The sequence below is a fragment of the Sphaeramia orbicularis genome, chromosome 9, assembly GCF_902148855.1.
Source record: "Sphaeramia orbicularis chromosome 9, fSphaOr1.1, whole genome shotgun sequence".
NCBI lineage: Eukaryota > Metazoa > Chordata > Actinopteri > Kurtiformes > Apogonidae > Sphaeramia > Sphaeramia orbicularis.
This window is the reverse complement of record NC_043965.1, coordinates 34742764-35319479: the sequence shown is the minus strand read 5'-3', so window position 1 is coordinate 35319479 and position 576716 is coordinate 34742764. Positions and strand designations below refer to the sequence as shown.

At 37.4% G+C, this 576716-nt stretch overlaps 37 protein-coding genes and 3 long non-coding RNA genes across 73 annotated transcripts; 20 read left to right on the top strand and 20 right to left on the bottom strand.

Moving 5' to 3' along the window:
• The first annotated feature begins 1596 nt into the window (after positions 1–1596).
• On the top strand, positions 1597–13280 carry atad1a (ATPase family AAA domain containing 1a). Of its 4 annotated transcripts, none has more exons than XM_030143726.1 (10): positions 1597–1698; positions 2586–2833; positions 3061–3159; positions 3243–3363; positions 4837–5037; positions 5380–5486; positions 5602–5691; positions 6863–6913; positions 7148–7323; positions 9992–13280. In XM_030143726.1, the coding sequence occupies exons 2-10, from the start codon at positions 2660–2662 to the stop codon at positions 10119–10121; spliced, it is 1149 nt and encodes a 382-aa protein (XP_029999586.1). In that variant the 5' UTR covers positions 1597–1698; positions 2586–2659; the 3' UTR covers positions 10122–13280. The 4 variants fall into 4 exon arrangements, with proteins under 4 accessions (XP_029999586.1, XP_029999587.1, XP_029999589.1 ...); XM_030143727.1 differs by having other exon boundaries at positions 1623–1702; XM_030143729.1 differs by having other exon boundaries at positions 1639–1702; positions 2618–2833.
• Positions 13281–70186: 56906 nt separating this feature from the next.
• LOC115425325 (5-hydroxytryptamine receptor 7-like) lies at positions 70187–113034 on the bottom strand. The gene is made up of 2 exons (XM_030142787.1): positions 112243–113034; positions 70187–71667 (listed from the first exon to the last, which is right to left on the bottom strand). Exons 1-2 carry the CDS (start codon positions 112707–112709, stop codon positions 70929–70931), a joined length of 1206 nt encoding a protein of 401 aa, XP_029998647.1. The 5' UTR covers positions 112710–113034; the 3' UTR covers positions 70187–70928.
• A 6493-nt stretch (positions 113035–119527) lies between these two features.
• Positions 119528–123123, top strand: LOC115425326 (piwi-like protein 2). The gene is made up of 4 exons (XM_030142788.1): positions 119528–119966; positions 120079–120175; positions 122172–122286; positions 123012–123123. Exons 1-4 carry the CDS (start codon positions 119556–119558, stop codon positions 123028–123030), a joined length of 642 nt encoding a protein of 213 aa, XP_029998648.1. The 5' UTR covers positions 119528–119555; the 3' UTR covers positions 123031–123123.
• On the top strand, positions 123037–141220 carry piwil2 (piwi-like RNA-mediated gene silencing 2). The gene is made up of 20 exons (XM_030142786.1): positions 123037–123194; positions 123358–123448; positions 125621–125728; positions 125872–125989; positions 126150–126274; positions 127021–127101; positions 127192–127305; positions 129634–129822; positions 129966–130050; positions 130722–130814; positions 130994–131134; positions 131449–131562; positions 131682–131870; positions 135209–135310; positions 135424–135540; positions 135796–135884; positions 136164–136269; positions 137871–138124; positions 138583–138690; positions 140986–141220. The coding sequence occupies exons 1-20, from the start codon at positions 123176–123178 to the stop codon at positions 141140–141142; spliced, it is 2400 nt and encodes a 799-aa protein (XP_029998646.1). The 5' UTR covers positions 123037–123175; the 3' UTR covers positions 141143–141220.
• A 5243-nt stretch (positions 141221–146463) lies between these two features.
• LOC115425322 (poly [ADP-ribose] polymerase tankyrase-1-like) lies at positions 146464–163236 on the top strand. 2 transcript variants are annotated; one of them, XM_030142784.1, is made up of 28 exons: positions 146464–146939; positions 148441–148665; positions 149564–149659; positions 150326–150362; positions 150752–150827; positions 152342–152362; positions 153999–154093; positions 154196–154262; positions 155237–155423; positions 155550–155671; positions 155826–155917; positions 156010–156088; positions 156207–156378; positions 156775–156854; positions 156971–157116; positions 157307–157472; positions 157692–157911; positions 158053–158162; positions 158682–158870; positions 158959–159205; positions 159299–159381; positions 159579–159699; positions 159830–159927; positions 160553–160627; positions 160721–160826; positions 161026–161212; positions 161324–161480; positions 161986–163236. In XM_030142784.1, the coding sequence occupies exons 1-28, from the start codon at positions 146492–146494 to the stop codon at positions 162070–162072; spliced, it is 3789 nt and encodes a 1262-aa protein (XP_029998644.1). In that variant the 5' UTR covers positions 146464–146491; the 3' UTR covers positions 162073–163236. The 2 variants fall into 2 exon arrangements, with proteins under 2 accessions (XP_029998644.1, XP_029998645.1); XM_030142785.1 differs by lacking the exon at positions 152342–152362 and having other exon boundaries at positions 161986–162121.
• An 884-nt stretch (positions 163237–164120) lies between these two features.
• Positions 164121–172851, top strand: idua (alpha-L-iduronidase). 2 transcript variants are annotated; one of them, XM_030143816.1, is made up of 14 exons: positions 164121–164292; positions 165210–165350; positions 165532–165614; positions 165818–165925; positions 166141–166236; positions 166387–166589; positions 166691–166870; positions 168462–168678; positions 168802–169011; positions 169091–169212; positions 170751–170876; positions 171133–171209; positions 172032–172132; positions 172218–172851. In XM_030143816.1, exons 1-14 carry the CDS (start codon positions 164144–164146, stop codon positions 172319–172321), a joined length of 1917 nt encoding a protein of 638 aa, XP_029999676.1. In that variant the 5' UTR covers positions 164121–164143; the 3' UTR covers positions 172322–172851. The 2 variants fall into 2 exon arrangements, 1 of the variants encoding a protein (XP_029999676.1); XR_003936290.1 differs by lacking the exon at positions 171133–171209.
• Positions 172586–174465, bottom strand: LOC115425937 (purpurin-like). The gene is made up of 6 exons (XM_030143825.1): positions 174329–174465; positions 174047–174161; positions 173736–173872; positions 173514–173626; positions 173216–173428; positions 172586–172952 (listed from the first exon to the last, which is right to left on the bottom strand). The coding sequence occupies exons 2-6, from the start codon at positions 174158–174160 to the stop codon at positions 172942–172944; spliced, it is 588 nt and encodes a 195-aa protein (XP_029999685.1). The 5' UTR covers position 174161; positions 174329–174465; the 3' UTR covers positions 172586–172941.
• A 7477-nt stretch (positions 174466–181942) lies between these two features.
• LOC115425938 (uncharacterized) lies at positions 181943–184812 on the bottom strand. Its single transcript, XR_003936291.1, has 4 exons — positions 184668–184812; positions 183499–183553; positions 182648–182746; positions 181943–182357 (listed from the first exon to the last, which is right to left on the bottom strand). It is a non-coding gene; the product is annotated as an uncharacterized LOC115425938 (long non-coding RNA).
• Positions 184813–187103: 2291 nt separating this feature from the next.
• On the bottom strand, positions 187104–190895 carry LOC115425933 (potassium voltage-gated channel subfamily V member 2-like). Its single transcript, XM_030143817.1, has 2 exons — positions 189433–190895; positions 187104–187638 (listed from the first exon to the last, which is right to left on the bottom strand). The coding sequence occupies exons 1-2, from the start codon at positions 190759–190761 to the stop codon at positions 187372–187374; spliced, it is 1596 nt and encodes a 531-aa protein (XP_029999677.1). The 5' UTR covers positions 190762–190895; the 3' UTR covers positions 187104–187371.
• Positions 190896–195609: 4714 nt separating this feature from the next.
• Positions 195610–209888, top strand: LOC115425934 (transmembrane protein 150A). Its single transcript, XM_030143818.1, has 8 exons — positions 195610–195681; positions 199723–199999; positions 201466–201513; positions 201647–201733; positions 202208–202275; positions 204792–204919; positions 206146–206323; positions 207230–209888. Exons 2-8 carry the CDS (start codon positions 199935–199937, stop codon positions 207529–207531), a joined length of 876 nt encoding a protein of 291 aa, XP_029999678.1. The 5' UTR covers positions 195610–195681; positions 199723–199934; the 3' UTR covers positions 207532–209888.
• A 294-nt stretch (positions 209889–210182) lies between these two features.
• Positions 210183–218365, bottom strand: rnf181 (ring finger protein 181). Of its 5 annotated transcripts, none has more exons than XM_030143822.1 (6): positions 218353–218365; positions 213751–213856; positions 213528–213664; positions 211455–211570; positions 211282–211356; positions 210183–211197 (listed from the first exon to the last, which is right to left on the bottom strand). In XM_030143822.1, exons 2-6 carry the CDS (start codon positions 213834–213836, stop codon positions 211138–211140), a joined length of 474 nt encoding a protein of 157 aa, XP_029999682.1. In that variant the 5' UTR covers positions 213837–213856; positions 218353–218365; the 3' UTR covers positions 210183–211137. The 5 variants fall into 5 exon arrangements, with proteins under 5 accessions (XP_029999682.1, XP_029999681.1, XP_029999683.1 ...); XM_030143821.1 differs by lacking the exon at positions 218353–218365 and adding an exon at positions 214922–215091; XM_030143823.1 differs by lacking the exons at positions 213751–213856; positions 218353–218365 and adding an exon at positions 217286–217429.
• A 418-nt stretch (positions 218366–218783) lies between these two features.
• LOC115426141 (verprolin-like) lies at positions 218784–243124 on the bottom strand. The gene is made up of 14 exons (XM_030144128.1): positions 242999–243124; positions 229529–229737; positions 228786–228871; positions 228024–228163; positions 227766–227949; positions 226702–226816; positions 225300–226547; positions 224086–224352; positions 223572–223970; positions 223237–223395; positions 222967–223140; positions 222224–222305; positions 221744–221892; positions 218784–220904 (listed from the first exon to the last, which is right to left on the bottom strand). The coding sequence occupies exons 1-14, from the start codon at positions 243009–243011 to the stop codon at positions 220638–220640; spliced, it is 3492 nt and encodes a 1163-aa protein (XP_029999988.1). The 5' UTR covers positions 243012–243124; the 3' UTR covers positions 218784–220637.
• A 690-nt stretch (positions 243125–243814) lies between these two features.
• Positions 243815–247804, bottom strand: ctu1 (cytosolic thiouridylase subunit 1 homolog (S. pombe)). 2 transcript variants are annotated; one of them, XM_030144423.1, is made up of 3 exons: positions 247635–247804; positions 246050–246550; positions 243815–244671 (listed from the first exon to the last, which is right to left on the bottom strand). In XM_030144423.1, exons 2-3 carry the CDS (start codon positions 246543–246545, stop codon positions 244136–244138), a joined length of 1032 nt encoding a protein of 343 aa, XP_030000283.1. In that variant the 5' UTR covers positions 246546–246550; positions 247635–247804; the 3' UTR covers positions 243815–244135. The 2 variants fall into 2 exon arrangements, with proteins under 2 accessions (XP_030000283.1, XP_030000285.1); XM_030144425.1 differs by having other exon boundaries at positions 246050–246551; positions 247638–247804.
• A 160-nt stretch (positions 247805–247964) lies between these two features.
• Positions 247965–249704, bottom strand: crybb2 (crystallin, beta B2). Of its 2 annotated transcripts, none has more exons than XM_030144110.1 (6): positions 249593–249704; positions 249237–249313; positions 248942–249060; positions 248642–248774; positions 248411–248553; positions 247965–248300 (listed from the first exon to the last, which is right to left on the bottom strand). In XM_030144110.1, exons 2-6 carry the CDS (start codon positions 249297–249299, stop codon positions 248132–248134), a joined length of 627 nt encoding a protein of 208 aa, XP_029999970.1. In that variant the 5' UTR covers positions 249300–249313; positions 249593–249704; the 3' UTR covers positions 247965–248131. The 2 variants fall into 2 exon arrangements, with proteins under 2 accessions (XP_029999970.1, XP_029999972.1); XM_030144112.1 differs by having other exon boundaries at positions 249587–249658.
• A 1783-nt stretch (positions 249705–251487) lies between these two features.
• On the bottom strand, positions 251488–253598 carry LOC115426121 (beta-crystallin B3-like). 2 transcript variants are annotated; one of them, XM_030144102.1, is made up of 6 exons: positions 253540–253598; positions 253138–253235; positions 252889–253007; positions 252626–252758; positions 252368–252510; positions 251488–252248 (listed from the first exon to the last, which is right to left on the bottom strand). In XM_030144102.1, exons 2-6 carry the CDS (start codon positions 253210–253212, stop codon positions 252005–252007), a joined length of 714 nt encoding a protein of 237 aa, XP_029999962.1. In that variant the 5' UTR covers positions 253213–253235; positions 253540–253598; the 3' UTR covers positions 251488–252004. The 2 variants fall into 2 exon arrangements, with proteins under 2 accessions (XP_029999962.1, XP_029999961.1); XM_030144101.1 differs by having other exon boundaries at positions 253451–253593.
• A 353-nt stretch (positions 253599–253951) lies between these two features.
• On the bottom strand, positions 253952–286874 carry LOC115426104 (trichohyalin). Of its 5 annotated transcripts, none has more exons than XM_030144068.1 (15): positions 286650–286874; positions 284737–284831; positions 280273–281612; positions 280075–280165; positions 277474–278861; positions 277198–277377; positions 275718–277149; positions 274751–274876; positions 260002–260117; positions 258419–258584; positions 256851–257022; positions 256595–256728; positions 255832–255974; positions 255655–255741; positions 253952–255562 (listed from the first exon to the last, which is right to left on the bottom strand). In XM_030144068.1, exons 3-14 carry the CDS (start codon positions 281595–281597, stop codon positions 255666–255668), a joined length of 5349 nt encoding a protein of 1782 aa, XP_029999928.1. In that variant the 5' UTR covers positions 281598–281612; positions 284737–284831; positions 286650–286874; the 3' UTR covers positions 253952–255562; positions 255655–255665. The 5 variants fall into 5 exon arrangements, with proteins under 5 accessions (XP_029999928.1, XP_029999929.1, XP_029999926.1 ...); XM_030144069.1 differs by having other exon boundaries at positions 277312–277377; XM_030144066.1 differs by having other exon boundaries at positions 275718–277377.
• A 1424-nt stretch (positions 286875–288298) lies between these two features.
• rnf10 (ring finger protein 10) lies at positions 288299–297846 on the bottom strand. The gene is made up of 17 exons (XM_030144071.1): positions 297291–297846; positions 296097–296281; positions 295717–295919; positions 295550–295640; positions 295248–295432; positions 295023–295159; positions 294487–294641; positions 294207–294341; positions 293861–294098; positions 293094–293227; positions 292785–292902; positions 292580–292681; positions 292328–292465; positions 291179–291270; positions 291012–291069; positions 289749–289913; positions 288299–289397 (listed from the first exon to the last, which is right to left on the bottom strand). The coding sequence occupies exons 1-17, from the start codon at positions 297451–297453 to the stop codon at positions 289324–289326; spliced, it is 2373 nt and encodes a 790-aa protein (XP_029999931.1). The 5' UTR covers positions 297454–297846; the 3' UTR covers positions 288299–289323.
• A 411-nt stretch (positions 297847–298257) lies between these two features.
• On the bottom strand, positions 298258–301279 carry pop5 (POP5 homolog, ribonuclease P/MRP subunit). Its single transcript, XM_030144113.1, has 5 exons — positions 301166–301279; positions 300944–301086; positions 299167–299316; positions 298968–299051; positions 298258–298792 (listed from the first exon to the last, which is right to left on the bottom strand). Exons 1-5 carry the CDS (start codon positions 301183–301185, stop codon positions 298686–298688), a joined length of 504 nt encoding a protein of 167 aa, XP_029999973.1. The 5' UTR covers positions 301186–301279; the 3' UTR covers positions 298258–298685.
• Positions 301280–301514: 235 nt separating this feature from the next.
• unc119b (unc-119 lipid binding chaperone B) lies at positions 301515–305882 on the top strand. Its single transcript, XM_030144108.1, has 5 exons — positions 301515–301919; positions 303107–303220; positions 303906–304014; positions 304143–304315; positions 305141–305882. The coding sequence occupies exons 1-5, from the start codon at positions 301706–301708 to the stop codon at positions 305251–305253; spliced, it is 723 nt and encodes a 240-aa protein (XP_029999968.1). The 5' UTR covers positions 301515–301705; the 3' UTR covers positions 305254–305882.
• Positions 305883–308647: 2765 nt separating this feature from the next.
• On the top strand, positions 308648–312368 carry c9h12orf43 (chromosome 9 C12orf43 homolog). Of its 2 annotated transcripts, XM_030144103.1 has the most exons (6): positions 308648–308779; positions 309058–309088; positions 310654–310752; positions 311459–311529; positions 311619–311706; positions 311795–312368. In XM_030144103.1, exons 1-6 carry the CDS (start codon positions 308662–308664, stop codon positions 312153–312155), a joined length of 768 nt encoding a protein of 255 aa, XP_029999963.1. In that variant the 5' UTR covers positions 308648–308661; the 3' UTR covers positions 312156–312368. The 2 variants fall into 2 exon arrangements, with proteins under 2 accessions (XP_029999963.1, XP_029999964.1); XM_030144104.1 differs by lacking the exon at positions 309058–309088.
• A 104-nt stretch (positions 312369–312472) lies between these two features.
• On the bottom strand, positions 312473–322400 carry hnf1a (HNF1 homeobox a). Its single transcript, XM_030144079.1, has 10 exons — positions 322092–322400; positions 320901–321100; positions 320582–320762; positions 318413–318615; positions 315364–315458; positions 315133–315274; positions 314841–315029; positions 314650–314765; positions 314483–314567; positions 312473–312746 (listed from the first exon to the last, which is right to left on the bottom strand). The coding sequence occupies exons 1-10, from the start codon at positions 322382–322384 to the stop codon at positions 312616–312618; spliced, it is 1635 nt and encodes a 544-aa protein (XP_029999939.1). The 5' UTR covers positions 322385–322400; the 3' UTR covers positions 312473–312615.
• Positions 314494–320958, top strand: LOC115426135 (uncharacterized). The gene is made up of 5 exons (XR_003936313.1): positions 314494–314559; positions 314834–314999; positions 315109–315486; positions 320645–320734; positions 320840–320958. It is a non-coding gene; the product is annotated as an uncharacterized LOC115426135 (long non-coding RNA).
• Positions 322401–329300: 6900 nt separating the features above from the next.
• Positions 329301–355055, top strand: msi1b (musashi RNA binding protein 1b). Of its 6 annotated transcripts, XM_030144092.1 has the most exons (15): positions 329303–329508; positions 329794–329834; positions 330385–330466; positions 330606–330690; positions 337361–337402; positions 338735–338827; positions 342373–342421; positions 342923–343005; positions 343783–343900; positions 345778–345858; positions 348516–348572; positions 348929–348991; positions 350046–350200; positions 353290–353335; positions 353432–355055. In XM_030144092.1, exons 1-14 carry the CDS (start codon positions 329450–329452, stop codon positions 353329–353331), a joined length of 1050 nt encoding a protein of 349 aa, XP_029999952.1. In that variant the 5' UTR covers positions 329303–329449; the 3' UTR covers positions 353332–353335; positions 353432–355055. The 6 variants fall into 6 exon arrangements, with proteins under 6 accessions (XP_029999951.1, XP_029999953.1, XP_029999954.1 ...); XM_030144094.1 differs by lacking the exon at positions 348516–348572 and having other exon boundaries at positions 329302–329508; XM_030144091.1 differs by lacking the exons at positions 353290–353335; positions 353432–355055 and having other exon boundaries at positions 329301–329508; positions 350046–350269.
• Positions 355056–360024: 4969 nt separating this feature from the next.
• LOC115426132 (transmembrane protein 233-like) lies at positions 360025–364119 on the top strand. Its single transcript, XM_030144117.1, has 3 exons — positions 360025–360910; positions 363621–363755; positions 363843–364119. The coding sequence occupies exons 1-3, from the start codon at positions 360752–360754 to the stop codon at positions 363852–363854; spliced, it is 306 nt and encodes a 101-aa protein (XP_029999977.1). The 5' UTR covers positions 360025–360751; the 3' UTR covers positions 363855–364119.
• Positions 364120–368606: 4487 nt separating this feature from the next.
• On the top strand, positions 368607–377481 carry prkab1b (protein kinase, AMP-activated, beta 1 non-catalytic subunit, b). Its single transcript, XM_030144100.1, has 8 exons — positions 368607–368938; positions 369089–369252; positions 373759–373928; positions 374023–374116; positions 374200–374314; positions 375128–375261; positions 375378–375446; positions 376849–377481. The coding sequence occupies exons 2-8, from the start codon at positions 369106–369108 to the stop codon at positions 376924–376926; spliced, it is 807 nt and encodes a 268-aa protein (XP_029999960.1). The 5' UTR covers positions 368607–368938; positions 369089–369105; the 3' UTR covers positions 376927–377481.
• A 16-nt stretch (positions 377482–377497) lies between these two features.
• LOC115426129 (phospholipase A2) lies at positions 377498–380983 on the bottom strand. Its single transcript, XM_030144114.1, has 4 exons — positions 380854–380983; positions 380573–380729; positions 379115–379242; positions 377498–377655 (listed from the first exon to the last, which is right to left on the bottom strand). The coding sequence occupies exons 1-4, from the start codon at positions 380888–380890 to the stop codon at positions 377531–377533; spliced, it is 447 nt and encodes a 148-aa protein (XP_029999974.1). The 5' UTR covers positions 380891–380983; the 3' UTR covers positions 377498–377530.
• Positions 380984–382614: 1631 nt separating this feature from the next.
• On the top strand, positions 382615–385579 carry pla2g1b (phospholipase A2, group IB (pancreas)). The gene is made up of 3 exons (XM_030144115.1): positions 382615–383191; positions 383969–384102; positions 385415–385579. Exons 1-3 carry the CDS (start codon positions 383016–383018, stop codon positions 385531–385533), a joined length of 429 nt encoding a protein of 142 aa, XP_029999975.1. The 5' UTR covers positions 382615–383015; the 3' UTR covers positions 385534–385579.
• Positions 385580–385612: 33 nt separating this feature from the next.
• LOC115426126 (C-type lectin domain family 4 member E-like) lies at positions 385613–391386 on the bottom strand. Its single transcript, XM_030144109.1, has 8 exons — positions 391314–391386; positions 390779–390865; positions 390616–390699; positions 390464–390532; positions 389733–389777; positions 389502–389641; positions 385952–386067; positions 385613–385872 (listed from the first exon to the last, which is right to left on the bottom strand). The coding sequence occupies exons 2-8, from the start codon at positions 390861–390863 to the stop codon at positions 385719–385721; spliced, it is 693 nt and encodes a 230-aa protein (XP_029999969.1). The 5' UTR covers positions 390864–390865; positions 391314–391386; the 3' UTR covers positions 385613–385718.
• Positions 391387–392942: 1556 nt separating this feature from the next.
• On the top strand, positions 392943–394376 carry cox6a1 (cytochrome c oxidase subunit 6A1). The gene is made up of 3 exons (XM_030144116.1): positions 392943–393084; positions 393843–393979; positions 394073–394376. The coding sequence occupies exons 1-3, from the start codon at positions 392982–392984 to the stop codon at positions 394160–394162; spliced, it is 330 nt and encodes a 109-aa protein (XP_029999976.1). The 5' UTR covers positions 392943–392981; the 3' UTR covers positions 394163–394376.
• Positions 394377–396906: 2530 nt separating this feature from the next.
• LOC115426123 (uncharacterized) lies at positions 396907–402465 on the top strand. 3 transcript variants are annotated; one of them, XM_030144107.1, is made up of 7 exons: positions 396907–397264; positions 397359–397533; positions 399243–399313; positions 400250–400423; positions 400505–400596; positions 401618–401683; positions 401772–402465. In XM_030144107.1, exons 1-7 carry the CDS (start codon positions 397249–397251, stop codon positions 401916–401918), a joined length of 741 nt encoding a protein of 246 aa, XP_029999967.1. In that variant the 5' UTR covers positions 396907–397248; the 3' UTR covers positions 401919–402465. The 3 variants fall into 3 exon arrangements, with proteins under 3 accessions (XP_029999967.1, XP_029999965.1, XP_029999966.1); XM_030144105.1 differs by having other exon boundaries at positions 400499–400596; XM_030144106.1 differs by having other exon boundaries at positions 396908–397264; positions 400502–400596.
• A 1893-nt stretch (positions 402466–404358) lies between these two features.
• On the top strand, positions 404359–416559 carry hps4 (HPS4 biogenesis of lysosomal organelles complex 3 subunit 2). 2 transcript variants are annotated; one of them, XM_030144075.1, is made up of 12 exons: positions 404359–404721; positions 404992–405082; positions 406504–406647; positions 406762–406869; positions 407835–407951; positions 409721–409815; positions 409915–409987; positions 410248–410372; positions 411725–412334; positions 414762–414888; positions 414995–415024; positions 415205–415317. In XM_030144075.1, exons 1-11 carry the CDS (start codon positions 404690–404692, stop codon positions 415021–415023), a joined length of 1551 nt encoding a protein of 516 aa, XP_029999935.1. In that variant the 5' UTR covers positions 404359–404689; the 3' UTR covers position 415024; positions 415205–415317. The 2 variants fall into 2 exon arrangements, with proteins under 2 accessions (XP_029999935.1, XP_029999934.1); XM_030144074.1 differs by lacking the exon at positions 414995–415024 and adding an exon at positions 415561–416559 and having other exon boundaries at positions 404360–404721; positions 415205–415316.
• Positions 416560–417461: 902 nt separating this feature from the next.
• On the top strand, positions 417462–420297 carry LOC115426118 (uncharacterized). The gene is made up of 3 exons (XM_030144097.1): positions 417462–418706; positions 419625–419769; positions 419850–420297. The coding sequence occupies exons 1-3, from the start codon at positions 418307–418309 to the stop codon at positions 420181–420183; spliced, it is 879 nt and encodes a 292-aa protein (XP_029999957.1). The 5' UTR covers positions 417462–418306; the 3' UTR covers positions 420184–420297.
• Positions 420298–425480: 5183 nt separating this feature from the next.
• mlec (malectin) lies at positions 425481–437094 on the bottom strand. Its single transcript, XM_030144099.1, has 6 exons — positions 436905–437094; positions 436248–436466; positions 434883–435061; positions 434513–434689; positions 431202–431259; positions 425481–429373 (listed from the first exon to the last, which is right to left on the bottom strand). The coding sequence occupies exons 2-6, from the start codon at positions 436447–436449 to the stop codon at positions 429129–429131; spliced, it is 861 nt and encodes a 286-aa protein (XP_029999959.1). The 5' UTR covers positions 436450–436466; positions 436905–437094; the 3' UTR covers positions 425481–429128.
• Positions 437095–438273: 1179 nt separating this feature from the next.
• Positions 438274–448610, bottom strand: cabp1a (calcium binding protein 1a). Of its 5 annotated transcripts, XM_030144081.1 has the most exons (8): positions 445432–446334; positions 444409–444594; positions 443036–443066; positions 442530–442673; positions 442310–442419; positions 442117–442191; positions 439959–440031; positions 438274–439874 (listed from the first exon to the last, which is right to left on the bottom strand). In XM_030144081.1, exons 1-8 carry the CDS (start codon positions 445567–445569, stop codon positions 439849–439851), a joined length of 783 nt encoding a protein of 260 aa, XP_029999941.1. In that variant the 5' UTR covers positions 445570–446334; the 3' UTR covers positions 438274–439848. The 5 variants fall into 5 exon arrangements, with proteins under 5 accessions (XP_029999941.1, XP_029999940.1, XP_029999942.1 ...); XM_030144080.1 differs by lacking the exons at positions 444409–444594; positions 445432–446334 and adding an exon at positions 447642–448610; XM_030144082.1 differs by lacking the exon at positions 444409–444594 and having other exon boundaries at positions 445432–446327.
• An 8014-nt stretch (positions 448611–456624) lies between these two features.
• On the bottom strand, positions 456625–463069 carry asphd2 (aspartate beta-hydroxylase domain containing 2). 3 transcript variants are annotated; one of them, XM_030144089.1, is made up of 5 exons: positions 462741–463069; positions 462127–462226; positions 460327–461530; positions 459560–459673; positions 456625–459362 (listed from the first exon to the last, which is right to left on the bottom strand). In XM_030144089.1, the coding sequence occupies exons 3-5, from the start codon at positions 461189–461191 to the stop codon at positions 459232–459234; spliced, it is 1110 nt and encodes a 369-aa protein (XP_029999949.1). In that variant the 5' UTR covers positions 461192–461530; positions 462127–462226; positions 462741–463069; the 3' UTR covers positions 456625–459231. The 3 variants fall into 3 exon arrangements, with proteins under 3 accessions (XP_029999949.1, XP_029999948.1, XP_029999950.1); XM_030144088.1 differs by lacking the exon at positions 462127–462226; XM_030144090.1 differs by lacking the exon at positions 462127–462226 and having other exon boundaries at positions 462745–463069.
• Positions 463070–466344: 3275 nt separating this feature from the next.
• On the top strand, positions 466345–479683 carry ggt5a (gamma-glutamyltransferase 5a). 2 transcript variants are annotated; one of them, XM_030144078.1, is made up of 12 exons: positions 466345–466613; positions 467369–467496; positions 467605–467700; positions 471134–471314; positions 471616–471776; positions 472017–472166; positions 472469–472593; positions 476114–476301; positions 478424–478515; positions 478941–479047; positions 479189–479299; positions 479386–479683. In XM_030144078.1, the coding sequence occupies exons 1-12, from the start codon at positions 466447–466449 to the stop codon at positions 479530–479532; spliced, it is 1653 nt and encodes a 550-aa protein (XP_029999938.1). In that variant the 5' UTR covers positions 466345–466446; the 3' UTR covers positions 479533–479683. The 2 variants fall into 2 exon arrangements, with proteins under 2 accessions (XP_029999938.1, XP_029999937.1); XM_030144077.1 differs by having other exon boundaries at positions 466346–466613; positions 472017–472163; positions 472463–472593.
• A 2138-nt stretch (positions 479684–481821) lies between these two features.
• lrrc75ba (leucine rich repeat containing 75Ba) lies at positions 481822–501836 on the bottom strand. 2 transcript variants are annotated; one of them, XM_030144087.1, is made up of 5 exons: positions 501677–501836; positions 500809–501552; positions 496953–497081; positions 494001–494113; positions 481822–484241 (listed from the first exon to the last, which is right to left on the bottom strand). In XM_030144087.1, the coding sequence occupies exons 2-5, from the start codon at positions 501088–501090 to the stop codon at positions 483638–483640; spliced, it is 1128 nt and encodes a 375-aa protein (XP_029999947.1). In that variant the 5' UTR covers positions 501091–501552; positions 501677–501836; the 3' UTR covers positions 481822–483637. The 2 variants fall into 2 exon arrangements, with proteins under 2 accessions (XP_029999947.1, XP_029999946.1); XM_030144086.1 differs by having other exon boundaries at positions 500809–501836.
• A 4213-nt stretch (positions 501837–506049) lies between these two features.
• On the top strand, positions 506050–514746 carry ggt1a (gamma-glutamyltransferase 1a). The gene is made up of 12 exons (XM_030144076.1): positions 506050–506440; positions 506809–506939; positions 507027–507116; positions 507498–507690; positions 507996–508156; positions 508309–508458; positions 508921–509057; positions 510316–510503; positions 510624–510751; positions 511352–511464; positions 511559–511672; positions 512358–514746. Exons 1-12 carry the CDS (start codon positions 506244–506246, stop codon positions 512502–512504), a joined length of 1749 nt encoding a protein of 582 aa, XP_029999936.1. The 5' UTR covers positions 506050–506243; the 3' UTR covers positions 512505–514746.
• A 101-nt stretch (positions 514747–514847) lies between these two features.
• Positions 514848–524349, bottom strand: anapc5 (anaphase promoting complex subunit 5). The gene is made up of 17 exons (XM_030144073.1): positions 523826–524349; positions 523664–523743; positions 522238–522347; positions 521907–522150; positions 521676–521742; positions 521430–521531; positions 521125–521315; positions 520952–521033; positions 520718–520810; positions 520347–520528; positions 518412–518547; positions 518167–518241; positions 517920–518041; positions 517731–517838; positions 517343–517490; positions 515506–515668; positions 514848–515385 (listed from the first exon to the last, which is right to left on the bottom strand). The coding sequence occupies exons 1-17, from the start codon at positions 524021–524023 to the stop codon at positions 515165–515167; spliced, it is 2322 nt and encodes a 773-aa protein (XP_029999933.1). The 5' UTR covers positions 524024–524349; the 3' UTR covers positions 514848–515164.
• On the top strand, positions 517500–527791 carry LOC115426133 (uncharacterized). The gene is made up of 3 exons (XR_003936312.1): positions 517500–517512; positions 526322–526327; positions 527508–527791. It is a non-coding gene; the product is annotated as an uncharacterized LOC115426133 (long non-coding RNA).
• The last annotated feature ends 48925 nt before the right edge of the window (positions 527792–576716 follow it).

Sequence of the window (576716 nt, the reverse complement as noted above, 5' to 3'; positions counted from 1 at the left end):
GCTATCTCTGACCTCAATCAGCTGATTTACATCCTCATCCAATCACAATGTGACACTTCTGTTTGGCCAATCACTTGTAAGCTGTCAAATTTTAAAAGCACTCTCTCTATCTCTGCTGTCATCTAGTTGTCATCTCAGTTTTGTGGCTCTTTTGCAGCTGTCCTCCACCCTTTCACCACCTCAACTCACACAACTGACCCCTTCTAATCGATCCCTCAGATGTTTCCCTCTCAGAAAAGCATCCCATCATGAAACTACATCACAACTTCATCACTACCAGTATTGTTCAGTCTCTGTGGTTGTTTTCTCTTCAACTGAATTAACCCATTCCTATAACAGTGGCTGGAGTCCCATCCCAGATAAGTAAATAATTGGTGCAAAATGCAGTTTGTCATCTTTTCATGGTCATCAGATATGACCCATTTGGATGTTCAGAGGCTCCGTAGTTACCGTGGAAACACCATCATCTTCTACAACACTGATTCACCAGTAAAACCCATGGAGTTGGATCAATAACAGTGGATGGACACACTTGTTTTTATGTTAAGTTGGGGATATGTTTTCCTGAAAAAGAAATTTTTTCTTCATTTTTCTCTGCATTTGATGTAATAACCTATGAATTTACTCTGAGCGTTAATAAACATCTACATGATCAGTGAATTAAATATGGGAAAATACAACATTTATACTAATAAAACTCAAACTAAAGAGGATAATATGACAATTAATGGTGATAAATCATTTAAGAAAGGTTAAATATAGAAAAAAATATATTTAGGAACTGACACAAAAGTACCACTGGGTCTTTATTGGTTAATGCATGTAGACTGGTAGGTGGAGCGGTGCCAGTTCACCAAGGGCACCTCACTGCCGAGGCGCCCTTAAGGCAAGGCATTGAACCCCCAGCTGCGCAGTGCGCTGAACCATGTGGTAGCCTGCTCGCTCTGAAGCCTCTCTATACCTTAAGTGCTTGTGTATTGATTCTGTTTGTGTATGTGTGAGCCTTTATGGCCTCTGTGTGAGTACAAAATAATGACGGGGAAAAAAAATAGAATTCCCCAATGAGGAACTACAAATAAAGACATTATCATTTCATTTCCAATGATGATCAGACTCTTCCTACTGATGTCTAAGTAGCAACATATATTCCTTTTGTTGACAACAAATGTAATATTTCCTAAATTTTCTTATTCCCCTTTTATTCCAATTTAAGGCTCTAGTAACTGAAATGTAGGGATGTAAAAATATTATTAGTATTTTATTTCTGATGTAGTGGTGCAAAGTTGCAGAAAATGGAAACACTCATGTAAAGTATTAATACAAATTTCATGTTCAAACCAGTATTTAATTCTTTCATCTTTCGTGATGATGTATAATAAATCCACACCAAACTGCACACTTCATTCATTGACTTTTGGTGTGTCATTTAGTGCTTTTACTCAAAGATTTTCACTTTACTAACCTTTTTGTATTGTGTCTCGTCACAGTTGTGCAGCTGCTGTCCATGGTGCTGATACAAACATTGAATGAACGTAAACACTGCCATCCAGCGGCAAAATGTGCGACGTACAGTTTAATATAGGAACAAAACAAACCTATGGTGTTTGTTTCTACCCGAGGCTCAAACAGCGGTGCACCTCCGACGCTAGTATTTTGCTTTTGACATTTTCGTCACATTGTATCATTGATGCGGATTTAGTAAGTAAGACAATTTAGTATTTTAGCTTATGTTATGAGACTTGTTGTATTTATACGCTCCTTTTGTTCAAGAACTGTTGAAAATACAGGTTTTAACCAAATTTGGGAAGTGACACTTTGCTACAACCGACAGCTGATTTAGCTTTAGCTTTATTCTCTGGGGATGCTAAGAAATGAACTTAAAATATTTATTTGAATAAATTTTCGTTTTATAAAATGTGGAACCGTTTGCTACCCAACGTAATCAAACGCCTTTCTCTTTAATATCGACTTTAATTGTAGCTTCAGTCGTATACGCTTGGTACAGGTAAGAGACAGGAGTTAGCTTAATACAGGATTTAGCATATTACTGCTGGTCTACACCTGTTTGCGTCATCGACATCAAGAAAGTAGTCGTCTTAATTAGTTTGATTGCGTCTAATTTTACACCGAAATAGTTGTAGAAATTGTACCTTCTTATATTTCATGTTAATTGGACATTTGTAGATACTGTGTGATTTCATGTCTTTCCTTAAATATATTAATAGTTGTTTCATTCTTTATCCTGCTCTTGGTCAGGTTAATCTAATAAAACAGATTTTATTCTCAGTTAGACAATAATAATAGTGGTCATTATACATTATAAACATTGAACATCACTATCAAGCAATAAGATATTGTATTATGTCAGTTAAAAGTTGTTTCATCCTACTTAATTTCAGTGTTTCTTATGTAAGTACTCAATTATCAGCAACTTAAAAGTAAAAGGCTTAATGACACAATCTCATGCACCTTTTAATGATATTTCACACTAAGCAGGATGGCTATACTTGCACTTGACAGAATTATAAGCTATACTGAAAGGCTGCCACTGGTTCTTAAATGAATTATATACTGTCTTCCTCCAGGTCCTGCCTGACTCATTCCCCTTACTACTTAGCTCTTTCATGTTATCAAGCCAATGGACTGACCTCAACTGGAGATGCTGCTAAAAGATCTTCCCAGAGAGGCCCTGCTGCGGCCTCTATCCAGGGGTGAAGTAGTTGGAATGCTGTTGAGGCTTACTATTTTCGGGGCGGCTACCTACTACAGCATTAAATGGGTAGTCGAAGCTATGGACCCTACACATAAACAAAAGAATCAAGCCAAGAAAAGGGTAAGAAAGTACAGCAAAGATAATGTAACTGCAGAACTGTGGTGTGCATTCAGTACTGATTTAACTGTGAGGTGAAGATGTAGTTTTTTATTTGTTCATATTTTCTGCAATCAGTAAACAGATACGATCAAGTAGATAAAAATACTGATTTGTGTGCTCATTTTATGTGTACTGTCTTTGCATTAACCAGTATGTCTTAAGATTAGGGCTGCATCTTTTCTCTTTAGGCAGAACAGCTGATGAAAAGGATCGGCGTGGAGGGGGTCAGCCTCACAGAGTATGAGATGAACATTGCATCTCACCTCGTCGATCCACAAACAATGAAGGTGACATTTTCAGCCCTGAGCCTGTGTTGTTAAGATTACTTTATCTTTTAGAACTGTACTCATGGTACTTTGTTTTCTTGCAGGTCACCTGGAGAGATATAGCTGGACTGGATGATATAATAAATGAGCTTCAAGACACAGTCATCCTGCCTTTCCAGAAAAGACACCTTTTGGCTGGATCCAAACTCTTTCAACCTCCGAAAGGTACCATCTATTCTGTATTGTTATGTCCAATTATATACTGTTTACAGGCCAACAACCAGACTGTATTGAAGTGTTAACACATATTAAATATTTTGTATCATACAATGCTTTTGTAAACAACTAATGCTTAAATTTAATATTTATTGCTTATACATTGAAATATGAATACTGTCTGAAACAGACATATGTAATGTAAGCAAGATAATTATAGTTTTGCAGTTTAATTTTGCTAACTCTGCTTTCACAAAATAAAGTTTAAACTTGATATTTTGCGGCACGCGAAAAGAAGTCAGATTAATTTTCCAAGTATGCACACATAAACAAGGAATTTGACACTTTAGCCTATTTTTCTTTAGAATATATGTATAGAACAAAAATACAAAGCCTATGGTAAAAAAAGAAGGCTTGTCTTTCTGCTGAATGAATTATCTATCTATCTAAAAATTATATATTGTATGTGTGTATATATATATATATATATATATGTGTGTGTGTGTGTGTGTGTGTGTATATATATATATATATATATATATATATATATATAATGTTTTTCTGTTTTTTACAAATATAAATAAGTTGAATACAACAGCAACATAAACTACACATGTGCACATAAATGTTTTTGTGAGTCTTAGAACTGTATGCTCTGAAAAAAAAAAAAAAAAAAGAAATTTCATATCAGCCAATATCACAAAGTATTAGTGAAAGATGTATAATTAGGCTCCTAAAACTTGATCATTTCCATTATTTAATTCCAAATCCACTGCAGGCCCACATTTTTGAACTACACAGCTAATATATTGTGGCTATATTTTTTGTCATCATCTCAATTTTAGAAGCCAGTAAACTCTGTTAGAAGTTGTTTGAAGCCTTTTATGAGTTGTGTGTGAACCAGTCTCTTTTGTATAAATGCTAGAAAGTTAGCCAATGAATTATGCTTTCTTCTAGGACTTTGTGCCAGAAAATCATCTGATTAATCCTTGGCATGATTAAAGCGGATAATCACATTTTAAAAAATGCGTACTTTTTTTATGGTTTGACTCAAAGCTTTGTGCAGAGGATGAGTCAACCTCTACAATTAGCTGCTTTGGGAATCTTGTTCCTTTGTGATTCTCCAAGCTTTATTTTTTTTAATCACATAACTTGTAATAAAGAATGTTTGTAGAACGGACTCCTAGAGCTGGGCCAATTTTTCACTTGTACAAGTGTTAAAACAAAGGACGTCAGAAAAAGTTTGAAAAATCCTTCTGAAAGCTGCCAATAGTGAGTCATATGTTCTCATAAAACTAAAACAATACCTCGGTTCAGTTTTATGTAGGAGGTCTTTCCCTTAGAAACACATTTATGATTTATAGCCCTGGTATTTCTGAAAACTTGAAATGGTACCAGATGCCATTCTCTACCATACAACTGTTGTTCAGACTTATAAACAATAAAACATTACAGATACATATTTAGATTTTATTCTTGCAGGTGTTTTATTGTTTGGTCCTCCGGGATGTGGGAAGACCATGATCGCTAAGGCAACAGCCAGAGCCTCAGGCTGCAAGTTTATCAACCTCCAGGCCTCCACGCTGACAGACATGTGGTATGGTGAATCACAGAAGCTGACTGCTGCCGTCTTCTCATTGGCTGTAAAAATCCAGCCCTGCATCATTTTCATTGATGAGATTGGTGAGTGTACCTAACAGAAAATCAATATCACCTCATGACATTTAGCATTTTAATATTTGAAACCAGTGTAGTAACTAATTGGGTAGCAGCTCTATAAAGTTTTCACAGATTGCTGCTTCTGAAATTGCCATATTTAATCATAAAGCCCCTTCCATTATGATGGTGCAGAATGACATAACAGGCAGCAATCCGTTTTTTATTAAAAAGGCATATCAGACTAATATATAAGGAAACCAGTCTTATCCTTCTTATAACCCAAACTAAATTCAGACCATTAGCCTCAGTCTATCAAGCAAATGAGTTTTGTCTAAGTGCTGTCTCTTTCGCGCTCCTTTATTTTAGAGTCATTTTTGAGGAACCGCTCCAGCCTAGACCACGAAGCTACAGCCATGATGAAGGCCCAGTTCATGAGCCTATGGGACGGCCTTGATACATCCTCAACCACTCAGGTATCTGTCTTTTTCCATGTCTCCAGGGTAAAAAGACAAGACTAGAATGCTAGAAAGCCATTATGTACCTGGCAGGTGTTTCACAGCAGACTCATTTACTGTGTCTCACAACTAGGTGATGGTTATGGGAGCTACAAACAGGCCACAAGATGTGGATCCAGCCATTCTCCGCAGGATGCCAACCACTTTTCATGTGGGCTTACCGGTAAGATCTTCACACACAAGCACATACATTGTGTCTGTTGACTCGAAATGTATACACAGTGTATAAACTATATTTTAGAAGATTTATGTTCATTATGGAGGTGTATAAAAGGGCTTCCTGTTGTATTTCTACTTTCAAATATTTTTAAAAAATTACCAAAATATATCATTAGAGTGTTGAGAATAAAGAGCTGTGAAGTTATGTCAAAGACGTCAATGTATTGGATTGTAGAGATATGAAGTGAATCTGTTCACAGTGACAGACCAGAGATTTATGTGACCACTAGAGGAAGTAGTGAGTCACTCTGACAGACTCACAGCTTGTGGAAAACTAACACCATGGGGCCTTTGATCAAAATGTCAGGAAGTGATGAGAGGAGATAAGATGGGAACTACTAACCTTTAGAGTCAAAGAAAGAGAAAAAGAAGAAGCACTGTTTTCACCACTAGATACAGCTCTAAATGAAAAGAGTGAAGTTAGATTTTTTTTATTTTAATGGAGAACACTTGATACCAAAGTACAGATGTGTGTAAACAATGGGGTTTATAATTATTCAGTGAATGATACAGTCTGTGGATACATAGTCTTGATTCAGTGGTGGATTGGATAGCTGTTTGTCTGTTCTGCTGTGTAACTTACTCTGCTGTTGTGTGTTTGGAATACCAGTACAATATATAACCCCTTCAAATGTCTTATTTCAGAGATGCATGAGGATGCAGACATTGTAATTAAATCATGCTGCCGCTGGACATTTACATCTCGACATGTAAATGACTGCAGAAGGAATTGTGCTTTATTTTTCTAATGTTTACACTGAGTTACATTTAGTCCCTCACATACTTCCATTGAAAAGATGCAGTTGTAATCAATATAAGGAGAGTTCAAGTTTACTTGACTACATTTGTTAATTGAGGAAAAAGAGCCATGTGCAATACTGTTGAAAACTAAGAATGGGAGTCATTGAGATGCATCAAAAATTGTAAACAAGTGAGTCATAATGGAATCAAATCATGAGACCAGTGAAGATTCATACTCCCTTATCTTGAATTTCACTGTAGTTTTTCAGACTTTTAGGACAATAAGCTTGTCATATGTGTGTCCAATTCCAGTTTGATCCTTTTAAGTGTCCTATTTCTTATTAAGAAAAGCTGTCATCTCTTTCTTTTTCTAGAACACAAGACAAAGGCAGGACATCCTGAGGCTAATTTTAGCAGGAGAAAATGTAAGATGGGATTCCTTTTCATTGAGGGTGGCTGTGAAAAAGATAATTCTCTTCTTTGCTGTCATCTGTCATTTTCAGAGACCATTTCACACCTGTATTTTCACTGTCAAATCACATTAAAATAACTAATCACCCATAAGCAGTTGGCACTTGATTGGCAGCTAGAAAAAGCAGCCAGAGACCACCAACAGCCTTTCATTCTCCTAACTGTAAATCCTGCTTCCCCTTGTTCAGCTGAGCAATGCCATAAATCTCAAGGACATCGCTGAGAAGACAGAAGGCTATTCCGGCAGTGACCTCCGGGAGCTTTGCCGTGATGCCGCCATGTATCGAGTCCGAGACTACGTCCGTAAGGAGCAGATGAGGCAGATCGCACAGCAGCTGCAGGACAGCGAGGAGGAGGAGGAAAAGTATGATTCATTTTCAGACACCCACAACTTTCAGAGCTGTGATTTCTTCCGAGCGTCTTTTTATATAATTACAATACCTGCCTTTTAAAGTTTGACGTTTGAAGTGTGGGATTGTGTGCTATCAGTATTATGTTTGATGCCTATGTGTTTTTGTCTCACTTCAAACTTAAACATTCTCACAAATTATTTATTTCAGTTTTCTGTACAAAACACTTTAGACTTTTTGCAACACAGAGCAGGATTTAAAGGAAGGGGCATTAAATGTTGTAGGGATTGTTATAAAACATGGATGCATGTTCATGGATTTCAAACAATCAGTTGCATTCAAATAATTTTATATTCATCATCTTTTCAGAATACAGTATGTCATTACACTGGGGGATGTAAAAGTATCTAATCTTTTATAAAGGCGAAGCATCACATTGGTTTAAATTGGTTTTCAGCTGTTGCTAAGTGACTGCTGCAACATCTCAGAGGAGGGCATTGTTTCTAAAAGAAAAATATTTTTTACTTTTCAGCACTCCGAGCACTAAACCCGTAGCTGAGCTCTTAACAATATTGATACCAAGCAACCACAATCTTTTTCAAGAGGCACTGCCGGAACATTCACAAAAGAACCCTGTGTGAGCGTCGACTGGCACCAGAACTCATCTGTTCTACCTCTAGTCCCATCAGATCCACTGACCAACCATTACTATCCATCCATCCCACACCATCTTAAAATCCAAAGGGGACCAGGTCTCAGAACAATTAGATATTCCATTTATGTATTTATTTTTACACATGTTCTCTAGAAGACAGCAAAACTGATGCAACAGTCATAAATACTTAGATAATCTTATCTTTTAAAAGACCTGTACCTACACATTACAAAATCAATAAGGCATGGATGCTGCAAGTGAGCTGTGCGGTGATTCTCCTACACTTCTTATATCTGCTGGAGCATAAGTCAGAGTATTACCTACAGTAAATTGCTTTGGGCACTGACACATGTACTGGTGTTGGTAGCAAAGACCGCATAATACAAAGAACACATTTACGCTCCAATACTATCTAAGGGTCCACAGTAGTCTGAAGTTTGCCAGAAACAATGGTTTGTCTGAGTGTAGCTTGTATACAGGTTTATCTACTGTTATTATCCACTGTTTGGCCATCTACAGACCAAAATCTAAAGTACGTCCAAATGTTTTTTTTAGATTCTGCGAAGGGTAACTTACAAAGTCCAGCTCTGTAGCTGTATTGAGCAGTGCAGCCTTTTGATTGTTATTCTAATGTAAGGAGGGCCACATTCTGGCTTTGTGTTTTTTTTTCTTCTTGCGTTATGATGTTATCTAAATAATATATAATAATACTAGTGTGTTGACCCGGGGGGAACCACAGGTTCTAGATGTGGTCATTTTTTTTCTGGGCTGACTTTTGGGAAAAGATGTTGGTCTATATTTTATAAGTACTGACATAAAAATTGTTTGGTAAATCATTCTTTAAAATTCAAATGACAATTAACATATTAATACCAATATCTAGGGACTGATGTTAGTAAATGCGTCGTTCCTGTTTTTAACTTCGTTTCCCATCAGGCAGTGCGGTACTGAGCTTCCCGTCAACTGTCATGGGCATAGCAACGTGATTGTAAGGCTATTGTATTTAAAAATTACTAATATCTTCCAAAACATTAGTCCTATCAACTTGCCTAGATATTTAATGTGGAGATGGGACTGTTCTTTAACTGTAGGTACCAAATTGGCCAGTTAAAAACATCTCAGTTTCACAGAATCGTGCAGATACATACACACACACACACACACACACACAGGAAGATGCTCTGAGACCTTCCAGTATTATGATATACTAGTTTGTGACCTGTGGAGAACCATGGGTTGTAGAGGTGGTAGTTTTTATGCTGGGGAGAGCAGACTTTTGGGAAAAGATGTTAGTCTATATTTTTTAAGTAGTGACATAAAAATAGTTTGGCAAGTCATTCTTGAAAATGTAAACAACAATTAATTTCCAGTATTATTACCCAGGCGCACTTGTAGAGTGAAATTATGAGGTACACACGAAGGACACGGACGTAGGTGGGAGGTGAATAGTTCGTAAGATTGGGGGGGGGGGGGATTACCAGGACGTACCTTACTATATCTTTCTCTACATATACATATATATATATATATCAGTCTATCTCTCTTTCTCTCTGTCTCTCAAATGTCAGTCAGGCCATATGGCTGCAGGTGCCAATGTTAATACCGCTATGTCGGGACTGCAGGAGTAAATGCAGCATTCCTTTTTTTAACTTCATTTCCCGTCATGCAGCGTGGTACTGCGCTTTCGTGATTGTAAGGCTATTGTATTCCAAAATGACTAATATCTCCGAAAATATTGGTCCTATCAACTTGCCGAGACATTTAGTGTGGAGATGGAACTATTCCTCAACTGTAGGTACCAAACTGGCCAAGTAAAATCACCTCAATTTGTCGGAATCGTGCCATTATACACACACACACACACACACACACAGATGCTCTGAGACCTTCCAGTATTATGATGTAGATGTTGTCCCTTTAAAGCACACAGTAAACATTCGTTATTTTCAAAAGTGCTTATAGGTAAACTCACTTGACGATTTTTACTCATGAGCATGACCTTTGACCTCTTGTGTTTACTGCTTCAGACCCGTAGATGAGGAGAGGTTGCGGCCAGTCACCCAGCTGGACCTCCTCTTTGGCCTCGACAAGATGAACGAGTCTAAACGTGCTACAGCCTCCATGTTACCCAGCATCTCAGAGGTTCCCCTGGATTGAATACCAGCCGTACAGCACCAATAACAAACCCATCGCTCTCCACTTTTGTCCAACTGGCCTCAAAGAGACTCCTCCACAGAGAGGTGCAGTTGGATAAGCCATTAGCCAAACATTGCAAGGGTTGTTCTGAGCATGCTCACTTTCAGCACACTCCTGTTACATATTAGAATATTTTTCAGAAATCTGCAGCTACAGTTCTATTGGAGTAAGTGGACTGTAACAATTATATGCGTTTTATTTTATCGTGTCAAAACCAAGTTCTTACCTCACCACAGGGATATGGTGTATTCGTCCATTCACTTCTGAAGGAACTAAAGGGATAAAGTCCCCGGGGTCATAAGTTTCAGACCAGTGTGGTTCGCTGCTTGATTTGCATATCAGTTTTTTGTCCAAACGTGTAACTAAATATTTGGAATTTCAATCATTCTCAAGTGGCATTATCCAAGCACATTGGAAGAAAGGCATATCCTTGGCAAACTGGTGTTGTTAATCACAAGGTTTTTCTGCAAATCACTCCAGCCGTTTCCTAACAGCTAAGAAATTGCTGTTTCAATTACAGCAATATCAGTAGAATCGAAGAATCGAACATTATCCTGTACGTAAATCACTGTGTCTAAACATCAAAGAGGAAAATAATGAAAAGCTCCGTCTTCTTCACATTGTTGATTTCTCCTGCCAGATTGACTGACAGTGGCAGCTCTAATGAAAATGACAGGGCTGTGATCATTGTTTGTGCCAAATTATCCACGCATTTGTTTGAATTCTAAGAGTCTTTGGTTTTTCAAAATGCAGGAACAAGCTGACAGAAATTGCAGAAGTATAACACGACCTGTTATCAGTTATGTCTGAGAGCGTTCAGTTAGTGCTTCCAGACAAAGGCAGGTTTCGCAACATGCAAATGTCAAGTGGAAAAATAGTTACCACTTAAACTGTTCAAGAGAAACTGCAGTGGAATTTATCTGAATCTGTAGCAACAGTAAAATATGCTGTTATAACCTTTTATAAACCCTGTGACTAAATTGCTGAAAAAAAAAAAAAAAAAAAAGCTCAACTTTCAACTGCTCTTTTATAAATGTCAAGCTGTTTATAAATTTGGCAGCAAAATGTATTAGAGTTGAAGTCTTTAAAGAAGTGAACGATGGCAGTGATTTCAGTCTGTGCTGCTTTGTGAAATTCTTGGAACGTAAGCAAAATGATTACAAACTATAGGTTATTCTTTTGTTATTGTGTTCCCACTGTTGGAGCAATTTAGCACAGATGAGTTTTTATTTATATCATGGTTGTTGTGACATTATTATTTGTGAATCCCTGTTAAGTTTTATGTTTCACTCATGAAAACAGAGTGACAGCTGCAACACAACTGTCACTTTTATTTTCACTTCACTGCAGCAGTGACTTTAAAATTATTCAGATACTTAGAGTTGACTGTCAGAATGTCAGGTGGAGGCTGTTGTGATGTGCTTTTCTTCCCTCCCTCTGTCTGAAAAGCCTCATTATTTACCATATGGTCTCAACATGTGTTCATGGATCTGTTTGGGGGTCTCTCAACCTTTGTACCACACAGAACACACTTGTCAGAAATGACCACATGGTGGCACTGTAGCTTCACTGCTCTTCTACAGAGGCACGCTGTGAAGCCTCAGATACAGATGGGTGACAAAGGAAGGACCTGATGGATGGTCCTGGATGACAGCACCCCCCCATCCATAGGGCATAAATGGTCAGTTAACGGCTTGACAAGTACGCTAATTAAATTGAACAGCTATGGGAGATTTTGTACCATTGTGTTTGATCACACTCCACCTCCATCATCAAACCACCAAATGAGGGAATATCTTTGGAAGAATGCTGTTCATCCCTCCAGTTGAAACCGCAGACTTGTAGAATCAGTGCCAAGGAGCACTGAAGCTGTTCTTCCCAATTCCTGTGTAACACATTACATCGGTTTTCCCTTTAATTTATCGCCCGTCTGCATGTACTGCTCACATTTAGAGCAGCTTTATGGGATTAGGAGGGGTAATGAATTAGGGAACCCTGCATGCTAGCTTGTGTCTCCCTTATTGGTTTATTTAGCAATATTTAGACATCTGCTCTCATTAGAGCACCTCAGGTGACAGTTAAAGGTCAAAACATTGCCAAGTAAACAAATATGTGTCACAGTTACTGCAGCTTACAGGTATCAGTTCCCCTTATTGGAGAGAGGTAGTGCTTCTGTAAACGCTGCCCTACAGTAGTGACAGCACTCATTTATCCATAATGTTTCAGATGCGAAGTATATAAAAAGTGTCCATTTGCTGTTATTGTACAGTATGATGTTGAGTTCTGTACTATGTGTTAAATGGTATTGATGTAAAGTGTGTTTCTGAATCACACTGGAGATAAGATGTCCTCTTTTCGCCGGTGAAATGTTACCTCACTTACTTCTGCATGAATTTCAACAAGCTTGCCATCGTCTTGTCCCTGTTTATCATGAATGTAACAAATAGCATAATTCACAGTAGATAAAGTCCAGCCTGTTCACCAATAGTAAAAACAACATTCTGATTTTTATATGCGATATGTATTTACTGTTGAATACCAGTATGAGTGGCTGTCTTCTGTTTGTAACTGGTCCAGCTTTTGCCAACAGGTCCTGTACCCTTTAGGCATGCATTAATAAGCCATTCTTGGCCAAACTCAAGCTCATACTTTCTCCACTCAGTTGATATTTGCTTGAGCTCTACTTCTGGTATTCAACTACAGCCTTGCATTGCTAATAAGCCCTCTTTTAATGACTCGCTGACAGCCAAACAATTTTGAGGTTATGGTCTGAGTTTTTAATAGACGTCTGGCAAAGTGCTTTAAGGTCATGAATTGTAGAGGTAGCAACTCATGAGGGTTATGCAAAACCATGTTAAATAATTGAGAAACCTCAAGAATTGGCAGGTGTTCATATTGCAGTGCAGTTTGATAGTGGTAAAGACTCAGCCTCTACACCAACATCTAATCTCTGTGTTAGGAACATTGTCTTGATCTGCTCACTTACACTGCATTTCTATTATTTATTTGTTTTAATATTGTGACATTTTTATTTATTGTTAATTAATTCAGACTTGGACCTTAATGTTATTACATGTTTCATTCATTTTTTTTGATAATAAATGATCGAGATCGCCTGCATCCTGTGTAGCCTTTTACTACCTTCTTTCCCACTTAAAGTATTCTATAAGAATGCAAAATTGTACAGCCACGTTATGCAGTATACATACTGAGTGATTAAGCTCAATTTTCCTTGCCTATTTAAGTAATTGTCAATGTGTCTGGCATTAAGAAGAAGATAAAAATGCCCAGCAGAGTATACAAAGGGAAGTTAAATATGTGGTTCAAAACTCAACTTATATTGAATGCTTACGTTGTAAATTAAAGGTCCATTATTAATTCATACAGGACTGTGACAGCCAAACAGTTAAGAAATTATGCTCTGAGTATTTTCCAAACAAAAATAAATACATTAAACAACTTTTTCAGCTCAATACCAAAATATTTTGTCTCTTCCAGATCCAAATTTCCAAAAATACATCACAAATTGCTGTCATATCTACATTTTTACACATTCCACCGACAAAATAATCCTGACTAAATGAAATTTGGCTAACATACAGTATTAGGACGTTGATCACAGATATATTAACACTCACTTCTAACATGGACTGATACTAACACACCACTGCCATCAAGTAATAGACACATAAATTAGAATATTTAAATACTATCATACACAAACATATGACAGAGTGACTTTTATGCTGCAAAACATCATATCTGAAGTCTCTTTTTTGTGCATGTTTTACATCATACATTTGTATTGTACCATATTTTATTACTGAGACTATTACTTTGTATTTCATATGGGCTTTATATGTAGTCAACACTTACAAACCCTCTTCTTCTATTTTAATCAGGTAAATTAATTCACATATTTTATGGTTATTGTATCTTACTTGTGTATTTGGTGAGCTCCATGACCCATTTTGGGTCCTGAATCTAAATTTGTGGAAGGCAGATACAGTATTAGTATAAGCTTAACATATAACCTCTTATCTATATTCTTTTCTTAAGCAGGGGAATCTTTAATGTAGTATGTATTAGCTTCTTTTGTGGCAGTAACCTTGCTCCACTGTTACAACACTAGAAAATACTCTATTTAATGTAGTCTTGTGATGCTAAATCACAATTCAGTCTGTGTCATGAAGGGCTGACAGTGGGCGAAGTCAACATTTACTCACAGGAAAAGGTCTATTTTTCTCGACATAAAGGCACTGCTGCACATCCCATATCTACATGCCACACATGCATACAGCAGCTTACTCACCAGCATTCATGACGACAAAACAGTGTTCAGCTCAAGGTCAGTCCAAGCCCATTCATCTTATGTAAAACTCAGAGTGTGTATGAGATTTGGGATTTCCACACGAACTATGTATTTTAACAGAGACACATATTTATTTAGGGCTTAAGTGATGGTAATAAGTGCGGATAAATGTTGTTGCCTGTGGTATGGAAAGACAGTGATATTTACACTTCACCCTTTAATGAGTCAAAGTCTAGAGTGTTTTCCTCCAAATAAGTTCTGCAAGGATGCATGTCTGATCTTTGACTCAGACTCATTGATTAGTTATTCATAAAGCTATTGATGAGTTATTCATGAAAAGGGAGGGAGAGTGAAAGTCTGTATTTCAACTCTTTTCAATTAGAGGACAGCTCCCAGTCAATAAACATGATGGAGGGATGCTCTCCCCGGCAGCACAGCTGGCTGGAGATGTCAAAGACTTCCCATGGAGAGGAGAGTTCAGACGCACATACATTCACTTTTGTTGGTACAGCAGCTCTCAGTGCTGGTCTGACGGGCTCAACCTTTTTTCCATCAGATAGGAGAGCTGGAGAGAGTGTATAATGGCCTCACTCTGCTCTGTGACAGTCTTCTAAAAGCCTCAGTGCCATCGGACATGATCGAGCAAGCACAGAGAAATCAGCAGCAGCTGTTATCCCTGCCATATTTCTCAGCAGGATATCCTGTTGCCTGCTGATGCTTAGGGTTTTATAGCCAGTGCAGATAACTCACAGAGCCAAATTACATAAGCATGAGTGTCAAGTAGGATTCAGTGAGTCCTAGAAAGACGCATGTTGGTGAAAGGGCACTGTTTATTTACTGTTGTAAGAAATGTTGACCACAGTTTTATTTTAGAAATTTGTGCTCATTTAATCATAATATAAGATTAGATGTATTTTGGAAGGATTCATGTCATAACTTATTCATTATTTGTCATTAAATTTCTTATTCTGCATATGTAGATTTGGGAGCTGTGTTACAGTACATCTTGTATACCTCATAATAAGCCTAAGACGCGACAGAGATTAATGTTCAGGGCTTATTATTTTGCATCAAACTTTAACCCATACAGACTCAAACATCCACTGGCGACCAAAATCATTCACTTACATAAAATGTTTAATACCTGTTGATCCACTAATCCCATCAATACATGTAAATAATTGGTGTAAAATGCAGTTTGTCATCTTTTTGTAAGACAAAATAATCTTTTTCTTCAGTTTTATCTGTTTTGGATATAACCCTCAACTTTAACCTGAGCTTTAATGAACATCTCCATGATCAGTACATTAAATATAGGAAATACTTGATTTTCACTTATGTTTGCACAATGCAGAGAATAATATTAGAGTAAATGGTGATAAATCCGTTAAGAAAGGTTAAATATAGAGGAAAATTCATTTGGGAACTGACACAAAAACAGCACTGGGTCTTTATGTGGTGAAAACAGAATTTACCGTCCCCTCATCCCCAAGTTTTTTCCTATGACCCTGATTTTTTTTTTTTTTTTTTAGCTGCAGTGCATGGTAAAGCTATTGACAATAAATCCTAATATTATCTAACAGATGTCTAACCCTGGAATAATGAAACCATCATTTTAACAATATGTGCTGCTACAATTCATTTAAATGTGAATTCCTTACATTTTACATTTTTTCACAATTTTATAAAGTTGATGATTTGTGAGGAAGTTATATTAATGCATTTGGTGCAGAGGTAAATAGTTGTAGTCAGACTAAACCTCCTTTTGTCAAAATAGCAGCTATTCAGGAGTAAGAGATCAACTGACTTTGGCTTTGTGTTTTGGCAATTGTTCAGCAATGCTTTTAAGGAGGTTTTGAGAGGCCAACACTGGTAGAATTTTCCAAACCTCCACTAAACCAAGTGAAAATGCAAAAAATAACCTTCACTGTACCAGTAGTATCCAACACCCCCTGTGTGTTAAGTGGTTATTGAATAATGATGGATGGATTGAACATGATCTCATTGACACTGACTGCACTGAACTGTGTGTAAATCATCACTGTGCTTGCTTTCATGGTGTTTTCATGCAGACTTCTTGTATTCATAGAGTCATTAAAGCAACCTCATCTCTTGGCAACAGCGCTTATTTTTGTGAAACCGTACCACAGTAAAAACCAATGACACAACCTGGAAAAGCCCTGTTCACCTTTTTCTTGGATGCTGTAATGCAGTGACAGAGACAATGGGGCAATTCAAGTGTTGACATCATATTAATAAGCCTTTACAAATCAACTACACTGTGTGATCTCGTCAGTTTTATAACCTATCGTCTTTTATTGAGGTTCCAAGACAAGCCTTTATTTAGGAAACACACCCTTCTTTTTTGCAAAACCAGTCTTAACCCTTTCATGCATAGTGGTCACTACAGTGGACAGTTATTCAAAGCTGTTCTATTATATATTCATGGGTTTTGTTGTTTTAGTTGCATATCCGCCAACACAGTGGACACTTATGCATCATCTCATTCAGTGCAATTCATACTGTTACTGTAACTTTGCTGTTCTTAATAACCCTGATCTGCACAAACATGTTTCAGTGTAAATCAATTGCTAATTGATATTAGACTGTAATTAACAGGTTTTTTTTGTTTGTTTGTTTTTTGCATATTATCTCCATGAAGTCAATAATAAGTAGGATTAGAGTATGTTAAAACGTGAGAAAACAATAGATTAGCAGCATTAAAAACGTTTTTATTACATAGTTTTCCTTATCACTTTCTGACATTAGGTTTTAAATACATGTTTCTTTGCTTTAAAAATTAAATGTATGGTATCCAGCGCTGAGTGGACATGTTTGTAACAACAACAAAAAAGAAAAACTCAGTCGTATTGATTTTTTTCATGCCTAAAGAGGGGTAGGATTAAATAAGTTTATATTTCTTCTTATTCCTTTTTGATCATGCAAAATTCAGACTTGCACGTACTTGAACATAGATTCTGTTCATTTAAATGTTGTTTTGTTTTTGTCTTATTTTGTTTTGTGTTTGTTTTATTTTGTTTCTTTGCATGTTCGAAATAAATAAAATAAAATAAAATAAAATAAAATAAATAAAAACACTCAGGAAAAATATCTTGGCTGAGGTTCTTATAATTCATGCACGAAAGGGTTAAAGTGACAATCTACAGAATGTGTTAGCATTTAGTGATGAAGTAAACAAAACATACATTTGTCTGCAAGTTAAAAATGAGTAAATACTTCACACATTCTACTTTGCTTTTAAGATACTGATTACTGTAAAGAGCTATGGGGTTTGTATTGTCACTATTAAGTTGAATGTAATTTGATGTTTACACATGCTGCCTTCTGTGTGATAGGCTCCCAGGCACCATGATGCATGATAAGAAAGTGAGACACAGGACTCGCCAGCTCCCTAGAGAGGTAGTTGTCTGTTGTCTGCCTACCTGCAGCGATTTTGAGTTGAGTAATCCACTGTCTGCGTGCTGCAGAGACAACCAAGGCAGCTTAGACTGAGTCATCAGCTGTAATCCAATGGTTAACAACTTGAATTTAGTTACTGTTGTGAATGTTGTAGCCTGTCACTGCAGAAATGTAAGAGTAATTGCCTTGAATTTTTCCTCCTGTAACCAGCCTTTGTTTATAAAGAGATGTCATAAATCACTGGAACTGAGCTGTGGTGTTGCATGAATAAAACACCCGATGGCAGACAGCATATAAGTATTTGTGGTTTTCTTATTGTTTTTTTTTTCTTTTCAGAAGTTACAGACCAACAACTTCCACAATAATAAGTAGTCTAAGTTCAGCTAACCAGGTTTTTTTTTTTTTTTTATCCAGCTTTTTCCAGCCCTTGTTGCATCACACCTAACCAGATGGAAGGCCAACTTGGGGAAGAGGCTCCTCCATTAGCAGATGTAATTGGAGTGTCTGATGGCCGCAGCACAGAGGATGAAAGGTAATCAGAAGGTGTGTTCCTGTCAGAGTAGGTGTTAAGAGAGGGGTCAGCTCTCAGGGCTTACCTTAGCTGTCAGCGCGCATGAATTCTTGGACTGAGAGCTCTCCAAAATCAGAGGCATGGCTTGTAATTTTTAGTGAGTAGAGAGAAAAACTGTCGTGGAAGCCATATGTGTGCATGTGTCATTCAAGGATGAGCTTTCGACCGTCACTCACAACTCTAAGACATGTATACGTATGTTATTTAAATGTATTTATGCATTTATGAATTTTCCTTCGGGCTCTGGATGCAGTTATGGTCTGCAGCATAGTGTGACTCATTTGCATCCAAATGTATGGCAAATGTTAACGAAAGTCTCAAAGAATCATGCAAAAGAAAATGGAAATGTATACTTGGTTCAATCCATTACTCTAATGTTAATGTTAATATTAAGCTTGTTCTTCAGCATCATTGCCCTCATGGTTTGTGTAGTAATGATAGTGGTTCTGAGCTGCAGATTTTAAGTGGTGTTTGACAAAAAAACTGAAGCTGGCTGGCATCATTTGAGGCTAGAATCAAACCACTGGTCTGTAGTAAACTCCTGTTTGTGTAGCTCCTTATACATGGTTGCCTTGCTGTTTTCTAATATGACATTAATGTTTGTTTCTTGTATTAAGTCAGTGAATGTTGTGGTCTCTTTGGTCCATATGGGCAGGCACGTATAATGGTTCTATAAATGGGTTTCTGTTACACTTATTCGTATGTATCTTTAATAAAACACTAACTTCACCTTATACACTATACACGTTATACAGTATGACATAATGGTTTAATTACAGAAGCTTTAAATGCACCAGGTAAGCAATGACATTTTGCTGTAGCATTAATTATGAAAACTACCATTACGTGGTATAAACTGTTCGTACTTATACATTCATTATGCTTCATTTATATTACAAAGCAGGTTGTGTTATCTGCCATATGGATCACAGATTATCCTGTTGGTTGAGCATATTTTCTGAGTAGTGACTATATCTTGGAAACAAATAGATGGCTGGCTGCCGGCTATCTCGCTACAGAATGTCCAGTCATTACCAACCAACCATTAAGTGTGTTTTGTAGTGATTCAGCCATTAGGTTTGTGCTCCTCTGTGACTGTCAGAGACTAAAATCTGCTGCTCCAGTTGTTATGCAAATGCGTCGTGTCCCTTCTTACCTTGCTTCACTGTTTCGTTAAGTGTGTGCCCAGCTTTAAAGCCTGTGTTTGGGTCATTTGGGGTTTTTTGGTTAAGGGGATAATAACTGTAGTGTGCACTTCCACATTTTAGACAGAAATGTGCCTTCACACTGGATGCCACCTGCTGTAAAACAGAAAAATGAAAATCTGGAAAAGGAAAAGGAGTAGAAGTGCAAAAGGACTTGTCTTTATAGATGCAAATGGATCATTATGAAGTAATGAAAACACAGCTCTTATTGTTCTTATTTTTTAATAATTATACACTAATGAACACACAATTATGGGACTATACTCATTACCTCTAATAGAAAATAATGACCCTAGTTGAAGATTCTACACTGAATCCAAATGGGAGGATGGATCTAGACTCAATTAGAGGCAAAATACTACATCACAGGAAAGGTTTGGTTTCTTTGTTTCTCAGTTTTTCTTCTTTAGTGCAAGTTGAAGAAATCAGGCAATTATTTTAACAATGACAAATATTTTAGAAATGGTGTGGAAGAACATTTAAAACAATTATAATGATTACAAAAAAATCAACTTTGTGTAAAAAAAAAAAACTAAGTTTATTGAAATTATATTTATTGCATTATAAATTGTATATGCCTGTAAAGGTCAAATTAAATCTTTTTAAGTATAATTGAGATTGTGATTAATGAAGTGTATAAATAGGAATAAAAAAATAGGATCATAAAAAGTAGGAATAAATAGAGGAATGTGTCTTAAAACGAAATTATTCCAACTTTATGGGCAACAGTGTATTATGATTTTTGTCATGATCATTTTGTTGCCCAGCCCAGAAGTCATGATTTTAGTTTTGAAGGAAGGAAAATGTTCTTCTGTAAGAAGTAATACTTACACACCACCACTATGCAGTTAGAGAGACTCATTTATTTTTAATACAGGCAGTTTTAATGCATAAAGACCCAGTGATACTTTTGTGTCAGTTCCCAAATAAATGTTTCTCTCTATTTAACCTGTCTTAAGTGATGTATCACCATTTTTAAATAAAATGATCCTCTCTGTTTTGCATTTTTCATTGTGAATCCTGTATTTAATTTCCTATTTTTAATTTAGACGTTCATGAAAACTCAGTAAATTCAAAGGTTATTATATCAAAACAGAGAAAAATGAGGACAAAGGGACTTTTTCAGCAAAATGCATAATTAACTGAACATAAACCAAGTGCGTCCATCCACTGTCACTGATCGAACTCCATGGGTTTTACTGGTGAATCAATGTTGTAGAAGATGACAGTGTTTCCATGTTCACTACAGAGCCTCTGAACGTCCAAATGGGTCACATGTGATGACCATGAAAAGATGAAAAACTGCATTGTACACCAATTATTTACATGTATTGATAGGATTAGTGGATGAACAGTTGTTAAACATTTTAGATCAATAGATGCTTGTAGTCACCAGTGGAGGTTTGGGTCTTTATGGGTTAAAACAGTATATTTTTCATATCAAATATAAGTGACCATATTTCACTGAAACCTTGCAAATGCCAAACATATTCTCTAAACACTCAGCCACAGGGGACTTAGCATTATATGCAACTGATTCTATTGTAATTATAAATAATTGAATGCCTTTTTTTCTAGTCTCTCATATCTCTTATCTCATTATAAACCTGGCAGGGTTACATTTAATTTCAGAATGTGCTTTTACATTGTATCCTTAATTCAAGAGGTATCAGGTCTCTTGAACGCTGATTCTGGTGTTTTCAGTGACTTTCTATCATTTCCGAGCGAGAGCAACATTATTCATAATTCGTCCCAGATTATGCCACCATCTGTATTTAAGGGACTTCATTATGCGAAGACAAATAATAGCATCATAATTCTGATGAGGTAAAAAAAAAAAAAGCTGAAAGTTCATCGCTGTACACAAAAACTTGCTCTTCACAAATGCTTACACATGTACTGCATCGCACATTCCGAAGTTCGCCAGTCATGTCAAGAGGCGGGTGGTGCTGCTGCAGCTCACAATACCAATAAAGGGAGGACAAAAGCATGGCATCCACTGAAGAGAGCGGAGATGGGATAATGATCGCTAATTAATCATGCACTGGGGTCATGCAGCTCATCTCTTTACCACCCACACAGGAGCAGGAGGGAATGACTCACTTCCAGCTGAAGGCTCCACACAGGAGGCTGCTGAATAAAGTGAGACATTGGTTTCACAGCAAGATGCCTTTTATTAGTCTCAGCCAGTGTTGCAAATGTGTGAGCAGCTCTGGGAAAAAGGTTATTTATGCATGTCCAATCATTTATTAATTAACGCACATGTATATTAACAGAATCCTTGTATTACCTGTTTATCTCTTACATAAATTCACACTTAGGACACTGACTTGACTCACAATATAAAAACAACAGATTACTATTAAGCATCAGAGGCAGCGTCTTTGCTTCTTTCAAACGTCGATATTTCCATGCATTTTCTTCCACATCAAGCTACTGTATAAAAAGTTTTGCCCTAACTTTATGCAATTTTTAAACGCTGTAATTACCTTTTCTTTTCTTATTGTTTTTCTTCTCTTTTACTGCTACCCGACTGGTAGCCTGACATTTGATTGCTGTGAAGTGCTTTCATAACTGCTGACAGTTTGACAGGCCCTGTGGTTGGCTGACTGGCCCACACCTTCACCAGTGAAATAGCAGGAATGAAATAGACAATTGTAGAACAGAAATAGATTTGACAGGACCCATTGGCTTTGCATTTTGTAACATTTTGACTTCATGGCACCGCAGTGAAAGACAAGTAATAGCCGAGGTTTTATGTAATGACAACAAGCTGCGATGAATCTTCAGCAGCTTCCAAACACAGTGTAATAACAAAACCTGGTGTCCGCCGCATAAGAATGAGCTGTTAGGGAAGCTACAGCATCCCATTATGTATATCAAAGCAGTTTTGCAGTGTCTCCCATCTTTAACAATAACATTCAAAGGTGCAGTCATTACACTTTCATGCAGTGATTGAACCTGGATGAGTACAGCCATGCTCAATAAGAGGGAGATTTTTAGAACAACTTCAAGTAGGTAGAACAACTGATGAATATTCAGATAAGCACTTGAAAGGGATTTTAGAGGAAGGGGTGGCAAACACTGCACCAGTTGTTTATGACACTGGTTGCTGAATATGTATTTTTCTATCATTAGCAAATGTTTGCTATCATACAGCTGTGATGTTAATACTGGAATATGCTCATGGTTAAAAAAAGAAGATTTTAATGGTGACTTTACATTTGTAGAGGCTGCAAGTCAGTCTGGGTCATTTTCAATTATGTACAGACACATAGAAGTCTATGCTTTTAAGGTTATAAAGTAAGTACTGTTGTTGGTTCCAGTTAATTAGGACTGCAGGTCTGAAAACCAATCTTTAACCTTTATGTTTTTGTTTATGAAGTATGTAATGTAACTGTGTGTTTTCATACTTCAATTGAAGCTTTGGTGGGCAAATTGTCATCACAACCTTTGAGCGCAATGTTATTAAAGAGGGATGAGAGGAAAGCAGGCTTCTGCATCTTCAGAGGAAGATGAGTATCCTCTTTTAGATCACTTTCAAAGGTTTATTCTCTATCATAACACTTGTGTATTTTCCTGTTTCTTTTGGTCCTATTTTTTTATTCTCACAAGCTGAGTTCACTGTTTTAATCTTAGTGGTGGTACTGTTTTTTTAATCAACCCACTGCTTTTGTACTATATCGTTAGTGTTTTAATTGTAGGTTGTAATCTTCCTTTCTTCATGTTTTCTTATTATTTTTTTCTCTACACAACTTTACTCTTATGCTTCACTTAATTGCAGAGGGAATAATGTACTTTTTATTCCATTATATTTGTCTGGCAGCTTTATTAACTAGTTCATTTTCTCATTACAATTTTGTTATACCATTCGTGTCCAAATGTGTTGATTATAAATGCTGTGATGTGATAAATTGAAAGTTTAAGTGTTGAAAACTGCACTTCCTGGTAGAGGAGGGGCAGGACCTGGTCGCACCTATTAGGCCACACCCAACCCTTTAAGAGGCCTGGATCAGAGTCCTTGATAACAGTCACAACACTTCCATAGACTCCCGTTATCAAAGAAATATGCACCTTCTTCCGGGTCATGGAGGGGCCAATAGTTCCAAACATTGAGTGTAACGCAAGTCGGAACACATTCATTTCTATGGCAGCTGATCTAGCAACTCCAGCGGTAAGTTAATAAGATATCATCATCTTTCAAATTATCGAGTGTGTGTCCTGTATCAGTGGACATTCATGTTGTAAATTCAGTTCTCTGTTGTTAGGGTTAGGGTTTGTACAAATGTATTTCATAAACACCTGGTACAGTCAACTGTCAGCTGTAGTTTGCTAGCTGACTTGGCCAGCTGTTGAAAATTAACCGCTATAACCACAAATTATGGAGTTTTTAAGATAAGGTAACGTTATCGGTAGGTTTCATTTTAGTTGTTTTGCTGAACCTGGTGGTTAAGTGTGTCAGCTGAGGTAATGTGTTAATGAGGAGGAGAGTTACTGTAGAGATGAGCTCTGCCAATGAAAGTTCATTAAAGTTATTATTCATGAGTTAAAGGACGAAGAACTTCTGTCACTTGGTGTTTGTAAGATCTGACACATCCTATAAGAATACTGTTGAGTTTGCTAATGCTGGGTTTTTAATGAGTTTAGTGTCTGTGCTAACGCTAACATACTAAGTTAGCCGCTATGCTCTCCTCTGGTTAATGTCGTATTGTGTGTGTTATCAGAGCAGAGCTTGGCAGACACACAATGTTCTCAGCTAACCACTGTGTTCTGCTTGTACCACAGTCCTATAATAGTAAAACTTAAAATGGTAAATTGTTCATCTCCTTACAAGTACAGTACAGCTGCAGAATGAATGAACTTGCAAAAAGTTAGCACCACTCATGTAAGTAGCCTACCCAAGCTAACACCAACCTTTCCCCCCAAATTTTAAGTTTTCAAAGTCATAAATGCAGTCCTTTCAGTGGTCAACCCCACTACTCAAAAGTATAACACACAACAGTACATACGGTAGTGACACAACGGTTGTGTGTCGTTTATTTTCAGATTTACCATGCTCACTGCTGTTTGTCCCATTAAATAACATGGGAGTGCTTAGTTTGTTTGAACCTATTCAGGCTTATGTGAACCACGTGATCACCGGAGCGGCGAAATCAAAGCATGTCATAACTCTCTTTATAGGACTCTAGCCTGGATCAGGCCCGGTTCAGCCTTTTCTTTTGACTGATGGAGCATGTGGCCTGTGGGACACTGATTTTAGCCCACTGGCTGGATCAGTAGATGCTTATTTGAGTGAGTTACAATAATTCAGTTGTTAATTTGATCAATTATTGTTTTTCCTTTAAGCTTTTCATCAATTTAACTCAGTCGTGTGGAAATCTGTCATGAATCCTACTCATAATTGTGATATAATCATCAAACTTAATCCCTGACCTCTTCCTATTTGACTATGTGCCAATGCAGAAGCTCAAAGTGTCTCAATTTTTGACAGGCCCTTTACATCATTCTACATTGTTTTTACTTTAAGTGTTCTAAATGAACAGTTTGACCCCTCTTGGATTCACTGGAAAACACACTGTAACAAAGCTGAAAACAGGATTGTCTTTCTCAGCTCATGTACAGTTGACTTTTTAGAGATATGTGGCTCTCACATGACAGTAGTGCTATGCAATGCAACAGACTCGAGATGATCCTATAAAAAATGTAAAAAAATATATATATAATGCACTAAAATATGATGCACTAGAATACCCACAGTATAAAGTAGTTCGAGTGATCTCAACCTCAAATATCTACAGCAGTGAAATGCAACATCCACATTAGTACAGCAGAATTGTTAATCCAAAAACATCTTATATAATAGTGTAAAACTGATTTACTGCACATTTAAAGTCCATTTTGCTGATAATACTCACTTACTCTTGTTTTTCTGAAGAGAATTTTTATATGCGTCTGGAATTAGTACTTTTTTATTAAAGGATTTGAATATTTTGCCAGAATGATTAGAGGTAATAAGCAGAAAAAATACTGAATCGTGTGTTAGAAAACTGCAGATAATCCTTCTGACCTTTGGCATCACTTTAGGTGCAAAATGTAAAGATTGTACAATACCTCAGACCTTATAAATCTATGAATTCAAAGCTCATTTTCAGGTGTCATCGCAACTATAATCCTTTTAAACCTAATACTTTCTGCATGAGCTGAGATATTTGCAGTACTTTGCACTGTCCCTGTGTCTACAACTTTTACTTCCTCCTTTGCCTGGTGTTCATGCAGAATAATTGGGCTAAATGAAATCCTGTGAGCTCTCCTCAGTTCTGCCAGTTTTGCTGACAAAGATCAAAATACTTCCTAATGTAATGTAGGTTGCTGGGTCCTATATTCCATATCGTAATGGGACTGTGATTGTGGTGCTGCTGTTATTTTTAATCCACCTATATCATTTTAAACATGTCATGTTAACCTGAGTGTGCATACGTGTTTAAACTGTGTCTAGGCTGACTAGTTATATTCAGAAACAACACGTTAAAAGGTGAAACGTGTACTTTTGCCTTAAAAAGGTCCAAAATTTGCCTTACTAATGGAAACCTGTCCTTTGAAGTAACTTAATAACACGGCAGAAAAAAATGTCTTCAAGCATATTAGAATTAATCACGCCCTTTGCTTAGGTCGCACTTTGTCAAATGCTAAGCTCTGGGCTGGAAAGCAAATGAAAACCAAAGCTTTTCCCAAGAAGATTTGGGCCAAGCAGTCAAATTTTAGACACCATGCAGGCCTGTGTGATGAGCAGAGAGCATAAGACCCTTACAATTAATTTCCTGTCCTGTGTGATAATCACGTTCATCCTTTCAACCTCATGTGTTTGGATTATGGAAGCTAAGCAAGAAGACATTTTTGGAGGATGCCAACATGAATGCATAGTTATGGCTGATCAATCACAGAAATTACTTTATTTCTCCATATGATTTGAGTTCTTCACTCATGCCCGTCTTCATTTTGTTCATTTTATTTCACTTCACCTCCTTATAGGAAATGGAGTGTTTACATTTTTGCCCAGTGTAAAAGGATATGAAAGACACTGCAAGTTCCTTGTGAGATGCAAATTAAACAAACACATTACCATAAAAGATGAAAAATAGTAAAACCCAGAGATATATGCTGGCTGAGTAAGGCTTGAGCTGGTTTGATGAAAAGTGTAGACATAAGAAGAAATTTGGTGTTAACATCTATCTGAGGATAAGAGTTCATTATTGGAATCTAAAGCAACATTTTTCTCATAGAAAGTGAGACGCACCAGACAGTCTTTCTTCCCTATTACTATATACGATATTCACTTTGATGTCAGTTCTTGCCTTTAACAGTAACAGTGCTGTATTTCCATAATGTATGTGATGATGCTTTCTATTTCTTTCGCCCTGTGAGAGTATTGCAAGTAGGTCAGTCTGTATAACTGTCAATCTTTACCTATAGCTCAAAATCTATGGCAGTTTTGACTTGGAAATTTTACACAATGTAGGTCACTTCCATATCTGCCCCGATGATCAATCCAGAATATTAAGACCCTCTTCACCACTGGGAGGCACAGCACATTATAAGGACAAAAATATTAGGGTGCGTCACACCTACAGCTTATTGAACTTCCCATTCCTGTTTTGAAATATTTGCATGATAAAAAATGTTCTAGTCAGTTATTACCACGATCATTAACTGCAAATTTTTCTTTCCGGTTGATTGGCAGAACACGTACACATTAAAAACTGTCATGTGGTTTCAACTTATAGTCTGATAAATAAATAGTTCAAAAATCTAGAACATTTGAAACAGCTATAATGATAAAAAAAAATTGCAATGTTGAGTAAAATTAAGTAAAAACAAACTGAAGCATTTTTTCAGCACAGATTAGAATGTAAATAAAATTAACCCTAAAGACAGAATAAATGTTTATATTTATTGCAATATGAAATTACACTAAATCCCCTGTTAGTGTGACAAGCTGAAATATTTAGATAAGTGTAAAATCATGTAGTCTCATAAGGTTTCATACTGTTTTAGTTCATTTTTTCCACCTATAATCTGCTTGTTTAGTCTTTGTCTACTGATCTGTGCTTGACTGATTTAGTCTCTGCTTACTTAAAGAGTTCTCAGTCTGTTTTGCTTCCTGTTTGTCTGTTAAGCACACCAAGACCAAGTAAAGATTGCTCCCAGTCAAGTCTGTCATCTCAGTCCCTTTTTTAATTTCACCTTGACATGTGATTTCAATGTGTCCCAATACTTTTGTCCATATAGTGTAGTGTTTACCCTACATACAGTATATACACATGCTGCTGGTGCATGACAATGGCTGTTAACATGATCAGTTTCTTGCTGATCTGGGAAGATGGTTTAGAACGGGGAGCGTTTCACATCTGACGGCCCAAGGCTAGTGTAGAACTAAGAACTTTGTTGCCATGGTAACAACCAGTTACACTGACCAACTGAGAAAAAGGTGAAAATAGGCAGCATAATTTGTGGTTTGTTTGTTATGTAATAATGTTTATAAAGTCTATTTTTACAGCACAATCATTTTCATCTATTGACAGGTACCTAAAAATGTTAAATTACTGCACATTTCTGAGAAGACAAATCCTAGAGATATCAGCTCCTCCTGTGTCCCAGTGTCAAGGGGAGGATCCTGATTGTCTCTCATTGATCTAGCCCCATGGGAGTGAGCAGCAGGACCGTGACACTCCATTCAGCTCCTAACAACGCTGTCAAATACTTGCACAATGTTCTATAGTTCACAAAAACAGTAAGAGGAGAGAGGTGGGCAACAAAGTGAAAAATCAATAACAGTTGTGACTGATTGATGAGCTACTCTTACACCATCGATTGCAGACGGACTCTTTGTGACCAAAGGGATGTCAGAAAAAAAAGTCTCCAAGTCTCTCAACTCGCTGAGGAGTGACAACATTCACACCACCCACAGACACATCACTGCCGACTGTTGGAAGGTTTATTTAAGCAAACTGCCAGTTGTGCTACCAGTGGTGGTGGAGCGATACTCAGGACATGCAGTAAACACAGATATATGATTTATTGCTGTTGGCATCTCTGCTGAAAGTTCCTTTTTACAACTTTCCCATGCTGCTGACCAGGGAACAAGGTTGAAGAGCACACATCAGTAAATGTCTCTGCTTGCTGAAATGGCATTTGCGGCAGTTTTTTCCTGTGGTCTGCAGTGTGAAGACATCAAGGTCGTAGCACAACCTTTTGTTCACACTCTAATATGAAACCACAAAGAAAGAACGGCACGTATCGAGGCGAACAGAAATACACTCAGCTAAATAACACACACGTCTCATGGAGGAGGAAATTCAACACTGACTTTGTAGTGTGGGAAGTACTCAGCTTTGTCTGCACTGCTTTAGTGTTGTAGTTGACTTTTGAGAGCTTGGAGTCTGGTGACTCGTCTTCTCCAACGCCTGACATTATTTTCACCTCTGTGATTCAGCGCAGGCTGCTGCACTGTTTGACTTTCTGATGTGGACCAAACAGCCAGCGGCCCACTAGCTCGGCCTAATCAAGAAAAGCTGTTTGTATCTATCTTGCTCTCTCCCTCCCCCTTGTATCATCTCTTTCTTGTCATTACTTTAATTGGTTTTGTCTTCTAGTGCAACTGTGTAGCTCCACATATCTGGCAAAGGAATGTTGAACATTTTGTACATTTGAGGTTCAGATCTATTTTAGGTAAGCAATGACATCAACCCAGGAATTACTAAATTAGCTGCTAGCGCCTTCTGTTTTACATAAAGTGGTTGATATAATGTGTAGATCCCATCTATCATAAGATACTGAGAATGGTAAACTTTTTTATAGCCTGAAATGCATAGTTAGCAGCATTTTACCTTGTGCTTAGAGAAAAGACATTAAAAATACAGGAATAAATTAAAGAACTGATATTTAGCTTTTTTAAATGGAATTATGCATTTTAAAACATTTCCCTGTGGTCTACATAAACTGTAAATGCTATATTTGGGTCTGAATTCTTCATTAATTCAACTCCACAGGTCCATCTTTAACCCTGTTTCTCGGTAATGACACCAGAAAGGTCGTTTCGAGCGCTGGCCCTTTAAATGCACATGAGCCACTTTATGCCCCACCCCCTCCAGGTTGTTGGCTGTGCTGCTCTGTCCCGTTCAACCAACAACTGAACATTTTAGGTAACTGGCTCAAAGTTTGGACATATTTCAGTATGGACTACAACCGCTGCTGCTGACAAACAATTATGGCGTGCTCTGAGAAATGTTTGTCAGAAGTCTGGACCTTATATGTGCAAATGTCTTGATGTAATTAGTTATAGACGTAACAAATTAAGCAGGAATTAAAACGGGTTGTAGAAATCCACTCGATTTTTTCCAAAATGAATATAAAGATAGCTTTGCAGCACCTGGAGGGTTCAAATTCAAACTATTTGAACTATTAGGGTCCAAATACACAAATAAATGAACCAAAGACTAATAAAAGTGAGTTTAGCAAAGTATAACCCCTTTAAGGTGTTATATTTTAAGGGATGATTAAGCCTTGAAATGCAGGGTAGAATATGATCAAATAAAGCAAAGATGTTTCCATACAGTCTGAGACACCGATTAGTCAAGGTGTAAAGAACAGTAGCATGTCTGACCTCTTACAGTGAGTTTCTGTTCTGAGCACAGGCTTAGAGACCACCACCTGAAATGTGAAGATTAAAGAAGTTCCAGCAGCCAGAAGCAAGATGAACACATTGCCAGTGTGTTACAGGTAAGTTTGATTGACAAATACCTGAAATGTGAAAAATTTAGATCATCCAAACTTAGCCTTCAAAAATTCTTACATGAAAAGAGTCCAAATAGCTGTAAGTGGTGAAAACACAGCAGTGATCTCAACACACTGACAGTTATTTGTCATTTACTTTTACATCAACAGAACATGCTGAGTTGAAAATTGAACTGGGTTTCTGTGTTATGGGATTTTTTTTTTTTTCCAGGAATCATCGACTAGCTGTTAGCCAAGGTTTCATCTCTCATCAGTCACTGCAGGTAGTCATTCGGCAAACTGTGAAACTAAATGGAAGTAAGATTACTGCTCAGATTTGAGAAATGATTTTAATATGAGATATTATGCAAAAAAGCTGCTAATGATAGAGTATAAATGACACAAATAAATGAGTGCATCAATGTCACAACTGGCTACTCTGTGATTACCTCCCGGCGCTTTGGACTCCCCGGACAGTCGTGTGCAGCTGTTATCCCCTGTATGGTCAGGATTAAGTGAATCTACATGGACTTTGAGCCAGCTGGAAGGACTTTGCAGCAACTTGGCTGCAGTCTGTTTTCTCTGCACAGCCTGCCTTGACAGTAATTACAGTTCTGAGTAAGTGTGTGCGGTGCGTGTGCCTGTGCTTGTTTGTACAGTAAGCGTGTGGAGAGAGGATCTGGCAGTCCAGATAAAGCCCGAGGCTCGGCCCCTTAGAGAGAGGTGTGGGTGGAGGGTCGTGCCACTGCAGAGGCGACCTTTTGAATGAAAGCCACTTCCCTGTGAGGAGTCCAGGTGAGCACACAATTACAATCTCATAAAAATATACTCAAAATGCAAATGCATTCCTTTAATTCCAACCATCTACTGCATATATATTTTATACCTCTACGTGTATGTGCCATATTTTCACTCCTGCCACTTGAGGTGGTGTTTGTTCATCCCTACAAAACATTTCCACAGCCAATTAGGAGGAAAGCGTTCACAGTACGCAGGAATAAATGCATCCGACAAGTGTTATCGTTGTGTCGCAGTAAACTAACAGTCATCATTTTTATAACTAATGTTGGAATATGTTTGAACATATTTTTATCACCATTCATTCCACAGTTCTTCACACCACTGCCTTGGGCTCTCAGTCATAAGTTTCTGTCTCCTGCTCATTCATAGCTGCTACGTGGATCCTTCATGCTTGTCCGATCGTGCACTTGTATGCAAACAACGATAAGTACTTATCCAATTGGTTTCCTCAGCAGTGTCACTGCCTTGTCTAATTGCATGAATTTATGCAAACCAAGTTCAACTGAAGTTCAGCCAACCTTACTGTGGTTTCAATAAAACACACAAGTAATGAATTTAGAAATGAACATCCTTTATGTTAAACTTGACAAAACAATAGTGACTTGGCTTCCATGCATCTAAATGTCAGAAAAGGTTTTTTGCCTCTATGTTTCTGTCTGATTTCCTTTTAAGTGCACCTTGCTTGTGGCTGTTCTTTATTTATTTATTCCAAGTAATTTTGAAACTTGCCATCTTTTTTTGAACACCATAAGTAGTGATGCTTATAAAAGAATCATGTAGAAAATGTTTTTTTATTGGATCCTTTTTTTGTTTTGGGCTATTGGTCTTTTTTTTGAACTTTCAATTAATCAAATCTGGAGAGTTTTAATGAATATAATCTGTAGTTGCTTACACCTGCATATTTAGAACTTCTGACAGGAAAAGAACAGACACATAAAAGAGTGGTCAGTAATCATTAATCATAAAAATTAAAACTCATTTAAGCCTCTTCATTTATCTTCTGTTTTCCTCGACAATGACTTCTGGCTTCTTCTTGTCCGTTTCTTTCTCATGCACCGCTTCAAGTGATGTTATATCTTTGCTTCTTTCAGCTGGCAAAGTCTAAGTTTGAATTCTCAGAGCAGCTGAGAAATCTGCGTGGGAAAAGGACACGAGCAGCACTGTCCCCTATTTCAACAGCTCCTCTCACAAAGCAGTTCACCACAGCCTCTCAGTGCAGCTGTTTAGTGGCCATAGTAGCAGACTCAGAAACAGATGGGAAACTCTTGATGTAGACACAGAAAACATGAAACACGTTTTCTGATTAATAGAATACATAGTGTAACCATGATTTAAAAAAAAAAATAGAGTTGACTGAACAGATTTTTTTTTATTTAACCTTTATTTAACCAGGAAGAATCCCATTGAGACTGAGAACCTCTTTTACAAGGGGGTCCTGGACAAGATAGACAGCAGCAAATACAACACACAGTTTCAAGATCATACAGTTAACCCTTTAACGCCAAACGTATCATCATATTTTTTTTTCTTGAAAAACCTGATGTATACAATTAGATACATGCAATACATGGATAATCCACCAGGGGGGAGGAATTTGTTCACCAGAGGCCTTTCCAGTGACACTACAAGATAGTCATTAATGAGGAAGGAGGCAGAACTTTGCCAATTTGGAAAATGAATTACCAATTTGTTAGACATGTTAGTGTTATATTATGCTTTTGTTTGTTTAAAAGTAATAATATTTGAGAATTGAAACCCGATGTATCAAATATGCTACAAAACTGAAACTCATACATGGAAATTGATTTTTGGAAAAAAAAATTGGGTTGTTCAGAAGGATCAATAAAGGCTCCAGTTTCAAAGAACTGGAATTTTCTGTCAATGATTTAACGGTTCAGGCCTTTACAGGGTTTAAAACACATATAACAGACACATTTGACAATAAACAGTTAGTACAGATAACATTTACAAGCAGAATAAGTAAAACAAGTGCAAGTTATGAGCCAGTTATTAGCAATGTATGATCATTTGTACGGAGAGAATAAGTCTCAGAGATTCTGTTTTTTTTTAAAAATTACATTTAAAATAAATACATGCATAATACTTGATTTTTATTTCATTCTACAAAACTAATACTTAATGTATCCAACTGCAACTTCAGAAGTTGGATTTATATTCCTGTGTCCTACATGTGATTAATTTTCCGTCAATGCCAGATCAAGCAAGCGACCTCCAAACAGCAATAAATCACACTCCATGCATATAGTCTTTCTGCCGTCCTGCGGTACTCCTCCGCTCTGTTCTCCTTGAGGATAGTGAAGAGATTTGGGAGAGGAGCAGCAGTACACAAATCAAACACTCGCACGCCTCCGAGACATTTGTTCGCGCTTGGTCTCCAGGGTAGAACTAGACTCCTAGAGGCAGGGTTTTTAATCTGGTCTCGCAGCTCTGCTTACTACAATTTACTGCTATATTTAGATGATCCTACAATATGCTGTTTATGACCGTGCTTACTCATGCAGATTTGGTAATGAATATGCTTTGTGTTCTCTGCAATTTCAGTCACTTATAGAGTGTATTTAAGCTTCACCTTTGGGGAATGAGCAGATGTTAATTGTGTATATCCTCCATGCCCCAGTTGATCTGCTGTGTAAACAGTGTGTGCTGAACACCACTGAGGCAATTAATAGGATAACGCTGCTTAAAAAAAAAAAAAAAAAAAAAAAACGTATTTAAATGCACATATCAATATATATGCCCTTTTGCATCATGGTTTTACAACACATGGTAGTCAGTTGAGGTAAACCACAAAGTATTAAATATTTCAGCTTAAATCATAAAAATGTTGCCTGTGGACGCTGGTGGTGTTCTCTTTACAGCCCAAGAGGGTATTTCTGTCAGTTTTAAGCCTATACTATGGTCCTGTCGCATATCTGTCACTCATCCTGATGAGTAAACTGGCCTTCAGAATCAAAGTCTTGGCTAAGTCCACTAATGTCTGAACTGTCCCTATATGATTTGAGATGGAAAAACCTGTGGTAATACCAATACAGTGCAATTAAAAAATCTAAATCCGTGCCCACATGTCTGAGACCATGATATCCTATTCCCCACAGGATATCTGCAAAATGTTTAAGCCAACAAGAATATTAGTTCTAAAACTGGCATTGATCTAATGCATGGATTATACAAGTCTAAGATCTTCACTTTACTGTTTATTAACACATTCTCGGGTTTTGAGTCTGGGTGATGCCCACAACAGATTCAAAGATTCAAAGTGTTTTATTGTCATGTGTACAGTAAAGAAACAGGTTTCCCTATACAATGAAAATCTTACTTTGCTGTCCACACTGAAATCTGAGTGAATTTATGATGTATAAAAATTTAAAAACAATAATTTAACTAGGAAACAAAGTGGCATTAAAGAAAAGGAGCATAAAAATATAAAAAATATACACTACTATGACTAAGAAAAAAATGTATCTTTCCATAAATGTGCAATATCTGGTAATTGTGCAAATTGTTTGAGGTAATGGTATATAACGTGCAAAACTGCCCGACCTCATCAGAAAAATACTCTCAAAAACAAAAGTAAATATTGAATTTATTTTAGTAACATTTGCTGCGTAAATTTCTTATTTTAGCCGGTACCAGAATTTTTCCTAACACTAACCAAGATATTTTGTGCGTAAAAACCTTAGCTATAGCATTGTCACAGCTGAAAAGTAACACTGTCAATGTCAATAGTATTGAATCTAGAAGTTAAAGGTAATTGATCTGTGCTGGCGTTCAGGTATGACGATGTGTTGCTAGATATCATCATAGATACAAACGACAGAGATGTATTTCCTTTGCTGGCAGACAGTCTTGTGATTTTCTAATTAGATTAGTCTTTTTTTTCCTGGAGGGACAACACACTCTGTCCAGCTTTGGGATGCCTCAGGATCCCCAAGGAAAACTTGGTAGACACAGCAGAGGAGAGGGACATCTGGCCTGCCCGATTTAGTGGAAAATTGGTGCACTGTGGAAATAAAATGACTATTATTAATTTTGGTCGTACTTCAACACCTTATGCTATTGAACAGTCAGTGGAGATGGGGAGGATGGTGTTACAGTTCTTTTTTATTAGAAGAACTCATAAACTTGTATGAACTTTTTTTTTTTTTTCGGCTACTCTCCAACCAAAATCCACCAGTGCTTTATAAAATGAACACAAATCAGGCAGGCGTTCCCTCAGGCAAAACGATTGAGTGCTTTATATTTTATAACAGAAAAAGGTTGGCTTACATCATTTATGCCTTGGGCTCTGAATCGCATCCACTTTCACTTGCATTAGAGTCAAGCAGATTTAAGAATTAAATTTTTTGTATGTGAATCTGAAAATTGTATCTTATAGGAAGAAAAACTGCACAGCTTTACTGATACGAAGCTGCTGACTGAATACAAATCAGCTCCAATGTGTAAAACTGCAGAAATCTAGTGCCGTAATATTTTCATTCATGAAATTACACTTAATCCATGAATAGATTGGGCACAAACCCTTTGACATTCTCAGCACCTCATACCTGAAATACTGAAATGCATCATCCAACAGTGATTAGAGGATGGAATGGGTGGCAGGAAATCTATTCCTGCAGCCACTTATACCACCCAGCCTGGGCACCTCAATCATGTTTTCTTATTAGACTGCGGGACTTCAGTGGAATATTCATGTGTGAGTTGGATGTAATCGTGCCTGGGAAATGAATAGGACAATCGGCAGGAGGCTTTGCATATCTCGCCTCTCAGATGTTAACCCTTATCAAGTCAGAAAATAACATGAATTATTTTAACAAAGACATATGACCCCAAAATGATCAGCAGCATTTATTTAATACACAAAACTACTTTGCATTTTGACATATGTGCACTCTCAGCTGTTGTTGCTATTAAGAGTGACATAACTGCAACCCATGCTGTTATTTTATTATTTTTCTGGCCCCTTCATTTAATGGAGGCTTACAGTGATTGTGATTACTGCTGCTCTCCTTGTTGAGAAGCACTGATTATAAGTCACTTTGCATAAGAGCATTGGAAAATGGTTAAGATGTAAATGTGAATTAGTGTCAGTGCTAAGGATGCAGACAAGAGCTCCGGAGCTACTGTTAAAGTGTCTCTTCAGAAACTCAGTGGACATGTTCCATTTTCAGTTCTATATCCATTTTGACACCTGGAGTTCAGTCTTCTCTGCTCTTTAGGAAGCACAAAATGCTTGTGAAAACCACAGTAATCCAATGAAACCTTCAGGGTGTAGGTGTCCTTTTCTCCCATGTTACTTATTTTAGATCAGAACTCTTCACTTGCCTAGTGATGAGCATTTTAAGTTTATTGTCATGTTAAGTGTATGATGTGGTTCAAGTTGATTGCTCACACTCGCAGCATCAACCCACAACAAGTGTTCGAATCCCACGCAAGTGTCAACAATGCACATCCTGGCTTCTGGAAGCTTTATATATCTGAAGAGGCACAAACTGACAAGCTCTTCTCTTACTAATCATATACTAATTATTAGTCATTTTGGTTCATGCTGAAAATAAGCTTCACCCTGTCTTTTTTCCCATTTCATAGCAGGTGGCATCCACTATTAAGGTACATTGAGTTAACAGCCACTTAACTAAAAGGTCCACAATGTACAAAAAACAAATACTGGTTGTAATGACAGACGTGCAGTTTTTAGTGGCAGAGGGTGAGAATGAGTGGTACAGTGTGCAACGTTTCCACTAAATACCACTGAAATGCTTCAAATGTTGAACCATCAACATTTGAAGCAGAAATCAGGGTTGAAAATACCACAGGGCCGGATTTAGACCTGGTGAGGCCTGAGGCTATATAAAGCCCTGAGGCCCCACTCCTTTAAATTACACCAGCTGGTCTCAGAAAGCTTTAAAATACAAATGCCCTTTAATTATATGAAAAATTTTAAATATATTGCCCTTTAATTTTTATTAATAATATTCAATAATAACAATAATATCACAAAAATTATATTAGAGAATCCTCTAAGTTACAGCTTAAAACATTTTTGATTATGTCATCAAAAGATATACTATATAACTTACCGCTTTACATGATACTAACAGCAGACAATTTTTCTTGAGACATAATTGCTCTCAGTTCATTTTTTATTCTCTTTAGCTGTGAAAATGATCATTCTCCTGAACGATGTGTTGCCATCAGATGTAGAAATAGTTATAATATTGCTTCCACATTAGGGAAAACTGAATTAATCCTGTCTAGAAAGATGATTTGATACAGATCTTTTTGTTGAATTTGTTCTTTTCCGGGATAATTCTGCTTGACATAATCATGGAGGTGCCACAGTTCACCCGTGAGGTTAAACACAGTTATATACACTATAATTCCATGAATTATCTATAGGCTACTTACACATGGAACATTGATACTAAATATCACACATCACCTATAATTCAGCTATGTAGTCAATGAAATTATAGATGATTAATTTGCAAATTTGTAATTTTAAGACAACATATTTGAGGAAAAAATAAATGAATTGGGAATTCCTGAATTTTTTTGAGGCCCCTGCAAATCATGAGGCCCTGAGCTGTTGCTTATTTAGCTTGTACCTAAATCGGGCACTGTCCAAATCAAAAGATGAAATGGCTAACCTGATGCCATTTCCCGCTACTGTAGTAAAGACATATATCACTTTTTAAAGCTTCTGTATTGAGCTACGCAGTAGAGCAGCAGAGTCCCATCTGACTAAATCAGAACAGATGGAATGACAGCTGTAAGTCACATATTTAACCTCCTACCTGTCTTACAACATCTGCATTAGCCAATGTCTGCATCACGGGGTCTTTTTTTTTTGCATCTTGAACACAGTCAATAGAACTGGGTAAAATTTCAGTCTCAGACCACTTGAATTACAATATGCAGAAAGGTAATTATAGAATTTTTGCCCAATTATGTCAAAAAAAATACTGAGCAGTGTAGCTTTAACTATGTTTTGTAGCCTCCAGGCCTAAAGTGAGAGCACTGCTTTATTAAGACTAAGATTAAGATGAATAAATCTTTTATTAAATGGACTTGCATAGATTTTCCTACTTTTAAAAGTCTATGCAAGTCCATCATTATTTAGCAAAAATTGCTTGGAGTGATAAATAAGCTAAGCTGAGGATCAAACTATCTACCAAGTAATTTATTATAAGGACCTCAATATAAAACATGGTCTCATTTTGTTGCAACCAGATTGCCAAAGGATAACAGTATTGGTTATTACTCATATACAACAGCCAGCTGACAGAAAATATATTACTTGTTGTAACAGGCTAACTGCCAATTTGTGACACCTTGAACTTCTTGAACTCCTGAAGCTCAGTTTGACATATACGTAAAAGGTCTAACGTCAATACACTCCTTCACTTTGTGGGGTTTTAATGAACATTTCAGTCTCTTGAGGCTATTACTGGATCTTCATCCCTGTAGTTCCTTATTTTAGGACACATAAATATTATCAGCAGGTCCTCTGACAGACAGCAGGTTTATTAATAAAGTTAGAGGACTGAGGCTGAGATTAATTAAAAATAATGAGCTGCAGGGTTTGTCTATGCACTAACCTTAGGGGCCACTATCATAGTTTGTTATCAGAGTTTAATATAATGTTATTTTAGATCAAAATGAGATCAAGTTTACCTCTTTATGCCATAAATCAAAGGACTAACACTGGCTTCACTGTCATGCTTGAGGATGCTTCACTGAACATCAAATACCATTGAGGTGTTTATGCAACGTCTGCATTTTGTGAGCATCTCAAAATGAATTAGAACTGCATGAATGAAAAAGTAATTGTTGCCCACTTTTTCACTGTCACTTTAGGCTTCAAAAAAGTTTGTAAAAATCACTAATGCAAGAAAATTGTCAAGTGCAGAGCTACTAACAGACCCAGAGAGCTTTTAGACCATAGCAGGTCATACAGTATGTGTGGTGTAGAAAATACTGACAGTCTGTTTGCGTAGTCGTCGATTTGTTTAGTGTCTCACTTGTGACTGATGGGGCTTTAAAAGCAATTTACATGCATTACATTAATTATGTTTCATTGTCAGACAAACAGTGGGAGTGATGTTCTGTAATACATCAGGACTGATTTTTTAAAATGTATTCATCATCATCATCGATTTTAAAAGCTGCCTGGTATTATCTTAGGCTTTTCAGGATGTAAAGAAAATGCTTTTATAGATAGTTGTTTTATTGTGTTAATGCCCAGTGGTTTTTTATTGATCATGCCACAAGGCAACAAAACCACCTTTTCTTTAACAGATACAATATTAGAATTTCATGATAGGTCTATATTTTTTATGTATTTCTCCTTCTATTGTTGACTCTGCTTTATCACCAGAGGTTCTTTAAATCGAGGGAAAGTGTTAAACATTCCTTGCTGACGTCTTTTTTATTGTTGTCTCCAGTTCGGGGCTAAGTGACCCGAAAGAGAGCAACAATTTTATGAACATAGCAGAGAGCAAACTGTGAGGATTTGGTGGTACTTTCGTATCTTGCCACAGACAAGTGTGAAAGCTGAGGGTGTCAAACAGAGAGGTGTTATTTTTCATGCAACTGTGTGATTCATCTCAGCATAGAATTTCAGCATTCCACTCCATATCAGTGGAAAAAGATCATTTAGCTGGTACTGAAGGATCAAGGTTTGTAGCACCTTTTTTGAAAGTGATAATATTAAAGTTTTGTGTTATTAATAATTTTCTCTCTTTTTGTTTTGCTGCTTTATATCATCTATTAATTTTATTAGCAGTGATTCAGCTTGTATGGTATTTCATTTGCTGTTAAGATGTGTAATTTTGGTTCTATCCAGGAGAAACTGGCTGCAACACACAAAATTATGTATTTTACAGTTTTACAATTCATACCTGCAATCAAAAACAGCAGCCTTCATTAAGCATCTTGTTAAAGCACATTCACACAATGCTTAAACTGAATGGGCTTAATAATATGCTTCTTTGATTTGTGTACAAGAGTGTGTGAAGTGTAATGGAGACTAGTGGAGTGAGTTTTGTTGTACTTTATTTCATACAGTGTGGACTCACAAACACAGTGTCTGACTGAAGGAGTAAAGATGCAGAGAAATAGCTCAGCTCTTGACACCTCATTGTCACAACAGATATTACACATTCTGAGAATAACATCAAACTCAGAACATTTACAGTTTGAACCATGGTGATGCAACAAAAGAAGAGTCTCCATATGGAAACAGGCCAGACCCTCATTTAACTCCACCTTATAACCACAGAATTCTAATCAACACAAAGTATTTTGCACATTTATTATATATTCCTTTTATTATATATATTATATATTGATAATATTGTCCAGTACATATTGTACAAATTGCTTTATGTCTGAATAGAGTGTTTTAATATGTATGTTTAGAGTAGTATTTTTGTTTAGAGTGTTGTAATCTGTAGATGCTATAACTATATCTATATATATTATATAGATATAATATATCTATATATATACTATATATATATATATAATATTTATATAATATAGTATATTATATATATATTATATATATTTATTTATTTATTTATTTATATATATATATATGGTGGTGTGTGTGTGTGTGTGTGTGTGTGTGTGTGTGTGTGTGTATGTATAGATAGATAGATAGATAGATAGATAGATAGATAGATAGATAGATAGATAGATAGATAGATAGATAGATAGATAGATATAGATAGATATATGTGTGTGTGTGTTTACATATGTGTATATATTCAGAGCTATACATGTTTGTATATTCTTATTATAAGAACAATATAACAACATTATGACTATATATATGTGTGTGTAGGTGTGTGTGTGTGTATGTATAGATAGATAAATAAATAAATAAATATATATATATATATATATATATATATATATATATATATATATGTGTGTGTGTGTGTGTGTGTGTTTACATATGTGTATATATTCAGAGCTATACATGTTTGTATATTCTTATTATAAAAACAATATAACAACATTATGACTATGTAGGTGTGTGTGTGTGTGTGTGTGTGTGTATTTGGACTGTCAAAATTAGCACATTAAGGCAGATCAATCCATCATCATGATTAATCTGATTAAAAATTTTAATGCAATTAATCCACCTGCAGCACAGAATAACTCTATGGCAATGCATTTGGGGCAGTTTGTCCAAGTAGAGTTGGCATCGCACCATGCGCAAATGAGCAGTTGGTCCAACCGATAAAGATGGAAGAGCTAAACAGCACGATGGCCCTCTGGATGGAAATATGAGTACAAAAAAACCAAAATGGAACAGACATAAAGTATTATACACACTCTGCAAGGAGTTTTCTTTTCACTGAAGCACTTCCATCTTAAAATACCACATTAACACAAACCTTACGTTAGTCTGGGATTCTGCTAACACTTCGGCTAATGTGTCGCCCAGCTTGCGACAAACATGTTAAGTGCATATATATTACCATCTTTCTTGAGTTTGTTTGCTCATACAAAATGAAACGAGATTAATATAGATTAAAAATGTATGATATTTAATTGTGATTAATCGAAATTAATCCACAGCAGTCTGATTAAAAATTGTAATCGTTTGATAGCACTAACATGTATATATTTATATATTTTTCCTTATCTTTTTCTGTTGTATTGATCATTTCTTTCCTTCTACTTTATTATACTTGAATGGAGCGACTTTAACACACAATAATGTACAGTTAAGTATTCTCATTCTGATTCCTCATATCCTTATGGAACATGAAAACACATTAGGATCACATGAAAGCTAGTTTAACATATACAGGCAGTAGGTGCTAACTCTGAATCAGATAATAACTCTAAATTTCCTACACAGAACAACCTGCTGTTTTTATGGTGGCTGTCTGAACCCAGAGGTGACCATATTTGGACAAAAGGGCTGGGACTGCATGAGCTCAAGGAGTTGAATGTAACTGAATTCTAAACATCAGGTTACTGACTCAGTGAAATGGTAACCTTCATCAAGCGCCGTGCAAGAAAGCAATGTTTCAGGCTTGTTAGTGGAACCTATTAACCATAACTACAGTTACACTATCTGACAGGAAAAAAATGCATCTTATTGAATAATCAAAATTCCAAAGTTTGACTCGACAGGCAAGCAAGCTGTCATACATACCTGTCAATCAAAATCCAATGCAGCACACTGAAAAGTTTCTATTTGTCTTGAGATTTGAGCAGTGATTTAAAGGAGGACCAGATTACTTATTAGACATTGCAAAGAAAATGCATGAGACCAGAATGACTCATGGGGGAAAAAAATACTAACTTGGTATTTTTAGAGGCATTCAGTGTAACTCTATGGGAGCCAGGGGTTTGGAAGCTACCCCTAGTGGCCATCAACAGTATTACACTGTTAAATACTTCCATATTTAGAGTCATGGTCCTTGTCCTTTGCAGAAAATGTATGTCTATGTTTGCGTTGTCGACTGAACAACACCATATTAAGATGATATCGGGAGAGACGTTTTTTTACCCATTTCATGCCATTTCATACACCAAGTACATAAGTAATGAATCATTTAATTGAGAACATAATCAGATTTTTTTCTTTAATAAAACAGTGAAGTTGCAGCAAACAAGAAACAGTAATATTTATTTTTTCCAGAGACTTGTTTTATTATCAGGACAGTGTTTCTAAATTAGACAGAACTGACTTTGGTGAGTGTATTTGGAGGTGTTTTTCTGCATATATTTGAAAGAGGCGCAGTTTCCATCACCCATTGTTAAATCAAGAAGGTGTCAAATGTGATGTGGGCGAAAGTCAGAAATGACAACACAAAAGGCAGACAACTTCATTTTTAATGACACTTCATGTAATGAGTTGTTCGAGTGCTGTAGGTTTACAGCATCAAAACCACTTCAATTCAATATAATGGCTAGAACAATTATACAAAAAGGGTCTAAAATTGAGTCATCTTTTTGCAAGGAAAAGGTTCTGCATAAACATGTCCATTTTTAGATCACACGGAATATAAAAAAGTATCTGTTTTTATACACTGTTAGACCCGATCCATCTCCCTGTGATGTAACTCAACATGTCCAAACATTTACGCTCTTTGTCTTTGCTCCATCAAAGATGAGCACCTCTCAGCTGAGCTGCTGTTGGTGTTTTATTACTTCCTGTAGTCGAGAGGGCCCTGTGGAATAAAGCATTATTATGAATGCACTGACGCAGGTCTTGTGTAATCTTTAGTCATCTAGTCACACTTCTTATGCATTCATGTTTTATTTCCAGTCATTTTTGAGGGTGGTCAGTATTGTTTAGACTTCACTTGTTTTGGGTTTCATATTTAGTGAAGCCAAATTTCACCAACTCTAAACTCCACGACCCAGAAACAGTGGCAGAGCATCAGGTGTGCAGGTACCATTTTAGTCCTGCACTGTGGGACGATAATATTGAGCTTTGCTGCAGGCTGAGCTGAGCCCACTTTCAGTGTTTTCTCCACATTCAAACACAATATTTCACAAGCAACAGTAACCTAAAGCAGGGGAGTAAATGAGACATTGACCTGACCTGTCAAGGCTGCTGAATTTCCTAGTGGAGAACAAAAAGACAAATGAAAGTATGACAAGGGTGTAGTTAACACATGAAAAATGAAGAAATACAGGAGCAGGAACTGTGCCAGCACCAATATGGCACCTGTATCTGCATAGAAGGATGGTGCAGGTGTAATGTTAAGTGGTATAAATGCTTAAACAATTCCCATGATTCAATTGTTCTACTCATCTTTATGACTTAAAAAAAAAGCTCTAGTCATAAATTATCACAACTCTTCAGGCATGTCACATGTGCACAGTCCTTTGAGCTCTTTAAATCTCTTTTAAGACGCACCTATTTGCGCTGGCTTTGATACAAGAGTGTGACTTATTTGTTTTATCTTTTGGGTGTATTATTAGATACTATTTATCTTATTATTGTGGATCTGTTTAATCAGTTTTAGTATGTATTTCATCTTTTATATCTACATGGTTGCTTCTATGAAACTGGGTTCATTTTGGTACCTGGCACTTTGCCAACTTTTTAGACCCAATAATAAAAGAGAAATTCAGACATATTTCCCCCAGGATGTACCTAATGATGACCTCGGATAAATGCAAAAAAAAATTATACTCTTGCTCTGAGCCATCCCAAAATTAATGAATTTTTAACAAAATATTGGGGCCAAAAATAGGACCAAAAGTGGGACAGGAAAAGCTTCTTAGGTGTCAGTGCATTTGATCTGGAAAACAAGACTTGAAATGGTCTTATATACTGCTATAAATAACGACACTGTGTTAAATTTGATGATCCTAGTGGTTTTTCTAATCCAGACATGCAGGATTTTCATGAATCAGCAGCCTCATTCCAGGTTTCATGTGTAAGCCATCATGTCCACTTGCGTTACATGCAGAACCTGCCCATTTAAGCACATATAAATCACGAGGGATTTTGCAACAGTGGTCATTTTTGTGAAACTCTGCCTTGCATAATTAGTATGATTCCCAAAATGTACCTGTGAGAGAATAAAAAGATATTCAAAAAAATTGTAGCCATGTTACATGCGGATTTTTGTGTAAAATGAATATAAAAATAATATAAAAATGTGTTTTATCTGAAAAATAGTTTCTCTTTTATCTCAGTAAATGATTATTTTTAAAATAGACCCAAAGTGCTTCCAAACTTGCTTCATAACATTAGTCTACATCCTGTTGGAATTTTTAGCCCCGTGTCCTGTTTTTAGTTGCCAGTTTCATACAAGTACCCATATATTTTTATTTGTTTTCATTATATTTTGTATTTTTACCTATACCCTTGTACAGCTCTTCACTTTAAATGTGGGTGGCATTTATTTGAACCTATACATACATGTTTGATACTTCATTTGGAGATTTATTTTCTTTTTTAACTTCGTATGACAAAAATAATCATGTTCGACAGTCTTCCTTATTTGCAAGGAACATGATATTTATGCATAAATAGAGCTAAGTTTCCTTTTTTTCAGAGGAAAGCGTCATGTTTGTGATGGATTATGGTTACATTATCAAGGAGACACCTCTGCCTTCACTATGAAAACCACAGATTCAGTGTCTTTGTCCTCTTTTTTTTTTTTTACCTAGTTTGAAGAGGAATAAAAGATGAGAAAGGGAAGAAGAAGCGGAGGGTGTGAACAGGTATGGCAGGCAGAGTATTATGTTGGCACAAGCCCTTTGAGGCAACATGTCATCATTCAGTTCATCACATCCTTATTAAACTGGCCTCATAACACTGGTCAACAATGATTTTACGACTGGGAGAAAAAATGGTGCAGTTTGACCTTCCTCTTGTGTTTGCTTTCTATCACCATCTCTTTTGTTGAGTTTTGACCCATGTCTTAAATCAGCTGTAAAATACACTAAAAACAATTATCTATCATCCAATTTGTTTCTCATCTCTTGGTCACCTTGTTAGACTTCCTTATCCATGAAAATACTGGTTTTAATATTTTCGGTGTGAGCCTCTGGGCCTTTTTTGGTCACTATACCCCTCGATGTGCACTCTGGAAGTCACCAGCTCTAAACTGAATTGACCTCACATGTGTGGACATGCCATCTTTGCTTGGTTGTTTTTGTGTAGGTATACTGGATAACAAAGCTAAATGAGAATCCCCAAAAGCTCACATGACTGTTAGAGGAGCTGGCTGTCAGTGTGTTAGCTGACAGTGCACTTAGGATTTCAGTTTTGGCTCTAATTACTGCTTTATAATCTGATTTTTATAACTGGGTTGAAACCAACCCCAACAACACAAAGGTCATGATTTCAACAGGAGCATTTCATAATTTAATGATTATTATTATTATTATTTTTTTTTTTTTTTTTTTTTTTTTTTTTATGTAAATCTTTTTATTGGATTTTTCATACACACACAGCAATATCTGACATGAACAATGTTTCCAGATGTTCTAGTTGAAAGGTAATAGGAAATTGTCTAATGCAATGTATATTGAGAACAACAGTTTAATCTAAGCCAGAACGGCTTCTATGAATGAACCATAATTAACCATTATCCCTTCCCACCCACTATTAAGAGAAAAAACAAAAGAAAAGAAAACACAATGAAATATATATATTTTTAAAAACCTCACAGCTGGATTTACAATAAAATTAATGAGATTAAAATAGGTAATTAAAACAAACTACAGGATGGGGGGGGGGGCATCTAATCACTCTCTGGGTGAATAGTAATTCTATCTAAATACTCTATGAAGGCTGCCAGGTTTTGTTGAAAACATTACTAGAACCCGAAATTGAGAATCTGACCTTAATGAAGTTTGATATGAGTTTAGTTTTTCTATTATTTTGTTGAAATAGAGGTTCTTGACAAAGTCAAAAAGCCTTGAAGCAATACACAAATTTTATGTGGTTCATGTGTGCATTTAAAACCTACAACCTAACACAAGAGGAAGGTTGAAGTGATGCCAACACGACAGCAGGAATTTTCCCTGGACCCCAGATTCAAGAACTTGTTATTGATCCTGTATTTATCTCAATGTAGAATTCAGAGTTTGGGATTCATTGTGTGAGTGGTGCAGAATTTTTCTGGGTAAACCATAGATCCACAAATAATGATTAGTTGCAGTTTGTCACTCAGAATGAACGTCCTCCACTCACATGTTGAATTTTGCCATCAAGTCTGGGTGGGTGGTGTTAGTCATGAGCATTTCATTTAGATATTTCTAAATAGAGACCAGGTATGAAGAGGCTGCAACTCAAACATGATGTGATTACAGTTAGTTCCTTGACAATACCAAGGGTTGTTGTGGAGCCACAGTGAGGTAGTTGTACATTGTGTGACTTTTTTTTTTTCTTTTTTGGTTAGCTTGTTGCCTTCAGTCATTGTACTAAACTCTGCAATAACCAACCACATGTAATAATCAACAATGTGCAATAATGAAAAAATCAACAATCATGAAAAACCACCAATGTGCAATAATCATAATCAGCAATGTGCAACAATGAAAAATCACCAATGTGCAACAATGAAAAACCACCAATGTGCAATAACCATAATCAGCAATGTGCAATAATGAAAAACCACCAATGTACAACAATGAAAAACCAGCAATTTGCAACAATGAAAACCAGCAATGTGCAATAATCATACTCAACAATGTGCAACAATGAAAAAACACCAATGTGCAACAATGAAAAACCACCAATGTGCAATAATCATACTCAATAATGTGCAATAATGAAAATCAACAATGTGCAACAATGAAAAACCACCAATGTGCAGTAATCGTACTCAACAATGTCCAATAATGAAAAACCACCAATGTGCAATAATGAAAAAATCAACAATGTGTAATAATGAAAATCAACAATGTGTAATAATGAAAAATCAACAATGTGCAACAATGAAAACCACCAATGTGCAATAATCGTACTCAACAATGTGTAATAATGAAAAACCCCAATGTGCAATAATGGAAAAATCAACATTGCGCAATAAGTACTGTACTTACCTCTCACTGTCCTCTGCACCGAACTAGGTATGTGTGTGAATGTGTGACCTGACTGAATGGCAGAGGGGTGTGTGTGTGTGTGTGTGTGTGTGTGTGTGTGTGTGGGTGCTATTTTGCTTTTTTTTTTTACTATCCGATACTATTTAAATATTTTGCATTTCATATTTTGTATTCCTTTCCTTTCCTTTCTTGACATGTTCAAATGCTAATGTTCAAAGTTCTACATACAAACACTCTATTTGAGAAAACTGCATATGATTTTTGTGCTACGTAAACTCGAAACATATTACAACATGCTTTAAAGTGCAGTTGAGCCCTTAAGACAATTTATGATAAGAAAAAGCTCCACTCGTGAGTGTAACTGTCTGTTTGATGTTGATTAGCCATTTCATGTGTATATTTTCTGCTTTAATTGTTGTCCCGATACAGAAAATGAGAGCATACCCCGAGCAGGCCTTCAAGATTTCTATAAGGTTTGAATGAATTGATTAACCAAAGCATGTTGAGTTACTGTCACTCATATGCAACTTTCTATTTCTTGTATTACTATATAGCATTATGTATAGCAAGATTATGGTCCCCACCATATCATCTGAGGAATCAAAGAAATCACACAGACTGAAAAGTGATGGATTTATGACATCAAATAAGAGATGGATGGTGGTATCCATGGTGTTTGTTTTTAATTCCTCCCACACAACAACATGCATATTAGCGGATTTTAGATTTTAGAGCAGTGTTGTTTATCAAATATGTATTATGCACGAGTCGACTGACCCATTCAAGCAGCGCCTAGCTGTCCTTTGGAGGGTGAGTAATACAAGCAGAGCTACAGCAGAAAGAATCTCAACTACCAGATCTGCCCCCCTGTCCTCTCCTCTTACATGCAGATGGGGTCACAAATGGAGGCGACGCTAAGTTAAATAAATCCTAGCTGCAGAGCACACAGTCCACTGCTCGCTTATGACTTCCCAGTACAGCAGGTTTGGAAAAACTGAAATGAAACATAATATCAGTGAATGAATAGAACACCAGGCTTCTGCCCAGATGGAGTACATGATTCATTAAGAGGGTTTGTTTGCTGTTTGTTTGGTGCATTTCAAATGAATGGAACTAAGCAAAATTTGTACGCTCACCGTCCTCATCACAGAAGAAAAGAAAAAATGCAATAGACTGCCTGCTCACTGAATATCTCTGAGGTTTACACTAATATCTGGCAAAATTAACGCTCACAATGTTGCTTTATATACAAATAGGTTTTAGAAACTTTTAACTGATGGGGAGGATTTGTGTTTATACGTATGTGTTTATCCAAATCGACTTGTGATTTCTTTGGCCATTATGTTCCAGCTCTCTTAATTTTTCTACCACATGAACCCTACAATACTGTCTGTTTTTTTATCAATAGACTGAAACCACATTTGTTCTCGTAAGCTTTTGAGGAGATTTAAATTGTATGATTAACAGAAATTAAACATGGGAGTACTGATTCTAAAATAGTTTTATAAACAGTATAACTGCTGCTTTTAACCCATAAAGACCCAGTGGTACTTTTGTGGCAGTCTCTGTATTAACCTTTCTTAAGTGAATTATCACAATTTATTATAATATTATCTACTTTGATTACAGTTTTTTTTTTTTAGTGAAAACAGTTATTTTCCTATATTTAATTCACTGATCATGTAGATGTTCATTACAAACTCAGAGTAAATCAAGGTTATTACATCAAAAGCAGAGAAAACAAAAGTGACATAATCAGTTCAAATCTATCATTAACTGAACATAAACTGAACACAAACCCACTGTGTCCATCCAATGTCACTGATCGAACCACCATGGGTTTTACTGGTGAATCAGTGTTGTAGAAGATGACAGTGTTTCCACGGTAACTACGGAGTCTCTTAACATCCAAATGGGTCATATCGGATGACCATGAAAAGATGACAAACTGCATTTACACCAATTATTTACATGAATTGATAGGATTAATGGATCAACAGATATTAAGCAGTTTATATCAGTTAATTGTGTTTGCCAGTGGCTGTTTCGGTCTTTATGGGTTAATAATAACAATAATAATAATAATAATAATAATAATAATAATAATAATAATAATAATAATAATACCGTCACCTCCTCTTTTAGTATCCTATTACATGATCCTGCCAAGGTAATAACTCACAACTGTAACTCACAAAAACATAAATCAGTCTTATTAAACTTGAGTGAATTTGGGACCCTGCAATTGTTTCTGCCAGTAGCAATCAAAACAACAGCGAATGACAATAACAGACAACAGTCACATAAAAACTGGTGATGCAATAAAAACACCTACTGAAATAAAATGCAAATGAATGATAATGCCACATGTGGTGTACAGAGTTGAGCACAGAGATGGCTGAGGGTGTGAAGGAGAATTAGCATCTATTTGTTTTGGCTAATGGTTGTCTGAGGCAGGTACCAGAGGGCAGGAACTTACATTCAGAGTGCAGAGGAGCACTGTCGGACATAATGGATTTTGCCTTCGTTGACACCTGGTTATTGTACAGTTCTGAAAGAGATTTTTTCTAAGTACCAATGATTTTACTGCTGACTTTTGTTATCCTGGTCATTGAGGGTTTTTTTTGTTCACATTGAGGGATGCAAACCAGCAAATGACAGTGGACTCAATTAACCCTCCTGTATCCCACTCAGAGAGGCGCTTCCTAACCACCAAGTGTGCATAATAGGCACAGTCACAGAATAATGTAAAAAAAAAACAAACTTCAGTTTGTTGTTTGTATTTCATCAACTTAAGTGTAAACAAAAATACCAAATACTCAACAATTGTAGCTGTTGTTTTTTAACCCTTTAAATGCCATGTATGTAATGTAAACAAATACTACTTTTTGATGCAAAAAACATCAAATGTTTTGTTTTGTTTTGTTTTGTTTTTTTCAATGTACTACATAAAAATTTGATTACTTATTTTTTTTCATTTTTTCAGCCTGGCATACAGCAACATTGGTTAAAGATCTTAAAAAAAAAAAAAGTCATTAGAGGTTTGTCCACCTGCAATTTAGCTAGCTTCCTCTGACTACACAGACACTGCTGACTTCTCTCGACTAACATGTCAGCGTTATTGTGGAACGACTTTTTATCATCAATTATGGAGGCCAAATACTTATAAGACTCTACAGTTTCAACAACCTCATCAGTGATTTTGATATTTTCAGGTTCAGGGTGGTGACCCTTATGATGTTTGCTTACATATATGTATGCATGGCTATAACTGCTACCTTTCTAGTCATGAATATTTCCTGGTTAAATAAAGCTTAATTAAAACATAAAGTTAGACTGATTTCTATATAAAAGTGTTGGGTTGGTTTTCAGTGGAAATAGTAATGCTCACTGTAGACTCTTTCAATGTGTCAGTGTAACTTCTGTTTGAAAATAAGTATTTTTTTTCTAGGATTCAATCCAATCTCATCCATTTTATTTAGAACCTATAATAACTGATCTAGTGGTCTGAGTTTACATTTTTACACCACTGAGCAACACCTTCAGAGTTTCGATTTGCTTAATAAAACATTGACAGACAGCTCCACTGTAGTTGTGGTTAACAGGTTCCACTAATAAGACTGTAAACTGACTTTCTTATGCCTTACTTGATGACATTTACAATGTGACTGAGTCAGTGAGCTAGTGTTTAGCGATAACTCACCTCCGACCCCTCGAGCTCCTGTAGTTTCACCCGTTTTGTCAACATATGTTCACTTCTGACTCCAAAAAGTCAACAAGATGGAGGCCCAGTCACAAACAACTCACTTTAGAAAGATTCAGTTCAGATCTACTATTTCTCAAACATTCTCTGCTGTGACAGTAATGTTAAATTAATTTGGCGTTATTGTTTAGGTTAAGTTTAACAAAAGGTTTCTTTTTGTCTCCACTAGGCTTTCAGACAACAAATAATACATTTAGGAACATACAGTGCACAAAGGGCTGGATCTATCAAAGGTTTGCGTGTGTTAAAACGTGTGCAAACTCAATGCACACACAAAAAAATGTACAAACTGATTTACTAACAGTACACAATAAGGGTTGCGTCTTTCAAAGGTGCAAAATAGCACATCTAATCCAGTTAGTACATATGGCACAATGAATATGCAATTTGGGGCGTTTACATACAGTTGTGAGTGTGGTGGGAGGAGAAAAGGTAAATATATTAATTTAGCACACGCAAAGTTATTTATCAAACCCGAAAGCAATTTTGCTGATAGAAACTGCATCTATATTTAATACGTCTCAAAAGGAAGTGCAGACGGTTAGGATGGGTAACTGTGCACACATGGCTGCGGTTAGGAGAAAAAGAAATGATGAAACGAGATGCAGAGAATGTATTTTTCAGCCTCGTGTGAACATTTTTGGAGTGACGGAAGAAAAAAAATAATTGAGACATATGCACCCCCACACACACACGCACACACTTTACGGCTCCTGATGATCATGATTAAAAATATGCACCGACATTAGGCTACAGTGTGACAAAATTATGTGCGCATGACAGTCATCCAATCCAACTACACCCCCCCCCCCCCCCCCCCCCCCCCCGCACACACTGCACGCACACACACACACACACTGCACACACACACACACACACACATACCCCTTCTTTAAAATAAAAAATACATGAATGCATGAATGAGTCATGCCGTACCTTCTATGATAAACTCCTCCAACGTTACATTTCCGATCGTCTGGATCATTCAGCGCACTGTTCCCATTAGTGCTGGTGTATCCCAGAGCAGTTTGTACAGCGTATTTTCTCCAGTAGTGCACACAAATCCTTATTTAAATAGGGCAGTCTCCAAGACTTTGCACCTGTTGTAATTAGCGCAAGCAATCTTGGTAAATCACCCGCAAACCGTGATCACACCCCACACGCAAAATTCTAGATCACGCAAGCAAATTACTACATGCAAATTGGGATCTTAGTAGATCCGGCTCAAAGTCAGTACATAAATGCACTACATAAAGTCAGTTCCAAATCATAGTATAAAAATGCAATACCCACAATAGTTCATAAATCTAATACATAGAGGTAATACATGTGGAACCTATATATAGCACATAAATAACTGTCACAGTCACTCTTCTAGTGAAACAGAAGTATAATAAAACAAAAAAAAAAACACTGATAGTTAAAGGCATATCAAACAAAATTGAGCAAGTTATCCCTAAATACTTATTTTAAATGGTCACTGTAATAACTCTCAATATATGCATTAGTTTCAGTACTTCATGGTAGACTCACGCAATAAGTACAAAAGAAATAATACACATTGTTTAACTAGAACTTTTAGCTCTTGCAAAAGTTGTTGACCTACTTGTTAGCCTTGTATCGATCCAGCGTTACTCAGCACAGACACAAAAGCTGTAAATATTGGACAACTATATTAACATCAGACATAAACCTTATGTCTGATGCCTTATGTCACTCAATGCATACCACACACACACATAAAACAGACTCCCATGTGACTCATCCCAGACAAAAGGTTTTACAGTTCATTTTTTTCTCTGACACATTTTAATCTGACATGCCTCTCATCTTGGGAGATCACAAAAGTTGTAATGTCATCTGATGATTTTAGCAAGAATGTTCCTTTCCCCGTTAGACAACACTTCTAAATACAGGCAGCTAATGTAAACATCCACCACATGGCCCAACACAAACTTTACATAAATACAGGAGCTTGGGTAAATCTTTGAGAAAAAAAAATAGTTTTTTTGGCCTCTGTGTGCCATGTCCAGAAACAATATGAATCTATCTCATGAATTTCAATCTACCACCTTTTACTCTGGAGAACAAACTCTGAACATACATCATTCCTTCACAGTATGTCAGTACGTCTCATGCACTTTGTGTTTCAATGCAGAACTCAGAAATTGTGGGCGTTTATTTTCATGTAGCTTTGTGACTATATTGTGCTAACTTCTGGTACTTATAGTTCTGCCATATTTCTCAGCAGGATATCCTGTTGCCTGCTGATGCTTAGGGTTTTATAGCCAGTGCAGATAACTCACAGAGCCAAATTACATAAGCATGAGTGTCAAGTAGGATTTATAGAGTCCTAGAAAGACACATGTTGGTGAAAGGGCACTGTTTATTTACCGTTGTAAGAAATGTTGACCACAGTTTTATTTCAGAAATCTGTGCTCATTTATTCAGAATATAAGATTAGATGTATTTTGGAAAGATTCATGTAATAACTTATTCGTTATTTGTCATTAAATTTCTTATTCTGCATATGTAGATTTGGGAGCTGTGTTACATTACATTTTATATGCCTGGTAATAAGCCTTAATTAAAAAGGAAGATGTGACAGGGATTAATGGTCAGGGCTTTTTGTTTTGCATTAAACATTAACCCATAAAGACCCAAACATCCACTGGTGACCAAAACCTTCTACTGACCTAAAATGTTCAATAACTATTGATCCACTAATCCTATCAATACATGTAAATAATTGTTGTAAAATACAGTTTGTCATCTTTTCATGGTCATTAGATATGACCCATTTGGACGTTCAGAGGCTCTGTAGTGATCGTGGAAACACCATCATCTTCTATAACATTGATTCACCAGTACAACCCATGGAGTTTAATAAATGACAGTGGATGTGGAGATACTTGGTTTATGTCCAGTTAATGATAGATTTTACTGAAAAAGTCACATTTTCTTCAGTTTTCTTTGTTTCTGATATTATAACTCAGCTTTAATCTGAATTTTTATGAATATCTATACAATTAGTAAATTAAATATAGGGAAATACTTGATTATCACAAGAAAAAAAATTCAAAATAATAATAACAACAACAATAATAATAATAATAATAATAATAATAATAATAACTTTTATTTACATAGCACCTTTAAAAACTGAGTTTACTAAGTGGTTTGACAGACAAAGCAGAAGGACACAACAACAGGATACAACTGAAATAAACAAGATGCAAGCAAAGACACGAAAACATAGAAAACAACACAACACAAGAAAAGAGATATAAACACCAAACTAGAAAAACATGACACTCCGAATAAATTTAAATGTATCAAAGTAGAGAGGGCAGAGATTATATAACATGATGTTGTCAAATCATTGTAAAAATGAAGGAATGGAATGAAACAACACCAGGCATGTCAGTATAAATGAATCACCCAAACAGGGTAAAATTAAATATTCAAACATTAAAAAGAGACAACATCACATAAAGGCAAGTCTATAAAAATGTGTTTTAAGAAGTGAAAATACAGAGGAGAATATTGTAATAAGTGATGATAAATCACTTAAGAAAGGTGAAATAGAGAGAAAAAATCATTTGGGAACTGCCACAAAAAGTAGTACTGGGTATTTATGGGTTAATAAATAATTGTAGAATCGTCTTGTGCTATGTTAACTATAAACTAACCCTTAAAATGTCAGGAAATAATGTGGTTTTGAATCAGTTCTATGACCACGTCTGCACACACAGCCTTATCAGCATTACACTAATCTCTTTTATATACCTATTCTTTTCATTTTCTCCTATAAGACTGGTGGTAGTTAGTGCTGAGAAGGTTATTGATTTCAGGACAAATGTTACTTTCATGAACATTGTGTGGGTGACCAGCAGAGCTCACAAAAGACTATCGATGTTTATGACACTTAACATTTACATTGACGGAGAAAATATGTAGAAGTAATTACGTTTTGGTGCATCTTGCATAAGAATGAGCCAAACAGTGTGTTGAGTTTTTAGTCTGCGTGAAGGGTTTGTATCTATTGAACGCATTTCATATCTTTTATTTTCATTAATGTAATATCTTTCTCAATGTATGTTCACTATAGAACTTAACTTGACATTATGTGCAGATGTATTATATGAAATGTAGGCTGCAGACTCGCTGTAAGGGTTTATGATCACTAAACCTGCAGAGAAGAGTCTTCACAATGAAAAAGTGAGTCAGTGTGTATTGCTAATAATAGGCTACAGCGCTATTGATTTTGAGAAAGACTAGGCCTTCTGTGCAAAAAACCTCTGTCACCTTGCAGGTTGTGTGATGCACTTAAATGAAGAGGCGGTCAGTTATTTTTAGATGTGACTATGAATGCACTATACAGAAAAAAAAAAACAAACTTTGCTGCAAACTTGTGTGACAAGAAGACAGGTTGGAATCAGCTTTTAATTTGACGTTTTATATGTCCTGTACACCGGTGTTGAGTAATTTCGATCCTCTCCTCCATACTTTTGAATCGATAATTTTGAGACCGGCTGATTTGTGCAAGATGTCACACGAAAGGCTGAATCCAGGAGAATCGGCGTTTTGTGTCAGTGAGCATTGAAATCTCAGGATGGAAGCAGGATCCAACCTTTGAAGCTTTTTTCTTGAAGGTCATTTAGACTGCATGAGTTGTGTTCATCCTCTTCAAAGCACTACCTACGCAAAGGTCAAACATGCAATACATGTATCACACAGACAGTGTGTCATGCGCAATCAGAGGGACTATGCAGTGTAAAGGCAATCAATATAGGAAGGAAACACACAGGACATGACATCTATGACCAGCAAGCAGTGATTTTAAGCACATTATATACAGACTGCGTAAAATAGTAAGTACAAGATGTGCCTTTTAATTTGGAGCAGTGTTCTAGTCCTGAATTTTAACCACTGTTTCATTTTATCCCATGTGATTTTTATTGATATATTTTATATTTAAATGAAAATAAAATATTATTATTAATATTTATTTCATTGTATCTATTTTCAGAGGTGTGACATACAATTCTTTGTTACTGTACATGAGTAAATTTTCAGGTATCAGACATTTTGCCTTTACTCCCCACATCTTAACATAAATATCTGTCCTTCTAACATTTACATTTCATCCCCTTCCAAAAATAATTGCCTAAGTCATATTTTTAACAAAAATGACATAATTTCTTTATCATGCTGGCCACCTCTGGTAAAATCACTTACATTCTCAGTTGAACAGATCATGTGATTCTACTCCATGAGATAATTATCTATGTGAGTTTTTTGTGTTGAAGAATCTGTAAAACTTACTTATGCAAGTATTTTAGGAAGGTGATGATTTAAAGAAAAAAATAGGCCTGTTACCTTAATTGTGATGTTATACTGATAACGATAATAGAGATGATCAATATTTTTTTTTGTGTCATTTTGTTCACAACATGGAGACTCTGGGACAAAGGGATGATCCTTTGGTACACAGAACAGTGTACTGTATATAATGACAGATGGAGCACAGTTAAAGATATCACAGTAAAACAGACCATAGAGAACAGGTGTTGTCTATTTAATAAAATGTTTGGGAAAGGGAGAACTAATATTGGTGTGGATGGTGTGAGGTTCAGTTATTTTGCACAGAAACAGCCGGTAGCATTTTAGAAATACATTGTACTTTAACTATTTGAGCACATTTCAGATCTTGTACTTTATAGTTTTACCTAAAATAACTTATACTTTTACCACCGTCTCTACTTCTACTTGAGTGTGCGGAGTTTTCTGTGGTTGTATTGTTTATCATAACATTTAATCTTGCTGAATTCTAATTGTTTTTGTCTATTTTGTTATGTGAAGCATGTTGGGCTGCATGTTTATGTGAAATTTGTAATTTAGTAAATAATTTGTTTAGTTGAGATGAGCTGAAATTTTTGTTTTTTTTTCTTATCAGTATAATATTTACTTTCCATTTACCTTAGCACTTATCAAAACACACTCAATGACAAGTTGTCTGTCATTGCTCAGGTTAAATAACCGATTTTCTATACAAACCAGACCAGTGAGGATAAAAACTTCAATTTTTCTGTCAAACCAATATCTAGAGAACTGTAGAAGGAGCCTTTTCACCTTGTCTAACTCTCGCTCCTTGTCATCACTGACAGCAAATGCGACTGACCGTGGGGCAGTGGACTCTGAGTGAGCAAATAGAGCTCTGGAGATCTGAGAGCAGTCAAGACAAGGTGTCGGGGTGGGGGGAGCTGTGCAGAAGCTCAGCCCCACTGATCAGCAACAATGTGCAGTGACAAGAGGAAGGAGTAGATTGACTGGAGCTGTAACTGGCCTAGACAGCATGGGAACACCTGAATGTACTTCAGTCTTTATTCACAGACCAACTGCTGTCAGTCCTCACTTGGCACCCTGCTGCACAGCCGGAGTCTTAACAAACTGACATGGGCAAGCTGTGCAATTTCGTTCCCACCTCACCCAAACTTCCCTTGAGTCTCAGACTGGCTCTATACAAACACACGGCAACTTGCACTGATTCTGAATATTTCAAATGCTAATACAAAACCCAATTAATGATTTTCACTAGCGGTAGTCTGGAGCACAGAACCTAAGCTGCATTCAAGTTCAGCCATGTAAACTATCCAGGCTGCTGAGTGCCCTGGTACTATATGATAAAAGTGTTTATATAATGTGGAGCAGTACACAGTCTACTGTGCTCTGTTTACATAAATTAACTGGGGAAATGTAAAGAGCTGTTTGTTGAGAAGTCCTAACACATCAGGGAAAATTCAGGAGGAATCACATTAACCAAGGGGCAAATTAAATGGAAGTGGCAAAAACACTGATTAAATTCTATTGATCAAGGAATTATAATTATTCATTTACATACTATTTGCATACTATTATTACTTTACGTACTTAAATTACATTTCACATCATAAAACTGTTTCTGTGATTAGTAAAACATTACACAAAGACAGATTTGAGTTCAGGTGCAAATACAGAAGGTGTAAAGTTGTGTTAATATATAACATTATGCTAATAGTTATACTAAACTTTTGCTATCTCTTGCATGAAATTCCTGTTATTAAATGTCCCTCATTGTGATAAATGTTTTTGTACCAGGGTTGAGCAGACATTTATTCACTAAACAATGTTCTAACAATTTGAGGCATTTACTGTCATTTCATCAGCAGTGTACCGAGTCTAAAAGGTCTAGCGGGCAGTCGATTATCCTGACTCTCACAGAGCAGTTGTTTACATCTTCTAGCAAGGTAACTGTGAAGATAACAAGAGATTTTAACGGCGTCAGCGACTTGTGTTAGCCATGTAAAAATAATATGGATACTGTACATCATGTTTTTACTTGTTATCTTACATACTGCAGTTTGTGGTTGACAACAGCTTCAGATAAGACGTTACACTTTTAGTTTAGCTTCATGTAGGAGCCATTTGCTGGATTTCACAGCATGTCAGCGAGGTATAGTGAAATAAAACCCACTATATTTAAGGTATATTAAGTAATATGTACCTGATCAAAAAAAAGACCATTGATTTCAGTCATTTGAGTGTTACATCAACTGAGAGTTTTTGTTTGTGGAAATTTAACAGAAGAAAAAATTACTATTGATCTGTGTGGAAATAAGCTTCAAAAGGTGTTTTCTGATTGAAGCATGGTGTTAAAGAAGCAAGAGTGCTTTTATAGTTGATGTTAAACTAAATCAAAGATCCTCTGTAACAAAGATAACAGCCACTGGTATGGAACAGTACACATTCTGTCTCCTGAGTGGGCAAGCATAGAAGAGTTGAGAATGTCAGATGAATGAAAGATTAAGTTAGATAAAATCATACAGTAACAACATGTATTTTACTGGTGACTGGCATTGAGTCTGTTGTGAGATAGAGATGAGTTTTTGAAAGGGTCAGTGCATTAATGTGCAAAAATGCACTCAGTATTTACTTGGGTGGCTAAAGAGTAGAAGAATTTGTCTTAATTTCTGTGCATATTCACTTCTCCCATTGGAATGAATAAGACGGATCCTGCAAATAGAGCTGACATGATATAAGTTTTCATCAAATATACTGCAAATGTAACAAAATTTTCAGAAATTGGCAAAACAGGTATGAATTAATGTGTGCTTATATCCACTAACACAGTGTTTTTCAACCTTGGGGTTGGGACCCCATGTGGGGTCGCCTGGAATTCAAATGGGGTAGCCTGAAATTTCTAGTAATTGATAAAAATAAAAATAAAAACTTTCTAATAACTAGAAGCACTCGGAGAGCGCAGACCTCCGCCAAGGCAGATCAGTGCCCTGGATTTGGATGAAAATTTCAGGAAACATTGATACTGGCACCAGGAACAAATGATTAAATTTTGGTGGTGATTGGGGACGGGGGGGTGGGGGGGCCACTGATCTGCCTTGGCGGAGATCTGCGCTCTACGAGTGCTTTTCTAGAAAAGACAGCGCAGACCTCTGCCAAGGCATTTCCTGAACTTTTCATCCAAATCCGTCCATAACTTTTTGAGTTATCTTGCACACAAACAGACAGACAGACAGACAAACCAACGGCAACAAAAACATAACCTCCTTGGCAGAGGTAAAAATATATGGTGGGTTGAGAGAGACAATCCCAATCCATAAAAAACGTGACAAACTGTGAAGCTGAAACTGAAGCACTGTGGTACTGTTTATCTTTCAAGTGTTCATTGTGGTCGGTTTCAGATGCTGCAGCTCTTTCATAATTCATAGTTTGAGTTCTTGTTTGTTCAATATTAATTTGCAGCCTTGCAAATATAAGCTGGACTGACTGTACATATCCTGACCAAGGAAATTAAAATTCTCACTTTGTGCAGTAATCTACACCTGGCTTTTCTGTCTTCGTCCATAATGATATACATTATATAACCTAAATGCTGTCTAAAATGAACATTTATTTGCAACATAGTATAGCAAACTATTACATGATCAAAAACAAATTAATTTTAGCAAAAAAAACAACAATTTGTTCATTTTGAATGTCAGGGGTCACCAGAAATTTGTAATGTTAAAATGGGGTCACGAGCCAAAAAAGGTTGAGAACCACTGCACTAATGTATAAGATGTGGTTCTTTATCATCATCATCATCATCATCATCAGACTGCCTGTTAAACGTCCCATATCTAAAAAATGCATCTTTATTGCACTTTGAGGTTTGTATAAACTCTGTGGGGCAAAGTAAAAGCTGTAGGAATATGAACCTGCTCAGTGCTGCCGCATTAGTGCCCTCAGCACTAGAGGGACTCCATTGTGTCCAACTCTTATAAGGTTTGTCAAAGCTTTTGTCTAACATTTATTTCTGCAAGTCTTCATGGAGTTGTAATATGGCATACCTGTCTTTTGATTGTAAACTGTCTCTCATTCAGTTTAACTGGTGGAAACTGTAGGAACATGCAGGAGAACATGGATTACTATGAGTTTAACAAAGATTTACAAATTAGGAAGAGTCAATTCTTTAAATCTAAACAATTGCATTGTCTAGGCAGAAAAACAGAAGTCATCACACTGCATGTTGCACAGATTGTAAAGGTAAATATGTTATTTGTGACATTGGTAATATGGAATAGGACTGTGGAAATACTACATAACATTGATAGCTTTCCACTACACACTCACCCTTACACACATAGATCTCTATCACAGATGTAGTGCAAAATAATAGACAGACTCACCCCATACATGCTGTGTAGGAGGGCTCTGATTCTTGGCAGTCAGTGCAATGAACATGTGTGAAAATACAAGCGATGAGTCAGATACTCCACTGTGAGTGTAAAACACAACATGCATGGCAAGAGAATCAATAAAAACGTAAGCGGAGCATTATCTACTGTGTTCACTTTGAAGCGTACAGGGGCGGTTGCCCTTATGTACAGTTGCTTTGATGCTGGCATCCTTAAAAAGCGTGCATTTACCTTCCAGCAGTATGACAGAAACTAATTACAGGATGCAGCCTCCAGAAAAAACATGAGGGGAAAGAAACTATTTTGGCTGTCACTTTGACACTTGCAGATAACTTTTCTGCATGTTTAATTTGCTACAGGCCCATCCTGCAGGAAGTGGCATACACTAAGAGCAGACTCTCGTGCTGTGATTGGCCGCCGGTTGTGGCCGTGGGAGGAAGTTGATATTTCAGGATACACCACATAAATCGGATTAACACATAATTGACATGTTTACTGGGGTATTTATAGCTACTATTTGATTGGAAAGTGGGGGACAAGGCTACATGCATGGTCCAATTACATTTGAGAATATAACTGCTGGGTACCCATGTGCTTACTCTACCTTACAGATCTGATTTTCATCACTCTGTCATCCAAATTAATAGAGGGTGACCTTGATACACCATAACTGAGATATTCCTTGTAGCTGTAGTGAGAAAAAGGACCACTTTTATGTAAAATGTAAACACTACAATACAAAATTATGCAAATATATATGTAATCATCTATTTAATCACATACACTAATATAAATGTATGACCAATGTACATACGGAATAGGAGCGTTAAATGCAAATTAGGCACTAATGCTTTGCAGTGACAAATCAAACCTTATTTCTCACATGAGCAGTGTAATATAAGGGTATGATGCATATATTATTCTGTCAGTGTTTTCTGCTGCTGCTTTTGCTTTTTTCTAAAAGCTAAAAAAGGATACAAACGTGTCCTGACCATTTTTCCTCTTATGCACAGTAACAAGAAAAGATTAACATTGGTATATCTTTAAAAAAAAATGTGTTTTTTTTTCTCATTACATGGGGACTTTTCATTTCCTATCGCTTCATAACATTTCTAAAGAGTCATTTATTTATAACAAATGGAAAGGTTTGTATACTGTTGCCCATGAAGTTGGAATAATTTTGTTTTTAGACACATTCCTCCTTTTATTCTTTTTTATACACATTAATAAGAACCTTTGACCAGGTGCTATGATAACATACTGAGTCCCAGTTACACTTTATTTATCAAAAATAAATCACATCGTCACATCATCATCATTTCATGAGAAAAGGTAATAATATTTTATTCCTTCTTTATGGGCAAAAGTGCATTTAGTTTGTTTCTATTGCTCAAATAGATAATAGACATTTAAAAATACCAGTCAGTGTTTTACATACCTATTTTGGGTGTATGCAGTCACTGTTATCATCTATTCTGTGCACAGTAATTAAGTTCGACTAGATCTGGAACCCATGGAATGATAAAAACCTTGAAAAAATCATACTTTTAGATTTATTTCTATTGTTTTCTTGCCAGCAAGCCCGGATTAACCATATGGGCAACTGGGCAATTGCCCAGGGGCCCGCGATGTCTGAAGGGCCCTGGGTAGCTCGGGCATAACGAAAATATCTGGTTATCTTTTGCTTATAAATGAAACTGTCCGCTGTCCGGAGCTATTGCACTGCACAGAAACCCTGCTCCTGCTGTCTGTGACCGTGAGCTGAGACCCTCTCCTCATTGGTCAGTCCAAAAAGCAAATCAGCTGTGACGCAAATCAACGTGCGTGCACTGAGCGGGATGTGAGACGTCAATAACTATGCGACATACGTACGCGAATCAAAACGATGTTTACATTGCACTTACTTTAACTCTCTTGTTGAATTCTGAGGTGACAAGTGGATTTCTGTTTAACTCTTTCTTCGCCAATGACGAGATTTTCCGTCAATCCGTGTTTTCACTTTCATGCTATAGTTGGAGGTGTTGCGGATCATGTGAAATACTTTCCTTAGTCCAAAAACAAACAATTAAGCAGTTTTTTCGGAAAAATGAAGGACCGGGTTAAACGTTCTCGCACTGGAGTCTCCGTATCCCATGGCAACGCATCCAGCGGCAGTCACTGAATGAGGAAGTGCAGACTGTGCAGGAACCGCGCGCAGTTTCAAAAGCCTTAAAGATGATTATGGAGACAGAGTCTGACAGTTCAATATGTGATGGAGCTACAGAAGAACCATTTAGAGACAGAAACGGAGAAACAGAAGGTGAGGGAGACGGAACACGGGAAACACGGAGCGGCTCAGGTCCGACACAGAGATGGGATGGGGGGGGTGCATGGAGCGACACGGAGAAAATGACAGACAGGAGGAAGAGAAAAGAGACATTTCTAGGGGACATTCAAGGAGAAGACAGACAACCAGACGTGGGACAAGACAAAGGACAGCTAGTGTTCATCTGTTAGAGTGAGTTCAGATTCAGACTGAGGACACAGAACAGATTCAGCTGTAGAATGTCAGCAGGGACAGAGGTAAGACACTGTTGGATTTAGCTTTTGTATGAAATAAATAAATAAATAAATACATATATTCATCCAAAGTTAAACAGCTACATGTCCATATAATTATTTACAGATCAAACACAGCAGGTGGTCCAACAGGAGGATGTGGTGCAGCCAAGCAAAGGCCAGAAATCTGCAGTATTTAGTGAATTTGTTTCTTTTTTTCTTGAAAATGAGGAATATTGAAGTGTTTATATCAAAAAACTAAACTAATATGTTGTTACTTATAACTGATGTATGTCAAAGTGTAAAGTTTAGAAGGAACCTGGTGCTTTAGAAGATGTTTGGTCTAAAGTTTGGTGTGGATTCCACTAACATTTTGTGGAATGATGGGATATCTTAGAGCTGTTTGTTATTATTATTGTTGTTATAATTATTTTATTTTGTGATTTTGAATACAGTGTTACTGTTGGTAAAGAAGAAAGAGTCAAAAAAGTAAATAGGAAATCAGTTTTATCTTGAAAATCAATGTCTTCGAAAAAATTCAATTTTCTCAGTTTTTTGCTCTAAATTAATTTTTTTCCTGAAAATGACCAATATTCAAATATTCATATCTCACGAACGAATGAAGATAGAATAAAATCGTTTTTTGTGTTTAAAAGTTGAAGTTCTGTTCTTTCTTTTGATGTATTCAGTGTTCACATACTCCTAACACAACATTTTCAGTGAGCCTCCAAAGATGAGTGAAAATGACCAAAAAGGCTGGCGCTGGCTACCAACTCACTGGAAATGCTCTGGCGGGGAAAGAGTTAAAATTCATATCTGAGTCTATCAGATTATGTTTGTGTTTTGTCTGTGGGCTTTTTCTGACGATTCAATACATTTGTGTTGGCAAAAAGTGTTCTTAAATATATACTGGATACTTTGGAAATGGTTTCTTATTTATTTTTTGTGAAAATGGAGGACACTTCCCTCTCTTTCTAATGTGGTGGATCAATTTTAGATTATACTGATGCTAATGTGTTTTGTTTTCATATCATCATATGCAAGTGAGTGGCCTTGACAAGAGGCTATAGTGGTGCACTTGTAGTTCTACGAGCATTTACACATTTGTACATCAAAATGCATTTGATGATAGTTAGATATTGAAGTATGGGGTATATTTACATATATTCCTGGAACTTATTCTGTATTTTGTCAGATTATAGGGATCCTGGGGTTGTGATGATGGGGCCCTTGAATATTGTTGCCCAGGGTACAATGAAGTGTTAATCTGGCCCTGCTTGCCAGTTATTATGTACTTTACTACTTCACTCAAAGACCTACAGATAAATTTCTTTATATTCTTAGAAAGAATGTAGTGGAATTAAATAATATATATTTATTATTTCTTGAGTCCATGAGCTTAACCATTATTTATTCCTAAATGATAAACACATCACTTTTCTGACGACAAACAAAAAAACATTATTAAAGCACAAGAATTTTATACAGGGTTTATACAATTTCAGACTTTACATCATGTTAAATGCATATTTTGCTCACATATTGCATCACATGAAACACATTTGAGATACTAAACCTCTAATCCAAATATTGTATGTTTATATATGCATATACATGTACGTATATAAACATGAATGCTTTCGTATAAATTATACATGTGAGAGCATGCATGATGCGCCCACATAGGCTCCGGATGTTGCATATTCTTACCTTTATCCTTTTTCTGATAAAACAGTCATATTGCTTTAGGTATCGTTAAATTAAGGATCTGTGTTTCTAAATGGGGGTGTAGGGGGCACAGTGAAAGATAGTAAAACTGTGGTGCTTTAGATCTCTTTCCCCGTGGTTAATCAAAGCTTCTCTGCTTAATTACTGGGGCAGATTAAAAATAGCAGTTTGAGAGAGTATGTTCCCCCCCGTCATCCTCCACAGCCTGTCAGAGCTGGCAGTCGAGCCTGTGGGCAGCATATGTGAAAGAGTCTACTACTATCTTTTTTTCGTTTGATGAGTATAGTACATCACACGTTAATATTCCCTATCTCCTCTCGTACGGTGATGGCACACACTGGGAGGCGGCGAAAGGCAAAGAGCCACACTGACTGAGAGAGCGGCCTTCTCTCAGGCACAGTGGTGCTCATTCCCCGAGAGTAACGCCTGTTGACATGGCTGCTGGGAGACTGGACATCTTAAGGGAGGATGAACAAGGTCCACTAGGGCTGCTTGCTATTTCATGTGCAAAAACAAAATGTCAACATGCTGACCGAGGCCACATTCCTGCATTTTACTTCAGGGAGTTCCAGATATTTTAATATTGTCGTGCCCACACGTTAGGACACAAAGCCTCTTTTAAATACATTTTGTCCCTGAGACTGTGATATGGGTTTGTTTGGGTTTTTATTGTTGAATTAGCACTGAATTATATAACAGTCTTCACACAAAAGAAACTCCTGGTGAAGAGGAGAAGTATAATTAGAAATTGGTTTTATGCTCTAATTAAGATCACCCTAAGCCGTTTGACAGACGGTAACATGCAAAAATTGTCAATGTATAAATCCAAATAAGCAGATGAATTTAAAGATTGGTTACATATGTATTTGTTATTACATCACAGCTCTGTAAGACTGTAAAGATATTTGATTTAACAACCTATGCAGGCCACACCTTGCTGTACAGCTGTTAAATGATTTAAACCAACCCATATTTAGCCACAAAAGGTTCCTACTGAATTATAAAGCCATTCATCTGATGCTGCAGTTGCATATGTTAGCTGACCTGCACAAATGCACTTGGATCTTTTTAGCCACTAACATGGCTTCAGGGAAAGCAGTGTTTTTGGTCCACTACTTTAGCCCAAACTGTAATATCTACCATTAATATTCTTATGGATTTTTGCAAACAAAAAAAAAAAAAATCCACAGAGGATAATTACCTCCGCCAGGTATTGTGATCACTTTGCTTTGTGTGTTTGCCTGTTTGTTTGTTTGTTAGCAAGATAACTCAAAAAGGTATGGACAGATTTTCATGAAATTTTCAGGAAATGTTGACACTGGCACAAGGAACAAATGATTAAATTTTGGTGGTGATCGGGGGGGGGCAGATCTGTTTTGGCGGAGGTCTGTGCTCTCCGAGTGCTTTTCTTGTTCATAATGGGTCACCAGAATTACACTTCAGTTTACAAACAAGTATTAACAAAGTGAAATATGATGAAGGTCCAGCATTAAGGGTATTTATGGTAATTTTACCAGAACATTATTGTCACACTTACTTGAAGACATAAACCTTTTAGTAAAGCAATCCACTTCCAAGAAAAAATATACATTTCTGCAAACCACAGATATAAATAATGCCAACATTTATAACTCCAAAATGCTTTTCATGTTATCATTTCAAGATATATGTGAACTGCATCTACTGTATGATGTAGTATCTGTCAGATGATACATCCACAAGTAATTCAAGGACTGTTATGGTTAGGTTTGTGTACCACCAGATGTTTTCCAATGCCTGAACAAAGAAGGGTTAATATCTAAACCTAAAAAATTGTAGGAAAACAGATAGCTGACTCCAGTATCTGGTGTCAAATTCCTGCTTATTCAACACATTGTCATGTTCAAAATAGCATATATGAGCACTATATGCTGACATATAATATATAAGCTATGTTGTGCTAATAAGTTATGATGTGCTGCTTCAAACAGACAGTAATTGTAAGGTAGAGACCAAAAAAGCAAAAAAAAAAAAAAAAAAAAAAATAGAAAAAAGGGAAAAGGGTCAGAAAGAGGCTAAAGTAAGAGGCTAAAATAAGACTGAGGAAAAGAAACAAATATAAACACATTTGCTTTTGGGCTGCAATGAGATGCAAACACTTATCCCCTGTGTTTAAGTCTGCAAACTTTGTTGATTCATCAGATCCATCCCCATGTGCTTCCTCCTAAGGACTGTCCATATTTAAAGATTTCAGCTTCCTTTTGTCACTTTTTCTTTGGTTCATACTGTTGATCATAAAGGAGGAAGAGATCACAAAACAACTGTCAAAAGTACATAAATATGGGAAGCACTGGGATCCAGATCCACTCATTGCCATCACTGGGGCTTTTAGCGCTTTACCATCAGCCAATAAATATGAGAAAGTTTCTGTTTTGTTTGGTATGGTGATTGCTAAAAAGTTTACCCTGAGAGTGTGGAAGAAGAACTCAGTGCCCACATTTGACTTTTGGATGGGGGAACGGGCAAACACACTACATCTGGAAAGACTAAGGTATTAGAATGATGAAAGAGGCAAAGTGTGTGACCAGATTCAGTGAGGTGACTGATGTGAGTGACTGACCATGTTGTTTTCTGCATTACATACACTTTTCTTCCTTTTATTCAATATACGATTACTAATTTGTAGCATATTAATTTACTGTTGTCAGGACTGTGTTGCTGTAAATTCATTGATGTGCAGGAGGGGGGAGGGGCTGTTTTATGTTTATATTGAATGAATGAATGAATGAATGAATGAATTTATTTTTGGTTTTACATCAATCATTGTACTCAGTACATCAATCGTAATAAACATAAAAATCAAAAAAGGAATAGGCTAGAAGCAAAAGCTTATTTTCTTGCCTATCCTTTTCAACTAATACACTGCTTACATCAACTTAAATGTGTACAGCATCGAGCATTCACACCATAATAATAACAAATAAAAAAATTTTTAAAAAATCAACAACAAAAACACATCTACATCTCAATTCAGTATTTCTGAATAATTTAAACTTAAAGTGCTCTTCTTTTTTTAAACTATATTATTATATAATATTGTTTTTTGTAAAAATGGAAAAAATGAACAAATATATATTTTAAAAAGTACATAAATATTGATCTTTTTTATTTGTCTGCCCATTGCAGGCAAATTGCTAAAATGTGGATATGAAATGGATTTTTGGTTGCAAATGTTAAAATCATCCATATTTGTTATTTGCAGAAACATACAAATGCAACCTTTTTGCAGGCAACTTGGTTATAGATGAACTCATCTCTGGCTGCTGCAGTCCCACTAACCCCAGACCTTTTGTCCTTTTATAAGTCCCATTTTTGACGTTTTTCAACCTCCCGTGGTGTATTTCCACTACACAGACTAACACCTTCTGACCACAAGACACGACACATTGTGCATGTCAGTCTCTGCCTCCTCCTTCTGCCTCTACAGGAGAGGTTCAGTCATGAAAGCAAGCAGACAGCTGTCACCCACACTCTGAATAAAAGATTTTGCTCCAAGCAGACAGAGAATGAAGTCGTCTTTTTTTTTTTGGGGGTCACCATCCTCAGACACGTCTCTTGAGTCCTTGCAGTAGCAGGATGGCCCTAATGCTAATTCCTCAAGAAATGCCATGGATTTCTTAGTAGCTTCTAACAGGCCTTAAGGTGTGTCTTTATTCCTTATGATAGAACTCTCAATGTGAAGATGATGACTTTTGTCCTACAAACTGTGTTCAGACATTTGATGAGGATAATGTTGTCTGCGTTAGAAAGCAAAGGGAATTGTAGAAATTGAAAAATGTGAATCACTATCAAAAGAAAAAACATAACTGGTTATTTTTGCTGAAATTTCAGTTCATCAATTTAGGCCAGTGACATTTTAACCAAGTGTTTCTTTATTTACAAAGTGATGAAATGCTTTGCCACGTCTCCGGGTTGATTCTGAAGGCAATGACAAAGCAATCTAACAGAGTAATCACAGAGCATTGGTTGACAGATCAACTCGACACAATAAAAAATAGAAGTTAAATACAAAATGATGCAAGACAGCGATACATCTGTTTAGAGGAAATGTATAGAATTCTCCAAAATTGAGGTAGAAAAAGCACACACTGCTCAACTAACGACATTTGAAATGAGTTAATACAAGTCACCGAACAGTTCAGATGGGACTGTTGTCAGGAGGGAAATGACCTCATCCTGTTTCAAGGGGGAATGATAAATATTGTCAGTGAAGGCGAAAGAGTCTCAAGACCATGGCAACTCGTTTTCAATAAAGTTGTACTGTGTTCAGCACGTTCAGATTGCTGCATCGCCTATTTCAGTGACAGAATTATTTTTTAAAAAGTCATCAGCCAACTGTGGAATGAAACCAGTCAAAGAATATCAAGAGTGAAGTCCACAGTATCATGGTTCATAGTGAATTCCTACTGAATTCAAGTGTACAGTAAAGATTTGTTTTGGGTGAAACACCAAACTTTTCTGCCAAATGTCATTCACTATTCACTAAATCAAAATCTTTTATGAGTTATGTATACAGTGCCATGTTAGACAAATATGTTTCATGCAGACACTAACAAGCTACTTTCAATTTCTTTTATAACAACACTGATATTTCATGAATGGAAAGTGTTCCCTCCATGTTGTATTTTAACACCATTTTCCACCCACCCCTATTCACTTGGCATCAAACGGCACCACATTTTTTGAACATTTGTGATACTATGTGAGCTATTGCGTGAAAGGACTAAATTAAAAGAAATGAATAGAAATTAAAAGATACAAACAATACTTAATCCTGGCATATTACACCTTCAAGTGTTTGCCTTAAGTTTGAAGTTAATCTAAATTTCTTTAAATGCATATTAAAAGGATGTTCAGGAGAAATTGTACCACAGAACAAATGTTTTTCTTTATGAAACATCAAATTTGGTAATATACAGAAATCATTTTCCTTTCTGTTTCCTTTTGTTTCCTTTTCAAAACCCTAGGATGATTTATTGTGTTTGTATGTCATTTCCTTTGCCACTACATTATCCAGCCATAAATCCGGAGCCAGGATGGAACTGTGGCATATGCACAAAAGCAGTGTCGACTTGAATAGCCTATCAAGTACGCTCTATGATTTTTCCATCCCAAAATAGAATGACTGAGTCACACACACACTGAAGTGATCATGCTCCTCTGTGTCTTTGCAGAGGGGACAGTGAGCCACCAACAGTGACTCCCATTCTGTCAGTCTGTGTCTTATCTACAGGCCTGCTGTGTACATGTCACCCTTTTAAGCACCAAGTGTACAAGCTCACAGGATCCTCGAGTCAGTCTGAAACAATATATGATCCTAATTACACCTTGAGAGCCTCGTGGACACCTACAGCAGACAATCGGCGGTTGATGTTACGATAACGACAGCGAAGAAGGTCACGATACGTGGAGCGTAGGTCTCGGTTGAAGAAGGCGTAGATGAAGGGGTTCATTAGCGAGTTGGCATAACCCAACCAGAGCAGCGTACGCTCCAGCCAAATGGGTACACAGCTACACTCAACTCCACAGATAAAGGGCCTGGCAGTGGACAGGATGAAGAACGGCAGCCAGCACACAGCAAACACTCCCACAATCACTCCCAGTGTTGTGGCTGCTTTCTGCTCCCTCTTGAAGATGGAGATGTTTCTGCGCTCACGGTTCAACAGGCGAGACAAGGCAGCGCACTCCTCCGCCACACCGGGCGGTTTTAGGCCTTGCATACGAAGCGCCTCATTAGCCACTGTTTCGAGGCGCTCACGGCGCGAAAGGTCGGTGAAGCGGTGTTTGGCACCACTCTTGCGAGCTGCCCTGAAGATCTTGTAGTACATGACCAGCATTACCAGCATGGGGATGTAGAAGGCTACTGCTGTGGAATAGATGGTGTAGCCAAAGTCTTGGCTAATGAGGCACACACCGGCTGTGTGGACGTTTTTTGCCCAACCACAGAAAGGTGGCAGGGTAATGGATGCCGACACCAGCCACACTCCCACGATCATCTTTGCCATCAGCTGCCCATTTTGTCGAGCCGGGTAGGTGAGAGGCCGTGTGATCCCCAGATACCTGCAACGAGTACAAGACAAAAGATGAGCTATAAGCACAGGCCTAACTTTCAGGCGTTGTTTTTCCACCTGGAGCATTTCAAATGGACTTTGCACTAAACTGACTTTATATATAACACTGATAAAAATGATAATGATAATGATTAATAATCTACTAAAGCACAAGATGAGTTGGCTGTATTTATTAAGATGAAACTGTGGTTCAATGAGATTTAAACTCATCTCAAAGATAGACATCTGAATAAGAGCCCACTAGCTCTGTCATTGCTTGAAGTACCATTAGTTCTTTTTCTGTGACTTCAGCGAGTACAGAGGGAGCTATCAATCAAAGGGACAGCTCTGTGGTTACAAATAGCAGAGAAATAAAGATAAGTAAGGTGTGAAAGGCTTGCATTTGTGCAAAACTGGGAAAATAGCCACATCTTCACAAAATGATGAATATCTGCGTACATCTGTGTGTGTGTGTGTGTGTGTGTGTGTGTGCGCGTGCGTGCGTGCGTGTGTGCGTGTGTGTGTTTTGGCTCTATGCCCACAGCTTTCATCAGCATCAAATGCGTCATTGATGAAAGCTGTATATTTTGGACTCTTGGCTGTTTTTCTGGTTTCCACTGTATTGTTAATCACAAAGTAAAATAGCTTTAGGGAGCACTGGCCAATTCACCTCATTGTCCACTAGTGATGTTATCAGGACTGTGGAAATCAAATTGGGCTCAGTCGGCTTGGGTGGTAGTCCTCACTTTATCAGGGATTGCTTTAATGGAGACTTTCTACAAGTCATATGTTCAGTCTGACCATGTCAATTTGTCTCACATATTTCCTTTCATTTTCGTCTTTTATGGCTCACATATGTTATCAAATTGTGTAGAACCAGGAAATCTGCAGAAAGCTATTTGTATTAGCAATCATGGTTTGGATTTTTCACAAGCTACACAGTTACTATCCATCCACTGTCCATTTTGTTATACAATGTAGCCTATTATCAGCTAACACTGTGAAAATGGAAGTGGTATTGATCTGGATCTGATTCTCATGGAGAGGACACAAAAAGGCTACAACTGCACTGTAGTCTGCAGTTAAACATACCTGATTATGTTCCCCCATCCCACACATCTGACACAGATCTGATGTTTTCTAATCAGCCTAAAAAGCAACACACAGTCAGCTTTTTTCAGTTTGTAGCTGGGCCACATACACGGGCACCTGTTGCCTTGACAACGAGCAAAAGTCCATCATTTATCTTCGACAGGTGTCATTACTTTGTCGCCTGTGGCAGTTCAAGTGGACGGGTGCTGGCATCGAAGATGACACGATAGAGGAAGGGAAAGAAAACAAAACCACACTTGCAAAGCTGTATATTAAACTGTGACATTTGGTTTAGTTTAATAAAACCATCACTTCGTTCACCTTACTTAAAGTCAGGTGCTACACATAATTACCGTGTCCTTAAAGATCCCTTGGCTCAGGTTAGTTATGGTCACTGAATATTACATAACAACTTGTGTTTATTCAATGCCATCTCTTTGACCACTGCTCTGCCTCACTCACTTCCAGTTCTCTCTTAAAATGTACTTAAGCTTTACAGGAGGGACTGAGCACATCAAGGAGAGCAATGTTGAATACATACAAGACAAATCTTGAGATGGGTACACTCCATGCTGTGGGAATTCTCAGGAATACATAATGGATACCCAGTAATGCAACACTCTTCTCTTCATGCATTATTCAATAATAAGGGGGCTGCGGTTATTTGGGAGGTTATTTGTGAGTCTGTGGGAGGTAGAGACCAGGTCACCTCTCAACAACCCATTACTCATCTTCGACCTGTTTGAAGACAGCACTGTTTTCAGCTCTGCCAGCTCGGCTAAAACAGGACACATTTTAACACAACATTACACAGTTTCTTGCTTGTACTTTAGCTGGATGAATTGATGTCAACATCTATGGGACCTCCAGCTGCTTTTCTGTTGTTTGTTCTAACTATATTAAATTTAACCAACAACAGAGAGCAAGGAGCAGGATACTGAAAAATGAATAGGATATAAGGAAGGTGCAAAAAATGTTAAGATGGGCTTGTAGTACAGATCGTATTAAATGGAAGTTGAATGTGTGACTTTAAATCTTGCTCTAAAATGTAAGATGACCATCATAAATCATACATCATGAACAAAATGGAAAAGAAAAAATGTAATGTTACAAGTTCTTTTGCTTGAAGAATCTTTTATTTTAGCAGATCTAAGTTGTTATATTCTGATTTATAATTTTAACTGTATTTTGTATCCTTATTTGTACTGAACAGTCAGTGAAAGGTTTGATTTGTGTGTGTTGTGTGGTTAAAGATGAACTCACACCTGTCTGTGCTGAACTTAGAGAAAAGGTCAGATTCTATGCAAAAGACCTAATTTTACATCGTAATTGTGGTAAAGAGAGTGAGAGCAGAAAAACCAGATTATGAACTAAGGGGTTTTGTGGTCAGAAATGCTAGCCTAATTGTGGCAAGTGTTAAGCAAGATGCGCTTTCTGAAACTCTTTGTGGTTAAGTTATGCAGTTGGTTTGATTGACAGGTGTCCAGAGTGCTTGTTAAACTCACGTGAACTTTCAACATGTGTTTTCTTAGAATTAGTGCGGAGTAACTGATGTATGACTGACATGTTCTGCCCAGCAACTATCATTATCAATAACGTGTATGATGATATGACACTGAAAAATGGGAGTCTCCAAGAGTCACTAAAGACTGTAAAAAGTAATAAGGAACTCTTTTTTTCTCTTTCTTCCTCTGAGACGAATAGTGTGTTTGATGCTATACTAATTGATAACTGACTTCTTCTTTTTTGTAACTTTTTCTATTTTTGCCTGAAGCAATAAATCAAGCTTTCTTTAACTTTTTAAAACCTCAAACCTTCTTTTGGTGAATTCTTCATTTCTCCTGGTTTGGTCCTTCCATCCGAAACATAACTGGTGAGTTAATTTAAATTATGCGACCCCCATCTGGTACGCAGCCTAAATGGAGTAGTCCAGAGCCACAGTTGGTCAAAAAATCTCTAGAACATGCAGCTTTTTGTCCAGATAACCGGAGATTTAAAGTACCGAGGTGGTTTAAAGATAACGAAACTGGGGCAGTAGTTCATTAACCGAAATTAATTGTGGTTTTTGAGATTTACTGCTTGCTTCGTGTTTACAGGCTTACGCAATCAGGACTGTTCAAAATACACATAAATCATTTATAATAACATACAACCAAATCTGATTACAGGCGTACGTGCTGCTGCATAAATGTATATTCATGATTATTGATTTCAGAATTTCATGCAATTGATATACAAATAATCTGATGTGAGGTTGAAATTTAAATCTGATTTGACTGGATATGTGTAAAACAAATTCATTCTTTTAGCCATGAAATTATTCATCTTGCAAGAATGACAGAGCTGAGGTTTTCTATTTTGTAATAGTAAGCATTCGTCTTTCATGAGGCTCTACTATCTCACGAGTCATAACAAGGCAGTTGGAAATTGCAGACCCTCACCCCTTTAGATCACGGACATTGCACTCAGCCTGTGCTTGTTTGCTCATACAGAATCGTTAAAGCTACAACTCAATTGACTGAAAATTTGGCTTCATGCAAGAACCACTCATATGGATAAAACTGTTTTTGAAGGCCACAGGAGGTATTCATGAGGATTATATGGGTCAGTTATACAGTTTTCTTAAATTATGTGTGTTCACTGCTGTGACGGCCACAGCCACACATTGAGTAATAGAGTAAGATCTCTACAAACACTTACCACCTCAGTTTCATATCATTATTTCCATAACTTTGGTTAGCATCACATGGTCTGTTTAGTTGCATTCAATCATTCATTAACCCTTTCATGCATTAATTATGAGAACCTTAGTTAAGATTTTTTTCTTGAATGTTTTTATTCCTTCATAAGCATGAAAAACAAATGTGATCAAGTTTTGTTTTTTTTTCATGGAGTTACAAAAATGTCCGTGCATTTAATTTTTGAAGTAAAGAAACATGTTTAAAACCCAATATCAGAAAGTGATATGAAAACAATGAAATAAAATCTGATGTTTTCTCACATTTTAACATATTCTAATGCTGGGTTATTACTCTTTTCATGGAGATAATATGCAAAAAAAAAAAAAAAAAAAAACTTTTTTTTTAACAAATAACAATTGATTTACACTGAAACATGTTACTGCAGATCAGGTTTATCAAGAACAGCAAAGTTACAGTAATGGTATGAACTGCAGGGTATGGGATGATGTATAAGCATCCACTGTGTTGGCTGATGTGGAATTAAAACAAACAAAACCCATGAATATACGAGAGATCAGCTGTAGAATAACTGTCCACTGTAGTGACCACTATGCATGAAAGGGTTAAACATGCAGTTTAGTTAATTAGGCATTTGTTTATTTCAACCTTACATCGAGTTATATAGAGTGCACATATATGAACATTGTAGGGTGACCATTAAATTATTAGTTTGTTATGTTTTGTTATATTAATCCTTTGTTCTTTGGTTTGAGTTACTGGGTGTGGTGGAGTATCCTGTCCTAATGTGGCCAAGGGTGGAGCTCATCAGACCATACCATGTGCTGTGATTTCATAGGGGGATTTAGCTGTAACAATGCTTTAGTTGTATGTTTTGATGTCAAGGCTCAGGTTCACTTTTATTGTCATTACATGTAGTGTGTATGTCAGGGTAGAGACTGCGATCTGGTAGGATCGGCGATTCTACCAGTAGAGACTCCGATCGTAGTCTCTACCAGTAGAAACTCTGATCAGAGTCTCTACTGGTAGAAACTCCGATCCTGCCAGTAGAAACTCCGATCGGGTTAGGGTTAGGGTTAGGGTTAGGGTTAGGGTTAGGGTTAGGGTTAGGGTTAGGGTCAGAGATTCTGATCGGAGTTTCTACTGGTAGAGACTACGATCGGAGTCTCTACTGGTAGAATCGCCGATCCTACCAGATTGCAGTCTCTACCCTGACATGTACATGAAATGAAATCAGTACTCAGGTCCAGCAATGTACATGGTAAAAATCCTATAAAGTACTCCACCATACAAATACTGCATTAATAATAAGATAAGGGAGATTTATGTCAAGATTTTACACAATATATATACTACTAATGCGTATCTTTCTAAATGTCTAGATCTAGAAAATAAATGTAACTTGAGTAATACTGAGCCTGAAACTTTAATACACTTATTCTGTCAATGCAACCACTCTATTATCCTCTGCACTAAATTGAAAAGATATATATTGTGTAAAGTCAAACACCCCATTGTCATTGATTGTAAGTCTCTTATTATATGTTTTGTTCACCAAGAGAGCACCATTGAGTACATTGTTAACTTATTAATATTGTTTGGTAAATTCCATATTCATAAATGTAAAGTGTTGAAAATGACCTCCAGTTAACACAGACTCCTGACTGAATTTGAACAGTACATATGCAGGATTAAGCTTATAGACTACCCAAATGTGGTAAAACTGTCAAACTATATGAAAAACTTTTTACAGAGAACTAATGTCTAAGAATGCCTTTGTATTTGTTCGTATGTTAAGATTGTTGTAAGTTCTTGAGGCCTTGTCGATTGTATGTTTGATCTTTGTTAACCGGTAATCTTTGAAATAAAAGTTAAAAAAAAAAAAAAAAGCTTTAGTTGTATTTAGTTTTTTTTTTCCCCCTATTGTGTTAGTTGGTTTGGCCAAGCCATTATATATTTCCCCTGTTTTCTCATTGTGTTAGGTCAGTTTTGTCAGTTTGTTAAGCTCATCAGTTCATGTTCTCAGCCTTAGTTGCTATTATTTTGTGTAGGTTCTGTTATGTTGACCTCTTTTATATACTTAAATGTTAAAATTGGTAACCATTTTGAATATTTTTTGGGTAAATAGAAACCCAAATGTGAACCTTTAATCCTGTCTCCTGGTTGCTTTACTGCTTGGTCCCTAATAACTTCACTTTGCAGGTTTTTGGTCATAATATGGTGCCAGCCATGTCAGTAATACTACACTCCCCTTGTCTCTCTGCTAAATGGTGATAATATTCGCATATCCTGTCTTTGCAGGTAACTCAGTGGTCAGTTAATGAGGAGATGAAAATGACTGGCTGTTTCTTGTGAGTTTCTATTCTTTGTTTGTTTGTTTCATACCTTATTTAAACGCAGTTGGTTATCTAATTAATGATGACCGGCTATACATTTTTTCCCATCTGTGTCTTGGAACCCTCTACTGTATTACTTGAAACACTCATACAAGTGCATCTTAATAGAAAAAGTAAGATAAACTTCAGATATAGAAACAAATATGTTTTTGCATGAGGCCCATTGAGTGTAAAGACCAAATGTGAAGATACTCTGCTTAAAACTAAGGTCAGAAACATCCATCAAATATGACAGATTTGAAAATAAAAATATGATCTCAGTTGTGGATCATCTTCCACATCAGCAACAAAATCAAAATTGACAAATAAAGTCAACAATAGTTGCCTTCATTTCTGAGGAAATGACAACAAAGTAATGATGTGGCCCCCAACAATGAGGAATCCTGTAAAAGAAAAGGTGTTTCCCACGATGAGGGTAATTACCAATGAGTGACGGACAAAACAAAGCAGTTAGTCTTTCATTCTATCAGGATCCTCTTGTTTCATGTTTGTGCTAAGTGCTGTTTGTATTTTCATCTGTTTAAATGCTATGTACTGTATAATTTGTTGATGTATTTTTACGCCTCTGCACTGGCAACAGCTGTGGCCGGAGGCGTTGTGTTTTTTGGGTGTCTGTCTATCCCATCCTTATGAGCGCATTATCTTTCATCTTCTATCGCTTTGATTACATTTGGCACAATATTCAAGGATGACGTTATTAGGATTTGGTCAAAGGTTGATGTCACTGTGAACCTCAATAACTAATTTGGGCCATAAATCAAGAATTTATGAGTTGATTATGATAAAGTTGACATGAATGCTTGCCAAAATTAAAAAAAAAAAAAAAAAAAAAAGAAATTCCCTAAAGGTCAAAGGTCAGTTCCACTGTGACATTATGATGTCATGCGCAGAAACATTTTTCTAATCCTTATTCAACTCTGTAAGTGAAGATGTTTGTCATGTAACTCAGCATGTGAAATTATTCACAGAAATTCCTCTCAGAGTCTTTACTACATACTGTATATTCGAGGTTGCAATGATATTAAATTTTCATAGTGTGACAACCACCTCAGAAAATATCATGAGTTCATGGTATATAGTATTACTAAGTTAGGGATAACCCTTAACACCCTTACCCTAAAACTATTCCTGAAAGACATAGGAGCCAAAATCAGGAGGGAAAAAATGCCAGAATTTGGAAAGAGGCCATTTCCTGCTATACCACCTCTCAGTCAAAAACTCAAAAGACTATGCATAAATCTAGATGAACTGATGTAATTTCATGTCATTACGGAAAAATTAAGCCACTATTTCAAGCTTCCATATCATGACACAGACTATAGAAGTCCCAACTGACAAGATCTGATCAGCAACTGGTATTTACAGCTGTCAATCATATGTTTAACAGCCCTTACTATAGATAAAATCAGGGCATCATAGGGTAAAATTAGTTTAAAAAAAACACAAGCAATTATAGATGTAGGAGTCTCATGTTCTTTCATACCATGATGAAAAAACTATCAAGCACTGCAACTTTAAGGTTATGTGAAAAGTATCATTTCAAAAGACTGAAATTGTTCTTTTAATGGAAAGGTATTGCAAAAATCTTTTTCTGAAATAAGAACTAATAAGAAAAGTGCATGTCTCCTGTTTGACCAATAAAATTAAGAGTTGTGTATGTGGTTTAAGTTGACGAGTCAAACAGGCAATTGAAATAGAAAGAAGATGAAAGTGAAATTCTCTGGTCATTTGTTTCAATATAAGAAGGCACATCAGAAATTCTCCATATGAACTAAACATCTGTTCCTGCAGCCATCTTGTGTTTATCTGTCATGAAGACAGCTACAAATGCAGTAATATTTGCCAGCGGTACATTAATATGAAATATAATCAGTGTGGTGCATGATATTTAACCCATAAGAGCCAAACATCCACTGGTGACCAAAACCATATGTAAAATATTTAATAACTGTTGATCCACTAATCCTAATTAATACATGTAAATAATTGGTGTAAAATAAAGTTTGTCATCTTTTCATGGTCATTAGATATGATGATCAGATTCTGTTGGGTGTCTGTAAATTGGCTTAGAGTCTGGTTTTGACCAACTCTATATATAAAGTGTCATGAGATGACTTTTTTGTTGTGATCTGGTGCTATATAAATAAAATTTGATTGATTGAGTGATTTGATTGGTTTTCCCCTGTAAGTCACTTTGGAAAAAAGCGTCTGCCAAATGCATAAAAGAAAGAAAAGAAAAGACCCATTTGGATGTTCAGAGGCTCTGTAGTTACCGTGGAAACACCGTCATCTTCTGCAACATTGATTCACCAGTAAAAGCCATGGAGTTGGATCAATGACAGTGGATGGAGACACTGGGTTTATGTTAAATTCACCCTTTATCGGCCAAGTGACTATTTTGGTCGTTTCCACAAACGTAAAAATATGGGTCCAATCCCATGCCTCAGTGAGGACCAGAAGCAGTATACAGTGATTCATAGAGATTTTAAAGTAATTTTGAAGCTGTAAATAGGAAATACGAGTGTTTTTTGTCAGTTTATGACCTTATTACAGCTGTTTTATTGCATGTGTTTACTTTTAAGTACTGCTTGGATGTTTATGGCAAGAGGAGGGAGACTGTTGTCACAGCAACCGTCAAGGATGAAGTCCAATAACACACTAAGGTTGAACATTTCCATTTCAGAGCTCTTTTCAATGAGTGACCTATAAAAGGTTCATGGCACTGTTGCTAAAAAAGTCCCTTTTCATCATTTTTGTCTGTTTTTGATATAATAATCCTCAACTTTAATCTGATCTTTAATGAACATCAACATGATCAGTAAATTAAATGTAGGAAAATACAGGATTTACACTGAAAAAAATGCAAAATAAAGATGATATTACAATAAATGGTGAGAAATCACTTAAAGTTTAAATAGAGAGAACAATTCTTTAGGGGCATGGCACAAAAGTAGCACTGAGTCTGTATGGGTTAAGCCCACATGACACCACTCATCACAGAGGACGCACAATGTGAATAAAAAACAGTGACAACAGATTCTAATCACCTCCACAGGCAGTTTGGGTCAAAATGAGGAGTGCTGTTTTATATACGGTGTCTCCCTAGGATTTTGGATACATCCTTAGATGCTGCTGCCCTCAGGGATCATGCTGCCATAAACAGTGTGGCCACACTAATGGTGAAGTTCATTACTTCCACCGGAATTCCAGCTAGAGCCGAATAAAGTGAACTGTACTGAAACACTGTAAGCGGTCTGGTGTGTCCAGGGTCGTCAGTCATATCCTGGAGAACCTCTCAAACCTTTATGTCTGAGAATACACACAGTAAAATATTTACCAAGCTGCAGTTGGTTTGGGAAGCTGAGTGGTAAATTTAGAGCAAGTTCCTCTAAAAAAATCAGTAAAGGGTAAGAGGGGGAATCTGTCAAATTACATTTTTTCCTTCTGAAATTTTCCAATGGAGAATCCCCACTCATTAATCTCTCTAAGACATTTATATTTCAAGTGTCAGTGCATGTTAGGACAACCCAAGATAAGCCTGTGAAAGAGTGAAGTGTTGCCCATTTTAAAAGGACTATCCTTTTTTATACAGGCTATTTGTGTAAGTGAAGCGGGCACTGAGATGCAGAAGTCGCCTGAAATCAAACCACTTTTGTTGAAGAACTGTCTTGTTGAAGAAATGCAGTGTGCTTGCTTTTCATCCACAGTCAGTAGCGTGTTATTCAATGTTTTCATGCTTGGTTTGAGTTGTATGGAGTGAATTCAAGGGAAGGAAAACACCCAGTTCACTCTTCACTTCAGTCTTCTTGTTTTCTCACTGATTTTTTTTTTTTTTTTTTGTGTGTGTGTGTGTACTCTGCTCTATTAATAGATTTTAGCATTTGGGCAATCCCCAAATTCATGTCACTTGTCTATTTAGTAAAAATAAATAATAAACTAAGATCTCTAACGGTGTTCATTTCAAAAAGAGTATTAACATGAAGTACTTATTCTGAGATGCCCTACACTGACGAGCACTAAATCTGTCTGGTGAGGTTTGGGGATTTCTCCAACATCAGAACCAACCTCGGTCCTCAAGGAACGCTTCAGCTCCCCTTTCTATTTGACTGAATGTTTGAATCTTAGAGAAGACAGAAATTAAACTGCTGCTCTCTCTCACTGCACACTACATAACTTAAGCTTGGATATGTCATCCTACCCCCCCCCCCCCCAGAGCAGAAATCCCATCTGTTTCATGCTGCCTTCAGATCTAACTGTGGTTCAGTAACACTTTCACCTGTTTAAGCCACGTTTTGTTTTGTTTCTCTGACATGTGGTCAAGTTTAGGTTAGAATCACAGTGGAAAATAGCAGCAGAACATGTTTTTATCTCATTTAGACTCTTACATAAACCAAACTGAGTCATCTCTGGAGAGCTGTACTTCTTTGCTCAGATTTGTCTGTTACCTCCAGTCACAGGACTACCAGCTCAGGTCAGACTGGTGTCTATAGTCTGCCAATAGTTCCTCGTATTTATTTTAGTTTGTGTGTGGTTGAAGGTGCTTTGGAATTGCTACCTGAGACAAGACAGCTCACATAGGTCAGAATTTATTAGATTTTATCACAACTTATCAAGGTCTCTTTTTAATATACAACACTAGAATCTAACGTCAACGTGCAGGATTTTCAAGTACTGGTGTGAATATGTCAAAGTCATTGATAATGAATTTACATATGCTGTTTTATTTATTACATGTACACTTTTCCTCTTGTTGTATTGAGTCATGCAGTTATTATTAACTACCCTTCAATCACATTTAGATCATTCAAGCATTCAAGGCACATTAGTTCGTGCTTTACATACATATGCACACCTAATTGTTTTTGACAGATTAAAGGAAGGGATGTTACTCAGCTTTCTAAGACTGTGAAGGGAGATTTTGCTCAGTTCAGCATTTATAAAATTTATGAATTCTCTTTTATAAGTTGATGTTGCCGTAGGATTCTAAGAAAATATACAGGAGGAAGAATATCATCGCTCATCACTTAAAGCTACAGGAGCCGAAATTAAAAAGGATAAATTAAAAAACGATAAATAAAATGATAAATCTTCCCTCTGCAGCTCTCTCCTTTCGGTCCAAATCAAAGACTAGTATATATGACTTCACTTTGTTCATTGCTCTTATAGAAAAGTGAAGCTGCTGAATAGTAGATTCAAGTGGAGGTCACATCTGGGAGAGTATATCTATTTATTTAACCACACTACCTGTCTGGAAACATTTGTGATTAGCCTAAATCTGTGTCATGGGGTGATTTTTCTACAGGCAAGGCAAGGTAGATTTATTTGTATAACACAATTCATACACAGGGCAATTCACAGTGCTTTACAAAAATGGAAAAGAGACAAGTTACAATTAAAACATAATCAATAAAACATAAATAATAATCAATTAAAATAAAGTAAAAGAGAAGAGTGCAGATAGAGCCCTTTCAGTTGTTCTATGCACAGTTGAACAGAGCCGTTTTCAGCCTGGACTTAAACATTGTCACAGTAGAGGCCTGTCCACGTCATCAGGAAGGCTGTTCCAGAGTTTAGCTGCATAGAACTGAAATGCAGCTTCACCATGTTAAGTCCTGACTCTGGGCACTAGCAAAAGACCGGCCCCTGAGGTTCCCAGGGTCCCAGATGGTTCATATGGGACCAACATGTCCCAGATGTCCTTTGGTGTTAGACCATGGACAGACTTATAGACCAGCAGAGTTGTTTTAAAGTCTATTCCCTCAGCGACAGGAAGCCAGCGCAGAGATCTGAGCACAGGACTAATATGGTCGTACTTCCTGGTTCTAGTCAGGACCGGATATACTGCAGTGTCTTACAGCTTGTTTAGAGTCCAGTGAGAAGGGCATGACAGTAGTCTAACCGGCTAGAGATAAATGCACACTGGAAAAAAATCTAAATCTTACCAAATGTATTTTTCTCATTTCTTGTCAAATATCTCATCACACTTAAAATAAGACATAATCACCTAAAGAGTAACTTTTCAGTGAGATATAAGAATTTTTTTGCTTAATTCAAGCAAAAAATCTGCCAATGAAACAAGTGAAATTATCTTGGTAAGATTTCTTGAAATAAGATTTTTAAGATCTATTGTCTAAAAAATAAGTTCTTATATCTCACTGAAAAGTTACTCTTTAGGTGATTATGTCTTATCTTAAGTGTGATGAGATATTTGACTAGAAATGAGAAAAATACACTTGGTAAAACTGAGATTTTTGCAGTGCATGGATAAGTCTGTCTAAGTCTGGTTTAGACAACAAACCTCTGATTCTGGCAATGTTTTTGAGATGGTAAAAGGCTGATGATGTTATTTTTTTAAAGTAGCTGTTAAAGTTTAGGTATGAGTCCATCTACAGCCTGAAACCACAGGTAGGGAGTTTATGCAAAAGTGTCATGTCCTCTCAGACGACTTGGATTACAGTAAGCTGAAAGGTAATTATGTTTTACTTCCCGGTGACTCTACAATGCTATCATGTACTACCACTTTAAGTGTAGTCTGACTTTAGACAGAGAGCTGACCAACAGAGAAAGGCAAACCTTCAATGTTGTCTTATGTATTGTGTTATTTTTATTGGAATTTTATCTAGATGGGAGTTTTTAAAAGACATGTTAGAGATTTTTTGCGAATTAATGGTAAAGCAGTTCAAGGGGCATCTCAGTCAGGCCCCCAAAGAAAGACAAAACAAGCCCTGAAAGAAAAAAAATCACATAAAAAAAGAAGTCTTTATTACTTGAATTTCTTTTTAAGTCGAACAATCAAACTAATTTAAATTGATTTGGTCATGACATCATTATTAACATGCGATCTCCATCCAAGCAATAATAATAATAATCATCATCATCATCATCATCATAATAATACACCTGATTTTCATTCAAAAATTCAAAATGAAGATGACAATATTATTATGAATGGGGATAAATCATGTAGGAAAGGTTAAATGTTGATAAAAAAAAAAAAGTCATTTGAAGTTGCCACAAAGTAGTTCTGTGTCTTTAAGGGTTAAAGGATGAATAATTTTATTTGTTAGAGTTATAGTTGGGGTGCGAAAAGATTTATGTTTTACATTTATACATTATGCAATGTAGAACTAATGATTATGATGCCCTTTCTGCTGAGTGCTGCAACTGAAAAGAATGAAAAAGTGTTTGAAGTATTTTTCTGTGTTTAATTTAATGATCATATACATGTTCATTAAAGCTCAAAGTGAATTCAAATGATATATTAAAACAGAAAAAAAAAACTGAAGTGATTTTTTCATCAAAACATATCATTAACTGAACATTAAAACAAGCATCTACAACTACTGCCATTTGTCAAATTACATGAGTTTCACCGATGAATCAATGTTGCAGAAGATAACGGCATTTCATGTTCACTACAGAGCCTCTGAACATCCAAATGCGTCATATCTGATGGCAATGAAAAGCTGGGAAACTACATTTTACCTCAAATATTTACATGTATTGATAGGATTGTGGTTCAAAAGTTGTTAAACATTTTAGAGCAGTAGATGCTTTGGGTTTCCAGTGCTTCTTCAGGACTTAAACAGATGTCAACCATGCTTACCACTTTGACTAATCAAATAATCAAATACTTGTGTACATCCCTACATAAAATGCAGTATTTTGTTTTGCCACATGGGTGGACAGCATATTTCATTATGACATTATTTGACCAGATGTGCTAATCTTAACCATACTTACCATCATATGAAAAAAGAAAAAGTTCTAAAACTGTCTTCAAACTCAATTTCCAGACAAAATGCTCTTACAAAGCAGTTAATCATCCAAGAACCAGCAGCCTACAGAAATGACTTACTGTAAAACAATCTGTCATGTTGTTCATGATTCAACTACGTGTCTCATGTTCGAGTGCAAAATATATGACCATTTATATGACGGTGGCCTTCTGGAAAAAACATGGCAAGCTCCTGCTTTAGAGGTATGTCTCTCATAGAAAATATATATTATCCGCAACATGTTTCCGAACCAGAGAACAGCTGTGCCCATGAAAAATCCTACTTTCATCCCCTAAACAGATGTTATTTATCATGTATCAGGTAGCAATAGCAGGCTTTGTTATGATGATGTTTAAACTGTGTTGCAGTTATAAACTTGTCTAAATGGTGGGAATCAGCCTGTGTGCGCAAAGGACACACCTAGAAGTCACTCTTTTATTCCTGCAACACCTTTATTATGTCCTGTTTACTTCCTCTTAATTGTTGTAAAGCAGTGATGTGGAAATTTTAATGGCCTCCGGAATGCAGCACAACACCTGTCCCTATCAGTGGTTTACTGGCTCTCACAGCATAGAGATGATGGGCAGCTATTAGTGCCAGGGTGATGAATGGATTCCCCCTGGAACAGTCAGCGTGTCCATTGCTTGTCAGAGCAGGCTGTCCTTGAAAACAAAGTGAATTCCCTAAAGAAAAAGATCTACAGTATAGCTTATAGTAGAACAGTTACACAGATTAAAAATGTATGGGGAAACACAACCGAATCAGTGAAGGTTAGTAGTGACACCGCAGATGGTTACAGACAAGTAGCAACAGCGGTGTAGAGGAAGTAAGAGACATGTAAATTAAATAAGAAACTGAATTAAATTAGGCTACAATGACCCAAATGTTAATAGATTGTTATCTGTTGCTATCGTCTGGTATGAAACTAGTAGACTGGAAAGTGCAAAAGACAGTTGCAGCACATTCTGTTCCCTAAATTTACACGACCTCAAGGGAAAGACATCGATACTAGTAATTTTGTGAAAGAGTTTCAAACAATCAGTATTTACCCCCTGCAGTTGTTTGGTTGTATGACAAAGTGTATTTACAAAGGAATGCTCTGTGGACTTAAAGGGGCTTTAAAAAAAATACCTAAAATTATCATTGAAGTGTTTAGAATAAAGAGCTCTGAAGTTTTGCTGAAGACTGTGATTTATTGGATTCTACTGGATTTGGCTGTTATTTTCTTTGTAAGTTTTGTTCATTGCTGTTGGTAACTGGTAACATATTTACTGCTCTGATTGGACCATCTGATGCTGTTTTTAAAAGTGCTGGAGACTTTCATGACCAATTTTCATCAGATCTGTCAAACCTCAGTCATATCCTCAGTATCATGAATCTGTAAGTCTGGTCTGTCATTACTCACCTGAATTTCTTGCATTACGGTGAACAGTTTCTTAGTGCCATCCACCAGAAACAAACCATGTGTTTACAAACCGACCCGGGATGTCACTCGGGCATCTTCGGAATTTGTCGCGACATGCATTGTGGGAAACGGAGGTTCATGCAGCCACCTGACAGCGGCAGCGGCAGCATGACCATATGGTATTATATGGATGAAACAAACACGTGGAAACGGCTGGAGGAATATGCATAGAAGGAAGGGAGCTCCTGCCGTTTCCAATCGTGTCTGTTCCAACTGTCGCTGTCAGGTGGCTGCGCGAGCCTTTGCTTCCCACAATGCACGTCACGACAAAATTCTGAAGATGCCCGAGTTCCCTCTGTTTGTAAACAAATGGACTGTTTATGGTGAATGGCACTTCGAAATTATTCACTGTAATGCAAGAGATTCAGGTGAGTAATGACAGACAGACTTACAGATTCGTGATACTGAGATATGACTGAGGGTTGACAGATTTGATGAAAAATTGGTCACGAAAGTCTCCAGCACCTTTAAAAGTGCTATATGAATAAAGATTATTATTATTATTATTATTATTATTTATATTACTGAAAAATGTACCCGATGGGCCAGGGGTTTCAAATAACTGCCATGAGGCCAAAGCATCTGAAAGTGACAAAATGGGATGAGAACCACTACGAAATGTTTCAGTCTGTTTAATGGTCCACACATGCAGATACACAATAATAATTTGCATTCACAAGTACCTCTCCCAAGTGTAAAAAAAATAAATGCACCTTGTGCCCCATACTCAATGTAACAGTAGTATTTTTGATTGTTATCAGTGGTATTTTGTGTCTGTAAGGTACATACATGTTTACCATTTTGGCTTTTCTGTCATTTAGTTAAGACAGCATGTTGCAAATGTCCTATTTATTCGCTAATGCAGTGTTTTTCAACCTTGGGGTTGGGACCCCACGCGGGGTCACCTGGAATTCAAATGGGGGTTGCCTGAGATTTCTAGTAATTGATAAATTAAAAAGAAAAACTTACCAATAAAAAATGTATAGTAGAGTTGACAGAGACAATCCCAATACATAAAAGACCTGACAAAACTGTGAAGCTGAAACTGAAGCACTGTGGTACTGTTTATCTTTCAAATGTTCATTGTGGTCGGTTTCAGATGCTGCAGCTCTTTCATAATTCATAGTTTGAGTTATTGTTTGTTCAGTATTAATTGTCAGCCTTGTAAATCCAACCTGGACTGACTGTACATATACTGACCAAGGAAAATCAATCAATCAAATTTTATTTATATAGCGCCAAATCATAACAAAAGTTATCTCATGACACTTTACATATCAAGTTGGTCAAAACCAGATTCTAAGCCAACTTACAGAAACCCAACAGAATCCTCCAGGAGCAAACACTTCTGACTGTTAACAGTGGAGAGAAAAAACTTCCTTTTAACAGGCAGAAACCTCGAACAGACCCAGACTCCTGGAGGATGGCCATCTGCCTTGACCAGTTGGGGTTAGAGATAGAGGTAAAATAAAATTCTCACTGTGTGCAGTAATCTACACCTGGCTTTTCTGCCTCTGTCCATAATAATATATATTATATAGACTAAATGTCATCCAAAACTAACCTTGATTTGCAACATAGTATAGCAAACTATTACATGATCAAAAACAAATAAAAAAAAAAAAAAAAAGTCTCCATTTTGAATGTCTGGGTTGCCAGAAATTTTGATGTTAAAATGGGGTCACAAGCCAAAAAGGTTGGGAACCACTGCTCTAATGTCTGCTTATGGTCATTAAATAGCCTTAATCTGTGATAGTTAATTTAACACAGACATGAGGATACAGTTACAAATTACTGCATACAAACTGAACATAAACTGAATCCGAGCATATAATAGTATATTAACAGCAGATATGTTGTGCTGAGGTGCTGCAAAGTTGTGTGTGTGTGTATGCATAAATGCATTTACAGAAATCTCAATAAATAATGAACTGAAGAATGCAAAGCAAAATCAGTTATCACCCAGAACAATTGCTTTCAAATGCACTGTTTGATGATCTAATTAAATTATTTTAACCCATAAAGACCCAAGCAGCCATTGGTGACCAAAATCATCTACTGATCTAAAATGCTCTATAACTTTTGAACCACTAAACCTATCAATACAAGTAAATAATTGTGTAAAATACGGTTTGTCATCTTTTCATGGTCATCAGATATGACCCTTTGGACGTTCAGAGGCTCCGCAGTGAACATGGAAACATCATCATCTTCTAAAACGTTGATTCACCAGTAAAACCCATGGAGTTTGATCAATGACAGTGGATGGAGACACTTGGTTTATGTTCAGTTAATGATATCTTTTACTGAAAAAGTCACTTATTCTTTATTTTTTTTCTGTTTCTGATATAATAACCCTCAACTTTAATCTAACCTTTTATGAACATACATGATCAGCAAATTAAATATAAGAAAATACTAGATTTTCACTTCAAAATGCAAAATACAGAGGATAATATTATGATAAATGGTGAAAAATCACTTAAGAAAACTTAAATATGAAGAAAAAAAATATTTTGGAACTGCCACAAAAGTAGCACTGGGTCTTTATGGGTTAATGGAAGTAAGTAGTAACTATTTGCCAATTTTCAGAAACTTGCACACCACTGGACAATGGTGTTAAATCCCTCCAGCCTTACTGATCATATCAAACACTACAAGGATGAACAGCATCAGGTGATTTTACTCATATACACGCATATCATCCTGCACCCACTGACAGTTTAAACAGTGTCAAATAATGTTGTGAAACATTTATTGACTACACATGAATGACGCCACTCAGCTCCTCACTGTAAAAGTTTAAACGTCTTTATGATCAAATAATCATCAACATGAAACTTTAATTGTCAATGTTCAATAAATCAGAACAGAAAATATCCCCTTCTATGATCATACATTTTTATGGTACTGAATGTAAATTTTATCATATAATGGTAGATTTAAAATCAGTCTCTTCTGATGTTTTTTTTTTTATTTGTATCTGTGCTCAAGGTCAATCTCCTGTTGTGTTGTTATAGTGGTGTCCGACAATAAAAATAGAACAAAGATTTTGTATTTTGAGTGGGCAGTTGTTTTATTTATTGTTTTTTTTTTTAAATACAACCTATGAATTTCAAATTTTATCACAACCTTAAAATAACAACTTTGGAATAATACATTTGAGTCTTGCGTAGGTTTATTCAGGGATGTCAGTGATGTCCTTGTTTGCTAAAAACCCCCTCATTCTACTACAGGTCGCATTACAGATGCTGAAAACACCACCAACATTATTTATACACTACACCACTCTGCTACAAAACAGTAATGTATGTGCACTTCATTTTAAGATTGAGGGGGAAAACACTGCTATTCCCACCTCACACATTATTTAACATTGTTCTCTTCTCCTTTCAGCTCAATCCTTGGACTCCAGGTCCCACTAGACTCTGACAAACATCATCCTGTCGTGATCTTTCACTGATGCCTCGACTTCTTCATTCTGATAATGGCGGCCTCACGGGGCTGCTCTCAGTTCCGTCATTCCTTAAGATACTTTCAAAGCATATTCACGCATCTCTTGGTCTGTGATGCATGGAGCGTTAGTCAACCGATCATACACCTTATAGTCAACAGTGATACATCTGGCTCCATTTCTAGTAATGACTGCTCTTTCCTTATTTCTGTCTTTCCCAGCATTGTGTGGGAAGCCGGAGGTGTCTGCCAAATTCACTTCAATTTACTGTAATACTTCACAACATGAATATTTTATGACTAAAGATTAGAGCTGTGCAGGTAAATATTTAATTAAGTGTAGGCTGTAAACCATGCTAATGAAGTTTTGGCTTAATCCTGACCTTAGAAAAAGCAAGATTTATAAGGACATAAACACCTCAGCTCAGCATTATCTACAAGGGGATGTTATCATATCTGGTGCTCTCTCCATTCATTGTAGATTTCAACAGGCGCCTTTGAATGTGACTGGATAAAATCTACTGATCAGAGTGACAAAATGCAGGACGCTGAGACAGCAGGTGCATTAACCTCAGAAATATAGGAACACATTCTGTCAGAAATATAGGAACATATTTGTCCTGTCAATTAAGGTAATTAAGGCTTAACCTTAATTATTTTCACTTAAGTTTTTAACTTTAGCTGTTCGCTCTAGAGCTGCAATTGAATCATATATGATGGTATGTACAGTCGCGGAAAAAAATTATTAGACCACCCTTGTTTCTTCAATTTCTTGGTCATTTTAATGCCTTGCACAACTAAAGGTACATTTGTTTGGACAAAGATAATGATAACAACAAAAATAGCTCATAACAGTTTAATTTCAGAGCTGATATCTAGCCAGTTTCCATGTTTTCTTAATAATAACCATAATCACTTCAGTTCTTCTTCATACCCATGGCATTGTACTGCCAAAAACAGTGCTTTTAGGCATTCATGTTTCTTTTCTGTCTGTTTTAGTCACATGATACACACAGGAGTTGGTACTTGATTGCCTAACCATTGTTTTTGATAACTTTTGATGGTCTAATAATTTTTTATGTGATTGTACATTAAGATTCATTTTTTCAATAATTACATTTTTCTTAACCCTTTTAAGACTGCCATTATAACAGGATGACTAGGTGTCTTCATGTTTTCTTTCAGAAAATGTCTTTTGAGCCAATTCTTTTGCACATTTGTTTTCAGGAAGACTTAGCTTTCAATATCTTGAGATTAATTATCATTATTATAAATAATAAATGCTTAAAACAGTGTGTTTTAGCAAAAAAAGAAAAAAATAGAATTTAAAGTTTTCAGCATATTTATCATCAGAAACAACTGTAAATGTCAATAACAAAACTTTTGAGATTCCAAAAATAAAATTCAACTCTTTTACATCTGCTCAAACATGCTTTTTGGTCTTGAACATTCAATATCCATATTTTTTTGTTATTTCCTTTTTTTTGTTATGTCTCTGAAACAGTTCCTTTCCACTTGTAATAGAGTCCCACATTGCTGCCATAAAGTGTTATATAGTGCTGGAACGCTCAGGATCTTAGCTTTCCAATGCTATTTGGATTTTGTGGATAACAGAAACAGTTCAGGAGTTACAATCATTTCAATGCTGTAAAGTGCAAAATGCAGCCTGGAGAGACTAGCATTGTTAAAGGGTTAGTTTCAGTGATGATGTGACCACATTAAATGCACAGAATTAGTAGAACATATTTTTCTCTTCTTAACAATATACCTACATCCCAGTCATTAACATTTCTAACCAACTCAAGCTATCTATGCCTGATAAAACTAAAATGTAAGATTAATTCTGCAGGGTGAAGTTGAAGGTCTATGCAGAAAAGCACATCGCTTCTAAACTATAAGGGAAACATGGGGCAGTGCAGCCTATAACAGAGTATGATGCTGTGGTTCAGGTGCTCCTCTTAAAGTAGACTGGATCAGAATTCTACACAGACAAAAGCCAGTGCTCAGCTTCAAAAATCACAGGTGGCACACTGTCACCGTATCAAAGCACATCGGGCTCACCCTATTGCTGATAAACGTTGTCATTGGTCCGGTTGTGGAAATCAGTTTGACTGATGTGTGCCAGTGTCAGACTGATGTGTCAGAGCAATGAAAAATTTTCTCCCAAACAGATGCGTCCTGTACCCAGAATACATGTATTTCTTGTTGTAGTATCAGCCTAAACTCACTCAAGACATTGTGATATTGCAACTATTAATGTAAATTCAACTGATCCCTGTGAATTCTGCATGAACTTGCAATTTTTTTGAATCAATGCACACTCCTTGCTTTAGTGGTGAAGAAACTAAGATGCAGGCTATTTTTTAGGATGGTATTTGCCTTTCAATTTGATCTTCGAAAACATTTTGTTGCTTTATAGAATTAACTCTCATGTTCACTTCTACATTTACAAACCAAAAAAAAAAAAAAAAAATCAACTCTTTTGCAATTTTTCATGTATTCCAACAATCCAACAAGCACTGTAACAGGTATCACATTTGTGCTACCATGATATGCTGTTTTAGGCTGCGGCAAACCTAAACCTAAAATCAGTTTCATGCTTATTAGGTCATAAACCTAAATTAGGTTTGTTACGTCATTTCAATGAGATTATGTTAATCATTTTACCATCATCTCTATGTTTTTCTCTTAATCAAATTACCACAGGGGGCTAGATTTGCTCCTCAACATCTAGTGTTATATCCTTACCAAAAAGATATAAAGATATTCTATGTTCTAAATATTCCTAAAATGCCATAGGCAACCCAGCAGACATTAATATATTCTATAGCTACATGGCAATACACTTGGCTGCATCTCTGATTTAGTTTTTTGTAACATGTGGTGTGCACTCTTTCCTGAATGTGAGCCAGAATGTTTTTTTAGTAGATTTGAAACACACTAAGAACAAGATTTTCTGCACGAACAGAGTTGCATTAGGAATTCAGTTTATCTCATGACTGCATCCACTGTGTTCATGGATTTTAGCATGATTGTTATTCATTTAGCTATTTTTTGTTTCCTATCAAGCCTTTAATGGATCTTCATGATAATAGCACCCACTGGGCCTCTATAAACCTTTTTTCTCCTCCAAGGGCATTTGGTTTGTACATTATACACACCCCACCTTGGTGTGACACCTTGAAAACAGTGTATTTGCGAGTAATATGGCATGTGAAGTGTTCTTATTGCCCAGATAAATGTACATTCATTACTGTGGCAGTTTGAGCTATTATCCCCCGTTCTACAAAATTCAGTGAGAGAGATCCCAAAATACTCACTAAAATATTAATGTGGGTGCTAACTCTGTCTTCATTATTATACAATGACTAAGTCTGTTAGTGAAGGTGAATGAGTGTCTGCCAGCGAGTCCATCTTCCTCTCTTTTTTCTGTCAGGATGATGCGAGGGAGCAAGTGTGAAGAGCCCTCCATCTTTGTCACCTTCCCTTTGGTTCTGTCACAGAGAGCACTCACTCCCTCAAAGGACACCTCGAAAACTAAATAAGCTTAGAGGAAGTCTCAGATGTACGTGGGGGAGGAATCTCATTCTGCACTTCCTCCCATGTTACTTCTGACCTTTCAGAAAAAGTGTTGAACATGTTTCGTTACCAAGGATACCACAGGCAGCTCCTCGTTCAGGCTGACTCACAGTCTTCCAATTTGGCATCTTGCCAGCAGTTAGTATAGCTCAAGTAGCTGTGTGGCCATTATATGTCATCATTTCATTGTCTGCAAATGGAAAAGGACAGTGAGGAGGAGTCATGTCCAACGTTGTTCCGCAGTCGCGAGACAGTAGCATGAACATAAAGGGAAAGCAAGGGATTCTGTGTTTTTTATTTCATGTTCTCTTTCTGACCTTTTATTTTAAGGATAGGAAATATCACCAATGCCCTAACATAAAACCAAAACTGTATCTGTGTGGTGTTTTATTCAAGATCTGGCATTTTAATCCAACATTTGCGCATAAAGAGAAATAGTAGATAGTGACTACAAGTACAAAATAAAACCAGTGATTTATTCAGATACGGTGTGTTGACTGATGGCCAATCATGTAATTATTTTCATAACTACAGTTATTTGTCATTAAGGGTAAAGACCAAATGAAACCAATACATGCTTATTTTTCCTCTCACATGACATTTCATTTTAAGCTTTATATTGTTTATATCATGTCAAATATCAGACTCTTTGTGGAAACATTAATGGAGTCTACTTTGCTTTCTTCCACATGGCACAGATGCAGGCAGGAAATTTGCATAAAGAAAACAAAACAAAAAAAAAAATTGGAGAGAGTGAATGTGGCAGAGAGCGGACTGATTCTGAACAGGAGTTGTTTGTAGCCTCAAATGAAAATAAGAAAATTATCAAATGTGATAAAGTCAGTGTGGGTGAGGTGGCAAAAGTACAGACTTTATTCAAGTAGAATTAGAAATTAAAAAATACTCTGGTAAAGTAGTGATTCAACAGTTTCATTGAAGAAATGGTACAAAAAGCTCTGAAATGCATTCAAGGAGTAAAATTCCTGCCTCTCTGCCAGCTAGTTCTGTGCAAAGTTACTCAGCCTTACATTGTTGATGTCGATGTTAGTGCTCTATGTCTGAATGCTTTGTCTTGTTAAATCTTTTACATCTGACATGCATGATAGACACAGTTGTCATGTCAGTGTTTATTGTTGAAGATTAACATCAGTCTTGATGTTAAAACAAACTCATGCAAAATTTAAAATATCAATAATCCTCCTTAAATGCCTTAAAACAAAGTAAATGTAATTAGGAAAATGCAACTAGTGAGAAGTACACAGATTTGCATTAAAAGTTAGGGACTAAAAAATAAGAAGTCGACAGAAAAATAAATACTTAAAGTGTCAATTCAGTTTTTGTTTTTTTTTTTCATTTGCTGTCATTAATCATTAATAATCACTTTTTTCTTCTAAAGACTGAAGCTTGTAATATTTGATATTTAAATGTAAAAATCACATTATTTATGTAGATTCCAAGCCAAGAAAGCATTTTTTACCTTTAAACATAAATACAATATTAGATTTAAATTAAGCGATCATAACTGACAGTCAGCTTGACAGACATATGTCCAATATATCCAAACCATCCTTCATAAGAACAGAATACAAGGCCTTTAGATCTCAGATCTACCTCAGATCAGCTGAAACCCTCAGTTTATTTAAATCCAGGTTAAAGACCCACCTGTTCTCAGATGCATTGAGTAGTTTTTATTCATCAGCTCAGATCTGCACTGTTCCTTTAAAGCTAAAAGTTTTGTATCTGTTTTAATCTGTGATCTGTCTGTTGATCTGTTTTATCTATTTATCTAATTTGTTTGTTTGTTTGTTTGTTTGTTTTTCTCATGCTTATACTTTTTATTGCTTCTGCTGTAATGCTTTTAAATATTTTATGTAAAGCACTTTGAATTGTCTTGTACATGAAATGTGCTATATAAATAAACCTGCCTTGCCTTGCCTTTATATTAATATCAAAACTACCAATGCCATTAATATTAGAGATCTGTCAGGATCTGTGCCTGTGACTTTCAGCTCCTCCCTTTGGTCATGGACCTGTGCCTGTATGACCCTCAGTTTCTCCTTTTCCTAATTATATTCATCTGTCTCACCTGCTGGCGCTGCATGGCTGCAGCCAGTTACCTCTGTCCTATTTAAGGCTTTGGGTTTGCAGCCATGCAGCGCTGGTCCATTTCTTTCCATTTCATTCCATAACCTGGACATTCACTCATCTAAGGACTCTGACCCAGGTTTGTATGTTTTTTTTTATGGACTCTGTTTTTTGCTTTAGATTTTGGTGTTAGGTTTCCCGTTGTGTTGGTTTTCATTTTTTTGTTAAATAAAACCTTTGATTTTTTCTCCTCAGTTACCGTGCACTTGAGTCCTCTCTCCCCCCCCCCCCCCGTTGTGACAAGATCAGGTTGCAAGGCAATGAGTCTTATATGCATCATGTAAATGAAAACAACAATAAATGTGCTTCAAATTCAAGAGCCAACTGAACTTCCACAATAATCCAGTGAACATGAAAAACCAAGACATTCAGCTCAGAGGTCAAAGTACTCATGTTTTTCACTCCATTTGTGTCATGTGACCATATTACAGCATACATATGTGCTCCGACATATGTTGCTCTCAGCTGCTTCTATGTCAGTGTCTGGCTGTGAAATCACAAGTTACTCATAATTTCAGACTACAGACCGATAAACAGTCTGTCCTTCACCCCAGGAAAATGGTAGTAGTAGGGTATTTGTTTGGTAAGAGTCAATCATTGCCCAAAGTAATAACCGATATCATAACAATAACTACATCTATGTAGTATTACACTGAAATTTATGTAACAGCAACAGGAGGAAAGGTTTAGAGAGGGAGGTTTTGTGATATCAAATTCTACAGCCTTTCAACTTAGCCAGATGCTGTTATGGAGAATAAGATAAATCAATCAAATAAAAAATATTCTGTCAGGGTTATTCTAAATGCAACACATACACAGAATACAAAATGTTCAGCTATGACAAAACTAATGCGCTAGCACCTCCTACTGCTTACATCAGCCCGCTAAGATTAATGTTTTTTCAGGAGAATGCATTAAATTGACTGTAATTTGATTTTGCACCAATGACATACATCTGAACATCAGATATGGAGGTGGATTCTTGTATCTGTGTCTGAGGACACTGTGTACTAACCAGACAAACTATGACTGATGGCCGGAATTTTCATTACAAGAGCTATTTTACTGCGGCTTATCTACCCATAAGCAGAGAGAAGTTACTCAACCACTCTGTACTGACACAGCACTTTAACGGACAGTATCACTTCCAGGATGTATGTCCAAGCATGCTTATTTCAAAGACAGACCGACAAAATACCATTGTGGGTGAGCAAACACAGCTGTGACAACAAGGGCAATGATACTGATAAATACTGGTCTGGCAAAATAAAGGTCAGAGTTGTCAAAGCAGTACATATAGTTATGAGTAGGACACATTAGACTGTACATACTGTAGTGCAGTTCATTGTTCATAACAAGTGCAAAGTAGATGACTAAGTTCTGCATGTGGTCTACTCTGGAGTATGTATCTGCAGACAAGTGATCGTTAAAACTACAAAATCACTCATGAAAAGACTCCAAAATTAAGTGGCATCATCCATCAAGTGAGTCAGGGAAAAGTTTTATCAGTTCTGCTTAAAAGTTAAACGTGTCACACTTTAATTCTTAATAAGAGACGGTGAAAATATTTCAGGAAACCCTGCGCACTGAGTGACATCCTCAGACACAGACACAAACACCCACATAAACAATCCAAACACTGGCAAATTGCTCTGAGGCACGAACAATACTAATGTTATGTTTGAACCATTCTACTCTGAATTAATGTACGATGCCTACTCAACATACGGTGTGCAGTGTTATCATTGAATTCTCGTACAATGATCCAACCAGATGGCCATGTGGGTATCTGTGTTTCCACTATTTAGCAGGTAAATTGACCAAACAGGCCAGTGTCCCAAAAACTCAGCATATTCTTCTCATTCTCAGCATATGTCCACAGATCCAAATTGGTGAGAGATTTCTGCCGTCATGTATACTATACATATATTATTACATCTGACCAAACACAGTTTCAGCATTGGCAGCATTAGGCCATGATGGCTGTTCCAGAGCTGATACTGATACCTTAGTTATACCTTTTCTTCACAAACTTTCATTTTCATACAAAGGTAAAGAAATAACATGACAAATTCCTGCACAAATCGTGAGCTTGTTTTTTCCTCTCCTTGAACATAACTAAGATAGACTATGTCTAATAATAACCCTGACCTAAGTTCTCTGTTCACATATGATCAATGATTTATAAAAGCTGTAAATACATGTACATGCTTTATATGATACTGGTAAGATTTATGCTGTACAAGGACATAGGTTTGCATATAGACTACAAGGATAATGCAAGATTCTCCATATCAATATGTAAAAAGTTCATTCATTTTATCTGTTTATAAAGATTTCTGTACACTTTCACGGCACCAAGAGCACTGTGAAAAGCTCATTAACTAATGTTACCAGCCATCTCCAGGGAACCTAAATGATAGCTACCATGTTCACCTGCTCCCACTAGTATATAACCCTGGTTTCCAATAAACTAACAGATCATTACTTACCTGTATTATTTCTAGAAAAATGTAAGAAGAGTTTAATAGCACTGCAAGTAAAATACATCCAGATTAACAGAAGTAAAAAAATTAGTCCAGGGTGCAGTTTGTTGAGGGGGATGGGAGGGAATCAACTCCCCCCACTGGTTTTTACATCCCTACTTCTGCTGAATGAATTTCATCCTTGGGGGGGGGGGGGACAACCAACCAGTTGAAATAACAGACAGGTTGGGACAGAGTTTTCTTACACCTATAGCCTACATTACTGGCCACCTGAACCCCATGCACATAAATACATTGTATAACGGGTTGCACCTGCAGACCTGAATTCAGAGTTATGCACAGATCCACGGGGGGGGTGGGGGGGTATCTGTGCTGTATACACGCAGACCATGCAGCTGCTTATAGCACAGGGGGATCAATAAATCGTAAGATGGGGGGCTCGGGGGAGATGAATAAAATGGGGGCATAGTACAAAAGCAGACAGGAGGGAGTTCTCATAAGTACCATGACATACCTCTCTCTCTCTCTCTCTCTCTCTCTCTCTCTCTCTCCTCTCTCTCCCTCTCTCTCTCTCTCTCTCTCTCAGGTGCACACAACCGTGCAGGACTTACACCTGCAGGCACCAATGTAACATGTTCAACTGCATCTTTAGTTTTATGTTCCTTTTTACAGTCTGAGTTTCCCTTTGGCCATAAATCCTCTCCCTTGTTGGTGAGATCAGCCCTTATCCATGGCCCTGAACTTCATTCACGTCATTAGCCACTCCCACATTGCAGGGTGTGGCCATCGCAGAGACTAAATGTTTCAGTAGTTTTAGGTTTGCATTAAAGATGAATGGTCAAACGTTTGATGTGTAATATGGCCCTACAGTTGACTTAAAAAAGAATTAGGTCTGCTGATTGCTTGGTTTTTTCATGATATAAACCCCCCCCCCTTCTGTTTTTTTTTGACAAATTGCACCCTGGTAATACATGTTTGTTGGCTATAGTTTTCAAGATGGGGTACTGGATAAAAGTGTAAAACTCTGTGAATTAATGACAGAATGGGTTTTATTCAGGGGGAATATTTGGTCTATGAGCTACCAGTTGTACTTCAAAACATTTTCTGCATTCACTTTTCAGAATCCTGGTGTAAAACTTGTAAATCTGTGTTGAAAACATTAACCAACCACGACTTTTGTCATTTGTTTTCTAATTCATCTTATCAAAGGGTGTAAGAATTTGCATATTTTATCTCTGCAGCAGATCATTTTCCAAAAAAGCAAATGTGCTGATGTCAAACCTATGCCACTGACTCTTTAGGTACTGAATTTTGGTATCAAGTGACAATAACATGTTATGAGACTCAACAGTTTCTAACTTAAGCCAGTCAATCAGTGTAATAAAATCAACAAAGTCTTAAAATCAGCCTTAGTTGTGGAGATTTCAACTTTATGACACAATTTTCTTCTACAGGTGGAATTTGTCAAATTGTAAAATAGTATATAATAATAATAGTTGAAAAAATAAGTGTTCAAATTATGATATTTTTTTTCCAGTACCTCATGTTGTATTTTCCTGCAGTACTGGACATAGTATGTGTCTATATCATCTCACAGTATACCATATAGTGCCTGGTACATGAGAGTGTAAGGCTGCCTGCAGTGCAATGACCCAGTTAGTGGTCACTTCTAGGCTTCAGAGTCTTGCTCAAGGGCAGTTTTGGCAGTGATAAGGGCACCGTAACTCAGTTTGCTATTTCACAGTTGGAATACAAACTCCATGAAGTGCCAATGGTTAAAAAACACTTTCTCAGCAGCTACCTGACCTGAGTGAGAAGCAACATTTCAACCTTTTTATCACATCAAAATTCATTTCATAACGATTTTTATAGTGCAATACAGTTGTGGGATAATGAATTTAAGAATTAAGTGAAAATCAAAATGAATCACCTTAGTGAACATTTGTGAACAATGAGGAGAAATATGAAGCAATTAATACATGCCTGCATGTCTAAACGGATTGTATTTAAAGGCAGATAGTTTTGGCAGCTTCACAGAATTTATCCAAATGCAGATGCTTATGGTTTCTGTTCCTGTCTGAATAAAAATATACACAATAACAGCGAAACTGGCCTGTAATTTAAGGAAGTTAACATCGTACTGACCTGCATAATGAGCCGCATAAAGTTTCAGTTCATGTGAACAGATGAACAGAATGCCAAAACAGGAGTTGCATAGTAATTGTGTAAAAGCAACAATGTGTTAATGTTCAACACGTATTATCTGCAATCCACAGCAGTGTGTGTGTGCGTGTGTGCGTGTAGGTGTGTGTGTGTGTGTGTATGTGTGTGTATGTGTGTGTGTTAGAGTGTTTTTAGAGGGTGTTTGCAGTCTCCATCAACAGGAAACCCATTATCTCACTGCTTGGTAAATGTTGGTTGGCCCTTTGTTCAATCTTGATGAATAATGGACTCTACCTTTGTTATGCCAAACACAAAGCATGATTTATGCCATGCAAAAGTCACTCAGCTCTTTGCCCTTTTCTTCATCATGTCCCTGGAGATTGCAGGGAAAATCAAGTGGGAATAGCAAAATATTACTTAGATCCCTCCCAGGGGATTTGTTACTAATCCATAATCATCCGTGTCAAAAGTCCACTGATAAAGAATGAGCAGCTGATTTATGAATCTGTATTATCACTAGGTTAGATGTCTGTCACTTCTTATAAAATATTAACCTGTAAAGACCCAAACCCACCCGCGGGCCGAAAAAATTAAATTAATATTCATCTACTATAAAAATGTAATAAATTAGGACAATGGATGTTTTTTTCAACTTTTGCTCAAAGTTTAGACCCTAATGTTAATAAAAGTACATCAAAAGTGTATTTTAGTGTAAACTTTAATGTTCAAACATGATTTTTAATCTTGTGGGGTGAATATACGCTATTAAAATCTCCGACACGAACAAGTAATTTATGCATATCATCGTCAATCCAGCCAAAAAAAAAAAACAGGCGAGGATAAAACATTCTAATTTCTCTTTCAGTTTGTTATAGTTTACTCAGGCATAGTAATAGATACAATATTTTAGACAATGGGAATAAATTCTGTGAGGTCTCTAAATGTCCACAGACACCAAGAACAATCCATATAAACCTTATTATTGTGAAGTAATTCTTCATTTACATTGGGTATGTCTTTTTAGGCATTTTTCCCCTGAAAATATGGTCAGGGTTAAACAGGTTAAGAACTTCTGGTCCACTAATTCTATCAATGCATGTAAATAATTGGTGTAAAATACGGTTTGTCATCTTTCATGGTCATCAGATATGACCCATTTGGATGTTCAGAGGCTCTGTAGTTACCGTGGAAACACCGTCATCTTCCATAACATTGATTCACCAGTAAAACCCATAGAGTTGGATCAATAACAGTGGATAGACACACTTGTTTTTATGCTCAGTTATTGATATCTTTGCTGAAAAAGTCACTTTTTTTCACTTTTCTCTGTGTTTTATATAATAACTTTCAACTTTAATCTGAGCTTTTATGAACATCTATATGATCAGTGAATTAAACACAGGAAAATGATGATTTTTACTGGGAAAAAAATGCAAAATACAGAGGATAATATTATAATAAATGGTGGTAATACACTTAAGAAAGGTTAAAGTGAGAGAAAGTATGGTTTGGGAATTGCTATGAAAGTAGCTCTGGGTCTTTATGGGTTAAAACATAAAAATTCACTTGGTGTGAAATGGGCTTCAACTGCCCTTTTTTTTATTATTCATTTTAATTTCCAAAAGTTTGCTAAATTTCTTACCATCAGTGTAGTGTTACATTCCAAATTTGTTCTCCATTAAGGTTTAGTCAGTAGGTGCATCAGTATTAACAGGTAGTTGCTGCAGATCCAACCAATGCGTGTTTGGTTTTTACATTGCAAATACCAAGTTGTAGAGATTGAGAATTGCAGAGAAGTTTGGCATAGTATGATTATCTTTATCACACATTCATGATCTGTAACTTCAGATATCAAGAAAATGTAAAATGCATATTCTTTCAAGCATTCTTTTCTGAGGTTTACATGTATTAAGGTTGCAGAAGAAAATGTAGGAGAGAAGAAAGCGCTGCATTTTTAAAATATACAGCTTGTTGTGCATCTCTCTCCTCTCTATAAAACAAGAGATCTTTCCAAGTGTCTGTGTCGAGCCATGGAGTAGAGCAGCAGAGTCACATCTGAGGAAATCTAAAATGTGTTTGGGAATTAACAGGGTCAATCACATATTTAACCCCCCTATCTGTCTGAAAACAGTGATGAGCGACGAAAACCTCCTGTCATAGGGTTGATTTTTCTACGAATCCAAAACCACAACCAGATGTAAATGTAGAAGTCTAATTTCCTCTCAAACCAAAGATGCCAAAAAAATATGAAGCTTTAAAGCTGCAGGAGCTGGAATCAGGAGTAAATAAAAAAACTCTCTTATTCAGCTCTCTCCTCTTTGTCCAAATCAAAAGACTAAATATACAGTCAGGTCTATATTCATAATGGATTTTCATTCAAGCATTAAAAAAACAACCATCATATCTATTAGGGCTGCACAATACATAAAAAAAAAACATTGTTATCACGATAACGGAGTGTGCAATATTCATATCGCAAAGATGTGCAATAATTTATTTTCTTTTTTTTTTTTAATTCTGTTTTCCACACCATGAGGTACCAAAGTAGGTTTCTCTATCACTCCAACATGCTAGTTTTTTCTGGCAAAAAAAACTGAAGTAATGCTACTGCTGCTGGTTGAATGTAAGTTTACATGTTATTAATGTTGAAAAGATGTGAATATTTTCAGAGCACAACTTTGAGCAAGACTGAACACTTATATTTATAGATTTTATCTTTATATGCAGTATTTACCAAACCAGGCAAGCAATGGAATAGTGTTTTGTTAAAGCTCTTACATGGCGGTACTCTGGCACTTTTGTTATAATGAAATACATCCATGTCATTCACACATTGTTATATGTGAATAAAATAACAAAATATTTGACTATGTTTGTGTCTGAAGGTCTGTGGTAGCAGCATCACCAGGTTCTTGGACAGAATTGTGTAAATGATTGTAGTGGTACAGTATTTTGTCTTAAATGATAAATAATTGAGTCAGCATACAAACAATTGGCTCATTTTAACATTGTTAAGAAACATTTTTCTTAGTAGATGAAATTGGTATTTCTTTAGGCGAATGAAAAATATCGCAATATTATCGTAATGCTGTATACCCATATTGTATATTGCAACTTTTGTCAGTATCGTGGAGTCCTAATATGTATATTGACTTTACTTTGTCCATTTATTTACAGCCTCTAAAAATTTAGCGACTTTGTTTAAATGGTTCAGTAGCATCTCACTACATTTTCAATCTACTCTGGTGATGTAGAGACAAATTATAAAAATGTATGGTACTGTCCAAATACTTACGGACCTTTCTGTTGGTATAGATGGCATAATGTTGTTTCCTGCTGTTATGGAAAAGTGAAGCTACTTTTCTAAGCTTGTATGTCCAGACATGGAGTAAAGCAGTAGAATCGCATCCACATCCCAGCCGACATATTCTGATCGACAGCCTAAATAACAGTATCTGTCAAACACATATTTAAACCCCTACCTGCCTGAAAATACCTAGAATTGTCCTAAGTCTTACCATCACAGAGTAGATTTTCCACAACTTGAAAAATACAGGGAAAGAGGCGATACAGAAGTCTCATATCCTCTCAAACCATTGAATTGAAATAGACATAATTATAAAATTGATGCTAAATTGCTATCAATCATTGCATCAGCATGTCACTGACAAAATATATTGCTTTTTGATGCATATGAATGGTATATATATTGGAGCTTCCATATGGCATGACAACAGCCCACCATGTCGGACCCCTGCTGGACCTGCTGCGTCTACCATACTTCTGAAAATAAGCCAAAGCTAAATATATGTGTGTTGTTCTCATGAGCCAAACCCCTCAAACAACACCGACTATAAAATGACTCCAAGTCCCTGGACACTTCAGCTGCACAATTGACTGTGGCCTCTGTGACAATAGTCTGGTAAAGTCAAGAGGCAAACAGTGGGCTGCCATCATCATTGTGTTTCCTCCATGTCAGTCTTTTTCATTTTTCATTTTCAGCTCACAGTCATCTTAACCTCAGAGGTAGATTCCCAGACACGCCATCCTGATCACATGATTAGTGGTCAATTTGTCTCACTTCATGTCCTTCTGTAATGAAAGCCAAACAGACAGACAAACAGGACGGAAACAGAGCTGTGGTTGATAGTACAAGCAGGACTTATTAATGATTAACTTCCCAAGTGCCTCTTTCCAGCATTTTTATTTAATGGTGTTCTGAAAATATTTCATTGACAGCAGTTTTGTGCAAGAAGAAGTACTTGTTACATGAGAAGTGATGGGTTTTAAATTTAAATATTGTTTGCTCTTTGGTTTGTCTTTTTAGTATCAAATAGCTCCAGTGGCTTGTAAAACGGTCTCTTGTGGCTCTAAAAACTCTTAAATGTACCGCTGTCTGTAAACTGATTGTGACAGTACGATTCAAGAATTTAGTGTAACATCCTATTTATTGCCGAAACACGTTCTCTGTCCTGATTTAAAATTCTTTTACAAGCATGAACTGACTTTGATCTAATCTCATTGCCCCAGCAGGACATGTCCAATCCTCCACGTTTCAGAATTGCCAAGCCACTTCGGCAAGGTGGCCGACAAGTGGGAAGTGAATAATGCCTGAGAGACTAGAGCTTAGGCGTCACATCACATTACCTGAGGATGTGTCAGCTCGGTCAAGTCATCTGTGTCTGGTGCTGCGGGTGGATGTTTCCCAGCTGCACTAAGCCAAAGCTGTCTCTCCTGGGACGAACTTACGCACCAGCCTCACAAAATATTATCAGATGTAGAGGTCAGGTCAATGTTGGAGTTGTGTGTGAACTCGGCTCATCATTGACACACCAGTAAGTACTGAAAGGATGTGACGGCTGTGCTTAATCTTGATGGCATCTAAAGGCCCCCTAGCTACCATGATTTCCTCCCACAAATCCCCTCCAGAAGGGTGTGATCACACCTACACTAGCTTCTCTTTAGTCTGAACCTTGATGGAGAAGTCCACTTTGCTGCTGTTGAGTGATAATTTTCATGATGGTGCTCACAGTGACCTATACATCCCATCTATCTTTAACAAGGTAAGTAAGGCTTGTGTCTGTCTTTGCTATACAACCCCCTGTTTTTAGTGTCATCTTTTCTTAGACTGTCTGAGCAACTACAGAAAGGACTACCCTCTCTATCCACTGTTGTGAATAAATCATTCATATTTGACTTTTGAATAATTGAGTGTACAACATATTACTCTCAGTGACGGTAAAAACTGACTCCAACCAAAAGAGATACTAACTTTTTAGGGAAGTAGGCATGAATGTGGTTAAGCTTTTGCATGCTCAGATCTCATATAAAAGAGCAGCGCTATATTCCTTGGACTGGGGGCCTTGGGTATCTGACTTCTTTTCAATCCAGTTCATAACATCAAGACTGAACATTTTACTGTTACTGGGTCACTGCTTTGCTGTGTTAGGTTCAATTTGCAGTGCTGGCACTCCACTTAAGGAGGCTGGAGGTGATAAATGTGTACTCATCCATAAGTATATGCTTTCATGGCCATATATGTACCCCTACAGCATAAAATCAGTATCAGTAAAGTGTGTTCCATACTTAAAATGATTGGCCTAGGCTACAGGTTGGGTAACCTTTTCATTAAATCTACAAATTCGCTGTAATTAAGAGAAGAGAACTGTCAGAAGGGTTTTCCAAATGCTATAAGGCCGAAGTGCAGAGACCAGGACACTTTGAGCACCACCTATTAGAGCTGCACAATATACCATTTGAGCATCGCCATCATGATATACATATGCGCAATAGTCATATCACAGGTCCTGCGATGTAGGAGGGCAAATTAACTCAACGTGTTCTCATCTAATTTAAACCTGAGTACCTGACACACACTGGGTGCAGCCATCCACCAATCACAATTGTTCTTAATCAGTTTGCTGAAGCAGACCACGCCCCTGCACATGGAGCGAGTCGCTGGCAACAACATTGAAAAACAAGTGTTCAGAGAACGCAAACCTCCGCAAGCACCCCAAATGGTGTGCATGTGTGGATCGACTATTTCTTTTTAAATTAAACAGTTTCAAGGTTGTTCCATACAGCAGAAAAAGTTGAAGCTTGGTACCAGTCATGTGTATGTCAAATTATATTAAATTCCAATCAATATTTGTTGTTAAATAGGATTTCAATGTTAAATTGAGATGTCCACAGAGTCCACATTCCACAGTGGATGTGGACAATTTTGTGCCGGATACATGATACTGTTATAAGCTACGGGTGTGTCAAATTGGAGGCTAATCGGGAGTCGTTTTGAATTTTTTATGAATTTCGAAAATTGCTCAATGATGAGAGATAGGAAAATTGTAGATTTGTGACCTTGCTGTGACCTTGAGCTTTGCTTACTTGGCCCAAAATTTAATGGGTTCATCCCAGGGCCTAGGCCTATCTGTGGGTACAATTTGGTAATGATGGTTGAAATAGTTTTCCCGTAAAGTTGCTAACAAACAAACAAACAAACATGCAACAAACAAACACACAAAGCAGTGATCACAATACCTCCTGGCGGAGGTAAAGAGCAACGAACAAGAGAAAATCACCGGAAACAAAGACTTGGTGCCAAAAGAAAAGCAGCGTCAGTTATCTGGAATTATTTTAGCTACAAGATGATACTGAAACATGTGTTCTGTGGCGGCAGTGTCTTCCACCTCTTGCCACCACAAGAGGAAATGCAGCTAATTTGTTTGACCATTTACGTCAGCACCACACAACTATTATATTCTCCTGAGTATTTTTTCATATCGCAATATATATCACAGAGTTAAAGAGAATCGCAATGTCGGTTTTTTTCCAATATCGTGCAGCCCTACCACTTATAATTAACATAAACAAGGATAGCATCAAAACTATTAAATTGTACCTTTATGAGGCAGACTGTCTGCATTGTCTGTACACTAATTACATATATCATATCTTATTCCAATATTGTGTTTCTACAGAAAATGTCTACATTCTCTTGTCACGTTAAACAATACAAAATGTTGCTAAGATTGAGTTCTATCAGTTTGGTTAAACAGCAATGTGGTTCCAAAATATCTTGATGATTTGGATTACATACTTACTTTTCTTTTTATTCACACAATTCACTCTGATAGGTGGACAAAACAAGTTACTAAAACATTAGTCTGACATCTTTCTGAAAGTTGCAGCATAAAAAAAAAATCTACTGAAAAACAACAAAGTTTTAGTTGTAGTTCATCCCCAAGGGACTTTTTTGGCAGGTTTCGTATTCTCATGTCTGCTTTGGCTTTTCTAAAATTTGTACACAGGTATGGTAAAGATAATAGTCCAAAATGATGTGAATTTATATTATTTTTTGCAGCAGGTCCTCCAACCCCCCCCCCATCTGTGTGCATAAGTCTTCCACAAACTTAGGAAAAATGTTGATATGAATATGAATTGACTTTAAACTATAAGAAAAACATGGCATTTCCAGTTTTCTTTCACAAATATGGTAAAGATAATGTGAAAACCTGGTAAAAAATAAATTAATTAATTACATTCATACCTTTAGATAATTTGAACCACCACCCCCTCAATAATAATAATAATTAAAAAAAAAAAAAAAAAAAAAAAAAAGGAGGTTTACTATATAAGGAGGGTTAAGTGATTTAGCATGCTAAATAATTATATTGTGCAATGAGAACATTTTTCCTGAGATTTTAATATAACTTTCATATTTGAGGTTAACATAAGACAATTATAATAGTATTTTTACAAGGTCTCTGCACTGATATGATGAAATACTTTGATTTGTCACAGGTAATTACACACTTTCATTAGAGGTTTTTTTTTTTGATGAACGATTTCTTAGTCATCTTAAAAAAAAAAGCTTTATCAGTTTTACAATGAAATGGTACAAACAGTGTAATTTTAACACAGATTATTCTTGTTCCCATGGTCCAGATTATACCTGTGGAGTAGCATCAGTAGACAGCACCAATTAAGGCCTTATCTAACCATGACATATAATCTGGGAATATCTGGGTTATCACAATTTAGTAAACTAAAATGATATGTACTGTGCAGCTATGAATTACCTATGTGCTGAATATGTTAGAAGGAAAACACTAAAAATTCTTCAAGTTCCTTTAAATAGAATTCTGCAATCTCTGCCCTGAAATAAACCTTTTCTCTCTGCACCCATTTTTAACAGGCTATGCAGACATTGTAACAAATCTCTTTAACCTATTTGTTAAAGTATTGGTTTAACCACATGGTGACTGGGTGCAAAAATTAAGCCATATTGCATTAAGACTGAAAAATGCGATTGATAGCGGATTACCAAAGCATCCCTTCCTTAATGTCTCATATGTGACAAATTGGCTGACTGTAAATCCATTTATGAATATGCACTGAATGAAATATAGACTGAAATTCAGATGACAGGCCCTGCCTCGTCTAATTTCTAATGTATTAAAGCTTATCTCACGCTCATGAAAGTGAAGTGAGTATTTTGATGCACATGTTTGCTTAAAGGTGCAGTATATACACAGTGAGCTGAAAAGTGCTGGACAATGTGGCAGCAATTACTATGAGTTTTCATAAAAGCCTGTAGGAGCCTCAGCGGGATTATGACTTCACTGACCTCATACTGGACACCAGGGACACTTTTATAGCGCCATATTTTCTGTATTAAAATATATAGCCCAACACCTCCATTCCAGCGCTAAATGCACTCTGAGAAGCAATCAGTTCCACTCTGCAGTAAAGCACCTGATCTTTGGGGAGTATATAATTCCCACAAACACACCTGTTCAATTTTGTAGTACTCCCTTTTCACTGAAGGCAAACTGCTTCATTTCACAACATATGTCTTTGAAAATCTTGTATACCGGTGAGTGAGGACCCTAATTACAGCTAATTGTGTGTCTAACTAGCCATTCCTGATGAATTATCTCTGATTTATCATATGACAAACGCAGTCTGTGTTTTTTCATTAAAATTATTCTGTTTTCATGCAGATAAGAGTTTAAAGAATGGTGTGTATATCTGTGTCGTGCTGAAAACAGCCATAATCTGATAGCAAAATATCTCATGAACTTTGATTTGATGGGTGTGCACACTTTAATCTTATGGTATCTTTACGACTGCTCACTCACAACTGGGCCCATTTGTCTTTTCTAATTATAAGTGTTAAGGCACATAATTACAGACCGTGAAACCTGCCAGCGACAGTTTACCACACTCTTGCTTATCCTCCAATAGATGATAAGACGAGGCATGATTTACTGATGAGGTTGCTCTCATTATATTTAGATAATGATTTCATTGTATTTAAGCTTCATGATCAAAATATTCTGACGTCAATAGAAACTTTGAGGTAGAAATGTATGCATATTTCTACTTGTAGGGGGTTGTAATTATTCATTGTGATTTATTGATGACTTTGTGCTCGGGTAGTTGAGATAATGATGAGTTGTCATGTTGTCACGGTTCATTGCACATGGGCTGGTCTCTTTGCAAAGTGGACCAAATACACATTGAGTGATACTCAGTGGGTATCTGCATAATTTGAGGATTGGTTTTGAAGGCCTATATAAAGGCCCAAAAAAGGCCACCATTGTTAGTCCTCTGAACAGCATCATGCCACGTCTATCACATGAACAACGTCTCCGGGCACTGGGTATGGTGGAGGCCGGTTTGAGCTCCAGTGATATAGCCAGGCTTATGTATGGCTGTTCCCAACCCACATCAGAAACCTGGTTGAACGCTACAACACCACAGGCTCTGTTGACGATAGACCGCCTGCATCAAAGCAAATGGAGGCCATACCCGGTATTGACTGTTGTGACTTTGTGTTTGGCAGGTGCCATTTTCTTTTGTTAAGTTTTTTGTTTGAAGTTATTCTTGAAACTTTAGATGTTTGTGTCTGTATGCCAATATCCTAAACAAATGATTCATATGAAAAAATTCCAGTTTAGGGTTTAAAAATAAAAATTATGTCGAAAAATATGGTCTCAAAGTTTTTATTGACTGTGAGTGTATTTCACTGAGGTGTACTATTACTGATGTCTTGTTGAATGTTTCAATATATTTACTGAGGAAATGAGTGACCACCAGCACAACACAAATCACCACTGCCCATCTATTTTTCACTGTGATCTGTGACCTCTGACCCAGCCTTAAAAGTATGTTTTAACCCCAATCCAGCTGTTCCAAAACAATCATGTGTTAGTGGCTGTTAGTGTCTGTCAATTCTACCACAGCTGCCTGGAGCATTAAGAGTTTATTTCAGCTTGGTGTCTACTATCCAGTTGCACTCTTAATGTCATTAACTCATCAGGCAGATTTAAGTCACAGGGAGCAAGGTATAATAAACTGAGGCAAGAGAGAGGAAATAATCAGATCAATATGACAATAGGCTTTTGTTTCCATAGCTGTTGAGACAAAACAGTGTTCATTTGACTTTATTTCATTGGAGATCCTGGGACCTGTGGAGATTTTTTTTTTTTTTTTTTGGGGGGGGGGGGGGTTGGTTAGTCTCCTGTCAGCTCAGTCATTATGAGCAGCAAGTCCAAAGAGCATTATCTGAGATGCAGAGTGAATCTTAATGGGTTGTGGAAGGATTAACTCTCCTCTTTGAATGTTGAAGGTAAAACACTTCACTAATGGGCATTTGGAAACTCACTTTAATGTATAATGTTGTCATTTTGGAGCAATGTTAATGCAAAACAGTTTGGTAAATCTCAGATGGGAACTTCAACACTGCACCAAAGAAAAAACATGTCATGTAATCCCCAGAAGGTTCGTCTCTAATGTGAATAAAAGACCATAAATGTACACAATATTGAGCAGGCGTGATTGTGTCTGTAGTGAAACACAGTGCGATATGAATCATGTAGCCTATCAAAGTCAAAGCAGTTATAAGGTCGATGGGCGCTGATCCAAATACACAATTACAAGAACACTGTCCACGGTCCGGTCAAGCAAATTAATTAAGCATACTATAAATTTATTCCAGTCTGAGTATTAATTTTCCGCGTCACTGGCTTCAATCAGAGAAACGGGTGATCTGGCTTATCTCGCATCAGACAGGCTAAATGCCATTGTTTCGCGTAAAAACGCACAGTTGTTTTATGCGCGTAAAATATCCAATTTGTTGTTTTGCTCACTTTTCAACTGCAACTGTCGCCAGTGTACTTAAAAGACTTGGAAGATCAATTAAAAGCACCTCATTTCTGTTTTCACGCCAGTGCGCACAGTATGCGTAATTTTGGTGCCATTAAAAAAAAAAAAAAAAAAAAAAAAAGCAGCCAGCATTTCAACAGAGCTCCAGATTGTAACTTACCTATCGACGCTGATCACACACAGGGTCATAATAGAGGCAGTGCAGCACATTACATCCATGCTGATGAAGATATTGCAGAACACTTCTCCAAAAAGCCACTTTCCGCCGGTGAGGTCTGTCACTATTACAAACGGCATCACAACTATGGCAACTGACAGGTCTGCTACTGCTAAGGACACCAGAAGGTAGTTTGAAGGTTGCCTTAGTTTCTTCACTACGCACACTGCGATCACCACCAGCGTGTTTCCCATCACGGTGACCGCCGTGATGATCGCCAACATCACCCCAATAATGATCTTCTCTGGGCGCCCGAAATCCAACAGCTGCTCCCCGCACGACTCATTCCACATGGTTGTGGGACTACTGGTGACGAGGCCGTTGTATAAAAGCTGCAGAGTGCCATTGATAACTTCGGAAATGTCCTCTTTTTTGTTAAAAGTGAACTCAATTCCCGAAGTATTGAACATCACGACAGCGATATCCCTGTGTGGATGCAAGGGGCGCCTCGCCAGTGCGCTCCAATTACGCGCATATTTGGATATTTGTGCCCAGCTTTCGGGTCTTGTCCAGCGGAGTCACATCTAGTCTGTTCTAGCTGCACTAGATCGATGCTGCCAACAGCTCAGCAGGGTTTTGACTTGCAGTTTAAGAAAGATCCATTTGATGATGTGTTAGGCAAGATGCATGTTCCTCACTGGATGGAAAGAGAACTTCTGAACTGAACACAGCTTTTGAGTGGAGCTGCAACAGAAGTGGATGTGTGTCAGTGCGCTCTCTCGACAAATATGGGCTGTATGGGGAGGTGTGCGCGGCGCAAACCGCACCTATCCATGTGACGCATCACTTAGGACGCACAGAGACAGATAACTGAAAACACAAAGCTCATATGAGGGTCCCAGCGGTGTTAAAATGGATCTAGGCACTTTACAAAATCAGGAAGTGTGCGATATTTTTGATTTCCCATTTCCCATTGTTGTCACGTTGAATAGATAATGTGAGGCAGATGCGCAGTGTAATTGAGCCTCACAGTCACAGTGTTATGTTAAAAAAATCAATCAGTGGTTTCAACCTTTGTTTTTCTGTCTGGCTCTGAGCTGGTGTCACAATATCACACTTCTCCTTTTCCACAGGCCAACATTCATTATTATGTTCAGAAAGAACTTCTGTACTCAATTATTTGTTTGAAAGCTCTCAAAATCCCAAGCACAATTATTTTTAAAGAACAGAATAAAAATCTTTGTTTGAAAGACATTCTTGCTTTTCCTACATGTCTCTTGAGTTTGAAGATAAGACGGGAAGTGAACCTCGTGGCATTTTGCCAGTACCTCCAACAGCAGCAGAAGCCACCTGTTTAAAAATAGAAACACTTTAAAGTAGAACCTAAACTGAACAAAGTGCATGTCCTCTTGTAGGCTGCCGTGAACAATAAACATTTCTATATTGGTATGTGCTGATCGCATGCTTTTCTTGGTTGGCTGTCCCTTCATGTTTAAGCACTGAAGATCACAACAGAAAACCCAGCACCACTGACGATGCTGGGAGAAAGCAAAGACACATGGGAAAGCTTCCCAGGACTTTGGACGCTTGCATCAACATCCAGGGAGGAACAGCTGTGGTGTGTTTGTCCCCTCTGGCTCTAGAGGGGCCAGTGCTGTTTCCCACAATCCCATTTAGTCAGCCATCCCTGCTCCTCCCCCCTCTGATGTGAGCCACCACAGCTTTGGCCTTTACTTACCATTACCTACTACTCAGTCTGACAGACAGGTCAGTAATGATTGTCACATCAGATTAATGCCAGTGACCACTGAAGGTTTCTGCTAGACCTCCTGCTGTCAGGGAAATTTGGCCCATTTATGCTGAGGATATTGCCCATGTGTAGATGTCAGAAGAAATGGTCTGGTTTCCAGGGTGGAGAGCCTGCGTAGAAAGCTCTCGGGGCTTATGCAAAGCAACCTGTCAACATGTCAGCGTCTCTTTCAGCCCCTCTGAGGGTCTTGTAATGAGAGGAGTTAAACACATATGTATTGCACCTGTTTTGGATGCAATAAATGCGATTAGGTAAGTGTGTGGTGGGAAATTTTTACGTCAAAGTGCTGTCATTTTTAACATTAGTGGGTCTGTTTTAGTGGAGCTGTTGTGGACTTAATAAGCAGGTGTGAGTGTGAACAATACAGTGGTGCATACAAGCATCAAATATGTTAAAACTGCCAGCACCTTCTTTTTTAACTCACGGATGTCAACTTCAGCATAGCAGGAAACCACACGTGAAAGCTAAGATGCAGTTCCCCACACTCTCTTTATATAAACCACAGTAAGGTTTGAAAAAAGTCACAGGGAGAATAATCTAAACCAATTACAAGATGTGACCTCGGAATGCAAAGCTTGTTCTGATCCCTCCTGCTGCCAAAATCTCTAGTAGCTAGCTTGAATGTCAGGTTACTAAGTCTCTGTCCAATAAACAAGTCCCATGTGAGTCCACTGGTCGTTTGTGCACAGGCCATGGATCTCTTATAATTGTCAGAAAGAATCTTAATGAAACGATAACATAATCTAAATATGTCTGCTCAGGAAGGATGCAAGATGCCATCAATAGTATGTTGTAATTACTGCATCCAGTGTCAGGTAGTTGGAGATTTTAAAATGTCAGAAAACACCACCAAGAGCAACCCTTCAAGGGTTATCCAAACATGCATTCGACATGACAGGTAATGATATTAACCACATCAGCTTGGAGCCCCTTTGTCCCTTTATCAGTCAGTCAGTTGAAGTCAGATGTTCTTTAAATGTAGATTGCAGCTGAAGGCAGGCTGGTGGAGATTGTCCCTCTTGATGGGCCGAACAGGAGATAAACATTGTTTACCTTGTTTTCTTGGCAGCAAATTGAGGATTTGCGAACATGACCTTAATAATGTGACACAATCAGGCAAAGAGCAGGAGCTGGACAACAAACAGGTAATTTCATCACGACAACAAAATGTAAGCGAGGAGCTGAATAGAAAAACACATTTGTTCTCGGCTCCTTAGAAGTGTTTGACTATAGAAATGACCACTGAGCAAGACGCAGAATGTGTGTCTGGGATGTGGCAGGAGAATTTTAAAGGGATACTCAAGTTTAAAATAATCATTTCAGAGGATTTTGTTCAAGAAAACAGTAAGTGCTCAAGTTACATAATGCAATGCTACAAAAGCAAAAGGCACATCATAATAAATGCATTAACATGGAGCTAGTCTACATATTCATGTGCCTATAACAAGTGTCATCCATTTATTAAGTAGGCAATAAAAACCTTCAGCCTGTGTACATGAATGTTGGCTATCCTCTGATCACACATTTATTCAACTCTTGGGTACTGTTGGCTGCAGCCGTTACAAGTCATTTCAATAAAATATATTTTATAAGAGGGTCACGCTCTGATTTCATCCTTGGCAGTTTTGGAAATGAGACAAAACTGGTCACATGTTGTTCAACGTTGTAGCTGCCAACATTATTATCAATCCACTGGTAAGAAGTATGTGCCAATATAGAAAAAGGAAAACCAAAGCTTCAGTGGTGTAGATGCAGTATAGACATGGAAACCTGACATGTATGTACAGCTTTGGAAATAATTATGTGTTCACCTGTGATTTTATATAAATTCAGTGTAGTCGTGTTGATATATTCATATTTGTTATGGAGCTACAGATAATGTTGTTAATTCAATTTCATATTGTTTTTTTTTTTTTTTTGGCAGATTTTGCCTCATGTTTGCACAAAAGAAACCCTTCATGGCAACATTTATCACAAAAGTGGATTTTTTTGCTTAATGGTGTTATAGTAATTATTTCCATAGGTGTTTATGCATCTACATATAAACAGTCTTCACACGCAACTTACCAACAATATTGCTATTAAATAAGTGCTGGGGGAAAACTAATTGTAATCAGAGCCAAAATAGATTTGTTGCATAGAAAATATCAGTTTATCTTATTAAAGCTGCCGTTGGATCAGATTAATATTTAAATGAAATACATTTTTATGCACATTTTAAAACATAGGCAATTGTTCAGAAGACTAGATTTTAGTAGTTTACCCTATATTCTATAAATATCCCATTTGATAATCTTATGTATATCTGCAAACTGCTGCACACATATATGTAGCAGGCTTCTGCACAAAAACACTCATCACTGATAGTGTTTTAGAAAAGACACCTTTAAATCATCCTCATCTTTTATTATTTGAACTATATCTATATTCTAGACCAAACTCTTCTGGGTTAAGAGTTTATTCTAAACAAGTGAGCACAGTTACTGATTGCTGATTATCCCTCATGAATATGAAATGAAGTCTTCTCTCAGGAGAATTAAATAAAACATCCATACTGAGAAGTTAATGTTATTTCACATTTATTTTTGAGGCATTTGCTGAGGCACATGTATGAGATACAGAAATGTTCCTACTCATATAATTCAGTTTTGTTTCTGATATTAGTTTGGCCTCAATAATGAATGTTTTGGTTGTAGTGTTCAGATTTCTTGTGCTTACTTCTGCATGTCAATAGATGGCATTATGTATCTTTAAATCATTTTGAGGCTCAATCACTTGCAGTGTTGTCAAATAAGTATACATGACAAACATAAAGAATTAAATGGAAATGAAATCTTAACAACTGACTTCATACACAAAAATGCACATCTGTGGTAAAAATGTAAGGTAACTAGCTGTTCTGTTCCAGATACTCTTTAATTAAAAAAAAAAAAAAATCTTTTATGCAAAAATGTGCTGTGCCATTTGATGACTCCTAAAACTGTACTTAAATGAAAGGTATAGGTCAGAAGAATGGCTACTTTCTGGAACAGTAATTTATTCAAGCAGAGACCAGGTACACGCACAAAGTCATCACCTCAGTACCTCTGGGAGTATTTTTGTGATTATTTCAAGAGTTTAAGACTAATTGCCAATATGCCTGACCGGTGACCTGAAAAACCAAAGCTTGTCTGCTCACGTTCAAGAATTTTAGACTACGACGTCCAACTTTCTTGGAGAGTTGAAAAGGTCCAACACCTAAGAGACACATTTATTCACATATAAGACGCTGACTCTGAGTAAGTGAAAAATCATTACCTTATTATCTTTACATTTGTTCATTTTCATAGTGCAGTGAGAGAATTAATTAGACTTTGTATTATGAATGTTTCTTATTAATGCAGTACATTTCAATGTTACACAGGTATAGATACAATATCTAAAGAGATATTCACACATCCTATCAAAACAATTTGTACTAATGTTCCAGTACTTTTTTTTTAAACATATACTATGATAATTATATGTAAAACCTCACAAGCCCAAAGCTCCATGTCTTTATAAAACAAAAATAGCTTAGTATTGTGTGTTGGGACTGTGGAACATTTGGGTTTTACACCACAGATCAAGGAAATAAATTGTTTTACTGATGTTTTTGTGCATAAATTGGACTTTTTAAAAAATGAGGTTTTCAAGGACTAAAATTAGATAAAGAAAGGCCTATTACAGAAAAACAACAAAAAGACAAAAAAACAGATATCTTGCATATATGTGTGGGGTGAAATGTGAACCTAATTTAATTTAAAGGGGATATCAGAGTCTGGTGTATTTTAAACAAATAAGAAACCTGAAAAGTGAATAAATTGATATCTCTGTGGTTCACATAACTTGGCCACACAAAATATGTAAAATCTGATAATTTTTTTAATGTTAAAAAGACCCAAATGTATTTGATTTGGCTTATTTGTTTAACTTTGTACAATAAAGTATTATTTTCATAATGTTTATTCATTCTTCTACATAAAGAGGGGATGAATTACTGTTTCAGTAATTTGTCACTGTGAACATGTCTGTAATTGAAAGTCATGAAACCAAACACATTAATTCAAGTGAGTTAGATGGTACCATTTATACAGGCTAGGTGTGAATAAGCAGAGAAAAGCTGAAGTATCTGGCAGATACAGAGCTATACAAATAATTAAAGTGTTTTCTTCTCTCTCAAGGTTTGACATTGTACCATCTGCATTTGCATGTCTCTGGAGTTTGATTGCTTCACTGGAGTAATATAAGATGTAGGTACTTTTAATGTAATTATTCCACTTGGACTGTGCCCAGCTGTGCCTCACCATGAGTCTGTAAACAGTCAATTAATGACATAAATACACTAACTGAATAAGATCCCATATGATATCGGAAAAATATACATTTAGTGATACATGCATTGTTAATTGGATTTTTTTTTTATTGCACAGCTAATGTTCACAGTTCAGCTGATGTGTCTCCACTAGAGGGAGATAAAGCAATGTTTGAGTGTCAATAAAAGATTGACGGGTTAAACGAACCAATGCCATGCTGCAGAATCATCTGATCCTCCTATTAGACTTTGGATGGAAGCGATAGTCGTCATTACCTTCACTCACCCCTTGGATCTGGGTGATGTAGCCTGTTCTTCTGGACTAGCTAAGTAGCCTTGCATTTTGCGCCAGGCTAACGGAGGATACTTCTTTATGTGAGTTTCCATACCTTAATGCTAACACGACAGAGTTTTATTTTAGAGCTTGCGTAAGTAGTCTGTTGCCTTAAACGTGTGTTTTGCTCTGATTAAAGTGTCGGCGTGGATTTTCTGTGACGTGTCGTTTAAAGTTAGCTAATCAGCGCTAGTTAGCATTAGCACATAGCTTAGTTAGCTAACTGAGCAGCATGTATTAATTTATAAATTATTTTGTTGGAGAATATGAGGATGAGTTAACGCAGAATCAGTGACTTTGCCCAGTATATAACGGCTGTATCTGCTTTGTTATAACTGGACGAGTGATGTGGAAAAAAATGTTTGTGCAGCATTTTTAAACTGATGGAAACGAGGGCGAGGCGCTGAGTCATGGCGCCATTAATTTGACCGCTAGCTAAGGTTCGAATTAGCATGTGAGGAATAATGATCAAGCATTACCGCTTAACATTGCGGTTTCTGTTCCTTCTGTATGTGTTTTTAAAATACGCATTCGTCCTTTTTTATTTATCTTGGGATAATGGAATAAAGCCTGATTTATGTTCAAGCATTAAATAGTGGTGAGAGTAGAAAAAGCCGCATGTGTCTTTTAACAGGTGGGTCACAATTGTAGTTGGAAGTCATTTTTGCCCTTAATTTTCATTGAAAAAATGTCATTTTTATCCCGAAACAATTGCTTATTCAGCTAATACAGCAACTGAAAACAACCAATATTTTACATCCATGACTTCCTCTGATAGTTCTGTGTTTTTCCATGCAGTTAACCAGTTGTGTCAGCTGTTAACTTCTGGAATTGGCTGAATGGATCCAAACAAGCCCTCTGACTTTAGTGGTATGACAAGCGTTCCTTTGTTGGGACGTGGAAGAGGTCTGCCATCTCAACAGCAGGCCATTGGACGTAGTAGAGGGCTGCCGATCCTTACAGAAGGACCAAGTGAAGAACAAGCCAGAAGTCATCCCACTGCTGGTGATACATCATCAGACACACGAGGACGAGGACTTAATGTAGCAGCTACTGAACCTGCGATTGGACGAGCCCGAGGGTTGCTGGTTCAACCCAGGGGTGGAGGACATGGCCGGGCCAGAGAGTTGTTCTATGCAGAACGTGAACATCAGATAGGAGTAGCTAGAGGTTCATTTCTGCCACCTCATGTGCAAAAACCTCCAAGTGAACCCCAGATACAAGACCAACTTAAAGAGACTACAAAAGAGGTAGGTGGAACCAGAAACGAACACTTACATCATACTTACTTCATATATGACTTAATTTATTCAGTGAAGTTAGCTTTAATAAAGCACTGCTGAAGATTTCTTTTGCCTACAGGTTGACATGCCTACCCAAGGACAAGGCTCAGCATTGGTATCGATGTTTAGAGGAATGGGAATTGAGGTGCCATGGGGAAGAGCAGCTCCACCAGTTGGTCAGTATTTAAAAGAACAAATATTGATTTGGATTTTTTGTAAATGTTTAAGTAACATTTAGTGCTGAAAAGGTTCTGTAATATTTGATTATGCCACTTAAATTCACACAATGTGTTATCTATTAACAAACTCTGAAATGCATTGAATATATTTAAGCACAGAAAACCTTAGATGCTTCACTAATAATAGTAACATAAACCTTTATTAGTGTTGACACAGCTGAGGTTCAAAGAAGGAGTATGAGCTGAGAGAGACTTTATACGCAGTGTAAACTGTATAGAAGCCAATAACTCAGTAATTACTAAAATTTACTAAATTTGCGCCTGTTATCTAGGTTCAATCCAGATATATTGTTAGAGCTGTATACCATATAAAAACAGATCAATGCATTAGTTGACAGTAACAAACAGCAATGAAACTGAGTACCTTTTTGTCCTATATCATTTTGAAACTATTTCACTGTTACTTTACCAGCTGCTTAAGACAGACTGTCATGAAGACTAGTAAAGAGTAGATGCTCTGTGACATATTCACACAAACAAAACTATTATATACAAAACAGTGATATGATTGAATTTTCTCTAAAGGAGTAGCAACAAAAGCACACTTTTGCAGTCACTTAGTCTGAACCACTGCCACTGTTTTGTAAAAGACCCATTATATTTCACAACCACCTTGAGCCTTCATTGGGATGTAGCTCACTCCTGAGTTACCCCTATCATCAGCTCTGGAAAAAATCATTGAATTCTTTTTAAGTGAGGTTCTAGATTACTTGTGTGATGTGACATTTTTTTGCTACTTATTGTTGAAACATGTATTATGTAATTGAGTGTTGGGTTTAGACTTTTGAATCTTGTCCAAGTTAACCTGTAGAGACCCCTCTGTCATTTTTGTAATTTTCTTTTTTGATTTTGTGATTATTATGGCTGTTACAGATTAGTTCATGAATTAATGCAATAGTATTTCTTTTTTATGTATATGTTATTTAAATCCAATGTCAGTTATTCTTACATACTACACAATACATGTGCTACAGTCATTTTTGCACTCTCTGGGGACCCTGAAGCCAATACACACATAAAAACTGTTATCAAATCATCATATATCAATATTTTTCTGCTTTTTTTTTTTTGCATAAATCTCTTAAACCACTTCAGCTCTACTCAGAACATTTTATCAATAATTTTTAGGATTTGAACAATTTTAATGTCAGTTTGAATACGTGATAGCACTTATTTGATTAAAAGAAACAAAATCTGAGATATTTTCTATGTAATACATAGTTGAGGGATGGAGCATTGTTTATATCAGTCTTAGACAAGTCAATGATTAGCAAGAATCTTTTGTGGCAAAAAATGTGTCATTGACTTGCACTGAAACCACATTTTTAAATTTCACCAAAAAAAAAAAAAAAAAAACCTTAATGCACTGAAATCATTGTCATTACTTCTTGAGATATGCAAGATTCTAATTACGATCAATGCTCCAGATCACCACTGTTCTTTTTTTTTTTTTTTTTTCCTCATAACACTGACATTATGTATTCAGTCTGGCATTTAAAAGGGTTAAAATGTTGAAAATTATTGAACTTTTGGTAGTTTTGTGCAGAGCTGAACCAGTTTAAGACATTTATGCAGAAAAAAATATTGATTATATGCTGATTTTATAGCATTATTTTGTTCATGTACATTATTGGCATGAAGATCCCCATACGGTAGTATATTGGAAGGATCCACAAGGATTAAACATCTTCATATTGGTTTTTGTTTACTCTCATGTTTGTCTGGGGAAGTTAATACATTGATTCAGAAATGTTTGATTTGGTTTCTTACATATTTGCTCCTGTTCATCAAAGGCATTGTTGTTGCTGACTCCTGCTTGATTCAGGTCTGGAGAACAGTTCCAATGGGCTGCATCGAAGCCTCCAACTGCTACCATGTGTTTAACAAGTTTGACTATGTAAGACCCATTAACACTGACTGGTTATTATTGTAGGAAGAGGAGCAGCTGGAGATTTGGGAAAGGCAATACAACAAGACTCCCCTCTAGGTGTAATCAGCAGTACAGAGAGACTTGGTCAACCACAAGAGGTGATGGGCAGAGGCAGCAGGTAAGAGTGATGTGGTTTTTACTCTATTTTCTTCCTCTTTTTTTTTTTCAATTTGAATATTTCCACATAACACAGAACAACTATGAACCAATACACACAATTTAACAACCAATTTTTTTCTGTCAGACTGAAAAGTACAGACGTTACGGATAATATTGGACACACTGAATTTAATCTGTCATGAAAAAGAGCAGCAACAACAAGTTAAATTGTAACCTTAAGTAAGCTTATTTCTTGGTTCATGTCGAGGTGTATTTTTACATTATGTGGATTTCACCATAATGCTGGTGTCCCAGGCCATATGCTGATTTAAAAGCCTGTATTTCATGTTTTAGGTCCATGTGCATTGTAACAGACATACTCAAAATGGTGTGTGATGCTCTCATTTTCCCTGTCAACTCAAAATGGAATTTCTAAAAATCTTCACTTTGGAAAATAGTGTTTACATGTGGATAAGAGGCACAGCCATAGAGACAAATATCCATTTTTGCAAAATATTTACATTACTGTGAATATAATTACCTGATGGTGATGTGCATCAATAAAGGGCAGACTAAATTATAAAAACACATGACAATACATTGAACAACAGTATAAACTAAAGCCTCCAGAATCACCATAAAGATACTGAAACCTCTCTGAAATGTTTTAACACAAACTGCACATTGTTGTCTTTGTGAAAGTTTTTGTGTTTTTTTTTGTTTGTTTTTGTTTTTTTATTATAGTTTCCTTGGCCAAGGTTGACCCACCAGACAATGTTGGGGGCTTGGAAGAGCAGCAGTCTTGCCACAGCTTGGGTGTTGGAAGAGCTCTTCCTTATCTTCCCTCCAGTTCTCCTGGTCATGTTGAGTCTGTTACTTCAGTCTCTGCATCAGAATTGCCACCGCTTATGCAGACGCCCCTCACAGGTATAATACATTTCAAAAGGAATCGACATCCTTCAAAACACAACAGATACTGTGTAGTGTCGTTTAAACCAGTCACCAGATCTTCTGTGTCAATTTATTTAATCAACATAACCCTTTGAATGATGTGATAAGATCAAACATGTTCTTACCTTGAAATATTCAGTTCCTGGATTGCATGTACCTACCACTCCAGAGGTCAAAGAATTTTCTGCTACTGAACCAGCCAAAGTAGAACCAAAACTGGAAACATATAAGTGAGTATTTTCTGTTTTGTACTTATTACTTTACGGCCTGGTGCACTAGGTGACCACCAGCACCTACAGCTTAAAGGGAGTTATTGTTGTCAGCATGTCTGTCTTTCTGTCTGCCCCTCTGTCTGTCTTTGACACATCTTGTAAACACTCTAACCCTGGGGGAAAAAACAGCTGAACCTTAAAATTTTTATCACACATACATCATGTGTAGAGCTTGGACAAGTTCTGAAATGGGTAGGTCTGTTTCGTGACCTATTTTTTCCAATGTCAAATACCTGAAACACTAGACACCTCTTGTTATGGCACTCCACTGTGTGCAATCCAGCAGTCTACCCAGCGGTTAGGTCTGGATTTGAGAATAGGAGAATCTTGTCTCCCGGCGTTCACGGAGTCCAGGCTCAGCAAATCGGACCTGGGTGATACCCTGTCTGTAAGCAGGTTTGGGAGTCTGATCCATCTGGACCACTCACCTGAACCACAGAAAAGCCAAGGAGGAGGAGTATGCTTTCCAGTGATGTGTGAACCGGAAGCCGGTTCTTTTTTCTGTTAAAGCAGCATGTGATTAGTCAAGATGTGCGGTGGCATCTATGTGTCCAAGCCAAAAGAACAGGCTCTCCTAAAAGAACCAGAATTCCCATCACTAATGCATTTATGTCAATGAAACATACAGTAAAACTGTGACAGACAAAAAATGTGCACTGCAATTTCAACATTTTTTCAGGCCAAGGGGGTCTTGCCATGCTCTGGTAGTTTCTGTGATTCAATACAGTTGTGAGCTCTGAAGGCCCATTTGAGGTCAATTGGTTGTATTGAATGGGTTGCAGTGGTGAGAGTGTTGTCTTTTGTTGTTGTGGTCTCAGGTTTACCTCTTTAACCTTTTCTTTCATCTGCAAAACACAATAGACTGAACAGTAGTGGAAAGGTAACTGAATACATTACTAGTTGCAGCTTAATTTTATCATCTTCAAACCTTTTAAGACCATTTTTACCCCACCCCCCACAGAGCAGGCAAGGGGTATTGTTTTTGGTTCGGTTTGCTTGTTTCTTTGTTTAACGCCCTAGCTGCAAAACTATTAGTTGAATTCATACCTAATTGGGTTTATAGATTACCAGTGACCCAGAGTAGACTGATTACATTTTAGAAAAGTAGGTCAAAGTTTCAATTTTTTATGAAATTATTTATTTATTTATTTTTTCATTTACTTATAATGGGCGAAATTTCAAATGTCTATAAAAACATCAATTTTGTGTCACTTTACTCCAAACTTGGCACATATATAGAGGCAGTTGATATGATGACATCAGCTGGATCAATGCCAAAATAAGCTACAGTACATGCGAGGGGCAGGGTTTGATGTGCCTGGCATCACTTGTTCCATTTTATTTTAACCTTTTCTCTACATTTTTTGAAAAAAATCATTAAAATTATTTATAAAGCCCTGATGTGATCAGATCATGTTTGCAAATAACATTTAGCCACAGAGGGCTTCTGTTACCTTGGTAGTTAACTATTGTTTTCTGAGTATAATTAGTTAGCAAATAAATAACCAATGACACTGACATTACTGTTCACATTTATACAAGGCTATTCTCATTGAGGTTGATTTCTCCATTACTGTTGGAGCTCTCATAGATTCATAGGCTGTTGGTTCAGGGTCTGGTTTGCTGTGCATTTTGTGCACAGCCATGAATGTTAAGATGTATATTGAAAAATATAGTTTGTGTCAGTTTCACTTACATTGCAGTGCATTTTAAGGTTAATGGTGCACTTCAGGTTTGTCCCCCAATAAATTACACTGTTAGTAACATGATGATGTGGGAGGGATCACCAGAATATTTTCACCTCTTTATAAGACTGTGGTTGAGCAAAATAGACTGTAAGGGGCACCATAGTCTGTATCATTACAAGGCAACACTATCATAAATACAGATAATTGACCAGATGTTTCCTATCACATAAGCGTACACTATGTACTTTCTTTTGTACTGTGTATTGAAGTGAAGCATTGTACAGAGACGATGAGGACATAATCATTCAGTCCTCACCAGTGCCCTTCAAGATCTACTTACTACATAAGAGACTGTAATCAGTTAAACTTAGAAATAAAAGTTATATTGTATATGCTGCTGCTGAGCTTAAATATCCTGTGTTTGTTAATTCCTCTCTATTAGTGAGCCGCTTCATAAAATTGGTACAACGGAATCCTGTAAATATGGCACAAACCACATTCCTATCTGCTGCCGCAGTGAAGCTGTCTATCAGTACCACGTCACATTCACGTAAGTATTACTTATTTTGTCATCACATTTCATCTTTTTTTTGTAATTAAACAAAAACATGAGTGAGAAAGAATTTAAAGATTTATTCATGAGCATAAACAAGTAATGTTTCCAGCTAAGTGAATTTCACTGTTATCTTTTAGTCCAAATGTTGAGTCAATGGCCATGCGTTTTGGCATGATGAAAGATCACCACTCAACCACAGGAGAAGTAATGGCTTTTGACGGCACCATACTCTACCTGCCTGTTAAACTGAATGACGTAGGTACCAGTTGTTGGTATGGTTAACTGACATTAAATATATGAAAACATATTTGGTATTTTTTGAGGTAGAGAGCACCCACAAATTCAGTAGGTAGTGTATTTAAGTTGTGTAAATCTGAACTGTCTCTTTTTTCCCCCTATAATTTGCTGATAATAGGAGGTCTTTCTCAAGAGTGTGAGACGGACTGATAACGAAGAAATACAGATCAAAATCCAAATGACGAAGATTCTGCCACCCAGCTCGGACTTGTGCATCCCCTTCTACAATGTGGTGCTGAGGAGGTATTTTTTTTTTTTTTTTTACCACTGTCCTACTCAGTAAAGTGATTGACCAGTTTATGAATGAGTAAATAATATGGGGTACAGTGGAAACCACTTAAATGGATCTCAAAGCCTGGGACAGAAATATAATTTTACAAATCCAGTTTTAATTTCTTGTGTGTATATATAGTAATCCAATAGTCTGCTTATGATGATAATTTTTTGTATTTTCTTGTCTGAGGATGGTTCTCTGTTACTCTGAAGTAATTTTCTCTTAAACTTACTAAACTTGATAAAGCTTGGTATTGTAATGCACCCCCCCTCCCCCATACTGTGAAGGAGAGATGAGAAAAAGGACAATGTCTAAATAGGTTTTTTGTGTTTTAGTGGAAAAATTACAAGAGAAGGCCACTGGAGAAACAAGTGATGCTTTGTGGATGCTCATATTTATTAAATCTTACGTAATATGATAGATTAAAGGTGTGGTTGATAATCATCTACATTATGTGATGAAGTTGACTTAGATATGATCACTATTGAAGTTTTCCACTGTAATTGGATTGAATTATTTGTTTTTGCTACATAAAGTCAGTAAATAAGTGATGTGTATGCATGTTTGCATTGATTTTCTTTTTAAGTTTGCATTTTTTAAACATCCAGCTTGTCAGATTTAGTTTCATGTTCATGCTGTGACTTCAAAGGTCAAACTGCTTTTTTGGTGTGTGTGTACTGTACATTGTTTAGTGAACCTTTTTCATGTTTTTCAGGGTTATGAAAATCATTGGCCTGAAGCTGGTGGGGCGAAATCATTATGATCCAGAAAGTGCAGTCATTCTTGGAAAACAAGGGTAAATACTGAGTTATCCTTTAACATCAGAAGGGCAAACTTGCAGGCTGTGGTAACTTTTGGTACTTTAATGCCCTGTTTATTTTTGCAGGCTGCAGGTGTGGCCAGGCTATTCAACCAGTATTAAACACACAGATGGAGGCCTACACCTGTGTGTGGACGTCTCCCACAAGGTGTTGCGGAATGATTCTGTGCTGGACGTCATGTGAGTTCATGTAGTAAATCAACAGTAGCTACCAGTCACAAATCAATAGATGGGCTTTTAAGAGATAAGCCAAACCTGTACAGATGCAATCGCTGCACAGTGCATGTTGCTTTGGTTTATGTCCGACTTGACCCTGACTTGCTCTGACGTCATAAGGACATAGGCAACAACAACCTTATAACAGAGCCATTGTGCCCTGACTGCGAAAACTCAGTGCATAATGGAAAACATTTGTCTATCTCCTTGTCAAACAGCCAATTGGTTCAGAGTTTGGACAGAACCATAATGTGTTGCAGAAATTTCTTTTTTTCTTTTTCTAAGAGTCTGCCTGTAATGAGTGTGATTGGTGCTGTCAGGGTTTATTCCTATAGAAAATAAATGTGTAGAGGAATTGCCCCCAAATTTTTGGTTATGGAACTGAGGATGATAGTGTAATGAGTTACATAGAAGCTTAGATCTATGAGTAGAACGCAAGTTGTCTAAATGATGAGAAATAACTGCATGAAACAGTTTCTTTATTGTCAAAGTCAGCTTTATTGTTAGTTTATGCCATATGTACATTGCATACAGAAAACTGAAATTCCAAGACTCTAAGGCCCCACGGTGTAAAATGAACATAGAAAAATAAATTAGAATAGAATATAACTATAAACATAGAATATAGCAATAAACAGCAGGGGGTTGAGGAGAAAATAAATAGACAATAAAGGTGCGACAGTGAAGTTAAACAGTTGAAGTATTGGTAATAGAAGTTATTGATTTAAAGTGACATATGCAATAAAGTGACAAGTGGATGGAGCAGTCCCTGAGATGTGTGTGTGTGTGTGGTGTGTGTGTGTGTGTGGGGGGGGGGGGGGGTAAATCACGGTCCAAGGTTTGAGTGTGTGAGAGGTAGAAGGGGGGCAGAGTAGGGAGGGAGTTCAGCCTCCTGACAGCCTGGTGGGTGAAACTGTCCTTCAGTCTGCTGGTCCTGGCCCAGAGACTCCAGTCTCCTCCCTCATGGCAGCAGACTGAAGAAGCTGTGAGACTGGTCATTGGAATCTTATAATATGGTATTAGAATTTTTTTGCCTTTTAATTTCTAAGTATGTGAATAGTTAAAATAACACTGTTTAACTGACTCTTGAATCATTCATTACTTAGAACCTCAGAGTAAAGAATAAAATCCCAGAATACTCCTTGATTTCAAGCAGTATTGTCATTTGCAAGCTCTGGTTGGTGAACTGTCTGATTTGACCACTGACTTATCATTATTTGACTTATCATCCTGTACCCTTCTCTTGCCTTTGCAGGTGCCGTTCAGCTTGTATGGTTGGTTGTTAATATTCCTCTATTGTTTGCTTTTTTGATTTGGAACTTTAACCAAGTTTATCATGTCACTAAACACCAAAAAAGTGTGGGAACAAAATCTATGTATACAGAATTTTAATTTTAAAAATATTTCTGTTAATATGATTTTTGTCTACATAGATGGACTGATATGTTTATACATCTTAAGTATACAACAATGCCATGACCTTGGATCCACTCAGAGCTTTTGAGAAATCCTATGATATAGCCATAAATGTTTAATTGCAGCTTGCAAGATATTTTTTGTGCGTCTATATTCTGGGCAGAATTTTAAATTCCCTCAACCATTATTGCTGTTCCTCCAGGGAGCATGGGTAAGGTTAAGAGATGCTTGAAAATTGCATGTCAGAAAATGCAAAATTCATTTGAAGTACATACGTTTCTTGCATAGAAGTCCTGCCCCCTCTGGTGTGACCCATGGGACCTAACTGAAAAAAATACAAACAGCAGTCAATGACGAGTGACAATTTTTTTGTGCCATCATTTAGACATGGATGTTTTTTAAAATTTAAAGAACATTTTACAAGTCAAGTCGCTGTCTGTTGTGGTGATAGCAAAGCAATGTGTAGTTTTAGTATGAAACATCTCTCATCTAAAGTGATACACGTCACCACTTCGTTCTATTTGCAGATTGCTCAATATACTATGAGCTTGTTCATGTAGAAGCAAAGAAGTTTACAGCAACAGAGAACAGACTGGAGAGAGAAAGGTCCAATGATGTCACTCACTTTGGGCATGTAGTAATTCTGTCTACATGTTGTCAGTCATATACTTGGAAAGTTTTACAACGGATAACTTTGTTAACCCATAAAACAGTCTTTAAATTAACGTCATGTGTCTTGCCATTGACTGTATAACAAATTTCTTTTCCAAAATAAGGTTTCATGGGGCACAACTGGTAGAGCCAGACATTTGCCTCTCTTTATGACAGTTTAAGCCAAACAAAACAAACTTATGATGATGGACCTCCGTTTGCCAGGAACATGCTGTACCAGCAGACCAAAGAGAACTTCCAAGACGAATGCACCAAGGACCTCGTTGGCAGCATTGTCATAACACGCTACAACAACCGTACCTATCGCATTGATGCTATTGAGTGGAACAAGTCACCCAAAGACGTGTTCACTTTGACGGATGGCACAAAAACCAACTTTGTGGACTACTACAGGTGAGACTGCTCTGTGCATGAAATCAGTTTAGTCCAGCAGAGGATATAATTCATTTATTTGTGTGTTGAAATATTGCCCATTTTTAGATTTTAGTCTTTCTTTTGTTGCTAATTTATTAACATTGTGTTGACAATCCCAACAGCAAGAACTATGGGATTACAATCAAAGACATGGACCAGCCTTTGCTTCTGCATCGGCCAAAGGAGAGATCCAAGCCGGGAGAAAAGGTGGAACTCCACTCACTACCAGTTTTAACAAAGCAAATGCTAGAGATGCAGTCGACTTCCTTTACAGTTGCCTAGTCAAACTAACATGACCTGAATTCTTGTATCAGAATGCCCTCTTGTGGCTAAGTATCAGGCTAAAGACACATGGAAGACATGATTTGGACTCTGCTGTGTTTCATTAACTGTTTAGTTGGTTCAGAATAAATATAAACATTGCTGCTTCATCAGAAACATACAGATACAAAGTGAAAATAATACTGAAATATAGAGGAGCTGTGATAGCAGTTTGAATCAAAGGTAGTTTTTGTCTGTTTTTTATGTGTAGTTTTTCAGGCGCAATGCATAAAGGAAGTCTTCATAGAAGCTGAAAAACATAGGAGTAAAGAATGATCTACCAAACTGTTCATTAAAAAAATGGCACAAGTTCATTACTGTGCAATTTTAATGTTACTGGTATTAAAACCACAAACCAAACTGAATTGGAAAAGAAAAATGAGGGTAATTGTACCTGCAGTTCTGCAGTTTAATGTTTCATTGATGTTCTGGTTTAGTTTTTAGAAGCTTTTTTTTTTTTTTTTTTTTTTTTTTTGTAATAAATTTTGTATTTCATTGTTACTGTTTGCCTTAGTTTTCTCAACTCTAATCCTTCTGAATGGATGATTTAATTGTAGCAAATTGTTACGAGAGACATCCTTTTGGTACCAGAGCTTTCCTTTATGACGGGCATTCCTGAGAAAATGAGGAAGGACCCCAGAGCTATGAAGGTAAATACATTAGCATAATTTTCTTAAGCTGATGTAAGGTATATATTTAAACTCTGAAACTGCACAGCAACACTTAAGAAGACTGTCTTACTGAAAAGCTTTCATGGAAAAGCATTGCAGTAGTTAAAAAAGAAACAAAACAACTGCATCAGTGTAAATGGTCTTTTGGTTTATTGAAGGACCTGACAATGCACATTAATGTGAGCAGCGAGCAGCACACCCACTCCATAAAGCAGCTACTGAAAAATATCAGCTCCAACCCTGAAAGTCGGAAAGAGTTCAGCAAATGGGGACTGGAGATTGGCTCCGAAATCCTACTGGTGAGGATCTTTACAAAATAAACATAGGAAATTAGAATTAAGTACTAACCTGATTAATCTGCTTGTTTAAGTGGTGTTTTGTCATCATATTATCAGTGGTTTCTTGTAAAATTCCAGAAATTAAGATATTGTTAAGAATATAATTATCTAAATGTGTCAGAAGAATTTTGAGTTTGATTGCCTAGTACTGGGGTGGTGGTGTAAAAAAAAAAAAAGTCTCCGCTCCACAGGACTCAGATGGGGTATCTGTTCAAGCCTCAGTAGCAACCACTGTGTGACAGCTGAATATTGTGAACGTGTTTCCTTTGTTACAGATAAAAGGTAGAACTCTGCCCCTCGAGACCATCTGTCTGCAGTCGTCATTCTTTGCCACCGGTGCTGATGTATCCTGGTCTAGAGAGGTAGTGAGGGATGCTTCAATCAGCTCAGTAAGTGGTGATGTATACTCATCAAAGAGCTTTAATAATACAGTTCTTTATGTTGGGAATTTAAGGTGTGTAGTAACACTGTCCTGCCTTCTTCTCATAATAATATTTTTTATATTCAGATCCCTTTGAACATCTGGGCCATCATTTATCCTCACCGCTTTGCTGAACAGGCCGAAGAGCTGGTTTCCACCTTTAAAAAGGTGGGTGGGCCTATTGGCATACGAATTGAGCGGCCCATTCACGTGCCGTTGAGGGATGATCACACTGAGACCTATGTCAAGAGCATCCACTCCCAGCTCATCAGTAAGGTAATTTTCATTAGAAGCACATTGCATTTGTGTAGTGGTAAGTACTAAAGTGTTGTTTCCTTTGTCCTGCCCTGTCCTCTGTGCTGTGCGCACATTGTGTTTACATTAAACAACTGCCAGCAGTGCCAGTTTGGTTTTAGATAAAAATATTACCATCACACAGATTGTAACTGCTGAAAAAACCCTGTCCTGTGTGGGGAAAGCGGTGTCAAATCAAAGAAAATACAAATTCTAACAAGGAAAGCACTCGGAAAGCACAGACCTCCACCAAAACAGATCTGCCCCCCCCCCGATCACCACCAAAATTTTATAATTTCTTCCTTGTGCCAGTATCAACATTTCATGAAAATTTCATGAAAATCCATCCATAACTTTTTGAGTTATCTGGCTAACAAACAAGCACACAAACAAACACGCATGCAAACACACAAAGCGATCACAATATCCCCTGGCGGAGGTAACAATATGCCTCCTCTTTGAATTCACAATTAATAAACCAGTGTGACCCAATAACTGTCTCTCAAAAGCTGGTACTTGTTCCCAATATGTGAAAACCTTTATTCTGTTTCTATTTTTAACTCTGTAAGTGGCTGTTGGAGAAATTAGACATGCAAAGTGACCAGTGCACATGTTGCCTAAGGCAACCAGACTGGAAGCATGGTTGTCTGTCACTTTTGTTAACGTATGAATGATTTTGGTTTCACATTAAATCTATTAAATACCAACTACCTCAGTATTGCTGCTGTAAATTGAAAATCCACATCCATGCAACAGACTATATTAATACAAAGCAAGTGGTTTTTAGGGCTGTCAAAATTAACGCAGATTAATCCATCATCATGATTAATCTGATTCAAAATTTTAACGCAATTAACCCAACTGCAGCACAGAATGCCTCTGAACATCTCTGGCAGCGCATGTGGGGAAGTTTGTCCAAATACAGTTACCATCACGTCTTCACAAATGGTCAGTTGATCCAGTAGTGACAGACAGAAGAACCAACCCATAAAGATGGAAGATGCTAAACAGCATGTTGGAGCTCTGGTTGGAAATCTGAGTAAAAAAAAAAAAAGACGAAACACTTGTTTCAAGTTGTTTTGTTGAAGGTGTTTAACTCTTTTGGTGCCAGACAGTTAAGGGGCTAATAAGCCTTAAAAGTGCCACAGATTTTGGCCGTTTTTCAGTATTTCGCGTCATTTTTATAATATTTGAAGAATCCTGCAGGAAACCGCTCGGTAACATCCGACCGATTGCTAATTAGATTCAAAACGCACCGGACGCAGCCGATTCATTATTGATCGTAATTTGCATAATTCATAATAATAATAATAATAATAATAATCTTTATTTATATAGCACTTTTCATACATTAAAAACTGTAGCACAAAGTGCTTTACATACGAGTTTAAAATCAGTACCGCCCCCCACCCACACCCACCCACTCACCCGCACACACACACACACATATTCATGCAAACCCACAAGCTCACACATACTTAAGAAGACTGACTGAGCACGGGTAGACCAGAACAAAAATGTGCAAGTAAAAGTAAAACATCAGTTTAGGAGGTGCTGTCTCAGGGAGCCATCCGCACCAGGATGCAGCCGCCGACCCCGGCAACCAGGCACCAGCAACACAGCCCCACATCCCAACTAGTGGGAGAAGGCCAACTGGGACCCCCACCCACCAGAAAGGAGTGGACCCCAGTGAGAGAAGGCGCCACAGCCCCCGGAGTCCACAGCCGCCCCCCGGCATGGAGGGCTCCCTCTGATGAAACACCGGAGAATAAGAAACATTAAAAAGATATAAAATATTATTCGGTCGCGTGACCTCAAATTCCCGTCTGATTGGTCTCAAAAGGGGGACACAGAAAGAACGTCATCGAAATGTGAGAAAGAAATGGGGGTGGATGGTTTGTTTGTACACAAATGTGGCGTGTTCTCCAAAGCCGATCTGATCGGCCCGTGGCACTTTAAAGGTTGTATTCGTAAAGCCGATTTAATCGGCCCATGGCACTGAAAGAGTTAATAAACACATTAAGCTTTCTTGAGTCTGTTTGCTCATGCAAAATGAAATGTGATTAATATAGATTTAAAATGAATGGGGATGCACCGATACCACTTTTTTCCAGACCGAGCACAAGTACTTACATTTGAGTACTTACTGTTACCGAGTATTGATACAAGTACTTAATAATCCCATTCCACTTCTTAGTTCCTTTTTTAAATGTGCTTTATTGTCATTGTCATTAGTCTGACTGGAAAAAAGTGCTGCTACTGACATGTGTTGGAATGAGCGTTTCTCAATTAATCCACCAGGGGGCGCCGCTCTTAATTAACCATACTGGACAAATACCACGAAGAAGAGTAAACTTTTTTGAGAAGAAGAAGTCAGTAATAACAACATGGAGACGACAGAGGTAACACTAATGTGGATACTAATGTTGCAGCGTTTTCACTGGTAAGGTTTAAAAGCAAAGCTTCAGCAGGTAGGGAAAAGATAAATGAGCGTTAAGTTTTGTTTTCCTTCCGCTGGTGGCGGTCCTGCACCACTTCGACCCCCATAGTATAAGTAGGATGGAAACTGGCCCAGCCCTGGGTAGTTGACATAAATATGTCTACTAACTCACACAGTCGCTCTTTGAACAGATCCACTACCTCCACGGTTCCCGGTGGTATTCTCCGTTTGGGTACACGTCTGCCAGCACCTGGAAAACAGATGGAATGTACGCAGAGGAGGGACAGAATGCTCCATTCGTATCCGTCTGTGTCCTGTAACGTACTGCAGTCAGTGTTACTTTTATCACTGTGGTTTATTTTGAAAGATCTCCATACTCTTCACTCTCCCCACACATTATTCCACCGCCGCATACCTGCTGCACTTAACTGTGAATGTCATGCAGCCGTACGTGGTATTGGTGCAGTTGTATTGGATTACTTTTATGAGTACGAGTACAAGTACACACACTGAGTATCGGAGCCAATGGCCGATACTGGTATCGGAATCGGTGCATCCCTAAAAATGAATGATATTTAATTGCAATTAATCCATACCAATCTTGTGATTAATCTGATTAAAGATTTTAATCATTTGACGGCACTAGTTTTTTTGTGTTGTTTGTTTTTTGCATGTTTTATAAGTATTTAATGCAGTGATGTTGAGCTGCTGAACCTTTTGTCTGCATCGTTAGACACCTTAAGAAGGATTGTTTTCAGAATACTGATATTCACACAAGCATTACCATGTAATTATTTAACTGCTGAAATGTTATTGGACAATGTAATGATGTTAAGCTGTGCTGCTTGCATATTTTTTTCTGTTTTTCATCTGTGTGCAGCCAAACATGCAGCTAGTTGTGTGCATTATTGTTGGCAACAGGGATGACCTCTACAGTGCCATCAAGAAGCTTTGCTGTGTGAAGAGTCCCATCCCCTCTCAGGTTAGTAATGTCAGTCCAAAAGTTTGTCTTTGTCAGAGCTGGAGGTGTACATTGACATACTGTACAAGATTTTTTCTGTGAACTAATGCTGACTTTGACTCATGTCTTGTCAGGCAATCAATATTAGGACCATCTCCCAGCCACAGAAATTGAGGTCTATTGCCCAAAAAATACTGCTGCAGGTGAACAGTAAACTGGGTGGTGAGCTGTGGACTGTCAAGATCCCTCTGGTGAGAGAACAACAGTTTATCTGCGTGCAGTCAATGGGAAACTCCATTTGTGTATTGGTTTAATTAGTTATGTTGTTGCACTTTGAAGCAAGACCTCATAACATAATGCCACCTAAAGTTATGTTGCAGGCAAAACAACCACCAATGTCTCTGGAAAATCATTAGTGTGCTTTAGTCCATGTAAAAATGAATATAGGTTACAGTGTGACTGTGAGACAGCATTGAATTCATGTATTTTCTGTTTTGTATAATCAGAAAAACTTGATGGTGGTTGGAGTTGATGTCCACCATGACACAAGCAAAATACATCAGTCTGTCATGGGCTTCGTCGCCAGTGTAAACAGGTAAAATTGTTTTCTTCTTCAGACATTGTTGATCATTATCATTTCCCTAGAATTATTCAAACTCCAGAGCCATAGTAATCATGGAGTTTTCATTTTAAGGGCACAGCCGTCTACAGCTACCCTTCTTATAATATTCACATTTCTGTAAGCTTAAAAAAGGCTTGTTTGAGGAAATAAATATGCATTTCCATTTTCTTTCACAGCATTGGTAAAACCTGTTTGTCATAATCAAAACATTAATAGAAATGAGTTTTTTATTCATTAAATGCTCTTTTGCAGCTCACTGACCAGGTGGTACTCTAAAGTGACTTTCCAGACACCAAACGAGGAACTGATCAGTGGCTTTAGGGTGTGTTTATTGGCTGCTCTGACCAAGTACCATGAGGTAAATACTGTCGGCATGGGTCACAAAATGTCCCCTATTTAAGTCCTTTTTTTACAGTCCTTAAAATGTCAAATATGAAATAGGAGTTAAATTTGAAAACTGAAGAGAAAATGCACCTGTGGCTTTAACAGTCTTTTTCATTAGCTTCATCAAGCAAATGTGTAGCAATTGTTAAAAAAAAGTCACTAAAAGGAAAATACAAATTGTGTCCCTGTCTATAAACACGTTTCACGCAAATTAACTAGTCAGTGTAGTGTTATGAGCAGTGATGTTTTTTCATGGATGAGACCAAGGACTATTCATCAGTACAAACTACCTGTTGTTGCTACTATTGGCTAATATACACTCAGTCACATTTTCAGTACACCTAGGGCCGGATCTACTAAACTCATTGCACACGCAAAAAAATGTACAAACTGATTTACTAACAGAGCCCACTAAGGGTTGCATCTTTCAAAGGTACATAATCGCACGTCTGCATCCAGTTAGTACTTTTGCTGCAATTAATATGCAATATGGGGTGTTTACACGAAATTGTGCGTGTGCTGGGTGGAGAAAATGTAAGTATATTAATTTAGCACATGCAAAGTGATTTATCAAACCTGAAAGAAATTTTGCTCATAGAGACTGCGTCTATATTGAACACGTCTCAATAGGAGGTGCAAACGGTTTGGATGCATAATTGGGCACACATGGCTGCAGATGAAACGAGATGCAGACGCATTTTTCACCCTCGTGTGAACATTTTTTGAATGACGGAAGAAAAAATAATTGAGACATGTCCCCCCCACACAAACATACACACACACTTTACAGGACTCTTATTATGAGCACCTGACAGTCAATCCAACAACCCCCTTGGCCCCCCCACCACTAAAATGAAAAATGAATGAGTCATGCACTACCTTCTATGACAAAACTCATCCAACGTTACATTTCACTGCATCTGGATCATTTCAGCACACTGTTACCATTAATGCTGGTGCATCCCAGAGCACTTTTTCCAGCGTATTGTCTCCAGTAGTGCATGCTAAATCCTCATTTAAGTAGGGCGGTCTCCAAGACTTGGCACCTGTTGTCATTTGTGCAAGCAGTCTTAGTAAATCACCTGCAAACTGTGGTTCAAACCCACATGCAAATTGTGCAGATTGGGCATGCAAATTAGTCCACGCAAACTGGGACCTTCATAGATCCAGCTCCTAGTTAGCACCGGGTGTGCTCAATAGAATGTATGTATATATACTGTTACTATAGTCCATATGCGTCAAGGTTTAGCGTGTTATCTGTTAAAGATTCTCTTCTGCATACTTCAGTCGTAACTAGGTGATTTGAGTTATTTTCTATGAGCTCAACCCAGTCTTGTTAATCTCCTTTAACCTGTGGCATTAATAAGGTATTTTGGGCAAAAGAACTGCCACTCACTGGATATTTAATCCTGTCCAGACCATTCTCTATAAACCCTAGAGATGGTTTAAAATCCCTGTAGATCAGCCACAGATATATTTAGGTGAACAACCCACTGATAGAGCTACTTTTGCACATATACTCCTTTGACACTGAATGATACCTGGAGGATCACACTTGTATGTTTTCCTGTACAGGTGAACCACACCTTGCCCGACAAGATTGTGGTGTATCGGGATGGTGTGTCAGATGGCCAGCTGAATATGGTAGAGCAGTACGAGATCCCACAGCTGATCAACAGCTTTAAAACCTTTCCAAACTATGAGCCAAAGCTGGTATTCATTGTGGTTCAAAAGCGCATCAACACCACTTTGTACTCCTGTATTTCCAAAAACTTTGGCACCCCACAACCTGGGACTGTCCTGGACCACACCGTCACCCAAGGAAAATGGTCAGTTTAACATTGGTTTATCTCATCTCGACAACAGTAGAGGTCTTTGACACAATTCTTCAGACAATAGAAAGGCCGAACAGTTTACTCATTTTAATACAGAAATTTAAAATTCTAGAGAATCATTATATTAGCAGTAATTTTCTCAGTTTATATGTTTTGTTAAATCTTTGACACCTAAAGGCCAACCATGTAAAAGCAGTAGTCCTATTTAACTGAGGAAGAATATTGTATTTATGGGTCTGGTGTGCTCAGTTCATATCTAGCCCCCACACCACAGTTGATGTATTTCTACATAGACATTTTTTGTTAAACATAGGATGTGTGAATTCTGTTGAAGAGCTGAAGTCACTCTATAGTCCTATTTAGTTCTAGATTTTTCACCCTATGAAAAAAAAGACCCACTGTAGCTCATGATGGGCAAAGTCTTTCACATCTTTAAATGCATGTTTTTTCAGGGTGGACTTCTTTTTGATGGCACATCACATTCGTCAGGGCTGTGGACTTCCAACACACTACATCTCTTTGTACAACACGGCCAACCTCACTCCAGACCATCTGCAAAGGTATGCTGTGCTGTTTTCTTTTCTACCTAGTATGTTTCTGGGTAGCACATATAAATTGTGTTTTCCATTTGATTTCAAAGATTTAAAGAAATATTCATTTGACCCAGCAAATTTGTCAAAGAATTTGTAAAATTCACTCAAAACCAGTTAGCCCAGACTGATGGTTTATTCAGTCTCCTTTGGGTCACAAATGTAAATGCTAGGCAATGTACAGATACAACACAACTAAACAATTAATTAGCTTATTCAACATACTGATATTCTGTTATTCACTGTAATTCTCCTGAGAGTTTACATTTTACCTTTGTTTTACACATCAAGTTGAGTTCCTTGTGTGTTTAGATCCTTTTAACTCTTTAAGTGCCAGACAGTTAAGGGGCTAATAAGCCTTAAAAGTGCCACAGAATTTGGCCGTTTTTCAGTATTTCGCGTCGTTTTTATAATATTTGAAGAATCCTGCAGGAAACCGCTCGGTAACATCCGACCGATTGCTGATTAGATCCAAAACGCACCGGACGCAGCCGATTCATTATTGATCGTAATTTGCATAATTTATTATAATAATAATAATCTTTATTTATATAGCACTTTTCATACATTAAAAACTGTAGCACAAAGTGTTTTACATATCAGTTTAAAAATCAGTACCGCCCCCCACCCACACCCACCCACTCACCCGCACACACACACATACACATGCAAACCCACATATACGTGCAAACCCACAAGCTCACACATACTTAAGAAGACTGACTGAGCACGGGTAGACCAGAACAAAAATGTACAAGTAAAAGTAAAACATCAATTTAGGAGGCGCTATCTCAGGGAGCCATCCGCACCAGGAGGCAGCCGCCGACCCCGGCGACCAGGCACCAGCAACACAGCCCCGCATCCCAACTAGTGGGAGAGGGCCAACTGGGACCCCCACCCACCAGAAAGGAGCAGACCCCAGTGAGAGAAGGCGCCACAGCCCCGGAGTCCACAGCCGCCCCCCGGCATGGAGGGCTCCCTCTGATGAAACACCGGAGAATAAGAAACATTAAAAAGATATAAAAATATTATTCGGTCGCGTGACCTCAAATTCCCGTCTGCTTGGTCTCAAAAGGGGGACACAGAAAGAACGTCATCGAAATGTGAGAAAGAAATGGGGGTGGATGGTTTGTTTGTACACAAATGTGGCGTGTTCTCCAAAGCCGATCTGATCGGCCCGTGGCACTTTACAGGTTGTTTTCGTAAAGCCGATTTAATCGGCCCATGGCACTGAAAGTGTTAAAATAAACCACTGCTTTAACGGGAAGTTTTGAAATACTTCATACTTATTGAACAGTGTATGGCAAATGTTAATATAGGGGGTATTTAATGTTTATTTACTGTGAATTAAAAATCTCAAAACAAGCCCAGTGCACCAAAATCAACTTGTCCTTTTGGCTCAGTGTCTGTTACGTGGATAAACTTTTGACAGAAGCTAGCAGTATCATTTGTTATGCATGAATGTATTTTTATTATTGTTCTTGTAAGGAGATACATAACATATTGTGTTTATGTTGTATATCAATGAAAGGACTAATGACAGATAAAACAAAAACACTGCCCTACTACAAGTATGTAGTACAGTAAAACACACAAAATAAACATGAAGCCACCTCCTGATAGTTATTTGATAGGCATTTGCATCACTTGTATAACATACTGATTTACACTGTACAATTCACTGCTAGAGAAGTTACACAAAATGTGCCACCCTGTTGATTTCTGTCCAAGAAAGGAAATGGTAGTGGTGGAAATGGGTGGTTTACCAGTAGTAGTAAGTGGCTGTGCAAAAGGAAGTCTGCGTATACCACAGTGAATTTTTTTTTTTTTTTTCAACAGGACAGAAATTCAGAAAAATGCACAGAGGCAATACTAGTGCACACAAATGTCAGTATATAATAAGATATAATAAGCTAACATATATGCTCTGTACGCCCACACAGGTGATGGTCAGTTTACAGCTTTCTGATGTTTCAGCTGATATGTAATGCCACAAAAATTGCCCACCTAGAGTCCATTTTATCCTCCTGAGTTGCCTCCAATGGTTTAGCTTAAACCTTCCCATAACCTGAACAGGCAATCCCACAAATATATGAAACTAGTTGCTGCTGTGGCCAGTTTTGTTAGATGTGTGTAATTTTGCAGATTCGTGGTTTTGTTCAGATAATTGACATTTATAGTAGCTCTTTGTAGTTTGGACCATGTTGAAGAAATCCTGCCTCATTGCAAACCATATTTTAACATTGTTGCTTTGCCCGGTATCAGGCTGACATTCAAGATGTGTCACTTGTACTGGAACTGGCCCGGCACCATTCGTGTTCCAGCACCATGCAAGTACGCCCACAAACTGGCTTACCTGTCTGGCCAGTACCTACACTCAGAGCCATCCATCAACCTGTCAGACAAGCTCTTCTTCCTTTGAGCTGCTGTAGTTATAACCTCACCTTCCCTAAGCTGGGATAACAGTTTCTACTGGAAAAGCAGAAATGACAGAGAAGTCAGTTGACACGTTACATGAGAACTTAGACTACACTATTTAAAGATTGTGTTTTGATTTAGTCTTAGATCAAGTCTTTATCCAGCTGCTGCTGCTCATGTTGATAAAGATGTATTTTTATTGTAATAATTTTATTTTAATTTCAATTCTAAGAATTGTGAACAAAAGTTTGTAGAGTTAGGGGTTTAGTTTTTATTATTTGTGTCTGTTTTGTTGTGGAAATGTTCAGACGCCACCATGCTAAGTTTTCATTTTACAGTTATTGTATTTCATATACAAGTTCAAGTTAAAATAATAAATGTAAAGTTACTAAAACGTGAGTCTCTTTTATTACCCTCAGGTATGTTATGTTGCACCACTGTACACTAAGAACATCTTGAGTGATCATTTAGGTATTTTAAGTTGTGAAATACTAAAACTGTCATAAACCATCAAATAATTAGATTTGTACAACTGATGCATCAAAGAGACACTTTTATTTGTTGTGTACCTGTTATGAATACGCAAACGTGAAAAAACTTTTAAAAAAAACTTGAATCAGTCCTTTACTGTTAAGTAAAAAAAAAAAAAAAAGGCAGTTGCATTAAATAATCATTTAATTTCAGATAAGACTTACTGATTTATTTGAATAAAAATTATACAGTAACAGGGTTGTACAAAGTATCAGGTTTGAAAAGGACATTACTGTTGATTGAAGATCATAACACAAATACTCAGAACCACAGGAATAATATATAAACATGTCAACAAGACTGATGAGAATCTGATCACATTGTTACTCTAATTACAGTAACAGGGTTGCAAGTAACAGTTGAAAATCAATGTTAATGTTGGCTTTTTTCAGGAATAGATGCTAGGTGCAGAATGTAATGTTACTGTTTATATCAAGGACATACTTGGTTATATTAAGAAATGATAATTTTAAATAATTGTGTTCTCATAAAATAAATAGGGTTACACAGTTAGAGTTAGACAGCTGTGGCTGAAAAGGTTGGTATAATATGAAAAATAGGATACATGTTAGGTCTACTTGTGGTGTTGACATGATTTGATGATGTCTTCCTCTGTTGTTTCCTCTTCCTCTGCCACGTTAAATAGGTTTTGGTAGCAGGGTGGTGGGCGTGAGAACAGACCTCAACTATAGCAAAGGAACTTTTATCGTATCCTAGGAGTCATTTTTCCTTACTAAAAGTAGGTCTCTGAATAGGTTTTAGGAACTTTGAGTGTGATTTCCAAGTTCTCTTCAGGCTAAGATAACAGTCTTTGTGAATACGGCCCGTGGTCAAAATGGAGACCTGCTGCTAAAGGACTTCTCACAAGGACTTAAAGAACACATGCAGCTGAAGCATTAACCTTGTCCTGCTGAGATTGCATTCTGGACCGTACATAGTCCCAGCCCCCTGGCCCAGAAACTCCTGGTCCAGACACAGGCTGTCGAATGTGAGGATGAGGGCAGGGATGCTGTTTCTTGTAAAAGTGTCGATAATTGTAAAGAAAATAGAGACTCCCTGCTGAAGCACATACAAAGATCTCTAAGGGAACAACATATAGCGGAGATGCCAATTCTGGGCCCAACACACCTGGTTCTGCTGTTGAGGGGTTGACCAGAGTCTGTAATTGCAAAATAACAGTAGTTTCCTCAGGTTCATGGCTACTTTCTGTTTCCTGGTTTGTATTTCCTAGAACAGTACAAACACAAAAATGTACAATATGCTGTTAGGTCAAAATGTGAAAGGTAAGACCAAATAAACCTACAGTACATCCCACATGTTTCAAAGACTTGGAGCATATTTGCCCTTACTATTTCCAACCATTGCTCACCACCATCTACACCTATGTTCTAATAGAAAAATAATTGAAATGAGTTTTTAAAATATGTTAAATATTGTCTCACTTTCAACCATAATTTTAAAAATCCCATGAATGTTGTTTACAGACATTTGTGCCCAACACCAGATCCAGTAGGGATGAGATCTCACTGTGGTCTGTGGCTTGCTTCTGGTGACTGTGGCACGGCTGCCAGACAGCGGGTGGTGCTGTGGCTTCGTGTTATGGGTACCGCAGCTCAGCGTTTTGGACCATACATATGTTAGCGCTATGTAGAGGAGTTATCGCATATTAATCCAACACAACTCTGCAGGTACACAAAAGACACGCACAAAAAAATGTGTACTGATCTCAGAAGGAGAAAGAGAAATAATGACAGAGTGACATAGGAGCCTGTAGGATACCCACAAACACAACTGAGAGGTGTTTGTGACCATAAATCTTAAGGTAGTTGCTTTGTCATGAGTACTAAAATAGTTTATATGTGTAAACCTAAACCTCAACCGCATGAAAGAATGAAGTGTAAAGTGTTAAACATTGAACAGGAATTGGAAAAGAGAGACATGACTACATCAATTGACCCCAACCGGCTCCCTTGAGACTATCCCGCCTCATCAAGAGAATGTGCAGATGTTGCATTAAGGTTTAAAAGCTACTTTGATGAGAGTAAAGGATAAGGTTTATAAACTAAAACTTATATTCATGTCCAGGTGTTTTAAGGTTTACTGTTATGATCTCAACTCCAACCGGTAAATTAGGAGTGAAATCATGTGTCCAGAGGGTACACATATTAATTGGGGAAGATGTATTAAGGAGATACATTAGGTTTTGTTAGGTGTATAGTATGTTAAAAAGGGTGTCTAATTGTGTTAACTTACCTTCATGAAAAATTAGACGTAGCTAAAGTCAGAATAGGTATTTAGAGGTGAAGGATTTTTACTTTGAGTTTGTATCTGGTGTTCTAAAAACAAACCAAAAAGTTAATTCTGAAAAATTATAGGATATTTTATTATCAAAATAGTTGTGATAAATTGATGTGATGATTTATTTTAGAGATAGCAAAATTGGACAAAAGTAGGCTAATAGTGGAGAAGTTATTTATTTATTTTGTTATAAATAATGAAACGGATGAAATGTTTTGATATATGTAGGAATCCAGCTAAAATAGGGATGGAAACGGTATCTACATGCTTCTCAAGAGTAGGTCAGTAGTGAGAGATGTTGTTACCTAAAAAGACCACTAGGTGTCAGCCACCTCCAAATGCTTACTTTAATTACTTCTTATTTTTCCAGGAAGGTAAGTTAACACAATTAGACACCCAATTTAACATAATATACACCTAACAAAACCTAATGTATCTCCTTAATACAACAACTTCCCCAATTAATTATATATGTACCCTCTGGACACATCATTTCACCCCTAATTTATTGGTTGGAGTTGAGATCATAACAGTAAACTTTAAAACACCTGGACGTGAATATAATAAGTTTTAGTTTATAAATCTTAACCCTCATCACGTACTTGGACATTGTTTTTAAACCCTAAACCCGTTTCTGTTGTGGAGCCTGACAGCTGTAGGAAGGAAAGACCTGACCTATCTCTCCTTCACACACTTGGGGTGTCTCATCCTGTCACTAATGGAGCTCCTTAGTGCAGTGAGTGTGTGTTGGAGGGGGTGGGAGGCTTTGTCCATCATGGAGGACAGCTTAGCTGTCAACCTCCTCTCCCCCACCTCCTCCACAGGTTCCAGAGGACATCCCAGGACAGAGGTGGCCTTCTTAATCAGTTTGTCCAGCTTCTTCCTGTCAGCTACTGTGATGCTGCTCCCCCAGCAGACCACACTGTAGAAGATGGAAGAGGCCACAACAGAGTCATAACATAATGAGCTTGCACTTTAAAACCCTTGGCCTGACTTATGAAAATCTTCAAATTATCTACTGTCACCGATATGTTGATTTGCAATATGTAAAATATTCTGAGACTTTGAATTAATGCTGGAATTGGTTTGTGTAATACTGTAGATGTATAAAGGAATCCAAGATTTATCTAAAACAGTACATACAGTGGTAAAGAATGAATGTAAAGGAACCATAAGCATATGAGAAATAAGTCTAAGAGAAAGAAATATACAATGAGAAATAATTTAAACTGTTTAGATATTTATCATGTTTAAGAGATCATGTGAGTTGGTGTCATGCCTTTTAATAGTGAACAAGAAATAAATGTGAATGACAGAATTCACAAAGTGGGATAAGTGGAATAAAGATGTGTCATGTTGAGGCTTGATTAGGATTTATTTAAGAAAAAACATCTCAAGGAAGTGTAAAGGGTGCGTTTCAAGTTTATTATACAGATAATTTTATTTATTTATTTATTTGTCTGTCTGTCTGTCTGTCTGTAATCGGGCACCTCCTCCAGCAGATGTCGCCCTAGTCAGCCGCCTGTGTCGCCCATACCCAGAGCCCGGCTGGACTTTAACATCGCATTATTAACACTGGCGTTAACATTAGGGTCATTTTCACAGGCTTGAGCTAAATATTGGTGAAAGTTATTCTTGTTTAGTTCCATTTCTCTCACCCATTCCTCTGCTTTATCGCGTCTCCAATGTCAAGCAGTGAAGCCGGACCGGAAGTGGAGACTCCAGTGTACCACTTTGGGAACCCCTGGTGTAATGTAATAAGGTTGTTTCATATCTAATTGAATTTTTGGTTTCTACAAGCATTGTAAACACTTAACTGTATTTAGAAACCGTTTTATTAGTTCCATACAGGTGAGAACAACTGCACCATTACAGGTATTAAAATATGAATTTCCCCTTGAGGATTAATAAAGTAAATCTATCTATCTATCTATCTATGATGAAAATAATTATTTTAACGTCTGAGACACATCAAAGTAATACAAAAATGTGTATTTAAACTTATTTTAATGGTTAATATTTGACGTGCAAGTTTGTCATCAAGACAATGAGACAAGGACAAAAATGTATTTTAGGGAGTGCTTAAGATCTGTTTGATATTATGACAATTTTGGAACACATTTTGTCACAATTTTATTTACATTGTGTCTCACTCAGGCCAAGTATAATTTACACAAGTACAAGTAATATATGCATGGATTAGTTGAAATTTTATGGGTGAGACAGAAAGCATCTTCGAATTCTGAGATGTCCCAATAATTACTGATAATAATGAATGAATGAATACATGAAAAGAAAAACGGGTTTATTGCGTTTTAGTAGGAGTTTAGCTTTAAATTAACGTGGATGGTTTTATTTTGAGGAGCCCGTTCATGACTAAATGTAAATATTACTGATGTTTGTTCTCCTGGGGTGGAAGAACGTTTCTCCACATCCCCAGTCTGAGAGTAAACAGCTGACAGGAAACGCACCACTTTCACCGGAAAGGAGGAACAGCTTTTATTGTTGCCTGAGAGCTGCGGTAATGGCGGTGCCTCGTCGCTCTTCGCAGCAGCAACAACAGCAAAGTACGTTACAGTCTCCGCCGAGAAACAGCGCTATTTCGGGCGCTCCGCCGGCCTCTCCGCCGATGGCTTTGCTGACATCGGCCGTCGGACCCCCGGAGAATGAAAGGGAATGTAGCGGAGGGATCGAGATGGTCGTGGCCTCCCCGGACCTGCCAGCCCCCGTCCTGGCGAGCAGCGCGAGCTCCACCACGACAACCTCCGGCGGTGGCAGCAGCGTCTCTAGCCCGGGCTCCGGAGCTGCCAGCCCCGCCGATGTTAGCAGCGGCATCGGAGGAGCGTTCAGGGAGCTGTTCGAGGCCTGTCGAAACGGAGATGTATCCCGAGTAAAAAGACTGGTCGATTCGGTCAATGTAAACGCGAAGGACATGGCTGGTCGGAAATCAACACCCCTTCATTTTGCTGCGGGTAATGATATGCTAAAGCTAAAGATACAGCAGGACTGTTTGTTTTGTAGAATTAGCCCACAAACCGTGACGAACAGCCGACTAATGCTGTTTTTTCTCTGGTCGTTGGCTAGAATGTTAGCTAAACAAAGGTTTGATGTCATTTACCCACTCATTATGTAAAAAATGTACCATTTGTCACGTCCGAGTTGAGTTAACTAGCATTGTTTTGCTAACAGGCTAATTTAATGCCCTCCCCCGATGGGACTCCTATTTTTCGGGGCATTTCTCCGTGCGTGCTTCGCCTGGGGGAGTGGGTTAGGGTTAGGGTAAGGGGTAGGGTTAGGGGATAACCGGATTATGACACCGCGCCGACATAAGAACCCGCATCAAACACATCAGTGACGCGGAATGTAACCCCGCCCCCGGGCGAAATGCCCCAAAATGTAGGAGCCCCCTCCTCCAATACCTGCCATTAACATGTAACTTCTAACCTAGAACCTATTATAAATGAGGCTTAAAATGCTAAATGTATTGCCACTGCCATTTTTAGGTTTTATATTACCAACACAAGATTGGTGAGGGTAGCTTAAGTTTATATATTGCTTGGGCGAAAATAGACTCTATGGAACACAATTACACCTCATGTAGACCTCAACCTTGAATAATGCACATTTTCAGGCTATTGTAAATCGACTTCATCATGTCATAACTGGTGTTTTCACACTGAATTTTATTGTCATAACTACTGTATTTGTGTGCTAAACTGAAGAGGTGCAGGTAATGGATGATGATAAAGTTTATGTCAAGCACAAGAAAGAACAAAGTCATTAAGGTAAATGAAACGAAAAGGAAAAAAGACAGATTTCAACAGAGCACTCCATAATGCAGAGAGCAACAAGTCAACACCAAACTAAAATGTCATACAAATGTATTATCAATGTAGGACATTAATAGCACTTTGTGGTCAAAATGGAGTATGTAACTTTTTTGAAAAAGCTGCGCTTATCTTTTCCTACCCTGATTTTCTGTTTGTGTTTCATGTTCTGTTAACCTTTACCAGGGGTCAGCAACCCTGGTCCCAGAGAGCCACTATCCTGCATGTTTTAGATCAGGGGTGGCCAACCCTGGTCCTGGAGAGCCACTATCCTGCATGTTTTAGATGTTTCCCTCTTCCAGCACACCTGATAGTCGTTATCAGGCTTCTACAGAGCTTGATGATAGGCTTATCATTTGAATCAGGTGTGTTGGAAGAGGGATACATCTAAAGCATGCAGGATAGTGGCTCTCCAGAACCAGGGTTGGCCACCCCTGTTTTAGATGGATCCCTCTTCCAGCACACCTGATGGTCATTATCAGGCTTTTGCAGAGCTTGATGATAGGCTTAGCATTTGAATCAGGTGTGTTGGAAGAGGGATACATCTAAAACATGCAGGATAGTGGCTCTCTAGGACCAGGGTCGCTGATCCCTGACCGATACTTTTACAAGTAAACACTGAAGTGAAATACATTTTCATTTTTAGGTTTTGGAAGAAAAGATGTGGTGGAGCATCTTTTACAGACGGGTGCCAATGTCCATGCCAGGGATGACGGAGGGCTTATCCCTCTCCATAATGCCTGTTCCTTTGGCCACGCAGAGGTTGTCAGCCTCCTGTTGTGTCAAGGAGCAGACCCCAACGCCAGAGACAACTGGAACTACACACCGTTACATGAAGCTGCCATCAAGGGAAAAATAGATGTGTGCATTGGTAAGGATTTCAGTGGTATTTAAGTTGTCCAGAATGCTAGTAGATGTCAATCAGTGTAGGTTATTTAAAAAATTTATAGTGTGAATGGTGTTGACAGGACCCTAAAAGGTTGTGAGATTTATATTGTGGTTTTCACTTAACACCAACTGAGCTGATTTTTATGTTAATCACCAACATGTTTGGCAAAACTGAAACAAGTTTTACATGTAGTTAATACTTGCTTACTTTAAAGAAGTGATATTTTGCTTTTTTTTTTTTTTAAAAAATGGAATTATGCATTTTAAAACATTTCCCTGGTCTACATAAACTGTAAATGCTATGCTTAGGTCTGAATTCTTCATTAATGAAACTCCACAGGTCCATCTTCAACCCTATTTCTGAGTAATGACACCAGAAAGGTTGTTTTGAGCACTGGCCCTTTAAATGCACATGAGCCACTTCACGCCCCACCCCCTCCAGGTTGTTGGCTGTGCTGCTCTGTCCCGTTCAGCCACTTATGTTCGATAATACAACCAACAACTGAACATTTTAGGTAATTGGCTCAAAGTTTGGACATATTTTCAGTATGGACTACAACCGCTGCTGCTGACAAACAATTATGGCGTACTCGGAGAAATGTTCGTCGAAAGTCTTGACCTTATATGTGTAAATGTTGTGATGTAACTAGTTATAGATGTAACAAATTAAGCAGGAATTAAAATGGGTTGTAGAAATACTCTCGATTTTTGCCAAAAATGAATATAAAGACAGCTTTGCAGCACCTGGAGGGTTCAAATTCAAACGTTTTGAACTTTTAGGGTCCAAATACACAAATGTACCAAAGACTAATAAAAGTGGGTTTAGCAAAATATGACTCCTTTAAGAACACTAACATTTTCTGCCTCTCCTTCTCACTCAGTCTTACTACAACATGGAGCTGACCCAAACATCCGCAACACAGATGGCAAATCTGCTCTCGATCTAGCTGACCCTTCAGCAAAGGCCGTTCTCACCGGTCAGTTCCACTCCACTGTCCCGTCCCACCCACCCCCCCCACACACACACACACACACATAATCTTACATAACCTTTGCAGAGGGGTCTTAGTTATGGATATCACCGGTATGGTCAGTGGTCTCTTATTATCCTTTTATATTGTCTTTTTTTTACATTGCATTTATTTAATCTGTTGTGCATGTGTATAAGTATTGCCTCTGTGAAACTATTACCTCCCTGGATAAACAAAGGATAAATAAAAAATAAACAAATATTATTCGGGCATTAAGCCTACATTTTAACAGTGAGTGACACATAATTACTGGACAAAGTAAGAATTATTTTGTATATAGCCAACAACAGAACACATAACCAGTTAGTAAACATGTCCTTTACAAATATACAGTGCTTAAAGAATGGATGATTCACACTCCTCCACTCCAAATGGCAACAAATGATTTGTTGTGAATTTGCAGCCTCATTTCCATGTATAAAGGCACTCTGTATTCCTCTCTATCACAATAATCTCTTTAAGTGGTAGAAAAAGCAAAAGTAGTGCACCAGTCCTGCTTTCCATCTTCCATAAATAGCTGCACTAATAGCATAAGTACAAAACAGTATGCTTTGATTATGACTTCACGAGTCATGTCTAGCTCTAATTTGCATATTTGTTTTTTGCATCCAGGTGAATACAAGAAAGATGAGCTTCTGGAAGCAGCAAGGTGAGTGAGAGCCTCATCATTTCACACACAGTACTTCATATCAGTGGAACATCTATGTACTACCTTCACATGGCAGTAAGATTAATTAGTGTTACATAATGTTTTAACATACAGATATACACAAATGCAAAACAAGTATAAAAGAATGAGCATGCACTCTCTACCGACCACAGAGAGCACATGCAAATTATATACCACACAGATCCTGTATTGTTCAAAACCTCACCATCATTGTCAAAGATCATTTCATCTTTTTAGTCCTTGTGATTCTCTGGCACATTCACTGTCGTCACTGAATATTTAAGATCCCTGTTGAAATATCAAGGAATAGTGATTTGGTTTGGCAATACATAGTGATACCTGATTTTTCAACCATATGATTATTACAGGAGTGGAAACGAGGAGAAGCTGATGGCCCTGCTGACTCCACTAAATGTCAACTGTCATGCCAGTGATGGCCGAAAGGTAAATGAACTACTACTACCACACGCTGCAAGTACTTAAACTGCATTTCATAAGGATCTGAATAATAACAAGAAGTCAAAATATGTAGAGGAAAACAGTGTGCCGTCTGATTGCGGCTGGATTTGTTTGTGTCCTACAGATACATAAAAGGTTTGTGTCATTGGATTTGTGGGTGGGGGGGTTAAGTGAGATGGTATTACCACTATACCACATACTGGAGATATTTTTCCCTCCAATAATGCATGTGGGACTTTTATTAGATCATCCTCAAAATCCATTTTCTTTGGTCACATTTCAACTTTCTCTTCACCATCCTCATTATTCCTTCGCTGTGTGAGACTCTAATATTTATTTTGTGTTTCTTTTTGGTAATAGGATGTTTTTGTTGTGTTATTTCTGTATTAACCCCCACTTTTCAGCACAGTAAGTTTCATTAGTGGAGTTTGTATTCTTTTTGTGGAATGGCACATGGACAAAACATTCCGATATTTACAACTGAGAGTTTTTCAGGCTGTTTGATTTGTCTCATTTGAGTTTATCAGCAGCGAAATTGTCACCATAGTCACATTTTCATACAAAAAATACTGAAGTGAAAAGACCTTGAAGTTTATTTAACCATGCTAGCATTCAGTCAGAATATGTCAATCCAGCTTTTCTGCACAGTTTATTTCTTTGCCTGATTTCTTGCACCATTTGTAAATCTGCTTATAATATAAGCAGTGTGTAGATTATCTAGTGTACAGTATGTTTGGTATTACTATTGGGAGTTTTCTTCTGTCATTGTGGGCGGTTGGCCTAGAAGGATAATGGTACACACAGAGACTTTTATAGAATGCTCTTGGCACGTGACCGTCTAATGTCAGTTTTTAGCATTGCTAATTTAGATGTAGGATTGTTTTTGCATCTCATTCCTTTGTTGTGACTGGCACATTGTGTTTACTGCCACTTTTTGTGTGGGTTTCATTTTTGCATTCATGGGGGTTTTTTTGGTCTACAATTGAGGCATTTTTTTTTTTTATGAGGCAGTAAAAGTATTTTACTTTTCGTAAATAACAGAAGTACTCTTGCATATTCTCAATCACCAATTACACAATGCTAACAGTCTATAATCTACCTTTTTCATATATTCCTAACTACATGTTCCTCATCAGCAGTTTAAATATGACTCGTTCCCTTCCTCCTTTGTCTTACACCTGCATGAAATTAAGTCAGTACTCCAGTGCACATTTGGCCTGAGATTTCACCATTAACAAGACTTTACTTTTTCACAAAGCAACAGAGAAAACTGGAGGATCTGAGACACTTACCCTCAAGAGGTTTGCCCTGTGTGGCCTGTTGTCACATTGACTTTGAAAGCATGTTTGATGAAGCAAGCAGCGATCCCTAACAAGGGTTTTTGTTTCATTTACTTACTGTAAGAGTGGAGACAAGAAATTCTGTGAAAAGACACTGTCATTTTGTAATTTTTGTTTCATTTTGTTTTCCGTGTGACTCTGGCAACATTTGTCGATCAGTCAACATCCCAAAAAATGCTGGTAAGTTGACCTTGATAACGGCCACTTGATTGATGCACTGTTGTGATCTTTTTGTTTTGTTTTATTCCTTTTTAATCCATCGTTTTTATTTGACCAATAAGCTGGCTGTCACTTGTTAATTGCACATCATGGACCTGGGTGTATGGGTCACTCATGTATCCCACCCTGACGCTCCTCTGTGTGTGTGTGTGTGTGTGTGTGCGCGCGCGCGCGCGTGTGTGCGCTCTCGGCATGTGACTGAGTGCGTGAGTTGGGTTGGTATCATGGTGCCCACTCGTCTTTATAGATTTGGAGAGGAGCTCAAAATGTCCACTGCCTGCTTTCTTCAGCGTCTGTCTTCTCCTCTGCACACTCACCCACACTTCCTCAAATTTTCAATCACTTGCTCACAAGTCAGTGTCTGATTTGGCATTCATGTGTTGATCTTTCATTTTATTTTTGATGATCACTTATGCATGCCTAAAGGCCTGCCCTCTGCATTTTGTCAAGCGAATCCCAAATATGTGTCTGTGCACTTTGTGTCTACTTCACATTTCATTTTGGAACCGTTGGTATGCAGTAATGAATGGACTACATCTCACCTGTCATTCTAGTGCTATGCTACCCTTCATGGTAATGAGTTGTGGTTGATTTTTGTTTTTGGTTGATTGCTCGTATCATCACATCACTGTCTTGAGTGCTGTCTCCATGGTTCAGCTCTCAACATAGTCTGTCAGCATGGCTTCAACTGTAACAGTTGGCCTCATTGGTTTTATATTAACAACACTGCATGGAAATTCAAATGAATCAAACCCTTCTTTTTGATTGTAGGCTAGATTTGTCATCTTTACTGAAGTTGCCGCTTTGCTCAGACTAACATTTATTTTTCCTTGGCTGAAATGAAGCCATTTGATTTTATCATCTAATAGCTTGCAGAAATTAATTTAAAATCCTTAGCCTGCTTATTTTAACTAATTTGCATCCTGTTACAGTTGGGTTCATCAGCCTCCAAAAACACCATTGAATCAAACTAACATCTAATTCCTCACTGAAAAAAAACAATCATTGTGTCTGTTTATCTGATTAACAGCTTTTATCACATTTCAGTCACACTAAGTAGTGTTTGAGTCAAGTGTTGACATTCAGAGAAGTCTAATTTATTTCCATTCAAGTTACTAAGTGAATATTCTTTACTCTTAATTGAAAATGGGGGGTATTAGAATTTGCCAAGCCAGGAGCTGTTATTCAGCACCCAACTGTAATTACACAGCTATTTTAAACAGAATATCCCACTTTAACACATGTACTAATGTTGTCTTCTCGCTGTTTCACATATAATGTGAACCTAGACAGAAAATTATAGTTTTTCTGACCTTATCTAATGGAAGATAAAGTAGTTGAGAAATGAAGTTGACGTTGCTTTTTCATTCAGGTCAGACTCGGTAATGACAACAAATGAACCTTATCACTGGATTTTCCACAATGCCATTGACCTTGCATCACCATATTCATATGCAACTCACCGAGCATAGCCTGCCGTGCCGTAGCACATTGCTTCTGGCCCCTAATCAGCTGCTTGCTCCTGTGGCCGTCGAAGGCAGCAGACATTAAACCAGCCAATTAATTACATGTTTTAACAGTCTGTTCTCTCTTTCAGTCCACACCCCTACACCTGGCTGCCGGATACAACCGTGTCCGAATTGTTCAGCTGCTGCTTCAGCATGGTGCTGACGTGCACGCAAAAGACAAAGGGTAAGGGCATGAGGACTGTAAAATAAATGAAGACACCGTGGAAATTTTAACCAAAAAATGTAATCGCCATTCATGTCACTAACTTGACTGTTTTCCCTGCAGTGGCCTCGTTCCTCTTCACAATGCATGCTCTTACGGTCATTTTGAGGTCACTGAGCTTCTGCTTAAAGTAAGTAAGCCCTTTTAAAGTTCCTCTTCCTGTCTTGTAGCTGAATTTTTAGGATTTTTGAATACGAGAAACTGAAACTTGCTTCAATATTACAGGGTGTTTATGAGTCATGGTTTGATAATCGAATACTTGTACAGAACTCTGTGTAAAAATTGATCAGACTCGTAAGTTCAACAAACACCAAGCCCCTCTAAAAAGGTATCAATATATGGCTGGAAGTACTTATTATTCATATCAATTGCCAGAGTGCAACCCAACATGATACGTACCAGCAGACTTGTCGCCTTTTGCCAAAATTCGCTGTCTTGAACTCAAAATTGGCCATCCACATGGATCGTCTAAATCTGACGACTTTTTTTTTGGGGGGGGGGGGGGTGTCACTGATACTGATATTGATGAGACTCATTGGCGTCTGGACGCCGACACCTCACTCTCTAAACCTACTCAGTAAAATGGACTTTCAGAATCTTCATCACGCGAGTGTTTCTGCAGCTGTCACATACAATTTTTAACCCCATGTTTTTGTTTACATGGGCGCATGCTCCAAACCGCTGGGCATGCACAACTGCATTCTTTTCAATGTAAATATTAGGTTGTCATCCAGTAGTGAAACCTGTCATGCTGAATTTATTTTCTGAAGAAAATAGTAAAAATTAGGCAAGTTGATTTCCATATTATTCAGATCACTATAACAGTCAACCATGTGTGAACTTTATTTATCTGGTTGACATAGTTTTTGTCAAATAAAAGTGAATGGATGTATGATTATTAGTTTGTGTGCTGTGTTACACTTACACAGTCAGTAATTGTTAATTGCAAATTTAGTCAGACGGCCCTCAGGTGGCGATTTAGTTTGTCGCCTTTTTCAGCCCCTCTGAGTTTGCTGGTCTGATGATAGGTCTTATGTTGCATTCAAAATGGTCTTTACAAACTCTTAAAATGTTCCTGTGATCTGATGTGTGTAACTTCCACAGCATGGAGCCTGTGTGAATGCCATGGACTTGTGGCAGTTCACTCCTCTACATGAGGCAGCATCTAAAAACCGAGTGGAGGTTTGTTCATTGCTGCTGAGCCACGGGGCAGACCCCACCCTGCTGAACTGTCACAGCAAGAGTGCCGTGGATATGGCCCCTACCCCAGAGCTTAAAGAGAGGCTCACATGTAAGTTTTTTGTGTCTTTATGTCTGTGTTAAACCTTTGTTTCTTCAGAATCCACTAGTGAACTGCTCACACCGCCTCAAAACTCATTGACTGCTGCATGTTTACATTCTCTTTTTTTCTATCTAGATGAGTTCAAAGGTCACTCACTGCTGCAGGCGGCTAGGGAGGCAGACATGGCCAAAGTAAAGAAGACCCTGGCACTGGAGATCATCAGTTTCAAGCATCCACAGACCAACGAGACTGCTCTGGTTAGAACCAAGTCTAAATTTGTCAGAACCAGTTAGTTGAAAGGGATCTTATCAATGCTGCTTTGTCGTATTAATGCTGACTAATACTTGTTCAGGGTTCGCTGACCTTTTATTGATTTTGCCTCCACTAATTTAAAGCCACTGTGTGTTTCAGCATTGTGCTGTGGCCTCCCCTCACCCGAAGAGGAAGCAGGTGACAGAGCTACTGCTGCGTAAAGGTGCCAATATCAATGAGAAAAATAAGGAGTAAGTACACAGCTTGTACTTGTTAACATTTTACATTAATTTAAGACATTTTATACAGGGAGCTGATACCTCTCATATGCTCTGTCTTGCAGCTTTATGACTCCCCTGCACGTTGCTGCTGAGAGAGCTCACAATGATATCCTTGAGGTTCTACAGAAACATGGAGCAAAGGTGTGTTTAGCTAGCCTTTTTCATGTTCAAAGTTTGTTGAAATAGTTTTATAATCTCAGAGGGTTTAAAGAACCATTTGTAGTAGTAACCTTTAATCCCTTCTCTTTTCCATCCACAGGTGAATGCTGTGGACACACTAGGTCAGACAGCTCTTCACAGAGCCGCGCTGGCCGGTCACATTCAGACCTGCAAGCTGCTGCTGAGCTTCGGGGCCGACCCCTCCATCGTGTCTCTGCAAGGTTTCACCGCCGCCCAAATGGGCAATGAGGCTGTACAACAAATACTCAATGGTAACCACCCTTTAAATGAGTTTACATTTTTCATAGCTTCAGAAGTAAAATGCATGTAATCCATATAGGACTTCTCTTCCCAAAGGCTATTGAGTAAATCACAGGTCAGTGTTCAGATAGATTAATGAGAATTCACATTTAGATATTTTTGATAAAATTATATTAAACCACACACAAATCAATACTCAAACCACATCTTAAACAATGAAACACATAGAGGATATATATAACAATAATATAATAACAATTTTAATACTTTATTTTTATTGTCCTCTGGATGTCCCTTTCATTTAAGCACACTGAATTACCTTTGTGTAGGAGATGCACGTTATAAATAAACTTCCTTGCCTAGTAGTGCTGTTTTAATTGGTTTTAAATTTCCTTTTTGTTTTGTAGAAAATGTCCCCACACGAAACTCTGACGTGGACTACAGATTTCTTGAGGCTGCCAAAGCGGGGGATCTGGATACAGTGCAAGTATGTTAATGGTTACTGTCATCCTCTCACTGATGGTGATAACATTGTTGATCAATCAGTGTAATTTAATCAGCTCAGGTGAGTAAGCTTTAAATTGTCCTGTTGTGGCTTTGCAGCAACTGTGTACGCCTCAGAATGTAAACTGCCGTGACTTGGAGGGCCGCCACTCCACTCCTCTTCACTTTGCAGCTGGTTACAATCGAGTGGCTGTAGTTGAGTACCTGCTTCACCATGGAGCTGATGTCCATGCCAAAGACAAGGGGTGAGTACTCATGATTTTGCAATTTAATATGATGTATGAAATTATATTTATAAATTTAATTGAAGCTACTCAAAACAGGAATAAACAGTTTAATTTTTGTTTGTTTTACTGATATACCCAACACAGTTTTACAGTGTGTGAAGAAAACAAAATGGCTACAGCATTTTCATGTCTGTTTTTCCTCTTCCAGTGGTCTGGTTCCCCTTCATAATGCATGTTCCTACGGTCACTATGAGGTGGCTGAGCTGCTTGTCAGACATGGAGCATCAGTCAATGTGGCTGATCTGTGGAAGTTCACTCCACTTCATGAGGCTGCAGCCAAAGGCAAATATGAGATCTGCAAACTACTACTCAAAGTAAGGATCCATCACAACCTTTAAATTTCTAATTGACACCACACACACACATCTTCTTATGAGAATTATGTGAGAAAATGAGCCACATGAAAGATAAATGCATAAGAAAGCAGAGCATAGCATCCTAAATACACAAAATGTATCTTAAGTCTGTTCATGTAGAATTTATTTGGCAGCAGTCAACATTGTATGTGATATGGACAAACTTCTTGTGTTCAGCATGGTGCAGATCCATCCAAAAAGAACCGTGATGGTAACATGCCATTGGACATGGTGAAAGATGGAGACACAGACATCCAGGACCTGCTGAGGGGTGACGCCGCTCTGCTGGACGCTGCCAAGAAAGGATGTCTGGCCCGAGTTCAGAAACTCTGCTCACCGGAGAACATAAACTGCAGAGATACACAAGGACGCAACTCTACACCACTGCACCTTGCAGGTAATCAACACTGACTGTGATATGTTTCTGATTCAAATACAGACTTGAGCCTGATTGTAGACCTGTCAAATGCTGGAAAATGAAAGTTTATATTGTAGTGTGTGCATATTTTCTCATCTGATTCCTCTGAATATTCTTCAGCTGGCTACAACAACCTTGAGGTGGCAGAGTATCTGCTGGAGCATGGAGCTGATGTCAATGCTCAGGACAAAGGAGGCCTTATCCCCCTCCATAATGCTGCTTCATATGGGGTGAGTGTCAACAACAGACACACTTTACTTATCAAATACTTTGCAGAAAATTTACTTCCTAAAGCCATACTAGACACTGAATGTTAGGGTATTGCACACATATTCACCATTAATGATTTGCTGATGCACTTTAACAATATATGGGCTCTTAATGGGTTGTTAAAAAACATAGTCAAGGCTCATTCTGATTCAGCTTTATTCTTGGCGCTTATTGAAAAAAACCAACTGTTAATTAATGGTCCACTACTTGAGGAATATTCTCTGGCAAAATAAGGCATTGCATTACTAAGGAGCCAATGTACATATAAAATGTATGCTCACAAGCTAGCTTTGTGTAGCTGTTTAACAGTGAAGAACTTTACTTTCATAAAAGTTAATGGCGTTACCAAGCCCACATTTCTTTTTTGCTTGCTCTCATCATCAGTTTTCTTTAAAATTTGATTTAGTTACTGAATATTTACATACAGCAGTGAGAATTAAAATAACTGGCTTGTCTTCTGCTACCTCTGTTTATTACAGCATGTGGACATCGCAGCTCTACTGATCAAGTACAACACATGTGTGAATGCTACTGACAAATGGGCTTTCACACCGCTGCATGAGGCAGCACAGAAAGGTCGTACCCAGCTCTGTGCGCTGCTGCTGGCTCATGGAGCTGACCCCACCATGAAGAACCAAGAGGGCCAGACTGCCCTGGACCTGGCCACAGTAAGACGTCAACAACTTAGAAACTACTGTGCAAACTTGTTTTTTAGGCCTGGAAAAGTCCTAATGTGTTCCTTTTCCATCCCTGCAGGCTGATGACATCAGGGCTCTGCTGATGGACGCTATGCCTCCAGATGCCTTGCCCAGCTGCTTTAAACCCCAGGCCACAGTGGTCAGCGCCTCAGTCATTTCTCCTGCCTCCACGCCATCCTGTCTGTCAGCCGCCAGCAGCATAGACAACCTGGCTGGACCGCTCGCTGAGCTGGCTGCCGCTGCCGCCTCCGGAGCATCCGGAGTCGCAGATGGAGCCACAGGTGCCGACCGCAAAGAGGGAGAAAGTACGTCTCTTTAATTCACTACAGTGTGCTCTTTTGGTCTGAAAAAGTAGTCACACAAATGTCATCATTTGACTGTTTGCGTTAATTTCATAGTGGCGATGCTGGACATGAACATAAGCCAGTTCCTGAAGAGCCTGGGTCTGGAGCACCTCAGAGATATCTTTGAAAGAGAGCAGGTGAGTAATTGAGAAATTCTAAATGCATGATACCTGAATGCACAACAGGTTCAGAAGTATTAGCATCTGTATTTCAGTAGATTTCTCTGTTGTTTTAAATTAAATACATAATAGTTGCATAGCATCAGCAGTGGGCATTTATTTTATTGTTCAGGATGATTTTTTTTTTTATACCTTTCTGTGTTACTCTTTTCCAGATCACCCTGGATGTGCTGGCTGACATGGGCCACGAGGAGCTGAAAGAGATTGGGATTAATGCCTATGGCCACAGACACAAGCTTATCAAGGGTGTTGAGAGGCTGCTGGGAGGCCAGCAAGGTGAGGAGCTTGTTTTCTTGTGTTTGAGTAACAGCAGCACAAATTTGTTCTCTGTAAACTTATTTTTTAAAGTATGGATCAGCAGTCTGTCTTAAATCTTATATACTGTGGCATGTTCTGTATTTTGCAGGTGCCAACCCATATCTGACATTCCATTGTGCCAACCAGGGCACCATCCTCATAGACCTTGCTCCAGATGATAAGGAATATCAGTCTGTAGAAGAAGAGGTGAGTGACTCAACTCTCTACAAATCTGCATGGGGTGAATTTATCCTCTCCATCAGAGGCTTTCAAAGGTCAAGGTGTTATATGGTTAAAATTTAAATGCCAGTGACTGATATAAGGTGTCAATATCCTGAAATAAGAATTTGAAACTATCACAAGCCATTAGAACTCGTAGAACACATAGTCCAAGTTTAGGGTGAAAGAAGCTGCTTAAAGCAAGCAGATTACACTGGTCATGCCACACAGACTAGAGCTGCTCAGCAAGGCAGTACACTGCAAGGGCAACGTGCTACACTGTTTTACAGACTGCTCTCCCCTGCAGTTACATTAAACACAGTAGCCAGCTTGATTTTTACAAGTTGTTTTTTTTTTCTTGTTTGTTTTTTCATTTGCAGGATTATCTATGGAATATTTATTCTATCTTTTTTACCCTTTCTTATGTGTATCCTGCCGTGTACATCTAATGAGCATAATTCAATAAATTCATACATTCTTCCCTGTGAGGGTTCAGCCCTTGGTTAATAATGGAGAAATGACACAGTGAATGGTTGGTAAGTGTTTGTCAAACCTAACACTATATGATTATGAACTGTATATAAGATGTTTTGTTGGTTTTTGTGTCCCTCAGATGCAGAGTACAATCAGAGAGCACAGGGACGGCGGTAACGCCGGCGGTGTGTTCAGCAGATACAATATTATCAAGGTTAGAACCAGATATTTCAGTTGACACTGTTGCTTTTATATTTAGATGTCAGTGACAGTAAAATTCATCATGTGTCCTTCATGTCATGGACAGATCCAGAAAGTGGTAAACAAGAAGCTGAGGGAACGTTACACGCACCGACAGAAAGAGATCGCAGATGAGAACCACAACCACCACAATGAACGCATGCTGTTCCATGGTAATCATACAGCGGCACATTAATCCCTTTGTTTTCTTACACTAGCATCCCATCTTTCTTCGTAAGAGGATCCATCATGTGCATATTTTTTGTTATTGTTAACTATATGTTGTAGAGATGTTCTATCAATTTATTGTATCTGGATGAAATCAAACAAAATCTCTTGCTTTTCTTAATCGTTCATTCTCACATGTTTCAGGTTCCCCGTTCATTAACGCCATCATCCACAAAGGCTTTGATGAGCGTCATGCATACATAGGAGGAATGTTTGGAGCAGGAATCTACTTTGCAGAAAATTCATCAAAGAGCAATCAGTACGTCTACGGAATCGGGGGAGGCACAGGCTGCCCAACACACAAAGACAGATCCTGCTACCTGTGCCACAGGTAAGCTCAGCTTTAGATCTTAACTCTGAAGGATGGACTGTACTTCTACTCTTTTCCCAAATATTTTGAGAAGGTCTGTGTCTGACTTGTCTCTTTAATCATAACTCACAGGCAGATGTTGTTCTGCCGAGTGACCCTGGGGAAGTCCTTCCTACAGTTTAGTGCCATGAAGATGGCCCACGCCCCCCCAGGACACCATTCAGTCATTGGACGACCCAGCGTTAATGGCCTGGCCTATGCTGAGTATGTCATCTACAGAGGGGAGCAGGTAAGAAAAGCATTTAAACAGACATTTTTTTACACTGTATCAGGGTTTTTGCAGGTGCTTAAGAAGTTTAAAATCCATTCTGAATTGTAGGCTTTAAAATGTCTTTTAAAATGATTTTGTCAGCTGTTAAAAATTGCTTGGATGAAGGTAATATTACATGTATGTTGCTGCATTAATGGATAACGTCACAGTTTCTCCATTTACTGATTACATACAATCTGAAGCATCAGTCACATGGAAAGTCAAAAAAACATAAATCTGTTATAAAAAGCCATCACTAAAATTGCCCAAATTTTGTTCTTTATTCACATCCGAAATATCACAAACCACTCTGGGCCTTTGTCCTTTTTTGTTATTATGGATATGAAATTGGTCTTGGGTTGCATTACAATCATCTGTCTGAGGTTTTAATGTGTTACACCCAGCAGGAAGCCTGAATATGCATTCACAAAAAAAAGAAAGAGCTTCATTGTGATGTCTCTTCTTTGCTACGTTTGTGTTTCAGGCCTACCCGGAGTACCTCATCACCTACCAGATCCTTAAACCAGAGAGCGCAGCCCAGTCTGCTGCAGGAGCTGAGCAGAAGTCATAGTTACTTTATGTCAAACACTCACACAAGGACTCAGTGCTCGTTATTTTCTCCTTCGTATTGCAAATGCCGAAGAACCTTTTATTTCCAACACTTTCAGTGTCCTGTCCAGTAGAATCCGTGGTGACCAGTGCTTCAGGAGCAAATATGGTGTATAATCTACTCTCCTGCTCGTGGTGATGACACGTCTGTTTCACCCTTTTTTGCATCGGCTGCATGTTAATTTAAAAAAAAAAGCATGTGTGGCCCAATAGATTGCGTGGGTTAGTTCTTTCAGTTTCCCCTCCCTGCCTCCTCAGCAATCAGGAGGGTGCTTGTAGAGACTATGAAGTATGAACATTAACTGTTTGCCACTCATGTCACCTCATGCCTTGTGACTGTAGAGAATCACCAACCCCTCTTACCACACACAAACACTGTCTCACTGTCAGAACTGAAACCTGTGGTCTACTACTACTACTACTACTACTACTGCCCCACCGTATCCGGGTCCATCCGTTAGAGAATGGCATCTGGTAACTGTGATTTTAATGAGAAACTATTAACACTACCCAACAGGCAACTGTGCATTTGCTATGCTGTAATTCTGACTCCTTTCCGAGCATTTGTATGAGACCACCTGAACAACACTACGAAGTGGTTTGATTCATGGCTGGACACACTCGACTCAGAAAGGGCTCTGTCAAATCAGAAGTTGAGAAGGAAGAAGACGTGTGTGCTCAGTAAAAAAGCTTATAAGGCATCATAACTACACAAGATAATCCTACAAGTGTGAATGCTGTACATTAAAAGCATTATGTATGACTTTGCTTCACGGTTGGTAAATTTTCCATATGATGAAATGTGCTTGTAATGCCTTACAAGTTAACACCCGGTAACCAGTGAACTTACCTAAGCACCCGTCTGTCGCCATGGTCTTACAGACATGCCATGCATAAGGATTTGCACTTTTACATAGAAACCTATTTAAGTTATTTTGAATTAAATTAGAAAATTTGCGGGAAAAAATATTTGTACAGGTTGTGTAAATGGTTGTGTATAACTGTTGCTGTTTAACAGTAATCTTTAAGTTCAACTGTAAATGACATCTGAATTTTCTTTCATGCCTTCTTGATTCTCCCCAACTTTTTTTTTTTTTTTTTTTAAATAAATGTCCCATTAACAGCTTCTTGTCAGTTTTGTTTATTTGGAAATCAGGTGATAATTCTCTCAGCCTCACCATTTTTATAGAGTTTTGTCAAGTATGAGACACTGTAACAGTACAGCTCTGGGAACAGTTGAGGTTACGGTCTGGAAATGTGGAGTGAGTTCACGTCTTGCAGAGCTACATAGCTGAATACATGTGGTTGCATGAACAAAAGTGTAAGATTTGTAATTGTGTTGAATTAACCAAAACTAAAATAAAATGTGTACCTCTTAAACTACCATCAAATGGCTAAATAGAATGAAATTACACTTTTATGTGTTGTGTCATTGTCATTAATCTATATATTTATCTTTTCAAATGCCCTACGTCCTAATCCATACATCACATCTGAAATGACAATCCACCTTTCTTGCATTGAAAGCTGGTTTTCTTTTTCATTATAGCAACAAAATGAACATTTATCAATATTTTATTATGATCCGGATCAGTGTACAGAAAATCGCTGCAATACCTTTAATGTGTAAGTTTTGCCATAAATTTTCTTATAAACACTCAATTCGTGTCCATTCTAACCTACACTTGGTTTACGATAATGCATAATCATATTTTTCACATTATCATATTATTTACTAGCTTTAGTTGCACCGTTTTATGTCAAAAAATAGTTGAAAAAATGTTTACTCTGAAAATGCCTTCGCTTCCATAGAAGACTACAACATTGTCGCTCATTTGTGACGTCACGATACTCAGCTGACTTACTGCAGGACGCGGTTTTAGTACAAACGTTTTACTTCGTGTTTTAGTGTCTTTATAAGATTTTGTTCCCAAAATGTTGGAGGCTATACTTTCCACTGACAGTGTGTGCACCTGTTGTGTGTAGCCTGGATGTTTTGTGTTGACATTTTGCAGGTTTATATGTAGGTCCTGATGCGTAGAGTCATGGGGTGGAAAACTTCTTATGTGTGTGCATTATTGTTGCACCTTTGCGACACTTTGGACACTTCATATGTGATCACAGTGGATGTGGGCAGACCAGTTGGAGAGCTGAAACATTTCTGGAGAAGCACCGGCTTCTGGTAAGAACAAACGTTTTTGCAAAAAAAACATTGTTTGACTGTAAACAGTGGGTGTGAATTGTGTCAGGAAGTTGAGAGTTCATTTATTTATTTGAATTTTATACTGCGTTTAAGTCACTCTAGAAATGTTGTGATTTTTACAATTGTTAACTCTGACTTTTATGCTGATTCTACATTTGTTAAATACTGGCACCAGCATCTTTATACTTGTTATTGAAGACAGGGTGTGTGCATGCGTGTCGTTTTTACATTTATACCCCTTTTTATGATTATTATTTTAATGTTTATTATACTCTATGGACTGTAACTATTTATATGTCTGATACAAACAAATAAACATTTGAATATAAAGCACATTCTATGTTTATCTTTACGTAGAAACATATTAGAGTCTGCGTGATTTTACACAAGGAGTTCAGTGATATCTTGAACTAAAATAATATTTATTCAAAATGTACGTTTTCTTCGGTGAATACTTGCATTATGCAGGGTGTCTTCAGGACCTTCAAATATCTTAAATTCACTTTTATAGATATTTCACCTTCCTAGACCGTGTCTTTCTGTGCAACCGTCTATATTTCTAACAGTGACTTTTTACTTTATAGTTGCAAAATGCAATCTAACCTAACTCACTTTGATAACCATATTCCAACATAAAATCAACCTTTATATTCACCTGCAATCCTTGAAGAAGTACAAAGATGATTCAGACCTACAGCTGGTTAAAATTATCTATATAAGGGCCTTGACAGTGTCAAACCTAAACGTCTGATTTATATTTTTTGAGAACACAGCAAAATATAGTTGGGCCACTCTGTCAAATCATGGCTCTTGCCAAATGCTTACTGTACATCCATAATATTGTCTCTTGCTGCCAAATAACAGTGTCTGAGAGCAGATTCTTTATTTACGTTCAGCCCTCCTCTCCCTCACACCGAGGCTGACCAGTTTGACCTGAGCACGGACCAGCAGCTCAACCTGGCCTATGTGGGCTCTGTCCCCCATGGAGGGATTCAACAAGTCAGGATCCACTGGATACTGGAGCTGGTCACTGCACAGTAAGTGAACAGAATGAGCATCACAGGAGGGAAATGGTATGAACCAAGGTTAGTTATCCTGGAAATAATATACTCAGGTTTCTGATTGTTTTTTGTTTTGGTTTGTTTTTGTGTTGTTTTTGTAGCTAATTTTATGTGTTTACTTTGAGATAATTCAACTGTCTGGGTCTGTTTGTTGTAGAGACATTGGCGGAGAACCTCAATATAACTTCACTAAACTGGACCAGCTGATAGATCTACTGTGGATTAATGGACTCCGACCAGGTATATATTTCTGACTTCCATGTTGTGCTGTATTAATCCTTAAAAGTATTACACCAGTCTTCATGTTTTCACCTGATTTCAGTCTAAATCTTTTCACAAATCCACATCAGGCATCTTTTCATAGCTCCTTCTAAGTGTCTGTGCTCACTACCAGTCATTCTACTTACCTAAAATGTCACTATTCCTGCACTTGTGGTTGTCAGGTTTCGAGTTGATGGGGAGTGTGTCCAACTACTTCACTGACTTTGAGGATAAATCACAGGTGATCAAGTGGAGGAACCTAGTTTATCTCATAGCCAAGCGCTACATTGGTGAGTAACCTTTGGATGATAAAAAACTTTGGTCAGATGATTTAGCTGATTAGGTTACAGGTCAGAAGTTGAAACAATACCAAAAAGGCAATTTTGGAAAGAGAAATCGTGTCTCTTGTTTGACTTTCTGTGTGTTTTCATTCATGTTGTTCAGAATTCATGTTGTCCACTTTCAACCTAATTCCAGTCCTGTCTATATTATTTCTGAATTGCAGATAGATATGGTTTAGGAAGTGTTTCTCAATGGAACTTTGAAACATGGAATGAGCCCAACAATCATGATTTTGATAACGTCACAGTGTCAATTCAAGGTAAGCGTAAGTTAGCCTTTATGTTGTAAATGTCTGGAGTTTTTGAGCAGAGTGTGTCATTTAAAAGTGTTCAACATTCTGAGTGTTTTATTGATAATCCTGAAAAACGCATTGGTGTAGTAGTTCAGACAGTCTCATGTAACGCTTCAGGTTTTCTGAACTACTATGATGCCTGTTCGGAGGGTCTGCGTGCTGCCAGCCATCGCCTCAGGTTTGGGGGTCCAGGAGACTCCTGTCATTCCCCTCCTCATTCTCCATACTGCTGGGCCATGCTTCAGCACTGCTACAATGGCATCAACTACTTCACTGGAGAAAAGGGGGTCCGAATCGACTACATCGCCCTGCACAAAAAGGTAAGATTTTCTTTAGATTCTGAGTTCACATAAAAAGTTGATGTGATTATTTTTTATAGACGGTTAATGATGAGAAACTTCTTTATGTTGTTGTCATTTAGGGAGGAGGGTACTCTTTTCCCATCCTCCAGCAGGAGATCCAGACAATGGCAGAGATCCACAAACGTTTCCCCTTGTTCCGCAGCCTCCCTGTTTACAACGATGAGGCTGACCCACTGGTGGGTTGGTCCAGGCCGCAGGAGTGGAGGGCTGATGTGACCTACGCTGCCATGGTGGTCAAGGTGAGGTTCAGAGAGAGACAAAAAAAAAAAGATTATATAGGTGCAGGTCTGCTCTGTGTTACAAAAGTCAGAACTAAACATGGAGAATCAGCATTCAGTTTCTATGCTCCGTATATCTGGAACAAACTACCAGAAAATATCAGGTCTGCTGAGAGTCTGAGTTCTTTTAAGTCAAGGTTAAAGACTCACCTGTTCACTGCTGCCTTTGACTAAAAGGCTTTTGACTTTTTAAATTTTATATTCTCTTTCGAAACTCGACACTGCAACTCTTACTTTAATATGTGTGTGCTTTTATATTTTTGGATTTTATGTGTTGTTTTCTTACTTGCTGTTTTTAATCATCTTTTACATGTTTTTTCTTTTATAATGTTTTAAATGTGTTTCTTTTTCCCTGTCGTCGTATTTCAATGTCCTGTGTGAAGCACCTTGAATTGCCTTTTTACTGAAATCTACTATACAAATAAACTTGCCTTGCCTTAGGTAAAGTCTAGTTTTTGGTTTACAACTTTTTGTTAAAGGCTGCATGAGGGTTTATCGTGACCAACAAGACTAGTTAAAACAAACAACAGAGCTTGTACCTGCTTAACAGAAACATGGAAACACATAGCATCAGTCATGTTTGGATGCTAATGTCGGCTCACCAATCCAGGAGCAACACGGGTAGAGAGACGATGTCATCTGCAAATGTTGTTTTGCTTGAAATTTGTTATGGTGCCTTACTAGCCAGGAGAAAAGTAAACTGAGTTATAGAGGGTTCATAAGTTGAACCAGCTCTGAACCAGAACTCTCACTAGTCCTGAACTATATACAGAAACAGGAAACAGAAAAAGGACATTGGAGAGTATTACACTGGTCAACAACAAATTTATTGTTTAAGTTTTTTGAGCTGATTTAGGATAATGTTGGTGTGCTGAATGCAAAAATCACATTAATTTTGCTCAATCAGGTCAACTTTCTGAACTATGCTACATATTGGCTTTTTAACATTTTTGCTTACATTTATGGGCATTTTCACATCATATGATACAAAATTCTTTCATATTTCTTGCAATAAAAGAGTTCTGAAGATTTTACTTTTGCCAATTTATGATTAATGTTTTCTTTTAATATTACAGGTAAATGAAATGGCTTCGACTAGAAGATCTTGCAAAAATAAGCCTGACGTATTCTGCTACATGTGCGGTGAATACACCATTGTACCTAACAGGAATCAAGTGATCAAATTATTTTTTTTCTCGTAAAACCTATTTTGGGTGAGAACTGTATAAAAAAATCAACTGATAAAGTCACAAAAATGTAATCAATTTTTTGTGAGAAGATCAAATTTTTCAAAATCAAATTAGCAAAAACACATGACCTGATTGAGAAAAACAGATGTCATTTTTGGATTTAGCGGTGCAAAATGGTCCTAATTCAGTTGAAAAAACCTCGACAACTTGCAAAAAACATTTTTTTGTAACCCAGTGTTATCATATTCAAACATTTCATGATTATTTGCATCTGCCCCTCTGCTTCGATGAAGTGTTATGTATTTGGTAATCTATGCACCTACCTGTTAAATAAACCATAGCTCGTCCTCTGTCGTTCTCAGGTCATCAACCAGCACCAGGACTTGCTATTGGCAGACCCGAACAGCACCATCAACTACACCCTGCTGAGCAATGATAACGCTTTCCTCAGCTACCATCCACACCAGTTCACCCAGCGCACACTGACCGCTCGCTTCCAGGTCAACAACACCCAACCGCCTCATGTACAGCTGATCAGGAAACCCGTTCTCATTGTCATGGGCCTGTTGGCTTTTCTAGGTAACAGTTTCTTCATAGATCACATCATCATTCCATTCTCATATAGTCCCTTTTACAGGCCATGAAGATGCTGTGTGTTAGTATTGTAATGTTTCCTCTGCCGTATGCTTTTTCTACCTTGAGGAGAGACCCAGGTCCTGGCTCAGGTTATGAACTCAGCAGGAACCACCAATAGCACCGTGGGAGTTCTCGCCAGCAGCCACAAGCCTTTCATACCTGGTACCTCAGACAGCTGGCAGGCAGTGGTGCTGGTCTACAACAGTGATGACAACAAGACCTCCACAAATACTGATGATGTCACTGTCTCACTGAGAGGATTGCCTGAAGTAAATGGTCAGTTGTGTAATCCAGGAGTATTTCAGTTGGTTTAGTGTCATTTTGATTTCACACCAGTGTCATCTGTCTCTTTCAGGTCTTGTGTATGTCACATATTATATGGACAATAACTCCACCAACCCATATCGACTATGGCAAAGCATGGGCAGCCCTGATTACCCCACACCTGAACAGTTCAGACAGCTTCGGAGTGTGCAGGTAGTACATACATGTCACCGCTGTCTTTAAAATGCATGTATTATTGCACAAGCAGATGTATTGTGCCTTTAAGAAAAAAAAAAAAAAGAAAAAAAAATGCATTCTCTGTTAAAGTGCCCCTGCATTAGAATGAAACTATATCCCAACTACTATTAGAGAATGGATTCTTAGTATATTCTTATTTTATGGATTACTTAGTCTATTTTAAGCACATTTAAAGAATTGGTTTATCAATATTCACCTCTGTCAGCACAAAAACTTTGTTGTACTTTGTTTTCCGTATCTCGCTGTTGCAGTCTGTCTTCATATGTCTGTGTACATATCTTATAGTGTTTATAGTAGCATTTCTTTCTTTCTTTGTTTTTTTTTGTACTTCTGAAACTTTTAGATAGTGTATATATAAATAGTACACAATGTAGCATAGAGGGTATTTTAAATAATATTTTTATGGACATCAGTATTTTTTTTATTGCTAATACATGATTATAAAGGATCAACATAATTGTAAGTTGAATTACATAATTATGAAGTAATTATAAGGTGTATAGATATACCAGGAATTCCATCCATCCGTCCAACTGAAATTTTTGTCCAACCAATTTCTCAGACACTATTCACTTGATTCTTTTCAATTTTGACACGTTCTTTACATGTGCCATTTCTCTCAATTTTTGCTTTTTTTTTGTTTTTTGTTTTTTTTTTTACAAATTTTTAAAAAGTTTTTTAAAAAGATTGAACGTTAACACTCAAAGTTAATGAGCAGGAGGGGCCCATTCAGGGGTATGAGTAAACTCCACTTACTTTTTCCACTTGTTCTGTATTTTTTCTTTAGGGTGACTAACACTTACACATAAAGTAATATTGACTAATGTGCTCTGTCCCTGTCAAATAAACCAATAAATAAATCAAAATGAATTACACTGTCACCCTGATATTACTCATAAAGACCCAGTGCTGCTTTTGTGGCAATTCCCAAATGAATTTTTCTCTATTTTTGAACTTTATTAAGTGATTTATCACCATTTACTCTAATATTGTATTCTGTATTTTGCATTTTTAAGTGAAAATTGGGTATTTTCCTATATTTAATGTACTGATAATGCAGATGTTCATTAAAGCTCAGATTAAAGTTGAGGGTTATTATATTCAAAACAGATAAAACTGAAGAAAAAGATTATTTTTTTCTGTAAAATATATTGTTAACTGAACATAAGATAAGTGTGTCCATCCACTGTCATTGATCCAACTCCACGGGTTTTACTGGAGAATTGATGTCGAAGATGACGGTGTTTCCACTTTCACTATGGAGCCTCTGAATGTCCAAATGGGTCATATTTGATGACCATGAAATGATGACAAACTGCATTTTACATCAATTATTTACATCTATTGATAGGATTAGTGGATCAACAACATTAAACATTTTATATCAGTGAATAATTTTGGTTGCCGTTGGATGTTTGGGTCTTTATGGGTTAAAAAATGGTGATTATATTTGCTTTCACCTGCTTTAATAGTCTAGTATTTCTTTATTGCAGGACCCTCATGTTGGTGGACCCTGGCCTGTTCCTGCAGGAGACACTTTGACTCTTAAGGCCAAATTATCCGTCCCATCCGTCCTCCTCATCCATGTTTGTGCCCAGCCCAAAGCTGTTCCAGACCAGGTTTGTATGACCATAAAGAAACATCAGGTTAAAACGACCATCTTCTAAACGGTTACTTTTTATCCATATCTGCTGTTTTATGGTTGAGCTAATGTTTGTATTGTTAATAATTAAATGAGAGCCTGTTTTTAGGGCTAGAACAACATGTAGTTTTGAAGAAATGTATGTGTGGACTCAATCTTCTTGAAAACATTAGTATACTGCTACAGTTGTCATATTTATTTAATAAATATATCTGTGTTTACCCTTTTAATAGGTAAATGGTTTACGCTTCATCAGAATCACCAAATCTCAAGTCCTGGTTATCTGGTCTGACCACTGTGTTGATTCCAAGTAGGTCCACAGCGTCGTAGTTTGTTACCTCGCCCCCCGAAGGGGAGGCAAGGGGTATCGTTTGTTTGTTTGTTTGTTTGTTAACACTCTGGCAACAAAACTATGGGTTGAATTCATACCAAATTGGGTTTATAGATTGCCAGTAACCCAGACTAGATGTGGTTACATTTTGGGAAAAGTAGGTCAAAGGTCACATTTTTAAACAATTTTTCAAATCTTTTTTTTTCCCCATTTACTAGTAATGGTCAAAATTTCACATGTCTGTAGCAGCAAAACTAGTGGTTGAATTCATACCAAATTGGGATTATAGATTGCCAGTGACCCAGAATAGATGTGGTTACATTTTTGAGAAAAGTCAAAAATCCAATTTTTTATGAATTTTTAAAATCTTTTTTCTTCTCCCATTTACTTATAATGTTCGTATTTTCAAATGTCTATAAAAACATCAATTTTGTTTCAATTTACTTCAAACTTGGCACATATATAGAGGCAATTGATATGCTGATATCAGCACATACATAGATATGCTGACATCAGCTGGATCCATGCCAAAATACACCACAGTACATGTGAGGGGCAGGGTTTGTTGTGTCTGGCACCACTTGTTTCTCTATGTGTTGTTTTCTGCAGAAGGAGGTTTTAAAGCAGTAAAGGTACATACAGACTTTTTTTTAAAACAGTGCTGATCTATTTATGTGCCACATCATAGGCTATTAAGTCTTGATAACACTGTGCTGTAAATAAATGTTGCATGATCATGACAGAAATATCATTCATTGTTGTTATCATAGTATGATTTTATGCATTACTTTGTATTTGCAGATGCATCAAGACATTTGAAGTTGAATTCTCTACAGACCTCAAGAAATTCAGGAGAATCAATGTCCAAGACATTATTTTTACTTCATTTGTTTACTCTCCTGGTAAGAATCCTAAAATACAATAAGTCACTGAATTTTCTATGGAACATATTTTGACCTCAGGTTTATTGTTGCGTCTGTTTTGCAGTTGATCAGGAAGTCACTGGGCTTTACAGAGTTCGAGCTGTGGACTATTGGGGAAGACCTGGACCATATTCACTGACTGGGAGGTATTCGGAGGAGCACAGTTAACACAAGACCAGGCTTTTAGCATTGATATTTCCTTGTTGAATTGTACAGTGTAAATAATAATAATGTAAGTATATATTTTTAGGAGTGGCCTGAATATATTAGTTTGGATTGGATTAATGATCAGCACCTCATTCTGTAATTTACCCTCAGTTAACGACTTAATCTTCTGTTTTAAAAGTTTTATATTTTGTTTTATTAAAAAGTTATCATTCAGTATTTGTAAGATCACACAGTCATCTGAACAATGACAAAGACAACAGCAAGTTTCTTTACAAAATTTATTGTCACCAATATCACAGTAGTATCTCTTAACAGTGCAGATGTTACCCATCAGAATGACAATACAGTACAGTTGGTTGTATCTTCATTCTCACCCACAGTAACAGGTTTCATTAGTTTAGGCTTTGGGGAATATATTTGCATTTTGGCAGGGTTACTTATTTTTCCACGGGAAGTTGAATTGGATTTATTCGATAATTCTCTCGCCCTTCTCTGAGACACAGCAAATAATAAACTTGAACATAACAGGATTATTGTGCTATTTGTGTCTTTGAGAGGAGCTTCATGCACATGCTGGGCGGGATGATCAATGCAGTGTATCAAACTCCAGCTTGACAGATTTAGCAAGCACCTGTAGGGAAAGAAAGAATGAGAGGTGTCAAACATTTCAGATATAACACTCTCGTAATGATTAACTCTGCATATAAAGGCTAAACACTTAAGTTTCAGATAAAACACTGCTGTAAGAAGTGCTTTTTATCAACAAAAGTCTACACAATAAGAGAAAACGGGGAGGATTTGAAGTGATTCTACCTGGTATGTTCTAAAAAATTAAAGCTTTGCAAAGAAACATGCCCAGTATGTATGTGAGAATGTGAAAGACTGGGTACGTACCGGACTGCAGCACAGGCTGGAACTGTCCACCCATGCAGATTTCCTCCTGCTTCTGGCGGACCACTCTCTGGATGGCAGGGGGGAGGCCACGGGGGTTGCGGGAGAAGACCAGGGAGTAGCCGTCATCGCAGCTTCCATCATCCTTCAGGGTGCGGCAGGCATAGGTGATGGCATAGTTGTCATAATCTGTGTCAATGACCCAGTAGTTGTCACCTGGAGAAGCAGAGAGCAAAGTTAGATTTGTTTTTGTTGTTAGACAAAGGCGTGTGCATGTGAATGTATCACACCAGATGCTTACCGCCACTGGACAGGTAGCTGGCCAGGCCCTGGTAGTTCATGAACATCTTGCCGGGGGTGGAAGGGTCAGGAACGGAGTACTGAGCAGCCATGTCAGCGCACACAACCCAGAATCTGGATGCAAAACATAAGAAAAATGTCAGTAGAGGAAAGGAAGCTGATACAGGATTAGGCACATGACAACTAGACTTAAGCTAAACAGATAATTTCCACAAGTGCTCACCCAAAGAGTGTGACTCTGCCCCTGGAGGAGGCAACCATGGCACCATCATCTCCAACAGTATATTCAGCGGAAATGTTGTCCTGCAGGAACAAACCCTCGGGATCCTTCTTCTGCAGAGCGTACCACTTTCCTGCATACTGCAAGAAAACAAGCCCCAAAAATTAATATTGGCATTCAAGTTAAAGGCATTTCATCAGACTCTATAAGCATAAATATGGGAAGATTTGTACTTATTTACTGTTATTGCCATAGTAATGTATTCACTGCTGGCTTTCTAAATACAAAATCCTTTCTGTTATATTTTTACTCACTCTCTGGGGGTCAAAGTCCTCCTTGACTGTGAAGCTGTCCACCACACAGGTGGCCAAGCTTTGTTCCACACAGGCCAGGAACAGCATCACCAGGGCAAACATTTGGAAGTCCATCCTAAAGACAAACCCAAGCGTCTGTTAATTCACTCACTTACTACTTAGGTCCATTTAAAAGAAAAGATTTCACATTTAAAAGGTGTGTTTATGACAGGATAAAGTCCTTTCGAGTCCAGATTTCTGTTGCAAAAGTTCATGAAGCCTCCACGAAGCAGCGCATCTTACCTGAGGAAGTAGTATGAAGCTTTAGAAAGTTTTAGAGCAGAGTCGTCGCAGTGTCTGAGATGGAGAGGAGACAGGGTGTGAGCCTTTTTATACCTGACGCACAGATTGGCTCACTGATTATTTTCACTTCTTGGACCTAAATGCAGAGTTTAAATCTAGCGCTAATCCAGTTAACGAAATCCCCGCTGTAAGCTGATGAACCCTCGCATTCAGCAGTGTATAGGCTTTATGTAATTGTTTGCAGAGCTACATAATGGGATGTATAATAGCAGACGCTCCGGGGTAAAAAGGTGGCCTGAGCCTTGAGTTACACGCCCACAGCAGAGGTGTTTACATGGGTAAATATGTATCGAAGGCACAGGGGTCACATAAAAATATCAACCTGTAAAATGAGTTAATTTGGTAGATTGGTTGGAAAGTGTCACTGAAATGCAGTTTTATTTAACATTGGAGCTTTATATGCAGATCCAACCACTTACTTTACACCATATTTATATAAAATGATCCCTTATATTAGAGCAGTAAATCTACCCCCCCAAAAAAACCTACAATTTCTTTTATTTTTTAGAAGATATTTACTAATTTATACCTTGACTTCCCAATAATTGCAAGAAAAGTAAGATACTTGCTCAAAAATACATAAGGATAGGGCAGCAACTAATGGTTATTTTCATGATCAGTTAATATTCGTATTATCACAATTGTTTATTTTAGAAAATATCACAAAATGTTGCACAAATTACTCCTTTTGTCATGTAGGTATTAAGTTATTTTAGATATTAAAGAATGCATTCTATTTTTCGCTTAATGCACTCACAGAATAATAGTTACCATAATTTATTTCGACTACATGTAAATGTATTAAATGAAGAAAATACTCTCTTCCTTGTCAAACAACACTAACAGAAAGATATGACAAAAATAAGGATGTAGTCTGTTATCATAGCATTTGGGAGTGAACTTCTGTCGTGTTATGTCATGTCAGGTGTTCCCATCTGCTGTCGCTCACTCAGTTAAGTAACTACTGTCATGATGTTCCGTAAATGCTTCCAGAGCCACAAACTCTAATCCCAGGCCAAGCGTGTCATAAGAAACAGCTGATGTGTGTGACTGGAAGTAAACGCCACAATAACAAGCAGAAAAGTCTGAAAAAATGATGATTCCCTGGTACTTTAAACCTAACTTTCGAAACCAGATATTTTCACAGTCTTTACGCCATACATTTTTATCTCACATTACAACACTTCTCTATCGTATCAAAGTGTTTTTAATTATATGTGAGTTAGTTTATTTTTATTATATAGAGTATAGTTTTTATTTGCTGAAAAAAATGTAAGCAGCTCAGTGTAATCCCATTCATCCCTTTTCCGCTCATAACAAGTTCCCCTCAGTCACCCTCAGAAGGTATTTTTGTAAACTACTGGAGATGAGCACTAAATAAAGCCAAGTGGCATGCCAGTAAGTCAGCTGTATTTTTGGACGTCAGTGCTATTGTTGTTGTTCTATATATACATAGACAGGTGACTAATGAAAGAAAAAAATACAACATAAAGATGCTGCTTCTCAGACATGGACTAAACCTGGTCCAAGACTGAATTTTTTTTTCAATAGAGATGTTTATTTAATATTTCTTTTAGTCCTGGACTAGGCTTAATCTATGTTCCGGAAGTTTGCCGAGTAAAGTTTCTCAGTAAGACGTTTTTCCAACACATGGAGCCAGAAATGTTCATTGATTCTTGGCATTGATTCTACAAGTCTCTACTGACAGAATTAACGCTATTATAACAAAAGATGTCTGTATTTGGTGTTTTGGTGGCGGAGAGCACTATCTAATTCATACCAGGGTTTGTACAGGTGCTCAAAACCCTTGAAAATGCTTGAATTTTAATATGTTTTCAAGATCTGAGAAGTGCTTGAATTTTAGTTTAAGTGCTTACAAATATAACTGTGTGATGCGATTTATCTATTTATTTTTTAATATTAACTCTGTCAGGTTAGATGACAAGCCAAAGCTACTTACAGAGAGGTGATACATTTTGAAAAATAAAACTTTATGTCAAAAAAGACAATCAGCAGATGCTCTCAGGTTGATTCCAGGTAAATTTTTGTGTGAGGTGTGAGTTTGCGTGAAGAAGGCCAAGTGGTTTCCATTTTTTTGGATGAAACTTTGTGTTCTCCTTTAATTTCTAAAGTTTTTGCTATTTTGAAACATAATTTTAGACATTTATAGCATGATACAATGTATATCATTGATAAAAAGTGAAAAAAGAAAAAAATCATGAGTATATGTATTCCTGTAGATATGTATTTTACCCCAGTGATAAAGTACTGTGCTGGAAGTACTGGAAAAATTGAAAATGACCCTTAAAAGAGCTTGAATTTGATCTTGAAAAATGTGTACAAACCCTGCACACATGTTCAACTGATCTGAGATTCAGTAACTGAACGCTGTGTGTATTTTTCTTGATCATAAAGTGTTCTGTGATGCATTTTAACTTGTGGATGGGGATATTTTTGTCCTAAAGACTCCCACTCCTCTCAAGATCAAAATATTTCATCATAACATGGAGGAAATACTGGTAAGTAACAGTCATTGATCCAGTTGAGCACTTTTTAAAGTCACTTAAACATCAGTCTAATGATTCATTCTTTCTTTTTATTTTATTGAGCTGATTAAGAAAGGGAATTTCTCCCTGGAGATCAATCATGTTAATCTGTATCTGTATCACATACCCCATGAAACCTCAGGTCTTTTCACTACTGATCCAGCTTCCACTTCCATATGTGGTCCCAAATCAGGTACAGACCTGATTTTAATCAATGCGACATCAGTCTGAGCAGTGAGATCAGATTTCATATGACTTTTACGTCACTTTAAATGCAGATTAGTCAGTTCTACACGTTATAAAGTGGTTCAGGTGGAAGTTACACACAAATGCAGTAGTACAATGAATCCAAAACATGTCATTTAAAACACTGGGAATTTTTACTGAGCTGTGACTACTGGAAATACTAGGTTCAAATACACAACTTACTTGTAGAGGAAATGTTTTACTGTTTATTGTTGAAGGCCAGTTCACTACATTGTGTTATTGGCCATATTTATTTAAAAAAAATAATAATAATAATATGAAAGACAAAAATCTGATTTGAGGCTTGATATTTGAATGCAGCCTTAGATATTTTCTTCTTGGATCCAAATCAGAATCAACTGGACTGTTGAGCATCATTATACATGATATGATTCAGTGTTAATTCCTCAGTTGTACCATCTGTGTGTGTTATGATTCTCCACTTATTAATTCAGGCTTTTTCTCATTTGTCACGTGACACTAAGTTCAACACTGTCAAAACTATCAGTCTGACAAGTCATATGTCAAAGGTATTAACTCTCAACCTGCGCCTAATCTGAAAACAAAAGCTTAGTTTACCTGATCCTGTTACAGACACATACTAGTCTGGCTCACTGAGTACCCTGCCGGGAATAAATGTGAATATTTCCGTCACACAGTGTTGAGATTTTTATTCTCAGATCCTCTGAGCCAGACAGTAGCAATTTTTGAAGAAAACACACATTTTTGGGCCATTTTCTTTTGTATGGATTTAGTCATTGTAATTCCACAACACTTCCTGATGTGCACATGCTCTACCAAAACAACTTCTCTCCAGACGCCAGTGTTTTTTTTTTCCCCAACCCAGGATAGCTGAGACTAGAGGAGGTGATCAAGTCTGAACTCAGGACACGGCAGGTCATGAACTGCTGACCGTGGACAGGACAAGTTACATAATTGTCATTTGTGAGTAAATATACTTCTTTTTAAGCCCTACACTATACATGTCTAAGACAGTTTATATTAGTTTCTGTGCAAAATCTACACAGCAGTGATTATTTAGACCAGGGGTGTCAAACTCATTTTAGTTCAGGGGCCGCAAACAGCCTAATATGATATAAAGTGGGCCGGACTAGTAAAATAATATAAATAATAGGATAAGAACTTATAAATAATGTCAACTCCAAAGTTTTTTTTCTATGTTTTTGAGTGAAAAAAAAGTCAAATTCCGTAATGAAAATGTTTTTCATCTACGAACCGTACATGAACATAACATAAACAAATATGGAGTATGTGGAATTGTACCAGTATTCTGCCTCTTACTAAATGTTATGTGTATTTGTAGATCCACTGTGATCTGTAAGTTGTGATGCATATGTATAAATGATGAACTAAGGCGTAATATTGTTCAAATTGCACTTATTTTTCTTACGAATTTTCAGATTATTCACATTTTTTGTAAAAGGCTAGTCTGTAAATGTAAACATTTTTGTGTAATTTTTTTTTTTTTTTTAGACTACAACAAAGAGAAAAATTGTAGTTTTCATTATTTATAGGTTATTATAATAGTATTCTACTGCTCTGACCCACTTGAGATTGAATTGACCTTAAGTGATTCTAACATCCTTGATTGTTTATATCATCAGTGTAATTTCTACATTTCACAAATTCATCCCAGGGGCCAGACTGGACCTTTGGCGGGCCAGTTTTTACCCCCGGGCCACATGTTTGACACCTGTGATTTAGACTGAGTTCATTATTAACGTAATGAATGGTATTAACATTTGGGCAGCAGGACTGGTAAAAAGCCTAGAGCAGGGGTGTCACTCATTTTCTTTCAGGGGCCACATTCAGCCCAGTTTGACCTCCAGTGGGCCACACCACTAAAATAATAGCATAATAGCCTAGAAATAATGACAACTCCAAATTTTTTATATGCAAAAAATAACATTAAAATTTAAAAACATTTACATTTTACAAACTATCCAAACAAAAATGATGTGAATAACCTGAAAAGATTTAAATTTCTGAAGAAAAATAAGAAGAAATAATAAGAAAAATTTGATCAATATTTATACGGGCATCTACCAAGACACAAAACAGGCAGAATATTGTTAAAATTACACTTATTTTTCTTTAGACATTTCAGGTTGTTCGTATTTGTTCAGGTTATTGACATTTTATTGTTAAAGGATATCAGAATTTAATGTTCCTTGCAATAAATCAAAGAGAAAAAAACTGGTGTTACCATTATTTATAGGCATAATGTCATGTTATTTTTTTTCCCATTAAACCAAGAAGAACATTTGGAATCATTATTTATAGGTTCTTATGCTATTATTTTCGACTTTGACGCCCTTGATTGTTAATATCTTCTGCACTTTGAAGTTATCCCACTGGCCGGATTGGCCCCTTTGGTGGGCCGGTTTTGGCCCCCAGGCCTTATGTTTGACACTCCTGGCCTAGAGCATGAACATGAAGAAGGACTGCAGAAAGAAATCTGTAGCGGCTATTTGTCATCAAAATTAAATCAACTAAAAAGTGACTGAACTTAAGACTTTAACATAACTCAAATAACCACTGGATGCACCATGGGTTTGTGGTTTACACAGTCAAAAACACAATGTCCATACCATAGATCTATTTCAAGTGGTTTATTTTAAGGATTTTTGCAGGCAAACAACAACCAAGGCCTTTTGTGCTGGCTCTCCTGCTCGTCCTGTATGTCTTTGTTTGACTGACTGTCTGGTAAAAAAAACCATAGGCCCACCCAGGTGCATGCTGATCTCCTTTAGTGCTGCCTATTTATGCCCAGGTGCCCATGGTCTAAACCACAGGTGTCAAACATGCGGCCCAGGGGCCAAATCCGGCCCGCCAAAGGGTCCAATCTGGCCCGTGAGATGAATTTGTGAAATGCAAAAATTACACTCAAGATATTAACAGTCAATCGTTTTACTTTAGGGCCCATACTTAAAGCCCTACTTTAGTCTCAAGTGGGTCAGATCAGTAAAATACTATCATAAAAACCTACAAATAATGTCAATTCCAAAATTTTCCTCTGTTTTAGCGTAAAAAAAAAAAGTGAAATTACATGAAAATGTGTAAATTTACAAACTAGCCTTTCACAAAAAAATATGAAAAACTAGAAATGTGTTAAGAGAAGTGTAATTTTACTAATATTCTGCCAGTTACGCAAATATTTTGTAAATTTGCAGATCCACTGTGATCTGTAAGTTGTAATGCACATTTACAAATGATAAGCAGAGGCAGAATAGAGTTAAAATTGCACTCATTTTTCTTAATAAATTTCAGTTTTTTCATGGTTGTTCATGTTATTCACATTTTTAAAAGGACAGTTTACAGACGTAAACGTTTCCATAATGTAATTTTACTTTTTTCACTATGAAACACATTGAAATGTTTGGAGTTGGCATTATTTATATATTATTATGTTATTAATTTACTGGTCTGGCCCACTTCAGATCATATTGGGAAGATATGGCCCCTGAACTAAAATGAATGACACCCCTGGTCTAAACCAATAAGAAAACACAAAACAAAAAAGTGCTAAATACTTAAGAATGAAAGCAATAACCATGAAAATCCAAAAATATATTCTAAATGTTAAACAAAAAGACAACCAAAAATAAACAATTAGCAAAAAATACTAAATTAGTAAGCAAAAAAGTAAATTAACTTTGAACAAAAAATTAAATAGACAAATAGCTCCTATACTGATACTTAAACATTTATATATAAATAAATGATCCTCATGTTTCTTTAGTGTTTCTGATTTGAAACACAGCTTATGATAACCAAACAACCAAATTTCAGTAATAATTCAAATAAATAACTATAATAATGTAAACTAATAATTTCCAAAAATAGGGATTTGTCACTAAAACTTAATTTCAGCTGCCTTTCATAAATACATTTAACTACAGGTTAGGGTATGTGCTACAGTCAGTAGTATTATACACATGCCGCCAGTGTTCTATGTAAACATCGTACACACTCATAGTGATTCAGATATACTTGATCATTTAAATATTGTGTTTCTCTCCATATGAGTAGAAATATATAGTTAGTCTTTAAAAAACAGAATTCCATCTGGTTAAGTGTTTCATTTATGTACAGAAGCAGTGTTAGATTTTTCTCAGGATGTGACATGGTTCAACACCTGTTCGAAGTGCAGCCTAGTTACATCTGTAGTGGTTTTTAACGCTACTAGAGCAAATCTTCTGCTAACTCCGTTCACAACACAAGGTTTTACGACTGTTAATGTTGGGTTTTTTTGGTTTTTTTCTCAGCACCTAGGTCTAATGAAACAAAAAACTACTAGCATGCTGATGTTTTTGTAATTTATGGTTTGCAGTAAATCACAGAACAGACACCTTTAATATCATTTAACCAGTTATTTTGTGATTTTTGCCACACAATGTCATGTTTCCTTTACCTCATCTATGAACATGCTTTTTTCATTTTTTTCCTACTCAATATCTAAGTAAAATATAAAAATCTGTGATAAATATTGTAATGATGGAAGTCACATATTTTGTGAAACTGTCAATCATCCATTTTGTCAAACATCATTATCCCAACTACAGTTAAGGCCTCTAGAAACCCAGGGAGAACTCTCCAATAGTAATTGTAATGAGTAAAGATTTAATACAGGAATGATGACTTTTACTGCAAGTGTTATTTGTCATGTTTTCTCAAATTAGTAATAGATAAATAAGATTGTAAATACATTTAATGAGGTTGAAGAAGAACAAAGATCATATTTTGAAATTGAAAAGTTTTCATTTTATTAACACATCTGCCCCGTCACTGCTTTGACAGGAACTAGGAGTTTATATCCAAAGGTCAAACATGGATAAACAAACAAAAAAAAAAAACTACAGGGATTTTGTAATTCTGTATTTATGCCATTACTTCTTCATAAACATGAGCTTAACTTATAAATACAGCTGCATTTGCAATATTACAAGATTGAGTTAGAGTTTTATCTCGCATCATGTAACAAACTTAAGTAATGTGGCTGGTAATCCGGAGAGGGGTGTTCTTATTCAGAGAAGGCATGAGGTTGTTGTGACATAACCTTCCCTTCAGGGACCAGAGTCAGGATAATTGCACAAGTAAGTGGACATCCTCACACAGAACTCCACAGCTTTATTTCAGGATGGTGTCTTCATTTGCTGTAAGGAGTAAAAAGCAACTGGAATTAGTATGTTTTAGATTACACATCCATCTCATCATTTATGTACAATATGATGGCCATTATTGTGTTCTTTTACAGTGTTCTGCAGAGTAAACACACACACCAAGTGATAAAGACATAAAACCAATAGGCACTAATGGTAAATATAGTAAACTACTGCAGTCAAAGCTGCTGCAGAACTATCATTTTTCCAATTGGCTTTAAAAAATAAAATTGACCATTTGTGAACCTCTACTGTGAACTCTATAATAAGCATGAGTAGGCTACCTTCTGCTAGCTGCTTGGCAATGCGCTCCTGCTCCTCGCGGGCCTTCTTTTCTTCCTCCTCGATCCTCCTCTCCTCTGCAGCAATAGGCTTCAGGTGATCTGAGCAAATGAAGAAAAACAGCATTTTTAAGTGATACCTGGTTCCACTGGCAGGGATTTAGTTCACATCTGTCAAAATGACATCAAGTACAGTCACTGTAGCATAAGGCTGTGCAATATGACAAACATTTATATTATGCTCTACAATATATTTCATTACATTAGATACATTTTATTAATTCATATTGTGAGTTTTATTTTGTACCTACAGTTCTAGTGTTCCAAGTTTACATGTGGTAAGTTATTTACCAACATGTGTTAGGCCTTTGCTTGTTTCCTGCCACAATTCAACATTTATACTTCTACAGAACATTGTTTGATTTTAGTACTTTTGACCATATCCGCATTTTAGGTCTATACTTATTTTATTTGCAAATGAACTGAACATTAGAAAAAAAATAAAAACTTTTTTAATGTGTTCAATGGACAATTTGTAGGTTCTAAATGAAACAGAACAATAATGAAATAGAAGTACTCTTCCAAGTGGCTATTCCATTTACTATTTATTTACAGCAAATTATATTTCAATCACCTTAAACAGCATTATCTAGATATATAATGACCTCCTTTTGTTCATATTGCACTGCCCTGCTGTAAAGTGTACTGTCACTTGTCTCATTACTAACTATACATAATTTATCTAGCCGGTATCTTTTATAATACTATAAGATGGTTTAATATTATTATTAGTGTATAGCACTGAGAATTTAGTTACTTCACATTAGGTACATCTATGATTAAATAAAACTCACCATATCTCCTTTTGCCATAAATGATGCCAGCAATCAAAGCTGAGTACCTTGCTGTCTGTAAAGAAAAAAAGATGTAAAGATTGGTGATGCAATTCATTCAGAATATGTGAAGATCAGATTGTACGAAGTAACACAACAAAACGATTAATGCATCTAAATTTCAAATATAAAACATTTTAAATGATCTGTTTTAAATGAAGATAAATGTGCTAAAAACCCAGGTAGTCCATTGACCTCTATAACAACAGACAATGGACCTGACAGATTTCATCTGAACCTCCTGTGTTACTTAAAATGCAGTATTTGATTTGACATGCAATTTTATAATGTGCAACCTAAGATCCCTCACTGTTTTCATCAAAACGAACCTGGGGGGGACACAGCTTTCTCTATTGCTGTCCCAACCCTCTGGAACTCTCTCCCACCTACCATCCGACATTGCTCCGACCTTAACACCTTGAAATCCCTTTTAAAAACTAACTTACTTAAGATTGCTTTTAATGTTTAACTGTTTTATATTTATATACCTGCCTTCTGCACATGCTTTTATCTGTCTTTAATGTGTTTGATTTCTGATTTTATCTGCTGTATGTAAAGTGTCTTTGAGTTCCATGAAAGCGCTATTCAAATCAAATGTATTATTATTATTATTATTATTATCATTATTATTATTAACACTAGACTGTCGGACGCGGTAAAGATAATGTACACTGCAATTTATATATCATTTAAATACTGAATGGTCTGCAATTCTCATTTTGAGGGGGATGTTAAAATATACTATTTCCAAAAAGTCAGAAGTTCGTGAGTTCCCAGAGACGGCAACCACCAGCTAAATAAAGCTACGTCGTTTCAATGGAACCGCTGTTAGCAGGATAATTAGCATCGTCAAGGGTGTCGTTCCCAGAATGGACGTTTTACTACACAATATCTTTGAACTGATGCAATATTACAAATCAAACACAGCAGGATTTTATTTATTTATGTGAGTACACTCAATGTCACCACATCAGTTCATGCAAATGTAAGCGCTAGCAGTTAGCTAGCTAGCATGCTAAAGTTAGCAAGTTCGCGTGCTCCGTGAAGGTGAGCTGATAAACTGAATGCATTTGTGATTTTTGAGCAAAACTTATATAAGCCGATTTTATTACACGCTCTGCATCACTAACCTTAATCAAAGGTGACACAGCAACTGGAGGAGCCATAGTGTAACAGCAGGTTGACAGCTAACAACAGAGGTGACTTTACCACTGCAGAGGACCGTGGGAGAGGAGACTTCTTCTTCTGTGGTGTTTAATGACATCCGGTATTAAGTTTGTAACATTGCTGCCACCTTGTGGATTGTTCTCTTCATTGCATGCTTTAATAGTTGCGTAGAATAAATGTAAAACTGTGAAGTCTGACCTCAGGGCAGTGATGGGAGGAGATTAGATCCTAATAATACCACACTGTGAAAATACTCCTTTACAAGTAAAAATTCTATATTCAAAATCTTATGTAAATAAACAAATTTAATTATTCACAGTAAATTGTACTTAAAGTGTGAAAAGCAAAAGTAGTAATTGTGCTGTAAATAATCAAGATAAGTGTTTTAGTAATATATGATGTTCTGGGGTTCCTTTTTCCACTGCATTAATGTGTATGTTGCATTTTACTATGGTGCATCTTTGGGTTTGATTTAATGGTCATTTTAACTTCATGTATGGTAATGCATTATATTGTGTAAGAGAGCAGCAACAGTTCATTGAATGATTGTTAACTGCTAAATTAGTAGACTGTTAATAAATCATTGGTTTCTATTTGTTTATTTATTTATTTACAGAAAAAAAAGTCAAAATTGTCTGATTCTAGTTTCATAAATATGAATGTTTTCTGTGTAGGAGTGTCATCTTGAGCTTTGAGATTCAATTTTTCCCAATTTATCAAATTTTTCAAACAATTAATATAAACTATACAGTAATCAATAATGAGAATAATCATCATTTGTAGCTCTACAATAACATTATTACATATTTGTGCGTATATGTGTGCATATCCACTACCTAATCATCTATCCAGGAAAAGTCAACCTTTCAGGAGGTAATGAAATTAGCCATGTTTTCAGCTTTGTGACAATGCATTTTCCAATTGATCCAAAAGTCTACTTTGCTTGAGAAGTAGGGGAATTACTGCAAATATTCAGCTTCAACACATTTGGAAATGAGATGTATTTTTACTTGAATAAAAGGAGATGAAAATTTCTAATGTGAAAAGTAAGTAAAGACAAATATAGTGTAGTAAAAAGTTCAGTATTGGCTACTGTGATATAATGGCGTATGATTATAAAGTTATAAAATCCCAAGTAAAGTATAAGGGCCTCAAATAAGTGTTGTACTTTGTTGAAAGTACGCTTGTTGCATTAATTATTTTCTATTTACTATTTAGTCATTTTTCAAATATACCTGTGATGCATCTGGTTTGTTGTGTGGTTAAACTGTAAAAATTAAGTTAGGTCTAATATTTTATCCACATGTACTGGTATTGGTGTCATATTTTTTACAAACTTGGCTATGAACACCAGCTTTAGTCTAAATTCTCACTTGTTGGAGGAGTTTTATCTGTCTTGCAGTTGATGTCCACTAGTACACACTTTACAGATATCCATTTGTGCATCACTTTAAAAATGACTTTTGTCCCCTTGGGCTGGTCTCTGTTATCACTCATTGAAGTAAAAACAGGACACATTAGTGAAGGTTTGCAGTATTGCAGGTCGTCCAGCAGAGGTCAGTAGTGGTTCATTCTGAGTCTGTGTTGGACTGAAGCTACATGAGAAGACTGTCAATGAAGAGAAGATTTTTATGAGCAGTGTTTATTAAAAACAGTATCAAACTGCATTGTGTGACTTACTTGCAAGCGTTGCGAGTAAACCCCACTGCATAATGCGCAGAAATAACATAGCATACAAAGACAGTACAAGCAGCAGTGGCATTAAAATATGAAGCACTCATTACAAACCCACTGAGCAGCCTGTGGAAGTAGACAAGATTCATAACACTGCAGCTGCACCTAGAATGGATTTTATAGTTTTATTCAGACCTACGTTTATTCATGTTTATTTGCAGCTGAAACAAGTAAGGCTATGAGAGCTGTGGCTGTAATTAGACAGACTTTTCATTCATTCTTTAATGCTTCGTAACAAATCACCATGACAAAGTTTAACCTCATATAGTGTCTTGGCATTATTACAGTTTCCTTGTGCTGTTTACTTCAGTGACATTATTAAACCCATTCTGCACAACAAAGTGTGGCACACCAAATAAGAATTCATATATATTCTTAGACTTTGTGGGTTGAAAGATCACTTGAGCATACAGTATAATATGGGTTAGTAATAGTGGAAGGTAAATCTTAATAAATATAAAAGTGTAAGTACTTTCAGTTTTGTATTTCTCAGTGTAACTCTTTATGCCTGTGTCCATTAAGTTAAAAAAAAATATATATATATATATATATATATATATATATATATATATATATATATATATATATATATATATATATATATATATATATATATATATATATATATATATATATATATATATATATATATGTAGTTTACTGTGTACAAAAACAAGACCTGTTTTAATCCCAGATCTCCCTGGTTCATTTCACACAGAACTGACCATAAAACACCCAACTTTGTAAACGCATCATGACCAAACAGTCAAAACCTTCTCATTCATAATTTACAGCAATGCATTGCTTCATATGATCCACAGCAGCAGCTTTAACTGCTCCACCCCTGCAACATAATCACATGAATTTTTACATAATTTTGCAAACACACATGCAACAGAGTTATATGTAAAACAAACAGTGACAAAAAAAATATCAGTTTGGGTGACATTGCCGCTTTCCAAAGATCTGGTTGAGTGATTGGAGTGTCCTCTTGGCGAATCTAATCTTCCCTCGTTTCTTCAGAGAGGCAGTGTACTGATTGGACTTGAGTTTAGAGTAATAATCAGAGAATTTGTTGAAGAGGATGGAAATGGGCAGGCCATTGAGGATAATTCCAAAAGCGATGCAGATGAAAGCGAAGATTCGGCCCAGTACGGTCTCTGGGTAGACGTCTCCGTAGCCCACAGTGGAGATGCTGACCTGCAGACGAGAAAAATCAGTCAGTTCCACTAGAAAACATGGATCACAAGCCTAAGAAGATAAATATTTCAGTATTTAGATACCACTGTGTAACTCAAAATGAGTAAAACAGCTCAATGTATTCAGTACACAATAGATACAAGAAAAAGTCCTTATTGCTTTTAATTATATAAGTATATATATTGCCAATTATCTCAGTAATGTCAGCTTCATTATGGTGGACAAATGAAAATGATTAGAATGATCTCACTGCTGACAATTAAACCTTATTAAACTATTAAAGTAACTGTGGGTGCTGATTGTGGACTGTAAACGTTAATTCCATTCCTTTCCTTGTGTCCTGTCTTTTCTTTACTGTCTGTTATTGAATCAAGACCAAAAAAATCCTGTTTAGTGTGTATTTTATATAATACATTTCCAGGCCTGTTCAAATCAATGTAATCATATTAATATTAATTAATGCAGCCTATGTTTTGGTGCCTCATTTTCAATATACTGAAGTAAAATAATCAAAATAACATATCAAATAGTGATTTAAGGAAAAATAATACATTTAATTCACTAAAATCTTAAATAATAATAACTGCTGTCCTGGAAAAACAAAACAATTAAGAAGACATAGAAGTAGAATGTGATAGAACTGAGTCACTGATGTGATCATATCTGCTTCTACATATTCATTCTTCCTGCAAAAAAAAAAGTGTATTGCTAAACTCTGTCTTCTTTGCATTGTAATGATACTGTTTTACATTAAGAGACGCAAATACATTTTTACTGAATTCCTTTAATGTTTTAGTTCTTCTCCTTAGGCTAGGTTGAATAGAGCTCTCATTTATTCCTTATATCTTCTGTAATCTTCAAATCTTCTATTTATGCTGTCTTATGATTATTTATATATTTTTAAAGTTTCCTGTTGTTTTAAATGCATTTACACTTTGTAAAGCACTTTGCATTGCCTTTTTGTCAAAATGTGTACACATAAATCAATATATTATCTATATTTATTTATTTATTTTGCCAGTTTTACTAGTTTTCATCCTTTCTTTTATGGATACAATCAATACTAATCAGTTTGTCTGACTTGATTAGGATGTATTTTCACTATGGTCAGATTGGTGAAAGATTTATAAGAATGAATTATCAGGTTCAAGTCCTGTTAACAGAAAAAACTGATGTGAAAAACAGGGGATCCACTCAGTTAAGACCATGAAGATGTCACACCACTGTTCTGCTTCTGCTCAATGACAAGAGTCCACTACTATGATTACAAGGATTATCATTTCCTTCCCCTGGATTAGAAGTAAGAGTGTTCGACTCAAACAGAGAGGGGAGTGACCTGTTGCCGGGTTTATTCATGGCAACAAGCAGACCGGTTAATTAAAGGGTTGTGTTCACTGCACACAGTCAATAACCAGGCTATCACACTCTTTTGGATAAAGTTCCCTGTAAAGACACTGGACAGAACTTGAATCTTTGTCTGACTGGCTGTTAAGTCTTACATGTCACAGAATGTGGAGATACATTCTGCAGAATCTGGAGTGCAATCTAATAACATTACAGCACTGACACACCATTAAAGTTCTATGTAGGTATTTCAGGGTTTGGACATTTAATATTACTTACTTAAACAGGTTACTTCAGTTTGTGACTTAGGTCAGTGATACACTTTCTCATATTAAGACGTGCTTGTTGTCTGTTTTTTGTATTATCTTTAAAATTGCTGCGAGTCTTCTACATTTTCAGACTCAACCTCCTGCTCTTTCAGCCTATCAGACTTTATATAGATAAACTCACCGCTGCCCACCACCATGCATGAGGAATGCTGGTGAAGTTTGTGCGTGGCATGTCATGCTCCACAGTGTAAACCATAGCAGAGAAGCTGAAGATTCCCATGGCGATGAAGAGGAAGAGGCAGCCCACTTGTTGGTAGCACTGCCGCAGAGTGAAGCCGAACGCCCTCAGACCTGTGGAGTGTCGTGCCAGCTTCAGGATACGAAATATACGCATTAGTCTCATGATCCGCAGAACTTGCCCTAACTTTCCCACCTGCCCCACTGCCTGCATGTCAGCCTCATGTTTCACATAGTTCTCATCACTATCAAAAAACTCCAGGATGGCCTGTAGGTACTGAGGGAGGATGGCAATCAGGTCCACGGTGTTTAGCACACTCCTGCTGAAGGATCTGAGGTCAGGAGTGGACACCAGACGGAGCACAAACTCCATGGTGAAGAAAGCAATGCACATGGACTCTACGTATTCCCAGTATGTTTTACCGCTGAGCTGACCTGTGGCAGTTCTGTACTGCATCTCCTCCACAGTGTTGAGGGTCATGGCCACCAGAGAGATCAGGACAAACAGGCTGGAGGCCACCGCCATCAGCTTGGCCTTGACAGATGAAAATGGCTTCTCCATTAAATTCCAAATAGCTCGTCTCCTATGACCCATGAACATGTCTTGGAAGAGTTCCTCATTCTCCTCGATCTCCACCTCGGCCTCCAGCTCCCTCTGGATTTTCAGTTGGTCGTTCAGCTCGTCCTGCCTCTCCTCAAAGGAGATGCGGCAGCAGCGGTGGGTGTTCTTAATCCTCACACCCCAGTAGTTGATTTCCTCCAGGAAGTTACGGGGACATAACTCATCTCTGATCCACAACACACCAGTCCTGTAGAAGTTGAAGATGCTGTGGAAGACGTCCGGATCCCTGTCAAAAAAATACTCATTGCTGGTCACAATGTAATCATCACACAGGTCCAGCTTCAGGTTGTGGTCGGTGTAGGTGGCCAGGCGTCCTATTCTAGTCTTGGGGTACTTGGCAGCCATCTTGTAGGCTATCTTATAGGGCTTCCCTCCAACATTGATGTTAATTACATAGTTCTTCTTGGAGGGTGACATCTGTTTGGAGAGGCTGAATGGAGGGTAGTCATCCTCGTCATCTTCATACTCTGCATAAATGTCGTAGATGTCCCTGCTCAGCTCCTGCATGGAGTTCCATGTCTTCACACAGCTTTCTTTGGCTAATGGATAAACTACCTCTGAAGGTCTTCGATCTGTGTCACTGACTTTGTAATTGGGGAACAGACTTTGTCTCCTGTTCCACAAGTTGACCATCTTGCTGGTGCTCCCCATGTCGATCCCCCCGACTACACAGCAGACAGAGCACACAGACTTCCCAGCATTACTGCCGTCTAATACCCCTTTACCTAAGCACGGAGGACATGAGCAGGATGCCTCATGGCCCCATTAATGTTGCTGACTGAGAGGATCTGATGCTTACAGGACATCTAAATACCATTATCCCCTGCTGAGCTCCCAGACTGACATGGCATTGGCTGTGGGGTATATCTCAACCAATGCCCATCATAAATTCAACACTATAAATAACTTAAAAAGGTGGTAACTAATGCATATAACTACAGAAAACATAAAGGCATTAATAGAAAATAACATCTGTGGTGTTGTTGTTGTTTTGTTTTTTTTTGTGGATGTGTATGCATGTGTCATGTATTAATCTTCTTGCAATCCCTACAGATTATTCAAACAAAGTCATATATGATTGGAAAATACTATCACGTGTCTTGTCTCGTACGTGTTGCCTGGTATTCACTATAATGATTATTTAATGCTACATTACTGAATTCTTGACATTTCATTCTACTTATCTTTAAAACCTGTCTATGAATTATTTATGTTGGTTAATATTTTGTAGACCTTCAAGATTCCTATAGTGACGGGAACAATGAGAGGCTGGTACATAAAAGAGGATAAGGCTTTAAGCGTTAGCCTACTTCCTGATTGGGTGGGGGGGGTAGAGGATTTCTTGGACATAAAGTGAGACATGAAGGCCACAGACTCAGAAATAATCCTTTGTCTTTACATTAAAACTCGGTAGATCTGTCAGTTGTAAGGCAATGGTATATTTTGGCATGATTTCAGCAAACCGGTAGCATTTTTACTCAAAAAAAGTTAAATAGCTAACATAAATTTGGTTTTAACTGAATCCTCTTATTAGTCCCGATTAAAGTGCTCTCTGACCAGAGATGTCACCCTCCCACTGACGGTACTATGAGTCATCAGTCGGTTTATTCAACTTTATTTACCTTCCTTGTGTCAATCACAGCAGACTGGTTAAAATAATTGAGGAGGATTAAACCTGTTAAAGCAGTGACATTTAAGTAGAGCTACCAGACTAATGCTAGTCTTGTTAGTAAAGTGTGCCGTAAGAACAGGTGATGAACTGGGTTTGGCATGCAAAAAACAGGCTGTTGAAGAAAAGAAAAGGGGAGAATGAATGATCAGAATTACAATTCAGAACCAGTAGTGTATGTTATTAGAGCCACTGCAGATTTAAGACGCTTAATGGATCTCTTGTCTTTTGATTCTCTATAAATGCAAACTTATGATAAGCAGCATCTGTGGATATTCATGACTTTGTTTGGTAGAAGTGTCCCAAAATTCACATTTCAGTTTAACACAATACAATCACAAATTGTTAGGTTATTATTAAACAAAAAGAGTTTAAGATATTTTTCTTTTTTAACCGTATTCAACAAGTCTTCCTGAATCGATCTACTAATGGCCTTGGAAGCAGGGTTGCAAAAATAAATCTACATCTCCATCCTTGAATTTCACAAAGATTGATATCTGCTCTCAAGGTCTCCAGTTTCCTGTCAGTCAATAACTATTGTTTGCAAAGATTTACGGATCAAATTCAGTAAAGTCCCTTCAAAGCAGCTTAGTAAAACAAGAATGCAGGATATAATCCTTTCTGTAGCTTTATAAATCCTTCTGTCCTGTCCATTCTCTCTTATTTACAGCTGTAAAATCTAAACACAGATTGTTCTATAACGGTAAAAGCATGCTTTAACCTGACCTTTGCTGATGTGCTTACAGTTAAAACATGCAGTGCCTGCTCAAATACACTAAGACACAGTGTGGTTTGATTATATTATTTATAATCTAGTATAAAGTAAAATCTATAGCTGCAGTGATGTTTGCTCTGAGTAAAATACATCTGAACAGAGAACCAAGGAAAGAGTTGGGATTTTTAGGTCTTCTAGAAATGCATGTTGAAACTGTTTATGTAATTCTGCTGTGACTGATGCTCTATTTTTTTTACCTGGATGTCTTTGTATTGTTGTGCAGACCATGGGTTCCTAAACTTCCCTAAATTGAAATTTGCTATTGGTATCGATATACTTCATTAATCCCTAGCAGGAAATGTAATGATGCCATGAGTTTTACATTCTTTTCTGACTTCCCTACCATTAAAACAATGTTTCATCATGTTTTCAGTGTAGATTCAGGAGAGGTGAGCACACAGCAAAACACTCCTCTTCTATTCAAACTGAGGAAATTAATCCATATATCACAGTATGACAAGAAAACTGGTCCCCAACCTGTTTTGAGTCCTGATCCTAAATTTGGAAAAGGCAGGTGCAGACAATTTTTTGAACCACCACTGAAAGGAACACACAAATCATTTTAAGGATGAAGAATTGGTTTTAGGATGAAAATTGAAATTTTGGGTGGGTATTCTGTTTAAAGCAAATGACTTGGAAATGCATTGTCAGTGTGTACCCACAAAGACAGTGAAACGCAGGTGTGTGTGTGTGTGTGTGTGTGTGCGCGTGCGTGCGTGCGTGCGTGCGTGCGTGTGTGTGTGTGTGTATGTAGAGTAAGCCTGATTGGTGTAATTAATTACATCTTTGCTTTTCCTGCTGGGTGACACATGTCCAATCTGTTGTGGAGGGGAAACACAAACTACCAAAGGGGAAAAGGCTGACGTTGGTGTGATTAGTGTGTGAATGTCCAAGTGTGGATGTGTGTGACAGGAGGAACTGATAGACATCAACATGGCAAAGGATCATGAGACACCTGTGGAGGACCATGTGAGGCACAGAAAAGGTTAGTGTATTTATTTATTTTTGCCATTTTTACATTTAAGAGAGTCTTGCCTAAAGATTTTGATGTTTTTTGGCGTTGTGTCCTTTCAGTGTATTATAATAAGAGATCTGAGACAAAACAAGAAACCTATCAACTTCTGTGGACTCTGTTATGGGGCTGTGGAATTCCTACCTGTGGCAGACTTTAGCTAATGAGAAGTGGGTTCAGACAGATTGAAGGATTAAATATGGGTCTGACGACTGTCATTTCTGATTCACTCAGAGGAGACACTACTAGTTCTTTTATCCTTGGTGGCTTTGAGGAAAATATTAATGTTTTGGTTTGGACAAAGTGGAGAAAGCTGCAGAAAGAAGTAGTATCCCCCCAAATTGTGGTGCCCTATCTGTTGGTTTATGTTGTGTATATGCTATATTTAGGATATTTTTGCTGTTTTTCTTCCCTTTATAGAGCCATGCACCTTTTTTAGCTGTATATCCTTACATGTTATGTGTACTATCACCAGTATTGATATCTTAAAATAAATCCATCAGTTCTGTTTACAGCTCAAAATAATACATTAAAGTGTTTATTGTCATTTTAATCATAGCCTGTTACATTTGGAGAGTTATTGCCTAAATAATATAATTTTGTTATATATTAATATGTACAATATAGCTGATTGTTAGGTTGCTTTGACAGATTAATTTCCTAATTTAAGATGTAAAATACAGGCTCACAATAAATGTTGTGGGTTATGCAAAATGTAGCTGATTTGTGTAAAAAAGGATTGAAAATGTAGCTTTAGTGTTTAATCTCACCACAGTTGTTTGCATCATTTGAGACAGTGCAGCTTACGAAGGTGACACTATTGCATTCATTATAAATACGACACGGATTTGAATACTCATAGCACTTTCCATTGCGGAGTCTCACCTTACAGATGCAGAGTTTTAGCGGCACAGTGGGCCCAGTGTAACTGAAAGCTGTGTAAAGTTACATGTACTACAATGAGGCCAGAGATGGTGCGATTGTGCAAAAATAAAAGCACTACATGTGAGTGACAGATAAGAAACTGTGCAATAAACTGCAAATAATAGTATATCGAAAGGATGGACAAGATTTAATATATATACACAGTGTGCTATATAAAAGCATTATTGTTATATTGTGGCTGATAACAAATAAACAGAAATCAGATTTTGATGGTGGTAAGCATCCTTCTAATATGTAATAGAAGGATGTTTGCATGAATATCAGTAATGTAGTTAGTGCTTTTGTTGAAATGTAAGAGGCAACAAAACAGTGTAAAAATATTATTTTCCAGGTAAAAGGCCTGCATTCAAACCCTTAAGTACAAAATCATAGAATATGTATAATTATCATCAAAATACACTCAAAAGTAAAAGTGCAGGATGACGTATATCTGCATAACCTGATCATTACTGATGCGTTAATGTGTTCATATTTAATGTTGGTAACCATGGGGCTTATTTTAACAGCTATATTTAATGTTAAGCAGTTTAATCATTAATACTGTATGACCTTTTTTAAATTATTATTTCATCTTATTAACAAAATTCATCTTCTTCTTACGGTACTTGTAATAAATGGGATTGTGGTCAAAAGTTTTGGTAGTGACTGAAATGGATTCTTTGCTTAAATATGAGTTATTTGTCTTTGAAACCTGAATAATGCTTCCATTGTTGAATGTACCTCTAAAACATGTGGAAATTAAAAAGAGAGAAAGAATTTTATGTCATTCCCAAAATGTTTGGTCACAGCTGTACAGTAGAATAAAAAGTGCATTTGTCTCCAAATGTTGTGGAATTAAAAGACAACACTGCAGAAAATGGAAAATATTCAAGTAAAGTACAAATAGGCTACCTGAAATTTAACCTTGTGCAAATGTAGGTAACTTAGAATGTGCATGTGTTTATTGAGCATGTTTCATATTCCAAGACTCTTTAATACCTTAAAAGTCTATAGAAACAACCAATTTCTTAAAGTGGTTGGAGTTTAAAATTTTTTTGTGACCGTAAAATGTCTTATTTTGAAAACCACAACCGGAAATCATGTTGCGGTTAGCTTCATCTGCTAACAAAACGCTGTTTTTAAAGGGAAATCAAGGTTGTTGAGGTCTGGGGAGGGAGTAGCAGGTTCAAGGTAGGTGTAGTTTCTTATCTGTGTACTGCCTGTGTCATGAGTATCAATATTCCGGTCCTCTAAATGCGTCTTGTTGAACAGCTTATCACTTAGGTTAGCGGAAATCAAGATGTGGCCAACTGTCAAGTCAAGACAACTGGTGAAGTGCAGGCTAACCGGCTAGCTAGCATCAAGCTAAGGATGCTAACTGAACCATTATTTACCCGGTTCAGGAGACTTAACGGCTGGACTGAAGTGTTCTTGGGTTCGGTTGGTTTCCGTAGGCGAATGTAACCAGTGCACACTATTTTAGTAAAATATAATGTCACAGTTGTGGTCTGTTAAAGTATAGTGGTGAATGTTTCATTTGAACTGGCTGCGGGCAGTGGGGGTGTTATGGTGCTGGTGGTACCTCATACATTACTCAAATATTAGCTTTAACAAGTCTAGACGGTGCGTTTTAACTTCTTTACCTGTAATTTTAAGGCTGAACAGACACACGATCGTGAACTTCCACAAATTTTTCTCACAAGTAGTCTTTGTTGGATCCATTTTATTAACCTGCTGACTTTTGTTAGACTGTGAATGGCCCTCTCTTTCCATATAAGTTTTCTTCTATCAGTTATCGGTTAAGTCGAACAATAATCGAATATTTGACTCTTTATAATGTTGTGAGTCTTTACTATGTATTCAGTGTTTAAGCGTGACTGTTTTTAGAACTGGGACCTGAGTATCTAGTTTCATTTTTGTCATAAATGACAATTTACTTCCTTGATCCTTACAATATGATCAAAATTGCAATATCTGTAATAGCTGCTTTTCTGCTGTAAAGGTTAAAGGAGTCACGACATAACCATTATATTTCTAGAATAGTGGTTCTACAGAGGTGCTTCAACCCTAAAATCACATTTTCCGCTACATGCTCTAGTAGGCTGCAGCAAAAATCCCTTTTTTCAGTACAAATGAAATTGACATTCCCACTAAAAGGTGGCAAGTTACCAACAACCTTAAATAATTCCAGCTCAGTTATTACATATAACTTGTTACATGTAGTGATTTTAATTTTTTCCCTAAAATTGAAAATATGTAACAATCAAAAGTACACATTAGTTATTTGAGGACAAAATCTACTCTTTGACTTGATATAGGCCTAGCCATGTTTTGTAACTATACATCTGTCTGTCACATGTAGATGATGATGTATGTTGACTTCCTTTTATTTTGGTGTTCATTTAAACTTCTTGGACTAAAAGGAGATCACAATGTAGATGCAGTGAATATTCATTCTTGGACAAGCCATGCCTACCAGAAAGCACAATGTCAGGCTGTAACACAACAATGAAGCCCTTGTCAGACATATTTAAATATTTCAAAGAAGAGTGCACGACAAAACACAGAGAGATCGAGTTCACTACAAACAAAACTTATTTGTTTGCGAAGGATAATGAGCCGCTGTCAAATGGGAAGCTGAGAGCAAATGCCCATATATCCATGGTGACCGAGGGTCTGGTTGTTTAATGATGCTCATGCAGATGGAGGTTGTGTAGCAGATGGGAAGGGTGAGTCATTGTCTTTTAGAGTAGGGGGTGTCTGTAATGGACATTCTGTTCTCGGAAGCCTTCCCCCTCACCCTTAATTACACCAACACCTTCCCTTAAAAATTACCTGTCATATACACCTGCTGAACAGATACTGTCTGAGGGCACAATTGGTGGAAGTAGATATAAATTATGGTTGTAATCGGTTCCATGTCAAGTGTTTTTGGGGAAGCTGTTGGAGTCTTTTGACAAGTTCCCATTAATGCTCAAGGAAAAAAGGACATGTTCTGGTATCCTATCTGTTTTGCCCACTTTGGATTTATTTTATAAATAGGTGTGTCTGACTCTGTAAAATGCATAGGCTAATTAGGCTATGTCTAGTAAGTCATTTTGGACCTTGTTCAATGATGCACGACTCAGTAGCTGAAGCAAAACAGCAATATCAAGCATCTCCAAAATTGATCCCTTTTAGCGTGATGATGTTTGTAATACTAAGAAATACTAAATGATTTACTCAACTAGAGAGGAGTTTCATTAAAGCAACAAATACTTATTATCATAATAACCACAAACATTTGTAAATAAGACATGTTTAGGTGATCAGTTGGGATGTTACATTCACTTCTGCATGGAATGTATGATTTTTAAACCTTCTTAGTTTGCCTTAAAATTGAATATCTGACCCTCGTAGATTCTAAAGCTTGATAATATTTTATATAGTGTGCTTAACATATTTCAAGCAATAGAATCTACAAGGTGGGCAAGAATGTTATTTTAGATTTTAAAAGTCAAATCTAATGATTTTGCTGTATTTTCCGATATGATATTCAAGTGAGTTTAGGTCAAAGGTCATGTTTGGAGCTGGATACATATTAAAGGCTCTATTTAAGTATTATATGCATGAATGATATGCAAGTTGATAAAATTGCATAAGAGCTTTGATGTAATTTTCAGGAAGTATTGCTATTGCAAGGTGATGGCAAATGGGGGTGAGTTCAGCTGCTGCTGTAGCAGCAGCTGGAGGTTTAGATAGTTGGAGAATAGCAATATATGGCATCAAAAGATGTGTCCTCCTTGGAATAAAAAATTCAACTATTTCTGAGTAAGTTTATGAAAGTGGGCCAGGTAGGGACAGATAGGAGACAAACCCTTAGGAAGTTGACCAGACTTTACTCTTACTGAAGGTGACCAGAAAATGGAAGTGAGAAGCTTCCCAGTTTTGGCTACTCTTGTAATTTGTGCAATGAAATACGCAGTCTAATGGTATTCAGCAATGCTGTATTTCTACCTTTCTTTGAGATCTCCTTCATTTGATTTGCTTAAGATAAGGTCATCTGACGTCAGTGTGCATTTCCTTTTGAGCAGAGGACACATGTGTAACTGTACACGGTATTAACTGTAAAGTGATCTGTGTTGCCCCATAACTCCTTCCTTCAGCGCCTGACCTTGGCTCAGTTGTTATTCTTTTAAGAGTACATTTTGCTCTGTCAACTTCACTGTTGAAAGTGATACTGTCTTTCTTGCTCACTTAACTTGATAATAACATTATTTATGTTGCAGTTTTTAAAACAACAGTTACAATGTGTTCTACAGATAAGAACAGCAACAAGGTGGTAGAATAATCACTGTCCATTAGTTTAAAGGCAATAAAAACATCCAAAAGGATAAAAAATGATGCATAATAATGAAATAAAACAAGCAACAGACAAACAGACAAAATACTTAAAAGACCAGATGGTAAAATTAAGTGTGGTGATGATTTTAAATGAATGCAGTCAATGTTTTAAGTAATTCTTAGAATTCTTTGTGTAATTATAAATGTTTGTGGTACTAATGTGAGGGGTGTTACTAAGGTAAAGGTCACCATATACATTGAACATCACTGAGAGTGGTAGAAGTGTAGTAGCTTTGTTTTGTCATTTTCATGTTTTTGAGTCTCAATGGTACTAGTTTGTTTTTGCTTGTTTTTTTTTTTCCGGGGAGTCTGATACCAATATTACAAAGTAGAAAAAGTTTCCAATATGAAATCTATCAGCCTAGATTCCTCAGATCTCTCCAGTACCTACTTGAGGTCTTGGCCCCAGTCCATTTGATCTAATCAGGATGTCTCCTGATTAGATCAAATAAAAATAGAGTAGATGTCAAATCCAGAACAGTTAACAGTATATCGAACATTATTTTCCAAAACGAGTCACCTCACTTAATGTTTAATAATAATAACTGGTAAAGATAACTTGTTTCAGGAATGTTTTTTTTTTTTTCTTAAAGGTTGCTATTGAGCATGCTCAGAACATACGTGCCAGTTAGCATGTCATCTGGCTGTCAGCTTTAGTTTTTGTGGTCTGACAAAACAATGTTAAATGTGTCTCTTTGAAGTCAGCTTTGTAGGTTAAGGCTCAGACAGAACCCAGAGTCGCTCAGAATGCAACACAGCTGCAGTTACAGTAGACCCTTGGAGGAGTAAACGTCAACACTGCGCTGTGTGTTTTCCTACTTTTAATCAGATCTTGTGTCTCCTCCTCAGCTCGCTGCTGGTTGCCAGGCCTTCTGGAGCAGAAGAGCTGTGCTGTTCCCCCTTTGTCCTCTCATGCCCCCCCTTGTGTGTTTCCCTGTGTGTTAGTAACCCCACACCCTCACCCACCCCACCCACCTGATCCCTCGTGTTGTGTCACCACTCCATCCCGAAGACCCCGTCTCACCCCATGCTTGGGACAAAGCCAGCTCACTGCCAGCCCAATGACTGCCTGGATCGTCCTGCCTGTCAGCCTGTCTGCCTTCTCCATCACAGGAATATGGATAGTGTGAGTTAAACATTTCTGCTTTAAGATGGTGCACAGGCTAAGAGTTAATCTAAAGTATTAAATGTCCTTCTGGGCATGTGTGGCTTTTCTACAGTACAGAGCAGAACAGCAATAGAGTATGTAAGTTAAAGGATACAAATAGAAGAAATGGGGAAGAAGCAAACAGTTGCACTGTAAGGAATAATTGTCAAACCACCTATGATTTCTTGCAGAAACAGCCTTTCACCATGATCTTTTTTATATTCTATTTCTTTGGACTAATATTTCTAGATTGTTCAGCATCAGATATTCTTAATTTATGTTATTTGTAATTAGAAAATTGAGGGTTTGTTCAATGAAATGTTAATTCTTTTATAAGTTTGCAAACTAAATTTAAAAAAAAAAAAAAAAGCTTTTGCCAGGATTTTTACTGACTTATTTTTGCACACAAGAAAACATAAATGGCTTTAAGTCACATTTATGACAAATCTCGACTTTATCACATGGTTACAGCTGTCTGATACTTACAGTAAGATTGGGTACCAAACCTAAAGACTTATGGTGCTAATTGAATTAGTTGTGCCCTGTCCACATTAATATGGATATTTTTGGAATGGGTATTCCACATAACTTTTTTTTTTTTTTTAATCAAATATCTCTAGACGGCAACAAATCTAGTACAGACACTCAGAACACTGTGGACACTGTAGACCCTCAGATCACGTTGGCCATAACAGATGCAGAAGCATTAGTCTGTCGTGTGAAGTTGAGCAGCAACAAGTTCAGTTATCAAGTTAAAACTGTCTATCTACTGCAGTCTGTTTAGGGTCCTAAAACACCATCTACATGTAGCTAGATGAGACCCAAATATAGAGGTGAAAAAATATATTGCTAAATAACTGTATTGGTGTGGATAGGGCATTGGGTACTATAGAATGTAAAAATGACCACACTTAATTCCAAATTTCAGTAACTATGAACTAAACCTCATCACTGTTTTGCATTCACTATGCATGCACAACTTGTATTTTTTTTATGATATGTTAACAGACAACTTCAAGTTGTGGTAATAGGTTTATTTTGTATGTTGTAAAACTGCTTTGAGTGCTAAAGAGCTGAGACGGACAAGAGTGTAAAATGCTGTAGAGGAGGCGAAAATAATGTCTTGCACCATAATGTCCATAATGTGTGATATTGTTCTCTCTTTGAAAATTGATATTGGAAAACAATCATGGAGAAACTGATATTGAAACCAAAGTATTAGTATCAGTACAGGTATCAAAATCCGTGTTAATGTGCAAAGATTCATACTGACATATCCATACACAATCTAGTTTATGTCCATGTGCTCCAGTGACTACTCTGCTGAATGACTCTTTCTTAAGCTGAGTACAATCTTGTCTCTTTCACAGCTCGCTCTGAGTCATAAAGCTGTTTGACATTTGCCTTTCCTTGCATTGAATTATGAAGTGTTTTTTACCCTGCAGGTATGCCATGGCTGTGATGAATCACCATGTTTGTCCTGTGGAGAACTGGTGAGTGATTTTTCTTCTTAAAGATGCGAAAAGATGGGTATAAAAGCAGTATATCTTCATATCTGGACAGTTTCATTCCTCAGACACCACTGGGGAAATTAAATGAACTGAACTCATTATGTCACTCCTATAGGTCTTACAATGTAACATGCATGGAGGAGCTGCCTCGGCCAGGCTTCCCCAAGACATGTTGCACCATCCAGGACATCCCCCTCATCAGGTTTGCTGCTCTGAACTGGAGTTTATGTTTTTGCAGAATACAAAAGCAGTTTGTCAGCAAAAGCCCCAAAGCATGAATTTGCACCTTGTTACACTATGGTTCTGGCAGTCATTAACCCATGTTTTGCATACCTTGCATTTATTTAATCTGCAAATCAGCCTCTAACCACGTATGAGTACAAAAGCCCTCTTGTAAAAAGGCATCATGAGATTAGTAGGATTTTTTTCCCAGTGTACATAGAGGGAAGCTATGATCCAAAGTTCAGTTTTATGTTTTCATATTATGGCAAGGTGCTTTTACATTAGTTTATCTTTTTTGATCCAAGCACAAAAATCTCAAAAACAGCCTGTCTTAGTGGAAACCACTAAAGTAATAAACACTGACAGATGGTTTAAGGATTGTGGTAAGAAGGCATAAGTTAATCTTCTACCTTTTAATTCAGAGGGTCATTTTGTTTCCCTGTCTGTCCTGTAGTAAATGTGGTTCTTATCCTCCTGAGAGCTGCCTGTTCAGCCTGATCGGCAACGTTGGAGCCTTCATGGGTAAGGCCTCCAAATAACTGAAATAAACAGAAACATGAATGTACAATGTTATGGTGATCAGAGATAAGAAAGTGGTTTGGTTTGGACAAATAAGTCATTTCCACTATATAACCAGGGAACATAACATTTTCCAATTGTTTTTTTTTTTTCCCCCCATGCACTCTTTGAATTCCATGTAATTTGCATTCAGAGATTTGTTTTTTAAAGAATAAACAATAAAAATAATCTGCACTTTAAAAAAATTATGAGCTGAAACCTGCTGAAAAAAATACTGATCTTTGTTGTACTGGACTGTTATCAATCCTGTTATTTTTTTGAGTTCAGGATTTTTTATTTTTTGAGCCATACTCCTTGTTTCACAGTATTATTATGTTATTTAAAAAAAGGAGCATATTAGAAGTAGCAGTTCTTTCATTTGATCCCAAGTTACCTTTGCTATTACAGGGTTCCCACGGGGTCTTAAAAGTCATGAATTTACAAATCTGCATTTATTACTTTAAGAAAGTCTTTAAAAGATATTAAATTTGAGATGGTAGGTCTTGAGTTCTGTTGCCATAAACTTGTTCACTGTGTTGTGTTTAAATGTGTCCAAACTGCAAAGAAAGTAACGTTAGTCTACTCAGTTCCACCCGTTCTAACCTGACAATTTATATTGAAATTGGGTACCAGTTATTGTTAACTTTGCAGCCCCAGGTGAGAAATGACTTGGAACGGTGGGAATCAAGGTATAGGAGTAAATCCATACATTTTCCTAAATTCTAGGAGTCACAAATTTTGGCCAGTATGGCTGTGAAATGGGCATTAAATTCTGTTCTAAGTAGTCTTAAAAAGGTCTTTAAAAGTCTTAAATTTAACTTATATTTAAAAATTACAACATTGTTTTGAAAAGTGTCAATATGATTTATATGTATATTGATATAGGCTAACTTTATTTAGTTAGTAACACATACTGGGAATGTTATGTGCTAATTGCTAATGCTAGTTGAGTAAAGTGAGTTAACCTTAACCTTGTATTGCTAACTTGTATAAATGTATGTATATTTGTATGGGGGGGGGGGGGGGGTGGCCCATTCTGTTGCAGACTTAGAGGCAGAGGACACTGGTCTACCACAGAATTAGCCTGGTTTCTGAGTTGGTTCTTGCTCTTCGTGGCTCAAACCTGTGTGACTGTATTGTCCTGTAAAGCTGCTAACTCTCCTTGAGTCCTTAAAAAAAATCAGCAATATGAAATTTAGGGTTTTAAGATCTGTTTTCAGTGAGATATTGATTGGATTTAGAGTTTGGCTGCTACCTGTTTGGGTGTAAAAGCAGAAAAAAAACAAGCAAATGTCTGCCATCATCTAATATTTTTCTGTATTCACATCAGGAGCATCAGTTGAATCGGACCTTAGTGCAGCAGGACATGAAGTGCATTTATAGTGGGCTTAAAGCCTTAACTTGTTGAAACCTACATAAACCAATTTATCAGGTTATGTATGTTTTCAAAGAGGAGGTTCCATTTGGCTTTTTTCCCTTTTTTAATCAGTTGCCCGGTAGTTGGTAACACATTCCAGATGACAGACTCAGAACTATTATCAAGGAAGTGGTGTAGTTGGGGTGAAGAGTGTACCGTCTGTTGTGTGTTCTGTTCGTGCTGTACAGCGCCCACAGACGTCAGCCTGATATAGAGGGGCCTGAAATAGCCCACGCTCTCTAATCAATAATGAATGCGGATTTCCTTCCACTTCCCCCCTCTGTCCTCTCTCTCCTGCATGCATCCTCTGTGGCCTTCCTCCATTACTCCTCCTCCTGTGTGGTTTTATCACCTTTCAGTCCTGCCCCATTTTCCCCCTTCTGCTTTAATTGCCGTTCTCTCCTGCTGTTTTCACTCTGGCTTCTTTTTTGCATAACTTCTCCGTTTCCGTATGCATTTCAATATTTTCAGTACTCTGGATGTTTTTTTCTTGTGTGTACACTGCATTTCTTCCATCCCTTGTTTCTTCAGCTGCGTTTCTTTTTTCTGTTGCGGCTGTCTGGATGCTTAGGTTGTGACCTGTTGTTGATCTTAATATTCTGTGAGTTTTACTGTTTAACTGCCACATCATGGGTGACACATGACTGCAGTTTGCATATTTAGAGTTAGAACCACAATCCAAAGTCTGCTGAGGAAAGTGTTTTTCTTACGCAACCAGAGACGTCAATAGTGAATGGAAAGTGTGATTTCTGCAAGAGCACTAAAACAAATCTGCTGGTCAGCAAATCGTGCAGTCGCATTACAATTGATCTGACTTCTCACTCAATAATAATAAACTATAATCAATCAAGAACATTGTGTTGTTGTAAGCATTTTTGGAATCTGAAAATCTGTAGGAAAACCAGCCCTACTTATTTTCCATTTATAATTGATATAGTAACTAAATGAACAATTTATGTCCACTGACAGAGTTCTCTTTAAAGGCTCCTGCAGTTGTATTATTCATTTAATGTATGTTTGGTGCTCCCCGCATCAATGTGACGGTGCCTCCTGTGTGTTACAGTGGTGATGGTGTGCCTTCTGCGCTACGCCCAGGTGATCGAACACAGCCACCGATGTTGGGTCAACACCAGCGCTCTAGTGTCCGGCTGCACCAACGCTGTGGGTCTGGTCATGGTGGGCAACTTCCAGGTAAACATCACAGAGATTTCCTCAAATTCCTTAAATCATAGAAATGCCTGAAACCTTCTGTAAGTGAAGAGAATAAAAATGGTTGTGCCCGGACTTCCTCCTGAATGCCGTTTAACATTTCAGTCAGTCAGTGTTTTCATGGAACCAGGTTAATTTGAAGCAAGCTTGTACTGCCATGTTTGTCACCTTGTTCTTTTTTATTTAAGTATAACTGATCATAACTTAGTACAAAGCCTCATTTTGATATAGTCCTGTTTGGTTAGTAAAAATGACACTTTATACAGTCTCTACACTTCCTCTTAACATGTGGAATTAAAAGCTCTCAATGTCAAATGCATGTGTGGCATATAACTCACAAAACATCCCAAACGGCACAAATTGTAAAAAAAAAAAAATAAAAAAAAAAATATGGTGCACATTAACAAACCAACACAGCTGTGATTGAAATCAGACACTAACACTTTATATCAGTAAATCATGTCAGGTCAGGGTGTTGAAAATGTAATTTATATCTTTGTATTTAGTCCTATTTTTTACTGTTGTAATTAAATAAACAGTTGATCTAAATATTTTTTTCAGCTTTTGAGGAATATAAAATATCACAACATAGCATTAAAACTAGAAAAGCACTCGGAGAACGCAGACCTCCGTCAAGGCAGATCAGCCCCCCCCCGATCACCACCAAAATTTAATCATTTGTTCCTCGTGCCAGTGTCAACATTTCCTAAAATTTTCATCCAAATCCGTCCATAACTTTTTGACTTACGTTGCACATGGACAGACAGACGGACAAACCAGCGCCGGTAAAAACATAACCTCCTTGGCAGAGGTAATACACCACTGTGGTGTGAGAGATGCTCTGGTCTCCAGACATGTTGGATACAGACTAGGGCTAATCTCAGTTTTGGTTTTTTTGTGTGTGTTTGAAAACCATGACAATACTACAAATCATGATTAATATATCCCCTGGAGTCCCTTCTTAACAAAGACCAAAAAATTCACATAAAATATGGAGCAATATATGCTTTGTGAATGTGTTTCTGTGGTCATTGCTCATCAGTGATGCATAATATTAAATGTATTTTTACCTGAATAAACTCATTGTGTTTATTGATATTTACACATTGAATGGTTGGGCAAAGAGTATCATGACTGACTGTTGAGTTCATGTAGACAAATGGTGAACTTCGTCACACTCTGACTCACTGTGTTTTTCTGTTTGACAGGTTGACCATGCCAAATCTCTACACTATGTGGGTGCTGGTGTGGCTTTCCCGGCGGGGCTGCTGTTCGTGTGCCTGCAGTGTGTGCTCACCTACCGCGTGGCTGTGACGGCCCTTGACTACTGGATGGCCCATTTTCGAGTGGCTCTGGCACTGGGAGCGATGGTCTCCCTCGTCCTCAGTATCCTTTATTCACTGTGACATCCATCTGCCTGTGCAGATGTCTGTTATGTAATGTGTGGCAAAACATTACAGCAGCATGAGTATAATGAACTAGCCATCTTCTCTGATATGGTGCACATATGCTGACTGACTTATGACAGGGTTTCTCTGGGACCTTGAGTGTAACATTCAATTATCTGAATTTTACACCTTTTTAAATGTGTTAAATACATTAACTGTTGGTATAAAAATGATAGAACTATGATGCTGATGTTACAACTATAGAACTGCATTATTTCAGCCTGGTTTCTAAATGTTTTTGTGAAGTATTGGGGATGATCAGTGTATAAGTAAGATGGTTCCCAACATGTTTCCAAATCTGGACAGTAAGAAAACCCTCAGCTATTTAGGATGTTACACATAATCCATACATCAGAACAGTCTAAATCAGACAAACAAAACCAAGCAGTTGGATATGAAACTGATTCATCCTTTATTTGGACTCAGGCTTTTCTCAGTCTCTTTTTTTTTTCATCAAAATCCAGGTTAAACAATCATAATAGTACTGAATAAGAGTAGCAATAATTAAAGGTAGTTCAATAATTAAACCCTATCAATACTTATATTTTTGCCCTAACAATAAATATGTCTAAATTTGTTCCATTGATGTCTAGTGACTAAAAATAGTTTGTCCAGTCTTGGTAAGAGTATTCAGTTGAAAGTTTTACATATTATCAAAGCTGCAGAGCCTCATGCATTTACATGTGAGTTTGTCATCAGGTTGAGCCTGTTCTGCTGTTTAAGTTTAATTCACTTGTTTTCCTCCAGGTCACCTCTAGATTCTGACAGAATACTGATAAAAAGCGTCTTTATTCACTCATTTGTACCAGAGATGTTTGTCATCCTTGACTTTCCTTCCTCTCAGGCGGCATCTTCTTCATTCATGAGAGTTTCATCCTGCAACACGCTGCCGCCATCTGTGAGTGGGTCTTCACAGTGGACATCCTGGTCTTCTACGGCACCTTCACCTACGAGTTTGGCACCGTCACCAGCGAGACCATGATGGCCGGCCTGCAGCAGAGCCACCATCATGGGTCAGGGGTCATCATGGGCCCCAGGGGGCGGAGCTCAGCGTTGGGCGGGGCAACCAAGGGCCTCAAGTCACCCGGGGGAAGCAGCACGTCCACACATCTCAACTGTACTCCGGAGAGCATAGCCATGTTGTAGCTCTGCACCCCAAAGGTCTGAAACGTCACCGCAGAGTTTCCCATGAGCCACAGGGAGGCAAGTGACAGGGGCAGCATGTGACGGAAAATGGGTTCTAGTGCTGTACGATCCTGTTTTTATTGTAATTTTTTTTTGTCCCTCTCTAATGTTGGCTCCTGGCGTTCAGTCGGTGCTGAATATCTGGAGCCAAAGTGAGTACTGTAACCATGAATGTTTTCAGGACACTTTTTTTTTTTTTTTTTTTTAAGTAAGCTGTTGCATCACTGGTGTTTTGACGGAAACAGAAACTTAATCCACACAAGTTTCCCCTTCCTGCTGACATTCCTTCATGATCTGCCCTCCCGATGCTTAACGTGGCCCGTCTGTTTGGGCCTTTAGCTTCTCACTGCACGGCACACTTTCTGAATAGGGGAAAAAAAACTTCATGTCTAAGATTTGAGTTTGCATAGTGTGTAGAAAATACTGAATGTGTGCAAAGTGAATAGTTACCAGTCCTTTGTTTGTTTTTTTTATAGGCTGTCGACATATGGCCTTTTTTTTAATCAATCAAGCAAAAGTGATCTGGCAAAAAAATTTTAACCTGACAGTTTTTAGTTGCACTCTTTTTGCCTGATCCCTGCAAAAGATGATTTTGAATGCTAATTTTGATGGTATTTTGAAACAGTTTTACTTATACATGTGTCCACTACATGTCATTTTGTGAGTTTAGGACATCTGGGTAAAAACTACTGATCTGTTCTGCTGTTACGACTGCGGCTGTGCGCATTCACCTTTCAGTCTGTCCACTACTGATGCATGGTTTCTTTTCAGTATCGTCATGTCATACTACCTTTTCTCATCATGTCCAGTGCAATAATCAGTCATCTGATATTTTACTCTCCATCAGAGTGGATGATGCCTTTTTTCTGTGTGTTGGAGTGAACACAGGGCTCTTATCTGTAAAAACAACAGCAAGACATCTGAAGTGCCCTACGTGAGCTAGGAAAATGCACGAAGGAGAAATTGGATGAATCTGACACGTTTGCGTCCACACACTTATTTAATTTGATTCAAGGCTGGACCCTTGGAAGCCTTATTTTGAGAGTAGGTTTTCTTTTTAAAGCAACATTGTTCAGAGGAAAGAAGTAAATGCTTGTAGACCTTTGTGCCATAAAACTTGTTACAGTGGTGTCAGTACAGTGTTACAACCAGACGACATACAGGTTGTAGATGGTGTGTGTTTTTATTTAATGTTGCCAATTTCATTTTCTTTTTTTTTTTTTAAGTAGTAAATTAAATCAACACCAAACTGCCAAACTCTCACTGCTCAAGCTGACTAATGCCGCCAGGAAAAGTGTAACCCCATATTAATTTTATTCTTTTTTTTAATGTGATTTTTTTTTTTATGTGTGTGTATATTTCATAACTACACTTGCACAGTATTTAGCCCTCTGCGTAGTGTTGAACATTTTAACCTGTCTTACTACTGGATGCCAGCAATACTTGTTTTTAAAGGTCGCATCACCTACCTCTTTTATCTTCTGTGGGTTTGAGGTGAAACCGAGAGTTCTGACATGTTTTCCATCCGATAAAATGTCAGAGGTCAGTATTTGTTACGCTGGTGATTATGACTGACGGGTGGATCCGATGTTAACAAAGATCATGTGTCAGGTTGTATAATGTCAATTTTCTTTTTTATGTTTTTGCCTAAGTTCTTGTTTCTTCACTGCAACAAACTTGACAGATGTGTTTATTGTTCTGTCTTCTCTTGCCAAAAAGACTGGAGTCTACTGTTTTTTGTTTTTTTTTATTGTGTCTTTTGGTGTATGAACTGTCTCAGCCTTATCCCTCATACTGTGCCAGAGGCGTGTGTTCAGATGTTTTTGGGGGGTTTTTTTGTGTTCTTTTGTTCAGCTGTAGCCTGTTTGATCATAATGTAACCAAGTCACTTCAAAATGGCAGCTTGTATGAACCCTTACATCAGGGTTGGATTTAATCTGTAAAACCATCTACCATCTTCACAAGCCAAAATTTAAAGGTAGACTTTTTGTTTCTTTCTGTGCATTTCAGTCGATTGCTTTAATAAGTTTGTTTATGAGAGAATCCTGTATTACAAAAGGTTGCCTGACCTGTACATGTCTTGAACTCCAGCAACAGCAACACAGAAACAATCTATCAAATATTTACCCGTCTAATTTCCTGAATCTGAAAAGTGTGTGTAAGAATGGAAATGTTGGAGAAATCCCTGAAAACAAAACACAGATTTTATTTCCTTTTATAAATTCTGTAAATATGTATGATTTGTCTATCATTTAGGTATTTTGATTTGACAGAGATTTATATTCAAATATGAAATAAAAAAAGATAAATTATTAGCAGATGTTTTGTTGGGTTATTTAATCATTAAAATACTTACCAGTAGGTTTGCAACAAGAGAAGCTGAAGTTTGCAGGGTTTTATCTGCTCTCAAATAGAGAACTTGCCAATTAGATTTACACACTAGAGCTTCACAAGGCTGCGTAAGCGTAGTATTACTAATAAGTGTTGATGCTAACCAAACAGAAAAAGTGAAGAAACTTTTTTTTTTTTAATCAAAAGTCTGTTTATTTGTAAGGACAACTTGGCAGACACTGACATGTTAAAGGTCAAATGAGACATCAGTGGCTTTTGGGTTTTTTTGAAGGCTACTGCTGATGCCGACAAATCTAAGGTCCATCCATCAACAAACATTTCCCTGATTATTGCTTTGGTCTGAAACATGTACAATGTAAAATCTGTTAAATTCACTGTAGAGGATTCCAGAGTTATCTCAGTTTGGGCTCAAAGTTCTTAAGTTTTAACAAAGAACTCATTAAGAAATGGGAAAGTGAAGTTTAAAATTGTCACAGTACAATGACTCCTAATGGAATCAAGACTGTATTTACTGCAGCTCAACACCATAAATTCACCACGAGGGGCGAAAAAATCTGTAAAATGTTCTGCACTCTACCTTAAGGCCAGATCCTTGACGTGCAGCTCATGGGCCTGATGTGGCTGTGACATATCTGGTTGACCATTTTCTAATTCAGGATGAAAATGCGTGAATTCTTACATAAACCTATTTATATATATCTGCATTTAAAACTAAAGTGCAGCTGCAGTGACTGAATGCAGTAAAATATCTGAAGGTTCTGCCATGTATTTAGTTCATTTCATTACCAAGTCAGTTAATTTCATCTTTCAAGGACAGATATCTTTAGAGTTAAAATTAACTGGACCCTGGCCTCGTGTCATCTTGTAAAAATGGTTTGAGCAAAGCAAGTTCCTGCCCTCGACCCTCAGTTCAGGACACTATTGGATTCAGATTTATTGAAGCCTTGGTATTTAGAGTCAGGTCATATCAGCCTCTTAAGACCATGTTCCTTTTAGCTGTCTATCATGAGTAGAATAGTTAACTGTTCCAATGACTAAATTTATAAAAAAAAAATTGCATAAATTAACTTTATGGAATGATTTTTCTGTAAATATTAATAAATAATTTCTATTGTCTGGACGAACACCTTTTTATACAGTAGAAGCTCACAAATGTATATAAAAGTAGGTAAAAAGACTGAAACATTACAGAGTCTAAACACTAACACTGTCAGGTCATGTGTACATGGCTCCGTGTAGATCTTCCAATCTATGCTCCCTCTGTTTTCTTCTCTCCTACAGGACAGAGAAGGTTGTTCAGGCAGGGACTACAGCAAAATTATCTATTAACTATTTCAACATTCATATGTATGCACTAACCTTGTCTTTTTTGAACTCCTCATACTCTGGATTATCTGTTGGCAATTCAAGTCGGCACAGCGGGCAAGAGTTGGTCTGGGATTAAAAAATATGGAAAACACAAGGAATTTTAAGCAGCCTGGGAAAAAATAAATATATATACACATCTCTGAGGTAGAAATCCAGTGTTTTACCTTCCCTAGCCAGGGCAGAATACATCCTGAGTGGAAGAGGTGTTTGCAGGGCATTTCTCGAACCGTCTCTTGTTCCTCAAACTCCAGCAAACACACAGGACACTTTAGACCTTTGTCTGTAACCAAAAAAAAAAAATATCACATGAATTATTTATAGCGTCAGTTTACAATTTAAAACACTCAGTTAGCACAGATGCCTAACTGTTTCTTACATGTGACCCTAACAACTTTCATTAAGCTCAATAAAAACAGCATTGAGGTAAGGGCAAAGCAACTGATTCTCTTCTTTTCCACTCGTGAACACTGTAAAAGCGTGTTAGATACAGTGCCCCAGAGAGTATTCACAGCGCTACACCTTTTTACATGTTTTTGTGTTACAGCCTTTTCAAAAAATAGATTAAATTCATTTTTTACCTCTATTTAAAATAGATCAATCAAGTTTTATTTATATAGCCCCAAATCATGTCAAAAAAGTTATCTCATGACACTTTACATATAGAGCCAGTTGAAAGCAGACTCTCAAGCCAATTTACAGAATCCTCCAGGTGCAAACACTTGTGACTGGTGACAGTGGTGAGGAAAAACTTCCTTTTAACAGGCAGAAACCTGGAGCAGACCCTGACTCCTGGAGGGTGGACATCTGCCTTGACCAGTTGGGGTTTAAGAGAGAGGGTAAAGGAGGAGAAAAAGTGAGAGAGAGAAGGGGGGGGGGGGGGGGACATGGATGCCATTGATGCACAGCAAACTGAGCTTGAACTGTCAAAAAGTAGATCAGCTGGTGCTAGTACAGCCAATAACCAGAACAAATACATAACATGTACATAAGTACTGACAGCATTTACTCAGTACTTTGTTGATGCACCTTTGGCAAATTACAGCCTCAAGTCTGTTTGAGTATGATGCTACAAGGTTGGTGCATCTATTTTTAGGAAGTTCCTCCCATTCTTCTTTGCAGAACCTCTCCAGCTCCATCAGGCTGGATCGGGAGCATCGATGCACATCCATTTTTAAGTCTGGGCTCTGGCTGAGCCACTCAAGGATATTCACAGAGTTGAATCTTCTCCCCAGTCCTGGGTCCAATACGCTCTGGAGTATGTTGTCATCAAGGACTTCTCTGTGCATTTCTGCATTCATCTTTCCCTTGATCCAGATTACTCTTCCTGTTCCTGCTGTTAAAAACATCCCCACAGCCTGATGCTGCTACCACCATGCTTCACTATAGGGATGGTATTGGGCAGGTGATGAGCGGTGCATGGCTCAATCTTTGTTTCAGCAGACCATAGAATTTAGTTTGTCATGATCTGAGAGTCCTTTGGGTGTCTTTTGTCAAACTGCAGGCGGGCTGTCATGTGCTTTTTACTGAGGAGTGGCTTCCATCTGGACACTCTACCATACAGGGGTGACTGGTGGAGGGCTGCAGAAATAGTTGTCCTTCTGGAAGGTCTCCTCTCTCCACAAAGCAATGCTGGAGCTCTGCCAAAGTCACCTCCTGACTAGGGCCCTTCTCCCATGATCGTTCAGATTGGTGGGCGTCCAGCTCTAGCAGGAGTCCTAGTGGTTCTAAACTTCCCCCATTTACAGGTGTTGGAGGCCACTGTGGTCATTGGGACCTTCAATGCTGCAGAAATTTTGCTGTACCTTTCTCATTCATGTCTAATCAACTGAATTTGCCACAGATTGACCCCAATCAAGTTGCAGAAACATCTGTACAATGATGAGTGGAAACAAGATGCACCTGAGCTCAATTTTGAGAGTCATGGCAAATGCTGTGAACACTTATGTACATGTTATATTAGTCAAACTTTTTTCACTTTGTCAAGATGAGGTATTGTGTGCACTGTATTTTAAGAAAAGCCTTGAAAATCACTTTCAATTCATGAAACCTTTATTCTATTTACAGGGGTTGGACAAAATAATGGAAACACCTAACATTGTGGCATCATAGAAGGTGTTTCCATTATTTTGTCCAACCCCTGTATCTAAATGCAAAAATCTTCTTTTTTTCAGACACAAAAATAAAGGCTTTAAATATTCTTTAGCCTCTCTGGGATAATGTCAGTGAATGTTTGTCACCTGCTTGTTCTGGAGAAATAACAACCACAGAGAGGGTCTGAACAACAGCTTTGGCAGCAGGAGGAGGAAGACGCTGATCCCAGTCCGACAAATCGAATGCACCAGGGTCAAATAAATCCACACCCTGCATTAAAGATCTTCAGAAAAAACACCATCATTTAATCAGAGAATTAATCAACAGTATGCAGATTATGGATGAAAAACATACATCTCTGAGCCTCACCTGGCCAGTTCAAGCAGTGCATTCTGACGATACTGTTCCTCTGGGTTTGTAGGCTCACAGTCGTGTTCATCAAAGTAAGATGCCATTCTACCTCTTTAACTTCTTTCTGATGGTAATATAGAAACTGACAGCTTAATAAACAAATATAAACAAAAACACCTTTTTTTTATTTCTGTTCTTTATCATTTATATTCAAGGGATTGCTTTCATTCCAATTTTCTTGCAGTTGTTTGAAAAGGGACAATGTACACTAAACAACAAATTAAAAATATACATGCAGCAACGTTATCTGAAAAGGGTTTCTTTGGTAGTCTCTTTTGTCTGATGTTGCTGTGGCATCCACAAATGATATTACTCATGTAGAATCATTACAAAACCTTACATTAAGCAATGGAGAAAAAAAAGCAAACACAATTAATGTAAAACAGCATATATGATACATTTATATTACTTTGATTTTCATTGAACCAGTTCTTTAAACTATTTACGTGGATAAAAGGATGCGGACTTGAATTAACTGCGGTATTACATTTCACTGATAGGAAGGTCTGCCTATATGTATTATTTCTGTCCCTCTATGTGCAGATCCAGTTACAATTTTGCAGTAGATTTCAACCTCATAGCACCACTTTATGGAAGAGGAACTAAAACGTGATTGTTGTAAACTACACAAATATTTTTGTAACTGATGACGGTCTCCCCAGCTAAATAATAGTTATTTAGAATCTGAAGTAAGTTGAATTTAATTGGTCAGTTCTATGGTTTTAGTCATTTTAATATAACTCCAAGAGAAGCAGCAGCTACAAACAGACAAAAACATGAGACAAAAACAAAAACCTGGCCATTGTGCAGCGTTTATTTTATCTTTCTGTGCTTACAATTTAGAACACCGACTCAAAATGGTGAGACTTCTAACCATGCGGTGAAAACATGTCAAGTCATGAATGAATGACAAACACAACTTATAGTTTCAGTTTTGTTCATAAAACGACAAACAAGGACACATACAATGTTTACATAAATTAGAGTTAAAACACTCGCGTACATGCGTGTCTCGCTCTGGTTAGACTATATTCGACTTGAATAAATATATATAATAAACTGTGGAAGGACTGAAAAAACAAAATTATAAACCGTGTCTTGTCTAACTTCACAAAACAGTATCACTTACCTCAGCTGTTAGCATGAATGATAAAAAAAAAAAAAGTCATTCTTCCGGGTATGACGCAACTACATTGACCAATCACGATGGAGGATTTTCTTCTTCGTTTACCTATTGGCGTGGATCCTAAACGCTTCACCGCCACCAACCGATACAGTCGGTATCATCTGAGTATTTTAGGTTATTCTCTATCGTCTTCGTCAATAGTGATGGAACTTTTGTCTCTTTATGGGAACCGTTCAAAAGACTGGCTCTTTTATGTTTTTTACATTATTTTGAAACACCAATGTTTTAATGACTAAATAGGCTACATGTGATGATTGACATTACATTTTAAAGGTGTTTAATTGGTGCAGCAGTAAATATTATCTTACCGTAAAAAAGAATAGTTAGTTCAAATGTGTGGGCTAAATGCATGACATGAGAGGTGACATTAGGCAAATGCTGGAATTTGACAAAAACATCACGGTACATTATGTGGACTAGCCTGTAGCCTAAAAATGAAGAAGAAAATAAAACATTTTCTTATGAAATAACATTTTATTCTCCTCAAAACAAGAACAATAAATGTGTGTAAACATACGGAAAAAATTGCACAAAACACAACAGTGATTAATCACTGCAATTACTTAAATACCTGAACTGTAGTGCAATTCTCAGAACAAGAACAGTATGTTGGTAAACATACAGAAAAAATGCACAAAACATAAAAGTGATTTATCATTGCGATTACTTAAATACCTTAACAACTGTAGTGCATTTTCCTTCAGAACAAGAACAATAAATGTGTGTAAACATACGGAAAAAATTGCACAAAACACAACAGTAATTAATCACTGTTATTAATAAAAAAAAAAAAAGAATGGCTCTTTACAAAGACTTGGTTCCCATCGTTCATTTCAAAGAGCCGTTCAAAAGATTCGATTCGTTCGTGAACATCACATCACTATTTGTCAATGTATTCTTTAAGAATAGACAAAAAAGAGCTAATCGTTGATGTTAATACTGCATTTCTATTGTGTCAGTGACTTTGTGACCTCGTTGTGTTTTTGTATTTTCAGTGTGTTAATTTACCAGTAGTCTTATTTTTATGTAAACATTTATCTCAGTTGCTTTCTCAAATTGTTAAGTCTGATTAATTCTTATCTAATTATTCATTCTGTTGTGGGGGGGTTTTCCCATAACCTACTGGAAACATTAATTAACCTCAGGACTGATTACACATCTGCTTGTTTCCCAGTGTGTTCCTCTTTGCCACTCTCCCATAAAGCTCTGTCTGCCGAAGAACCCGGGCCACAGTCGTCATATGTACAGTCTCTCCCATCTCAGCTGCTGTAGCTTTTAACTCCTTCAGAGTAGTCAGAGGGGACTTGGTGGCCTTCCTCACAAGTCTCCTTTTTACACGGTCACTTAGTTTATGAGGACGACCTGCTCGTGGTAGATTTGCACATGTGCCATATTCCTTCCATTTCTTAATGATGGATTTAATTGAACTCAATGGTATGTTCAGGGACTTGGAAATTTTTTTATACCCGTCTCCTGATTTATATTTCTCGATAACTTTTTCTTGGAGATGCTCAGAGTGCTCCCCCCTTTTTCTTCTCTCCTACATGACAAAGAAAACTGTTCAGGCAGGGACAATTGAGAGATGACAAACTATTTCACCACTTATATTTACACGCTAACCTTGTTTTTTCTTAACTCCTCATACTCTGGATTATCAATTGGGATTTCAAGGTGACACAAGGGGCAACAGTTGGTCTGGGATTAGAAAATATGCAAAATACTGAGTGGGAATTCTAAGCAGCCAAAAAAAAAAAAAAAATCAATATGTGAAACACAAATCCAGTGTTTTACCTTCCCTAGCCAGGGCAGTATACATCCAGAGTGGAAGAGGTGTTCACAGGGCATTTCTTGAACCACCTCTGGCTCCTCAAACTCCAACAAACAAACAGGGCACGTTAGACTTTTGTCGGTTATAAAAAAAAAAAAAAATCATATTAATCATTTTAAGTGGGGAGGTTTACTCACTTAAACCAGAGTTTTCTTTATGCTAACCTGACTCATTCAGTTCTGCAAGCTAAGCTTCCTTTAATTTTTCCCTGAGTTACACTCTACTACTAGTACTGCTTCATTGAATGTTTGTCACCTGCTTGATCTGGAGAAATAACAACCACAGAGAGGCTCTGAACAGCAGCTCTGGCAGCAGGAGGAGGAAGACGCTGATCCCAGTCTGACAAATCGAATGCACCAGGGTCAAATACATCCACACCCTTCATTAAAGAGCTTCACAAAAAAACACCATGATTTAATAAAAGCATGCATAAACAGTATGCAGGTAATGGATAGAATATTTACATCTCTGAGCCTCACCTGGCCAGTTCAAGCAGTCCATTCTGATGATATGGTTCCTCTGAGTTTGTGGGCTCACAGTTGTGTTCATCAAAGTAAGACGCCATTCTGCTTCAAGTGACTTTTATCTTCTTCCTGATGGTAGGATGGACACTGGTAGCTAATTAAACAAATATATACTCTATTTATTCTTATTCTTGATATTTTCATTTATGTTTGAGAAATTAATCAGATCCTATAATTTTTATTTCAGTTTTTTAATGTATGTATGCATGTATGTATGTATGTATGTATGTATGTATGTATATATAGCCATCAGGCTTATATTAGTTGTCCCTTCATTGAACCACTCCTTTAAACTACATTTATGTGGATAATATTACAAGGATTTCAATAGTGGACCAGAATTGCTTTGCTGTGATTTGTGAAAGAAAGACACTGAATTTTTCTTCCCTGCTATATGCAGCTCTAGTAACTCGTTTTGTAGTAGATTTGAAATTAGTGGAGCCAGTTTGTGGAGAGGGACCTAAAACATGCATGCTATAATATACACAAACATTTCAGTCATTGATGAGGCTTTCCCAGTTAGACAGATTACATGGAGGAGAGTCAAAAAGTTCTCAGACAAATGTAATAAAAATTTTACCAAATAATTAAATTATTTTTCAGGTTGTAGACAGTTCTCTATCTTACCACAGTAAAACCATATTGTGTGTCTTTCAATAACATGCCCTGTATAAGTTACTTGGATCCCACTATTTTGAATATGTGACTTTATTTGACATATAACTGATCCTCTCTCACCGTCTGTTGCTTGGATCTTTTGTCGTGAACTATGAGTGGAAACTTTCTTCCTTAATTCCTGAAATGCGCTTCCTAAAGACACAACTTGTCTTATTTCATTTGTGTCATAAAACGACAAACGAGGACAAGTATAATTTTTCTCTTCTTGAAACCATTCGGGTACATTTACATATGACTCTGGCTTGACTGTATTCAACTTAGATAAATATATTTAATATGTTGTAGAAAGGCCGAAAGAGCAAAATAATAAACCACGTCTTGACAAACTTACCAGCTTCACTTACCTTAACTGTTAGCATAAATATTAACTTGTCCTTTATCCGGGTATGACGTATTTATTTTGACCAATAAGGGTAGAGAATTTTCTTCTTCTTCTCTTTGATGTCCTGTAAATATAAACGCTTCACCGCTAAATGATACTAACTACATCAAAAAAATTTGTTATTCAGAATTTCCTTATGTTCTTTGTCAAACTATTTTTCTACGTACAAAAGAGCCATTTTTGTTTTTTTAATTTACATGCTTATGTAACACTAGAATTATCTTTACTTAAGCATTTATCTTTCTATCTGTAATTCTTTACCTTTTTTTGTACCTTTTCAAGTACTATAAGGCAGTGTGTAGAATAATGATAGTAAAAAAAAAAAAAAAAAAAAATGGCACTATTATTTCATGCACACTCTTATTGTAGAAAGTACACACCACAGATAAATAATATTTTGATACCAAAACAGAATTTATTTGCATAATCAGACTAGAGGTGAGAAATCTCACTATTCAGAACTATTGACATTCGAAGTGAAAAGAGAAAAAACGGTGAACAGACACAAAACAAATCAAAGAAGGTATGGCTTTGGTTAAATAACACTCTACTAAAATGAAAAGACAACTGTTATATGATTTCTTAAATAAAGTGAGAAAAGATTTAAGGCTCTAAAATTCCCTGAACAAGACAAAGGCCAAATATCTGATGCATTTCATGATTAACGGTGTGCAGACCCAACCTGGTGGTTTACAGTAGATGCTACTCAGATACTGAGGGAAATGACCTACCATTTACACTAAAAGACCACCAGGCTTCTGTTTTTACAGCCTACATTTTTTCAGTGGACTCACAGACTAATAACATATAAACATGACTGTGGACTTTTCATCTAACAGTATTCTGCTGAATTTGCCAGTGTTGTTAGACATGGTACTGATACAATGGCACAGACAGCCTGTTATTTTACAAACGATGCTGACATACAAAGTGTTAATCCACAGTTGCATAGTATTACTGGAATAGCACATGCCTATTTTATGGATTTCTTGCATTATGTACTTCTCTTCTAAAGTAGTGTACATTCATCAGCTTCACAATACAGTAAAACAACATAAGAAACACCTTTGTTATGTCTTGCCACCAGCCCCTTCTCTCTCTCTGAATGAGTGGTTATTAAAGACGTGTACATGCCAAGCATGTCAGCGCTTCACTTACAATGTAGCTGCATCTGATATTTACATAAAAAACTCCTCAGGATTTATTTAAAACTGTAACGGCAGTGAAACATACATGTTAACAATATAAACTCCCAATGTTTTTGTGAGGTTTCACTTCACTGTATGAAAAAAAAAACTTGCAAGAAACTGTTAGTCTTATGTCTTTGTGAAAAGATTAGGAATGACTTAGCTGGTAAAATGTGAGGTTTGTTCCAAAATGTGTTTACTCAAAAAATTAATTTTCTGGCAAATGGATACACATAGGATGTCTTCAGTGACCAACACTGTTAATATTGGTAAATCTTTTCAGACTTTGGATAAAAATACAGTTAAGATTCAGATTTTTTGTGTACAGCTTGATTAATCCATCCTTGCTTTATCTGTAAAACTGCCAACGTAAATTTTTAAACCCAACCCATTTCCAGTTGATGCTACAATAAGGTCATTGATTTATTTTTTGCACAAAGAAAAAAAAAAACGGTCTCTAACACCCTTGTCCCCTTATCATTTTTGAAATGGGTTAACACTATAATAATAATAAAAATAAAGTATTTTTATGGGTTTTAAAAGGACACTCAACCAGTGAGCAACAATGTCAAACACACAAGGTAATTCATGAATTTCTACAGTGTTTCACCGCCAACTATAAAGAAAAGATAAAAACTCAAAATATGTGAAAACAATGCTCCAAGTTACAGAAAACAATTACAGGTCTAATAAAAATGTTGACACGAGGGAAAAATCATATCCATGTTGGTTTGAAAAACATCAGTTTATGATGTTTTAATTCATTTAAATATCCACACCCCACTGAATGCATCACAGAGTAACTCACACATCATAAAAGTTTTAAAAATCTGTGATAAGAATATGAAGATAGGCATGGTAACCAAAATTCTCAGTTTTTCTTGAAGTTTTTAGCCCCACAGAGAGTGTGCCACTTTGATCACATGCACAGACCTGACCCATACACACTTCCAACATCATCATCAGTACACGGACAACTTTCTACAATCCATTCCCACCTAACTTATGCTAAAGAAGCTTTAGACACATATCTAATCCCTGACCCATGTGACACTCTGCCCTAACTGAACAGCTTCACAAAGCAGCCGTGGCAGTACGGTTTGTCGTTTTGTTCTTTAAAGGTGCCTTTGTTGAGCTGTTTCAGGCAGAAGGCACAGACAAAGTGCTCCGGGTGGAACTTCTTGGACATGGCTGTGATGCAGCGGCCTGTGATTGGCTTCTGACAGCCAGAGCACAGGGAGCCACGGCGCTCATGGTAGTGCACTTCACAGTAAGGCTGGCCGTCATGCTCAAAGAAACTTCCATTCACAAAGGGGGTGAAGCACTCCTGCAGACACAGATGGGGGTGAGAAGACATGTTATTTCAATGCTTTAATTACCTCTGCCAAGTGTAACAGCGGAGGTAATGTTTTCATCGGGGTTAGTTTGTCTGTGTTTGACTGTTAGCAAGATAACTGCACAAGTTATGGGCAGATTTTGATGAAACTTTCAGGAAATGTTGATACTGGCACAAGGAACAAAGGATTACATTTTGGTGGTGATGGGGGCGGGGGCTGATCTGCCTTGGCGGAGGTCTGCACTCTCCAAGTGCTTTTCTAGTTCATAATATCTCCTTACATCATTAAGTTTTGGGAAAGGCTGTGTGATCACATATACTTAGGCTAAATGCATTAAAAATATCTGTTTCATTATTCTGAGTATTTCATTTTAATACATGCTCCTTCTGTAAGTTCAGCTAATAATAATTAACAGTAGACAGAATTATTTCAGGTTTTATTCTTTTCTATTCATGCAGGCAAGAAGTTTCTCTTTTTCTCTTCGTTCATATCTCGTGGCTTTAAATTGCGTAACTTGAGTCAAACACTGTGGGTAGACTTTCACAACCTTTGCTCAACATCTGCAGGATTTTCAGCCCATTCCTCCCTGCAGAACTCATGCAACTGAAATAACTTCGGTTGTTAAAGTGACTCAGAGTCTGGCTCAGTCTGTTTGAAGATCCTCTGGTCTTCTGAGAATATGATGAATAAAAACTGAAATAAAACATCTCTCTATCATTATTATCAGCGTTTAAATACCCATAGTGATGGTAAACCTCAGATGTTGACTGTGTGTAAGAATAAGAAATAACAAGAGAACACCAGTACTGGACAAATGTATGATACAGACCCTGCAAACAAAACACTCAGGATGCCAAAGGCTGTTCAGCGCTGAGATGTAATTCTCCAGGATGGCTCTGGCACAGCCGCCACATTTTGGTGCAAACATGTCAAAATAATCCTTCCTGCAGTAGGCCTTTCCATCCTTTTCATGGAAACCTTCAGGGAAAAAAACAAACAAAAAAAAAAAAAACAGACAAAATATTTTAACAAATACTGTAAAATCTCTGACAGTAATTTAAAAAGTTGCTCATATATAATGATTATATATATATATATATATATATATATATATATATATATATATAGAGAGAGAGAGAGAGAGAGAGAGAGAGAGAGAGAGAGAGAGAGAGAGAGAGAGAGAGAGAGAGAGAGAGAGAGAGAGAGATAATATTGCAAATCTTAAATCTAAATCAAGAGTGATCAGGAGAATTTTGCAGTGAAATGACCTGTTACAAAAAACGAATATAATTCAAAGAAATCAAAATACCCTCTGGACCAAAGAAGGATCCACACTGAGCACAAAAGAAATGTTCAGGATGCCATGTCCTATCCAGCGCCGTCACAACTTTCTATAAACACATAAAAACAGTTACTGCTGACTATGAGCTTCAACAAGCATGGCAGATGCAAACGCTTATCACAGAGGAGCCAGTAATGCCTGGAGAAGTATTATGACATTGTGTTCAACCATAAGCTTAAACGAGGCCTGTGTACTGACTTTAAAAGCACAAAGGCACAACAATCAATATAACTTTTAAAGGAACAGTCTTGTTAAAATGAATGTACACAAGCATAACTTTCCCATGTTTTACTGTGCTTTCACTGAAAGTGTTTGACCCTGTGCATCATCTGCTCATTTGGAAATTCTACTTTGTCTTAGAACAAGTAAGAAAAACAGAAACAGCAGCCAATAAACTGCCAGAGATTACATTACCAAGTATGGAATGAGTCTACAAGGATGGAAAGATAAATAACACAAATAACATGCCTCTTCATTTGAATTGTTTCCATTTGTAGGGCAATGATATTAAACCTTCCATCTGATCACTAGAAAAAGACCAGAATGCTCATTCAATCCATAAGCCATTATATTTTTGAACAGGTAATGGCTGCAAGAGGCTCAGCAGGACTGGTTCTGTCTTATTTGTTAGGGTATGTGCATATGTGTACTGGTGACTTTCTGTTCTTGTGGTGGCATTCCTCTCCATCAATCAAACAACAGTGACTCACATCCAGTATAGGCCCGTTACAGTAGTAGCATCGAGGGGAGAACAGGTTATGGTAGTCTTTCTCACAGTAGGGCTGTCCTTCACGCTCAAAAAAATTCCTGGAACCTATCTCTTCTTGACAGTGCGTGCACACAAAGTGTTCAGGATGCCATGTGCGACCCATGGCAGTTACCACCTACACCAAGAGAAAATTCATGTTCATTTGAACTGTGCAAACAAGGTTTTCCTTTCACTACTTGCACATATAAGAAGGAAACCAAGAGCATCTCACCTGTCCTACAATTGGTTTACAGCAGGCACCACACACTCCTTTAGCTACTGTCTGCACTCCCAGTTTGTTGAGGTCCGACTGCAGGCTGCCAAGCATGTTGTCCAGTTTGTTGACCTGTGTCGGGGGCCCACCAGGCACACCCTTCCCTTGAGCCATAATCTGAAAGGTTAAAGATTTGTTTGATACACTGTTTTACACAAATGTACAAATGCAGCAAAGTTCACTCTTACTCAAAGTTCACTCTATGCAATGATAAGGTTTAAACCTGCTACAAATAATTACTGTGTGTGTTTCAGAAGTGTGAAAAACAAAGGATAAGAGACAGGGGTTCATGCCTGCATCGGAGGGAAGATTGGGTCATACTCTGTTTGGCAGCCTACAGACACCAGGACTTTAGGTGCAACAGGTGGCTCTGGCTCCACAGGTGGAGGTTGGGTTGGGGTTTTAAGAACAGGAGGTTGGGGTTCTGGTTTGGGTGCAGGGGGTTCCGGAATTGGGGCTGGTGGAGGTGATGGTTTTATAATTTGCAGAGGAGGTGCGGGGGCCGGTTCCCTTACAGGTTGTGGAGGTGGCGAGGGAGGTGGAGGAGGGGGTGGTGGGATAGGAACAGGGGGGTGCAGCACTGGGAGAACCCTCTTAGGTTCTTCTACAACAGGGGGTCGACGAGGGGCAGGGGGAGAGAGAGGTGGAAGCACCTTCCTCACAGGGACAGGCGACTCAGGGGGAATTATGATCTGAAGAAGAAGAAGAGGAGAGACAGACACAGAGGAAGTAGACACACAGAGGAACAGCTGTAAAGGTGACTGAAATGGAAAATTTGGGATGACTGTTGAGCACACTGAAGCCAACCTTGTCAACCTCACTGCTGGCTCCCTCAGGACGGAAACGCTGGGGTTTTGATGTGACAATGACACCCTCAGTCAGCCAGTCATCAGACTGTTTACGCCGGCGTTCAGAACGACCGATGCCAAGTTTTCCCTGTAGCTCTTCTATGAGGCGGTCCTGGGAACTGTTTTTGTTGACGATAATGGGTCCCATTTTCCTTCGCATGTGTCCATCTCGATACATTGGATGGACATTGGGAGTTTCCTTGGTGCGCCTAATCACTGACTTTATCTAAGGGAAACGGTGAGCACCACATTACAGGATATGTCCAAACATTCACAACTCAGCTGAAGCAGAGACAAATGCAGAGCTCCTGGGCAGCAGGTGAGTCACACAAATTAAGATACTGTGTTCACAGGCCAGGATGCAGAGGTGAGTGGACTTCGAGTCACCTTTCATGCACTTGCCATCTACACTCACTAACCTCTCAGGTTAATAAAAACAATGCCAGCATGGTGACATTAAGGTCCTTCAAACTAAAGTACTGCAACAGGTGACAGAGTGAAAGCACTGTGGTTTACATGTATCATGCTGAGAACAGACAACCACAGCCAGTCACAAAGTGCTGTTCCCATAAGCAAGCTTTTGATCAAATAACCTCAGATTCCCACAAACTTTCTTTTTCAAATGCTGAAACAAAATACTTTTGTGTCCACATTAACCCAGACTGGATAGAACTATAAGGGGGTAATTTTCTTCATCAATCCTTTATTCTTGGCAACGATAAGACTATTCACCTAAATGTTGCACCTGTAGCCAATAATACACAACCAAGGGTGGACTGACTATTAACCTGGCTCTCTGGACTGGATCTCATCTGCTACCTCTCTGTCTGTAGTCACGGCTGTGTGGCACAGTGACAATCTCAGCTTTGCTCAACACAGTCTTAAGCTGCTGAATATTTAGAACTCCATTTTACTAGGGTTAATCAATCTTACCCAACCAAATAAATTATCCCTGAGTTCATAATGATGAAAGGTCACCCTAACTCTATGTGTGCAGCACCCTACAGAATAAATACGACAAATTATGTTTCAGCTTTTCAAAAAGACACATGATGGACACCTCTGAGAAGAGGCTTTTCAGACTAGCTTGTAAGGAAGCTTTAGTTTTAAAAGCAACAAAAAAACACAGCAAGGTGAGAACAAAACAAGCCTGTCCTGTGTGGAACAGCATACATGTCCAGAGGCAGACACCCTGTCTATATTGGGCGTCTGTAGCAGGGGCAGGTCCAAGGCCACGTCAGGGGTCCCGGGGCAAGAAGATGGGGTCATGGACTCATCCATCCAGCTGGCCTCTGTCAGTGGGGTCATGCTGCCATCTGTGTAGGGTCTCTCCGTGTAAGGTGTCATGGTGCCATCCAGTCCGTCATGGAAAGACATGGACAGCTCCTCATCAGCCCAGTCCAGATCTCCATTCCCATCAGTGCCTCCGTCCACAGACTCATCTGTGATGGTGTTGGTGGTGCTGGTAAAGGTGTCAGGCTGTACGCTGTTTCTGTCCATGGGCAGGATGAGCTCCTCCTGCACCTCCGGTACTCCTCTACCCAGACTCTGTGCTTCCATCTTTACCTGTGGCTCCTCTGCTGACATGTTGTTCTGAACAAAACTCATCGCCAGCAGTTTGTCTAATGCCTCATCCAATGAGGGTTCCACCACGGCAGGCTGCTGCACAGAGAGGGGGCTAGCTCTTGGAGTTGTACATGCTGGCTCTGTAAGCTCTCTGCTGGGGACTGCAGCACTAATGAAAGCCAATGGCAGAGATGGAGATGGTGAAGATGCTTTTGAGGAAAAATTGATAGGGGGTGTAGATACAGAAACAGCAGGGAGAGGAGAGGGAGTCTTTGGAGCAGAAGCAGGAGGGGTGAGGTTTTTGGATGGAGAAGGAGTTGAGTAATTCATATTTTCAGGTCCACATGAGAGTTTACCAACAGAAGTTGAGGGAGACGGCCTGTCTACAGATGGACTAGGGGACTTTGAGGACTTGTGATCTAAGACAGTGTTAACTGAAGTCAGTGAGGGAGTAGTGGTGGTGTTGGAAGGGCTGGAGCCATTTCTCATCAGGGTGGAATTTGGGACAGATGAAAGGACTAGGAGGGACTTGTTTTGGGAGGACAGCATGGGGGCTGAGACATCTATTACAGAATCCAGGTCTAAGTCGCTGGCTGCAGACAGTGAGGACAAAGGACTGAGGGGAGGAGGAGCTCGGTTCTGATGGGTTAGCGACACACCGCCATCACCTCCCTCTTCATCTATGTGCAGCTCTAAACCAGTAGGCAAAGAAAACAGAGGAGAGGCACAGGTGGACGGGCGGGACAGATTAGGGAAAGGAGAAGCCACTGGGGTGATGGAGAAAGAGACTGGAGGATGAGGAGAAGAGCTGAAAGGTGCACCAGCTGGGTCCAGCAGAGAGCCCAAAGAACTGGGCTAGAGAACAGAGAAATGAGAAAAATAAGCAGAACCAGCGATAAAGGACAGAGACATCATAAAGAATAAGACAGGAGACGATACCAAAGACTTCAGAGAAAGTATGCCCTTTGTACATCAATTTGTTTTTCTGTTCACCAATGCTGCTTTGTACCTTAAAGTCTGACAAAGAAGCCATCAACTCATCTAGTTCTCGTGTAGCACAGGATGCTGAAATTCTGGCTTGCTGTTGAGAGGGAGTGTCCAAATCACTGTGGCGAGAGGAGGGGCTAGAAAACATGAATTATAACGGGATATATAATTACATACAATCATAGAAAACCTGACTTAGAGCAGAACCTAAAATATGCACTTCTTCAGAATGGGACTGAGAGTGAATTAGTGGTTGTTTCTTACAAGTAGCCAGATCTTTTCATCAGCTTAGGCCACAAACTGGGACAGCTTTAGACGTTTGACAACAGCTCAGTTGTGTCTAATGGCTGATGTCAGTCTGAGGCTGTATTCAGACTGCTGGCAAAAATGGACTAAACTGCTTTTTATTGTTTATCATTTATTTATTGTTTTATTGTCACACAGATCAGTTTTTTCAGAAAAAAGGTCTCATGTTTTCAAGTCCACATCTGTTTGAATATATGGGCTTGAATTAAATTGACTTTTCCAAAGTCTAAACCAAAATTTGTCATAGTGCTGCTCTGTTGTTGCCATCTGTCTGAAAGCATATAGAAAGAAACCACAAAAGAATATGGCTGAAAAAAGACAAAAGTTCACTTACTACGATGCTAACTTATAATCAACTCCAGTGAACTTGTAAATAAAACCATAAACCTTACACTGACGTCAAAGGCCTCAGTATTTATTTCTGTACATCACACACACATAGAAAATAAGATGAATGCCCAAATGAAGAAATTAGATATGAGCGATAAATGTAAACTGAGCACTAAGGATTTCAGTATGGCAAAGCTGAAAACTTTAACCATTGGAGTTTAGTTGAAGCTGTAGACCGGGGTGGCCAATCCTGGTCCTGGAGAGCCACCATCCTGCATGTTTTAGATGTATCCCTCTTCCAAAACACCTGATTCAAATGATAAGCCTATCATCAAGCTCTGCAGAAGCCTGATAACGACCGTCAGGTGTGTTGGAAGAGGGAAACATCTAAAACATGCAGGATAGTGGCTCTCCAGGACCAGGGTTGGCCACCCCTGCTGTAGATCATACCTGGGTGAGGGCACTGAGCCCTCCAGCTCATCTAGCAGACTCTCCACAGTGGGTCGGGCTTCATCCACCTTGGTTCCGTTCCTTTTGGGTTTCTCTTGAGGGGCAGGGCTTACCATTATGTCTGGACTGCTGCCATTCTCGTAGTGGGTGATGCTGCAGGACGGTAAGGGTGGAGCTGTCTCCTCTGTGGACACATAATGGTACAACTAATTCTGCTCAGCACAAACAGAGCTGATAAACACAGGACCTCGTGTCTACCTGTAGTGGGAAAGGACGGGGAGCTCTGTTGCACTGCGTTAAGTTCCAGCAGCAGTCTGTCAAGCTCTGATAGGTTACTGCCCAGGGCAGAGGTCATGGCTGCTGTTGACGAGTCTGATGTCTTCTGTTTGTTTGGAAAACTGAAGGACAGAACACAAAACCTGTTCAGTCATGTTCCAATTAAAAACTGTCAAGGGGATTTGGAGTGAAAGTTTGACATGTCACAAGAAGAAAAAAAGAGAATGTGAATACAATGTGGTCACATTAAATGGCTTGAGGTGAATAATCCAGTCTACATAGCGTCATCTCAATTTGATGTTAAAAAACCTAAATATGGCTACAAGAAACAGCGAAGAAGGAAGAAGTCGCTGTTTTCCATCTAGAATGACTGATGTTTTTTTATGGAGTTCAAAGTATAATTTGGTCTCCTCACTGATACTGGCAATGTTTTTGCATTCTGTGGGAATATCTGGGAATACAAGCAAAACAGCTGATACAATGAGTTATATGTTCACTACAGCATAAGTTATTCAGAAAAGGTCTTGCTGTTTCTCACTCACCAGATTCAGCAGAAAAAAGTTTTATGAAATAGAGTACAATTTGTCAGATTTGGCCATTTCCTTCAACTATTTCTAATATGATATTTCAGGATGCATGTAAAAATGTTAGTGGAAACACAGCTATTAACAACTGAACAAAAAAGAAAATGGTACATAGGAAATTCCACTTCATAGAGCCAACAGCTGGTGTGCAGCAAATCACCTGTAGACGTGGTCCTCCTCAATGTGAGATGGTGGAGAGCTGCTACTGTCCCTGGACCATGAGCTCTTCTGTGCTGAGCCTAAAGACTGTAGATCACACAGAGGACACATCAGTCAGTCAAGATAAACCACTGAGATAAGGAAGACACTGAAGTCAAATCGATTTCAACAACACAAATCTGTTTCAAGAAGCTTTATGATATAAAACATCTCCCCAAAAACCTTTAACAGGAAACAGGGTTCCTACAGGTTTTTACAAGTTAAATATAAGACTTTTTAAGACTGCTTACAACAGAATTTAATGCCCATTTAACAGCCATACTGGCAAAAATTTACAACTCCTCGAATTTAGGAAAATGTATTTATTTACTCCAATGCATTGATTCCCAACATTCAGAATCATTTCTCACCAGGGGCTGCAAAGTTACCGATAATTGGTTCCTAATTTCAATATAAATTGTCGACTAACGTTCCTTTCTTTGCAGTTTGGACATTTAACAGACACGTTTAAACACAACACAGCCAACAAGTTGATGGCAACATAATGTTAGACCTACCATACCAAATTTAATACCTTTTAAAGACTTTTTTAAGGTATTAAATGCAGATTTATAAATTCAAGACTTTTAAGACTTTTCAAGACCCTGCGGGAACCCTGAGGAAAAAACCTTAGTGAGTGTCACGGTTGAGAAGTCTGCATGTGTATTATGTACAACAATGAATATGAATATTTAAAAGCACTACCTGCTGGGAGGAGTGGTGGGAGTCCAGCGTATCAATCAGTGAACCATTTAAAGCATCAGCGGAGGGTGGGGGAGGGACTGGAGGTGGGATTGAGACATCCTGGTAAGAGTGCCCTCCAGTTGGGATGGAGTAGGGGGTCTCGTCGGGCAAGAACACCGGCCGCTTTGAGATATGCGAAGTAGTAGATTCCAGGTCTGCAAGCAACGCGTCTGAAAGTTTTAATAGTTAAAGTTAGACACTTAAAGGTTTTCTGCCAAACAATGATGTTTGTAAAATACTTAAAAATCTCTTTTATTCAGTTGGATTCATGCCCTGATTTTTAAGTCCGGCATAAAAAAAATTTGACGCATGAATGTCTCTTGTCAGCTGAACAAATACATTGCTGTCAAACACCCAAGCCATTTTTGTAAGACATCTGCAAGAGGTTTCATACTGCAAACACAGCTGACCAGGAGACCTATGAATTTTTTCATAGGGGTGTTGGCTGCTCTGAGGTGACTACTGAGGCCATAAACAGACAATAATGAGGATCTGACTCAGTCAAATTTAAACCAATCTAAAAAAAAACACACACAGATTATGAGTAATAGGCTACTCCATCAGTGTCATCTTAACAGCAGGAGCTAAATCACTTTCTACACCTAAATCCATTAGGCCTTGATTATACATCCACCTTAAATCCCAATGAATCTCTTCTGAGTCCTCCACTATAAATACAACCCTGCTGCCAATGAGCTTTTACCTGTCTTTGGTACATATGTGACATAGTTATCTGTTCATCTCTTTAAATAATTTCTGTTAGAGGTGGGAACCAGAGTAACCTACAATATAATACTATCATCTATACATCACATGAAAACAATGGTATGACAACACCATGTGATATTTAATACACAGAAATACATTTATTACTGGTAATCACTGAGTCTGTGTAGTTTAAAAAAAAAACAACTTAAAATGGGTAAAAAGATATTGGTGTGAGGAACTAATATACAGTCTCAGCTTAGAGACTAACACACATACTGGCTGCATCTGTGTGTTACTGGTTGTAATGAAAACATCAACATTTGATGCCAGTGTATTGATGAAATATGGCAACAAGCATATTATACACATACATTCATACATGGATATTTAATCCCAAGGAACAAAGAGTCTGAGCATTTGTGAATACTGTCCAGGGTTGAGGGGGTACAGTGTCACCCTGCTGAGTGGTCTGTGGAACACAGGAACAAAATAGACTCTGACATCACACAATCCATCCATCGTCAGTCTGTCCAGAATAGACTGCAATCACTGGCTGCATACTGTTACACTACAGAGGCTTGGACTTGTTACAGTCTGTTTCAAGGAATGGCCGCACTTTTAAACTCATGACACTGGAGAACCAACCCAAAAACCTGCTAAGTAGCTGAACCATCTCTCTACAATACAATCTGTGAACATATACAAGTTGTTAATGTACTGTCAAACTTAGGGAGAGAAAAATTACAACTTTAGAAAAGAAATGTAAGGTTAATCCTGTTAAATCATTCATTAATCAGTAACTGTTTATTTCTACACAAACTAAAGATTTACTTTCTGACAAATTTGTCCAGATACTCTGCTTTCAATTCATACAGTCAAGCAGGAAGCTATATTATAATTTAAACACTTGTGCGGAGGTGAAGAAAAGGCAGAGTCTGATCAAATCTACCTATTAGACACTCTAAAGGTCACCACTGACCTTATAAAACAAACTATGTTCCGATTTTAACAAATATAAGTCCCTTTTGCCCTGTTGGAGTACAACAAACAAAGGCAGATCATATTAAATAAGCAGTATAAACATTTAACTGTTAAAGCACTCTGGTATCTGTACTTACTTTATTTGTTCCACCTGCTGTTTCTATAAAGTCCACCCAGGGTTATATGTGTGAAGCAGACAGCAGCACTGACAAAGATAGTGTGAGCAACAAGGAGCACCAACATGCTACCAGGCTAATGGGGGAGTGGTCTGAGAGCCACACATGGGTGAAAATATCCCTTTAATAACAGGGTCCCCTCAGTAGGCCTTTCATCTGGCTGAACAGTGCAAGTCAGTCTACCTCAGGGGTTCCCAAAGCCAAAGTGGGGTACGTGTACTTCCACCAGTACTTGGTAGAAGCCCAGGGAGTACTTGAAATTTTTTGGAAAAATACATTAAAGTCATCATGTACCAAATACAAAATAATGAGAATTAATGCTGAAATATAAAACACAACAAATACATTCATATAATAGTTTTATTATCAATCATCTTGTTTAAGCTTTGGTAACATTTTAAGAACATTTATCTTTTATATTAAAAATGAGTTTATTTATTTGAGTAGCTAAGTAATTATTTTTGTTGATGAAAGATTAATTTATTAATTAATGACTAATTTATGCATTTTTCTTACTGATGCCAGAGGGCACTTTTCAGTTTATACTTTACACACAAAATTTACTTTAAAACATATTGTTATTTTGTCATATATTACAGTTAAATATATGTTGTTTGTTTAAAAAGTTTTCAAAATATAAACAAACACCTTTGGCATAGAAACAAATGATGCCTAATTTTTTTCAATCAAAAATGCTGAATGGAGAGTTGGGGGTACTTGGCTAAAAAAGTCTATTTCAGGGAGTTCTCCACTGTAAAAAATTTGAGAACCATTGGTCTACCTTATCAGTGCACTCTCACTCCAAAAATCCACATGTCCCAACAGCAAATAAGCCTTAACATCACATCTTAGATAAGTGGTACATCTAACATCAACATTTCAAGCATGAGCTTGACCAGTTCATTAAACAAACTGCAGAACATCTCAAATCATTACACCGTTTTTAGATTTGACAGTCCACATGGCATTCCTGCTCAGAAGTTTAATGTCTATGAAGTTTGACATAAACCACATGGGAGCAAGAGCCTATTTAAAGCCGTAAGCTCAGTGAGTAGCCAATGTGTGTGCAAATGTGCTGAAATATCATGACCAGCTCAAAATAATCTGCACCTGGTGCCGACATGCTCAACGAGGTCTTACTGAGGATGACTTTGTCACTTATAAAACAAAAGGCTCCAAACTGAAAAATACCACAGCTGGTTCAGGGCGAAGGTAAGCCCTCGGAAATACAAGACTTCCACACAGATCTACACTTCTAACATAATACACCATAAATGCTGTCAAATTAAACAAAAATACCTCAAGACTTACTAGTTATGGGAATGTATTCCTAGAAAGTTCCTCTTGGCCTTGGCAGAGCTGACAGCCATACTGCCTGAGGCTTCCCTAACACTTTTACATGAAACCAAGTTTATGAGATGTTGCTCCTTATACTGCCTCATTATATCCCCTCCCACCTGTTGATACGACACATCTGTGGCCTGTGAAATCAATAGAAGCTCCACAGGGGACATGCGACACAGTCCAAGCCATTGTTTAAATCAAACTATACGACCTCAACCATTATTATACTTATTCCTTGGTGGCAAAGTACAAACACTGGATGTGAGGAACTTTTCTGTGGGCAAAGCTTCTTCCAAATTCCTGAAAAGGTTATCGTTCATACAAAGTCCCTGTAAAAACTGATATAATCTGACATTTGCTTTTGACCGTTTGGTGACAGTGTAACTTCTCTTCTACAAAAGAGAACTTTTTCCATTTGTAGCACTGGTTCTGCTATTTCTACATCAGCTTTAAAAAGCAAAAACATGGTAAAAGGAACAACCTGCAACACTAGTCACCAGTTTTTAGCCAGCATTTAAACTATACATCAGAAAAGTGTTGACACTAAACCAAAACTTCCCTGCTCACAACCTCACATGATATGTACAAGGTATGAAAGAACCAAGTAAAAGTACCAATACCATAGTGCAGACGTGAAAGTCATCAATTCACATGAAAGCACTGAGCTCCTTTCCCAGTACATGAGGTACCAGGAACAGAAGTGCAATATTTCCCTATGACTTGTACTGCAGAAGAAAACTGTATTAGAAGCAAAGGGAAAAACTATATAAAAGTATGAAGTTGAGTAAAGTAACTCAAAACTGTGCACAGTAATCAAGTAAATGTACTATTCTTCACCATAGCCTGTACCACTCAGACCAATTGTAACAGCATCTTTGATACCGTTTACTGGAGGTCAAAAAAGGATACTGAAAATGTCCTGCTTCACTCCTTTACCTGAGGAGGGCAGCACTGACACAACAGCAGACGGACAGCGGGCCGTTGTCAGACAAGCTTGGTCCATGAAGAGTAAGAAGCATTAAGAATGCAAACATGCACTGTAAGCCAAGTAACAGGCTAATCTTTTCCATTCCAGACAGGGGGTAGGAGCCACAATGGACAAAGTCCAATTCTGCTCTAACAGCATCCTGACTCAATAGTCCATTGTGCAAGATGTGGAGGAATAAAGCTGTCATCAAAACGGAAATGACTGAAACTAATAATTCATGAATTCATCAAACAATAACAGATTCCCCTTCCACTGTCAGGGGAACCATCTGTGGTGACACTGTAATAACTGGTCTTCATAGTGTTGAACAAAACAACTGTGCAGCTCAGTGGATACTGTACACATTCTTGTGGCAGTGGGTGCATGTACAGTCTTGCGTGTCCACGCCCACTCACCCTCACTCACTCTGCCACAGTCCTGCAGTCTTTATCAGATGGGAGCGAAGGTGCATGGAGAATTCCACACATTCCTTTGTCCACTAAGGAGAAAGAAAGCAATCCGGCTGGGATACGTTGAGGAAGGTGGCTCAGGAAAGGCAATGAGCACTGCCCCCGTTCAGGGAAACTCTAGTGAACCTGTCTCAACTGGGGAGAGCAACAAAGACCAAGCTAAAATGATGCTCTGCAATAAAATCTACTCGAGCAGAACACACATTCCACTAATACCACAGGAGTTGAGGTACAGAGCCGATGAGGAATGTGCTCAAATACAAAACACCATCTGTCAGTCCAGAAAATGAAAATAATGTGTTGACAATTACAGAACCCGTCCCGCAAACTACAGCGTGCTTTGAATTCCAGGATAAAGGAGATGTCAGTGTTTTTACTGCCCATTTCCCACAGAGCAGGGAGTATAGTGCAGACAGGCTGGACATCAGTGCTGTCTAATCCTTTCTATTAACATGTGGGAAAAGGTGATGGGCCACCGGGGTCCACAGCTCACCTGTTTATAGCCAGAGCAGAACTGGCCACAGCCCCAAACCGAAACTCTACCCCATCAGGCCGGCCCGAGGCGATATTTATATCAAACAAGACAGGCAGGGGCCAGGCAGAGGGGGGCAGAGGGTGGGATGCCAATGAGACAGGCAGGGAAAGCTGGGTTCAAACCAGTGACAGAGAATGCAAGTGAATCCACTGAAGCAGTAAACAAAGAGGTACAAGCACAAAGAAGGAAAAGGAGCATTTTGCAGAGCTTACAAATACTGTCTGTACTGTAGATACATAAAGACACAAACAAAGATGACTGAGTGTAATAACATAGTATCAGAGACACAGGAGCATCTTAGGGTGATTACTTCAAAATAAACATTCCTAAAAATACACTCCCAAGCAGCCCCATATTCGAAAGATGACACTCCCCTTGCAAGAACAGTGGACCAAAATAAAAGCACTTCCCCACAGAGGAGTAAATCAGACGACAGGGGAAAGTCTAAAGACTGATGTAACAAGAAATCACTGAGACCACATTCATATCGAAGGGTGCATGTGTGAGGACGGTATGTCAGTGAGAAGCCCTTTGTGGCATATTGAGAGTGAAATTAAGTAGGATGAGGAAGCCCCTCAAAGGCACACTTGTCTGTTTTGTCCTCGAGCACCAACTGAAACACTCAGACATACTTCAATGAGTAGCTGTTCCAAAGACAAGCAAGACATTAAACAGGCAGCAGAACAATGGAAGGACATTAGTCAGTAGTTTGTCACCACCGCCTCGAGTTGGCAAGACTGTATATCATTTAAGAGTTTTCTGGAGTCAAGATCCGACAAAACTTATTAATCCAGAAATTCTTGTGCCAGATATTACAAAAATTTACAACAATGAAAGAATAAAAACAGAAAGTATAGCTAAGTAGTACAAAATGGGTTAATGAAGAAAAAAAATCATTAAGTGAAAGTAAAAAAGTTGTGTTTATCATAATGAAATGAAGGTTTTAGATAAGCAATTTGTTTTACTGAAACAATTTTACATCAGTCTGAGGAAGTAAAAAAGTCATTTCCCAAATAAAAACAGTAAATATGAAATAAATAATCTTACAAATAACTATAATGAAACCAGAGTGTATTTATACATGTCAATGTTATGCTACTTCAAGCAATTCAAGTCAAAATATCAGACTTAGAGGAGACTGTGTCTATACTGTAGAGATGCTGGACATGACGTCCACCTGTTATGTTTCTCACTACACATTTGACAGAATCCCGGCAGCAATTGTCAATCAGAACATTGTCAATTCAACATAATAATAACAATGTTTTTAAAATGGGTATTCATTAGCCATCTATAAACTTGAATTATCAAAAGTAGGCTTTAGAAAAATTATTCCCCCATTTCATCACACCCCTTAAATGGAGCTTAGCAGCAACCTGCAATGATGGGTGGTGTGAGCACTGTGTTATAATGGTCTTTCTTAAAATTCTACTAAAAACTCTTCTATGTTATTTGCACTTTGCACTTTTCTATGTTATTTGCACTCTATGTTGACTTGCACTGTGGGGCCTTAGAGTCCAGTAATTTCGGCTCTCTGTGTATATAATGTACATGGCAGAACTGACAATAAAGATGACTTTGACTTGAAAAATCTGTTTTCTTCATGTGCAGATTCATTGTGGGTCTGCTGGTCAGACAGATGTGAACGTAAAAAAAAAAAAAAAAAAAAAAAAAAAAACAGCCTGATGAAACTTAGCTAAAAAGAAAAAAAGAGACAGACATCACTTTTTGCCCAAGTTGACTGACTGGCATGGAGGGGGCTGAGCTTGTGACCTATAGAGCAGCCAGTCTCCAGGAGGCAATCAACATATTTTGACTTCACTCGAAGAAGCAGCTGTACCATCCATGTTAAAGTCTATGTAGGACACCCTTCAGAGAACACTCCACGCCCAGGTCGGATACCAGTGCCCTGAAGCATTAACAGTCACTAGTCTAATCAATAATGAAAGTAATGAAACATTTTAGATGTAGCTCTGGGTAAATGCTGTTTTATGTTGCATATGTTACAATCCAAACTACAAAGAGTTACTCAGAAAATTGTCTGATGAAAGAAGAAGCAAAAGTAATGTTTCCTGCTCAGCTACAAACAAACATGAAGTCCTCCTGATGCGGTCTGTACTGACTGTCTTTGATCATGGCCTGGTTGCCCCAGCTTTAATAATGCTGAAAGAATCCAGCAGGGACTCGGATTCCTACTGCATTACCCAGACCTGTCAGGAAAATAATCAGCTCTGTTCAATGAGCCAAGTTACAAGGTCGGGTAACAGGGAAGGCGTGGAAACAGCACGGGAAGGGGAAGACAGTGAAGGGCACTATAAGTGAAACAACAATGTGGTACAACAACATTAAATAGTGAAAACACTGTCCAAACAGCAGGATCACAGCCTGAAGGCCAAAACTCACCCCCACCACCAGTGTTTGCCGGCCTCCAGCACTGACTCTGCTCATTGTTTTTCGCCTCTGTTTCCTCAGGATGTGGGGCAGGGTCTGTTGCCTAAGCGATGAGGTCAGCCATGCAACTCTCTCTTCCCCAGACCCAGAACAGGATGGGTGTGGGACTTGGGAACAAGACTGATTTACAGTCAGGAGCTTCCCTCTAGTTTCACAGACAAGCCCACTAGTTAGGAGTGCTATGGGGTGATGATAGCTAGTCTGGTAACATTAACTCTGTCCTTCTGACACACTGGGACACAAAACCCACTCAAGACCTTCGAAGATCTTTTGGTATGCTGTACAAGAGCTGTAAACATTTAAAACCGTGCTGCCTCACCTCTGCTAAATTTTGCTCACGCTTTGAGAATACTTTCTCTGCGAGGGGATCAGCAGATACATTTATATCCAATGTAACAGGGCTGCTGTGAGTTTACAAAGGGCATGTTTAGCAGATGCTGCTGTTTCAGCCCACATGGCCTTCTCAAAACAGATGCAAAACAGAGCTAAGTGGCTCACTAATTCTGAGGCATGTCTGCATAACGTTGAGAATATGTTCTACGGCTTCTGTAAGTACTTGATATTATACCTAAAATGCTGACTTCAAATAGACTCACTCAAAACTTGTCTCAGTTAATTAAAAAAAATTATAGAAAACTACAATTAAGTTAAAGGGACTTTGCAAAAATCCTAATACTCTTCTTGGCTTTCAGAGCTTCAAAGCTATCTTGACTTCATCAAATGTCATCAATAGCTTATTTTTTTACTAGTTTGAGCTGAAATTTGTGCTGAGTATTCCAGGATCCCAACTTGTCTTCATGAAAATAGTTATTGCTGAAATTCAAACAATGAACATATGTTACCTGACTGAAGAATTGTGACCACCACATGTCTTTCTAAATATGACTTAAGGGCTGAAAAACCTACCCATGGTGAGTACAAATTTCAACCAAATTCAACTGAAAATTAGTGAAACAGAGAATACAAACTCATGATAATATTTGGCTCAGAGGTCAAATTTAACATTTCATGTCTAAAAAATTATTTGGAGTAAAGTTTTAAGATCTGTTCTTACGTGAATTTTTACTTTTATTTTATTTTCTATAGCATGAAGGGGTGAGGTAGGAAAATGGGGAAAAAAACCACAGGATTCTGTAGCTGAAAAAGACATATTATGTTTGAGTTGAACAATTTGTAATCTGCTCTGTAAGGGGGAGTTCACACACAAGAGCCATGATGTATGGAGAGTGACTCACTTTAGTCATGCATCTGTAATCCACTTTTTTCAGTGTCAACCTGCAGACGTGAAGCAGAGCCTCCACAGCTCAGTGAGGTCAGTATGCCTGAATTTTACATGGCCCTGAGGAATTCACAGAGAGAGGAGTGTGGCTTCATACCCACAAGTGCAACACACAAGGGCACAAGAGGCCATGAGGCAGTTTGTCACATGTGGTTCAGCTCCACATCTGGGACAGGACCTGTCCCCTGGGCTACATCAATACATGACGGTAAAGCCAGGTCTGGCTGCCACCTGGTCTGGGCTGATTGGGGAAAACCTCTGGAAAGTCTGACTCAGAGGAACAGAGTGGAAGAGTGCTCATATTCTGCTCGGAGGGAATTCCCTTCCTCGAGTGTGAGCAATGCAGGAGGATCGATATACAGGATAAAAGAGGGCGCTACACTTCTACGAAGTATGATCAGGTTTCCAAACAGCTCCATGTAGACCTGTCACTCATTGGTGAGGATCAGGACCCCTGGGTGCTGGTCAGCTGCTGGTTTACTTGAAGTATCATAAAGTACTTTTGAATACCAGTCAGCCCACAGACAGATAGCTATATTAGATACTAAGAGACATGCAATATGACCAAATATCATTATCTAAAGGTTTATATTCAAATGAAAACAATATGGTATACTTTCTATAAATTCAACAAATGCATTGCTTACATAAAAAATACCCACATAGGCTCTTTTCTTATTAACCTCTGAATTACATTCTCAACACTTTCTCAATGCTTTGCTCATGTTTCTCCTTTTAGATTATATTTTTGTACAAATTTTACCTAAAGTGTTTAGTAAAATATAGAATGTTTAACATAGAAAACACTATATTTGCAGTTACAAACAAAATAAGTAAATATGGGCCTCAAATGCAAATATAGTCAAAATTGTTAGAATAAAACAGACTGAGACAGTAAATCTGTGAAGCAAATGAAAATGAATACAGGCCTAACACACTGAACACATTTAACACTTTAAACTACAGCAGTAAAATATGGCTCACAGTATAAACAAATACTAGGTTATAGCTACCTAATCCAGTATTTCCTCTGTGTTCATTTAGCAGCTACTTCACTTCAACACAGTCAAATACTGTTCAACTACTGAATTCATCAACAACTGATAGGAACTGACAACTGTTTTGAATAGTGTTCTAAGAAAAAAGTCAAACTTCTCTAATTCTAGTCTGTTGAAAGTGAACATTTTCTTTTTCAGCATTTCTGACATTTAGTATAAACAATTAGTCAATAGATATAATCAACAATGAAAATGATGACACATCCATCATCACATTACACAGCCCTGAAGCTCAAAACTTCTGGTTAATCAGCAAACGTGTAAAACTAAAGAGGACCCAGACAGGCACAGCTCTCCCTGTGGTAACTACATGCATGGCTCTGCGAGTAGTATCAGGAGGTGAGTATTTGGCCTTGGACCCTGACACAGAATGATGTCGGACATTCCTCTGCAGCCTCGCCCCCTCCTTCAGCCTGCTTTACTGAAACTACAGGCTCCCTCTCAACCAACAATCAGCCCTTTCACTGGCCCATGGCAGTGAGAGCATCTAATGTGCCCTGGAGGTATTCTCACAGCAGGCCAAACTCAAAATGTGGCCCATCGTCTCTCCACTTAAACAATTCAGAAATCTATTTTCACTGTGTTTTCACTCTGTGTGGAACTGGGAGCATTCCCTCAAATACTGGAACAGGATTAGTTTTGTCAAGGTAAATATAGTAAACCGGCCAGCTGGAGTAAGGATAACAAAATTAGAAGTTCAGAGGTTCACTGCAAGAGGTCAGGGGCCACTGAACTGAAAAGGTAACTGTTTGGTGCAGGAGAAGAAATAGACACACCTTAAAACTCAAAGACACTACACACAAATGCAGATCCTGAAAATGAGCTTCAACAAATGCACCATTAATCGACTGGAGTCTATAGTTGTGATTATTTTGATCTATCAACATAAAAAAAAACATAACTCATTCCACCTCCTCGGGTGTTTTAGAAGTGATTTAACAAAAGCTGCTCTAACCAAATTCCAAAAGTAATTAAAACTGTTGTAATATTAACATGTATATCTATTTAATGATGATAGTAAACGCTATAGTAACCATGTACATAATGAAAAGTATTAAAGTATGATATGGCATTGTTACTTGCACAGATCAGAAATAACTTTGAACTACCAGCCAAGTGTTGCCTCTATCTTTTCTAATAATCATTTTGAAAAAAGGTGAACAACACGCACATCCAGAAAATAAGAGGTGTGCAGGATCCCCCCCCCCCACCAAAAAAAAAAAAAAAGAAAGGAAGGTCGGCACAACATTTAACCATGTGGTTAAATAAATGTCTTGGAAGTTCACAGGTTGTGCAGACCTTCCTTTATTTTTTAATAATCATTTTGCCTCATCACCCAAAGCATGTTTGGTGAGTTATGCATTTACCACTGAGGCCTTTAGAACTAGCCAAATTGATGTACTTTGTGTATTAATTCACTATTATCCTGACACAATTTATAGAAACTATTTTTCTTCAAACTACAATTTTACATCACATTTTATATTTAAGCAAGTACTGTAAGTAGAACTGTTTAAATTAGTGCATAATTAACATATCGCAATTATTTAAAATAATCATGATTATTTTACAAAAAACTACACACTAATCATTTCTATTCCTGTTTACTAAGCATGAGTTGAAATAGGAATTACGTTGCTTGTGACAGCCCTAACTGTAAGTACAACTTCAGACACTTTACTTGAGTATTCACTTAATGCCCCTTTATATCACTACTCCACTATATCTCATAGGAAAATATTCTAGTTATCCAGATGTGTTAGACTTCCATGTGTTAGATCAAATAAAGGATTAAGTGTGTCTTTATGTGTTGAGAAACATCACCTGCTTCCTAAACAAAATAAATGATCTAAAAACCCTCTTAGATTAGCTGGAAAATATGTAAACAGGCCTGTCTTTCTGAGCTCATAAAAAGTTGACTTTTTAGAGGTGAATGAAAATAAAAAATAAGCAAGCAACCAAAAGCATCTACCGATTTATAATATCTAATAATCATACACTAAAATAATTCAGGTAAAACGCAGTTTTGTCGACCCATTTCGATGTTCAGAGGCTGTGTAGTGAACATGGAAACACTGTCATCTTCTACAGTATTGATTCACCAGTAAAACCCATGGAGTTGGATCAATGACAGTGGATGGAGATGCTTATTTTTGTGTTCAGTCGTTGATATCTTTGCTGAAAGTCACTTTTTCTTCAGTTTTCTCAGTTTCTGACATAATAACCCTCAACTTTAATCTCAGCTTTATTATCAGCAAATTAAATACAGGAGAATATCTGATTGTCATGAGAAAAAATGCAAAATACTGAGGATAATATAATAAAGGGTGATACATCACTTAAGAAAAGTTAAACAGAGAGAAAAATTTATTTGGGAACTGAGACAAAGTCACATTAGGAGTTTATGTGTTAAATATAGGAAAATACCTGATTATCACTGTAAAATGCAGAGGATAACATTGTAGTAAATGATGGTAAAACGTGTGACAAAGTTAGAGAAAATAGAGAGAAAAAAAATCATTCAGGAGCTTCCACAAAAGCAGCTCTAGGTCTTCATGGATTAAACAAATTAATGAAACATAAATATTAATCAAACTATAACAACTGTGTCTCACAATAACTTTTAGCATTCATACTTAGCTAATATTTTGGTGTTGAATGCAGAACTTTGGGAGGGTTTTCATTAAGTACATGATATGAATACTTCCTCCAGCTAGGCCATATGTTAAAGCAGAAATAATCAAAACAAAATACAAGTTCTGTTTTTTGCTAACTGATATGGATCTTTTGTGTCTTTCTCCTTATTTGGACACATTCATCAACGTTTTCTGCTGTTCCATTCTCATTACCAAAGTCTTTCCATGAGAAAAAGGGGTAAATAAAGTGCATTTTACGGATTTTAACTTGGTAGCACTTGCAGTTAAGTCTAGAGATTGATTATAAGGCGACTTTGTGCTTTTGTACAGAGCAGTCTAAATGGAGAGGCCTGTTGACTCTACCACTTCAAAGCTGGAATGAAGAGCCTGGGGGCAAAAGTTGAGGAGGTAATGTTAAAGCTGGGTGTCAAAATGTCAGCCAAATATCTCCTCCCTCTGGCGAAAATACTGCTTAAAACTCAATGAAATTAGCAGGGCTGCCAGGTTCTTTTTTAATCCAATGTTTTACTACACTGAGGTGGCGTTAAGGAAAGAGGAGGAGGAGGAGGAGGCTAGCGACGTCCAGCTGCTCTTACTCCCGAAGGTAAGAAGGAAAAAATGTACAAAAACTCTACTTTCTGTCGCTCTTTTGGTGAGATATTAGCTAGTTCCTCTCAAAAGAGGTGACCACAGCCAACCAGACACTCTTTTCAACGTCCAATCTCGTCGTTACGTCTCTCCTCCACCCTGCAATCCGCTCCTCTAAAGAAGGTTTAAGGGAAAAAAAATACACAAGAGGCGACAAAAAACTAGCCTCATAACTCACCTAAGTCGTCCATATCGGCAGCTTGGTTACGTCCTGTGTCAGTTTGATGTTTGGTGGTCTTCTTACGAAGTCTGAATTTTCCTGTACAAACTTCACCGCTGCTGTTGCCCTGGAAGTTAGTCTGCAGAGCTCTCGTGAACGCGCTACAATGTGTGCATGTGTATTTTACCAAAGCGCGCACCCTGACTGAAAATCAGTTAGTGACATCTAGCGGTCAGGAGACGAAATTACACACAGGTAGAATAGAATAGAATAGAATAGAATAGAATAGAATAGAATAGAATAGAATAGAATAGACATCTCTATCTGCCTAAGTTCAATATTTGAATCCAAAATGTAGAAAAAAAATAGATGTATCAAGTTGCAGAAAAAGTACTTAGCTGAGTGAATGTACTTACATGAACGGTGTACTATGACAGCGATATTATGTTAAGGTGTTAGTTGAAGTAATCAGTCATAGCTGAATAACACTCATCACAACAGGGGCAATTTAAAACAAAGAAAAACTGGACAAACAAACATTTGCCACTAAGCATTTATTAAATTATAATTCATAAAACACTTAAGAAAATTACCTTATACCTTTATATCCTAACATAGCATAAAAAAAAATGCTGATGTACAGAGGGTTGACTTTTTGAACATGTTCAAGCCTAGAGACAAGGCCTCATTTCGCTGCAGTGATTCCAAACATAATCATGTCAACTTTTCTCAAATGGATTCTGTAGTTATGCATTATACATGTGTGACAATAGTCAGTATTTCAACATCCCAGGACAAAAAAGAAGGTAAAAATCATACAGGGAAACCAAGAGCTCAAGGCATTGATACAAATGGCCCCTATGTTTAATACAGAAATTGACAAAGTTACTAGACACAGATATTACTCAGGTGCTACTGAGCAGTCCCTTAAGGTAAACACAAAATTCTTAATACATTACAGATAATTTCTTACATTTACTAAAATTATGTTTGCTTAAATGCTCCATAAATAAACAATTGATTGTCAGTGAAGACAAATTACATATTTGGTATCTCAGACTAGTCTTTTCCAAATGGAAAAACCCACACAATACATTCATTCTTATAAATTTCAAGATAAGTCTTCAGTCTGGTAGTGATTAAAACAGGTATTTGTCAAAAGTCCACTGATTTCAGCTTCCTCTCCTCCTTCTCTGTGAGCGGCTGCTGGGAGAGGATTTTGTCATGCAGGCGGTGATGTTTGCCGATGCCCAGCTTTGGCAGGCCTCGGTTCAGCCCTTCCAGTAGCACACAAGATTTACACAGTGCCTGGCTGGAGATGTAGCCACAGCGGCTGCAGGTTCCCTGCACAGGCATCTTCACACCCTCTCGCACAGACAGATTCTCCCCAGAATGGATGACGTCCATAATGGAGCTTGGTCTCACGCTCTCCAGGTCCTTCAAAAAGGTCCTTGCATGGCCGCGATAAGCATTTGGCGAGTAAATACATTCAGTGGAAAAGTAGTCCAACTTCTTAAAATACGCATATAGAACGATCTCTTTCTCATACGCGTATTTAAGGGGCTTGCACCGTGGAACGACCCCATCTCCCTCGCTGGTTGTGGAGATAGCAGTGCACCTCCGCAGACGAGCAATGTCTCCTCGCAGGACGTTCATCAACACAGTTTCTGCTACGTCATCAGCATTGTGACCTGTGGGGAAAAAATGCAGCATAAATAAATCTACATAAATCTACATAAAATTAGAATACATCTCCTGTACTAAGAAGACAAAATATTATGAATAATGGGCGAATTTCAATACTAGAGTGTACTTCAGTGTTTTTGTACATTACATTTTAATGTTACAGTATAACTGAAATCAGGGTTTTCACTAGGATCGCAGAGGACTTCTGTGCTTTACTCAGCCTTTTCTGTATACAACTGCTATAACTCAGGACATTACACTACCCACTTTACCTAAAGGACTTAATACTACAGCCATTACTGTATATTCCGCATATCTGACACTAGACTCGCTTTGTTCGTGTGTGTGTTGTTTTCTGTGCCAGATATGAAAAAAAGAAAAACCTTTTATATGGCTGTTTTTTTACGTGACAGTTTTTTTTACACTTGCATTCTTTTTTACTTAACTGTTTAATATTTATACTTTATTTTCACATGTATAATTGATGTGTGTAACTCACTTGAGCACCTTAAAGAATGTAAAACCAAATTTTGTTGCACTGTACTAAGGTATTTTGCAATGACAATAAAGTCTATTCTATTCTATTCTATTCTATTCTATTCTATTCTATCTCTGCATAACTTTGGACCAATATTACTTATGAGTAAATAGCTGAAAGAAATGCAAAACACATCTGTTGATTAAGTCATCAACACTCAATTCCTATTTCTAATAGGGAATCTTCATCTTCAGAGTTCCTTAGCTCAAGTGCAGTATGAGATTATTTTCTATAATGATAGTGAAAACCTTGATTAATAATCACAGTTTATCTTGTTGTATTTCTTGCAGGTATACAACGTAATATAATCTTACATTGATCATACTACTACAAAATGGAGTTTTTCGGATGATTAAAAAAGTTCTAATATTGTCATGTTTATTTCTTAGGTCTTCAGTGGCTTTATGCCATTCCAAAATTAAATTCATGCACTTATATTAGAGATATAAAAACCTTATTTTCCAGAGATATAGTAACAATGAACGGGAGCACAACATTAATAATTATTGATGGTATGAAACCATTGTGCTCTTTTTTTGTAATTTAATGAGTGACCTATTCTTTGTTATAGACTGTAAACATTAGCTGATTATTAGCCAAATCATGTAAAATTGGGGTAGGACAACATCAGCTTGGCTTCCTCCTACTCCTTTTCGGACAAAGTATTGTTAAAGAGCCACAGTGAAATAGTTATACATTTGTGTGACATTTGTTTTTCTTTTTCGGTTGATTTGTTTCCATATACTGGAGTGTCCTGTTTAAATTGGTAATTTCTTTTGCCTACTTATGTTCGAAATAAAGTCTATCTATCTATTACACTTCTTTTTATTTCTCTCTGGGGTTACCTGTACAAATCTTGTCCACTTTCAGCATAATGGCCCCTCTGTCTAGCGCCTGCCTCCTGAAGACTCCACAGAAAGTGCAGTTATTCTTCAGCCCCACCTGCTTCACTATAGCATCCATAGTCCAGCCGTACAGCTCCTCATATGACACAATCTTCAGCGGTAGCTCATACTGCTGCTGGTTCCTCTTCACTGTCTCCAATGAGTCATCTCTGTAGCCGGTGATCCCCTCATCCACTGAGAGGAGCATAAGTTCAAGGCCGTAGTTGTATCGCTCATTCAGAACCTTCATTACGTGTGCGAGCACTGTGGAGTCCTTTCCACCTGAGGCAGCAATTCCAACAGTCTCCCCATGTTTAAATAGCTGTGCAGCCACAATTGTCTGGTGCACCTCCTCCTCAAAAGCCCAGAAGAAGCATTCCTTACAAAGGGAGTGACCAGTTTTTGGACGCTTCAACACAGCACGTTTGTCAGCACAGCTGCTGCAAAGGACAGGCATCTTGACTGTAACAATCAAAACAAATATAATGTTAACTTAGTTTGCGAGTGTTTCCTGAACATTTTCAATGCAAAAACTAACCAGTGGTGCTGTATAATTCACTAAAGAGTGAACAATGTGGGTTGTAATTTCAGAGCTGTTTGCCATTTAGTAATGAATAAAACCTAAAATAACTCCTGTTCTGATTAGTGTTTTTTCCTTTAATAACTTGGCCAAAATTGAATTATAAAGACATCAATTAAGATGCTAAAGTCATCTGAAAATTTTACATAAAATGTATCCAAACATATATACTTAAAGATTTTCACATACTGGTAACAAATGTATTGAGTGCAGGACTTTCAAGAACACCTTGAAAATTATAGGCTATAGTGTGGGGTCAAGACTGCCAGGAAAAACATCAGTACACTATATTAGAAAATAATAATTTGTTTTTAATTGGAATTTAATGTAATTCGGTCTGACACAAAAAATACAAAGCAGTAACATGAATAGATCTCTATTTTTCTTTCTTTTGGACACAGCAAAATCGAAAAACAACAAATATATCATAAATATATTAACATTATGCATGTGTCATTTTAGGTTGATATTGTATGTTATACAGTCAGTGAAAATAAAGTACTAAACATTCAAACAAAAGTCTACTGACAGTTTTCTAACATGGGTGCATACACTATCTTACATCGAACTTCACATCACAAAAACTGGAACTGCTAACTGACAACAAACCCACGACTGACAATAAAACAAGATTTTCCATTTAGAACAAATGACTATTGTGGTTTAACGCTGATGCTTGAACAAGCTCATTACTTTTCAAAGTCCCGATGGTAAATGTTGGCTAAATAAAGCTTAATGTAGCTAAAGACGAAAGACTGTTCCGAAAATCTCAGTAAGAAGCTTTTATTTTTGAACTAATACACTTGAAAATGGCTTTATTTTACAATTCTACCAAATGAAACGAAGTAATTTATTTACCGATATACATCAAGTGTTATAAAATACAGTAGCACAACTTTCTTGTTAGCTAGCATTTTAGTAACCGAGAGCTAATAAATCACGTTTATAAAGGAAATATTTTCATACCCAGTTTCCGAGAAACAAAGGTCTGACGTGAGAATGAAGAAAACAACTTCAAAATGTAATACGCCTTACTAAAATAATATTAGTTTTAGGTTAAATAAAATAGCATGTGGTTGTTTCATCATGTGCTAACAGCCTGTCTGCAGTAGAAACAGGAAGTAGCTGTAGTCGTTCTCCTCTACAGCGCCAACTGTCGGTCGGAGGTGGTCAATGCAATAAAACCGAAGTAGAAAACTTAGAAACACCCATATAACTCTTTTATGGACCAATTATGTTTCTCTCTGTTTACTTCTCTAGATGTTGGTGAGAAACAGAAGGGAATCACAAGTTAAATGTAAGCAACAAGGATTTATTAATTTGCTTCAAAGATTGTCACTACTGCAACAGCTGCAATAGGTGTCAAATTGCTGTTTGGTGTAGATGAGGCAGGGATAAGGAGCTGCTGTTGAGGGTCACAGGGCTGCAGAGGTCAGGGTTGATGATAGGAAAGAGTCACAAGCTTAGCTGACGGGGTGGAAAGCGCCCCTCTGATGCCACTGCATGTCTCTGATGCGGCGAACTGACTGGATCTGTGGAATCTGGGCTCCAAACTCAGTGTTGTCCTTATACTCGCCCTTTTCAAACAGGTACTGAAAACCTCTGTAGCCAGGGTACTGATAACCCACCCAACTGGTATTCCAGGAGCAGAGACAGGGAAAACAAATGGCAGCCAGTTACACATAAGAAACCATCATCGAAATCATACTTTTTTCATAATGATGCTTTGAAGATGGACTCACGTTCCACTCTGGACTCGAACAGAGGAGACCTTTTCCTGGTAGCCATGTGCATGAAAGCTGGGGACATCATCATCTATGATTTCTATCTTCTTTCCTGCAAAGCTGGGGTTTTCATAAAGGACAATCTTGTGCTCCTGGCTGTCCTGAGAGAGCAACATTTCAGTGTTAACCAAACAGCTGATTTACTGTAACACAGTTATGTTCATGTAACAGTGAAGTTTGCTTTCTTACAACTTTAATCGGGCGGAATGCAGTAATGGTGTCACTGCGCCTGCTGTTGGTCCAGGAATCCCAGCGAGGATACTCCCCCTTCTCAAACACATACTGCTCCCCCTTACAGTTAGCCTGTTCATATCCCACCCATCTGAGAGAAGGAAAAGAGAGAGAGCTGTAGTTGGTGCAGGACAGATTAATGTGTTAATGTGTTCTGTTTATACCTCCCTCCATCCCCTATTTTCTTTGTCACTGCCTCTCAGTAGTGGAGCTCTAAATCATTTTCTACCTTTGTGTCTGTCTCTGAGCAACACTCACGGTCCACACAGCACCAGTATGGAGCCCACTTTCTCCACGCCTGCTTCCTGGAGGTTGTTACAGGGACCAGTCAGCTCATGGCAGCGTCCCTGGAAGTTTTCCTGCTCATAGATAACCAGCTGTACATGGACAGAAAACAAGGACAAAAAGATTAATCAAATGTTGACATTTCCCTAACAGATCGAAAGGTTTTAAATTTATTTATGACAGTTTGCAAATGAAGTGATGAAGGTGCTTGAATAATGGAGGTAACTGTAAATTAAAACTGAAGGTGTCTGTTTTTACATTCACTCACCTTAAATGCACTGGTGCCTGGCTGCTGCTGCTTTGATGCAGGGTTCTGGTGGTCTGTGGCCATAGTGAAGGATGAAACTGTAAGAAAATCAGAAAAAAATGTGTAATCAGTGTTACTAAGATGTATCTGTAAAACACCCATATCTAAAACATCTGCTTTAAAAAAAAAAAAAAAAAAAAAAAAAAAGATTTCCTTCTTGTTTTCTCTTTTAATCCCAAACATGTTGCTGAGGTTTGAGGCCTTCCAAACACTAAGCTATACACATACAAACCATTGTGGTCACATTAAAACAAATTTTTAATTACATATTTTATAAAATTAAATAGAGCATGGAGGACTGAACCCCTTACCAGTACCTGTCTGTGCCAGTGTGTTTGTGATGGCACGTTGAGCTCAATATATATGGGACGACCAGGGGTGGAAACTCTGCCAACAGTACCCACAGTGTCCAAGCCAGCGTGTAGATCGGCCTGCCATAGGCCCAGCAGACAGAAATGAGGGGTCACTGTGTAGACTCCCCCCACCCCGGGGTGTCACACTCCCACAAAGTTATTTCATTAGTTGTCAGTTTTGTCCAGCCTGTCATTGTTCGATATCCACATGATTCAGCACAAACAGTGCCAAGAGTCCGACATCTACAAAGAGAGAGAGAGAGAGAGAAGGACTGTAAAAGATGAGTTTTACTCTGTTGTACAGGGTTGGACTGATGTGAATAACACACCAAATAACAGTCAGTTTATTTCATGTTTAACCAAATGCATAATTTATAGATGAGATTATTTATGTTTTAAATAGTCTGCTGTTTCTGAACAAAAAGCAGCTCCAAAGTTTAAATTTTTGAGTCTGGTCTGTGGGCTGATGTTTCCATCACTTGAGTGTCATTTAGTTTTATTTTAAGTTGTCAAGGTTGTGATTTTAACACCTTCATGTTTATCTTGCAGCCAAACACTGTTTTGTGGACTGAGGTTTTAGATGGCAATGTTTAATTATGATAAACTTTATATATAAAAGATGAATTATGAAGGGGTGATGATACAACAAAACAATAATACATCTGTATGGCCTGATCACATAAGGTGCACTTCTCATCAGCTCATTCTCAACAACCATTTAGTGCAGTTTATCATTTTTTACTGCAGTTTATTGTTAATATATACTTTAGCTGTTCTTTTCAGATGATAGATGATAGAGCATAGAAGCTTCTATGAATAGGTTTTTATGGTGATTTATTATCATATATTTTCATCCCCTTTTGCCTTCGCAGCTGGTTGAGTTGAAGTAACAGTAAGCAGCAGAGTCTATATTAAAACCAGCCCTCATCACTACCATTGCTGTATCACAACTATGATCCCCTGAATATCTCTGCAGATGCTGAAACGGCCATGCACTGTGGTCTCTGACTGTGAATGCATTTTATGAGATGTAAATACTTGTGCAAACTGCTATTCTGTCGTCGTACTTGTCTGTATACTTGTATGACTGGAGTATAAGGAAGTAGAGTGAACTGGAATTGAAATGTCAATCAGTGTAGACTGCAAGGAACATGAATCTTCTAAAACTATCCGGTACTTGTAAAATATACCACTGCTAAGAACTCTTACTTTGCAAAACAGATAGCGTAGCATGCAGTACCAGTTTCTGATCTGAGCAAAATGATGTGCTGGGATGAAATTATCCATCATAGGATCTATTTTCGTTGTTTATTACTAGTGAAACCATTTCTGCTTATTCAAAGTTTACGACTAAGATTCATGTTCCTTGTTGCAAGCTTTACGAAAAGCCCAAGTAAAGCTTTAACCATTACTGTGTGTCATCTGACAAAACAAAAGATGTCTGACATATGTCCAAAGAATGTTGGATCTTTGTGCAAAGATATTGAACTGAAAACACATGCTTGTCTTCAGATCTGTAGTGATACATTTTAGTTTGTTGCAGATGCACTAGACTTAAGATGTATTCATTAATGACATGTGAGGAAGCATAGAGATGAAGAACCACTGAGGGCATAGAATGTACAGTATTAAAATGTTGTGCCACTCAAGTCTCTTCTGAACTACGTTTTGTGTTGTAAGTTTTTACATCATGTACTAAACACTGCCTCAAACACACCATTTTATGTCTTCATTATAAATTGTCATCATAATTGATGTCAATTAAATTAAATCAATAGAGGTCTTTCAACTGTTAGCCTGATGACCACTTCATGAGAATCACTGACCATCAAATGCACAATGATAACTATAGAGGGGAATGCAGTGCACTCTGTTTTAATAGCAAGCATACATACAGTATGACATCATTTCCATTGCTGTTAAGCAGATGCGTTTCCACATATTCACTGAATCAGTCATGTGCTGCTAATGCTGGATGACTAAACTGAAAACACAAGTACTAAAAGTGGCACACATGACTTGAAATAAATTCAACTCCAAACACATCTGCACTTTGAAATATTTTCCAAATGTAGGCTGTGTTACTTCCACACAGATGTCAGTTTTACATCTTTGATAATGTTTTTTTCTAAAGCATTTCTATTTCTGTTAATGCCATTTCCACATTAACACATACAGTTTGATTTACAAGTATAACATCACCAACAAACAGGGCCAACTCCAGGTCAAACAAGTTTTATTCGCCACTGAAACATACATGGCACTCCTCACTGGGCACAAGCAGCGTTTGCCATGGTTAGATTAGGGCAGAGGGCAGGCACTGTTGGCAGCGTAGGAGGGGCTGCAGGAGGGGTTGGAGGCAGATGAGGTTCCTGCTCAGCTGGCTCCAGCTGTAGCGGGGGGAGCAGGAGGTGCTGGGGCAGGGTCAGGGTCTGGGGTAGGAGCAGGAGCAGGGTCAGGAACACTGAAACAGCCCCTCTTGTGCCACTGCATGTCCCGCACACGTCTGACTGACTGGATCTGGGGAGCAGGTGCCTCCCAGTCATTCCAGTGCTTGAAATCTCCTTGCTCAAAGATGAACTGGCGCCCCCTGTAGCCTGGGTACACGTAGCCAACCCATCTGAAAGAAAAAAAAAAAAAAACAGAGGGATTTTTGTTTGACATCGGGTCGGTTAAACAGAAAAATGAAAGAAAAAAAAGCCAGACTTTGATGAAACAGAGAAAGAAAACAGATCTTACGTTCCATTAAGAGCCTTGACACTCGCTACACGATCCTGGAAACCATGACCCCACAAACTGGGAACATCATTGTCAAGAATCTCCATCTTTCTCCCAGTAAATCCAGGGTTCTCAAAGAGTTGTAGCTTGTGCTCAGCACTGTCCTAAAGAGTGGAGAAAGACAAAGATACTTCAGTTGTGTCCTGTAGCTGCTGAATTCTCAGTGCTGGTGTCTATGATCCGTGTGAGTTGCGAGGATCATTCAGATCAATTACCCACCACTTTGAGTGGCCTTAGAGACAAGAGAGAGTAGCTGTTCTGACTGTTGGTCCAGGTATCCCAGCGAGGATATTCTCCCTTCTCCAGAATAAACTGCTCCCCTGCAAACCCATGGCAATCATAGCCCACCCACCTAAGGAGGAGACAACACAGATGGAGATGGATCCTAGAGAGACTGTCACCACATCAAACAAAGCCAGACAGATGCAGAAGGATCCAGATTGTAAAAATCTTAGTCTATATGAAATTAAGCCATTACTTACGGTCCTGATTCAACTATCACAGAGCCAACCTTTTCAAGACCTTTCTCGGTCACATCTTTACACTCTGCAGAAAACTCTGCCTTGCAGCCCTGAAAGTTCTCGAACTCAAACACCACCACCTGGATCAGAGACACATCAGCCAGTTACTAATGCAGCTCAGCTCCCATGTTGGGAGTATTAGGGGAAAAAATTTCAACAGAAACTGAAAAGAGGGGAATATAGTTCCACACCAGCATACTGTGTCTCTACCTTGTATGTGGCTCCAGCTCCACCCTGGCTCTTCCCAGCAGCCAGCTGCTCTGGGGCACTCTGCTGCTCCGACATCCTCCTGATCCACTGCTCCTCCACTTTTGGCAATAAATCACCATCCATCAACATGTATGTGGAAAAACAAATGAAAAAAAAAAGGTGAGGAAATCTCAGAGTACTGTAAAACTTGCATTTGTTTTCAGAAATATTTTGTCTTATGCTGAATATTCCAACACATTTACATTATCTGAATATAAAATAACTAAAAATCACAGCATTCCATTAAAATCCAGGATACCAAAATCCTCCAAACCTGTGTTGTCTGATGCAGTGCCGTCTAACTCCATTGCTCTGGAGTAAATACAGCGACTGTAAATGATCTCTTCACAGTGAGGCTTTTACCTGGGTATGCCTGCTAGGATGTGGTAGTGTCCCTCTTTTTCTGTGCCACTTGGTGTTTGCTGGGGTTGAGCCATTAGAGGGCAGGGACAGGGGGGGTATTTATGGTTTATTTCTGGCCACAACAGCAGAAAAGGGGGAGCTGTTGATACAGCAAGTCTGTCGCTCACATTGTGTCCGTAACGCTGCCTCTCAATAGGCAGCTGTGTTGGCACACGCTGCCCTGCCCGTCTGCCTGCCTGCCAGCGAGCACTGTGTGTGGGCATGAGGAGAGAGAGCCAAGAGGATTCAGCAAACAGCCCTGCTCAGCACAAACACACACAAACATACACACTCTCCAACTTACACCAGCCTCAATCGCAAATCCAGGTTCAATATATCATCAAGATAAAAGCGACAAAGTGGAGACAGTGGCTCATGTCAAGTAAATTTTATTAAGAATGTATTCACTTTAAGACACTGGCCAGAACAACACAGTGCAATATACATCTTTACTTTCAAATAAAAAAGGACAAAGAAAGACATAAAAAATAAACCCTCAAATTTATAACAAAGTAAAACATAATGTACACAGAAACCAGGGAGACTCACTCCAACGACTCAAAGCAACACATCCAGTTGCATTGCACAAGCATTCAAATGACTTCACCCAAATACAGGAGACAAGACATGGCCGACAAGAGGGGGCAGATCAGTGCTGTAGTGCATCAAGTGACAAAGTGCTTTATAGAATAGAAGCGCAGAGCAAACAGGTGGATGGCGAACATCAAGAGGAAGATTACAGTCAAGCTCAAAAAAGTAGGTACAATTTTTTAATACACACGGAGCGATGTGAAGGTTTGTGAGTGTGGTCCGACTCATTCAGACATGGACTGTACAAACTGTCATTCCACTCCAGTTGTGTTGCCAACACCCCGTCACTCTGGGCCTGTGATTTGAGCAAAGCCTGATTCAAAAGCAAAGATTGTGCATGCACATGAGGACAAAACAGCCGCATAATTGCACATTTGTTGGAGAAAAACATACATTATCCAGACATGATTGTGGAGTGTGAAGGGTATGAGGTGAGTGTATGGCTTATATGGATGCTTATAGCTACATTCATTCAAGCTAAGAAGACGACAGGCTGATTTCATTAAAGTCTGAAGAGCGTGTTTGTGCTGATAAGGAGTGTGCATGATTGGAAGATGCAGAGTCACTTGGCCAAAAGTCTCCCATCCCTCTTTAACAACCACAAATTTATTTTTACACAAAAATTACACAGTATGCAGCAAATTGTGACACTGTTAGGGTGTGGAGTGTATCAAAGTAAAAGGCTTTGGAGCCTCTATTGTACTGATGCATCTTAGTTTTTTCAAAACTAGCTCTGTCTTTGTTAAATCAATGATACAAATATAACATCTCCTGATTACAGTTACTAACATAATATACACTCCCTACTGACAATCACATCAGCAGGGATTTGTTCACTATGTTCAAGAAGGACAATCATTAGCCTCTGAAATGTTATCCTATGGCAATGCTTGTGACTCCCTCCAACAACCTCCTAAGACAGATGACATACATATATGAACAACTTGAACGTACACATCAAGTACGGAAACTAAATGCATCTTTTGGAGAACTGGCTGGATTGTTTACCAGTACATGATGAAACACGTCCCGTAAAAAGGTGCGATGGTCCCACAAATTAACCATTTCCTGAAGTGCAGCCTGACAGGAAACAATTCTCCTTTTGCTCAGTTTTCCTGGTCCCTGTATTAGTGTTCATGTCCAGTCCCTTCTGGTATGGAGGAGCTTCCACAGACTGAAGCATAAAATGGATAAGCAGAGCAGCCTGATGACTTTTTTCCTGTTGCTTTTTTTCTATTTCAATAAAAAAGGCACCATGCACATTTATTGACCCAGATGGGAAGAGAGCGTAAAACAAAATGAAAATACATCAGCAGCAGTAGATTCACCACTCCTGCACTCTGGGTCATACATTAAGGCTTCTGTTTCATATAGATTCATCTGTTAAGGCATCCTGTAGGGAGGAATGAAGAAATAGGTATTAAAGACACATGCAATGCAAACAAAAAAATGTGAACTGCGAGGAGGAAAAGACAAAATACTGACCTAAATATTTCTTAGCTTTCGTTTTCATACTGACTCAAGCGCTTCTTGGATTTCAGCTCCTTCAGCCACTGGGGTGAGTCCTCCTCGCTACAAAGAAAAGAGAAACAAAATGCTGCTAAATGGAAACAAAGCTAAATCTATAGGTAACCTTAGAGAAAATATCTGCCGTTCACTTACCCATTCTCTTTTCCACCAGGTGGGGGCAGTACACGTGCTGCCCGTGGAAGGAAGGGTGACTTGGGAGAGCGAGAGATCTGGGAGGGAGAGGGGGCAGGCGCATCCGTCTGATTGTCAGAGTCACTCCTCTTCTTGAGCTGAGCCTGAAAACAGGAATCGGGTTCCTTTAGGTGCATGTCTTTCACTGTAATTTTTAAGTATCACAGTAATGCTTAAGCAGCACTGAATATCATCACAAAGGGCAGATTAGCAAACAGACAAGTTATTTGGGGTTTTGGGCTGTATGTGGTCCCTGTACTAAAATGAGTTTGACACCCCTGATGTAAACAGTAGGGCTGAAAAAGTCCTATTGCAATGTTTGTGGGGGATTATTCAATTTATGTCATTGAAAAACATCAAGAGAAACATGCAAACTTAACCTAATATCAAAAAATACCACACACTTTAACCTCTTACTGCTCTGTCACTAAAACGAAAATACTCCCACACACCCAAGGCTACATTTGGTTTTTGTTCCGTATTTCTGGTAATCATCATCATCCTAAATCCTCCTAAATCTGGACCTGTAAATTGTAGCTTTTTGCAGTTCTACACAGTTAAACACAGGCTGATATTATGATTAAGATTTGATTAATTGTGCAGTCACATTAAACAGTATATTCTATTAAAACATGGCCATACTATTTGACTGAGGAGCATTCTTTAGACATTTACAGAGCAGTGGATTTAGAATATCGGTGTTTTTGCAGCAGTAAAAGCTCACTTTTAAAGCTGAGGGGTCCATCCCAGGGAACAGAGCGACCCTCTGAGGCTGAGAGGCCACAGCAGGACTGGCATCAGCTCCTTTGGCCTGGTCTGCGGAGCCTGAGTCATCGTTTTTAGACTCAGCCTTCTCTTCTGTCACAGGAAGAGCACAACAGACATATGTAAGCAAACAGACAGAGAGAGGTGTTGGACATTCAGTTGTTTTGGATGCACATCAAAGACATAGCGTTTAGACGTCCAAGTGAGACGCTGACCTGTAGAGTCTCGGTAAAGCCAGTCCTCAGCTGATTCTTCCTCTCTGTCGGCCAGTGCAGCCTGGGCGGCGTTCTGTCGGGCAGCTCTGGTGGGTCGTGTCCGAGGGGCTCGTTTCTTTCCCAGTTGGGCTCTGGAGCGCAGTGCACTGGTGTCGAGGAGAGTGGTCGGAGCCTGAACATCCAAACACAAAAACTAAATATAAACCATGAAAATCTTAATGCCATTACAATATCTGTTGCACATTTTACACCAGAGGACTCGTATTGTCTCGTGTTCTTTGCCATCTATATCTTAAGAGCCAGAAAAGGCACCAAAACACAGGGTTTATCAAATAAATCCTGAAGAACAAAAATGTAAAAATAAAGTCCAGGACATTAAAACCAACTTAGAGATATTTTTAGACTCAAATGTACAAACATCAGTTCAAGTCACTAAAACACCTTCCAAAGTAGAATGTTCATGAGAATCTGTTTATACATAGAAAGCCTTCAGTGCCCATTATTACATAATCCACACCATGCACCACTGATTGTAGTCATTTTTACATACTGTGTGTGCATAGTGTGGACTAGGCCTGAGTAATGTGTTAAGATGAACAGAATACAAAACTAACCATGTTGCCGCCTCTTTACTCCCTCCCTTCAACCACTAACTTTGTGCCTTCTCAGCCACAACTGCATGGACCCTACCACCTACCCAGGTAGGGGAGGGGTGAACAAAACATTACACAATAGAGAATTAACAAATGATCAAATGTTTCACTTGGTTTCTTTGGAGATACACCTGACATATGAGCTCACATGTGGATAAAAACATCCACATTAAAACAATGTTAGTGGCTAAAGAAGTCTTTCTCCTATCCTCCCCCAACTCTCCTGTGATCAAACCTCTCAACAGCAGTGACCTAATCATGCAAACCTGTGCCCACTAAACCTAATGAGCAGCTGAAGTCCAACACAAATGCCACAGCAAAACACCACGATAGAGCTGGGGGTTACAAAAAAATAAAAAATAAAAAACTGATTTTGATTTAAATCTTTTCTGGCTTCATGAGGTGAAGACAAAATGTAATTTGAAAATATTCTTTCTTTTGAAAAACTATAGAGCATACAATTGGAGTAACATTCACATGGAAAAATAACAACAAGCTTATCTGCTGCATTTTGAATGTTCAGGAGCAAGGGAGATCTACAGAGGAACAATCTCAATTTATCACAATTTTCAGAGAGTAAAACCTCAACTAATCAAATTAATTTGATATACTGTGGTGTCCAGCTCTATATCACATCTACAGATTCTGTTAAAACTCACAATATCATAATACAATAATAATAATCTGAAACTGACATTAGAATGACAGGAGGCTAGGTGAGGTAAAAGAAAACGCCACATAAAATGTTTCCTGTCTTTATCAAAACCCTGTCATTCTCAGGAATTTCTGGGTCGGAGGTTGTTTTTTTTTTTTTTTAATCTATGTATCGAGGGGAACTTTAAAGACCCACAGATAACTAAAGGAAATGGTCACCAAACAGACCATTTCCTGTGAGTCAGGCTGGGTGACACTTACATCAGGGAAGGACAGCGGCTGGCTCTCCGATGAGGATGAAGAAGGGACAGCATCCACAGTGTCAGGGTCCAACAATGAGGTATGTTCACCAGGCGTGTGGGGAGGAGTGGGTTTCCGAGGTGAAGGGCTGAGATTACTTTCAGAGCTGGGAGTGGCAGGTGTCAGGCTGGAAAATGAGAGGATTGTAAAGACTTTTTGAAAACACCGGTGTTGTTGCTGTTGTAACCACAGTTCAAATCTAATAAGAGTCTGAGTCATAGGTTTCTTTTTGTTCCCGGCAAGACATCACCGTGGGAAGCTATGATTTAGATGACGCAACTAAGAACACACTGCAAGCCTCCTCTGTCACCATGACTGGACAAAACAAAAATTATTCATATATACATTATAGAGCATCTGAGAGACTTGAGTTTTTATTGCAAGCAGTAGGTTTCTGTTCCGCATGGCAATAAAACAAATGGAAGAAAGTGACTGCTCATCTTTAAAGTGGAGCTTAATGATGTGATATTACTTCCTGACCACAGGAGGTCATTGTTAGATTGCACTGAAGGCAGCTGGCAAAATCTAACAGTAGATATGGAGGAGTAATCTGTATATTAAAAAGCTGAGCTCGGGCAGTTTTAATTCACTATAATCTGCTATTTCACTGAGGAGCCAAGACCATAGAACCAATTAATCATTGCTTTTATCCAGGTTTGAGGCATAGAAGTTGCAAAAAAAAAAAAAAGGTTAAAAATGTTAACGTGAATATTTAAAGACAAATTATGTATTTATGGTCTAGTACTGTACACAGCTTTTTCTCCTTTTCATCATTTTTTTTGTCTTGTACATGGATTATTTTTTGCCTGGGTGAACATGCATTTAGTGCCTCTTCTAAAGTAGTTTTAGGGCGTAAAGCCAAAACCAATATCAAACTGTATGAGTTTTTATTTTTAACTGCTATGAATGGTTTGCATTATTAATGATATAATATTAATAATTCCGGTGTTATTATGTAATCATCTTCTAGTTCTCATCAGTCTTTTATTTTAATGGTTGTTTTATTGTTAAAGTCAGCACTAAGTGATTTTATAGAATCTGAAGACAGTAAAGCTATTTACAGGATAACAAGGTAGGTGGATGTTTATTTAACTCTACTAGTGTTGCTCCATTAAAATCAACCCAGGCTGAATGATATGCACAAAAAGAATCATATTGCAATTATTCTGACAAATTTGACTTTTGACGGAACTTGTGGGCTTATATCTATATGCTCCTGTACAAAACAAGCTCCTTCCTATGCATCAGTAGGACATAATATAGCACCACAATACTTTTTAAAGCTGACATTTTTTAATCTTTCTCAAAAATATGATCGCTTCTGCAATTTGGACATCACACCTGGCCATGGTGTGATAATGTCTGAAAATATGTTCAGCTCTAATCCCTTTGCACTTTTCCCCTTCCAAATTCATTCCAATCAACAATCACACTGCAAGGTAGGTATGTAAACATTGGCTTGTGTTTGGTGCATGAACACCTGAACACATAAAAACACCTTGTGATTTGACACTGGAGACACTCTGACTGTACAGCGCATGTACCTGTCATCAGTACGGAGCCCCGTCTCCCACGTCCCGTACTGGCTGTCAGTCTCATGAACTGGTGTCTCTGAGTCCTTCCCCTCATCTTCACCGCTGACACTTGGCTTCTGCTGCACCTAAGATCAGACGACAGAGTGTGTTAATCAGTGGAGAGGAATAAAAAAGTATGCCATGTGTATACCGGAGATACCAAATCAGTGCTTCACAATGGCATCTGTATGACAAACCTTCCCTCTTGTAAATTTTAAACAGTGAGCTATAATTATGTGGCATATAAAAGTGAAGTTGTAGTGAATGCCAGCACATAACAAGTAGTGTTAACAGATAAATCACATTCTCATTGTCAGTGTGATATAAGTATGTGACAAGCACATTGTAAAAGACAACCTGAAATGCAATGAACAAGAAAAACCATTGTTTTATTTCAACATTTATGTCAACAGTCAATTTCTCACAAACCAATATTTCTCTTAACACCAACTAGATTTATTTAATTATTTGAGTGAAAAAAAGATATACGAAAAACTACTCAAGGACATATGGAAGAGGACCACTGGGAAAAAAAACCCCAAAAGTAAATAAATAAAAAATTAAGGTCCAGTATATTTTTTAAAATTATTATTCTGAGAAAAAAGTCAGAATTCTGAGATTAAAGTCTGAATTCTGAAATTAAAGTCAGAATTATGACTTTTTCTCTGAAATTTCAGGGAGAGTGTCACTTTTGCTTTATGTCATGCAGGATGAGTACAGCAGGCTGACATAATGACAGATTTAGGCGACTTTTTAATGCATCCCAGGGGTTCCTGAGGAGCAGATGGGAAGGCAGAAACTCTTGTGATTGGTCCAATCCAGCAACCAATCAAAACAGACGAGAAGTGGGACAATTCTGACTTTAATGTCAGAATTCTGACCTTTTTCTAAGAATAATAATAAAAATATATATTGGACCTTAATTTTTTTTTTTTTCTAGTGGCCCTAATCCTCTTCCATAAGGACAGTATTCCAAACTTTGTGCAATAAAAGTATCCTCAAAAATAATATTCTTTACCTGAATTAAATGAGTGGTTTGAGTCAATGTAAGCAGTGTATCATTCAAAGCAAAAAAAAATCTCGTCTATATCACATTTTAATATTTTTGTATTGAGGCGAATAGGCATTTCTGTACTTAACAGTGCTATTGCATATAGCAGGTTTTCCTCATATTGAACAGGCTCCATCGCTTCCAGTAAAAAGCCGGCATTTCTGCCAACAGAGCTACAATGTGTTGCAGCTGAGCAGCGAGCAGTGGTCAAATAGAAAATGAAAAGTGAAGGGATGAGTTAATAGAGACAAGACCAGAGCTGGGACAAAGATGGTGGTGGGTGAGTGGGTGACTGAGTATGTGTTTGCTGTCTACTGAACCATGTCTCTTTTAATGAGGCCGGTACAGAGGACATACTGTCTCAAAACCACACAGAACTCACAGAGGCACGCCTGGGCATGAACTGATAACCCTGGCCTATATAGGAAAAAAAACAAAAGAAAATCCTTCTGTCCTCAAAGGTTGCCTGAGGCGTGGACAGAGAAATGTGATCCACCTGGCTCCGTGATTGCTCAGGTTCCTAGACCATGAGAGCGGTTCAGTCGTGATGTTTATATGAGCGGCGACTGTAGATTAGAGCTCTCGTTCTTGAGTTTCATGAATGCGGTCCCTGTTTTCTTTGCCTCTCTTGCACTCCTTTGCAGTGCTCTTGTATCTCTGTTCTCACATACAGTACACAATGAGCTGGCAAGAGCAGCTGAGATAGACGGGGGCTGTGAGAACTTTTGATTAAAGCAGCGCAACTTAGTTTAGGAGAAGAAGAAAAAGAACAGCAGTGCAGGATGTCATTCATCAGCTGAACCTTTTCCTGACAGGCAAAAAGAAAACACGGCGCAGTGAGAATAGCATTGAGCACAGATCCCTGCATCTAAGAGGGTACTTCACATCAAGTTCATCCTCTTCAAGGCTTTACAACACAGACTGTTCTGTTCAATCTGACACCACAGGGTCAAAACACTTAGTCACCTGCTATATCCAAAAACAATGGATCACAATACCTATATATAATGACTAGAGGTCAACCCGCGGTGGATTTTTAAAGGCCAATACAACAATACTCCGGCCCAAAAAAAAAAAGATTAACCTGCCATCAAGATGTATGTCCTTTCTTCCAAATGCTTCACCACTGAAAACACATTATGCAAAGCACATTATGTCTGAAATTAACCACCCTGCACTCTGTCACAAACCAGATGACGGAACCAGTGATCCTAGAATACAATAAATAAAATATCAATCACTGAACTTCAAACTCAGCGTAATAAAATAATAAATGTGCAACTGAACCTTGTACTACCTGTAATAAAACGGTGGGAGGAAGTTTCAGGTATTATAATACCCTCAAGCTCAATTGTTACTTTCTATGAAAAGCAAAATATGCTATTGTGCCACATCAACTCACCACATGTATTAAGCCATAAAAACCCAAACATCCACCATCAACTAAAAGCATCTACTGATCTAAACTGTTGATCCACTAATCCTAACAATGCATGTAAATAATTGGTGTAAAATGCAGTTTGTCATCTTTTCATGGTCATCAGATATGGCCCATTTGGGTGTTCCGAGGCTTCGTAGTGGACGTAGAAACAGTCATCTTCTACAACACTGATTCACCAGTAAAACCCATGGAGTTGGATCAATGACAGTGGATGGACACACTTGGTTTATGCTCAGTTATGATAGATTTTGCTGAAAAAGTCACCTTTTCTTCAGTTTTCTCTATTTTTTTCCTATAATAATCCTCAACTTTACTCTAAGCTTTTATGAACATCTTCATGATCAGTCAATTAAAAATAGGAAAATAGATGATTTTCACTGGAAACAATGCAAAATTCAGAGGATAATATTATAATAAATGGTGATAAACCACTTAGGAAAGGTTAAATAGAGAGAAAAATTCATTTGGGAACTGCCACAAATGTCACACTTGGTCCTTATGGTTTAGTTGGTCTACCTGGAATAATCAGGGGAGTTGGCATGTAAAATATTTTTAAATGAATGCTAAAAAATGTTTCTTTAGCTTGAAATTACATGACTTCCCTGAACTTCACATTTTCTTCATATCTATGCACTTCTGCTTGTTATGCTTTCTGTGCATTCTAATTTTACGTCTGTATCTCATAAAAAGGTTAGGTTATATTCAGTCTTATGTTATTATTTAAACTAAGGGTCAGTGTGTGTACTCTTCAGTTGCATCTAGTCGTAAAAGTTGTAGATTACAAGACCAAAACTCACCTCATCCTTCACTACACCAACCAATTAACATGTAGCAAATGTGAAAGACCTTTGTTTTGGGGTTTTTTGGTGAGAATATATTACTCTGGTCCTCACGCAAATGAAGTAGGTGATAGCAAAAAGAAGATGAAGTCTGTTATGAGCTTCAGTAGAAATATAGTTGACAACCCATTGACCCACAACTTCTGTAGGTATAATCAGCTCCTTCTAAGGCAACAAAAACACAATGATTCTTATTTTTTGCTGATTACACATGAATGAAACATAATTACCAATATTATTCTCTATTTTTACAATCATATCCCCATAAATCCAAGTAAAACATTACACACTGAACCTTAAATTATGACACTTAATACCTGTTTTTATATAAACATACAGCATCATTACATAAATTCCACTGGTGTATCTAGTGTCTAAATAATGACACATTTATGAGTGATCGTCCCATTTTCTGGGCAGATTAGAAAAATTTTAAACGTAACACGTGTACACAGGCCACAACAACAACAACAACAACAACAGCTGCTGCTTTACGAGCTTTTCTAGAACATACTGTACAACAGATTATGATCCAGACGTCATATACAAGCGATGCTGAAATAAGCTACTTTTTGTGGCAAGAAATGCCGGAGACATATTAGAAGTAGTCTAGAGACAGTGATACTGTTACATAATAGCACATTTTGTTTTTACACATGATTAAAAAGCAATACAAGGTTTTATTTCAGGCACAGTCTGGCACTTTGAGTGTCCAGAGGGAGAAAAAAAAAAGCCAAAAACATTTTTCAGTGGGCTATGTAACTGTGACATTCCTGCTGTAAATACTATTTCAGGACCTTGGTATTATGTATCCTCCTGTTTTCTTTTACGAGTTGCTGTATCTCTGCTATCATTACTGTCAAAATGCCCCCCCCCCCCAAAAAAAAAAAAAAATTCTAAAAACAGACCTTGTAAAACTCTGGTCATAAAAATTCCGATCCTATGTGTGTGGATAAACACGCCCTCACCTGATCATCATACAGAAGGAACATTGCCTTTGCTTGAACATGTTGCAGAGGCACCATTATACAACAGCTTAAAGGAAAGACTTACAACAAACCCCTCAAAGAATAATGTCATGTTGAGCCTCAATCATAATCTCAAATAATTTATTATTCACTCTACTGTTTTGGTTTGGTTTTGTCTGAATACCGTTAGACTAGAATGGTTTAACGGCCAAACAATAACAACAAAACCCTGCTTCTGTGCTGAACTGGTACTTACTAGTATAAACTTTACAGACATGAACATGAGAAGTCGGAACATGATGGAGGCCGACTGAACCAACAGGTTCAGTAGCAATGATTTATAGCTGTAAGGAGCCAGGCTTTTCCTTAATAACATTAGCAATAGCCAGCTTCCCCCAGACGACGACAGGAAGGGTGTGTCGAAGGAAACAACATAACAAAGAGCGGATGAATGAAGGATGAAGGAGAGAAAGGGCTGATCACTAAACAGGGTTGAATGACAATCTCAGGAGGAAGGGGTTGGGACGAGGCCTTGGAAACTTCTACCTGATAACAGGCTGATCTCTGGGTGCCACACATTACCATTGACACACACATGTTGGACCAGACACAGAGGTGTGTGAACCTCTGTATTGCAACAATAAGGTGGAGAGTAGAACGGGGACACTGTTTCGGTCCATGTAGGCTTTGGTAGTTGGATTTTCTTATCAGACACAGGTATTTAAAAACATGAGATGACACGTTATTAGGCTAAAGCTAACTTTTTATGTCATTACCAATTAATTAGTCAGTTATTGATGAGTTGTTCAGCTTACAAACATTCAGAAATTAGTGACAAGTATCTGTTAGTTAAAACATTTGACTCCTGTCACAGGCAAGTAAAGAAACCAGGAAATATTAGGCCTAAAACTTACAAAGCTGGAATAAGACAATTCACCAAAACTGAAAAGGAAGCCTCAAGAAATGTAAATATTTATTAAAATACCTATACAATTTAATGACCTTTGACTTTTGTTCAATTAAATGTGCACTATGTACTTTCTTCTGGTGGGGGTCTCTCAGTCAAAACAATAATAAATGCTGTATTGGTGGTAGATGATATGCAGGGTCATAGGAATTATTGCTCCTGATGACAATCTATCTGAAACGATTCAGATAGAGATCACATTTACAAATGTTAATTCATTTTTGGAATTAGTTTTATGTTGGTTTTATGCACCATGTTTTAATGTAATTGTTAGTAAATTGGGTATGACGGCATTGTCTGAAACTGTTGATACAATGCAAGTACAGAGGTCAGAAAAAGATATAACATAGGTCTAGTTTTTAGATGTAAAATATTATTCAACACCTACATACAGTAGACTTTCCATGCTCTTACCACATTGTCACAGATGCATCATGGTAGCTCCTGTACTTGTGATTTTTTTGGTGTGCTTCGGCTACAGCGACATGAAATAATGCATCATCCATCTTCATATAGAGTTTACAATTACGATAGAGAGGAGTGAGCAGCAGGAGAAGATGTGCATTGTTGAATTCTGGTATCTTTCCTAACTTGAATGAACTTTTACATTGCACCATTGCTTTTATGTTATGTACATAGATCTGCTTGTCTCAGTTTTAACTATGCTTCATTTGACCTTCAAGAACATTTTTAGGCAGAGAAGAAACAGACCTTGTAATAAAACACGGTTGTCGATTGATTTTAATCTGCAAAGTAGACACTGAAAATCTGACCATGCTAAATTCATTTTAAATTAATTTTTAAAAGTGAATTGTCTTTTTGTTTTGTTTTTGATTTATGCATGCAGTGAAAAGTCAAATGTTCTTTGCTTGTTTATTCAGCCTCAAAAGAAAATCCAATGACTAAAACATGCCCAGTCTCTGCACTGCTTTCTGTGAAAGGGGAAGTACAGTGCTGTAAAGTATCTAACAGATGGTCTCAAATCACACCAAAGCAAGTGGCCACTGTAGATACAATAACTGTGTTTACATGAGCACAGAGTCCAAGACATAAGTTTATAACCCAGTTAACAACACTTCAGAGTAATGAATGCGAGTGTATGGTGGGATGTTGATCAGTGCTGCAGTGACATTCAGTCACATTATATTTACACTATGTCACTACTCACCATTTCCTATACAACGGCTCTAATATATCTGGCTAGGGTGGAGTGGGAAAGAATGTTCAGTGTGCACTCATGGACTCAGGCAGTAATCAATATCAATATCCCACAGATATTCAAAAACAACTGCTCCCATGAGGAATAATCTCACATCAACAAATGGACTTTCTAGCCGCATGTCAGAGGGCTTACATTAAGATGATCTCTGCTGGGAAAAGCCAACAGTGCAAGTGTTATTCTTTTATTATATAAGTGGTACATAGAGAGAAAAGCTCAAGGCTGCACAAAGAGTCTAGTAAGAACAGAGGGGAGGAATGTAAAAACCTGACTTGGCTTAAGACTTGAGCCCAGCAGAGAGCACTGGCCCTGACATGAGTGTGTGTTGTGATGTGGTTGGTCTACAAGACTTGAAGGATTATTTTTCAGGTTATAAACAGAGAAATCATTTGTATTGAGAGTAGGGATGTAACGATAGGAAAATTTCATATCACGGTTATTGTGACCAAAATTATCATAGTTATCATTATTATCGCGGTATTGTTGAAATTGTGCTCAAAATGTTCAAAAAGTACTTATACAAACCATGAAATAATTTAATAAAGTTGTATTTAAAAAAAAACAAAAAAAACCAACAAAGAAACAAATAAAATAACAGCACAATGTACTTTGTTGGTAGAAACATTCATATATTACAATGTAAACATCAAACATGCAAATGTGCATTAAAGATGACACCTTATGGCCATTGTTTGACCATTTTCCATATCAAGTTTGAGTTGTTTTAGTTTCTTTTCCATAGATAGATAGATAGATAGATAGATAGAAAGAACTAACAGGTCGCTTTCTCTCTCTCTCTCTCTTTCTCGCTCTCTCTGTTTTCAAAGTGCGGTAATAAAACACTGTTATCATGATAATTAGAATTTAAACGGTACTACTAACCACTGGGAATTTTACTGCGGTTTATCATTTTACCGGTAATCCTTACATCCCTAATTGAGAGATATTTATTTATTTATTTTTTTAAAAAATTTGTAGAAACAATATGCATAAACTCCTTTAAAGCTGAGTCATATTTCAACGGTGTCAAACTGCTGAATTTTCATCAGATTGGTTAAAAGGCTTATTGAAATATCCAACAGGTAAAAAAATGTATAAAGATATGGATATATATAGTTTACATGAAGCTGATGCTTATGTCTTTCTTTCTCATGTGTCTGTGTTTAATGTTAAGCAATGGAAACTGATAGAATATTTATGTATATTGTTGATTATTTTGTGATGAGTAAGGAAGATGTAAAGTACAATTTTTCTCCTTGCCTTTTTTTTGATGCAAAAAAGTCTTGAATTTAATAATATAATTTTCACAACTGCATTCCCTTTGACTGTTTAGACTGACATGTTTCCACAACTCATGATGCTAGGCCAGTGGTTTCACAGCTTAGTTAATGCCAACAGTTGGACGTTTATATTTACACAACATTTGATATGACACAAATGTCATGTGAATACTTAAATGGTCTAGAGATTTTGTTTCTGTCATCCTGCAAAGTTAGATGAGATTATGAGCAACTGCAGGCTATCATATGTCAATATCTTTATATACCTGTAAAACGATAAGGGGGAAAATATTATGATGACATACTGAATTGCGAAAGAAATATTATATTATCAAAGGTTATAACAAGTCAGCAATAGTCACAGAGAAATGTCTGCCTATAAAGCTTCAGTCTTGTGGACAGTGGCCACTATGTATGACACTGAACGGTCACTGGCCTCCTGCCGTTACTTACAGACTTCACTTTGGCCCATCTTTGCCCCTTTAATCACAGACACCGATGAGCAAGACTAAGCATGACATATGGACGCAATGAAAACACATCTTATCTTTAGAAGTTGTGACTCATAAGCAAACAGGCGTGACCTAAAGATAGGAAGGACTGCTATGTATTCACAACCCTACATGGATTTCTAAATCAGCCCATTACATACGGCGCCAAACAGGTTAGATCTCAAAGCAGAGGCAAGAAGCAACTGAAATGAATAAAGAGAATGATGTATTTCTTATTTTTTTCTTTAACCGTGCTTAATTATATCCCTATAAATATGCACTGCACACCACAGAATGCCCTGAAGTACCTGTATAACAACAGCTTTACTACACAAAGCAACAGACAAAGCCATGTTTACACTTTACAGAAGAGAATATATGATGAATAAGTGATGGAAAAGAGACAGAGAAGGATGAGAGGCAGCAGAGGCTGTGCAGGCAGAAAAAGTCAGATGAGTACAAGACAGATGGATAAGTTCCTTACATGTTTGAAATGTTTGGCCGGAAACCAAATTGCTGATGAAGGAGCAGCTGTTAACTGGGTGACATTACAGATCTGTGCTGGTTGAACACCGAGATACAGAGAGACTTCCTTACTTAAACAATGTTAGGTGGTGTCGATAGTGAACACATTCTATATTGGTTAGTTAAAATGGGGAAAGGAAAGTGAAAACAGTGCTTCCCTGATGTGTGTACTTTAAATGTGTGTTGCCTTACAGCAGTGGGTGTGTTGGGTGCGGTGCGCCTGCGTAAGGACAGACGTTGCTGGCTGCGCAATGAAAACCTGCGGATGGACTCCCTGCTGCGGGAGGCCAGTGAGCGCAGAGAGTTGGTTCTCTTGAAGTTTCCAGTCCCATCCTCTCCTCTGCCTCCCCTCTCCACTGAGCTGGATAAAAAGTTGAGTGCCCCGTGAAGGGAGCGACGAACATTCCCCACCCATCCTGACACCTGAGAGTGGGCCACTGACAGCTTGTCCCCCAGATACTCCATCACAACCCAGTACAGGCAAGACCAGCTCAGTCAGTATAGTCTCCAAGCTGAGCTGTGAATTTTGCTATCACAGCAGCAGGGAAGCATTAGAGTCTGTTCTGCAGAAGTGGCAGTCCAGCGACAGTGTCCTAGGTGTTCACTGATGTGTGCCGCGAGGTCAATACTGCAGCAGTGCAGCGTGTTAGAAAGGACAACAACACAGCTCAGTCAGTCAAACGTAGTGATGACGGTGGTGTCTGCTGCTTACAGCACTGCAGCGCAATCAACGACAGCCAGTCCCTGACCATTACAGGACCAAGCCTCTCCTCGGCTTCACTTCTAAATGGCTGTTCTGCAGTGCAGTCCCACTGGAGAAGTCAGGGCTTGGTTTCAACTCATCCCCGTCAAAGCTCCATACTGTCAGCTTTCAGTGAATTGTGAAGCTTTCTCCTGTCTATTTCCAAGCCCACAGGATACGCCTGTTATGATGCACCTGGCACCACAAGCCAGTGGGCATGTAAAGGTTATGTAAGGTTGGTCTAAGCCCTGAACTTAATATTAGTTATGCATGACCATACTATATGAAACAGTCCTAAAATCTACCAACAGGTTTCTAATCCATGTTTCTGTGGCTCCAAATACACAAGTAAAACTAGAAATGAACTGTAGTCACATGCATTAATAACAATCATATCCTCAAAATTGCATTTAAGCCTGACACAACTTTCAGTTATCTATTTCCATTATATCTGCAGACTGTGCTACTTGAAATATTTTTTAATGCTGCTCAGAGACCTTTTTCAAATTTCTAGGCGCAAGCTTGCCTGTCTTACTCTGACTCAATTACAGCCAACCTGACAGACCTCCCAGTGCTTGTGTTGATGTGTCCCATCCAAAACAACATCCTGGTTAGAAGTTCAAAAATCCTTTCATCTGAGAAGTCTTACATACCCACGATGCCTGGAACTATGCTATCTCCTGCAATAAAAATGGTGCAAGACAGCTGCTGTAGTCATTCGTATTCCATAAGGAAAACCAGAGGACAATGAAGTACAAAATAAAGGAAAAGAAGAGAGACTACAGTGGTGGGGTAGTCAGATCCAGAGGAGAAAAGAGGAGCAGAGAGCAAACTGTTCCCTCCTGGGCCTTTTCTGCAGGTACGGGCAGGTAGGAGAAAATGCGTCAGCAGAGCTCCTCTCTGTACTCAGCGCTATAGGACTCACCGTCAAGGAGAAACTGGGTGGAGAGAGGGAGTGTGGAATGAAGTCAGAGAGAGTGAGAGAGAATGGGAGGTCCCTGATACAGACTGGGAGGGAGAGGGGAGGGTGATATATGTTCTGCGGTGCTCTGTCGCTCTAGCCTGATTCAGTTGCAGAGCAAGATACTGTAGTGTCACAGCCAGAACAGAAGAGGAGGGTTGGAAACAAGTGCAAAAAACAGAAAGACAGACGCTATTAAGAGGCAGAAAGGGAAAGTGAAGATGAGAATGTGTGATATAAACCCACTGGAATTAGCACAAGTGCAAGATCATGTTAAGGAGAAAACTATAAATAGAGTGATTAGACATGCATGAAAGAGAACACTAAAAAGACAGGTGCAGCTTCACCAGCGTAAAGGAAAATGAAATGCTTATCAACCAGTTCGTCCACTCAATGCAGCCAAAACAAAGAATCACAACAGTCAGTCAGTGTTTGTTTAAATCTTACAGTTAGACGAATGCAAACATTTGAATACCTCATCTTTCAAAAGCCTCAGTGAGCACATTCCCTAAATAAAGAGAGGCAGGTTAGGTAACTCCAGACCCACCTCAAGAGAGTAGACCCCAGAACAAAGTGGGACACAGGGGTTAATAATGACGAAGCCAGTCCACACATGCCCCCTACAGGTAATCTGATTAGCATTCCTTTGATGTATTTTACAAAAGGTTTACAGTTTCCATATCTCTTGTACATACTCTGTCACATGTATCCTTGAGACTCTATACAATATTTGATATTCAGTCTCCTCAACTTAACTGTCCTGTTGAAAATATACTCAAAATTAGTATTATACTACTATTATATTTCTTATGACAGAATGACAAATGCCAATAAGTGTAATAACAACAATTTTTTTTACAAAACATAGGATAAACGTATACATTCACTAGAGTATGCATTTGGTATGTTTGTTGAGGTGATAACGTTTCAAAAGAGGTATAAAATTACTGATGTTCATAGTGGGTAATGTAATGTCGATGTATATATTGTTCAAAGGTTTGCTTTATCTATAGCTAAAGAGAAATTACTTTTTTAGATGCTGAAACTTCTATTGAAAATGGTTAGAAGTTTATCAATAAATCATGTTTCAATATCCCCTGACCTGTAAAGCATTTTTTAGAAAAAAAAAAACATCCATAATTTTCATTTTTCACAGGATCATAATAACTGACAATAATTGTACAATACAAGTGATACCGTTAAACTCCGATATTGTTTGAGACTGTTTTAACAATGAAAATCTCTCATAACACTGCAAACCTACTTAAAAGACTGCTTTTAAATCATCCAGATCTGGCGTCATGTACACACATTTTAGAATGTGATGGCAAAGGAGTTCATTACTTGTACAAAGTAATAACAGAAAAGTCATCATCATTGTAGCCGTTTCCCCCACCCCTCCTCATCCTAATACTGAGCATCACATACAGGGAAATGACTCAGAGCTGGTCGTCATTTCCCCTCTTTAGCTGACATCACCAGCCAGAAAGCAGCTGAGAAACACAAGCAGCAACCCCTCAAAGATGTAGAGGCACATACTGTAAGTACACAGAGTGGCTATAAAACTGTAATCACTGCAATACTGAAGTCCCTCTGTACATTTCTCAGTTCATTGTAGTCAAACATCTGTACTAGCTAGACTGGTGTTGTGACTTACCCAGAGGCAGTGAGGGGTGAGGCAGCAGGACCATATGTACAACACAGCTCTCAGCATGGTGCCCATCTCTGTTCTGCCACACTCACCAGCCTCAGACCCTTCAACGGATCCAAATGATGTCATCGTGCAACTATATTACCTCACCCATGTGAGTTTGAGGAGGTTTCTGCCAGTAAATATAACCCTTGGAAATTCATCACATCTCAGAGCTGACATCACTGTTCTACATTTGATCTTAACTTCACATTTTTCACACTTTTTTCTATTATTTTTATGTGATTTTAATATTTTAGAAGCATATCAAAATTTGCGCTCAGTGGAAAAACTGGTAAATTACCACTAGAGTTGTGCACTGTGATGATACAGATTGAGTGATGATATAAAAAATATATAGCATTTCATATCATGCCCTAAATTTCATATTGTTGAGCTGCAAAACATAGTCCATATGGTAGTACTTTTTGCCATTTCAACACTTGGAAAGATGTAGCCACAAGATTTGCATGAAGGCAACAGAAACAGTGAGAGTGAACCTGACACAGAGTCTGGTATTTCAGTTCAGCAGTGAATTCAGTCGTCAACCTGGGCCTTCATTTACTGGAAACTTTGACAAATTAAAGGGATTCCCAACAAGCACTGTGTGTGTGTTACTGCAGATGAATTTCACTTCATATTTTATCGTTCCAAGTTGAGTGGGATGACTTATCTGAAAAGATCCAACTGAAAATTCCTGTTTGGTTTTGACTGTCTGATGCTAATATTTTCAGTTGTTTTTCTTAAAGACTTAAAGACTTGTTTTGGAGAAATGTATTTTTTTTTTATGTCTAACAGCTGATACGGTATAGCATGGTATTTCTGTCATGTAAATTCAACATTCTCAAACGTACTTTTTGGAAATTTGTGGGACTGTGCAACACTACAACATGTCATCTGGCCATGTCACTGCAATCCATCACAATTACTGACATGACAACGACTCAAATTACTAAAGAAAATGTTGATTGTTTGGTTGGAGTTGTATGTTATTCTTTTTCATTGTGTACTCAAATTTTAAGAGAAATTCAATCAAATTAATGCACATCTCTTTACACACTGTAAATCAAATGAGATGCATTAAAAAGATTTGGGAATAAGTATTACCAAAATGTGAGCAGTATTCACCCTGGTTAATATGGACTCCTCTATCATCATTCAGCGTGAAGTAAAATTAAAGTAGACTTGATTTTGCTTCCATATTATTTGTGTTTTAAAACATTACGGAGATTACTTCAAGTGACAAGTAGCCCAATGGTAAATAAAGGTTTGACAGTAATCAGTATTGGGAGATTTATACTTCTTTGTATAAATCTGTGTTTTTAGGGTCAACATTTGCTACAAAACTAATCAAAAAGAAATCAAATGTGAACTTTAATGAGGTTATTCAAGTAGTTCTATTACTGGTAAACACAGATCTGTAACCTTCTACATCCCAAAGGTAATCTTCCCAACACAGCTTAGCACCATAAAGGTGAATCTATGTTAACAATATTTTCATGCAGTATTTGCAGAACATACCAGTCTGCTTTTTGATATATTATCACTGCTGTTGGTACAGTGTTATAAAGGGTAACACCGTTGCCGTCGCATAAAGCGTTGCACAGATGTTTCAAAGTCAGACTCGAAATGGCTGTTTCTCAGCTATGTTCTCACCAAAACTCAAAGAGGAAGTAAACTGACACCAGAGATCCATTCACAAAACACAACCACTAGATGGTGGTATTGACCTTACACTGAAATCTGAACTCTGACACTGTAGCATGCAATTATCAGACACAATGTACTGCACTTCTGTGTTCATGGCATAGTCTTTCAACCTACAATTATGTGGAGTGGACAGAACCCAACCCTATATACACAAAAACAAAGTATATAAGTGATTGCTGATGATATATTAAATAAGTATGACTTCCAACATGTAAACATCCAAGTTACCAATATCAAAATGAAAGGAATAAAATGTGCTGAACTGGTTATAGTAGGAGCAACAGGTCTCATAAAGTGTCAAACAGTCACACAAATATTCTGTTAGGCTGCAGGACACAATTACCTGTCATGTCACTTCACAACTTTCCAAGTCACTTAAACAAACCGCTGATAAATAAGCATACAGATTAGGTACTCATTAACCATTTGACTGATCCAATCCTGAATTTCAGGCCTGCATAGGTGTGAGGCAACACTTCCCTTGAACACAACACAAGATGGGTGGGGGTGACTTCGAGAGGCCGTTCCTTCAACATTAGTCACAGTCTCTTTCACCTGAACCCGGCAGCACTGAGCTGTCACCTTCCAGTCAACTAACTGCATTCCACCTGCGCTTACTGTCTGACCTTGATGCACATCCTTGACACAGACACACAAATGCTCACATAAGTGTGCACAGATTTCCCACCCCGTCTGCACACTGCAGACTGAGAAGCAGACTAAACAAAAGTAACTGAGGCTAAAAGCAACCTAAAAAATGCTCAAGCATCAAATTACAATCCTTCCCAGTTCCAGAGTTTATCTGTTTGTGAGACTGGGTTGTAGATTGACTCACCCAACTGTGTCGACTCTGCTCTCTGTGGGCACTACGACTCCTCACCCTGGAGAGGCTTCCCTCTATAGCGCTGCTTGAAGGGGCTGACCGCCGTGAGACACTGCGAGATCGCATCCTGTTCAGCTCCTACCAACAAACAGAGACTAAAGTGACCAAGTCATACTCATTTTAAATCTGATCATCATGAACACTCATTGAAAACTCTTCATCCTCTTAGATTCTGTGACATTTAATGTATATGCCAGTATTATTCTCATCTCTCATGATATCCTTGTCAAACCAAATTCAAAATGTCAATTAAAATTTTGGACCAATTACTATCATCTTGGAGGCATTAACAGTTTTGGTAGAAATTTAATGGGATATTTTAACATGATAAGGTAAGGCCAACTGCTTAATGGCAAAAATATTTGTCCAAACTAACTTTTCAAATTAGATGCTACCTTGAAGGTTGTTGTTCAGTATAGTGAGGGGGGACTGAAAATCATAACATTTGGTTAGAGGAGGTGGAACACACTAGTACCTGAGTCAGACTACATCAGCATAGTAAAAACCATTGAATTGTTGTTTCTTCAGAGATACTGAAATGTGAAATAGCACTAACAATTGTTTTGGTTATTTGTCAATTTCTAATGTGCGGACTATGCATCTTCAAAATTTTATTTCAGGTTTAGATTCTTTTTATCTTTAAATACAAGTATACGGGGTAAAGGGGTAGGGGGTTATTTTGCAAAGCATTTTGTATCACAAACTCAGTCATCATGTAAGAGTAAGAAATAGATGAATATGCACACCTTTTATTTGTTGTGTAACATTTTGAATATAAGCCTCTTCCTTATCCAACACCCATCATCCTATTGTTTTCAGTATAATTATCACATGTAATGTGTTATGATAGCATAGTGCAGTGCAGTCATAGATCTTTATGTGATTCTGGTAGTGTTTTGTAGACCTCTCTCTCACCCACCTGTGATCCCTGTGATCTCCGATGGCTCTGGGCATCTCCCCTGCTCTCTTGAGGCTGTGGCTCTCTGGGAAGCCAGATCTGCTCTGCAGAAAAGCTGCTGGAGACTCCTGCAGGAGAGTTATAAGTTTTGGCCTCCAGCCCAGGAATCAGAGCCAAGTGAAGAGGCTCATCAAGCAGACCAGACCAGCGCTTGTGTGCAGACTGGTGCCGTTCCTCCTGCTTGAGGAGGAGCTGTTCAGGGCTAGGTTTGCCTGCATTTTTCCTGGTTTGCTCAGGTTTGTCCACAGACATTTCAACTTGCCGAAGCTCCCATGGATCCTGTGGAGACATTGTCCACACAGGGCTTGAGAAGCCTACTGAGGTCTGTGATGGCACCTGTGCTCTTGCCCCAGTCACAGCCTCTATTCCCTGAATACCAGAAACAGGAAACAAGTCTCTAGCTGGAGAAAGCTGAGTCTGAGATGTGAAAGAGTCTAGGTCAAGGACACCAGGTCTGTATGGCTGCTCTGCTTTTGCCGACGGCTCCTTCCATCGTGTGGAAGGGTCACCACGTTGAGAGGCAGCCTTGGAACATGGGTCAACGCGAAGAACAGAGTCCAGATCCACCACTTTAGGTCTGAGAGATGACGTCTCCAGCCTCACTCTCTCCTGTTCCTCTTTCTTCTGTTTCTCTTTCAGGCGCTGTCTCTCGGCTTCCTGTTGCTTGGCAATGTGTCTCATCTTTTCTGCTTCCTCCCTTTCCATCTTCTCCCTCAATCTGCGTTTTTCCAGCTCCAAAATTTGTTGTCTTTCTCTTTCTGCCTGCTTTTGTCTCTCTAATTCCAAGAGCTGCCTTCTTTCCATCTCTTTAATTCTCTCCAAATCCTCCTTCCTCTGCCTTTCCTTTTCTAGCTCTTGGTGTTTCAACCTCTGGTTTTCTAAGTCTAATTGTTTCTGTCTTTCTCTTTCTAAATCTCTTTGTCTCTGTTGTTCCATTTCTCTCTGCTTTTCCCTTTCAATCTCTTTTAGACGCTCCCTCTCCTTTTGTCTCTGTTGCTCCAACTCCCTCTGCTTTTCTATCTCCTTTTGTTTTTCCCTTTCTTTCTCAAGCTCTCTGAGTCTTAACATTTCATGTTCTAAGGCCATCTGTTTCATTTTCTCTGCCTCCTCTCTCTCCATCTTTTCTCTAAGTCTCTGCTTCTCCAGCTCCAGGATCTGCTGCCGCTCCTTTTCTTTCTGTTTCATTTTCTGAAACTCTATGAGCTGCTTCCTCTCCAGCTCTTTAATTCTCTCCATCTCCTCTATTCTCTGTTTTTCCCTTTGCAATTCCAGCAATTTCCTCTCCTTGTCCAGTTCTTTTTGCCTCTCTTCCTCCTTCTGCCTTTGCCTCTCCAATTCACGTTGTCTCTCCTTTTCCAGCTCTTTCTGCCTCTCTTCCTCCCTCTTCTTTTGCCTCTCCTTTTCTAGCTCTCTCTGCCTCTCTTCCTCCCTCTTCTTTTGCCTCTCCAGTTCACGTTGTCTCTCCTTTTCCAGCTCTTTCTGCCTCTCTTCCTCCCTCTTCTTTTGCCTCTCCTTTTCTAGCTCTCTCTGCCTCTCTTCCTCCCTCTTCTTTTGCCTCTCCAGTTCACGTTGTCTCTCCTTTTCCAGCTCTTTCTGCCTCTCTTCCTCCCTCTTCTTTTGCCTCTCTTTTTCTTGCTCTCTCTGCCTCTCTTCCTCCCTCTTCTTTTGCCTCTCTTTTTCTAGCTCTCTCTGCCTCTCTTCCTCCCTCTTCTTTTGCCTCTCCAGTTCACGCTGTCTCTCCTTTTCCAGCTCTCGCTGTTTCTGCCTTTCTAATTCTCTGCGTCTTTCTTTCTCAAGTTGCCTCTGTCTCTCCCTTTCCAATTCTCTTTGTTTCTCTCTCTCATATTCTTGGATTTTTTGTTTTTCAAGCTCTATTTGTTTCTGCATTTCTAGTGCTCGCTGTTTCTCCTCAAACTCTTGCTTCTCCTTCTCAAAAGCCCTCTGTCTTTGTCTTTCAAAATCTCTCTGCAGATCCCTTTCCTTCATCTGTACAAATTGTAAAAGCGCTTGTTTCTCCATTTCAAGTTGCCTTTGTGTTTCCCTGTCAAGCTCTTTTAATTGTCCTTTGTGTCTTTCCATCTCCTTTACAGGTTCTCGTTTCTTTTCACCTTCCATGATTTCCTCTGCTGTCTGTCCATCATATGTCGCTCTGCCTCTCATTATCTTCTCAACTTGGTCTGGACTTTCAAAGGGCTTTGAAAAAGCTTCATTCAATGATGGATTCCTTCTCAAGGGTAAAACCTTCACCTGGGAGCCCCACTGTGAAGAAGAATCATCAAAAGGAACAGTCATGTCCCCCACAGCTGTTCCTGAATCCGCAAGAGAAGGTGTCTCTTGCATTTGTCCAGTCAAAGCAAAGTAGGTTGCCCTGGGTTTCAGCTGTTCTTCAGCCTGTAGCATTTTCAAGTGTTTATCAGATGCATATACATCCTCCTGATCTGCTTCTCTCTGGCTGTTTTTGTTTCGTCCTTCCCTTTGTGTTCCCTTCATCATCCCTTTCTCCAACCCTGCCTCCTGACTGACATCTGCAGTGGTCCATTTCGGCAAAGCACCTACTCTAAGGTACCGAGGCTGCTGTTCTGGCATCGCAGTCACTACGGGTTCTCCTTGCGCTGCTGAATCAGTTCTCTCCACTGCTGGCTTGCTCCCTTCTGAGCGTCTGGAACGAAGGGTCATGGCCTTATCTTCCCACTGAGCAGGGGGTACGTTCTCACTTACTGCCCTGTTCTCTTCCACTGAATGAACAGTGTCAAATGCATGTAAAACACGCACAGGACTTGATGGAGATGGAGGTTCCTTATAAGTAGCAGTGACAAGTTTTCCCTCATCATCCATTTTTTTAGGTAATGGGCTGCTGGGTGAGTCACTAGCCTTATTTTCATATTTATTGTCATCCACCATTAGAACACTGTATTTCTCCACGACATTTTCAAACAAAGATGCTCTAACGGTCTGCACTTCACTGCTTGAATTGCTTTCTTTGGAAGTAGTGCCAATTGACAAATCAGGCCCTTCAGGCATGGAGGGTTTTCTTATCTGCTTCTGGGAATCTTGCAAATCCATAATCATCTTCATATCACTAGGGGTGACCACAGACTCCTCAATCTAAAAAAAAAAAAATGTAGGAGATACACTGAGAAATATTAGATGAAAACAAGCCTGCAAACCTCTGCCTGTTTGATAGACACAGTATTTCTTGCTTCAGAATGCAATACAAGCTACACTAGATACTAAAAAAATATCTCTAAACCAAAGTATTTTTACTACAAGTCAGATGTCACAACAGATGAGATACCAGAAAAAAACTGGAAATGCACACAAAAGTCCGCAATGATTGACTGAATAACTGTCAGTGTTGGTATGGTATTCCCTTGTTCTAGTTTGGCCTCATAACAGTGGGTGTGGTGCAGAGGTGGTAATCAAAGCCTGTCTGTGTTGACCTTTTCCCAGTGATCTCCTCTCTCCATGTTTCATAACCAGTAGCCACAAGGGAAAATTAATGTGGCAGCTGTCTAAGGTTTCACAGCTTAGCACATGTATAGTTTTGTTCTTTTTACTGAAATGCCCCATTTCCTCTGGGAATGGGACACAAACAGGCAGGGCCCTAGACAAGATGCACTCTTATAACAGCAGCTACTTGGGTACAATTTGTTCAAAAATATCACAGATGAGGGTGAAGGTGTGATGGAGATGAAGGTAAACTAAACACTTTGTGCTTCATAGATTGTCTTGCAACAGTTTAAACTATGGCGCAAAATCTTGGTTTAATAGGTAAGTGGCAATGACAACATTTTTTTTACTTTGTGCATCTACTCTGAGCATCCCAGCCACAAATTAAACATGAGTGTTGTCAGTTAATTATTCTCATCGGTATGATAATGCAATTCAGTAAATCATGTATTTTAAGAGGTTTATGTTACTAATTATTTTGATAGACTACAAAAATGTCTCAAAAATAATTTCAATATTTTAATATAAGGGTAAGAAATTAACTTTAGATGAATGAAGCTAGTGCCCTTTAATACTTTGTAAAAATCTGTAAGAGTTTTTCCTCTTAATGGGTCATTTCTTTTCTGTTATCCCTTTCTATTTCATTCTAATAACATTTTACCCATTCTGCTCTTTTGATTTGTTTATTCTTTATATTTTTTTCCGAGACACTGAAAAGAAATATGCAGAGTTCAAGCCTGTTTGAAGGACAGCATGTGACAGTATTTGAGGGCAACATTTGTCATCGTTAGTCACATGAACATGCTAAACATACAGTTAAAAAAAACAACAAAAAAATAATTCCTACAGATCTTCATCCCTCTCTTACCCTCTTTTGGGGACCTTTGCTGATCTCATGGCGATCTGTTGTCTCACTGAGGGAAACACTGCCAAGGTCTGATGACCTCTCAGATGAAAACCTGATGAACATACATTACACAAGACAAAAGCCATGCATGACAATGGAACTCCTGGACGAAGACGCAGGACAGAACAAACAAGACAACAAATGGAAAGCAGCGCTTACCTTTTTGTCAGGTCAAGGGGCAGGGGGCGGGGTTTCAGCACTGGTTTCACAGCTGGACTCTGTGTTGGCGTTGTGTCTACCGTCAGCTGCTTGATGAGTTGTTTGACACCCACTGCTGGTTCAGTTTCAGTGGGTGGCTGCACAGGTGAGTGGACATCTGACCCTTGGCCTGGGGCAGGTGCCACAGCAGAGAAAGATGAATCAAGAAGAAGACTGATTCGTGATTTGATCCTAGCTCCTCGCTTTTCTTCATCAGTCTCTTTCACAGATGTTTCTTCTGTGGTTTTATTGCTTTGGTCTGGAACAGCAGCTTTAGCGCCAACATCTGCACTTTGTGGGGTTGAACTCAGAGGTTTCTCTTGCTCTCTCTTCTGTGGTTGCACCTTTGCCTCTGGAGTGTTTTCCTTAAGGTTTACCTTGGGAGATTTACGGTGCAGAGAAAGACCAATAGATTCAAACCTGGCTGTGAGATCTGCTGAAAGAGGCCGTCTCTCAACCCTGCTAGGTGCAGAAACTGGTGATTCTGCTTTAACTGGGCTGCCAGGGAAAATAGCTGATACAGGTCTGGGCCTGCCGCCTCTAGGCTGAGGCCGCAGTGGCACAGCAGCAGGTTTAGGTTTTTCTTCTCTTTCCTCCTCTTGCCCTATTTGCGCAAGAAATCCCATGGACTTAGCTCTGGTCATTGAGGGTCCAACTTTACTGGGAGACACCGGGTCCTTCTCCTCATCCTTTTTAGTGGTTCCAGACCACTCTGCTGCTGGGAGTCTTTTAAGGCTCTTTGAATAGGACAAGCTTGAAGCACCAGGTTTCTGCTTCTCTGCTGGCACAAGTGGAATGGGCTTAGTGGGGTCTCCAACATCAAGAGGAGGAGCTGGTTTAAAAGGCTGGGCAACTGGCTTGACTGACTGCCCTGCATTCAACTTGGTAGATGTTATAAAGGACGTAGGGGCAGGACGGCTGGGGTTGGTTGAGATGGGCCTGGGTTTGGTAGTGCCAACTGGTTGCTGTGGTTTTGGACTGGATGGAAGATCTGGTTTGTATCCTGCAAGACGGGTGGACTCTGGTCGGGGCTTGGGATGGGGCTTAGGAGCAAGTATGGGCTTTATAGTGGGGTTTTTCTCTACAGCAAAAGGTTTGGGAGTGAGCCGTGGTTTGGGACCTGGGACAGGTTTGTTGGGTTCAGAACTGATGATATGAGACTGGTTCATGGAGGAGATCTCAATGAGGCTCTTATTGCTGGAGTCAGTCAATGGACTCAGGTGAAGTCGTCCTCCTGTCACTGTCCTCCCTACCTCCGTAGCCTGGACCTCCACCTGAGCAGCCATGATCTTAAAAAAGACCTATAACCAAAAGAGAAAGAAAAACAAAATTTATTTAATGCACCTTTTATTACTGACATAGTCAGTGACTGTACTATAAAATTAGCCACACAGCACTTGGTTACTATGGACTTTGCCTGGGGAGTGCCAACATAATTTTACAGGTGAGTGACAAAGATATTTACACAGGGTCATTGATCACTGCAGGGGGTTAAAGCATGAGTGCAATATATAAATTCATGATTTTTTTCTTCCTTGTTCACATTAGAAGGCCTTTTTCACAGAAAACAGTAAGACAGGAACAGCCCAAGAAGAAATAATGAAATCAGTGGGAAAGACAAAGGCCTCTGAAGGTCACAGGTGAACGTTAGTCAACTTAAAAGCATTTTAAAAGCAAACATGAGCTGTCATAACAGGAAAAGGACAGGTGAAATTAAAGCTATGTTGATGAGCAAATACAGCAAACAATCACAGGGGCTTAGAGCTGACTAAACAAATGGGATAAAGCTATTATAAATTACACCTACGTAGTAAAAAAAGATGAGAAATTAGTTTTTTTTTTTTTCGTGAGCACAAGTAAAAATTATTTTGTGCTATCCTTGAGATCATGAGTTTTAGTGGATACTTTAGTGGCAGCTGAAGTTAAGGTTTGTTTATGTATTTTTGGTACATGTGCCAAATGCATTCTGACTTCACACTGGTGTCTGATTTTGGAGTCTAGCCAATGTCAGACATGAGCATGAACCTATCGTGGTCATGAAGTGACCCACATGCACCAAAGAACAATAACAAAGACATAACACAGTCTGTTGTTTAATAAAGTAACCGTGAAGGCCAATGAAGTCAGCTTTACAGTTTAATTTATAATAACTAGCGGCATTGTACCTGTGGTGCCATTGTACTATAGCATGATAAGTAGAACTTGTCTGCCACCACTATCCATTTGTAAACTACCATTTAATCATGCGTTGTCCAGGTAATAATTTGAGCCAACATGTGAGGCATGAAGGGAAGAGCATATATTTGTTTGGCCTATCAAGCATGATTAAATTCATACAGTGGTAGTGAAATGCAGCCTTCACATTGTAGCATCGTCTGCTAGCAGTAGAAATTTCATGAACAGCAGCGTAACCACTTCCAAAAATGAAGTATGGCAGCAGGGATGAAGAATTCAAAGTAGAGAGAGGCTAAAATTGCCCAGCATACCTCACAACACTTGAATACGGACATAAAATGGTGCCTACAAGATAATCACATAATGTTTCTATTCATTTGGTGAGTTTGGCGGCGATTGGACCTGTGAAGGCTGATGAAAATTCGTACAAACGCCCTCCTGTGCTGCAACATCGATCGATCAGATACAGAACGTGTATTATATAGTAGGATTATGCAATGGAAGCCAGTAAAGCCAGTGTAGAGACAAGGATGAGGAAAATTACGTAAAAAATTATCAGCATGGCTTATTATGGTGTGAGTGCCTTGTACTAGCACAGAATTGGTGATATAAAGTGATGCAGAAGTCCCATGAATTCCAACATCCTCTTGAGACCCAGCAACACATTTTTGTCCTCTGTAGGAGGAAAGAATTTCACAGGTTTACTTAAAAAAACAAAACAAAACAAAAAAAAAAACACTGTTCACTGCAAAGGGTATTCCGTAGCAAAATAGAAAATGAAAAATGTATCTGAAAAAACAGTTTCATTATGTTGTTTCCAATCAAGACAATTATTTAATGTAAAAAAAAAAAAAGCCAAAACTTTTACTGTCCTGGGTCTCAGGAGGATATGACTGTTCAGACCTCAGTGGTATTGCAAAAAAAACCAAAAAAAAAACCCCAGACCTATACCAAGTTTAGGATCACATGTAAGTTGTCTGAATGAGAATTAAAAATAAGAATCACTTTCTATATGATTTATTCTTTCCACACTATGTACATGTGAGGAAGGAAAAAAAAACAACTTGATTTGGGCTGATTTTACCTTCAGTCTGAACACTGCAGTACAGTGCAAAGTTAACATATTTATGATTAATATTTCTTAACTGGGAAAAGTACTAATGATGTCAAATAACTTCAATGTAGGGCTGCATGATTAATTGATTTTAAATCAAAATCAGATCATCTAATTATGACCATTTTTAAAGAAGGGTAATCGTTGAATTGAACTTCATCTCTCTCATGTCTCCGGGCTGCGTGCCTTCGGGTTACTGTAGGCTCCTAATCCTAACTGTGAGAGCAGTCTCCACAGGCTTTGGTCTCCACACACCAGCACAAAAATGCCATTTGCTGAGGAGAGTGAGAGGCTAAAAATAGCGAGAGCAATTCAGTTGTGTGGAATTGGTACGGTTTCCGATGAAGACCAAACCATTCCTTGCCTCAGCCTGAAGGCGGTATCTGTCAAAGACAGCAGCACAACCAACTTATTTCAGCACCTCAAATTTCATCACAGAGTGGGAGCAGTGCGTTGCATTGCAGGTTGCACATGAAAATGACTAAAACGCCACCATCAGCCTGAATCAAAATAGAAAATCGAGTTTTTAGAGGTGAAAAAAAAAAAAAAAAAATCAGGATTTTAGTTTTGGCCAAAATCGTGCAGCCCTACTTCAAAGTAGACCACAAAACTGTATGTATAGCGTTGGAGTAACTTAATATTTGCTCTGTGTGTACCTTTAAGGTGGAGACAAGGGAGGGACTAGACTATTGTAAGTGTCATTGTTTTCTTTTTCCATGTTGTAACACAGGCAAATCAGGCTCAGACACTAAATGGGGGATTCCACTGAAAAGTCACACCAGACTGCCAATGAATGTCCAGCTCCTCCCCTAATGAATTTTCTGCAGTTTCCTTTTAGACAACGCTGCAACTTTAAGATTGCAGTGAAAAAAAGAGACAGTGTTGATTTGTATCTGCTTGTTTGAAACATTAAGATAATACTAAGTTGTGTATTATCAGTTGTTTTTGTAATCAGTGCAGAGACAGACAATATATCTAAGCAACTTACATGATAGCCCTTTAAGAAACTCCCTCTACACATCTGATAATGCTTTCCACATGTGCTGAGACACTTTGTTATTCAGACCAGCAAGTTTTTGGAGGAGAAAAAAAACATAGTGGGTCTAAAAACTATGCACAATGTCAGCATATCTTACCTGTCCAGATGTCAACCGTCGGCCGAGGGTTTTTGGTGGTTTTTGTTATAACCAAGCAGCGATGTCATATCACAAGAGGAAGGAGGTGAAATAACCTAGAGGGAACATACTTTCGTCAGTAAAGCTCACAGCTGTGTACCCATCAAGGCTACAGCTAAAATCACAGCAGAGCTACAACAGGAAAACCCAAATGCTTCTTGACTGTGGCGTTCTCACGCCTCCATATAGAAGCAGACAGATGATACTGCGTACACTGACACAGACCTCAGTAAACACAGTCACACCCATACATTTGAGCCAATGACATAAGTAAAGGTATTCTTAAAAACAACACAATACACAAGGAAATCATTAGCTGGCTACTGCTGTGTATTTATCTTTTCCTGTTTACGTTATATCCTCCATCATCGTTACCTGCATTCACGCTCACATTGCTTGCTATATCTATGTAAATACAATCTCTGCATGTTTAAACTCTGAATAGTGGTAGCATTGCTTGTGCTTTTGTGTGTATAAAGTCTAGATACCCACCTTTTGTCAATGTACCCCAGACTATGTCCTGCATATGAAGAGATTAGCTATTACTAAACATAGGAATAAGAATACAGTATGCCAAACTGTGATAATTCAAGGAAAGAGAGTGTTTATGCCAAAACAGTGAGATGTCCTTAGCTAACAAAGATTGAAAACTTGAACTTTAGATGTTGACAGGAAACGCCTTTGCTACAGAGGAATGCTAAACATTCAGTGCAATGGTGGGCTGAGCAACACAGCAGGGATTATTAAGTGTCTGATCTGCACTGCTTTAGATATGAGAATCCTACATACTAAGACTCACTACTAAAAGCCACAAACAGCAAATGTCCAAATGTCCAGGTGTTGATTTATTTTAACATAATCTCTCAGTAGAGAAATGTCATGGATTTCTGCAAATGCTTGAACAAAATGCATATGGAAATATAAGAGTACATATTGGGTAACAGCTCTGTAAAAGGGTAAGACATATAGCACTAGCTATGTTTTGACTCAGAGTCTAAATGTAAAGATATGAAGTCAGTAACCTGGTTCAGCCAGTTATAGAGGAAGTTTATTCACCCAGACAATAGACAACATCATATCAACTTATCTATTGACAGGAAAAAGCAGTAGTATAGCATTACTAAATGAACTATAATGAAGGTTGGCAAAGCCTATCTTCTAAGTCCATTAAATGAGCAATGCAATAGTGCAGCACATTCAGTTATCAAATAGGCTGTCTGCTGCCATCCATAAAGACCCCATGACCACTTAACCTGCCTGGATACTGCCCCATTTGTCACTGTTCATAAAGAACAGATTTGCATGATTAAGGTAAAGATTTAAAGGATTTATTACCATCAAAAGGTAAAGTCACTTTGAATTACTCTCAATGAGTAACATTAAGCCAAAGTAAAAAAAAAAAGAGTAATAAATGACATGCAGATAATTGATTAGATTAATTGATGTTAACACAAAGCATTTGTATTAAATTAGTTAAGCAAACAGACAAAAGTGACTTCGTTCAGCAAATGTACTTGTGATTTATAAGCAGGTCTCAGTCTGGAATTTGCAACAAGTGTTAGCCTCCTTCCTGTCCTGTCTACTCACCTTGTATCGTGGACAGGACCCGGTCCAGTTTAGCCCAAGAGTGAGATGGCCTACTCAGAACTGGGATGCATATGTTGCAGAAAATACTATGCACAACTGCTGAATGACCATGATGCTTTCAGACCAAACCAGGACCAGTGTAGTAATTTTAGAGCCTTGAAGTAACAGAAAAATAAACCTATCAACAGCTTACTGGCTAGCAACTGTAAGCTAACAACTCAAGAAGCTGAACTCGCAAAATGGAAACAGACTGAACCTGTCTTTGATCCGAACTGGAGACAACTTACCAAACGGGAAAAACAGTTTTGTCTCTTGTCTTGACGAAAGAATTCCAAACACAAAATATTCCGTTTACTAAACCGGATAATTACGAGTGGCAACAGTTGGTTGAAATAGGGGCTAGCAGACTAGCTAACTTAGCTGGTTTACTTAGCTAGCCAACTGGCTATCCCGTCTCAGGTTGCAGTGTTGTTGACAGGCTCGACTAGACAGCGCTGAACCAGCCGCCGGAGTCTGACTGGTGGCCGGACACCAGAGTCAAGAGCCCCGGGAGCAGATAAGAGCTCCGGTGGACGCCTTCAGAGTAAAAACACCTGACAGAAAACGGACATGAGAAGTGACGGTTAAAACTAAGAGAAAAAAGAGAAAGATAGCATCTGAGGTTCATTCAAACAAAAATGCAGTTTCAATCCCATTGAACATTAACATTAAGCAATTAGATCGAATTAACAAATTCACCTGTTACCCATATGACATTTTCCGTGCTTCATGTTTTAAAAAATGGTGGTAAGAATATCAGTTCATTCAAGAAAACAACAAACAAACAAGTAAATGAAACCGCTGGGATCTATTTGTTTGAAGTAAAATGCAGTTTTAATCAAAAGGACTGGGTGTACAAATATATGACACTTTTCCTGCTAATATAAAAGTGATTAACACATTAGTTGTTAACACAGTATTTAATATTTATTTACTTACGTCTTTGTCTGTAATTAAAATAAATAACGGCATACTTCCTCCGACAAATATTTCTGAGATATCTTAGTAAATTTTAACAACTGACATGGATTTCTTATTTCTTTCGATGTCAGAGACTCAAAATAAAATTCATTTACAAATTAAAAGACTGTACTGAATTAAGAAATTTGGGTTTGGATATACAATATCCATTCTACAATAAGAAGAAAATACACATTCACTATACACAAGTAATATTTTTTTAAATACATTTGCAGGCATTTACATAATTCTTTCCAAAATATTACACAATTAGCAGTCATAGAAAATCTTGTTCAGTCTTGCTCAAAGTACTTTTGCCCTAAACATTTTGAAATCATGAAATGTAGGTTTTTATGTATTTTTATTTCCAAAATAACATTTCATCCGTGAGCGACCACACTCTTAATGCAGCTCTTAATTTGTAAGGTATCTAAAGCATTTCCGGTCTGAGGTGCAGGTAAATGTAGGCAGTGTGCAGCATCTTCAGCTTCACACTACACTGAAAACGAGATAATGTGATCGGACTGTAATAGTATAATCAACTCATCACAAGTATGTATAAGTAGTTGATCATTTTTTGGGTAAAAAAATAAACTGAAGTTGATAATTCTGACAGTTGGAGGTTATATAGAAGAGAGCTCCATTGGTCTATAAAATATAAATTAACCTAGTTCCAATTATCTCGGATCAAGAGAGTACATTTCATTCATGTTATTGGTTACTGTCTGATATCATGTAACGTATTTGAGAATAAAACAGACCAGCGGGACAAACTTTCATATAATTGATGGAGCTTTAAAAATTAGGATGCAAGTCCTGCCCTCATGTGGTAAAATTAAAGTATTACAACTAAAGAACACCCGCTTGTACACATCCACATCATTTTAACCAAAAGGTGATCTTTTATCATCCATGAAATAATCAAGCACTCAGTTCATTGATTGTGCATAATTGTTTATTCATCTCAACAGACTAGTTATGTTCACTAGCCTCTAACTTTAAACAAAATTAAAAGTGAATTTGAGAAGCCTCGAACAAAAACCATAAACCCTTTTTCCTCATGTTTCACAGGCATTCCTTAAATGTCAGGTATTGTCCAATTTCACACATGTCCAACACTGAACTTAAAACAGGGAGTAATGTTTAAAGTTAGTAAACTTTCCACAAAAGAAGATGAGAGAAAAGAAACTCAAAAACAGCAAAGTGCGTATTTGTGGGTTAACTAGAGTCCACCAGACCTAATCTCGTATACAATACTGTTTTGTCTCACAATGGTTTTAGAGCAGTATGGATTCATATTATTAATACAAAATACAAGGACGTCGATCTCAAAGCAGCAAAGATGATGAGTGCAGTCCAGGACTATCTGTGATAAACACTGAAAAAATAGTTGTTTTGCTTCTGTTTAACTGAAGTACAGTTTCAGATTGGTAATATTGAAAGCACCAAGTATCCTGGAAAGACTTAAAGGGTGAATGTACCTGCAGCTGGCTGACTGCTACTTCAATATAAAACACCCTTCATTAATCTTATCCATATTACTTGTAGATGTAATTATCTGGGTCGACCTTAGAAAAGTGGGAGTAGCAACCACCTACGATACAAATGAGGTGTCTTGCAAGCCACAAAAAGCCAGGGGGCACACATCATATGAGAGCCAGCAGTTTGCTATATTTATTTTTTTTTGCTTTATTTAGCATCTGAACTAAATGTTACCCATAAGGCTTTCAGTGTGACAGGAGGTTGCTGCAGCGCTTTGACCTACTTGCACAAGAATGTGAATTAAACTGATGGCATGACATCCAAATGATGTATCTGTGAACGGAACAATGACCGAAGCAGCATTAACTTTGGCTACATACTAAAACCTGCTTCCAAAGCTTAAAGTTCCAAAACAATTACTTGCATGAAGAAAAACAAAGAGGATCTCAACTCAAGAGAGTAAATGAACTTCAGTGTTGTCTACTTTGTGTGAACCATAGAAGTGCTGAATAGAAGCTTCTGCTTTTTCTTTTTCTTCTTTCCACCTTTCTCTTCTGTAAGAAAAGACACAAAGGATGAGAAATACTGCAGCTTAATACAAATAACAAATACACACACACACACATATATATATATATACACACACACACACACACATATATATATACATATATACACACACACACATATATATATACATATATACATATACATATATATATACATATATATATACATATACATATATATACATATACATACATACATATATACATATACATATATATACATATACATACATACATATACATATACATATATATATATATATATATATATATATATATATATATATATATATATATATAAATAACAACCATGAGACATTGGTATAGACGCCAGACCTGGGTCGACCACAGGTTGCGGGAAAGAAGCCGGGCCATTGTCCAGCTGCAGAAGAGCCTTCTCAAAAGCCTGGCTAAAGGAGTTCTGGAAGCTCGGCACTGGGACTCTGTCTGAGTTGTCGCTCTCTCCATCGCTGTCGGCTGCTGGGGGAGCTAGCAGCTTATCTGCACGGTGCAAAACACAATGCTCACTTTCAGAAAGCCTTCAGGGAGTTACACTGTTCAGCTGCTATAAAAACTGGTTTCACAGGAAAGGCTCTCTAACACACAAAGCCTCTGAAATTTTATCCACACATCATGTACTCAATGAAACACACCAATGACATATGCAAAGGAAGAACAAAGCAACTCATGAAAACAGAAATACACTGTTTTGTTACAGCAGCCCAAACACCAACACACTCCTATTATGTGTTCTTTATTATAATAAAAGTCGAACAATTTCTATGCCACATTTGACAAAGATTTTTATGTCGTTATACAGCACAAACTCTGCAGAACAACTTAGAAAGCGTTCTTAAAACTCTGATAAAACTCTTCAATTTGCACATGATGTGCACATTGCCAAACTGTTTGGCAGTCAAAAATTAAGTATTACTTTTAACACACTGGCTTGGTCAGGTTAGTTATTTATGCATAAGGCTTCCAACAGTAACAGTCAATGTATGCAACATCTGCTGATGAAAACGACCTCGTATGGGCTCTATGCACAGCCCCACTACTTCCTGAACTTCAGGTAGCTCCTTTATTTCCTGTCTTTCATTATTAATCCAGGTGTGTCTGACCACAGTAGTCACAACAAGAAGTAGCAGACACACCTGGATTAATCAGTGTGCCCAATAATGAAAGACAGGAAATAAAGGAGCTGCCTTAAGTTCAGGAAGTAGTGGGGCTGTGCATAGAGCCCATTGGACTGTGAAATCAGCAGTGTCAAACCTTTTCACTGACTCAGCTGACAGATGGTAGACTAAACACTGCCGAGTTAATTTTAGGTGTTCACACAAAAATCAATGACTGCTCTACTTCACTGTGTCCACTCCCACTCATTTTATTACGGTTTGGGAGTTCATGTAATTCATGCAGATAATACAACACAATACATATCCACAAAATTAATCAAGAATAGAGTATTTTCTTTTTTTGAGATAATGCTCAAAAACCCAACAAAGTAAATACCAAGATACTATTAAAAATTCAGTTGCTGTGAAAATTTTGTAATGTCTTTTTCTATCGTACAAGCTGCCACCACTTCCAGAGGATTACCTTTCTTTGGAGTGATCCTGGGCCCAGAATCAACTCTGGCTTTCCCATCTCTTAGCATCTAAAGAGGACACAGTCAAGTAACACCACTTCAGAAATGGGCTACATCAGTAGCACTTCAGTTCATCTTATGTTCACCCCTAACGTCAAAGCAAGTCTCTGTCTCTCACCTGTGCAAAGGACATGCAATGCGAGTCCTCCTCCACACTCCCCACAACTGGTGAAGGACTTTGTCCATTCAGACTCGGAAACACCATACCATCTGAAGCAAGAGAAACAGTTCTCATTTGAGATGATCAACAACAGCATGTTCATTGTAAAATGGGCCTGTAGCTCATCGGCATGTTCTATCAACCAATCAATCAATAAGAAGCTGAATCTGCGAGGTTGTCAGGTTCTGCCGCTGCGTTGGCATCCTGTGGTCTTAATGCCAGAGGTCGTGTTAACTGAAAATATTCCGTCATTGACTGATTTTCTTTTAAAGACGATGGAAAATTCTGAAGGCCGTCCATCACTTTGACAGATTAAAATACTGAAGGTAATGTACCAAAGAAAGGTTTCACACAACACTGTGAACAGAACCTGCTCGCAGGATTGCTGCTCTGTCTCTCTCTTAACAAGGCATTCAACAGTCCATAACAGCATCCTACCTGTGTATAACCCTACAGCACAACCATTCACAACTACGCTGAATACAACACCGGTACTTCTTTCAAATGACTCACTGTTAGTTCACCTGTTGTAGACCCCCTGTCCAGCTGGTGGTGAGTGTGCATATTAATCAGTCATTGTAAAGTCTTGTCTCGTTTAGCTGACTTTAGCCAAAATTATATGCTACTTTGCTAGCGCAAAATGTCAAGACAGCCGAGTCTCCATAGTTATGTTAAAAAGCCCAGTAAATGTGATGGCATTGATAAACACAGTGAAGAAAGAGGGACTGATGCTGTGGAGGATGAAGGACAAGCAAGTAATATGCCAGTTCTTATGGCATTTGGCGTGCTTTACTTTCACTGGAGGATAACTCAACAAATTAAATGAAAGTCCATATATGACTTCCTATCAGTGCTCACTAGTAACTATATTGATATCTCTAACCATTTCCATGTTATGAGCCATCAAAATATGGCCCATAATACGTAAAGGCATATTTTTAATAATTGAAAAATTTCTCAAAACTGTGAATAACCTTTATAGATATTGTCCCAAGGAAGCTACATAAAAAATTTGAAATTAATCTGACCAGCAGACAAAGAGTGCCGAACACATCGCCTTCACAATAGTGTGTGGCCTACCAGCTGCAGATGAAAAGTTGCTCTTACCATTAGAGGGGCTGCAGCTGAGGGGTGAAGGAGGGGCAAATGAAAAGTCTGGTTGAGCCAGGGGGCTGCTGTTGTGAGGTGGAGACCCGAATGCTGGGAAATGCTGGAGGTTTTCCAGTCCAATATGCACCTCAGGATCTTAAGAACAGAAGAATCAACATTATTTGTTATGTAGTGATGGATTTGTGCATGACATCATTTATTTTTTATTTTGAGTGTTCCTGAGACTGTCAATTGCTCTATTATACTTACATTTACCCTGTTTCTTTCTCTCTTCAATTTCAATTCGCCTCTCTCTTCGCTTCTCATCCCTCGCTTTCTTCTGTCTGAGGCGTTTTCTGATGTCCAAATCACCTAAAAAGCACAAAAAAGGTAAATACAGTGAACAGTTAGAATCTACAGAACCACCTCCTGCAACTATAAACTAACTTTCTGAAATGAGGTGAAGTGTTCTGACCTGCAAAACTGTCCAGTGTTTCTTTGGACAGGAGTGGTGGCTGTAGGGCCAGTTCACAGATGCTAAACTCACACGTGAGCGGCAGATGCTCAAGATAGCGATGCCGACGGCGGATCTCCTGGAGCGGAAAAGGGAATTCAGGCAAGGGGTAAAGGAAAGAAACATACAAATCAGAAAAAAAAAAACAAATGAGTTTATATGTGTGACACATGGAAGCACAATTTTAATAAAGGAAATTCCATAGTGATTTGAATATAAATCTAACCATAAATGATCTAAATGATCTGTGCTTTGTGTTTGCTTGCTCACCTCAGTCACTGTGTGCCCCACTATCTCCACCACTGTGGCAGTGATGGTGTCAGGACAGGTTTCAAAGCTGCCATATTCGCGTGTCAGACAACGCACATTCAGAGAGTGCAGGAACATATGCTGGCAGTCGGCAGCTGGAGGAAGACAGATGGGAGACCAGGGCAAGGAAAATAAAGCCAACCTTAAAATGCAACTGACAAGGTACAACAATTCATGAACCATCAAACTCCATGCACTGCTCATGTTGTACCTTGAAAATCCAGGGAACAGTGTGTCAGACATGAATTTTAATATGTTGAATCAGTATATATCTGGGTTTCTGCAAGTTTCAACAAGATAGACCTACAGACTAAAGCTGAAAAAAGACTTTTTAAGACTTCTTTTAAAAACTACAATGAAAGAGGGACCTGTCTCACATCCAGTCATGATGGAGCCAGACTTTGATGATGTCCCAGACGTAAATACCGAACAATACTTTCTATTCAGGAGGTTGTAGCAGCTTTTTTATGACTTCCTTTGTACTCACAATCCCTAATTTTAGTTTTTCCTTTACATATGATACCGTGAACTTGAAATTTTCTCCACTCTTCAACTAAACACTAAATCCCACAAGCTGTCTGTCACAAGTCTTGTCAAAGTCATATAAGACATTATATTAAGACACTAACTGGCCACAACTAAAAATCATCTTCCCAATAAAAAGGGGCCAATACATCTCACTAAAAACCTTTTTAAATGTGGAGTTGGAACTACTACGCATAACCCACCTTGGTAGAAATAATAGAAGGGTCCGTGCTCGTAAGTGGCTAACGGACGGCCTGTGTTTTGCTTCTTTTCAACGGGCTGAAGCTCTTCTTCCACCACAGCTTCAGGAGCCTCCTCCAGCACACTCTCCAGTACACCTTCAGGGAGCTCTGGAGCGGTATCCTCCGTCATCTCTGCAGCAGCATCCTCCAACATCTCTGCCACCTCATCATCAAATGCAGACGAATACTGCAGCACAGGCTAACAGTTCAAAGTAGATATATATTTAGTGACTATGCACAACTTAAACAAGCGTAAGTTATTGAATCTACTGGATACAAAGAGCATTAAGGCTGGTTATAGTCTCACCTTGGAGCTGCTGCTGCTGATGGTAGATACTACTTCCTCCTCCAAAGAAGCAGGTTCTTCAAGAGTAAGGGACGACAAGTCAAGGCTGTCTCTCGGATTTGCCTTCTGCTGCTTCAACAACATTTCCTCTCTCTCCTAAAACACAAAGTAACAAACAATCATGCAACAGCTAGACAGTTTTAAAGTCCATCATGAAACAAATGTATTTCCGATTTTTTTTTTTTCCCCCAGAATTTATGGAAAATTATTCACATAAAACTAATGTGTGTGCATAACTGACCTGTAAAAGACAAAGGGCACTCTGAATGAAGCAGGCCTGGCCGTCCTCCTCCAGACTAAGCTGAGCCTTCAAGACTGCTTTCTCTTCTGCCAGCATTTCCAAGGTCTGCGCTGGGGATATCAGCAGCAGCTTGGAGTAAGGGCTAAGATGTGCATCTAGAAAATACAAATAAAGACAGTTTTAGTGGTAATATCGGGGAATTTGCACTTTTTCTTTTTGGTATTGCAAAAGAATACATTCAAAGGATAGGAAATTTCCCTGCTAAACAGAACTGATACTACAGAGTAATGACTTTCTAGGAATGAAACAAAATCAGTCAGAAGCTGTGATGATGTGATTAGAAAATGCACAACCACAGAAGCAGTTACAACTGACACACTAATTACAAATAACTGCTCATTCACTTTCAAATTGCAAATACTGTATGCACAATGTGACCCTTAAAACTGTATCTGAAGAAGTTCTGTTGCATGAAACATTACTTTTCTCTGATGTAAAACTACTTCATTAGCAAACTGACTGTGAGAACTTCTCACCTCCAAAGCGAACAGGTTCCTCCACCTTCACCCACTTGGAGAGTGGCATGGCCACCAAAGCCCCCTTCTCCCTCCGCATCAGGTGCATGGTAATTACATCACCAACTGCATACTGCCTGGTCTCCATAGCAACCACACTGCAAAGAACAAAAAATTCCCACTATCAATCGAAACGCAAACTCAAATTTTCTCATCGAATGAATCACAGTTTCTTTTGTCACATACCTCTTTAGATCAGCAGTGTGAACCGCTTCGTAGCAGATCGGGCACTTGGACCAGGTCTTGTCACTAAGAGACAGGTAGTGCAGCATACATGGCCAGCAGAAAATGTGCCCACACCGGGTGATGTGTGCTGCCACAGGAGGAAAGAGGCAGATGGGGCAAGACGGCACCTCATGGCTGTAGATACGCTGAAGTCAGAACAGAAACAAAAGGCATGAATGTGTAACTGATTGATTATCTAGTCTGTGCATGTACTGGTCAATGTTTGACTGTGCTAAAGAAAGATTTGTTTGAGTGGAACTTACCACTTGCTGCACACAGTCCCAGTTGACCAGAGTGTCTGGATCAGTGAAGTGAGCCTTGTAGTCCTGATCATCGGCCACCACAAACTGACAACTGAGACACACAATTATGTAAATTCCACTAGTTCAGCAATAGTATTTCATATTAAGAATTGCACTAAGTGGCTTACTTGGCTTGCAGAAACAGCTCCTTGTTGAAGGGCTTGTGCTTGTGGCCCCATTTGTTTCGACGGCCCCAACAGGCGTGGCCTCCATCTCCGCCACCATTACCTCCACGAGGTTCAAAAGTGAAGTTCAACAGGTGGTTCAGGCTTATTTTTTTCGGTCCAGCAAATTGAGCCGGGCTAAACTCTGCCCGGCGCGTCTCTGCTACCTGAAGAGGCAGAAGTGTATACAAGTTTATTTTGACATAAAAGAGAGGCTCCACTTATGGTACAAGTACTAAATATTAAAATGATGATTCTCGCTACTGTAATGTGTTTACAATTTGAGGAGACAAAGGAAAAAATGTAAACTATAAAGAAAGGCAAGGTTTGCTAGCATCACAAACCTCCTCACGTCGTCCTCCACCTGTAACTCCATACTGACGCCCTCCACCTCTCTGAGGGGGTCTCTTGTCAAAATTCTTGCTTTTCTGTGAATTGGTGCGACGAGGGCCTTGGAAACTGTCAGCTTTGGGAAATGCAGGCTCACGTTTGCGGCTATAGCGTTTTGAACCTCCATTGTTTTTACCTTCTGAAATGAGAACAAAAATAAATATTCAGTATCATCAATTTGGAAGAAAAATGAATTCTGAGTGCATTTTTGTGGCAAGTTATTGTACAGTGGTAAATTGTTTCAAGTCCACTGCACTTTTTTAAAAAATATGGTAAATTAATATCACTTCACTCCAATATTTGTCTGTGTAGGGTTTAACTCTTATAGTTCTCACAAAAATCACCTACTGAAGGGAGAAAGTTGCTCCATTTGCTTAAAAAAAAAAAAACAGCAGACGTTGCATGACCAAAAAATTAGAATGCAACTTTGTTGAGTACGTGTAAACCACCATTGCACAAATATTTAACATGAAAGGGAAGCAAGACATAGTTACTTGCCAGCAGAAAACCTTTTAAAAACTAACAGTTTGAATATTTGGAGTCTAACTTCTTCAAAGAGGATGGACTACAAGATGTCAAAGGTTGTTCCAGGGAAAACTCCATGATGAAATGAAATTAACTTTATTAAATTTTTTTTTATTTAAATTTTTTTTCTAGAGCAAAATATTTGAAATTATGTCTTAAAACAGGGCAGTGGGTTTTAAATATTTTAGCCACAGACGTACATGAACACATATTCAACCTTTGACAAACTGTGCAAAGACAGACATTCTAACCAATACAATCAGGACCTTACTGACCAAATAATAACATAATAGAACCAGCATATAAATGTAAAAAAATAGGAGCTTTATTTTTAGGCAGAAATTATTTGTTGAAAAAGTATCTTGGTGGCCGTACATATTGGAGATACGCTGCAGTAATGCAGTCTGCAGATCCAAACAAGGAGTTGTGTGCAAATATAGGTGAAAGCTGACTGTCTGACTGACTGCTGTTGGATCAAATGTTTCGACAGCGACGTAAGGCCGACCAGATAAGCAGCCTGTGCGCTACTGCTAGGCCCCAACAGGCCACAGGGCAAAAGTGCAAAAGCAAACACTGTGCTTAACAACTTCACTTGTATTTCGCGTTGTTAACTGCTGTTTCACCTGTTTTGGGTTTAGATTCGGCCGATGCTGGACCTGTGGAGCTGGAACGGGGCGGAACCTTGTTGCTGGTGCTGCTGTTGGTGTTTTTCTCCATGTTTGTCTCCGTGCAGTGAACGGTGCTGAGGCCGAGCTCCGGGCAGAGAGCCGCCGAGCTCTCTAGCATCAAACACAAAAACGGAGGAGGAAAATGGGCTGCAGTGAGTGCGGGTCAGGCGACGACGGCCCTGATTCATTTCTGTCAAACGCGGAGACCCCATCACGGCGACATCTTGGCAACAAAACAAACCGAAGAAAAAACAAGAGACACGATTTCGGCGTCTCAAGTTATGTAGCCTGAAGAAAGAGAGGACGAAATCTCGCCACGCGGGGCCAAGACCCCCTAAATTGCGGGTTTTTTTCTTGCTACGGAAAACAATATGCACCCAAGAAGGTGTTAACGGTTTTCCGAAAGCTACAAAACACGATTTTTTGAAGATTTTGATCAAAAAAATATATCCGACACACGTAAGCTGCACTAATGGCGACGGGTCGCCAGACAGGAACCTGAGAGACCCGGATGTTTCTTGTACAGCCTGCATGCAAATCTGTTTAGCAGAGGCCCAGCTAGGCATCATGGGAAATGAAGTCACAGTGTTTTGACGGCTACCCCTGTGTTGAGGAATAGAACAGCAAATTTTGCTCCTGTTTTGTTGTGGAATAAAGCAGCACGTACGTACTACCTTATTGTAGACTTGTAGAATACAAAGAACAGGATGTAATCAGCCAATTCAAAAGAATGTATTCTCATCTTACCAATTTGCTAACTTTAAAAAAAGTTACATTTTAGGAAAAACTGAACCTGCCATCAATATATTTCATTTAAAGGTCTATAGACCAAATGAATAATCTGACTGTACATGGGCTACATTTATATAACACAGGAATTTTCTGGGATAAGATTTGAAATAATTTTCTTTGAATCACCTTAAACAGTGACAACTACAAAATAATGCTTTAATTTATATGGAAAAAAAAAATACAAAAAGGCACAAAACATTATAAATACAAAATAACATGTATCAAATATGTTTGCAGTACTTCTGCAAAATTCATTAGAATTTCACACATACAAGATACACATATACATTCATGTTGACCATCAGTCCATCCTGCAAATCCAGTGATAGTATGACAGCATCTTGTGTCCCTTACTTAAAGAAATTCATATAGACAATTCACCTTTGTCAATAAGACACTGATCAGCAGGAGGGAGCTATGTTTCCACAAAGGGGAGCAAGCATTCATTCAAATTTTCCTCTCCATCAGTGCCATAACAAAAATTACACCCTAACAAATGGGCATTCTTGACGAGACACTAGTGTATGCAGCTGCTTCCAGTAACTGCCTGTTATGAAGTTACTCTTCCTCATCCTCTTCACTTTCTGATGCTTCTTCAAACGCTTCCTTTTTGCCTCTCAACAGAGAGCAGTTCAGAATTGCTTGACGAATCTCTTGTTTTTCCTCTGCAAAAGGAGAAAAAGAACAAATTTTAAAGTTCCTTACAAAGCTCCTTTTGTGTTAAATGTGGTTCCTCGTCAGTACATACAGTATGGTTGGTTAAAATGAAAACTTTCATTATATACTGTAGGTATACTGTATTTCATAAGTCAGAGAAGACACCAAAAAACAAGAGCATACCTTCATTTTTACATTTCGGGAGCATTCGATGGAGCTGCTGGGTGTTGTATCGGATCAGAAACTTCTGACATGTTCTTATTGTTCCTGGGAAGAAACAGAAGGATGTGATGTGAAACAAAACTCTATCAGAGAGTTGAATTAATTGTTATTCTACTTATTGACAAATCTGATTGCTGGATGTACATTTGTTTTTTCTTACCTCCAACATGCAAACAGTTAAAAAAACAGGAGATTTTATGCCCTCTTGATTCAATGCTGGTAATAAAAGGCAGTGCAGACCAAAGTAGCTTGTAGCAGTTTTTGGGGAAACGCAGGAATACGATTCCAGTGTGAGCATTCAGATATTTCACTAGGAAGACACAGAGAAAACAAAGAGCTCAACCATACAAACTAATTAGCTAATGAAGAACAGTGTCGTGAATGAAAGTTGAATGCTACGAGATCCAATGTCTTGTGACATATCTTAAAGCCAATGCTTTAGTTATGAGTTACAATAATTCACTCCACTAAGTCCACTTCTGAATGCAATTTGAGTGGATTATTTGTAGTATTGCTACTGAGACATCTAAATAAGAGTAAGAGTAATGCATTCCATCAACTGCAGTCTTGGAGGAAGTATTCAGAAGACTAGCCTAAAATTACACTGAAAATACTACACACAAAACTCATCCTTTAAAACCTAGCTTCAGTAAAAGTATGTAAATAGTCAAGAACTGCAACATGTATTTAAAGTATGACGTTTAAAAGCAGTCAGAGTTTGTAAATGTTTTACTACAACATAAACTGTTTTTGAATAAATATTCCTGCGTTTGTATAGTCCTGTGAACAAGCCTGTTTTCTCCTTTGTGACAAGGCATATTTGAGCTTATTCAGTACTTTTTTTTTTTTTTTTTTTTTTTTTTTTAACTTTATTTGATTTAAGACAGATGAGAATTTACTTTGTCCTTCTTTTTAGTGAAGAGCTTTTGCAATTAGCACATTTTGAAATACAGATGTTTGGCAAAACTAGAGCAGAAAGTACAATATTTGCCTTTGATTTGTAGGGAAATAAAAGTATAAAGAAACACAAACTGTAGGTAATCCAGTACAAGTATCTGGAATTAGACTTTAGTACAGTACTTACTTACTAGCTATATTTTTCAACTCAACATTTAGTTAGTAAAATTAGCCATTTATTGTGCGCTATATTAGATTTAGCTGGTTTCGATTACATCTAGTTTTATATCTAATTAGTTATCACAATTACAGTTATTTTTATGCATTTATATACAGTTATGATACATTTTTTGTGCAAATGTGCATAACAAGTGAGTCGTAAGTGTTCTTTGTTATGGTGTAACTACTTTCAGTTGAGAAATAAATCCTAACAAGTGGTGCCAGGCACACAAAAAAAACAGTGTAGCTAATTTTGGTATCGATCAAGCTGATGTCATCATATATGTGCATGTGCTGATGTAAGCATATCAACTGCCTCCATATTTGTGCCAAGTTTGAAGTAAATTGAAACTTGATGTATATACAGACATTTGAAATTTCGCCCATTATAAGTAAATGGGAAAAAAAAGATTTGAAAATTCATTTAAAAAAATTAAAACTTTGACCTACTTTTCCCAAAATGTAATGACATCTATTCTGGGTCACTAACAATCTATAAAACCAGTTTGGTATGAATTCAACCAATAGTTTTGCTGCTACAGACATCTGAAATTTCGCCCATTATAAGTAAATGGGGAAAAAAAAGAAATAAAAAAATTTCGTTAAAAATTGAAACTCTGACCTACTTTTCCCAAAATATAAAGACATCTACTCTGGGTCACCGACAATCTATTAACCCAATGTGGTACGAATTGAACCAATAGTTTTGCTGCTAAAGTGTTAAAAAACAAACAAACCGAACCAAAAACAATACTCCTTGCCTCCCCTTCGGAAGGCGGGGTGATAAAATGTAAGAGATTAGATATTTCACCACTGTTCACCTGAGAAACCGATGCTACAGCGAGCTGCTCCGTAGTCCCCATGCATGCGGAGAACCGTATCCTTCACTGCGGCTAAAACCGCCCGGTCATCCAGCAACAGCAGGCAGTTCCTGTCTGTCACATTGATCTCGCAGAGTAAATGCCTGTCGACAGAAGATGCGATATTAAAAAAGTCCGGGGAGACAAAAATGTGACGAGACAGCACACGAAGAGCACATTTACCTCGACTTTATCCGCACCATTTCTATCACTTTCTTCTTCTGTGGAATCCTACGTCAACAAAGCTTTCTCCTAGCTCGAGTTTCACTAGCGCCACCTGCTGGAGGCTGAAAGCGACGCTGGATGCACTCAACACCAGACACCAGACAGCACGAATTAGCCTTTGACTGTTCGCCAACATTACACGCCACGGACTGGTCTCCTAACGTTAAACAAAGGAGTTCATTATTTATTTCAGATAATATAAGGGAGAGTAGATAAGCAAGGAGGTCTGGTTTATATTAAAGTTGTTCTTTACGCGTTATGGATAAGACCTAACATAACCCACTCGGCTGAGGGTAAAAACGGAAAGGCCTGGGTTATAAACCATTCACACCCCTTTGGTAACCATGACAACCCCCATCGTTGTCAGCCAATCATGGCCCTACTTTTCCGTCTCCCATACACGTTTTACGCCATCTTGAAATTACACCCGCAGTTTGTCAAGTAGCTCCCAAATTAAAAAGCACAACAACTCTTTTCATCACAGCTCCGGAGTCCGGAATGAACGGCTCTCGAAGTAAAGCGGCACCGGCAGTCAGTAAAACACAAACGGACGCAGACTCGGAGAGAAAAACGGGTGGAGGAATGCTAAAAAAGCTGAAATCGAGGCGCAATCAGACGGATAAGTGGCCTGTGGTCACAGAGGATGAACTCAGAGCGTTAGGAAGGGATATTTCTCCGGACCATGTCCTCGGTCTCCGGGCCGTTACTGAGGGTATGTGGACGTTATTGTGGTATTTTTAAAGTCACACTGACAGTCGGACACATTTTATTGTATGCTAGTTGAGGCTAGGTGGCGAAATGTCAGCTCAGTTATTTGGTAAATGCTCAATTAGTAATGAATTCACTGACCAAGTTTACTGAATGGATCATAAAGCGGTAGCTGTTTCTGTGAATTCAGTCTCCTAATTTTTGGCACTGATGAGTTAATATGGCTCTTGTGACCAGGGGTGTAGCGTTAGTTTGCCCAAAGAATATTTATATCTTTGTTTTCCAAGATGAAGTGGTCAAATGTTGGCATATGGTAAATGTTGGTTTTGGGGGGAATTAAAAGAAAAATCATAGACATGTCATTGTTATTGGTTTTGTGGTTTCAAAGCTACTTTTTTTTTTTTTTTCTTTTACCTTAAACAGAAATGTAAGGTCACCATTAGTGTTTTCTCCCCTTGTTTTAATAAAATGACTACATAGCATATTCTACTCTACCTTTGGACCCTTTATTGGACAAATTAAGAGGGGGGTGTCAACCTGGGACCAACCAGAAATTCATTTTCTTGCCTTTATTTTAGGCCTTCTTCTGTCTCACTTGGACTTCCTTAAACTTAAAGCGCCTGTGAATATATAACTCATTGTATAGATTGAAATGGATTTATGAAAGTTTGTTTGATGTTTTGTTCATTTAGAGTCCTTTTGTTGCAGTAAAAGGGGGAAACCCTTTTGTTTACCATGTCTTCCAGTGTTCTATATAATAGTCTGTGTATTTTCTGTCCCCTTTCTCTCTGGGCCCCTCAAGTTGTCACCACTATTTACCCCTCTGGTGGCTCTTCTGTTAGAACCCTCTGAGTCATCGGACACCAAGTCCACCACAGTAACAGCTAAAGTTTAATGCCTTTCATTGTTTTTGGTCTTTTCCCGGACCAGACAACAATGGCATTACTTCCCCTCTCTGTCACGACGGGAGCCTGCACTATAGCATTACTCACTACTGCACATTGCAGGGGCCAGAAAACAGATACTGAAACCTTAGTTGCTTGTGTGTTATCTCAAATCTCCACACAAGGGTGAGACTTCATGCACTCAAGTATTAGTGAAATACACAATTCAGCATGTGCACTGGTTAATCTTAAGAGACAATCTGTGACATTTGACTTAACATGAACATAATGTTATCTTCTGTTCCAGACTATCTGTGCAAACCTGAAGACAATATCTACAATATTGACTTCACACGGTTCAAAATCAGAGATCTTGAGACTGGAACAGTCCTGTTTGAGATTGCCAAGCCTCCCAACAACAGTAAGTGGTGGCACTCCACAAAAGTTTAAAAAGCCTAAAATAAAGGACACAAACATTGCCCTTGTATTTTAAAGCCTATGTCTGATTAATATGCTTACCTTTGGGTTTACAGCAAAGTTGAACCATTCTGACCTTAATTCAGCTGTTTGCCAGTTTGAAGAGCCATGTACTTTATATAAACACAGAGATGCTGTTCACTCAGAGCCCTTAGGTGTTCTATATTCAACAGTGTCAGCTAACCAGTAAACTGCAATCTTTTAAGAGGCATGCTGTATGTTGTCAATATCTCTTTGTTCTATATTTAATATCAGGTGACTTTATTTCCAGGAGTGGTTTAATAGTCAAGACAGGGTCCTGCGATAGGAAGGAATGCTTTACCAGTTTGTCTTTTTCAAATTTTAAAGAAGGATTGATTTTGATTTGACTTATTCTCCACTTCTGTTAGTTTGACATGACTTCTATGAATTGTAATTATACCAGTGGGCACCTTCTTTGGTATATTTAATAAAATGTGGCTTAAATAATTACTGAATTGACATCACTGTTAGAAATACCTTAAGTCTCACACAATCCCAACCCATTTGATCACACACAATTAACAAAGGAAAATGCCAGGAAGTGTTGTATTTGTTGTTTCATCTGTGATTATTGGATATCATTCAGTCTAACATGTTTCTTGCATTAGTTCCTGTAGAGAGTGAAGAGGAGAGTGCAGACATAGACAGCAGTGCCGGGCGTTTTGTACGATATCAGTTTACACCTGCCTTCTTGAAACTGCGCACAGTTGGTGCAACGTAAGTACACCATGACCCGAATTAGGCAAGGTCATTTCTCAACTTTTCATGCCATCAGTCACATAATAGTGTAAAACTTTAATATACCCTTTAGTAATTTTTTTTGTTTTCCTGATTTGTGACATTAGTGTGGAGTTCACAGTGGGTGACCGGCCCATTAACAGCTTTCGTATGATTGAGAGGCACTACTTCCAGGGGCGTCTTCTGAAGAACTTTGACTTCGACTTCGGCTTCTGCATCCCCAACAGTCGGAACACTTGTGAGCACATCTATGAGTTTCCACAACTGCCGGAGGATCTAAGTGAGTTCTGGTCTGCTTTGGTCAGTCCCTCCAGGAAGTTGGATTTCCAACAGTTCATACAAAACTCAATGGATATCCACAAATTCTACACGGCCTTGCAATTTTATCTAAGCACTGCGAATGTTCTGTAAACCTGAGCAGTCATAGTTTACCCCAATTTTCACCAATTGTTGAAATCCCTAAGCAAAACATTACACTATACAATCATACTACCATACAGTGCATACATACCATAAACCAGACATCACCAAAGTCATTGTTCCTGGTTGTTGATATGACTAGGCTCCAGATACTTATTCATTTTTGAGGTATTTTTAATCATTTTTAATATTCACAACACAAGATTTGTCTTTGTTATTGATGATCATCATGGCCCTTTAATTCACTTTAGCAAAAGTTTGTGCTTCCTGTTTTGACTGTGAATCTGAACTCCAAACAAGTCCTTCTTTGTGGAATAAAAACCCCTCAGCTGCACATGCACAAGTTAGGCATATTTTGTCAGGATTTTTGTTATCTGGTGACTTTTTTGATATGGTCACTGAAAATACTCAGAACTATATGTTTTTATTCACACCACAACAACTCCACTCCAATTAAAGAGTAAGTTGCAATTGTTTTTGTAACTTTCATTTAATCCTCTGACTTCACTGCAAAAAGAAAAGCTTTGCATTTTAGTCAGCAACACTGTCAAAATCCATTAAGTCCTGGAGGGACTTGGTAAACCACTAATATAACTTCCATTTCATGCATGTTTTATTAAGTAGCACAGATGTTAATCTTTATCTCCTGTCCTCCCATCTCTCAATCCTCCTCCTCTCCTTCCAGTTCGCCAAATGGTGGCGCACCCTTACGAGACCAGATCAGATAGTTTCTACTTTGTGGACAACAAACTCATCATGCACAACAAGGCAGACTATGCCTACAATGGAGGTCTGTGATACCTGAAGGGACCAATGTGTGCAATACATCCCAGGGGATCATTTTCCATGGATTAGAACCACACATAACCTGCTTTTGTTGGCAGAAAGGAATATTTTCCCTTTTGTGGACATTTCTACAAACCTCTGCAACATTCTTCAGAGCCAACGGACCACATCTGCCTTCATATAAAACCATGGATTCATTCATCAGTACCTCATAGAGCTCAGTTCCTGGGACTCAGGGGAATGTTCTGTTAAATATTTCTCTGTCTTTTGGTTTGTTGTATAAATATCATGTTACTGCTTGAATACTTTTGCCTTAAGTTTCTTGCTGTCTCTGCTGGAAAGGGACACTTTAAGTGATAGATCTCTCTTGGTAAATCCAGTAGACTGTTAGTTACAGCTTCATTCACTTAAGTAAATGGATGTTTTCATTTGATGTTTATTTGAACTACCTTTTGCAAGTGACAATTGTGTTTTTCTTTTGGAAAAGCGAGCATTACGTAGGTGTTTTAAAGTATTGTTAGTCATAGATAAGATGTTATAACGCTAGCCCAGTTTCATTCTTCATTATCTACCGTCAGGTGAGGTGTTAACACTGTTGCTGTCAGCCCATTCTCTTTATTATATTATAAAAGAGAAGTGGACTCTGTTTGTGTGTGTGTTTGTGTGTGTGTGTCTCAGGCATCACACAAAATCTGGAAAGAGCTGACTGCTGCAGTTTGGCATACTTATGTTTTTTTGGTCAAGAAAGAGACTAATGAAAATGGCAAGTTGATATGAACAATATTTTGGGAGATATTAGTAATTTTGGAATACAATAGCCTTACAATCACGTTGCTATGCCCATGATGGTTGACAGGAAGCACAGTACCACGCTGCATGACAGGAAATGAAATTTAAAAACATGAATGACACATTTACTAACTTCAGTCCCTAGATATCGGTATTAATATGTTAATTGTCATTTAAATTTTAAAGTGATTATCCAAACAATTTTATGTCAGTACTTCTAAAATGTAGACTAACATCTTTTCCCAAAAGTCAGCTCTCCCCAGCATAAAAACTACTACATCTAAAACCCGTGGTTCCCCACAGGTCAACACGCTAGTTAGATATTGAAGCATGGTTTCCTTTTTTTATGAGGTACATGATAGGATTTGTTCTTGACAAAATAACTGTTATTGTGATTGTTGAGTGGGTGTTTATGGTGTCACTGAAAAGATTAGCACATCAGAGTAAGAGTGACTGAATTTTACACATTTTGTTCTACACACCGTCCACATTGTAAACTTTTTGGGTCATTTTGATTGTTTAATCATGCCGTTATTTAATCCCTAAAGTGTCAGTTTCCTTGGCAAAACAGCACTGTGAATTTTTATTCTTAAGGCTTCCCCAAAAATGTGCTATTAAAAGTGCTAGCAGATGTTTTTCTGCTCTGATCTCAGGTTTTTACTCTACCAACAAACACAGTAGCACACAACATAACAATACAATGTCAAGTAGTATAATAGGAAGTTTTACAGGTGACAGCGGGGTTGATATACATGCAAAAGCCCTTTTAAAGACTACAGAGGTGACTTTACATGTTAATGTTGATGGTTACTGTAGTTCCTTAACTCAGTAAAAATCTCAAATCCATTAGTCTGAATTACGGCCTTAAAGTGTCATCATTACGATCCTGAGAGGTCTTAAAATTGTGTGGAGGTAGTACTTTATTGTGTCTTGTTGAAAATAATCCATTTGAAGGCAACTGTGCTTGGCATAAAGAGATTACAGACACTTTGGAAGTCAGAAAAACATAAGGTTGTCATAAAAAGTCCTCTGCAAATGCCCGCTGTCATCACATCTGGATCATAATCAAAGTCCAGCGCCAGTGAGATCAGACACGAAAGGCGTTTACATTTCTCAGTTTTCACTTGTAACTAACAGAGACCTGTGTGATGTTGCTGTACTTTGTACTGAGTAATGACTATGGGGTACAGATGTACAGCCTGCTCTTTGTAACAATTATGATGACAGTGTGTCCTTGTTGCGCTGATTAGATTATACGGTCACTTAGGCAGCTGTGATGCTGCTGAGTTGTATTACATTCATCAACGTCTGGTAATGCAGCATGAAACTTGCTGTTAAACAGCCAGCTCAAGATGTTAAATTCCATGATTGCCCTGTAATTATATGTTTAAGACCAGTTTCTTTAATCTTTACATTGTGCTGGAATGAATGGAAGGCTAAGGCTGTTTGAAGGCCAGGAAATTATTATCCGTAAAAAAAAAAAGATTAAACTCAATCTATTCGATGCAGGAACTGTCCTTACATGTGTTAATGTTCCAAAAAGATCTACATCACTACACTGACTGTGCCTTATATGCAGATGGTCTGCAGAAGTTAGAGACCCGTGTGCTTCATCCATCTGTAAGGCCTTCAATAAAAAGAAGGAAAAAAAACACCTCAGTAGCACAAGTCGACCTCAATTACATTAGATTTTAAACTTCTTTCTCTGAAACATAGGATGTCTTACAGCCTGTGTCAATGACATATCATCTACTTATTTACAGTTGTAGCATTTTACAGTTTAAAGTATTCAGGGTAACTCATAATAGTCTGTCATCACTTCAGTATGTGTGGATAGATGTAGCCTTGGACCTTTTTTTCTTTTTAACAGTGCTGGTGGTTTGGTACATGAGTTCTCTGGTGATAATTAGTTATTATTAGGCATTGAGATCATAATCTCGTGATGAAAATGCTTGTGACTAAGGCTTTAACAAGTTCTTTATCCTTTGTGAATCAGGATGCAAGGATCTGTTTTGTCCCAGATGAAAATAACAAGCGATGCATTCCTGTCATGTTATACTCAATAGAAAAAAAGGGCTACTGACACAATTACACTGAAAAATGTATGAATTATAAATAGATGATCAATGCTTTAGAGAATTTTTATATGTTCAACCTGGCATAACAAATTGTTAACAACACATAACAGAGAATCCAAGGAAAATTAGATTTTATATGTACAATTATATGAAACAATAAGGATGACACTAAATAAAAATGTACAAAGTTTTGCCACAAAAGTTCATCAACCCATGTGTTTTTACAGTGTTTTTGCATAAGCAAATTATTGCCCTGTGCTGAGTTCTTTCTTCGTTTTGATGTAACATGAATGCAACTATTTAAGTTATATTTTAATGCAGGTCTGTGTGTGAAACATAAAAACAGAAAGCAGATTTTGCCTGTTTCTTCCTTTCTGTGTAAGATTTTCAATAAAGCTACCTGAGTAGATTTGTTTTTCTCCCCATTTTCTCACTCTTATCAATAATTTGTCATGATTAAATCCCATATCTGAGAAAGTTCTATTTCCTTGTGCAAACTACATTACCCATAATTCTTAGCCCAAAACACAACACTGGCAGCACATGTTTAAACATGGCGGCCCCCGCACGAAAGACGGTCGCAGATTCTGAAGATTCAAGTAGCAGCGACGACGAGGAGCTTCGAAGATGTCGGGAGGCAGTGTGGGAAGCACAACCCCTCAAGACAAAAGGTGAACATGTATTCATTGTTAATAATACAAAATATAACAAAATTAAATCAGAATGCGACATCAGTCTGGTCAAATGACTGCAGTTACAGAAGAGTTATTAGCATTAGCTTAAAGTACAACATGTTTATTTAATAGATGTGAAAACATGTAGCAGCTCTGTTTATTTACCTTTTGCAGCTTCTTGCGTTAACCTAAACACCTATAATGAATGACATGTGTTCAGGATTTTTACCAAAACCACCTGTGTTACTGACGGCTGCTAACGTCCTGTGTTTTAGATGCAGGCAGCGATGTGAAACAATCAAAACGGTAAGACTTTTTATTAAAAAAATAATCACTAAACTTCATTAACAGCAAAGAAGGACTCGATACACTGTCACTGCTCTGATGCCTAATGAGACTTCTAAGTTTTGCTACTGATTTGAGGTACTTAAGTGTTTAATCCAACTTATACTTCCCCTTCTCAGAGGCAGATTCATTTTTCTTCACAAAATTTTTTGACAGCTACAGTTTCCTTTCAGGTTAATTTTTCTTTCAATGAAAGCCACATTTCAAATATTTTGGTTATGAAAAACTGAAGCATCAAGTGTTTCTTTTATGGGTTAAGAAAAGTCTCCTCCTCCTTAAGCTAAATGAGCAATAAATCTCCTTTGATTAGTTTTAAAAATACATTGTCTTAAAGCTGAAAACTTACAGATGTGAAGCATTGCTGTTGATCAGTGGTTCCTTTTCCAGCTCAGGACCCAAATTCACCAAATTGTCCAATGAATTATCATAAGCTGTAGTTTTTTACTGACTCTTCCTTGGTCAAAAGCATGTTGAGTTTAATGTACTTTGCTGTCAACAGTCACTTGAAACAAGTAGTTTTACTTAACCAACAACATTGACTGACTTTTTTTGTTGTGAAAACACCTTCTCTAAAAGTGTGTCTTTCTCCATTTTTAGCATCATTTATGATTCATTTTGTCTTGTTGTATCTTTTATGACATTTTTGACCTATATTTTTATAAATGCATGTCACATGACTTTGATGAGCCCTATATATTAACTCTTCATTTTCATCATCATCTATTTTAACTTGGGAGACACAGCTCAACACTATATAAAAAAGATCAAATGAGTTCTGAATGTCTACAGTAGTAACATACAACATGCATATTAATGTATGATTTAAGTTATGATTTAGTGTGTGTATTTTATGACTATAAACATCATAAAACACTGAGGGGCCATTCACTGCTTTACTTCTAGTTTTCTCTCTTTTTTTTTTTTTTTTTTTTTTACAGATAAGAATGAACACATGTTGACTTAAATAAGTACTTCCACCATTGTACATGATGTACACTACAGTACACAATAGGGATTTTGCACAAACAATTGATTACTTTAGTCAAAACGGCAAGCATAGATGACAAAGATTTTTAAGAGTCAAGTCATTTTTACTGGGGGTCAGGGTGGGAGGACATTTATTTTTTTTAGTTAATATTGATCCAGAACTAATGTTTATGGCAAACTTTCTGCTTAAGTGCAGATATGTTAAGTCTTAGAAAGTGTTTTAGGATGAGGGTGTCTCCCTCTCCTTGGTTGCTCAGTTTGTTTTTTTTCCACTATTATTTTGGTTTGCGTGAAGGGCACATGTTAAAAATGGCGTCACAATTCATCAGGTGATTGACTTAATTATTCAACTCCATTCCTGAATACCCGTCCCTACTACATACATACATATGTCACCCTCCATTGCTATTGCATAATAATAAATTATATCTTGTTGTAGTCGCTTCTTAGTGAAATGAATGCTGTTGGCTTGTTCTTTAAACTCTGTATAAAATTATGAGCAGTTAATGATCTTTTAATAATGTTTTGCTGTGAAACAGAATTGTTGTTGCGGAACATGAACACGATGGGAATGAGCTCCAGGTCACTCGAGGCTTTCAAACACATGTGGCTAAAAAGTTAGACCATTTACTTGACAGGTAAGTTTTTACATTATACATAGATGTTTTAAAGAAGTGATATTTTGCTTTTTTAAATGGAATTATGTATTTTAAAACATTTCCCTGTGGTCTACATAAACTGTAAATGCTATGCTTGGGTCTGAATTCTTCATTAATTCAACTCCACAGGTCCATCTTCAACCCTATTTCTGAGTAATGACACCAAAGAGGTCATTTTGAATGCTGGCCCTTTAAATGCAAATGCCCCACCCCCTCCCAGGTTTTTGACTGTGCTGCTCTGTCCCGTTCAGCCACTTGAGTTTATTAATACAACCAACAACTGAACATTTTAGGTAATCGGCTCAAAGTTTGGACATATTTTCAGTAGGGACTACAACCACTGCTGCTGACAAACAATTATAGCGTACTCGGAGAAATGTTCGTGGGACATCTTGACCTTATTTGTGCAAATGTTGTGACGTAACTAGTTATCAAACGTTGCAAATTAAGAAGGAATTGAAACAGGTTGTAGAAATCCACTCTATTTTTTTTCAAAATGAAAATAAAGATAGCTTTGCAGCACCTGGAGGGTTCAAATTCAAACTTTATGAACTTTTAGGGTCCAAATACACAAATAAATGTACCAAAGACTAATAAAAGTGGGTTTAGCAAAATATGAGCCCTTTAAGAAAAATAATGAGCGTATATTGTCACTCCTGATTTATAACCAACATTGTGTCACCAGTTTAATTTCAGAGAAGCAGCCTGAAACTTCAACCTGTGTGGAGTTGGCAAAATGTGGTGATGATGATGAAGGTAACGTTTCTGTTTGTTTTGGTGTGTTAATATGATGATTTTCTTAACATTTTGCTCTACTCATGTTCACACATGCTATTGTCTTTTAGGATTCCGTTTGTTTTCAACATCAGTTCCTGGACAGGCAGCTGAAGAACCTCCAGCCCCAGTCAGACGTCGACCTATTCCCAGCTCAAGGTTGTTATTGTGTGTATGTTCTTATAAGAACTCAGTCAAGTTCTGTACTCCATAATATGACCTTATGCCTGTTTTTGCTGTTTTTCAGTGATAGCGACAGTGACATGGAAACACGGCTGAAAGAGGCAGCGGTGTCAATCAAAGATCTTTTACCGGCATTTTTACTGCCCGCGACAGAGTCAAAGGAAGAGATTCCCAGCACAGAAAAAAGAAAGAAAAAGAAGAAGAAAAAGAAAGTAGAAGAGGGAGAGGAGAATCATATTGTCAAGAAAAAGAAGAAACTGAATCAAGAAGTGACTGAGAAGGTGGACTCAGAATCTGCTCATAATGGTCAAAACAGCGGTGACCACAATGATTCAGACAATGCACAAACACAGGTCAAAGTGAAAAAGAAAAAGAAGAAGAGAAAATCAACAGAGGCAAATACAGAGGGAGAGGTTGTGAGCTGATTCTTTCAAGGATAATCTGTCATCAGTGTATATAATCATTAAAAATGCTGTTATAGCAGTTATTTTTGAAGTAGTCTTTACTCATAATGAAAGACAGTGAAAAAAGCATCTCAAGGCAGTGAGTAAAAAAGCAAACAACATGGCTTATAACTGAATGTACAATTTTCTAAATATTACAAAAGTAAATTTGAATAAAATACATTTTCATATTAATTTTCAGTTGATTCTCTGTTGTATCAAAAGTGAATCTTCACAAATATTGATATGCTGATCCTTGTTCATGTTACAGTGTTTTGGGCGAGTCAGCAAGTCACTGGAACATGGCAGCGGACCCTGGAGATCCTCTGTGAAATGTTAAATTGGTTTTTCCCAGAGTTACCCCAGAGATAGCCGTCATCCTGAACACAACCAGGGTCCTGAATGCAGCTGATAGAGAGGAGGCGTTACTACTAGAGCAGCATTACTGTGCAGTAGAGACCATTTGTGTGGGAATGTAAGAGCTGATGTCTGTCGGTGAGGGCGAGAGGAGGTGGGACTGATGACTCTCTGTTGTCTGAGTGGACGGATACAGCTCTAGGCTCTCAGAAGAAGCTGTGGAAAAATAATGACATCGATGGTTCATGTGGACGTTTTAATGTGCAGAACCTTTATGTGTCAGATCCATGGAAATAATAATGTTTCCATGAAATTAGATTCCAACATCAACTAATAGCATTATATGATGGAATTCTCTATTGAGCCTCTTTTCACATGGATTTAGAAAATGTGTAAGTTATACCCAGTAATATTTTGGCTTGCTGAAATGTCTTACTCCATGTAAAATGCTAATATAAAAGATAATTATGTAATTTAATGCTATTAGTTGATGTTGGAATCTCTTGATACTGAACTAAGATTTATATTTTATTTAGATACACAGAAAAGATTATATTAACATGCTTAAGGAGTTTCCTAAAGTTCCCATGAATGTACTTTAAATTTTGAAAGGAATGTTTTCAAAGGAATACAGGATTCAATGGCCTACAATGCAAAAATGCAGTTGTAGTTATGCACTATTAGTGACGTGAAATGTTTTAATGTGCAGAACCTTTAAGTGTCAGATTCATGGAAATAACATTTAAAACGTCTAACATGTCACTAATACTGCATAACTAGAACCGCAATTTTATATTGTCTGCAACTTCATTTCATCCAGTATTTGAAAAAAATAATTTCAAACTTACACTATATTCATGGGAACTTTAGGAATGTAATCTAATCTTTTCTGTGTATCTAAATAAAATAGTCTTTGATTAGTATCAGTAAATTACAACATCGACTAATAGCATTCTATTATGGAATTATCTGTTAAATTATATTAGCATTATTACAATAAAATAAATCCAGTTATTTTAGCAAACCAAAATATTCCAAGCTATAACTTTACACATTTCCTAAACCTATGTGAAAAGAGGCTCAATAGGTATCAGACAGAATATCTTTAAGTTAACAGAGTACAAATGTTTACCTGTGAATTAAACACCATTACAATATGACCAGTGAAAAGTACAAAAATTAGCTATTTAAGATAAATTAAAGAATGAAGGAAAAATATAAGATGTTTAAATTTGTATGTGTCTGCAATCAGTATTAATATTTTCTCATTAACGTTTTTGAGGAAATTCAGATAATCTTTCTTGCAAAAATGTAGAGTGAAAGTAAGAGATTTTTTTCTCCACAGTGGTATTGAGCTAGATTTGAGCTGTTTTCTTTCTTTTAGATACAATAGAACTCCTGTAATTAATATTATATGGGATGGGATATTAATTTGATTCAAAAACGTTTTACATGATTGTATGTTGCAGATTATCTTTACAACATATTTCTTGGTTGTATAAATTCCAACCCAATCCAATGAAAAACAAGCCACTGGTGAAGTTTGGCATACACATATGAAATAAATAAATAAATAAATAAATAAATAGCCAAGGATATTCTTCAGAAATTCAGATTTTATAAGATCCCATGAACTTCATTGAGGTTTGGTTTTTTTTGTAACTCAAGAAAATCCATGGCCAGAAGAGGGAAAGTAATTAATTCTGAGCTGCCATGGAATAACCCTGGTAAAGAATATTGCAACTGTTGCGTTTATTTTGTTCATATGAATGCATTTAAGTTTATATGATTAGGCCCAACAGTTCACAGTGTCAAAATTCACTCTGGGTTAGAAGTGGTTATACTGTAATGATGAATGTGCCTCCATGAAGGTAGTTTGTCCCATAGAAATTAATGTGTCAGAATGTTGTGAGGAGTAAAACCAGTGTAAACTAGTGTTTTTAGGTGTTTACCTGGTACAGGTGTGTGAGGCTGCAGATGGAGAGAGTCTTCTTCTAATCGAGGTTCATTCTCTTCCTCTGGATCTACTGTAAGTATCTATCCAAAAAGAAAAACAAGTTTTAAAAAATCACACCTAATAAGAGTCATTAACAGACCAAAGTCCTGTTGTATTCAGTACCTGTCTGACAGTGGCGAGGCTGGTCAGCGTCCCCAGGCTGCTGCTGTCAGTGATCACCATGGTCTGAGACAGCAGACTGGATGAGGGGTACTGAGGTGAGTCCGATTTGTTGTACACTGCAATTAGGGACAGATGAATGAGTCTTTGCACATACATAAGATAAAGTCATCACTTTCCTCCTGAGGTCTTACTGTGACATGGCAGCTGTGCCATAGTTGCCATGAATGGACTGGCTCCCATGTGGCTCTGGATCTGCTGTGATAGCTGCTGTTGTGGAGAGGCGTGAAGCTGCTGCTGGAATGAGATTGGCTGGAGAGTGGTGAAACTGGCCCCGACATTGTTTATAACAGGTACAGTCTGGGGTTGTGTGGAAGCTAAACCTGTAAACCAAAAGGGAAAAGATACCATTCTCTGCTTCTTCTTCTTTTTTTATTTATTTTTTTACATGTCATAAAAAAGCAGCATGTTGAAGTCTCAGGTTACCGATGAGAAGTGAAGACTCTCCCAGACTCATCACACTGGGCAGGGAGGCCATGATGAGCCCCTGGGAGGATGCAGAGGAGGCAGAGAGGCTATGTAGCGAGGTCAGAGTGCTTACTGGAGGCAGTGTGCCACCGCTGGACACCTGAACCAGAGGACAACACGGTGCTCACTGAGGCAGCAGTGTATGCAGCGGATAACAACACTGTGAGGATACGGGACACATGCTCTCACCAGCTTGGGATTATGGGTCTCGAGGAGTGTGTGGCTGGGCTCCAGTTGGATGGGACTTGCCAGGCGTCCTACTCTTTCCCCTCCGCTGCTTCTGGCTGAGCTCAGGGTGTCACAACAAAACCAGTGAGTACACACCAGTGACTGTGTTCATGTATTATGCAGCTTTGGTTGAATCACACTATGATTAGAGTACATTATTAACCTTTATTTAAACTGAATCATTGAGGGCTGACTTGTATTTGCAATGATGTGAAAAGATGTGGAAGATGAAATATTATGTTAAACAAGTATAAAACTCCAGTTAATAAAAGATACAAGATAACAGATAGGAGTTTTTTTTGTTTTGTTTTGTTTATTTTACCATTGCTTTCAATTCTCCAAGGGGTAGAGAGTGTTATGTTTTAGTGTGCTTTGTTCCAGTTAATTGGAGCATTGAAACCAAAAGCATTTTTTTCTGAGTTCATTAAAAACACAAGGGACTTGCAGTGAGAACCAGTCATTGGAATGAGTTTGGTATTTTCTAGAGGACAATTGTAACAATAAGGTGATGTAAGATGGCAGTTTCCCAAGAAGATCTTTAAGATAAACAAGCACAAGTGCATTTATTTTGTCTATTTACTTACTTGCTCTCTTCCTTGTTTTGAATGTCAGCAGTGGGAGTAGTAGTGAACGGCATGGATTGGTTATTAGTTTGTAGTAGTCACACTATATTTGGCAGTAGCTTGCTGGTTGTAAAAACTGCACTCATACTTGCATAATGACTCAAATATTAAAAGACCTTTTGACATTGACCAGAATGTCCTGAAACTGCAAACTACAAATTTTAACCCATAAAACGAAGGGTTCTTTTGATCTGTTTTTATTTCATCACTGCTTCTCATCTGTAATTGAACCCTCTTTGAAAAGGCCCACTCACTTTTTATTTCATCCTGTTGGTCTTGCAGCCATCACCACTCATTTTATCTTAACTTATCCCAGCCAGCATGTCCATGTGGGCCCCAGAAGGGTTATAATTGGGCTGCATATAAGGGTCACATGTGGTTAGTCTACAGTTTTCATGGTGGCCCCACATGTGTTTGCCCATATCAGAATCAGAGACCTGAATATCTCATATTATTTATTCTTCGCACTATTTTATCCCAAGGTATTTATCTTTCATGTCATTTGCACTACTTCTCATGTTATTTGCACTACTTAAATTCTATGTTTTACAAATATCTTAGTTTGCAATACTTTTTATTTTTTAATGTAAATAACTGTGCCTTTTACTGATATTTGTTGTTGTTTTACTGATATTTGTTGTTGTTTTACTGATATTTGTTGTCTGTCTGTAAATTCTTGCACTGAACCGGAGAGCTTTACCTCAGTTTCATTGTACTTGGTACAATGACAATAAAGAGATTCTGATTCTGACTTTGATTCTGATTCTGATATGGGTGAACACATGCGGGGCCGCCATGGATACTGCGGACAAACTCATATGGGACCCTTATATGCAGCCCAATTGTAACCCTTCTGGGGCCCACATGGACATGCTGGCTAGTACCTTCACAGGAACAAGCTGAAGACTGATTCAGTTAGTTAGTTAGTCATTACCCCAGCCCCTGAAGGGGGGGCAAGGGGTATTGTTAACACTCTAGCAGCAAAACTATTGGTTGAATTCATAGTTCAAATTTTTTTTAATGAATTTTTTCAATCTTTTTTTTTCTCCCATTTACTTACAATGGGTGAAATTTCAAATGTCTGCAGCAGCAAAACCATTGGTTGAATTCATACCAGACTGGGTTTATAGATTGCCAGTGACCCAGAATAGATGTGGTTACATTTTGGGAAAAGTAGGTCAAATTTCAAATTTCTTATGAGTTTTTTTTACCTACTTTTTTCCCATTTACTTATAATGTGGGAAATTTCAAATGTCTTTGGCAGCAAAACTATTGGTTGAATTCATACCAGACTGGGTTTATAGCTTGCCAGTGACCCAGAATAGATGTGGTTACATTTTGGGAAATGTAGGTCAAAGTTACTTTTTTTTTTTTTTTTTAATTTTTAAAATCTTTTTTTTTTCTCCCATTTACTTATAATGGGCAAAATTTCAAATGTCTATATAAAACATTACTTTTGTTTCAATTTGCTTCAAACTTGGCACTTATATAGAGGCAACTGAAATGCTGACATCAGTACAGGCATAGACATGATGACATCAGCTGGATTGATGCGAAAATAAGTTACAATACGTGCAAAGGGTGGGGTTTGTTGTGCCTGACACCACTTGTTTTTTCTCTATGTTGTTAGAGTCATTTATGGTTACATTTTTTAATGTTTTGTTCTACACGTGAATAACAGTTTGACATATTTTTTTTTTTAGCATACAACTTTTTTGTATGTTTTGTTCTAATTCATGCCACATGTACAATACTGTGCAAAAGTCTGAGGCCTACATTATGTTTGCTGGTTTAGTAAAGTTAATATGACCACACACACAAGCATTTCTCAGTCTCTGTATTAGAATACAGTTTGGATATATGTATGGTCTGTACAGCAGGAAAAACAACATTTTTAGGGAAAAAAAAAACAGCTTCTATAAACAAAATCGTCATATTTAGAGTGATTTTCCTTAGCACTTTACATGTCTTTAACCCTTTTAGTTAGACAATATGAGATTTATGGTATTATTTTTTTTAATGCTTTATACCAGGTTTCAGTTTGTACTGCTTCCTGTCATGTGGTCAGGGGTTACACTAAATAGTGATTTTAACCTTTAGAACCCATTTAGTTCAGTTTTGTGTGTCTTTTAAGACTGTGCACATAATTCCTATATGTTTTTTTGTATCTGAAGAAAAAAGCAATAAATAAGCTTATTTCAACCCTGCAAAAACAATATAACTAAAGGTGGCCTAAGACTGGCTGTGGTGCTGTACATAATCAATCTGATAACATGGAAATTACATTTATTCCTAGAGTACTATTGGAACTTCTAATGTGGAATAGTTGGTAGTCTGCAAACTTTTCAAAGTACTTTTCCCATCACTACTGATTGTATGGTCATTACCGTGCTCAGGACTTGGTGGGAGAGTAGGGTTGGAAGAGGAGCCTGGTTGGGTCGTGAAAGGTGTGTCGAGAGCCAGTTTATGTCGGAAAGCCTCCTCTTTGCGGCGGTTGGCGAACCAATTGTACACTCGCACCTCTGTAACCAGGTTAGAGCCCAGGCCTGCAAGCTGTGAAGGAGACACCCCCCTCTGGAGACATTCAGCCCTGTGGACGAACAGCACAGTAATACAGGACATTACATTTTAAAGGCCTCCACTCACACAGGTTTAGCTCTTTATTCATTTAGGGCTCTCAGTTCAATATACACCAAATGTTATTACTTTTAAGGAGGAAAGTAATGAGAAGCCGCATAGCCTGTAGGATCTCTCTCAGTAAATCTCTCTCAGTAAAGCCTGGTAAATTACAGAGATTAGTACCAGTTTATACTAGTGATTTAGACCATCTAAAGCACAGGTGTCAAACGTACGGCCTGCAGGCCAAAACCGACCCGCTGAGGGGTCCAATCTGGCCCATGTGATGAATTTGTGAAAAGCAAAAATGACACTGGAGATATTAACAGTTACTTTTGTCCAAGTTCCACATTCAGCCCAATTCGATCTCAAGTGGATCAGACTAGTAAAATGCTGTCATACTAATCTATAAATAATGACAACTCCAAATTCTTTTCTTTATTTTAGTGTAAAATTACATGAAAATGTTTACATTTCTATCTAACTGTCCTTTAAAAAAATGTTAATAACCTGAAAAAATATGAACAACCTGGAATGTCTTAAGAAAATTAAGTGTAATTTTACCAATATTCTACCTGTTACTAAATGTTTTGTGTATTTGTAGGTCCATTGTTTTCTATAACTTGTAATGCACTTGTGTAAATGATAAACTGAGGTAGAATATTGTTAAAATTGCACTTATTTTAAAAATAAATTAAAAAAAATTTTCATGGTGGTTCATGTTTTTCACATTTTTTAAAGGATAGTTTGTAGATGTAAATGTTTTCATGATGTAATTTTACTTTTTTCACACTAAAATGTAGATAAAAGTTTGGAGTTGACATTATTTCTATATTATTATGTTAGTATTTCACTGCACTTCAGATCATATTAAAAGGATGTGGCCCCTGAACTAAAATGAATTCGACATGCCTGACCTAAAGTCAGTCAGATACTTCTAATGTTAAAGGTACTTCAAAAGAGGCATGTCGTAGGCTTATTACATATAATAGTGTATATAGACTGACAAATTAAAAATAAAAAACATCATAAAGTTTCTTTGTAAGGTGTTGGACTGTCGGAACAGTTTTTTTGTGGCTTGTGAACTCTGCTGGAGGGATCTTTGAAAAGATGTTCCTTCATTTGGTGATATTATGGAGGTGATAGAGAACACTGACTAATACAGTGCTCGGATGTGTTGAAAGTATATGATCCACAGTACTTGACTCATCAAACCATTCGTTGAGCCTTTGTTTCTAATGGATTTGAACATCGTTATCCCATCAGTTTTTTCCTCTAATTTGTAACCTTTTTGTATTGAACCCATAAAGACCCAGTGCTACTTTTGTGGCAGTTCCCAAATGAATTTTTCTCTCTACTTAACCTTGTCAAGTCATTTATTACTATTTACTATAATATTATCCTCTGTATTTTGCATTTTTTCAGTGAAAATCAAGTATTTTCCTGTATATAAGTGACTGATCATGTAGATATTCATAAAAACCTCTGATTAAAGTTAAGGGTTATTATATCAGAAACAGAGAAAACTGAAGAAATAGTGACTTTTTCAGCAAAGATATCAATAGCTGAACGTAAAACAAGTGTCTCCATCCGCTGTCATTGATCAAACTCCATGGGCTTTGATGGTGAATCACTGTTGTAGAATATGACAGTGTTTCCATGTTCACTACAGAACCTCTGAACATCCAAATGGGTCATTTCTGATGACCATGAAAAGATGAATAACAGCATTTTACACCAATTATTTACCTATATTGATAGGATTAGCGGATCAACAGGTATTAAACAGTTAAGATCAGTAGATGCTTTTGTTTGCCAGTGGATGTTTGAGTCTTTATGCGTTAATAGACATTTTTACATGATGTCTGCCTCACTGTTATGGGATGTGGTTTTACTTCACTGAATGACAACTTTCAATCCTCTGTTTCTACACATGTCACCTGTTACACTCCTCCACTAATCCCTCCCTCTCTTCTTTGCTGGGGTTCTTCTGTCGTTCGTAGGCGTGGAAGAGGATCTGCAGGGATGCTGGACCCCATTTGAACCTGTTCCTGCGTCCTTTCCTGGTTTCCTCCCCTTGGTCATCCACAGATGTGAGACCATGTTTGGCATTAGTAAATTCTGAAAATGAACAGCATGTGGTTTGATCTTTTATCACTCTTCTTTCAATTTTTTTTTTAAATTTTTTTTATTTACAGAAAACTGATATGTGAAAGCAGAAACATGAATATGGAACTCCACAGCTGCTGTTATACTCACGTTGGCTAATCTCGCACTGCCTCTTGACATACCAGGTGTACAGAGCAGCCCTCTTCTGGTTCTTCATAGGCGTGCCTTTGTTGAGGTGCTGCGATAGATGGGACTGGTTGAGTCCTGTTGACTCCACCACTTCTCTCTGAGGGAGGTTGTGCTGCTGCATGTAGCTTTTTACCATTTTTGCAACGTGCCATGGGTCCTCTCTATTTGACAAGAACATCCAAACAGACAGAAATCATGTACATATTTTTTGCATTTCTGTTTATGGAAATATTTTACACTTCACTGCTTTTTACAACTTTTTCTGGATGTTTACCAACACAGGCATGTAAAACTCCACCATTAGAGACAAAGCATGGCCACTCAGAGGGAAGTAAAATAAAGCTTATTGACAAAGAGAGATAAGGGAAAGCACACAGGGGCAAAGTCCAAACCTTTCAGATCAGTGGAGAGGAAAAAGGTAGAAAAGCTTTATGAATCCTCATTTAACATTTTAACTGTCAGAGAAGGGGCAGATAAAACATACAAAACCTCAAAATACAACAGCTTTACCAGATTAAAATTCAGCACACAGATATGTTTAACTATTGTATTAGACAATAAAATATGAGAAATAACCCCTGAATACTTCCTCAAACACTGTTTAAATATTTTCCAACATTTACATCTCATTATAGTGTCAGGTTTGAAGTGCAGAGTGTATTCCACATATTGCAAATCATTGTGGATCTACCACTCATGGCTTATGTAAACACAGCGTCATGTAGGCAGTTGTATTCCATTAATCTTCACCTCTGCCTGTAGCTTATTTATTAAGAAATGGCCACAGAATAATGATGAGGGTAGGTAATTAGTAACTAGCAAAGGAGGAACCCTCTTTAAAATCGCCTCAGAAGCCACATTGCAGAGAGAGTCAGACAGAGAGCGGGAGTAGGAGGCAGGAATTAGGAAGCAGCTTGAGAGTAAAGTTAAAAGAGTGGATGTTATCAGGTGTTCTTGTCAGCTCTCGGGTGCTTAGTTTTGGGGTGTAAAAGAAAAGAGTCAAAAAATAGGGTCAAGGCATTTCCAGGTTTGATTTGATCATGGTCTGTTAGGAGGAAGGAGCATATTAGTGTGTGGAAACAGCAGAAGAGATTAAGGTGATTTTGCTGTTTCCATGGCGCTTCCAGAGAACAAAAACACAGATCCACTTACTGCAGGAGCTGGTCGACTTCAGCCCTCAGTTTGGCTGCTTCCTCTGGGGGAAGCTTCTCCAGATCTCGGAATATAGGCGGTGGGAAATCCATCTCTCCCTCCTCGGAGCTCTCTCCATCCCCCCTCTCTGCCCTCTCAGCGCCAGCCCTGTCTCGTTCCAGTTCCCCCATGGCTTGGACCAGGATGTCCCGGGAAAGTCCAGATCCCAGCAGGGCCCAGATCAGCTGCTCCTGAAGGGCGGTCAGACGGCACGGCCTCGCCTTGGTCACCCTGGCCCTCTCCTCTCCCTCCATTACTCTGAAGCTATGCCTCGCTACTGCCTCGCAAACAAACACACCGCTCTCAAACAACAGCCAGGCAGCAGCAGGCAGCACTGGGCCTCATTATATCTGCAGTCCCTCTTTAGCACTGGAGAATGTGTACTTTCATTTTCCCTGTGTTGAATTTCCCCTCGATGTGTCCTGAGCTGCCTGGTTTTAACTCTCCACCTGCTGTTTTGCTTTCAAAGGTCAATTTCTTTTTTTTTTTTCCTCCTCTTCACCCCCTCCTTCTTACATGCGCCCTGTGAACTTTGTCCCTACTCTCCTAATCGCCTGTAATGACCAAAGTGCATCTAAAAACAATAAATGGAAAAAGAGGGTGTCACAGTTGAGAGAAGAGCTGCAGACACAACAGCTCACTCTACAGAAAGACAAGTAAATACTGTTTAAATGCTACTGTCAAGACTCTTCATGGCCTGGTCCCACATTATACTTTGATCCCCTTAATCGTATATAAACCTGTCTGTAGTCGGAGATACTAAACCAGTCTTTTTCTGGCTTTTCCAGGCTGAATGAGACTAAAACTTTACTATCAGGGCCTCGAGGTTCTGGAGCAACCAGCCTGAATAAATGAGTCAGTCTATTCTTAAAACATACATTATATTGAAGAACACTGTTATACATATATATTATAATATATAGTTTCTCAAATCAATCAACAACATTAGTTCTACAAACTCTCAGTGACCGATAGTGACCAAGGCCTCATGTTTGGCCTCTGAAGTGGAGTTGCATATGGAAAGGGAATGGAGAGGGAAAATAATGGCTGAAAAAAAAAAAGAAAACTCACCCAACATTGTCTATATTTTTTACAATTTGATGCTCACTTATCCAGATATATATTCTATCGATTTATAACTTTGGGTATTTTTTATTTTGACCTAGATATTGAGTTTAATAGTTTAACAGCTTTCTACTAAAGTTAAAGACAAGTGTTTTCCCCTCTCACTGATTGTATGATTATTACTCAGGACGTGGTAGGAGGTTTGAGTGTGATTAGCGTTTTTTAAATTTTTTTTCCTGTTACTAACAGGATAATATCAGCCTTATCATTATTCTAATACATTGATGTTGTAGGATGTGTCTGCACTCCAAGATGTTTGGACATACAAAAAATATCTCTATATATTTATTTGAATGAAAAATATTATTTAAAGTGAATCCTTTGCACAAACATCCACTTTATGGATAGGAGTATTTAATTGTTAACAGAGGGTTTAATGTTATATTACAATAAATATCATTGCAATAAACATTTTTATTTCATCTTTTGGATTGATTTTGTTTACACTGTTATCTTAAAACTTGCTTCAGAGTTTCTTTTTACTTAATTTTACTCAATGTTGACTTAGATTTTCATTACTACAGATGTTTTAAATGTTCTACCTTTATCTATCTAGAATATTTGACATGTTCTGACCATAAATAATCATTTTTGAACCACAAGTAACCATCTGGTTTCTTCAACTCTCACTCAGGAAGAAAAACAAGCCCTCAAACTTAGAGGAAAAATTTGTCTTTTAATTGTGATAATTATCAACTGCAAATGACATGAACATTTTTATCATGATAATACTTCAAAGTAGAAAAGCACCCAAAGAGCGCAGACCTCCGCCAAGGCAGATCAGTGCCCCCCCCCCCAATCACCACCGAAATTTAATCATTTGTTCCTTGTGCCAGTATCAACATTTCCTGGAATTTTCATCCAAATCCATCCATAACTTTTTGAGTTATCCTGCACACAGACAGACAGACAGACAGACAAACAAATGCTGGCAAAAACATAACCTCCTTGGCGGAGGTAATCAATGGGAAGGGAGAGTTTTATCAAATGCAGGTGTGATTTGTCCCAATATTTTTGTCCATATGGTGAATCTGACTGTCAGAAACTGAGCTGCCCTTCTTGTACATGCCACTAGAGGGCACTGTTGTGTCATCTATACTTCACTAACTTTCAGGTTCTTTGACAAGGTGGAAAGAACCTTGTGCTATGAATCAGTGTATACAGTATTGGTTCTGTGTCATAACAACTTTGTTGAGCAGACGCTCCTTCACTTAGGACTGAGAGGACTGTATCTCCTGGTGATATTTTTACTTTATCTATTCTTGTTTCTGCTTATCATGTTCTTTCTCAATGCAAACTTCTACTCTGCCATTTTATTTTTCACCTTTAGAAAATGTGCAAATGCAAAAATAAATTCTCCTGCTCTTGTCAGTGTTTGTTTCTTAAGACTGACGCCAGTACTTCACTTGATAAAATGTGGTCAAGCACTTTCAAAAGCCCCTACATGTGGAGCTAAACTTACGGAAACTTGTGAAATTTTATGCTACCTGTTTACCTGTGTTGCACGGATCTGTTATTTTAATTGGCAGATTCAGAAGTTCTGTGTGTTTGATCCACCCTGTTGTTTCTGTCAAAATAAGAGTTGGCAGGAATGACAAGCTGGAAGCAGATGGGAAAGGAAAGATGGTAAACTGAATGGGAGAAAACCTCTGAGAGTTAATGTAGTCCTTTATCTTTTCTCCTCCTTTCTGTGTAAAACGCTCACTTTCTCTACCGGGATCACCTTATACCATTCTCAGGTTCAGCCTATCAGCACCTTTTTGTGTGGAGCTCTTGTTACCCCACCCCACCCTTGGGAAGATGGCATTATACTGTATTTGGAAGGGTAACAGAGCTCCCTCTATCTCCCTGAGACATGCCACTGACCTGTAATTAAGTCCCATTGTACTATTCAGAGGAAACTCCTCACCAAAACGGACAGAGGGCAGTGTGTGTGGATTTCCAACAGTTCATTTACCGCTGTGACTAATGCTCAACCACACAGGCTGGTTTTATCAAGAAGGACCACATGCAGCACACATTAGAGCTTGCATTTTCCCTCTCCAGAGAACTCAAAGCTATGCTGATTGGTAATGAGATACAATCCACACTGTCCATTTCTCATTAGCAGGCCATTGCTGGCAGTGTGGAACTGTGTTCTCACTGCGAGCTCTCCCTCTCAGTCTCTGCCTCAGCCTCGTGCACCCTCCACCCACCACCCCCCACCCCTCCTGCCCCGCACACATACATCCCCGCCATTCAACCCCATTGATCATGCATGCAGAAATTTAACACACCCCTTAATTCCTGTCCAAATAGCCCCCTGTCCCACTTCCAGAGCTTCATCTGTTCATTTGCAGAGGATAGAGTAGGGCTGTGTGCAGGCAGGACACTGGCTGCTCTGATCACATCACACACATTGACAATAAAGTGTGAAAGAGAGGACAATCACAAACCCAAATGTGTCTGCCTCCACATTCTTTGTTGCATCCTTACAACTTATAATATTGCTCTGATCAATCACATTGCCGGTGTGGGCAGATTTGAAGAACTTTTATAGTTTTGCTTGCTCTTATTTGCTTAAGTGTGAACAAAACAAAAATCCTTTAATCTCCTGATTTTATGGTTCCAGGCTTTGAAACAAACTCCGAGCTCTGAGTGAATCGGACAGCATCCATTTTAAACCCACCATAAGTCAAAGCTGTCATTGTCTTTGTTTGAATTGCTCAGGCTATTGATTTGCCTTAACATTGCTTCCCATGTCACATGTTGAGTCAGTGTTGAGAAGATTAGCTGGAGCTGGCTTTGGTACTAATTAAATACTTAAACCTCAGCAATGAATGAGCACAGCACACAAACCTTCTGTTATACCACACTGCATAAGCGGGTTTGCAGCATGAAAGGTGTATTAAGACAGATGAACACATTGTTGGTGGTGATATCCATATGGCTGCAAATGGACGTTCACCCAAAAGGCCTTTGGTGCACAGTTAGCTTAGCATCTATACAGGAAATCTGACATTGATTCAATTTAAGTTAATATATCAGGCAATAAAACATATGTAGCACGTAGCACAATTACCAAAGTCATATTTTTGGCCAAACTGTGACATCTGTGTAACTTTGTTTTCCAAACACTGCTGCTTCTTTTTTGCATCACTGGCTACATCCTGAAAAATTATGAGTTAGGAAAGTGTGCTTATGAGGCTAATGATAATGGACAGTCCATAAACTGTCCCTAACCATCTCAAATTCAAAGTTTAATCTATTTAAAGAAAAGTTATGAATACATATTAAAATGAAGCTAACTTAACATTATTCAAAGACGCTCCAAATGGGCACTGAAAATTCATTTCTGAAGTCTCTGAATAGTTGTGAAACTAATTCACTTTATAGTATCACAAACTTTGTTACTGTAGCCGGGTTTTGTAACTGTGTTTGTTTTATTTCTGGCATTTTACATTAATAGCACATGCTATTAATTTCCAGACTAATGTGGTTATGTTCTTAAGTTTGTAAATGAATGTGGTTATGGTCTCTGTATTTCAAAAGTTTTTGTCAGTTATTTCACTGATGAGTTGTTTAAGCTACAAACTATGATCAAACTGTTTACTTATAAAAGGACAGCATGTTTTAATATTAATGCTAAGTATCATTTGCATTTGTAATGTCTTTTTCATAAATAGGATGGAAACTATGTCAAGTCTTTCAGACTGACATGAACTCTTACAGGAAGTTTGCTTTTAAACGCCTTCAAAGTAAAGGGTTAATGAGTTCCACTGAAAAGGTAAGTACAGGAATACAATGGAAACAGGGAGATAACTTCATAAAATAGACTACTTACGACAGTTTATGGTTTATATTTCTTATAATCTGGCAAGACTTTCATTATTTGCTAATTTTATTGTATGGTTGTTCTCCAAGCTTTGATTTGCCTTTAGTGTATGACCCACTATAATAAGTTGGACTTGATATCATCTTTAATCTTTTACTGCTTTTTTGATTTTCACTCTGTCACCAAAATACAAAATTCTTGGTTCATATGTTATATGACTGTTTCAAATGTCACCAAACACCTGAAACCTGTTGTCATGGTAGGATACTAAAAACAATCCTTGTTAGTGTTTAACTCTAATGTTTTTGGATTACTATTACTGTCACATTTTGCTGCTGTAGATGTTTAAGTTTGGCCAAGTCTCATCTACTTTATATACTGTTGATTAATTCAATCTGCAGCATTGCATCATTTTCAATAACATCTTAAGTTTGTAGCATTATAACAGTGAGAACTGTGCAAAAATTCAACTTTCCATGGGTTAAAAAAAAAAAAAACAAGTCTGTTTTCTGCTTTATGACAATCAGTTTTTCTTTTTTCTTTTAAAGACTTTATGTACAATTATTTGATCAGTTTATCACAATCATTCATAATCAATTCATTTGGTGATACATGTTTTTCACTGGATACGAAAGGTAATCTGAAATGGAGTGGAATAAAAAATATGATTTTTGTTTCCAAGATCTAGTGTGAAAAAGCAAATGTCCTTTCAGGTTATGTCCTCATTATACAAACCCTTTACTCCTGTACCTGTTCTAACTAACCTATGACATGAAATGGTCCCATATTTTATAAAACACAGTGCCTCTAATATTAGTCTTCTTGTCATACAGTGGTGGAAAAGCAGGCTAAAGATGTTCATTTTGTCTTCTGTTTATGTAATTATACTTCTCCTTTTTTTCTTTTGTTCAGACAAGGTATAGTTTTTTTTTAACATCTAAAAAACTATACCTTGTCTGAACAAAAGAAAAAAAGAGAAGGTGGCAAAGCATTTTTGGATACCCCATGCACTTGTGATATATTGTATTAACAATAACTGTCACGTCACTGAACTCAAATATAGTGCCATACTCCAAACCCAAATGCTCCCTTCTGCATGTTCCATCATGGTGAAAACTGGTTGTTTCAGCAAAATAATGAAACACTTCCAGGGCATATGATACATTGAAATAGTCAAGAATTTAGGTTTGTTTTTTATTTTTGTTAACAATAAACAAACAAAAAAAATTGCATTTGTTTGTGTCTGTCTATCTACAAATCCGCAAATGTTTCATGGTAATTTTTTTTTTTTTTTTTTGGGTGGTGGTGGTGGTGGGGTAGTTCTTGTCATTTCTACTGGATTGGTTTAGCTCTTTTCTCATCCCAGAGACTTCTTCAGTTCTGAACAGAGAAGAACCACCATCAGAATGATGACCTGGGCAAATGAGAACCTACACCAGTGGTTCCCAACCTTTTTTGACTCATGACCCCATTTTAACATCACACATTTCTGGCGACCCCAAACATTCAAAACAAAGACTTTTTTTTGGTGGTAAAATTAATTTGTTTTTGATCATGTAATAGTTTGCTATACTATGTTGCAAATAAACATTAATTTTAGATGACATTTAGTCTATATAATGTATATTATTATGGACGGAGGCAGAAAAGCCAGGTGTAGATTACTGCACAAAGTGAGAATTTTATTTTCCTTGGTCAGGATATGTACAGTCAGTCCAGCTTGGATTTACAAGGCTGACAATTAATACTGAACAAACAAGAACTCAAACTATGAATTATGAAAGAGCTGCAGCATCTGAAACCGACCACAATGAACATTTGAAAGATAAACAGTACCACAGTGTTTCAGACTCACAGTTTGTCATATCTTTTATGTATTGTGATTGTCTCTGTCAACTCACCATATTTTTTATTAGTAAGTTTTTATTTTTATCAATTACTAGAAATTTCAGGCGACTCCAACCCCAAGGCTGAAAAACACTCACCTACACAGATACATCATAATATTTGAGATTTTGATTGAAATTTTAAGGGGGTCCAAAACTTTTTTCTACTTCTCTATATTCATGTTGAAATATACTCCTGAGTGTGTTTGGATGGAGCATCACCGGGGCTTTTATTCTGAAAGTGTCTTCCGGAGGCTGCGCTCTGGATGCGGTTACCTTGACGCCGGATCCTCGTGCCTTGGTGGGATGAGAGTGAGACAGCGGGGACTGACTGACTGGAGGAGGAGGTGGAGTCTGTCCCAGCCTGCATCTGGCCCGCTCCCCTCTCTGTCACCCCGGGCCAAACCCGCCCAGCCCCTCTCACTCACTCTCCGCCTGTTTTCCCGCACGGCTCGGCCCGGACGCAGCGCTCACACTCACACCGAGGACACGGAATGGAGACGGAAGGGAGCCAGACCAGCCTGTCCACCACGGACTCCCCTCACGACCCCTGGTAACTAAAAAAAAAACTTTGAGTTTTTCTCTCTTTCCTAACGCACCTCAGGAACAGAGCCGGTATTCTGCGCGCAGTCGCTCTGGTCCGCAGCCAGACTCGCACACCTCCACACTGAGAGCCTTCATGTAAAATCAGAGATGATACACTCTCCAAGTCTGTTTTTACACCTTTAAGACCTTCAGTACAACTTAGCCCTTTCTGTATGAGCCCATACACATCAGACTGAAAGAAACCTACTTTAATGAATATGTAAATATAAATATTTTCTCTCTTTTTCCACAGCAAAATGTTCATAGGTGGACTCAGCTGGCAAACAACACAAGGTAAATCTTTTTCCACCACTGCTTCTCATAGAAGACACTATACCACTATGTTTTTAAAAATCCTGCCACTGACTGGAAGGGACTATTAGAAGTTTATTTAAAAAACAAGATTTCTTAATATTTGTTTGCTTTCTTTCCTTTTGAGCTTATTTTTAAGTGTGGAAACAGCATCCTAAACTCTAACTGCTTTAAATAAAGTTAGAGGCTGATTAAAAAAAAGGTGACATTAGGTCATTCAGGCTGGAATATGAAAGATTTTTAGCTTCTGGGCATTTTAAGTTTGATTATATGTTATAGATGTTGTAGGAAGCTGTATTTTTTATCTTCTACAACACATAGAAATACTTGTTGGTGATAAAAAATACAGCTTATATAGTTCTGCTTTACATAAACTGGGTTAATTGTGTTGGAAAAAAAAAAAAAAAATCTCAATAAACAGTGAAAAAGTTAAACAAAACCCAAGTCCTTTTTGCTCCTGAATGAAAAAAGTTGTCAGTCCTTGTTGACTTGTGATTAACATGTCTGTTTTAACCCTTGTTTTGTCTCCCAGAGGGGCTAAAGGAGTACTTCTGCAAGTACGGCGAGGTGAAGGAGTGTATGGTGATGCGAGATCCGGTTACTAAGCGCTCGAGGTGAGGGAGCTCTGAGCCCGGGTTCTCTACAGGAGCTGAAAGTTTATCTGACCTATGTTATTCCTCGCTGCTCATAACGTATCATTACATGCCAACATCAGTTTCTCTGTCATTAATACCTTCCCCTCGGTGTCTGCAGAGGGTTTGGATTCGTCACCTTTGTTGATCAGGCTGGCGTGGATAAAGTTTTGGCCCAAACCAGGCACGAGTTGGACTCCAAAACAGTGAGTTCTCTGTATTTACTTCCCACCACCAGCTAATCCCATTGCTCAGTGTTTGATTAGTGGATTTTACAATAATCCGCTAGAGAGGTGTAACATTGCTACATTTTATTATGTTTACTAAGGTTCCACTATGCTGATTCTCTCCTCAAACCATGTCTATTATATGTGTTTGTTGCTGGTGTGAAGGTTCTTCATTTTGGTGTGACGCCACAACCAGTTACACTACCCGTGCACAACACACCAGTTGTTGGTTGTGGAGACACATGGGATAATGTCCTCTCTCTTTGCTCTGTTAAGTCAAACAGGCTAGAAAACGTTACCCAGTGTCAATTTCCATAGAAACAAGAGGAAACTGGACAGGGTTGCTTTCACTGCCAAACTTTGATTTGGTCTCTAAGAAAAGCGAACCAAAACTTTCTTTCTGTTCTTTTCTGTCCCAAGGGATAGAAATGACCCCAAAAAGAGTTTCTGAGTGGAAAAGGCATCTGCAACCTGAAACTATTGAAGTGTCAAAGCTGCAACAAACAAACTCCTGTTGATTTCAGGAAGAATTAAACTGTGATGATAAAGTCACTCAGCGTGGCTCATTCATTCCACCTGTGTGATTTGTCACTGAAAATCTATTAATCGTCTGTGTTACAGAGTGTGATTTTGTGTGTGTGTGAGTGTGTGTGTGTCTTTTTGTCAGTAATGAATGTGGGCCGGTCTGGGAACAATGTGGCACGTTGGTCGCCATAGGGACCACTGCCCCCGCCTCTCTCCTCAGTGGGAGTGGTGATGGCTGCGGGTTAGTCACTGTATTGAAATGAGGGGAGGCTATTTCTTCTTTTTCCCCTTTTGTGTTATGAACGATGCACCTTCTTAAGTTTTCTGGAATATAAGTGGAAGTGCTGAAGACAGGGGAGCACTGGAAAGTGAGGAGGAGATAAAAACAAGTGTAGAAAGTTGCAAAAGATCAGGAATTTTAGTCATTATGAATTAAACATTAAGGGTAGAAGATGTTTAGTAGCAAAGTCAAAATGAATTCAGTGTTTTTTGTGTTGTCTGGTTCCCCAGTGCCCTACTGCTATAGTGTCACAACAGCTATGACAAGTAGCGCCATCATGGTTGGACGCCACTAACTCGCCATGGGGTTTGTTTCCATAGTGACTCCCCCCTCCACAGTTTGAAGAATGGCTCTGTCACAAAAGAAAAAGGAAGATAACAATGCACATCATTTACAATCATTTCTTGGATACCAGAATTCAAGGCAGCATAAATAGTCACTGCGACAGTGACTGGGGGTCATGATCCTCACATGGATTCTTCTGATTAACAACATGCTTAGACTCCAGAGACAATCCTTCCACTTTAACTTTAATTTTCCTTAAAACTTGTGCATGTGTCAACTGCTTCGTGGGCCGTGGCAGGGCCCCTTGAGGCCTGCAGCTGGGTGTGTCGGTGGCGTGTTAGGGGCCGTGGTCGCCTCAGAGAGAGTGTGTTTGGCGTGTAGAGGGCTCAGTGATCAGCCACAGGGTTTGGATGTTGAGTAGAGTAGGTCTTTTACTGCTCACCCCTCCTCCCTCCCTCCCTCCCTTCCTCCCTCCCTCGCTCTCTCTTGCAGACAGGTTATCCTGTTAGAGAGGGGAGAGAAAAGTTCTCCAGTGGCAACAGAAAGAATGTGCCATGCTGTGACCGACTGAACCACTCCGGCACTGGAATTAACAGAGCTTTGCACAGCGGAGAGGCTAAAGTGCAAATACAGTGCTGCACAGGAATTTATTGCGACTTGTTGTGTTGAAGGACAGATGCGGCCTGGTTTTGACCAGTATAGGACGGCAGGTTTTACTGTGATTTATGTAACGGCTGCTCTGTTAGCTGCCCCTCTGGGTGCCCTCCCAGTTTCCTGCTATCTGTAAAGCCAGTGACAGCCGATGCAAACTGCACCTTTGTGGAACAAAGTTTCCATTGAATTTTAGCTCCGAGGTGCACAGCAGAGAGCTTTACAACAAAGTTACACAAGAATCTTTATTAAGACTGTGTGGAGGTGCATCAGGGATGTTTGCAGCTCCGTTAACTATTGCCTCACTGTTCAGAATGGAAAGAAGGGGGATGGGGATGTGATTGCCCATTGCTGATTAGTATGGCTATCCAAACTAATAGGATTGGAGTCAACAAGCTTGGGTTGTTCCTTAGAGATGTTGAGTGCTGCCCAGTCGGCATGTTGTGGTAATGTTCCTGTAGCTCAGGCAGTGACAGGCAGTGCCCTCGGCCAACTGTTGCATAGCTGGGATGTAGATGGTCAAAGGGGATTGGCCTGATTTCATAAACCTCTCTTGGTATTACGCTCAGCTTCTCCTCCGTTACCTTTAAATGTGGTGTGGTTAGGCCTCTCCATGAACATCTTTTCTTACATATTTAGTAACTTCACATGGCTTTGTATTAGAGAATGCCTTCAGGGACAGTGTTTAGGCAACTTTCCTTCATATTCACCAGGAATTATATGTTATATCGTTGAAAATAATGGTAATAATTTATATTAAACTACATACTTTCACTCATTTGTTTTATCAGCATATATATATAAGCAGCATATTGGTTATTATAAGGCGCTGATGAAAAGTCTTATTCTACATGACTATTTTCTACAAACTTTAGGTCATTAACTTACACTTTCCCTCAGTAACCTCTTAATATGCTTTACTCTATGGGCTTTTACTACCGCCTTATAAGGCTTGCACTGTTTGCAACTCGTGCAACAACGTCCATACGTACTACCGTTAAGCAGTAATTATGAGATTATTAATGAAAAGCTGTTAGTTAATGGCCTTGTAGTTGTAGAATATGCTCATGTATGAAACCAGATTTATGTTTGAATGATCCAATACTTATCAATACCATCACAAGGCTTTTAGGCCTTTTTCATAGATTAATAAAACTTGAGCGTTCATCACTTCTGCATGAAAGAAACCAATTGTGTGTGATTTTAAATAAAAAGTACATTAATGTAACTTCTGAAGGGTCAATTTGTGGTGTACATATTTTTAATAATGCACCAGATTAGAATGTTACCGGTGTGGTTTACAGCTTTATTTCTCTGAGAATATCTTCCATATCCAAGCTACTTGGTATTGTAGCTTAAAATTATTGCCTGAAATGATATTGAAATGATTCAGAAACGGAGTCAAATTGGGATCCTGTGAATTGGAACTGAATTATTCAAGCTGTAGTCGTGCAGAACGAGGAATTAATAAGTGCTTTATAAGGACCAATAAAGAGCCAATATGCTGCTAATATTTATGATATAAGTGACTAGTGAAGGGTGAATACTTGTAGCTTAATATAAAGGTTTTCATAAAGACAGTAAATAAAGTATAAACATCTGCTTGTGCAATCTGCATTATTTTCAATTTACTCTCACTTTGTTTCTACCGACAAGCATTTTTTATTTTATTTTTTTATTATTACATTCACTTCATCTGTTTAATGTCCACAATTTCCTCTCCATGGATGTGATGTGTGCTGCCCTGTGTTGATTTTGTTTGTTTGTGTGTGTGTCTGTTTGTTTTTGAATGTGCACAGGAGTGTTGGACATCAGGAGGGTTGGTGACCGGAGGTGACTATCAGAGTAGTCTAGCCACCATAGAAACTAAACAGTAGACTCTGCATCTGATCCTCCAGTCTAGCCTAGTCTTCTCACTCTGCTACTCTTTAGAACAACAAAATAAAGACAACCTGCGGTGATGTAAACTCTTATTCAAGTAGAAACAACACTGTTACCCTACTCTGGTAAACGCATGCGGTTTACCATAGAGGCTCTAGCTCTCTACTGTAGTTCAACTCTACCCTGTCATGGTTACGGACTAATCTTAGCGCTGTACTGTCTCACCATCTGTTAGTGTAACAGCAGTACAGTGTGGAGTAGTCTAGTTGTTCTCTAGCTCTATTAGATCAGTATAGACTAATATAGAGGTCTCAAATTCCAATTTTACAGCCTGTCTATGATTGCATCCTCATGGCATGGTGTGGTTCTCTCTCCAATCTTTAACCTTGGTGACATTCAGCGGGTTTGGCCAATTTTTGTAGTGTTTTGTAGTTGCAGTATTAAAATTTAACTTCTAAAAAGTGAAGAAAGTTCTCTCTGGGTGTAAATGTGAGAAACCGCAGGGCAGAGGACGATCCAGATCACAGGTATGGGAAGTGGAAAAGTGGAAAAACGCTGTGGTACTCGATGACGTCCTCACTTCCGTCAAAAGCTGAGGGAGGCAAAAACAAACAAACACAAACAAACAAAATGATCTGCTGTCAGTGTGTGTGATTGACAGCTGTGTCCCGTCCTCCTCTCCCCCAGTCTGTCTCCCCCCTCTCTCCCACTTGTCCTCTCCCTTTGGCTGTCTTTCGCGGAGGTGAGGTGTGTTTGTGATTGTAGTGCCTGTGTGAGATTCCAGGAGATCACATGTCACACGGTAGTGACGAGAGAGGCTGGGGTTCACTGGACATTCCCAGGCATTCCACCTGACCACAGCTGCACACACAAACACAAATACTTGTACGTTTTACATGTGTGAAGACCGCATGCATGCACACCGTTCGTGTGCTGCAACATAAATATAAACAAACGTACACACTGACAACGGTGGGATTCACGCAATACAGATTGTCACCTAAATTTAGTTCATTAAACAGACTTTTATCCTAATTTGTGTCTTAAATAGTTGATTCATTGACTCAATGAAGAAGGAGTATGGCTAATTGATTGCTTAATTACTTCAATATCAGATGACAGATTTGCAAGAATATTTTGAAACTATTACATTTTGGGATATCAGGCAAATTAGTCAAGCACATTTTAAAGTTTTCATCATATAGTTTTTTTTAATGTGAAAAATTATGACTCATGTCCATGCTAATTCTTGTAAATCTTAGTATTATATCTAGATAAAGAGTACCAACAATTGAAGCCGAACTTAATGTAAGGATGAGGTATTTAAAGAAAATATTTCACATTTAATCACTGTCATTCTTACACATTTTGGTACTGAAACTAGAATTCTACTTTATTCGTTTTAAAAACACATCCTTTTTTTTTTTTTTTTTCTTTAAATGCTTCTTTATTTGACTACAGAAGCCAGTTTCTCACAATTTATATGAATTCTATCCTAATTTGTGTCTTAAATAGTTGATTCATTGAGTTGATTGAATTAGGAAAAAACACTGACTAATGGATTTCTTGGTTAAATAATTTAATGTAACAGATTTGCAAGAATTTCTAATTTTTACAGAATTACATACTCATTACTATTCAGTTCTGTAGTGTGAGGAAAATTAGTTAAGCACATTTTAAAACTGTCATCTTCAATTCATTATCAAATTTGTGATTAATTTCCATGCTATTTCTTCTAAGTCTTAGTATTGTAAAATTTTAGCTAAAGAATAACAACCACTGTTGCCCAACTCATTGTAAAGATGAGGGTTTTTTACTTTCACTCTCTAAAAGAGTGAGCGTTACTGTCACATACATTTTGATAGTGACACGAGAACTTAAAAAAAACATAAGCAATTTCACAAAATGCTTGTTTATTTGACAAAAGAAGTCACTCTTCTCACATTTTGGATTAATTCTACTTTTTCTAATTTATGTCTTAAATAAATGCTTCATTGAAACATTTTAAGACAACAAGCCTGCATTATGAATTATTTAAGATTTAGTAGAATTGCAAATGGAATAACAGTAAAATTTGGGGTATTTTCTCACATTTTATATGTCTTAAATTTGAAATACTGTATCCTTTAGTATTTCCATTGTGATCAGAATTCACAATTCTAAAACTGCGCAGGCGTTTAGTTCCACTTTTACTAAATAACAGCTTTTAACCGTCAGTGCTGCAGACTGAAAAAGTATGCAGGGTTGAAACACAGCCGTGATTATGCATAACAGGAGTTCATAGCTTATTCTCCTGTGGGTTCATGCATTACTGCATCATTGGAGACTGTATTTTAAGTAACCATGGCTATTGGAAAAAAAATAAGACGGACTCAATCAGCATGAGGCATAAAAATACACATAAATCATAGGAATTACTGAGAAACAATCATTTGATTGTTATCTTGTGTTACTGAGACATGCTTTAATACCCTGTGCTCTTGGTTTCAAACATGTTCTGCAGTTTTTTCTGAAAAAAAAAAAACAACTTTACACCTAGCACTAACAAAGTGTTCTGCCGTAGTCGCGTGAACGGCATTTTCTAAAAGTTAAAGGCTCTGAAATCAGGCCTGTGGTTGTAATCAGTTACAATCAAGTCTCCTAAAATGAAACTAGATTTAGCACATTACTCTTAAGTCAAATGCGCTGCAGAAAAATACAATCATTTGCCTTTTGTATGAATGGCTCTAACAATGTGTGTTAATTTGAGAATGCACTGTAGATCTAATGTCAACTTTATCATGATTTATTTTCACCTTTTTGCCTAGTGTCTGTTTTCTAGTAAAGCAAGCCTGAAATATCACAAGCTTTTAAGTGTTTAGATTTAGGGCTGGTGAATAAATTCTGCTTAAGATCGAGGCATAGATATTGCATAGATATTGATTTATTGATGAGTTGTTAGAGAGTGACAGGTTGCAGCTTTATCTCCAGTATATCATGGCCATCACTGACCAGACTTGTCTCTTTCTCTGTATTTCCTCCTTGTAGATTGACCCAAAGGTTGCATTCCCTCGCCGAGCTCAGCCCAAGGTGAGTCAAGCCGTCTTCTCATATTAGTTGCATTGTTTGTTAGAGTGTGTGGAGCGTTTCAGTCTCTTATCTGGGCTAATGCCTCGTAATCTGATGAACATGAGCTGCGCTGACATCACAGACCTGCTATGGGATCGTATGTTAACAAAAACTTTCACAAGTTTAGAGACACACATTATTGTTAAACCCACCTAAATGTCTGTATCGTATTTCAGGAACACTGTGTCCACATTGGTGCGGTTTTGTCTCTTTCATTAATAACAAGAGGCATGAAATAGACAAACAGCAAAAAGAATTACTGTATTCACGACAAAAACATAAAACCTACTGCCTCAGGTTGATGCATCAGCTTTTGTGGCCTTTTGTATGTTAAGGTGCACCATATACATGATACTAATCATAACTGAGCTGCCTGTATGTTTTGGTTTTACTGGAATAAGATTTTTGATGATTTTTCTGAGAGCCAGCATTGAATGTAAAGTTCCATGCTGAGTGTTTTTGCCCGGTTTGGATTACATTTACCTCGTAGATGTGATGCAGGAGACCAAAACATGTAAAGATGTTGGATGTAAGCTGCAACTAGGACTAGGTTTGTGGAAAAAAAATATTTCCATCAATACTTGCATGTGTTTCAGTTGCACAACATCTAGAAAAGTTTAATGTTAAATAAAAAAAAACCCACCACCAAATAAATACGTGCCGTTTTGAGTATTTGTTTAATGATGTCATCACTTCGGTTGCCTTCACTAACTCTCAGAAATATGAGAAAAAAAGTGTTTTTCCATGTAAACTTTAACGTTGTCTGCCGTTTTTCATCTCAATAAGGTTTAGAAGCAGGAAAAAAAACCTTTTACAATTTACAGGACAACAAACACAGATTTAGTCTAGATATTAAAAAACATACAAAGAATTAATCATTTTTAATATTTGATAAAAGCTATAGTTATTGTTCAAATGCCTGACATTAGAGTTGACTCACCTGCATAAATGTATGTAATTTATTATTCTGGTACAATGTCTACTCAGGAGAGCAACACCCTGCTGTTTGTCACATAAGTGACATTTATATAGCAGAATAATAACAATGCTACTACTCTGCAATATATATTTAAGGAAAAGTGGAAATAAGTGGAGCAAAACTTTTTGAAGTTGAAGCAAGAGATTAATGTTAAAGTACTTTAAGCTTTGTAAAAAAATAAAAACTAATCAATATTTAGTTCCATTATTTTGTCACACTATCCTTATGCAAAGAACTACACATGTAAAAGTCATTGCTGCCAAATGAATGTGTGATTTAACTGATGTGGTTCATGAAGATCTTTTCTCTTATAGTTAGTGACTCGAACCAAGAAGATCTTTGTGGGAGGATTGTCTGTGAACACAACTATTGAAGACGTCAAGCAGTACTTTGACCAGTTTGGGAAGGTAAGTGAAGACAGGTTTTCAGTTGTAACTCGTATAAATCAGTTTAAATCAGTTTGTATCAGTATCATCAGCACAGAAACAAATCAACAGCTCAAACTCGGGTCTGATTTACCACAAATTCTCTAAGAAAAACTTCACTCAGAGTTCAGCGACCGCTTGGAAGTGAAGGAGTTACTACGAGGAGGAGGAGGGCGAGAAAGGAGGGAGAGAAAAGGCTTGAAGAGGGTAGGAAGGGAAAACTAACGAGGCCGAGAGGCTCCAGGAGGTGCAGAGCCGGAGCAGCAGGCGAAGTTTAGGGGACTGGGAGAGGGAGTGGAGAGGGGGGAGAAAAGTTTTGTAGTGAGTGTGTGGTGATGGTTGAGGAAGGAGGAGGGATTATCAGAATCTGAATTAATCTGATGTAACAGCTGCTCCTACCCACAACCCCCTCCTGGCCCGTTACCGTGGTGACCTGGCTTGCCCATTGTCCCCAGTAATTCTGTGGGTAAGGGGGTTTTGTTCTGAAGGAGGAGGGATGAGGTGGTGTTCGGGGGTGTTTGCATGTGTCTGTGTGTGCATTGAGTGGGGGGTCAGTTCAGGGGTTTAGAAATAATAAATACAACTAATTCTCAAAAAGTGAATTCCATCTTTGTTATGTCTGTCACATCAGAGACCAGGTTCTGCATGTGTTTTTGAAAAAATCGATGCATGAAGTTCGTCAAAGTTTGTATGTTCTGCAGACTTTGAAAAGCGTGAGGCGAAGAATGGATGATGGGTCCACAAAAGCACCAACAAGGGAGGGAGGGCCTGATTGAGAGAGGTTTGTGGAGGCGTAAGAGAGGGAACTGGGGCAAAGATGGGGTGTGGGGGGAGGTTTTACGAGGTCTATTATGCCTCCGTACAAAGCAAGACAAATATTTTGTTAGTTTGTTCATGGGTTATTTATCTGCATACTGAAAGTTTCTGGACTGATCACACTTTTAAATGTGTCTTCGAATATCAGCTCTGGGAAACCAATTTTTTTTTCTTTTTTTTTATGTGTGATTACTTCAGATTTTTGTGCCTTTTGCTTGATCTCCTAAATCAAAATCATCCAAAACAGATATGCAACAGTTGTTCATCAGGTGGACTGGACTTCCTGTCCTTGAAACTTCTGGAAGTCAGACATGTGAAGACACTGTTTCAAGTGTTGCGTTTCCATCCGCATGACACTTTATTTTCAGTGCTAAAGGTTTGGTCTTGAGTTTCTCTGTGCTCCCTTCTCAATCATAACATCTAGATGAATTTTGCCAAGAGAGATATCGAGGGATGGATGGTGAAATGTGGGCTCCAGCCATCCATGGAAGTTCCTGATTAGAATGCCTCACTGGACCTTTTGTGTCCCGTCCTGGTGAGGACAAAGGAGTGCAGAGAGGGATGGGCAGGGGATAACAGGGAAGATGAGAGGTGGAAAAAAGGATAAGGGGGAATATTGTCCAGCAGTATGCCATTAAAATGCTCACTCTTTGAAATACTGAGCAATGATGTGCAATTAACTATGTTTGTGTGCATTTAATGTGGATGGTGAGCTTTGTTTTGATGTTTTGACTGCATCCTCTAAGGTGATAGTGTGCAGTTTCAGCTGACATGTAGGTTTGTCTTGTCATAGTCCCCCTCAACTCAGAAACAAGTCTTTTTCAATGTTCGTTAACTGTAATGTTTGACTTTAACTGTACAAAGTTTGACACCTTGAGGGCTTTCTCAAGTTCATCTGTTGAAAGGAGAAAGTTTCTGTGCATTTACCAAAGATTTGACTGTAAGAGACAAAGCTACCACCAGGATTTGTTCTATCACAAAAGTTTTGATCTTTTATGCATCTTGATTCAGTTTGCATTTTTTACAAGTGTTCTGTCAAAACCTGCAGCTAATGGGGCAGAAAGATTAAATGTGAACTTTTAGGGAAGCAGGAAACGTCCAGCAAATAAACTTTAGATTTAATCATATTTGTCTTTTTCAGTGAGGATGGAGAAGATGTCAGTTTAACTTCTTTTGACAAGACCATTGAATGCTTTTTGGGGAAAAACCTTACACATGCATTCTTTATTATTCTAGAGTATTCTTTTGATGTCTTCTAGTATTACTGGTGGGATCTTTAAGCCTGGTTTCTAGTGTCTGCTCAAATCTTGAACATCTGCAGGACCCATGTGAGCTTTGGGGTGTTGTGGTATTGACCCCTGCTCTTGTTACGATCAATTATTTAAAATGTGTTAAGTCTGTGTACTTGAAGGATTTACCTCTGGATACAAAAGGTGTGTTTTTTTACAGAGATACTGAGTTGAACATGTGGCAAGCGATGAGCAAATGTCAGAGTGGAGGGAGCGAGTGACTTGAGAGGCATCAGACCAACAGGTCCCCTTTCACGCTGTCACTCCTCCCTCACCTTTGACCTTTCTGTAGGCAAACTGCCCTTGGGGGTCCACACACACACACCCAAACTCACACTGTGTCCTAGCTCTGAGCACAAGTGTGAGACCATGACAAATTATTCAGTGGACCATATCCACTGCGGCTGCCAGTAAACTTATTATAGACCAAGAGGACAGATTAATTTACCAAATGTTTATTTGGACCTCTGCACACCGACCAGAGTATAAACATGTCAGTTTGTGACAAGAGAGAAGGGGAGAAAAAAGCAGAGAGCGAGAGAAAGAGTAGGTCAACTTTGACATAAGAAACTCTGGGTGTGTTTTTTGTGTATAGAATAGACACCTGTGTCTTTGCTCTATAAAGGGAGGCCGTGCCAGAGGGAGAGGTCAAACGGAGAAGAGGAGGAGGAATTATGGCTGACTGTGCCAACAAACAAAGCCTCCAGGCCTCTTTGTTCTCCCTCTCCCTTTGTCTCTTCTTTCTCCTCCCTTTCCACTTTGACCCAATCTTTTTTTCTGTCCTGCTCTTTCTCTCTCTTACAGGACTCTCTGTGCTCTCTTTCACCATATCTCCACCTGTCGCTATTCCTCTCGCTATCAGCTCTCTCCTCTCATCGAGTCTCCACCTGCCCACAGGATTCACCTTTCTGCTTGTGACCGGCTACTTTCTTTTCCCCGTCTGTTTCTCTCTTTGCAGCCCTCTTTGTCTCACTGGCACTCTCCCACTATTCATAAACCATATTTGATGTTGGCTTGAGTTCTTTTAGAGGGACTTTTTGTAGTGTTGCCATGGGAATGTCAAACTTTGGAGGGGAGAAAGGGGGCAGATTATGTGCTCTCTGTGAGAAGGATTGTGACCGGGCAGTTTAGCAGCAAACACAACTTCCAACTTTCCATACCACCCATTATGTGGACTGTACACTGCTGGGGCTTGTCGTACAGTATTTCCTCACATTTGCCTGTCTTTTTACCCCCTCTGCCTCTTATTTTTTGAGACCTGTCGCTCGTCTCTGCTCCACTCAACCTCCCTCCCTCCTCCCCCCCTTCTGTCCATCTGTTGCTGAGCCTCCCTGCAGAACTTGAGAAGGGTTGAGGTCAGGCAATATGCCGCGTGGCAAGAGAGAGATCGCCGCCTAAAGCTGTGTTGTTTGTCTCCCCCAGGTTGACGATGCCATGCTCATGTTTGACAAGACCACCAACAGACACAGAGGTGAGGCATGCTGACCCTCTATGTGCCCGTTTGTCCTCCACATTTCTGCCTTTCCTCGCCATTTCTTTTCTCAGTTTACTACCCTTTCTCTAGTCCTTCCCGGGCATCTATTGATCCCTCTCCACCCCCTTCCCTCCCACCCCACGGGGCTCCTTCCTGTGGGCTGAGCTGGAAGAGAAGAACGGGGCTAGTCTAATTAGCCAGTCCGTTAATCGGGATCAGGATAAAGCCTCCTTAAGCACCTCCTCCCCACCCTGGGACTGATCGATTATGACAGCCTACCAGCTTTGCCCCGGCCTTCTGGCCAGGAAGGGAGGGAAGAAAAGGATGAGTGCAGAATAGCAGCATTGGAGGGGGGAAGGGGGGCAAATGTGTTAAGCGGCTATTACAGTACTGATTACTGGAGACTATTAGCTGGACTGCTACACAGAAAGGCCTACTGTCTAAGTCCGTCGGACAGTGTGAAGTTAACCACTCATGAACTTGCCCTGTCCTCGCCAGGGTTTGGCTTTGTGACGTTCGAGAACGAGGATGTGGTGGAAAAAGTCTGCGAGATCCACTTCCATGAGATCAACAACAAAATGGTGAGAATATAAATAAATAAAAACAAAAAACTAGAGATGCACTGATATAGTGTCCTAATTAAGTAGTTAATAGTAGATTTTCCAGATATAGTAAAGAGACAGGACAAAGATGATCAGCCATATCACCTACAGTCGCCCTCTCCAAAATACAATTAAACATGATCAGAACTTATGGAGCTTTTATTAGAAACTGGAAAAGTGTTAAACTGAAGATTTAAGACAAACTAATAAAAGCCAAAATGAGTAAATACATTTGGATCACTGAACATCAAAATCAAAGCGATTAATGAATTAATCTATAACTAAATGTTAAACCAAAAGAAATGTCAGTTGAAGCAATATTTTTTTAACACTATTTTCCTTCAAAGTCAGTTTTGTTTTAACCATCAGCCACTATCTTAGCCACATTCTGCTGATGCAGATCCTTTTGTCCTATCGGCACTGATTAATCAGTCAATGTGTAGTCTAAACATTGCTATCGGTAACATAGTCATTTTTTTGGCTGCCGTTAGCTATTGGTAAATAAGATGACATTCACTGATGATTGTGGCTGATGTTTATCTTGTGCATTTTAAAGGCTGTTTCATAAATTTAGATGATTTGATGGTTTGGGCTTAAAGACTTAAAAGAGTTCAATTATTAATTTTCCTAGGCACAAGTGGATTAAGTAAGAGCAAAGCAGATGTCACAATCTGTGCATCACTAAAAACATTCTTATTCTCAACCCCATCATTTTAAAACAAGACCTTCTACGTGTTTGTTTTTATCTGGAAACAGGTGGAGTGTAAGAAGGCTCAGCCTAAGGAGGTGATGTCCCCCACCGGCTCAGCCAGGGGGCGCTCTCGGGTGATGCCCTATGGAATGGACGCCTTCATGCTGGGCATTGGTATGCTAGGTAAGTTAATATCGATCTAGACAGGAAGCGTGTGGCTGCCATTTCCCTCACCTGAACCTGATAATAACCATTCCTGCACTAATGCCCCAGCTGCTGTAAAGGTCATGTACGGCCTCATGGGGGGACAGCTGACCATAACTGCACTGATCTATTCTACTTTCTCCACTCCACTCATTAATTACCAAGAGCTGCAGTAATCAGGAACTAAATCTAACACTTGTGACTGTGTCTTTAACAGTGTGTTTACTTCTCAACATCTGATATGCCACAAACTAATGACTAGAATATATTCCACTATTATTTTGATATGTGCTCTGGTATTTCATACTTGTACTATTGGAGTACTCAGTGAAAACACACAACACACTAATGCTGTCATCTACTGTTCAGTGTGAGAACTGCACCTTGGTATGAACTCTAAGCAGCTGTGGTTTGAGGTTGTACTGAAAATGATGCAAATTTAAGCCTGCACTTAGTGTGAAGACGAAAAACATGATTTTTCAGTGTACTGGTGATGTTTATACTTGGGTGCCTAAAAGCTCTTTCGTATTTATGTGTGAATTTTTCCAGAGAAATAGAATCATATAGTTTATTTCCATTACACAGCGAACCCATTACATTTTTTGCTGCCAAAACTGTAGCATTCCCTCCTGTCATGCCACAGAAAACCTCCTCAAATAGTCTGTGTTCAACAATAATTTAATTCTGATTTTGTTTTTGTGCAAAAAACATTCAGTGAATTCATTAAAAATTGTTAAAACAGGATTTGAATTTTCACGATCACTGAATATTTGAATATTGTTCATTTCTAGATGTGTCCTACTCATCTAAAGGTCTGTGCTCATTACAGATGATTTGGAAAAGGATGAATATATATTAAACATCAGGGACACCCAAATGTTTTAAGCTGGAAAACCAAAAAAATCTATTTGATGTCTTCCCTAGATGTAAATTTACAGATAATTGATGAATCACTTTAATGTCTACGTCTGTACTGACTCTTCCATGATCAGAACACTGATTAAATGCATTTTGCTGGAATGTTTGAGCATCGATCACAGATAGAAAGATGACGTCAGTAATCACTTTAACCTGGGCGAGTAATGTTAAAAAGGCAGAAACACAGTCACCAATATATGAAACGGTATAAATGTTGATTTTGCAAAGATACAAGACCAACAGATTTTTCTACTGACAACACACTGTCTGAAAGTGGTGTTTTTTGGTATTATTTTCATGTTGATTTATTAACTCTTCCAACGCTACACTCTTCTTTTGTTTTAATGAATTCACATATCATATTACTGTGTTGTAATCAGTGGCCCAATAAAAACAGCTCTGTGGGTCCAAACCTGACCCACAGTTTGGGAAAGACATGTATACACCATGTATATTTATAATGTGCTATGTATTTGTAAAAAGGTGTATTTCAGTGCTTGAAACAGACAGAGCAGATAAAACGATTTATCACCGAAGTGAAAAAAAAATTATTGTTTACTTGCTTTGCTATTTGCCAATTCTCATGATTGTAATCCCTCCGAGTGTCACTTCTCCTGACGTCAGGCTGTAAACAAAGAAAATCTCTGTGAAATGTGCACGGCTGAGAGTGAAACAGAAGACAAAAGCAGCTTAGCAGTTCAGTGTTGTCATTGTGAAGAGATCCAGACCACAGGTGTACAATATCACACACCTGCATGTCAGACTGCACCACACTTTGCAGTTAGGGGGCGGCTCTGTTCAGCCGAAACCACAGCCGCACGCACACACACACACACACACACACGCACACACACACACACACACACACACACACACACACACTGCTGTACTCACCGTTAGTGATGATTCAGATGCTGATTCTGACTGTGTCTCTGCAGGTTATCCAGGCTTCCAGACGGCCACATACACCAGTCGGAGCTACGCCGGCATCACACCTGGATACACCTACCAGTTCCCTGGTAATCACATCACTCTTTCTACTCCAAATAAATATAGAAACAAGAAAAGCACTCTGAGAGCACCGACCTCCGTCAAGACAGATCTGCCCCCCACCCCACCCTGATCACCACCAAAATTTAATCATTTCTTCCTTGTGCCAGTATCAACATTTCCTGAAAATTTCATGAAAACCCGTTCATAATTTTTTGAGTTATCTTGCTGACAAACAAACACATATGCACACGCACACACACAAAGCAAAGTGATCACAATACCTCCTGGCAGAGGTCAAAATATGAATTCAGCAGGTGCAAGTGTTCACTTTTACCACAACAGTTCATTTTAAGTATTGTGCAGTAGGGCTGTGTGATATGATGATTCACATCTCATTTCACATCCAGATTATGATACATGTGATACTGCACATTTTGTATGACAACATTTTTCTACATTTAAATTATGTACTCAACTAATAACATTGACTTATTCACGTTTGATTATATTTCTCCTTTTATTTAGAGCTTCTATGCAAATTTTCAGTTGTAACATATAACGAGAAACAGGTAAATAGCAAGATTTTTCAGGTGTTGTCGGCTCACAATGTGACTCTTCATAGTGTCTAACATTTTCTGCTGCATAAATCACAGTGTTTTCTGGTCTTTTCTGGTCTTTTGCATCCTTGTTTTGTTGTCCTTCTCTCATTTCTCACACCCACTCTACTAGACATTTGTCTGCGTTGCTGTCATGCAACAATTGGGGAAGAATGAAAATGTTGTCAAAATAGGAAAAGATATTGCTGTAGAGGCTGTGATTTGTGACACAAGAAAACAAATGTCAGAGCATAACAGATGTTTTTTTTTTAAAAATCTCATCACACAGTACATATCGTCATATATCGCACAGCCCTAAAGCACAGTTGTGTTAGTGACTGAAGTGGAGAGGGAACTTGTTTGTAATACAGTGTTTAACAGAGTTTAAAACCATCCTTGTACTTGGTGTAAAGTTAAATCAAGTTAAATGTCAAATAGAGCAAATAGATGTTGCAGTTGTGTGTTGAACTGACAGCAGACACACTGTCACAAATACAAACATGTTTCCAGAGAAACACATGAAACACTGAGTGTAAATGGCTGCTTGTAAATATCAGGGAGTGGAAATGCATCTGCTTAGTTTGTGAACGATGTGTGTGTGGCAGCATGTTCTGAATGCAGACATTTACTCACTAAAGATGGTTAAGTTGCCTACTTTTATAATTACCTGAAATCTAATGGATCAAAGTCATTCTATTTTATCTGTATGACATGACATGTAACATTTGCTGTGTTGTTTGTTGCACATAATGTACACTAGGTATCTTCTAAACACACAAACTCTATCTGTCCCAAAATGTGTCATCCACACATCCTGTCCTTAAATCTCAGGTATTTCCTACGAAGGAGTATTAAGGCCACTTGAGGACGAAATGAGCCATAGAGTAAAGTCATAATGTTTTGAGAAAAAAAGTACACACTTTAATGTTAACTCCATGAAATGTTTTAATTGGCTCAGGAAACAAAAGTGTATTTGTCCAAAACAAACAACAGCTGCTGCGTTTGGATCAGTGTCATAAGTTTCAGCTTTTTTCCTCATAATTTAGCCTTTTTCTTGTAATATTACCTATTTTTTCTTTTAAAAAAAAGTCTCATAATGTTATGATTTTTTTTTTTTTTTCCTTAAAAATGTTAATACTTTTTTTTTCAAGTCAAAACAATACAGCTTTTTTTCTTGAAATACTCTATGAAAAAAGTTGCATTATATTTTTCCCCTCAAAACATGACTTCATTCTTGTAATTTTATTTTTTTTTCTAATGTTATGAGTATAAAGGTGTAATGTTTAGCCTTTTTTTCCATAATATGAAATTACTTTTTTCTTGTAAAGGTACTATTTCTTTCTTGAAATATTCAAACTTTGTTCATATTATGCATGAACATTTTTCCTCAAAATATGACTGTATTCTTGTAATATTATTGCTTGTTTCTGAGATGAGTGCAAAGGTCTGATATTTAGGTTTTTTCCCCAAAACTTTACTTTTTTCCCCTGAAAAATTATGGCTTTATTTCTTGAAATAGTACTATTCTTTTCTTGAAAAATGACATGTTTATTCATGTTATATTTAAACTTTTTTTCCTCAAAATATGACTTCATTCTTGAGATGTGATGATTTTTTTTTCTAGAGCTATGAGTTCAGAGGTATGATATTTGGACTTTTTGTTCATGAAATATGTTAATTACGTTTTTTCTTGAAATGTTTAACCTTTTTCTTGCAGTATTATACTTGACCTCTGTAATATTATGACTTTTTAGCTCCTAATATTATAAAAAAAAAGTGACTATAAATAAATTATAGCCACTTTTTTGAGTAAATGTTACAATATTATTAGGTGTTTCTTGAAATATTCTGACATTTTTCTTGCACTGTTACACTTGATCTCTGTAATATTATGACTTTTTCTTGATATATTACAGCTTTGGGAGATATTCTTGTAATATTACAGTTTTGTTCTGGAACTCTCCAATTGTTTTTGTGGTCAGCGTGGCCGTAACACTCCTCCGTATCCTCCCTGCATGTGTGTGAGTGTTTTCCTCTGTGGAGGTGGTAGTGTGTGTCTCAACAGCACTCTGATGTTTCTGTTTTAGAGTTCCACTTAGAGAGGACTCCCCTTCTGACTTCACCCCACCCCCCTGAGCTCACAGGTCAGTCAGTCCCTCCTCTGGACTTTACAAGCAGCATCTCATCAGTCTGCTACACGTTAGCCTCATCACCATGATCACTGATGACTTGGTTTGCATGTTTGTGTTTGTCAGTCCTCCTCGGTTTCCAGCTGTAGGCAGGATTGCTGACAGTAATGACCAAGGTTTTCTCTAAAGGTTTTTCTCCGGTGACTTCATCAACCTTCAGATTTCTCCCACTTTTTAAGCTGTTTCCTCCAGACTTGGCTGAAATTTTGTGAAGGTTTATGAACCCCCTGGAGACAGACTTTTAGTGCTGCGTGTTTTCTGCTTACGGACATACATTTCTAACCTGAATCCTCTCGTGTTTGTCTCTTTAGCCATTCCTCTCACAGCTTATGGACCAATGGCGGCGGCAGCAGCGGCAGCAGCAGTAGTTAGAGGTATGAACCCTGACTGTGTTTACATAGACCCTGATCCTCCTCTAATAATCATAGAATCAAACCAATCGGAATGAAAATGTGCCATGTGACAGCCTCAATCAGAGCAGAATGAGAGGGGTGGTAATCTAATCAGTAGGAAAATAAACACCATGTAAACACCACATCCACTTTTCTGCTCATGTTTGACCCACGTAGGGTTAACTTTAGGTCACATGAGGAGTTTACAGGATGAAGACAAACATGGCAGCAGAAAAACAAAAAGCATTCTGTAGCCAATACAAGTTTTTATCTCAGAATGGAAATTTAAAGTGTTTAAGGATCATAAAAACAGATGTATAAAAATATTTTTCCCAAAGCACATTGTGGGTCTGTGTTTGTCATACTAACAGCTTCTTCTTCTTCTCTTATATTTCTGGTAGAACGAGAGAGATAACTTTGTATATGTCAAAAAACTACTAAAAGTCCTGATTAAATGCAAAAAACATGTAAATATAAATCAAAATGTTAAATATTTTTCCGTATTTACACTGTAGTATCAAGTTATGACCAGTTATGAACAAAATAATGAACAATAGGTGTGAAACATATAGATATGACATTTTTCTTAGCTGAAAATGAAAAATGAGACTCCAAAATAACGATAAGAACTGAAACTGTATCATGTATTTTGCAGAACTAATTAAAAACTATTGAGAAAATATTTATAGTTTTAACCTTTTCCAGTGTATGCAGTTCATTATTCTACGTAAGCCTTGTATTTTTTATGGTGATGGTTTATGGAGTCCCTTTTGAAATTACTTTTAATTCTCCATAGTGAGAAAAAGACTAAAATAAACAAAAACTTGAAGACATAAAACTAAACTAAATTAGTTCAAACTAATTTTAAAACAAGTGATACGCAACAGCTTTGCAGAAGTGAAAATATTCTGTTTTAATACAAATAACCGTGTCCATAATGTATGATTTAAAGTGTTAGCAGCTCAAAGTGGTTTCATTTAAGTCTTTGAGGATGGTAATACAGTAACCGTCTAACGTTGTTGTTTTTTACTTTTAGGTTCAACCCCGTCTCGCTCCGCTGGGTTCTTAGGTACGAGCAGCCCGGGGCCGATGGCAGATCTGTACGGGACGGCCAGTCAGGACTCGGCTGTGAGCAGTTACCTCAGCGCCGCCAGTCCCGCCCCGAGCACCGGCTTCAGCCACAGTCTGGGGGTAAGGACGCCATCTCTGCTGAGCTTTAGTGCAGTGTTAGGCCTTTTGACATAACTAATATAAATTCCAAGCATATTACATGGGCTGTCAGTTTTATCTATTAACCCATACAGATTCAAACATCAACTGGTGACCAAAATCATCTACTGATTTAAAGTGTCTAATACCTGTTGATCCATTAATCCTATCAATACATGTAAATAATTGGTGTAAAATACAGTTTGTCATCTTTTCATGGTCATCGATATGACCCATTTGGACGTTCAGAGGCGCTGTAGTTACCGTGGAAACACCATCATCTTCTACAACATTGATTTACCAGTAAAACCCATGGTGTTGGATCGATGACAGTGGATGGAGACACTTGTTTTTACACTCAGTTATTGATATCTTTGCTGAAAATCTGACTTTTTCTTCAGTTTTATCTGTTTTGATATAATAACCTTTGAATTTACTCGGGGTTTTCATGAACATCTACATTAAATGTAGGACATTAAATATAGGAAAATACATGATTTCCACTGAAAAATGCAAATACAGAGGATAATATTATAATAACTGGTGGTAAATCGCGTAAGAAAGGTTAAATAGAGAGAAAATTAATTTGAGAACTGCCACAAAAGCAGCACTGAGTCTTTATGTGTTATGCAGTTCCATACCCAGTGGTAAAACCAATGTGCATTACACAGATATTTAAAAAAAAAAAGTAGAAAACATTTAAAACAGCAGTAAAGCACCACATTAATGATATATATCATCAAAGAAATGAAAAAAGGGAAAAATTATATTGAAACTAAAACAGGAGTTAATTAGTTGGTACAATTATTTGGTTTGATTTTAAGTCACAATTTTCTAGACCAAACAGCTAATCAGGTAATTGAGAAAATTACTGACAATGAAGATAATCTTTAGCTGCAGCTGGAGTAATAACAATATGACAATAATAAAGTCTTAATAAATATAGTACTATGGATTCAGTGTTCTTAGGACTCTTCAGCAAATTAAAGAGAACCAAACATCAAACCACCAGCTTTAGAGGTTGTGGATGATATTAAATGTACCAAGAAGGAAAAATACAGCAGTGCAATTAACTATGAGAAAAATCAGTTTCCATCTGTTTACCTGCTTTTTAACAGCTACATTTCTCCCACAATCACAGTTTGGTGTAAAAACAGAGCAGAATAATCCTTATGTAACTGTAACTCTAAAACTGCCTCTAATCAGAAGTTTGCTTAATGTGTCATTAAGGCTTAGTTTCAGCTGTTTATTCCAGAAAAACGCTGCAGCTGTCGATTTCACTGATTAGTAGAGTTAATAATGTTTTGATATTTGCATTTACTTTTCTTCATTTTATCAAGTCTTTCAGTTTGGTTTTGATTTTAGTTTAGTTTTACAAGCAAATAATTCATTTCTTTTTTTTTTTTTTTAAATTATTTGGGTGTTTTATTTAGTTACAGGGTTACTTTTTCAGATACTATTAAGAAAATCCTGATTTCTAGAAGCAGAAAAAGGTGGTTTTGTAAAACCACTGCTTATTGAACATTCGACACTGTGCAAAGACATTTTATTCTTGTATAACTTAAACCCTTAATATTGAAGTAAAATGGAACTCTTCAGCTGCAGTTCACTGCAAGTCTGTTGTGTTTCAGTTCATATGCATATTTTTTAGACCATTTTTTATTTATTTAGTTTCTTTTCACCACTGGCTTCAGTTTTAGTCTTAGCGTTTTTTAACTATAATAACCGTGCTGGTTTAGCCTGGCAATATGAAAATAATACCGAGTAATAGTAATAATAAACACTAAAACATGGTTTTGGAGCTGTAACCAGAATCATAAAACCCAATTGTAAAGAAATCTATCAATGCAGGTGATAGTGCGCCTAAAACGCAACAAATATGTAAAAATCTGCATTTTATAGGTGAAAACAACTCAACTCTCCACTTCCTGTGTGAAAATCTTGAGCCTTCACACTATGATGAGTTATACTTTTAGCATTGTTTTGATATGACTCCACATCATGAAATTTATATAAAAAAATCAATATTCATGCCTCTGATCAGAGGTGTTCTATCCATTTATTCTTCAGCCAGATTCTCCCAAACCTCAGCCTTTTATCACTTCTATCATTTCTAAAGTAACGTGAAAAAATCACAGTGACACAACACAGGCAAAGAAGTGGACTGTTTGTCACTGAACACTTCAGCGCTTCAGTTTCATGAAGTTTCATCTGTAAACACAGTGCATGTTTAATCAAATATTGATTTTTAGGCAGACCTTTCTTAGTCAAACTCTCAGAGCCTCATAAGTGTCTTGTGTTTCTCAGAACTGATGTCCCTGAACCACTCCTGTTTCACATCCACACATAGATATTAACCTATACAGACCCGGGCTACTTTTGTGGCACTTCCCAAATTAATTTTTGTCTATATTTAACCTTTCTTAAGTGATTTATCACCATTAATTATAATATTATCCTCTGTATTTTGCATTTTTGAAAGTCAGGTGTTATATTTAATTTACTGATCATGTGGATATTCATTCAGCTCAGTTTAAGGTTGAGAAATTTTATAGCAAAAACAGACAAAACTGAAGAAAAAGTGACTTTTTCAGCAAAGATATCAATAACTGAATGTAAAAACAAGTGTGTCCATCCACTGTCATTGATCTGACTCATTGGTCATTGAATCAATGTTGTAGAAGATGACTGTGTTTCCACATTCACTACAGAGCCTCTGAACATCCAAATGGGTCATATCTGATGACCATGAAAAGATGAAAAACTGCATTTTACACCAATTATTTACATGTATTAATAGGTTTAGTGGTCCAGATCTTATTAAACATTTTTGATTAGTAGATGATTTTGGGTCTTAATGGGGTAAGATACCAATCACCTCACAACTTGTTTTGACTTTTTGGACTAATTTTCAGCACTTTTCAGTATTTCACAGCCAATCCCCTCATCTGACCCTCCCCATATCAGATAAATGGTTGTGACTGACCTTATTTATTGACTTTCATTATTGCATTTAGTGTTTGAGAACTTATACATGCAGTTGTAAACATGTCTGATTCTTGTCTCCACAGGGCCCGTTGATCGCCACGGCCTTCACTAACGGCTATCACTGAGAGTGTGAGTCCCTCTGTTTGTTAATAAACATGTTTTTATGTCTGCAGCATATTCCCACATTAGTTTTTGAGTGATGTTGGTGCTTCTTCTTTTTGACAGTGCAGAGCTGTAGACTGAGAGCTGGAAGGAGTTGACGCTGCTTTGGAGCTGATCTAGCCTGTCTCTATCCAGTCCCCCCAACCCCACCCCCTCCGGCCCGGGCAGCTGAACCTTCACCCTCCACCCTAGCGTCAGCGTGGACCCAGCCGAGCCTACTGACACCTCACTAAACTCCACCTCCTCAGAAGAAAAGAAAAAAGAAAAGGAGCGACACCTTTGAAAAAGTTACATGTAATAGCAACACATACAGATGCTGTATTTTTAGGGTTTTGTTTCTGTCGTTTTTGTTTCAACTTGCTGTTTTATGTGATGGCTACGTTATTTCTTTATCTGTTTTGGCTGTGTTTTATCGGGTTGTTTGACCTCTGACCCTGATCTCTGAGAAAGAGGAGAAAAGTCTCCAGATGAAACCTGTTTGAAGGTCAGGAGCTGTAATATGTATTGGAAAACTGTATATTTGTCACTAGTTCATACTGAATTTTAACAAAACATTTGTGATTAATACTATTTCTTGAAAATGTGTCACAAAGTGTATATCTTGGTAGGTTTTTAACAAAACTTGTTACACTAATAATGGTCAGATGACAAAGGTCACTAGTTACAGTTACATATAGGCCTATGTGAGCTGTACAATTTTGTAAAATATTGTAAATACGACTGGTTTCTGGGTGGGAGGGGTTAACACATTTTTGTGTCTGGGGGTCGGGAGGCTTTGGAGAAACGGTGCGATTGTTTCTTTCATCAAACGCTTAAGTGTTGGAAACCTTGACTGTTTCGTATCATAGTTTCAGCAGGAGCGAGGCAACGTCTGAACAACACTTTAACTTTGGGGAAATGTGGAAAAAAGCTCCTGAATCGGAGAGGAAAAAACATGCTGTTTTCTTACTTTGTCATGTTGTTTTAACTGTGATGCTTAATATGTGTCGATTATGTGTGGAGGAAAATGAAGGACTACTTTGCAGGAGCAGCCGTGCACGGTTACCGCTGTCATGGCTGATTCGTCTGCAGGTTAATGTTTGGGTGTTGGTGTGTGTGTTCATATGGTTTTTACACATTGGTTTCCAATGTGCCATGTGCTGTTTTTGGGGATGGTACCTCAGCTGCAAATGTGAAATTTTAATCTGATTTTTTTAATGATTACATTAACATCTATGTCAAAGTGTGGATGGTTGAACCTTTTAGAAAGGTGGCTTTTCCAAATGGAATAGAGGAGGCAGTCTTATTAACTCGTGTTTACCTGTCAACCCCCACAATCCATCACTGCATATCCACTGGAGGTCACTGACTGTAGCAATGTGACAGCTATTTTTAGACCAAAACAATTACGTTCAGAGCTACTAGGATGTTGCACTGGCCGATCACATTAAATATTTTTTCTTTTGAATGTTAGCTTAAGAACAAAGCACCTCTCCAGCAAAGAAATACCGGGTTTTACATTTTGATACACCAGCTCACTCTGCTGCGAGCTGCCACGGTAGTTCATACTTTAAAGCTGTTTTCACTGAAAATAACAATCTTGTCAACACTGTAACCTTTTCTGATTTTCTTTTTTCCTGTCATGTTTATTCATTTGAAAAAAAAAAAACTTTTTAAAATTCCTAATAAATTATTTTAAAACATTCCACTTATGTGTCCTGAAGAGCTGAGATATTTTACTTTAGGTGAAAGTAGAAAAATTTTTTTTAAAAAACTTGCGTAAACTACAACTCCAGTATTCAAAACTATACTTACATCAAACTATACAACCTATACTTAACTACAGCATTAAAACTATTTTAACCAGCACTGAGTACTAACTTCATGTAACATAATTTAGTTATGAAATAATTATAACTCTATTACTTGAAAAGTAATGAAACAGAAGGAGTTACAGCACTTCACTGAAAAGAGTCACATTACGCAAAATATTATAAATAATGTGTAAATTAATACATTTCAGAAGCAACACTCTTATATTTTACTCCCTTCAGCCATATCAATTATCCAGCTCTGTTACATTTTTAACTTCATTCTAACTTAACCCATAAAGAACCAAAACAGCCACCGATGACCAAAACCATCTACTGATCTAAAATGTTTAATAACGTCTGAACAACTAAACCTATTAATACATGTAAATAATTGGTGTAAAACACAGTTTGTCCCCTTTTCATGGTCATCAGATATGACCCATTTGGACGTTCAGAGGCTCCGTAGTGAATGTGGAAACACAGTCATCTTCTACAACATTGATTCACCAGAAAAATCAATGGAGTTGGATCAATGACAGTGGATGGAGACACTTATTTTATGTTTAGTTAATGATATATTTTATTGAAAAAGTCACTTTTTCTTCAATTTTCTCTGTTTTTGATGTAATAACCCTCAACTTTAATCTGAGCTTTTACGAACATTTACATGATCAGTAAATTAAATATAGGTAAATACATGATTACTGAGAAAATGCAAAATACAGAGGATTATGTCATAATAAATTCTGATAAATCACAAAAGTTAAATATGGAGAAAAAATATTTGGAACTGCTGCAAAAGTAACACTGGGTCTTTATGGGTTAATACCAGAACATCAGCTTTTTATTTTCAACAGTTCATTTACAACAAATGATCCCACTGTTTGAAAAGGAGAACATGGAAGTTATTGTTAAAGCGAAAAAACAAAAACAAAACAATAATCAAGATCATGAAGTTGAAATGATTTTGTTTTCAGACACATTCCCTTTTTATTCCAATTAATACACATCAGTAATCACCTTTGATCAGGAATCCTAGTTACACTTTGTCTATCAAGAATAAATCACATGGTTAAAATAATTTCATGAGGAGAGGTAGAAATATTTGACTCCAACTTTAGAATCAATAGTGTATATGGTCATAGATGATCGTTGTACGTTTTGTTAGTACCATATCATCTCAATCTGAATGTAATGAAGTGAAAACCACATTTCAGTTTGAAAAATACATTTAAAATTAGCCAAACCATTGTATCAACCACGTATCAGATATTTTCCATGTCAGCAGGAACAGTTTGTTTTTTTCGAACATTCATTGTAGGTGTCGCAACATGTCTGACATTTGTGTGTCACAGCACAGAAAAAAAGGAATTTCAACAAAGTAGAAAAGCCTAAAGAGAGGATTATTGACCTGGATTTAACCAGTAACAAGCTAAAACAATGGTTTGCAGAATATCCCAGCAGAGTTTTAAGGCTCACTGTGGTCTTTGGGTGGCTAGACTTGTGTTAGTTGTTAGAAATAAGACAGAAAAATTAGCCAATTGTCACAGATTTATCCTCAGTAATTTGATTATATTTGAGAATATTTGGATTGTTTGATTGAAGATTGTAAAAAAATAAAAAATAAAAAATGCAAAAAGTAAATAATTATATACATCCACACACAAATATCTGTTGCTGATCAGATGCTTTATGATTGGCTGCTTTTTCAGGGTTTTCTCTGGGTTTTCAGAATGTTCAGGTGCCATCTGGATTCCAGCATTTCCCTATGTTTACAGGAAGACTTAGACACATGGGTGGGGCAATTAAGTTGTATAATTTCATGTAATTTCAGGTGATTTCATTATCATATTTGTGTGCAGAAACTTGGAAAGGCTAAAGCAGATAAAAAAATAGACAATGACAAAAAGAAAGCATGCTGAAGGAGGCAGCATCAAGACAAAAGGATGCAAAAATGGCTGAAAAAACTAAAATAAAAGCTGGTTTTGTTCTGTTGTGGACACACTGGGGACAGTGGTGGAGAGATGCACCCTGAGTAAGGTCATCTTGGAAAATCCAGATCATCCTCTACATCTCATTTTGACAAACAAGAAGAGCAGCTGCAGTGGGTGTTTAACCTCATTAAGATGCAGGACTGAGAGGTACAGAAGATCCTTCATGCCCACTGCTATCAGAGTCTAGAACACCTCAGTCTGATGATTCACACACTGATGAGGGGTTGGTCATTACAGTTTTTCTCAGTTGTTTTGGTACATTTCTCGAATCATCCTTGACATTTGCAAAACAGTAAGTGCATTTCTCAAAACAATTCATACAAATAGCAAAACACCATGGATTAGCTGCAAAAGCCAGTCTCTTGCTCAAAATCCTTAGTTCATCTCTCAAAAGTAAATATCTGCATCAATGATCATGTCAGCTTCATCAGAATGACAAGTCCTTGTGTCATTGTGTACGGATAAGACAGTCCAGTTCCTTAGTCATGTTGTCGGTATAACAGTGTACTTTGGAGGGATGTTCTGATATAAACGATGGCTAAAGTTTGGATGACAATTAAAATGGCCATGGCTCAGGAGGTAGAGTGGGTCATCCAATAACCAAAGGATTGGCAGCTCGAATCCGCTGTTGTGTCCTTGGGCAAGACACTTCACCCACCTAGCCTTCAGTGTCATTCACACGTGTGTGAATGCCTACGAATGTTTGGTGGTGGTTGGAGGGGCCGTTTGTTGCGAACTGGCAGCCAGGCTTCCGTCAGTCTGCCCCAGGGCAGCTGTGGATGCAGACATAGTTTACAACCACCAGAGTGAGAATGTGAGAACGAATGAAGAGTGGATCAATAATGTAAAGCACTTTGGTGCCTTGAAAAGCACTATAGAAATTTAAGCCATTATTATTATTATTATTATTATTATTATTATTATTATTATTATTATTATTATTATTATTATTATTATTATTATTATTATTATTATTATTATTATTATTATTATTATTATTATGTGGGCGACACGGTGGTGCAGTGGTTAGCACTCATGCCTCACAGCAAGAAGGTCCTGGGTTCGATTCCAACAGCAGTCGACGGGGGGCGTGTGGAGTGTGTGGAGTTTTCATGTTCTCCCTGTGTCTGCGTGGGTTCTCTCCGGGTACTCCGGCTTCCTCCCACCATCCAAAGACATGCACCAATAGATTAATTGGTTAATCTAAATTGCCCATAGGTGTGAATGTGAGATCGATTGTTTGTCTCTATATGTCAGCCCTGCGATGAACTGGCGACTTGTCCAGGGTGTACCCCACCTTCGCCCTTATGTAGCTGGGATAGGCTCCAAGCGACCCCCGTGACCCTAGTGAGGATAAAGCGGGTTCAGATAATGAATGAATTCTTATTATTATTATTATTATTATTATTGTAAATTATGGGCCGTCTACTTGTGTATGAATGTGTGCATGAATGGATGAATGTGAGGCTTTGTAAAGCACTTTGGGCGCCATAAAGGTGTATACAATGCGCTATGTAAGTGCAGTCCATTTACCATTTCAAATTGTAAGTTACACCTTAGTGCAGGGGTGTCAAACTCATTTTAGTTCAGGGGCCACATCCAGCCTAATATGATATGAAGTGGGCCGTACCAGTAAAATAATATAAATAATAGGAAAAGAACTTAGAAATAATGTCATCTCCAAAGTTTTCTCTATGTTTTTGAGTGAAAAAAGTACAATTCCATAATGAAAATGTTTACCTCTACAAACTGTACTTGAACATAACATGAGCAAATATGAACAACCTGAAAATTCTTGAGAAAAATAAGTGTAATTTTAACAATATTACGCTTCAGTTTATCATTTATACATGTGCATTACAACTTACAGATCACAGTGGATCTACAAAAACACAAAACATTCAATAACAGGCAGAATACTGGTAAAATTCCACATACTTCTCTTACGACATTTCAGGTTGTTTGTATTTGTTCAGGTTATTCACATTTGTTGTAAAAGTCTAGTCTGCAAAAGTAAACATTTTTGTGTAATTTTCCTTTTTTTTTTTTTTTTTTTTTTACATTAAACCAAAGAGGAATATTTGAGGTTTTCAGTATTTATAGGTTATTATGATACTATTTTACTGCTCTGACCCACTTTAGATTGAATTGACCTAAAATTATTTTAACATTCTTGATCGTTAATATCTTCAGTGTAATTTTTGCATTTCACAAATTCATCCCAGGGGCCGGACTAGACCCTTTGGCGGGCTGATTTTGGCCCCCGGGCTGCATGTTTGACACCTGTGCCTTAGTGTATATGGGAGAGTGATTGCAATGGACTGGACAAGATTCACATTTACTAAACTGTAATTTGTTGACAGACCATGTCATTGTGACACAGAAAGGAAAAGACAGCACTGCAGCACAAAGAAAAAAAGAAATAAACAAAAGTAGAAATATGAACTTAGGACAGTCTCCTTAGGGAAATCTGTCCATGCAGTGCTGTAGGAATTCCAGTACAGTCTTCCTACACCTCCTGATGTTCCTGTCTGTTAGGCCACAAATTCTCATCCACATCACAACAAATATCTTCCCTTGCGATGCAGTGTGGAATCTTTTAGAGTGTCTTAACCAGCTTCTGCAGGTATCTGCTGTCACATATTATGACAACTTGTTCAACCATTTTGCATGTAAAGACTTATGCGATGAACTAATGCCTAAATGTTATGGGGGGTGAGACTATTCAACAGAGACCCATTATAATACGTTTGGATAAACATGACATGAGCATTTGGTAATGTAGGAAACAACAGAGAATTGTACATAATCATTTGCATGGATGTACCAAAACATTTGTAACTTGTTCCAAAGAAATGAGAAACTGCTTTTTTGATGTGCACATGTGACACAATGATGTGAGGATTGAACAAATAGTTTTGTGAATTTCAGTTCTGATCTGAGAAATGTACCAAAGTGACTGAGAAAAACTGTAATTCTACTTTTTTTTTTTTTTCCATTGAGCTGATGGGGATCAATCAAGTTCATCTGTATCTGTATCTGTAAGAGCAACTACTACTCATTTAGTTTGCTTTTAATTTGATTTTAAGAGAGTTTGGGTGCAACACTTTAATCCTTTTGAGAAATATATTTTATGATGACCCTGATGAAGCTCACGGGTTGAAAAAATGCTCGTTCGTAATTAAAATTCTTCCATGAACTACAATTGTTGCTGGAGTTTTTACTTATTTCAGTTTTTTCCTTCACACTGCTTCTCACCGAAACTCATCTTTTGTTAATAAGATCGTTTCAGTATTTCCCAAGGTTGGATGATTACTGTTGTTTTTGCACATCTGAATACACTACGGTGAATTATTTGTATCATTATAATTCATTCCTTCAGTGTGACTTCATTAAATCTCTCTATTTTCTTCATCCAGTCCATTTCCTTTCATTTTGCCCGTAGTGTCTGCGGCCTCTGCTTCCCTCTCATATCTCCTCTGGCTGATTTCACTCCTCCATCATCACTACTCCGCTGCCTCCCCTCCCTTGTGTCCACTCCCTAACGTCTGCTAGAGCCTCAGCGCTGCGTTTCGCTTCTCTGCTTTCACCCGGTCATGAACGCCAAACCCTCAGTGGAAGGACACACCGGTCTGGTGAAGAATGGAGAGGCTCAAGAGATCCCCCCTCTGAGGAACTACCTCTGTCTCACCATGTTCACCTGTTTCTGCCCGGCCTGGCCCATCAACATAGTGGCACTGGTTTTCTCTGTGATGGTAAGTCATGTGATGGAGGAAGTAAGATAGATAGATAGATAGATAGATAGATAGATAGATAGATAGATAGATAGATAGATAGATAGATAGATAGATAGATAGATAGATAGATAGATAGATAGATAGATACATAGATACATAGATACATAGATACATAGATACATAGATACATAGAACACAAACGCAAACACACTATACATAAAAAATTAGAAGTATAAAAACAGAACTGGTAAATATCTGTACAATCATACACTAAAATGCAATCATAAACTGCAATGTGTGAAGTAAAAGTGGATTTTTTTCAGCGGGGAACAGGTGCATAAATAATATTAAAGTGCATAGTTTATGTTTATGTTTGTAACCAGGGTTTTAACATCAGACTTAAAGGTCAGTTTATTGTACAGCTGTGTCCTGCATCGTAAAATACTGAAGCTCTTGCTGCCTGGAAATGTAAGAAATAACAGTGGGATGTGGGTTTGTTTATGTCAGATCTGAACATATAATAAACTAACATATAATTGTGATTTTACAGAGGTTTAATGTAATATCCACCTCTTCACAAAATAGGAAAATTTAAGTTCTGCTATAAATAACGTCCACATACTGTAATAAAAGGTGAGGCAGAAATAATTCCCACTCCGGATAATTAAAAATACTTCTGTTTGGATCAATGATACCTCCAGTTTGTGGAGTTCAAGCCCTAAGCTTGTTCATAATCTTCTACACTAGTTCCCACTTACAAAGTCATTTTAATCTATTTTTACACATTAAGAAGAGAAACAAACAGATTGCAGCTGTTGCTGTTGGTCTCTGGTGAATAATCCCCCCTCTGACATAGGACGACACAAAGTTGAAGGAAGTCTAAGGAGCGACACATTTAGGTTTATGTCTCCAAGTGTCTTACTGTACATCTTGAGTTGTTCTGAGTCGATGTGCCAACAACAGCTGCTGCATCGCTGTGGCTGTGAGTAACAAGATGAGGCATGTAGTCTCAGTCATCCACTATTTCTCACTGTAACGGATGTTGGCTTCAGCACATTAACAGGAAAGGCAGGTGCAGGGAGGAAGACTGTGGATGAAAAGCAAGGGAGGGAATATTTTTAGATTTTGCAAGTATTCACATGCACACATCATAAAAGTCCCCATCTGCTCTTTCAATAATATTGACTTTGTTGCCAGAGGACATTTAGTTTTGCAGCAGCACATGAATATAAGACAATATAACACAACAACCTATGTAAGGTACAACAAATGAGGGATGGAGGAGTAAGGGAGTCAGGGAAAATGTAAATTAATTATTGGAATATGAAATAAAGTTGTAGAAAATTAGCTTAAATGTATTAACCCATATAGACCCAGTGCTACTTTTGTGGCAGTTTCCAAATGATTTTTTTTGCTATTTTTAACTTTTCGTAAGTGATTTATAACCATTTATTCAAATAATATGGTCAGTATTTTGCATTAAGTAAAAATCAGGTATTTTTCTACATTTAATTCACTGATCATGATTGATTTCCATAAAAGCTCAAATTAAAATTGAGGGGAGGGGTATTATATCAAAACTGGAGAAAATGGAAGAGAAAGTTACTTTTTCAGTAAAATATATCATTAACTTAACATAAAAATAAGCGTCTCCGTCCACTGTCATTGATCAAACTCCATAGGTTTTACTGGTGAATCAGTGTTGTAGAAGATGGCGGTGTTTCCATGGTAACTGTGGAGCATCTGAACATCCAAATGGGTCATACCTGATGACCATGAAAACATGACAAACTGCATTTTACACCAATTATTTACATGCATTGACAGAATTAGTGGATCAACTATTATTTTACTTTTTATATCAGTAAAGGATTTTGGTTGCCAGTGGGTGTTTGGGTCTTTATTTAATCAAATGTAAAGTATGTGGACCAAATATTTGACAGAACCAAATTAATTTCACAATTTTTTTTGAATATTTGCCAAATATCTAGTTAGATTTACTAAACATTTCATAAGAATGAATTTAGATTTTAGGTCTTTATTACTTTTAGTAAAATTAAAAAAAAAAAAAAATCATCTATTTAACAATACTATGCATCACTTTGCGTTTTATTTCCACTTCAATCGATAGCATTGTTCACAATTTTGAAAAAATTGCTGATAAAAAATTAATGAAATGAAATCATGTGCTGGACTTTTAAAGTAACAGTTGCCTTTTAAACCATCAAAGATCCATTAAACGTTATTTACTTAAGGAATATTATGTAAAATCAGCAACAAATTTAATTTGACAAACAAAATGGTTCGCAACCATTTTAAAATTGGTCAAATACATCACTGTCTAAATCTTACATTATTAAAATCCACTCAATGACATATTATTAGACTGATTAATGATTGGTTAGTTTTCAGTATGTTTAATTTAATCTAATACTTGTTTAAACTTCCTTCAGTTTAGTTTAAGTCAATGTTACTTTTATTTACAGATGGCATTAATTCAGTATATTCTTGTTTTTCACAGTGGTTCTGTTCTAATTGTACTAAATAAATGCTGATAATATATATAAATTCTGGGACATTACAAGATCAACATGTCCTCATTTGACAGAGATGATGAGAGAGATGAGGTTCAACTCTTCATCACAGAGGCATCTTTCACTTCCACTTTGAACAGTGTGAATAAAAGCTGCAGGTGTCTTTAACTCAACTGTCACTTTACTCTTTATAGGCCCAGCGGAGCTACGATGAGGAGGACTACGACGGGTCTCAGCGCCTCGGACGGAAAGCCCTCCACCTGGGGGTAGTTTCATTTGTCATCGGCCTTGTGATCATCACCGCATACACTGTTGTTCACTTTACCACGGTATGAAGACACCATAGATGGTATGTGCAAGAAAAATCAGAATACTGGTACCTAAGATTTAGTGTGTCCCTCTTTTCAACTTTACAGCATGTGATCTGACAGTTTGGAGATGAGAAGAGGAAGGCGCTGCAGCGGATTATATGACATTACATTCAGTATTTTTTAAGTTTTTTGTAACTGTAAGGTCTGTATTCAGGACCTGACTGGTGCTTTTAATGATAAAAAAGATACTTTCTTGGGGCATTTTACATGTATATTTGTGTCATTCCTGAAAAGTCACTACGCATGATAACATTCAGGAAATATTTTGACATATTGCTTTACTTTTCTTGTTGAATAAAAAATGGAAAACAGACTAAAACTGTAATGCAATCTATTCTAAGTCTTTAACCCTCAAACACCTGGACATCCACCAGCAACCAAAGGTATCTACTGAGATAAAATGTTAAATATCTTTTCAACCACTAATCCTATCAATACATTAAAATAATAAGGCAGATCCTTAGCATTTCATGGCCATCAGATACAACCCATTTGGATGTTCAGAGGCTCCATAGTGAACATAGAAACACTGTAATGTTCTTGCAACACTGATTCAACCAATAACATCCATATACTTTTATAAATGACAATGATTGAAGAGAATTTTTATGTTCAGTTAATGATCTATTTTGCTGAAAGTCAAGTTTCTTAAGTTGTCTCTGTTCTGATAAAATAACTTTTGAATTTACTCTGAGCTTAAATAAACATCTACATGATCAGTGACTTAAATATAGAAACACACCTGATTTTCACCGAATAATGCAAAAACAGAGAGGATAATAATATAATAATAATAAATGGTGATAAAGTGACAAAGTGACTCACTACTCCGTCTAGTGGTCACATAGATTAACTTTTTATTATTACCCCACCCCCCAAAGGGGAAGCAAGGGGTATTGTTTTTGGTTTGGTTTGTTTGTTAACACTCCAGCAGCAAAACTATAGGTTGAATTCATACCAATTTTGGTTTATAGATTGCCAGAGACCCAGAATAGATCTCCTTACATTTTGGGAATGGTAGATCAAAGTTTAAAATTTTTATGAATTTTTCGAATCTTTTTTTTTCCTCATTTACTTGTAATGGATAAAATTTCAAATGTAGGTAGCAGCAAAACTATTAGTTGAATTCAAACCAAATTGGGTTTGTAGATTGCCAGTGACCCAGAATACATGTAATTACATTTAGGGAAAAGTAGGTCAAAGTTAAATTTTTTTTTATGAATTTTTTTTTTTTTTGCATCTTTTTTTTTCTTCTCCCATTTACTTATAATGGGCAGAATTCCACATGTCTATAAAAAAAACCCATCAGTTTTTGTTTCAATTTACTTTGAACTTGGCACATACTGTATATAGAGGCAATTGATATGCTGACATCAGCACACACATCAGCTGAATCAATGCCAAAATAAGCTACAATACGTGCATGGGGCTGGGTTTGTTGTGCCCAGCACCATTTTTTTTTTTTTTTTTTTTACTTTGTGTTTTTTTTCTATGGCCTTATGTCCACCATACTCAGAAAACCAGACATTATCAGTGTTGCATTTTGAGAATATCTTCTACTGTTATAACTAGTTATTCTGGATTTCATCAAGCTTATAGTGAGCTGCATAATATGAGGGGGAAGCTACTGGATTGCCGTGGTAAACCCCCCAAAATGTTGTGAGGGTGACTGGGATATGTCCAGAAAATCCACATGTTTAACCACATCAGTGCATTTTGGAGACATTGTGGTTGATGGAGAGGATAAAGCCTCTGTTAATGAGAACTCTCAGACTCTCCCTGCCAAATCCTCTCACAAATTAAGCCTCACTGTTCTTCAAACAGCTGGAGAACTGCTGTCTTTGACTGGAGATAATGCTGGAAAAACTCAAAGAACTGCTGACGCATCTGAGGAAAAGTTAGATGATTCAGCTGCATCTGTTGGATGTGAGAAAAAAGGAACTAATGAGCTGAAGAGAATTACAACCTCTGTCAGTTACTGAAGATTTAGGAGAAGTGATCAGAAATAATGTATGTACAGCAGATCTGGGAAAAACAAACCACCAATACACTATTACTGATGTGCTTTTTACTTCTACTCACTACCTTTAAACACAAATATTTGGACTTCATACTCCTTACATTTTGAGAATGTAACGATCAGAATGTTATGAGTAATGACACATACAAAGAAAATCACCATTTGTTAATATATACCATACATGACTGAAGTAATAAGACTAAAATTATGTAAAAAAAATAAATAAATAAAGAGAGCAAGTAGAGAAAATGCATCATACCATTCGCTGTTAACAGTGAAAACTCTCTGAAGCAAAGTTACTGTTCATTTTCCAATATATTGTTTAAAATATCACTAAATTTAGGCCAGAATGAATAAATCGACAAGATAATTGAGATTGTGAGCAAAAATTACAAGAATAATCAAGGAAATGAAGAGCAATCTTTAGAAAATGGACAAAAAGGAATGAAATGTTCATTTGATGTGAGGTCTAGTTAATTTTTTACACACAAACAATGACCGGAGATGCATTTCAATATGGTTTTTTTTTGTTGCTTTTATACTTTACACATTTCCGGTCCTGTATTTGTTTCATCTTTACTGCATTAAAGAATGAGTGCCTCTGTTTTCACCAGTCTTTTCTGAACAGTACAAACTTGTTACTAACAATCTGGTAACCAAATAGTAACACAAACACTACTTTTGTGCTGCAATATTTCAATATACAACACAGTGCCCGTCTGACTATGCAACAGTAAATTTGGAAAAAGTATTCGTTGGCATAGTTTTCACATGAACTTTAAAATGAATGAATGAATGAATGTTTATTTCAGTTATACAAAAATGGCAGGGCCTTTCGATATAACTTTCCTACAGTGTGTTATGGTTGTCTATCTGATGGGCGTTGACTGAAAGCGTTGATTTCAGTCAACACATCACATCAGAGAATAAAGACTGACCTTTTCCGACACATAAATACTGATGACTCTTTGTTTTCTGATTGTGTGTGGTTATAAACCACAGTGATGAGAAGAACGTGAAATGTGAGAGCTGTGAGAATTAGATGTGACATGAGGGCACAAGGACATTTTTTGCTGGATGGAAAAAAATTCATTGTTTATACATTATATACATATTTTAGTATGTATGTATATGTATATGTATATATGTATAGTTTATACATATATATATATTGTATATACATTAACTGAACCTTGAACCTCTTTCTCTGAAACCATTTACAGCTGTAGCCGATGTCAAACTGAATGTACAAACTCTGCTTTATGCTCAGTTTTTCAATTTATAAAAACAATTCATACTGTTGGACTCAGTTTCAGTCTGATGGTCAGACACAGAGACATTTTTTCTGTTTTAAACATATTTTTGCTCAGTTTCTTCATTGTTTTATTCTTTTTTTGTTAATTTGTTGATTACTTTTTTCATTCTATGATTACCAGGTTAATCTTCTGTTGATTCTGTTGATTATGTTATACATTAAAAAAAATGTTAAATTCCTTTTTTGCTGACTGTCATGATTATCTGAATAATTTTTGTTCACTTTCTTGCTTATTTTATACATTTTCTTCATTATTTTGCTTGTTGTAATTAATTTAGTTTATTTTCTTGATTATCTTTGTTCACTTTTGTTCATTTTGATATTTTTTTAATGTGTGATTTTTTTTTTAAAGTTTGTTCATTTTAGTATCTTTCCTTGATTATTTCAATAATTTACATTCATTCTGTTAATTATTGTCCTCATTTTTGTTCATTTTAGTAATTATTTCATTCATTTCTGTGTTTTTCTTGATTATTTAGTTTCTTTACATTCATCTTGGTCATCTTTTCTATCATTTTTCATCATTTTCTTATTTGTTTGGATCATTTTATGGAATATTTCACTGATTTTCATCATTTTATTTCATATTTATATATTATTAATTATTTCGTCTTGATTTACTCATTTTGCTGATAAATATGTTGCTTTTTACTCCATAAACTAATAATAATGTACATACAAACACTCATTTTGCACAAAGAATTTCAGTCAAGCATAGTGTGTTTGTTTAACCCTTTTATGCACAGTGGTAGCTACAGTGGACAGCTGTTCAAAGGTATTCTCTTGTATAGTCATGGATTTTGTCGTTTTAGCTCCACATCAACCAACACAGTGGGCGTTTATGCATCATCCCATACACTGCAATTCATACCATTACTGTAACTTTGCTGTTCTAGATAAACCTGATCTGCAGTAACATGTTTGAACGTAAAAAAAAAAAAAAAAAAATCCTAATTCCTAATTTTAAACAAAAGTTGTTTTTTTTTTTTTTTGGATATCATCTCCATGAAGTGATTAATAACTGGTATTAGAGTATGTTAAAATGTGAGAAAACATCAGATTAGCAGCTTTAAAAATGTTTTTATTTCATAGTTCTTACACAGTATATCAGTAAATGAATGTTTCTTTACTTCTAAAATTAAACGCTTGATGTCCAGATGAGTGGACGTTTTTGTAACTCCGTGAAAAATAGGTTCATAAAAAAAAAATCAACTGTTTTTGTTTTGTTTTCTTTTGTTTTGTTTTGTTTTGTTTTGATGCCAAAAGAAGAATAAAAACACTCAGGAAAAAAAAAAATCTTGATTATGGTTCTCATAATTCACACATGAAAGGGTTAACCTATTATTCCACTTCTTGATTTCTTTGTGCGTGCGTGCGTGTGTGTATAAATAATCCCTAATAATCCGCATTTCGCGCATTCATTTGTGCCGCATATTTGGCGCGTAACGGGTTAAACTTTAACTCTTTACGCGCAGGAGCAAGAGGCGGAAGAGGTGTGTTTTCTTCACGGAACAAACACAAGTTTCTCCTAAATGGCAAAAACGCACTTGGATTGTGTTGCAGTGGGAAGAAGAGACAGAAAACACAGCACTAACTCCCACTAATGTGACCTGAGGGACGGTAAATTGGCTCTGACGCGCGTATTTTTCAGCGTGATTAGAAAAGTTGTGCAGAAAAGACGAAAACAACTGCGGTACGGACACGGACATTTTTTTCATTTATAGAAAGAACAAGCAAATGCACTTTACACCAGGGACTTAAATCTGACAAAACGACGTCTACCAATCATCATCTGAGAAGATTTTGGTGAGTATTTGTTGTAATTTTGTGTGATTTACGCATAAACTGAACACCCACCGTTCTCTTTGGTTTTCCATTTTTCCATATGGACCAAATGGCTCCATATGTCTGAAACTACCCTCACATCCTCAGTAAATGTCCACTTGTTGTTTGCAGTGTTTGATGCCATTAGGATGGGGAACAGCAGCAGTGACAGAGGCAGTGGGGGTCAGGGTGAAAGGTCATACAGAGAGGGACAACAAGGAGGGAAGGAGGCTCGGTCCAACATCCTGATGGACAGCAGTGAGGATGCAGACCTGTTCCAGAGAGAGGATGCAAAGGTGAGGATCTAGGAACAGACTAACCAGTGTAAAAAACTTACAAGAAGTAGAATATACAGGGTGGGGAAGCAAAATTTACAATGAACATTTAGTTGTTTTTTCTCAGCAGGCACTACGTCAATTGTTGTGAAACCAAACATATATTGATGTCATAATCATACCTAACACTATTATTTATACCTTTTCAGAAACTTTTGCCCATATGAGTAATCAGGAAAGCAAACGTCAAAGAGTGTGTGATTTGCTGAATGCACTCGTCACACCAAAGGAGATTTCAAAAATAGTTGGAGTGTCCATAAAGACTATTTATAATGTAAAGAAGAGAATGACTATGAGCAAAACTATTACGAGAAAGTCTGGAAGATACTATTAAAGAAGAATGGGAGAAGTTGTCACCCGAATATTTGAGGAACACTTGCGCAAGTTTCAGGAAGCGTGTGAAGGCAGTTATTGAGAAAGAAGGAGGACACATAGAATAAAAACATTTTCTATTATGTAAATTTTCTTGTGGCAAATAAATTCTCATGATTTTCAATAAACTAATTGGTCATACACTGTCTTTCAATCCCTGCCTCAAAATATTGTAAATTTTGCTTCCCCACCCTGTATATTAACCCTTTCATGCATAGTGGTCACTCCAGTGGACAGTTATTCTGCAGCTGTTCTCTTGTATATTCATGGGTTTTGTTGTTTTAGTTCCATATCAGCCAACACAGTAGACATTTATGCACCATCCCATAATAATACACTGACATTCAGACCATTACTGTAACTTTACTGTTCTTGATAAACCTGATCTGCACTAACATGTTTCAGTGTAAATAGGTTGCTAGTTATTGTTGTTAGACTGCAATTAACAGTTTTTGTTTTTTTTTTTTAAACAAAAAGGTTTTTTATTTGCATATTATATCTCCATGAAATGAGTAATAACTAGTATTAGAGTATGTTAACCGTATCATGCACAAATTATGAGAACCTTAATTAAAATTTTTTCCTGAGTGTTTTTATTCCTCTTTAGGCATGAAAAAAACAATGCGATTGAAAATGTTCTTCTGAAAAATAAATAAAATAAAAAAAATACATAAAAAAAAAATGAAAAAAAAAATTCTTATGAACCTATTTTTCATAAAGTTGCTAAAATGTCCACTCAGCTGGACACCATACGTTTAATTTTTGACGCACAGAAACATGTATTTACTGATAAATTGTGTGAAAACTATGGGGAGGGCTTGTGATTCTGGGGGTTTATACTCAGGAGAGATCTACATAATGTTACCAATTCATGTCAGAAAAGATATGTACTTTCTTAAAACTTTAATAAAGCTATGTGTAAAAAAACAAAACAAAAACCCAACAACAACAAGGAAAAGAACAACAAAATCTATGAATATACAAGAAAACCGCTGTAGAATACCTGTCCACTGTAGTGACTAGTATACATGAAAGGGTTAAAATGTGAGAAAACATCAGATTAGCAGCATTAAAAATGTTTTTATTTCATAGTTTTCACACTTTATATCAGTAAATATATATTTCTTCGCTTCAAAAAGTAAACGCATGGTGTCCAGCTGAGTGGAACTCAGAAAAAAAAAAATAGATTCAGAAGAAAATTTTCAATCGCATTGTTTTTTTCATGCCTAAAGAGGAATAAAAACACCCATGAAAAAAATCTTGATTAAGGTTCTCATAATTCATGCATGAATTATTATTACATTAATCTTAATCAGGAAGTCCTTATCTGTTGTATATATTTCTTATCTGTAGTATAGTTAGCTTCTGTATATTTCAGTAGTTTTAGTAGTACTCTAGTACATTTACATTTATGCATTTGGCAGACGCTTTTTTCCAAAGCGACTTACAGGGGAAAACCAATCAAATCTCTCAATCAATCAAATTTTATTTATATAGTGCCAGATTACAACCAAAGTTATCTTGTGACACTTTATATATAGAGTTGGTCAAAACCAGACTCTAAGCCAATTTACAGAAACCCAACTGAATCCTCCAGGAGCAAACACTTGTGACTGGTGACAGAGGCGGGGAAAAACTTCCCTTTAACAGCAGAAACCTGGAGCAGACCCAGACTCCTGGAGGATGGCCGTCTGCCTTGACCAGTTGGGGTTAAAAAGAGAGCGAGATAGAGACTGGGCAGAGGAGGAGAAGGGAGAAGTAGGGGGAGACACATGGATGCAGTTGAGGACAAGTGAGTGATGACGATGAAGGCAGGAGAGAGGCAGGACCACCGCAGCAGGTCCAGAGATGATCCTGGGAAAATCTGTGATAATCCTGGGAAAACCTTATTAATATGTTTAAAATGGAATATCTGAAAGTGCTAGGACAGGAGGTGCTAGTAGCATATGTATATTTAATATTTTATCCTGTAGCTTTTTGCACGTCTACATTTTCAGTATTTGTGTGATATTTTCATACATTGTTTGATGCACTAATTATTTTTTGCTGCTAAACCAAACAGAGCTGCTAAATTGATTTTCATTGTTCCTGTGACAGTAAAGATCTATTCTACAGGGGTTGGACAAAATAATGGGAACACCTTAAAAATCAACAAAATATAATTTAATATGGTGTAGGTCCGCCTTTTGCGGCAATTACAGCCTCAATTCTCCGAGGTATTGATTCATACAACTTGTGAATTGTTTCCAAAGGAATTTTAAGCCATTCTTCAGTTAGAATACCCTCCAACTCTTTTAGAGACGATGGCGGTGGAAATCGACGTCTTACTTGAATCTCTAAAACTGACCATAAATGCTCAATAATGTTGAGGTCTGGGGACTGTGCCGGCCATACGAGATGCTCAGCTTCATTAGAATGTTCCTCATGCCATTCTTTAACAATTCTAGCTGTATGGATTGGGGCATTATCATCTTGAGGTGAAGGTGTTTCCATTATTTTGTCCAACCCCTGTATGTCTCCCTTGAAAAAGAGATTTTATATCATGGACTTCCTGGTTAGTTAACTAACTAACTAACTAACTAACTAACTAACTAAGTCTATTCTGTTCTATTCTATTCTATATATTACCTTAATGCGTTTTCGTTCAGATCAGTGGTTTTCAACTTGTTGGATCAATGTTTTCCACTATCATACCAAGAAACCTTTTTTAACCCTTTCATGCATGAATTATGAGAGGCTTAATCAAGATTTTTTTTTTCCTGTGTGTTTTTATTCCTCTAAGCATTAAAAAAACAATGCGATTAATTTTTATTTTTTTTTTAATGAACCTGTTTTTTATGGAGTTGCAGCTGGACGCCATGAATTTAATTTCTTAAGCAAAGAAACCTATTTACTGATATACTGTGTGAAAACTATGAAATAAAAACATTTTTAATGCAGCTAATCTGATGTTTTCTCACATTTTAACATACACTAGTACTAGTCATTACTCCCTTCATGGAGATAATATGCAAAAAAACCACTTTTTGTTTAGAAAAACCCCTAAACCTGTTAATTACAGTCTAATAACAATAGCAAACAATTGATTTACATTCAAACATGTTACTGCAGATCAGGTTTTTGAAGAACAGCAAAGTTAGAGTAATGGTCTGAATCGCAGTGTATGGGATGATGCATGAGCATCCTCTGTGTTGGCTGATATGGAACTGTAACAACAAAATCCATGAATATACAGAGAACAGCTGAAGAATAGCTGTCTACTATAATGACCACTATGCTTGAAAAGGTTAAACATCATTTATCACTAAGGGTGCATCCGTATATCAGCTGCACATAATATCTGCCACTGTCAGTACTGACATAAAAGATGTCTTTTCACCAATGGCAGTGGCAGATATTTATTTCATGTTTTATATTTATCTTTATCTGAAATGCATTTACATACTTGTGGTTTATTCCAGCTGTGTATACTGTATGTATTACTACAAAGACAGAAATGCACATGTATGGTCATGAATTTTAGGAAAAAATATGAAAAACGTGTATCTAACTTAGTAAAACTGCAAACACAGAAGTGAAAACTCTCAAAAAATAAAGACACAGCAAAAGAAGCTTATCACAACAGACCGAAATAAATATAGAGTGGTGGAAAAATGTTTGTGGACACACTTAAAATTTTACACAAATTCAAATATCATGAAATATTTGCAGAAAAATCCATTTTATGTTTAAAAAGGTGTGGCTGCATCAGACAAATACAACAAATACAATTGATTTTATCAAATAAAGCTAAATTCTTGACAGTTTCTTCATGTCATGTCCTGGTTGTGTTTCATTATCTACTGAAACATCCAGTTTTGACCTTGACGGAACAGAGCGTGTGCAGAACGGACCATGTGGGTTTGGAGAATGGAATTCAATGACTTAAGAGTGATTCTTAATGCGGTATATGACAAATGTATGGGGTATCCAAAAACCTTTTTCCACTACTGTGCATAAAGCTCTACTCCCTGATTCCGAGAGTGATGTTTTGGTGGCAGAGGTTAAAAATATCTCACAAACTCAGCATAAATACTTTGATATCATGCTGTCTAGGCTCCACAGGAAATGCAGGAATTTCTGGCGTGGCAGCAGGACCTAGACAGTGACTGTAAAAACCCGACCCAGGCCAGACCCACTGTGTTCAGATGGGCTGGAGCTGCCAAAGACGTGTACGTGTCCGGTTCCTTCAACAACTGGGTCACCAAGATCCCACTGAACAAAAGGTTTGACCCCTGAAAAGTCAGTATCAGTCACAGTATATTTATATAAGAAATATTACATAGTTATTTTTTTTTTCTTTTTATACACCCAACCCAGTCAGAACAACTTTGTGGCTATCGTGGACCTGCCAGAGGGAGAACACCAGTACAAGTTCTGTGTCGATGGACAGTGGATTTTAGATCCAAACGGGGTGAGTGAGGGTAGTTTTCTGGTTCTAACAGTCATTATGTATCTCAGATTTTTCTTTTATGCTGTTTTTAATCTCTCTACCAGGCTGTGATGACTTCTAAAACTGGAACGGTCAATAATGTCATCAACGTGAAGAGAACAGACTTTGAAGTGTTTGATGCCCTCAGGATCGACTCACAGGATTCTGCAGACATGTCTGGTAATGACACGTAACAGTTCATGACAAACACTATTAACTGGTCAGATTTACAGATTTAACATGTAAAAAAAAAAAAAAAAGGAAAAGTATTTAAGTTGTTTGTTCAGTCATCATTGTTATTGAAATTTTAGATAAATATCATAAGCTTTCCCTAGCAGCTACAGTTGACAAACATTACCACAAAAAACAACACAATATACTTTTTTTAAATATAAAAATGTCAACTTTTTTTATAATGTTAGATAGTCTTTACTGACCAGAATTTATTTGCTTTGCATTTGCTTGAAGTTTGTTCAAAGTTTACTATTTCTCTCTTTTTTTTTTTTTTTTTTTTTAGGTATATTTAACTTTAGCAGGAGTTATATTCAGCCTGTATAAGGAGTTATATTATTGCTGGGTGAACTGGTGAAAAATCCATAATGCATTTGTTGTAATGAAATTATATTATGAGTTCACGTTGTTGTTTATTAAAGTCAGAGTCACTGCATCTAAAATGTCACAATAAAGTCATAAAATTGCTGCAAAGATTTTAGTCTAAACATAGACTGACTCAAACTTTCTTTGTTTTATGTGTAGATAATAAGCACAACACACACTAATATTTTTATTTAATTAAATAGCATCCTTTTGGGTTACTATATCTTTGCACATGTACAGCTCTAAATTATATTCATCCTTTTGCATTAACAAAAACTACTTCTGCACACTGCTGAGGTGGAAATCTCTGTTTTTCATCTTCCTCTCTACATATTGTGCTATTTTGATTCTTTAATCCTGTGTAAAAATGGGATTGATTTGATGTTTTTTCCCCAGACTTGTCCAGTTCTCCTCCTGGTCCATACCAACAGGATGCTTATGTAATCAAGTCAGAAGACAAGATCAAGCATCCTCCGTTCTTACCCCCACATCTGCTGCAGGTGCTGCTTAACAAAGACACAGGCATCTCTGTAAGTCCAGGCAGACCGCTGACGTAAACATCCTAAATACTGTGTACTGCTCAAGTTCCTGCAGTAAAGATCTATCTGTATCTAATAAGGAATTGTTCTGTGTTAAACTTCATCAGTGTGACCCGACGCTGCTTCCAGAGCCCAACCATGTGATGCTTAATCATCTCTATGCCCTGTCAATTAAGGTAACAAATGCGACGAAGGAACTGTTTACAGGCTATTAATATTATGTGTTTTTGTAATGATTTGTTATAGGATAGGTTAAAATTCTGCTAAAGGTAAGTTCATTGGTGGCAAAAGACAAAATGCTATAGCGTAAAACTAAATAGTTTAAAATGAAATTTAAAAAAAACAGTAATAGATTTGTGTTTTCCTTACAATGTCAAGTGAATTTGAAATGAATTATTGAAAAGTTAGAAAAATTAAAATATGTATTATGTGTCTTTTCATAAACAAGTTTGGAGTAAATATCACTGGCCAAGTAAAAACTAAAATGTCTCCAGAATAAAACTAGTGAAACTTTATCAAGTTTGAGTCACTAATAAAGAAAAATTAAGTCAAAAATGCAGGCTGACTGTACTTTACAAGAGATAATCTTGGACCAAAATGTGAAATAATTAGAATTAATAAGAGAATGACTTTTACTCAGGAGGAATGTTTATCTCAGAGCTACCAGATCTACTTCAAAACACTGTCTGCACATTACAATACATTCACTTTTCAGTTTCTTTCGAGTAGAAGATTTATAAAACTGCTCTATAAATGCACATAAACTAATTTAAATGTAATCACATTTTATCATATACATTGAAACACCAGCTAACCAGCACTTCAGTCAATTGTTTTCCAATTCATCTTCTTAAAGTGTGTAATATTTAGCACATTTAATCCCTGAGGCAAAAAAAGTAGAACAGCGTGATCTAAATTGCATTATGCTACCAGCAGGTGGTGCTGTAGGCTGCATTGCACATGACTCTAATTGACAGAGTAGAAGAAGCAGGGCTTTCTTCAGAGCATCTAAAGTGGCAGTGATATTTAATTTCTCATCAGTCTACGCAACCTGTTGTACCAAACTTCATCAAAATATTTGTGTGGATGCAAGAAAAACATGATTCTTAGTCAATAGTTAAATAGTCACTATATCAGAATTTATGTGGAGAAGGTGTTTCCATTTCCTCTTTGCAAATTTATGCTTAAATGAAAAACAACACCTCAACTATGTAAATTTAGCTGTTTCTGGAAGCATTTTCCATTGTGTACTTTGAAAATGTGGGTTAAATGCATCTGTGGAAATGCACCTATGACTGTAAATAGCAAAAAATAACGAACTATTTTAATTGTTGAAAGGGGTAAAACGGTCAAAGAGCTGAACAATAAATAGAAGATTTGTATCTTCATTTGTAATGCAATTTTCTGTGCCACTTAGATCCTGGTATTGGTGTCAAAAAAGAACAATATCAGAATAATCAATATAAAAAGGGAGAATTACGGGTCATTATATGTGTTTCACAACCTTTTCTGATACTGATTTTAAGGATTAATTTCAGCTCCAAACTTCATCTGCCTTTATTTACTGTTGTGTTTCAGGATGGAGTGATGGTTCTCAGTGCAACTCACCGATACAAAAAGAAGTATGTGACCACCCTGCTGTACAAGCCCATCTAAACAACACACCAATGATTCAGCTTCTAATTTTGACAAAAGAAGATAGTTTTGTACATGTTCATATATACTGCTGCTACTATAATCTACATGTGGTTTGTATCAACCAGTAATTTTTTTCTTAACATTCTGTGATCACGATGAAAATGAACATTCCTTTCATTGCTTTTAACATTTGCCTTGTTTACGTTTTTTTTTTTTTTTTTTTTTTACAGAAATGTTAGATGATTTCAGATCTTTTTTAGCCAATCAAAATGAGGAAATTACATCTTAAACCAAAGCTTAGGTATGAAATTACAACTATTGTTAATGTTAAATATGTAAATGACTAGAATTGTAAGAAGCTGGATGGAAATAGTAACAGTAAAACAAGCGAAGCTGCACAAATCTCGCAGAATGTGAGCAAACAAACACAAGGACATAAAGGATGAAATGTAACTGGAAGATGACACAGTTCTCAGTATTTCATTTACTCGTTTTATTTTACCTGATACCTGTGTAAATCAGACGTATTTCCCTTCAGGTCCTTTACAAAGACATTAAAATTTCCAAGAACTACATCACGGGTCAGACATGTTGATGTTCTTTTTCTTGCTGGTTGTGTAACTCAGTTGACACAGTGGACTTTGGGATCCAGGTTCTTGTTTTCAGGGTTGTACGTGGTCTGAGCGAAGCAGTGAGCCGCTACGCGATCGCACTCGCACACGGCGGCCTGGCACTTATTGTTGGTCGCTGCAAAGACAAATACGAGCAGGATCAGACAGGAAATGAGTGGGTGTCTGCTTAATAGTAAAACACACTGAAACATAATATATAGTACAAATACAGGGTTCGCACTGGCATCTAAAACCAGGAAAAGTCATGAAATGTATGAAGTTTTGACACTATCATGGAGTGTAATTTTGTACAAATAGATTATATGTTTGAGCAGATGTGTTGTATTTTGGGGTACTGAGGTTTTTTTTTTTTGTTTTGGTTTTTTTTTTGTTAAATCCCATTTTTGTATTGATAATAAATGTTACATTGGTTCAGTCTTAACAGCCAAGTGTCCAAAGTCGATAATCCAATCCTCTGAATTTTAGCCCTTATATTTTCTGAATTTTTGATTTTGACAGGTCTCAAGAAATGTATTATAAAGCAAAGTTAACATTATGCTTATAAAATTTCATAAACTCGTATATCTTTTAGGAAAAACTACAAACTAAAACCTAAATGGAACCAAAAAAAATTACTAAGTCAAACTAGTGTCAACATTAATGTGTGTTGAAAATTTTAAACAAGTGAAGAAATTCAGTGTTTTTCTAAATAACTTTTTTTAACCAGCATGGATGACATTTTCAGGATTTGGGTTGAATATAAAAATAACCAGTAATTAAAGAGTGTAAAAGGCTGCTGTTTAATCGTCTTACAATAATTAACTGAAGTAGACTTCTATGAATGTGTATGGGGATTACATCACTGACCCTAATATGAACCATGGAAAAGTTTAATTTGTCTTAGCACTGCAAATAGAATAGAATAGAATAGAATAGAACACTACAGAGCCCTATATAATAGAGTAGAATAGAATCAAATAGAATGGAATAGAACAGAATAGAATCAAACAACAGAACAGTATTAAATAGAAGAGAACAGAACCCAATACAATAGAATTCAACCCAACAGAATAGAATCAATATGGCCATTTCACATTGCATACAAAATTTAAAATATACCTTAGTTCAAAATAGCTATAAACAAGCATGACTACAAATTAAATGTATATATAAATTAAGTTTAAAAAAGACATACACAAAAAAAACATGGAAAATTTATGTTTGTGTGATTCCTAATGTCGCACGGAATGAATTTATTTATGGCTACATGTGTGTAGTTATTTATGGCTGCATGTGTTTTAGAAGCATGTTACTGTTACTGCTTTGGGATAAAAGCTGCTTTAAGTTAATTTGTGTTTTTCAGTGTCCTGTAATGCCATGATTACTATGATTTAGTCCACCCACGTGATTTTTTTGAGCTGTAGTGGTTAGTTCAGATACATATTTTTTTTTACTAAAATGAGTATTCGGTTTCCAGATTACATGTTTTTTTAGGTTTGTAGCAAAACAGCTGTATGAGTTGAAGTCAGTAAATGATAAAACAAGGTATAAATGTAGTTTCCTGAAACTATCAAAGTGACTGAAGTCGGTTTTACCTGAACAGGTCACCTCCTGACCGGAGCAGGTGTGATCGTAAACCAGAACATAGGGGAGGTCAGCGATGGCTGTGCATCCAGGAGTCTTTCTGGCCTTCTCATAACATTTATCATGGACTTTACAGCACCTGCAAACACAAAGGGAGGTGCTGATTGGGAAGTAGTGAAGAGAAGTAGTCGTTTATTCAATCGTTAATTACTTTAACCCTCCAGTATCCCGTCCAGCAAGGCCCTTACTAAGCACCAAGTGTGCCTTTTTGGCACACTAGTGGAATACTGTCAAAAAAAATTTCATACAGTTTGTTTTTAATTCTTTTACACTTTTTTTCCATTTCATCAACTTGAGCCGTAAATAAAAATACCAAATACTCAATAATTGTCACATTTTTTAACCCTTTAAATGCTGTGTTTGTAATGTAAACAAACCATTTTTTCGGATGCAAAAAACAACAACAAAAAAATTTTCTATATACTACATAAAAAGTGGATCACATATTATTTGATTTTTTCATCCTGGCATATGTCAATGATTAACTCCAACATCGGTTAATTTGCATTATTATTTTTGGCGCTAGGTCAAATGTTCAAAAATACTAGCATCTGTCATCAAGTGTGCGTAAAATGCACACCTATAGATCAAACTATTAAATATTATATATTGATTTATTTTTCTGGTCTAATTTGATTTTATTTTTGTAAATCAAGGTCAGCCCTAATCATACATATCAAAGGGAAGAAATAGTGCGTTTTAGGCACACTTGGGAGACAGATGCTAGTCTTGTAATTTTCTTTTGTTTACAATGTGCACATTTTAGTTGGGGGCCAGAATTTTAAAGATCATGCAAAAATGAGCAACTTTTGAATTCTAACCTTATTTAAATTGTGAAAAATAATATGAAGTTTTTTAAAACTAAGTGCAAAGTGTGCCTAAAATGCGCACCCGGATACTGGAGGGTTAAACAACAAACAAAAACAACATATCCATTGTTCAATTTACTATGTGACCGAAAGGGTTTAGGCTGAAGTTGAGGCTTCTTTGGCCTAACCCTATTTACTATTAACACAATGTTTCCATATGAAAACAAACAAACTAAAAAAATTTCAATGTAATCATTGCTAAGTATACAACAGAAGAGAATACGTATTTAATTTAATTCAGGTGAATCATGTCCTTATCTCAACTACCAATATTGATCCTAGTCTTTTAAACAAGTATTTTCTTTGGTCAATCCTGAGCTCTGTATTTTTGAATAATAGTTAAGTTGTACATCTTTTTAGAAGTTTTAACTGTTTTAGACTGTTTTAATCAGTCTTCCAGGCCATCCCAAAGATTAACCCCTCTAACAGAAATACATCTACTTTTTTATCTGTTCTTGCCTTAGCTTTTTTAAAAATGCTGGTTTGTGTTTTCTGTTTTAATAGAAACAGATAATTAGTTCATGCAGGATGTTTCCCTACATGTCCACTTCATCCACAGGGGTTCCTGTTCCTCCGAAGCCACACCAGCATCCGTAATTATTGTAGATGAAAGGATTGACGTCAGGTTGGGCACACTCGACCATTTTTCCAAACTGCCATAAGGCCTTTGGGAGCCGTGCACTGCTGGCCACACAGGCTGATAAATACACACGAAACAACATAAAGCAGAATAATGAAGAAAGGAAATCACAAACTGCACTTTTATATGTATATGAGTTACAGGTGGATAAGATTTTAGAAAAGATGTAACATCATTTTACCAGTGAGAAGCAGGAGTAGAGGAGCAGTCAGGTTCATAGTTGAAGTGTGAAAGAACTGGTTTTCGGTGCAGCCTCCTCTTTATAGACAGGAGGCGAGAGAAAGCCAGAGAGATAAGAAGGAAACAAGGGGTGGGAGGCATTATAAAACTTAAGAATAAGGACATCTGACAGAAACGTGACACGATTATAGCTCGTGTGAGTTCAAAAACCCACACCTCAACACCACAAATTGGCCAGTTTTTCTTTGCTACTTGTATTAATTTTTTTTTTTGTTTGTTTTCTGCTTAATTATTCATTACTTCTTTTCTTTCTGCTCCCTCTGTACTCATGTGCATTTTCCATTTTTAAACTTTATACTAACTTTCCAAAACACACAGCTGTGTCAATACTTATCACATGCCAGAGTTCTCAGGGTTTTCCACTACATCAGTTAAAAAAAAAAGATTACATAATTACATATAGGGTTTAGTTGTTTTAACAGAACACAGCTCTATGTAAAATAACCTGACAAAAAACAATATAATGAAATATGGATTTAAAAAAAAAGTGTTCGTGCTCAAACCTTATATATTTTTGTCACAATACCTATAGTTTAGTGGGATCATAAAGTGGTGTTGATGTGAATGTAAGGGGACTGTCTGTACATTTACACCCTGTACATATGGGTGTGCAATTACAGATATGACAACTTCTGGCAATTGGTCAAAAAGGACCAGCTGTCAAGGCCAGCACTCAATATAAGCCTGTATACCTTTAGTTCTCACTCTCGTCTGCAAAATGCGTCTGACTCACTCCCTGCTCATCCTGTTCATCAGCCTCCCAAGCTGTGAGTATAACATTCAGATCACTCATTTATTAGTATTTAAAATGAAGTCTGTGACATTTTAAAGACAGTTTAGTAGATTTCAGATTTTAGATTTGTGTTTGACAGATGAAACTGTCTCAGTCTGGGATGCAGTGATGGAAGAAGTATTAACCTCCTCTGACCTAAGCTTTTATTCTGCATATATTTTAATTCATTCCAGTCATCTGGGATTAGCAGGACTTGATCAAACCACAAATGTTATTAAGCATAAATAATGAATTTCAAGGCTTTTATTTGACCTTTTTTCAGTTGCAGATTGTTTTGCCTGAGTTTGACACCATTTTGTTTTCTGTCTGAGTAATGTTTTGTGCTTTGCTGCAATAAGAAGATACAGAAAGTGTGGACTGATGAGCACAACAGGTTTAAGTTGAGAAGAAATCATAAAGAAAATGTAATGTCCTCATCGTGATCTCAGGGCCTCAGCAGGTTAAGATGCCTTATTTCAGCAAATGTAAAAGGTAGAAAAATGGTTCTTGACAATATTTAACTGTTACATATGATGTTTTTTACTCATATTACTGCTGCAATAATGTGCATCCTACATTTTATTACTGTACATTTTTAGTTTAATTCATTCATTCATGTAAACCATTGGAAAACCCTCATTTTTCATGGTGCTGAAGTCCATTAAACAAATAAAATAAAATACATAGAGACTGAACCTGAGGCATAAATAACCTCCTGAGACCCAGTAAGTAAAAGTTTTGGTTTTTTTTACATTATATAATTAACTTGATTAGAAACCGTATGATGCCACAGTTTTTCAGATACATTTTTTTTGTGTTTATTTAATGAAATGTCCTCTGCAGTGGACAGTTTTTGTTTTTTGTGTTTTTTTAAATAAACTGAAGCTTGTGTCCACTATAGAGGACAAAAATGCATTGCTGGGTCTCAGGAGGATAAACAAGAAAGATTAACACTTTTTTTTACAGTGCTAAAATAAGGTAAAAATAGTCATAGTCAACATTAAAAGTAAGAACACTTGAGTCTGAGCTCAGTGTAACTACTTTCTATACTGTTTCTACTTTAATTTACATTTTTGCATTATATTCTTTGAGATCATCATGTGTTTGTTGTGTCCTGTGACAAACACGTTTCTCTAAAATGTCAGAGAAACAGCTGTTTTGAGGGAACATCAGAGGGAACATCCTTGAATACTGGACAGGATCTCACAGTGGAGTAAAAAGTACAATACTTGCCTCTAAGATGTAGTGCAGTAGAAGGATAATGTTGCATAAAATGGGAAAAAGTACAAGAACTGCAATTATGTACTCAGTTATATTTAACCTCTGCTGAGATGCTAACTCTTTCCTCCCTTATTTCCATCGTAGTGCTGGGTTTCAGAGCTCTATGGCAGTTCAGGGCCATGATCCTCTGCACTGTCCCTGACAGCTGGCCCGTGTTTGACTACGCAAACTATGGCTGCTACTGTGGACTTGGAGGCTCTGGAACGCCTGTCGATGAGCTGGACACGTAAGAACATCTCATGGTTTAATGTTCCTTATGCTGTCCTGCTTCCTGTTTTAATAGACTGGTTCTTAAAACATCCACTGACCAAAAGTACATACACATATCCTTTCTGAATAACCTCCTGTGGTGTCTGGGTCTGTGATGGAAATATGATGTATGCCCCAAGGTTTTGAGACAGTGGATGTGAAAGAAAATCTGCTGAGAAACTTTGAAGAAATGAAAATTAATGGCCTCACAGGACGTGTTACCTGAGCAGAAATAACTCCTGTAATCATTGTTTTTCTTTCAAATAATATGTTTGTCTCTTTAAAGGTCATAAATGTAACAAAGGGTGAAAATGAGCCTCAACAAATGACTTCATTTTTGGATTTTGATCACATTTTTTTTTTTCTCATTACTTTTATTTCCGGTGACCCCAGAAGTAGAGGTCCTACTGCTGTCCTGTTTGGACCGGTGTTAAGTTATTTATTTACAATTGTTTTATGGACTGTTTTTAGAATCGTTTAGGTTTTAATATTTAAAGCAGGCTCTTCATCTTTATGGTTCATACTGTTTTAGTTATTTTAGTCATTAAGTTTTTTTCAGTTTTTTTTAAATATATTTTTTTTTATTTTTGCATGTTATCATTTTCACACATAGTTTTGTTGTAACCCCTAGTCTTATAATATTCATTTCTGTCCATTTTATTTTGTTTGTGATCTCTTTGGCTGCATTTTTGCATGACATGTACTATACAAGTGAAGTTAAGTTTAAGTTTTATCTCCCCTGTGTGTGTTTCAGATGTTGTCAGGTCCATGACCAGTGCTACAGTGAAGCCATGCAGCATGATGAATGCTGGCCCATCCTGGACAACCCCTACACTGAAATCTACAGCTACACATGCGACGAGGCCAGCAAGACCGTCACCTGCCCGAGTGAGTGTTGGATGCCACGCTACAGCGGTGGAAGAAGTATTTAGATTCTTTACTAAAGTTAAAGCAAAGCACAGTGATGTCAAAAGGATAGGAATAGTAGCAGCATAATATAGTTGAAATATTGACGTAACAGAGCTTGATCTCTCAGACTGATGTATTATTATGACGTAATTAAATTATTATAGTGAAGCATCAGCTGGTTTGGATACATCCTATCCAGCTTTAAAAATAGGAAATACCAGAAAAACCTGCATCACATCATTAATAAAAGAATTTAGAAGGAAAAAATAATTGAACACCCTGGTGCTAAAAGTACGAAAGTCACAGTTTTGGACTATTCAAGTTGAGCATATAAACATGTTGTATTTGTTTAGGTAAGTCCACCCTATAAATATTTTAACAGACTTTTTTTGTGACTTCAGTACTTATAGCACCAGGGACTTCAATTTACTGTTAGGTATTAAATTAATTCTCATAATTTAAAAAAAAATCAAATAAACCACCAAATCACTATCTACCATAAAATTCACATGAGCTGCTAATTTTGTTCATTTTCCGTTATTCCATTCTATTTTTTAATCAATTGCTTGTTTTGTTCATTTCATTCATTTGCTCTTTTTATTCAGTTTTAATGTTCATTTATTTCTACATTTCTATTAATTGCCCTGCCCCCCCAAAGGGGAGGCAAGGGGTATTGTTTTTTGTTCAGTTTGTTTGTTTGTTAACACTCAAGCAGCAAAACTATTGGATGAATTCATACTAGATTGGGTTTATAGATTGCCAGTGACCCAGAATAGACGTGGTTACATTTTGGGAACGGTAGGTCAAAGTTAACATTTTATAGGATTTTTTAAAATCTTTTTTTTTCTCCCATTTACTTACACGAAATTTCAAATGTCTATAAAAATATAAATTTTGTTTCAATTTACTTCAAATTTGGCACATACATAGAGGCAATTGATACGCTGACATCAGCACACACATAGACATGAAGACATCCGCTGGATCGATGCCAAAATAAGCTACAGTACGTTCGAAGGTCGTGGTTTGTTGTGCCTGGCACCACTTTTTATGATTTGATTTTCATAATTGTATTTTTTTTGCACTAAAACAAAGAGAAAAATTTTGTGTTTGCATTATTTATAGTCTAATATGCTATTATTTTACTGATCCAGCCCACTTAAGGTCAAATTGGGCTGAACTAAAATGAGTTTGACACTCCTGATTTAGACACTCATTGTAGTCTATTTTCTCACTCTACTGATTAAGACACTTGAATATAAGCTGCTTGGCTTCCTCTCTTATCTTCCAGGTGACAACAATACCTGTGAGAAGTTCATCTGTGAGTGCGACAGGAAAGCAGCCATGTGCTTTGCCACCGCAGGTTATAATGAAGAAAATGCCTACCTTCCCAGCGACCGATGCAAATAAACTGAAGAAACAAGAGTGTGCCTGTATTAAAAGTCAATAAAAGAGAGCAGAAGTGATTGTTTTCAGTGAATTATTTTATTCTTAAAGCAGCTCTAGGACCAAATTAATGCCATAGTCATCATAGTCATCATGTTGGTCTGCCACACTAGGCCTGTAATAACTACTGGTTATTAATGGGAGTCGTCTCATGCTTTTGCTTCACAAATGTAGCGGTACTGTAGGAAACAGTCTGCATCATTCCACATCTTGCGTTTGCGTTTCTCAGATCCATGAAGCTGGCCACAGTCCTCCCCATTCTCCCTGTAATCCCAGTTGTCAGGCTGACCTTCATCCCAGAACCTGATGGAGGAAGAGAAATGAAATCATGTTGCACAGTGTAATGACTGTGCTTATTTTTTAGAGCTTCTTCTTCTCTTACGTTGGCGTTGAACTGAAGTCAGTTCCATCCACCCAGCTCCAGTGTCCTTCATGTTGACGCTCAACAAGCCCAATCCAGAAGCTATACCTGATGTCAATTATTCTGGAGATGTAGTCCTAGAAATAGAAATATAGTTTTGTTACTTGTGAGAGATGGCTGCCCTGGACACTACAATAAGACTTATCAGTTTCTAATTAAGTTATTTGGTTGTAAACACTCTTTAAGTCATTAACTAACAGTAAAAAAAAGAAGTTCTAATGCAGTCTATTGCTGCATTTTTTAAATCTGTGCTCTGCTAAATTTCACATTTGTCCCATTACCAGTCACCATGTTAAACCACTACTCTATAACTTTCTAAAAAATATAACTTGCAAAGCATGGTTTTGTTGTGAAGCATAAAAAACATCATTGGTAGTTGAGTTAAAGTTAATTCAGTTTAGACTTTATTTATTCCTCATGGGTAATTCATTTGTAGTTTCCTAGTTCAAACATAGACTCGGCCAGTCAGAGTCCTAAACAAAAGCAATAAATTGGATGAGTTAGAGTCTTTGAAGGACTGGATGTGATTGGAAATAGCTGAAGCTTTGCTTAAACATCGCTGAACTGCTGCAGAATCATGACTGAATTTAGCTGGAATAGCTTAAATTAGACAACATGGTTTGAAGAAGTTAAAATTGCTTCATTCAGAGATCATTGTGAGAGGTAAAATAAAGCTGTACAAGAAGTAGAAATATTGTTAAAGGCGAAATACATAGTTGAATGAGAAGCTAAAAAACAGTGTGATCAGAAATCATACAATGAAATCAATTAATAAAACAGCATATTTTATGATTTACACAAAAATGAAATAAAATTTGGGTTCACACGGAAGGTAACACTTGTGAGATTGATGTAGAGTCAGAATCATTATCAAATATAATGTTTCAAAGTAAATGCAACGAGAATACAGAAAAAATATTTTAAATTCTGCCTTAAAAAACATATTCATTAATAAAGTTTATTGTCCATTTTACACAATTTTAATAGACTTAGTGTAAAATGGTACCAAATTGCTAGCTTCACAAGTGTTATCCGTCAGGAGTCATTTTTATCTTAACTCTGGGTATGTAATTTTATCTTATATTCGTGTTTATATCTTAACATAGAAACATTAAACAGATGAAAGCAAGTCTGTCCACATTGCCATGTCTATTTGTCATACGCACTGTTCTATACATCAAAAAGGCATCATTTCTATGCTATTGTTCCATCCATTTAGGTTGAAATCAGTCTAGAGTGGCTAAAATAATGAGTGAGCCCCATTGAACGCTTTAAAACTGAAGTACCCAACATGTTTAAAGTAAAGACAGTGTATGAGGTATAACAATAAAGTTGCCAGAAACAGTCCTCAGTCTCATTGGACACTTAGAGGAGTTTTAAACACCATGGATGCATGACCATCTGACAGTAGATGTTTCACCTTAATAAATGTGAAGTTAAACTACTCTGCATTTATCATTTTCTACTTGCTTGTATTTCATAAGATGTCTGTATATGTATGTCTGATTGCTACTGGTTAATTATGCTGCTGTCTACCTTGGACGCTCTAGTTAAAGAGGTTTTTAACCCTTTTATGCATAGTGGTCACTACAGTGGACACTTGTTCTCCAGCAGTTCTTTTGTATATTCATGGATTTTGTTGTTTTAGTTCCATATCAGCCAACACAATAGACACTTCTGCATCATCCCATACACTGTAATTCATATCGTTACTGTAACTTTGCTGTTATTAATAAACCTGATCTGCAGTAACATGTTTTAGTGTAAATCAATTGTTAATTGTTATAGACTGTAATTACCATTCTTTTTTTTTTGGTTTGTTTTTAAAGAAAAAGGTTTTTATTTGCATGTTATCTCCATGAAGTGAGTAATAACTAGTATTAGAATATGTTAAAATGTGAGAAAACATCACACTAACAGCAGTTAACAATGTTTTAATTTCATTCTTTTCATATCACTTTCTGCTACTGGGTCAAAACACTGTATTTGAAATCTCTGACGGGACATTTTAGAGACAGTCTGACAGATTAGTGTTGCTAAATGACCCACATTTTTACCTCCGCCAAGGAGGTTGTGTTTTTGCCAGGGTTTGTTTGTTTGTCTGTCTGTTTGTTTGTTTGTTTGTTTGTTTGTCTGTCCGTTACTGTGCAACATAACTCAAAAAGTTATGGACAGATTTGGATGAAATTTTCAGGGTTTGTTGGAAATGGGATAAGGAAGAAATGATTAAATTTTGGTGGTGATTGGTGATTGGGGGGGGGGCATGGGGGGGGGGGGGGGGGGGGGCGGCACTGATCGTTAGTGTGCAACATAACTCAAAAAGTTATGGACAGATTTGGATGAAATTTCAGGGTTTGTTGGAAATGGGATAAGGAAGAAATGATTACATTTTGGTGGTGATCGGGGGTGGGGGGGCCCACGGGGGGGGGGGGCCACTGATCGTTAGTGTGCAACATAACTCAAAAAGTTATGGACAGATTTGGATGAAATTTTCAGGGTTTGTTGGAAATGGGATAAGGAAGAAATGATTAGATTTTGGTGGTGATCGGGGGTGGGGGGGCCCACGGGGGGGGCCACTGATCAGCCTTGGCGGAGGTCTGCGCTCTCCGAGTGCTTCTAGTTACTTTTAAGTTCATTTTTGCTTTAGTTGGACCAGGGATTATCCAAAACAAGGAGCTACTTTACACTGAAATAAATGTTGGAATGGCAATCAATTAAAGTTTGCTCTCTGATGGGAAATTACTGTGTTTTGACCCTATTGGGTTTTAAATACAAGTTTCTTTACTTCAAAAATTAAACACATGGTGTAGCTGAGTGGACATTTTTGTAACTACAAAAAAAACCCCAACTCGATCACATTGGGTTTTTTTCATGCCTCAGGAGGAATAAAAATACTCTAGACAAAAAATCTTGATGAAGGTTCTCATAATTCATGCATGAAAGGGTTAATCTCACTGAGTCATGCCTGGTTAAATAAAGATTAAAGAAAAATAAATACTCAGTGAAAGGACAGACACCTGAAAAATCTACTTGAGTAACAAGATAAGGTATTTGTACTTCCCACCGCTCTCTATTAAGATCTACAACTGCCTCATATAGGACAACACATAGGTTTAAAGCAAGAGACAAAATACACAGATTGATCCTGTAGCAGGAAACTGTATTGCCAAATCTGCACCTTTGGACACTTTACAAATGTTGCTCCGTTTATACTTTTGTGTTGCCTAACTCTACCACCAGCTGCTGGTTTTTCTTCGCCGGTCAGAGTCCTTCCTCTGTTTTGAATAACCTCGTTCTATCTTGTTCATTCACCCTATATTTGTTCATGTGGAAAGAATGCAAACTGCCCAAATTACAAAAGCATATTGCTGTAAAGAGTGTGATGACACGATGATATAAATGAGATGATACAAATGAGACAACAGACATTATTCTATATCCCTACGTCTCAGTGACCTGTGTAAATGGACAGTCAGTGGATGGTTCTGCTGAAGTTGAAGTGAAAACTCACCAGTTCGTGCACATCATTCAGAACCAACAGGTGTCCTCCGAGTGTCTGACACTGCGTCTCAGCTTGTTTCCAGGTTAAAACAGCATTCGACAGCAGGTAACAGCTGTTCTGAAAAGACGACCATCCTTCCCGACAACGGTCTGGTTTAACAAAGATTAGGACACAACTGATTAGTTTAAAAAAAGAACTGTCTACTATGATTTTAATGATTATAAAGAACTCAGTGTTTACCTCTGACTGGAGTGAGCGCCTCCAAATAGACTGGCTGCACCGATCCTGCAACTTAATATAAATAGAAATTAACATAAGAAAAGTTCCATGTGTTTTACACTGGTACCAAAAACAATGTCAAGTTTAAATTCAAAAATACATATCTTATTTTAGTATTAAATCTCCAAATAATTAAAATGTATGTTTAAAAACTCAAATTTGCTCTCAAAAATGGTCACATTTATATGTATTAAGCCAAAATATATAGAGATTGACATTGGTTATGTATTAATTATAGGTACATTTACTTCAACAATTTTAGGATTTTTTTAAAAAAATTTTTATTGTAAGTAATTTTTTTTCCAGAAGTAAACATTTTTTGGTTATCATTACATCTTTAAACTAAAACAGTCAAGTGTGGTACAATCAAAATACAATGTAAAAATGCTAAATTGCAAATTCAAAACACAGTAAATAACGTAAATTGATGTACTTATATTTTAACGCTCCACTTTATTATTATTATTATTATCAATTACTGATTAAACTGTACAAAATTTAATAAACAAAAGATCAAACTAATTCAGCTTAGAATTAAAAAGTAGATTGAAATAAAATACCTTTAGTGTATTTTATAACATAGATGTTGCTTTTAGTAAAAGTATTAAAACCATTAACCTTTTTACACTGTTACATTTAAGTCCTATTGACCATTATATACACGTATGTGGACATGAAAAACATCTTCCCACCTGCAGGTTTATGGTTGTTTCTGCCAATATACAGTTTGACATCAGCGATTTCCTTGCTTAACTGGGACACTATTAGATAAAAGAAGGGTTATGTGATAAAATAAAGAGTGTAAACAAGTTACTGTGGAAATGATTCAGCTCCAGATACGTACATTTGATCCCAGTTACCAGCAGCAGAATTAACAGCAGCAGGACCAGGATGCCATAGAGGACATAAACAACTATGTTCTTTCTACCTGAAAGTGATGTATGTACAGTTCAGTTACATGTATGACGTGAACACATCAACTCTCAATAAAAACCTTCTTATTTTACCTCTTTGTATTGGTATTGTCTGCTCCCCCTGGACATGGACAGAGCTGTGTTCAGACGATCCGAACTGGCGATACTGAGATTCCATCACTGAAATGAACTGGAAGAGTCGACTGTAAAACAAACCTCTACATTATCTTGAAAGGTTGAAACATATATGCTAAATATTGATAAATATAATAGTCGAAAGTTATTTTCAGATTCTCAGTGTGCATGGCAAATAAGAGCTTGGATATATCTGTTTGTCTTTAGATCCACTAATTATGTTAACTATTAACATCCTAGTAAATAAAAGAAGCTGTCGTAATGGTTGACTGTATAATGCAAATAACTGTATGAAAATCTTTTACAATCTTAACAAAACTTCTTTAAATGCTTAAATTCAGATTAATAATAAAATCTTTTATCTAAATATTCAGTTAATTTAAGCATGAAACACATTCAGTGCATTTGTGAATAATGTATATATGAGGAATAAAGGTTCAATACATAAATAAAGACGTGTTCTGTGTCAATAAAATGAAAATCTGTCACCTACCTTCATCAAAAGGATATCTCTGAATTTGTGTGTTTGGACTCTGACCATCCGATCAGGGAACAACCTCCCCTTTAAAGAGAAACACTAATGAAAAACAATCTACGGGAATCATATGGATGTAACATTCATAAAAGGTTTTGTTAGTTATCAACACCAACAGAGTGCAGGCTTTGAGGTTGTTTGTTCATGGTGACAAGGTGTAATTGTTACATGTAAACTTTACATGCAACTGTTAATGATAACTTTTGTATATAAACTTTACAAGTAAATTTTATATCTAACATTTGTCTAATATTTAAGTCCAAACTATACATAAAACTATTATGAATAAACTCTACGTTTGCAAGCAGCTGTTATGTGTTAACTTATGTGCTACATGCTGCTGTTATGAGTTAGCTTTGAGTGTAAAAATCACTGCAACCATTAAGTGCAAACTTAATGCAAAAACTTTACATGTAAACTTGCAATTGTTATGTGTAAATTTTATATCTAAACTTGACATGCAACTGTTAAGCACCAAGTTTATTTATAACCTTAAGATGTAAACTTTATTGTGACCTTTAGATGCAAACTATACAGGGTGGGGAAGCAAAATTTACAATATTTTGAGGCAGGGATTGAAAGACAGTGTATGACCAATTAGTTTATTGAAAGTCATGAGAATTTATTTGCCACAACAAAATTTACATAATAGAAAATGTTTTTATTCTATGTGTCCTTCTTCTTTCTCAATAACTGCCTTCACATGCTTCCTGAAACTTGCGCAAGTGTTCCTCAAATATTCGGGTGACAACTTCTCCCATTCTTCTTTAATAGTATCTTCCAGACTTTCTCGCAATAGTTTTGCTCATAGTCATTCTCTTCTTTACATTATAAACAGTCTTTATGGACACTCCAACTATTTTTGAGATCTCCTTTGGTGTGACGAGTGCATTCAGCAAATCACACACTCTTTGACGTTTGCTTTCCTGATTACTCATATGGGCAAAAGTTTCTGAAAAGGTATGGATAATAGTGTTAGGTATGATTATGACATCAATATATGTTTGGTTTCAAAACAATTGACATAGTGCCTGCTGAGAAAAAACAATGTTCATTGTAAATTTTGCTTCCCCACCCTGTACAAGCAACCATTATGTGTAAACTATAAAAACGCTCATTAGAACTTCATATGTGACATTTTTGTGTAAACTTTACATGTAACCTTTATGTGTATTCTTTACCCATTTACAATTACGTGATACATATCAAATAAAGGTAAATTTAGTATAATGTTTGTAGACACAAAATGTCTCAATAAGATGTTCTCATGACCTGATGGATGGGGGGCATTTTTAAAGTGGATTATAATTATTGATGCATTATGTGTTCATCTCAATTTCGGAGGTGATGATGGTGAAGCTCATTTTAATTGGTGGGTGTACATATTTCATGTATTGAAGGTGAACTGTATTTCATAATGATTATATGAAATGTGAAATATAACTATTTTCTAACGCTATACAATTTTGCAGTAGAAGTAGCTAAAATATAAAGTCACATCAAACATTACCAGTTTAGGGTAGCTACAATAATCGTGAGTGTGTATTTTGTCCGCTCGGAGGCGCCGTAGAGCCGTGACCTCTCCTTTTACATCACTTCCGGTGTCTGCCTCTCTCAGAAAGGAAAATGGCGGCTTTCGGACGCTTCACTCAAGCTTTGCTGAGGTCTTCTTTGACCCAGACCCGGCGTCAGCTTTCTGCTGCTGCCGGTGCACACGGCGAGCAAGCAGGTAAAATTAACATCTAATTTTAACGAACTACCTGTTTATTATTTGTTATTGTCGTCTCTAACCCAGTGTTTGAGAGTGACCTTGCTGAACTAGCATTAGCCTCCGTTAGCAATAAGATCCTTCACCAACAGTGCACACAAGACGATCTCCAAACATTGTGCCTTGTAACTTAAAGACGTAGACTATGCCAAATCTGTTAAATGTATTGTTAATAGTTAGGGTTGCCAAGAATATATATATTTTCAGGCTACTTTAGTGACGTTTACTAGGTCTGGTATTAAACACTGAAGGTTCTGATAACCGTAAAGCAACGTGACAATGTGAGTAGCTGTAATTAAAGTTTACTAGTGAGTGGTTGTATTTAATGGATGAACCCTTTTAATGATCTAAACTCAGTGATCTACCGGGCCTCCCTAATCCGAATGACAAATGGCATGGAATAACGAATGACCTAACCCTAACCCTAGTGGTCATTTGTTATTCCATGCCATTTCTCATTTGGATTAGGGAAGCCCTGATCTACCTTGTTAATATTGCCCTCAGGATGTTTATGATAGACTGTTCATGTTGAAATCAAAGGTCTCGTCAGCCTTATCCAAAGGACAAGTAAATGTAGTCGAATCTAACTCATAATACTCTGCACAGGATGATAAATGCAAAAGTTGTCTGATATTTGATTATGTTGAAAAGAAACATTAAACTAAGCACTGAATATCTTACACACCCAATGCGAAATATTTGTTTTTTCTCTTTGCCAGCAAGGACATGGAAGATTCTCAGTTTCGTGGTTGCCCTGCCTGGTGTTGCAGTGTGTATGCTGAACACGTTCATGAAGGAGCACAGCCACGAAAACCCAGAATTTGTCCCTTATTCCCACCTGCGCATTCGCTCTAAGGTGACCTAGTAATGCACTTTGCAAACTTTGTACTGCTTTACAAACACCCCCTCAGGTTGTACAGTCTAATGGTGGTTTGTTATTGTCTTGCAGCGATTCCCTTGGGGAGATGGTAACCATTCACTTTTCCACAACTCCCATGTGAATGCTCTTCCTGACGGCTATGAGGGTCACGATGAGTAAACCTTCCTCCAGATCTCACAACTGGGACCAGTCCTCCCTCTGCATTGTTACCGGACCATAAATACTCCTGTTCCGCAGTTTACTTGAGTCATTTTATTTGTTTACCTCTGTGCTCTCAACATGAGGCACCTGAATCACAGTTGACTTTCTCTGGACCATTAGACAAAATTGTCAGTGTAAACTAACATAAATAAAGTAACTATTATTACCTCAATTCATGTTTTAGTTCTTCTGTTAATTTACACTGATGTGGTTTTTCCCATTTCGTCATGTACATTTCATGTTGGAACGCTCATTAGGTCAAGGCAAGTTTTTTTTTTAAATTAGGATAAGCAGTTTAACTAACAAAGGTGGTGCAAATTGCAACAGAAGAGAATAACTGTAAGTAAATTTACAAAGCACCTTTAAGACATCCAAGGTGTCAGCAGTGTATACACACTTAAGTCATATGCAAGTTGTAAATGACATTGGGGAAGCAATTACGTCAGGGTGAGAGGAAATGCTTGTTGGAAAAGATACTTTTAATTTATGAATTGTACACTTAGTCGGGTTACAATAGTATTTATTCATTATATGCGCTGGAAAAACTGTAGAATTGTAATATTTTGACTTTCACTGCAGAATTGAATATTGTTAAAGCAATACAGCGCCACCCTCTTAAAACTGAAGCATTTCTAGGTATTACAGCTTTTTATTCTAGGCCAGGCAAATTTATTAATGATTTGGCAGTAGATGGGGAAAAAAAATCTGTAGAGCTGGACAATATATAAAATTAATTGACTGAGTTTAACTTCATGAATATAATGAAACAAGTCCTATTTTTCTTTGTAATATATTCATCGTGAATGTGTTTCTCCAGTCACTGCCTATCAGAGGTGCTTTATTTTGTCATTTGTATTTAGCTTTTTAAAAATTCTACTTTTTTGTCCCAAAGAAACAAAAAAAATCATTGTATAAAAGTAACTAAATTCTTTGAAAGTTTTTCAGCTACTATCACACTGTCTGAGCACATATTCAGTCTTATTATTTTTTTTCAAACAACCTTTAGTATGACAACAAATGAACATCAACTGCCACTTGTGAAATGACATCGTATTTGCCCATAGTCTGAATCATAGAGGCTGTTATATCTGCGAATCCCTATTCTCTGTATATGCATACAGACACCAGCTGAATGCTCGTAGATATGAATAATGCATTAAATTATTAAATAAAATAACACTGAGACAACTTTTGTTTGACTCAAGAAAATATACAGGATAGTGCCATTAACTAACAACATGTGATCGTATGAATCCAGGTGTTGTCTACTTGACTTTTACTCACTAAACCAAACAAAAGCCACATCAATTACAGACAATCCTATTTCTGATATAATCTAAATTCTGTCCCTAAAACCAGCTGTTATATCTTTGTTATTTTGTGGTAACTTTTGTGGCAGTTCATCTACATTAATATCAAGTCCTTGTTAATGTACAAAAGAAAAATATTTTAAATGGCATGTTCTGTCCTGATGTCACCATGTTTCTAGATGAAAAAACTAGAGCTGCAACCGATTAATCGACTTAAGGTGATCCAAAAAAATCATTCAACCACAATTCTCCTGAATCAAAGCTTTGTTTCATTCATTTCTCTGCTGTTAAACATTGGTTCCACTGCCCGTGTTTCACACGGGCTCTTATTGTGACGCACAAAGAAGCTTCAATTCAGGAAAACTGCAATAGAATATCTCCCTTCAATCAATTCGAGTCAATTAATCGAATTGGGAATTTTTGCATTGGCTTCAAGCACCTAGTCGATTAATTGGTTGCAGCTCTAGAAAAAAATAAATATGAACTATTTTCAATATACTACATTATAAGTACATTTTTTTTGTTCTGAGTTATTATAGCCTGGGATATGTCCATGATTAATAGCAATTTTTTTGCATCATTTTTTGTGCGGTGTCAAATACTCACACTTATACTGCTAAACACAAGACATGTGCTCTTCATACTATAGATATTAAAGTATTGTACATTAATATCATATTCTACCTTCATTGAGCTTGTTTTTTCATCTATATCTGACCTAATTACTGATATCAAATATTACATTTTTAAAAAATAGTTTAACCCCTTAAATGCCATGTGCTTGTCATGACACCATCATGTTTTTAGATGGAAAAAAAAAAAAAAATCAGAAAATATGAATAATTTTCCATATACTACATGCAAATTAAAATTTGTTGTGTTGAACTGTTATAGCCTGGGCTATGTCAGTGATGTGCAGCAACACTATTACTCTTTTGCGTAGTGTCAAATATTCATATTGAAAAAAATGTGCTCTTCATTAGGTAGCTATGAAAAATTGCTTTGATTTGAATGAACATCAACGGCTTATTTATTTATTTATTTTTGCTTAATAGTATGAGAATAACATTTGTTTGCACAGTGTATTTTAGATTACTATTATTATTCCTTTATGTGCCGAGCTGGAAAATAACAAGATCAAATAAAAATACACACTGTTGCCAAAATTCTCAACATACAACATGTATGAACACAGATAAAAGTATTTAAAACATGCACATAATAGTTCCCAAGAGTTAACAGCAGTTAGATGCTACTTTCCTTTTTATATATATATATATATATATATATATATATATATAAATATGAAAACATTACCCTTGTGACCCTAGAGAGGACAAAGCGGGTTCAGATAATGAATGAATTCATGAAAACATTAATCATATTTTTTGCGACCCTCCCTCTTAAACGTCACTTGCTCTTTAAAAAATCCTCCACCCCCTTCACGTGAACGCGCATTAAGCCGAATTTACAAATCCTGGGTTAACAAAGCTCCTTGAAACACAGCCTCATCTGACCGCTTCTCCTGGACCCTTTTCCGGTACTTTTATTATCATAGACATGGTGATGGGTGCCGTCTCCCACCGGTGTACGGATTAAACCTGGGTTCACTGCGTGTTTAGGGTTGAGGTTTACGGCTCGATTATTTAATCTAGCATTGAAACATCTCGGATAACTGCGCGCACCCGCTCTGGCAACAAAGGCGCGATCAGTCGCAGACCGAAAGCAGGATTCATGAACACAGAGCGAGGTGAGGAGATTCCCTCCGCATCAAGCATTTCACTCAAAACACCACATGCATTTCACTCCTGTAACCTCTGTACCTGAATTTTCTGTGTCTGTAGATTTGCTGGTCATGAAAAAACAGGAGAGGGCTCATTTTTTCAGCCCCAAAGAACAGGAACTCATTCTGAGACTGTATGAAGAAGAGAGAGAGATCCTGACAGCTAAATCCAACACCACAAGCGCCTCCAAACTAAGAGAGGAAGCCTGGCAGAGAATTGCAGATAGAATCAATGCGTAAGAAAGCTTGACTAAAATATGAGTTGTTCCTGTTTTACACTGACATTTCTGTAGCATTTCTAAATAATAAGCCACATATGTATGAAAAATGGCTTTAATCATCCGTTCAGCTCTCCATCAGTTTAATAGTCATAATAATAATAATGCCATTTTATATTTTCCACACCTTTTTGTAAATGCGTTTAGTATTTACTCAATCTTCAGCTTTTAATCATAAAGGAATGAAAACCTCAAAAATATTGTTTAATTCTGTTATTGAAAAGACTTAACTGCCTCCAATCAGACATTTAAATCATTTTCTTTCTTTCTCTGTGTGTCTTGAACTCATCTTCCAACAGTAGTCTTAAGTTAAATTTCTTACTGATTTAAGTTTTTTGTGTGTTTATCAGTTGTTGATTTTGGACATATATGAGGCCTCTAATTAACTCTTTCATGAATGAGAGGGATCATTACTCCCAAGCAAATCATGTGTCCAATTGGATTATTTTGTGTGAGATACATATATTAGAGTTGACTATTTGCTTAAACACAACTTTAATGTTGAATATATTTTTAGCATAGAGTCCAAAAGCTTCTGTTCTTACAGATAACAAGCAATTTAATTTGGAAAACTTTAGCTATAATGTAACTGTAGTTGATGTTAGATATAAAAATTGTGATGCCAATTATCTGATAATGTAGAAAAAATATGAATTAATAAAACAATGCATGTAGTAATTTTGGTTTAGTACTTCGGAGTAGCTATTTTTGAGAAATTATTGCATATATTATAGTTTCAACTGAAGCATCAGTAACACCATGCATGAAAGGGTTACGTATAACCCAAGATTACAAAATTAACTAAAGGTTAAGAGTCAGAAAGGACTCCAAATAATGCAAAATTCTTGGCTGATGCGATGCTTAAAATGACATTTTGGTTCATAGCCAATGTTGATGCCTTCAATTCAAGTAAGACCATTTTCAGGAGGAGACATAAACAATTTTTCTGCAAAATTAATCTTCACACAAGGGTAAAATGTCACACCCGTATTTTTGTTCTTAAGATTCTTTAAAAATAAACAAACAAAAACAAAACCATTATTCAGCCTCTCACATTCTCTGTTAGGATATTACATGCTTATGAATGTTTGATAATTAAAACAGATACAGTTATCAGCAAGGTTTACTTGTTAAATGTTGATCTCTCAAAGATCTGTGGTTAATTGACCTCTAAATTTTCAACCGCATTCATTTATTGATATGACAAGGTGTAAATCAATCCAAAAAATCATATTAAATGTAATTTTTTGAGTCCACAACATGTGTCCCAAAACATGTGTCCCTAAAAGTTAAACTGATCACTATTATGGTACAATCATAAAAGCATGGAATATTTTCTCAGTAATTCTGAGGCCAAATAACAGGAATGACCCATTTCTTTATTTTTTTAATTGATCCTCTATTGCAGGGGTGGGCAACCCTGGTCCTAAGTCGCCACTATCCTGGATGTTTTAGATGTATCCCTCTTCCAACACACCTGATTCATATGATAAGCCTCTCATCAAGCTCTGCAGAAGCCTGATAACGACCGTCAGGTGTGTTGGAAGAGGGAAACATCTGAAAGATACAAGGTAGTGGTTCTCCAGGACCAGGGTTGGCCACCCCTGCTCTATTGAATAATGTCACCATTACTAACAGTTAAAATGGCTTTTGTCATGACTTTGCAGAGTGTCAGACAGCGGATACAAAAGGAGTTGGCAGCAAGTGAAGGTTAAACATAAAAATATAGTGCAATCAGGTATGCTCTCTAATGCTTATTTTATTTTATTTTATTTTATTTTATTTTATTTTTTTACATTTTTAGTAATGCAGCATCCATGATGGGGATTGCATCATTTGTTTTTATTGATAAACAAATGAGTCTACTTGGAAAATTCACAGATGATTATTTTGACAAGTTTGTTTTTATTATTAGCTTACCGGCCAACAGGTTGTAAGTTATTTTTGTCATGCGGTGTCCAGCGTCATTGTCATCTGTCGTTGTCGTCTGTCGTCCGTTACAAAAATTTCAGTTGTCTTCCTCTACAATTCTGATTGACTTCAAACTTGGTATACAGCTTCTTTATGATGATGTCAACACAAGGTATTGAAATTATTTTGATCCAGATCTGATTCTGGATTTGGTGTGACTTTGAAAAATTTTCCCATTATAAGGGATAGGAAGTGGATTGATACAATAAATCAGTAAGTATCAATGACATCAAGTTGGAATTTGAATTTTTTACAGATCTGATTGGAATATGACCAAAACCTGGGCTATTTCTGTAATATAATAAATACACATAACTGGGTGATAATAAATGGCATCTGGATACATTTCCCAAAGCTTTTAATTTGGCCGGTAAGCTACAGGGCCATTGGTCCTATTTTTTCCAAATCAATCTTACAAACTTATACTAGCATCAAAAATGTAAAAACTAGTTAATGACTTTCATTTTCCATATTGGACACAAGCTTCACAGCCTGAACAGAGACTTGTTGGTCATTTCTTTATTACATAAATAGATAATACGCATATTACACACAAAAAGAGCACACACTGTCATGTTCACAATGCATGTTTTTATGTAATTAAATATCAGTCCTTTGTAATCATGTTATAATTGTGATTAGATTAACTGTGCATTTTTATCCAAGGCTGTTTTTTTTAACTCCTAAGTGTGTCCTTGTGCAGCCAGAAGACGAAGAGCTGAGATATTGAGGACTGAAGGGGGATCAGCGACCCCTTCACTGACGTCTGCTGAGGAGGATGTCCTGCTGCACAAAGACAGCAGTCTGAGGCTGGAGGTCCTCCCTGGAGGCACCTGCATGGAGCCAATGACTGGATCTGAAAGCTCTTTTGTTAGTGGTAGGTAACATTCTCTGTGGTTTAAAATAAAAACATGCAGACATCAGAAATAACTTATTGCTCAATTTCATTCAGTGCCAGGTCATCCCGTCCTCCTCCTACCTGTGACGAAGACTGAACCGGAGAGTCTGAGCAGCGATGAGACAGACATCAGTGACTCACATTTTGAAGGCGTAAGTAAATGTGTAAACCTGCCTACTTTTAAACTAACTGCTCTTACATAGTGTCATTACATTGGATAAAATGTGCTGCTTTAAAACATACATAACATTTCTTTACTGATCTCATAAAACTGGTTTTTGGTCATAGTGCACCTGCCGCCTGAACCAGAATAATGACAAACCGTAAGACTTCTTCATTTTTAATTTTTACCTCTAGCTATTCTCATTTTAGCTGATTCATTTGCCTTTTATCTTAATTGTCTCTATTATTCTTAATGAATTCTTAATTTAATGAAATGAAATGTCTTGTCTTGTTTTATCTAAACTTATTTTCTTCAGGTTTTATTTCTTATTGATTCATCTTTTAATTGTTTTTATCACCAATTTTTCCTTGTTGATTTTGGCTCCATTCTAAATGTTTGCTCTATTTTCATATAACCCAACGTTAAAGACCAGTTATTAGTGGGAATGCACTGATTGCAAAATTTTTCCCTGATACTGATACAGATATTTAAAATTACATTTTAGATTATATCAATGTTATTTTTTCTTTCTTTCTTTTGTTTTTGCTGTTATTTATCCCCCTTTGTTAAAGGGGGATTATTGTTAGAAATAGAAAAATAGTGATATTTTAAAGTTTTTCACCCCTTCATTACATTCTCTTTAGATGAAGAGATTCTAATGTAGAAATTTATAAAGAAAAAAAACTTTAATATAACACAACAGGTAAATAAAAATCTGCATCTGCCATTGGTTAAAAGACATCTTATGTCAACCCCAATATTGTCTGATCATCTGTCCTTGGTAAAAGTGATCATTTATTCATTGAATGCATTCTAAAACTTATAATAATATAAATCAATTCATACATAAGATAAAAATAAAAGTATGCATACAAAACCACATTCAGATAATACATTACACACATACACACATGCAAATACTTGCAAATGCAAGCTTCATTAACAAATGAAGTGCATGAATGAATGATTGGAAAGAATATTTCATGTATGTTCATGACATCTTTTGGCAGGATCTGAATAACTTCCGGGACAAAACAAATGCAACCAGTGCTTCATCTGGGCCTAGAAGTACAGAGGTGAGGATGTGGTTGGTTTCAGAACTTTTGTGAGTAGATAAAAACTGTATTAACAAAGTAAACATATGGCGACTCATTTCTTCTGCAGCGGGCACAGACAGAAGATGTAAGAGCCCTGTACTGCACCTACCTCAAGAAGGAGATCGAGAACAGGGACCAGCAGATGGCATACAGAGCACTTAAAATGAGGAAACTGGAGAAAGAAATTTTATTACTTGATAAGCAGCTGATGTGACTATATAGAATTTTTTTTCTATCTTACTGTTTATTTAAGGGCAGATCATTGTAATAAATTATCTGAGTTACAATGATTTTGTTTGAACTCATATATGATGCCTTTAAAACAACACCACTGCAGTGTTGGACTGTTGCAACTTTTTACAAAACAAGTCTAAAGCTCAGACTGTAACAGCACTGAAACCCATCTTTTTCTAACACAAAGGTCACAATAACAAACCCTTATGCTCTCATGTCAGAGCTTCCCCAAAGCAACGTGAAGTCCAGAGAGGGTCTGAGAAAGGACACCCTCTGTCAAACCTATGAGCCCCCGGAGGGTTCCTTTATCACATCACATGAGCTACAGTCATATAAATGCACAAATACAGACATATCCGATCCAGTACTGTACAACTACCAGCTTTACACACAATTTAATTTGCCTGATTTTGGTCAAAATACAGTAAATATCTTGTGGTAGCTGTGACACTTTCAGTTCAATGTACTGAATTAGGAAATCACTGTGATAACATTTTATTTTATTACGAGACTGAGCCTATATGACAAAAACATTTGCCTTTTGACTTGGTTCTGTGCATTTACTGAAATTATTTATTTTATTTGATGTTGTCTGTCAGTTTTGTATTTCATATTTTTTTATTTTATAATATTTTGTTAATGTATTTTTGCTGTTCTTGTTCATTTTTTAAAAAATTATTTTGTCATGTTTGCTATTATTTATTCTTTTTTTCCTCCCTTTTGTCAAAATATGTTAAGGATTGATGTTGAAGTAGAAACAATAAAACACAAAAACTCTGGTGTCAAAAATGTCTTAGCCGACTATGTAATAATTATGATATTTTTCTCTGTTATTTCATTTATTGACAGATCATTTATTCATTTATTGACAGATTCCATATTCTCGATCGAACAATCTTCCACAGGCTCGCGCAGTAAATTCTAAAATGGCGGATTTGTAAGCGACGTCTTTGATACACACAACTCTTTGTTTAACGGTCACATGGTAATCGCGGATTTAATCCTGAATCCTGACTTCAGACGTGCAGCAGACCCACACCAGCAGGTAAATCCTGTCCGGACATGTTATTACAGCCCGGTGACGGTCATTGGCTGACGAGCCTCAGCGCGTCCACGGTGAAGCCTGAACAGATTGACAGTCGAACATCGAAAAGTCGATTCTACACGGACTGAAAGGAAAAATAAACCACCGGCCTCAGCAAAAAGAACCAGTGTCAAACATTACCTGATGTGTACATGGGGTTCTTCTTCTTCTTTAGTTGCACTAATCTCTTGTTAATAAAGGTGGAAATAAACTTGAAAACATTTGACTTTTCTAAGATGGAGCCAGAAAATGAAGAATTTATTTCTTAAAATATTACTCCAGATTACTTAATGATCAAAATAGTTGATAAATAGTCGATATCAAAATATTAGATGAATGACTGATAACTACACACACTATAGTTCTAACAGTATTCATACATAACACAAGTATTAATGTACACTGTTAATAGGTTTTCATGAAACTATATCAGTAAACCATGGATGTAATTTTTACACATCATCAGAAGGTCAAGTAAAATAAATATAATTTATTAAAAACCTGTCTGTTATGGGTGTTATTGGGCATCCATCCATCCATCCAAAATGTAAAGTCGCATCAAGGATAGGAAATCACCTCACCTCAAACAGAGGATAAAAAAAAAAGGTTAATAATGATTTTATACATATATATATATATATATATATATATATATATATATATATATATATATATATATATATATATATACATACACACACACACACACACACACATCTGTATGTGTATATATATATATATATATATATATATATATATATATATATATATATATATATATAAGGAACATAATGCAAATCCTCCATATACACATTTCAGTTCATATTATTCAGCGGTTTTTTTTTTCCAACTATGGCAGAGTCCATAGACCAAAGATGTCTACGTACACAATAGAACATGTCAGAATACATTTCACCAACATACAACCATTGAGGAAAAAGTAAGAATTTTCTCAGAATAACTTGACTCACACAAATCAATAATAAAGTGAGTTTGAGGAATATACACGCATATCCACGCAAAACCTGACGATGAATACAATGATAATGACAATAATAATACATTTATTATATGGATGAGACAGAAATAAAACCAACCAACAGACAAACAAACAAAAACAATGCAAATCGTTGGTGAAAAACGTTTCGAGTCTGGAGAAAATGAGCCGAAAGTATCTAATAAATTTGTCATGGGGAAAAGTGAAAATGTCACTTTTTTACCGTATTATAGATTCCATATACATATTACACAGCAATGTTTATGCAGAGTTCATAGTTGTGTTTTATTAATGGGTGTTTGCGAGTGGCGCAGAATTTGTCCCTCTGTGCTTGCCGTACTTTCACATGACTTTCCCTGCGTGTGACTGATCTGCATTCCTCAAGTGGTGCCAACTACTATCCCTGTCAAACGGACTAATGTTAAGACAACTGTGGGGCTAACAACGTCTGAAAACATTATCCATCGCATTATCCACGCGGTTTAATCTGTCCACTGTCGCTGTTAACAGCTCCCAGTGTGCGACGTGGAAGAGGATTTGTGATTTGTGAGCCGGAGTCGCAGCTGCAGAATGAAGTTTTACTGCTATCAAACTTCACCCTCAGCCTGTTGGATGTGAAATACATGGATACAAGATAAGCCTTCACCTTTTTCTGAGCTTCTCGTCGGCGATGGCTGAGCTTTTGTCGCCAGATCTGAGAGGGTAAGATGAGTCCAATAAAACAAAACCAAACATTTAGTAACCATTATCCAACTGGCATCGGTTGTGTCTGCAGTTTATGCAAAAGGAGCAACACTTTGTTTTTCTTTTGTCAAATCCTGTGTCCTTTTAAGATAAGAAAACAGCTATATATGCATGAACAGTAGTTACACCATTTACACCTCTTCATTTGGTATTTTACTCACTTAAAAATAAAACTATCTACAGCTGGAAGAAACATGACAGTTGTGTTGATTATGTTTTATTTTGCAGGTGCACTTATTTCTTTCTCTATGATGGATCAAAGGTGAAAGAAGAGGGTGATGCGACAAGAGAGGGAATCTGTTACTTCTACCCTGAAGAGGTTTGATAGACTTTTGAAATAGTACTTGTAGGGTATGTAGAAGTAGTAATCGATTAGTTACAACTATTAGATGAATAAACAACCATTGTCACAGTAATGAGTTTGAGTAATTTTTAAGAAAAAAATGTAAATTTTCTGAGTCCTGCTTTTTAAATGTGAATATTGTCTGGTTCCCTCATATGTCTTTTGCTTGTGGACCAAGCAACACATTTGAAGACATTTAATTTTACTGACATTTTTCACCACTTCCCTTGCTAATAGATCAGATAAGGGAATAGTTGACAGATCAATAATAGACTGGGGCCTGACCAGGAGTCTTTATTTGGATCGTCAAATAAATGTTTTAAGTATTTCAAAAATCTGTATAAAAGAACTAGATTTGTAGTAGTACTATTCATATTGTGCTAATTATTATACTCATAGCATTCATTCTAGTCCAAATATATTGATTATGTTTCATTTATAAAGTATTAAATTTTAGATATTTTTTCATTGAGAACATAACAAAACAATAACATAGCTTGTTAATGCTAGTGCTATTTTTTTTTTTTTTGTTTCATTGATAAATTGCAATTGTGTGGACGGTTGATTTATGTCTAAATTACTCTGGTCAGGATTAACAGGTGAGGTCTGAACCAGGTGATGATTTATTCAGTCATCCATTCATTGATTTGTTTTGAATACAAAAGAAAAAAACTAAACTTTTATGTGTACAAAGAACTAATAGCAGAGCAAATACATTTATAAATAGATGTGATCAAGACAGTATAATAATTGCCATGTACACTAGTAATAACAAAATAAATTCCATAAGTATTGCTCAAAAAGGAGTTGGAAGAAGAAAATTAATGAAATCCCATCTCCACCTCTGATTTATACAACAGAACACATTACTTTTGCTTCCTTAATGATAAAGTTACATCTATTTAGAGTCTTAATAATGTAAACTATAAAAGCACTTGGAAAGCGCAGACCTCCACCAAGGCCGATCAGCTCCCCCACCCCCCGCTCACCACCAAAATGTAATCATTTGTTCCTTGTGCCAGTATCAACATTTCCTGAAAATTTCATCCAAATCTAACTTTTTGAGTTAACTTGCTAACAGACAAACAAACAAACAGACAGACAAACCCCGATGAAAACATATCCTCCGCCGTTCCTTGGCGGAGGTAATAACAGATAGTAAACGGATTAGGAAAACTGATATATATTACACATAATAAGTATCTAATTGATAGCCTGCATAACTTATAATACAATGTATTTCAACAATAATTACATACCAATAATGGTAATGGAAGTGACGCATACCAACATGGTAAACAACAACAAGCACATACCAACATGATGGTTTATAACTTTTAAAAACCAGCAAATATTGGACTATGATGATGTATTTCATTCATATTTATTTCTATCAGACTCCTATGGATAAGCAGGAGCTGCTCTGTGGACAGCTCGCTGGCGTGGCCCGCTGTGTCTCTGAACTTTCCTCCTCGTCGGTGCGTGTGCTCAGGCTTCGCCGGAACAAGTACGCCATCCGCAGGAAGGATGACTTCCTCTGGGTGAGTTAGGTCACTGGAGGCATGTTTACAGTAAGATGCTGACTTGGGTTTGTCCTTATAATAAGTCTTTGAGGGTTCGTTTTTGATACTATTCTTTGGTTTGTGTCCCTCTAGGCTCTGGGCAGCTCAGTGGACGTCCCCACGATAAGTGTCTGTGAGCTCCTGGATCAGCTAATAGACCTTTTCTGTTTCTACAACGGCTCAGTCCGCCAGAGCTACCAGGTATAGTCTTCAGATATCCACCAGTAATAACCTTAGTCTTTTAATCGGTTTTGGCTTATATTTAAAGATTATGCTTAACAGTGACAAAAAGAGGAGACAAATGCAACAGAGTAATTTATCAAGAGTTAATTTGACAGAAAAGGAGTAAAAAGGCAATAAATCTGTGTCAGTAACAAGCAGGTAACTTGGTTTAACTTTCAACATTTGGGTTAAATTTCAAAACTGAACTCATATCAGTGATGAAACAAAGTATGGAGCTCATGTGTCTCTGCATAATGTTATTACATGAATGTGGTTTTAAATTGAACATTTGGTTGAGCATCAAACACATGACTTCACACATCACAATGTAAACCACATAGTCTACTGAAAATGTGTAAGATAAACCAATTCATTTAAATTTTTTTTATAAACTCCTGGCCTTTGATGTGTTTCAGCAAAACTCTTCCTCATGTTGAACTCCATTGTGACAGTATTTTGTATCTTGCACAATCAGTCTTTATTTTTTTGCACCTGATACACTTACTCACTTTATTTTATTGTACCTATTTATTTTTCCTTGCTTCGTGTACAATTTATTTCCTTTCAGTTTAGTTTAAATAGTTTTAATTGTACAGTCTATTTCCTTTATTTTCGTTCGTTTATGTTAGTCGTGTGAAGGGAACTCGCAAAGTAAGAATTTCATTGCTGAGTATTGCTGTGTAAATGACAATAAACTTCTTGAATCTTGAATCTTCTAGAGAATGAGACTTTCCCTAAAGCTTCTATGGCTAAATAATTATGTTTACCTCCAGTCAAATGTATTGTTGTATTTATGAATAATGTCGTAGTACTTTTTCAAGTTACTTCTTCATGTTTTATTGGTGGAGACGGATGCATTTGTTCTAAATACTGAGGTGGATTTGTGCTCTGCATCCTTTCACAATCTATCCTCATTATTAACTGTACTTTGTTCTGTTATGCAGCGTAACAGTCGTGAGGTTCTGGCCATGCGATGGGCTCAGTACCTCTCACACCTGCAAGCAGGATCCTCAGAGCTTCATCATATCTTCAGCTGCTTGAAAACCATTGATGCAACAAATGTATGTATGAACTGTTGTCAGACTTCTGCATTTAGTTATACTGCTGTCTCACTTAGATATTTAAATACAGGATATGAGTGTGTCGCAATGTCCTGTGGTTATTGTGTAAGTGGAAAAATTGTCTTGACACCCAGAGACAATTTTGTTTTTTACTGTAGACATGAGGAATATCTTCAAAACTGCATTAACTTATCACTTAAACCAATAAATCCCAGACATTTCTGGACTATTGGCCTATATGAAGTATCTATTATTTAAATAGTAGTACTGATACTTTCTTTGCTTCTTTTTTGGCACATTTTGTCAAATCACATTGTTTGAATTATTTTAAGCTTTTGTAAAAGCCATGTGACACATACCTATTCTGTCCAGGGTGCTTGCACAGGCCTTAAAAAGTATGGAATTTTGAAACGCTGTTTTCCAGGCCTTGAAAAGTCTAGAATTTTGTGTGAAAGTCTCAATAAAGTATGGAAAAAAGTTTCTCTCGTAGTTGAATTTTAGAGTATGCTCAAAGGCACATAATCATGTAAGATAAGAAATACATGAAGAAAGCATATTAAAAACTTCATATGATTTGGCTAACTGGTTGGTACTGGAAGGATTCTAGTGAAACTTGTTTGTGTGATATTGATGCACGTTTGTGATTTTCATCGGTTTTGATAACGTTTGTCAGTAAAACACAATTTACAGCCAATTATGCATTCATTAATTCATTCATTTGTTAAAATGAGCTTTTCTGCTGCACACAACAGGTACAGTCTTAACCAAAAAAGTAGGTTCACAAGTATAAGAATACATAAAGTCAAGGTCTTGTGGAAAAAAATGGCAGTTTTGAAAAAATCTGGAATTGTTATTTGGATAAAGAGCAAGCACCCTGCTGTCATATGACAGAAACATAACAACCTAACTGTTTTTCCTCAGCACAACCATTCTTACTGCATCAATTTTACTATTACTTAATGTCCTCGGATATTAAGTTATCAGTACCCAGATTCTTACTTATTAACCCTTTAAAGGGCACTCATAAAAATACTCTGAAATTTAAATTTTTTAACCTTAGTGTGTTATTGAAGGAAATAACAGGACTTTATCACTTGTGTGAAGAAATACCTTACAGACCCTGTAGACCACATTGGACCTGAGATTGGTGCCTCACTGTCCTCATTGCAACTGTCTTATGTAACTTTCTTATGTTCTTATGTACTTAAGTTAAATTATGTAAATATCAGCAAAACATACTTGAAGTATGAAAGTTAAAGCAGTAAAATAGTGGATTAGCATAACTGTTGCAATTTAATACCATTCATGTTTATGATTGAGCTGATTTAAATACTTAATATACTGCTGGTGGTTTTATCTACAGAAATACATCATATTTTTATAAGATCTTTTTAGATATATGTCTGAGAACCACATCTTTAAAAAAAAAAGCTCAGAAAAACAGACAGTTACAGCTTCATGACAAAGCATTTTCAATTGAATCCAGCAAGGTTTTGAAACTGTCAGTTATCTTAAGGACAAGGTGAATTTTCTCAACTCATAGAGGAACTTCAATTTATCACAAACATTCAGGATGCAGACAAGAAGGGGATTAAAACTATAAACCTAAAAAGTAACTAATAGACAAATGTAGTGAATTCTGGAGAATAAAGTTGGATCAAAAGAAAAGACTCAAATGATGTATACATGTCTCAAATTGTACTTTGCATCATGTTATTTTTGACCCCTACTTTTTCATTTTGATACTTAAAGCTGGTTCTCATCCTCAGGTTGACCCACTTCTCCTGCTCAAAGCTGCCCTCATTCTTCAAGCATGTCAGCGCTGCCCTCTAGTGTTGGTAGGATGCATTCTTTTCAGGGGAAGGTAGGTTACATTTTGACACTTTGCATCCCTAACACTGTTTTTGTAATTAGTAAGTTGTGAAACTGACATTTCTGTTTTTCTGTTCTGTTTTTTCTACAGAGTTGTGAGCACACAGATGTCCCCAAATCTTACTATGAAGGTCATGGTTCATGAGAGTGAAACATACAACAAGGTAAGACATGTAACTGAGAGCGGAACATGTCCTAACCTTTTTATTTTACAACTAGGGCACATAACTTCAGAAGTTTGTAACACATGGTTTTGTCCAAAACTTTATCAAGTTAAACTGAAGCAACAAAGGACTTGATTTTGCTGAGATAAAGAAGTGTTTTTCTTCACCAACATTTTGATAAACCACATCACAAGGTTATTATTTCCTGCCACAGTCCTGCACAGACCACGTGATAATACAGTTTCTCATTTATCACTTAGGCCCACAAGCCCAATGGACCGAGTACCTCCAGTTCATCTGGAGGAACAGTCAGCTCCATCACCGTGTTCTTGACCATGTCTGAACTTCAGTACCTGCAGTCTACTCCTGTTGACAAGGGATTCAAGTATGATCTTTTATTTATGGAGATTTAGTTATCTTATTTATAGGAAATGTTGGAGAAACACAACCCTACAACACCTTCCTTTTAACTCGTACTATTCATGATTTTATTACTGTGTTTACATGCCTTTAGCAAGACATGATTTAACAACTTCTTAATGTCTAAAATGCAGCGGCCAGACTTTGAACCAAATCATGAAAAAATGATCACATCCACCCTGCTGTTGTTTCTCTTCACTGGTTGCTTTTCAGTTTTAGAACTGATTTTAAATTTTTAATATTTGACTTTTGTGGCCTTGTGGGATTTAAAACAATTTTTTTTGCAGCAAAATTCCAGCTGAACCTCTAAATCCTCACTCACTCACAGCCTGTAGTTATCCAGCACTCAAGTCTGAAGACCATGGGTAAAATGGCTTTGGTGATTAATAATAAATAACACATAATCATGCATTTCATTTATAGAGATTTATAGAGACACTTTAAACAAGATGAATAAGACTGAAATATCCTGCATTACCTTCTCAGGGACATTTGTCTTGGGCATCACTGACAAAAATACAAAAACGTAAAACAAATGCAATAAAATGTGACTTAACCGGCCAATACAGTAAGATAAGGAATACGTACAACACTAAGACAGTTGAAACAGTAAACATTTAAAAGGATATTTTAGATAGAGCTCTTTTCCTCATGTGAAGCCAAATAAATAGATACATAGTCCTAAAAAATGATGAACAAGCCTGAGTTAGACCAAAAATAATGCATTTTCGCATAACATTTATCATAATATCATTACAATATTTATATAAAAAATATAAACAGGTTGTCAATTTTAATTAGCAAGAAAATGTTAAACAAATATGCTCATGGATGATCTAAGTGCAGTTTTTTTTAACGAATCCTAAAAAATAAAATAATCAAATATAATAATCACAAATTAATATTCATTAAACGATGGAGAAGGACTTCAAATGTAACTGAAAACGCAGTAGGGAATTCACAACATAGTCTTTTCTCTTTTCATTTGATCCTGGTTCTTTGCTAAAACACTTCATATATAAATACATGAACATAAATAGGGTAAAACAGTCATAAAGTTCCTGCCTGAGTGAGGTTTGAGCTTATACTTTGTTGATTAGTTTAAAATGTAGAGAAAAAAGAAAATTAAGCCAGTTGTTTTTGTGTTGAATAAAATTAAAACTATGGAAGGGATGCACTGCTGCAATACTAACAAAATAAAATGTACAGCATTAATTGCCAATGTACTGCATATTTTATCCATTATTTTATGCTTTTAGCTTCTACAAATATGAATATAATGTAAAATCCCTGATAATACTGATTGTCTCCCTCCAGGTTCCATTCGACTCCACACAAAGACACCATCCCTAAAAAGACCCGCCTTTCAAGAACATTATCTGACACGCCCTCCACCGACTCGGAACCGTCCGATGCAGGCTCCACCCATTCTTCTCAGAAGGTGTCCTTCAGCCCTTGTTTGTCAGCATCAGATAATGTATTTAGTCCAGACCCATCAGAGAACACCACTGACCTACTTCATCCCCCCATGCAGTCACAGTGTCCTCTCTCAAATGGAAAAAGCTCCCATGATGCTGAGGAGGACGAATCATTTTATCACAGTTTTCATACCAACGGCGGTGGAATGAGTCAGATAGGAGATAGCTCAGGGCTGGAGGAAAACTCCCATCTTAATGGAGCTTGTGGGACAGTGTTTGACTTCAGAGCGGCCGAATGTGGGAATGAGGAGTCACATGATCATAAGGTGGGGGAGGACAGCAGGAGAGGCAGTGGTGGGAGTGCACATGGCTGCTCCGGTGCTACCAACAGCCACAACGAAAGCCCGCTGGTGCCCATGACGCTGTATCTGCACCGGGTTAAAGGCCTGGTCCTGGTCCTGCTGGTGGAGCCTCACTTCCTGAGTGACACAGCCTCAATGGAGGAAGTGGTGAGAAAGACACACTGAGCTGCTCACATCTGAAATGTCTTTGTCATTATTTAAAGTTCTTCTGCGCAAACTTATACCACACTTTTTTTTTTTGCATTTAAACCTGAATTGGAAATCTGCATTTTCATCTTTGTGATATGAAAATGTACAATAAAAGACTTTAAATAATTATTAGACCACTGTGACAAAGTTTGGAAAAGTCAAATTTGTCCGAATTGTCACTTGTAAAGCTATCAAGAGTTAGTTTTGTGCAAATGTGAGTCAAAAATTAGGAAAAAAGTAAAAATCTTTCAGAGCGAGGCTGTATTTAAATTGACCCAATTTTCACAATAACAACTAACATGTAAATAAAGAACATCTGATGCTGAAACAGTATTCAAATGGTTTTTGTGAATGAATATTATATAGATAAATTTGGGTATTTTGATGTTATTTGACTAAAACCTTTGTCATATTTCACTGTAATCATTACAATATTACAAAAAAACATTAAAGTCAGACAAAAGGTAAACAAATATGCTGATGGTTGAGTTAAGTGTAATCTTCAAAAGTGCCTAAAAAACAAAACAAAAAAAAACATGTAATACAATAACATTGATGAACAATGGTGACGCAACCCAAAATGACAGCTAATACATAGTCTTATAAGTTATTTTTATTTGGCCTAGTTGCCACCAAGTGTTATAAGGGTGGAAAAACGCTGGCAGTGAATGATTTTATTGACGTGTGTGTTCATTTACATTCAGAAGGCAAACATTGGACATATGAGATGGAGTCTTGGATACACATCTGGCCAATCACTCCAAGCCCCAGCAAACTGTCAGATACTCTCAGATTAATTGGTGTCATTTTGGCGGCAACTGCGAGTTTAGCTCATTTACTACAAGTCACATCATCATCATCACCACGATTATTACGTAACTGTCTTGTCCCAATTTCAGCTAACTACTTTTATTTTGCACAATCCTCACACATGATATTTCTATGACTATTTCCACATCTTCCTCCCCTCTTTGAGCTTTTTTTCCTAACTTCATCTCATCCTCTTGTGGTTTATTGGCACCTGAGTGTAGAATTAAAACTACCAGCTGTTCATCTTCTATTGGTGCCTGTCATTTTCATTAATTTCTTTGTTGATTTAAGTAATTGGATTTTATTTATATCAAATCTGCTCAAATCCTCAAACGTAAAATTTTTGTTTAACCCTCAAAGACCTAAAAAGCCACCAGCAACCAAAACCATCTACTGATCTAAAATCTTTAATAACTTTTGAACCACTTATCCAATCAATACATTAAAACAATTCAGGGAAAAATGAGTTTCTCACCTTTTCAGCAGCATCACATTCAAAGGCTCTGTAGTAAACATGGAAACACCGTTATCTTCTGCAACGTTGATTCACCAGTAAAATCCATGTAGTCTGACAAATAACAGTGGTTTTAGTAAGTTGTTTTTATGTTCAGTTCATGATATATTTTGCTAAAAAAGTCACTTTTTGTTCTGTGTTATATAATACCCTTTACATCTGCTCTGAGCTTTTATGAACAGCTACATGATCTGTAAATTAAATATGGGAAGATACCTGGTTTTCACCAAAACAAGAAATGCAGAGGGATAATATATGGTTTCCCATACAGTTGGAATAAAATATTGTTTTATCTTTTCACATGAAATGATTATGACTATGTGATTTATTCTTGATAGACAAAGTGTAACTGGGACTGGTCAAAAGTGATTACTGATGTGTTTAAATAGCAATAAAAAGATGAATGTGTGAGAAAACAAAATTATTCCAGCTTCATGGGAAACAGTATATTATTATTATTATTATAAATGATAATAAATAATTTAAATAAGGTCCAGTGTAGAGAAAACTTAATTTCTGTCACCTCAAAAATAGAACAGAAATGTATTATTGTTTTGTACTCTAGCGTTAAATGCTGATAAAAGGCTTTGCTTTATATGGTGTAATGTAGGCTGCCTATATTGTGTATTTAAAACATTAAAATGTGCATATATTATTCTAGTGACATAAAATAGAGACATATATTCGCAATTATTATTATGACGATTAATTGTGAAATAAAATTTGTGACGCGATTGTCATTATTACAGTATTGAGCAGTGTTGCATATTTTAGATTTTACTGTTATCGTGCAGGTCTATGTAGAACAAAAAGCAGCTTTTGTGACACAGCTAATGTCTTACATTACAATATCTCCCTCTGTAATCTACCAACAGTGACTCATTACAATTTGAATCCAGTTTAGCCTCAAGTCAAACTGCGACCCAAGTTTCAAAACATTCAGGCATTCATTTAAGTCAGCCCTTCCAGTTTATAAGTACATGAGTGCACTAATTTGTCTTTGTGACGCTAATATATGGTTTTGTCAGCCATTCAGCTCAGTTCTTATGGTTTGTTTCCAGTATCACAGCAGCTTGGCAGCGCTCAACGGACTAGAGGCCCATCTGAGGACCATCATTCCGGGACCCCCAGGTGTTCAAGTACCCTATGTCTTTGCCCACTTTGACTGCACTCAGAGCACGATGACATGTAAGGCTCTTATGAAACTCTTACTTTGACTCTCCTTGCTTTTGCATGACTCTCTCTTTGTAACTTTTCTCACTTCTGATATTTCTGGCAATTCTGTCTTTTCCAGTTTCCCACTTCTCACTTCTTTTCTACTAGAGTGAGTATAAGCTCTTCTGCCCTGCCTTGTCCACCTGGGAAATAAGGGGGGTGGTTTTAGGGTTATATTTGTGTTTGCATGAGCTAATGGCTAATTAGTAGGACTGTGATCAGCATTCCTTTGTGTAGCAGCCATGTCTTCTCCAGGTACCGAGCCTCCTGTTTTTGTGTGTCACTGTAGCCAACCTGTCTGGTCGACCAGGGGCAACCCATGAGCGTCCTTTTGTGAGAGCCACATCATTGCTTCACTCGCATTTCTGTAACACTGAAACTCTGCAGGAGGCTATTATCAGGTCAGTATGGCAGTGACATAGTGGAGGCAGTAGTGGTGGATGGGGGTTTCTAGTTGTTTTCATGGGAAAACTTGGGGGAGGGGATTTGATGTGTTAGTCAGTCACACCTATATGACTGATTCTCACATCACACTCCATCACTCATATTTGCTGGATTAAAACCCCAAAACTTTCTGGTCACTTTATTGTGTCTGCTGTTTTTTTGATGCTTGAAATGCAAATGTGGGTGATGTTTTCACCACAGGAGTGCCGGCGCTGCTGTTTATGGAACCCGCAGTGTGGCCCAGGAGACTTACTTCCTGCAGCATGGGGGATCACTGAGGAACTCGGGCATCCCTAACCACCAGGACAGCGCCTTCACCCTGCCCACCAAGGCCCGACACAGACTACTAAAACATGGGGTCAACCTGCTCTGAGCTGTGTAGCTGTTATGGAAAACCTGGCCTTTGACACTGTATGACCCTAGATGTAAATATGACATTTGTCTTCTTTACCTAACTTTGAAGTTTCCTATTTAGAAATGTCTTTACTTAAGCCCTTTTCCACTGCATGGTACCGGCTCTGCTCGGCTCGACTTGACTCAACTCTACACAGTTTGGTACAGTGCTGTCACTTTTCCACTGCAATTGGTGTCACCTTGGCGCAAATAAGATGGGTGTAGTAAACAGTAATGACAATGGACGACATCGAGGTGACGCTGTACTTGATGCTCGGTCTGTGCTTTTTGTCACAGAAAAGGTGAAATGAGAGAGCCAGAAAGGGATACAAGTGGCAAAACGAAACACGCTTGAAAAGCAACGGAGAGTTATGAAAGCCATACGGAAGTATGGAGCTGAAGACTAGTGGATAAGAGCTGCCAAGAGACAATGTCTGATGGTAAGCTAATGCCTTATATACAATAGATGTCACACTGAACAGTGCGGTCTATGTGGACCGAGTTGCGAGTAAAATAATAGAGAAAAGCAGTTTTTGTCGATATAGGCTCTCTGTAGATCTTCTCTGCTATCACTCTTGTCAGTGTTTGGTGTTTGCATTAGACGGTCACACCTTGTCGCATGTGTGACGACACTCCCTCTGACCAATCAGTGGCTGGCAGTGAAATTTCAATGCTGACTCAGCCCGGATAGAACCTCACCAGAGCTGGTATGAAAAAAAGTACGGTTACCAGGTACAACCCCCAGTGGAAAAGCACTAAAACCGTGTAGAGTCGAGTCAAGCCGAGTCGTGCTGGAAAGGTGCAGTGGAAAAGGGGTATATAAGGAAAAACTCTGATAACTCTGACAACCTGTATTTAAGTTTTCCAAATGGAACAAAGACAAAAACACATTTGGACAAAACAGTTTACTCCGAATTTTTGTGCTTGTTTGAGAACAAATTGTCACCATTTTTGTCTCATAATTCTAGTACAAATAACATTGTTGAAGCAGAGGCACACATATGCCATCTGTAAAAGCTCTTGTGCACACATTTTAGTCCACAGGTGTCAAACATGCGGCCCGGGGGCCAAATCCAGCCTGTCAAAGGGTCCAATCCGGCCCGCGGGATGAATTTGTGAAATGCAAAAATTGCACTGAAGATATAAACAATCAGTAGTGTCAAAATCATTTTAATTCAGGTTCCACATACAGACATATACAGTCCGATTAGAGTTACAGTTATACAGTTAGATTTCAGGTGGGTCAGATCAGTAAAATATTGTCATAATAACCTATACATAATGACAACCCCAAATTTTCTCTTTGTTTTTTTGGTGTAAAAAAGTAAAATTACTTGAAAATGTTTACATTACCAAACTCTACTTTTACAAAAAATGTGAATAACCTGAACAAATGGAAATGTCTAAAGAAAAGTAGACGCAATTTTACCAATATTCTGCCTGTTACTAAATGTTTTATGTGATTGTAATGCACGTGTAAATGATAAACTGATAAACCGAGGCATAATATTGTTAAAATTGTGCTTGTTTTTCTTAAGACAATTCAAGTTGTTCATGTTATTCAGATTTTTAAGGAAACTTTGTAGATATAAACCTGATCATAATTTAATTTTACTTTTTTCACTGTTATTATTTCACTGGTCCAGCCCACTTGAGATCAAATTGGGCTGAATGTGGCCCCTGAACTAAAATGAGTTTGACACCCCTGTTTTAGTCTTTCATATACTTTCCGTTCAGTCTAGTCCTGTGAATGTATTGCCTCATATATTTATTCTTTTAATACTAAATAGTGCAAAATTAAGCTTAAAAGCACAGCTTTGCTTTCACTGCACATACTATTAAAAGGTATCTGAGACTAAAGTGTATTTATATCAAATCAACTAGTAAAAAGTATTTAAATATTTGGTGACTACATCTAGTGTGCTTTCATTCACATGGTGCAAGATTGCCTCCCTTTGAATGTTTAGTTGTAGTGAATCACTGTCCTCTGATGTATTAAATGAATACATGATCCTCTCAGAGTTGAGTCTTATGTGAGCTAGGTTTGTAAGTGCTTGTTTAGACCACAGGGGCCGTGGCCTTATTAGGGCCATCCACGGCCCCCATGTGACCCCGTTGTTTCCCACCAAAAGCTTAATGCCTCCTTTCCCCGAGGCTGTTGAAGTCAAACCCATGCTCATAAAATCTTATTTTTCATGTTCTGTCAGAATGTGCGGGTGCCATAGGCTACACCTCCTACATAAGGTGGTTCTTGATGGTCCAAACATGGTGTAATTAGAGTCATTAGTTAAGTAGCTGAATGTGAAAAGGTGAGGCTGGCGCTCTTCGGGGCGCCTCATTATGCAGGCGCATTAAAAGAATGCCGTGGGGGGTAAATGGGTGGTTAAGGGCATGGACAAAAAAAGAGGGGCAGGGTCTGTGAGGAGGGTCAGGATTCAAATTCTAAGTGGGAAGATGTCCCCATTGTCGGTGGGCTTAAATACGCAGCGGATGAAGAGAAGCTGCCTTTCATTCACTGGCGAGGTTCCACTGAGCAGGGATTGGAACCATCACCATGTCTTCCCCACACGTTTGGATTGCTTTATTTCTTCTCTCGGTTATGACAAGTGACATTGCAGTGTATGGCCGACTCATGTCACTGAGGACTACACAAGAGGAAGCCAATAAACCAACTTTAGGCACAGACGTGTTGAAGCGGTGGAGGCGCGAGATCACGGAGACGCATCTGGAGCGGTGCGCACAGCTCAGTGCGCCCTGGCTGGACCACGCACACGCTCCTCAGGATGATGCGACTCCGATCCACCTCCGGATTCGACCTTTTTCTCCGGGTGTCTCGCATGGATTGGTTTTTCCTGGAAAATCCCTTTTCAACTTTGTCCGAAGGGTTTACCACTGCTGTCAGCAAAGAATTAACTGCAGGAGCGTAAAGGGAATTCAAGGGCGCATGAGGGGAGGTAAGTGAAGGAGAATCAACTGAAAGACATTCTGCTGCAATGCCAAGCAGTTGTTTTTAGAGAAAGTTCCTTAAAGTCAAATGTGATTAATCTGAAGCTCTGCAGCTTTGGCTTAGACTGTGAACACCTCTTAGGAGAAGGTAGTGCTTATGAAAACATAGATGTACATGAACCCAGTGGAGGCCAATAATGTGCACTGATGACATAACCGATTCTCAATGCATTATTTAGAACCCCCATGAATTATTACCACAGTAACAACGCACAAGACAGTCAGAATTATATTTATACATTATTAGCAACACAATGGAAAAACCTATGAAGAATAAAAAAGTTCCTTCATATCCATCACATCAATAGTTAAAAAAATAAACTAGACTTAAATAAATATATGAAAGTGTCTATTGTAGCTGTGCAGTTAATACAACTACACATTTACATAAAGAAAATAAGTATTCCCTTCAAACTTAAGCTGTAAAATAAACAGCTTACACAAACATATCAATATGTAATCTCCACCCTCTGTCTTAAACAGTGACATTATGCATGTTCCCTGGTAAACACCACATGCCATTTCTTTGCATTCACATCTAATCCTAAACTGCAGTGGTGCCAGCTGATTTGCTGAAAAAAGCAGGTCACAGAACATTAATGGCTTGATTATGCAGCTGTATAGAGGGCCATGTTATCTGCATACAAATGAGTCTTAGCTGGCTTAATGTCTCCTCCAAGAGTTGTTGAGATATCCTGCTGATAGATTAACACAGAACTGGGAGTGAAAACATCACTTCAGTGGTGGAGATCTCTGGAGTTTATCAAACTGGAGCTAGATACAAGTGCATGTGCTGCTCTGACATTAAAACGTCCATGTTATCTTATAGTGTGATTCTGATTAACCCTCCTTTTCCTTCTCTTCAGATACAGGTGTGGAGTTCCTTCTCTCCAGGGACATTTCATTGTTGACAATTGTGAGTGCTGAGCTTCACCTCCAGCTTTCAAATCCACAGCATGTTAACATACGTCCTGTGCTTCCATCCCTGGCAAAACGCAACCTTCCTACGAGGTAAGAAGTCAAATTTTTCTTCAAACAAAGGCAGCACTGATGGCCTCTTGGAGACTAATCATTCTGCCTCGTCTCCTCAGATACAGTTCATGGACACGGGGTAACACTTTGGAGCTGAGAGTGGATCTGCAGTTCCTTTTCAAGAGTCTGCAAGAAGCTGCAGGAGGGGCCACTTCTTGGGGTCCCAGCTTGGTGAACATGCGGCGGGTGGCGTTGTCTCCAAGAGGGGCTCCATTAAGAGAAAAGCCTCACGCTCTGCAGGACACTGACGGTGATGTGGCGGGGGATGGGATGCATAATGTGCTGGAGCTGGGTTTGGTGTTGGACTGCAGTCAGGCTGGATCAGGGGTGTCCTGCAGATCCAGCGGTGTTCACCTCTCACACACCCCTTTCATAGCGCTGTACTACAAATAAAGTCAGACTGAGATCAGACTGTTTACTGCTGGGAAGTAAAAGAAACATTTCATATGCGTATATTCCAGCCAGCTCAGGAGGAGCACAAACACAACACTAAAAACATGCACTTCAATGTCAAATCTATTAATTTATGAATGTTATGTTTTGTAATATATATATATATATATGTATTAATGTGTAAATTGTGAATATCTTACTGTATGTTTATGGAGTCACTCTTTGGTTATTAAATCTCAAATTAACTATGGCTCATGACAAATGCTACGGTGTGTGGTCACTTCTGTCAGTCCACTTTGTTCAGCTGTGTTCCTCTTTCAGCCCAGACACCTTTAAGATATAATGTTCTATTTTGAGAGGTTTTCACAGTTGGTTGAAAATGGCGGAAAAAAACAACACCTGGACAAACAAAAGGCCTGTACATGTGCTGTGATGCCACTAAACTTACACGTGACTGTTCAGATAATTTCTCAGGAAATACAGTCAGACTGTGGGGCTTCAGTAAAGTCACAGGTGTTGAACTGTGTGTAAAGTTACATAATCTGAGAGACTTCTCACTATGGATGCTGCGGATTTGCTGGAACAGTGTTTTTTCTTTTTTTTTTTTTATAACCTCTTAGTGTACTAAATGTACACCTTAAATCACTATTTCCCTAACTTTTCCTACAGACTCCCTATTTTATGGTTAAAAATACTTAGACCCCCACCGGTAATGTTCTTGGTTGGCCATTTGCAACTTTCTACATTTCATTTGCAATATTGTCCTTACTTTCTTGAACTTTAACCCTTTCATGCATAGTGGTCACTACAGTGGACAGCTGTTCAAAGGTGTTCTCTCATGGATTTTGTTGTTTTAGTTCCACATCAGCCAACACATTGAACACTTATGCATCATCCCATACACTGTAATTCATACCATTACTGTAAATTTGCTGTTCTAGATAAACCTGATCTGCAGTAACATGTTTGAGTGTAAAAAATTGGTAATTTTTATTAGATTGTAAAGTTTTGGTTTTTTTTGCATATTATCTCCATGCAGGTATGTTAAAATGTGAGAAAACATCAGATTAGCAGCATTAAACATGTTTCTATTTCCTAGTTTTGATGCAGTATATCAGTAAATACATGTTTCTTTGCTTCTGAAATTAAACGCATGGTGTCCAGCTGAGTGGACATTTTTGGAACTCCATGAAAATTAGGTTCATAAAATTTTTTCCATTTTTTTCATGCCTAAAGAGGAGTAGAAACACTCAGAAAAATAAAACAAAACAAAACTCTTGATTTAGGTTCTCATATTTCATGGGTTAATGTGTAATATTTCATAAACCCATAAACAAGAAATTATGTTCATAATATGAGCTTCTAAAGTGTGACAGCATCATGTTGAACCCTTTGACCATCAGTTGATTTATTATCTGCAGTGTTTGCTTCAGACGGTGCCCATAAACTACTTCACACATAAATGTCCTTGGCTGTTTCGATAAAACATAGCAGCTCTGTGTTTGAATGCCAATGTTTGCTTTCATATGAGTACCATTACAGTGGATTTATTAAAAAATGCTAACCTTCATTGGTCAGAGGAGGAGGAAGTCCTCAAGTCTAACAGTATATGGGGAATATTCTCTATTTCAAGTAAAAGTTAGACATTAAATACCTTAATTATGTAACAGTATATATGTATAATCAGCAAAATGTACAAAACTATGAAAAGTTACAGTATCTATTGTGCAGTAAAGTGATCCCTGTGGTGTTTGACTGTCATATTTAATATTTTTGGGTTCATACTATAGCTGTAGATGTTCAACGATCTAATTTTCTATGCTTTTGGAAGGTTAACCTACAGCAATGCATCATATTCTATAATATTATTTGTAGCTTCCCTGTCCAGTGAGAAGCACATATCTCTAGAGTCCATTTTTCATAAGTTTAGGAGAACCAGATCTGATCTCAAAGCATTTTCCATCAAGTCCAAGAGCTTATTTGACTCATGAACACTTTCAGTTTAGCATTTGACATTTAAAATCAGCAGTTTCGAAGAAATGTACTGTAGTTTACACTGAATAAATCTTCTGTTTTCAGCTTCAACACTCAAAATCAACACATTTGGACATTCACAGTTTCATTGGACAGGAAAAGAGACAAATAGTTGAAATAAGGAAAGTAACTAAAGGTGCCAGACAAAGGTAGTGGAGTTAAAAACTACAAAATTAAGCAGAAAAATTAAGCAGCATTAAATGGTGCCTCAAGTGTGTACTTATGTAGAGAGCCTGAGAGTAAAGATAGTTAAATCCCATAATTTTTCTGAAGTATGAAATATTTTTATTACATGTAAATAAAAGCCTATAGATCAGGGGTGTCAAACTCATTTTCGTTCAGGGGCCAGATTCAGCCAAATTTGATCTACAGCGGGCCGGACCAGCAAAATAATAACATAATAATATATAAATAAGGTCAACTCCAAAATTTTCTCTGTTTTAGAGTGAAAAAAGTTAATTTACATTATGAAAAGGTTTACATCTCCAAACTATCCTTTCAAAAGATGTGAATAACATGAACAAACTGAAAAAATAAGTATAATTTTAACAATATTCTGCCTCAGTTTATCATTTACACATGTGCATTATAACGTCCAGATCACAGTGGATCTACAAATACACAAAACATTGAGTAACAGGCAGAATATTGTTAAAACTGTACTTACTTCTCTTAAGACATTTCAGGTTATTCACATTTTTTGCAAAATTATACTTTGTTTTAGTGTAAATACATGAAAATATTTACCTTTACAAAGATAAACATTCAAAGTTGTCATTATTTATATGTTATTATGATCATATTTTAGTGGTCCTGCCCACTGGAGATTGAATTGGTCTGAATGCGGAACCTGAACTAAAAGGATTGATAATATTTTAGTGTAATTTTTGCATTTTACAAATTCATCCTCAGGGCCGGACTGGACCCTTTGGCGGGCCGGATTTGGCCCCCGGGCCGCATGTTTGACACCTGTGCTATAAATACTGTTTCCTTAACACCAATAAAACAGTGTTAATGACTAGTGGTTGTGTTTAAATACAACAAAATTTATTCTGGTCTGTATTTTTGGCTGATGTTCTCACCTTCAAATGTATTCAACAGATGCATGTAAGACAGTGAATAAAACTTTAATTTAGAGCTTTATGTGCACTTGTCCTTGTCAGAAAAATCTAAATGCTATACAGTCAGATAGAGTTGTAATCTCCTGATCTCCAGCAAAAGTGGAAGTAAAGCACACATGTACGAGGAACAAGTCAGTCTCTGGTTTTAATCTTTCAGTCTCGAGCAAAATCTTAATTTCCTGTTTTGAAAAGCAAGAAAATCAAGTGTCTGCTAAAGTCATGCAAACTTTTCATAACCTCTTAAATATGAGAAGTTGAGGCATGTATTACAAACCAGATCTCATCTCTGACTTTTCCAGTCTGGGGTCCTGCTTCCAGCTTTACATGACTTTGGACTGCACCAAATGTTTCATTCAGGTATTGAAATCAATCTAAATTTGACCCACTTTGAATTTGTAGAACTACAACTCTGGGGTGTTATACTGCTAATGGCTAGAGAAATTCTGATTCACAGGTTTGGAATATGTGTAACCAATTTTAGTAAAGTCAGGTGTTTTTCTGCCAGTAGCAAAACCAATGTTGACCAGTGGAATTAAACCTGATACACTGAACAAGCCACCGGTTACAGAACTTTTATACTCAGTCAAACTGTACCTTCTAAATGGATACTGATGAAATAAAATACACTAAACACATGGAACATTTTGGAGGCCATAACACGTAAGTACATAAAGAATATTTTGAAGAAATATGCTCAGGATAAGGTTGACACTACTGAAATATTTACCTAGTGGTGACTGTTTGATGTGCTGGGAGTTTGAAGGTGATGCAACCTCCACACGTTGGGCTGAATCGCTGAATTTATAGACACGTACACTTCATTCTGGTTAATTTAGCAGCTTTATGTGACATGAGTTCATGTACTTAAGACATTTATGACAAAGGGATCTGAACTTTGTGCTTTTATAACTATAACATCTCAGTTAAAAGTGTTAGTTATACTCAGGGTATTTGCTGTTTATCCAAATAAAAGTTCCAGACATTTTTAAAAGATCTTCTTAAAACCCATTTTTTCTCCTTGGCTTTTGAAACCATGTGAGATGTTTGAAGGTATGATCTTTATTCTATTGTTTTTATTTGGTAGTGGTTTATTGTTCTTATTTATCTATTTTATTTATTTATTTTGTTGTTTTTACTTGTATGGCTTTTTAATCTATCCTGTATTTTCTTTTTTTATTTGGGTTTTATTTATTTTCCTGTATAGCACTTTTTTCTTTTTTTTTGTACAGTTTCTATGTCTTTAAATTTATTCTGTATTTTATTCTTCTATTTTGTTTTTAATTATTCTTCTGTACAGCACTTTGGTCCACTGCAGTGTTTTTAAAGTGCTTTACAAATAAAGTTGGATTGGATTGGCTCTTGACTTTATGTATATACTTGCGTGCCTACTTTTTTGGTTGAGATTGTACCTGTTGTGTGTAGTAGAAGAGTTAACTTTAATAAATGTATAAATTATATAATTCACAGTAAATTATGTTTTACTGACAGAAACATTTTCAAAACATGAAAATCACAGAAGTGTATGGATATCACAAAAGCAAGTTTTACTAGAATCATTCTGGTTCCGACCGGTTAGTGAAATCATATCAAGTATGCTTTCCTCATGTATTTCTTGTCTTACAAGATTATGTGCCTTTGAGCATACTCTAAAAATAGACTATGAGATAAAACTTTTTTTCCATACATTAAGACTTTCACACAAAACTCCAGACTTTTCAAGGTGTGGAAAACAGCGTTTCAAAATTCCATGCTTTTTAAGACCTCCAAGACCCTGTAGATTGTTTATTACTTTTTTACCTCAATGTGCTGTACACTGATTAATATGTATTGGACTCCAGGTGGAATAGCTTCAGCCTTTCTATAGCTAATGGGGTTCCTAAAAAACTACTTAAACATTTTTTATGTGTAGGATGATTTGTCAAATCATCTGCCTCAAGCCTAAGTCAAGTGTAGGTTGGTGAATATTAAGTCAAGCCTTTCCTCAGTGTTAGTTAAGTTTCAAGTCGTAAAAATAGTGACTTAAGGTCAAGTTTCAAGTCTCTGACCTCTGCTCCCTGGGCCCAGGTTACAAGCACTGACTTAAGCAAATGAACAGACTTTATCAGGCATGTTGGAGTCATTAACAAAAACAACAGCAACACGTTCTGATAAAATAGCACATTTATTAAAAAGAGACAGCATTTATCAGAATTTGCCATTTAGCAGATATATGCCACATCTGAGTAAGTTCAGGGGTCTTGAATACATTTCTCAGTCCACCTGCTGCTGCCTGTAGCCCTCAGAAGAGCATCGATGTCATACAGTAATATTCTTTAATCAAATGAAGCACACACTCACTGTTTCACGCACTCGCACAGAGTGATCGATGGCAGGCCTGTTTTATTGGTCTGTAGACCGGTGGAAAAGTCGGCCGATGTTCTTCTGTTCAAATTAGGTCGAATTGATCTTTTGTGTTTACTTTGAGAGTGAGGAAAAGGAGATAGCATCAGGCAAAAAAAAATCTAACATTAATTAAAATGACTCTTTCTGGGTGACACTGAAAAGACTTAGAATAGATTGGATTTTGTGGGAGGGGAATAATCAGTGGTGACAAGTATAATTACAAAACATGACACGTTTGCTTCCCCTGCTTTACCACACAAGCAAAGAAAGGATGGAGAAATAAAGAACCTTAATTGTCATTTAAAGAACACCATTAGAATGTGGATGGAATGACAGCACTTCTTTGGTTCTTGTGGAAAAAAAAACAAAACAAAATGGAAACTTAACTCTGAGACGAGACCTTCATTCCACTCTAGTTTCAGAAAATTGTGAGGTGAACTGGCAATTACATGTCTGACAAAAAGGCTGGTAAGGAGCTTAATACATGAGACTGTTTTCTGGACATGAATTTTACACAGTTCTTACAATGTCTTTCATAGTTTTTGTGACTGGCTTTGCTCCTAGAAAAGCTGAGGTTAACAGCAGACTCAGGATGTAATCTGCTGACAGACACAAACTCCTAACACTAGCTGCTTATGTGGAATGAAAATCTAGCCTTGAAACATGAGTTAAAAAAGAAAAAGGAAGGTGGGAGTGGGAGGGAAGGAAGGATGTTCCGAGAAGACATTTTTTTGACACAAGCCAACAGAAGAGTGACCTCAAGGCGGATGATGGTAAAGCACAATGTATTCAATAATTCAAGGCAACAAAGACAAACACACAAAAAAATGACATGATTTTAAAATACATGAGGCAGTGCAAAAGGTCACACCAATAAAATATCACGTTAAAAATTCAAACAAAACAGATCCTGAGGAGAAAAAAAAACACAAACATACAAATCCAAGCAGATTATAAAATATCTCCAGATCAGCCCCACTCTGATTTAAATTATATATAATAGAATGGAAGATCCCACATTTTCAGAAATAATCTCATTTATTTGACTTACAGACAGTTCATCTGGCTGCCTGTTGATTTATTTATTTATTTTTTTTAATTTAAACTCTGTACCGACAACCGTTCCTCCCCAGAAGAAAGGCCACAGTCCTCACAAAAAAATTTATAAACCCTAACACCTCAACTACAACACAAAAGTGATGAGAACAACAGTTGTCACACAATAAAAAAGTGTGATCTTGTACCTTATATACACACGCGACTGTGTAGACTTGAAAAGGAACAGAACATGATGACTTTGGTGCTGAATCAAATCAAGTTGTTGCATCTTTTCAGGAGGAAAGAAGGTGCTTATATGTCTTAAATAAAAACAACAAATATCCCCCAAACTGCCGACTACAGATCAAAAAATCTTCTGGCACTAACTTTTAGCTCAATCAGAAATAGGAAAGAGAATCAAGAAGTGAGAAAAGAGACACAAACCCTGACTTTTTAACCGTTTTCCAAGTATTGCCTATGGTAAGAGCGATACTGGTAGGGGGTTGGGGAGACATTTAAGACGCATTAGTGAAACAGGCAAAGTTACAAAACCGTCCTTGGAGCAGAACTGAGCACCTAAGGGAGGTAACAAGATACATACATAGGAAGGTTCACAGCACGACTCAACTAATAATGAGAATAAAGCTGCTTTTCATTTCATTCTCATTGAAATAAAAAAGGGATATAATTATCCAAAGGCCAAGACTTCAAATTAAAACACAGTCAATGTGGACAAAAAAATAAAAAAGGCTCAAACATTACATTTTTTTTTCCCAGTTGGCTTGATCGATTAGCTTAATGGCACTGACAGAAACAAAAAACAGACTAACATTTTAAGACAACAACTGTGAAAAGGCTGAGTGAAAGTTAACAAGTTGAGTAAACTTTTGTTTTCTTATCGACAGAAACGTTGTGCTTTCTTATCTCTTGCTGCAGGTGGATGAACTTGTGGTAAGTAGAGAGAAATTTGGTGGATGTATGAAAAAATTACCTGGCACAGATTCTTATGATTTATTATATTAACACTGAGCTGCAGCAGCCTGTTCCCTCAGTTTAAAACAACAGAAGTACAGAAATTCATGGCCAGGAGAGAGTAAAATCATCGTTTTTAAATTAGAAACATAGATTTATGACAAAAAGCCATGTAAGAAAAAAAACAATCGCAAGTTTCCCCCAGTATAGCTACAGATATAAAAAGGCAAAAACCCTTATTCCTTTACACCAATTCTCTCAGAGGTCCAAATACACTGTTCGTCAAATTAAACAGGCAATTTCCTTTCTTTTTTTTTTTTTTTTTTTTTTTTTTTTTAAGAGTAGCTCTTTGGTGAGACAAAAGGCAGGTGTAACAAATGAATATAAAAGCTAAAAAGAACATAAAATGTAGTAATGTAATGATACTAACTTGAGCTTTGACCAAACGTCAGCATAAACTTTGCCTTTCACTAGATGCATTCATCAATGTCTTTTGACCAGAAACATAAATCCCATTAGGATTTGGATTTTGTAAAAGCTGAGGACACTAGAGGTCCTGAATCCGTATTCGGTGAAACAAATTACCACGTCAATAGCAAATTTGCAAAATCCAACCTATGTGTCTGTAAAGGCGAGCAGTCAGCTGACAAGGAAACATGTCAGCTGAAAGGTTGGATCAATAGCAATATCATTCTTCTTTCAGCATCTTATGGAAATCAATGATGGCACGTCAATGATGTAGGACTAACTAGATCAGAGTTGAAAGACACAAAAATGCAACAAACAGGGAAAAAAAAACAACAACCTAGGAGCCTCTTTTACTGGCATTCCCACTAACTATCCGATTTCTTTTCTAAGCAGCATCATTTTCATCCAATTTTAAGGTTAACATGTCTGACCAGATGCTGAGCAGGAGTGTTAATGTAAGTGTGGTTCCTTGCTACACCCAGTACAAAAGCAACTATGTTTTGTTTATAAAATGGGCCCAGACGAATCACTCCTGAGCATCCGTTAGCTGCTGAAATGGGCTGGCATCTGTAAATCCTGCCAAGTGGAAAAAATTACCAACATTGTTCAAAAAGGGTCAGCAGAGGTGGATGCAAAACACATTCACAAAGGAGCACGCAGCATACGCTTCCTACATCTCCTTTTCTTTTTCCTCAACGGCAGCAGCTTCTACCTCACAATGCAGTGGCTTTCCAAAAAAGTTATTGTCTGTTTTTTTTTTGTCTTCAGTCGTTATGATTTGCTTTAATCCGCCGGCTTCTCCTGTGTGTATGCTTTTACCTGTGCTGCTTTTGTCACTTTGACCCCTTCCCCTTTCGCTCTCCCCCTCTCTCTTCATAGTCTCACGTATTATTTTGTCCTCCAGACGTCTCCATGGTAGCTAGTGTCCTCTTACAGCCGACATAGGCAGAACAGCGTGGGGATGAACACCCCGAAAGCCACAAGGATTGGGAACATTAGGCTGCTGTTGTCGGCTGCGTATGGGTTTGGTGTTCGGGGGCCTGACTGGACCCTGTACTTAGAACCTGTAGGAAGCTTTTTCTTCCCACCTTCCTCGCCTCCCTCACTCTCCTCCTCTTCTTCCTCCTCCTCCTCATGCTTTTCTAAACCAGGGTGAGGCTGAAGTTTTGGTACGTCTGTGATATGGAAACAAACATGAAAAAAATGTTACAATGGAAACTGCTGGGATTCACTGTGATCAGGTTTCCTGCATCGGACTGTTAATTTACATTTCATGACCATGAACAGAAATGGGTTTCATTATTTAGCCATTTGTCAGTTTTTAATTGTTATTTCCATATTCACATCAAGTACTCAGAAAACTTAAGCTAATAAGCCATTTTGTGAACACTACAATAATGTACAGAAATGTGCAAAAGTCTCAGGCCAACATTAGGTTTGTTGGTTTAGTAAAGTTATAATCATCACACATATGTATTTCTCAGTCTCTGTATTAAAATACAGTGAAGTATGTACAACAGCAAAAACAAAAGTTTCAGGGGAAAAAACAGCTTCTATAAACCAGAGTGGTGGTATTTAGTGTGACCTCCCTTTGCACTTAATATACCTTTAACTCTTTTGTTCAGACAATGACATTTATTGCATTAACCCTTTAACAACAGCAGTCTCTCCAGTGCTGCATTTAGCACTACACAGAATTCAAATTACTCTAACTACTGAACTGTTTGCGCTATCCACAAAATTCAAATGGCATCAGAAAGCTGATATCCTGAGCTTTCTGGCACTATATAACACTTTATAACAGCAATGTGGGACTCCATTACAAGCAGAAAGGAACCGTTTCAGAGACTTCCACACAGGCTAAATAAAACACCTGGAAATACCAAAAATATGAGGCCATAATATGGATACTGAATGTTCAAGACCAAAAAGCAGATGTAAAATAATTGAAAGTTTATTTCTGTGATCTCAAAAAGTTGCGTTATGGACATTTACAGTTGTTTCTGATAATAAATATGCTAAAAACTTCAAGTCCTTTTTTTCTTTTTCTTTTTTTTTTACTAAAAAACACTGTTTTAAGCATTTATTATTTATAATAATGATGAGTAATGGTCAGATATTGAAAGTTAAGTTCTTCCTGAAAACAAAAGTGTTGACAAAAAAGACATTTTCTGACACTTACTGCAAAGAAAACATGGAGACACCTAGGCGTCCTGTTATAATGGCAGTTTTAAAAGGGTTAATGTTCTGATGTTTTATACCAAGTATCATTCAACATACTGAACTGAACATTCAGATGATTCTGAGCGTGTGTGCTGCTTCTTGTCATAGGGTCAGGGGTCACACTAAATTGTGACTTTATGCTTTAGAACACATTTACTTACAGTTTTTGTGTGTCTTTTAAGGCTGTGCGCATATTTCCTGTATTTTCTTGTTGTATTTGAATGAAAGAGAATGAGAAATAAATATGTATGTTTATTTCAGCCCTGCAAAAACAACAAAGCTCAAGGTGGCCTCGGACTTTTGCACAGTACTGTACATCGATATTATGTAAGCCCTCCATCAACCTAAGGCAACCATAAGCTCTACTACTGTCATAAAATCTAATTATAAACAAAATTCAGAGATGCAAACTCAACAGGAGTGAAAAAAGTGACAAACATGGAAGAAAATGTTTTAAATGTCAGCTTCACAATGTGGACATATGATCTATTTAAGCAGCCTGAGGGATTTACAGACTGAAATGAGAAAAGAACATTTCCTTTGTATTACAGTAGTTATTCATTTTCATGTGAAAACTAACAACTTAACTAACACTTAACAACACAACTAACTCTTAATTTAATTTGACAGTCTCGCTTAAAAAGGCATTTGAACAAAACTTTTCCTTTTTACTATAAATGTATATGGGCCATCAATCTCCTTGATTACTAGTAATCAGTACTGGCTGTGAAAAACCCCCCACATTAGTTAATCCATAGAGAGTAATCGATGTACACTCACCTTCTAATGTTCCTTTCATTACATAGAGAGCGCAGACCTTGGGGTTGTCATAATATCCCTGAAACACATGAGAGATGAGCACAACAAGGCTGGGACACTTCTAAACAAATGTTAAATTTGTATTAATAAGAGGGACAAGACAGAAAATAACCCTACGTCTAACTATGCAACACATTTTATATGGTTAGATCTTCCTTATCTTAGGAAGTGTTATATTTTTTGTATAAATTTACCCGGTTCCATATAATACAGGGATGAACACTTAGAGCAGGTGGATTTCAACTGAATTTCAATTGTTGAGTACAAAGCCACACCTCTGCAACCAATACTTTGCAGATTCATTGTCTGGATAACACTGACTAACAATGGAGCCAGTGAGCTAAAAATCTAAAAAGAAAGAGGCCACATTTAAAGTATGCCATCCTGTAAAATTTGCCTAAAGCCACATGCTCTAAAAACCCCCAAAATCCTACTTCTGTCTGTACCATAGCCTCTAAATGAATTCATCACTTCAAACAAGACTGCTTGTTTAGAGAAAACTACACAATCTAAAACCATCAAACATTAACAGTACATCTGTGCGCTGTAGAGGGTCCGTTATTCATTCAGTGTGTGACATTAACAAGACAACACAGTCCTTAATCTGTTCCAGAGCAATTTCAAAATATTTATAAGATATGGATTAGTAAAACATGGCACAAGTGATTTAGAAACAAGAGTTTTGCAGTAAACTTCATGCTGTTGTGCATGATAAACAAACAGGTAAGATAAACGGCAAACAGCTGTGTGGATGTGGGAGAGTTGGCATAGTCTATTTGCATAGTCAACACAGTCCAGCTGGCCAACAACAGACATGCTATTTATTATGTTGAGGTATCATCGATTTAACAAGTAATGTTTGAATAAGCCCCAAATGGATCACTTTGCTGTACTAAGTCATGACAACAGTCTTACTAGATCAGGGGCATGTATCACAAAACAAGTTCAGAAGATTGAGGTTTGTCAAACACAAACAACCACAGTCATGATAAGTGGCATTGTGGTCATTTGCTGTATTTGCTTTGTAAATCCAGCATTTCTGGCTCTAATTATGAGCACATTCACATAAATAAAAAAGGGTGGAGTTGGTGCCAGGTGACCAATCACAAACATGGACACGTCTAGGGCTGCATATTTCTCATCAGAAGAACAAACAGTAACTAAAGGATTTAAAGCCAATATACGACTGCAGAACTTCGTATTCTTATCAGTGTCACATCATTAAGACATAAGCACCTCTGACAATAATTACAGTTGTGTACTTGAATAAATTAATGTGTTTCTCACAGAGCTGCACAATTAATCAAATTATAATTATAATATATAGTGATTAACCGCCTGTACAATTATGTAATTGCAAAAGGCAGCGATGTAAAGGAGGATTTAGGGTGATCTGATTTTATATTTCGGATTGAGAACTGGGATTATTTTAAGTAGTTTCTGAACAGGAGTATAACTGCTAATGAAAGACTGGTGTTATAAAGCAACAGTAACAGTTCTAGCACTTCAGGCTAATGAAGCAAACACTAGCCAGTATACTACTGCAGACAGATACTAAATGTGTTGTAAAAATAATCACCTTCAGTGCTTGTGTGTTGACCTTGCAACCACTTCCGTATTCACTCTTCTGTTTTGATCTCCACTTTAAAGCTTTGCTACAGCAATTTTTGCTTACATCTACATTCCCATAAGATGTGATGTAGGGTGCTGCTCTATCAGGCCCTATAATCTTAATCACATCCTCTAGTGCAGAAGTGTCAAACTCATTTTAGCTCAAGGGCCACATATGGCCCAATATAATCTCAAGTGGGCCAGACCAGTAAAATAGTGAAAAAGGTCAAATTTAAGTAAAAGTTACACTATGAAAATATTTACATCTACAAGGCTTCCTTAAAAATGTGAATAACATGAACAACCTGAAATGCCTTAAGAACAATAAGTGCAAATTTAAGAATATTATGCCTAAATTGATCATTTAAACATGTTCATTACAACTTACAGATCACAGTGGATCTACAAATACACAAAACATTTAGTAACAGGAATAAAACAGTTAAAATTCCATTTACTTCTCTTATGACAATTCCAGTTGTTGACATTTTCTTCATGTTATTCACATTTTTTTGTGAAAAGATAGTTTGTAAATGTAAACATTTTCATGTAATTTTAGTTTTTTTGCACTATAACAAAGAAAAAAATTTGTTGTTTATAAGTTATTATGATTGGGCTATATGTGGCCTCTGAATTAAAATGATTTTGACACCTTTGATTACTAATATCATCTGTGTCATTTTTGCATTTCACAGCTTCATCCCATGGGCTGGATTACACCCTTTGGCGGGCCAGTTTTGGCCCATGGACCATATGTTTGACACCTACACTGTAGTGTGTGATGTACCATCATTATCAAATCTTGCAGTGTGTGCAGATTTGAGATTAGGAAAAAGATCATTTGTAAACATTTTCATTTGGTGTGCATACAACCTGATTTCAAAATGGTTTAGGATTCAAAAATTGTTTAATGTGTGACAATTTTAATCTACCAACTGTAAAATATTACAGACCAGTTTAAAGGCTGTCATAACTCTGTTTTAAGTTTCTATATTGTTTTGCTAACCAAAAGAATACCAAAGTGTTTAGACAGTTTGTCAATAAATATTTCACCCTTATTTTTTCTTAAATCTGTAATCTGACATCCACTCCATCTCATTTTAAAATCGACTGGGTAGTAGACAGTGATTTTACACATTTTGATAAGCCATCTCAAATGTAACCTGCTCTACACCATGTTTGCAGGAGCAAGTTATAAGATTCAGCCTGTTAAGAAGTAAACCAATACTTAAAAGTCCAGGATAGACCAGAAGTTACCTTGCTAACCTCTTAATCCTGCTTTGTGATACAAGCCAGTGATAGAATAACATTTGACTCAAAGGGTTCATTCATGAATTGGCCTCTTAAACAAAAGTATAATTACACATTATTAAAATGTCATCCAACCATAACAGAAGCCTATTTTTTTTAGAACCATATCCCTACCTCAAAATGACTTTTACACCTTTAATACTTAACATCAATCAATTTTACTAATCATACATTGCATCATGAAAACACAGCACCTTAGATTACATAGCCAACATATTCACATATTGTGTTCTTAAAATATGTCACTGACCAGGTTGAACGGTTTAACAAATGAAGAAAGATGACATTTGAATGAGTCACGCTCACTTTTCACATCCATTTGACTGGAGAAAAAAAAAAGCACAGCTTACCTTAACAAACTCCACAGTGAGCTTGCCATTGAAAGTAGACACCTCTCCCTGCACGCTGAGCTTGCCACGTCGAATAGAAAATGAGACTATCTCATCATGAGCGGTGCTGTGGCCCACTCGATCAAAGATATCCAAGTCTTTTACTACTACATGACCATTTAGACGAACGTCAAACACCTGCAGAAGGATAAAACCAAATCAGTGATGATCAACAATTACACAGACTTACTTTCATCACAATACTGACTTTTGTCTGAACCCAGTAAATGTAGTGAAACTAAGTCAGAAATGATAATACCTCACTTTTAAACTAAACAAAACCAAGGGAGATGACACATAAAAAACACCTCAAATTAATTGGTTCTGATACCTTTTGTTGTGATTGGGCGAAGTAAACTTCCGCATACTTCATTACTAATATATAATCTCCTTCCTCACGAATGGGAATATCATATCCAAAAGTGTCCTCATTGTAACGTTCTGTCTGGTACAGAATTTGGTCTTCTGGACTGGAACGCAGGATTGGCAGACGCACCCCATAATCAGATGCTACAAAGGAAAACAGTATCAGATACAGAACACACCTATTTCACACCAACACACAGAAAACTATGTTACTAACTTAATCATCCCCTGCACATGTTAATTAAATTGTTAAAAAAATGTGAAAGTGACATCCTCTCATTTACTTTTAATGTCTAAATATTGTTCATTTCTGAAGTGCCTCTGCAGAGTACATGTTTTGTGCTTTCCTAAATTCTCTTCTAATCTCAAAACTGGCTCCCTTGACGAATGAATGGATGTGATAAAACTCTCAAGTGTCAGACAATGCACAAACAACATTCTTCACTACAGCTGCACAATTAACTGAATCACAATTGCAAAGTTGGTCAATGCAATTATATAATCGCAAACAGCTGCAAGTTGGATAAAAAAATGTGCATATGTGAAGTAATTACCTTCTCTTTTTTGATGTGAATTCCACACATATTTTTAAGAAATAACTAGTCAGTCTCTGGACAGTGAAGTGTGTGCAGTACATGGTCATAACTATCTAGTATGTAGACCAGGTAAAATGGCTATCAATAGATACAAGCTAATACAGAACTAGTGGACAAAACAAGAACATATCCTCTTTTTAAAGGGATATTCTGCATTCGGTAACAATGACCTTGATAGCCAAACAAGTAGACTCCTGATACCATTTATTAGATGAAATAGTGTCTATAAGAATTGCACAATGACATTTCACCAAATCACACAACCCTATTCTGCACAGTGAAAGTCAAAGATTACATTGAATGAACATTGAAAAATACTTAATTATGAGTGAAAGGTGACTTGAACTATAATCAATTTAAATCAATGCCACACTTGCACAAGTTCTATTTTTTAACACTAGCTGCAACACAGTGCCCTAAAGGCATAGTGGTGATACCATGATACAATTACTTTACCTCTAACCCATAAATACAGCCAAGATTTTTTTTCTCTACTCGATTGTATCATATCATCACCTCCTTCCTCTACACGCACAGAGGGGCGGAGCTGCAGTCCTATGTGCTGACTCCTCATTAGTTTGTAGGTACTTGCGGAAGCTACACCATACTGAGGTTTCGGCTGGAAATGTCAGTTATTCTAAGTAACACATTTTACCCTCGCAATCTAACTCTCACTAAGACTCTGCAAGTGCAGCTCAGGAAGACAAGCAGACTCACTGATCACATCAACTCACCTTTACCAATTTTTCCTTCTAGAGGGTCCTTCTTGAAATGAATACCGTGCACGTCTACATGAGCTTCTCCCCCGGCATTTACAGCCCAAATAACCCGTTCAGCGAGGCTGGGGCCCCCGCCATCCGCCCAACACTGCTCTGCCAGCAGCGACAGCACCGCTGCGACCAGCCCAGCGACGAGCCGTGCCGTGACCCGCTGCATTGCCACACTGCCTGCTCCTACACACAGACACACACAACATCGGTGGCTGTTTGCATGCAGCAGAGACCGGGCTTTTGAATGGAAGTCACACTTCCACATGTAATATTAACCTCAGGTTAAGGTCTGTTAGCACAGAAAGCTAGCAGCTTGTCTTGGTGTAATGCAACATGATACCTATAAGTTAGCTAGAAGGCTAACGTTGACGTTGCCAATACCGGTAGTAGTGTTAGCATAAAAGCCCATAGATTCAGAAAATGACAGTAAAATTAAACGAGTAATACAGGTTAAGATGAGCGACTTCACATTATTTCACGTTTGTACTAACGAGGCAAACATTTAATAATAATGAGAAATTAGCGGCGTGTAACGTTGTCACTTAGGCTAGCTAGCTAACATACCTGTCTAACCAGAAATACTTGGTCCCTGAGAGCCAGGCAAACGTTCATGTGTCTTACCTCACTCTTTCACAAATATCTTCAGCTTTTTTTTGGCAGTGTGTGAGCTTATCTCTGCTGACACAGCCACAGCAGGTCCCTGTTCTTTACACTGTGTGAAACCTCCACTGTGTGCAGATATTCTTTCTGATGACCAGTCTGCTGTACTGACTTTCATTCAATGTGTGCATCCCAACTCAGCTCTGCTAGCTACAGCGGTGCCAGTTTGCAGGAGGCGGTATGGTGCTACCTAACTTTAATTTCACATGGCCGATGATTGACAGACCCTCTGTCGAATCACATTGCCCTCTTAAGGTTTCCGAAACCATTTCACTACATGGGCCAATTGCATCTGATTTTGCTATAACTATGGAAAAAGAAGGACTTTGAATACAGTGTAAATCATTTGTAAACCTGTTAAGAGGCCTAACTTTTGAGGGTTGTAAAACATTGTGCTCCAACATTAGATGACGGAAATGGGCGCACACAAGTAGACTAATATCTCATTTTGCACATGTGTGGCAAATTAGGAAGCGGACAAAAAGCTTACGAGACAGGAATGATGAGAAAAATAAATAGAAACATAAAATAAAATGGATAAATTGCAAGCTGCCCTACACAATAGACATGTTACAGATTTGCAGAAGCCACTTTTACTTAATAAATTGCCTGCCATGATTTCATGCGACCACTGGTTAGTTCATGAATTACTTAAAACATTAAAATATCATAATCTAGTAACATCAGTTACTTATACTGAGAGGGAAAACTAAAATAACGGTGACATTGTGGGGGCTTAAAAATATTAAATCGTAGTAAAATTATTCATGCGGTCTTGAGTAAATCCTCACACCCCTCTACTTCTTTTATGGTATGGTCCGAGTCTTGTCCAATCAGGGAAGTCCAACACAGCTCGCGCACGGTGCACTCAAGGGTTGACCAGAGAGGAATGAATGAAGATAGTTGCTATGGCAACACCATTTACCTCCATCATGACAGGTGTTTTTTATGATTTATCTTTTATCTGACAGAGCGGGGGTCAACATATACACTCCATTACTAATATTAGCATTTTACTGTATAGTTCACTTCCTTGAAACAGATGGTGTTAGGGCTTTTAAAGCGTAATACATTAACATTCACAGAAAACTCCTACAAAGTCATTAGGCTGTATTTGAACAAAGTAATTTGCATACGTACACAGAGTTATATCTATCAGCTTTGTTGAAGCAGCTTGTACATACATCAGTCTTGTGAGTGTTTCTGCACCAGCGTCAGTCTCTAGTTTCAATAAGCTTTTCATCAATGTTTCAATGTTGCCATCATTCAGTGTTCACAATATTAGCTGATGCATAACAGTGACCTCAAATGATTATCTAAGAAATACATGTTGTTCCTGTCTCAGCTGTTTTATTACAGCAAGAGGGCATGTCTTAATAAACACATCTGTATTTCTACTGCATTAAGTACTCCTGAATATGTTTGTAGGAATGTAAATCTAAGTAGAATTATGTAAAGGCCACATGAGGAGACACAAAGACTAGAGAAGTGATGCCTCAGCTGTGTGGCTGCAGGTAACGCTTACTCTGCTTGCAGTTACGTATAAATAATAGATACTAAGAGGAGATTTGTCCTTAAGATGGATGGTGAAAACACAGTGTAGTCTCCTGTTCTTATATGTTTGATAAACATATTTTGACATAGACATCATAGAAGAAATTTAATGTCATTAATAAATCAAGCTGTGGTAATCATATTTCTATTTAGTATATATTTTTATGTTTAATAAACAATTAAAAAAACAAATTCAAAGTATTTTCCATGATATAGCCATTTTCTTACAATTAACCATTGCCAGAGAAAGTGGTTCAAATGTAAACACCTTTTATTTTTCTACAGTTAACTTGGCGAAATATTCTGTTTACTTTGTAAGACAAAAATGCAAATGTGCATACTGAATTTAATAAATCTCCCTCTTTGGCATGCATAAAAATTGCTTTAACAACATATATTTGTGGAATGTTACCACAACTACAATCAGACTGACAGTAACATACAGTACAGGTACAACATAACCACGTCCACTGTTAGTACAGTTCACATATGTCATTCCTGCGTTATGATCTCAGATGGAGTGACGTAGGCATTAAATTAAAGACATTACTTATTTCTAAAGAAGACTGAAAACTCTGGGGACCTGTGAGCATCTAAAGACAATTCAAGGTTGATACATTTACACAGCACAGGTTTTTTAGTGAGCACTTCGGTTTTTCTGCATTCATGCTTTGACAGAAAGATGTGCACCTTGTAAATACTGTTTCAATTCCTCAGGGAGGGGATTTCAGTCGTGTCTCACTGAAATCAGCTCTGCTTCTTAATTACTCATTTTAATAAGACAGTGACGCTACAGTGGAAAATCACAGATGGTCACACGGTTACAATACAGGTGTGATATTGCCACACAGGTACTTGGTGGAGCACCAATGTCACACAGAAGACATTCAAATTACAGTTTGTAATGCAACAAAAAGTTTGCACATATTGTGTGAAAATTTAAGAAAATGTTTTACAGTGCACTTATCTTTATATCTTATCTACAGACATTCACACTCGTCCTGACTTTGTTGCACATGACACTTAATTATACCATGCCGAGGATGAGACAAGACATTGACGACCTACTCATACAGGAAGTTATTAAGTGAGAATTAAAGTGCAAAAACATAAGTTGGACAATCATCAGCTAGGCTACAGCAAATTCTGCCTCAGTTGAACTGGAGACTTTTCAGGAAGAACACTTGTTGACTGAAAGTGTGAGGTGGCTCCTCGCTCCGTAACATTTGAGGAGATTAATTCCAGTGTCATTCATTTGGATGGCTCAGAGATCTTGACATGTCCTTGGTTTTACTTGGTCAAGTATTGTAAAGGACACAGCTTCACATTGAGGACCCATCATTTTAGGATCCTAGCGAGACATCATTCGTACAAACTCTGTGGAATGAGAGGAGGAGAATTATAAAGTACAGGTCTTTAAAACTCTATAATGTGCTCTTAACATGTAGGAGTCAAGTTTACCTTCAAAATCAACAAGCCCATCCCCATTCAAGTCGACGTCCCTTAGAATATCTTCTACTTCCTTTAGACCCACCTGGAAAAAAGTCGGCAGTAATTAATGAAGTATCAAAACAAAATTAAACATTTGATCGCATTCCTATTTCTAATCACCTATAAGATGTCCATAATATCACTGATCCCAGCCAAATGCTTATTCTTAATGGTTATTTGAGGAACCTGCAAATTATTTATTATATTTCCATCTTTGACTGGACTGTTTCAAACAGACTTTTTACAAAAACCCTCAAAAACTGAAAGTGGTGGTTTTAATACCCTGTAGCTGGACTGCAACTATCTGTAATTTCACTTTTCCTGGTAAAAACAAGACAAATAAATGTTGTTTTTGTCATTTTATGCATTGGATTATAAATTTTGGGTCCCTTTAACGTCAGTTTTGAATAAATGTTTTGTATATATACAGTGGTGTTTCAGATTTCAAATCTTGACAGTTTGGTACCTATATTATAGTTTTGAATGAACATAAATGCTGTGACTTGTCAAAATGTCAAAATTTCCTGCTACAATGAGATTCATTTTATTTATTTCCAAAGGTCAGATGTGCCTCTTCAGTCCCTCCCTGTAGCTTTCTCCAAAAAATATACGGAACATATGGAAATTAATATCATTGTTGCAGGCCTATAGCTATTCCTACATTGTTCTTCTGTTAAAATGTACAATGACACACAGACAATGACGTCAAAATCAACACAGAATAAAATAATATTTTAACATTTCATTAAAGTTTTTTTTTTCGTGCCAAACTCAAAAGAAATAAGAACTGTGAAAAACTCAATTAGAATTTATTCAGGTTAGTGAGCCTGTTTGTATGTAAGCCAACACATGCTACTATTGAGTGGATCTACTTTGTGCTTTATGAATAGCACCCACCTCAATAAAAATTATGAAAATAATTTAAAAAAAAATCCCTGCTGTTTTGTTTATTGTAGTTGTATAATTTAATAAATGCACCAAACTGCAGAGTATCTTGTAGTAAAACATAGAGGGTGTTCCATATTTTTTCACACCTCATGATAGGTTATTTATTTTTTATATTTTGCAGACCTCTGCCCTCAGGGGAATTTAATCACATTATTTACAGAATAGTTATAAGCAGAAACGTACATCAAGATGGAAATTGTATCTGCCATCAACTAGGGAGATGTACAGTCTGATGGTTGAACCTTTATGCCTGTCAGGAGCAGATATTCACACATACATTATATTTTGTATTTCTACTGACAGAAACATCAGATATATTTGCATATCTGATATTCAGCTTCCAACAACCGTTGGACTGTGAATCTGAAACCGGAGCTTTTTCTTTAACCCTTTCATGCATGAATTATGAAAACCTTAGTCAAAATTTTTTTCTTGAGTGTTTTTATTCCTCCTTAGGCATGAAAAAAAAAACATTGTGATTGAGTTTTTTTTTTTTTTTTTTTTTGTCTTTTCATGGAGTTACATAATGTCCATGCATTTAATTTTTGAAGTGAACAACCCAACCCAATATCAGAAAATGAGATGAAAACAATGAAATAAAAACGTTTTAATGCTGCTAATCTGATGTTTTCTCACATTTTAACATATTCTAACGCTAGTTATTACTCACTTCATGGAGATAATATGCAAAAAAAACCCCTTTTTGTCTAACAAATAACAATTGATTTACACTAAAACCTGTCACTGCAGATCAGGTTTATCAAGAACAGCAAAGTTACTGTAATGGTCTGAATTGCAGTGTTTGGGATGGTGCATAAGTGTCCACTGTGTTGGCTGATATGGAACTAAAACAACAAAATCCATGAATATACAAGAGAACAGCTGGAGAACAACTGTCCACTGTAGTGACCACTATGCATGAAAGGGTTAATACTGTTATTATTAGTAGTATTAGAAATGATATTCCTGACTCTGACAGTCCAATACACTTGTAGGAAGTATATCACTGTGGATATATGAGATGTGCATTTTTTTGCTTAGAAACAGTTAAATTAAAAGTGTCGCCAATGTACTGTAGTTAAAGCAGTTACTAAATGTTAAAACGTTTTGACATAGTGTCACAGTGGATGCTTATAGCAGACCAGTGCAGAGACTCTTTGACATTTGTTGATAATATTACCTGCTGGCCCAATAGTTTCCTCATTGCATCACGAAGCTCAGATGTGCTTATTGCACCATCTCCATTAGTGTCAAACTAATGTAAAAAGAAGAGGGACAGCGAAACAAAAAAGAAGTCAGCAACAGTAGAAACATGTTAACATGATCAGACTTACAGAAAACAAATCTCTACCATTTAACCCAGAGACTCCTACCTCTCTAAAGGCATCTTTTAATTCTTTTATTCCAATCATATCTGCAGTTTCAGCCAGGAGTTTTGGGCCCATCAACTCCACAAAGTCCTCAAAATCAACATGACCTCCCACTAAAGACAAATAATAGACAATAATCTGTAGAATTTAAAACCATGACACACATACTGGACACTACATGCATGACATATGAAGTAAATATAGAAATCAATTAAACCCTTACAATTCATGTTTATCTGTTGACTCAGTTCTATCAGCTCCATTTCAGTTGGCATGTACCCCATGGTCCGCATACAGTTTCCCAGGTCTTTACAGCTGATAAAACCATCTTTGTCTTTGTCAAACTCTTTGAAAGCATCCCTCAACTCTGTGGGACAATGACAGAAATATTAGATATGTCTTTTTTACTCAGGGTGTTTAAGTAAAAATATACGGTTTTATACATATAACCACATTATTAATGTATATTATGTATATGTTTGCACTGAAGGAGCTACTCTTAAATCTCATTGTACATTGTACATCTATTCTATTCTATTCTATTCTATTCTATTCTATTCTATTCTATTCTATTCTATTCTATTCTATTCTATTCTATTCTATTCTATTCTATTCTATTCTATTATTATCTTATTTTCTTATGTTTGTCCTGTAAACACCCTGACTGTAACAATTCTAAAATGTTGATTATTTTGGTAATAATCGTAAGACAAAGCAGGACAAACCTACCATCCATTTCTTCAGGTCGCAGCTCTCTGTCCTGTTAAGAAATGAAATTAGTCATTGGTCAGAAAATTCACATGAAAAACACATGACAACACAACGTACATTATCATTACAAAGCCCTCATCTGTACGATCTAACAAACCATTGATGATGCTGTGATGTGACCGATGCCCAAACTAGAATCAGCAAGTGTCTCCATAACTGTCCTCAGCCTAATTATGAACCACTAAGGACAGCCAAGAGTAAATGGTGTTAACAGTACAATGAAACTAATATCTTGATGAGAAAAGCTCTTAGTGTAAATCGGCTGATCCCTATCAAGCACTAACTGTAAACCATAACTTCGAAGTTCACACAAGAATGTGCCTGTTTCTATTTTTTTCAGTGCTTGCTTACAATGAACACAACCTTTAAAGGGCAGAGACAGAGGCAGACATATCCCAGAACCCTCAGGGGTTAACAGCAGGAGCAGTGAGAAGTCTAAACACGACACTGAGCGTTGACGTCAGGCCCAAAAATCTGTCTGACCGGAACCACTGACATAGAAAACACAGGAGGCACCGAAGCCCGAAGCAACATCACTAACTTATCAAAAGGGCTGCATGTACAGCACCATTAGCACTACTGTCAATCAATCATTACCATCTTACTCATGTGGCTGTGCAACAACCTATTAGTTTGCTCTTTTCACTTGGGAGTAAAAATGTTATGGTTTCCTGCAGATTGTGAGCAAACAAAGATAATAAGCTAATTATATGCTTCAGTTTTCAGGCTGAGTATTTCTCAAGACTGTACATTAAGACAGCTTCTCAAGAGCAGCAGGAGTGGGAATAATAAAAATAAAATAGTTGCATGGTGTCAATCTAATAAAATGTTTTCCAATTTATAGAGATCTCATCCACATAGATTTAATGTTTTTTTTTTTTGTTTTGTCATGAGCATGGCTTTACACGACAATAAAAATATAGTTGAAGTGGTCCGATTTCATTGCATTTCATAAAAAAATTATAGGAGGTTTGTTTACAGCTCTGTTTTATTTATTTATTTAAGCTTAATTTAACCAGGTAAGTTAGTTGAGAACTGATTCTCATTTACAATAACAACCTGGCCAAGAGGGAGCATCCAAACAGAATAAGTAGCAGCACAGTTTGCATTGTAAATATTCTGTCTTCACTCTCAAGCTTGTCAAATAAAATATGCAGTAAAAACTTTCCTTTCCTGAAGCACAACTCAAGTTTTTCACAGTGATTCAACCAAAAGATATAAAATAAAAAGTAGACGGGACAGTAAACAGAGAAGAACCTATGAGTATAAACAGAGGACATATATAAATAGGAAGGTAAAAAGGATGTTTGTGTGTGTCCAGACTTACGTACAGCCTGCCTGCACTTGGCCATGCCATTACTCAGGAAGACACAGGTTTGCCCGAGTATGTTGCTCACGAGAACACAGTTTTGTGTCATGGATACAATGGACTCCTGATAAGGTCCAAGATAAGCCCCCGGACCCATCTCCTCACAGGACAGCACCCCTCTGAATCTCCTCTCAGCATCCTGGAGCATCTTTTCAGAGGGGTGCAGGAGGGGGGGGCAGAGACAACATTAGAGATCTGCAGCAGCTTTGAAGCAGAATAAAGCTACAAGTTGAAGAGGATGTACTTTATGAAGGAGGATATCCATGACAGTCAATTGAGACTCAGTAATAAACTAAAACACAGCAATAACACAGACCTGTGCTTCTTTGTCAAACCAATGTTCACATGCCTCTAGTGCAGGTCATGTTTAGAAAAGAGCGTCTACAACATGACAGTAAGGGAAATGCATCAATAAAACAACGTGTTGCCAACTTTCCACTCATCGTTCATAACAGTTTACTTGCCACACTGCACGGACTGGCACCTCACACCTATACACTGTCACAGGAACAGTAAACATTCAGAGGAAGAGAGGGAACGAGCAAGAGCACAATGGAACAGGCTACATGTGAGGTTTCCAACTTGAAGACTTTTTAGGCATTTGTTAGAAAATAGGTTAGTTCCTGCTGCACACTGAATTATGCAAAAGTCTGAATCTGTTTTAACACTAAATGCATAGCAAAGCAAACTGCAAGCCAAGTCACAGCCTGACAGAAAACTACTAATAAGCAGTTGGGAAACCCTAACTCCCTAAAGTTTTTGCAGCTTTGAAACCTAACTGACATCATCTAGGTTAATATTTGAGTTTAAACAGAATCAACAAACACAAGTGTGCACATCTAAATTACTGACATTTCAGAAAACACTGTCTTGGTTCATCTCTCAGTTTCAATATGAAAAGCACAACAAAACCCACAAAGAATAAACCAGTAACTGAGAAACACAAAGTACTAAAGTGCATCATACACAGGTTCATCTTACCTACCGTTCTGAGAGGTGACTCTAAGCAGTTTCCCATGCCAAAGGAGAAAAGAGGCACTAAAAAGGACCATGAGGGCTTTTTCTCTAAGACTGTAGTTTGGATTTTGAAAGGAGTGTGAACTCTGGTTGCAGCAAGACCCATGAAGGCTGGGGAGCTAACCTATATCTGCAGCTTAGTGGAAGGCAGTGCGCCGCGCTATCTGTCGTGAATGAACGCAACAGTGGGAAGAGTAGCAGAGTACTAATACAAGAGTGAAAGAGAGAGAGAGAAAGAGAGAAGAAACATGAGTGAGAGGGTGGGAAACAAAATGAGAGAGGGAAGTGGACTGTGGACAGAAACAGAATTATGCCTATTAAAGGAAAAGCGGATGATCCACTGCCTGTGAGATATCTCACCCAGCTGTCACACTGACCAAACTGTTACTCTGTGAACAACACCGACAACTAAACACAGGTTCACAGCCACCAAAATAAGATAGGAAAATAAAAAAAAAATGTTAATCAGCTGTCCTGTAGGATCATGTTACAAAGGTGCACCTGTAAAATATGCTTCAGGGTCACACATATATTACAAGGTGTTCCCTCTAAAATCTGTACGAGGCAAGTTTACAGGAACACAATGTATGCAATGGCCTATTTCTATCCTTACTATCCTCTTCCTCCTCCGCTGAAGCACTGTAATCTTATTGTTCTTTAATAACTCTGGGCTGGGTATTCATTTTGTATAAGGGATTGATGCTCTTTTCTCCTTGCCTCCCTACCCCACACATCATTCTCTGCCCTCTGCAGGCGACAACAAGGTCACTCTGACCTCCATCAGCCACATGGCACCAAAGAAAAACCCAAAGAAAAACAACTACTATCAGCCAGTTATGGTCAAATACATGAATGTGTTTAGATCCTCTATTAATAACTATCAAATAAAGAAATAAAAATAAAATGGTACTTTTGTTTTCTCAGTACAATCCATTTCTGAGGATATGCCTTGCTTTATGGGTATTGATTTCCTAGGGTTCATATGGTTTAACTCTGGTCTACCAGCAGGAAAATCCAGTTTACAGTGGATGAATTGTTCACACAAAGAATGTGTGTACACCTCTCTAGTCATGAATTACATTTCTGTCACTCATCTCCTCTCCACCTAGTCATCTCGTCAAAGACCTTTTTCAGGTCACGCTAATGTTTTCACTGAGCTGCTCACAGACTGACTCACAGGTTATTTGTAGAATGGGCTTTCATACTATAATACTAAAAGATGCTGCTCTTAAAGCCCCAAGCATGATCTCTGATGATTCTATGGCATAGGAACAAACAAAAAAACACCTCCAAATTCAGGTCAGATTGGAAAAAAGGCAACTAAACTGTGATTCCTAGTGTATAAATCATGAAAATGACACAATAGAAACATGAACAATTGGTTTGTAGGCAGCAAGTTGACAGCTTTCTCTAAAACTGAAACTAACTGCTTTAACTGTGCCAAAATTATGCAAATTCATGACACTGATAAGAGTCCAAGAAGATGCAATCGTGTCCTAAAAATGGATATGTGGCTGAAAATAGTGCCTTCATCACTAGCAGCGACATGAAAGTGATTATTCTTCAGACACAACAATTACTGCAGTGTCCCAGATTGAATGACGCATGAACCTGAAGTTATATCTTTGTCTTAGACCAAATACATATTAGCACTTCAAAGATGTTCACCTCTTTGTACTAAAACATTTTTATCTCTCCCGGCTCATCCACTTCAGTGAGAAAGCTCTGCCTGATTGAGAAGGTCTGTAGGAGGTGGAACGGCATATACACAAATTACATAAGAAATGAACTCGTAGAAGAAGCTTTCCCCTCTATAGTGTGTCCAATAATGACAGTGTTTGCAGAATGCATTAGTGTACATTGATTGTAAACAGGTAACAGTGAAGCAGAGGCCACAGTTAACCAATTCCTATCTGTTTTGAGCAAGAAACTGGGCGGCTGTTTTCAGCAGAGCAGCCTTCGAGCACATTCATTTGAGATATTAAATAAAATTAACCCACATCCAAACCTCTTATCAGTCAAAACCCACATAGGAGTTTATATAGAAAGCATCACTAAGACTTGGATCCAGGTCGCCAGATGCCCCTAAAATATAATCTTTCTGAGTAAGTGTCAATAATTGAATGTTTACCATCTGACTCATCCACTAATTTGCTATTTCCTTCCTCAGGGCCTTACCTGCCCAAACAGTGAACTGAGGATTGTGCGTAAATTATAATCGGATGCTGAGGAAGCGGTGCTGGATCTCCGGGAGCGGCGGGAGGACCTGCTGGACAGCGGGATCAGGGAGCAGGAGGACGGGGAGGAGCTGGTGACCTGACCGGCGCTTTGGGCCACCCGGGCCCCCTTATGGTCCGCGGGCTCAAACAGAGGAGCCCTGTCGTCGTTGCTGTCCGACAGAGAGGGCACCCTGGGGACCGACGGGCGGGTATGCGTGTGACAGCGAGGGGGATGCTCAGGCTCAGGTGGTCCCGCGGCAGGTGGACGGTCCTCCCTGTGGTGCTTCCTGCGGTGGTGCCGGTGTGTGGGTTTGGATGACCTGCAGCGCTCCCTCACACTCCGGCCCGCGTCTCCGTTGGGCTCCGGCGGGTCGGGAACTTGGCTGTGAGTGGTATGGGATTTCTTGTCCCGAGTGGGGGCATTATTACTGTCCCGGTTGCCGGCGAGGGAGGGGTGACACAGGGGTCTCCGGACACTGGTGTCGCCCTCGGCCGGCCAGAAGGACTCCTCCGCGGTGCTGTTGCTCTGGTGCGCGGCGGGACGGTGGTGATGCTGATGCTGATGCTGATGTTGATGCTGATGCTGATGCTGGTGCTGATGCTGATGGTGATGCTGACTTCTCCGGCTCTCTGCTGCTCGTTCGGGGAGGTGTGTCGGTCTCCTCGCCGCCGAAGATGATTTCAGTAAGGAGGTGGTGGATTCAGATTTAGGAAAGGATGAGCTCATTGCTGCGGATCGAGGCTCGTCTGTCTCGGTGGGTTGATCATCGACATCATATGCGACGGGTTTCTTTCCATTGTCGTCCCATGTTCTCTCTCAGAGCCTTCCCTGTCTGCGTTAACTTGGGCTACATTTCACCACCTGATTGCTGTGCGGCAGCGCGGCAGGAGCGCGCACACACGGCGGAACACAGGGGCACACACGTCGTTGCGGAGAGCGCGTCACCTTTTCATTGATGTGGATTCTGGTCACTGGCATCGTGGCAATTACGTGGGTGTGGAAGATAGTAAGATATGGTGAAAGTGGTCCGCAAACTTTTTTTTTTTTTTTTTTTTTTTAATGGCCAAGGTAGAACCATCCTTATGATATGCAAATGACTCCATTATTAAAACGATGTTGCATGGATGAGCAGGCAAAAATGCATTCAACATAGTCTAGTGGGCGATAATACAACAAATGGACCATGCCATAGCGATGTGCAACAAAATTATCATTTTTATTGTGATAGACTTCAATATCGCGATAATTATAGGCTATTTATAGTAATAGGCCTACACATCTAATCTCTTTAAAGTTTGCTCTTTTTTTAATTGTGTAATTTTACTCAAGTGTGTTTTGATGTTAAGTAAACATTTTTTCATTATAGTTGTTGTGATTAGTCTGATGGCAGATTTCTGAAATGTTCCACTATTTGGCAAGTGTTTGTCGAGTTTAAAGTCATTAACAGACTAATTGTCTGTTTCTACAATTTTCACACAGTTCCAAAATCAGCCTTTGAAAGAAAAGAAATGATGATTAACTAGAAAAGCACTCGGAGAGAGCAGACCTCCGCCAAGGCAGATCAGCACCCCCCCCATCACCACCAAAATTTAATAATTCGTTCCTTGTGCCAGTATCAACATTTCCTGAAATTTTCATCCAAATCCGTCCACAACTTTTTGAGTTATCTTGCACACAGACAGACAGACAGACGCTGGCAAAACATAACCTCCTTGGCGGAGGTAATTATAATTATTGATACATATTGAATTGAACCTTTTTACTATAATACCATTTGTAGTCATGTCTTATATCATATAATGAGGGTTTTCATTTTATTTGTTCAAAACATCAGGAATATTTGCCATTTTACGTGGGTTTTGAAGATAGTAGGATATGGTGAAAGTGGTCCACAAACTTTTTTTTTTATGGCCAAGGTAGAACCATCCTTATGATATGCAAATGACTCCATTATTAAAACGATGTTGCATGGATGAGCAGGCAAAAATGCATTGAACATAATCTAGTGGGCGATAATACAACAAATGGACCATGCCATAGCGATGTGCAACAAAATTATCATTTTTATTGTGATATACTTCAATATCGCGATAATTATAGGCTATTTACACTCTGAAAAATAGAGGTACGAGATCAGATCATTTATGTACCTATAAGTACATTTTCTAAGAATGTTCTCTCAAAAGTACAATATTGGTCTTTAGGAGGCCAGAATTGCACCTTTAGACTATGAAAAAGGGTCCAAAGTTATGTAAAGTACAAATTTGTACTATAAGGTACCCTGCAGCATTAAAACATGTGACCACACTGTAAGCCTGGATAAGTAGAGTTTACTCAAAAAATTTGAGGCAAGTGATTGCACTTAAATGATTTGAGTAATGATTGACTAATCAGTTAGTTTAAGTAGGTTCAACTTTAATGCTTAAAGTATTGAACTTAAACTATTAAGTAGAAAACACTAAAAGACAAGTTATTTGTACTTCAAATCTGTTGTAAAATCAATCCCACTATCCAACCATTCAACTCAGCATTTTAGGTTACACTGATTAACTTTCTCAATTGCAGCCAGATTAATATATCAATGATTAAACAACTTTCAAGGTAATCCACCTTCACATCCTGCTCCTGGCCATCACAATTACTGAATTATTCAATTTGATACAAAGTGGCTTGAAACCAAGTTAGATTAATGTCTTTTGCCAGTGTAAGGAGTGTTCTTGAATTAACCAAGCTTCAAGATTTCTACTATTTGACAATGGTTGATGATGAACAGGAAAGCCATTGTTCTTCCTATGGCTCTGACTCATGGTGCAGCTCTTCAAAAATACAAAAACAAACACAAAAAGGCCAATAAACACTGCCATACACACATTGAATCCAAATTAACACTAACACCACAACCCCGCTGAACCCCTGCACAGAAAAATAACACATTTTCAACAACATGCCCAATACCCACAATGCAATACGAAGATAAAAAAGGTGTGGTCATGACTAAAACTTAGTGATTTAATTCCATTCAATTTAAACTTTTTCGTACTTTCAACTATGTCTACAAATTAGTAGAATATACTCAACATTTTATAGTAACATCATAAAACTTAAATCATTTAAGTGCATTGTAATTAAAGCATTTTAGTAAATACAAATTCCGGGCTTACAGTACATGAAAATAGGCCATAGGCTAGGATAACTCAACAGTAGGCCTAATTATAGTTAAAACATTAGGCTTAGCGCATTATTTATTATATATCATACCGTAATTACTCTATATTATATTTAATAATAATTTGTGTTTTAATTTAATAGCCCAATTAGCTCAATGATAATAGCCTAATAATTTATTTAGCTTATTAGAACCTCTGATTATTGCCATAATCTCTGTTTTATCAAGTTTTCATTCACACCTCCATGTCTTGATGTCGTAGCTTGCCTATGCCGTTTTTTTTTTTTTTTCAATTGGGCGACCAGTTCAAACTTTAAACATAATGGCATTATCAACTATATGAGAGTTTTCTTTCTATGTGAAGTACTTAAGGTACAAAAATGGACCATTTCGAAAGGGTACAGAAATGTCTCTCAAAAAAGTACACCCCCAGCGACAAGCATTTGTACCCTTTTAAGTAGAAGCTGGTACCTCTATTTTTGAGAGTGTATAGTAATAGGCATACACATTTTATGTCTTTAAAGTTTGCTCTTTTTTAATTATTTAATTTTACTCAAGTGTGTTTTGATGTTAAGTAAACATTTTCTCATTATAGTTGTTGTGATTGGTCTGACTGTAGATTTCTGAAATGTTCCACTATTTGGCAAATGATTGTCAAGTTTAAAGTCATTAATAGGGTTGTAAGAAAATATCAGTTCTGCAATATATCGCGATATTTCATTTCACAATACTGTAACGATATTTAAAAAGTACTGTATCGATATTGTTAGGTATTTATTCAAAATACAGATATTGTGGAGGTTCATTTTTTTTTTGGTTTATATTTTATTTATTATTATTTAACACTCTTTTATTCAATAATGTTAGTTCCTTTGTTGGGATCAAACAAAAATAATGTTCTGATGTTAGTTGTGAACAAATAGAATACGGATATTTGAACAGGGTCTTAAACTGTAATGTCTGTAAAACATAATTTCAGCTTGAACACAGAAACATTTTGTGATATAGCATTAGATCCTGTTGTGATCAAATAAAAATGTGTTTAGTGTTAGTGCATATTTCTGGTGTAATTCCATTCTTCCAGGAAATAATCTTTTAAAAAACAAATAAAACCACTGAAAAATTGCCTTTTTAACAGTATCATGATATATTGTGATATATTGTATTGTGATCCCAGTATTGTGATTTGTATCGTATCGCCAGATTCTTGCCAATACACAGCCCTAGTCATTAATAGACTAATTGTCTGTTTCTACAATTTTCACTCAGTACCAAAATCAGCCTTTGAAATAAAAGAAATGATGATTAATTATAATTATTGATACATACTGAATTGAACCTTTTTACTATACTACCATTTGTAGTCATGTCTTATATCATATGATGAGGGTTTTCATTTTACTTGTTCAAAACATCAGGAATATTTGCTATTTTTTTAGACTAGCAAAACACTGACACAATGTTCAATGACAATGTTGTGACAATCACTCTGTAATGCTTAAATACTTTTTGTGGGCATGTATTTTAGCATAGACTGAATATTATACACTTCAGGATTCCATGCAGGACATTTAGTACATAACAGTGGCAGTGGAGACTCTTCAGATCAAGCAAGTCATCTAAATAAAGTGTGTAAAACTCATAACAGCTAGAGGTTAGTGGAGATATAAATTTATCATAATGTCTATGTTATAAAAGTATGTGCATGAATTAGATGAAATTGATTGGGAGTCAGTAAAAGGCTCATCATAAACATTATAAACACTGTAGATGGTTTTCCTGCAAACAGCGCAGAACTGGGAGTACAGTTGCCATTGTTTTATACTTAACAGCATGTTGGTAAAGTTTACCGTTTGTACTGTATTTAGATATCATATATTTGTAGTTTTCTAGTAAAAAAGGATTGACAGTCAAGTAGCCAAACTTTTCCACAAAAGGGTAATTTCTGTATATATTGTACATATAACACCAGTACAGCGATATAGTGTGTTTAAACTACTATCACTTATTAAATAGGACTAATATGATTTTACACATTTTTTTTTTGTCAAAACTGTGTGATTTGGGAAATTACTCTCTTGCTATAAAACTAAATGTTTTAATATATATTAGAAGAGAAAAAAAAAAAATCAGCCATTAAAAATAAACTCTTTACCAAGCAAGACATAGATAAAATATAATCAAAATACTCTTACACTTACAGGCAAAAAAAAAAAAAAAAAGAAATGCATTATATTAGTGTTGAAAGTGAGCAACATGTTTCAGTGTTGTCATCGTGTATTACTCCTGAAACTATAATGAGAAATAGTTTCACTGTTAATGTAACATCTTATTGCCTTCTTGCACCTTTTTATCCCCACTGGTCTCATTCGTGTGAAAGGCAGAGTATGTCTGTCAGGAAATGACTGATGTTGAACAAAAAACCAGAGAAGTGACAGCATCATTGCCTACCTACGCCTCCAAGTGTCACTGCTTTAAAACTGCATCTGGGATGAAAAGAAACATCACAATTGCTCTATTTTGTTGCTGTGCTCGGAGACTGTCAATACCAGAAACGCCATTTCCTCTTATGACTTTATCCTTCCCTACCGCGGAGCTATTCACATCCTGTAGTGTTTTATTTTATCAGTGACTCATATTTTGTGTAACTGAATTCAGCTGATTTAGGAAAAGTGGAATGGCTCATTCAGCAGAACAGATTCTAATACATTCAGGATGGATGTGCAGTGATTTCCATCTGCGATAAATGTGTAAAAGTGAGACTTCTGACAACAGCTGGTTAAATAAGTCGACCATTTATTAAATGTACAGAAATGCTGTTCAAAATCCACAAGAATGTGTTAAAGGACAAATCCTTAATTCAAATGTAAACAAAATGGTTGCCCACCGTACACTTTTGTTTAATATATGAAAAACAAATGCTTTGGGAATGACACTTTTCATACTATGAAGTGGATTAACAGCATTCTAAATTTTTAACCTAATTATGGACAGCTCAATGTGAGTGTCAGTGTTGTTTAATGTTGTAAACACCTTGTGAATGATCATACTTTTGTAAACATTAGAAGTGAATAGATAGGTATCTAGAATTGCAACGGACCAATAAAGCTAATGAAGACTACGTTTCACTTGCAACAAATTGGAACCTTTGTGCACATATATTCATAAGGTGCTGCTGAAGAATTAAGGATTGTGGCTTTAATAATAAGTGTTACCATATGGCATTGCAGAATTACAGTGATTAAAAAGAAACATCACAGAACAACAGAGATAGTACGTCATAAATATTTTACAGAATCTACAAATTTATTCTATCAAAATGATTTCAAGGTTGGTTTTGTCGAAGGAATGGAGAATGAAATGCATTCACTTCACCTGTAAATCAAGACAACACAATAGTTATAGCATTGAAGACAATCATTTCAAAACATCTCAAACCATTCAGATATTACCTCAACTCTATTTACAGAAATACAAACCTGATATCAAATACACCCAAATTACAAGAGTTTAGTAAATTTACCAAAAACGCTTCTCCATTGTTACAGCACAGGCCGATTCACACAGTTGGACCTAAAAATGTGCTTATCTAACCATGTCTTGTGAAAGCAGGATTGATTTTCAATGGGGGAGCACAATAAACTACCACACCGGGAGTCGTGACAGAGACATTAGCTGCGTCTGTAAACATTCAGATCAGGTTTGACATTGGACCTCAGTTATCAAACCACTAATGGATGAATCAGTTCAGTGAGTGCTTGAATGATGGTCACTGATTCCTTTGTCCATAAACACTGTTGAAGCACTTTTAGTTTACATATCAGTAGCAGTTGTTCATCTTGTAAGAATCATAGATGTAAAAGGGGAGATAAGAAATACACTACCCTATGATGTTACTATTGCACAGCAGTCTTACAAAGAGCGAGTCAATGTGTGCTTCTGATTAGAATTTCAAAATTAATAATCGGATGATGAACCTGAATATACTGACATTTGACAGCAATGAAACCACACAAATTTAATTTATTTCATCTATTTAATTGGTGCAATTTTATGTTTGTGAGATCTGAATGTGGAGGAAATGGGTCATGTGACTCTCTGTTCTTGTGTTCTCTTGTATTGTACTTTACAGTTCTATAAATACCTAAATGATTCCTTTTTAATCTGACATTTAATTACTTTTCTTACATTGACAGTGTCCTAAAAGGTGGAAAAAGGAAAACATTTTGTATTCTTTGTCTTCTGCACAGATTCTACAATTTCTTGTACATTGAGGCCATTCTGAAATTAATTTCAGTGTTAATAAAACATATTTACAGGGTGGGGAAGCAAAATTTACAATATTTTGAGGCAGGGATTGAAAGACAGTGTATGACCAATTAGTTTATTGAAAGTCATGAGAATTTATTTGCCACAAGAAAATTTACATAATAGAAAATGTTTTTATTCTATGTGTCCTCCTTCTTTCTCAATAACTGCCTTCACACGCTTCCTGAAACTTGCGCAAGTGTTCCTCAAATATTCGGGTGACAACTTCTCCCATTCTTCTTTAATAGTATCTTTAAGAAAGTCGACATTGCTGTGTGATGTTCTATTGGTAGCATGTTCTAAAACGCCCCAAATAGCAGAATCCAGAGGGTTTAGATCTGGGCTAGAAGGCGGCCATAAACATGATTCCCAAAAATTGCTAAAGTTGGATTTGTTGCTGTTGTCAACAAGTGTTTTGGTGTTCTTGTGTAAGATTTTAACTTCAAATCATATTTTACTGCATTTCTAACGGTCTTGTTGTCTACCTCAAGTTCAATTGCCATTTTTCTCATGGATTTGGTTGGATCCTTTAGGATTTTGGATTTGAGAGCTTTAATAAAAGCTTTGGTACGTTTTTTGTTGCTTCCTCCACTTCCAGACTTTCTCGTAATAGTTTTGCTCATAGTCATTCTCTTCTTTACATTATAAACAGTCTTTATGGACACTCCAACTATTTTTGAAATCTCCTTTGGTGTGACGAATGCATTCAGCAAATCACACACTCTTTGACGTTTGCTCTCCTGATTACTCATATGGGCAAAAGTTTCTGAAAAAGTATGGATAATAGTGTTAGGTATGATTATGACATCAATATATGTTTGGTTTCAAAACAATTGACGTAGTGCCTGCTGAGAAAAAACAACTAAATGTTCATTGTAAATTTTGCTTCCCCACCCTGTAATTCATCATGACTGATATGTTTTTATGCATTTGGTAAAATAACACAAATGCTTTTTCTCCATTGTGTAAACCTAAAAACACACACTCCTCCTGCTCATAGAAACATTAATGAAAGCTTAATCATCCATTTATTAATGTCTAAGAGCCTATTTTCATGATCTAGACAGATCTGTGGCTAAAAATGTCGATAATTGTTTTCAGGGCATTGTTGCAGAGGAAAAAGTGAAGCGGACCACACATTAACCTTGTGCATTAATGTACTGTTATAGTTAATGGCACATTGATTCAGTTTGTATCTGTCTATTTGTCTACATTTAACTTCTGTCAAAACCAATAGAATCAGAATCCTCCTATTAATAAAGAATCAGACAGTTTCAGTGAGTCTCAGTATATAGTTTTCCCATTGTAAAATGGCTGCAATTTCATGATAACTCACTTTGTAATGAGATTTCCTATCACTCCTTTTACATCTAGTATGGTCAGAATCTCATAGTGTAAGTCTACTCAAAGCTATGACTACATTAGATAAATTCATTTAATTAAGTAAAACATCAAATTGGCCATTTGTTACTTGACTTGATGCATTTTTTCAGTGTTTATTTAGCCCCACATTATCAGACTAATTCTCAAAGGAGAATAGGGATTAGAGTTAGGCATCTGTCAGAGCAAATGCAACATCAAGTCTCAGATTCATCTGCTCTCAAGCTTATGTTTATTATTACAACAGCAAGTACAACTGTAACCCAACAACAAGCAAACAGCACTGATGTTTTTATCATTAGTGTTACTTCAACTGTGTTTTTTATACAGTTTTGGAAATAATTATTAGACCTCTGTGACATGGTGTTGAAATGAAATGTTTTCTGCCTCTTCGCTTGTGGAACCTAGATGGAAACATATTGCCTTGTCTTTTAGAGCTAACAATAAACAACTGTTTTTGTGATTCTAAGTCTCTTAACTCTTCTTCATGAAGCACCAAAATGTCCCTTCTCTTTTTTTGGTCAAGTTATTAATTACTTGGATTGTCTTAACCTTACATTCACTCAATGGCCACTTCATTAGGTATATCTATTCAACTCCATAGTAATACAAATACATAGCAGGTCAATTGTATGGTGGTAACTCAATGCACTTAGTCATGTAGACATGGTCAAGAATATGTGCTGAAGATCAAATTGAGCATTGGAATGTGGAGGAAAGGTGAATCAAGTGACTTTGAACATGGCATGTTTGTTTGTGCCAGATGAGCTGATGTGAGTATTTCTGAAATTGCTGACCTACTGGGATTTTCACATACAACCATCTCCAGGGTTCAGAGAGAATGATTGAAGAAGGAGAAAATATGCATTGTTGATGCCAGAGTGCAGAGAAGAGCGGCCAGGCTAGTTCTAGCTGATAACGGGGCAACAGTAACTCAAATAACCCTTAGTTACAACTGAGGTATGCAGAAGAGCGTCCATGAATGCACCGGCCACTTTATTAGGTACACCCAGTACAAACAAGGTGCATCAAATAAAGTTGCATTAGAGTACATGCACCTACTGCACATGATAATGATGTCTCAAAAATGTGTTTTTTTAGTGCAAAATTAGAAAATTTTACCATTTCAAGATTTTGTGTTGTTATGCATTACTTATTGAAAGCATTTTATCACTAGATTGTATCATGTAATGTATTATGTAATCATTTAAATACTTTGATGAATTTCTACAGAAAAAAAAAAAAATCACAGGTTGTCTGATAATTTTTTCCAAAGCTAGAAACAATCCCAGGACATGTCATCCATCCATCCATAGCTATTATCATGACTACAGGCTGTCCTCTTTTATGATTATGCAATGTAAAAAGTGCAAATGCACTGACAATCATGTCATTATTTGAATCAGGTATTTAACATTGAGTTTGACTCGAAATTAAATACAAGAAGCTGAATTTCTTAGCCCTTACAATGTCGGTGTCAAAGGAACTGCAAGTAAATTGTCAGACTGTAAGTAATACTAGTAATACTTTACACACAGTTTTAACAATAATAATGTTATTGTGTCTCATTCAATGACATGGGAAGATGTTGAATTCTTCCATTATGGTTTGCCTTCATGTGTTGATAATGATGATGATGATGATGATGATTTGGCCTGTTTTAAAGCTGCAGGACCTGAAATCAGATTTAAAAAAAATGCTTGAATTTTAGGAAGCACACCTTCCTAATGAAGCTCTCTCCTCTTTGTCCAAACAAAAAGACTTAATACAGATAGATGATCCGATGTTGTGTCATGATGTCATGGAAAAGTCAAACCACTTTTCCAAGCTTCTGTATTGAGGCACAGACTAGTATGACAGAACCTGATCTGCTATTAGTATTTACAGTCCTTTTATCTGTCTGAAAACACCTGTGATTAGACAAAACCTGCATCAGGGGGTACTTTTTCTACAGCCTCAAAACACAGGCAATGAGTAGAACTTCAGTGTCAGTATGCTGAGGGGAAGTGTGGATTTTTTGCCCAGTGGTGCTGAAAAACTATCAAGCACTGCAGCTTTAAAACCTTTACACTGAATGTTGAGAAACATGACAGCAAGTGAGTGACACGTTACAGTTTGGCCCAGTAAGCGTAATTTATTTTGTCTATAAAGTACCCTGTACTCTGTCAGCTGTTGAACTGTATCACACAGAAAACACAATGTACAACTAATACAAGCTTCTATTTAAACTATTTTAGTTGATAAATGGCTCAGAGAAGGTAAAATGATGCTAGATGTGTTGCTGGATGGGAAGTGATAGGTGTGCAAAGTGTTTACTATACAGTCATGTCATGTATCTTTTGCAAATTCTTTAAACATTCAACACTTCAACATTAAAATAATTAGCTAAAACATGGTATTTATCAATACATAGTAATGAAATGGAACAATCATGCACTGACTCAGTTTGTACTTTCAAGCGTGGCTGCATTTAACACAACTACAGTGTACAGCCAAGGCATGAACATGACTGATAAGGGAGGCCCAATGTTTTGTCAGCTGCTAAGAAGAGTTATGGGGATATGAGACAGAGAATATGTACACAGTGAATGTGAAAGCTGGTCTGGAGGCAGAAAAAGAGTTGCTCCCCAATCCTACAAACACTTTCCTAAATGCCCTCTTGTCTCTCGCTTGGACATGGTTTCTCACTCACACTTATTTCCCTTCCTTATCCTCTAAGCGCCCCGGAGTAAAAATGTAGTCCAAGGCTTGTCTCTCAGCAGCGGCCACATTGGGGTGCCAGAGGTCCACCATGAAGACCACCCTGGGGCCGTCCTCAGCACCACCTGCATGCACATAAAATATAGAAAAATAAAGAACCCAACTGCAACTCCATCACCCTTATATAAAAGAGTCACTGCATGTTTTTTAGTGATATTTGGCAAGGAAAAAATCAGCCTTGGCTTATGCCTTTTTTAGGTCAATCCTCCCACTAGGAATGAACAAAAGTGCTACGAAACATTGAGCTGTAATCCCGTCTTACCCTCGTGGAAGGCCCTGTGGAGGAAGGAGTCATCAAAAAGGAGACAGCTGCCCTCAGACCAGCACTGTGGTTCTCCACCAACGACAAGCTCACAGGAAGGAGGCACTCTGAGACCTGCCAGAGAAAAACAACATGTTCATTCAGATTCATTTAAAACACAAGGCTTTCTGGAGGATTTCTTGTCCGTCTTAGACCATGTATGTGAGAAAATCTTAATGAATGCACTGTTTTAATGTTTTTTTTAATTCATCGGACAGACTCTTCCCACTGATACAAACCTTGGTTTCTGTGGATGTCTTAAAAATGCTAATATATCTCTGTTATTCTCAGTTATTTTTACTGTTTTTATAATTGCATTTCGAGCAGCTATTACCATTGAGGAGCACTTTGAGTGACTGTGGGACCACCACTGTGATCTCTGTTGTTTTTGTTGATTAATTGTTTGTTCTTTTTGTTCAGTTTTATTCATCTTCATTTTGGGAACATGCTCGGTGAAAGGTGCTTTACAAATTAATTTTATTTACAGAGTACAGCTCAGGAAATAGAATAGCAGCTGTGGAGCTGTGTAAAAAAAATAACAATCTCAGCATAAGCCAATGTGTCATCAGGACCCATGAGGATTCAGATTTTCAGTCTAAATACCACAACAGATGAATTCACAGGCATGCTTCTCCCTTGCTTATCTGTTAAGAGCCTGAACACACACTGAGACTGAGACATCATGTGATTGCATCAATTTCAGTTCGCTAAGCACTTCACTCTCTTACCCAGGTGGCAGCGCAGTCTGACATTTGTTGGACCATAATGCTCAGTGATCAGAGCTCCAGGAGTCAGCACAGAGAAGCAGGCGTTTCCGAACACGTTGTTGGCGATGAAGGTACGCAGCTGGCCCAGGACCCTCCAGGCCCGAGGACACCTCCTGACATTAAGAACCAAAGGGGTCCCCTGATTGACCAGATAGTAAGTCCACCACTGCCCACGAGGAGTGCTGTTGACTTTCCACCCTGGTGGGAGGGAGGAGCCGCTCCGGGCAGGAGGTTGATGGTAGATGCTCTCGAACTCAGCCAGAAGGGCAGGGAAGCTCTGCTCCAGAAGCTCCACATCATGTCTCTGTACTTCCCGAGAGAAAAAAGGTGCCGAGGGCAGGTCGGGGAGGAAGAAGACCTCAGGCCGTTGGATGGTTGGTCGACTATTAAGGTATCGGCCTTGGTCACGAACTCCTTTATGCACCCTGCCCATACCTGACCAGGTGTAGCGCTTGGCATAATCCTGCAAACTGTGATAGAGCCTCTGGTTCAGACTCTCCCCAGCACTAGTACAGCGGAAACACTCAGACGACTGGCAGAAAGCGAAGCCGTTCTGCTCCTCCAACATGGACCCATGCTTCCCTTTGCCCCTTCCACGGCAGTCTGAACTCATAAAGCCCCCCACCACCCCTCCAATCCGGCCAGGCCCAGCCAGGTACCTCCCACGAAGGGGGCTGGAGCCATGCTCTCGGCCCACCCTGTAACAATACCACATAAAGAGCAGCAGGACACACATGCCTATGGCAAAAGCACAGATCTCACACTCCCTTATAGACTGCATCCCTCCAGCCACCATCTCCCTCACACTCTCCAGTGACCACTCCATCTTGGCTGTTCTCTGGACTGCTGAATCTCACAGAAAAAAAGTGCTGATGAAAGATCAGTTAACACGTCTTTTCTTGATCGTAAATGAAAGGGGCCTTGAACCACACACGGGGTGTTAGTGAGTCTACTGGCAAGTAGCTCTTATCGCCCCTCCTAATGTAAACAGTCTGCTGATTTGATCTGACACACACTGTCTTCAGTCCTAACATTTCAGCACTCTGCAACGACGAGGGAAGGTTTCTCCTTGCATGATGTCTGGCTGTGCGGTATTTGTGCTGCTCCCTTTCTTGTTCTTTCAGACAAATGTAGACAGACAGTGCACCTTAGGGTTATCTGTTCTCTGAAAACAAAGACAGAAGGAGAGGAGAGAGGGATAAACACAGAAGAAGACGCTGTCACTGACATCAAATTGATATGATCCAAACTCTTTTCACTGTGTGGCTGTTTTTGCATGCAGAGTGACTGATACAGATCTTGTTTTTTTGTGCCTGTGGAACACATCTACCTACTCAGAGTTTGACAGAAAATACCCATCCTCTATGCACCACACATAAAACACACCTGCTGGAACTCACCCACACACTGTGGACTTCAAAATGACTGCACTCTCTGCTCACACACAAACTCTCTCTCTCTCTCACACACACACACACACACACACACACACACACACACACACACACACACACACACACACTTCTTTAAAGACAATTTGGAAACCAGCTATCCACACACCCCTGGTACTGCACTGTACAAAACCATGAGTCATGGGCACATTGCTGCATTTAACACAAATCTTTCCTTTCTTATTGTTGCGCATCACACACTCTCTCTCTCTCTCTCTCTCTCTCTCTCTCTCTCACACACACACACACACACGCACACACACACACACGAGCAGTGAATTATGTAAACGTAAACAGTGTTGATACCCACCCACAAATATAATTGGCATTCAGAGGTTGCTCAGCAGGAGCTGCATAAATGGATCCTCAGGGGGAGGGAGGGGGCGAGCTGTAGTCTGTGGAATCGTATGCTGCCCAAGTGAAAAAGGATTAAATGAGTATGATTATATAATAATAATGGAGCCAAAACGCGAGGAGTGCAATGCGTCAACTGTGATCAGAACTCCACGATGCGCCCTCACCAAAAATGGTCGGGTAATCCTGCTCCAATAGATCCTCCCCTAGCCTACATCCTGTCTGACAGCATCAAGACGCCCCCACATCCCCCCACTCTCCCGCTGCTTTTAGGATAGGCTGACTGTGGCCATAAAACCCAACCATGAAGCCAGAGCCACCTAAAACACACGCACACACACAAACACTATCCAGTTCCTCCCAGACTCCACTGGTGCCATTAAATGTGGCTGATGGTTGGCCACTGGAGCTTCTACCACCAGGGCCAAGCTGCCATCCAAACTGAAGCGCACATCTACTGCTGTGGTGGAACTGTATCCATACGGTAAACAAGCAATCACCGAGCTCACGTGTCATGTAATATACGTGGATGTTTGGTGCGTTGATTCGTGCACAGGTTTGGATCCATACCTACTCAACATTCATGACTGTGGCCAGTGGAGAGGAGAGGCGCACAGGTGTTTCTCCAGGCGAAGCTGCGCACCACTGCAGTGCACAAGGTAGACGGATAGCACTCGCCAACATTATAAGAGATATTTCCAAAATGCACAAAAGAAGTCTTTACTTGAGCAGAAACCCATCGGTGTGTTACTGGGGGAAAAAAAAATAACAGCAAAGTTGTCCTACCGACCGTCTGATTCCCTGTCTGTCTGTCTGTGGTGAACAGCCGCGTCGGATAGATGGGCTTCCGATAATATTGTTGTAAATACTGAAGCCCCACCAGGGGAAGCCACCCACGGTCAAGTTACCATACAAATGAACGAGTCCACATCCGGTCACAGTTTTCACAATAAAATGTTTATTGAGGAGACTCCAAGCCGCGAAAAAGTAAATAAAATAAACATTATTATTATTATTATTGTTATTATTATTATTATTATTATTATTATTATTATTATTATTAATAATACTTAATTAATACTTATTATTAATTAATAAAACTCCAAAACTGTTCTCTGCCAAAGCTGGCAGAGAACCAGCTGATCCACAGTGCATTTACAGCAGACCATGTACTGACCCCAGTGAATACATGCATAATCTACTGGTACTGAGGAGATTTATGTCTAGTTAATATCAAGCACTTTATACAACACAGATGCTTTGTACGAGCAGAGTATGACTTTATTCTTGTAAATTATGATATTTTTCCCACCTGTTTTTAAATGACATTATTCTTGTAATATTATGGCTTTATTGTCAGAATATGACGACTTTAATCTCACAAACGAGTGCCATTTTTGTTGAATTATGAGGTTTTTTTTTATAACTACGACTTTATTCTCATAAAATTATGGGTTTTATATCGATATTTTATGACTTCATACTTGTAGTGACAAGTGTTTTTATTTTCTCATGTGGCCCTAATACACTGTTGTAGCTTTGTGCTAGAGTACCCCTGTATTTGAAAAAATGTGGTCGCCTCATTTTAAGTTAGTTTACAAATCATGTAGGAGCACAAGGTTCAGAATCACAAAATGAAGACAAAAACCATGAAAGATCTGATCGTGAAACCAAGAGCTTTACTAAGAAGTACCGTTCGCCAAAACAATACATAATTTAAGGTCTGATTTGACCCAAAAATACAGCATAAATTAATGTTACCTGACACGAAACAGGATCCACAGGTCTAGGTTTGGTTTCCTGGATTTGTGGCTCCATCTACGTCTCTTTCTTTGGCTTTCGGTGTCTGTAAAACGATAGCTCCGACTGCTTTTCAAACCTGCTCATACAATCAATCACACAACAGCTATTCTCCCCCCTTTTTTTTGTATTGAATATTGTTCTTCAGTTTAGACAGTATTGAAGCCAGCGCTGTCACTCATCTCCCACTTTCTGCCACTCAGTGGGCGGAACTGCGGTGACTTCCACTAGCGGTGACGTCACGTACATACCCTCTATATAAGTATGTTGTATTTTCACTTTTAAACATGATACTAACAATCTAGAATTTATTGTAAATTTGTTCATATTATTTGAAAAATTTCATATACATAAAAACAAATATACTAAAACACTCCCAAATTTTAAAATCTTCCTATTAGAATTTGGAAATTATATTAAATCTTTAGAAGTCATTTATGATAAAAAAGCACTAACACTTTGATTATTTATAAACAATTTTTAATACTAACTGAACTCTCTGTTGCATTTATTTATTTATTTATAATTGTCAGAATTATTATTATTTTTTAAATTACTTTTTCTTTTTTTTTTTTTTTTTACTATTATTTATATATTATGCGTTGTATTTTTAAATCTATGCATTATTTTCTTAAACTTATATGTTCAAATGCATTTTCCCTTTTGACATCTTGTTGTTTGTTTAAAATGTTGTACTGTACACTCAAATGTTAATAAAGCTGAAAAAAAAAAAAAAAAAACACCATTCAAAAAAAAAAAAAAGTTGTTTTTTCACTTAATTTCCCACCTAAATTTAAACACATGCATCCACTTTCTCATAAAATTTATTGTAATAAAATATGTAAATATCCTGTTTTTTTGTTTATTTATTTATTTTTTAAAAATTCTTTCATTATTTTCCCTCTCTATCCCTATCCAATTGTTTTGTTTTTCCACGCACACTTTGGCTTCGCTTTTCCTGTGGTGGTGCAAACCTCTGCACATCCGCCCTGGCTGTGGTTTGCTGTGTCTGACTTGACTAAGCTGAGAGCCTACCTCTTCCGTAAGGCTCGTGGCTCGCCCATCGACTACTGTTTGATAGCGGGACACAGCATTTCCCAGCATGCTTTGCAGCTTGAAATGGATGTGTGCCTGCAGTAAAGAAGTGACTGAGATAACATGAAGTGATGTCTGCAGTTTCTTGATGGTTATCACTTTGACAGGTCTTGACTGGTCTGCGAGGAGAAAAGAATGTTGCATTTGTTCAACTTTACGAAAATTAACCCTTTCATACATAGTGGTCACTACAGTGGACACTTATTTTACAGCTGTTCTCATGTATATTCATGGGTTTTGTTGTTTTAGTTCCGTATCAGCCAACACAGTGGACGCTTGTGCACCATCCCATAACACACTGACATTCATATATTTACTGTAACTTTATGTTCTTGATAAACCTGATCTGCAGTGACATGATTGAGTGTAAATCATTTGCTAGTTGTTATTAGACTGAAATTACAGTTTTCCTAAACAAAAAGTTTTTTTTTTTTGTTTTTTTTTTTTATATTATCTCCATGAAGTGAGTAAGAACTAGTATTAGAATATGATAAAAGGTGAGAAAACATTAGTTGCATTAAAATACTTTTGTTTCATAGTTTTCACAGTTTCACTTTCTGATATTGAGTTTAAAGACATGTTTCTTTGCTTCAAAAATTAAACACATGGTGTCCAAATGAGTGGACATTTTTGTAACTCCATGAAAAATAGGTTAATTTATAATAATAATAATAATAATAATAATAATAATAATAATAATAATTCAATCTCATTGTTTTTTCATCCCTAAAGAGAAATAAAAACACTCAAGAAAAATCCTTGATAAGGTTCTCGTAATTCATGCAAGAAAGGGTTAACTAACTGTTTAATATAATTAATGCAGTTAAAATAAGAATACAAATGCAATATTTTGCACCAGTAGAAGTCAAGGAAATATTAAAATAAGTATATCTTAATTCTTTTCGTTATAAAGTTAGTTGTTTGTGTGCACTCCAGTTCTCAGATTTGTGAGGGTATGACTAGACCCAGTTTTCTCAGGTCTAAAACACGGGAAAAGAAAATAATAATTACTAACTGATATTCTGATTGATGCAGATAAGCAGCAACAAAACCTGGGGCCAACTTTAGTCAGGTTTTAGTCTTGTTTATTGAGTTACCTGACTTGTGTGACACTGGCATTCCTGCAGTGTTGTTTGGTTTGAAGTGAAATCCCCTCGGGCTGAACTCTACAGCTGCATCCATCCAATGATCTGAACATGAGTTGCGCGTAAAGTTTGCGCTTCATGGAGAAGGCGGGTCCGACCCTTTCAAACATTGGAACACGCCTCTTCTGAGTGGGCAAACTGGCAACTGCTTTCTGTCAGTCGATCGACTACCATCATAAAGTTGCGGTTTGACCGAAGCTTAGACACAACTTTAATGTTCATGCGTAGCGTGCGTCATGGCGAGGTCAAAGGCGAGGGTTTACACTTGCTGCGCTCTGATTCTTCTCATCTTGGTGGCTATCATTGTGTGTATTGCTGTACTGGTGAGGCGCAAGTGTCCGGATGACACTTTCTCAAGAGCTGCAGTGGCTGCAGACTCTCAGAAATGTTCGGAGATTGGACGGTGAGTTACATTTCATAAGTGAGTGTTGATCTGGTTAGTGGGGTGGTTATGGGCGCAAGTGGATTCATCACATTACGCACAAGACGCTCCTTTCATGAGACACACTTTTATTACTACTACTACTACTACTACTACTACTACTACTACTACTACTTGCAGAAACACTTAGAAAACTTACTAAAACTCTGTATGACATTTCCAGATAATGTAATAATGTTCTTTTCTTGATGTTCCGTCTTGTAGTCGGACAGCAAATGTCTACATATGCCTTAATGCGCAAAAATGGATGACTAAATCAAGCAACTTTTTTAAATGACTTATCACTGAATTAAGAGAGGTCAGAGTTGGCTGTATTTGGTTTCCTTGAACTACGGAAATGTGTGTTTCATTGGAACAAGGAAACCGCCTAAGATTTACATAATGTCAGCTGGATGCAAACCATATAAAACTGGAAGCACTCGGAGAGCGCAGACCTCCGCCACGGCAGATCAGTGGGGCCCCGTGCCCCCACCCCACCACCGATCACCACCAAAATTTAATCATTTTTTCCTTGTGCCAGTATCAACATTTCCTGAAAATTTAATCAAAATCCGTCCTTAACTTTTTGAGTTATCTTGCTAAAAGACAGACAGACAAACAAACAAACAAACAAACCCCGATGAAAACACACAACGCAACAGCCGGTACAGACTATCAGAAAAACAAATCTACCTGACATCTATGTGTGCGCCTGATGATGTGTGGAATCATTTCAGAGACATCCTCAAACAAGGAGGCTCTGCGGTAGATGGCGCCATTGCCGCATTGTTGTGCACGTCCATCATGAACCCGCAAAGTATGGGCGTCGGAGGAGGGTCAATATTCACAGTTATGAGCAGCTCTGGTAACTGAAAAAATAGATTTCCATAATATTTCAACAGTAAAATGAACTCACCATGGTTCAACTAGAAATCATAACAGCTCAATATGTGTCCTATTTTTTTTTCCAAAGGTGAAGTGAAAATCATCAACTCCAGAGAAATTGCACCACAGGCAGTTAATCCTAACCTCTTAAAGTCGTGTGCTGCTGCCATCCAGATCACACCAGGTAATGTTTTGGCCTCATAGATCATCACATAACCTGCATACACTATATATGTTTTACCAGACTGGCATGATGCACACCTGTCTTGTTTTTCCTGCTTGGCCTGTTGTATTAGATATAAGAAAGTGAAATAGTTGAATATCTATAATTAAACCAGCTGGATTGTCTCTAAATGTATGACCATAAGTGAAATGTATTTTCATGTGTACCCAGGCTACACATTCTCTCAGTCTTTTCTTGGAAACGTAGTGTCATCCCAAGAAAGGTCAGACAACTGTGATGGTTACCTTACAGAACAGTCTTGTATACATTAAGGGGGGCCCAACCGTTACAGTGTAGTGTCTGGCAACAAGCCCTGAGTCAAGACCACACACACACACACACACACACACACACACACACACACACACACACACACACACACACACACACACACACACACACACAGTAAGAGGACAGTGCTGAAATAATTAATCTTGTTACGACATGTGCTTCTAAGCCTATTTAGGCAAACAGCAATGGGAACGTACAACCTGTATCTGATATAATGAGAACATTATTAGGGCTGAAAAGCACATGGTCATAAATATAATCTGTTAATCTACTGATGAAGATAACGCAGATTAACTGGTGCAGACGTAGCATTGAGCATAGTGTTTTGCCTTATACCCTCATCATATAGAAAAAGCTTTATACTCATATGCGACAATCATTTGCCTAGTATTAATAAAGCATTATCTGGCTGTATTTCCTTCACCCCCCAGTTTTAATACAATGATTTTATCACTTCTTTTGTCATTGCAGTCTGTGATGAGAACTGTGTTGGCACATCGTCTGGTGTCCTTTGGACCCTCTGTATAAATGTGTTGCCAAACCATTGTATTTCCTGATTTGTCCTTCCTTGACTCCTCTCCTCATGTCTCAGTCCCACAAGAGGACACACACAGAGAGAGGAGTCGAGGCAGCAGGCATTTAAAAAACAACACATCCTGGTTTTGAAGTTGTCATTTTTAACACCAGTGAAGTATGACATGTGGAACAGCTGCATCATCAGTCCAGCATTATTGTGGTATACTGTTGTATTTTATGATATGTCAGATGAGCAGTGCACTGTCCAGGAAAAAACATAGATTTTACTTTTAATTCAATAAGGATAAGAATGTAGGGATGTCAGAAATGTCATTTTTTAATTAAGAAATTTATTAGATTATATATTTGATCATCCTATATAGCTAATATGATTTCAGAATTCATTCATTTATTCATTTATTTTGAGCATTCAGCAGGATACATACAAGTTAAAAATTTCAAATTCATTCATTTATACTCAGGAGTGGGAAGAAGAAAACTTACTTAATCCCACCCCCATAGCTCATCATCAATAACTTACCACAAGGAAGTTTTAAATACTCACTCCTGTCTTTAGACTTCAAGCCAGGACAATGAACAAATAGGCCCATACCAAATTATAATAAACTCATTCAACAGTATTTACAGGGTGGGGAAGCAAAATTTACAATATTTTGAGGCAGGGATTGAAAGACAGTGTATGACTAATTAGTTTATTGAAAGTCATGAGAATTTATTTGCCACAAGAAAATTTACTGATAGAAAAAAAGAAAATGTTTTTATTCTATGTGTCCTCCTTCTTTCTCAATAACTGCCTTCACACGCTTCCTGAAACTTGTGCAAGTGTTCCACAAATATTTGGGTGACAACTTCTCCCATTCTTCTTTGATAGTATCTTCCAGACTGTCTGGTAATAGTTTTGCTCATAGTCATTCTCTTCTTTACATTATAAACAGTCTTTATGGACACTCCAACTATTTTTGAAGTCTCCTTTGGTGTGACGAGTGCATTCAGCAAATCACACACTCTTTGACGTTTGCTTTCCTGATTACTCATATGGGCAAAAGTTTCTGAAAAGGTATGGATAATAGTGTTAGGTATGATTATGACATCAATATATGTTTGGTTTCAAAACAATTGACGTAGTGCCTGCTGAGAAAAAACAACTAAATGTTCATTGTAAATTTTGCTTCCCCACCCTGTACATTATATAACCAAAATGTGTGTGAAAAATAGAAACAAAGTACGTTCATAATGCTGTTACCATGGGTAACAGCTAACCGTTAACTTATATTACAATAATTACATACCAACAACGGTAAGAAACAATACCAGAAAGGTAATGGATAACACATACCAACTAGATGAGGAACAACAAGCACACATTGACATTGTAAGACAGAAAATTGATGTAATATAAGGATTAAGACCCTCTGTCTTTATACTGTGACCAGACCATATGTTTATATAACAGTTTAAAATCTGTGGATATTCTGGTATTGCTTGTGTTGGATATCCAGACTGTCCCAAAGTTTCACTCCACATATTGACACACAAAAATGTTTACGAGTGGTTCGAAATTTAGGTAATGTGAAATCTCCAAAACCTCACAAATTATGAGTACTCTCCCGAATTGTAAAAAAAATAAATGGCATATTACTTGGTAGTAATTGGTGAATGCTTTGAGTAAGATTATTGATGTATAATATTTTACAAGATCCTGGATTTTGAATGGTTTTGACTGAATAAACAGATTATGAGTGTGTTCTAGAAATCCAACCTGCTCGTTTCTGTAATATGACTAATGGATTAATTGTGCATTGGTAACTGTTTCCCCACACTTGAACACAAAATGTGAAGTATGGGAGTACCAAGGAGTAGAATGAAGTACACAGTGCATTTTCATCAAGGTATGGTTTCACACAGATTTTTGTTTTTATGTGTCTGCCGCGGGCTTTCCATGATAATTTACTGTCTATTCTAACTCCTAAGAATTTGTTCTTATTTACATTTTTCAATTTTGACTCCTTCAATCATTATCTGTAGTTCTGAATTGGTTTTTGCTTTTCCAAACATCATTGCTTTAGTCTTATTTAAATTTAATGATAATTTATTGTCCATCCACTTTTTCAGAATAACAAACATCTTTATGTGCAAAGTTCTGCTTGTGTATATTCACCACTCTTTTCCAGTCAGATCCATATATATTAGGACAACAGTGGATGTGAGATGAAGCCATGAGGATGTAATTGAAGTATGGACTGTCAGCTGTAATTCATTTTCAGTGGCTCAACATTAATTGGACAAACTAAGATCATCTGACTGCTTCTTTGCTTAAAAACACTTTTGCAAAAAATAAACCTGTGTATCCTCACTCATACGTCCTCCATCCAGCCCCTCTCTTCGATCCTTTCCCCTCCAGGCACATTTTAGGATTTTAGACAGCCTTGAAGATGGCACACTGAGATACATTTTAAGGTCACAAAGCTGTAGGAGGATGGACGAGCCAACAGACAAGGAGACACAAATAGTGAAGTGGGAAGAGCCATCAGTCTGTAAGCTCACTATTTATCTGTCTGTCAATCAGATGCCCAGTGGATTGGGATCCCGGGGGAAATTCGAGGTTATGAAAAAGCCCACAAGCTGTATGGGAAGCTGCCATGGGCCAAGCTTTTCCAGCCGACCATTCAGATGGCCAGAGAAGGGTTCCCTGTTCCTCAGATCCAAGGACGATACATTCCATTCGTCAATGATTCCAAGGCGCTACGGTATGAAAGACACATTAAAAATAATTAGATGTTATTTGTGTGTCTTGGGTGTAACAGTAGCTTTGAAAAAGCTGCACTACAAATACCAGATGTTAAGTGTTTGTAGCAAAACAGTAAGGAGGGTTTTTAAGGGAAAAGGACGAAAAAAGAAAATAGAGAAAATCCAGGTAGTTGTGTAAACTTTGCAGTTAAGATAATGGTTTAATTAGAGGTGACATATTTCAACATGTCTATGAAAAACATTGAAAATATGTTGACTTTGGCACATTTTTTCATATTTATCTTCTTTACATTTCTCTAGTAAGATCTTTTCAGATGAGAATGGAAACTTGCTGAAAATTGGTGACATTGTGAAGTTTGAGAAACTGGCTGACACTTTGGAGATAATCGCTAATCAAGGGGCAGATGCCTTCTACAATGGAACAATAGCAAAGGATTTAATCCATGACATACAGGAGGCAGGTATTGTCCAAGGAGTTTCATCCTGCTCCTTTTTTTTCTATCTATTTTATTTCTCTGCCTGGCAGAATGATCTAATTACAAATGAGCAAATCAATGGGGTCTGTAAAGCACAGCAGTGATCACTCACAGACTCTAATGTGAGCCGCTTGGATCCATTGGAAATCTCCATTATGTAGATTTAAAATGCATTTTGCTCCTTTTTGCTTAGCAGAACCATTTTTTTTCCAATGTCTTGCTCAGGGGGAACACTCACGCTGCAGGACTTGGCATCATATAAAGCCACAGTGTCTGATGCGTGGGCTTTTCCTTTGGGAGAGTACCAGATGTATATACCCCCACCCCCTGCAGGAGGCATCATCCTCAGCCTCGTACTGAACATCATGAAAGGTTTGTGTCATACACAGACTGCAGAGCAGTCGCACACCATAATGAAGCTTGTTAGCTGTATCTCATATTTCTATGTTGAAAAGATAACTGTAAAAATAATTCTTACATTGCTTAGTATGCATATATGTTGTTTACCAAAGCATGGTGAATGTACATTAACACACAGATTAGGTGGAGTGTTTGGATGAATGTCAGCCCATCTTTGTGCTGCATATTTGTTACAGATTCGTATCCATTTTTAGACTTAAAGTTATCATAAAACAGGGAAAAGTTAAATAAATAATGTTTTTCCCTAACAGGTTATAACCTTAATTCAGCGTCTGCAACGGGGGAAGAAAAGACGCTGACCTATCACCGCTACATTGAGGCTTTCAAGTTTGTCAATGGACTGAAGAAACACATCCGTGATCCTAACTTCAGCTCAGAAAAGGTTAAAGGTTAACTCACTTTATTATTCTTGAAAATTGAAAGAGAAATTTGGTGTCTGCATTTTACCACCCTAATACATACACAGTGCCCAGCACAGAAAATATTAGTTTTACAAAATTATTGTTGAATTCTATTGAAAAAACTGGTTCATTACATTTTTTACTCTACTTCTAGAGTATAGTAAGTGCTGGTAGTGTAGTTACAAGTGCAGTTGTACTCATAACATTTATTTCTCACGGTTAAATGCACATGTTCCACCTACTTTTTAGATGTCAACCAACTGGTGTAACTTGTTCTTAGTCAACATCTATATTTCCATTGTAGTAACTGATCCTTTTCTCTTGGATTTATGCAACTCTACTAAAGTCACTGTAAAGTTCAGGAGTTACTTATATAATTACTTTTTGAGCATTTAACATTCTTAAGTTTGCATCTCCATGTGTTGCATGGATTTTCATCTAGCTTCTATTCCATAAAACAGATGCATGCAAGGTTACTTCTCCTATGTGTTCCTTTGACCTTGAAGGTTCTGGCTAATTACTTGGTTTGTTTATCTTTTTTTTTTGTCTCAATAAAATGAGGGTGAAGTACATTTCTCTGTTCATAAAGGTGAAACACTCATTCATTATATTAGACTATATATATCAAATTGAATTTGATTGACCTTAGTTCTGGAGTTGGTCCCTGGACACTACTAAGTAGCAGACCACTGTTCCTAATGGACTATGATGGGTCAAATGCAGAGAATGAATTTCCCTACAGGGACAATAAAGGTAGCTTAACCTAATGATAACAATAGTATCATGATTCAGCAATTCTTAATACAAGATAATCATATATGATAGATCATGATGTCTGAGTGATTGAAGAGGAAAAAACTGTCTGTAAAATTGAATTGCACAGTCTTAGCTCATAGCCTCTTCAACGCATACTGACTATAACATACTCATAATACCAATAATTACTGATTCTTGAAAGTCACCTTGACAGTAGAATCAGTTTAGAGCACCCACATGTTTTAATGAAATATCAGTGTTTCATAGATTACCTAAGATAGAACTTTATTGATCCCTTGGGTAGGGTCCCTCAGGGAAATTAAGGATCATCAGTGAATTGGTGACTCACTGCAAGAGGAAATTGCACAAAATATTGGTGTAGGAATTTTTTTCCCCTCACCCCTTTATATTCTGTCCATATGGATTTAGAAAGGTTAGCGACTGAAACTGAGTAAATACAGGTTGAGTTGTATCGTGTTGTTATTGTGTTGTTTGTTTATGGCTCCTGTAGTTACACAAACCTCAGTAACTCACCCTGTAAGCCCGGACTTTGTATTTACTAAAATGCTTTAATTACAATGTACTTAAACGATTTAAGTTTTATTACATTACTATAAATGTTGAGTATATTCTACTAATTTGTAGACATAGTCGAAAGTATGAAAAAGTTTAAGTTGAATGGATTTAAATCACTTAGTTTTAGTCATGACCACACCTTTTTATCTCCACATTGCATTGTGGGTATTGGGCATGTTGTTGAAACTGTGTTACTTTTATGTGCAGGGGTTCAGCAGGGTTGTGGTGTTAGTGTTCATTTTGACTTAATGTGTGTATGGCAATGTTTATTGGCCTTTTTGTGTTTGTTTTTGTATTTTTGTAGAGCTGCACCATGAGTGAGAGCCATAGGCCCAACAATGGTTTTCCTGTTCATTGTTAAAACTGTTTGTTACAAGTAATAATAGACTGAAATGCACAACTCATAATCACTCAAGATTTTGATAGAAGTATTTTAATTACGAAAAAGTGATAAGCGAAGAGAGCTCGCAAGGAGGATATAAAAAGCTATAAACAAATCTCTATGATGAACAAAACTCTAACAGGAAAACTTGAAGCATGAAACTAGACCAACATGGATAAACCTGGTTGGCAGCTTGACGTGAAACACCATGACGGAATCAGATGAACTGGCACAAGACAAAGGGAGACAGGACTAGTGATGGGACTTTTGGCTCTTTGAATGGAGCCGTTCAATCAGGAGCCGTTCACTGAAAAGAGCCGTTCAAAAGACAGGCTCTTTTATGTTTTTTGCATTATTTTGAAACACCAATGTTTTAATGACTAAATAGGCTACATGTGATGATTGACATTACATTTTAAAGGGGTTTAATTGGTGCAGCAGTAAATATTATCTTACCGTAAAAAAGAATAGTTAGTTCAAATGTGTGGGCTAAATACATGACATGAGAGGTGACATTAGGCAAATGCTGGAATTTGACAAAAAACATCTTCAAATGGCGATGCAAATTATTCGTTGACCCAGACTTGAAAGATATATATTTTTTGCAAATATTGCAAGTTGCATGCCCATCTTTTCTTTCTGAAAAGTGCATCCAAATACTACTCCTTTTTCTTTGGCTCATTACTCACAGGTGGTCACTCACTCACTCTCAAACTTTTCTCCAGTTTTGACCAGTCTTCCAGCTCCGCCTCCTCGAGTATGCTCACCTCACGCTTCGAACTGTTGTTTTTTTGCTAACTTCTTGCCATGAGACATGTGCAGTGTGCGAGCACTCTTTTTTTTCTGCTCGAACATTCTCCTCCTGCCCAATGCCTCCCCAGTGACGCTAAATTGACAGGCAATCGGACAAAAACAAAAGAAAAAAAAGAATGGTTCTTTACAAAGACTCGGTTCCCATTGTTCATTTCAAAGAGCTGTTCAAAAGATTCGATTCGTTCGTGAACGTCACATCACTGGACAGGACTATTTATACATGAGGTAGGGGAACACAGGTGACAACAATCAGGGGTGGGGCTAATCACACTGGCGGGAAAACACACAAAGGGAGAAGTCAGGGTCTGAAACACGAGGGAAGAGGTGTACAAAATAAAACAGAAAGTGCAAGACAGGACAAAATGTGAAACTCTAACTTAACATAAAGTGACTAATGAAACAAAGACAAAACACTGAAAACCAAAGACGAGACATGAAACACTAAACATTAACATAATTAACAAATCTGACGAGACATGACATTCATCTGTAATTGTTATTATTTAATGAAAATTTATATGCTTTGCCAAATTAAAAGCACTTCCCGTACTGTCAAACTATAATGTGCTAATTTCCTGCCCAATTTCTATCCACGCTACAAAATATTGAGTTGAATAATTATACAAAGCAATTTATATTGCAAAAAATTATAATCTAATTCAACTTGGAATTGAGTACAATGAACTGATGATACAGAGTCCAATGATTATACAAAGCAATTGACATTGAAATAAATTTTAAGTTAAATTAACTTGGCATTTAGTGTGTTGTACTTAAAATAGCAATTCTATTCAAACCAAGCATTCAAGTTTAAGACACTCAAGGTTTCATTACTCATTACTTAAATTTTCTAAGGCAACCGGTGTCCTCAAATTTTGTAAGTAAACTCAACTTATCGGGTCTCACAGTGTGTGTAACTGTCATATAAACACAATCCTAACTCTTCTTTTTTGGATCTTCTTTTGGTGTTAAAGTTCCCACAGAAGAAACTCATGGAGGATAACTTTGCCAACCTCATCAGGAAAATGATCAGCAGTGAGAAGACTCATGATGCCCAGTATTACAACATCACGCCCCATCTGGACAGCATAGGCACCACCCATGTGTCTGTTCTAGCTGAGGATGGATCTGCAGTTTCTGCCACTAGCAGCATCAACTACATGTCAGTATGAAGAGCTTCTCTCCACAGTGACAAACCAACCCTCAAATCTCATTGTTGGTGTGAAAAAGGGTGTTAAAAATATTCAAGACTTTAGGGAGTCAGTGTTTTCTTTAAAGGAAATGAGGAGAAATCACCAAACATCACCAGGGAAAATGAGCTGTCACAATACTTTATTAATCCCAGGGGGAAATTATTGGGTGTTACAGTTGCTCCATTGAAGTATAATAAAAAGTAGAAGGAAAGAATTATCAATACAACAGAAAAAGAAAAACAGATAAATGTATATAAAGCTCTAAATATACAAACATATATACATTCGTGGAAAAAATCATTAGACCATCAAAAGTCATCAAAAACAATGGTTATGCAATCAAGTACTAACTCCTGTGTGTATCATGTGACTAAAACAGACAGAAAAGAAAACATGGAATGCCTAAAAGCACTGTTTTTGGCAGTACTATGCCATAGCTATTGATGTAAGAACTGAAGTGATTTTGGTTATTATCAAGAAAACATGGAAAATGACTTGATATCAGCTCTGAAATTAAACTCTTATGAGCTATTTTTGTTGTTATCATTATATTTGTTCAAACAAATGTACCTTTAGTTGTACCAGGCATTAAAATTAACAAGAAATTGAAAAAAACAACAGTGGTCTAATATTTTTTCCTTGACTGTATAAAGCTCTGAATACATGTATATTCCAAATATACATATTAAAATAAAATATACATATTAAAACAGTCTATTAACCACATGGTGAATTCATGGTGATGTGGTTGTTTTTGCATTTAAAGGCATATGTTGCAGTCTCTTTGTTGCAGTTGTTTTAAAAAGTCTATGATAACATTCTTAAATATTTAGTGTATATTGGTGTTATATGTTAAGAGTTGATAGAGGTGATTGCAACTGAAATTTAAGGAGTAATCATTGTTGTGATAGCAGAGCTTAGGTCACTGTGTTCCCCTATCTATGTGTTAAAATCTCCAAACCATGGTTATGCAGATATATTACACTGGGTTACAAAAAAATTTTTTTGCAAGTTGTCTGGGTTTTTTCAACTGAATTAGGACCATTTTGCACCGCTAAATCCAAAACTGACATCTGTTTTCTCAATCAGGTCAGGTTTTTTTTGCTAATTTGATTTTGAAAAAATTGATCTTCTCACAAAATTGATTACATTTTTGTGACTTTATCAGTTGATTTTTTATATAGTTCTCACCCAAAATAGGTTTTAAGAGAAAAAAAAAAAAAATTCTAACAGGATGTATTTATTAAGTGTTACAAACTTCAGTTCCTGTAAACTGAATATTAGATATTGATAAAGGTAAGTACATGTAAACTGAACATTAAATCGTCATTGTGCAAAATTATCTTGGTCACCAAGTTTAATACCAAAATAAGATTGGTAAGCACACTTTATGAAACTTGTGACTTGATTCCTGTTAGGTACAATGGTGTATTCACCGCAGATGTAGCAAAATATGTCAGGCTTATTTTTGCAAGATCTTCTAGTTGAAGCCATTTCATTCACCTGTAATATTAAAAAAAAAACATTAATCATAAATTGGCAAAAGTAAAATCTTCAGAACTCGTTTATTGCAAGAAATATGGCAGAATTTTGTATCATAAGATGTGAAAATGCCCATAAATGTAAGCAAAAATGTTAAAAAGCCAATATGTAGCATAGTTCAGAAAGTTGACCTGATTGAGCAAAATTAATGGGATTTTTGGATTTAGCACACCAAAATTATCCTAAATCAGCTCAAAAAACTTAATAAATTTGTTGTTGACCAGTGTTATCCAAACTTTGTCCTTGTGTCTCCTTTAGCAAAGTGTAAATGTGCATCAGTGCCTATGTTTTCCTTATGATTGGTGTACAATCAGGTTATCAGTATATACAGGGAGAAAAATTCAATCCTCCCATTTGGACCAGTGGCAAAATTCTGATGTTTGTACAAGAAGAAGTGTATTCAGAGCTGGTTCATTTTTACTTTCTCTAACAGATAACTCAGTATGTATTATATTTTCACTTGTGTTTGGAGGCTGTTTTGCTTGTTATTTTTCAGCATAAAAAGTGCATGAACTCAAATCCAATCCATTCAATGCATTTATCTTACAGTTTCGGCTCAAAGGTCTTCTCTCCGAGGACTGGAGTTATCCTCAACAACCAACTGTCTGACTTCTGTTGGAGAGTTGACAACATTTATCCTGGTAACATTTTCTGTTTGTCTGAGCATCCACCGTGGCTGAAATTGAGACTTTTCACCTCACTTAAACTGACAATTGAAGAGCAGAGTGTTTTCTACAGTGTAGTACATAGACTGTAAAGACCCTTGAGGCAAATTTGTAGTATTAGCTACAGAAATAAAAGTGACTTGACAGCGAGTGTTTAGAAAAGAGCTTATGATTTTATAGTAGGACGATAAAACATTCATGTAACCCTGTTCATCAGGATCTGATATCTGCAGCTGAACAAAGTTAAACTCTCTTCACCCTTTGATGCTCTGTGGTTATTCACAGCACTGAAAGACACTCTTCACATTGCATTTTAATCGTTTTTCTTGTTCTTCTCACACTGATGAGTTTGAATTGTAATGATCTGTCCTGTCAGTCAAAAGGCTTTGTTGTGTTCACAGGGGAACAGCCTCCCTCCTCCATGTCTCCCGCTGTGCTAAAGTCTCAGACAAAGACGCTGGTGATTGGATCGACTGGTGGGAGTATGATCACGACTGGAATCGCCTCTGTATGTGTCCATGGCAATCACGTTGAGTGCCATTAAGATAAATTGCAGCAGACTAATGCCCCTCACTGTTGTCATAGCATGCACTGGAATCATCACTGTCCCTTCTGTCAGACTGCTAAATATTGTTCTCTTTCCTTTTAGACACTCATGAACCACCTCTGGTTTGGGAAGAGCCTTAAAGAGGCAATAGCTGCACCAGTTGTTTTTGTCAATTCCACAAATGCAGTGAGGTTTGAATCTCACTTTGATAAAGTAAGGTGTTAAATTCTTTACATTTACATAACACAATCTATGTTTGTTCCATCTAAGTCTTTCCTTTCTCCTTTTTTGCACATCAGAATGTAATCCAGGCTCTGAAAAATATGGGACATGATCTAGACACGGCAGGGAGATTCTTCAACGTGGTCCAAGCTGTAGAGAAGGAAGATGGCTGTATCTGTGCTGTGTCGGATGCCAGGAAACTAGGCAAAGCAGCTGGTTACTAAAAAAAAAAAAAAGAATCAATGACATGGATTTTTTTGGATGGCCTCTAGGTTACTGACACTTGTGAAGCCACGAAACCACAAAAAAAAAAAAAAAAAAGAAAAAACTGCAACAGATGGTGTTTGTCTGGCTGGAAAATCACTGAATAAGGCACTGAATACGGAGCTTCTACCAAACACTGTCACTAAAGTGTATCTGTCAAGCACATGACCTCTGAAAAAGAACGTGGAGAAGACAGTTTTTAATGGGCAGGAAGACACAGCTGCTCTTTTACTGTGACTGCATCTGACGCCTCCATTTAGACTCCATTGTTAACACTTGTATCTCTCACTTCGTTTTCTTCTTCTTTTTTCCTTCTTGCATCTTGTAAAACCGCAATGGATTTTTATGCTTGTTTTATCCTTGTACCATTTTGCCTTATTTATACATATATGAAAGCACACATTGAAATGTCTTAAATGTATATCAGCACTGTCATGAATGTATATCAGTACTGCAATTTATTTCAAAGACTTCAAAATAAATAGCAGGCTATTTGCCTCTGTAACCTAAAAACCTCTTCAGTTTGTGTTTAGATTTGTTACACACAGCTAGTATTAATGCACACAAGATTAAATATGTACAATTGTCCAATGTAGTGTGCTCCTTCTTTAAAATGCTGCATTTTTTGACACTGCACATGAAGACAAGAAAACATTTGCTTCATTGTGACCTGGAAACTGGTGTGAAGGTGAAATAGCATCTTTGTAAATAATTATTTAACTTTTGGATGAAGTAGTGAAAAGTCAACATTTATCAACATTTGCTTTAAAAAGTCTGTAATTAAAAGGAATAAACCCCGGGTTTCTCAGCAATTAGTAACATGAATAAAAACATCTGACCCATATTGCCTGAGATTAAGGCTGTAAATGTTTGAGATAAGAGCTTGAATACTGCCTAAAATCAAAGTCACATTTATCAGAAATATGCATTTATGAAAGAAAGGATATCAAAATTGTATTGATGCTTTCTCTCAATGTACTCATTTAATCTCAGAGGTTTTTTCATAAATGTATGTCCTGTCATCACTAATATTACACTAATACACAAATATTTGGCAAAACATTTTTTTTTTACATCTGTTCCATACATCCAAGTAATATTTTTGGTCACAAAGATAGATGAAGATTTGTGAAAATTCTGGTTAATGAGCACTGGTTGAGTTACAATGCAAATAGAAACAATATATCAAGAGCAGAATATAAATACTGAATTCCTGCAAAATCACAGTCAATATAATATTTATTTCCAGTAATAGTAATAGTAATACACTTAAAATGGAATAATACTGTAAGACAAAAAAACAAGCAAACGAAAAAAACAAACAAAAATAATAATTCGTTTGCAGTCTAGAAAAAGAGGCATTATTGGCCCTCAGCTGATCTGTCCCTTCAACTCAAAGTCATCGCTGCTGAACTTGAACCTCTCATGTGTGCCAGAATGTATCCTCCACAGTCTGTGTGATTTCTGTGCTGTTGTTCATGAATAATCTTTCTTTTTTTATTCTGGGGGATGGAGCAGCTGGAGCAGGATAATCAGATCAAAGCGTGACTCACACAAACAGGAAAACCATGTCCTGATTTTCTGAAGAAATAAACTGTACAATTTCTTAGAAGCATCCTGGACCCGTAGGTTGAGAATGCAGAATAGTAATGTAAAAATAGTGTTTTATTATTTTATATATCACTGTACATATAAAATATTTATAAAAAATAAAAACTGTATATATCAAAATAAGTCGATAGAAATAAATAAGTATTGAAAAGAGGAGGTCAGATGATAAGATCCAGGTGTCTTTCGGGGTGGGCTCTGTTGCCCTGTCACATGGTATTTGGACCTCAGGGGGTGTGACAGTCACACTGTGCCGTGACCTTATAGGAGCCACCTGTTGCAAATGCCACATTACCATGTCTGGCAGCAGGAACAAAAGGTTGCCAGGAGTGGATCATGGGTAGGCCTCATCCAATGAGCATCCTCTCTTTGCCTGGCAAACGGTGGCAGTTCATGTTTCCCTGATGGCATAGACTCACAGCTGATCCTCTGGCTGAGAAGTACAGCACCGCCACAGCCAGTCCAAAAAGCACAGCCAGACCTGATTTCTAATATTGCCCTATTTGCAGACTAATCTGCATGAATAAATCCTGTTTGTTTCCCTGAGCTGCTGGTTCTGCTGGTGACCCAGATGTTAAAGCCCCCTTTTGGACTCTAAATGTAGGGTCTCTTCAAACCAAAATGAATCCAGACATCACCTCTCAGTTTAAATCAGGATTTTTATTGGCAGTCAGTGTTTGGCATGAAACAAATACACACAGGCTACAACAATGAGGAGTTTGACATCAACACACAGAACATAAACTACAAACCAAGGGTTCAGTGCTTTCCCCCGTTCAGCATTTCACATGAAAATTTGCTGTGATTCTAACAGTATTGCCAGATGAAATTACATTTCCAGAGCATTTTTCTGTGTAATCACATCAGCCACATCCCCTTTTGGTTTAAAACTGAATCCGCTTATAGCAGGAGGTCACTGTGCTCAGTTTTATAGTCATTAGAGTCATTATTATAATTACTGAGACGGACAAAAGACAAAACACCAAAACAATAACACAAATAATTACACCAGTAATCAGACACAACACTTAGAAACACAGAGAGAACACACACTTAAACATTTATTATATATTGGGTGATGCAGGATTGTTTTCCTTCTAACATTCATAAACTGTTTGGTCATCTTTAAACCATAGAGAGGTATGCATCCATTTCAGCATCGAATATATTATTGTCAAAAACAACATATACAGAGTAGATATTATGGAAAATAAAATATAAAAAGAACAGTGTCTTAAAGTGCATTGCAGTGTTTCGGTCAGTCTAACTTAATTGTTATGTGCTACTAAAGGATATGACCACTCATAGTCAGTGAGACTATAACCAAGAGATAACAGTCATGGCTGTGTCTCGTAACAAACACAGGACCACCGAAGTACAGCATCAATAAATGTAAATGGAGAGATAAACGGCAGTAGGAAGAGCTCAACTGTGAATCAGTTTGGGCACTGCTCAGACTAATATTAACGGCTGGCTGCAGTGGTATAAATGCACTGAAACACTGTGGTGATGACTACAATAGTTCAATAATTACAAAGAGGTGAATATCAGCATTTAGGCAAGTACAAAAACAACCAGTGACAGCTATCCATTGTTGAGTCCTACCTGTTGTCTTCTAAGATTGCTTTGTTCACCAAAAGTGCACAAAAATAGCCTGTGGAAACACAACAGAGCCATGTTTTGTGTCCTCATTTACATCTACACAAGGGCTGCGTGGGTATTCACAAGTGGACATTTGGAAAGGGGGGGAAAACGCAAAAAGTCTTGACCTAGCAGTTTTGCCGGCATCACGTGATGGGTCGTCGGCTGTATAGTCTGTTGAACTTGTGTCATAGCTTTTGTTGAGAGATTAACAGAGAACACACAATGTGGAGCTAGGCCCTGCCTGCCAGAGATAGTCTCAGTCCTGGTAGAGAACCCACAGGGACCCACTGTTTCCAAACTAACTCTAGTTCCACTTGAGCTACCGCCGGGATGCTGCTCCTTCAGCCAACCAACTGACCTAAATCTCCTTGGGACTGGCTCCTCAGCTGCCACTATCAGAGAGAGAGAGATAGAGATAGAGAGACAGGGGGAAAGAGAGGGAGAGAGAAAGAGAGAGGGAGAGAAAGAGAGAGACAGAGAGACAGAGAGAGAGAGCACCGGTTCATTAACTCCTCCAGCCCCCCCTCCAATGAAACCGCACCTTATTCCCAAGAGCACCATCCACCAACACAGTAAGTCCGCCATCGTGACTGTCACTTCACTGTCATCTTGTGTGGGTTAACTCAGAGATGGTTAGGAATAGCTTGGTAGCCGTGTCGGGGCGAGAATTTCACAATGTGGGCACTTGTCTCCCTCGTGCCTCAAAGGGTGACTGGGCTCGTGGTGTGAGGGCGAGAGGGCAAAGGAAGTAACGGAGTGCTGTGGGACAACATTTCAACCACAGTCGAAAGAGCCTCAGAGAAAAATACCCCATCACCTCTCACAATAGTGAAGGGTGAAGTCTTTGGAGAGCTGCTTCTCCCCTAAACCCCACGGCTCCAGCTCGAATTTGTTCCCCATGTCATCCTCCTCATCCTCCGCCTCCTCCTCCTCCTCTTCCTCCTCGTAATGGCTGGGCTCCTCGATAGACGTCTCCAGGTGGTAGCAGTAGGGTTGGCCTTCTGTGTACTCGTAGATTGTGGGCAGGCTGCTCTTCAGGCTACAGCGCCGACGCAAGGCAACTAGCAGCGGCTGAGGCATGGTGAAAATATCCACATTGTTACCTAGGTCTATCCAGGCCAAGCTGGAGAACTTCTTGGGATCCTTCAGCATCTCTGTGAGGTCTTTGAGTATAGCTAGCGTGAGGCGGTTGCCGTTGAGAGCCAGGGTGCTGAGCTTGGGCAGTGAGGCGAGAAGAGGCAGAAGAAGCCTCAGGTTCTCGTCTTGGAGTTCAGTGAAACTGATGTCCACAGCCATCACACTGTCTCTGTTGTTTTGGAGGTAGAAGGCGACTTGACGAACATCACGAGTAGATAAAGGGATACCGGACAAGTCGACTGTTTCGCTGGACAGCTTTTTCTGTAAGGTAGTCTTGAGACTGAAAAATAAAGAGAAAGATAGAGTTTAGTCTCTATAGCTCTGTAAAAAGACACAACATAGCTTAGGTTTGAGCTCCGAGGTGAAAGGTTCTTTGAGAGGTTCCTCTGTGTTTGACTTGGGAACGTTGTCCTAGTTTGATGTTATGTTTCCTGTGTTGTATAAAAGAGGGGGTGACGGGGCTGGCCCGGAGCGGAAGGCTGACATAAAAACTCCAGCACGGGGATTTACTAGTGTAAACAGAAGAGCCAAAACATCCGAATGAGCCAGCAGCTTGAGCTTAAAGCCTGGACAGCCAGGAGTAGAGGACTCCTTGTAGCAGAACACAACAACTTCAAAAATAAAGTATGATGTGCTCTAAGAAAAAAAAAAGGTGAAACTCTAAAACACTTGGCTGCTTTATTTTTAGACACAAAAGGAGAGAATCTGTCTGACATGCTGCAGTACTTCAGGCTTCCATCAACTCATGATGTTGGTTCAATCAAAGGGCATGTGTGGGTAATTTTTTTCTGCTTGCTTATGAATTGGTCAGATTCCCTAAAACTTAATTTTTGGGGAAAAATTGTAACAGAATGTGAGATTCAGTTTTGGATCAGATCAACAAAATAATGGTAAAATGTGTTTTGTTTCAACAAGTCTGAGTTTGCTTCCTAATTTCATTCTATGACTGAAATACTCCAGTGCTTCAGGTCTCCATAATCTGGTCCATCTTAGTTCAGTCATGGATGTCACATGCTCTGTCTTGTTTTTCCTACCGACTTAATGAGTGATCTCAAAAGTTTGTCAGTAAAGGAACAAGTAAATTAGTCTTGGCTCAAATCATAATCGAAGTGTTGATGCAGGCAAGGTTTTAAATATTTTCCAATATAGTTTTGTGTGTATTTTATTTAATATTTTGTTTTATCCTTAACATTTTTACATGAATGATAAAAGTAACGGAAGGTGTTAATGAGAAGGAGTTTAAGGAAATCAACTTAAGCATGGGTTGGCTTTCTTATTCTAGTTTTCTGTACAGTACTGCATTAAACTTGTGATGGCAAGTTTACATATATTCTATATTACATATAAATTTGGTTGAACTCTGTATTATATGAGACTGGGTTTTATTCCTGTTAGATAAATGATTGCTTTGCATTCTGTGTTTGGTCTAGGACATAGGGACATCTGTGTTGGAAACAGCTTTCTCACAGGAGTTTCTCACAGAAGTTATCTCTTCCAGACATTCCATTCTAGCACAGGAGATATCATTGTGACACAGAGAGAGAGAGAGCATGATTTTTTTTTTATTAGTTTTCATATAAGAGACAATGACGCCTGTAATTTCTTGTACACTCATGCAGACAGCCTCTGTACAATCGTACCTCGGAGCTCCAATTAAAATTATACGGAAAAGACACTGATCGTATGAATTGACCATTTCTTATTTTGAGGACGAATGAGTAGAGTATTATTTTTTCCATAACAAACTGAAGTGGTTTACAGCGTATGTCAGTCTTTAATATATCCATACTGCTTTGGTTACAGTTTTATTAAATATATTATGTAATCTAAGCAGTATTTGAGGCAGACTCTGAACATAACGTGATAATCTGACACTTTATTAAAGCTTGAAGGTTTAGTTTTTCATAATGGTAGAGAATGTTTGGGCTCTGTTTACACTCCTTTGACCTTTTTGTTTATAGTCAGTGTGACGCACAGATGCCCCTTTTCCCCTCCAGGATGTGGTGTGTTTAACTTCAGCTGTTACTGAAGTGGCCTGTAACGCTGATTCAGTGTCAGAGTGAATTATAACATCCTCAGGCATTAAGTGACTTACTATGACATCCACTGCAGTACCTGTCACTTGTGATGCTTTAAAGTGTTTTAGGGTTGCGTTGAAAATAGAGTTCTTTTCATCATATGCCCTGAGCAGCATTTACTGGCACATTTTTAAAAGCATGTGATGGTCTGATGCATTCCAGTGTTTATTTTAATTGTGAAACATAAAAACAAAGCGTTAAACCCACTCATTATTTCAGAATAAGTCAGGATTTCATCAGCTGCTGAGAACATTTGTCTCTACTGTGTATCTTTATCAGACTCTCTTGAGCCGTTGTCCTTAGGTTTTTCAATTGACCTCACAGCCTTTTGTACGAAAGAAACCTCATTTTCACCGGTTCCACAAAAGTCCTAATAGCCGCGGCTCGGCAAGGCTGCCATGAAGGTGCGAATGGATTCTGATCATACTACTCCCTCTTCTTTCTGTTACATCCATTCTTTTGTGCTTGGAAAGAATGAAAGATGTGCGAGGCATCCATTCCTAAAGATTAATAAAACTCTGGGAAAACAAAGATGTCACTGATAGCTTCTAGCAGACAGCTTGTTGTGGTCTTCGTACCAGGACGGAGCCAAAAATATTATCATGATGTTCATATCAGTCAAAATTGATTAAAATCACTGAGTGAAAGTTGAGGAAACCAGACAGATATTTTTTTGGATATAAATCATTTATAAAAAACAAGACAAAAATGATATCAAATATGAAACAAGATGAAATTTATGTAAAAGACATTCATTTGTGATCTTAAATTCCACTGGTGTACAATTATTTAGAAATTATCTGCCTCAGAGATTAAATATGCTGAATGTTCCATACTTAGATGAATGGGAAAACAAATGTAAAAGTGCTGGTTAGCTGATGATTTCAATGTATATGATAAACTTTTATTACACATATATATTGGGTTATGTGCATTTATACAATAGATTTACAAATCTGCCATTAGAAACAACCTGAAAAATGAATTTATTTTAAAGTGCAAACAGTGTTTGAAGTAGATCTGGTAGCTCTGAGACTAATATTCCTTTTTAGCAAAACCCATTCTCTCATTAATTCTCAGAGTTTCACATTTTGACACAAGATTATATTTTGTAAACTACAGCCAACCAGCATTTTTGACTTCATTTTTCTGTAACAGTGACTCAAAGTTGGTCAAGTTCCACTACCTTTGTTCTGGGGATATTTTACTTATTCACATATTTAGAAAAGTTGAAGACAAGGAAAAAGTCAGGGATTTGTGTTTTTCAATTACTTGCAAATGATGAAAATAACATAACAGATTCGAGGCTAAAATGACATAAAAAGTGAAATGAATATGGTGTTTAAGTTGTAACAAAGTGAAGATGAATTAAAAAAAAACTTATTTGTGCTTTTAAATTATTTGCAAACAATGTTACAAGATGAAAACGACATAAAAAACACAACAAAAATTACATAAAAGATGAAACGAGATGAATACCATGTAGAAGATGTCTGTGGTTTTAAGTTACTTGTGAAGGACAATGCAAAATGAAAACAAATGAAACAACAAAACAAGATGAAAATGCAGATTTCATTTGTGGTCTTAATTTATTCAGAGAAGATAATATGTAGATGTAGACAATGTAAAAGACCATTATTTTTAGGTTTAAATTAGTCATAACAGATGTTATAATATGAAAATAATGTAAAAAAAAAAAAAAAAAACACATGATGAAAGTGATGCAACAGGCAGATGATAACAATGTAAAAACTAAACTGACTTTAAAAGAGATTAATTTTGGTATATATGAACTAGACGTTACAAGACGAAACAACTTCACGGATGACAGAAAACGAAAATTTTGCAAAAGATGCAACAAGCTGAAAATGATGTATAAGACATTCATCAACATTATTATGAGATGAAGCCGATGCAAGACTGACACTTGTGGCTTTAACCCTTTCATGCATACTGGTCACTATAGTGGACAGCTATTCTACAGCTGTTTCCTTGTATATTCATGGATTTTGTTGTTCTTTTTGTTTTTTTGTTTTTTTTTTTTTACACATATCTTTATTAAAGTTTTAAGACACTACATATCTTTTCTGACATGAATTGGTAACATTATGTAGATCTCTCCTGAGCATAAACCCCCAGAATCACAAGCCCTCCCCATAGTTTTCACACAATTTATCAGTAAATACATGTTTCTGTGCGTCAAAAATTAAACATGTAGTGTCCAGCTGAGTGGTCCTTTCATCAACTTCATGAAAAATAGGTTCATAAGAATTTTTTTTTTTCATTATTATTTTTTTATGCATTTTTAAAATTTTTAAAATTATTTTTATTTTATTTTATTTTTTTATTTATTTAATTTTCAGAAGAAAATTTCCAATCGCATTGGTTTTCTCATGCCTAAAGAGGAATAAAAACACTCAGGCAAAGATTTTGATTTAGGTTCTCATAATTCGTGCATGAAAGGGTTAAATTATTCGTTTAAAAAAAAAAAAAACATTACATGATGAAAATTATGTAACAGAAACAACAAAATGGTAGTGGTATCAATGGGAAAGCAAGATAATAATGATGTAGAAGTTGTAACAAGGTGAAAATTACATAATGTTTTTTTGTTTTGGTTTTTTGTTTTACTTTTATTATATTTAGGATGTGCTTTTCTTGAAGATGTTTTGAAAAAAACTTCATACATACATTCATTCATTCATTCATTCATACAGTGTTACAACCTACAAATCAATTATAGTGACAGTAGCCTAATATGTTTTCAGTGACTCTGGAATATGTATGAAGTGAGTATAACTATAGTAAAATTACATAAAAGCACAATACGTTGAAAAATGGTGCAGTGTTTTTTTTTTTTTTTTTTTAATAAAGTGAACAAAATTAACTCTAGTGACAATAATGTACATTATAATAACAATCATAGCCACTCTTCTCCATGGAAAATAAACATTATTATATTCTAATATATTATATATGACTATATTGCAATTATTATCATTATTGTTTCATCCTTGAATCACATCACTGTCAACTAGGACTGAAACTACGTATGTTCATTGTCAACTAATATTGTTGAACATTATCTAGATTAACCCATAAAGACCCAAACATCCATCACCGATCAAAAGCATCTACTGATCTAAACTGTTTAATATCAGTTGATCCACTAATTCAATCAGTACATGTAAATAATTGGTGTAGTCAGTTTGTCATCTTTTCATGGTCATCAGATATATTTGGACGTTCAGAGGCTCCGTAGTGAACATGGATACACTGTTATCTTCTACAACATTGATTCACCAGTAAAACCTATGGAGTTGGATCAATGACAGTGGATGGAAATGCTTGCTTTATGTTCAATTAATAATCTGTTTTACTGAAAAAAATCACTTTTTCTGCACTTTTCTCTGTTTCTAATCTATTAACCCTTAACTTTAATCTGAGTTTTTATGAGCATATTCATGACCACTAAATTAAATATAGGAAAATACCAGATTTATACTGAAAATGCAAAATACAGAAGATAATATTATAATAAATGGTAATAATTCACTTAAGAAAGGTTAGATATTGAGAAAATTTCATTTGGGAACTGACACAAAAGTAACACTGGATCTTTATGGGTTAATTGATCAGTTATTTGGTTTATATCATCTTCTCAAAGGTGAAAAAAGCAAAAGACAACATCCTTAAATGTACACACGCCAAAGATATTCAATTTAATGTCAAAGGGAGTTCAAATGTATATTAAATGTTAAATTCAAGAAGATGTAAATGAGAGGATTTTTACTTCTTTTCTTACAAACTGCTCAAACTGATTAGAAAATTGCTACAGACCTTTTTCATAGTGACAATTGATTAATCTTATAACTAATTTCACCAAAGTTCGGGTCTAAAGATAAAAGTAGTTTATAAAATTAATAGAGATTTAGAAATGAAATACAATCAGTACAAGTGTTATAGAGTTTGACATGTTTGTCTATGAATGAACCTATATTCAATATATTAGGTTTCTAAACGAACAGACTGAGCATAAAGTCTTTTTACAGTCGAATTTACAAACAAATGGCATAACCAGTGCATTAATAGTGGATTCTCACTGAACTAAAGTCAAGTAATCTATTACACAACCATTATATCCATTACCTAATTAAGCAATCAATTATATTCATGTTTTATAATGAATGTCTATTAAACATTCCCATTTACACACAGCAGAGACAAACTGTTGTTCTTGACTTGTGTGTTGCTCATCAGTCCCGTTGTGTCACTGAATTAATCTAACAAGGCTGTGTTAAGTAAATGTCTGTTGTAAATCAAATCCCTCCTATGATTTATAAACATTCACACTGTATCTAAACGACTCCCTGATACAAAACAGAGCAGAGGTAAAATACAAAATAAATTCATACTTTCAAAACAAAGCTGCCATAAAAATCTCATTTAATTTCAGTGTTAAATAAGCATTGTCCCTGGGTTGATTTTTATGCTTAACCCTCCCCAGGGCTATTATTGCACTGTTTGCACCATTTTGTTTTCTGCAGAGTCATTTACGTTGAAGCTGTGCTCTATTATTCAGCTCGAGACATGTGAGATGAGCGATCTAATCAGATTTGCTCCGTGAGGTTTCCCTTCTTTTAAAAAAAAAAGTTCTCCACCTATTTCTGCTGTTTCGTAAGTCTTCACAGAGGACTTGTGCAAATTCTAATCTGGAAATGCACACACAGACGCACACAGACACACACCACTGCATTGTCCTTCATGGTGCAGGGAATCCAGCCTCACAGATCAGGCTCACATCAGTGAAGACAGCTCCTGCACACAAATCTCCTTTTGCCTTTCACTCTCATTTTTGTTAAAAAACAAACTTGACAAGCTGATGACATGTTGTAACATGATACAACGGATTGAATTTAGTGAAATGGGACAGATGAATAAAAGACAAATCCACAACTGTACAAATCCAAATGTATCTCTGAATCAGTGTAATTATGTGATTAATCAAATTAGGTTTCTGAAAATGGAGAAAAAGAGCCTAAAAAATAGAGATTATTGCATCCTCTGGAGATTTTTTTGCTCAACAAAAAACTGAAATCTGTTTGCTTGTTTGCTACCACATACAATAACAGACACTTGAATCAGTTTGAACAATTATTTTGCACAGATGTGAAATTTTACAAACTATCAGTACTGGTAGAATTTGGCTTCAATAAAGGTCAATCATTTCACTAGAATTAAAATAATACCTAAAAAAAAAAAAAAAAAGAAGAGAAGAGAAGAGAAACAGATTTTTATACTCTGCAAAAGTCTTCTGCCACCTCTTTCTCATTCTCTTTAATTCAGATACAACAAGAAAATACAGGGAATATGTGCACAGGCTTAAAAGACACAGAAAAACTGAACTACATGGGTTGTAAAGGTTAAAGTTAGTATTTAGTATGACCCCTGACCCCATGACAAGAAAAAGCACAAACAATTACAAACATCTGACATGTTGAATGAAACCTCGCATCAAACATAGGGAAATTAATGCAATAAATTTATTTATTAATTTATTTAACCAGGTAAGTTAGTTGAGAGCTGATTCTCATTTACAATGACGACATGGCCAAGAGGCAGCATAAATCTTATTTTGTCTGTAAAAAAGGGTTAAAGACATGTTAAGTGCAAAGGGAGGTCACACTAAGTACAAACAGTTTAGTTTCCATACAGAAGCTGTTTTTTCCTGAAACTGTTTCCTGCTGTACATACTTCCCATATATCCAGACTGTATCTTAAAACAGAGACTGTGAAATGCATACGTGTGATCATTATAACTTTACTAAACCAACAAACCTAATGTTGACGGAGGACTTTTGCACAGTACTGTACATTACAGCTGATTGTCATTGTTTCTATTTTTTAATAAATAATGCACAGACTCCTCAGAAGTGCTGTTTTTCTATACATATGTGGTATATAATTTTAGTAAAAAAAAAAAAAAAAGAATATATAGATACATAAATGTATATTGTAGAGACGTAGACAGAAAACATCTATTAAAATTATCCATAACACTAAAAGTAATCAAGATTCTTTTTTTTTTTTTTTTCATCATTTAGCCATAAATGCATTAAAAACACCAACACTTGACTGCACACTGAAGGCATCAAAAGGTAGTTGTGGTTCTTCTGTGCTGCTTGAGGTGCTCAGGTGCCAAAAGACAGATGTAATTTTGTGTCCAAATAAGGCTGATGCAATAAAAAGACACTGGTGTGAAAAGGGTACAAGGTCACCAAAACGATGGCAATTTTTGTACCAGCATGAAATCACCAGGTTGGAGCGCCTAGGCAGCATTTCTGGGTCACTGCTTTCATCAAGCCTGTCGTCAAGCTCTTTCATTAATGTGAAAAGAGGAAACATTTCCAGCAAAAATAAATAAACTAGTTAGATAGATTAACAGGATTAGTGAGTTTCAGACATTAATTCAGTGTGGCATTTCAGTCAGAAATGTGCGTACAGTATTTAGTGCGCCCAGTGTGCAATGCTAAAGCTGGATAATGAAGGGCTGAACAATCCAGTGGCATTAGAGGGACTGAGCAGTTTCTGATTCCTCTGAACACAGAGAAACCTCAGAGGTGAGACTTTAAACAGATGGGAACAGTTTGCTTCAAGCTGCACATAAATGGAGGTTAACAGGAAGTACAATCCACCTAAAAATTATATTTAAGACATGCCTTTATTGCATCTGCAAATCAACAGGGCTGTCATGTTGATGTGTGGGGCTGCTTAATAGAAAGCTGACTGTGTAGAGGAGGATCTATTTATGTGGTAAATTCAGTTATACCATAGTTAGTTTAATACATGTTTTAAACAAGGAAAAGCAGTGCCATACATTTCCTTTTCGTAGTACATGTCCTTTCCTATTACTAGTCCGTGGCAGCCTGAACCTGTCTTGTCGGTTTCTGACTACGACAGGTATTAGTTCATGAACACAGCACCAGCTGAAGCCGTCAGAGCTCGCCGCATCCGCAGTATTAATATTCCATTTTAGGGTGGACTTTTGTTTTAATGATTCATGTTGCTCCTGCTGTCTCAGCCAGTGTCATGCCATCTCTCTCTGCAGGTTTATGAAGCATAGAACATGACTAAGTAAAAAAAGCTCCTCTAGCTAGGAAATTTAGCAATAGCATGTATCTGCACATTTTCAGAGCTGCTGTCAGTGTCGGTTAAATCTGGTGTCTTTCCTCTTCTAGACTAATTTAAATGTCCACGAACACAACAAAAGCCCTGCTTGTGAGTCAGTGTCTGATCCTGCCAGATCCCTGTGAATATGTCTTCGCTTTTCTCTGATTCTGTGTGTTGATACCTACGGCTGACTCATAATGAACCTGTCTCATCTCACTGTGCTTCATATTGTCTCCTTTTCAACTCTGAGATTATTTTCATATTCACAAAATGAATGCATTATTTGCAGCATCTAATCATGTGCAGCATAAGCAATTACATAAAAAAGAATTGTGATAGCCCGTTCCTTTTCACGAATAGGATAACGCACAAACACACAGGGACATAACTATTTGTATACAAAGCTAATTCTCTATTCAGCATTTTCACATCAATGGCAAATCATTCTGTAATCACGACAAGCACAATTACAATTTAACACAAGCCTCCCAGGCTTTCTTAAAAAAAGGAAAAGCAGATGGACAAATTTGCTGCTGCGCCACTTTTGAAGAGAGAAGGGCCAATGGCAAAGCACATTCAACGCACGAACCTGAGCACTTAAAAGAGAGATGACTGACAGCTGTGGTTACCATGGCGTCCCTGTCAGGTCAGCCTGTGGCCAGCTCTGTCCTAGTTCAATGTCAGCTACAAAGATGGAAATCTCTACAGCTCTACATGGAGCCGAGCCCTGTTCTGTGTTGTGCGGGGCTGCAGATTTATTACAGACTGGATGTCTGGACAGGAGGGCTTACCAGGCCTGGGATTTCCGTCTGGACATGCTCTGCCGCAGCCACTTTGAGTGCGGGGTCAGGTGGTAGATCAGCTGTCTGCAAATCTTATCAGAAGACTTTATGGTGTCTGCATCCTGTAGAAGAGAATATTGAACAAAGTGATTAACAGTAATGGAGTAAGGAGTGCCGTCTGTGTGCAAAAGAAATAATTTTCTACTAAGGGTGGGCAGTCTGACGAGCTTAGATCATGGGTGATCACCCATTAAACAAATGAACCACAGTGCTGTGTAGGCAGCACAACATAAAGTAAATCTGCCATATGTCAAAACATTGTTCAATATTGTGGTGATATAAATATTGATATTGATATAAATATGAATATTGAAGAGTGACTGTTATTTACACAGGTCCTATATCTTTGTGTGTTAAGATAAACTGCAGGCAGTAGCTGATTTTGACGTAGAGTCTGTTTTTTACATACAGTCTCCTGAATCCAAAATATTTCCTATTAGCAGAAGGGTAGTGGATGAGGTGTGTCCTTATGGTGTGAAAACATGCTGTATGTAAATACAGTTATTTTCTCTTTAGCACTGTGTTATCATGCGTGTTCATATTGTCATGAGGACAAAAATACAGACTTTCATCACAAATTTTTATTCAAATTTGTAAAACCTGAGTGATAGCCTAATTATCACTTATCCATTAGTCGTTCCGTGCTTACGCACCTGAATCACTTCCTTCATGGTGAACAACTTTGAAGATGACTCCATCATAAACACAGTCCGCTTGTTTACATATCAAACCGAAACCTCACTCTGGCCTTTTTGGAAATTTTGTCATGAAGTGCATTGTGGGAATGGGAATTCCATGTAGCAGCAATCCCGTTGTCTCTTTGTGAGTGCTGAACCTAAGTATTGCCTTTACCTCCATCCACCGACAATACTAATTCTTTAAAACCACCCTGGTGTAGTGAGCTGGCTCGTTTTCTTATGTAAAAATGCAAGAAAATGGGTCGCCAAACTTGGGTCGCCATTCCCATAACAAAGACGCAGACTGTGTTTATGATGGAGTCATCTTCAAAGTTGTTCACCGTGAGCGAAGTGATTCAGGTGTGTAAGCACAGAAAGACTAATGGATTAATGATAATTAGATTATCACTGTGGTTTTACAAATTTGAAAAATAAATAAATAACTGCGGTGAAAGTCACATGCTGCTTTAAAGTTGTAATACCACTGAAGGCTGTAGGGTTTGGCTCCAAAAACCCCTTCTCCCTTAGACTTATAGAGGATTTTTCTCTGTAGATACTGTGGCAATATTTCTTTTTCCAGAGGTCGTTCTGGTCTCATTCGTTTTATTGGGGATCTAATAAGTGATCTAGCTGCCCATCTTTAATTTTTTCCTCTGTTAATAACATCTTAGACGCCTTCATATCTGCCCTGTCAGGCTTTGATTGACAGGTCTGGATGACAGTTCACTCACCTGTGAAATCAGACTTTTCCAACTTCAGTTTATTTAATCAAACTCAGTTTTTTCATGACAGACAGCTCAACTCTAGTTGTGGTAAATACATTCTGGACTCGGTAAAGTTTACTGCTTTACTGAGTCTGTAAGTTCTTATGCAAAAAGCCAACATGGTTTATGATAAAATTATTCTAAAAATTAACAAATGATTTGCTCCAAACTGGCAATTCTTAAACCAATGGGTGACATCACAGTTCCTCTGTTCTGTATAGTACCAATCAGCCAAAGTTTACAGCTGTAACAGAAATCAGTGCATAAAGACAGTCTTCAATCTGCAAAGTGAGAAAATGATTCTGACAGACCTGACATGATGGAATGTCATTTAATATGGGGCACAGTTAGAAGAATGTGGTTTACCTCATAAGTGACTAGGTTGGTTTTGTGTTTCTGCTAGCTAGTCAAAACCTATGTAAAAATGCACAGGTTTTAGTCAGCTTACAACAAAAAAGCCACCCAAACCTTCTAGAAACCTTGGGGAAACCTTGTTCTACTTTGGTTGTAGCCCATCAATATTTTATGAGGATAAAAAGAGAAAAATAGATCACGATTCACCCTCAAAAGATTGTCATGTACCAGATCAGTCATCCCTATTTCCCACTATTTCTTGTTGCAAGTCAGCTGCTCTTGCACACAGTAGAACTTTCTTGTATTTTTTTTTAAGTGTTAACCTGTAAACATGCATTCTATGAGCAGAAAAATGAGGTTGTTATTATTTTTGATGCCTTGAGCTACTCCTGAACAAAACACAATTTAGGTCCCTCACTGGAGCGAGAAAATCTAATCACATGCGGTGTGCATTGGAAGGGAAAACACAGGAAGTACACAGGAGCGCAGAGTTTCAACACAGCCTCTGGTAAACATGGTAATATGAGTTCATTAAGCATGTTATGGCTTCTGGTATGCGTCACCTATATCAGTGTAATTTAATAGCTACTGTTGGTGTGTAGTCCCAAGTTATGAATTCTTATATTGCACAAGAATCTCAGCCTTCTCCATATTTTCTATTGAAGTTCCCACCTCCCTTGATTCCTTGATGGCTGTCAGTTGTAATTTTGCAGATATTTATATGTTACTCCAGTTTTATGAGTTTTCAGATATGAAATATGAGCAACTGAACTGAACAAATTCAATAAATTGCACTGACCAAGATGGAGGAAAGTAAATTTAAATGCTCATTTTACAGGATTCGTACCAAAGAGCCCATCCTTTTTCTATCTCCTTAAAAGTAACCTGTGTCTGCAGAATTTCTTTCAACCATCAGTCTGTAGAAATGCAAGTCGATAACATCCTCAGATTGGATTTCCATTGATCCTGAGAAGTCCTTACGTAACAAAAGGAAACCATCAGGGGAGCGTTTTTAGGAGAATGCTTTCTTTTGCAGAATACCAACATCAAGTTTGATTTCTGTGGCTGCTCTGTGAGTGCTTGTGTTACAGGGAGTACAAACTGACCTTCTTAGGACACTGCATCTCTCGAGCCAGGCTAAGCAGCAGCTCGTGTGAGATCGGGTCTACTAGGTTGAGGAAAGCAGCATTTTTGTACAAGATGTCATTCAGCGAGGTGCCTTCCAAACCCAGATCCTGCAAAAATAAGAGGCATCATAATTAGCGGCAAATTCTGAAAACATTCAGCATAAATATAATTTACTCCCATGGTGAATTTTGACCTGGGAAAAATGCATTAGTGATGAAAACAGGTCCCTGCTGTGTCAAGGGCAATGTGACTCAAAATGGAAAGATAAAAGAGATGTTTGGCTTTAAATATTCATTAAAGAAGACGGCAGCTTTTCATCTACAGTAGAGAAGTAAAATCTAGAGGGAGTCAAAAGGAACGCTGTGTTTTGGCATACATAATCACACCTCTATGGAACTGAGCCAGAGTGTGTATCACAACACGCAATAGCACATAATGTTTGCACAAACAAGCTGACTCCTAACAACAACTGATCTGATGTTGGGCCTTGACATTTGATGACAGTTATGGTCTTTTATCCCTCCACTTTATGTATATATACATATATACTGTTCAAAACTATCTTTGAAGGGTTTTTAACATTTATTACATAATATTTACATTATATTTTAGTGTATCTGTAAAGTCATCCAGCTATCTTTGTTCATTAATAGGTTTAAGAACGTGTGCAGCAAACACATTCAGAAGAGGTCAATACTAGGTCTGCATGACAGAAGGAAAAACTACAATGTATAGTAGCATTGTCGTAATAATTCACCACACTAACCTTTCAGTCACCCCTAAACTGACACAAATTAGAGTGATGGTTAGCTCTGTGTTTGTCTTATTGGCTGAATAGTGTGAACACGTGATCTGTGCATCCAGAACTGATAAGTCAAATGCTCACACGCTGAGTGTGACTGCATGACACGTGTAAATCAAATTAATCTTCTCATTTATTGTGTTTGAGGCAGCCTTTCATATCACAACAGCAATGAAAATATGTTTTATTGATCAGTCCCGGCAGCTTCTTTCATTGCAGGTTGACTATATATATAACAAATCCACCAGCACAATCTGCAGTAAAAGCAAATCAACACAAGTAAAAGGAAAAGATGACCTTTTGAGCGTGATGAGACAACCTACAGTCAGCGATGCAGCTGTGTGAACTGAACTGTACAGCGTGCCTTCATCAACACATCCATCCCTACGGTCTTAATGAGGCAAACTATAATGACAAGCACTTGTGCATCCTATACAACTTTAATGAGCAAAGCAAGCCGTTGAGACATGTACCTGCAGGATGCACTGTTTGACACACCTGCTCATACACCCCCAAATACATACATAATTCTTTTTTCCTCAAACACAATCACCATTGATTGTAATAGACAGTTGGAGTGGGAGGCTGGCAGCTCCACATTACTGGCTCCCCTTTTAACAAGGGCAACGGTAAACACAGTCTAAACCCATGATAGAGAGAAGCTGCTTCTGCCCTTCAGTATAAAAATATCTCTCTTGTTCAACTGTTACGCGCACACACAGTACATGAAGCCTTGACTACTTTCCATATCTGCAGCAAAGCTCAGATCTTTTCATATCTGGAGCAGACTTCTCTGTTTCACATCAATTAACTCTGCGACAAGTCCCTTTTAAATTCACAGAACATAATCTCTGAGACATCTGAATACTTGCAATGCTGCGAGTAAAGATAAAATAAGACTTATTTAATAAAAGTGGAGCTCATTTGGAGAAAGTGTGCCCATGTCCCCAGTGATGTGGCTGTCATGGAGCCCAGCCTGCCCAGTTTATCTCCTTTGCTTGATTAAGGAGGTTCCACTCTCTCCAGTGTCAAGGCTTCAGAGTAATTAACACTGGATTGGCCGACAGCTAAAAGACAAAGCAGGGCCTAAGGGCAGACAAACAAATGATATCACCAGGACTGCTTTCTCATTTCAAATACACAAATGCTACACCTGTATAGCACTACATATACCACAACAAGTGATGAGAGCGACTCAGAATTACTCACACAGTAACGTATTCTACAAGCATTGTGAATATTGCCATTGTAGTTAGTATTTTGTATGTATTTGGTAAAACAGCAGTATTTTAAATTGATGACAAAGCCTTTTTATAAGATATACCATATTAAAGATTTTCATCAGCAACAAGAGGGGGAAATTGTCCAATTTTTCAGGACCACATAGCTAAAAGTTACATTTTCATGTCACCACATACAGAAATGCAGTATATTCCCCCATATCAAGAGTGACGTTGCAATATACAGGCTATATTACCTGCAAATAGGGATAGACCAATTATTATATTATCAGTTGCAGTTATTGGTATTTTTTAAAAAGTCTTTCATAAATTAAAGGGATTTAAAAATGTGCTACTATGACTCTAATGCAGCTCTGTCTGTCGTCACCCCTCTGTGCTCTTGTGCAAATGATGGAACAAGAAAAGAACATTTATGCATCTACTAGCACTTATTATTTATAATCCCACCAGTCCAGAGTGAAAGTGGCAATAAATCCTGTTGAAACGTAATTGGATTTGTGTTAGAATACGTCTAAAATATGACAGAGAGATTTGCATGATATACTGCAAATGTACACCATTTCCAGATGACAGTTTTTTGACAGTCTTTTTTGATAATTAACAATCTGTATTGGTACTGATTCTGAAACAACAGTTTTATCCCTACTTGTGAAGCAGCTTATTATCATTAGACGCATACATCCTCTGATAATAAGATGGTATGAGCTATCCATGAAATAACAGAAGTGACTAAAGACATATATAGTAGTTTGCATATGTAGTTTGTACATATATGTACATACATGTTTTCTTTTCATATACATGCATAGGTATACATAGCCCACATATATGATCCAGAATGTGTTGTTATGACTACAGGAACACATAAGAACCAATTATGAAAGTGTCTAGAGATTTGTCTACATTTTCAATTCTATGCCCTTCCATTTCAAGCTCAGAATAACTAAATCTCTCTGATGTAGAATAATATTTTTTACTGTAGGAACATTGGACTCCAGGGCTCACAGTGTTTCTGCCGGAGCACAGGCCATTACAGAGAGAGAAATATTAGGAGTGCCAGAGGGATGGAGGGGGCAGGTCTCTCTCTAATGGCAGTGTTAGAACAGCCTAAGGAGAGGTGAGAGTCTGGCCTTACACCCGAGGAAACAAGGACAGATGTGGAAAAGATGCCGGAATGTGTATTCTGTAAGGAAAAACATAGACCCCATTTAAAAATAATTGATTTGGGAATACGACCGGGCACGTATGCAACTGCTGTAGGTCCATTTCCTCTTTTAGATAGTGGCTTATCTATTCAAATCAGATGTCAGCATAGTACACGTTCACCCACAGGGAGAGGACACTGTAGTGAGTCACATGCTGTCTAAACAATGTGTCACAGGTACACTGCTCTGCCTGTGGCCTACTTTCTACAAAAACAAACATTTCTGGAGGAAATGGTTCAAGCAGTAGAGTCTAGACCAGGCTATGTTACATAAAAACAAGTGTGAGTGTTTTTGGGTCAGAGGTCAGGCTTGGGGGGGAATAGGAAGAGGGAGGGGAGGGGGAGTGGAGAGTGTGTGTGTTTAGGGGGGGGGGGGGGGGGGGGTCATGCGTGCAGAGTAAGGTCTGCAGGAGATCAAGGCACCTGTGGCACTAAAGTTGGACACATAACCAGCTCATGCCTGCTGTCCATCTGTTGCTCTGGGATGTTTGGAGGCTGGATCTGCATCAGGCTTAAAGCAGCAGTGCACATGTAAACAGCTCTGACTTTCAAGTGCTCAGGCCAGGCTTTGTGCAGTTTCTCCTTACCTTCCTCAGTAATTTGAGCACGTCGGTTGCCTGTTCTATCCTGCGGTCACGGAGCAGCTTCTGGATTTCTTTGATCCACGCCACTCTCCGCATGTACGGGCTGTGGTTGGTCCTCCGCAGCATCCCAGGCAGTTTGTCTGATTTGAGCATCAGTGCAAACAGAAAGTCCCCTCCGCCCCGACTGCCCCTGTCGCTCTCTCCTGTGCTATCCAGAAGCTTGCGTCGCTTTTTGGAGAAATTCTCATTGTCCAAGCTGCTCTGCCTGCTCAGTCTGGAACCCATGTTATTATTATTATTATTATTATTATTATTTAAGAGGTGCAGGCGCTTGTTCTGTTTTGCGGCTCAGATAATATTACCAAAAGGACAAACCCATGATCAGCCTCAGTTTGGTACCAGCAGATGCTCCTCAGTGGAGAGTGGAAAAACAGCGCCGTGATGTCTGGCGCCGTGTTGTTGTCTGCAGACTAAGCATCCAGTGCGGAATCCCACAAAAATCCTCACCCTCGACAATTTCTCATCATTCTCTCATGTGCATGTCACTCGTTGCTATTTTGATTCCTTCCACCGCGGGCTACGTGCGCCTGGCTCGGATGATGAGGATGCTCCGGCTGCTTCATCCTCCGGCCGTCTCTGCTTTACGCTGCTGTTTAGATTTGTGCAACGTGGAGCGTCCGACCAATCCCAGCATCTGGTTCTCACTGCGCGTCTCTCCTCCCAGGCTTGAAATTCCCTTCTGTGTAGCTACAAGAGGGGGGAAAAAAAAAAAAAAAAATCAGAGAATTAAAGATGCCAGCGCTTCAGCTTTGCAGCCAAATCACAATCTCATAAATCACATAAATTAAATGTCCTGTAATGTAAAACGCACTTGTTTGAGTTTCAGTGCGTGTTTGCATGCGTGGACTGTTATCCTTGCCAGAGGAACTGTCCTGTATTTTCACTCATTTGGCCAAATCCGTGCAGTGCTATTGGCCTTGTGCAGATATGATCTTTTTCCTTTGGGCAAACCCGTTGTCACTCAACAGTCACATGAACTGTCAACTCATGTATCTGTCTGTCAAAACTGCACTAAATCACTGTCATTCTCTGAAGAACATCCATGTCCCAGTGTGCCTCTCTGTCACATGGATCAGTGTCTTGGTCAAGGGAGTCTTAGGTGTTACTGATGGGTGACCAGGGGTGCATTTACAAAATGAGAAACACATCCAAGTCAGCAGAAGTGACTGTACTAAGAGTAGCTTCTCCAAGGAAATTAAAAATAACTACCTGCAGCTTTTCTCCTCTGTATCAAACACAACTTTGCAGGGTGATATGCATCTATTTGTAGGTCCCATCATTGTGGATTTAAAGACTTTGATTCTGATCTGACCTTATTTTCGGCTATGAATCAGACTTACCGATGCTTACTAGAGCAGGAGTCGATCTTCCCTCAAATAAATATCCCCTCTGGCTGCTCATTTTCTAAGTAATTATGATTGACTGGTGGCTTTAATTCAATGTATCTTCCTCATGTTACTAATTTGTTTTGTCAGTGCTTTCACTCTCTAAGCAGTGCTCATCCAATAACTCATTTCCACTAACATGTGCTTAAAAAATCATCTTTCCTGCTCTTTAGACTTTAAAGTCTTAAAAAAAAAACCAACACATTTCTCTGATTGTGGCACATCCACATGATGCTCACAAAGGTAACATCAGGTTCTTCTGGAGTTGTTAGATTGAAACATTAAATCTTCACACTGTTAGATTAGGTTGGAGGTTCACAGTTTGGGAGCTTTCAAGATAAAATGAGCTGATTTACAGGACAATAATGCAGGCAGACACTTTAATGGCATGTGAATTATGTTTATTTTTTGCGGATGTTCCTCTAAACACCCAATTTTCCTGTAGTCAGGATTAGCAGGATTAATAGGAAAATAAATCCTTGCGTAATGTGCAAATGCATCAGAATAAATGTTGAAATTTAAGGGGAGATGTTGAATTCTGTGGCCCAGCTATCCATAGGGTAACATGTTTGTGAATGCACGCTGAGAAAAGAGAGGCATCTCATCTTTTGCAATTCAGTGTTTGTTTACAGAGTCCCATCATTATAGGATTATAGCCACCCTTGAAAACACATGATGTCACCTCCTCTTCCGTTGTGGCTTTCTCTTGGCTGTTAAGTGTTTCTGCAGGCTGGGTTCACCTGTTGCAGAAGAAAAACAACAGCAGGTGATTTGATTTGTTGGTGAGGCCATAGGCACAGACAAACCTCCCTCTTTATTGTGTGAAAACAACTGGTGAAAACCTTGGGGTGGGAATGTATCCCTGCCAGCAAAGTCAAAATGAAACCTATAAGCTTCCAGCTGAGGGCTAAAAATATCATGGAGCTCCTGCTAATATTAAATAAAACCCCCTTCTTTTTTGTGACAGTGATGAGCACACAAAAGCTCAGGGAAAGCTTTTGTGATCCACAACTAACAGATATATACGGTAATTGTCCTCTTCTGCTATAAATCAGCTCTGTCCATTACATAAACTATCCTCCTTGGGGCGTCTCTGAACCTGGGAGATCCAGAACAGGATAGTAGTGATTAGATTTGGACGCAATCACAGTAGCAGCAGTAGCAGCAGCCCACAGGCTCCTTTGACAGTGCTTTATCAGTGTGGCCCAGCAACACGGGTGCACGCTGGATTAGCTGAGGTAACACAGAAAGGTATTTGCTGTTGAGGAGTTCCTGTCACTGATGCTGCCAGCTCGGACCTGGTGCTGCCGGGTGAAGGCTCAGGCATCTCAATCGGTTTGAGGATGCCTGCAGAATAAGCCAAATAGACTGTGACAGGGCTACTGAGCATGGCAACGCTGCAGGCTGAGCCAATCACACGGCCCCGAGGCAGGGCTGAATGCTGCCTGCATCTGTAAACAGATCACTCTCGCCTTCACTTTGGCAAGCCTGTGAGATTGATATCAGAGTGAAATGGAAGGTTATAGAAGACTGCAAAGGCAAACTCAAGAGTTTCACTCCAAAGTGAGGGAAAAGGAGACATTCATCATTTGAAAAGTGACATCTGCTTTTATGTAAATGGTCGACTGAGCTGAAAGACACTCAAGTTTTTCTAGAACTGAAAAATAAAAAAAATCTTTATGTGTCTTTTAGAATTGCTGAGCTCATCCATTCATTTCTACCATAAAACTTAATGTTATTTACAGAGAGGTTTTATGATCGTCTAGAACTGAGTGGTAAAACAACTACATATATTTTTCATTTTTTCTTTTGTCATATTCTGACCATAAAAATAGCTTAAAACTGTTGTTGTCATTGTTGCATCATTTTTAGCTTGTTGCTCTAGAACTCAATGCACAAACATAATTATTTCTTTCTTTTTATGAATATTTTAACATCCACTGTTTAACCCTTTCATGCACTGTCCACTCCAGTGGACAGCTCTTCTCCAGCTGTTCTCTTGTATATTAATGGGTTTTGTTGTTTTAGTTTCATATCAGCCAACACAGTGGACGCTTATGCACCATCCCATACACTGTAATTCAGACCATTACAGTAACTTTGCTGTTCTTGATAAACCTGATCTGCACTAACATGTTTGAGTGTAAATCAATTGTTATTTGTTAGACAAGAAGGTTTTTTTTTTGCATATTATCTCCATGAAGTGAGTAATTACTAGCATTAGAATATGTTAAAATGTGAAAAGACATCAGATTAGCAGCATTAAAAATGTTTTTATTTCATTGTTTTCACATCACTTTCTAATATTGGGTTTTAAACACGTTCCTTTACTTCAAAAATTAAATGCATGGACATTTTTGTAACTCCATAGAAAAAAAAACTTGATCGCATTGTTTTTTTCATGGCTAAACACTGAAGAAAAAAATCTTGACTAAGGTTCTCATAATTTGTGCATGAAAGGGTTAATATAACCATAACCCTAAGAAGTGTAAGCACAAAATAAATGTATTAAACTTCTGAAAGCAAACATGTTCAGATTTCTCTTGTTTAAACTGTGGCTGAAGCACAATCTAAACTACAACAAATTAGCTTTTTAACATTCCCTCTTTTCTGGGAACCCTAAGTCTGCCCTTTACAGTTTTCTATTTAGTTTTACAGTAATAACAGTAACTGTAACTCCAGTTTGCATGTTATTAGGCTTCATTTGGAAGGGTGCATCTTCTAGTTTCTGTACTCAACATGATATTGCAACTTAATCTAGACTATAATATTAAGCACAGCTCAAATGGACCCAAACATGGACCCAAAACCCAATCCTAGAATGAGTTTCTGGTGGCCATGTTGATATGAAGAGGTTAAATCAAAAGTAAATGAACAAAATAAGCATTATATCTCAAAATCAATAAGGTTTGTCATTTCCTTACATCTTCATTTGTGTTATTTTCATCTTGTTGAAATTTTTTATGACATTTTTTGGCTTATATCTTTTACAAGTGGTGCCAGGCACAACAAACCCCACCCCTCGCACATATTTTGCCTGTTTTAAGTAAATGGTAAGATTTTTAAAATTCATTAAAAATTTGAACTTTGACCTACTTTTCCCTAAATGTCATGAGATCCATTCTGGCTCACTGGCAATCTATAAAGTAAATTTGGTATGAATTCAAGCAAAAGTTTTGCTGATACAGAAATGTGAAATTTCGCCCATTATAGGTAAAAGGAAAAAAAAAGTGATAATTAAAAAAAATCATAAAAAATTCAAACTTTGACCTACTTTTCCCAAAATATAATGACATCTATTCTGGGTCACTGGCAATCTATAAACCAAATTTGGTATGAATTCAACCAATAGTTTTGCTGCTAGAATGTTAACAAACAAACAAAGAAACCAAAAACAATACCCCTTGCCTCTCCTTTGGGGGGGCAGGGTAATAATCTAAAACCGCTATTATCAGTCTGATTTCTTCAGTTTTCTCCTAGGACAAAAAGAAATCAGCCTTTAACCTTGACATAAATAATGATTTGAATGTATTGCAAAGGTTATCAATATTGACTTTCGGCCATGTTGCTCAGCCCTGTGATATTCACCTCTTTGTGTTCATTTTGTCTACCTGTCAGTCTAAAATAAGCACTAAGTATATGTTTATCATCACTGAAGCCACTTGGTCCACAGTCACAGTGTGTCACCTATGCCAAATTACATGTAAAAGCCATTAGATCATGCACCACTTTCAGCAACTGTGCTCTTAGTGCTAACACACACACACACACACACACACACACACACACACAGTGTTCAGAGCCAACGAAAGCTTGTCTCACAATCCGACTTGTCAGATAAGAGAAAGGTGAGTGAATTTTGTGATTTATGTTAAGTCTTTTCTCCCACATTGTAATTCAAGTGGTGGTTTCAGCTAATAAAAGACGCATCAGCGGTGGAAGACACTTGTCTCTGAAAGGGATGAGCTGCTGGATTCTCTTTGACTATGAAATATGTTGACTTTCTCGGGCAGGAAAATGGTTGGGAAGTCCCTGATTGCTGGTCTGGTGGTCCTTCTGGTGGCTGCTGTGAGCCTGTTCCTGGGGGTTTTCATGGGCCTGGGCAAGAAACACACGCCTCCACCGTCAGACCACTTCTACTCAAAGGCTGCTGTGGCTGCTGATGCCGGAAAGTGTTCAGAAGTGGGGAGGTAAAACCATTAATAGCCTACTGGAGGCTTTTGTTTGGAATAATGTGACTTTGTGTGTTTTATCTCCCATGTGCATATGCTCTTTTGCTGCTAAACTAGTGTTGCGACCTTTAGAGAAAGTGACATATACACATATTTGAAAAGGTTTGGGGACTATTTACTGCAAAATGTGCAAAATGTAATGACCTGTCTGATGATGAACACAAGGATATGGATGTCTTGAAGTGAATTTTGTGAAGATAATGAGATTTTTTGGCCAGAGAAACATGCTTCTATAACTGAATGATGGGTTTAAATCTGAGAGACATGTATAAGGAAACATTAAATAGACATGTTAGACTAAAAAGGCGAACCTCTTATGTTTTCAGGGACATTTTGAAGAAAAATGGATCAGCTGTGGATGCCTCCATAGCTGCCTTGCTGTGTGTTGGCCTCTTAAACGCTCACAGCATGGGCATCGGAGGAGGGCTCTTCTTTGTCATTTACAATGCTTCCACAGGTGAGTGTACATCAGTGATTACAACTTCTTAGAAAAACATAATGTGACAAGCATGTTTGTCTACTCTCCTTATTTCCTGCTCAACAGGGAAGGTGGAAACCATCGATGCGAGGGAGACAGCACCCATGAACGCCACTGAGGACATGTTTGGCAACAACACTAAGCTCTCTCGTACAGGTAGAAGAAGCAGCGAGTGGTTGGACTATTTCCCAGAAATAGAGGACATTTCTCCATGCACGGATCTGACTGATTTGTATTTTGTTATTGTGTGGCATGTTAAGGCTACTGACTTTAATGTTGTATTAGAGCTAGAGAGGGATAACTCTTGAAGTCGCAAAACAATACATCCTGCATCTCTTGAGAGTTTAGTCCTCAATAATCTCACTATGTGTATATTTGCATCATCCTTTGCACCAGCTCATGGTCACAACCATAAAATACTGAATCTCTGTGAAGCCAAGAGGAGTCTTAGGAGTGTTTTGGCTGATCCTCCGGTGGGAAAAGGGACAGAGAATAAGAGCACGAGACATTCAAAACACTGCTGTTTGTGCCTGACAGGTGGATTGTCCATAGCCATTCCCGGGGAGATTCGTGGTTATGAGATGGCACACAAGAGACATGGCAGGCTGCCATGGAAGGAGCTGTTCGAGCCAAGCATCGCTTTGGCTCGTGATGGGTTTCCTATAGGAAAAGCACTGGCTCATGCTATTTTCAAGAGCAAAGATTCAATTCAAGGAGATGCCAACATGTGGTGAGGACAAACAGGCAGAAAAGAACACTTGATAGATGTGAAAATGCAGCACATACTCTCTTTTAGTTTACAAAAAAAAACATTTTGGTAAAACTAAGAAGTGTGGCCAGGAAAAATTGGCCAAGATAAGCTATTAGGAATAACAACACAAGGCACCCCAGCCCGAAACAGTGAAACAGTGCTTTGAATTTGTATGTGATCTTTCACATTCAGTATTTTTATATGTAAAATATTACCCACTTCTGTTGAAAATTGGCTGCAATTTAACTCACTCTCCTCCTTTTTCTTCTCTTGTATTCCTCCAGTGAAGTGTTTTGTGATTCTGAAAAGAACATTCTGAAGGAAAATGATATTGTTAAGTTTCCAAAGCTGGCTGACACATACCAAAGAATAGCAGAGGAGGGCCCTGATGTGTTTTATAACGGATCGATGGCACAGAGCATTGTCGAAGACATCCAGGCGGCAGGTCTTGCTTTTTTTGTTCATTCATCTTAGAAGAGAAATGAGTCACTATCAATTACAAATGAAGAAATATAGATACCAAAATTAATGCAAAACTCAAAACAGAGTATAATTCCTCTTGTGTAATTCCTTCTGGTGCTTCTGTGCTCATTCCAGGTGGGATTATCACATTGGATGATTTGTTGGAATACCAGCCGGTGCTCAATGAGAATCCTCTGAGGCTGAACGTCGGGGAATACACCATGCATGTCCCAGACGCCCCCTCCAGTGGCCCTGTACTGGCACTGATACTCAACATAGTGGATGGTGAGCAGCCCAGCCAAGTGCTTGTGCAGCCATGCAGAAGAAAGGATGTCAGGTTTCCCCAGGTCGTCCCTGCAATGGGTTCTCCGCCTGTTCTGGAAGCAGAAAACAGACCTGAAACCCAGTTCTGCTTGCCAAATTTAATTCACCATCAACACCCCATCTGTTCAGCTAGAGCATCTTTAGTCATGCTTCACATAAAAAATGCCATCATTAATTTCAAATGAAGGATAAAATGTGTTTAACGTGTTCATATATGAATCAGTGGGAACATGGTTCATATTTGCTGCAACGGCTGGTGCTGTTTTTGACGGGAGAGTTTACAGTTTAATGACCTGTCACTGCCGAAGCTGAGTCTGAAATGGCTTTTAGTACAATGATGGACAAGCCTCATTACCTGATTAGTGCGGGAAAATGTGATTGTTCATTCACTTGAGACATATTTTTCTTGTGGCAATTTTTCAGGGTACAACTTCACAGACACAAGTGTCTCCACAGCAGAGACAAAGACTCTGACGTATCATCGCATTGTGGAGGCTTTTCGTTTTGCTTATGCCAAGAGGAGCAGACTGGGGGACCCACGTTACCTCAATATTACAGATGTAAGCTTCAATGGGACTATTATTCACCTTCAGACCTTTATTTTGCTGCATCACTGATCAATTCTTTGGGGGGAAATTTGTGTACTTTTGCTCAAGTACTGTTCTTATCTTGAGTATTTAAATTTTATGCAAATATACACTGAAACTCCACTACTTTCGCACCAGTCCACTCCTAAATATGACAGTTTTAGCCACCTGTCTGATTTCAGTTTCTCATCCTCTTCCTGTCCTGTACAAACCTACTTCCAAACATTTTTGATTTGATTTTAAATGTTAGTGATAAACTGAAGGAAGAAACACTCTTTAACAAGTTGAGAAAAGTTCTCCTTTCTTTTAAGCTAAACAAACTCTTCGAAACCCTCCTGGACTGGCTGAAAAAAATGAAAAATTGACCTTTTAGAAACTCGTGCTCCTAACAGCAACACTATTAACACAATGACACGATGATGCATTGACTTAAAGATCTAAAACCTCACTTAGGTGTCTAAAATCATCCATGTTTCTAAAAGGTTTAATAACTTTTGAACCATTCAGGTAAGTAATTCAGGTAAAATTCAGTCTCAGCCTTTCAGTAGCATCACGTGTCCTATTTGGACATTCAGAGACACTCATGTTCATCAATAAAACCTGCTCAGTCAAATGCTGGTGGTTGTAGATGCTTGCGCTTATGGTCAGTTACTGATATATTTTGCTGAAAAAGCCACTTTTGCATAAATACTTTTATATAGGTTCTGCAATAATAACCTTATCTACATGTCAGTAAATTACACACAGGAATGCACCCACTTTTCAATTAAAAATGTAGAGGCTAATGTTTTAGCAAACAGTGATTAACACAAGGGAAAGGTTTGTTGTGAAGCAAAACTAATTTGGTCGTCAAAAACATCTGAGTGTAACAAGCCAACAGAAATAGTTCAAGGTCTCTGAGAGTTAAACTACCCAATACGCAATAGTTTACAAAATACTGAAGTACTGTAGCAACAAAATACAACATATACATAAATTCAGTAGTAATGTAAATGTTCAAACACAGACTGGGACTATTTTACGGCACAACGGCTATTTTTCCTTATGCTTGAATGCAGAGCTTGTACTTATACAGTGTGGTATTAATTAATAATTAATAATTACATTCACTAAAGTACAAGATCTGAGAATGTCCTCCACCACTGATGATCAGATAGGTTAGTTATTTATATTTTCATGACAAACTGTCAGACATTTCTGCTGTGCTTCTGACTTGTTTTGCTGTCCTCAGCTCATCCACAATATGACCTCAGACTACTTCGCCGATGGCATAAGGAGCAGAATTACAGACGACACTACCCACCCAGACAGCTACTATGAGCCGGACTATTTTGTCCCGGACAACCACGGGACGGCCCACCTGTCAGTCATAGCAGAGGATGGAAGCGCTGTGGCAGCCACCAGCACCATTAACCTATAGTAAGAGCAACAGCACATGCAGTCATAAGGTTATTAAATCACACAGGTGACAGTTTAAGTGTTACTTACATCTGACAACTGGTATTTACGACTCATTCGAATGTTGTTTTATTTTTCCAGTTTTGGCTCCAAAGTCATGTCCAGATCGACTGGGATTATTTTCAATGATGAAATGGACGACTTCAGCTCCCCATACATGACCAACGGGTTTGGAATCCCTCCGTCACCCAACAACTTCATCCAACCAGGTGTGACTGGACTGAGTTATCAGACTTGTTTTCCATCAACAACTGCCACAATAACCTGATTAATCAGTTAGTTATTAGGATATTAACTTTAATGAATTTTTCATCATTTGATAACTGGTTTTACATTGACGTTCTCTGACTCCAGCCTCTTAAATCTGAATAGTTTGTGGTTTCTTTACTTTCCTATGAGACTAAATATCTTTATCTTTGGGCTTTGGTCCAAACATGATGGACTTTGGGAAGCACTGTGTGTAATTTTTCAGCATTTTATGACATTTATAGATTAAATAGATGGTACTTTTCTTCAAAATTAATCTCTTAATACTGCACTGATCACAAAGATGTTATTTTAACCTTTTTCCAGTGGAGAGGAAGCAGGGGGATATTTGAAGACAGCTTTTTATTCTTTCCTACATTTTTAAGTACTTTTCTTACCACCATCTTCCTACTTTAATTTTAGAATTAAAACTAATTTCAGACCTGGTAGCTCACACTGTGACTATTATACAATTTAAACATATTCCAGTTTACTGGGATTGCAAAATCCTGACCCATCTGTCCAGATTGCAGTCGTGGCCACATTCTGTTTATGTGTTACAGGCAAAAGGCCACTGTCTTCCATGTGTCCTACTATTATCTTTGACAAGGAAAACAGAGTCAAAATGGTTGTAGGAGCCTCAGGGGGCACAAAAATCACCACAGCCACTGCCTTGGTAAGTCTGAGTCATTCATTTGTTCATTTCTGTCCTGGAGAGAAATACAGTATTGCAACACTTCAAGTGTCTTTTCTTCTGGCAAAATAAACAGGTCATCCTGAACTCCTTGTTCTTCAATTATGACCTAAAGAAAGCTGTGACGGAGCCGAGAGTTCACAATCAGCTCAACCCTAATATGACAGTGGTGGAACAGGGCTTTGAAATGGTGGGTCACAGCCGAATGCAAAACATCTGGATTATAAGATAAACCGCTTGTGACGTGTCAGCTTTTCTTGTGATGTGTTTAAGGGGCTTTGGAGAAGCACACAGTTTACTTTGCAGACACACAGTATGTTGCAAAACACACTGAGTCAGACTGAAAATACTTAGAACTTCTGTGTTATTAAGTTATAAGAGTTATGAGACTTCAGTAGGGAAACGGCAAATATTCTTAAACATAACCAAACTGTCTTGCATTAAGCAAAGAAATCTTCCAATGGGGTAAGCTCATTTTACATTTTATTCTTATTACAAGCAAGAAAAACACTGGTACTCAAAATAAGTCTTAATATTGTTAATATGAGAAGGTGACGTCAATCTTGCTCCAAAGCTGGCATATTATGCAAATTGTTGGAGTGTGTTACTGATTTAATCTAGTTTAATATTAGCTGGAATATCAAAGATAAGACACATTTTCTTGAAATTAGATTTAGATCATTACAAAACAAGTCCAATTTCAAAGTAATAAGGCTTTTGTGACTTTCTTAAACTTACTTTTTTTTGCAGTGTATCAATAAAGAACTGTCAGCTCCCAAAAACAATACCACTATTTTGACAAAACTGTAATAACAAGCAGGTTTAATCACCTCTCACTCATAACTGTATATGTGTGTTTAATGATAACATGACAGAGTGTCCTGGAAGGTCTAGCCCAGAAGAACCATGTGACACAGCTGCTGCCAACTCCGGACTCTGTGGTCCAGGCTGTAGTACGACAGGGAGAGCGTCTCTGTGCAGAGTCTGACCCCAGGAAAGGAGGCTATCCAGCAGGATACTGAACCCACCATCAGGGCTTTGGCTGCTCCCCTCAGACTGGATGGTCCCTGAAAGACACTCGGACAGAGCCACAGTGGGAGTTCCACACTGGAGACTCCTGTGATATCTAAGCTACGGAGCCACATCTCCCTCCGAGTTGAATTTCTTTTACTCGAACACGGAAAGTGACTCCATTTCAATACCTCTTTTATTCTGCATTACTTCTTTAGTTGGAATTCTTTTGTGTTTAAAGGTAAACAAAGAGGTTTCACCTATTTTGACTCTTGTACCAGACATCATCACTACTGATTGCAGATGATGACTTGAGGACTGGAAGATGCATCAATCTTTACCATTTAGCTAAACAAACCATGAGCCCAAAATGTATCTGCTTTATGTATTAAACCCAGTTTATGTATGAGATGGTATGCAAGATATTCAATTAAAATCAAGTAAAAATGACGAGGCAAATGACAATGCCATGATAAGAAAAAAGGGTTTCATTCAGATGTTTCTGGTAAGAATCTGAGTGATTGTAGGTTGTCTATGTAGTATCGCTCAAATTCTCTTTCTTTTATTGTCTTGAGAAGAAAAACCTTTTGTGAATAATTGGACAGTCTGTCAGAAAAGGGGGTTGTTTTCATGTCATGTAACACCCTTATCCATCAATTAGAAATAACTACACCTCAGGTTGTTTGCAAGTTTTTACCAAAATGTCTACCCATATCCTTCTCCTGATGTTAGTAGATGCTGAAATGAACATTATTTAAAGGAACCTGGCTGTGTTGTTTTCTACTGTGACCCTACAGAGAACTTTCTGAATTGTAAATGTTTAATATCGAGTAGAGGTTACGTGAATGTATAGTGTGTTCTGAAAAATACATTTGCAGATATATTTTTCTAAACATGCATTGTGCTTATGCCATGTTTGTTGCCATGCTTGTTATTAAACATTTTGAACAAAGATGTTATATTTTACCAGATGGACCCTCTGGATATTTCTGTGCCGTCTCTGGATTAGAACATCAGATACATTTTTACCTCAGTGCTGAAACCACTGCACCCTTTTTTTTGTTTATTTTAATAATGTAGAAGGTTCAGTTCCGGACAAAAGAGGAAAAACCTGTTCAGTGCTCGTGAGGAGTCTGACCCTGTTCTACTTTCACCGTCCAGTGAGTTTGAATTGGCATTGAGTAAATATTCCTTCTCTTTTTGAACATATGAAAAGCAGAGAATCACCGACGGTTCATCGCTGTGGGGAACAAATCTCAATATGCAGCGTGTTATGCTTGCATGACTTTCAGGAGCTAATTTTTGCTTTTGAAATATATATATGCAGGTATTGAAATCTTTCCCTTGGAGCCATTTTCAGAGAGCACGTGCACTAAAAGCAATTTAAAACTAATATCAGGAAACTACTTGTGAAATTTCAGGGACTTATTTAAGAACTTGTAAGCAAAGTGGCTCACACATTTTCTCCACTGTTAGCTGTTATTCAGGCAAACATGTAAGAACAGGTACTATTTGGCCTTGGGCCTGCATTTGCATCAAAGAACAACAGTCAAAAGACCTGGTTAGAGCAGGATGTAGGATATTCACTTACATAGAAAACAGATCTGCTTTTACTAGTGTACTGTAAACCATCTGTTTATACAGTCACTGACAGTAAGTGACAGGAAGCATAAAGGTCAGAGGCAGGGACTCAACAGAGCCTGAGGTGTCCAATCAGAGCACAGAAAGATATGTCTGTTTGATGACTAGAAAAGGCAACTTCACCCCGAGATACCAGCATACAGATGTTTTTACACTCAAATAAACTTAACATGTTGGATAAAAGTGCAACAGCATTGTAGCTTCATGAAAAAAAGAGCTTTAGATTAAAAGACATCATATCACAGTGACTGCAGATATTTCCCTTTCTGCTAATTAATGTCATACTTTTGTCTGATTAAATCGTCTGGCTATAGCTGACACCTGGAGCAATGCATCACAGTGCTGTCAGAACACCTAAATGTAAGACTTTCTACAAGTTGTGTCAGACGTAAGTGGAATACAGATACTGTATCTCATGTTATGTCATCGCAGGTCTATTACATTATAAATGTGATCATGATTTTTTCCTTTGGGTACCTGCTTCATCAGTATTCTCCTGACGAAATATGAATCATCCAGGCCACTGAAACACATTCATCTTGTAGCTAACAGTGATATTACCCTCATTCATCAAAAAGCGGTGGGTAAATCAGCGCTGCCTTGACAGCTCCTGATAAACTTTCGCTGTTCCAACCACACTGCCAGTTGACATGTATGTCAGACAAACCTGTGCTTTTACTGTGGTGGAAGATATGAAGGCACTTGTCATGTTTATCAGCAGATTATCATTTTAATCTGTTCCTGACCAAGAGATAGGTGACAAAAGATCAATTCTTAATTTACTGGATAGTCAGCTCTGTGTAAGACTCATGACATCTGTCCTGTGTTGTGATTATCCTGGCGCTGCATGCCCGAGGTAAATAATTACTGCTTGTTCAAAATATTTAAACAGGAAACATTTCAGTGCTGACAGAGAGCAGAACAGATCTACATCGCCATCTAGTGGTGCGCAGCAATGACTCAACTCAGCAGTCAAATCATGGGTTTTGTCATGTCTGTATTCAAAAATGTAACATTTGTATAGCTACAGTTATAGTCGCATGTAAACAGGAGGTGCAGGTGACTGTAGCTCCTGGTCCAACAGGCGGAAAAGCATAGCACTTTTGTTGCGCTTAGAGGTCTGTCCCAGAGCGTGATGGAGCTGAGCCTGCAGGTAGTGGATGTCCCGCAACCGTTCTTTGCAGTTCAGTTTGCAGAAATATGCCGCAGCCTCATTTAGTGTGTCAACAGCCAAAACCACCACATTCAAATCTACAGAGAGAAAGGAAACCACAGGGTGTATAAACAAGCTACAATGACTCTTTGATATTGGGTTTTGATTTATCTACGAGATAAGGATTTGTGTTGGTGAGAGGGTGTGGGGGAAGTTACCTGCTTGTCCTTGTCCATTTGGCCTGAACCCAGCCACTGCTATCTGACAGCGTGCAGTCAGCAGCAGGGCGCGGCCTTTGTCCATCACTGATCCGTGAGCCAAAATAGGCTCAATGGCTTCATGCAGGACACTCAGCGCCTGCTTGGGAACCCCTAACATTAGCTGCAAGATGAAGTGAACACAAAAAAACACCCAAGTAAACCACAGTGTTCATCTGATTAAATACAGGGTTGCAGCTGCTACCAATTCAAGGTAATGTGCAGAATAAAAACTGATGATGTACATTTTTTAGATTGCAACTGAACAGAGATCTTCCCATTGGATACACATTTTTCATGGTCATTTTATGTTTGCAGAAAAGGAAATGCAGTATGATTTATTTACTTCTAAAGAGACCTTTTTTATTTATTTATTTTTAAAGCTGCGTATGACTTTTGTCACTAATTTTTCATCAAATCTGTAAAACCCGAGTCATAGCCTAAGTATCACAAATCCGTTAGTCTTTACGTGATTATGCACCTGAATCACTTCCCTCATGGTAAGCAACTTCGAAGTGTACTCCATCACAAGCACTCCATTTGTTTACATACCAAACCGATATGTCATTCTGACCTTTTCAGAAATTTTGTTGTGAAGTGCATTGTAGGAATGGGAATTTCACGCAGCCGCAGTATGGCTGCAGTAGAAACAGAGACGGACACAGCTTCATTGCTCCTTGCTGCTGTGTGGAATTCCGAAAAAGCCTAAGTGACGGTTTGGTTTTGATTTGGTATGTAATGGCGTACACTGCAAAGTGGTTCACCATGAGGGAACTGATTCAGGTGCGTAATCACAGAAACACTAACAGATTCATGATACTCAGGCTATCAATCAGGTTTTACACAGGGTGGGGAAGCAAAATTTACAATATTTTGAGGCAGGGATTGAAAGACAGTGTATGACCAATTAGTTTATTGAAAGTCATGAAAATTTATTTGCCACAAGAAAATGTACATAATAGAAAATGTTTTTATTCTATGTGTCCTCCTTCTTTCTCAATAACTGCCTTCACACGCTTCCTGAAACTTGCGCAAGTGTTCCTCAAATATTCGGGTGACAACTTCTCCCATTCTTCTTTAATAGTATCTTCCAGACTTTCTTGTAATAGTTTTGCTCATAGTCATTCTCTTCTTTACATTATAAACAGTCTTTATGGACACTCCAACTATTTTTGAAATCTCCTTTGGTGTGACGAGTGCATTCAGCAAATCACACACTCTTTGACGTTTGCTTTCCTGATTACTCATATGGGCAAAAGTTTCTGAAAAGGTATGGATAATAGTGTTAGGTATGATTATGACATCAATATATGTTTGGTTTCAAAACAAGTGACATAGTGCCTGCGGAGAAAAAAACAACTAAATGTTCATTGTAAATTCTGCTTCCCCACCCTGTAGATTTGATGAAAAATTGGTGACAAAAGTCATACAAAGCTTTGAAGGTACTATTGCTCTTTTCTTCTTGTGATTTATTTTCTTCAAATGTGAAATATACAGCTTTCTGAGTTATTTTCAAGTTTCAGTCATAAAAAAAACCATTTGTTCAAATCATTCACTCAATTAAGGGTCATCAAAGCTAATTACAGTAAATGTGTACTGCTGTATAATGCCATAGTTTCTGAGACAGTTGTTACTATGAAACTCTCTCGTCATTGCTGCTCTGGTTAGATACATGTCCACCTGTGCTGCCATGCTTTGCATATACCGCATTAATACAGGAGATTAAGGTTTTAGTCATTTGAATAAACAGAAATAGCAGCTGTGTTTGTGCGAAGTCTGAGTCTCTCTTGTGGCTGACCTGAGTGAAGGCCAGGTGAAGCATGGCCTCTGAGGCCAGACACTGTAAGTGGTGCTGTCGAGCCAGAGCCAAGGCCTGCAGGAGGAGAGGCAGAGCTGTGAAGAAGCCAGACGACTCCCAGTGGAGCTCAGCAGTCGAAAGCATAACTCTGTCAAAAATAAAACATGTGAGTCAGTCAGACTGTGATGACTGGACGAGGCAAGGAAAAGGAATGAATGAATTTGTGCCTATGAAATAAATTTAATGTCATGATATGAATTGAACACAAATGGTCTTATATTTAACTTGATGTATTTAACTTCCACTTATATAAAGGATGTAACTTAATAGGTATACAGCATTAAATTGGATTTATTCTAAATAACAGGTTATGATGATTATCAATTACCTGATGACAATCTCTGTACATTTTGCCTTCTCACAGTGCACCTGCAGTCTCTGCAGGATACTGTATGCCTCGGTGGTCCGATTAAGAGCCTTCAATACTTGAGCTTTCCTGTTAGCAAAAGACACTTTTACAGCTACAGCACAATTACCCCAGTGATATTGGAGGTGAAGATTTGAGGCGTGGCTTTACCTGTAGAGACCCTCAGTTTTGTTTAAGGCAGACATGGCTGTGATTAGTGGCTCTGCCAAATAGTATTTCCCTTCATTCATATGTCTCTCAAACTGGATTTTCAGATCACACAGCATCCATAGCTGAACAGATCAAGATATACAAAAATATTACACTGCATTCACATGACAAGACTTGTATTTAGCTGAAAAGGGATATTTTATACCATGCACAGTCTTTCATTAAGTATATAGTTAACAAAATGAACCTTGGCATGCTGCGTGTGTGGAGGAAACTGCTCTTTCAAATGCTGAAGAATCTCTGAAACAGCACTGTACAGGCCCTGAAACAGAGGCACATGGGAAAAAGAGTGATATATTAAGCACTACCCAGGAGCTGGAAGGCAGACCTAATCAATGCTTATTACTTTCCCGCAATGCTGGGTCAACTGACTAATGGATATGCAACGGCGGGGAAGAAAGGAGACAGACAGGATCAAATCAGATGTGTTACCTGCTCAGCGTGCAGCTCGGCCAGGTGGCAGAGCGCCACCGTGAAGGCCTCTGTATTGTTCTGCTGAACCCCAAAGTTGACCGGTTCCAGACTGCTCATGTTGAGAAGCAGCTGGGCCTGCTGCAGAGCCATGGTGCTGCACAAGACACAAGAAGACACATTAACGACTAAGACAGATTGCAGACCATCTATATGCTTCCACAGTATATACAAAACAACCAGAGGTGGAAGAAGTATTCCAATCCTTTACTAGGGATGGGTATCATAAAGATTTTATCAATACTACTACTTTTATCAACACTGCTTTTGGATCTGGTACTTTAACGGTATTCTTATCAGTTAGGGTTAGGGTTACAGCCCAAATGGTGACTATTGTGAATTATTTACTTTGTTTTCCCATTTAAAGGGTATGCCTCTATAATTAATATATAATTAATATCATTTAGCAGTTAAGTACAACAGCATTGTTTTGAATTGATCACTATTATAGACATGATTTTGTTATATTAGTTTGAAACAAATATCAAACTATTCAAATTTAAATAGTCTTTCAGTCATCATATTTAAGTACAAAATTGAATGCAGGACTTAATCAGTATTTTGACCACATGGTAGTTTTCCTGCAGCCTCCAGGTCTCAGATTTTCAGACAGATCAGATCATGCACTGACTACTTCACATTAAATGGATCCATAGCGCAACAATCAGCTGGTCACCGCTCACTTTTAATTATTAACTCATGTTCGTATTGGGGCTCCAGGCTGCTAGCATACATACACATATAAGATAAACAAAGCAGACAGATGAACTTTGACCTAAACATCACACTGTGCATTTTTCCACCTGCAGCTGACAGACTTTTGCTAGATTTGCATTAGATTGTTTATGATTCCACCTAAATATACAAAAGGTCTGTGTTGTCAAGTGACGTGTCCACTTTCCTGTTTACTTCTCCAGTGAAAACTGACTAATGACACTAGGATGTCCGTGTGTTTGAGTTCATCCATCTATCTAGTTGCCAACATAAGAACATAACTTAAGCAATAAAATGTTGCCTTGAATGACAAAAAAATACTGAGGCAATAACTAAGCAGCTACATGGTGACATTTTTCCATTACTTTGCTATAGATGTTTATGGTCGAGCTCATTTTAACTCTTTCATGTATAGTGTTCTACTAATTTGTTTTGATTTATGTCTGGTGAGAAATAAAGAAACGACCTGAATCGAGGTGCAGTGACTCCTTATTCTTGTTCGGGAAGAAATGTCACAGTGTACCACTATCACATGCAACATTCTAGGAAGATTTGAGCGTCTGTTTTCTGATCAGAGGGCGACAACAGCAATGCATAATATTTTATAACATAATTTTTCTTGCATTGCTGTCCTGTGTCACTGTTCTGTAAGCAAATTTGTTACAATGCATTTTCCAGCTAATCCCAGTGGGTTTTTACAAAGTTTATTTATCTTAAGAAGAAGGAGAACTTTCTCAGCACACTTAATCCTTCAGTTTATTACAAACTTTTACCATCAGCAGATTTGGACACAAATGATTTTTACTGGACAAGAAGTGTAAACTAAAGTTGTCACAAGTATTGGATTAAAAATGTTTGTACAATGTTTGCCTCTGAGATGTTGTGGAGAAGTGTTGAGTTGCATAAAATGGCGATATTAAAGATAAGTAAGTACGTGAGTAAAAGTACTTTGGTACAACCTGGTACTGCATAAAAGTTGTGTATATAAATTTTCATATTGAGTTTGGTTGTGTACTAGATGTTCACTTGTCCTGACATGTGAACATATGTGATATATTTGCCTTTCTAATCGTGTTTCACAGAAGAGGATAAGATTGTGTTAGCGTGCAGTCTGCTGCGAGTAACACTGAGAACTGTGTGCCTGCACAACTGTGAGTTGGAAGACAGGATAAAAAGTCTGACCTCTTGCCATACATCCTCCATATGGACGTTGTTTGTGCCAGGCTGATCTCGATTAGCTCTGATAGACTGTGCTTCCAGTGGAGAATGTCTGTGTCCTTCAGTGCGTCCATCAGTTTATGAGCTGTCTTGCCCTGTGTCGCCCCCTGCTGGACCAATGACTGAATGCCCAGTGATGCCAAATACTAAAGCAGAGAGCATTAGCAGAGGATAAAAGTTAAGAATAAAACATACAAAGTTCTTACCCTAGTTAATTGATGTATAATGCAAAAGTGACTGATGACCATGATCATTTTTATTTTGTATGTTTATACATAAACACAGTATATGAACTCCTGAAGCCCATGTAATGGCATTCTTATATAAGAACTTACTGGCAAGCAGAAATGGGCAGCCATCTTCACAGAATCCTCAGTCAACACAGCACTGTCAGATCCCTTCATCTGCTCAAGTGTGTAGAGCCAACTCTGATACCGAACACACAGAAACCAAAGACAAAATAGAAAAACTGAGACAGACTTACATCACAGTTAGACATTGTGAGCAAATAGTCTTGGTATCAATAAAGACTGAAATGAGAGCGAGTATAGCAGAAATGATTTATTTACCAGACAATGCTGAAGGCACACATGATCATTGGATTCCTGGGCAATGCGAATAGCTTCCTGTAGAGCCAGATCCGCCTGCTGACTGAAGACAAGGAAAATAGAAAACAGCTGCAGATGAAATGCTCTATACATGTATATTCTTCAACTATCCTCTATGAATTCCATTTACTTACTAGTGGCCGAAGCGACAGTGCAGGCTCGCCAGGTTAAGAGCAGCATAGCGGAGACTTCGGCCATATCCCTCATCGCCGTTGCTCTTTCCCTCATTTCCAGACAAGATGAGGCGGTCAAAATAATGTAAAAGACTGTGAGCAGAAAGAAAGATATCCTGGACTCTCATGCTGTTCAGGTAGTTCAGGTAATGCTGAAAGGAGAGAAAACACAGTGAAAACAAAGCACAGCTTATGACAGAGAGGCTCTCATGGAAAGGGAGTCTCATAACAATGCTATTGAAAGTTGGATGAGTGTAGAATCTCACTGCTTCAGCAAAATCTGGGTTAAACTTCAGCATGTTGTTGAGCTCTTCTTGCAGGGCAGCAGGCTTTAAAGCTTTGTTTTCATCATTCTTCAGAAGATACGCCTGAGGAAAGAATAATTTAAAAATGGTGTAACCTTGACACAGGGTGTGGGTGGGTGGCTCATCCATTTAAAGCAGAAAACATTATTAAAGTTCAGAGTATTGCATCAGTAAAGCTGTAATTTATTTTATTTTTTGTACACTTACTTGTCTGGCAAGAAAGTACTCTGCTTGTTTTTGTGACAGGGGACCTTTGCTTGGAGCGTTATCATTTCTAAAACAATACCAAAATAACAAAACAGAAAATTCTGAAAACAATAAACCAGATAGGAGTAATATCTAAACAATGAGCCATTTGGAGGGCTGGATTAAAAAACATAAATTCAGGAATAGCAAGGATGTAACAGTAAATACAATATGTTAAAAATGATCACAAACCTGAGTTCTGACTCATGAAGGGGGGTGTCCAACTCTTCTTTGTCTATTCTATCTCCTACAGTGTCCTCTGTGCTGGTGAGGTCCATGTCGGAGTCGTCGGCAATCAGTGCAGGCAAACCCACCTGCCCATCAGTACGTTTGGCATAGTGACTGTGGTAATACTGCTGCAAAGACTTGTACAGCTTGTACACCTGGCTGAAGGACAGTTTGTTGTAGGCCAGAAGCATGTGTCTCATAAAAAGACCTAAACAAACACAAGAACCTGGTTTTTATAGTGATATTTTAACATTTACAAGTGAACTCCAAAATGAGTAATATGATGTGCATTTACCAACAACACTGGTTTTGTACGCTTCAGTATCAAATGCAGTGAAAGGAGTGGGAAGAATGGAAAAGAAGTACTCCATGTCTCTCAGCTCTCCATCAGCCATTTCACGGAGCCTTCATGTAAAACAAAGCATAAGCTTCATAAAATAAATAGCTAATGTATCTTTAGTGTTGTCATGTATGACTGTTTGTAATCACTGAAGCAGTAACAGTATTTTTTGCCTTAAAGTGTGATGCAGTTTTATTTGCAACACTTAATTAATTAATTAATATATTTATTTATTTAAGTACAGACATTAACTAGCATTCAAATTTTGCCAAGTTTTTTTGTGGAAATGATAAGATTTAGGGATTTGGGTGTCCTCCCTAGGAAATTTTCCATACATAATATGTCAGAATTTTAAACCATTAGTCCCTGTATATGTGCACAACAAATAGAAAAGCTTGGGCAGATGATAAATACCAACCTAAACGCTTGACAAATTTGCTGTGGAAATCCACTGACAACCAACTGCAAACATTAGTTTTGATTCTCGGTTTTGATTCTCTTCTCATTGATTTTACATTAAATTGGCTTAGGTGCAGCCAAAAATGGCACAAAACTTAAGCCATATAATTGTAAGGAAAATCCTATTTTAGTCATTCTAAAGCTGTTATTAATAACGGTGAATTTTAACGTGATACTTTGAGCCGAAATTCTAGTTTTGAAGTCATAACATTAAAAACCCCATCAATTATTATTTAATGGGAACATTTAAAACATCTTAGTTTAGCTAGAATAACCTCTACAGTAGTGTGGTGGTAAGCAACATGAACATATCCACAAAAACAAACTGGTAATTACAGGACTATTAACAGTTTTCTCTCAAAAAAATAGAACAGAAACCTTCTATTGTTATTGAATTCCAAAGACACTATAGCCTGCTAATTACAACTATTTATTAAAAGATAAGGGAATTGTAGATGACTCAGGATCTTGATATACTTTCAAGCCAATCTACTACTACTATAACTATTTTTGGCTACTTCCTTAAGGGTTTGACACAGGACATCATCTGTTTCCATCTGACTCCATCTCCTGCATCTTCTTGCATGTCCTCCATCACCACATCCATAAACCTCCTCTTTGGTCTTCTGCCTGATAGCTCCACTTTTATCATCCTCCTACCAATGCATTCACTACCCCTCCATTAGTCTGCACAGATCTAACACGTCTCAATCTGCCCTGTCTTATTTTGATGCTTACAAGTCAATATGTTATTCATATGGAAAACTAGTAAAGCAGTAGTTAATGGTAATATGTACAAGTGTTATTATCTGCAACTGAGACCTGATCTGAGCATTTTACTGCCTTTTAGAGCTACTAGGCTGCATGGCACTGAGCAGATAGACAATTAGAAATCTTCATGTTTCAGAATGGAGGAGCATACCTGCGTTTAACAGCATAAGCAGTTTGAGGACAACACTCCTCCACTGTTTTCAAAAACTGTCCAAGAGTCAGGTCTGGTCCCTGATGAGCCAAAAACAAACACCCATGAGTTACATACTAGAACTCACTGAAAGACAAAACAAGTGTACAAAGCACAGCCTACCTGCTGGAGGGGTAGAATGAGTTTGTTTAGCCTTCTCCTCTCTGGTAGGGGGATCTTTGAAGCGGTCATCTCGTACAGTAGCGCCAGGACGGAAATTTTATACGGCGTTACCCAGTCTTTGATGCCAAAGACGTTAGCATGGACCACTCCGTTTGTCATCATCGGGTTGAAGTACAAGCTTTCATGCACACTTGCCATTTTAAGAGGTAAGTCAGGCTACGATTAAACTAAGTCTGATATGAACTAGATCGAAGTAAGGGCGACAAAGTTAAGGAAATAAAGAAGTTGACAGCTAGCAATAGCTAGCTAGCTAAGTTAGCGAGTGCATCGACTTAATTTAACACTAACAAAGCCTCATGTAGAAGCCGAAAAGACATGCACGGCTGGTAGGAGCTGCCATGTATATGAAGACATTTACTGACACCGAACAGTCAATTAAGTCTTCTTAGATAATTAAGTAAACTTTAATTATGTTTATAAGAGTTGCATTGCTGCTTTCAAACCGCCCTCTTTCTGTCCCCTTTAAAATACGTCACAGATTTTTTTTCCTGTGTCAACTTTATTTGGTGCTCAAGCTCATGGTATTTACAATTTTTGTTATGCTTATTCACAAAACACGAGCAGTATTCTGTCTGAATTCAGCAAAATACAGCATGTATACATATATCAGTATGCTTGATATGATATCTTCCATACAGCACTATATACATAACCGTCGGCTTCCTGATAAAACCTGCTAAGTGACATTTTTGGTTGGGAATAAAAACCTGCTATCTCCCCTATTATAGCCTCAAATTTCAGTCTCCTGTGGAAGTTGTTTACATTCTATCTTAAGTATCAACATTAACCCTTTCATGCACGAACCTTTATCAAGATTTTTTTTTTCTTGAGTGTTTTTAATCGTCTTTAAGCATTAAAAAAAAAAAAAAAAAAAAAAAAAATGCAATTGAAAATTTTCCTATGAACCTATTTTTCATGGAGTTCCAAAAATGTCCACTCAGCTGGACACCATGTGTTTAATTTTTGAAGCAAAGAAACATGTATTTACTGATATATTGTGTGAAAACTATGTAATAAAAACATTTTTTAATGCTGCTAATCTGATATTTTATCACATTTTAACAAATTCTAATAGTAGTCCCAACTCACTTCATGGAGATTATATACAAACAACCCTTTTTGTTTTAAAAAAAAACAAAAAAACAACCCGGTTAATTACAGTATAATAAGAATATTAAGCAACTGATTTACACTCAAACATGTTAGTGTAGATCAGGTTTATCAAGAACAGTAAAGTTACAGTAATGGTATGAATTGCAGTGTATGGGATGATGCATAAGCGTCCACTGTGTTGGAACTAAAACAACAAAACCCATGAATATACGTATAAAAGAACAGCTTTGAAAAGATGTCCACTGGAGTAACCACTATGCATGAAAGGGTTAAAGGAACAGATATTTTTTTTGTTATATTTCATAGTTTCCTGTTTTTTTGTTTCTCCTGTAAAATTTGCCAAAAGTCACATAGCAGGTTTTATCAGGAAGTCAACATATGCAGTATTCAGTTATTCAGTTGAAGTGTTTTCTTCATGGTTTGTGAAAAATCTCCTCCTTCGTGGGCAAAACCCCTGGATCAGCTGAAAAATGTATTGTTACAAATCTGAAAACAGGGATGTTTTTCAGAGCTGTCAAAAAGTTGATGTTTTCGAGACACGAGACAGCATAAAATGATCATATAGAATATGATTCAGTGTTTCAGATTTAAACTCAACTATAAGCATCTACAGAAGTGAAATGCAACACACTAATCTGGCAGCTATATGAATCATCATCATAAACATCATACAGCATAAATGGCCCACCCATCAGTCATAGCAGAGGATGGAGGATGGAGCACCATTGACCTATAGTAAGAGTTTCAACATCACACACAGTCATTAGTGTATTAAATCAGACAAGAGACAATTTAAGTGTTTGTTACTTATGACAGTTTGTATACATTTCTCATTTCGAAATGGGGTTTATATGAATGTAGAATCTCATTGGAGTGATGTATTTAATCTTGAGTAAAGAAATGAACACATATTTCACATGCACCATGTCACATGTCCATAAAAGTGTCTAAATTATCAGGCATATATGTGAATACCATTCATATAATATGGATTTTATTTGGGCAAAAATCATCTAAAATGGCTGACAAAAGTGACATTCATTCATGAGAAATAGAGTAAGACTGATATGTGGATATAAAGCACAATTCTACAGTCAAACATTGTTTCATAACACAATGATTGTCTTTTGATTTAGGAGAGATTGACTTTTTATATAAACCAGCCACTTAGTTTGAAGCATTCATTTTCAGTTTTGGACTACTTATGAACTCCTGCAGGTAAACTGTGTAGCCCTGTAACATAAAAAAAACAACAAAAAAAACAAAACTGTTTTGACAAATGCACTCAGAGATTTGGATATTAACAATGAAAAATAGCCCAAGCCAACTGTAATAGTAACAAAACCAATGGAAATTGATTTGGTGAAGCAAAGAAAGCCCTAGCCCTGTACCTGCAAAACTGTACTTTAAATAGTGTTCTAAATGTTTTTGGGATATATACAGTTGTTAAATTGGCTTTTGTGAGGAGGGGAGCCCTTATGTAGCCAACAGTCAATTGTCATTTTATATCATGCCATCTACATTATATTGGCCTCATATTTATCCACAACTTATGTAATACAGGGGGGGTTCATGCGCAGGCTGTGTGATTAAATAGTTATCTAAGCAACGAGGATGTTAATACATTTACATTTTATCATGCAGCAATAACAAGTTAGTTATTTGCACATTACAAAGCTGCATGAAGAAGATAAAATGCAGAAGAGCAGATACATTGAAGAGTAATCTATGCCTTATACAGTTCAACTTCAGATTGTCAGAATACAGTGTATGGTCAATGCAACATGTAAAAATGAACTAAAATCAGCATGGATAAAATGGCTTTCAAACCACGGTCTCCCACATCGCCATCAGTGCTGTTACCTACTGAGCTATCCAACCATTTATATAAATGGTAGTAATATTACCTAATGAGCTTAAAGCAGTTCAGAAGATAAATGAACATTTGAATGAATGAATAAATAGTAATAATAATAATAATAATAATAATAATTGTAATAATAATAATAATAATAATAATAATAATAATAATAATAATGACAAACCAAGCATTTCAAACATTTTTTTCCTCCATTATGTACTACTTCAGTCACTGTTTGAAAGTGGAGACTGCATAGGTGGGAAACTTTGGTGTTTTTGTTCGATGACTAACATTTGAAAAACAAACCACTCAACATGTCACAAGAAATAACAAAAAGGCATAGGTATGTCTTTTGTTCTCCATCTTGAGCAACTGGAAAATGTCCATGTCCAATAAGTTTTCTATTTGCACATTACAAAGCTACATAAAAAAGATAAAATGCAGTCCAGCAGATACATTGAACAGTAATCTATGCCTCATACAGTTCAGCCTCTGATTGTCAGATTACAGTGTATGGTCAATGGAACCAGCGACATTAATGGTAGTAATATTACCTAATGAGCTATCCGCTGGTATATGTATTCATATATAATAGTGGTAGATCATTTTGTTTTGGTCATTTTAAAAGTAGTTCACAAGCTGAAAAAGCTGCTGTAGGCTCTAGAATTCAAGGATCCATTTAGAATAGATCATGGTTTAGATGAGTGGTGCATTGATGTTGACGTACTGAGATACTAGAATTATAGAATGTGTTATGATCAATCCCATGAAGCTGATTTAGGTGTGTCTTTGGGTCGTCTTGCACTTATTCAGTTTCATTTATCAGGAGATGAAACTGAATAACAGAAATAGTAGAGGGTTGTTTTACATTGAGGGAGAGGGAGCTGAGCTTTGGTGTGCTCCAACCCAATTTAACCTACGTATGTATTACAGTAGAGCAGTGGTTCCCAACCTTTTTTGGTTCATGACCCCATTTTAACATCACAAATTTCTGGCGACCCCAGACATTCAAAACGGAAATATTTTTACCTCCGCCAGGAGGTATTGTGATCGCTTTGCTTTGTGTGTTTGCATGTGTCCGTGTTTGTTTGTTTGTTTGTTTGTTAGCGAGATAACTCAAAAAGTTGTGGACGGATTTTCATGAAGTTCTCGGGAAATCTTGATACTGGCACAAGGAAGAAATGATTAAATTTTGGTGGTGATGGGGGTGGGGGTGCTTTTCTTGTTTTTAAAATGTTTCTAGTTTTATGAACGCTGGCACTTTACATCTTACCCAAGGACAACAGTTGAAAAATAGCGTTTTTGCTAATACTGGCACATTTACAGAAATGTTCATTAATGTGTACTGTCCCTGCTAAATAAACAAATAAATAAATGAATAAATAGAAGTACAAAATTCCCACTTTAAATGTTACAAAAATAAAATAATAAAATAAATAATAATATTAATGATAAGTCAAAACTGCTCAGGCACACCAATTCTGTGTCATGCAATAATCAGTGGGGGGGCACTGATCTGCCTTGGCGGAGGTGTGCACTCTCTGAGTATTTTTCTAGTTTTCCCTAAAATTAATTTGTTTTTGATCATGTAATAGTTTGGTATGAATTGTGAAAGAGCTGCAGCATCTTAAACCGGCCACAATGAATATTTGAAAGATAAACAGTACCACAGTGCTTCAGTTTCAGCTTCACAGTTTGTCATGTCTTTTATGTACTGTGATTGTCTGTCTCAACTCACCATATATCTTTTATTAGTAAGTTTTTATTTTTATCAAGTACTACAAATTTCAGACGACCCTATTTGAATTCCAGGTGACCCCACATGGGGTCCAGACCCCAAGGTTGAAAGACACTGCCGTAGAACTTATGTATATTTGAAAACACAAGCAAACTGGGATACATTACATATACAAGTAACCCTAATATTATGCTGCCTAGCCAAAAAAAAGTCATCCTACACACAATGTTCTGTTGGTCCGACTTGAACTTTGAGTACAGGATAGATTTAATGTGGCATAAACAATGACACACAATGGATGTCAAATGTCACAATATATGTCACATTTATTTCCATCCTCAGTTACATTCATTTTGTTGATAAGGTTGTACGTGTATTGATGATGGGAGAGTCAGGATGCTGTGTAAAGTAATCACATCCCAAGGATTGTAAACGGGTTCAGGTCTGACTCTGTGGTGGACCATCCATGTGTGAATATGAGGTCTCATGCTCCCTGAAACATTCTTTCATGAGCTCAATGAGCCAGATGAATCCTGGCTTTGTCCAGTCTTTATGCTCTGTAGCAAACTGATGGTTGTTTAAGAAATGAGAAGTCCCAGCATCAGATAGGGTTAAAGTGAAACATATTAAACATATATGAAACATATTAATCCCAGCAGTCACTATTCAGTGGAAGGCTCTTATGTATTTCCTTGGTTCAATCTGGATGGGACTTTTTTTTTTTGCTGGTCAGTGTATATTACAGTATGTCCATGAAACAGATTAAAGAGCAGGAGACATTAATAATAAAAATGTAACATTGCCAAAGAAGTAGTAGCACATTGTGACCATCTGATAACAGAGGACACACAGATGAAAACACTCTTGGCAACTCAACACGTGTCAGAACACCTGATAACATCTGGTTTCACTTCAAAGTGAACCTGTAAATAAATGAAACAAAGCCAAAGCCAGATGTGACTGAGCATGAATAAAATAGGTGATGAATCATTTGTTGCTCAGTAAGACAAAAGAACTGATGAAAGTTAGAAAGTTATGCTTAAATATAATGTTTAAATACATATGAGAAAAGTTTGTATTTGTTGAATATCTGAAAATTTTGAGGTTAATTCCTCTTTTTTAATATAACCTATCAAAGCACAGGAAGCAGAGGAGATGAGAACATTGAATTCAATAAATAATAAAATCTAAAACCCATTTAGTTTCCTGCTACATGTAACCTTATCTAGGAAGATATGCATGGAGTCACACAGGCATGTCTTGAATTTAATTAGATTGATACAGTTAGTGTATATAATTAATGAAATAGTCATTCAATTACAAACCTTAAATTCTCCTTCAAGATTTACTGCTACGCATTTATTCTAAATATTTCTAATTATTGTAATATTTTATAAAAATCATGTAAAAATATGTTAGGAATCTAGATAGAATGTTTTCAAAATCTGAAAACTTCTATAAAACTGTCCATGTTTTGTCAAAGGTAAGTATGTCTGCAAATTTCATATTTTCTGCAGAATACCACCAGAACACTCTCCTAAATTATTGATGTTGAAGTGTTACTATTGCAGTTTGCTTTTGGCCCCAGAGCTTTGTTGGAGAGAGCGGTGTTTCTTAACATCTCCTCTGGCAATATGTTGAAGATATCTGTGTCTCTGAATGTAATTCGGGTGGTCCCAGATCAGCTTTCGGTGAACTTAAAGGTCCCAGTGTGTGAAGAGTTCATTTGAAATTTTCTGAAAAATGTACTCTACTCATTGATTTAGTTATGGCTCCCTGCTGCCATTCCCAAATCCCAAAATGTTTACATTCTGCACATCAGCTCGTGTCTCTGGTGCCACTAACAGAACTACAACTACTGCTGCTACCACCGCTAAAACAATTACCAAGTGCTAAAGTTCCACCTGCCTCTCAAATCTTCTCACATTTTCTCCCTCTGCTTCTCCTTCTTTTATTCAGGTTTTGTACCACAAGAAAATCAACAAGTATCAGTGAAAATCTTCCAAATCCTCATGACAATGCATGATACATATACAGGGTGGGGAAGCAAAATTTACAATGAACATTTAGTTGTTTTTTCTCAGCAGGCACTACGTCAATTGTTTTGAAACCAAACATATATTGATGTCATAATCATACCTAACACTATTATCCATACCTTTTCAGAAACTTTTGCCCATGTGAACAATCAGGAAATCAAACGTCAAAGAGTGTGTGATTTGCTGAATACACTCGTCGCACCAAAGGAGATTTCAAAAATAGTTGGGGTGTCTGTAAAGACTGTTTATAATGTAAAGAAGAGAATGACAATGAGCAAAACTATTAGGAGAAAGTCTGGAAGATACTATTAAAGAAGAATGGGAGAAGTTGTCACCCGAATATTTGAGGAACACTTGCGCAAGTTTCAGGAAGCGTGTGAAGGCAGTTATTAAGAAAGAAGGAGGACACATAGAATAAAAACATTTTCTATTATGTACATTTTCTTGTGGCAAATAAATTCTCATGACTTTCAATAAACTAATTGGTCATACACTGTCTTTCAATCCCTGCCTCAAAATATTGTAAATTTTGCTTCCCCACCCTGTATTCATATAAAAATCCTACGTGGGTATGAGAATAGACGAAAGACCCAGTTTCCTGGATTCTCTGAGTCATATGCAGTAAAAGTAGCCTCAGTGCAGTTCATTAATTGAGGCTCATAACCACAGCCCATACTTTGTCCAGACCTTTTTCTTTGGTGAAATGAGTTTGATTTATTGCTCCAAGGTGTCTTCTTACATTAAATCCCCCACACTGTGCTTTAAACTCGTAGAGGGGACAGACGATGAGATGAAGGGGTGACTCAAACCTCACTTTCTCTCTGAATTTGTCAAGACGAAAATGTTTGATTAGTGCAGAACATGGGCTTTTACCGTACCATCAGCCTGTCTGCTGTTATGTGGGTGGATATGAACCACTTTGTACATGATTACAACAAGGAGGTGAAATCAACAGATGAGTTGAATTATTTTTGTCAGGATGTGGTTTTTTTTTTTTTGCTTGTTTTTTGGAGCTTTTCAGATTCATTTATGGGGTTTAAAATAGGCACTGACAGTGTAGTGATGGAAACAAAAAAGAAATTGGAACAAGACAGATAAGATATGCCTGCATAAAATATTTACAAGCATCAACTCACAACCTTGTAATTCCCATTTCTTCTGAGACTTACCTCTGAACATTTGTTGATGCTCCAGGTCCACAGACCCTTTAACAAAACGTTCATGCTCTGAGATTCCCTGGCCTGAGAAATACACAGACTATCAATAGGATATATAAATCAAACAGCAGCAGAGGAGAATGGTCTTAACTTGCACTCACAGCATTTATTTAACACATGGATATTCCTCTCATGTATGTACACCCTTGAAAACATGTCAGTGTAGTTAAAGACATAAGAAGTGTGTGTGTTAAATATTCAGAAATTCCAACAATAAGTACAACCATGCTAACAAAATCAAATAATATTTCCAGCATTACTTATATCTAGGGCTGTCACAGTAATGGCATGTCAATTTATGAATAATTGTTATACAGATAATTGTAAAGATAATTATAAAGATAGTTACATGCAGTTTAATTAATTGTCTTTATAGGTTTTAGGATGAATAAGATGGATACGTGTACAGAAATTACACTTTTATTTTAGGCTTTGTAAGCAAAAATTGCAAGGGTAATTTTTGACATGCATGACTTCAACTTGACTTGATGTGACTTTTATTGATGTCTACAAGTGAAGTTGGAAATTGAAGGCAACTGAAAATACCCTCGCCTCTCCTGTGACAACCACAGAAAAATTCATCATCATCATTTATTTATTTATTTACTTACTTACTAAGACACAAAAACAAGGAAGACTTTCAAATTTAATTGACAACAACCAGCCCTTAATGGAAAAAAAAAAAAAAAAAAGAAATTACTTCATGCGCCAAACAATATCCCAAAAATGAATGAAACAACATATTCATACATTTCATTATTGTGAGTTAACATGACGATACATATGAGAACAAGTTGTGCAAGAATGTACATGTAATATTTACAATGTAGTATCATCCATATAAAATATAGATGATATTACAGGTTGGATGAGTATTAAAAGTGAGAAGAGTTAATACCTAGGTAATACATTGACTACAATAATATTATAATATACTATACATATTATAATTATTGTTAGGTACCAGCTGAATAAATTTATACTCTTTAACTAGTAATAAATATATTAACATAAAAGTGGACTATCTAGTTGATGCACAGTTTAGTATCATATCAAAACAAGCCCAACAACAGCAACATGAAAATACATGAATGATACTTGGTACAATAATACCACTTTACAATGTTTAAATAAAATCACTACTCCATGATGTTCATATATAGACAAAATGATTATATATAGATTATTATATAGATTATATATATATATATATATATATATATAGACAAAATGATATAGACAAATTTCTTTCTGAATAACGGTTGCTAAGGTGCAAATCTTGCTTAAACATGGTGGTAGGTTGCTCCAGGTTAGTATGGTGCTATATAGTTTTCTTTAAAGCATTTATTTTTCTTTCATTATGTTTATTTAAGTTAGTGTGGATGTATGGCTAGGATTTCCATTTTGTGTAACTTCTGCTGCGGCTGCTGCTGCTGTCTTGGCCAGAATACTCTTGGAAAAAAGATTTTTCATCTCAATAAGCTTTTTTTTTCCTGGTTAAATAAAAGTTATAATAATAATAATAATAATAATAATAATAATAATAATAATAATAATTACTGTTATTGAAACTTCTATCTGCAAGCACTGCAGACAAATTTTAATGAGCACACAAAAACCACTGATAGGGTGGAAGCAAAATATATTGCAATTACAGTAGGAGAACATAGACTTGTGTACAGAGATGTAGAACTGATGATGTTTTGTTTTTTTTTTTTTCAGATTTCCTATGTTGTTTTTACCAGATTTGAATTTGTCTTGGTTTTTATGATGGGTGTATTTTGTTATCCTTAGCCCACTTTGCATCTTGTGTTATCACTGTTTTACTTATTTATTTTTCCCCCTTGTTTTATGATTCATGTACGGCACTTTGGCCAACTGTAAAGTTTTTAAAGTGCCTCATAAATAAAGTTGGTATGGTATGGTATTGTAATGCTATGGTATGGTATGGTATGGCAAGGCATGGCATGGCAAGGCATTGCATGGCAAGGCATGGCATGGTAATGGTAATGGTGTGGTTTGGCATGGTAATGGCATGGCATGGCATGGCATGGTATGGTATGGCATGGTATTGCAATGGCATGGCATGGTATGGTAATGGTGTGGTATGGTATGGCATGGTAATAGCATGGCATGGCATGGTATGGTATGGTATGGCATGGCATGGCATGGCATGGCATGGCATGGTAATGGTAATGGTATGGTATGGTATGGTATGGTATGGTGGTATGGTATGGTATGGTATGGTGTGGTATGGTATGACGTGGTATGACATGGTATGGTATGGTATGGTGGTATGGTATGGTATGGTATGACATGGTATGGTATGGTGGTATGGTATGGTATAGCATGGTATGGTATGGTATTGCAATGGCATGGCATGATAATGGCATGGCATGGTATGGTAATGGTGTGGTATGGTATGGCATGGTAATAGCGTGGCATGGCATGGTATGGTATGGTATGGCATGGCATGGCATGGTAATGGTATGGTATGGTATGGTATGGTGGTATGGTATGGTATGGTGTGGTATGGTATGACATGGTATGACATGGTATGGTATGGTATGGTATGGTATGGTGGTATGGTATGGTATGACATGGTATGACATGGTATGGTATGGTATGGTGGTATGGTATGGTATGGTATGACATGGTATGACATGGTATGGTATGGTATGGTATGGTGGTATGGTATGGTATGACATGGTATGACATGGTATGGTATGGTATGGTGGTATGGTATGGTATGACATGGTATGACATGGTATGGTATGGTATGGTGGTATGGTATGGTATGACATGGTATGACATGGTATGGTATGGTATGGTGGTATGGTATGGTATGACATGGTATGACATGGTATGGTATGGTATGGTGGTATGGTATGGTATGGTATGACATGGTATGACATGGTATGGTATGGTATGGTGGTATGGTATGGTATGACATGGTATGACATGGTATGGTATGGTATGGTGGTATGGTATGGTATGGTATGACATGGTATGACATGGTATGGTATGGTATGGTGGTATGGTATGGTATGACATGGTATGACATGGTATGGTATGGTATGGTGGTATGGTATGGTATGACATGGTATGGTATGGTATGGTATGGTGGTATGGTATGGTATGGTATGGTATGACATGGTATGATATGGTATGGTATGTAGTTCCACGAAAAGCCAGAGAACAAGATTTTTGAAGGAAATCTGTGCACACATTTCGGTCCATATTGGTCTCTTACCCCTTTCTGTGTAAAATAACTTCAAATAGACAGAAGCTATAGACTTCTGGTGTTGTCAGGTGAAGTTATTCATGTTACATTCCATACACATTTCCCGTACAATGCATATCATATTTGTTACAGCTCTATTTCAGCCCAGTCACGGCAAGTGCATGTAAACAGTTACAGTTGTATTGAATTGCAGCAGATGTCGTATAATGATAAAACTACAGTTTCACAAATCTCCTTGTCAATATTTTGTATCATAAATCTGTCAGTTGTTTGTATTAACTGAGTATAAGTATGCTGGTTTTCTTAAAACACAAATTTTCCTCAAACGATGGACCAGACTAAATGCCACTTTCTTATCTACTTTCTTCCATGACATTTTGGTGCATCCCCTCCACACCTTCCCTCCCTTCATTAAAGCCAGTGTTTGTTTTCTCTGTTCTGGGCTTTTTATGTAATGGGATGTTAAGTCTGGTTCCCTCTCAGACATCTATAGCAGTGCACCTTAACACTGAAAAATCAAAACACAGAACTACAGAAAGTCCTTCAGAGATACTGTAGAAACATAACCTGCCACCAGCACCTTCTGTAGATATAAAAACTCATTCTATTTAATGTGATTATACACTAATGAATACTTAATTATAATGTTCTATTCCTTTTCTGCAATTAGATCCTTGTATGTCATTTAAATATAGAAAATGTATAATGAAATACACAAAGACATGACAAAAAGAAATTAAACCTCAAATCTCAAACAATGGAAAATGATGTGGAAATACTAATGTTAGTTTTATCCAGCTGTTTTTATGCAAATAACCCTAATTAAGTAAAATAATCATGGTTATCTCCAGTAACTATTGTGTGACAATTGAAAGAGACTCATTTGTAATCTTAATGTCACTTATTAAGATTATGACATGATGAGTTAGGAATGAAAAGGGTTGTGCAAGAAGATGAAATGTGAATAGAATACATGAGAAGAACTTAATAACTGTATTTCAAATGAGGTAGGAGTCTTTAAAACATGACTATATCCAGAAGATGGCAGTATTGAACTACCAGCTCATGCAGAGTCTTTTAACAGCTCAGTGAATGTGCCTCTGCTTTCCAACTCTCTCTCTCTCTCTTTCTCTCTCTCTCGCTCTCTCTCGCTCTCTCTGAGGTGCAGCAAAAAGTCGTGCAGGATGACACCTGTCAGAGCTGATATTTTTGAACATCTTAAATAAATTGACTGTAAATGCCACTGTCAATAAATGAGTCACCAAGAACTAACAGCACCAACTGTATGAGTGCACAGTTTGTGGAATCTGATATACAGAGGATCAGACAAACAAACTTGTGCGTCATTTCTTGTGTCTCTGCACTTAAGAAACTGTCGTTAGCTCCAAGGCTGGAAGCAATCATTTAGATGTCACAGCTACATATTATCTCACTTACATAACCCTGTTCTCCTTCAGCGTCTGCATCCTTTTTTCTCCTGTATTAAAGCGACGTGTACATGACAACTTTAGCAGCAACCGCACCACACTCCTTGTGAACTATAATGTCTACCTTAATTTTTCTGGGGATATTAATAGAAACATCAGCTGCACTACCTTAGAACACAGCCTTGTTAATTAACATCTTGAACCGCTCTCTGTTGAAAAAGGTCGTTTTGTCTATCCTTCTTCAATTCAAGGATTTTGCCAAACACTTTCTTACATTGAATCAGTCATGTCTTCACAGAAAACGCCGTTTCCTGCTTTTCAAGATCTCATCGAACGTCACTCTGAGTGCACTTTCAGGTTGAGGTACCTTTTAATCATCGCAATCTCAAAATGGGATGATTGTATTTCTCTCCTGCCTATCTGCTGCTTCTGTTTCACTCCAAAGCATGAGTAATAGATTACTAGAGATAAACCTATTGTGGCTTGTGTGAGAAATGACAGACCTCAGTGTACGCTGACCCTGATTCAGCTTCCTGCTGCTTACTCAGTGTCTCTAAATGGATTAAGTTGTCAGTTGGGCAGCCCATCTGAGATTTTTAATATCCAGCCTGAGGTATATCAAGCAACCGTCTGCCAAATGGTATCAGAGGGATTTACTTTGGTTTTATTGCAACTTTCTCTCTCTCCCTTTCTCATCCAAGATATGGTCATGCCCTCTGTGATTCCTTGAGGGTATTTCATTCATACATGAATAACACATTGAATAGAGTGAATAAAAATATAATCCTGCGGCAGAACAGTGAAAATTACTTTTTGTAAGCACAATTTGCACAATTATATAGAGGAATTAAAACTACAGTATAATTCATACAGTAAAATCTAAGTGTCTCCCTTTTTCCTTCCTCCTACTAAACATCTGGTAAAAAAATAAACACTCAAGAATGTGGAAGACATAATGGATTTGGGAGGAGATGGAAAACTGACCAGAAGCTTAGTGACCTTAAACAAAAGGACACAGAGCTCGCTAGACCATAAGTGACACCCATCCCTCCATGTTTGCCATAACTGCCCATTTCGGCCACTTTGAAGATATACAGTCACTTTGAATGGACCTTGAATGCATCTTTAACTACCTCTGTCCATGGTGCTGAAATGTGAAAGTACAGGCAATGAAAAGCAGACAAGTCAAGTGTATGCGGACCTTTTATACCACATCAGGTATTCCCAGACAGAAACAGTTGTTTTTGTGTGTCTGTGGATATTCTTCTCTGGGAAGTGTGTTTGGTTTGCTGAGCCTGTTTCTTTGGGCTTGTTTGTGTGTGGGGGTTTTGTATCTTTGTGGGTGTACGTATTTGTGCGAGTGGGTGTTTTTCAATCACCAAAATATCTCCGTACTGTTGCTGCACTCATCGTGACAAAGACGTCAACTGAAAAGCCTGAATGTTTATACTGGATGGATTTTAACCGGATGGATCCCAGGGACTGAAAGATTATGTTTTTGTTTACATTTGTTAAGAAATAAAAATCAATTGAATTTAGATAAAGCACCACTTATAGGCACAACTGGTTAAATATTTTCATGATCAACATTTTACAACAAGAAAACAGGTTGCAAAAAAGTCTCCAGAGATAGCCCTTATCTTCATTTTCAAATTTGGGCATTTTTCATGATTTGAATAAAGCAAAAAACTTGATTATACAATTTAATTTGATATATTGTTTTGCTTAATAACAATACATAACAAGTTCATTTTGGGATGTAAAATCAATTAACACAATTTGATAAAATGAACAATGTTATCAACAAAATGAATGAAAACTAACAAACTTGAAAAAATAATTCACAAAAGAAACAAAAAATTAATAGAAATGACCCCCCCACACCATATAACAAGATAATAGAAAATGTGATCAACAAAATGAACTCAAGGAACAGGAAAACAGGAAAAATGTGTATTTGCTTAAATACCATGAAAATGCAGCAAGCGCACCATTTCTGATCATATCATGTGATACCTGACAAAGAATCCTCTCTAAGACAGTTAGAAACACATGAGCTCCAAAATGTTATCTCCAGAATGAACCGTAATGCCTGAATGACATATCTAGTAGTTGAAAAAGAATATTCATGTTTGTTCAGATTAATCCACCACTTGTCAGGCAACACCCAGATTAAGCGTGGCTCCATGTTTCTCTTAGTATTATATGGATATTTTTGCCACATGTAGGCTATTCATATACACTGTTGCCCATGACATTGGAACAAAAATATTTTTTATCTCTTTTCATGAAATGACTGTGAGAACGTGATTTATTCATGATAAAGTGTCAGTAGGACTCAGTATGTAATCACTGCACCAGGTCAAATGTGATTACTGATGTGTAGGAAAACAAAGAGGAGTGAGTCTGAAAACAAAATTATTCCAACTTTATGGGCACCAGTGTAAATGAACCAAAACTCAAATGTGCAAGGAGGTTTCAGAAAGATTTCAGGTGCTTGTAAATGTTCAGTTTGTATATGTGACATACTGGAAACTAAAATGTTGCAACTTCAGTGCAGATCTGAGGCTCAAAGACACTGAGAGATGGTTGTTAAACTTTGGGACCATGATCAACACATCTGCATCCGGGTGTACACTACTAATTGTGAGGGTATCAAATGTGGATTGGTTAGCTCTTTACAGCAAGAAGTTCGTGGGCTCAGTTCCAGGGCTTTTTTGTATGGAGTTTGTATGTTCTCCCCATGTCTGTGTGGGTTCTTTCCAGCTTCTTTCCACCAATTAACAATTAATTCTTAGGTGTGAATGTGTTCATCTGTATATGTCAGCTCTGGTGACATATCCAGGGTGTACCCGCCTTTGCTTGTTGGCAGCCAGAAGAGGCTCCAGCACCCCCACAACCATCACAAGCAGTTCAGAAAAAGGATGGATGGATGGAATATGATGGCAGCAATACATGCCCACTTCTCTGGGGTAAAGCTCAATTGAAATGGACTGAGGCAAAGTGGGAAAGTGTTCTGTGATCAGACATATTGAAATTCTTTTTGCAAACCATGGATGTTGTGTTTTCTGGACTCAAGAGAAGTGGAACCATCTGGCTTGTTATCTGGGTTCAGATCAAAAGCCTCCACCTCTGATGATATGGGGGTGCACCGATCCATTGGCAGCTTGTATATCTGGAAAAGTATAATCAGCACTTAAAGGTATATATACAGGTTTTAGAACAACATATGCATCCATTCAGATGACATCTTTTTCAGGGAAGGCCTTATGTATTTCATTGAGACAACGCTAAACCTTGTATCACATCTATTACAACAGCATGGCTTCATTATATAAGAGTCTAGGTTCTGAACTGGCCTGCTGGTCTAGACCAGGGGTGGGCAATTAATTTTCTTATGCAGCCACATGAGAAACTTTGACAGTTGTTAAGGGCTGGACCAATGCACTTGAAGCTCTGCTCAATATTTATCGCTATAAAAATATTAAATTAAACAATACAGTGATACAATGAAAATGTGGAGCACAGACTACAACTATTGACAGAATATTCACAAAAACCTTTTCAAAAATGTGCAAAACAAGCTCTACATTAACTTTACATGAAAAACAATAAATTCATCCAGCTTTGTTTATTTACATATCTCAGGGTTTTTTTCTTTATCACTGAAATCAGTGAAGAAACACTTACAAGTCCATGTCTTGTTAAAAACTCTTCATTCTGAATCAGTCTTTCTTTTTTTGGTGTTATCTGACATCTTCATAGGCTGAAACTGACCAACAATCAGTGCATAAGCCTTATGCTCAGTGTTGGGAAGACTTAAACTACATGTAGTTGAACTATGTAGTTAAACTACATTTTGTTGTAACTTGCTGGTAGTTAAATTACATTCATATTTTGTGCTGCGTCAAGTAGTTCAAGTACTTTTTGGGTAATTCTTTTGTAGTTTAACTACTCAATTTGTAAAGTACAATTTTGGGCCACAACATAAGATTAAGGTGTTTTTAGATTTATTTTTGTAATATGAATTGTATTTCACCATTGAATTCAAGACAGTCCCTTTTTCTTTCATCCTGAATTGCTTTGAAGGCATCCTCATGTCCTGACATGACAGCCAACGCTGCCTGATTGGTTTGCTCTGCCAGCAGTCGAATACTTCGCAGACGTGCGATCATTACTAACATCATGTGGTCGTCACCACCATTGACAAACCTCCTGCCAGCTCTACTCCAGATAGCAACGTGCCACACCGACCATGGCCATGTTTTGTTTCATATACACCACATGTACATTTTCAATTTAAATGAAAAAGTAGTTGCTAAACTACTTTTTCCTGTCGTAGTTTTACAAACTATGTTTCTCCAGGGTTAGAAATGTAGTTTGTTTGAACAACTGCCATGCTGAACTACTTGTAGTTTTTCAAGTTCCCCAAGTAGCTTCCCCGAAACTGCTTATGCTAGTATGTACAAACATTTTTTACTTGAGCAGATCCTTCAAGCTAAAAGCAGTGCTGTTGTATTAGTTGCATCTATTGCGATGAAATATATTCGTACTGACTTTTAATTTGCCGATGACCTCATGTGTGTCAGTCAGGGTCAACAATCCGGGCATGTGGCCCGTGGACCATGCAATACCCAGGTCTGGTCTTGACCCTTCACCAACTGAAAAGATTTGGTACATCATGAAACAAAATAGAATATGGCAAAGATAGCTATAATCCTGTATCAGACAAGAATTGACCAACATTCCACTTCCAAACCTCCATTAGCTGATCTCAGTTTCCAGAAATTTACAGAAGAGAGGATGCTACACAGTTATAAATATGGTCCTATCCCAACTTTTAAGATGGTACACTCCCATCTAAGTCAAAATTAACTTTTTTTTTTTTTAATGGTCAATTTTTTCAGTTCAAACATTTGATGTGTTCGATATGTTTTCTATGTTCAATTGGCGATAAAATGTAGGTTTATCAGATTTTTAAGTAATTGCATTCTGCTTTTATTTCCATTTTACACAGTGTCCCAACTTTTTTGGAACAGGGGTTAGAACAGAGTCTTTCTATAATGAACTTTTTACACTTTTACTTAAGTAAAGACACATTTCTGCTTTATATTGGTTTTTGGTCGGGTACTTGGAAATCCAGTACATTTGTTCAGTCTTCGCTGTATGTTCGTGCTAATTAGAGTAGACTATATATATTAACATACGGATAGAATTAAAATGGAAAAGGTGAACATTGTAATTAAAATCATATGCTTGAGCAGCTTCACAGATGTTAACATAACTGTAAACAAAGGCTTTTTTAATTATATTAGTTGGACAAGTGAGAAACATTAGAAGTTGAAATATCTGTAGAAAAGCTTCTGGAACAGCTCTTATTTTTTTCCTTCACTGCAATAAAGGTTTATTTATGATAGCAGAGTTTGTTTTAATCCACTGTGAATTCTTCTTGCATGAAATACCTCAAGGACACCTTTATCCAACTCCCACCCACAGATCTGCACTGTTCTCCTATCACAACACTCAAGGTAATTTATTTAATACATTGCAAAATCATTTATCATTTTTAAGGAGTGACAAGAACAAGGCAATGGCAAAAGGCTACATGATTGTTCACGGTAATAAAAGAACTTTGAATCTGATTATAATCTCTTCTCTTGCCGTTTAAAGCAGTGGGGGAAAAATAAACATCAGGGATTCTCGCTCTGCAGCCATGGCAACTCAGGCATTGACAGTAATCTCTTTCAGGAATGTGTATGACTGTTTTCAAAGTGACTGAGTCTTTGTCAGGCTCCTCACTGTCAGATGTTAGTGCAGTCTTTGTTTCAAACAGCCTTGCAGATGCAACACATTTAACTTTTGTACAATTTCAACATGAAAATGCTGTCACTATTCTATCATTTTAGCAAACACGTTATTCTACAACAAAGTATCTAAGATAAAAACAAAGCAAAACAAAAAAAATACCACATACGTTAGTGCCAAATCATCCATCACTTCTGAAATATCATTTACAGTGTAAATATAAAAGGATGGTCCTCTCACTGGCTGAAAATGTTTCTGAGAATGCCCCTGAATCAATTTTCGAGGTAACAACGCGCATGCTGCTCCCATTGTCCTTATGTCAAGATGACATCTGTCTCACCTGTCCAATTTCAAGTTGACCCATCGGATTTCATTATAGGTGGCCTGACAACCGTGAAACTGTCAAAGAGTAATTGATGTTGTGGGACGGATGTTACTGCATCATCTGATCTCAGCCAATTTACCGTTTTATCGATAGAACATTACTGGATATAATAAAGCAGCACCGTCCAAATTAAGCCTCAGTTGCTGCAGAGATGCTTTGTGTAATTGTACATTAGACGCAGTGAGGAATACTTTTAAGATGTGTTCAGTCAAGATGAAAGAATACACACATTAATGTTCAGTTTGTAAGAGTTAAGGAAGGGAGGGGATTTAATTGTGCAAATAGAATCTAATATTCATCATTACATTTTAATTAGTCTATAATCATCTTCAAATAAGAAGTGTGCTTTCTTTACCTGACCTTAGCTTATTCACTGTTATAATTATTTAAATTCTTATTGCTAAGCCCAAGATAAATGAAAGATATGCAATGTATTAAATGGGATGCCTTGTAAATGTAATATTTCAATCAGATGTCAGTGTTTCTATATTTTATAAAATCGTGATCTCAGGCTTTTTGTCCACCACTGCTTTTTTGTCATGGTTGTAGTGTGGATCATACATGATGTTCATTTCTTGTATGGATAACGTATTATATTCCATTTCTGCTAATCTGGAGTGGGTTTCCTGCTTAGAGTTTGCCATGTTTTATTGTCATGTTTCTGCAGTATCTCAGAATAGACTTCCTGTAGAGGTGGGAGGTATAACCAGAATCTCACTGTATGTAATTTCAAGTCACACGAACAGTATATATTTGTATATTCTACACATTTTACTCCCAACTTGTCACATACTGACACTTGGTCAGGCTGTCACATATTAGTGCATACACTTAGAGAGTCGACATACAGGGTAGATGTCAGTTCTTGACGTGCAGGCTAGTCAGTGCCATTGTTATGGTTTGGTTAGGTTATGATCAAAATGTATTCAACTATGTGTTAAATAGTGTATTAAATCATCAAAGTTATATTTCAAACTTTTTTATACAATATATGTTAAATCCCTTACATCCTGGCCAAAAACAGAGCCACATAAAATATTTCATGTCTTTAGCTCTGGTTACATTCAATGTGTGATTAACCCATACAGATCCAAACAGCTACCAGCGACCAAAATAATCTACTGCTGTCAAATGTTTAATACCTGTGGATCCACTAATTCTATCAATGCATGTAAATAATTGGTGTAAAATGCAGTTTGCCATCTTTTCATGGTCATCAGATATGATCCATTTAGACGTTCAGAGGCTCCATAGTGAACATGGAAACACGGTCATCTTCTACAACATTGATTCACCAGTAAAACCCATAGAGTTGGATCAATGACAGTGGATGGACACACTGGGTTTATGTTCAGTTGCTGAAAAAGTCACTTTTTCTTCTGTTTTCTCTGTTTCTGGTATAAAAACTTTCAAATTTAATCTAGTGCTTTATTGAACATCTCCATGATCAATGAATTAAATATATAAAAATACATGATTTTCACTACAAAATCACAAAATACAGTGGATCATTTTATAATAAAGGGTGATAAGTCACTTAAGAAAGGTTATATCTAGAGAACAATTCATTTGGGAACTGCCACAAAAGTAGCTCTGGGTCTCTGTGGGTTAAGTAATAACCCAGTGAATGCCGCGACATTTGTTTTAATCCAGACTTGCATTAATTTTCTACCAGCGTCTTTTATTGACAACGGAAGAGTCAAGTCTTCTCCAGCACGTCCCAGAGATTCTCAATGGAGTTCGGGTCTGGACTCTATCTTGGACAATCCATGTGTGAAAATGGTGTCTTATGCTCCCTGAACCATGGTCCAATATTTCTGCTCACTTGTAAACTAATGGTTGTTTAAGAAATTAGTTACTCACTGAATCCGATTATGAGTTGTTGTAGCTGAAACGTATTAATCACTGTAGTGATGATCCAATTAAAGATTCATACCTTTTTGCTTAAGTAAATCCAGGTGGGGATTTTTAAAGCCAGGTAATGTGTGTTAATAATCACATATCATGTATTAGATTCCAGGGTCTGTGCTGTGAATGTGTTTGGATCTATCAATAAAATGTACTAAAGGGTTGAAATGAAAAACTGTTGTCTGGATCGCTTGGGAAAGTTATGAAGCAGGAGAAAATATTGAGGTTGGCTGTGGTGTCTGGGCACTATCAGCCAATTCTAAATAGAAACACTGGAATTCTATTCAAGTCTTATCAACCAAATTCTGAGCAAAACAAGAATATGGGTACAAGCAGAAAATGTTCTGATTTTCCCTGGAAGGAAAGCTAAAAGGAGGTAAAATGCTAAAATGCCAAAAACAAGGCCAAGTCAAGCCACAACAGGTTATAAAAGATCCACACAGGGTATAAAATAGATGCTTACAATGCCCCAAATGTTTAGTTTGAGTTGAGTTTATTTAAGCATTTGCCGTCCTTGTGTCAAATAAACTGTTCATCAGATTCTGCTTGTTCTTCAGAAAGGTTGGAGAAGATTTTTTAGTCATTTTCTGACACTGTCGGTGTAGACATAGATATAACTTTTGTCAGGATTAGCAAAAGGGTTAGAGAGAATGGTTACAGAATGGATAAAATAAAACACAGAGAGAAAGAATACACATAGTGCGAAACAGGATATGAGATCAACTCTATAGGCAAACATTAGTATATAAGAACAGGCTCATATATCATGATTCATTAAGTCTTCTGTAAATTCAATGAAGAAATGCTTTAAAATAACCATACCATACACTGATCACATTTGATTATTTTCTTCTTTTATTTGAAACATCCATCCATACAAACAATCCCTGTTCAGAATCACCAAGTTCTGTGTTATGTTCACTCTCCTCTGTTTGTTTGTTTGCCCTCATGATAATTTCTTTTTGCATCTATGTCGAAGAGCATAAAGAGGGGGCGCCCCAGTGGCTCTCCCTGTAGAACACATCCCACATAGGCCAAGGCCTCATCACAGCTGCTTGGGCTCCATCCTGACCCAAAACCCCCAGATGCATGCCATCCAGACCCCATCCACCCCCTGCCTCTGTCTACCCATTCCATCAAATAAGGGCAAAATGTCCAGAAATAAATCTTAACAAAGAGACATCCACATCCCACAATGATAAAAATTAATGAATATAATATGAATTGCTATGCACTGCACACTGAAAAAACCTAATTATATAACTTACTTGTTCAAACACATCATTACCACTGATAATGTTCATGAAATGGCTCAATCTGCATTTTCCTTTATTAAAATCATCCTAAGCCTTTTCACTCTTATGCTCATCTAGAATCAACCATTAGGGATCCTTCTACGTCATGAAATGTTAATGACCTCTAATCAACGTTTCATCCCGCCTGCCCATAAAAGAGAGTGTGGTTCATTTTCTAGCAGGTTGAACTGGTCATTAGCTTGTATTTCTGTATTTAAAACCCCTTGTATCACTTTAAACAAACAGTAACGCTACCTCATCAAATCACTGCACTGATTGGTTAAACTATTTTTCAGTATAGTTCTGAACTAAGATGTTAAAAAACCAAAGTTGTACTATAACACAAGTGGGCTGAACCATTGAGGCAGCTGCAGAATTGCTGCTTTTGTCAAGCGAGTCTGTCTGGGTGTGAAGAGTACTTGAGGATCTCAGTTAGAGAAGGCTGTCTAATGACAAGGTAAAGCACTGAGAATAAGGAACATATAGCATTCACTTAAACTGATATTGATTTTTTTTTTTTTTTTTTTTTTTTTTTACACTGGACTTTTTAGGTGATAAAGCAGTACAAATCCAAACTAATGCTTTCAGCCCCTCTTTATCCTGTAGGTGTCTATGAACTACTCCTAATGCAACACTTCCAACCTCAGTCCCCTCTTACTCTCCTCTCAGCCTTTTGCGGATATTTCAGCACTTCATGCAGTGTGAGGATGTAGGCTCAGACCTGGGGTGTAACGCCTTAAGGTACTTGAAAGTCATGCACTATGTGAACAAACTAAACACTGATTCTAACAAGGGCCTTTCAGGTTTTTAGTGGCTGCAGTCTGCAACTTCACCACCACTACTACTACTACAAACCTTCACAAGCAATTTCTCATGTATTCACTTACAGTTTTCAAAGTATATACATGTAGCCCTATGGAAATTAGTGATGGGTGTGTTAAAAAGTTAAAATAATAAATAGCATAAATACAATAAGTTCTAACGCCTGATGAGCAAAAGGGGCACTACATACATATACATATACATATTGTACAATACTTTGCATGACTATTGTAATAGTGTGAATGAATGTCTCTTACACCTAATACTGTCTGAAGCTGTCGTCCATCCTCACACATGACCTAATGCCTATTTTAGGGCACATTCTAATATGATCACTCACATTGCTTTTAGATTTGGTCTATTATCTATACTCTCTTCACAATCTGAAAACTGATATGTCTTGGGAAAAACTGAAGAACCTTGCTGATGTCTGTGAAACAGAGTCCCAACCCCTCAAACAAAGACATTTACAAGTGCTTTATAAACAGCCACAGTCCCATCTCTTCTGGTTGTGACCCACGGGACCTTCTTTCAGAAAAATATTGCATTATAGTCGATGGCGAAAGACAAGTAATTTTATGATCCTGTTTGAATTATGGCCTCATTTTCAAGTATGGTGTTTGCAAATTCAAAAGATAATATTATGAGTCAAGAAAGCTGAACTTTGTGGTACATCTGTTGAAGTGTCTGACTATGAAAGTATGTAAATAGAAAGACTACATTTTCTGCACTATACTGATTTTCACCTCTTTTAATGTTTTTTCACCTTGCTCTGAAGGTTGAGGTAAAGTGTGCCAGAGCAAGTGCAATTACAAGCTGCAGTCCATTCAGCTGTTAAATACAAAACTAAATGTTTCTTTCCTGTCTTTGCCACAAACTGCAACATTCTTTGCCTGTAAAATTATTTGTCTATTAATTTTCATAATGTAGCTACTGTAATGTAACACATTTGCTCTTATTTTCTATTCTAAATACTTCACATGTATACTGTTACTCCCCAACTCTGATCATACAATTAAATTCATTTATATAGTATTTTTGCAGAGCATATTAACACATTTAGTACAACACTGTTACCTAAAGTCGACTACAATGAACCCATCTAAAAAAGCTGTAGAGATGTAAGATAGAAGGATACATAAACACAAGAGCAGTGTGATGTTATTTCTTGATATTTTATTTTCTATGGATGACAATAAATCTGTGAATTTACAGTTCCATAGTAGAAACAGCATCGACAACACTGCATACAACACAGCATATGTAGCCCCTTGTGCAGATATGCTTTTTGGACTATCTTGGCTTGTAATTTTACGTAAGATATCAACACTATTTTTTTTATGAATGAAGGTGCCAAGAGAGAATAATTGCTGTCCATATACAGCCTTATCTTTCATGTAAAAATATTCTCACGCTTAAGCGTTTTCTCCCTCCTTTATGCTAAGTACATGGCTGTTCAGGTAAAGTGCCTACACAATCACAACTTATACTAGCTGTTTATGGTTCTAAATGTCATCCACTGTTGCAGTCCTCTGGTACAAGGTCTCATTCTGCTGTGCCAGCATCCCTGGGACTGCCATTAAATGGAGCTGAGCCATTGGAAATTATCTCTTCTTTGTGCTGATGAACTAATTGTGCTCGTATGCTGTAATAACACCATTAAAATGTTATACACTTGGGATCATTACTTCACATTTGATATAGTTGTGGGTTCCAGGACAGAGAGAAACAAGTGCTTCAGTTGCAACAGTGTTTGCGCTTTTCATTTAGTTTTTAAATCAGGAAAAGTGTCTTTCTCTCAGTGGAATAAGGGACTATAAAGAGAGGTGTTTTTTTGGGGTTTTTTTTTTTACACTTCATTTAGGGAAATAGTTCTCAGTTGATGCACTAAATAATCAGATTAAACAGAGGAAAAAACTGCAAATGTTACATAGTAGAACAGGAGGTAAGTGTTAATCTGAGGTTTATGTGGAAAAAAGGCACATCCATCTGGTAGGAGTGAGTGATACACTACTGTCATCTTATGCTTTGATGAAAGATCTTTCATTTTCTTGGCCACTAATGGGAATTCTCAGTGTCAGTGAAGCCCTCATTTCAATTCCTGTTTTTAATTCATCATATAATTTCTTCAGGGCTAGGATAATGAAATGTTTGCCGCACTATTCCTTCCTTTTTTGGGGGGAAATTAAATTAAAATTGCATTCATTCATCTTATCCTATTGAGACAATGAAACTATTTCCAAAAACAAACGACATCATCTCACACCTATTGCACCATATCTTGTGCTGCCACAGATACGCTGCCAAAAACATGAATAAAATACGGCTTCAGTGACTTGTCGAACATTTACATTTCATTCATTAAAAGTCAAAAAACTGGATTTTATTTCCTTTGCAAAGTTGGCCACCATTAAGAGACATTTACAGACTTGCATGGCCTTTGAACAAAGCTCAGTTGGATGCAGAGGCTGAGGTTGTAATAAAGTCTCAGGATTTTGCATTGTGCAGCTTTAGCCTTAGCAGCGGGGAAGGGTCCTTGCCAAGCCTAATGAATTCAGATGTGAAAAGACTTTGGTTTTGACTTTACATAATTAGGCAAGATGCAATAACACAGCGACCTTGGAGCAACGCACCTGGATAACAAGCGATCAAACAACCCCGTCCATCCACACTTAAAGAGCTCCAGCTCCTGCAGTTCTCCGTTGAAACAAACCGCTATCTTGAAGCTCAAGCTCATTAACTCTTTCAGACGTTGTTATGTACTCCCTCTTTGATACTTGGAAAAAAGTGTTTCTGTGTGTGCATGAATAGTTTAGTGCTGAACACCAAAGAATTGATTTGGTGTTTCTTTGTAACAATGAGAGAGCTGATGTTTAAGTGTATTGATATTTAATGCATCTGTGAGACAAACAATGCAGTGGAGGTCTTTAACAATTAGGCTATTAGGAATAATTCACCCTCAGCGCTTCCACGTTTACGCCTTGTATAAACAACTTTCATCCATGTTTACTGTGAAGTCTGCGTACAATATCCAACCCATGAAAACATTTCAGGGGACAGTACATGTAGACCTATTTTAATCGAATACAATATGAGCGCAATTTATTTAGAGACCCTTATCAGTTAAATTATGCTGTTTTCTTGTTTAGGGAATCCAGGTGCAATCACTGAAGGGGGTGGAAGTGAATCTGTTTCTTAATTTATTTATGTAAACTTGGCCTGCCTCCAGTTGCAGCAGATGATTTCATTTGTCTGTGCAGAGTGCCTGATATAATAGGATTACAATCTGGCTGTTATAAAATTGTCTGTGGACCTCTGTGTTTCTGAAGGCTTGAGTAGGTCTATTAGTCCATGATGGCATCCTCATTATTTGTTATTCTTTAGATTCATCTGACATTTAAAGCACATGTCATATAAGTGAACCGTCAGTATTTAGAGTTTAATCACTTGAAATCAATCTTTTTATCCAGTGTGTAGGATTTAGTGCCATCTACCAGTGATGATACCGATATTAGGATTTTTAAGGGATGATATAATGAGTTTGTAACAGGAAAAAGATGACAGATGATTAAAAATTAAGTAGTCATGACATAAATAATAAATTCTGGCCTTTTGGTGTTTTTTTTTTTTTTTTTTGAGCTATTGTTTTCTATCAAAGTCAGCAGTTCTACTTGAGAAAACAAATTTCCACCATTGGTGACAATCGGGCAAATTCTGTTGATACATCCTCTCAGCCAAACTCAATTAATTGCTCTGTTTCTTCTTGTAAGTGTGAGTTCAAAGGTTGTGTGTTTCATATGTCAAGATGTCAAGAGTATCACAGTGATCAAGGAATGCATCTTTTTTTCTTTCTTTTTTTTTTTTTTTATACCAACCAAGCAAACTTTTCCTCAAACTTCATCAAAGAGAACAAAAGAAAAAACACTGAAATTGTCTTCAGACAGTATTCGCAGGCAGGATATTTTCTATGAAGCAGTGAACTGTGCAACAGTCAGTTAGTAACATGCTGTGGTACCAGCTCAAAGACAAACCAAGGCTTAATATGTGTCCATATTTATACTATAATGGTGTGTGTGTGTGTTTCATCAGTGACACACAGTGGTATGTACCAAACAACTGGCAACATGGAGGCTCATTTAAAAGAAGAGACTAAATACTGTACGCCAGACTGACACACCAGGAAGTAAAAATATTCTCCAAAATAAGGTTCTTGTTTTTTGTCCTCCTGGGCTACAAAATATCTCACTTTAAAGTAATCTGTCATGTAGATATATACAGTTTAGCTCTACGTGTATTATGTTTCAACTCAGCTGTCCACTGAGTGGCCCTTCATTTAGTCCAAGTCAGAAAAGCAAACAATGTCACCCTTTTCTTTATTTTCTTTTAATGATAATTAATTTTTTTCATTTGGGAAAATACTTTTCAACAGAGTATACGAAAAAAAAAAAAAAACCCTAACAAAAAACTAACCACACTCGTATATCATGTCTGAAACATCAACAATGGTAAAACATGAAATTTAACATGAACACTCTCCATATATGTTCTCTGTTTAGAAAAAAAAACAAAAAAACAACTCTTCCTAAAATAAGTTCCCCCCGCTTTTTTTTTGGTATATTTGGTTAAATAACAAACATTAGAACCAAAAGATGTTACATTTCCACCCCTTATTTTCATTATTCTTATTTCAAAATCCACACAAGTTTCAACTCCATTACATTCAACCAGTACAAATATAACATGTCATTTCCAGTTAAGTTAAATCTGGCCTCAATGGGGTGATACGTATATACAATCTATTTTGAATGTCACCCTTTTCTAAGTGAAATAAAATACAACAATTCATAATTGTAGGTGATTATACGCTAATGAAACACAATTATGAATTCTGAATTATGTCTCTGCTAATGAATGCTCTGGCTCTTACAGAAGAAAAAACACTGTTAATTGTATACTGATCTTCACTGTTGTTTAACATTGTTGTTTCTATCAACACTTATTAAAAGCAACATTGTGAGTCATTTTAAATAAATAATGCTTTTATTTTTAACATAAAAAAGTACAGTTGCCATACATTTTGATTTACAGCTACAAATAAAAAACATCAATCACTGGAACCAACAATATGTTTTTTTAAAGCATTAGTTTCCTTTCAATAATACTATATAATTCAGTTCTATGAATTATATTAAAGATGCAATCTGTTTGAGTCCAAATGGTTCAAATACTTCAGTGCTCTGATAGTCAAACATGTTAACAAAACTTGTTTGGAAAATCCAAACACCCCAACCTGCCTGTTGTGTGCTCAATTTTTGTGGTAAATAAGGGATTATTGTGTTTTAAATCAGTCAAACAAACTTCATGTGTACAACAACTACTACCAGGTTAATGCAAAAATCTACACAGATGACTGATGAGATGATGATAATAACACAGGACAAACTAAAATTCTGTCTAAAATTATTCTTAATCAGCTCTTAGTTAAGTGTAAGGTTGATTTAAATAAATCATCTTTGCTGTTGCTGTTGTTTGTGTACACGGTGGTAACTTTAGAGGGTGGAGTGTTATTTTAACCAACAGAACCAAAGGGTAGAGCTATGAAAATCTGATCCAAGTTGTAGGGGGTGAAAGGAGGTGGAAATTGACCTGATTTTACGTTATAACTACCTTCACTTACATGAAATTTTAGCATTGGATGACTTTCCTAGAGTGAAAATGACAAATTACACTTTTCTATAGGGGATGAACATGTAACAAGGCCAATTTCCTCTAGCTGTATCTGTTGAAGTGCTTTTTGATAGTTGTAAATGCTTAGACATGACATCTTCCATGTCCAAGAGTCCTCATACCTCTTAAGTTTTCATGTCTTTGGTAAAATAGGATATGGTCTTGTGTGATAGAAAAATGTCTTTTCATATATGAATGATGTACAATCTGAAGAAAGTCCTGCTGCTCTCTGAAATACATATAGGCCTGCAATAAATATTAATCACCCAGATAGGATATTTTCTTCATTCATTCATTATTCATTCATTCATTCATTCACAGTGTTGGGAAAATTAGTTTAAAAAGTAATTAGTTATAGTTACTAGTTACTTTCCCAAAAAAAGTGATTGAATTAGTAACTGAATTACTCCTTCATAAATGTAATTTGTTACCAGGGAAAGTAATTACTGCATTACATTTTTGAAAAACCTTCAAATGTGTAAAAGAATTTGGATTTTTGAGCTTGTTTCACGGGCCAGCACGGACAAGTACTTCATTTAACCTTTTATATTTATTGGAGTGTGAACAGAATTAAAGACATCCCTTAAATAATAAAGTAGTTGCATCCTTTGTGGGGTCTACTGCCTCTCCTTACCTTTTGGCAAATTTGATTTAAGGAAGACAAGTGATCTAACTTTGTAACTTCATTCATTCATTCATCTTCTGAACCTAGGGTCGTGGGGGGTGCTTCAGCCTATCCCAGCTACCTATGGGTGAAGGCGGGACGAGTTGCCTGGACGATTTGCCAGTTCATCGCAGGGTCAACACATGGAGATGAACAACCAATCACTCTCACATTCACACCTATGGGCAATTTTAAGTTGACCAATTAACCTACCTATGGGATGGTGGGAGGAAGCTGGAGTGCCTGGAGAGAACCAGTACAAACATGGGAAGAACATGCAGACTCCACTGAACCCAGGACCTTCTTGCTGTGAGACGACAATGCTATCCACTGCACCACCAGATAGGATACATTCTAAATAGGTCTGTGGGTCAAAATTTGATATAGACACTTAAAAACTGACCAAGACAGTGAATGCAAAGTTGAAATATTCTGGTTTCTGCCATTAAACCACTGATAATAACGTAACATCTATCCTGTAACTAATTACCTTAAACTTCAGCCATGCGTGTCACTGTCAATTATTGGTTCTTGTATTGTTTATGACAGTTGCGGTTCAGAGCAGCAGAGGTCTCAGCTGTGATGGTAGTTTCATGTTTGACAAGTCTAGTTATTTTCAACTTTGGTTTTATTAATGCAAAGAACAACAGAGATGTATAAATGCCTTTTCAGTTGTTGGACCGTAGAGCTGTAAACGGGCTGACACAAACAGCTCAGTTCAGTTCATATACTACTATGGCTAATACGGGTCCTCAGTAACTAGTTTCGTTCGTTCTCTGTGATGGAATGATAAATAAACTCCTTTGAATCCTTTGAATCCTTTTGAGATCTTTACAGGTGGTGTCATATACTGATCAGCCATAATATTATCACCACTGACAGGAGAAGTGGTGATAATATTGATCATTTCATTACAATGGTACCTTTCACTGGCTTGGATCTATTAGACAGCAACTTCAAGCTTCAAGCGTTCTTGAAGGTGAAGTGTTGGAAGCAGCAAATGAACATCGTAAGGACCTGGGTGACTTTGACCAGGTCCATATTGTACAAGAAGCTCTTTTAGAGTAGTTCTTTAGCAAGTGTCTTTGAGAGTATATATACTAACCTTGATATCAACCTGGATACTAACCCACTGTTATCTATCTATCTATCTATCTATCTATCTATCTATCTATCTATCTATCTATCTATCTATCTATCTATCTATCTATCTATCTATCTATCTATCTATCTATCTATCTGTCTGTCTGTCTGTCTGTCTGTCTGTCTGTCTGTCTGTCTGTCTGTCTGTCTGTCTGTCTATCTATTTTTGGTGATGACTGGGTCAGAGCATCTCCACAACTGCAGGTCCTGGTCTGCAGTCGTTAGTACCCACAAAAAGATGGACCAAGGAATTACATCTGTGGAAGTTATTCTCCTTTATATACTTTTGGTAGGTTCCCACTTTACATTGGGAATGAACAAGATCTGGAGATGCTCTGACCCATCAGTTTCTCTCTTGTCGAAGTTGCTCAGATCTCTACTCTTGCACATTTTGCTGTTTCTAACACAACTTCCAGGACTAATGCTGCCTTCATGTGCTATGGGAATTATAGTAAATACTACTTACAAAATAGAAAATTGCACTTGAATCATGTCGTATTTTCCACTTGAAACTGGGAAAAATGTTGAACCACGAGTTGCCGAGGTGAAAATAACCTTTGAACTTTTCAACATGGCGGAAAGCAACAAGGGATTAATCATGAATGATACACACTGCTTTTATTCATGTTCTGCTGCTGTTAGCTAATGAGTTTGCACATTTAGGTCTGTTTCATAGTCAAGGCAAGGACAAACAGACACGAATACATTGCTGCGCACACCAAGATGCATTGGCTGCCATGATGCATGCTTGCAAAATGTGTTGTCCGTTTTTTTGATATGCAACGCAGCGAGGCGTGGCAATATGCAAGTGATGTAGTTTTAACATGTTATATTTACAGAAGAAGAAGATGACTGTGATACACCGGAGTCTCCGGCAGAAAGCGAGCCATTTGAGCCAGCAGGTTGAAGACAGAGATTTGGAAATATTAGAAACGCCTCTCCCTGTCTAGAATTTGCATAGGCCAATGGACTCTATGCACAGCCCCACTACTTCCTGAACTTCAGGTGGGCTCCTTATCTACTGTCTTTCATGATTGGACACACTGATTAATCCAGGTGTGTCTGCTACTTCTTGTTGTGACAACTGATTAATTAGGCACACCCGGATTAATCAGTGTGTCCAATCATGAAAGACAGAAAAGAAAGGACCCACCTGAAGTTCAGGAAGTAGTGGGACTGTGCATAGAGTCCATTGGAGTTCCCTGTCCTGATCCAGTCTCTGCTGCAGTTCAAAGGCCGGACATACCACCGTGGCACCGTTACCACAGTATTCCTACCCTTAAAATATCTGGTGCAACAAACATCCGAATACACTCTTCTTCAGTAGCCATTTTGATCTGAATATCCCCCCCGGTTTGACACCCGGACTGTACCTGACTCAGTACCACCTCCTATTGCACAAGCGATGTATTGCATTTTACGCATCGTCCAGCTCACTTGCATTCAGTGTATTGACTATGAAAGGAAATGCGTTGCGTGCATTGACTATGTAGGCAGCCTTAATAGTCTACACAATTTGAAAAAAAAAACAAACCGATTTTACAAAAAAAAGAAAAAAAAGTGGAGTTTGTATGTTGTCCCTGTGTGTGTGTGGGTTCTCTCCAGCCTCCAGACTCATTGCAACTAAATTGCCCATTGGTGTGAATGTGAGAGTGATTGGTTTATTTGTCTCTATATATGTCAGTGTATATTTGTCATTGTGACCCTCTCCAGGATAAAGTTCAGAAGATGACTGAATGAATGCAAAAAAAAAAATGCTATAGCAGATGAATTAACACGTCCAAAACGGTTTTACCCAAGCAGCAGGTCAGGATAAATTGTGTGTCACCCATTTTTCATTTCGTACGACAACAGAAGCACTTGAACACAACACCTTGGTAATTTTGAATTCAAAAGTGGAAAGGATCTTCTTCCTGGTGAAGGCAGCATTAATGTTCACATGCTGCCTAATATATCCCACCCACTGACAGGTCCCATTGTAAGGAGATAATACAAATTATTCTGCTTTTCCTGTCATAATTCTAAGGCTGATTGGTGCAATTTGTTAGTAAACATATAAAATGTTAAAGATTATCACCAAAAATCATCAGATTGTTATGGAAGCAAGTATTTTTTCAAAAATATGACTTTATTCATCTGACTTAGCCACTTTGCCCATGGGATACATTCTAACTGAACAGGCTCTGGTCTCCATTCACAGACCCCAAAGCCCTGACATGTTTAGATCAGGAGAATGAAATCTTTTGATCATCATTACAGCCCAAAGAGAGGCTCCATTTCCCCTTTGAACAACCCCGTTTGCCTGTGCTCCCTGGTGCAGCACATCCCCACTTAATGCAAAAAAAGAATCTGCAGTATTTGTACTTTGTGCCCTGTACCTTTATACGCAATATTAGCGCCCGCTGTCTCACCCCATGTTAGTATTCTCAGAACCAGTGGAGCTAACATGGAAATGAGGTTCAGTAGAGCAGCTCTCATCAGAGGCACAAGCTCATGTCTCCCAGGCATATTCAGTTAAAGGGCTCCCCCGAGACATCTGGCAGCTTCAGCAATGTCCTCGAGGTGGAATTAAGGGAACCTTTTTTTCATATTAGGGACGTCTACCCAGGTACCCGTATGCACAAGTGTGAATTAAGTTAAAATACTCTTGAATACTGCTTTACAGAAATATTCAGAGCATGAGGGTCACAGAGAAAGTAACAAGAAATTAGACTAATAAAATGTGTGCTTAATTCACAATATGGATTAATATCTAGAAATGGTTAGACCTACGATATATGATTTTTTGACCTGTATAAATATACTGATCAAACATTTCCAGTGATTTTTAAATTTTGGAGACATCTGTAATTAATTAACTGTTGTGCTTTTGATTGCACAGACATATCGAAGAATATATTGGCTGATACTGGCTTTGTCGAGTGACATTAGGTCTCTGCAAATAACTTGTCACCTCTAGCAGTGATTAGTGTTTATCTGCTATGTTGTATTCATGGGGGTTTTCATTTATTTTTAACAATGAATTAATTCTCAAGACATTATGGTTAGGGCTTAGAAACATGTCAGTTGCTTTTAATAATGGAGATGTCTTTGTTTGTGATTGTTTGATTACAGTATTGGCCCAGAATTTCATAACCTGTTGCATCCGTCATCATCATGATCCATTGCATTTGGTTGGCTTTTGTTGGGGTCATATCCTCTTTGTTACTTGTTGTTATTTCTAATGATGGGGATGAGACCGCCTATGTTGAGACCGAGTCAAGTCCAAGTCTTTCCATAGTCAAGACCGAGTAAAGATCAAGACCATAAAAACAAGCCAGTTTTCATAACCATGATTTAATATCACCCCGTTTAATAACCAACAGTTAGGCCTAGAGACTAAGCTAGACTCGGAATTGTTTATAGGAGCAGTCACTGACACTCACTGAACGCAGAATGTTTGCATTGCACCATGGGATGTCGTTTTCAAATAATGCCCGTCAACATTCCATATGTTTTTGTTTTTTTTTATTATTATTTAAATTTATCTGTAATAATGGATACTTGGATTTCTTGTTAATATGAAGATTAAAGAAATCTGTTGGTCTCAAGGACTCTCTCTGAAAGTATGAGTCCTTCTCCTCCCACTGTGGTCCAAAACTGAGTCCAGACCGAGTTCTTGAAGGGTCAAGTCCGAGATGAGACAGAGAAGCAGAAAATGCTCTTGAGACTGGTCTTGTGTTACAACACTAGTTATTTCACTAGAATTAAATGACAGAAAGGATATGAATCAGTAAATTAAATCAAAAATGAATTAAACTTAGTGAGTTTCTTTTTAGTCAGAGGCTGTGATGCTCCTGAATGACTGACTGTACATGGAAGGAGGTGGTGGAGCTGGAATGCACAGACACTGACATTGTCTGCTATAACTTTGATTGACAAACACCTAGTGGCAGAAAATACTTAGCTGCAAACCTTTTTTTGTAGTTAATTTTCCTCTCTGTAACAGCTGTATGGGGGTCAATCTTTTTATAACTCACCCATTTTGATTATCCATACCCCAAAATTTGTACATAATTAAGGGAGCATTAGTTTGGCAGTCAAGTTGGACATTCAGATCTCTTGTTTATTGAATAAAACTTATTTTAACTATAAGTATACCCTCTACAGTAGTCATACATTTTTTTCTGAATGCATGACCACACATATGTATTTCTTAGTCTTTGTAGTAATACAGTACATTTAAACAACTGGAATCTACAGCAAATACGTAACCAGTGGTAGAAAAAAAAAGCATTTCAGAAAAAAAAAAAGAAAAACTGAATATTGTAGGAGTGGGATCATCTGGACAGAGAAAAGGATAAAAGACCATGAAGTCTCTGGGACATTCTGAAGGTGTGTAAAATCACACAAGATTATTTAAGAAAACACCCAGACAGTCGACCCAAGATAGTTGTAGATTTACTGAATCCAAATGGAGGTCACACTAAATATTGACTTTAACTGCAGAAGTCGTTTAGTGTGTGTGTATGTGTGTGTGTGTGTGTGTGTGTGTGTGTGTGTGTGTGTGTTTCAATACTGTGCGCATATTTCTTGCTTATTTCTTGTTAGAAATAAAGACATACACAGAAACCCTGCAAAAACAACAAAGCTAAAGGCTGCGTTAGACTCTTTGCACAGTACTATATCAATACCCATATTTAGAATGACATTTTGGACCAATTGTTGATGCAATTACTCATGCTACTGTCTGTTACTTCATTTTGTTTTTGTGTTTATTTGTCCTTCCATTAACAAAGAAACATTAATTGGACATATAAAAATAGTTACCATTTTAAAGTCTTTCAGCCCTTCGTCGCATTATCATTGAATGAACTCAGATTCAAACATACACAATTATGAAAAAACAGTCAATATAATAAAACAGGTAAATATGTGCCATTTCCATTGGTGAACAGATATCTCATACATCAGTGGAACTGGCTGATATTTGCTCATATCAGCCAATTCCGATGTCCGGCTGATATATATATATACATCCGGAATTAATTGATGGTGTTTGTTATTACACCGTTAGTCAATATGGTCAGTGTTTTCAATTAATTCCCATATGTTCCCTTCCTCTTCTTCAAATCTGCCCATTTATTTCCATAAGACTGGTGGCAATGTGCATGTTGCACATCTCAAGGCTTCAAAATTGCAGTTGACAAGCAATTGGTGACAACACAGAGTATATGTTCATTATGTATATGCCGTCTAGGGAAAATAAATTTGGTTCATTTTAAGGTTTCAGTGTGTAACATGTATGAGTAATCTAGTGGTGAGATTGCTGATTACATCCCCCTCATTTCACCCTGAAAAATCCTAAAGTTTCCTTATGAGTGCCAGTGTTTGGTTTGTCTTTATTAATTTAAAGAATATTAACGCTGGCCCACACTCTTTTGACATCGCAGTTGACAGTCCACTTTAACACTGGTTGTTATCCACTTTAAAATAGTAAAAAAGAAGAGCTTCTGTACAGTCACAGTGACGCTACATGGGGAATGCATGTAAGATATTTTCTCTTTTTATTGATATAAATGATTCACTATAAGATAATGAAAATGCAATGATTTTTATTTTCAGGTAATTATGCAGTAATATAGATATAAAGATATAATTATGAATTATTCAGGTTTTGCAAATACAGACCCATAAATCATACTGAACCTTTAAAGCAATGTCTTTATATGTTTTTTTTTTTTTTTTTTTTTTTAAAGAATGCATTTAGTTGACTATTATTACGCCTTCTCTAAAATATTACCATAAGGCAGCTGTGACTGCTATATCTGTATTTAGGATGACAGAAACTATTGATCTATTTACATACTTAATGCTTGTCCCTCTACATCTGTAAAACCTTGTTTGAGTGCTTAGTCATATTAATTCTTTTCCTACCAGTTCAAAGAAAAGCTCAGCACTTTGAAATGTTATGTTTAAGCAATTATTTTCCCCTGCATTGCACCCCTTATACTATTCTAATTTTTGAGCAAACACACAAGTCAGAGAATATCTGCAGGGATCTGGCATATACCTTTATGTTGAAATTAAGAACGGCTGTCATCTTACAAGCAACAGACTGCACAGAGCCGTGCATGAGTGAGTGCACGAAGAACCAAAGGAGACAGGAATCTGCATTTTATTCCCTAGGCTGACTATTTTGAAACACAAGCTCAGACACTCGAACAGGGTGAGACCCAAGGAGCAACGAGGGTGAAAATATCTTGCAGGCGGAAGATATGACATGATAGATGCGCTACAACAGAAATGAGGTGCAAATAGAGGAAAACAGCTTGTAAGTGTTTGTCTCTAAATAGACTGACGGCCTTGTTTTCTATTTTCTATTTCATTGCCATCTAAACCCCCTGCACACCATGAAAGTTGGTACTGTTTCATCCGAGCAGAAGCAAATCCTAGATGACACGGCAAATTCATCCATCGGTGATTAGCACCAATGACGCAAAAAGACAGCAATTTGTTCTTTGACTTTAGGCCTGACCACCTACACACCAGCTTAGCATGGCTCCTCTCACTTGTCTGGTGTTTCTAAGAGCCCACTGAGAGCTCCCCAAGCACTACTTCATCTAGTAGGATGTCAAACATAATGTTGACAGTTAATGTGGTCATTTGGTGCATGGCTGGCAGTGATGGCTTTTCAATTAATACAGCCTAAATGGCAAAAATGCTCAATTAGCTTTAATGTATCCTGCACTCTGATGAATGCTGTGTAAGTGGATGAGGGAGAAAGTAATTTATCTGCTGCAATTTACCTATAATGACTTAACCTCAACTTGCAATATCCAGCAGTGGTAGAAGACCAACTTGTTCTTTTTTTTCATTTAGTGTCAACCACAGACCCGGCCTTTGGACCAAATATAGACTGTTGTCTGAAAGACTTATTGTTCTTCCTCTGAGCAGTAGAGTGGACATCAGAAAGCGAGACAGGAAGACGGGCTAGCAAAGCAAGGATAAATGGGAAAGGGAAGCTCGAGCTGCAGCACAAAAACTTCTAATACCCACACAGACATGAGGAACAGATGTAAACACACTGGTAAATATCAAACACTGACAGCTTTCAGAAGCCATGTGATGCTGCAGGCCCCCAGAGTGTTGACTACAATTGGATGGCACATGCTGTTGCTGTATTGAGTTCTCACTTCTTATTCCTCTTCAGTCTTTCATCATACCAGCACTAAATGCGTGTGGCGAGAGCTACAAAGATTTTAGTTTGTGGATGTTATTGTTTGGCTTTCTCGTGCAGACTGACTTGTTTTCTTCTTTGTGAATATGCATACATCAGCTCTGGCCCAAAACGCAGCAACGAGCTAGTGTGGTGTCTATAAGACTCGAGCTGGTTAATCCTCAAACTGCCTCTGAGACCGGTCTTCAAGTCTGCCAATCTGAGCTGGATTAGACAGTGCTAACAGGATTGGAAACATAATATTAATTTTAGGCCTCAAAAACAGGACAGCTTACTTTATGTACTGTTGCTCTGGGGTAATGTATTGCAGATGTCGAGTTGACTTCTCTTCTTTTTGAAGTGTCTACCAAATAGAGTTTTACTCTGAGGGGGGGATAATTCAATAAAATCTGACTAACTCTCCTTGAGCATTAGTTCCAGATGTTTGGTCTCAGATGTTTGGATTCACATTGATAGTTTGTGTGCAGCGTCTGCAGTGTGTGTGTGCCAGTCCATGAGATTTACCTGCTGGTGCAGTTGAGCGAAAGCCAGCAGCAGGTGTGAGATTATAGTTTGCTCTTATTTTGAGGTGAGCAGATGTGGGGCTATTAAAGTCTTACCTGATACAAAAGCCTCTCTTTGTATCATTTTTATCAACACGTCTAGGCCACCAACTTGGGAGAATGCTTTTTTTTTGTTTCTAATGTGGTATATAAGAAACCCCTGAGTATTTTTCTTTAAAGGAAACCACTGATTTTCCCTGTCTTCTCTGCCATGATGCAATAAGAAAAGAGAAAAAAGGTTCAGCTGTCTTACTTCAGCAGTAATTTGCCCATATGAACACTGAAATTGGTTTTGCTTGCTATAACCATTTCTGGGAATTAAAAAGATCCCTTAGTAATGTACTTTCAGTGTGAGTAAAGGGGGGCTAAATTCCCACGAACAGCAGCCTGAGTTGGCATTTCCATCCTCCAGCTGTGATGGAGAGATATTAACAAAAAAGGGGGATTTGACACTGGAAAGGCTGAGTCAGCAGAAAGCACCAGTTAGATCACTGGTTGGACAGTCCATTTACTGCAGAGGCTCCCAACCTTTTTAACTTAGAGCCCCCCTCCCGTTTCCCATCTACTTGTATCTAAGAAAAGCCGAGTCCACATCCACACACACTACAAGAATAAAGTAACTCATCCTAACTCTTTATTGGCAAAAATAAGCATCAGTCCTTTTTGTTATTTTGTTTGTTATCTTCGGTTCGTATAATTAATAGACTATATGAGGGCTCAAGAGGACACTGAAATGAGATGAATGAAGACAAAAATAAAATTGCTTTGTAGATACATTTTTGAAATCATATGCAAATCTAATAACTGACAACCTCAGATTAGGCAAACGTTCATGGCTTAGGATATGATAGATTTAATGTAAGAGCATGCATTCAGCTTTTTCAGCAACTACAGTAATGCCTTCAATATGTTACTGTGCTTGTGTCTTCTTTGCTACATATGTTTGGAAAATTGTGATAGTTCTAAGCAAGCAAAATGAGCATCTGTTTTAATGGAAAAGGTTGCACTCTAAATCTAAATATACTGGCATTGTAGCAAATTATGTTGTATGAGCAGTTGCCAACTACCATTTCCCTTGAGATGACAAATTAACAAACACACAGCTTCGTAAGAATAACTGTGAGTTTTAATATCATGCAGCCCGAAGATAGATAGATAGATAGATAGATAGATAGATAGATAGATAGATAGATAGATAGATAGATAGATAGATAGATAGATAGATAGACGAAATTAAATCTTTATTTCAAAGATGTAGACAATAAAATAAATACAAAAATCAACCAGCAAAATATAAGTACGGGTGCATAAATAATTGATAAGCAAACAAACCACAAAAATAAATACATAATAATAATAATAATAATAATAATAATAATAATAATAATAATAATAATAATAATAATAATAATATAAAGAAGATGGATAGATCATTTATTAATCCCAAGGGAAATTCAAGTATTCAGCAGCTTTGCGTACAGCACAAGAAGACAAAACAAAACAAAACAAAACAAAACAGGCAGTTTAATAAACAGATTAACATTTAGGTTAGTATATAGTCTAAAAAACTTGCTAGAAAACTTATCTAAAATTATTGTTAAAAAAAAAAAACTCTAAAAAACCTTCCTGTACAATACTGTAAATAAATCACAATTTAAACTGTTTAAAAATCTGTAGAAAACTAAATGTATTGTCAAAGTACAATATTAACACATTTCAGGGCACAGTGATTTAAAGTGAAAACAGTGATTTAAAGTGGAAATAGATGGTCTGGTCCCATTACAAAGATAGAGGGTCCTAATACATTTGTTACATTAATATTCTGTCTTGTCTTAGTTTGTTTGTTCCTTGTTTTTTGTGTGTTTGTTGATTGTTATGTTTTGTTTGATTGCTGTTGTTGTTTACTTTGTCTTATTGTTTACTTTATTGTGTATTCATCTGTGTTGCCTTCAAGGATTTATTTATGTAGGCTATGTATGTACTTATTTATTTACTTTTCTGATATGTCAATATGACTGTATATGTATGTGTATGTGACAATGATAAGTGAGGTTAATTTCTTACAAAAAGATCTGAGGGACTTGATTTTTCATATGTTCTGCTGATAGGAAGCTAAGGGATAGACTGTTCTGTAGAGAAGGGGTGGGATTAAATAAGTTATACTTCCTCCCACTCTTTTTCGAAATTGCAAATGAAGTCATGTATATGCATAAGTTTTGTTTTTTTGTTTTTTTTTGTTTTTTTCCCATGACTTCTTACTACCTGTTTTTATTCCTAAGGACTAAGTATAATTACTTTGTCTTGTAGCATATTCTAAATAAATTAAATAAATAAAATAAAAATAAATGTAAAAAAGTAGTAGTGTATAGTGTAAGTGGTATTCAGGATTCCCCCCCTTTGTTTGGGTTTTAATTACAGGGCTGTGGGGCTTTGGCTGAAGTAGTGTATGCGCCCAACTCAGTGCCCTTCTAGTCTGCGCTGTAAACATTTTGACTTGGTTTAATGGGAAGATCACAGGTGTTACGTTTAACAGTAATGATGGCTTTGTTCTTTTCGAGTGCTCCAGTAAACCGTCAAAGTGTGACAGCGAAGCAACATGAACAATATCAGGATCCTGTAACTGAAGCAGCTAAATGGATTTCAACCATCATTAGTTTTATTCTTCACACATGTCCTATTCCCCTGTGATATCACTGTGTCCGTTATACGCATAAATATACACATTAAACCAGAAGGGCACTACAAAAGGGCATACCTCCGCCAATGCTCCACAGTCCTGTAAATCAAACACCTTGTCTTGTAATGTGTGTATAAGTGACCCACAAACATTCCCTGTTGAATTACATGTTCATAATAACACTTCTGGCCACAGATTTACTGTACATGTGTTCAGTCACACCCAAGATTATATGGGTGCTTCTATGAAAATGGTACCTAAAAACAGGACATGGGGCTAAAAAGTCAAACAGGATGTAGACTCATGTTATGAAGCAAGTCTGGAAGCACTTTGGGTCTATTTTAAAAAATAAATATTTACTGAGATAAAAGAGAAACTATTTTTCAGATAAAACAGATTTTTATATTATTTTTATACAGAATCCACATGTAACACGGTAAAAAGGACACTAAAATTACGTGCAACTATTTTTTTCCGATTATCTTTTCATTCTCTCACAGGTACATTTTGGGAATCAAACTAATTATGCGAGGCAGAGTGTTTGACCAAAAATGGTCGCTGTTGCAAAATCACTTGCAATTTATTTGTGTTTAACTGGGCAGGTTCTGCATGTAATGCCAGTGGACACCAATGGGTTATACATGAAACCTGGAATGAGTCTGAGATTCATGAAAAACCTGTATGTTTGGGTGAGAAAAACCACTGGGATCATCAAATTTAACAGTCTTCATTTATAGCAAGACAGACATCCATCCTCCAGGAGTCAGGGTCTTCTTGAGGTTTATGTCTGTTAAAAGGAAGTTTTTCCTCACCACTGTCACCAGTCACAAGTGTTTACTCTTGGAGGATTCTGTTGGGTTTCTGTAAATTGCCTTAAGAGTCTGGTTTCGACCAGGTTGATATGTAAAGTGTCATGAGATAACTTTTGTTATGAGCAATAGAAGTAACATTTGATTTGATTTCAGTATATAAGACCATTTCAAGCGATGTTTTCCAGATAAAATGCTCTGACACCAAGGTAGCTTTTCCTATCCCAATTCTGGACCTATTTTTGGCCCCAATATTTTATTAAAAATTCAATAATTTTGAATTGAATTGAATTGAATTGAAAAACCTTTAATGTCCCAGAAGGGCAATTTGATTTGCAACAGAAGTGTACATATCTCACATATCACCAAAACAATAAATCTCAGATAGTGCAATAAATACAATAAGTACAGTAAATAAATAAATAAATAAATAAATAAGCCATCATAGTTAACGATGCATTATTCCCAACAAGCTCATCTACAGGCTATTTAAAAACTTAACGGCAGATGGGCTGAATGATTTTTGGATGGCTTAGAGCAAGAGTATAATTTTTTTTTTGCATTTATTTGAGGTCATCATTAGGTACATCCTGGGGGAAAATATGTCTAAATTTCTCTTTTATTTTTGGGTCTAAAAAGCTGGCAGAGTGCCAGATACCAAAATAAACCCATTTTCATAGAAGCACCTATATAATACATGGCCAAAAAGAAATCACACATGCAGTATTTTGTAGTGCTATTGTTTATGTAATGCTCATGCAGTGTCACAATAAATTTACTAACATTTATTTCTGTCCATATATGATTAATATTTCACAAAGATCTTGTATTAATAATGGGAGATTCAGACGACTGCATTAAGTCGTCAGCACATCCCAAAGATTCTCAAGTCTGGGCCAACCCATGTGTGAAAATGATGTCTCACGCTCCCTGAACCACTCTTTCACAATTTGAGCCTCATGAAACCTGGCATTTTCATCTTGGAATATACCATCAGGGAAGAAAAATATCCTCTGACGTTCAGATCGTCAGCTGACCTCAGGTTTTTGGACACATAATGTTGCTGAATCTAGATCTGACCAAGTGAATCAACCCCAGATCATAACACTGCCCCCCACAGGCTTGTGCTGTAGGCACTAGGCATCATGGGTAATCACTTCAACCGACTCTCTTCTCACTCTGGAACAGGGTCAGTCTGGACTCATCAGACCACATGACCTTTTACCATTGAAACACAGTCCAATCTTCATGCTCACTAGCAAAGTGATGGTTATTTAAGAAATGAGACACTCCTCATTGCATCAGTTAGAGTTAAACAACCTGTTTGCAGCTGAAATGTTGCATGGTGCCTAATCCCTGATTGTTTGGATGTTGAATTCCTGCCTATAAAAATTACATATAGAGGATGCATTAAATAATTCATCCAAATTGATTTTTATTTCACAAATAGTTTAATAGAATTTACATTTAGTTTGACTCAGAACTGTATTTACTTTACAACATTGTGTTTTTTTTTGTTTTTTATTTTTTTGTTAGAACATAAAAATCACCCATCTATCAGCTCATACCTGAACGTAACCATAAAACCTTGAAAGTGACTTTGGTTCCCATCACATCAGATGTTTGATGCTCGAACTAAAGCACCATCCCAACTGTAGTTTTTTATTTTCATTCTCATTGTTTTCAGCTTTATATTTCTACCCCATTGCTCCTGAATATTGGACTTTTTACTCCACTACATTTGTCTGACCGCTTTATACTTTATACTTTTCAATTACATTTCATTCATTTTCTGAACCCGCTTTATCCTCACTAGGGTCACGGGGGTCGCTGGAGCCTATCCCAGCTATTTATGGGTGAAGGCTGACATATAGAGACAAACAGTCACTCTCACATTTACACCTATGGGCAATTTAGATTAACTGATTTACCTATCAGTGTATGTCTTTGGATATTTTAGGAAGCCGGAGTACCCACAGAACCCACGCTAACACGAGGAGAACATGCAAACTCCACACAGAAAGGTCCCACCCCCATCGACTGATGTTGGAATCGAACCCAGGACCTTCTTGCTGTGAGGCACTGCACCACCGTGTTGCCCTTCAATTACATTTCTTACAAAAAAAGTCAACTTGTCGTAAGATCAGAAAAATAGGACCAATAGCCCTGTAGCTTACTGGCCAAATTAAAAGCTTTGGGAAATGTATCCAGATGCCATTTATTATCACCTTGTTATGTGTATTTATTATATTACAGAAATAGCCCATGTTTTGGTCATATTCCAATCAGATCTGTAAAAAAATTCAAATTCCAACTTGATATCATTGATACTTACTGATTTATTGGATCAATCCACTTCCTATGTCTTATAATGGGAAAATTTTTCAAAGTTGCACCAAAACTAGAATCAGATCCGAATCGAAATAATTTCAATGCCTTGTGTTGACATCATCATACAGAAGCTGTTTACCAAGTTTGAAGTCAGCCTGTCGGCCGGTAAGCTAAAAACAGCCATTTTCAGACCATGTATGTTCAATGTGATCCAAACAGCAAAGGAATAACTGATCCTTCACTTTATCATAAAATGAAAAATCTAAATATTTGGAAATACCTGAACAGGAAGAGGGTAAATAATTCAAATTTCAATTACATTTATTACAATTATTTACCCTCTTCCTGTTCAGGTATTTCCAAATATTTCGATTTTTCATTTTTATTACGTCGAACATACATGCTCTGAAAATGGCTGTTTTCGTATACAAGTTGACTTTTAGAGACGGATGATCATTTAGAATATGATCCATTGCTGTAGATTAAACAACCATCAGTATATACAGTAGTTAAAAAGAGCTCAATATTAAACACCCACAGCAGTAAAATATATATACATAATATTAATGGAGCAGTACTATGACTCTAAAAACATCACATATAACAGTAAAACAAATATTATTCAGACTTAAAGTTCCTTTTTCTATCAATACTTTTTCTTGAGGGTTAAATGCAGAGCAGGTATTTGCATTTTATTCTTCCATCACTGCTTTGTAGAGTTAAAAACAATCTTTGAGTAAATATTTTAATGTTCTCTTTTCCACTGTTTGCTTTCTGTTCTTTTATATTTCACGTTTAATTAGGAGGGCTGTTGGAGATTCAACATAATTTTAATCATACTATGTAATGAAGTGATTTAAAGCGATACTGAGTCATTATTCTTCAGGTTGGACTTTGACACCGCTGATTTGCTCATATGTTTCCTCCCAGAAGCTGCAGGGTGATTGGTGCTTCATTTTCGTCTCGTATCCTCTCTGCCACAGCGGCTCCGAGCTGCTAGCAGAGGTCTGGGCTCAATGTTCCGGTCATTAGTTCAAGACCATTGACTTGATAATCTCACCTGGGAAGGACAGGTAATGGTTCCTATCGGCACAATTATGGCTACTCACACAAACAGCTATCCGTTCTTGTCATGTACATACCCACTGAATTACTGTGACCTCGGGAGTTAAGTGGTAGTCGCTGACATCTGGCATGCAGCTGAGGCCATATTCACAAAATCACCTTATCTCGTTCAATATTTTCTAAAATGTAAAAACGTACTGCATTTTCCAAGAAACATTTAGCTAAATGTGTGTTTGGTTATTGGTTTTAAGCTGCACTTACTGATCCAACCTCATATGTTTTAACCCTCAAAGACCTGTCCAGCCACCAGCAACCACAAGCATCTACTGATCTAAAATATCTAATAACTTTTGAGCCACTAATCCTGACAATACATTTACATAATTCGGGTGAAATGCAGTTCGTCATTTTATCAGCGTCAACAGATATGACCCATTTGGAAATTCAGAGGCTCCGCAGCAATCATGGAAACACCATCATCTTCTGCAACATTGATTCACTAATAAAACGCATGTTGTCTGACAAATGATGGTGGCTGTAGACGCTTTTTACGGTCAGTTAATGTTATAGTTAATGAAAAAAAAGTCACATCTGCTTTAGTTTTGTATATTCTGACATAATAACCTCTGAATTTACACTGCGATTTTATGAACACCTACAAAGTCAGCAAATAGAATGTTGGAAAATATTTGCTTTTCACTGAAAAATGTAAAGGATTAAATAACCAACAAATATAAATTCCTTAGGAGAGGATGAATGTGAGAAAAATTCATATAGACACAGGCACAAAACTTTATCTAAGTTTTAAAGGTTACGCAGTTTTAGTAGTTCCTTTGACTGAAATGATGGATTTAAAAAAAAAAAAAAAAGCAATCCAGTGCGAGGTCACGTACCAGAACACTCTTAAAACTACAAAACTACTAACTGAATACTTAGCATAATGCACGATGCCTTATGCTACACACATTTGCATTATGGTAATGTGTTTTGTCCATAAAATAAATGTTAGGTTAATGTTAGTGTAGCTCTGTTTTAAAACAGAAAACAGCCACAGTAAAAGCACAAATCACCTCCTTTTCTGTTCAGTTCGTGTTGTCAATAGCTGCACTAAAGATCTGTTTGCAGTCGTTCAAACAAGTTCAGAACTGTCACAGTTTAGTCTGATTAGTCAGATTAACAAATGGTGAATTTAATAAAGATAATAACATCATATAATTACTTTATACCTTCATAAGCCTCATAAACAAACTCATCCGTGTGAAGAAATGCTGACATTTCAACATCAAATTCCATTCTTTTCATTTATGCTTTTAACACTTTGATTCTAAAGGATGTTTCTTAGCAGTTCTCATCTCATTATTTTCTGACATTTTGGTCAGACCCTGTGGTGTTAGTTTTCCACACCATGGAAACTGGCAGGGTGACTCACTACTCCCTCTAGTGGTCACATAAATCCCCCAGCCCATTGGAGTGAATGGATTCAGCCAGTATCTCTACAGTCCAAAACATGGGTGTCTCTGCCAAAACTCTAAAGATACTTTTCTGTCATTTCGGAACATTTTTAAGTAGAAATACTATGAATAGCTCCTTTAATATTTTCTGTCCTTATTTTTTTTCTTTCCCCAAACTATACAAGCACAGAGACATCCAGGATAGTATTGTGACATTTCACAGGTAAGTGTTGGTCTTTTCCTCAACCCACAGAAAGGTCACATCTAGTGATAAAGGAAATCAACAGTGTAAGGCATTATTCTTGCCTGAAATACATCAAAACAATGGGAGAAAAAAAAACAGGAAAGGAAAGCAATCTATCTTGTCACTTGAGGCTGAAATGAAAAAGGCAAAAAAGAAAAAAACCCTGTATTTCCACTTGAGACAGTTTAAGTGCTTGGGATGTTAAAGTACATACTCTTCAAACCCTGTGATACCTACCCTCCCGGCTAAGTAGATTAAGGTAGATTAAATGTATTATTGTCTTAGAAATATTTTAATTTCATATTTCCAAGCAAAAAAATGAGATCGAAAGATGGGAACACAGATCATTTTGTAGAGTGTTAGACATCAACCAGGTGACATGACTGACTACATTTCAAGTAATTTAACCTGTGATACTTAAAACTAACGTCCCTGTCCTCTTAGACAAGATGGCATATGCTTTTCTGACATGACTGAACCTTCAGAGCTCCAAAATTGACTCCTGCTCACTTCACTGCCCTACATTTCTCGCCTTTCAAATGGAATGTTTCGGATTTGATTGATTTCCAACTTGATCTATCTTTGCACCTGTACTCAACCACCTCCATCAACTTGGCAGAAATGCAACTAGAGGGCTATTGATTTTTGTACCCCTGAAATCACTTAGAAAAGGATATACACTTTGCTCTCACTGTACCAAAATAATTTTATCTCTCCAAAATGGTTTCCTATATTCTCAATTTCGCAAACCCATTTAATTCGAGGGAACATTACTGTGGGAGAAATTGAACATGGACTCACTGTGGCAAAGTCAATGAAACCTTAAAATACAGAGTCAACATTTACGGTAAGTGAAAGTCCGGTGCAGCCCCTGTGATTGGTAATTTATAGCTTGTATTATAGTTTTAAATTAATATTTATTATAGAATTAAACATAATGTAGTGCAGACCTGCACCAAGGTCAGCCGTCCCCTCTTCTTCTTGTTAACCGACAAAACCCCACAAATTGTATATTTTTGTCCTTGTTATCTGGGGACACAAGCTAGTTTGACTGTTACAATGGTAGTGAAAGTGCCCACTGTTTATTTTATTATTATTTCTCTAAATGTAAAGGCTTATTAATGTAAATATGTGTTTGTGTGCTTATGTGGAATTTCTGTGACATTTGGTTTTATGCTGAGGGTAGATCACTATAATATTAAGCAAATACTACAACCCCAGTTACAAAAAGTTTGGGTGCAGTGTAAAATGTAAGTAGGAAACAAGGATTCACAAATCTCATAATAAAAATATTTTATTCTCAATAGTACATAGAAAACTTATCAAATGTTTAAACTAAGAAAAAGTATACCATTTTAAGAAGAAAAAAAGGCATTATTGAATTTGCTGGCGGCAGCATGTCTCAGAAAGGTTGTGATGTGAGAAAAGACTAAAAAAGTAAGAGGTATTAAAAGAAACACTGTAGGGACATTTTGCAACTGATTGGGTTAATTGACAACAGGTCAGTAAAAGGATTAAGAACATCATAGAGAGTTCACTAATTTGCAAAAAACTGCATCCACAAAATCATGCATTCATGATTTACAGGGGACTGTCCTTGCTATCATCAGGTGAAGGCAGCCTGGACATGTCAGCAGCTCATTACAGAGCTGATATTCACAGCTACAGACAAATTAGAGTGACCAGTTAACCTTACAACCAACATTGTGGAGACTTTAAATAGCTCAACATATACAGTGCATTATATAATAAAAAGGTTTCAAGGATCTAAAGAAATTGAGGTACAAGGCTGAAAGTCAGTATAGAAAGCCTGTGATGCTTGGACCCTAAGGCAGTGTTGTATTAAAAACAAAAATTATCCTATTTTTTCTTACATTTTCTTAGTGTTAACATTTGATATGTTTTATATGATCTATTGGGACTAAAATATGGGTTTATTAGATTCAGAAATCATTGCATCCTGCTTTTTTAATTTGCATTTTACACATTTCAGGTTTTTAAGATAAGATGAGATGAGATGAGATGAGATGAGATAAGATAAGATATACTTTACTGATCCTCCAAGGGGTAAATTCAAATGTAACAGCAGCACAAGACAAGAGGCATCAAATACAACAGAAAAATAAAGCAAAAGATTAAAATATGAAAAATTGTTGAAGTTACTAAAATGACATAAATAATAAAATTAATAAGCTGCTGTTATACAGTCCGATGGCGTTTGGAGCAAAGGAGCATTAGGATAGCATAAAATTTAGAGTTATAAGTACTGGGTTTTGTTACTAAATAAAGTTAAAGGAGAGATATTTTGCTTTTTTTTTTAATGGAATTATGCATTTTAAAGCATTTCCCTGTGGTCTGCATAAACTGTAAATGCTATGCTTGGGTCTGAATTCTTCATGAATTCAACTCCACAGGTCCTTCGTCAACCCTATTTCTGAGTAATGACACCAGAAAGGTCGTTTTGAGTGCTGGCCCTTTAAATGCAAATGAGCCACTTCATGCCCCACCCCCTCCAGGTTGTTGGCTGTGCTGCTCTGTCTCGTTCAACCAACAACTGAACATTTTAAGCAATCAGCTCGAAGTTTGGACATATTTTCAGTATGGACTATGACCGCTGCTGCTGATAAACAATTACAGCGTACTCGGAGAAATGTTTGTTGGAAGTCTTGACCTTATATGTGCAAATGTTTATTTATTTATTTATTTATTTATTTATTTGCACAAAATAAAAACAGCAATGGAAAAAACAACAACATTCAAACAAGTAACAAAATTGTGCAGGAGAGGTTAGAAGCCAAAAAAGAAGTCTTATATGAATACCTCCCCTGAAATAAACAATACACATAAAAAGAATTAAAAATAAGTCATGACATAACTAGTTATAAAATGTAACAAATAAAGCAGGAATTAAAACGGTTGTAGAAATCCACTTGTTTTTTTGCCAAAAGTAATTATTAAGACAGCTTTGCAGCACCTGGAGGGTTCAAATTCAAACTTTTTGTACTATTAGGGTCCAAATACACAAATGTACCATAGGCTAATAAAAGTGGGTTTAGCAAAACATGACCCCTTTAAAGTACTAAGTCAACCAGTATTTTATTACTGGATACGAGTAGAAACTGTAACACTTACACTTTATAAAACCGCACCATACTCATGTTACCAAAACAAACAAGACGCAAACAGAAGTACTCACGGACCCCAGAGGTATCCTTTCTCATATTTCACAGCTGTTTTATGGAGGCTGACAGTTTTTCACGAATCTTGTGGGTCATTCCCATGGGAAAGGGAGTCAGTTTTTCAATTCATCATGTGACTGGAATGGGATAGGAATAAAAGAGTCTACAGTCCAGGAATCATAATAACAGTGGGTTGTTTTTAAATGTAAAAACATACGTCTAATATGAATAATGAATATGAAATGTAGCTGAAAATCACTACGTTTACATTATGCAAGGCTGTCAGATATGCCAGAAAATCATTCTCCTAATTTAAATAAAAAAGATAACATAGGAAGAACAAGGGACATGAATGTTTTATTGTATCATTTCAGTTTCTTTGCTTATCAGTTTGTTCCTAATTACTTGAAATCATGTTTTTCTGTCACTGTTTTCAGTAAAAATAACAATGGATCAAGATCCAGTCAAATGCATCTATTTCATCCAGGATCCATTTGACTGGATGTGCCTGTGCAGTTTTAATAGATGGAACTATTTACTGAATTCATTGTTGCTGTGGGTCCTAATTTAAAGTATCACACACTACCAGAGGGAGTAGGGGCATTTGAAGGACACAGATGCAGCAGATTTCCTCTTGTGCTCTGTCGATGACCCTAATTACTCTAATTTGTGTCAAAGAAAACTATATCTTCATTTGACACAATGTGCATATTAACTTTCTTTCAGGAACAGCTTTCCTAAATCATAATTACATAACACTTAATTAATGCTGATGGCCTGTTTCTTACAGTAGTTTCTTCTCTTGTACAATAATATGTGTCATATGTCAAATGAATAAAGACTACACCACAGGTTTGACCTCAGCAAATTTCACAAAGCAAATAATGTGCTCACAAACCAATACAGGTCAGTGACCACAGCTTTTGCAGTCTGTTAGGTGTTATTGCCCTGAAACTGGTAAAAATCATGCTCCAGCTTGACTGGAGTGCCATCACCAGCTCTACTCTTTGTGTCAAAGTCACCTTTCATGTCACCGCTTCATGGAAAGCTGCCCAATGATGAGCTGCCAGGTATTAAGCATTTTTAATCTCACTTAATCTCCCCGGAGTTTCATCCAACCTTCCACTTTCAAGGAGTAAAAACTTTATGATATGTGATTCACCTTTATGATTCTCATCTTTCCTTCCTTTTCCTTTACTTGGTCCCTTCGGTAACATCATGTAACATACTGTGCATTTTCCTTTATGATAGACTTTCTGTGGCATAGAGGAGGACGGCCTGGTCACACTGAAAACAAGAACACTGTTGATTACTGAATCTTGCATCACATGCAACACTTGGGTTCTTACTGAAAGAAATATCAAAATGGATTAGCAGTAAATTAGATAGAGCCTAATACCATCTTCAAGAAAAAAAATAATCCATCTTTCTCATTACTTGGTATTTTGTGTGATGCCCCATGACCAAATATGTAAAACTATGGCTTGCAGGGCATAACCTGATAGAGCTGTAGTCACATAGTATCTCCTCACATACACAACAAAATCCAGCCTGATTTAATTTTCGACAGTTGCATTTAATCTGCGCTAGACTGATCCTGTTACCCCATGTACTAAACAGCAAAAGCTGCATATTTAAGGCCATATACAACACACAGAATATATAGAAAACACACAAACCTGATGGGTCTTTAAACAACTGGAGATGGTGGTCTGTGAAGCCTGTAAATCAAATCATTTCTTCATTTTCATTCCAAATGATATTACTACAAAGGGATATAATTAAGTAATGGATTCTACATGAAATGAGATTGTTCAACAGAAACAGACTTCAACTTCAGCTGGAACATTCTTTTTTTTTCCTTGCACAATGCTGTTTTTATTCTTTCCTCATCTTTTCTTCAAAAATGTCCTGTCTTTACCTTTTACCCCATAACATAAACCCCACGAGGGGCCACATAAGCCTGCATGGCAGCAGTGGAGATTTATGTATAACGGCCATAGGTCAACTCTGTCTCAGATGCAATTGAGAAAGTGGATACGACATTGGCAAGGAAGCACAGCTTGAAACTGTTCTTCAGATGACTGAAAAATGTCACAGAAAAGGGGATGTAAGCCTCACAGGTTATGATAAATACACGGTGGAGAAGGGTTCGCATGGCATTTATACATAATCAGCATTTTCTGGGCATAAGATTTATCAATTGATGCTCATGAAAAAAATGGATAAATAACAAAAAATGCACTTTTATTCAGATCTCCACTGAATTACAGAGCCAGTGTGGGTGATTTAATTGCAGAAATAAATATAATATTCATAATTATTACTTCTTTAGAGTATAAACACATTCAAATATAAACTGTTGTGTCTTCATCATCTTAAAATTATATTTTTATGTCTACAGAAAGAGTGGGACGCCATGTGCACATACATGTTTCAGCAGCAGTGCAGAGCAGATATATTCATTCTTCCATTTTCTATCATTCAGCGTTAAGGTGCATTATATCACCTACAACATCCGAGTGTGGACCAGAGTTAACTTCCACTAAAAAGCCCAGAACAAAACAAATACTGTCACTCAACTTTCAAAGGCAGTGTTTTTATGTTTGTAGACAGAACTCCTCACATTTGGCCACAGAGTTTTGTCTCTCAAACATAACTTCACTATTATAAACAGTACAGTAAGAGAGAAGAGCAAAAGGAAGCCCAGTTGTTTTTATATCATCCCTACACACATCCTGTACAGGGGTGGTATTGGTTGGGGGAACAAATCAACTGCCTGAAGGTTGACACTCAAAATTGTTTATTTATTATAGGAAAATGTTACACTGCACTTCAAATAATGTCATGCTCAGTCAAAAGAAATGTATCTTTCCCAAAATATAATTAGGGAATGAATGTTTTGAGAACAAATAAGTGAACGTTT

Bases quoted from the DNA above. Each gene is read 5' to 3' on its own strand.
- atad1a (XM_030143726.1), top strand. From the start codon at position 2,660: ATGCTGCTAAAAGATCTTCCCAGAGAGGCCCTGCTGCGGCCTCTATCC. The intron at 3,160-3,242 runs GTGACATTTTCA...GTTTTCTTGCAG, and splicing joins TCGATCCACAAACAATGAAG to GTCACCTGGAGAGATATAGC. The intron at 5,487-5,601 runs GTATCTGTCTTT...TCTCACAACTAG, and splicing joins ATACATCCTCAACCACTCAG to GTGATGGTTATGGGAGCTAC.
- LOC115425325 (XM_030142787.1), bottom strand. From the start codon at position 112,709: ATGTTCAATACTTCGGGAATTGAGTTCACTTTTAACAAAAAAGAGGAC. The intron at 71,668-112,242 runs GTAAGTTACAAT...TACTCGTTGCAG, and splicing joins TGTGTGATCAGCGTCGATAG to GTATCTGGGGATCACACGGC.
- LOC115425326 (XM_030142788.1), top strand. From the start codon at position 119,556: ATGGATCCAAACAAGCCCTCTGACTTTAGTGGTATGACAAGCGTTCCT. The intron at 119,967-120,078 runs GTAGGTGGAACC...TTTTGCCTACAG, and splicing joins TTAAAGAGACTACAAAAGAG to GTTGACATGCCTACCCAAGG. The intron at 120,176-122,171 runs GTCAGTATTTAA...TTATTATTGTAG, and splicing joins AAGAGCAGCTCCACCAGTTG to GAAGAGGAGCAGCTGGAGAT.
- piwil2 (XM_030142786.1), top strand. The intron at 130,051-130,721 runs GTGGAACTCCAC...ATTTAATTGTAG, and splicing joins GATCCAAGCCGGGAGAAAAG to CAAATTGTTACGAGAGACAT. The intron at 135,311-135,423 runs GTTAGTAATGTC...ATGTCTTGTCAG, and splicing joins AGAGTCCCATCCCCTCTCAG to GCAATCAATATTAGGACCAT.
- LOC115425322 (XM_030142784.1), top strand. From the start codon at position 146,492: ATGGCGGTGCCTCGTCGCTCTTCGCAGCAGCAACAACAGCAAAGTACG. The intron at 152,363-153,998 runs GTAAGTTGACCT...TCTCTCTTTCAG, and splicing joins CAACATCCCAAAAAATGCTG to TCCACACCCCTACACCTGGC. The intron at 156,855-156,970 runs GTATGTTAATGG...GTGGCTTTGCAG, and splicing joins GGGATCTGGATACAGTGCAA to CAACTGTGTACGCCTCAGAA.
- idua (XM_030143816.1), top strand. From the start codon at position 164,144: ATGCGTAGAGTCATGGGGTGGAAAACTTCTTATGTGTGTGCATTATTG. The intron at 166,590-166,690 runs GTAAGATTTTCT...GTTGTCATTTAG, and splicing joins ACATCGCCCTGCACAAAAAG to GGAGGAGGGTACTCTTTTCC. The intron at 172,133-172,217 runs GTAAGAATCCTA...TCTGTTTTGCAG, and splicing joins TTCATTTGTTTACTCTCCTG to TTGATCAGGAAGTCACTGGG.
- LOC115425937 (XM_030143825.1), bottom strand. From the start codon at position 174,160: ATGGACTTCCAAATGTTTGCCCTGGTGATGCTGTTCCTGGCCTGTGTG. The intron at 173,873-174,046 runs GTGAGTAAAAAT...GTTTTCTTGCAG, and splicing joins AGGACTTTGACCCCCAGAGA to TATGCAGGAAAGTGGTACGC. The intron at 173,429-173,513 runs GTAAGCATCTGG...CTGCTTCTCCAG, and splicing joins CAGCTACCTGTCCAGTGGCG to GTGACAACTACTGGGTCATT.
- LOC115425933 (XM_030143817.1), bottom strand. From the start codon at position 190,761: ATGGGGAGCACCAGCAAGATGGTCAACTTGTGGAACAGGAGACAAAGT. The intron at 187,639-189,432 runs GTGAGTTTATCT...TCTCGTCTGCAG, and splicing joins ATGCATGGTGGTGGGCAGCG to GTCAGCATCTCCACTGTGGG.
- LOC115425934 (XM_030143818.1), top strand. From the start codon at position 199,935: ATGACTGCCTGGATCGTCCTGCCTGTCAGCCTGTCTGCCTTCTCCATC. The intron at 200,000-201,465 runs GTGAGTTAAACA...TTTACCCTGCAG, and splicing joins ATCACAGGAATATGGATAGT to GTATGCCATGGCTGTGATGA. The intron at 201,514-201,646 runs GTGAGTGATTTT...TCACTCCTATAG, and splicing joins GTTTGTCCTGTGGAGAACTG to GTCTTACAATGTAACATGCA.
- rnf181 (XM_030143819.1), bottom strand. From the start codon at position 217,371: ATGGCGTCTTACTTTGATGAACACAACTGTGAGCCCACAAACTCAGAG. The intron at 216,879-217,061 runs GTGACAAACATT...AACCGACAAAAG, and splicing joins TATTTCTCCAGATCAAGCAG to TCTAACGTGCCCTGTTTGTT. The intron at 216,519-216,769 runs GTAAAACACTGG...TTTGTCATGTAG, and splicing joins TACTGCCCTGGCTAGGGAAG to GAGAGAAGAAAAAGGGGGGA.
- LOC115426141 (XM_030144128.1), bottom strand. The intron at 223,396-223,571 runs GCATGAACCCCT...TTAACCTTTCAG, and splicing joins CAATCTTCCCTCCGATGCAG to ATTATGGCTCAAGGGAAGGG. The intron at 222,306-222,966 runs GTGAGTCACTGT...ATGTGTTTATAG, and splicing joins GTAACGGGCCTATACTGGAT to AAAGTTGTGACGGCGCTGGA.
- ctu1 (XM_030144423.1), bottom strand. From the start codon at position 246,545: ATGCCTGTCCTTTGCAGCAGCTGTGCTGACAAACGTGCTGTGTTGAAG. The intron at 244,672-246,049 runs GTAACCCCAGAG...TTTTCCCCACAG, and splicing joins AGTGGACAAGATTTGTACAG to GTCACAATGCTGATGACGTA.
- crybb2 (XM_030144110.1), bottom strand. From the start codon at position 249,299: ATGGCCACAGACCACCAGAACCCTGCATCAAAGCAGCAGCAGCCAGGC. The intron at 249,061-249,236 runs GTGAGTGAATGT...GTCCATGTACAG, and splicing joins CAGGCACCAGTGCATTTAAG to CTGGTTATCTATGAGCAGGA. The intron at 248,775-248,941 runs GTGAGTGTTGCT...TCCTTCTCTCAG, and splicing joins ATACTGGTGCTGTGTGGACC to ATGGGTGGGATATGAACAGG.
- LOC115426121 (XM_030144101.1), bottom strand. From the start codon at position 253,484: ATGGAGTTAGACGGCACTGCATCAGACAACACAG. The intron at 252,759-252,888 runs GTAAGTAATGGC...TCTCCTCCTTAG, and splicing joins GTGATAGTTGAATCAGGACC to GTGGGTGGGCTATGATTGCC. The intron at 252,511-252,625 runs GTGGGTAATTGA...TCCACTCTTTAG, and splicing joins CTCTAAGGCCACTCAAAGTG to GACAGTGCTGAGCACAAGCT.
- LOC115426104 (XM_030144066.1), bottom strand. From the start codon at position 281,597: ATGGCTGCTCAGGTGGAGGTCCAGGCTACGGAGGTAGGGAGGACAGTG. The intron at 280,166-280,272 runs GTAAGCGCTGCT...TATGTTCATCAG, and splicing joins CCCCTTGACCTGACAAAAAG to GTTTTCATCTGAGAGGTCAT. The intron at 258,585-260,001 runs GTACATGCGCTG...CTCATTTTCCAG, and splicing joins GGGCTCCGTACTGATGACAG to CCTGACACCTGCCACTCCCA.
- rnf10 (XM_030144071.1), bottom strand. From the start codon at position 297,453: ATGCTAGAGAGCTCGGCGGCTCTCTGCCCGGAGCTCGGCCTCAGCACC. The intron at 294,342-294,486 runs GTCAGTTATGCA...TTTGTGTTTTAG, and splicing joins GTGCCCTTTGTCTTTTACAG to GAGAGAGAGGAAATGTTGTT. The intron at 289,398-289,748 runs GTCTGGCGTCTA...CTTTTCTTACAG, and splicing joins GCAACCTGTGGTCGACCCAG to AAGAGAAAGGTGGAAAGAAG.
- pop5 (XM_030144113.1), bottom strand. From the start codon at position 301,185: ATGGTGCGGATAAAGTCGAG. The intron at 301,087-301,165 runs GTAAATGTGCTC...TTCTGTCGACAG, and splicing joins ATGGTGCGGATAAAGTCGAG to GCATTTACTCTGCGAGATCA. The intron at 299,052-299,166 runs GTAAGAAAAAAC...GTTTCTTCCCAG, and splicing joins TAACTGTTTGCATGTTGGAG to GAACAATAAGAACATGTCAG.
- unc119b (XM_030144108.1), top strand. From the start codon at position 301,706: ATGAACGGCTCTCGAAGTAAAGCGGCACCGGCAGTCAGTAAAACACAA. The intron at 301,920-303,106 runs GTATGTGGACGT...CTTCTGTTCCAG, and splicing joins TCTCCGGGCCGTTACTGAGG to ACTATCTGTGCAAACCTGAA. The intron at 304,316-305,140 runs GTGAGTTCTGGT...CTCTCCTTCCAG, and splicing joins ACAACTGCCGGAGGATCTAA to TTCGCCAAATGGTGGCGCAC.
- c9h12orf43 (XM_030144103.1), top strand. From the start codon at position 308,662: ATGGCGGCCCCCGCACGAAAGACGGTCGCAGATTCTGAAGATTCAAGT. The intron at 311,530-311,618 runs GTAACGTTTCTG...ATTGTCTTTTAG, and splicing joins ATGTGGTGATGATGATGAAG to GATTCCGTTTGTTTTCAACA. The intron at 311,707-311,794 runs GTTGTTATTGTG...GCTGTTTTTCAG, and splicing joins CGACCTATTCCCAGCTCAAG to TGATAGCGACAGTGACATGG.
- hnf1a (XM_030144079.1), bottom strand. From the start codon at position 322,384: ATGGAGGGAGAGGAGAGGGCCAGGGTGACCAAGGCGAGGCCGTGCCGT. The intron at 315,459-318,412 runs GTAATGACCATA...CCCTGAGCTCAG, and splicing joins CCCACCAAGTCCTGAGCACG to CCAGAAGCAGCGGAGGGGAA. The intron at 315,030-315,132 runs GTAACCTGAGAC...TTTGGTTTACAG, and splicing joins AGAGTCTTCACTTCTCATCG to GTTTAGCTTCCACACAACCC.
- msi1b (XM_030144091.1), top strand. From the start codon at position 329,450: ATGGAGACGGAAGGGAGCCAGACCAGCCTGTCCACCACGGACTCCCCT. The intron at 337,403-338,734 runs GTGAGTCAAGCC...TTTCTCTTATAG, and splicing joins CTCGCCGAGCTCAGCCCAAG to TTAGTGACTCGAACCAAGAA. The intron at 348,573-348,928 runs GTCAGTCAGTCC...TTGTCTCTTTAG, and splicing joins CCACCCCCCTGAGCTCACAG to CCATTCCTCTCACAGCTTAT.
- LOC115426132 (XM_030144117.1), top strand. From the start codon at position 360,752: ATGAACGCCAAACCCTCAGTGGAAGGACACACCGGTCTGGTGAAGAAT. The intron at 360,911-363,620 runs GTAAGTCATGTG...TACTCTTTATAG, and splicing joins CACTGGTTTTCTCTGTGATG to GCCCAGCGGAGCTACGATGA.
- prkab1b (XM_030144100.1), top strand. From the start codon at position 369,106: ATGGGGAACAGCAGCAGTGACAGAGGCAGTGGGGGTCAGGGTGAAAGG. The intron at 373,929-374,022 runs GTTTGACCCCTG...CACCCAACCCAG, and splicing joins AAGATCCCACTGAACAAAAG to TCAGAACAACTTTGTGGCTA. The intron at 375,447-376,848 runs GTAACAAATGCG...GTTGTGTTTCAG, and splicing joins TCTATGCCCTGTCAATTAAG to GATGGAGTGATGGTTCTCAG.
- LOC115426129 (XM_030144114.1), bottom strand. From the start codon at position 380,890: ATGAACCTGACTGCTCCTCTACTCCTGCTTCTCACTG. The intron at 380,730-380,853 runs GTAAAATGATGT...TGTATTTATCAG, and splicing joins TCTACTCCTGCTTCTCACTG to CCTGTGTGGCCAGCAGTGCA. The intron at 379,243-380,572 runs GTAGGGAAACAT...TTGTGTTTGCAG, and splicing joins CCTGTGGATGAAGTGGACAT to GTGCTGTAAAGTCCATGATA.
- pla2g1b (XM_030144115.1), top strand. From the start codon at position 383,016: ATGCTAACTCTTTCCTCCCTTATTTCCATCGTAGTGCTGGGTTTCAGA. The intron at 383,192-383,968 runs GTAAGAACATCT...TGTGTGTTTCAG, and splicing joins CCTGTCGATGAGCTGGACAC to ATGTTGTCAGGTCCATGACC. The intron at 384,103-385,414 runs GTGAGTGTTGGA...CTTATCTTCCAG, and splicing joins CAAGACCGTCACCTGCCCGA to GTGACAACAATACCTGTGAG.
- LOC115426126 (XM_030144109.1), bottom strand. From the start codon at position 390,863: ATGGAATCTCAGTATCGCCAGTTCGGATCGTCTGAACACAGCTCTGTC. The intron at 389,778-390,463 runs GTGGGAAGATGT...ATTAAGTTGCAG, and splicing joins AAACAACCATAAACCTGCAG to GATCGGTGCAGCCAGTCTAT. The intron at 389,642-389,732 runs GTAAACACTGAG...TTGTTAAACCAG, and splicing joins GGCGCTCACTCCAGTCAGAG to ACCGTTGTCGGGAAGGATGG.
- cox6a1 (XM_030144116.1), top strand. From the start codon at position 392,982: ATGGCGGCTTTCGGACGCTTCACTCAAGCTTTGCTGAGGTCTTCTTTG. The intron at 393,085-393,842 runs GTAAAATTAACA...TCTCTTTGCCAG, and splicing joins TGCACACGGCGAGCAAGCAG to CAAGGACATGGAAGATTCTC. The intron at 393,980-394,072 runs GTGACCTAGTAA...ATTGTCTTGCAG, and splicing joins ACCTGCGCATTCGCTCTAAG to CGATTCCCTTGGGGAGATGG.
- LOC115426123 (XM_030144105.1), top strand. The intron at 400,597-401,617 runs GTAAGTAAATGT...ATCTTTTGGCAG, and splicing joins GTGACTCACATTTTGAAGGC to GATCTGAATAACTTCCGGGA. The intron at 401,684-401,771 runs GTGAGGATGTGG...TTTCTTCTGCAG, and splicing joins CTGGGCCTAGAAGTACAGAG to CGGGCACAGACAGAAGATGT.
- hps4 (XM_030144074.1), top strand. From the start codon at position 404,690: ATGGCTGAGCTTTTGTCGCCAGATCTGAGAGG. The intron at 406,648-406,761 runs GTGAGTTAGGTC...GTGTCCCTCTAG, and splicing joins GGAAGGATGACTTCCTCTGG to GCTCTGGGCAGCTCAGTGGA. The intron at 410,373-411,724 runs GTATGATCTTTT...GTCTCCCTCCAG, and splicing joins CCTGTTGACAAGGGATTCAA to GTTCCATTCGACTCCACACA.
- LOC115426118 (XM_030144097.1), top strand. From the start codon at position 418,307: ATGTCTTCCCCACACGTTTGGATTGCTTTATTTCTTCTCTCGGTTATG. The intron at 418,707-419,624 runs GTAAGTGAAGGA...CCTTCTCTTCAG, and splicing joins TCAAGGGCGCATGAGGGGAG to ATACAGGTGTGGAGTTCCTT. The intron at 419,770-419,849 runs GTAAGAAGTCAA...TCGTCTCCTCAG, and splicing joins AAACGCAACCTTCCTACGAG to ATACAGTTCATGGACACGGG.
- mlec (XM_030144099.1), bottom strand. From the start codon at position 436,449: ATGCAGCGGGTCACGGCACGGCTCGTCGCTGGGCTGGTCGCAGCGGTG. The intron at 434,690-434,882 runs GTATCAGAACCA...ATCCTTCTGCAG, and splicing joins TCGCCCAATCACAACAAAAG to GTGTTTGACGTTCGTCTAAA. The intron at 431,260-434,512 runs GTAAGCTGTGCT...CATGTGTTTCAG, and splicing joins TCACTGTGGAGTTTGTTAAG to GGATATTATGACAACCCCAA.
- cabp1a (XM_030144080.1), bottom strand. From the start codon at position 448,409: ATGAGCTCATCCTTTCCTAAATCTGAATCCACCACCTCCTTACTGAAA. The intron at 442,192-442,309 runs GTAGGAGTCTCT...TTTTTACATTAG, and splicing joins TAAAAGATGCCTTTAGAGAG to TTTGACACTAATGGAGATGG. The intron at 440,032-442,116 runs GTAATATTATCA...ACTTTTTTCCAG, and splicing joins GGAAACTATTGGGCCAGCAG to GTGGGTCTAAAGGAAGTAGA.
- asphd2 (XM_030144089.1), bottom strand. From the start codon at position 461,191: ATGGAGTGGTCACTGGAGAGTGTGAGGGAGATGGTGGCTGGAGGGATG. The intron at 459,674-460,326 runs GTAAGAGAGTGA...TTTCTCTGGCAG, and splicing joins CAGACTGCGCTGCCACCTGG to GTCTCAGAGTGCCTCCTTCC. The intron at 459,363-459,559 runs GTAAGACGGGAT...ATGTGCATGCAG, and splicing joins CCACAGGGCCTTCCACGAGG to GTGGTGCTGAGGACGGCCCC.
- ggt5a (XM_030144077.1), top strand. From the start codon at position 466,447: ATGGCGAGGTCAAAGGCGAGGGTTTACACTTGCTGCGCTCTGATTCTT. The intron at 476,302-478,423 runs GTCAGTATGAAG...TTTATCTTACAG, and splicing joins ACTAGCAGCATCAACTACAT to TTTCGGCTCAAAGGTCTTCT. The intron at 478,516-478,940 runs GTAACATTTTCT...TTGTGTTCACAG, and splicing joins AGTTGACAACATTTATCCTG to GGGAACAGCCTCCCTCCTCC.
- lrrc75ba (XM_030144086.1), bottom strand. From the start codon at position 501,090: ATGGGTTCCAGACTGAGCAGGCAGAGCAGCTTGGACAATGAGAATTTC. The intron at 494,114-496,952 runs GTCAGTTTGTAC...TCTCTTCTACAG, and splicing joins AGATGCAGTGTCCTAAGAAG to GATGCAGACACCATAAAGTC. The intron at 484,242-494,000 runs GTAAGCCCTCCT...TTTATTTTTCAG, and splicing joins AGACGGAAATCCCAGGCCTG to TCTCAAGACTACCTTACAGA.
- ggt1a (XM_030144076.1), top strand. From the start codon at position 506,244: ATGTTGACTTTCTCGGGCAGGAAAATGGTTGGGAAGTCCCTGATTGCT. The intron at 506,441-506,808 runs GTAAAACCATTA...TTATGTTTTCAG, and splicing joins AAGTGTTCAGAAGTGGGGAG to GGACATTTTGAAGAAAAATG. The intron at 510,504-510,623 runs GTAAGAGCAACA...TTATTTTTCCAG, and splicing joins ACCAGCACCATTAACCTATA to TTTTGGCTCCAAAGTCATGT.
- anapc5 (XM_030144073.1), bottom strand. From the start codon at position 524,023: ATGGCAAGTGTGCATGAAAGCTTGTACTTCAACCCGATGATGACAAAC. The intron at 520,811-520,951 runs GTAAATAAATCA...GTTCGGTATCAG, and splicing joins TGTGCCTTCAGCATTGTCTG to AGTTGGCTCTACACACTTGA. The intron at 520,529-520,717 runs GTAAGTTCTTAT...TCTCTGCTTTAG, and splicing joins CTGCCCATTTCTGCTTGCCA to TATTTGGCATCACTGGGCAT.